The sequence below is a fragment of the Harpia harpyja genome, chromosome 22, assembly GCF_026419915.1.
Source record: "Harpia harpyja isolate bHarHar1 chromosome 22, bHarHar1 primary haplotype, whole genome shotgun sequence".
Classification (NCBI taxonomy): Eukaryota; Metazoa; Chordata; class Aves; order Accipitriformes; family Accipitridae; genus Harpia; species Harpia harpyja.
In genome coordinates, this window is record NC_068961.1 from 47,618 (window position 1) to 511,061 (window position 463,444).

The 463,444-nt window shown below is 44.8% G+C and overlaps 4 protein-coding genes and 1 long non-coding RNA gene across 21 annotated transcripts; 1 reads left to right on the forward strand and 4 right to left on the reverse strand.

The window, feature by feature from the left end:
* Positions 1–28,123: 28,123 nt before the first annotated feature.
* Positions 28,124–30,058, reverse strand: LOC128135181 (uncharacterized). Of its 2 annotated transcripts, none has more exons than XR_008232983.1 (3): positions 29,961–30,058; positions 29,678–29,783; positions 28,124–28,571 (listed from the first exon to the last, which is right to left on the reverse strand). It is a non-coding gene; the product is annotated as an uncharacterized LOC128135181 (long non-coding RNA). The 2 variants fall into 2 exon arrangements; XR_008232984.1 differs by having other exon boundaries at positions 28,124–28,657.
* Positions 30,059–32,342: 2,284 nt separating this feature from the next.
* On the forward strand, positions 32,343–38,730 carry LOC128135180 (E3 ubiquitin-protein ligase synoviolin-like). 6 transcript variants are annotated; one of them, XR_008232978.1, is made up of 3 exons: positions 32,343–32,394; positions 36,534–36,679; positions 37,545–37,970. XR_008232978.1 is itself a non-coding variant. In XM_052773867.1 (2 exons), exons 1-2 carry the CDS (start codon positions 32,350–32,352, stop codon positions 38,609–38,611), a joined length of 360 nt encoding a protein of 119 aa, XP_052629827.1. In that variant the 5' UTR covers positions 32,343–32,349; the 3' UTR covers positions 38,612–38,730. The 6 variants fall into 6 exon arrangements, 1 of the variants encoding a protein (XP_052629827.1); XR_008232980.1 differs by having other exon boundaries at positions 36,534–36,660; XR_008232979.1 differs by having other exon boundaries at positions 36,590–36,679.
* Positions 38,731–53,646: 14,916 nt separating this feature from the next.
* Positions 53,647–59,141, reverse strand: LOC128135179 (N-alpha-acetyltransferase 20-like). Of its 7 annotated transcripts, XM_052773861.1 has the most exons (5): positions 58,813–59,141; positions 58,388–58,603; positions 56,390–56,525; positions 55,278–55,423; positions 53,647–54,784 (listed from the first exon to the last, which is right to left on the reverse strand). In XM_052773861.1, exons 3-5 carry the CDS (start codon positions 56,521–56,523, stop codon positions 54,699–54,701), a joined length of 366 nt encoding a protein of 121 aa, XP_052629821.1. In that variant the 5' UTR covers positions 56,524–56,525; positions 58,388–58,603; positions 58,813–59,141; the 3' UTR covers positions 53,647–54,698. The 7 variants fall into 7 exon arrangements, with proteins under 7 accessions (XP_052629821.1, XP_052629820.1, XP_052629825.1 ...); XM_052773860.1 differs by lacking the exon at positions 58,388–58,603 and having other exon boundaries at positions 58,813–59,139; XM_052773865.1 differs by lacking the exons at positions 58,388–58,603; positions 58,813–59,141 and adding an exon at positions 58,035–58,367.
* Positions 59,142–84,418: 25,277 nt separating this feature from the next.
* Positions 84,419–122,225, reverse strand: BEND2 (BEN domain containing 2). Its single transcript, XM_052774142.1, has 14 exons — positions 122,211–122,225; positions 122,013–122,023; positions 116,810–117,237; positions 105,915–106,061; positions 102,333–102,493; positions 101,049–101,120; positions 100,796–100,870; positions 97,628–97,732; positions 95,067–95,580; positions 93,664–93,864; positions 92,579–92,700; positions 91,726–91,939; positions 90,338–90,541; positions 84,419–85,348 (listed from the first exon to the last, which is right to left on the reverse strand). The coding sequence occupies exons 1-14, from the start codon at positions 122,223–122,225 to the stop codon at positions 85,113–85,115; spliced, it is 2,505 nt and encodes an 834-aa protein (XP_052630102.1). The 3' UTR covers positions 84,419–85,112.
* Positions 122,226–122,282: 57 nt separating this feature from the next.
* NHS (NHS actin remodeling regulator) lies at positions 122,283–393,500 on the reverse strand. 5 transcript variants are annotated; one of them, XM_052773853.1, is made up of 9 exons: positions 392,769–393,500; positions 149,210–149,362; positions 146,678–146,811; positions 137,861–137,923; positions 135,447–135,639; positions 132,015–132,146; positions 127,796–130,756; positions 127,155–127,281; positions 122,283–126,420 (listed from the first exon to the last, which is right to left on the reverse strand). In XM_052773853.1, the coding sequence occupies exons 1-9, from the start codon at positions 393,169–393,171 to the stop codon at positions 125,796–125,798; spliced, it is 4,791 nt and encodes a 1,596-aa protein (XP_052629813.1). In that variant the 5' UTR covers positions 393,172–393,500; the 3' UTR covers positions 122,283–125,795. The 5 variants fall into 5 exon arrangements, with proteins under 5 accessions (XP_052629813.1, XP_052629817.1, XP_052629815.1 ...); XM_052773857.1 differs by lacking the exon at positions 392,769–393,500 and adding an exon at positions 180,896–180,950; XM_052773855.1 differs by lacking the exon at positions 137,861–137,923.
* Between the last annotated feature and the right edge of the window lie 69,944 nt (positions 393,501–463,444).

A 463,444-nucleotide genomic window follows, 5' to 3' on the forward strand; every position in this document is an offset into this window, starting at 1 on the left:
GATGACAGTCAATACGAGTACAGACCAAAACAATACAAAACCAATACAGACCCATAGAATGCAAGGCAGTCTCAGATAGCGCTCAATACAAGTACAGAGCACTGCAATACAAAACACAATGCAGGGCCATGCAAAGCGAGACAGTCTCAGATGGGAAACAATGCAAGTACAGAACACTACAACGCAAACCAATATCGAGCAATACAATGCAAGATAGTCTCAGATGACAGTCAATACAAGCACAGAGCACTACAATATCAGAAAAAAACACAATAAAGGTCATACAATGCGAGACAAGTCTCACGTGACAGTCAATACAAATACAGAGCAAAACAACGCAAGACAAAGGCAAATACAGATCAATACAAAGCAAAAAAACCCGCAAAGCACAGCAAAGCAAAGCAATCTCATAAAGCCACCGGCCGCATCTTCCCTCCGACTCCACTCCCGGACCCACCTCCTTACGGTGCTCCGCTGCCTTCCCCCGTTGCTCTGTGGCACACATCTTGTCCCTCCGCATCTGAAAAAAACCCCCATATTGAACAAGTCACCTGGATGCAGAGCAAGAGCTTCACCACTCCAGAGGTCTTGATTCCATCTACAAAGACCATCTGGAGTCCAACTACAGCCTGCCATTTAAAAAAAAAAAAAAAAAAAAAAAAAAAAAAAAAGAAACCCAACCAAAAGAAGACCAGCGCCAAACTTTAAGCTCATCACGTGCAAGACTTAACACCTTAGAGATTCAAATCCGCTTCACTGCCCCTCAACAGCCCCTGCCACACGGTTCCAATCGTCTCCGTAAAACACTATCGGCATGGCTGCCCACACAGCCCGCCGACGGCTACTCGAGCCGAGATGACTGTACAACCCTCACCTGGACGGTCTAGGCACATCAACATTTCACCCGTAGACACTTATTTCTATTCCACCTACATGACTCTACATCCCCAGGCAGAGCAACTCCAAGCCAAACACACATGCCTACTCACACGCAGGGGGCAGGGAAGAATGGCCAGCGCTCGCCAAACAGGGGTTCAGGGAGGAAATGCCCACACCCACCGACTTGGGGGGGTATGGGTGAATATAAACCACTGCAGACAGGCAGGAGGAGCAGAAGAGAGGAGACATCGACCGACGGACACGCCGGAGCAGGGGTCAGACACCGACCGACGGACACGCCGGAGCACGGTGGGGGGACATATGGACCAAGGGACAGGCAAGGCAGGGGGAGACACCGACTGACAGACAAGCAAGGGGGGGGGGAGTTAACAACTGACAGACACAAAAAGACAGAGGAGAGACACTGACTGATGGAAACACAAGAATGGGGAGACACAGACCGACAGACAGGCGGGACGGGGCGAGACACTGACTGATGGACAAGCAAGGCAGGGCAAAACGCTCACCGATGGACACGCGAGGTGGGGTGAGACACCGACTGACGGACACACGGAGCGGAGATCGAGAGAAAACCACTGACAGAAACACCGGGGAGAGGAAAGACACTCACGCACAGACGCATGGGGGAGGAAAGACACCAACCCACGGACAAGTGATACCGAAAAGCCGGTCAACGAAACTCTCCAAGACTCGTTTTGGACTGCTAGAAAGCAGGCATTCTTTATTGCAGCGCTGGATACAGGGGGGATAATTCCACCTAGCGTGCATACCACAGCTTTAGCACAAACAGGTTATATAGAATAACTAATTGCATATTAACCAGATTAGTATACATATTCATAGAAATGATTATAACTGATTATCGTAGCACTGCCTACATCCGATCACGCGTAACGAAGGATCGATTTGAGTCGAAGGGCTGCTTTTACAACCACCGACCCATTTGAAGTTCTTGTTGGCTGTCCTTGAAGTCTTTATTCTTGTCCTTGTTCTTTCATCTTGAAGCTTAACGCAGTTTCAATCGCATGCGGTCTGTTTCAACATTGTTCTCATCTAGCGCACAGGAACATCTACTCCTAAGTGCAAAGAACGGCGAAACTTAGGAGTAACTACTTCTACTAGTTAATTACTCAGCTATACTTTTGTCTATTGTTTCAATCATAGTGTTAGTATAAGATTTCCAATCATTATTTACCAAATCTCACTTTTACAGTCACCTAGCAGCAAACCAGTCTCCATGGCTGGTACAAAACATTAAAACCATCAAAATATTTAGACATACCATACAGAACGTACGGAAATATGCTACCAATTCCCCCCCCCCTTCCTGCTTGAGGCTACCAATTCTTTTAGTAGTCTCGCTTGAACAGAGATCGTGCCGCAGCTCGTTTAAGACAGCTAAAAGCGACACAGATTATAACAATGATGATAACTACTTCTCTTGCTTCGTTGGGGCGACAAGGGAAAGCTTCAGGCTACCCGGTAAAGGTATCGACTAGAACTGGGATATATCAGTATCCCTCTTTTTGAAGCAATTCTGTAAAATCAATTTACCAATATTTTCCTGGAGAATTTCCTTGCTTAGTCATTCCAAAAAAAATTTTATTATTGGTTTGGGGATTATTACATATACAAACCTACTTGTAATTATTCGGATACTTTTTATCATATCTCTATTCAAAATACACATTTGTAAATGTTTAACAAGGTTTTCTGTTCCCCAATGTACTTTGCTATGTTCAGCCGGGGCCAATTTCTCTCATTGTTGCGGGTGGGACGCTTATTTAACCTGTTGGTGTTAACGGCCCATCCTGTTTCATTTTTGTTAGCCTGCAATTTAATAATTAGTTCTTCACCTTTTTCATTATAACTTGGAGCACCTTTAGGTAAATTTACACTTGCTCTGGAACTAGTGCTAGGATGCCTTTTTCTGCAGCCTCTTTAGCAGCTCTAGCAGTCAACTGGTTACCTGTTTCAGGGACGGTCCTACCCGACTGATGTGCTTTACAGTGCATTATCATGACTGCTGTTGGCTTTGGAATGGCTTCGAACAATTTCGGCATTTGTTCTGCATGCTGAATGGTGGTTCCTTGTGCGGATAGCAGTCCTCTTTCTCTCCACGCTGCTCCACGCGCATGTACTACTCCAAAAGCATACTTTGAGTCTGCCCCAATGTTGATTTGCTTTCCTTGACTTAGTTCCAGTGCTCGAGTAAGAGCTATCAATTCAGCCTTTTGGGCAGATACATTTGAAGGCAAAGCTCGCGATTCAATTACCTTCTCGGTAGCGGTTACCGCGTATCCTGATAAATGTTTTCCTTCACGGATGAAACCGCTTCCGTCGGTATATACTTCCCAATCCGTTTCTTCTGGTGGCGCATCTCGGAGATCCGGTCGGCCGGAGTAGACTTCTTCAATTGTCTGCAGGCAGTCATGTTCCGGTTCTCCTTCAACCTGATCAGCTGTTAAAAACACAGCAGGGTTAACGATAGGAGTACTTTTTAAGGAAACATCATCTTGCTCCAGCAACACCACTTGGTATTTCGGCATTCTACTAGGGGATAACCGATGCCCCCCTTTCTGTTCGACCACAGCGATCAGCATGTGGGGAACATACGCTGCAATTCTCTGTCCTAGGGTGAACTTACGAGCTTCTTGGATCAATAGCGCAGTTGCAGCGACGGCTCTCGGACAACGGGGCCATCCCAGACTCACGTTGTCTAATTGCTTTGAGAAGTAGGCCACAGCTCGCCGACTTGGTCCCAGATGTTGGGCCAGGACACCCAGAGCTATACCTTTTCTTTCATGAGTAAAAAGTTCAAATGTCTTTGTGAGATCTGGCGGGCCTTGGGCTGGCGCCTCCACTAAAGCCCATTTTACTTGTTTGAAAGCAGCTTTCCTGGCACCAGTCCAATCTATAAATCTGTTGTTTGAGGTTTTGAGGTGCTCCTATAAAGGTCGGACCAGCAAGCTGTAATTTGCAATCCACAGGCGACACCACCCGACCGTTCCCAGAAACGCTCGCAATTCTTTCAGAGTCTTGGCCTCGGGGAGATGACAAATTGTCTTCTTTCTCTCGGTTCCTAATTGTCTCTGTCCTTTCAGGATTTCCAAACCCAAATAAGTTACTTCTCTCTGGGTTATTTGGGCTTTTTCTTTTGACACTCGATAGCCACCGATTCCCAAAAACTTCAAAAGGCTAAGAGTTAACTTGGTGCATGGTTCTTCTGTCTCGGCTGCAATTAATAGATCACCCACATATTGCAACAAGATTCCTTGATTATTGTCTTTCTTCCAAATCTCTAATTCTCATGCCAATTGACTTCCAAAAATGGTAGGGCTGTTCTTAAAGCCTTGAGGCAAGACTGTCCACATAAATTGGGGTGCTTCCTGACACCTCCTGCCCTCCATTTGCACCCCGGAACCCCCTTCAGTGGCTGCTCCTCAGGAGCCGCTCTTCTGAGCCACATGCCAAATTCTGGGGACACCTCCTAACTCACAACTTCCCAGAGAATCTGAGCTCTGCTACGTGCCCACAAAGTCAAGTCCCGAGGCTTATAACCTACGAGGGGCCTGCCACAAGCTGCAAAGTTTCTAGGGACAACGTGGCATTCTGTGGGCAATGAGGAAAGGCAATGAGGCATCCCAGACCCTAAAAGACACTATGCCTTATGGCCCTGCTGCCTTCTTGAGAACTACTAAAACTCCATAGACACATGCATACAAGACGCTCACCCTAACCCCTACTAAATAATGTCACCGTCGGTCCTATTAAGAGAGATAGTATCAGCAACTTACAGAGAATACAGCAAAGCTGGTGAAAAAAACAAGGTTCCTTCAATAAAGTCAGGAATTCCAGGAAAACACAATGCATCGAGAACTAAAAAAAAAAACCAAAACAATGCATACTATTAAACCATCTCACCACCCCTGAACACTCAAAACAAAATTACTGACCTGAAAAAAAAAGAAATAAAAGCTACATACAAGTGTTACTTTCTACCACACATGCTGCTGAACCTTGACTGGTCCTGAAGCTCTTACCTCAGGCAGACACCTCTTCCCAAAGAGCTGAGCCAGCTCAAAAGCTGTAAAGGACTCAAGAGCTGAGCACCAACACCAGAAAAACCCAGGAGCACAATGAACTCCCTCAGCAGAGGCTGTGGTTCATATACCCCGTGGCCCTGCCCACCACCCTTCCCACATTCACCTGGGAAAGGGGAAGGGCAAACCACCAGAACTTACAATGTCAGCTGGAGGAGCAGCAGGAGTGTTCTCACCTGCCTTAAATTTACAGCAAGCAAAGCCCTGAACAGAGAAAGCAATCCTTACTAGCAAAAAAGATACCTGCTTTTGTACTACAGCTACAACTATGGCATCGGCAACGTGACCGGGTAGGGAATTAAACTTAATTTTTCTGGGGCGTAGATAGAAAAAGATAGATGTCCCTCTAAACTATGTAAGAAACTAGCTCATTAAATGCAATAACAATGCTGTTATCAAAATTGAAGTGCTTGAGTTTCCTATAAAAAAAAGCCAAAATGCTGTAGGGTTACGCTTCATTTCTAGCAAGGCTGTGCATACCAATTTCTAGCAAGGCTGCACGTACCGCCTAACTTCTACCAGAACTACCTTCTGGATAGGACTGAATCACAAAGCAGAATTAGATTCCTTAAGAATCCCTTCTCAAAAATATCTCTGGTTGCAAAGTAAGTTATTTACGGTAAATCGCTGACATTTCAGAGTCGCTATGATCGTCTCTCTGACTGACTCCCTTAAGAGAACTAGATGATTCCTAAAGGACAGAAACCACCAAAAAAACATGGAAATACAAGATACGTACCAGGAACTGTATGAAGCAGCCTAATTAACACCTAACTAGCTAAAGCAAAACTAAATTGCAAAACACAATAACCACCACCACGGGAGATGTGTCGATAAAAATAGATGAAGGCTATTGCCTCCTCTGAAAAACTCAAGAGAAGATCTAAGCTGACCATAGACATCTTTGGGGTACCAGACACCAAACAGAAACATACTGTAAGGTGAGGAAAAAAAAAAGACTGCTTTGGACCACAAAGATGGCTTTGGAAAAGGCTCCAGTAGAGCAAGAGGCATCGTCGCAGGGATTAGAGAGATCCGGAAGGGGCCAGAGAGACCAAAGAAGCCTTGGGGGTGCAAGGAGCTCAAAAGGGAATTGAACAAAGAACAGGTGTCCTCAGGGGATCGGGGACCAAATGGAGGTGCACCAAACGGATGACAGGACAGAAAGACCCACCGGGGTACCGGATATGGACTCAGCAAGGGTTTTCACAACACGGTTTTTTCACAACACGTTTTTTTCACAACACGGTTTTACAACAGCAACTTCTAAGTTTTACAATAGGTTTACAATACAGTTTTAGAGTAGCAGCCCCAAAGTTTCACATGTTTTTTTACAACACAATTTTTTACAACACTTTTTTCACAACAGTTTTACACAACACAATTTTACAACAGCAACTTCAAGGTTTTACAATAGCTTTACAATACAGTTTTAAAACACGGTTTTACAATACAGTTTTACAGTAGCAACTCTAAAATTTTACAATACCATTTTTCAATACAGTTTTAGGGTAGCAACCCTAAAGTTTCACAACACATTTTTCCACAACACGTTATTCACAATACGGTTTTTTTGCAATACGGTTTTTTTGCAATACGGTTTTTTTGCAATACGGTTTTTTTGCAATACGGTTTTTTTGCAATACGGTTTTTTTACAACATGTTTTTCTACAACACTTTTTTCACAACACAGTGTGACAACAGCAACTTCAAGGTTTTACAATAGTTTTACAATACAGTTTTAAAACAGGGTTTTACAATACAGTTTTACAGTAGCCACCCTAACATTTTACAACACCGCGTTTCAATACAGTTTTACAGTAGCAACTAAAGTTTTACAATACCATTTTAAGGTAGCAACCCTAAAGCCTCACAAAGGCTTGCTTTTACAACACAGTTTTAAAACAGCAACTTTAACATTTTACAAAACAGTTTTACAACTTGGTTTTACAATACAGTTTTACAGTAGCTACCCTAAAGCTTCAAAGCACGTATTTTTCCAACACCGTTTTTTCCAACACCGTTTTTTCCAACACCGTTTTTTCCAACACCGTTTTTTCCAACACCGTTTTTTCCAACACCGTTTTTTCCAACACCGTTTTTTCCAACACCGTTTTTTCCAACACCGTTTTTCCAACACGTTTTTTCCAACACTGTTTTTCCAACACTGTTTTTCCAACACGTTTTTTCCAACACGTTTTTTCCAACACGTTTTTTCCAACACGTTTTTTCCAACACTGTTTTTTCCAACACTGTTTTTTCCAACACTGTTTTTTCCAACACTGTTTTTCCAACACGTTTTTTCCAACACTGTTTTTTCCAACACGTTTTTTCAACACGTTTTTTCCAACACTGTTTTTCCAACACGTTTTTTCCAACACAGTTTTTTCCAACACGTTTTTTCCAACACTGTTTTTCCAACACGTTTTTTCCAACACAGTTTTTTCCAACACTGTTTTTCCAACACAGTTTTTTCCAACACTGTTTTTTCCAACACGTTTTTTCCAACACAGTTTTTCCAACACAGTTTTTTCCAACGCTGTTTTTCCAACGCTGTTTTTCCACAACACGTTTCTTTACAACCTATTATTTACAACACAGTTTTTTACAACGTAATTATTTACAACTCAGTGTTACACAACACAGTTTTACAACAGCAACTTCAATGCTTTACAATATTTTCCAACACAGTTTTACAACACGGTTTTACAGTAGCAACCCTAAAGCTTCACAACACGTCTTTTTACAACACAGTTTTACACAACAAACTTTTACACGACACAGTTTTGAAACAGCAACTTTAAAGTTTTACAATACTTTTACAATACAGTTTTACAACTTGGTTTTACAATAGAGTTTTACAGTAGCAACCCTAAAGCTTCACAACACGTGTATTTACAGCACACGTATTTCCAACACGTTTTTTACACCACAGTTTTACAACAGCAACTTCAAAGTTTTACAATAGTTTTACAATACAGTTTTACAGTAGCAACCCTAAAGTTTCACATGGTTTTTACAGCAGAGTTTTTTTACTACAGTGTTTTTTACAAGTTATTTACAACACGTTTTTTGGCAACACGTTTTTTGGCAACACGTTTTTGGCAACACTTTTTTTGGCAACACTTTTTTTGGCAACACTTTTTTTGGCAACACTTTTTTTGGCAACACATTTTTTGGCAACACAGTTTTTGGCAACACAGTTTTTGGCAACACAGTTTTTGGCAACACAGTTTTTGGCAACACAGTTTTTTGGCAACACAGTTTTTGGCAACACAGTTTTTTGGCAACACAGTTTTTTGGCAACACAGTTTTTGGCAACACAGTTTTTTGGCAACACAGTTTTTGGCAACACAGTTTTTGGCAACACAGTTTTTGGCAACACAGTTTTTGGCAACACAGTTTTTGGCAACACAGTTTTTTGGCAACACAGTTTTTTGGCAACACAGTTTTTGGCAACACAGTTTTTTGGCAACACAGTTTTTTGGCAACACAGTTTTTTGGCAACACAGTTTTTTGGCAACACAGTTTTTTGGCAACACAGTTGTTTTACAACATGTTTTTCTACAACGCATTTTTTTACAACACAGTTTTACAACAGCAACTACAGAGTTTTACAATACAGTTTTACAGTAGCAACCCTAAAGCTTCATCATGTGTTTTTACACCACGAGTTTTAAAAACACAGTTTTTTCCAACAGGTTTTTTTACAACACGGTTTTACAACAGCAACTTCAAAGTTTTACAATAGGTTTACAACACAGTTTTAGAGTAGCAACTGAAGTTTTTTTACACCGTGTGTTTTCCACAACACAGTTTTTTTACACCGTGTGTTTTCCACAACACAGTTTTTTTACACCGTGTGTTTTCCACAACACAGTTTTTTTACACCGTGTGTTTTCCACAACACAGTTTTTTTACACCGTGTGTTTTCCACAACACAGTTTTTTTACACCGTGTGTTTTCCACAACACAGTTTTTTTACACCGTGTGTTTTCCACAACACAGTTTTTTTACACCGTGTGTTTTCCACAACACAGTTTTTTTACACCGTGTGTTTTCCACAACACAGTTTTTTTACACCGTGTGTTTTCCACAACACAGTTTTTTTACACCGTGTGTTTTCCACAACACAGTTTTTTTACACCGTGTGTTTTCCACAACACAGTTTTTTTACACCGTGTGTTTTCCACAACACAGTTTTTTTACACCGTGTGTTTTCCACAACACAGTTTTTTTACACCGTGTGTTTTCCACAACACAGTTTTTTTACACCGTGTGTTTTCCACAACACAGTTTTTTTACACCGTGTGTTTTCCACAACACAGTTTTTTTACACCGTGTGTTTTCCACAACACAGTTTTTTTACACCGTGTGTTTTCCACAACACAGTTTTTTTACACCGTGTGTTTTCCACAACACAGTTTTTTTACACCGTGTGTTTTCCACAACACAGTTTTTTTACACCGTGTGTTTTCCACAACACAGTTTTTTTACACCGTGTGTTTTCCACAACACAGTTTTTTTACACCGTGTGTTTTCCACAACACAGTTTTTTTACACCGTGTGTTTTCCACAACACAGTTTTTTTACACCGTGTGTTTTCCACAACACAGTTTTTTTACACCGTGTGTTTTCCACAACACAGTTTTTTTACACCGTGTGTTTTCCACAACACAGTTTTTTTACACCGTGTGTTTTCCACAACACAGTTTTTTTACACCGTGTGTTTTCCACAACACAGTTTTTTTACACCGTGTGTTTTCCACAACACAGTTTTTTTACACCGTGTGTTTTCCACAACACAGTTTTTTTACACCGTGTGTTTTCCACAACACAGTTTTTTTACACCGTGTGTTTTCCACAACACAGTTTTTTTACACCGTGTGTTTTCCACAACACAGTTTTTTTACACCGTGTGTTTTCCACAACACAGTTTTTTTACACCGTGTGTTTTCCACAACACAGTTTTTTTACACCGTGTGTTTTCCACAACACAGTTTTTTTACACCGTGTGTTTTCCACAACACAGTTTTTTTACACCGTGTGTTTTCCACAACACAGTTTTTTTACACCGTGTGTTTTCCACAACACAGTTTTTTTACACCGTGTGTTTTCCACAACACAGTTTTTTTACACCGTGTGTTTTCCACAACACAGTTTTTTTACACCGTGTGTTTTCCACAACACAGTTTTTTTACACCGTGTGTTTTCCACAACACAGTTTTTTTACACCGTGTGTTTTCCACAACACAGTTTTTTTACACCGTGTGTTTTCCACAACACAGTTTTTTTACACCGTGTGTTTTCCACAACACAGTTTTTTTACACCGTGTGTTTTCCACAACACAGTTTTTTTACACCGTGTGTTTTCCACAACACAGTTTTTTTACACCGTGTGTTTTCCACAACACAGTTTTTTTACACCGTGTGTTTTCCACAACACAGTTTTTTTACACCGTGTGTTTTCCACAACACAGTTTTTTTACACCGTGTGTTTTCCACAACACAGTTTTTTTACACCGTGTGTTTTCCACAACACAGTTTTTTTACACCGTGTGTTTTCCACAACACAGTTTTTTTACACCGTGTGTTTTCCACAACACAGTTTTTTTACACCGTGTGTTTTCCACAACACAGTTTTTTTACACCGTGTGTTTTCCACAACACAGTTTTTTTACACCGTGTGTTTTCCACAACACAGTTTTTTTACACCGTGTGTTTTCCACAACACAGTTTTTTTACACCGTGTGTTTTCCACAACACAGTTTTTTTACACCGTGTGTTTTCCACAACACAGTTTTTTTACACCGTGTGTTTTCCACAACACAGTTTTTTTACACCGTGTGTTTTCCACAACACAGTTTTTTTACACCGTGTGTTATCCACAACACAGTTTTTTACAACACGGTTTTACAACAGCAACTCTAAAGTTTTACAATAGTTTTACAATACGGTTTTAGAGTAGCAACCCTAAAGTTTCACATTTTTTTTCACAACACGTTTTTTTACCATCCGTTTTTTAAAACACAGTTTTTCTGCAACACTTTTTTTACAACATGGTTTTTTTGCAACACGTTTTTTTACAACATTTTTTAAAACACAGTTTTTTTACATCAGTTTTTTACAACACGTTTTTCTACAACACATTTTTTTACAACACAGTTTTACAACAGCAACTTCAAAGTTTTACAATAGTTTTACAACACAGTTTTACAATACAGTTTTACAGTAGCAACCCTAAAGTTTTACAATACCATGTTTCAATACAGTTTTACAGTAGCAACTAAAGTTTTACAATACCGTGTTTCAATACAGTTTTAGAGTAGCAACTGAAGTTTTACAATACCGTTTTACAATACGTTTTTAAGGTAGCAACCCTAAAGCTTCACAACATGTTTTTTTACAACACAGTTTTACACAACACGGTTTTCAAACAGCAACTTTAAAGTTTTACAATAGTGTCGTGGTTTAACCCCAGCCAGCAACTAAACACCACGCAGCCGCTCACTCACTCCCCCCCACCCAGTGGGATGGGGGAGAAAATCGGGAAAAGAAGCAAAACCCGTGGGTTGAGATAAGAACGGTTTAATAGAACAGAAAAGAAGAAACTAATAATGAAAACACTAATAAAATGACAACAGCAATAATGAAAGGATTGGAACGTACAAATGATGCACAGTGCAATTGCTCACCACCCGCCGACCGACACCCAGCCAGTCCCCGAGCGGCGAATCCCTGCCCCCCCACTTCCCCGTTCCTATACTGGATGGGACGTCACATGGTATGGAATACACCGTTGGCCAGTTTGGGTCAGGTGCCCTGGCTGTGTCCTGTGCCAACTTCTTGTGCCCCTCCAGCTTTCTCACTGGCTGGGCATGAGAAGCTGAAAAATCCTTGACATTAGTCTAAACACTACTGAGCAACAACTGAAAACATCAGTGTTATCAACATTCTTCGCATACTGAACTCAAAACATAGCACTGTACCAGCTACTAGGAAGACAGTTAACTCTATCCCAGCTGAAACCAGGACAAATACTTTTACACCACGTGTTTTTCCACAGCAGCTTCAATGCTTTCCAACACATTTCCAACACTGTTTTTCCACAGCAGCTTCAATGCTTTCCAATAGTTTTCCAACACAGTTTTACAACACGGTTTTACAGTAGCAACCCTAAAGCTTCACAACACGTCTTTTTACAACACAGTTTTACGCAACAAACTTTTACACGACACAGTTTTGAAACAGCAACTTTAAAGTTTTACAATACTTTTACAATACAGTTTTACAACTCGGTTTTACAATAGAGTTTTACAGTAGCAACCCTAAAGCTTCACAACACGTGTATTTACAGCACACGTATTTCCAACACAGTTTTTTACCACACGGTTTTTCCAACACGTTTTTTACACCACAGTTTTACAACAGCAACTTCAAAGTTTTACAATAGCCTTACAATACAGTTTTAGAGTAGCAACCCTAAACCTTCACAACACAGTTTTTTCCAACACACAGTTTTTTCCAACACACAGTTTTTTCCAACACACAGTTTTTTCCAACACACAGTTTTTTCCAACACACAGTTTTTTCCAACACACAGTTTTTTCCAACACACAGTTTTTTCCAACACACAGTTTTTTCCAACACACAGTTTTTTCCAACACACAGTTTTTTCCAACACACAGTTTTTTCCAACACACAGTTTTTTCCAACACACAGTTTTTTCCAACACACAGTTTTTTCCAACACACAGTTTTTTCCAACACACAGTTTTTTCCAACACACAGTTTTTTCCAACACACAGTTTTTTCCAACACACAGTTTTTTCCAACACACAGTTTTTTCCAACACACAGTTTTTTCCAACACACAGTTTTTTCCAACACACAGTTTTTTCCAACACACAGTTTTTTCCAACACACAGTTTTTTCCAACACACAGTTTTTTCCAACACACAGTTTTTTCCAACACACAGTTTTTTCCAACACACAGTTTTTTCCAACACACAGTTTTTTCCAACACACAGTTTTTTCCAACACACAGTTTTTTCCAACACACAGTTTTTTCCAACACACAGTTTTTTCCAACACACAGTTTTTTCCAACACACAGTTTTTTCCAACACACAGTTTTTTCCAACACACAGTTTTTTCCAACACACAGTTTTTTCCAACACACAGTTTTTTCCAACACACAGTTTTACGGTAGCAACCCTAAAGCTTCATCATGTGTTTTCCCAACGCGGTTTTCTCCCAACGCGCGGTTTTACAACAGCAACTTCAAAGTTTTACAGTAGGTTTACAATATAGTTTTAGAGTAGCAGCCCTAAAGTTTCACATGTTTTTTTACAACACGTTTTTTTACAACACAATTTTTCACCATACGTTTTTTACAACATGGTTTTACAACAGCAACTCCAAAGTTTTACAATAGTTTTACAATACAGTTTTACAACTCTGTTTTACAACACAGTTTTACAGTAGCAACCCTAAAGTTTTACGATACCGTGTTTCAATACAGTTTTAGAGTAGCAGCTGAAGTTTTACGATACCGTGTTTCAATACAGTTTTAGAGTAGCAACTGAAGTTTTACGATACCGTGTTTCAATACAGTTTTAGAGTAGCAACTGAAGTTTTACGATACCGTGTTTCAATACAGTTTTAGAGTAGCAGCTGAAGTTTTACGATACCGTGTTTCAATACGTTTTTAAGGTAGCAACCCTAAAGCTTCACAACACGTTTTTTTACAACACAGTTTTACAAAACACGGTTTTCAAACAGCAACTTTAAAGTTTTACAATAGTTTTACAATACAGTTTTACAACTCGGTTTTACAGTAGCAACCCTAAAGCTTCACAACACTTGTTTTTACACCACGTGTTTTTAAAACACAGTTATTTACAACACCATTTTGTCAACACATTTTTTACAACAGTTTTACAGTAGCAACCCTAAAGTTTCACCACGCGGCTTTTCCACGACACGGCTTTTCCACCAGCAACTTCAAAGTTTTACAATAGTTTTAAATCACGGTTTTACAATACAATTTTACAGTAGCAACTCTAAAGTTTCACGTGTTTTTTTGCAATACATTTTTTTGCAACACAGTTTTTTTACAATATAGTTTTTTACATCACGTCTTTTTGCAACACAGTTTTACAACAGCAACCTCAAGGTTTTACAATAGCTTTACAATACAGTTTTACAGTAGCTACCCTAAAGCTTCACAACACGTTCCTCTACAACAAACACGTTCCTCTACAACACGAACTACTTTCCCAACCCCCCACTTAATCACACATACCACAGTGTTATGCTTACCCGCTCATTCCAGACTCAGAACCTACGACCATCATCGCTCATGGTACCTGAGACAGCAAGACACACAAAATTAGCATAGCACTCGTGAGAAGTCACCAGCCCCATACTCCTCCTCCCTCATCCACAGCTCACCTCAAACGCTCATCCAATTCCAAAGGTGGCCCGCACAGCACCTCCAAAACAAAAGGGAAAAGCTTAAACCAAACTGCCACATCATACTTCGATATACAACACCAACCCAGCCCACAACCACCTCACCTTCTCAGACTGCTCATCGGCCTGCGGCTTCGCCCCTCCAAGGCTGCGTGCGCCACCTGCAAAAACCAAAGCACAAGACGCATGCCGAGACACCGCCCGAAACCTCAGCCCGCCCGCACCGATTCCCAACTCCCTCTCCTTTACCTTGGCCGCTCAACCACCCCACCTCTGCCATCGACAGCTTGCCACGTTGAAGCCTCCATACCACCTGCAAAAAACAAATGACAAGGGATGCTGCCAACTTCACCAACAATACACCACCTCCAAAGGAACCGTTGCTTCAACCCAGTAGTCACGGCTCAACTTGCCAAGTCACCTCCGGTGCCGATAGCCCGCTCCGCTCATTCCTTCGCACCTTCAAAATATAAAAAAAGTAAAAACCCTATCACCTAATCATAGAGCCACCGGCCGCATCTTCCCTCTGACTCCACTCACAGACCCACCTCCTTACGGCGCTCCGCTGCCTTTCCCCGTCGCTCTCTGGCACGCATCTTGTCCCTCCGCACCTAAAAAAAAAAAAAAACCATATTGAACAAGTCACCTGGATGCAGAGCAAGAGCCTAACAACTCCAGAGGTCTTGATTCCATCTACAAAGACCATCTGGAGTCCAACTACAGCCTGCCATCTTAAAAAGAAAACAAAACAAAAAAAAACCCAAAAAACACGCCAACCAAAAAAAATTCAGGGCAAAACTTTAAGCCCATCACGTGCAAGACTTAACACCTTAGAGATTCAAATCCGCTTCACTACCCCTCAACAGCCCCTGCCACACTGCTCCAATCATCTCCGTAAAACACTATCGGCACGGCTGTCCACACAGCCCGCCAACGGCTAGTCGAGCTGAGATGACTGTATGACCCTCGCCTAAACAGTCTAGGCACATCGTTTCACCCATAGACTCTTATCGCTGTTCCACCTACCCCTGACTCTACATCCCCGGGCAGAGCAGCTCCAAGCCAAACACACCCATGCGCAGAACCTCGCCACGTGGAACGCTACCAACGAGGCGATTCAGAGAGAGAGAAAACTCTCAGCAAAAAGAATGACCCCCGGACGGGAGGCGCCGTCGGGCAAGACGACCTACGGGGCCGCCACCGTGAGGCCAGGAGGCTCTACGGCAGACCCCGAGGAGTCGAACATAACACCCCATTACAAGACGGCACTGTCAAAACCCAGATGACGGATGTGCCAGAAGCCTGGCGTCAAGACCTAAGGACGTCAGGATGCGGGGAAGAAGTCCCAGTCCGAGAAAACGGATGGCTAGAGAGCAGGGCTGCCGACGCAGCCCGGAAGAACGCCGCAAAAGAGGACCGACCGGAACCTGCCGAGACCGATCCACGCTTTAGAGCTCCGAACGCAAGAAAAGAAGCGCCCGATTAGCACCGGGCCGATGAGTACGGGCATTCGAGACCCTAGGGACGGCGACCAAAGCGCATGCCACGCTCCTCCGGCGCAAAGCGCGACTAGGACATCGAGACCTGAGGAAGGTCGAAGGCACAGAAGACAGACTACGCAAACTACACACCACTGCGGACACAGGCTGGAACTGCCCTGCCCGGCACACGCAGGTCTCGCGCTGAAAAGCAACCCGCTCCCTTTGCCTGCCTAAAGGGGACTGCTTTGGGACAGCCCTCTCTCCTGCGCTAACTTTAAAACCCCTCCCTGCAATTCCCAGCTTCGTCCCTTCCTCCCAGCCTCTCCCCAGCCCTGGTCCCTCAACGTAGCTTTCAGAGGGCCGAGGGGCTGAGTCCATCCTCCACAAAAACCACACAGGCTAACTTGGATGTTCCTCAAGGGGACACATTGGTCTTCAACATCTGCAATAGAACAAGCACAGAAAAAAAATAAACCAGAAAAGGGAGCAAGCATCCCGCCAGCCAACGCCAACTACTTCCCCAACTCCCCCCTCCTCACAAGCGCCACCGTGTTCACTTCCCCGCTCATTCCAGAATCAGACCCTGCAGCCATCGTCACTCGTGGTACCTAAGGTACCAAAACACACCAAATTAGCATGGCACTCATGAGAAGTCATTGGCCCCACGCTCCTCCTCGCTAATCCACAGCTCTCCTCAAACGCTCATCCAATTCAAAGATAGCCCCCACAGCGCCTCCAAAACAGAAGGTAAATGCTTAACCGAGCAGCCACATAATACTTTGCTGTTCAACACTGACCCGACCGACAACCGCCTCACCTTCTCGGACCGCTCATTGGCATGCAGCTTTGCAGGAGACCTTATAGCAGACTTCATGGTATGTAAAGGGTGCCTATAAGAAACCTGGAGAGGCTCTTTTTACAAGGGTGTACAGCAATAGGACAAGGTGGTAACAACTTTAGTCCTAAAGAGGGTACATTTAGTTTAGGTGTTAGGAAGAAGTTTCTCACTATGGGTGGCGAGGCACTGGAACGGGTTGCCCAGAGAACCTGCGGATGCTCCCTCCCTGGAAGCATTCGAGACCAGGTCAGACGGGGCTTTGAGCAACCTGGTCTTGCAGAAGGTGTCCCTACCCATTGCGGGGGGGGTTGGAACCAGAGGATCTTTATGGTCCCTTCCAACCCAAACCATTCTGTGACATCCAAATTCAACTGCAAAACTCATCTGAGAAAGGCTGGTGAACCCTCCTCCCTTTCCCCATCAGTCCCAAAACTTTAGAAACCCCTTTTCTTCTCCTCAACTGTCAGGAAAGCAACCCCACTGCTTCCTGACACCTCCTGCCCTCCATTTGCACCCCTGAACCCCCTTCAGTGGCTACTCCTCAGGAGCCGCTCTTCTGAGCCACATCCCAAATTCTGGGGGCACCTCCTAACCTACAACTTCCCAGAGACTCTGAGCTCTGCCACATGTCCACAAAATAAAGTTAAGTCCTAAGGCTTATAATCCACGAGGGGCCTGCCACAAGCTGCAAAGGTTCTAGGGACAACATGGCATTCTGTGGGCAATGAGGAAAGGCGACGAGGCATCCCAGGGCCTGAAAGGCGCTGTGCCTCCTGGCCCTTCTGCTTTCTTCAGAAATACTAAAACTCCATACACAGATGCATATAAGACGCTCACCCTAACCCCTGCTAAACAATGTCACCATCAGTCCTGTTAAGAGAGATACCAGCAACTTACACAGCATACAGCAGAACTGGTGAAAAAACCAAGGTTCTGTTTTCAATAAAGTTGGGAATTCCAGGAAAACACAATGCATGAAGAATTAAAAAAAAAAAAAAAAGCATACTATTAAACCCTCTCTCTACCCCTGAACACTCAAAACAAAATTACTGACCTGAAAAAAAGAGAGGAAAAAAAAAAGCTGCATACAAGTGTTACTTTCTACTACACATGCTGCTGAACCTTGACTGGTCCTGAAGCTCTTACCTCAGGCAGACACCTCTTCCCAAAGGGCTGAGCCAGCTCAAAAGCTGCAAAGGACTCAAGGAAGAGCTGAGCACCAACACCAGAGAAACCCAGGAGCACAATGAACTCCCTCAGCAGAGGCTGTGGCTCAAATACCCTGACCCTCCGCCCACCACCCTTAGCACAATCCCCTGGGAAAGGGGAAGGGCAAACCACCAGAAGTTATGAAGTCAGCTGGAGGAGCAGCAGCACTGTTCTCACCTGCCTTAAATTTACAGCAAGCAAAGCCCTGAACAGAGAAAGTAGCCCCTGCAGGAAATGACACTACTTGCTCCTGTACTACAGCTACACCTATTGCATCAGCAACGTGACCAGGTAGGGAATTAAACTTAATTTTTCTGGGGTGTAGATAGAAAACAATAGATGTCCTTCTAAACTATGTAAGAAACTAGCTCATTAAATGCCATGACAATGTTGTTATCAAAATTGATGTGCTTTAGTTTCCTATAAAAAAGCCAAAACACTCTGGGGTTATGCTTCATTTTTAGCAAGACTGTGCATACCACCTAACTTCTACCAGAACTACCTTCTGGATAGGAATGAATCAAAAAGCAGAATTAGAACCCTTAAGAATTCCATCTCCAAAATATCTCTGGTTGCAAAATAAATTATTTACTGTGAATAGCCAATGATTCAGAGTCCCCCTGAGCGTGTCTCCAACTGACTCCCTTAACAGAGGTACAAGAGTCCCAAAGCGCAAAAGACACCAAAAAAACATGGAAATACACGGGGGGGACCAGGCAGCAGCCATGCCCCACAGGGACAGGCTGGGGGGGTGGGGCAACAACGCCCCCTGCAGTCATGCAGCAAAGGGTCGGCAGCAGCCACGCCCCCCGCAGTTTACGTGGGGACAGCAGCCACAAATGACACCGAGAAAACATGGAACTTCAGGGATACACGGCGGGTGGGGGGAAGGGGGTGACGCCCCCACCAATCGGCATGGGAAAAAACTCGCATGGAAGGTGGGTTAGATGGATAGTTTGGGGTGGAAAGATATGTGCGCAAGAACATGCACAGGCTGGGGGGGGCATGCATGAGGTTTACCTTCACCAGGGGCTCCACCCACGTAATCCACAGTAGGTAAACTCGTCTGGGATAATCTGCAACAGCAATTCCACTCTGGGTTCTTGACCCAACGCCAGATAATCCACACTGCCTGCCCCATGGAGGGGGTGCTTCCCACAGGATGGGGCATCTGCTGAGCATCACCACACCCTTACGACAACACATCTGAAAAATTAAAATCACAAATTGTATTTCAGCATATTAAAAAAGTAACACCAACTGAGTAGAAGAATTCCAGCAAAGGGAGAGGCTAGCAGGTGCCCTAATTAGGACTCGAGCTAAACAGGTCAGCTCACAATACGACACATCCTTTAGAAGGTAGACTGATGAAAACTGGTTTGCTGCTAGATAACTGTATAAGTGAGATTTGATAAATGATCATATATTAACATTATGGTTGAAACAGTAGACAACGGGTAGCTGGGGACATAATTACAAAAGTGTAGTCGAGTGATTAACTAGTAATTATTCATAAGTTTTGCAGTTCTTTGCTCTTATGACTAGATGGTCCTGTACACTAGATGAGAACAATGCTGAAACTGACCACATGTGATTGAAACTGCATTAAGCTTCAAGATCAAAGAACAAGGACAAGAATAAAGACTTCAAGGACAGCCAACAGGAACTTCAAATGGGTCGGTGGTCGTAAAAGCAGCCCTTTGCCTCAAATGAATCCTTCATTGCGTATGATAGGATGTAGGCAGTACTAAGATAATCAGTTGCAATCATTTTTATGTATATGTATACTAATCTGATTAATATGCAATTAGTTATTCTATATAACCTGTTTGTGCTAAAGCTGTGGTATGCACGCTAGGTGGAAATATCCCCCGTGCATCCAGCGCTGCAATAAAGAATGCCTGCTTTCTAAAACTCCAAAACAAGTCTTAGAGAGTTTCTTCGACCGGCTTTTCAGTATCAGAGAGGTGCAATTGCAACAAAATGAGTCCAAAGGGGGCTTACAGAGCTAAAAGTGTGCTGCAGGGAAAATCTAAGACCTCGGGAGACATTGTGACAGTAGCAGAGGGCTTCTGAGAGGGACAGGCAAAAGAAGGCTCGAGGCCATGATGAAGAAGTCCAGAAGGGATTTGAACAGACTACAGATGTCCTCAGGGGACTAGGGACTGAACAGAGGTATGCTAGCTAGCATAGAGGACAACATGAGCGTTCTGGAGATGAAAGATGGCATCAGGAAAGGTTCTCAGGGAGGGAGAAGGGTGCAAAGTGCACAACAGAGCCAAAAGAGGGCTGTGGGACACAAGGATGGCCTCAGGAGGCATGATGATGGGAGAAGAAGGGTGCTGAGAGTGAAAGACAGAAGGCAGCTCTGGGACACAATGCAAAACTCAAGAAGGTGTCCCAGCAATGTACAGATGTCCTCAGGGGATGAGCGACAGAATGGAGACATCCAAGATGGCAGCGAATAAGGTAAGAGTGCTCTGGGGCACAATGAAAGCCTCAGGAGGAATTGTCTCTGAATACGAAAGAAACAAAGCCTGCTACAGAACTCAAGGATAGCGATGGAACAGAAGGATGCTCGCAGGAAGCATTGTGACAGAAATAGAGGGGTGCTGAGGTAGACAGAGACACAGAAGAAGGCTCGAGGGCACAAAGATACTCGGGAGGAGATTTGAACACGGTACAGGTATCACGAGGGAGACTGACCCACTGGAGGCAAGCGAGATGGAAGAGAGGACAAAAAGACTGCTCTGAGGAAGAGGCAACGTTCTGACAAACCAAGGGGGGTGCAAATTACACCCAGAGATAAAAGCATGCCGAGGAGACCCTCTAAAGCCTGAGGATGAGCCAAGAAAAGAGCCCCCCCAAAAATAAAAGTAGACATAGAAAGAAAATTTTAAAAAAATAAAAGGGTACAAGGCACAGGAGAAAAATTTAAAAATAGGGACAGAAAACTACATAAAAGTAGACATAGAAAAGAAATTCAAGAAGGAAGGCATTAAAGGAGGAAAAAAATTTAAAAATAGGGACAACAAACTAAGTAAATGGAGACATAAAGAAAATTCTAAAATTGACAACCTACCCAACTGTTGCGGTTTAACCCCAGCCAGCAACTAAGCAGCCGCTCGCTCACTCCCACCACCACCCAGTGGGTTAGGGGAGAGAATCGAGGGGAAAAAAAAAAAAAAAGTAAAACTTGTGGGTTGATATAAAGACAGTTTAATAGGACAGAAATGAAGATAATAATAAAATAATTGGAGATAATAATATACAAAACATAATACTTGGAGATAATATACAAAACAAGCGATGTGCAATGCAATTGCTCACCGCTCACCTACCGATGCCCAGTTAGTTCCCAAGCAGTGATCCGGGGCCCCTGCTCCCCACCCCCAGCCAACTCCCCCCAGTTTATATAATGTGCATGACATCATAAGGTACGGAATATCCCTTTGGCCAGTTTAGGTCAGCTGTCCTGGCTGTGTCCCCTCCCAACTTCTTGTGCCCCTCCAGCCTTCTTGCTGGCTGGGCATGAGAAGCTGAAAAATACTTGACTTGTTTTAAATACTACTTAGCAACAACTGAAAACACCAGTGTGTTATTGTCGTGGTTTCAGCCCAGCCGGTAACAAAGGACCACGCAGCCGCTCGCTCACTCCTCCCGCCCCCCCCCGGTGGGATAGGGAGGAGACGGAGGGGAGAAAAGAAAAAAAACCTGGAACCTCGAGGGTTGAGATAAGGGCAGTTTATTGGGACAAACAACAACGGTACTAATGAAAGAATATACAAAAAGTGTGATGCACAGTGCAACTGCTCACCACCCGGAACGCGACGCTCCACCACTTCCCCCACCGAAAGTCCAGAGCGCTCCCCCCGGCCCGCTCCCCATTTATATACCAAGCATGATGTCACATGGTATGGAATAGCTCCTTGGCTAGTTCAGGTCAGCTGCCCCGGCTATGCCCCCCCACCTCCGAGGTTCCTGTAAAAATTAACTCTATCCCAGCTGAACCCAGGACAGTTATCAACATTCTTCTCAAAATAAATCCAAACCATAACACTATACCAGCTACTAGAAAGAAAATTAACTCTATCCCAGCCAAAATCAGGACACCAACAGACAAGAAAGAATTAAAAAGTAGGGACAGGAGGTAGATAAAAGCAGATGTAGAGAAAAAAAAAATTAAAAAGCAACAAGATTAAGAAAATAAAGGAAAAAAAAAACGGGAACATCAAACTAAAACAAAATTTTAAAAGTGACAGCATTTTTAAACTACACAGCACAGACTAGAATAAAATATAAAGACAGTGAACTGGATAAAAGTAGATAAAAAAATAAAAGCAACAGGACACAGGAAATAAAAAAATAGGGTTAGACATCTTGATAAAAGTAGACATAGAAAATTTTAAAAGTCATAACATAGAGAACAGATAGGAAAAAAGGAAACAATAGAGACAAAAATACATAAAAGTGAACAAAGAAACAAAATTCAAAAGTGAAGGCATTAAGAGAGGAAAAAATTTTAAAATAGCAAAAACCCCTAAATAGACGGTGTGAGAGGCTGAAAGAGTTAATGTCTCAAACATCATGGTGGGGCAAGTTCTGCTTAACAACAAACTCTGCATAACAAGGAACCCTGCATAGCAAGGAACCACAGGTGAAAAGAAGCGGATCAGCACCCATCAGCAACAGGAGGGGAAGGGCATGCCAGAGGGTGCACAGCTCCCTGTTCTGATAATGCTGTTCTGATACGCTGAGCTGGACAGCTCACCATGCATGACAAAAGATCACATCTGCAGGGAAGGGGAAGTTACCCCCCAAACGACTCCCAAGTCCCAAAGGCTCACACACCACTCACTCATGACACCTAATTAACGTAACAAGTTTGAGTGCCTGCCCGAAGGAGGGGCAAGGACAATAAAAGGACACAAACTGAAGCCCCAGGTGTGCAAGCCCAGCAGGACTGGACCCCTCAGTTGACTGAACCAATGCTGCACCCAGGACTGGTGAAATCTTTCTCTTCTCTCTCTCTGTCTTGTTTCTCTCTTTCTTTTTCCTTTTCTATAATCCCTACATTTTATCCTGTAAACATAAACCGTTGACCAAGTCTGGGACTAGGAGTGAATCCAGCTGCCCCTAGGCTCCTCTGTGAGAAGGAGTCTAGAAAGCAAAGGGGTCTGCTCTGAACCTCGTGACTCGACCGGAGGGGCTCTCCTTCTTGTCTTCCCTGAAGTGATCCCAAAATAAGCAAGGCCTGTAGTATATGTTTGGTGATGTAGGGTTAGCACAGGTTACACAGTTTACTGATGTAGTTTCATGCCAATTTTTGTGGTGAGCAAATAAAGTTGAGTTTTGTGAGTTAAAGGATCCCTAGTGTCGTTTCACTTTAATCCTGACCTGGGAATCAGCAAACCTGAGTTGTCACCCTGAGAAAGTGAGATGTGACAGACGAAGGCATAGAAAGAACATTTTAAAAGCAACGGGGTATGGGACATACTAGAATGGATTAAAAAATAAAGACAGCAAACTGGCTAAAAATAGACGAGGAAAGAAAATTTAAAAGAGATGGGGTACAGGACAGACAGGAAACTTTAAAAAAAGGGAGTGACATCTTGATAAAAGTAGACATAGAATGGAAATTTTAAAAGTGACAAGATACAGTAAACAGGAAAAAATTAAAAATAGGGACAGAAAACAAGATAAAAGTACACCTAGAAAAAAAGATTTGAAAAGTAAAAGAATTATGAGAGAAAAAATTGAAAAATAGGGACAGTGAACTACATAAAAGTAGACATAGAAAATTTTAAAAGCAATGCAGTTCATGACAGACAGGAAAGAATTAAAAAATAGAAACAGTTACTGGATAAAAGAAGACATAGAAAGACCATTTTAAAAGCACAGCATTAAGGAATTAAAGGGAAAAAATAGGGACAGCAAACTAAAACAGAGACAGGAAATTTTAAAAGCAATGGAGTCTAAGACAAAGGAAAAAATTTTAAAATATTGATAGGCTGAAAAAGAGAGAGATACATAGAAAGTAAATTTTAAAAGTGATGCGGTATAGGACAGACAGGAAAGAATTAAAAACCAGTAATATGCAGCATCATAAAAGTAGACATAGAAGGAAAATTTAAGAAGTGATGGGGTACAGGACAGGAAAGAATTAAAAAATAGGGACAGAACTGGTTAACAGAGATAGAAAATTTTAAAAAGTGATGGGAATAAGGAAAAATGGAAAAGAATGAAAAATAGGGACAGCAAACTAAAGAAATAAAGATGTAGAACCAAAATCTAAAAAGCAACAGGCTACAGGACAGACAAGAAAATATTAAACAATAGTGACAGCACACTAAATAGAGAAATAGAAAGGAAATGTAAAAGTGATGGAGTGCAAGACAGCGGAAAAATTAAAAAACAAAGTGAACTGGATAAAAGGTGACACAGAAAGAAAATTTTAACAGTGACAGCATTAAAGAAAGGCTAGGGAAAAAAATTAAAAATAAGGATAGGGTGAATAATAGAGAGACACAGAGAAAGAAAATGTTAGAAGTGACAGGGTACACGACAGCCAGGAAAGAATCAAAAAGCTGTGATACACCGCTTGATAAAAGTAGACATAGAAGGAAAATTTAAAAAATTATGGCATACGGGACAGGAAAGATATTTAAAAATAGGGAGAGAAAAATAGATAAATAGAGATATGGAAAGAAAATTTTTAAAACAATGAGGTGCAAGACAGAGATGAAAAAACTAAAAATATATAGACAGTGAACTGTATAAAACTAGCCATAGAAAGAAAATTTAAAAAGCAACTGCTTACAGGACATACAGGAAAGAATTAAAAAATAGGGACAGCAAACAAACAGACACAGAAAGAAAATGTTAAAAGTGAGATGGTACAGGACAGAGGATAAAATTAAAAAACAAAGACAGTGAATAGGTTAAAGTAGGCATAGAAAGCAAATTGGAAAAAAGTGACAGGTGTCATGGTTTAACCCCAGCTGGCAACTAAGCACCACCCAGCCGCTTGCTCGCTGCCCCCCTGCAGTGGGATGGGGGAGAAAAACCAGAAAAAAAGTAAAACTCACAGGTTGAGATAAAGCCAGTTTAATAGGTAAAGCAGAAGCCACGCGCACAAGCAAAGCAAGACAAGGAATTCATTCCTTGAAGCGTCCCGTCAGCAGGCGGGTGTTCAGCCATCTCCAGGAAAGCAGGGCTCCATCATGCGTAACGGTTATGTGGGAAGACAAATGCCATCGCTCTGAATGTCCCCCCTTCCTTCTCCTTCCCCCAGCTTTATATGCTGAGCATGACATCGTATGGTCTGGAACAGCCCTCAGGTCAGTTGGGGTCAGCTGTCCCAGCTGTGTCCCCTCCCAGCTCCTTGTTCAGCCCCAGCCTGCTCACTGGTGGGGCAGGGTGGGAAGCAGAACAGCCCTTGACTCTGTGCAAGCACTGCTCAGCAATAACAAAAACATCCCTGTGTTATCAACACTGTTTTCAGCACAACTCCAAAACGTAGCCCCATACTAGCTACTGGGAGGAAAATCAACTCTATCCCAGCCCAAACCAGCACAACAGGGTACATGACAGAGACAAAAGAATTAAAAAATAGGGACAGCTAACTAAACAAACAGACATAGGAAGAAAATTTAAAAGGTGATGGGCTACATGACAGACAGGAATAACTTAAAGACAGTGAATAGGTTAAAGTAGACATAGAAAGAAAAAGTAAAAAGCAACGGGGTACACAATAGTGAGGAAAGAATTAAAAAACAGTGATACACAGCTCGATAGAAGTAGACATAGAAGGAAAATTTAAGAAGCGATTGGGTACAGGACAGAAAAAAATTTTAAAAATAGCCACAGTGAACTAAAACTGAGAAATATAAAGGAAATTTAAAAGTATTACAGGGGCACAGGACAGAGAGATAAAAAATAAAGACAGTAAACTGGATAAAAGTAGACATAGAAAGCAAATTTTCAAAGCAACAGGGTACACAACAGACAGGAAATAATTAAAAAATAGCAATAGGCAGCTTCATAAATGTAGATGTAGCATTGTGGTTTAACCCTGGCCGGCAACTAAGTACCATACAGCTGCTCACTTACTCCCTCCTACAGTGGGATAGGGGGAGAATCAGGAGGGTAAATGTGAGAAACTCATGGGTTGATATAAAAAGTTTAATAATTAAAAAGACTTTTTTTTAAAAGTTGTAACAGAAAAAAAATAAACAGCAAATGAAAACATTTGCTTACCACCAACTGACCGATGCCCAGCCAGTCTCAAGCAACTGGGTACAGGACAAAGAGGGAAGAATTAAAATATAGGGTCAGGGAGACAGAGAGGGGAAAACATAGAAATTAAATTTTAAAAGTAATGGGGTACAAGGCGGTGCAGAAAAAATAAAAAACAGGGAGAAGCAGCTAGTTAGAGAGAGGCATATTAAACATTTAAAAGGCAACAGGGTACTGGGCAGAGTTGACAGAAGAATAACAAGTTTTGAGGAGCCATACACATAGGTGGGCAGGCAGAGAGGGAGACGGAGGAAGGGAGGCAGAGGTGGGCCACGATGTAGAGGAGAGGATGTGCGACTCACCACAGCTCCAGGTGCCGGCAGGAGACCTTCACCGCCCCGACGTTTCTCTCTCTGCCTCTGCCCCTTCCTCCTCCCCAGTGCCGGCTGCCTGACCCTCACCCACTCGGCAGCACGCAGCGGACGCCTCAATGCTCCTCATCCACAAGGCTTCCTTGATACGTGGCAGCTCACGCATGTAGCCAACAGAGGCCAGGAACAGCTCAGAGGGATCCTTCCTTGCCACGGGGACTGGCCAGTCCTTGCTGCAGGCACCTACCAGCCAGACCCCCTTGGACTCCCTCCTCAGCCAGTTCCCCTGCCCAGACAGCCCCCTTTACAGCTGGAGCCCCTTCACACAGCAGGGCCAGCCCCATCCTCAACCTCACTGGCCACACCTGGGGCCATCCCAGCCCCAGCTGGAGCCCATCAGGAACAGGGGCCATTGCCAAAGCCCCACAGCATATTATCCCTGCCCCTGCACCTACCCACATCCAGGCACACAGAGGAGGCAGGAAAAATTTATTCATTAATGCATATAAGAAATCCTGGCACTGAGTTGGCTACAAGGCTCAGTGCCCAAAGGCAGCAGGATGGGGTGATAAAAGGGAAGAGTAAAGCAGGAGGAAGGACAGAGGGACACAGAGGTGCAAGACAGGGAGCCAGAAAATGGGATGCTAGGGACAAGCAGCAGGAAAACAGTGTAGAGAGAGAAGCGCAGAGAGACTGAGCAAAACAACAGGGATGGAGATGGAGGAATAAATAATAGAAGTGGGGGAGAGAAGGTGAAGGGACTGGCAGGACAACAAGATAAAGACAGGACAAGGGACAGGGAAACATTCTCAAGTGATACGGGAGAAGAAACAGCAAGAACTAGAAAACAGAAACAGGGAGCCAGGTAGAGAGAAAATTTTCAAAAAGCAACAGCATACAAGAAACATAGGCAAGAACTAACAAATAGGCACAGGGAGATAGAAAGAGGGAGACGTAGAAAGAAAATCTAAGAAGTGACAGGGTACAGGACAGAGAGGGAAGAGTTAAGAACTAGAGACAGGGAGATGGATAGAAGGAAACAGAAAATTTTGAAAGCAACAGGGTACAAGAATCAAAAAGTAGGTACATGGAGCTGCATAGAGGGAGACATAAGAACGAAATTTGAAAAGCAACGGGGTACAAGAAACACAGGTGAGAAATTAAAATAAGGTCAGGGAGACAAAGAGAAGGAAAAGTAGCAAGAAAATTTAAAAAGCAACTGGGTTTAAGAAACATGCAAGAATTTAAATAAGGATGGAGAGGTAGAAAGTTTCAAAAGTGACGACATACAAGAAACATAGGCCAGATTTTAAAAATAGGGACAGGGAGCCTGAGAGAAGGAAACTGTGGTGGGTTGACCTTGGCTGGCTGACGAGCGTCCACCAAGCCACTCTACCATTCCCCCTCCTCAACAAGACCGGAGGGTAGAAAATACAACAAAAAAGCTTGTGGGTCAAGATAAGGACAGAGCAATCGCTCACCAATTACTGTCACAGGCAAAACAGACTCGACTTGGGGAAATTAATTTATTGTCAGTCAAAATCAGAGTACAATAATGAGAAATATGAACAAATCTGAAAAACACCTTCCCCCCACCCCTCTCTTTTTTTCCTGGGCTCATCTTCACTCCTGACTTCTCTACCTCCTCCTACCGAGCAGCACAGGGGGAGAAGGAGCGGGGGGTTGCAGTCAGTTCATCACAAGTTGTCTCTGCTGCTCCTTCCTTCTTTGTGCTCTTCTTCTGTTCCAGTGTGGTGTCACTCCCATGGGGCCGCAGGTCCTGCCAGAAAACCTGCTCCAGTGTGGGCTCCTCTCCACAGCGTCACAGCCTCCTTTGGGTGAATCCGCCTGCTCTGGCGAGGGGTCCTCCATCGGCTGCAGGGTGCATATCTGCTCCGCCATGGACCTCCGTGGGCTGCAGGGGGACAGCCTGTGTCACCATGGTCTTCACTGCAGGCTGCAGGGGAATCTCTGCTTTAGGACCTGGATCACCACCTCCTTTTTCTTCTTCACTGACCTTGGTGTCTGCAGGACTGACAGCTTCTGCACAGCTTTTTTTTAGCCCTTCTTAAATATCACAGAGGTGCTACCAGCGTTGCTGGTTGGCTCAGCTTTGACCAGTAGCAGCTCCATCTTGGAGCTGGAACTGGCTGTGCCCAACATGGGGGCAAGTCCTGGTGTCTTCTCACAGAACCCACCCCTGCAGCCCCTATCCACTCCCCTGCCCCAGCTTGCCACACAAACTCACTACAACAGTGATCGGCTACAGGGCAGAGAGGGGGGATTGAAAAGTAAGGAAAGGGAGACAGAGAGAGACAGGGTGGGGAAACAGCAATGGGCTACAGGACAGAGAGGAGGAACTAATAAAAAAGGAGAGGGTACCAGACAGAGAGATGGATAAAAACAAATATTAGTGATGAGCCACAGGGCAAAAGGAAGAATTAAAAAACGGGACAGTGAGGTAGATGAGAGAGACTGAGAAATATCAAAAACACTGATGATCTAAAGGGGAGAGAGAGGGGAAATAAAGAATAGGGACAGGGAAGCAGACAGAGAGAGAATAATAAAGACAAAAATGGGCTATGGGACAGTGAGGGAAGAAGTTAAAACATAGGGACAGGGACCTGGAACAAGAGAATCTAAGAAAGTAAAAGTGTATCCAGAATACAGGGCAGAGAAAGGAATTTAAAAATAGAGACACAGCATCAGACAGGTGACAGCGGTGGGAATTGTGAAGGGCTAAAGGGCAGACAGGGAGGAATTAACAAGATTGGGATAAGAAGACAGACGGATAGATGGAGAAAGACAAAGTAGTGATGGGCTGCAAGGCAGAGACAGAGGATAAAAAAAAGAGGGATGGGACAGGTCAGAAGTGCAGAGAGAAAAAGAAAACAGAGAGGCAGAACAACAGAGAAAGAGACTTAGAGAACAAGAAAGGGCGAGGTACAGAAAAAAAAACAACAAAAAAATTAAAGCAGTGAGAGAAAGAGAAGGTGGGGGCAGGGAGGGACTGGGATGCAGAAGAGGGGTGACACAGCCCCAGGGGTCCAGGACTCACTGTACCTCCCGCTGTTGGAGCTGCTGGGAGAATTTGACAGTTCAGACATGTCTGTCTCTCTCTCCCTCTCCCTTCCTCCTCTGTAGCTGCACTCACTTGACTGTCATCCACCTAAGAGAATAGACTGGTGTCTTCCAGCTCTTACAATATGAGGCTTCCTAGAAACACAGCCTCACATGCACACACACTACATGACTGTACTGTGGTTTTGGTTATGAATACAGACCCTGCCGTGCACACTGGTGATCGGACCTGCTGAGGACTACACTAGGAAGGATCCATCCTCACCTGGAGAGGCAGGCTATCTCCTGTCTGCAGCTGGTGGCTGGATCCTCTTTATTTTATTCTTCAGCAGCTTTAGCATTCTGTAGCCTCTCCAGCTTCAGCGTCAGCTTCAGCAGCTCCTGTCCACAGCCAGTAAGCGCTCCGCCTGTCCCTCTGTGCTCCTGCGCCGCAAGGAGAGGGAGGCCAGGCAGAGACAGCCCACGCAAGCCTGAGGCTGCTGCAGTCAACGGCATCCCCAGGGGACGAACAGACAACCGCACCCACAGCGTGGCCTCTGGGAGAAGGAAAGAGGCAGCAGTGACCGTTAGTACCGCAGCTCGACCCTGGCCGGAGCCCCTCCTTCCGCAGGGGCCTCCGCAGACGCCGCTCGTTCCCCGCGCCGCTGCTAACGGCACCCCCGTTAAGGGAGACTCGAGACCACCCCAGGGCCAGCTTGCTGCCCTCGCAACAGGGCTCGGGGGCTGCCTGCGGCTACAGCGCAGGCTTCAGGGGAGGGGCTGGAGCTGGGGGCAGCCGCACGGGCCGAGCCGGGCCGGGGGAGCTCTGGCGACTCGGGCAGGCGCCCGGTGGCCGCGCCTGGGGGGTGCCCGCCTCCGTCCCCTCTTCCCTTCTACCGGCTCTCGGGGAACTCCCTGGCGCTGCCCTGGCCCGGCTCGCCTCCGGCGGACCGGCAGCCTGCCGCGGCGGCCGCTTCGCAGCTTCCCGTCCTGCCAGCCCCGGGCGGCCAGCGGGCAGGAGGCACCCCTCGCCCTCGCCCTCGCCCCCGCCGGAGGGAATCGCTCGCCTCACCCGCGGTCCCGGCGCTCGCCAGCTGCCGCCGAGACCCGCGCGCCGCCACGCTGCTCCCGGGGACCGCGCATGCGCCGGAGGGGCCGGAGCCGGCGCGCGAACGCCGGGCTGCCCCACGCGCAGGACGGCGCATGCGCCCGGGAGGGCTGGTCGGGGAGCGGGCGCAGCGGGAAGCCCGCGGAAAACCACGCGAAACCGGCAACGCTCCTGAGTCTGACCTGGTCGCACTCCGGGGGCCGCGGCGGCGGCGGCAGCAGCGAGGACTACGCCGCGCCCGAGAGCCACGCGGCTGCCCGGCCGCCGAGTCCGCGGAAACTACAGCTCCCGGCATGCCCCGAGGGGACGCCGCTTCCGTTTCCGCCCACCCCCACGCAGGTGCAGCCGCAGTCCCCGCCGAGCCCCCAGCGCCGCTCCGGGCAGCTCCGGCGCGCTCCCGCCGCCGGCTCCGGACGGTCCCCGCCGCCGGCTCCGGCACGGCGCGGCACCCCCCCCGCCCGGCTCCGGTCAGTCCCCGCCGCCGCCGCTCCGGCACGGCGCGGCACCCCCCCGCCCGGCTCCGGGCAGCGCCTGCCGCCGCCGCTCCGGCACGGCGCGGCCCCGCCCCGCTGCCGCTCCGCGCGTCCGGCACGGACCCCGCCGTCCTCCTCGGGGCTTTCCCCGGGACCCGCCGGGCGATTGTGCGCAAGCCCCGCCACGGGGCCCGGGCCCCCCCCCGGCCCACGTGCTCCCGGCCCCCCCCCCGGCCTCGGCACAGGCGGCCCCCACCTCCCCCGGGCCACCGCCGTCTGGGACGTTCGCGGTCCAAGGGGCGCCCGGCCCCGCTCACCTTCTCCCGAGGAGCAGCCGCAGCCCGGCCACCGCTCTGCTCCGCTCCGCTCCACTCCGCTCCTGCCTGGGCTCCCACCGGCCCCGCCGCGGCCCCTCCCCCGGCAGCCCCCCCTTCGAGGGAGGGGCCGTCGCCATCAGCCTCACTGCCCGCACCTGGGGCTCCTCCAGCCCCGGCCCGCAGCTGTGGTACCGAAATCCCGAATAAAACTCCAGAACACCCATGGGAAGTTCAGAAGCAGGTGCTTCGTTTATGGAATGAAAGATGTCAGAGTAAGATGACTCTTGACGAGCTGTTCACTGGGGTAAAAATACAGATTTTAATACCTGTCTTATTTTAGTTCTAAGACTTGGCAATTGCCAGGTATCATCTTTCCGATTTACCCAGGTCCACCGTCGAGGCCACAAGGGAGATTTCTTCCAGAGAGAGGATAGAGTTATTAAGTCTAAAGTCCATTATTTGCTTTTGTCTTTCAGGAAAAGGTGAGTGGATCGTATATCATCAATATTCACCCAAACAGTTAACCCTAAACTTTTCACCTGTCCTTTAATACAGTCAATTCCAAGCTAATTTTTTTCCATTATTAAGAGGAGACCCAGGATCATTTAAAATATTATTCTACTTTCTACAAATACATCCCCCATCTTAGAGCTTTAGCTACTAGAGAAAGTCTTTGGATTTTGGGGTCAGAGGAGTTGCAAGTCTAAACTTTCATACCCTTCTCTTTAGGATGTGTGATTCTTCTCTCTTTGTCTAAACCAATCTAAATTTCCATAGATGGTCCTGACTCTGGGTGGATCTAACAAGGATCCTGGAACTCCAGTAAATTCCAAACATCGTTTTATATTTTAAATAGGATCCCAAGTTCCTTTTCGCACTTGTCTCTACGGTTTTGGCAGCTGACAGCCCCAAGGGGTGTTTGTACAAGTCTCTCCCGAAGGGCGATAAATTAATTCTTTTGTCCGTGAGGTGGATGGTTTGGTAATGTTATAATTCAAAATGCTATAATTCCTTCTTTCAAATTTAAAAAAATAATTGCCTTTTAAATCCATCCAATTTAATTTGCTAAAATGATTCTCATTGTTCTACATCTTTTCTCGAGTTTTGGTTAAATTCAATGTCAGTATTCTCCACGGAACTAGATTTTCATCTGACTTTGGAATCGGAAAGCAGGCTGTTATCGAGGTTAAATTTTGTGTCTTTACAAAACTTTGAATCAATTCCAAAACTAGAATTTTTTTTTTTTAATCAAAATTACAGAAACGGTTAATATCAAGATTAATAGCTCAAACAATAATTGTTTCATTTTGTTTATCTTGTGTTTAGAACCCCTCAAAAAAAATACTTAAACCCTATAACACACAAAAAGATTACTGCCCTTGACAATATTCCTAATAGCAACCCCAATATTATAAACTTTACACAATTGTTTTCCCAAACAGATAACGTGAAACTTACAGGTTTTCAGTTTCAAAGGGCCAGTTTCTTTAGACTTCCAATTCCCTGTTGGTGCTTTCTTTAGTCTTGAATAATGAAGCCAAGGTTCTTCTCCCAGACCTTTACTGCTGTAAGTGTTGTTAAAATGACTCGATACGGTCCTTTCCACTTCTCAGTGATTTTATATATATTCAGTCTCCTGGTCGGAAGGGATGCGCTGCTACGTCCAATTCTAAGGGTCCAGCTGCGGAGACATACTGACGAAGTTCTTGAAAAGAATTTCTTAAAGAAATCATAACACCTTTTAAAAACATATCTCCAAAGCCACTCAAGATACTCAGAACATAGGTCTCTTGATACGGTCTTTCATATAACATTGCATAATGACTTAAATTTTCTTTCTCTTCTGGCTATACTCTGATTCTTAATAGAGCCATGGGTAAGGCTTTAACCCATGTGAGTGAGGTTTCCTGACAAATTTTACTCAACTGTTGCTTAAGGGTATAGTTCATTCTCTTTCTTCCCCCCCCGCCCCCCCTTGCTTGTGGTCTATATGGGGTGTGATAGTCTCAATCTATAGATAATACTTTGCTCAACTTGTCTCATCATCTTTGCTATAAAATGAGGGCCATTGTCAGATGACATTCTTACAGGCACCCCATATTTTGGTATTATCTCTTTGAGCAAGACTCTAACTACTTCTCTTGCTTTGTTGGTGCGACAAGGGAAAGCCTCGGGCCACCCAGTAAAGATATCAACTAAAACTAGGATAGATCCTTCTTTTCAAGGCAATTCTATAAAATCAATTTGCTAGTATTCCCCTAAAAAATTTCCTTATTTAATAATTCCAAAGATAATCTTATTACTGATTTGGGGATCATTTCATATATAAATTTCACATCCGCTTATAAATGTTTAAACAATCTTTGTCATATTTTACTTTCTGTTCCCCGATAGCCTTTGTTATGCTCAGCTCGGGCAGTTTCTCTTATTATTGTGGGCGGGACTGTTATTTGACCTGTCGGTGTTACAGCCTGTCCTGTTTCATTTTGTTAGCCTGCAATCTCACAATTAATTCTTCCATCTTTTTCATTATAATTTGGAGTTTCTTTAGGCAATTTTATACTTTTCTCTGGAACTAGCGCTAGGATGCCTTTTTCTGCAGCCTCTTTAGCAGCTTTATCAGCCAGTCGGTTACCTGCGTTAGGAACAGTCTTACCTAACTGATGCGCTTTACAGCGCGTTATCGTGACCGCTGTTGGTTTTTGAACGGTTTCTAACAATTTCGGTATTTGTTCTGCATGCTGAATGGTGGTTCCTTGTGCAGATAACAGTCCTCTCTCTCTCCATATCGCTCCATGCGCACGTACTACTCCAAAAGCGTACTTTGAGTCTGTCCAAATGTTGACTCGCTTTCCTTGACTTAGTTCCAGAGCTCGAATAAGAGCTCTCAATTCAGCCTTTTGGGCAGATATCATCGAAGGCAAAGTTCGCAACGCAATTATCTCCTCGGTTGTTATTGTCTATCTCGATAAACGTTTTCCTTCACAGATGAAACCGCTTCCGTCGGTATAGAGTTCCCAGTCTGTTTCTTCTAGCGGCACATCTCCGAGATCCAGTCAGCTGGGGTAAACTCTTTCGATTGTCTGCAAGCAGTCACGTTCCAGTTCTCCTTTAACTTGATCAGTTGTTGAAAACGCAACAGGGTTAACGGTGGTAGTAGTTCTTAAGTAAACATCATCTTGTTCCAGCAACACCACTCGGTATTTCAGCATTCTGCTAGGGGATAACCAATGCCCCCCTTTCTGTTTTAGCGCAACAGTTATCGTATGGGAAACGTACAGCGATCCTTTGTCCTCAGGTGAACTTACGAGCTTCCTGGATCAGTAGCGCAGTTGCAGCGACGGCTCTCAGACGACCAGAGCATCCCAGACTCACGTGATCTAATCGCTTCGAGAAGTAGGCCACAGCTCGCCCACTTGGCCCTAAATATTGGGCCAGGATGCCCAGAGCTATACCTCTTCTTTCGCGAGTGAAAAGTTCAAATGTCTTTGTGAGATCTGGCAGGCCTAGGGCTGGCACCCCTATTACAGCCTGTTTCAATTCTTTGAAAGTAGCTTTCTCGGCATCAGTGACGTGCGGAAAACAGACTCCACAGTCAGTGAGGTTGTAAAGTAGGTATGTTCATTCAGCGCTGGGCAGCACGGGGGGTAGTCCCACCAAAGTCGTGCGCACCCGACTCGGCAGTTTGTCTCAAGTTTATACAGTCAAGTGTTACATATTCACAATACGCCTATACATATGCATGACCTATCCCCGCTTCATATTAAAATTAGCTCCGAGAGGTCATTTCCATAGTCTCCTCTCAACTGCGCTTGTGCAGTGCCTCTTTATGGTGGTCGTCTGGTGGTCGCAGAGATGAAGAGAGATGACTCCTCTTCGTCACCGCTAGTAACCTTTTTTCTTGCGCAGGCTCAGTGATTTCTTGGTATTCACCCAAGCCGCAAGACCGGTCTTAGCTGGCTCTTGGGGCCTGCTCCTGCTTCTTATCGGGAGCTGTCTCTACCTCATTGGCTGGTCCTTGGGACCAGCTCTTCTTATCAAAGACTGTCTTTGCCTCAGCTAATTTCAACAATGTAAGCGCTAAACGTCATCTCTCATCCCCCTTTATTATGTCTACTGAGATTCTTTTGACTCCCCTTGTCTCATCAGTCCAATCCATTGTTTGAGGTTTTGAGCTGCTCCTATAAAGGTCGGACCAGCAAGCCACAACTGATAATCTACAGGTGACACCACGCAACCATTCCCGGAAATGCTCGTCATTAATTTGGTAGTCTTAGGTTCGGGGAGACGACAAATTGCCTCTTTGCTCTCAGTTCCTAATTGTCTCTGTCCTTTTAGGATTTTAAAACTCAAATAAGTTTCTTCTTTCTGGGTTATTTGGGTTTTTTCTTTTGACACTCGCTATCCACTGATTCCCAAAGAGTTCAAAAAGTTAATAGTTAACTTTGTGCATTGTTCTTCCATCTCAGCTACAATTAACAGATCATCCATACATTTCAACAAGATTTCTTGATTATTTTCTTTCTTCCAAATCTCTAATTCTCGTGCCAATGGATTTCCAAAAATGGTAAGACTATTCTTAAAGCCTTGAGGCAAGACTGTCCGTGTATATTGTCTTTTTCTCCCAGTCTCAGGATTTTCCCATTCAAAAGCAAAAAGCTCTTGACTGTTGGGATCCAAGGGAATACAGAAAAAGGCATCTTTTCAGTCTAACACTGTGAACCATTCTCGTTTCTCTGTTAGGGTTGTTAACAAAGTATAAGGATTTGCTACTACCGGATGAATATCTTGTACTATTTGATTTATTGCTCTGAGGTGTTGAACTAATCTATAATCTTTTTCATTAGCCTTTTAACAGGCAAGGTCGGGGTGTTATATTTGGATTCACATTCTGTTAACAATTTATATCCTAAAAATTTTTGTATTATCAATACTAACCCTTTCCGGCTTTTCAGTTTTAGGGGGTATGGCTTAATTCTTAGCGGATTCGATCCTGGCTTTACATCAAGTCTCACAGGTTCTGCTTTTTGGATTTACCGGGAACTTCCCAGTCCAGACGATTGGAATTACAGCATTATACTTTGACTGGTATGATCTTCTGCTTTCGGTAACCATCCTGTAACAACAAAGCCACTGCTTCAATATGTTTAGTTTCTGGAATTAAAATTTTAATCTCTCCATTTTTTAATTTAATTTCTGCCTCTAAGTTCTCCAGTAGATCTCCCCTTAACAGGAGTTTAGGAGAATTTGGCACATACAAAAAACTGCCGAGTGACCCATTGCTTTCCTAATTTCATTGTTAAAGATTTAAAGAAGGGTCTAGTTTCTCGTTCACTTGTTGCACCAACACCACCAATTTCTTCAAAACTTAACTCTCCCTCTAAGGTATTTAAAACTGAAAAGGTGACTCTAGCGTCAATTCATATTCAATTTTCTGTTCTCCCAGTTTAGCTGTAACCAGAGCTTCTGCTGGGAGACTCCCCTCCGGTCCCCGTCAGCTACGTTCACTTAAAAAGAACAAATCTACCTATGGCACTTCATTCCGTTTACTCTCTCTCCTACAAAACAACAGTAATTGCAATATAGTATTATAACTCAAAGTTCTGTTTGTTTCCCATTTTTCCTGCAATTCACCCCAGTGTGCCAATAAACATCCCAACGGTGATGTTTTTGGTATCTTTTCATCAGCAGTTCTATTTCCTGCACTCTTATTCTTAAACAATTTTGCTAATGCCATTATACTTATATACATTCAAATCCCAAATACCAAACAAATGCAAATGACAGTTGTCCCAAATAATACACAAAGTCCAACCCAGCAATAGCTTTCGCTTACGACTTAGGGGCAGATGCCTAGGCTTCCAGTGCAAACGGGTACCCTCCAAGCCCCAACCCTGCGAAGCTTTCGCCGCGCCTCACGGGCAGGCTTTCCAAACAAATTCCAAAGAAGCAGCGCCTTACCTTTTTTCCAGGGAACGCTGCGAGGAGCTTTGTGAGTCGAGGGCGATGGTTCTCCCCGAGAATACCTCGGCGCCGGCCGGAGTTTGATCGACACTCGATCTCGTCCAGTCTCACTCGCAAGGTCCCGTCTGGGTCGCCAAAACCGTTACCGAAATCCGGAATAGAACTCCTTAACACCAACGTGAAGTTAAGAAGCGGGCACTTCGTTTATCGCAGCGCTGGGGACACGGGGGATCGCTCCTCCAAAGGCGTGTCCCACTTAGTATCAAAATCGGTCAGTTTTTACAGACTTTGTCTGTCAGGTCATTGTTACATAAGCTCTTTCCATAAAAAGGCATACTATGCTCGTTCTTAAATTTAACCTTTCTAAGGATTGGTCCTTTGATTATATAACCTTATCAATATTCTTATTTAAAAACAATCATTGGTCAGTTACACTTAGCTCTACTGACTGGAATCTTCGATACTCAAATCAAGATGGGAAGGGTAAGGGGGTTTCCAAGCAGCAAACTGGCGTCCACGACGGTTTCCTTCGTTTCTTGAAACGGAACATAGAAAAACCTGTAACTTCCTGGTGAGGTTTCTAGGGTTAGCTATTTCCAACCTTAACAATATTAAGGTTCCGATAGTCACATGTAACGCAGTTCCTAAAGTTTCTATGGCTACGTTTCAAACGTAACAATCCTATACGTTACGCTTCACAATTTTACTTCTTAATCAAACCTAACTCTTCTATGTGATTAAATTTTGATTTCTTTACCAGAATATTTGCAACAGCTGGAGCCCAGCAGGAACAGGGGGGGCATGGCCCGACCCCCCCAGCGCCTCACCTCCTCCTCCCCTGGGCTCCCTCACGGCCCCTCGCCCCGTGCAAAGGGAGCGCAAACGCAGCCCGGAGGGCAACGGGGCCGGCCGGCCGGTGTCCGTTCGGTCAGTCGCGCGCCTAACGAGTCCTGCCAGCGAGTCCGCTCCGGGGCTCGGGGCCCCCCCCGACGCTCCCCCTGCCCCTGGGACACCTCTGATAGCATATTTCCATACATTCTGTATGGCACGTCTAAATATTTTTGGGTGGTTTTAATATTTTGTACCAGCCGTGGAAACTGGTTTGCTGCTAGGTGACTGTAAAAGTGAGATTTAGTAAATAATTATTAGAAATCTTACACTAACATGATGATTGAAACAATAGACAAAAGTATAGCCAAGCAATTAACTAGTAGAGGTAGGTACTCCTAAGTTTTGCAGTTCTTTGCTCTTATGACTAGATGAGAACAATGCTGAAACTGACCGCATGCGATTGAAACTGCGTTAAGCTTCAAGATCAAAGAACCAAGGACAAGAATAAAGACTTCAAGGACAGCCAGCAAGAACTTCAAATGGGCCGGTGGTCGCAAAAGCAGCCCTTCGGCTCAAATGGATCCTTCATTGCACGTGATCGGATGTAGGCAGTGCTATGATAATCACTTGCCATCATTTTCATGTATACGTATACTAATCTGATTCATATGCAATTAGTTAGTCTATATGACCTGTTTGTGCTAAAGCTGTGGCACGCACGCTAGGTGGAACTATCCCCTGTGCATCCAGCGCTGCAATGAAGAATGCCTGCTTTCTAAAACTCCAAAATGAGCCTTCGAGAGTTTCTTGGACCGGCTTTTCAGTATCAGAGGTACAAGGGAGGAAAGGAAAAAAAAAAAAAAGCAGCGGTGTGGGAAAGAGAGGGGGCCAGGGGAGGGGCAGGGAGGGACCAGAACGCAGAAGAGGGGAGAGAGAGACAGGGCCCCGAGGGCCCGGGGCTCACCACAGCTCTGTTTCTTGGCACTGCCAGCAGACTTTGCCAGTTCAGACGCTTCTTTCGGCTCCTCTCCCGCTCCCCTCCTCTTCCGTAACTCCGGCTGCACGGCCGTCCTCCCCCTAGGAGAACACGCATCTCACAGGTCTTGCAAGACGAGGCTTCCTAGGCACGGAGCCTCGCTCGCCCGCACGCCACGCGGCCGTACCGCACCGTCGGTGCTGCACACGGACCCTGCGGTGCACCCTGGCGGTCTGACCTGCTGTGGGCTACGAAGAGGGATCCTTCCACACGCGGAGAGGCAGGCTCTCTCTTGCCTGCAGCGGGAGGCAGCTGCCGGCCGGGCGGCCGGGCGACCTTCCATTTCTTCTTCTCTACCTTTCTCTGGCCTCTCCAGCTTCAGCCGCAGCAGCTCCTGCCCACAGCCGGTAAGTGCCCTGCCTGTCCCTTTGTGCTCCCACGCCACGCCGCGCCCCGCCGCGCGGAGAGGGAGGCCAGGCAGAGACAGCCCATGCAAGCTTTCCTTTCCGGCAGCGTTTCCTTACCGGGAGGAAGCAACGAGCGCGGCGGCACCTCCCGCCGGCGCCGCATTGCCGTTACCGTCGGACGGGGGCAGCCCCGCGCACTCGCAGCCTCCGAGCTGCAGTACCGAACATTGGTCGCAGGGTGGCAGCGGCGAGCGCTTGGCACGAGGCGCCGGCGGGGCTCCCCAGCGGCAGTACCGAACATTGGTCACGAGGTGGCGGAAGAGAGCGGCGGCGAAAGGCGCCGGCAGCGCGCATGCGCGGATCCCGAGCTCCTGTGCCGCGTCCTGGTTGCCAGGCAACAGCAGGAGGGCGGCAAAACGCGCCACCGCGCATGCGCGGCTCCCGAGGGCTAGGACCGCCTTCTGGTTGCTAGGCAACACCACGAGCGCCGTAAACCGCGCCACCGCGCATGCGCGGTTGCCGAGGCGTCGTGTCGCGCTACGGTTGCTAGGCAACAGCGGTGGGCGCCGTAAAAGGCGCACCGCGCACGCGCGCCTCCCCAGCTGCCGTAAAGCGTCTCAGTTGCTAGGCAATAGCAGGAGCGCCGTAAACCGCGCCATCGCGCATGCGCGGTTGCCGAGGCGTCGTGTCGCGCTACGGTTGCTAGGCAACAGCGCCGAGCGCCGTAAAAGGCGCACCGCGCATGCGCGCCTCAGAGCTGCCGTACAGTCTCGGTTGCTAGGCAACAGCACGAGCGCCGTAATCCGCGCCACCGCGCATGCGCGGTTGCAGAGGCGTCGTGCCGCGCTACGGTTGCTAGGCAACAGCGGCGGGCGCCGTAAAAGGCGCAGCGCGCATCCCCAGCTGCCGTACAGCCTCTCCGTTACCAGGCAACAGCGGGGACCCAGCCACACGCGTCACCGCGCATGAGCGCTTCCCGAACGCCAGTTCCCACCTTCGCTCGCCGGGCACCAGCACCCCCGCAACGATCCTCTTCTGAGCATCAGCTGGATGAGACACCACTGACAGCTCAGCCCAGTAGAGACCAGCCACAGGCGGCAACTACTTACTGGGGGCACAGGGCTTACGTTGCCCTGCCCTTTCCCCACTCGCAGCCCGGGCAGTCCTCTTCATTGCCTCCGTTCCAAAAAGCACCCGAGTGGCTGGAGCCTTTACAGCAGTCAAGCGCAAACAACAGACAATGCGGGCGGTCGCCTCTGTCCCTGCCCCCCCACCCCATTACCTACAGAGGAGAAGCAGCACAGGGAACCTGCAAACGGCAGGGGGCAGGGGGGGGTTGCCCTGGACCAAGCCCCAGGGACTGCTGTATCCGTCTGCACGTGGCATCAGGGTTGTGGGAGGGACAGCAGCCAGTCAACAGATGCTGGCGAGAGATTTAAAAAAAAAAAAAAAATAACGCCTGGTTCAGGTGACAGCCTGAAGGCAGGCCACGAGAGACCCAAAGCTGCTTCGTGCCAGAGGGGCAGCTCTGTTCAGCAGGAAACGGCGCGTCCCAGCGGACCAGATGCGAGCGGCCGACCTGCAAGTGAGCGATACCCTGGCGATCCTGGGGCTCTGTTGGGGTGGGCGCACCTTTCCTCACCTCTGTGCTATCACAACTCTGCTCTCCTAATCCTGCACGCACGCAAGGCTTCTTGTGCGGGGCTTGTCTCTTATCGAAGAGACGCTGCACGGTGTTACTTACCGCCCTGCCCTGCGGCGTGCAAAGTAATTAGACAGGAAGCAGGGAAAGCAAAAGAGGCGCGTCGGGATATTAGATGTCCTCAGCAGATGACCGTAGAGCCCTCGAGGTTCCATCTTTGCTCCCTACAGGAGCGTGGCTCCGCACTCCTTGCCGCTCCCGCCAGCGAGCGTCACAATTGCCCTTTGCTGCCTGCAACGCGCAGTACCTGCACGGCCCGAGTACTGCTGCTTACGGAGCAAGAGGCGCTCGCTATAAAGCGGCAATGAAGAACAAGGACGGCCCGTCAAGACGGCAGGAGGAACACAGAGAGCCTCCAGCATTAGCCAGGCAGGGCTTCCAACTCACCTCGTGTCGTGGTTTAACGCCAGCCGGCAACGAAGTCCCACACGACCACTCACTCGCTCCCCCGCCCCCAGTGGGACGGGGAGACAATCGGAAGGGCGGAAGTGGGAAAACTCGTGGCTTGAAACGAAAACAGTTGAATCATTAAAAAGAAACAACAACAACAACTTGTAAGGAAAAGAAGAAAAAAAATGACAGAGAATGGGGTGCAGGCAGCATGCCAGGGGTCTGAAGCCTGACGGATGATGGGGGGGGGTGGGTGTGTGGAATACGGAGGAGGGAAAGGGGGGGGGGGGCAGGAGATAGGAGAGCAGGGGATGCGGGGGGAAACAACTCACATGGGTTAAAAACTCGCGTGGGTGAAGGGGGCGGGCCGGAGCAACAGGGGGGCATATGGGGGAGAAACACACACGGCGGGAGGGTAGGGGAGGGTACAAAGGTGCACGGGGGGACACGGGTGGGGATGACCTACCCCAGGGAGTCCACCCGGGATGATCCACAGCAGGTAACTCACCTGGGATAACCCGCAACAGAGAATCCACACCGGGAGGACCCCCAGCAATGCCCCTCAAACTGCCTGTGCTTCACCCCCAATCTTCCCCAAACTGGGGAGTTTTCTGCTTTTTCAAAATACTCAGTTTGGGGTGTGTTTCAGTGCTTTTCCACAACGTAAAAAGGGAAGATCTTTTGGTTGTGGTTTTGTGCATGAAAATGGGGTGGGTTTTTTTGCTTTCCAGCTGCACAAATCCAGGCGGATTTGCCTTTCCCAGGAGTCCCAAACTCGTTCGGTTTTTTCCGTTGCAGACCCAGGATCAGGGGGTTTGGGGTTGTCCTGGTTTCGGCTGGAATAAAGTTAATTTTCTTCTGAGTAGCTGGTACAGGGCCATTTTGGATTTAGGATGAGAACAATGTTGACAACACACCGACGCTTTAGTTGTTGCTAAGCAGTGTTTATACTAAGTCAAGGACCTTCCAGCTTCTCATACCGCCCTGCCAGCAGAGGCTGGGGGTGCACAAGAAGAGTCGCTGAGCTAAAGGAGGATTCCATGTAAACAGGTCAGCTCGAAATACACCACCTCCTTTAAAAGTTAAGAGCGATTTGAACGCTTAAAATCAGCATTTAGGCTAATTGATACCATTTTGAACACCTTCTTAGCATACAAGTAAACACTCTTGCCGGTGTTGGAAAACGTCTCCTCCCTTCCTTACAGCACTGCTGCAGGGAGATAACCCTGGGAGGCTGCGGGACGAGGTCGTACGCAATCAGAATCTACGCTTACGGATCCACCGCAACAGCTACAGCCCTTGCGCTGCTGCTGCTTTGCATCTTGCTTGTTAGGTGAATAAAGCTGAAAGTGAAGTGGAAAACTTCAAAAAGCAAAATGAAAAATAAAGAATAAATCTCAATAATTCACTTTACACTAAAAGGGTGTGCCCATGTTTATATACATCCAATAAAAATACATTATTGAAGCAGTAACTCACCAAAACCACCTCAGGACTCACTGTCACTAGTTACAAGGCTGCTGATGCTTCCTGGGAAAACCTGGAAAACACACGGAAGCGACGCCAGTTTGTCCTGTTTTGTCCGCGTTTCTTCTTTGACCTTGATTGCTTTTAGTACAAGTGCTAGTTATCTCAGTAAGGTTGTCGAGTACTCCTATAAGATATTTAAAAAAACTCATTGACTGCAGAAGCACAAAGCTTTTATCGTGAAAACAAAGCCCGTTTCTTCTGAACAGCTGAACTCTTACGAACAGTTTCTCCCCTCTTTTAGTACAAAATTATTTTCACGGTATCATTTACTAGTAAGCGCACGGAAACAGAAGATTACATGCTTTCAGGAAGAGGAAATAGACAGAGGGAAGTCAACTTGGCGTAGGCGTAACGTGCTCCAGAACAGACCTTAGTTTTAGTATTCGTATTAAAATATTTCACAGAAAAAATGTGGAAGGAGAGTTGGCACATTCTTAATGTTAACTTTAAAGTCCATACTACAAGTAGCTTTGGAAAAATGCAGACACACATCGTAGGCATACCTTGTACTTGCAGACCACTACGGAATCTTTCCATCTGTCTTGTACTTTCACGGCAGAAGAAAGGGCAACCACAGTGAAATGGTGGCAGCTGACATCCACCTGAGAGAGGGGGAAAAAAAAACCCCAACAAAAAAACAAAACAAAACAAAACTTTAGCATAAAACTGGGTAGGAATCCAAAGCTGCCTTTTTTTGTGAAGGTTTGTGAAGAGAGTACGACTGAGCAGAGCAAAAAGTATTTTTGCATCATCTTCGGTACAGCCGTTGACACAGGCCACTAAAGCTTTTGCATTTTTCAGACAACCGTGCCTTTTTTTTTTTTTTTTTTTTTTTTTTTTTTGACTCATTGGTAACTTTAGTTTCACTAGAACTCACTTTCCTAGATACACGCAGGTGACAGACATAGAGACCTACATACATTTTCTCAAGCCTTAGCATAGCCAAGACTTCATCACCCTATATGACCTAAGTCGAGTATTTTTACTAAAGAGCACAGCAACACATCTGTCCTTGTGAACTGCCTCGTTGCAAAAAAGGAATGATTTTTTCCAGGCCATTGCTCCAAACGGTCAAGATCTTTTAAAACCGCAGTTGTGCCACCAAACCCGCTCAGGGTCCCTCCTAGCTTTTGACTGCCCTGAGATTTAACAGGCACACGCTCCATTCCATCTTCCAACAGCAAAAATACGTTAACGCTCTCGGACCCAGAGCGCAACCCTACGGATGTCCACACACACACCCCTTGCCGTTTTGATGAGGAGCCACCGAGCATCCCTGCGAGCACAGCTGCACGCGCCAGATCGGTTTCACCTACGCCACCAGTTACCGGTTTCGGTGAATGTAGTTTCTGACGCTTTAAACCGAAAACCGTATCTCGATGCTTCGCCACAGTAGAAACGACCCATCGCTAGAATGCTACAAAAACGCAGTAACACAAATTGCAAACCCACAGCAGCAACAGCTCCACAAATATTTAGACCAGGAACAAGGGAGAAAAATTAAACAGCTTCATCTCACGCACAGGGGAGCGGCAGGCAGAGAAAAGGGTCGGCATTCTGAGCCCTTACAGAAAACGGGCATTCTCCTTCCATTCCTCAGCCCGTCCGTTAAGGTCTCAATACCGCAACGCTACTACGGCAACGTCGAGAGTAGGGAACAACAGCCCTGCCGCTGGACTTGCCATTGACCCATGCTATTTACGTAGCAGGATGCGTACGCAGAGGGACGCGTTTTGCCACACACAACCCTGAACTTCCTGAAAGTTTACGTTTACCAAAAAAAAGCCATTTGGAACACATTGCCAAACAACATTTGGCAATAAAGCTTTGATGCGTTTGACACACGCAAATTTTTGGTCACTTGCTATTTGCTTCCTGTTGCTGCCGCTGTTCTTCCTTCAGAAATTCTACTTGTAGCCAAGTTATTCACTACTGGTTCAAGCATTTGCCTTCCTGGTATTACCAGCACATTCACAGAGGCAAGTAACTTAATTGCTCTTCTACGATTATCCAAATGACAATTACAGCCATGAAAGAGAAGGAGAGGCCAGGCAGCAGAAGAGCTCTGCAGGCTGGCACCAGTCAATAATGCACTCTTTAAAAACAAACAACAACAAAACAAAACCGTGACCCTGTATCCTTTTTTTTTTTTCTTTCAGAGCTCATCCCTGCCTCAGCATTTTGTCTCGTCAGAGCATGAAGCGCAGGTGACCCGTACCCTGACGACTTTTGCGTGTGATGAATGCCTGTTCAGAAATAGTCCAGATCTGCAGGACTGGTGTCATTTTTATGGTTTTAATCATCATAACTCAGATTTTATTTACTCACGCATTTGTGAGGAAACTAATTAACTTTTAGACACTGCCTCTCCTTTTTTTGGGGGGGGGTAGGGGCGGTGGGGGGGGGTGGAATGTGCTAGAGACTGAAAAAAACTACGATTCAGAGCTCCCAACCATGACAGAGTGGTGGAGAAAGCAATGAAAGCAAAGACCAACAGCAGCAACATTAACTGAAAGTTGGCTTTAATTCCAATCACGTACTTAAGCGACTCTCCAAGTCTACGCCTCGGTCCGATGAACGACTAGTCCTTTTTTGGAAGGACAAACTTTTTTACTTAAAAGGCCTAGACTGAAGACTCCGCTGAACGGAATGGGGATTGTGCCACGGGACAACACGCCATCACCACTCTTAATGGGGAAGAAAAAAAAAAATAAAATACAAATAAAAATCAAGTTTAAGTACCAGTTTCCATCATGTTTCACCCATTACATTTCTACTGGCATCTAGGTGCTCAGAAGTGAACTACAGGGACACCACATATTCCTAAAAATTCAGTTATACATAAAAAAATAAAAGGCTATCTTCCAACTGGCCCATACAATCAGTATGAACAGAGAGAAGAGAAACACTCGACCCTAAAGAAGCTAACAGGCAGCTCTGAATTTACCAGACATGAATTTTCGTTCTTTCACCTGAAACACAAACATATCAAGGGACCAGTTCAGGAACAGGGCACGATCTGTTAACAGCAATTTTTCCATCAGCTCTTCTGCACTAGCAGCAAATTTGCCTTTTCTGTGGGTTTAACGTGGAGCATCTGTAGTGCCCTCGAACTCGCAAGTGTTTCTCTCCGCTCCCCCAGCCCGATACGTGCGATTACCTGAGCAGCAAGCGGAATTAACCACGCAGGATTTTCTTCGTGTGACGTGGAAGGTGACACTGGGAAAAGAGGACACAAAGAAATGAACCTGCTTGTCACACCCAGCCAACGGTGAAAAGACAGGGGAGGATTCTGCCGGAAGGGCTCTGCACCCCAGGAGCTCCCACCGGCCGGTTTCTCTCCCCTTTGCCCGGTACCGAGGGGACGACGACACCTCGCCCGCGCCCCCTCGCAGGGGGGGGCTGCCCCAGGAGAGCCGGGGGACCCCCACCTCGCTTCTGCCCGCGGGAACGGACCGGGCGAGACCCTCCACGCAGAGAGAGGAGCGTGGCGTGGATCGCATCCCCGAGGGAAGAGGCCGGGCTCCCCGCTGGCAGAAGGACAACTCACCTCCCTGCTGCTCGGAGCCGCTCGCTGCGGACAGCCCTGCCTGCGCCCGGCCGCTCTTCGGCCGTGCTGGGAGCGCGGTCCGGCCGACGGACGCTCCAGCGAAAAGACGCTCCAGCTCATCGCAACTCCTGCTCGTTACAGCCGCAGGTACTTTTGCCTCTGGCTAACGCACGCTCCAGACAGCGGACACCCCGCCTCGTTCCAGCTCCCGCTTGCTACAGTTCTGGCTCACTGAAGCCCCAGCTCCGCACTGAAGCTCCGGCTGATTTCAGCTGCTTCTCCTTACAAGCTCCAGCTATGTGCAACGGCCTGGGCTTTCCATAAGGTTGTATATCAACTGCTGTCAAAACCGGAGCATTAGGATTAAACATCAGAGTTACACGCCGTATAAATATTCATTAGTTTGGGCGATTCATTACTTAACAACTATTCTGAACAGCACAGAAACAAGAGCTGGACTCAAAGAGGGCACGTGGGGTCTGAAAAGCGCCTTTCCCCCCACAGACCATCGCAGATGTTGAGTTGGGCCTGCTGCGTGCCAGCCTCCTGAACTTTGGCATCCGACACAACCAGACCCCCATCTCCGGGGAGGGTCCACGCACCCTGCCCACCCCCTGCTTTCCCCCGCAGCCCCCAACACCCTCCCACCCGCCTGCAAAACCAGCCAAGCCGGCTTCCACTTTTGGCCCCAAAACCAGCTGTCTCAGGGCCCATTTGGGAGCCAAAAAACCTGGCTGCTGAGCCTGTTCTCAAGGCCCAAAAATGCAGGGCCCGACCTCTGCTTCTGGGCCCAAAGCTGCGCAGCTCAGTCTGTTTCTGAGCCCCAAAATCAGCCACGTGAGCCTGTTTTCAAGCCCCAGAACAGAAGACTTGTTCTCCATTTCTGACCCTGCAGCGCCCACGGGTGACACCGAGTGTAGCCACCGCACAGCCCTGCACCCCCATGGCCCCACATGCAGTTTTGGGGAGTGCTCGGGACCTGCGGAGGGCCCGGCCCCACGCCTCTGCGGGGCAGCCCCAGCACAGGCAGGGTGTCGCTTCATGATTGCCATTTCAGGCTTTATTTCCCCGGCATCACCGGCATGGCCAGGCCCGCACCCCAAAGCCCCCAGCCGAAGCACCGCCGTGGGTAGCCAGGCCCAGCCACCCACCCAGAAAACAACAAAACCAAAGAGGGAACAAGACAGAGAATGGGGGAAAAAGCAAAGAGAAGGACACAGAAACAGAAAGAGCGTGAGAGGGATAAGGAGCAGGACAGAGAGATGGAGCAAGAAAGGAACAAAGGACGGGAGGCAGAACCAAGGGAAAGAGAGACAAGGACAGGGAGCAGGACAAAGGGACGGAAGAGAAAAAAAAATAGTGACGGGCTGCAGGACAGAGGTGAAGGGATTAAATAGACACAGGGAGCATGACAGAAGGACAGAGAGAGACAAAAGGGACAAAGAGCAGGCCAACATTGGAGGCGAAAAAACCCAACTGTGACGGGCAGTGGGAGAGAGATACGGAGAAAGAAAAAAATACTGAGGAACAGAAAAAAGAAAGAAGAGACAGCTAGCTGGACAGGGGGACACAGACAGGATGGGAGAGGGAATGGGGCAGAGAAAGACAGACAGAAAAGGCAGCGAAAGAAAACAAGGCAGAGGGACAGCAAGGCAGGGCGGGGGGGAAGGGACAGGGGTCTGGACAGAGATGGAGAAATAAGCAGCAGGGACAGAGGAAAACAGACAGAAAGAGGGACAGGGAACATGGCAGAGAAGGAAAAATCAGGACAGCAGCAGGACGGAGATAAAAAACTGGGACGGTCCACAGGACAGAGAGGAATACGAATACGAGCAGGGAGCGGGACAAAGGGATACAGCGAGAAACGACGGGACAGGAAGCAAGACAGAGCGACATACAAGAACAATGACAATGAGAGAGAGAGAAAGACAGAGACTGTGAGAAGCACAGGGGGTTGGGAAATTTAGAAAGAGAAGTATCAGGAGCCCTGCAGAGAGAGGGAGGGTGAATAAAAAAGGGGCAGGAAGCAGCACAAAGGGTCAGAGAGAGTAAGAGATGAACAGGAAGGAGGACGGGGACAGTGAGATCCAGAATGAAAAAAATAAACAGTAACAGCGAGCAAGACAAAGGGATAGAGAGAGAAAGTAGAAAGAAGAGAGACAGGAAGGCAGGGACACAGAGCCGCACGTACAGGCACGGAGAGGAAAAGAATGCCAGGGAACAGGCCAGAGAAATTGGGAGGGGGGGAAGAGGCGGACGCAGATCAGGACAAGGAGATGGAAAAGGAAAAAACAGCGACTGGCTGCAGGACAAAGACAGGGGGCGGGGGGGGGGGGAGGGAGAGGGAGCAGGACAAGAACGCGGAGAGAAAAAGAAAAGGGGGCAGTCAAACAAGAGAGAGAAAGGGGGAGAGGAAGAGAGAGCAGGACAAGAGAATAGACAGAAGAGGAGAGGTACAGGGAAGCAAAAAAAAACACTACAAAAAAAACCCCAAACATCACAGCAGCATGGGAGAGGGGGGAAAGAGAGGGGGCGAGGAGGGGGGGGGGAGGGAGGGGCCAGGAGGCGGAGGGGGGGGAGGCAGGACGCACAAGAGGAGTGACAGGGCCCCGAGGGCCCAGGACTCACCACAGCTCTCGCTCTTGGAGCTGTCAGGAGACCTTGCCAGCTCAGACGCTTCTTTCTTCTTCTCTCCTCCCTTCCTCTTCTGGAACTCCACTCACTTGGCTGTCCTCCACATAACGGAACATGAGTGTCTCGCAGCTCTTATGAGATGAGGCCTCCTAGACACGTAGTCTCGCTCGCTCGCTCACTACGTGGCCGTACCCCACTGCTGGTCATGCATGCAGACCCTGGCGGTCTGAGCTGCTGTGGACTACAAAGAGGGATCCTTCCACGCCCAGAGAGGCAGGCTCTCTCTTGCCTGCAGTGGGAGGCAGCTGCCAGCCGGATGGCCTTCTGTTCCTTCTTCTTTAACTTTCTGTGGCCTCTCCAGCTTCAGCAGCTCCTGCCCACAGCCAGTAAGCGCTCCGCCTGCCCCTTTTTGCTCCCACGCCGCGAGGAGAGGGAGGTCAGGCAGAGACAGCCCACGCAAGCCTGAAGCTGCTGCAGTCAACGGCATCCCCAGGGGACGAACAGACAACCACACCCACAGCGTGGCCTCTGGGAGAGGGAAAGAGGCAGCAGTGACCGTTAGTACCGCAGCTCGACCCTGGCCGGAGCCCCTCCTTCCGCAGGGGCTTCCGCAGACACCACTCGTTCCCCGCACCGCTGCTAACGGCACCCACCTTAAGGGAGACTCGAGACCACCGCAGGGCCAGCTTGCTGCCCTCACGACAGGGCTCGGGGGCTGCCTGCGGCTACAGCGCAGGCTTCAGGGGAGGGGCTGGAGCTGGGGGCAGCCGCACGGGCCGAGCGGGGCCGGGGGAGGCTCCGGGGGAGCTCTGGCGACTCGGGGAGGCGCCCGGTGGCCGCGCCTGGGGGGTGCCCGCCTCCGTCCCCTCTTCCCTTCCACCGGCTCTCGGGGCACTCCCCGGCGCTGCCCTGGCCTGGCCCGGCTCGCCTCCGGCGGACCGGCAGCCTGCCGCACCGGCCGCTTCGCAGCTTCCCGTCCCGCCAGCCCCGGGCAGCCAGCGGGCAGGAGGCACCCCCCGCCCCCGCGGGAGGGGATCGCTCGCCTCACCCGCGGTCCTGGCGCTCGCCCGCTGCCGCCGAGACCCGCGCCCTGCGCAACGCCACGCTGCTCCCGGGGACCGCGCATGCGCTGGAGGGGCCGGAGCCGGCACGCGAACGCCGGGCTGCCCCACGCGCAGAACGGCGCATGCGCCCGAGAGGCGCGTCCGCACGGCTGGTTGGGGAGCGGGCGCAGCGGGAAGCCCGCGGAAAACCACGCGAAACCGGCAACGCTCCTGAGTCTGACCTGGTCAGACTCCGGGGGACGCGGCGGCAGCGAGGACTACGCCGCGCCCGAGAGCCACGCGGCTGGCCGGCCGCCGAGTCCGCGAAAACTACAGCTCCCGGCATGCCCCGGAAGGCAGCCTGCCCTGCTGCCTGACCCCGAGGGGACGCCGCTTCCGTTTCCGCCCACTCCCACGCCGGCGCAGCCGCAATCCCCGCCGAGCCCCCAGCGCCGCTCCGGGCAGCTCCGGCGCGCTCCCGCCGCCCGGCTCCGGCTCCGGGCAGCGCCCGCCGCCGCCGCTCCAGCACGGCGCGGCCCTGCTGCCGCTCCGTGCGTCCGGCAGGGACCCCGCCGTCCTCCTCGGGGCTTTCCCCGGGACCCGCCGGGCGATTGCGCAGCCCCGCCACGGGGCCCGGTGCTCCTAGCCCCACTGTGAGCCCCCAGGGCCCCCCCCCCCCGCCTCGGCACAGGCGCCCCCCCCCTCCCCCGGGCCACCTCCGCCTGGGACGTTCGCCTCCTCCCTCTCCCTCGGGGAAGCCGCAGCCTGGTCACCGCTCCGCTCCTGCCTGGGCTCCCACCGGCCCCGCCGCGACCCCTCCCCCGGCAGCCCCCCATTTCCAGGGAGGGGCCGTCGCCATCAGCCTCACTGCCCGCACTTGGGGCTCCTCCAGCCCCGGCCCGCAGCTGTGGTACCGAAAGCCGGAATAAAACTCCAGAACACCAATGTGAAGTTAAGAAGCAGGCACTTCGTTTATCGCAGCGCTGGGGACACGGGGGATCGCTCCTCCAAAAGCGTGTCCCACTTAGTATCAAAATCCACCAGTTTTTATAGACTTTTTCTGTCAGGTCATTGTTACATAAGCTCTTTCCATAAAAATGCATACTATGGTTGTTCTTAAATTTAACCTTTATAATGATTGGCCCTTTGATTGTATAACCTTATCAATACTCTTATTTAAACACAATCATTGGTCAGTTACACTTAGCTCTACTGATTGGAATCTTCGATACTCAAATCAAGATGGGAAGGGTAAGGGGATTTCCAGGCAGCAAACAGGTGTCCATGACGGTTTCCTTAGTTTCCTGAAACAAAACATAGAAAACCCAGTAACTTCCTAGTGAGGTTTCTAGGGTTAGCTATTTCAAACTTTAACAATATTAAGGTTCCGATAGTCACACGTAACGCAGTTCCTAAAGTTTCTATGGCTACATTTTAAACTTAACAATCCTATACATTATGCTTCACAATTTTACTTCTTAATCAAACCTAACTCTTCTATGTGATTAAATTTTGATTTCTTTACCAGAATATTTGCAACAGCTGGAGCCCAGCAGGAATAAGGGGGGCATGGCCCAACCCCCCAGCACCTCACCTCCTCCTCCCCTGGGCTCGCAGCCCAGAGGGCAAAGGGGACGGATGGCCAGTGTTTATTCAGTCCTGCGAGCGAGTCTGCTCCAGGGCTCGGGGCCCCCCCGACGCTTCCCCTGCCCCTGGGACACCTTGGCAGTCGGTCCCAGAGCCATGCTCATCGGTCCCAGAGCCACGCTCGTCAGTCCGTTGGGGAACGCACGGTCGGTCGGCTGGCTCCTGGAGCGATGGGCTGCTGGGCAGAGGCGAAGGCTGCCAAAAACGAGGAGCAGGACACTAGAAGAGAGGAGAAAAGCAGCAGCTGGCTGGACAGCAGGGATGTAGCGAGAAAGCACGAGGCAGGGAATGGGACAGCAAGAAAAAGACAGAAAAGACAGGGACAAGAAAAAGGACAGAGGCGCAGCAAGGTGGGGAGGAAGGGAGGAGGACAGAGATGGAGAAAGAAGGAGCAGGGACAGAGGAAGAGGCAGAAAGAGGGAGTGGAAGCAGGACAGAGAAAGAAAAATAAGGACAGGGAGCAGGCTGGAGATAAAAAAAACTAGGATGGGCAGCATAACAGAGAGGGATTAAAAAAGAACAGGGGCAGGGAGCAAAACAGAGGGATACAGTGAGTAATTATGGCACAGGGAGCAGGACAGAGCAACAGAGAATAAAGAAGAGGGAGCATGAGAGAAACTGGGGGGGAGAAGGACAGCTAGAAGGACAAAGCAACAGAGAGAAAGAGGGTCAGGGAGCAGGACACTGGGACAGAATGAGAGAAAAAGGGGCAGCGAGCAGGACAGAGCAGTAGAGACACAAGAAGGACAGAGACATAGATACAAAGAGGGAGACAAGGGAGGGGAGAGAGAGAGAATGGATAAGGGGGAGCCAGACAGGGCAGGGAGGGATGGAGAAAGAGGGATGGGGAGCAAGACAAGAGGGTTATAAACAGAAAAGTAAGACAAGAAGGACTGAGGAGCAGATAGAAAGGTACAGGGAAAAAAGGATGGTGACATGGAAAAAGAAATAGGGTCAGGGAGCAGGACCACAGGACCGACAGAAAAAGGAGAGGAAGAAGGAAGGAAAGATAAAGATGGGGACAGGGAGTGGGACATACGGAGAGAGAAAAAGTAGGACAGAGAACAGGGGAGAGGGATTGAGTAATACAGAGAGAGATGCAGACTGGGACAAAGAGATGGAGAAAGTAAAAACAGTGATGGGCTGGAGGACCTGCTTCTGACAACGTCACTCCTGATGTCACTTCCATGGCCTCAAAAATGGGACATGGCACAAGACAGAGGAATGAGGGAGTGAAAGAAAAGGCACAGGGAACTTTTTTAAAGAGAAGAAAAAACAAGAGAGAGCAAAATAGCGATAGGGGACAGGATAAGGATGGGGAGCAGATGGAACAAGTGCAGAACAAGAGAGACAGGACACCAGACAGAAAGTGAGGAAAAAAGGGAAAGCTGGATACAAGGAAAACAGGAACAAAACCAGTATTTATTACACAGTGTGGTTAATTAAAATGTACATAATCTACCAGCTTGAACAGAACTGCTCACCATAGTGGCTTAGCCTGTATCTCGTCTAAGTTAGCACGTTTCTTGGCAGGGTACGCAGGAGTATAAAACCCATAATAAAACATGGAGGGAGAAACACAAGATTTGATATTACTTAGTCTTAATCCCAGCTTGTACAGTCAATTAATACTCTGATCACTGAATTTCATTTCTGCAAATTCTACATTAATCCATGCTTCTCCATTTAAAAAAAATAATTGCGTTATCTCAGTGTCAGATATAGGGTTGTTTGAAGATGCTGTGAAGATAAGGAGAGATTTCTCTTTTGCAGGTTCTTTTGAAATCCTACATTGACTCTGAAATTGAGCAAGAAGAGTATGAGAAAACAAGAAATCTTTACTGCAGATTACTTCAGCAGACACAGCATGTTAAGGTATGTATGGGTACTCAGAACACATAATTTTTCTTGAATCTGGTCCACGGTGGAGAGAAAGCCTTGACTGCTTTGGTTGTCTGGCTTTTTCAAATTAACAGTGAACCAAAGTTCAGTCCCATGCCTGTGCCATGAGGAGGGGAAAGATATTTCTACATTATGTATAACAGGTTTATCTTATATGCAAGTATTAATACATTGCCTTCCCCTGCTCTGTTTCTTGGGTATTGTACAGTATTTTCATTGGTCATGAATAAATGCATTTGAAGAGTTTTTACTGTTACTGACTTCAGTTATTTTTGGTTTGAAAGAAAACCAAGAAAACACCATACATGAGGTAACTCCATTTTAATAGTCTCTGAATTTCCAGTATTTGAAAGGAAAAATAATGTGGTAAGTGCAGGAGTATGCAGCCATTACCAACAGAAGCAGGATTAGTAAGCTTCTCAATATTGCTTTTTATTATTTCACGGGGAAAAACACTGAGCCTAAGATTCCTCATCCGTATGTTCTTGGAGGCTGGGGGGAGAAGGAACCTGGTGCTCTTAGTAAGTTGCCTGAGAATCACAGCTTACAGTTACTCAATGTCTTCTGGTCTCACAGGATGAGGCAGAGGTATAATTGATTTCTTCTCTGTATCTCTGGAAAGAGCTTTTCTCATATCTGTGACAATATAAAAGCTATTATAATAAGGCAGTCATTGCACAATGCCACATTAAGTGAATTCTCTAGTACAATAAGATCATTTTTAATCAAGAAGGCTTCATAGAATCATAGAGTATCTCAAGTTGGAAAGGACCCACAAGGATTTTTTTTTTTTTTAAAGAAAAATCAGGTAAGAAACTGCATTTTTATTTTCATTTTACCTACAGGGTAAGTGTCTTTGTACTTACTAATTTATTCTTGTTTCGTAGTTTATTTTGCCGCAAATGCTACAAAAAGTGTAAACTGCAAGATTCAGTTTTGTAACTGACAGAATCTTCAGTAGGGAAAGCTATCTAAAGGCGTATACAAAATCCCATTCATCAACAACTATATGAACTTGTTTCACATTAAGAAAAATAAATAAATAATAAAAAAAAAATCATACAAACCAACCCAGGAACCCTCAACATGAGAATCATTCCACTCAACTTGAGGCAGAACAAGCACTTACCATAAGCATCTTCATCTGGCTCTCCACTGCTAGCAGAGTAGTCCTCTAATACCGTGCGGTACACACTGTAGCCTAGTTGCTTGTACATATTTACTGCAACCTGATTTGATACTCGCACAAAGAGATTGACGAAAAATCCACCCTTTCTTTGAAAAAATAAAAACAAAAAAACCCACAGTAAGGAATAGCAGGTGAATGTATTTCTAAATAATAACCAATAACTCGCAATGAGACCAAGAGCAGGTCTGATGATGTGGTATGCTAATCAAACACCTCTCACACTGTAACAACAGATGCATTCCTTTACCAAGGGACAAATCCAGTGTAGGCACAAATTTCATTTTATTTTTGTCACATGACCATTCTTTTACACCAGACACCCACAAGCCTCATACCCATAAGAAATTATATTTTTTTAAAAATCCACATTTTAGATTGCATTGGCTTAGGGACTGCATCCTTCAAAATGCATGGCTGGGGAAAGTGGTGGAATCAATCACAAAATTCAGTTGCCTAACAGGAGACAGCCCTTCTCCTCACAAAGCAAGTTTTTCAAAACTTCGTACCATTTTCCAATTTTACCAACTAGAATGGGGTTGCCCTACCAGCATGAGTTGGGGACATTTCTCTGTGGGTTCATTTGATGCTAAATTAAATTTTCTGCAGGTACAAGTAACCAAGGACAAGACAGAAAGTAAGCTAAGATACTGTCTGCCGTACAAAATTTGTTTCAAGATTGTGCCTGAGGGAATTGCATAAAGCCCACAATTACTGACCAAGTATGTTGGAGGCCCTCTGGGAAACAGCGCTGATATTTCGTGAACCTCTTCTCCTATCAAGAAAATGACCTTTTATACAGTATCTCTACTGGAATTCGGGCTACTTCCTACTCATTCTGGCAAGTTAGCTTTCAGAGAAACCCTGAGATTTAAAACCGCCGAGCAACATTCACAATTTTTGTTCTCTAACTACAGGGAATTTCAGCGAATCAGAACACTACTTAAAGCAAAATTCTGGGTCTGTTTCATGCAAATCAAATACCGAAGCCATAGAGAAGTGTCTGTAGAAAGATTACTTTAAAAGATAAATTTAAAGATAAGCATAGTACTCACTTTTCTGAAATTTCTTCCAGTAGTTCCATCAATTTAGCTGTCAAACCCAGCCGTCGAAATTCTGGTGCAACAGAGAGAGCAGTAACATGTCCATGCCACTCTTCCCTAGCCACAGAGCCTTCTGCTTTACCCATTACTGTGAACATACAGAACATCAGCGCAGTAGCACCTTTGAAGTAATGCACCAGCCACAGCTATACATCTTTACAAAAGAACCAAGAATGTATAAACAAACATTGTGTCCTGGTTTAAGCCCAGCCAGCAACTAGGCACCATGCAGCTGCTTGCTCACTCCCTCTCCTCCCAGTGGGATGGGGAGGAGAATTGGGGGGGGGGGGGGGGGAGTAAAACTTGCGGGTTGAGATAAGAACGATTTAATAACTAAAGTAAAATAAAATGTAATACTACTACTACTACTAATAATATAAAAATATAATAATAATTGCAATGAAAAGGAATATAATAAAATAAAATAATAATTTAAAAACCCAAGAAATGACAAGTGATGCACAATGCAATTGCTCACCACCCGCTGACCGATGCCCAAGCAGCGATCCGCCCCTCCCGGCCAGCTCCCCCCAGTTTATATACTGAGCACGACATTCTATGATATGGAATATCCCTTTGGCTAGTTCAGGTCAGCTGTCCCGGCCACGCTCCCTCCCAGCTTCTGGTATACCTGCTTACTGGCAGAGCATAGGAAACTGAAAAATCCTTAACTTAGGATAAGCGCTACTTAGCAACAACTAAAACATCGGTGTGTTATCAACATTATTCTCACACTAAATCCAAAACACACTGTACCAGCTACTAAGAAGAAAATTAACTCTATCCGAGCCGAAACCAGGACACATTGCAATGATTGCGGTCAAAGCCCAAACACAGATGTCTACATCATCATTCTGTGAGTCAGCAACCACTAAAAATGTCACTTTGCTCAAGTATTACAGTAGTGTCTTGACTAGTGCAAAAAAAAGTTTTTTCAAATTCATTGTTTGAGGCATGACTTCCAAATGCAAATTTTAAGCAACTCTTGTGAGTCCTTAACTGAGCAGAATTCAGGATCTGACTAAAATGGTGGAAGAACAGAGGGCTAGAAGCCCCAAACTAACTCACCATCCCAGCAACTACTGGAGACTTTTGGTGACTATAGGGGAATAGAGCTTGGGAAGCTTTGCCAAACTGGCAACAGAAAGTTAAGGCCCTGCAAACACAGTATATTTAAGAAAAAAAAAAGGGGGGAGGGAGGAATGCTGTTTTGGGGGATTTCTCTGTAGTTCCTCCCCTTTCTACGCAAAGCCAAACCGGTATTAGTTCACTAATGAATATTCACACTTCCACACGGTATTCTTATAAACATCACAGTCACTCCTAATAAGCAACTGGTTGGGTATGGAGAATGTTTTAAACTTTACTATGTTAAATACTTTACTTCCCAGGTCCCTGCAAAGACCCTTATTCTGCCCCGCGCCCACTCCCCAAAAGAGGGGAAAAAAGCCTGGAAGGACTAAACAAACCCAACAGCTCTATGTAGAATGATTTCTGAAAACCACGAATATTCCACAGCAAATAAGCAACTGACATCCAGACCCAGAGCACTCCCTCACAGGACAATGCAAAACCCAAGCCCAGCGTTTTTACTCACTGATGACTGACAGCGTGTGAGATCAGAGCTGAGCGCAGGGACCTAACTCCAGGATTACAGAAACGCTTGCACACGTACATTCACCTGTATAACACCTGGGTGGACGTTATCACATTCAAGACTCCTTGGTGTGCTCGGAACATCAAACCGAAAACCACTGCTCCGAGTCCTATGTAATACCCTTAGACATTTATGAGACGGGAAGGTGACAAGTAACATTCCCCTTCCCGGCCGGGCACCTGCAAAACGCGAAGAGGAAGATGAGCTCCCGCGTTATAACCTCCCGAGCCCGCCACGCAGCGAGGGGCTAAGGCTGGAACACCCGGAGCCGCGCCGCACTCCCTGTAACCCACCGGCTCCCCGCCGGGCGCCTCGGCGACAACGAAATACTCGGGCCAGTGGGCCAGGTACTGCAGGTAGAAGAGTATCCCGTACTGGGGCGCTGGGTTAAGGACCAAGCCGTCGCCGCCGAGGCCGGGGCCGCCGCCGCCCGCGCTAGGCCCCGCGCCTCCTCCGCGGCCGCCGGCGGCGGCGGGAAGGATACGGTCTCCATCAGCGGGTCCGAGTTGCTGCGGGGGGGAGAGCGACGCTCGTCACGGGGCCCGGGCCGCGCCCCGCCCGCCGGGCGGCCCGAGCTCCCCCGGGAAGGGGGCGGCGGCGGTGCCTGAGGGAAGCGGGAGCCCCTGGCGTGCGCCGCCGGGCCGAGCGTGGCGGAGAGCGAGCTCGGGGGCAGGGAGAGGAGAGGAGAGGAGCGGAGCGAAAGGCGGCGGGCGCTCACATGTTGTTGAAGCGGAAGAGGTCGTCGCAGGTGAAGGCGCGGAACGTCGTCATTATTGCCGCTGCTCCCGCTGCTCAAGGGCCCTTCCGCCACGGAGAGGCGGAAGCGGAGCGCCGCGGCCCCGGCGGACTGCTGGCTCCGGGGGCAGGGAGAGCTTGTGCAGCGCCCAGGGACAGCCCCGGGGCGAGCCGCGGGCAGGACGGCTCCGCCCCAAGCCCACACGGAGACCGACACTGCAGACGACCTGACCGCAATATGCAAGAGCACCAAACAGCTCCAGGGGGAGGGAAGAGGCCGCCGGACGAGAAGCCCTGCGGTGCCGCAGCAGCACGCCGCAGATGCTCTGCGGCAGACCTGGGAAACGCAGTCTCCTGTGGCCGTGGCCTGTGACAGAAAGTTAGCGTCCAAACCGGGACAATGGATGCCCAAGAAGCCAGGCACTAAGACCTAAGACCATAAGGACACAGGGAAGAAACCCCAGAAGAGGATCCCGTGGAAACTGAACACTCAAGATGAGAAATGCTGCTCACGCAGCCTGGATCACTGCTGCAAAGATGACCATCCAGAAACAACTGTGATGCAAAACATGCAAGACAGATCCACTCTTCTGGCTTCAACTGCTAGACAAGTAGCGCATGACTGGCACTATGACAATGAGGTGATGCAGTCAAGACGCTACGGATGCCTACTAAGGTGCACACCAAGCTCATTGAGAACAAAGAGCAAGGGGTGAACATCAAGACCTAAGAAAAGTACGGTATAGGACACAGAACACAAACTACGCAAATGACACCACAACACAGACACAGGTTGGAACTGCCCTGCCCAGCACATGCTCACCTCATGCAGAATAAACCCCACACCCTCTCTCTGCACCAAAACACGACTGATCCTGAACATCCCTCTCCACTGCACCGACTTTAAGCACCTTGCCTCTCCTACACTGCAGTCTCTCTCCACCCCAACAACCCATACCATTTGCCCTTCAGCTTTGCTTTCAGAGGGCTGGGGGTCTGAATCCATCCTCAAGAAGGACCACATCGTGTAACTGGGATGTTGCTGCAATCAGCAGGTGCCTCTTCATCATCTGCAAAAAGAGTGCTGGATGTTGCTGTCATGCCAGCCAACACCTACCTTTTCCACAAAAACACTATCCTCAGAAGTACCATGGACTCCACACACCTGTTCCGCATCCAGAACCAGATGTTCCAGCCAGCATCTCCTGTGGCACCTGGAAAACCAGAGAGATAAGATGACCACTATGCTCGTAAGCATTCACCTCCACGGGGCCTGCTGTGCCACTCCTCACCTCCACCAGCTTACGTCAAATGCTCAGCCATTTCTGAAGAAAGCCTAGCACTGCACCTGCAAAACTAAAGAGAAACACATCACTGAGTTGCCTCACGCTACTTTGCAATTGAACTCCAACCTGGCTGACAGGTACCTCCTCAGACTGCTCAGGTGCATGCCTTCACCCCTCTGCGACTATGTGTGGCACCATTTAAAAAAAAAAAAAAAAAAAAAAGGGGGGGGGGGGGGAGCACATGCTGATGATACCGAAATTCACGGCCTGTAAAGAAATATTCTCTAAGACTCGTTTTGGAGTTTTAGAAAGCAGGCATTCTTTATTGCAGCGCTGGATGCACGGGGGATAATTCCACCTAGCGTACATGCCACAGCTTCAGCACAAACAGGTTATATGGAGTAACTGATTACACATTAATCAGATTAGTATACATATACATAAAAATTATTGTAACTGATTATCATAGTACTGCCTACATCCGATCACGTGCAATGAAGGATCCATTTGAGACGAAGGGCTGCTTTTATGACCACCGACCCATTTGAAGTTCTTGTTGGCTGACCTTGAAGTCTTTATTCTTGTCCTTGTTCTTTGATCTTGAAGCTTAACGCAGTTTCAGTCCCATGTGGTCAGATTCAACATTGTACAGGAATATCTAGTCATAAGAGCAAAGAACTGCAAAACTTATGAGTAACTACCTCTACTAGTTAATTGCTTGGCTATACTTTTGTCTATTGTTTCAATCATAGTGTTAGTATAAGATTTCTAATAATTATTTACCAAATCTCACTTTTACAGTCACCTAGCAGCAAACCAGTTTCCATGGCTGGTACAAAATATTAAAACCTTCAAAATATTTAGACATATGTCCTGGTTTCAGCTGGGATAGAGTTAACTGTCTTCCTAGTAGCTGGTACAGTGCTATGTTTTGAGTTCAGAGCGAAGAATGTTGATAACACTGATGTTTTCAGTTGTTGCTCAGTAGTGTTTAGACTAATGTCAAGGATTTTTCAGCTTCTCATGCCCAGCCAGTGAGAAAGCTGGAGGGGCACAAGAAGTTGGCACAGGACACAGCCAGGGCAGCTGACCCAAACTGGCCAACGGGGTATTCCATACCATGTGACGTCCCATCCAGTATAGGAACGGGGAAGTGGGGGGCAGGGATTCGCCGCTCGGGGACTGGCTGGGTGTCGGTCGGCGGGTGGTGAGCAATTGCACTGCGCATCATTTGTACATTCCAATCCTTTCATTACTGCTGTTGTCATTTTATTAGTGTTATCATTATCATTATTAGTTTCTTCTTTTCTGTTCTATTAAACCGTTCTTATCTCAACCCACGGGTTTTGCTTCTTTTCCCGATTTTCTCCCCCATCCCACTGGGTGGGGGGGAGTGAGTGAGCGGCTGCGTGGTGTTTAGTTGCTGGCTGGGGTTAAACCACGACAACATACCATACAGAATGTATGGAAATATGCTATCAGGATACAGCGGACTCAGCACTGTGCACCCTGCTCCGACTGACCCTGCCTTTAGCGTTGGACTAGATGATCTCCAGATGCACCTTCCAACCACAACGATTCTGTGGTATTAATAATTACAGCATCCATACTATATTTATAGCTTATAACTGTAGAGTTTACTGTAAATGTAGTCACCAACTACAGCTATCATAGCATCGCCAGCACAGGTATTGTACAATCCAGACACAGTTCTCAGGTGCTGGAGATTTCCAAAGCTGACTTTAATTTCGTATCTGTAAAATGGGTATTGTGAAACTTCTCCAGGGCACTGCAGGTTGTAAAGGCACTTCAGTACCCTCATAATATGGGACTGTGATACGTATTTCCTTAGGTGTTTAAACTGACAGTAGAACATAGATACATTTTCCTGAGCATATTGTCTCTGTTTCCTCACATAACCCTGCAACACAAAAGTAACAACCAGCTGCATCTCTCCCAAGAAGACAAGTCAAATAACTGCAGCCTATTATCCCACTTCTCTTTTGTGCCTGGAAAGAAGCCACCCCTTTCCCAAGCAGTTCTGTTCTGACTGCTGCCAGCTGCTTCGCTCTCCTCTTGTGCTCTTACAGTGAGATCCCAAAGCAACTCAATGCTGACGTACGAAACTATGAATGGGAATTTCCTTTACTGGGGTGGTCTTCCTTTTCTGGACAAAAACAGTGCCACTACTGCATCGGAAAGCAAGAAAGCAATGGTGCACGCAGCCTGTTCATCTTAACCCTCTGCAATCGTTCAGTTCGTTCTTGTCTCCATGTCGCTACCTGTATTTTCTTCTTGATTCTCATTGCAGGGAAGACAGTTTCAGCACAAAGTAGCAGGTCAGGTAGAGAACACAGCTTGCTCTCCGAGGATGTTGCTTGATCAGGAAGGACCTTCCATAAGAATGAGAAAATGGGACCAGAAAGAGAAAGTATTAGCCTTTCTTCTGCAACAACCCCACCTCCCCATTTTCCTCAGTTTTGCTGTGTGGTAAGCAAAAGTCTGTTTTATTTAAACATTCATTTTAAAAAGGATAATACTTTAAATTGAAGGAGTAAAAGCATTACTGACATACAGCATTGTAGAATTATGAAATACGGGCACAAAATTTTAAGAAATGAGAGAAAACTTGCCAGCCCAACATGAAGCCAGATCGCACACAGGCATTGTAATTCCATCTTCAGCTGTATGATCCTATGCGCGTTTTTTTCCCTCACAGCATCACCAGCAAGCTCTAAATACAGGATTTCCATACAGCCCCTTCAGACAGCTGCAGATACCTACTGCACAGGCCCTGCAGCACAGTCTAAAGAATAACAGGCAATTTGCTCCTGAGCTGGGCCATCCTGGATTTTAAGGGGGTACCTGACAAATACTCGGTTTTGGTGAATCACCAGCTAAAAGCTGCCTTACAGTCACAATGCCAACGGAATGGCAGGAGCAGCTATTACAGAGTTAAGGACTGAGAGTCAATTATTTTTCTGAAATGCAAAGTGGATGAAATTGGGGTCTGCCACAATGCAATACCCAAGTTCCATTTCCGGCTCCGCCTGAAATGATCTGCTGTTGCTGTATTTCAGCCTAAAGGAAAATAAGGCTTGTAGGATCCCTGACTTCCTCATAATTTTTTAACTCCTTATCAGCTTTTTCTGAATTGCAAAGGGTAAAGTGCACAAAGATGCAAAACTAAGGCAGGTTTCATGAAATGACTCGTAGGAATAAGTGACAAAACCTCCCCTCCACTGTGGGAAAGACTGCAGCATTAACTTGTTTCTTACCAGACATCAGCCTCTAAATTCAAGTCCCAAACTGGCAGGAAATGAGGCTACATGAGCTCATGGCACAGATGACAGAAAGAATACCTGCCTCCCTCTAGTCAGCTGCCACGGCTGTGCCCTGCCTGAGAGCACAAACCTGTGCCAGCAGAGGAGGAGAGATGCGAGCTGCAAATGGATGCCCTTTCCCTCGGCCAGGTGACAAGCTTTCTGTCGGGACCTCTGACATTTCATCCGTGGTGGAGGCAGACAAAGCAGGACCAGCAGATACACGACACCAAAGTCTGCCCCTGTTACAAAGACAGGGAAGAGTAGCATTGCTCCGCCTTCAAAGAACAAGTGTGGGGGAGGAAGACTAAGGTGGGGGAAGAAGAAGGTGCACTCATTCTTCTCCACCAGCATTTTAATTACAGCTGTCTGGAGAAGTACTAAAACATATACAGCATATATAGTATAGCGGCTGCGTTTGATTAAACAGGCTTTCAAGCAGCAAAGCCAAGTCCGCAACACAGGGTGGACAGGGCCTAGATTCTTGCTCCCTCCACCGCTTTCTCTCTCCTAAAGAGCATGAACCACATCTTCCACCCTTAGGCTAATCTTCACCCCCCCACCATTACCAGCCTTGAGGCTCAGCAGCAAACCTACAACTACGCTATTCAACAGAAACAAATCCTGCTGATCGCCCACACCATTTCCCTGGACTGTACATCTTTGTAGCGCTCCCACCTTACAGCTAGCAGCCTTTTAACACTCACAAGTTACGCAATGAACTGTTCTAAGTTTTTCAGCAAATGGCATCTGTTTACATGGATTCACTTTTAATTTCATTTACACTGAAAACTACTTACATCATGATTTCTAGCCTTTGGCCAGCATTTTAGAGGATTTCTTTGTCAGGTCTGAATGATCGGGAAGACAAGAAACATTTATACTCTCACGGACCAAGCGGTTTAAATATATTTATTTAGCACATTTATTCCTGTTGAAGTCTTTTTTAAAAATACCTGATTTTTAGCTAGCTGTGGGCCTTCCCTCATCTACTGTAAAACAAGTTTCAGAGTGAAAAGTTAATTCCATCTCCAGAGTTGGAATTCATTAAAAGTGCTAAAACCCAGTTGAGCTCAAGAATTTTTTAGGTTTGGGTAGTTTAAGGAGTCCTTTCCCAGGAGCATGCAGGCCACACTCCAAGCCCCTGCTCCCCTCTCTAGCATTCGTCATTGTCCTTATGCCCAGATACCTTCACTTTGATGCCATGAGAAGGCCGTAGGACTTGCTTATTACTTTCTCAGCAGGAGTAACATTTAGACACGTAAAATAGGCTGAGACAGTTCTGGGGTATTTAAAAAAAAAAATTTCTTTAGCCACTTATGCAAACAAGTGGGGTTAGATAACTAACAGGACCTTTAAAAAGGCATCCTCTGATACTTCAGTCCGACTCTCAGTTTCTAAAACAGGAGGCTGTAACCTACGATTTACATATTCTGTGTATTTGTTGTCCTGCAACATCTCATCCATATGTGTGTTATTACTGTATTTTCCATGGTTATATTAAATTCAGAAGCTACAGTGATCTCAATGTTAAGAATGAACCATCATTTCCTCTAACACAAATAGCTGTGAGCTATTATCTAGATGCATATTATACTCATGAGATCAGAGACCCATAATCCCTAAGACAACTGCTGCGTAGGTAAAATAATAAATCTTTGCTGTATTGCAGCTGTTAGACCTGAGATAATCCTTTATGCATTTAGCTACATGAGCCTCAAATAAGACAAAACCACTCTGTGTTCTGCACATGTAATTTTACACGGAGAACACACAAGCCGATACACACACAGTAGACAATTAAAATGCTTGGAAGGTTTTGGAGAACCGATAGAAGAGGGATAAATAACCAAAGAGGAGCAAAGATAGTTTTGTCATTGGACGTTTTCCTACTGATTTCTTATAGATGTTTGTATTATAAAATAAAGCTTTTGTACTTTTGTCTTCCCATTCTTTGTGAACTGTGAAATATCTGTGAAAAACTGAAGTACCATCCTAATCTTACACTACGATATTAAAAGAAAATGCCATAATGTAACATTCTGATTAAACAGCACTGGTAGTATTAGTGGATATCTTTCCTTTTGTCCTGGTTTCGGCTGGGATGGAGTTAATTTTCTTTCTAGTAGCTGGTATAGTGTTGTATTTTGGATTTAGTACAAGAAGAATGTTGGTAACACACTGATGTTTTCAGTTGTTGCAAAGTAGTGCTTAGACTAAGTCAAGGATTTTTTCAGCTTCTCATGCCCAGCCAGCAAGAAGGCTGGAGGGGCACAAGAAGTTGGGAGGGGACACAGCCAGGACAGCTGACCCAAACTGGCCAACGGGGTATTCCGTACCATGTGACATCATGCCCAGTATGTAAACTGGGGGGAGTTGGCCCGGGGGGGATTGCTGCTCAGGAACTAACTGGGCATCGGTCAGCGGGTGGTGAGCAATTGCATTGTGCATCACTTGTTTTGTGTATTCCAATTCTTTTATTATTTTTGTCATTTTTTTATTATCATCATTATTATTTTATTCCTTCCTGTCCTATTAAACTGTCTTTATCTCAGCCTATGAGTTTTACCTTTTTTTTCCCCCCGCCATTCTCTCCCCCAGCCCACTGTAGGGTCTCCCCCACCCCAGGCTGCGTGGTGCTTAGTTGCTGGCTGGGGTTAGACCATGACACCTTTGAAGAAAATAAGTATTTCAAGGTGGTGGCTATCTTCTGCAGGTTCAGAATTTCAGCACTAATTTCTCCAAATATTTGCAGTACCCACAATACAGTCATCTGAAATTTTGTACACACAAGCTAGAACAATTCAGTTCTTATGTATGTGAGTATTAGCTATACATATACATCAAATAATGTGTATCCAGTATGAACAGATCACAGAAATTCCACTACTTCTTTACACTTGTACAGCCATGATGTACTTTTGGTTCTTCCCTAATCATTACCGTAATAAACAACAATCATATGAAGTTTGATTTAGCAATTGCTTGGCACAAGCCTCTTTCATGGCATAGTGGAGTGCAGACCAAATAACAGTTCCCCTTGCCTTAAAACCCACTAACATTTCCATTTCATGATTGCCTCATTACTCGATCTTTGATATAAGCTTGATGGGGGAGGAGGGCGGGGAAAGCAGCAGTGCAAGAGAGGTTTAATTAAACCATCAGACCCATCCACTTTGTCACTTGGGAGTATTGCCGTAGTGAAATGCTTTTTACAGGCAGCAGCCTAAGAAACGCATGCCAGTGATTTGAACTAAAGTGGATACGCTGTGCCTGAGCGCTCACAACACCATCCGCTCCTCTGGGAGACTTCAGCATGCCAGAAAAGTAAAGAGAAAGATGGAGAAAAGAAACATCATAAAAATCAGTAGCAAGGCAAGTGCGGTCTCTTGTTTGTTAAGCAGGAACACAGATGAAGTTAAAACAGCTCTTCCCTAAGAACTCCACATTCACAGCTCTGGCCAAGGTTCCAGAACCAGACAGTTTTTACCCTCGATCCCACTCTAAGCACAGAGGACAACCAGAGTTCATCAGAGAACAATAGCTGACTTTCAGCTAAATGTTTAACAGCAGACAGAAAACATTGTTATGAGTAGCTGAGAAATGTCATTCTTGTAATATTACTCTTTCGTGTTGGTCTGTAGAGCGGACTTGTTGTCCCCAAAGTGGGGTCGTTCACCCGGTGTGCAAAGCGCCAATATACACACCGAGCAGAGGTATTTTATTCCAATTCACATTTGTGCAAAGATGGGGGCTAGGTGGTAATTCACAAAGCTAGCACCCCTCATACGTCAACAGGCAAGCAATTTATACAGTTCAGTTATACATATTTAGTTTCCAAAGTTCTTCCCCAAAACTATTATTGGTAGTCGCTTATCTACCACAGTTTCTATTGGGCTAAAGTTTTCCCCACTTCGAATTAACAGTACAGTGCTCTTTTATTCTACAGCACATGCTCAAGAAGAGTGTGTGTTGGGGGGTAAGTCTTTCTGGTCTAGAATTGAGTTGGTGGTCGCGATCTCCCCCTGCCACCTTTACCTGTCCCCCAGTTACCGAAGATCTTTGCTGACTTCATGCATATTAACAATTATTCAACTTCCAGTGCCTCCTGGGGCAGGATGTTCACTTATTAGCAGTGTTTTAGTTCTCCTTCAGGGACACAGCCGTTAGCAAGGCATGCATTGGTTATACAAAGGGGATCTTGCTTCACAAGACCTTTGTGGCCTTTTTAAGGTGGCTGAAGTACATAATTTCTTAAGTACATCAGACTCACTGAATTTGTTTGCTTTTCCTTAGGTTAGCATGGCTCCTACAGCTAGCATATAAGGCAGAGAAGTTTATATTACATACAGCTATTCTCTGTAGGAGTAATTCCCTTTTAATCTCAAAGGGAAGCAACTTTTCCCCAAGGTACAGTTAAATCTTTGCAAGAGGAAACTATTAGCTTTAAATTTGGTGTAAATTTCAACTATTTGTAAGGCTTATTGATGGCTTCAGCAGGAAATAGTGAAGAAGTTCGCTTTTAAAGCTGCTCCTACCATTTGCATAAAATGCTAATTTAACCTTGGAGCAAAAAGTACATGCTCTTGCAGTCCACACCTTAGAAAATGCCTGTGGACTTAATGTGACAAATACCTTCCCTTTTTATGCAATCTGAAACTTCAAGAATAAGCACAGTGAATTTTTATGTGAAAACTTGACTTCAGTTTAATATTAGTTCCTTTGTGTTCAATAATAGATTCTTTCTTGCTTATGTTTTTCATTTAGCTACGTCTTACTGAAAAAATTTGCATCTTCGCTTGTGATGAAAACAGGTGATTTGGCAGTGTCATAGATTTGTTACATACACTTCCTGGCAAAATTCTCCTGCCATGGAAAATCTTGTGTTGTTGTGAAACATTCATTTCAACTTAATAAACATACTGCATTACGGCATACACACAGCTTAGTATTCGCAATAACTTTGAAACTGAACATAGGATAAAAAAAAATTACTTACAAGGTGGCAAAAATAGTTGGTTACAGCTAAGCTTGCACCTGTGAGGTACTGTACGTCCTGGCTTCAGTCCAATGAAGTGCAGAAGCTGTAGTTCAATCTTCATTATTATTAGATCTGTGTACTACCGGATCACCTAGAAGTTGAAATTTCCTCTTGATGAGGTGTAAGCAAATTTCTTTTGATTGAGACACAACTTACAATCTGATATTTATGACAGTTTTTATGCTTTATGAGGGAGGAAACAGTACATGATCCAACACAGAACCTGCTAGGACAAATTGCTCATTTGAAATTTATGCACAAAACAAATCAGAAGAGCAACTTCACGTGATTTCACTGCTTTACATCAGGTAGTTACAGCATTTCTAAACTAGCGTGGAGTCTACTAAAACCAGATGTGCTGCTTCACAAAAACATGGTCCCACCTGAATTCAGAAGGGTTTCTTCTGCTCTTAAACATTAATCAGGCACTTAAAAGCTTCAGTAGACTTGTAAATTCAAACCTCTGACAATTTACTTAGTCTTACCATTTCTGATATCCAGGATATGTGAAAATAAATCTTCCAGTTCAATAGTTGTCACTGAGAAAGATGTGTGTTAATCTAGACCACAAAAAGGGAATAATATCATGTTAGCCATGTAGCCTTTATTAAGAGGTTGAAATTAACTTCTCAGGATCTTTTAAGCTTCTAAGCATAAAATAATTGGTGTAGCTTACAGATGTGGAAGAGAAATATTTTGGTATTATAACCAAAGTAGTCTTCTCCTCTGTGAACTGCAAGACAATCTATAATATTGCATCGACACTTCAAAACCCACTCTGTCTCTCCCCTTTTCTCATCCAATGTTTCCTTTTAGATATTTCAAGAAATTCTTTCATTGTCTATCCCATAAAATGAGAAATAGATTATTATGGAACAGCTCCCTACATAAAAAGTTAATGCATTTAGACTAGCTGTGATACAAAAATTATTTGAGATACATTTGTGTGTGACATTCTGATGAAGCATCTAGTTGTTTACAATTGCTAGGACTTCTCTCAGTAGTAAAACACTGGCAATGTGCATGAACACAAGAAACTCTTCATGGGTCATATTCATCCTTTATGCAGTCAAATGAAGTTTTTAAATCACAAAAAGATTTGGCTGTTATACAGTCTGTTTAAATTACACGATAGTAACCAAAACCACAAGACTATGTGTCTCATACTTTGCTCTGTTTCAGAATAATCTCAGCTTGCAAAGCAGATCAGTTTTCTATAACACAGATAACCAGGGTTCACACAGTCAGACTTTTCATTTAGAAGGCCACAAAAAGAATCATAAAGACACCAAGTATCTTTTCCTTAAACGTCATGTTTAGACAGCTATGTTACCTCAAAGTACTATGAAAATTACTTTCTCTAAAACTACGTTACATTTATTACTCTTTTTTTCCTGAAAACAATCTCATAGCTTAATCCTTATAGTAATTTTTTCAAGTTTTGATTTTTTCTAATGAGTATCGACACATGAAAATTCTAAATAATTTAAGCAAAGTCAGTATTTGCTATAGTTGCACTTGATCCAACATCCCTTTTTTTTTTTCCAACAAGCAAACGAGTTCAAGTTTCTTTCAAGAGCCATAGAGAAGGAGAAAGTACAGATTCTGCTCTGTCTGCTAACAAGTAGGTGAAGGAGCTGCTAACGATTTGAAAACTATATAGGCTCTGCTGTGCCAATTTTGAACTGGAGAAGAAAAACAGCCCTTATTGTTTCAATATTTAGGTCCACTTTTTCTCATTTGCAAAGTAGATCCATTGCCTTGGGAGACTGACTAGAATTACCTGGAACAAATATTATTTTTGCATAGGATCTGTTTGTTAGCTGAGAAAACAGTCACTATGTCTCGATAATACTACTACATGATTTCATCAGCACATTTTCTGTCTCAAGGGGCCCAGTTCTATTTTATTTTCTAGCAACACATTATCTATCCAATTCCTGTCTCTGACTTAGAGATGAGCAGCAAACAATTTCTTCAATGTCTACTTATCACACGAGAAAGTCAACAAACCTCTTTTCCACAGTTACAAGCAGTTTTCAAAGATGGGACAGCTCACTGCAGTCATCAACTGACCCTGAACAAGTTGGAAAATACAAAAGGATCAATAAATGTGAGAAAGACCTTTGCTATTAGGGAACCCAGACAAACTGGTGCAGCTTTCTTCCCTGTTGATTCGGAAAGAATGCTGTTTGACTGCTGCTCTTACTGATAATCCACAAATTATTTGCTATTCTTTATAGCCAAAAGGCTAAGGCAGTACCATCAGCAACTTCATAATATACCCTGAAACAAAAATCAGGTATTACAGCTCCAAGTCTGAGGAAACAGCATCAATGATTAAGACAGCTGTAACATGGAAGGCATGGTAACCGGCAGTTGTATAAGGCGCTAGTAATTTATCAGGGCTCTCTTTCAAATGCTGACATTTTCCATGACTTAGATTTTGCCTATTATTATGAGATCATTACATCACCTATCACACAAGCGTGACTTTGTTTACTTTGAAATAAAAGCTGCTAGACAATATACAACACAAAGTTACACAAACGGGGGAAGCACACAGTGATTTCATAGGCAATCTGGAATTGGGCACCTGACTTTAATTCCTGACTTTTTGAAAACCTCTCTCCAAATGATTTACCATCTTTCACTAAGATCCAGCAGCAGTTCTCTCCTGTGCCTCATGCTTTAATTTAGTCATCCAAAGCCCACGGAGCTGCACTGCAAGCTTGAAGACCAGTATGCCAGCCTCATGTCCTGTTTCTGTCACCTAGTTCTTATGTACCATTTCTCACTAATTAAAAGGCCCAGTGATTACTTGTCACACATCACACTTGAGTGAGTTAGTACATCCAAGCATTATTTTTGCAGCACTACATTTGCACGGATTACCTGTTGAACCCTCCAGATGATGTACTGCTTTTCAAGAAGGGTGTAGTATAACTGGTGAGAGTCTACAGGAAGTCCAAGAGGGTGCTCAATGATGTACGAAAGTCTGACTTCAAAGTATAAATTGAAAAACAGCTGCTTAACCTGGAAAGGGCAATACTGAAGAGAAATAACAATGTTTAAACTCTAAAAGGTAGCTATAAAGAAGACACCCTGTGTACATCCACTGCACACAGGACACGGAATAATGGGGCTTAAACTACAACCCCCAAAAATTAGGGCACGTAGCAATCTTTGCAACAGTAGTAATAATTACAGGAAATGTTTAAGAATAAATTAGGCAAGCATTTGTCAAAAATGATACAGAAAGTTGATCATTCACCTTTAGAATGAGAGCAACACTAGACTATCTTTAAAGGTCCTTCTTTCCCCATTGCTGTCCCTCTGTGTATGTCTACCCTCACCAAACACAAGCATCGTCCCCAGCTGTGCACTTACAATTATATATGCATATGCACATGTTTACATATGCAAATTTATTTCTTTGTTACACACAGTTGAAAGAGATTACTCATAGGTAAGCCAATTTACATAAAGAGCATTTGAAAGTTAAACACTTCAGCTTCTTGCAAAACATTAGCCCAACAGAACACCGGGAGCGGTATGTAAATCCTTATTCCAAAACAGTGTTCTCTTAAATCTTACGAAAACCATTTCTAATATAAAGCCTAACTCGTCTATTTTCTGACATTCCCCTTCTCTGGCATCAGGTACTTATTGGATAGTAAAACAACGGACTGGGGGAAAACACCATAACTGGCAAAATTGCTGACTTCTGTAGCAGTTGCATATTACATCTGAATAAACGTTAGTTTAGTAGGTATATAGGTAGATACATATTCATAAATGCACAAGAACTGAGAGGAGTAATCTGTAACTGGTAGACTAAGAACTCTGCAATAGCATGCAATGTAGACCAACATACGTCTACAGGGAAGGTGTTACAATACAAGGAAAAATCAGTTTTGTACTTACAAGTTAAAACTGTAACCACAGGGAATTGTGTTAGGTGCAATGAATCATGTTAGGTATAACCATAGAAACCTTAGCTATTTTCTATTGAATTTTGTGTTTGGAAACTAACATTATGATTGAAACAATAGAGGTAATTATAAAAGTACAGTCAAGTGATTAACTAGTAATTACTCATAAGTTTTGTAGTTCTTTGCTCTCACGACTAGATGTTCTCGTACGTTAGATAAGAACAATATTGGAACTGACCACCTGTGATTGAAACTGTCTTAAGCTTCAAAGAGCAAGGACAAGAAACTAAGACGACTGTCATGGACACCTGTTTGCTGCTTGGAAACCCCCTCACCCTTCCCATCTTGATTTGAATATTGAGGATTCCAATCAGTAGAGCTAAGTGAAATTGACCAATGATTGTTTTTAAATAAGAATATTGATAAGGTTATATAACTAGCAAAACCAATCATTATAAAGCTTAAATTTAAGAGTGAGCATAGTATGCATTTTTACGTAAAAGAACTTACGTAACAATGATTCGACAGAAAAAGTGTATAAAAACTGATAGATTTTAATACTAAGTCAGACATGCCTTTGGAGGGGTGATTCCCCATGTCCCCAGCGCTGCAATAAACAAAGTGCCTGCTTCTTAACGTCTCACTGGTGTTAAGGAATTTTATTCTGGATTTTGGTAACAAAGGGAAGTACAGAAACAGTCTTCTGGATTAAAAAAAAATATGCAGCAATGGTAGGAAAAGGTACTTGGAACATGTCACTTGCAAGCCACTGAAACAATGTCTGCAACAGCAGTAAGAACACTGGCAAACTATCTTCTCTGTTCCACAGTGCCTTGAAACCAATATGCATTGTCTGTTGCCAGTTGCCATTAACAAACAAAAAGGCATTACAATCAGCAGAAGTGTGTAGGACACCAAAAATGAAACTTTTAAATACGTCACATACAAGATACTCATTCTCAGTACAGTCTACAAGGTTATACAATTGTAAAATAACTTGTGAGAGTGAGAATCCTGAAGCCTGCCCTGGGTTAAATAAGTTTTAAAATTGCATTTTGTTTTGGGTTTTTTCCCAACTGTTTTAGAAATAAAAGAATCTTGGTAAAGTGATTCTCACACACTGCACAGACACAGACAGTGTTTCTCCCACTGTGAGAGGAGTATAAAAATAACTCTTATCTATATGTTAGACAGAGTGACCGAGGTCATGGGAGAATCTGTACTTTTCCACTGATTAAAAGGAACGGGCCAGGTGCTTTGTGCCTGCTATGCAGCCAGGGCGTGCAGTTGCGTGGTAACTTGTTCTGAGCTACTGTGGGGGGTGAGGAGTGTATTATCAGTGTGTATAAAAACCTTCTGGGAGGGAATGAAAATGAGAGAGCCAGGCTCTTCTCAAGAGTGCGGACCGAGAGGACCAGAAGCAACAGGCACAAACTAAAGCATATGATATTCCAGCTGCACATGAGAAAACAACTTTTTCCTGTCGGGGGACAAATGCTGGCACAGGTTGCTCAGGGAGCTTGTAGAGTCTCCGTCCTTGGAGAGACTCTAAACCTAAGGGGACACGGTCCTGGGCAACCTGCTCTAGGTGACGCTGCTTAAGCAGAGGGGCTGGATCAGATGACCTCCACAGGTCCCTCCCAACTTCAGCCATTTTGTGTGATTCTGTGCTTTGGTTTGACTCCTAAAGCCTCTGACCTCAGCCCTGGTGCCTGCTGGAAAGGATTCTGGGACAAGGGATGATCCCAAACTCCTCCAATACAATTCATCACAAAACATCTACCTAGCTCAGAATATCATATAGCAGACAGAGAGAGAAGAAAGAAAATACCCTTTTATTGTGGACTTCAAGTGCGGGAGCCCAGGAGTCACAGTGGTTTGGCCAGTACCAGGAAATCACCACCTACAACAGTAAAGTCAGAAAGCACTGATAAACCTACAAAGGCAGGAATAGGCAGGATTTGTTTCCCCTCTCTTTGGGGAACACAGTTGACAAGGAATTGTTTATAGCCCAGAAGAAAGAGCTATGGCTGGCATTGACTTGGGGTAATGCCCTTAGAGACCTGTGCACATGCAGAGATGCACAGGGCCCCGGTGCCACACAGCAGGGTTCGATGGGGAGCCCCTGGGAAGCAGCCATGGAGTTATTTCCATACCCTGTGCAGCACCATCCTTCACCGTCCTTGCCAGCGAGTTTGACTGATGTAGACCAGTGTTCGGAGTTGGGAAAGATGGGCAGCAGAGCCTGGTACACACCTGGCCTTCTTCGCCTTCTGGCCCTCCCTGCTTTTTTTCAGTCCCTGTCTTTTTCTCTCTTCCTTCTCTTCTTTTCTTGTTGGCATTCCCTATCCTCTGCCCAGGCCTCTTTTCTCTTTCTTTTTCTTCAGTTTTCATTTTCCTGGGGGGAGCCTGCAAACCTTTCCACCCCACAGCGTGATTAGATAGGTAACGCCAGGATCATCTGGAATCAGTTCTTGATTTAACCAAAGCTGACTCATTTTACCTTCTTTCCTCTGAAAGGCTCTTTAGTTCTTCTGTGCATACCACAGCATCTACCGTGGTCTCTGGGGTGGTTGGAAGCAAAGCAACGGGTGCCTAAAACAGAAATGTCGGTATTAGCAGGTGGCAAGGAATGCCCTGGAGTAGTAGGCAACAGTTTGGCAAATTGCTAACTCAGCTCTACATAGAAGATCCCTTTGGCTGGTTTCCATTAGCCCTGTCTTCCAGGGGCCTCCCTTTGGAACACAATGTTCACACAGGTATGTGACACTCAGTTCACTTGTGGGGGCCATTCAGCAGGGAGCCTGCGGTCCCGTTCCCCCCCCCCAGGCAAGAAAAGGCTTGCCCACTTCATTCTGCCAGGGTTTCTTCTGCCCTCCCAAGACAGAGCTCTGCAGATATCCCTTTGGTGCAATAACACCTTCTGTGGTGGGAGGCTTTGCTTCTGAAATCTCTCTCTCTATAGGTATTTCTGTTGATTAAGCACATGCCTAATGCATTTGAGAAACCACCCTTCCAGTTTTACTTACAATGTATCATTCCGGGGGGTAAAAACAACCCCACACTAAGCCACAAGAGAGGGAATGCCCGGAGGAGACACCGCAGCTACTTGGACTCATCTGGAACTCCCCTCCTACACGAGACATGTTGTCCCGGTGTTTGTGGAGCTGCCATACCTCTGCCGTTTCTCATCCCATCTCCATGGCTGCCCCTGCTGCTTTCTGGAGGATGAGCAGAGATCGTGGTGTGTCCAGGAAGGCTTTTGCCTGGTGGTCCACGTCTGCCTCGCCTGCAGGGTCACGTTGCTCTTCCAAAGGCAGCTCTGGAAAGCAAAAGCACATGCAGCAAAGTGACTTGTTGGAAATGAGCAACAGCTAAAGCAAAACCCGCCTGAAGCTCTACACCTGCTGTCTGCTCGGGCTGTGACAACCCTCAGTCCCTCCTCATACCTGTGGATCTGCCCATGGGTGCTGGTGACTCTTCAGCTGAGGGACTGGAAAGGCCTGCCATCTCCTCCCCAAAGATTTCCCTGCAGTTTTCAATCAGGAACTCCACCAGCACCTTCACCTGCACACAGGAAAGCGTTGCTCTCAGCGCAGGTGCCTGAGAATGTGCTAAGCAGCCTTTCCCACTCCCGACCCTTGCCTCTGCGCAGGCGGCTGTGGTTGTGGGGCTGCTCTTGCAGGCAGCCCCTCCACCAGCATTTGTTGGAGAGAGGGGGCAGCCAGAGACCTCTGAACAGCCACGCTCAGATGGGCCAGGAAGGCTGCAGCCGGCTGCTCAACAGAGCGTACCTTCTCAGTCACCTCCAGCATGGCCTCCAGTGGGAGCAGGTCCTCGTTGGCACTGAACAGATTTCAGTGCCAGGCAGGTCATTCAATAAATATATCATTCTACCATTAAAATCTGTGAAGGACAGTGAAAAAGTTTCATAAAACTGCTGAAAAAACGTAAGCATTTTTGGTTTGGAACTAGTAATATCTACACACAACAAAGTTCTTGGAATTTACAAGAATGACTATACAGAACAGTAACAGCAGAATTTGTTAGTAGTAAACCAGAACAAATTTGCAGTACAACATTTCTAGTAAAAAAAAAAATAAAATCAGAAATTCAGCCTCTTTCTTAAATCCTACAGAAGACTTCTGCAAGGAGGTGGTAGGGGAAACTTAAATTACTAATTTCATACCTGATAAGGCCATTGTATATCCTAACTTGAAATAAAAAAGCTGATCCTATACTGTATATAATAAACACTGACTGTTCGTTATGAATAGAAATTAAAGTGAGAACAAGTAACTTCACTATTCTATCCTGTTGCTAGCAAAAAAACCAAACCATGAAACCTTTGCCTTGGAGAGGACAGATTTAGTTAAACCTTGTTCTGCTATGTACACAGCATAATTTTAGAAGCCACAGTTCCATCAGCTTTCAGAGGTGAAACTGATCCCGCGTCAGCCTTCTGAGAAGCTTCTTTCTGTGAAAAAGTTGGACATCTGAGACTACAGTCAGACATAATGCAAGTGGCAAGCCAAGTTCACACATCAGTTAGCCAATATGTAGACAGTGAGAGGACTGTGTGGCTGATGCTGGAAAACCAAGTAACAAAGCTATATACCAAATACTTCCTCTTTTGAAAACAAACCAACCAAAAAAACCCCAAAACCAAAAAAACACAACCAAAAAACCCCAACAACAAAGAACCCATTAACTTCTGTACAGTTACTGCTGTTGAATTTCAACTTGCAAATGAAAATGAGGGGAATGTGAAATTGAATGTACAGTCATTCATTTTTATTTATTTTTTATGAGTTCAACATCCAAGTAATTTTCAAAATTTGTTTGGATTTTTTTTTTTTTTAATATGTAATTCAGTGCACTAATAAATCTTAGTGTTGTGCGGACAGAAAGGAAAGGCAAGGGCATGAATATTTATTATTGACAATAACTTCTTCCTCTAAGTGACAGAGACCCAAATGAGAAGAGGTGCTGTGCTGGACCTCCTACTCACCTACAATGCGGGGCTTGTTGCTAACGTGAAGGTCAAAAGCAGCCTTAGCTGCAGTGACCGTAAGATGGTGGAGTTCAGGATCCTGAGGGGAGTGAGGAGGGTAAAAAGCAGGCTGTCCAGGTTTCAGCTGGAATAAAGTTAATTTTCTCCTTAGTAGCTGGTATAGTGCTGTGTTTTGGATTTCGGATGAAATAATGCCAATAACACACTGACGTTTCAGTTGTTGCTAAGCAGTGTTTATACTAAGTCAAGGACTTTTCAGCTTTTCGTACTGCCCTGCCAGCGAAGGCTGCGGGTGCACAAGAAACTGGGAGGGGACATAGCAAGGACAGCTGACCCAAAGAGCCAAAGGGGTATTCCATACCATGTGTCATCATGCCTAGTATATGAACTGGGGGAACTTGGCCGGGGGGCACCACGGCTCGGGGATTAGCTGGGCATCGGTCAGCAGCTGGTGAGCAATTGTATTGCGCATCACTTGTTTTGTATATTCTATTATTATTATCCCTTCCCTTTCTGTCCTATTAAACTGTCTTTATCTCAACCCATGAGTTTTACTTTTTTCCCCCCCGATTCTCTCCCCCATCCCACTGGCAGCGGGGAAGTGAGTGAGCAACTGCATGGTGCTTAGTTGCTGGCTGGGGTTAAACCACGACAGTCCTTTTTGGTGCCCAACATGGGGCTCGATGGGTTGAGATAATGACAAATCTGACTAAAACATGTTAGAACTAATTTGTTATAACCATTCATTAAATTAGTTCAATAGTTGTGGGTCACAATGTTGATTTATTCGCTTTCAAAGTTGGCGTGCTTGTTCTTAAAGTTGCATTTTGTAATACCTTACTTGCAGTAAATGCTCCCTGTTGTGCTGTTTAACACCCGTGGGAACTAGGCGAAAGTTATCACGGTGTTGTACTTGGCAACACTGGTTACGGTATGATAGAATTGCTGGTTGTGAAACTAATTTTGTATTTGTACTTAGCATTGCCATCATCTCCGTGCTTTGGGAGCTATCTATCAGAAACTATTAATAATTACACCTTTTACCTTTTCTCATCGGAGAGCCAATCCATGCGGGAGACACATTTCTTCACCTTCCCCTTCTCCTCCAGGAAAATTAGAATAGCTCTTGAGAATTTTGAATATCCTTGGGATGTTCGAATCAGCATGTTCCTATTGCTATGTCTCCTGAATGTTTTCCAGGTCTTGTTTAAGGTTAAGCAACTATTTAAGAACATCACCCAGAGATCTGCCCCAAGGCTGGATAATCACACGTGGCATGGCATGTGGGAGAATATGGGCAGGTATCTAGAGAACTTCTCACCTCCAATGGTTTGGAACTTCACTCCTGAACAACTACAGGATCCTGATAAAAAGACAGAATATTTGAAAGGAAAATGCTGTGACTATTCCAAAGAGGCACAACTTACTGCACTGTCCCGGGCCCTGGCCAGTATCTACCAAACACTGCTCGATATTATGCAGCACCCTCAGGGGGAAGGGAAGGAAAACAGACTGACAGACACCACGGCCACTCCAACCCCCTACAGCTGAACCAGAGAACGAACCTGTGCCAGTATCAGTTGCCCCAATACAGAAGAAATATACAAAAAAATCAGTTCACTTAGTGAGGGATGAAGATCAACCAGGGTCATCACAAGAACAGGGGGGAGAGGCAGAACCAGAGGTAATCACCCAGTCCCTATCCCTGAGTGAGCTGCAGGATATGCAAAGATTTCAGCCAGTGTCCAGGTAAGCACGTTATCACCTGACTGCTCTGATGCTGGGATAACGGGGCCAGTAGCTTGGAATTAGAGGGTAGGGAAGCCAAACAGCTGGGATCCCTTTCTAGGGAAGGGGGCATTGACAAGGTGGCTGGAAAAACGACACAAGTCCTCAGCCTCTGCAGGCAACTTCTGTCAGGCATGAAGGAAAGGTATCCCATTAGGAAAGATGCCGTATGTCATCCAGGCAAGTGGACCACCATGGAGAGAAGTATCCAGTACCTTAGGAAACTAGCCATGTGAGAGATGGTTTATTATGACCCAGAGAAGGCACAGTTACCCACAGATCCAGATGAAGTCCAATGCACATGACCCATGTGGCAGAGGGTTGCATGGAGCACACCATCATCGTATGCCAGCGCACTGGCAGTACCGAGCTGGAAAGATGAAGAGGGACCAACAGTGGATGAATTGCCTGGCTGAGTCTGGCAATATGAAGAAAGTCTCTCTTACTCCCTCATCTCGGCTGTGGAGAAATTGCCAGACATACTAGTTGAGAAACTATCCTAGGAGTTCCAGCAATTCAAAGAGGGTGTGTCCTACTCCCCACCTGTACGGACCAGTATCTCAGCCATTACGTGTAAGCGTGCCCCTGCTCAAGAGAGAGAAGATAGAAGGTACACACCATAGGGTACGCTGTGGTTTTACCTGTATGACCACGGAGAGGACATGAGAAAGTGGGATGGAAAACCTACCTCGGCCCTAGATGCACAGATATGTGAGTTACAATGAAAAACAACCATAAAACGGGATTCTTCCAGGAAAAATGCCACTCATTTCCAGAGGGAGTAGAAGGCTGATCTTACTTCTGATCCTCTTGAAGGAACTTCTAACTCGTTTTTACAAGAAGTGAGTAACAAATACTCTGACCAGGATTAGAGGGGCCCTGCCTCCAGCCAGTTGGAGGAAAGGGACAACTGGGTTTATTGGACTGTGTGGATTCAATGGCCTGGCACGTCAGACCCACAGGAGTACAAGGCACTGTAGACACTGGTGCACAGTGCACTCTAATGCCATCAAGTTATAAAGGGGCAGAACCCATCTGTATTTCTGGTGTGACAGGGGGATCCCAACAGCTAACTGTACTGGAAGCCAAAGTAAGCCTAACTGGGAATGAGTGGTAGAAACACCCCGTTGTGACTGGTCCAGAGTCTCTGTGCATCCTTGGCATAGGCTACCTCAGGAGAGGGTATTTTAAGGAACCAAAGGGGTATTGGTGGGCTTTTGGTATAGCTGCCTTGGAGACGGAGGGAATTAAACAGCCGTCTACCTTGCCTGGTCTCTCTCAGGATCCTTCAGACTGTGGGGTTGCTGAGGGTTGAAGAACAAGTGCCAATTGCTACCACAACGGTGCACCGGCAGCAGTATCGCACCAGCTGAGACTCCTTGATTCCCATTCACAAGTTGATTTGTCAACTGGAGAGCCAAGGAGTGATCCATAAAACTCGCTCACCCTTTAACAGCCCCATATAGCCAGTGCAAATGTCTAATGGAGACTAACAGAAGACTATCGTGACCTGAATGAAGTCATGCTGCCGCTGAGTGCTGCCGTGCTGGACATGCTAGAACTTCAATACAAACTGGAGTCAAAGGCAGCCAAGTGGTACGCTACAATTAATATTGCTAATGTTTTTCTCAATCCCTCTGGCAGCAGAGTGCCAGCCAAAATTCACTTTCACTTGGAGGGGCATCTAGTACACTTGGAATCGACTGCCCCAGGAGTGGAAACACAGCCCCACCATTTGCCATGGACTGATCCAGACCGCACCAGAGAAGAGTGAAGCTCTGGAACACCTGCAATACGTTGATGACATCATCGTATGGGGCAACACAGCAGAAGTTGTTTTTGAGAAAGGGAAGAAAATAATCCAGATCCTTCTGAAAGCCGGTTTTGCCATAAAAGAAAGTAAGGTCAAAGGACCTGCACAGGAGATCCAGTTTTTAGGAATAAAATGGCAAGATGGGCATCGTCAGATCCCAATGGATGTGATCAACAAAATAGCAGCTATGTCTCTGCCAACTCGCAAAAAGGAAACACAGGCTTTCTTAGGTGTTGTGTGTTTTTGGAGAATGTGTATTCCAAATTACGGTATGATTGTAAGCCCTCTCTATCAAGTGACCCAGAAGAAGAATGATTTTAAATGGGGCCCTGAGCAACAACAAGCCTTTGAACAAATTAAATGGGAGATTATTCATGCAATAGCCCTTGGGCCCATAGACTATGGGAATGATATCTGTGTGTATATGTATCAAAAAAGCGGTGGTAATTAATTGAAAATGTATTGGAAAGTGTGGAAGCTGGACGTGATGTGGATAGTATAGAATGAGGGGCGGATGTTTTTCTGGTTTCGGCTGGAATAAAGTTAATTTTCTCCTTAGTAGCTGGTATAGTGCTGTGTTTTGGATTTAATATGAGAATAATGTTGATAACACACTGATGTTTTAGTTGTTGCTAAGCAGTGTTAATACTAAGACAAGGACTCTTCAGCTTTTCATACTGCCCTGCCAGCGAAGGCTGGGGGTACACAAGAAGCTGGGAGGGGACACAGCCAGAACAGCTGACCCAAACGAGCCAAAGGGGTATTCCATATCCTATGATGTCATGCCCAGTATATAAACTGGGGAGAGTTGGCTAGAGAGGCACTGCAACTCGGGGATTGGCTGGGCATCAGTCAGTTGGTGGTGAGCAATTCCATTGTGCCTCACATGTTTTGTATATTCTGTAATTATTAGAAGTAGCAGCAGTAGTGTTTTCCCTTCCTTTTCTGTCCTATTAAACTGTTTTTATCTCAACCCATGAGTTTTACTTCCCACTTCCCACCCCCGATTCTGTCCCCCATCCCACTGAGGGAGGAGGAATGAGCAAGCAGCTGTGTAGTGCTTAGTTGCCACCTGGGGTTACACCATGGCACAGGCTCAAAATCCTGGACTTCAGGAGAGCAGACTTTGGTCTCCTCAAAGATCTACTAGGAAGAGTCCTATGGGATTAGGGCCCTGGAGAGAAGATGGGCCCAAGAAAGTTGGTTAAAATTCAAGGATCGCCTCCTCCAAGTTCCAGAGAGATTCATCTGAACAAACACCACAACAAAAATGCCAGGACATCTGTGTGGGTGAACAAGGAGCTTCTGGAAAAACTCAAACACAAAAAGGAAGAATACGGAGGGTGGAAGAAAATACAAGTAACCTGGGAGGAATGCAATGAAGTTGTCTGAGCATCCAGGGATGAAGTTAGGAAGGCTAAAGCCCAAATGGAATTGAATGCGGCCAGGGATGTCAAAGAAGGGCTTCTGTAAGTACATAGGTGACAAAAGGAAGGCTAGGGAAAGTGTGGGCCTGCTGCTGAATGAGACAGGGGACCTTGTGACACAGGACACGGAAAAGGCTGAGGCACTTTTTGATTGCTTTGCCTCAGCCTTTACCAGCAAGACTGGCCTTCAGGAATCCCAGGTCCCAGAGACCAGGGGGAAAGGCTGGAGCAAGGAAGACACACTGGGTAGAAGAGGATATGGTCAGGCAATACTTAAGCAAACTAGACATACATTAAGTCCAAGGGGCCTGATGGGATGCGCCCACAAGTGCTGAGGGAGCCGGCTGATGTCATTGCGAGGCCACTCTTGATAACCTTTGATCGGTCATGGCAAATGGGAAAAGTGCCCAAAGACTGGATGAAAGGACATGTCACCCCTGTCTTGAAGAAGGGCAGGGAGGAGGACCCAGGGAACTACAGGCCAGTCGGCCTCACCTCCATCTCTGGGAAGGTGACGGAGCAGCTACCCTGGAAACCATTTCCAGGCAGATGAAGGACAAGAAAATCATCAGGAGTAGTCACAGCATGGCTTCACCAAGGGGAGGTCACGGTTGACCAACTTGATAAACTTCTACAATGAAATGACTGGCCTGGTAGATGAGAGTAGAGCAGCGGATATTGTCTACCTGGACTTGAGGAAGGCCTTCAAGACTGCATTCCGTAAGATCCTCACAGACAAGCTGTTGATATATGGGCTGGATGGATTAGCAGACAATGAGGTGAACTGGAAACTGGCTGAATGGCTGGGCCCAGAGGATGATCATCAGCAGCACAAAGTCTAGTTGGAGGCCAGTGACTAGTGGTGTACCCCAGGGGTCAATACTGGGTCCGATCCTGTTTAACATCTTCATTAATGATATAGATGATAGGGCAGAGTGTACCCTAAGATGTCCTAGTGGACACCAAACTAAACATGAGCCAGCAATAAGCCCTTGCCACAAAGAATTCTAATGGTAGCCTGGGCTGCAGTAGGAGGATTTTGCCAGCAGGCCAAAGGAGGTGATCCTTCTCCTCTCTTCAGCACTGGTGAGGCCACACCTGGAGTACGGGGTCCAGCTCTGGGCTCCCCAGTACAACAGAGGCAGAGACATACTGGAGAGAGTCCAGCAAAGGGCCACAAAGATGATCAAGGGACTGGAGCATCTCTCCTGTGAGAAAAGGCTGAGAGAGCTGGGACTGTTCAGTCTGGAGAAGGCTCAAGGGGGATCTCATCAACATATATAAATACTTCAGGGGAGGTTGCAAAGAAGATGGAGCCAAAAGGACAGAACCAGGCTCTTCTCAGTAGTGCCCAGTGACAGGACCAGGGGCAATGGGCACAAACTGAAACAGAGGGGGTTCCCTCTGAACATCAGGAAACATTTTACCGTGACAGTGACTGAGCCCTTGCACAGGTTGCCCAGGAAGGTTGTAAAGTCTTCATCCTTGGAAATACTCAAAAGCTGTCTCAACATGGTGGTGGACAATGGGCTCTAGGTGGCCCTGCTTGAGCAGGGGGAGTGGATCCAGAAGCCCCTTCCAACCTCAACCATTCTGTGAATAATTACTGCACATCTTTCAAGGTTTTAAGTTAACAAAGGCAGGATGACAAGTCTCTAGAACAGCAGCCTACCCAGACAGCAAAGCAAACGTGCCTAGCCTTGTAGACCCGAGTATAAAAAGCTACAATTATGAGACTGAGAAGGCATACCAGTGATGCTGGTCATCTCTGACTGCATACCAACAGTACAGCACGTGTCCTCAGTTTTAACTGAAGGACCAATGACTTGAAGCTGACAGAAATTATTATTTCTCAAATCTAAATCAGGATCCAAATCCTCGAGATGGATGTCGCGGCAGATTTGCATCTTGTGGACATCCATACCAGTGGATGAGACATATGCCAGTGAACAGTACAGCAAGCCCCTGAAAAGTATTTTCTTTAATTTTCATCAAGAAAAAACAGAACCAACCATTGGACTGTTTGTTCTGCATGGTTTTTTGTGCTTTTGTAGAGCTAAATCAGAGCAAAGAAAATATTACCAACTCTACTTACATTGTTGTCTGCCTCTTTCCTTATCCTACAACAAAGACTGCTATAGGAGGCAAAAAAAGTGAGAGATACCTAACAAGTTAGCTAGCAATAATTTTTTTTTCCTTTCTGCATTAGATACTTTTGCTTACAATAACCAATTGTCAAAGCAAATTTCATTCTTCACACATAATGGGATAATTTAGCTGGCTCTGAGTCTTCCTCCAAGGAGGACCATTCTTTCCTCTCCACATTTCTATCTGCTTCAGCTGACTTGATGTGCAGTGCATCTTTTCTAATCAGATCAATCTTTCAGAGTCAATGAATCATGAGAAGAAGGTGCTTTTAGGGGAGAGCACATTGCAAATGCTATAGGGAACAGTGGAAGTAATTTCTGAGGAGCACGAGTGCTACTTATGCAAGGAGTTAGGGTTCCCAACTCTTCTGCTAACTTTGATCTCATGAAATAATACTATTTAGTGCTGCTGACAACTCAGTATAATAGGACAACTCAATGTAATAGGCTTCTACATGGGATTTATAAAAACCTGCTAAATTAAGATTTGAGACAGATGTTAGAAAGCTTCAGTCCGTGAGATTGATAGTGTCACTTTCAAATGGCTTTACTGAAGTGGGACTCTGTGGAGGACTCTTTGCATTCAATGGTGGCACTGCCAAGACTTTCCGGCGGATTCCAACTGTAGCCTTTTTATGGTCATGTCTGAGACTGCGGATTGTGCTGTTTATGGCAGCCACGCATGCCTTCCAATCGTATCCAGTTTCCTTTAGATCAAAGGATGGATAATTCTCTTGAAGAAAGTCTGAAAATAAAGAATATAATAGCAAGTTATCAATTATTTATGCAAGCTATGTACTCTTTTTGGGTGTAAATAAGCCAGAACAAGTGCATGCTACCAAAACAGGACAGCTAGGCATATTATGAGGCTTGAAGAGCAAAGCTAAAGGGCAGATACTTTTTCCCCCTCTTTCCGTTTAATTTGAGAAAGAGTAACAAAAAGTCTAAACATAAAAACAAAATCTGCAAAGAAAACACGTAACCGTGTACATGGGCTTGATCCCTTGAAGTACTGAATAACTTCAGCTTCTAATGCGGTCAACCAGAGCAAATAAATCTCAGGCTCCATTTCAGAATGACCAGTATTTGGCAGGACCAAGCCCTCCTTCAGGGGATCTCTGACAACTACATTCACTAAAATGAAATATAGCAATTCAACATAACACAGCTGTAGAGGAACAACAGTGACAGAAAAACCACAAGAGCTTGTTCCTTACCATACTGGAACAAGATCAGTAAACAAATACTTGAGTTTGGTAGCAATGGGATAAATAACGTAAGACTACAGCACCTTTCTCCCCTTCAAAAAGTAAAATGAGCAGTTTTAGAAACAGATTTCAGTTTTTATTTTTTTTTTAATTCCTGAGGATTGTCCTTCTGAGCTTAGCTGAATTACATGTTTTCTCTAAGCAAGCCCCTAAAAGATTTAGATAAGCACCCAAAAGGAATTCTCAGCTGTAATTTCAAATCAAAGGCAATACTATTTCTACTTTATGATTAACATCTAGATTTACCTTAGTAGAATGAAAGGCATAGCTAGTTGATATTACGTCAGTTTTGTTTTTCCATTGCTCTCACATGTACTACCAAGTAAAGATCTAATGAAGTATCATTGTTTACAGTTGATATTTTAACTTGTAGTTCCAAACCTGGAAACGTATTTTGCCAGAAAAGCATGGGTCTGAAGGAAGAAAATAACAGAGAGAAAAACTTGTGCTCTTGGTGTTAACTCTGCTCTGGGGGCGGGGGGAGTGAAGGGGGGAAGTGAGAGCACCTTAGCTTCTTTCATTCCCAGGATGCTCCTGTAAAAAACTATGCTGACAAAGGATACACAAGCTGTTGCCTGAAGCAGCAGCCAGGCTCTCTTCCCCTCCATCCTCAACAGCAAATTCAAGAAAATGTTGGCCTCAGAGCTACAGCACAGAACAGGAATTCCTACTACCAGGCCTGCAGAGTCTTTGTACACGGCCCACAAAACAGCTTTTAAGTTACACCTTTTCTTTCAGAGAAATTGATGAATTGTTGGGACTACAGTAAGGCTATATGGGGCCCCTTCCTGCTCTGCAGGGTTACATTCCAGGAGCTGATGCTGCCATTCAATCAGACTACGTTATAATGTTAAAGAAAACAGGGCCAGGGACTCCCCTCTGGCCCCAGAACCAAGTGACATGGCCTGGCTGCAACCACAACACAGAAGACTTTCTCATCTGCTCTGGAGCCTACATGGTGTTCCTGCAGCCCTAAGACACACTTAATACATCTTCTGAATGCTTCTTGAGCTCAAAATGTCATGAAACAAAATATGTGTACTATGGGAGTATGTGGAGATGCTTAAAGTGGCAAAGCTTCCCAGTGTACAGTTTCCATGTACAGTTTCGGAAAGCCTGCTCTTATGTATAGCCTTGCCATATTGGGACTGGTTTCTGGCATGCTCTGTCCCTCAAGCCATGCCCAGACATCACCCCAGAGAGTGCAAGTCCCAGGTCCATTTTATTTAGCACTACTGCTTTATCTTCCGAGGCAATCTTGCCACACCTGTGGAGCTGCTAGGCTGCACTGCCCAGATTTTAACAACCCTTTCAACCTCCCTATACTCCAGACATGGAGGAGAAGGAGTTTCAAGATTTGTTAGAAGATGCACATTTCAAAAAAGTATGATGAATCATAGAATCATAGAACATCTCAAGTAGGAAAGGACCCATAAGGATCATTGAGTCCAAGTCCCTGCTCCTTGCAGGACTACCTAAAACTAAATCATATGATTAAGAGTATTGCCCAGACGAGAGTAACTAGTCAAATATGCAACCTTACTAACCCAGTGAGCACTATCCCACAGTGATATCATAAGAACACAGGAGGAAGTAAAACCCTACATTAAGCCAGTGGTGTTGGGAAATGCTGAAGGCATTCCACTATTACACTGCCTGCAGCCTGGGATCTAGCCCAGTAAACAACATCCCACAAGCAAAACTTGAGAATTCCTGGCAAAGGATTTTCTCTTCAGATTTCTCATAGAAAAAGCCAACTTTAACAAAGAAAATATGACAAGAACACAGAAAATTAAAGAAATGGTGGAAAGATTTCTATATTGCATGACCAAACCTTTATGAAATGTGTTGAACTCTCTCTTTAAGATATTGTAATAACCACAGAGCAAATGGCCAACAAAAACCTGATCATCTTTCCCCCAACAGCACTGTTTGTGCTGGCCATGCTTAAATCTTACCAGATAATGCCAACTTGTCTTCTGTGTGATAAACCATACACCTTTTCTACCTACAAACTGCTTCACATTCCTCCTCACTTGCTACTTAACTGTTATGCTAATTCTGCTGTCACAGTTCTGCTTGCTTTATCCAGCCTTGCAGGAGGGACCAAATGAGACTAACAGAAGACTCCCTCTCAGGAAGGAGCATGGATCGGTGTTCCAGAAATCTTAATGCCAAAGCAAGAACAATGTGGAAGGCAAAACATCTGCTACAACTCCAACCATAACATACCCACCCTCTGCTTCTGGAATAGTACTTGCAAAAGAATAAATAATACCAATTTCCTGAAGACATCCTGGATTCATGTAAGCTGAGGAAACTGCAAAACTGTCCATATTCATACAGTGGAATAGGCTGTTACACGTTATTTGAAAAGACATACTTCAGTAAAGATTCGTTATTCAAACAGCTCAAACTGGTCTAGTTCAAAATGCTGCCTGTTCACTTGGCAGCAGTCCTTATCCCACCTGTAGCTTCTAACCAACTCAATCATTTGCTGACACCTTTTCTCTCAATGGACCCTCTTAGGTGAATAGGGAGAGCTGACCTCTGAGCCCTTAGAAGAGCAAGGCACTTGAATCTGTTCCTTTCCGCTCACAGTCACTCAGGCTGTGAGGGACCTCGAGAGGTCTCTACTCCAACCTTCTGCCCAAAGCAGGGACAACTCTGAGGTCAGACCAGGTTGCTCAGGGCTTTGTCCCCTGAGATGTGGAAAAAGGACAGAGATGGCACAACCTCACAGGGCAACGTGCTCTGCTGTTTGACTGTCTTCATGGGGAAAAGGAGCCTGCTCATATCCAGCTGGAACCTTTCATTTCCATTTATGCCTATTGTCTCTCATCTTCCCACACGCAATGCTGTGAACAGCTTGACTCTAGGGAGAGTTTACTGAGAAGACAGGTAGTGGCAGGCTGCTACTAGGTTCTCTTGGAGCCTTCTCTTTTCCAGACTAAGTAAGCCCAGTTTCCTCACTGGGCAGGTGCTCTGGTTCCCTGTACCTTTTGGTGGCCCTCCAGCTTTATCGATATCTCTTTCCTGTATTAGGGGACCCAAAATTGGACACAGTAATCCAAATGCAAACTCAGGAGTGCTAAACAGAGGGAGATAATCCTTTCCCTTGATCTGCTGGCTGTGCACCTGTTAATATAGTCCCAATTTGGTGTCAAATGCAAACCAGATGAGTGTTCTCCATTGTCTCCAAGTCATAGATAAAGATGTTAAACAGGCCAGGTACCAGGACAGACCCCTGCAGTACCCCATGTGTCAGTCACCCAAGCAGAGCATGACCGACTACCCTCTGAGCTCAAACATCCATCTAGTCCTTTAATGTTGTCCCCCCATCCAAACTGTCACATCCCAACATGAATACCAAAATATTGTCAGAGCCAGTGTTGAAAGCCTTGCTAAAAAAAATAATCAAGCTAAGTGACAGCTCTCCCCTCATCCACAAATCCAGTCATTTTATCACACAAGGCAATCAGGTGAGTCAAACACAATTTACCCTAGGTAAAAACACGCTGACTGTTCCCAGCCACCACCACCACCCAGAAGCCTGAGAGACCTTCATGGTGAAGACTGAAGTAGAGGAAGCACTGAGCACCTCAGCCTAATTTGACTGCTGTCACTAAGTTACCTGCCCCATTCAGCAACAGGCCCACACTCTCCTTGCTCAATCTTTTATAATTAATGTTGTGGTAAAAGTTCTTCTTGCTGCCCTTGACATTCCTTGCAAGTCTCAATTTTAGCTGAGCTTTGGCTTTCCTGACACCATTCCAACACTCCCAGGCAAAGCTGCTGAATTCTGCTTCATAAGCTGTCCTTACTTCCAATCTCTGTATACTGCTTTTTTGCACTGGAGCTCAGTTATGGATTCACTGCTTAGGCAAACTTGTCTCCGCATAACTCTACCAGTTCTCCTAAGTGTCAGGGTGGACTCTCTTGTGCTTGTAGAATGCTGTCCTTAAAGACCTACCAACTTTCCTGAGCTTCTCCTCTTCAGAGCCGTCTCTCACAAGCTCCAACCTATCAGTTTCCCAGATAAGCCAAAGTCTGCTCTCTTAAGCTACAGGGTCTGTACTCTCAGGCGATTTTAACTCTACTCAGAATCTTCAGGTCCATTGTTTCATAGTCTCTACAGGCAATACTGCCACCGATTATCACACCCCAATGCTTTTTGTGAAGGGCTCCGTAACCTGCTGTGCATTACCACAGGTTGGCCTACCTAGCCCCTTCCCTGAGACTACAGAAGGACTAGACTTCCCCCTAGCCCTGAGACTTCCCTGAGTTGCTTAAATATAACTTCATCTACTTTCTCTCAACTTGTTCCACTGCTTGCACTAATACCTGTCAGAACAGTTTCACAGACTTACTTCTGAAGCTCCATGATTTGTTCATAGGATACAAAGTTAATTGCTTTTGTTAATTTCCCCACATTATCACTTTGAACAGATATTTTTCTTACTTACCTCTGAGAGCATTAATTCTGTTGCAGTCCAGTGGGCTCATGCCACGATCAAGATTACCATATACATTGCTTTTTACCAGCACATCTTCAGTGAACATATGACGAATTAAGTAGCGAGCTGACAACTCTGGCCGAGACTTCCCCTTAGCTACGTAAATGACTGAGAAAGGCAACTGAACATTGCGCCATGGACTTCCAAGAAGTTCTAGAAAGGATGTCAGAGAGAGAGAGAGAAATTTTACTTATCCAGTACTGATCATGCTTCAAAGAGGCTGTATTACAATAAAACTAGGACACAAAAAGTTCTCCCTAAAACTACTGTACTTGCTTGGAAAGACCAGAGCATAACCATAATGCTACAGCTAATACTAAAACGCAACACATCGTGGACAAACGTCCAAGTGGCCAACCCCCCCCCTGCCTCTTTTACAACAATGTAACAGCACTTCTGATATGCTTTCAGCAACGCTAGCAATGTAACCTGCATTATTAATGATTGCTTTCTAAATTGTTTTCATCTCACATGAAGAGATGATGCTTTTCCAATTACATAGGTAAATAAAAGTTCTGCTATTTCAATGGTGCTTAGATCCTGTAAGTGGAAACTGAAAAACAGAGTGAATATTTTTTAACTACTTCAACATGACTTCACTGCAAACATTAAAAAAAAAGAAACCAAAAAACAACAAAACCACAAAATGCATACTAAATCAGGAGGTCTGTGGGATCAGACTAACAAATTTTGGGTGCAGAGGCAGATATGATAGAGCTCCAAAATGAGTCTAATCAAATAAATAATTTCCAAGGGCAACTAATCTTAACTCATTTTCCTTGAAGCTTTCTAGAGGCATCACATGCTGTACATGGAATTTTTCCCAATGCATTTGTATATTGTGCATTTTTATTAAAAAAAAAAAAAAGTATAAAGGCTGGTTTAGGATTTTTATTGTCCTAAATTGTCAGTTTTACAGAAAGGTGTGCTTTTCTGAAATTGCAGTACCGTTCAATAGATATTCTGAGCTAGCTTACTCCATTAAGGTAGAATATCTACCAAATAAAAAAAACCAGGGCAACTGTGAAATAATTCTGGAAAAATAATTATTCAGAGAAACTGAACAGAGTATCTTACAGCTGAACTTTCCAATCTTACAGTAGATACGTATTATGGGACACTGGTAGATGAAAACACATGTTCTGTTAGCCAGATAACGTTCTTGTTTGCTCCCATGAATACTTACTATATATACAGCAAGTGACTGCCTTAAGAGGAAAAGCCACATAGTTCAGCAAATCCCTTTCACAATTTCACCTACAGCAGCATCTTGCACCTCTCATTGAGCATTTACAATGCAAAACACAAATCCATAAGGTGAAAATTTCTTAGTTTACCCATAGGTTCCAAAGACTGTGGTTTCTTGACTGAAGGTGTGTGGAAAGCTTCTGGAAACTTATCCAATCCTGAATTCTGCAATGTGTCAGTTGTGGAGCTGGTCATCTTCTGAGAGTTTTGAGAACTGCCTTCACTAACTTCATTATAATTCAAATCTACACAATGAGATGTATCTGGAGTGTCAGCCACTTTTTCTTTCCCTTCAGGTGTCTCCTGAAACATTAAAGGAGGTTAGCACATGCACTGGGAAAGCCTACCAGTTTTCTAATTAGTGTTCCAGTTCACTTCCCATTTAGTATAAATTAGATTCCAGATATTTACAATATAGTTACTCTCATAATTTCAATTTCAATCATGAAAACCACAGGTGAAACAGATACTAAATATTCACAGATTTGCACAAAGCTTTTTAGAAGCAGAGGTGAATGGAGTTACAGATGTTTTGGGAGTGATGTTTCAGTCAATATAAAGTTGAAATGCATGGCTGGATATATCTGAAGGAAAGCCTGTGAAAACAGTGCTAGCAGCTACATGTTTAAGCTTGCATGAAATTTCACACTACTTCTGGGCAACGTTTACAGTGCTTTCATTTTAGTATCCTATGCTTATACATCTCTTCACTGAATGCTGGACACAGGAGCAGGAAGAGGCAGAGCAAGAGAAAGGGGTATACTTCCAGTATTCCCCATATGGAACGAGTGCTGCAGTCAGCAGGCCTATGCTGAGCAATGCAAAGACAGAACCCAAGGAATTTCCAATTAGAGCACTTGTATGATGAGGAGTTCAAATAATTAATGTGAGAAAGAAGCATGAACTTAGTACTTAATAAATTATCACCTTGAGACAACTTACTGGGTTTATTTTTGTTTCAGAGCGTAAACAGCGGATCATAGCATTGACATTCGTGATACAGGTTTTCCAGTCTTTTCCATGCTCGCTCAAATCATAGTTTGGAAAGTTAGTTGCAAGAAATTCTGCATATAAAATGTAGAAAATTTTTTAAGCTTCGTGACAAAAAGTGGTATTTAAAACTATTCTAATTTAGAAAGAAAGAGAGAAAGCTAAGTGCTTCACGTTTACTGTTCTCCATTTAGAAGCTTTAGATTTCCACCTTTAATTAGAGATAGTAAACTCACATTTTGAAACTAAGCAGCACCATGAATTTAAGATGTGCAGTGATACTTTTTTGAGGTGTTGTGAATAATGCTTTTGTTATTAAGCATTTCCTAGTAGAATTAGGGGTAAGGTGTGATTTTCAGACTAACTTTAAAAAAAAAAAACCAACCCAAACTACAAATAACAGAGACAGGGTAATGCTGATGCTGCAACTACTTCACATGGCTTAAATAATCTCCAACCCTTTAAACAGGAAGGAGATGTATAGGTTCACACATACATACCATGGGATCTGTGTAAATGGCTTGACATTTAAAAAAAAAATGCCCTCCCCATCTTCACCATTTCTCAAACAAATGAGAGAAGCAAACTTAAGAGAAAAAGAGTATTTAAGAATCACCAGTTAATGTTCATCCCAAGTAAACCATGGCCATCAAAAAAACCCCAAACAAAAAACGAACCAACCAAACCCCCACAAAACCCATGCCACCCACAAACACAAAATAAGTCGTAATGAAAAATTTAGGAACAGTCAGCATGACTGATGAACCTGAAGTACACAAAACTAGGAGAAATTAGAATTGTTTTATCCACGTTGAAGAAAAACGAACATTGAGGGTGAGTGTAGGAATTTCCATTGATGAGTAGGAATTTCAAAATCAAAAGACACAGCAGAGTAGAGCACATCCACTACCCGCATTTATCAGTTCAACCAGTTGCTAGACAACGACTAGCAGAAACATACAGAAATGAATCCTTGTAACTTAAAAACTCTGTAAGTATTAAAGAAGTAAATCTGTGCATTTTGAAAGGTAGCATACCTCTTATTGCAGCAATTTTGTTTGGATCCAATGTTCTGCGCCCTCGTGCACTCACTCCCATAATGCTGCACAATAATGTTTCCTTGGGGAACAACACACGAACTAAGTAGCGCGCTGCATACTTTGGTTTAGTCTTTTGCCGAGCTTTCATCAAATAGTTTCCAAGAACTTTTACATTTCTCACTGGGTCACCAACAAACTCTTTTGGAAAACAAAAACATGTAAAGAAAAAAAAAAAAAAAATTAAAAAACCCAAGCAAGTTGTTAAAAAAAGAACACTTTTTCAAACTCTTTCTCTTGACCTCTATGGTACTCTTGGTGTATGTTCTCTACCACAGCTAATTCTACTATTTATTACTTATCTTTGCTCTTACAAAAGCAGCTTTAAATTGGAATGGTAACAGAAATATATTTTTGATTCATGTTAACCAGTACTGTAACTAACTGAAATAACAACACCCAAGAAAATACATTAGACACGTAAGAGTCCAAAATGCTTAGACTGGCCTGTTTTACACATGTGCAGATACCATGTATGTTTTCAAGACAATGATGGATGAAGAAAGGCATATCCATACATAGTACTGCTAAATCATACACTGTTTACAAATTTGCAGATAGGTATCTTGAGTATTTCACCTACTATTCGGGCAGCTCTTCAGCTGTATGAACTTATTTTTTAGACCAAAAGCAACCAAAAACTCATAGCTCAGCCTTCCACATAACTTCGGGCATTTATACTTTAGAAAGATGCGTGTTAGTTTTTAAAACATGGTGTTATTTTACATGTGCTTGTTTGTTATAACGCAATGATCTATGGAATTCTTCATTTTCTGTGGAATTAAGTATTTTGAAAGAAACCAAACACTGGAAGATTTGAGGATAGAAAGGATTTTTCACTGATAAAATCCTCCACAAGAAGAAAACAGGTATTTCCTTCACACAAATCAGGTAAGTTGCTTTCTTAAATGCAAAACATATATACAGGCATATACTTCACTTAGCTTTACCAGCAATCTCTTTTGTCTTTTTAAGCATATGCATACATTGCTTATACACACAGGTTAAAAATAGGTTAAATCAAGTGTATCAAGACAGAAGAAGAGGGCTTAGTGTTAAAAGAACCCGAAACACGTACTGTAAATCAAAGGTTTGTGGTAGTCTATACAACTGTATATACACTGCAGAAGTTTTTAAGTGACCCCTGCAATATTAAATATTCCTATAACCTTTGTTTCAAGAGTTTTAAACAGTACTCCATTATACTAATGCTTGTAAGGCAGCTAGTTCTGCTCCTTTACTTTTGCCAAATAACGATAAAGAGATTTCCTTAGGCATATTTTTTTACACTAGCAGCAATTTTTTAGCCTTTGTTTCTGAGTATTTATGAAAAAGGAACTCACCAACGCTAGGATTGATGGAGACTGAAGATGATGGCAGTTCTTTACTAATGTTCACACTCCCAGATGCATTTCTGTAGTTCACCACCACAGTATTATTTCCCAGACTGGTCTCAGATGGTGCTGGCATTGATGACAATGCCACTGGTGAAGATGCAATGTTGACAGTACTTTCCATAACGCTGGCTACAAGATTTGATCGCGGAGAAAGGTCAGGCATCCTTTTAGTTGCTGTGTATGATGAATGCAATGAATGTGTAGAAACTATAGTGGGGAGTGGTGGGCTCTGCCTACGAACAGGCTGCTGCGATTCAAGCTGAAGACTCTGTTGAACGTGTTTTATTGTGGAGTTGACCTGAACATGACCATTTTGTAAAGCAACCCTTATGACTGGGCTATGTCTTCCCTGACCCGGTGAAGAGAGATGAAGACCCGATTCCCTTTCCATGGATTTTTGTACTCTTGTTTTCCCTTGGGGCAAATGACTGGAACTTCTGTATGTAAATCCAACTGGTTTCTGCAAATGTGATTCAGAAAACAATTAAAAGGTTAAAATTAGACATATCTGGTCATTTTTTTCTTTTGCAAACCAGTAAGACTAGATTTTAGTAATTATGCTATTGGCAACAGACTCTTCATTGAAGTACTCATTGTCATGAAGCTAGTGCTATTATTTTTTAGCTTTCCCTCTACTTTCTTTTATTCTCACTCGTAGTTCCAACACTGACAGTTTAATCTGGCCAGCTTCAATGTTTCTCAAGTTTTTCCCACCTGGGGTGCTGGCACAATTGCTTTCTAAAAAGTCAAAGAAATATATAATGAGAAAGGCAGCTTTGTAAAGGCTCTTAAAAACAACTCTCTAAAAAAAAAAAAAAAAAAAGCAAAATAAAATTTAAAATTTGTCAGTCATTGACCCAGTCTGCTGAATTTTCAAGGGATGTCTTCACTGCCATGTTAGCTTCCTTTTACACAAGAAAAAAACAATTCACTTTCTCTCCTGGCTGCCTCTTCATTCTTTACTTGCTAGCTGAAAACATCAAACATTTGGATCTCATCTACAATAGAAGATTCCAAAGAGACTAAGACAGACAAACTGAGAGATGGGCTATACTTTCCACCACTTGGAATACTTTTATTAAGAAACGTACGCACACTAACGCACATGTTCTAGTTCAAAATACAAGTCTCTGAGCAGGAGCTACCAAATGTAATTGACACATGTGGGTTTGGGTTTGGTTTTTTGTTTGTTAGTTTTGTTTTTCTTTTAGTGGTGTTTTGTTTTGTTCTTTGCAGAAATCTGATTATATTCCACCCCTGAAAGCTTTAAAAATCTATGACCTGAAGAAAGGCTTATGTGCCTGAAAGTTTGTCCGTTTCTCCAGCTATTGGAGTTGATCCAATAAGAAAAAAACCAGTACCTTCACCACCAACCTTTCCTTGTTTATATCCTTAGCCCATCACAGGTACAACAGTGGTACAGCTATAAAAAATCTACAGCATTCCTGATGGTTTTAAAGATAAAGTACTAGCAGAACCAAGAAAATGGTTGGCAGGTTGCATTTGCTGACTTCCCCCTTATGCCATATAGTGACAAAAGCCGCTTAAAAAAAAAAAAAAAAAAAAGCACAGTGCAGTCACTTTTCATCTGAACATTAAAGCAGCTGCCATCCTACATGATCAGAGGGGAGGGTAAGAGCACAGAGGTCACAGGGTCCAAGAGTAACTGACATGACCAGTTTGTTCCCCGAATCTCTTATTTTTGGATGTGTGGACAGTACAAGCTTGGAGTTGTCAAAAAAAATGCATTCCCAAATAAAACCTAGTATCCTATTCATAATCAACATGCACAAGAATGTCATTGCTTCTACCCACCCTTAAAGTAAATGGCCTTACTGATGCCTTGACATCATCTGACAGCAGGATTGCCTCTGCCACATTAAAAGCTTTGCAGTATTGTTGACAAAGAAAGGTCATTGAGGATTTTGTGACCTTCTTCAAAAATCACCTGTTCTGTTTTCCTTTTAAAGAACATTGTTACAAGTACTAATATTCTGTCTCCTTAGTTAACAGTGGATTGACCATATAGGAACAAAATGGATAGTGTGTACCCAATATTAACCTTCTTAAAGATTTTGAAAAAAAGCCTTTCTATTAGAAAAAATAAAATTCTATGTGAGTGATGCATAAACTCTCTTCTAACTGCAGAAACCAATCAGACCGTACAACGCTTCTCATAAAGCAGTGACACCAATATACCCAAGTTTAAGACGTAACGAACAGAAATAAATTGTGTAGGATACAACACAAATAGAATTTTACAGCATCTATCACAGCATCCTGAATTTGATGGGGGCCATTCTGTGACCACTGGTCAATAACAACACAGGAGACTGAAGCTGGCATATAGTAAGAAATCTAGAATAATTTAATTGAAATGGAATTTAAGTCTACTACTTTACTACTAATTTTAATCTTAGTGAAAGGAGGGGATTATTTTTAAAGAAGCGTCATAGGAAGTGAGAGAATTAAAGGAAAAATAAATGTCTTGGGTCTTTAATACTCACAGGTTTGAGCAACAGTGGCTTTACACGACTGTGTTGCATTTCTGAGACCTTCCGATGAAGCAGATCAAATTTTTTATCCAATTTCTGAATGGCATCATACATGGCCTGACAACAAACATAAGAGCAAAAACAGTATTGTTTCACAAGAACCCAATTTAAATCTGAAGATATCCAAGAAAGTTCAATTAAGGGCAAAATTCCCTCCCTAAAACTGGGTAAGATCTGTAGATAATATATACATTCTGTAAGCATATTGAAGATCAACTCAGATACAAAAATGCAAGTAGAATGGTAAATATCACAGTAAAAAGAATTCTCAGAGAAGCTTACTCTTGCGACTTTAATGTGGCTGGCACTTAAAGGTTGTTCTTCCCGCTTACAGTGGATGTTTTATTTTTACCTATTTGGAGCATTTTTGTCTTACACTGAAAAGCTACTGACAAGCTCTACGGCAAGTTAAGTATTATGATATGCTATTTTAAGGCATAATAAGTTTCCAAGTACACAGGTAAAAGGCTTACAGGCAGCCACCAAAATACTGACTTCCAGATCACCAATGGGAAATGTATTTAGAAAAATACTATCCGTTAAAGTAAGAGTCCAAACTGGAGTTGAACGTGGCCAGGGATGTCAAAGACAACACGAAGGGCTTCTAGAAGTACATAGATGACAAAAGGAAGGCTAGGGAAAATGTGGGCCTGCTGCTGAATGAGACAGGGGCCTTGGGCGACATGGGACATGGGAAAGGCTGAGGGATTTAATGCCACCTTTGCCTCAGTCTTTATTAGTAAGACTGGCCTTCAGGAATCCCAGGTCCCAGAGACCAGGGGGAAAGGCTGGAGCAAGGAAGACACACTGGGTAGAAGAGGATATGGTCAGGCAATACTTAAGCAAACTAGACATACATTAAGTCCAAGGGGCCTGATGGGATGCGCCCACAAGTGCTGAGGGAGCCGGCTGATGTCATTGCGAGGCCACTCTTGATAACCTTTGATCGGTCATGGCAAATGGGAGAAGTGCCCAAAGACTGGATGAAAGGACATGTCACCCCTGTCTTCAAGAAGGGCAAGGAGGAGGACCCAGGGAACTACAGGCCAGTCGGCCTCACCTCCATCTCTGGGAAGGTGACGGAGCAGCTACCCTGGAAACCATTTCCAGGCAGATGAAGGACAAGAAAATCATCAGGAGTAGTCACAGCATGGCTTCACCAAGGGGAGGTCACGGTTGACCAACTTGATAAACTTCTACAATGAAATGACTGGCCTGGTAGATGAGAGTAGAGCAGCGGATATTGTCTACCTGGATTTGAGGAAGGCCGTCAACATTGTCTCCCATAAGGTCCTCACAGACAAGCTGCTGATGTACAGGTTGGATGAGCAGACAGTGAGGTGGATTGGAGACTGGATGAATGGCTGGGCCCGGAGAGTGGTAATCAGCTGCACAAAGTCCAGATGAGGGCCAGTAACTAGTGGTGTACCCCAGGGATCAATACTGGGTCCAATCCTGTTTAACATCTTCATTAACGGTCTGCATAATGGGCAGAGCATACCCTCAGCAATTTTGCTGATGACACTAGACCGGCAGGAGCAGCTCATACACCAGAGGGTTGTGCTGCCATCAAAGAATTGAAAAAAACTACTAATTTTATTGAAAGTGTCTGATCTTCAGTCAATCCCCAAGGTCAAGTTTTCTTTCAGATGTTAAAAATTTGTGTTGCCTTACTAAAGCAATCAAACTTTTTAAAGCATTGCTGTAAAGGTCCGAATTTTCAGGCATAAAAGCCAGATAAATCAAAGCCTTCAAAGTCCATCAGTTATTACTGTAGGTTACTGTGTGATATAGAAAGTTCCTTCTTCAGTGTTTCCAGGATTTAGCAACTCAAACATCATGCTCAAACAGCAATTTAGACATACACTTCCTTTATACTGTTATAACAATATAAAGTAATGGGATAACAGAATATTAATCTAGTATTGAAAGGACACTGCCAACTTGAAAATACGTATCAGGCACACGTCATCAGCTATTACTGCAAAACACACACAACGACAATATAACTATGAATTACAAAGAGGAAATGTTTCTTCAACTAACTAAAGCAATTTCTTTTGTTGATCTACAGCATAACTCGACAGAAATTTTTAAAAATACATATGGATATGAAAAAAATTTCTAGATTGGATTTGTAGTAGGTGGAATTTCTAATTATTTTCAATTTTATCAAAACCAACAGTTAGGTTTCAATATGATAGCTATCTTTTAAAAAAAATTAAATATCCTTAGACAAAAGAATCTATAAATCTCCCCCAAATTTAGAAATATCTCAAGGAAGCATTAAAAAACCTTAAATCAGTGTGGACAGCACAGGCATTATTAAAAGGCTTCATGTAGCCCTACAGCAGATTTACTGGGAGAATGTGGTAACAATGGGGTAAAGGAGATGGAAGGGGGCTAGCAGGCAGCAAAAGAGGCCACAGCTTCTCATTAGCACTACTTGCTACAGCACACATTCCCAGACTAGCAGCAAGAATGTTAGTCACACAATCTTAGTCAATTTTCTTCCACAGCAGTGCTGAATATATGCTTAAGGAGACTTCCAAGACACTAATACTTAGCTACAAGCCACTCACAAACTATCCTCCCTAAAGCATGGCCTGAATGTCTTTCAGTCTATAGAGTACTATGACTCCAGAGTCACATAAGTGCTCACCTGAATAAATATGGGATGCTTTTAATTTTCAGTGCAGTGATTTTCAGTCTTGCCAGCTACTGCTTCAGAAGTCAAAAGCAAAGAACTCGCCAAAACAACACTACCAGGATTTTGGCACACTTTTGGCAGGCCTCGTGTACTTTCAAAAGCTGGATGCATATGACGGTCAGATCTTTCCCATTACTGTGAAGCCCCTCCCAATAAATCACTAGACTTTACATTTTGTATTAAAGCATAATATTTGAGAAGTATTCTTGCCAGCTATGGTGTGAAAAACTTCAGAGAATATGAAGACGTAGATTATTTTTTCACTAAAAATATTGAAGATAAGCGGGCAATTAACAAATGAACAACCGGAAAGGATGAAGTCATAGGTTATCAAATATAGAATGCAAATCTTCCTGAAATTTAACTAAAATTGTTTAAATGCCATTTCAGAGATTAAAAAAAAAAAATACCTGGCAATAACTGAGGACCTCCATAAGAGTTTTCTGCTGATCTCCAATGTAGGAAGCTTCAGATACAATACTCCCCTTTTTCATTAAAATAATAAAAAATAGTGTAAGCTAGTAATATAAACACAGTCTTAGGATATCACATTAAGCCAATAAATCCCAACTTCAAACATCACATGTTATTTTAGTCTACCCCAAAACATGCATCCCCAAAGCAGCTTTTCACAGTCGGTCAAACAAAAGAAAATTTACTTACACATTCATAGTCTGGTTCATACTCATAAATGACACTGTCACTATCTTCATATGCTCCTTCCCTGGTTCTCATCTGGGAAATAACAAAGAAATTGTAATGTTTTGAATAATGAAAGAATTCAAAATATAAGCTACAGAGAGAACCTGCTAGGAATCCAACTTGGACACTTTCAGTTGTAGCTATATTCCTTCCCCTGGCTACAAAAGGGCCCAAGAAAGCGAGACTTAACACAGTCATCTCATTTATGTGCCTGTGGTTAGGTCATATGAATACTCACCTCACTTTTTTGTTAAGAGTATCTTATTCTGGTTTAACATAAACCTCTTGCAAATTTATATAGTAATATGTATTTTTATTTAGTTATTCTAAGGTCAGAACTTTCTCATCTAACTATATATGTACTATATAGCCAGGCTTATGTAATTATGAGACTCCATGTAGATTTTTACACGAATTTAAATAAATCAATTTGAAAAAAAAAAGTGTATTTATTTCAATGGGTATAACTCTGCACATAGAAGCTGTAAAAATGTCTAAAAGACATTAATTTTCTCACTGCTTGAAAACTGCTCTTAGACAGGAATCAACAGTGCCACCACCTGGACAATTCTGACATTTTTCTTTACTGGATGGGAGCAGTTCCTGTCCATCCACCATAAGTCACATTTCACAAGTCTGTTGTTGTTTTCTGTTTGTGGTTTGGGTTTTTTTTGTTTGTTTGTTTGTTTTTACTAAGTAATACTTAATCAGGTCTTACTTTAAAAAAGGAAGTTGGGGGGGCGGGGGGGCTGGGGGTTTGTTTGTTTTACAACAGGCAGAATTAAACAGAGTGGAACTGCTTTTATAGCATTAAAGACACCCAGACTGTTGTAATTTAAGAATATGGTGACATGAACTAAGCTTCAGACTGCCTCAGTTAAAAATATATGTAGTCTGTCTTTGGACAGACTTGTTTATGGAGGCAAACCCTTACTCAACATTAAGTTTCGACTCTTATCCTAAATTGCACAAAGACTTTTTTACTGAAAAAATAAGAGCATCTACATGGGAAATTGGTGTAAGTTACTCTCCTCTGTACACTATCTGTTGTTATACACATGTACAGTATCCAGCACAACAAGGTTTTACTCTTGCTAGAAGCTTCCATGCACTACATGGATCTCCTACCCACACTTCTTCACTGGGATGTCGTCAAATGAGCATACAAAAGTGAAGGAAAAATGGCATTCCCAATAACATGGAAACTGGCCTCAAAACAAAGGGCTACTGTTTGGTGAAACATACCACATTGTGTCCCACTAGAGTAGGGGCAAGTCGTTTTCTTTTATTATGCGAACACATGAAGTCCATTTTTTCAGGGCTGTGACCATTTCCTCTCTGCATACTTGCAGAATTGCTCATTTGTGATGCCACTCCTTCGGCTAGCACTGATAAGCCTTCGTTTCCTAGAAAAGTGGAGAGAAAGCAAAGCACATGAGCAGGGTTACCACTGCATTAAACATTTCACTACAAAAAACATGCACAGTCACCCTTTTTTTTTTTTTTTTTTTACTTTCGGACTGCTTGGTTATTTGAAATTTATTTACTAGCATATTATTAAACACATATTAATCCAATTTATTTAGATCTGAAATTATAAATTCAATTTAATAGTCTTTCTTCCAAACTGTCTCCAGCCTCCATTTCATTTGCTTTGCTTTTCACTGTTGATTCTCTATTCTCATTTCCATGTCTGATTGTACAAAGTCACAGAATTCAAAACCCCAACAAAACCAGTTAACTGAAGTTCAGGCAATAAACCCACAATGTAAAACACAGTTCCCGTTTGTTTAGTCCTCAGCTGTCCCTTCCCTAAACTTACGGGGTCCCCACAAGTTTTGTGCTGAAGCACTGTGCAACAAAAAAGATCTGCTCAAAGTATCTCCTCTGTTGAGCCAGTGTAGGTCAGGAACTACCAAACACAAACTATCCACAAGCTATACACAAAATGCCTCACCTCTTCAGGTATGGGCCTGGCACACAGTTAAAAAGCAATTACCACAGTTTATCACTCCTCCATCCTAATTCTTTTGAAGCCCACACGATTGCCAGACCTACCTTTTGAAGAATGTTAAAGGAAAAAAAAAAATGTTAAGAAAAAAGGCGTATCTCTACTGTCAAATCTGCCTGTCCATCATTTACAGGCTCTACCCTCAAGCTTTCAGGAAAGGGCTATGGTAGCTCTTTTAAAAAGAAATAAAAACACTCTTAAGAGAGGAAGAAGAAGAAAAAAAAAAAGTAACTATTTCCCCTTGAGTTCTATATATTTTAGCTATAGACAAGCCAAGCACAATACAGATAACCAGATATAGATATAGCTAGGAGAAGATATGAAAAGACAAGTAAAGCTTAAGAAGACCTTTGAAGGTTTCCAAGAAATAAGGAGAAAAACTTAGCTGGCATAAAAAGGCAAAACCAAGTCTCCACCATACTATCTGCTGTGAAGGAGCTTTTTGGAGCTTAGGTCAAGCTGAAAAGGTACAGTGGGGAAGTTTTGTGGATACCTACAGTAAGTTCCTCCCAAGTAAAAGGGGCTGCATGAGAAAAGTTACACGGGTACTCCTTACTACTTTTGCAAAATAATGGAACTAATTTCATGGCCCAACTGGAAAGTAGAACTACTATCTCAGAAGTGAAGGAAGAGAAAACAAATCAAATGGGACAGGGACAAGCTAAGAAACCACTGAAAAGCAAAGACAACTGCATTTCTTCTAAGCACTAGAAGAGGAAGGGCAAGGGGCAGGACAGAAAAGTAGTAATATACTCAGTATCATAAGCTAGAAAAAAATTTTCCTTGCATTAAGAGCCCAGACAAAACTTGTAGCAGAGCTGACAGATGCTACCTAGGCAAGATCTGCAGTAGATTTAGATTAATGTAGTTAACATAATTTTGAAATCACAATCAATAACTAAGTAATAAAAATACACATGCAATTACTTAATATTTCTTCTCTTAGGTGAAGATTAAAACCTACCTACCCTCCCACGCAGCTCCAGAGTTTGCTTCCTTTCCCAGATCACCTCATCCCTCTGTCCCTGTCACACAGACCAAGCTAGCACTCATCTCCTAGTACTAAGCACCCCCAGAACTGAGAGCCTGGGAGATCGCAGTGCTCTGTGGGACCAACACCAATACAGGCAAGAGGACATGTTGAAAGCAGGAGGGGTGCAGGGCAGCAGGATTAATGCACTGGCACAATGTAGTCACTCAAACTTCAGATACCTTCTGCAGCCAAACCAGAATGCCACTTCACCTGGAGAAACATTAGGTCCCTGGTTTAATTACATTTCAGACATACTATGCTTACGTTAAGCTAGACATCTTTCTGATTAGCTTCCCAAATTTAGATTTAGGCATAAATACGATGACCTAAAACACAGTGCCAGCAAAACAGTGCCAGCAAGTATGCGGGCATAAATGGATAAGTAAAAAGCATAATAAAAGTGTTCTGCAGCAAGCGGGGAGAAATAAAGACCTAGATATGTATCTTAGTGATGCTGAGCTTGCTCTGCCAGCTAAGTATCTGTAGGCAAGAAGATATGAAACAAAAGTAAAAGAAACTAGTTCGGACAGACAGAACCAGATCTGAAGAAAAGGCACTGCTCTACAAGATAGTAGCCTAAGATGGTGGTTGAATAAAAACAGAAAATTTCAGTTCAAAGAGTTAAGTTCAACAGTTATATTCAAGATAAACTTACACCATGTTTTGGTCATACATCTCACTATACTCAATTTTAACTGGACAATACCTAGTGCTAACAATCTACAACAACAGAAGCTGTAAGCCCAGAGATGACACAACCATCTTTTACCTTTTAAAAAACAATCATACCCAGTCATCATGATTCCTTTGTGGATAATGAAAGAATTACTCATGTCCTGAAATCAAGGTCAGCAACTGTCTATGACAGTTTCTTGGGCAGGAATTTTTTTTTTTTTATAAAACAGCAAAAACCCCCAAAATAAACCATCCAAACCATCCTCCTCCCCAAAATATGTTTTTAGACATAAATGTACAAAAAATTACAGTATAATCTACTGTCAAGTAGAAGACGATAAAGATTAAAGGTTCTCAGAAGCACCTAACAGCACTAGGAAAGAGATGTAACTTAACTCTGCTGAAGAGAAATACTGATGAGATTCTCTATAAAGTCAACTGGCTAAATAAAAAAAAAAAAAAAAACACAACCAAACCCAAAACCCAAACAACAAACTAATAAGTGCCATCACTTAGTTACAGTCCTTTTCCTTGCTAACTTGGCAATACTGCTACTGGGCTTACTAAATGCTCATAACAGCTATGATTAATTTTTGTCTGGGCCAATGGAGAATTGGGCAAGACTTCTGAGAGACTTTGATCTGGCATGTTAAAATAAATACAATGAATTAAAGACAATCACAAAAGGCTACTTACAGCTAATAATTTATGACCTTAAACAACCATCTTACTATTGTTGCACACCAGTATCCCCAGTGCTCCACTAAATTACACTGGACAGTTTATCTAAAAACCTCATTTTTTGGGTTAGGTTCTTCCATGACATTTATTTTCCAAATTGCTTGCTAATTCATTCCTAGGTATACTACTTTATAAGTAAAAAATTGTCTTTTTAAAACATAATATTTCGGTGGGTTCACTATTAATAAAGACCTCTAAAGTAGTAACTAAAAAGCTCTTTTTAAATGCATTGCCAAGCAATTTCTATAAAGTAGCTTTCTTATAAAATATGTTTTAAAGATATGGGTAATACAGAAAGCATTCAAGACAGCAGTGCTGAACATACAGCATTAACTATTAGATCACAATAAAAATGAACAGTAATTACCATAGGCAAGTTGAGCCACATGGTGAACAACACTGTTTACTTCAGAGTTCTGTTCCATTGACACGCAGCTTTGTGTGGACAGTCCATTTTCTCCATGGTCAATAATCACTGCTTCAACATCGTCCTCAACATTCACAGATGCATAATCTATTAGCATATGCAGAAACAAGTAAGACTAGACACCATTCTGAGTATCAGATGACAACTGTAGTGCTTGTATCATGCCTAGCATTATCTGAATTGTACCATGGCTAATTTAAAGCCAGTTTCACTTCAGCATCTAAATGTGAAGTCACTTTTAAACACAGGCACTGAAGTTTTAACACACGCTAGAAGGGAAGTGGATTACTAATGCTTAGTTGGCGGGATTCCTGAAACTATTCAGTACCCAACTCTTCCCACAACGTCCAGCTTCAACAGGAACAGTTATAAGCCAGTACCAAGCACTTCTCAGAACTCCACTATTTACAATCAAACATATGACATTAAATTGGTTTAGAAATTTTACTTTCATAAATAAGAAATGCTTAATACACTTGAAACAAACCAGTCTACAATCCTAACTGCGTATTTGGTATTCAGATCAAACCAAACATCGGCTCCTGATGAGATGCTGTGCAGAAACACTGAATGGCAAATCTCCAGTACCAGATTTTTTCCTACATACTACATCAATAAAAAATGTCCTGGTTTCAGAATAACTGTATTATAGCTATTATAGCTAGATCTGGTGTTTTGGGGAGGGTGGGGGAGGGAGAGGAATTTATTCTTGATGAAACAAATTAATGGAAGGAATCATACCATGAACCACTAAAGGTAGTACATAAAACTTAAATTCAGCCAGCACACTTGCATAACACTAGTGATACGAACACATGCTGTATTTTCCACAGGATACCCTGTTCAGTGCACAGGATGGACTGAGCTCCAGGAAGGAATCAGGGCTGTATAACAGTGGTCTGGTTCTTTACTCTTAAAGACACAATTCACTCCAAATCATGCCCTCTTCCCTCTGTTCCAATTTCTTAAGAGACCAAAAGGTGGGAAAGAAGCTGAATTCCACAGGTCAAAGTTTTCCCTCTAGCCACTACTCCCATCTAATCCAGACGAAACAACACAGCAGGGTTTGGATTTGGCTGTCATCAGATTAGGAAAGACTCCACCAAATTGAGGGTGAGCTCAGAAACACCCATCAATTGCCAGGCAGTCAATAGCTATGTTTACAGTAGTAAATGAAACCAAAAAGCTAGTTGGGGCATAGTTGCTCTGCAAAAAGGAGTTTAGCTGAGTGGACATGAGCTGGGATATGTCGCTTAGGCTCAAGAATGGTTCTTGACCAGTTTTAATTAGCTGCTGTGAGGGACCAAGAGACTGTGAGAGACTGGCAACCATTTTGTCTTAAAACAACCAAGCAGGTAGCTGCAAGCAGCTGAAACAGGACGTGCCCTGCAGAGGTGGGGTAGCGAGCTGTTTGTGGGAGGCTTTCTAGTGGTTGTGCCTCGAAGAAGCTTTCTGACAATGGTCTTTCCGGGAAGTTTTCTAGCAGTTGTTTTGGACATTTTGTCACAGGTTCAGAGTTTTGCCACAGGCCCTTACCACAGCAGTTGGGTAAACAAGTTAAATGGGATAAGGGCACATCAGCAACACCCCCCTCACCCCCCCAACTCCCTCCTCAAGAACTTTCAAGAAAACCCCCACAAGGCTTGCATGAAGGACTTGCACAAAGGGCTCTCCAACGAGGGTATAAAGCGGGGAGACGCGACAGGACACACACACCAAGTCCCCAGGCATGCGCCCGCTGCCTGAGAAATCCAGACAGTTACTACTGAGACTCCTTCCTCACTGGATCCAAGGGTGGTGATACTTACCTCTCCTTTTTTCTCTTTCTCCTCTTACCTCTCCCCTTCCTCCTACCTTGTTGTTACGAATACTTTGCTACAGCTGTTAGGTGTCAAGTTTTTTATTCGAAATATCTGCTACGCCAAATTTAGCCACACTTGTGTATAAGTCAATGTTAAATAAAACATATTTTGAGCATTTAGGAGCCATTGTCATGACTCCTGCCCTGGGATTTGCTGAGCGAAACGGGGTGTTGAAATTTTCCCTGTCCCTCCTGAGTCATTGTTGTGACTCTTGTGTGCTGCAACAGACTACTAAAAGATCACCTCCCCCGAGGACAGCCGAGTGGGATGGGACATCTAAATTGGTGTCACGGACAGGATAGTCTGAAACAGCAAGGAGGGTTTATAATAAGAAAAAAAACAAGTGTGTGGGGGAATATCAGTTGGGAGTGCTAAGGAAAGGAGAACTGACATTCAGCTGAAGCCGAATTCTCTGGTAGAAGATCATGGCAGCCCGGGATAAACCTGATCTTGACTGCTCCCTGCTGTTGGATTTGTCAAAAGGATATAAAGCATGTCCCACTCCACCAGGATAACAGTTGGGCGGAGAAAAATTGGCAATCTCTGAAAAAGAAATTTGGCAAAAGAAAAACATCTTAAGGCTGGTAAAGCCAAGGCAATTAATTGTCTGTGGTGTTCTGGGGGTGGCACTAATAGCCACCCAGAGGGACAAACATACCATTAAGCAAACAGAACATGAGGTGAATGAATCCCTGCAAGCGACAGAGTATTTCCATACATTCTGTATGGTACGTCTAAATATTTTGATGGTTTTATTTTGTACCAGCCGTGGAAACTGGTTTGCTGCTAGGTGACTGTAAAAGTAAGATTTGGTAAATAATTATTAGAAATCTTATACTAACACTATGATTGAAACAGTAGACAAAAGTATAGCCAAGCAATTAACTAGTAGAGGCAGTTACTCATAAGTTTTGCAGTTCTTTGCTCTTATGACTAGATGTTTCTGTACACTAGATGAGAACAATGTTGAAACTGACCACGTGACTGAAACTGCGTTAAGCTTCAAGATCAAAGAACAAGGACAAGAACAAAGACTTCAAGGACAGCCAACAATCTCAAATGGATCGGTGGTCGTAAAAGCTGCCCTTCAACTCAAATGAATTCTACATTGCACATGATCGGATGTAGGCAGTACTATGATAATCAGTTACTATAATTTTTATGTATACACTAATCCAATTAATATGTAATTGTTACTCCATATAACCTGTTTGTGCTGAAGCTGTGGCATGCACACTAGGTGGAATTATCCCCCGTGCATACAGTGCTGCAATAAAGAATGCCTGCTTTCTAAAACTCCAAAACAAGTCTTAGAGAGTTTCTTTGACTGGCTTTCTGGTATCACAAGAATTAGTTAAAGTGCAGGTAGAATTAGAGGTAGAATGAGCTAAACAGCAACAGGCTGAGGAAACAGTAAAAGAAGGAAAGAGGGTTATGGAAAACCTTCAAGACAGCCTGCAGGAAGCTTATATTAGGGAAAGAGACTTAAAGGTGCAACTAGCAGAGTATGAAAACAATTTAAATAGCAAATCCAGTTTCTCTAGCTTTGCGAAAGCAGCTGATATTGTCAGCCAAGAAAGTGATCCCAATTACCCCTGGAAAGAAATGGAAGAGGCTAAGGCTAAATCCATGTCTAATCCAAAGATGCGACCTCTCATTAAAATGGAGGTTGAGTGGGGGGGAGATGGGGAAAGTGATCGGCCAAACGTTATTGTCAAACAGATACCCTACAATGCGACCAAGTTAGCAAAACTGCAAGAAAAATACAGCAGGCAAGCTAGAGAAACCAAAACTGAGTATGTTTGGAGAGTTTCTTTGACTGAGAGAGACTGAATAAAATTATTGGAGGAAGAAGCTCAGGGATATTGGGGTCCAGGGGTATTCCTGACTGTGGATGACCCACGGGAGCCCTGGTCCTTGACTCAGTGGGGGATTGGACCCCATCAAAAGAGGAGACCCGGTTGCTATTCCTACCTCCAGACTGAGTTGGCTTATGGAGAGCATAAAAAAGGCAGCTTGTCTCCAACTTATACATGATACACATCTTGTTGTGTGTCAATCCCTCTCCCATGTTATTAATTGCTAACCCTGATAGAATGACTCCCCTGATTAAAGGGCTTCCCGACTCCTTAAAGGTGTATGCGGTACAAATTCAGGACTGACTAAGAGCAATTTTGGTGGCCAGACCTGGCAGAGGGGCCGCTCTTACATGGGGACAAATTGCTCAGGAGCTAATAAATTATGGCCGCTGGGTAGGCTTTATTGGTAAGGACGTGAAAGCCTCTGCGGGGGTCCGTGGACCTGAAGTAGAGGGAGAGGGTAGGATGTCCTATCTACCCAGTAAAAGTGAGGTGGGCGCGGGATCGAGAAATCAGCTATGGAAGGAAGGGGTTAAGTAAAGGAGTCCCTTGAGAACTAACGGACGGCTTACCCCTTCCAGATTTACAATTGTTAGTAAAAATGTGGAAACCCATACGCAAAAATCTCCTGAAAAAAGGAGGTGGTCCCTCAATCCCGATGCCTCAAAAAGTCGCCGCCCCTACAGCACCGCTGGAGGAAGCCCGTAATTCTCCGGAATCGGGAAACCCCTTCCGCGGTCCACTAAGTGAGCCGGGGGACGGCCGCCGGGTTTGCATTAGAAGGCTCACAGAAAACCACCAGGGGACCTCTTAGTAACTTTTCCCCTGGGTCCCTTTAAAACCCCGGTTACCTTTCCCGTAGGCACAGGGGCTCAGATGTCAGCATTAAACAGCGAAACGGCTAGCCGAAGCGGAATAGCACCCGACAAAAAGCGTATTTGAGTTACTGATGTTTTCGGAAATTCCAGACCTCAACCTACAGCCCGAGTGCAAAGCTGGTTGCCCGGGGACACCACTCCCACTGTAACCACAATGATAATAGGCGTCCTTCCCACCAATATCCTGGGATTAGACCTATTAAAGGGGAAAGCCTGGATAGATTCTAAAGGGAGAGAGTGGAAATTTGGCTCCCCGGTTGTTCTGATTAGGCTTCTGCAAACTGTGCCGCAGCTTCCTCCCTCTAATATTGTAAACGTGAAACCTTATCCTCTACCCCTGGGAGCAAAGGAGGGTATCACCCCAGTGATAAAAGAGTTACAAGAACAAGGGGTGATCACCCAGACCCACTCCCCATACAATTCCCTTGTGTGGCCTGTATGGAAGCCAAGCGGAAAGTGGTGACTAACCATAGATTACAGGCGCCTGAACGCTAGAACCAGCCCTTTAACAGCGGCACTGATGTACTTAAGAAGTGATGTACCACAAAGGTCTTGTGAAGTAAGATACCCTTTGTATACACGAGGCATGCCTTGCTAACGGCTGTGCCCCTGAAGAAGAACTAAAATACTGCTAAGAAGGGAACATCCTACCCCAGGAGGCACTGAAAAGTTTAATAATTGCTAATAGGCATGACGTCAGCAAAAATCTTCGATAACTGGAGGAAAGGTAAAGGCAGCAGGGGGGAGATCATGACCAAAAAGACTTACCCTCCCCAACTCTCCTTGAGCATGCGCTGTAGAATAAAAGAACACTGTACCTTTAATTCAAAGAGGGGAAACTTTAACCCAATAGAAACTGTGCTAGGTAAGCGACTACCAGTAATAGTTGTGGGGAAGAACTTTGGAAATTGAATATGTATAACTAAACCGTATAAATTGCTTGTCCGTTTAGGTATGAGGTGTGCTAGCTTTGTGGATTACCACCTAGCCCCCATCTTTGTGCAAACATGAATTGGAATAAAATACCTCTGCTCTGTGTGTATATTGGCGCTTCGCACACTGGGTAAATGACCCCACTTGTGGGACAACAGCACTGCCAAATACAGCTGAGCTAACCTCCACCATACAAGAACAGGCCCATCAAATTTTAGCTACTATTGATATGAAGGACATGTTCTTTATGGTGCCCTTGCAGGAGAATGATCAGAACAGATTTGCCTTCACAAAGGGAAGGGCCAAAATCTACAGCTAAAGCAACTCACAGCTGGAGGATAAACATAGGCCAAACAGGAAAATACAGAAAGGGAAAACACCTCACTTCCAAAAAATATCTAATTACAACATTTCTACAGTGATGTAGAAGCAATGCAGCAACAAGTACTGGTCTCTCAAAACTTTTAACCTCTAAGATGGTGGTCAGGATCCTCCTCATCCCCAGGGCTTTTAACTTCCATCACCCATTGCTGAACATGGCTGCTCTCATACAGGGAAAGGAAATTATTCCCTCTTCAAAATGGCACTCTTAACGGACAGTCAAGAAATTTTGAGATTAGAATACACCACCCATTTCGATGAAGGTTTATCAACATGACTGGTCACTGCAACGATAAGGAAAGGTGCTCCAAGAAACGCAGACCCACCTGCTTTACACCAAGCACCACTTTTCTTAATGTATTCTAGTTGTCTTGCCTCTAAAGTCAGAGGACAAATTTAAACGTCTTTGCTGTAGATTGACTACATTCATCACCAAGAGAATGTCTGTGCTCAAAAATATTTCGTTTAGAAGATTTGTCAGCTAATATTAGCTAGTTTAAAAAAAGGGGGGAGGGGAGGGGGAGAAGCAGTTCTTATCTCATAGGCCTATACATATCTTATTCAGGCAAGGGAAAACAACTCTTAATGTTACTACTGTAGTCATTCTTACATGTGAGGACAACTTCATCCATTCAACTACAATCTTCACACCTTCAAAAACTTGTGACAAAAGAATTCCAGCTCTTTACTCATAAAGAAACTGCAACTTAGTCCTGTTAGCAATTCTAAATATTTCTGATGCTTCTTAAAAGTGCTAGCAATACGGAGTAATACCATCTATACAGCACCAAATAATATTAAATCCAGATCTGTCTCTCTCAAGTAGAAACCACAAACTGCCAAATTCCGTGATTAATTTGTAGTCCTGAACAACAACAAAAAAAAAGCCACCAAGATTTTTTTTACTTGTGACTTGAATGAAGATGCAACTGCATTTCTTGTGCCAAGTTTAATTTCATTGTATTAATTAACTCTACTGACAAAAAATATCATGACATAGATATTTAGACATTTCCAGTAAGCCTAGAAAGGAAATTATAAATTTAAAAAGTCTGATTAAGAAAATATTTTAGGTTTATGTGTTTCAAATAAGGCTTTTACTGTGAAGTGAATTACACATTATAGTAAGATTAAACAGGGTGGTTTATCCAATCATTGGAAGAAGTTATCAGTTTAAGAGAACTCTGACTTTGTTTGAAAACTGAAGTGACAATCATCTAAAATTAGAAAACATCACCAAACTAATTTCCTTCTCAGACTCAATGCATGCTCTGGGTTATATGGTATAGACTACGACACTATTTTCAGTAAGGCAGTAGGATATGCTATAATATAAGGTAGAGGTTCATTAAAAAAATGCATTGTACAGAAAGATAGTTGTAGACAGAACAGTGCTGTGAAGTGACCAAATTAGAAAGCCAAGATTGGAGGTGCTCTTTTTAATTTAAAAGCTGTTTATGTTCACCATTTAGAATTCTTTCACCAGGAGCTCTTCTTTGCTTCTGCACTAAATCATCAGGTAGCAGGTATTTGTACAAAGTTAAAGGCACTTAATCGTGAGCCCAGCTTTCATAATGATTTACATGCGAAAACATCCAACTGTGTGTTTAACCCTGCATCATAAGTTACACTGCTATATTAAGTTACAGCTTTTTACGCAGCAAAGTAAAACCAAGCATCATGAAGAATTTATTTCCAATAACCAATAGAGAAATACATGTAAAGGTAATTATGACTTGAAAATTTTCTCTCTTCTTTGGAAACTCTGTCATTTGATCAACATAATCCAGCAACCAAATGACTGCTTATCTTTTTACTACTGCTCAGTCACCTATCCCAAAATAATATAGTAGTGTAGGCTTTGGTGAAAAGAGCTGAAAACAGAAGAAAAATGTGAAACATAAGAATGAAAGACAAATGAAAACCAAACTGCAACGTAAAGAAAACTCGGGCTGGGGAAACACAGACGGACCACCAAAATAACTTAGAGATTGAAAGACGTTGATATTAAACATCAAGAAACACTAAAAACAAGCAAACAAACAAACAAAAAACCCCCACAAAAACCCCAAACCGAACATGAACTCTTTCAAAGCCAGAGTTAAGACAAACATAAAAGTCCCCAGAACTCTGTAGCAACTACAGGTTACATACCAATGCAAATCAAGCAAAGCACCCCTACCCAAACAACTAAAAGATATATCAAGGAAGTTACCTGGCTTTAAACTAAGTCACAAAAGGAGAGCCAGCCAGGATTAACTTGGACCACAACTAAATCCTGCTCTATTTCTGGCCTGACACTTAACTCTAACATACACAAAAAAAGGAACTAACAGAAGGGAGAGCACAGGGAGACCAGCATCATAATGCCTTTCAGGGGTAGTATCATCCCATCCCAGCTTCAAGTAATCATTTGCCTATTAACTCAATCTCATTGCAGATGTAACCAAGAGTTTTAAGCACATTTCTGCATACTATGATAATCAAAGCTACGAGCACAGAAATACAGCCACATCTGATGCACCAGCTGAAGTCTGAAGACAAGCTGACAGACAACTTCTCTTCCCCCAAGTACATTACTAATTAAATACACCACATAAACCAGTGGGATAAGGAATGACTTGTACTGAGTCAGACATTACCTGATGAATGCTCTCACTTATTGCGGAAACAGAAACATAGGTAACCATGAGGTATAGAATGGTAAGGGGAGGCAGATGAGATAGCTGAAGGCACTAAGTAGTACTAAATCCTATCCCAACATCTGTTACAGAGTTCCTGGGGGCTGCTAGCAAAATCACTAAAACTAAATCGAACTTTTCACAGAAATCCAGTATTTCTTCTTCATTTTCTAAGAGTTCAGTTAGACACATCTCTGTATTTCTGCAAACATGATCTCAATACTCCAAAGTGCAACAGAGCTGTGGAAGCTACTGTAAGAGGAACTAGACTTTATACTTAAATGCTGCACTCAGAAAAACTGGGTGCCATCTTACCTCAAGTCGCATCCTTGGATTTAGCGTATTTCTGATAATTTTGTCCTTAATCTAGACAGGCTGTCACAGATCAGAGACACCAGAATACTCTACCACAGATAAAATGCTTACTAACAGTCTCTGAACACTGAAACAATAGTTAATTTAGAATGCTGTAGTCAGAATTTGCATGACTGAAATTTGCAACAGGTTAAGACAATGGGATCGTGTATTGAGCAAATACAAACCAAAATACAGCAAATACAAAGCAGCAGAATAATGAAACCAGATTTCCCTTGGCTTTAGGTTTCATATTTGGATTACTGAGATGCTAGTAAGATCAAAACTCGAGGTAAAACAAATCTCACAGAGAGGCCTCTCATGTTTAATAAGATCTGAGCTCACACTGCACCTTTTGACTGAGGAATATTATTAATGGCACATCTTTTCTATTGCCAAGGAATTTAGAACAGTCTTAATATTTGTTAAGATTACTAAGTTATAGACAGAGCCAATCAGGAGACTAAAAAATCGAGGACAAAGGAGAAGGCACAGACACCCAATGCATTACCCTGCATATTTGCTTAATCGGGAGTATATTAGGATTGCTATGCTCCCACCCTCCTGCATCTCAATCCTACCCCCTTACTTCGTGCTGACACTTATATAATTGCACAGTGAACTGGCCAAAGCCTAACCACACCAAAAATGAAATTATTTTTTATCCAGAAAAGCTCCCTGAACCTTGAAGTCACACAAGGAAATTGGGCATCTGAGCAAAAGACAACTGAAACCTCTTGAGAGGGTAGGGGACTGTGACGGCAATGACAAGCTAAGTAAGCTCAAACTGATGTGAGACTATATAAACATTACTCCTGGGAAGGGCAAGGTGGAGCGTGTAACTGACAGAAATAGGCCTGTTTTGATCCTAAGTGAAGCCCATATACCTCTAAGATACAGAAGCTGCCCTACACATTATGTCTTCGGAAGCGTGTAACTGACAGAAATAGGCCTGTTTTGATCCTAAGTGAAGACCATATACCTCTAAGATACAGAAGTTGCACTATGCATTATGTCTTCGAATGGGAAGATCATTAGGGCAGGCATCTCACTTCAGGAGCGTTACTCATCTCCGCTGGAACTCAGGTTTTGTATCCGAGTAACTGCAGCGCTCAGGGACCTGCCAGGGCCGAGACGTCGCTGTTCCACAGCGAAGCCTTCCCCACGTTTTGCCGCTACGCTTGCCCACCATTCGAGGGCTAAAGAAAGCAAAAGCTTCCCCCGCCGCAAACCACGCAACTGCCGCTGTCACCCTCCGGCCCTACACCTCCCGCCAGATCATCAAGCTGTGGCACGGGCGCATTACTTCGGAGCAGGAACTTCCCCGGGAGAGCCCCGCTTCCAGCGCTACCGCGGCACAGCCACGCACGCCGGCCCCTCTGCCCACGGCTCAGCTGCGGAAGAAGCGACGCTACAGGGGCACCTCGGCAACACCCGTCCCCGGAGAAAACGCGAGGGCCGCGGACAACGCGGGAGCCCGCTGGGGCAGGTACGCCGGCCCCGCGCGCCCGGAGGGGTAAGAGCAGCGCCTCCCGCCCGCGGGGACCCTCGGCCCGCCCCGCGCGCAGAAACCGTTAGCGCTGCCCGCCCCGCCACCCCCAGCCCCAGCCCGAGCCCGCGCAGCGCCTCTAACCGCCCGCGAGCCCTCCGCGCCACGAGCCACCGCTGACGCGGCGGCGACGGGCAGAAGCAAAAGCCAATGGCGGCGCCTCGCCGCGCCGGAACCGGCGAATAGCGCCGTGCGCGGTGGGCGTGGCTCGGCCGGCTCGGCAGACAGCGCCGGGGCTGTCGCGAACGATGAGGGAGCGTCCGCTCTCCGCGTCCCGGCCCGTCCCGCCCCCCCCTCCCTCGGGGGACCGGCGGGGCGGGGGCGGCCCGGAGCCTTACCCTCGGCGGACATGGCTCGCTGGGGCGGCGGAGCGCGGGGTCTTTCTCGGGTGGGCAGGGCGGCGGAGCGAGCCGGGGCTCCGGCACAGGCAGGTGTGGCCGGAATGCGGCGTTGGAAACGGAAGCGGCTTCTCCGACGTGAGCAGCGAAGCGTTTTGAACCAGTGCGGCTGCGCGCTGGGGGGGGCGCGCCTGGCGACCGGGAGCCGCGGGGGCGGTGCCGCCTTCCCCCTCAGCCGCCCGCCGGGACCCGGGCCGCTGCCGCACCGCCGGCTCTCGCGGTACGGAAGGTGGCCCGGTTTTCTCTGCTCTGCTCTTGGTTCCGTGGCGCTGCCGCGCTCCCTGCTAGCCGAGGGCAGCGAGTTCGGTTTCACGCAGGCTCCTCCGTCCCCAGGAGGATGGAGGGCTGCCGAGCCGCTCCCCGAGTCTCTGCGGGAGGGCAAAGCCGTGGGTAACTTCAGGTCCGGCCGCCGCGGTTCTCGAACGGCAGAGCCTCTTGTGCAAGCCGTCCGCGGCCGCAGGTTTCAGCATGCAGTAACGTCTGGTTATCTTGCCACGCCATCAGATTCGGTTTTGGTTCTTTGCGAACTACTTCTTGTAATGGGAGGAATCCAGTTACAAAGGGGTATTAACAGCTGCAAAAGGTTGTCCTCGGAATTTCTGACTACAAAATTGGGTATCATCAGGGCTGCAGTTCATACAGGAACACTCTGGGCCTTTGGGAGTGACAAAATGTAGAAATTTCAGCCTCACCTGCCTATATTAACAATTTTGTGCCTTTTGCCCTACCTCCTTCATCTCTATACACCAATTCATTTGTTTTTTAAATCAGGGTTGGGGTTAGGGGGTTTGGCGGGGCCAGGACACCCTGCCCAGACATCCCCTGGCTGTGCTTACGCTCCACCCCTGGAGGCACAGGGACCTCTTTGGGGAGTATGTTTGGGGAAGGATTGGAAGGAGATCCAGCATGGTGACGCGACCTGATCTGCTTATGGCCTGGGGCAACAAAGTGCCCTACGACAGCCTGTAGGACCTAAGCTCAGCTGAGCAGCACCATGGAGATACTAAAGCAGAGTAACAGAAGGGCAGCCCCTGCAGGTCCAGCCAGCCAAGAGCCCTACCAGGAGGTGAAAGAGATGTCTGGGAAGTGCTGTGCAAGGAGAGAGTAGCGTCATATTAAATTTCTTTCTAGCTCTTGCCTGGGTTGAGAGTTCTCTGTTCTGTGTGCACGTGTGTGTATGTGGGTCTGAGTGCAGCATGGGCGGTGAGCTCATGTGTCAGAGTGCCTGTGTGCCTGTGGTGCAGCAACTGGAGTGAGTGTGGGTGTGCGAGTGAGTGTGCGAGCACTAGTGAAGGTCAAGCTGGACTGTCCAGCCAGTAGGTGAAGTGGCCTGGGAGCCAGGGATGTCTCTAAGGGTGAGACTGTGGGGCAGTTGGCTACTGGAGACAAGGAGAGTCCTGGCCAGCTGCTGGAGAGACCGTAGGGTCTGGGGGGTCTCAAGGTGTGAAGGGGAGCATGCATGTGTCTAAGGGGAAGACCAAAGAGTGGTAGCTACTGGGGGATCAGGGTGCCCTGGGCAACACTGGGTCTGTGAGTGGCTCTGTGTCTCTAAGGATGTGGCCTTGGTGGGGCTGGCTATTGGGAACCAGGGGAGTGCCAGCTAGCTCTGCATGTTTAGGGGTCAGGGGGCTGAGATGGTCTGCGCCAGCAAGTGCAGTGGGTCTGTGGCCTCAGGAACTCGTATGTGCCAGCAACTGGGAAGAGTGAGTGTCTAAGACTAGCTGCTGGAAGGATCCACATTGTTCATATGCGTATGTGCATATATATTTTTTTTTTCTTTTTTTCTCACTAGTGGACCTCCAACCTGCTCAGCTGGAGAGGGAAGCAGGATGAGGCTGTTGGTGCTGTCTGTGTTTGTGTGAGGGATGTGTGTGTTTGTCTGTGATCAGTGTGGCTGGTCACATATATATTTACATATGTGGTATATATGTGTGCTCTTGTGTGCATGTGCCTGACAGGAATACACCCTCTGCCTTGCTACTGATTGAACCTGTGGGCATGGAGCTGTGGCAGCCTTACCTCTCTTGGGTGCTGGATCTGGCACAACATATTTTCCTCCAACGTATAATACTCTATTTTTAAAGTTTAAAGCTTATATCTGAAAGATTCAAGGCCGAGAGAACTACTAAAGATTTGAAAGCCGATACCTGTATAGGTGAGAAAGGCATAATGGCTATATAGCATGCAGATAATTGCTTATCTGTCAGAAAGCTTGTGTAAGAATTACACACATATATAAGGACTATTTATAAACTTAGCCTTATTTCCTCATAAGCATTTTGAGAGAACCTGAAGGATTAGTCAATGCTTTCTTTATCACTTTCTGATCTTTAGCAGGTTTTAAAAGCTTTTTCTCTCTTTGACATAGATGGCAAGGTAGAAGACCAGCATCTACAAGCCCCATCTTGAACTGAGTCAGTGCAGTACATCCAGTTTCTTGCACAAGTTTCTTCACCAAAACATATCAGAATTTTATGATGCTTTCCAATTAAAGTACTTGGCTGAAAGAGCATTGAGTAAGCTATGAGTTTCACTTTCCCGTAAAGCTCGAGTTGATGGGAGAATGCCTGAGTAATAGGGATCCCAGCCAACAATGCTGTATTCAACATCAGCTTTCATCTTCCCTTTATTTTTTCTGCAGAAACAGAGGAACTTCTTTATGATGGGGCAACATTTTGTGTGGATGTATGGAAGCAGTCCCTGAAAAGAATGATTTGGGACCAGGCAGGTCTTGGGAGGCCACAGATGCTGAATGCACAGCCGAGACACAGACTAGTAAGTGAAGTACTCGAGTGAGGGATAGGGGATATTGCTGCCTGTGGAAAGAAAGTTCTCAGGGCAAGGACGAAGAAATGTTGGGTTTGAAAGGAAACAGAAAAAGTTTGTTGGGTATCCGATTTCTGTAGTCTTGTGGGGCAACGGTATTTGGAGGAGCTAAGAGAAGAAAGATATTTAAGGTAGGGCTAAGAGGAGTACAGTCTTTAGGAAGTGAAGCTAAATTAAAAGGAATTATTTGACACACTAGAGGCTGTAACATCACAGCATGCTGTTTTAGAAAGTTTCGTCTTGAAGATATAAAGTGGTAGGCGTATTTCTACAAATACTGTTTCAGTGGCTTACTAATCATGTAGAAGGCAGGATGCATTTCAAAAGAAAACTGAAGGAAGTGGAGGTAGGTGGGAGGTTGTTATAGGGAAAGGAGTCAGCTAATAGTTAATGCATTTGAATGCAGAATCATCGTTTCAGGAGGAGTGAGAAAACCTGATCTACAAAGAATTTCTTTTTCTTGGATCATTTTGACTAGAAAATTCCTGAAATTAATTTGTTGGCCATCTTTCCTGGTACTTAGAGTTATTGGATCCAATAAAATAAAAATACAAGTTTACCTACTTTAGCTGTTTCCGTAATGTCTTCATTTCAGGTTTGAAACTTGGTATTTTGTAGTGTTGGACATTTCAAATGGCAAGTGAAGTTGTGGACTAACTCCAGTTACACACTGGCCTTCATAGATCCCAAAACTTGTTTTGTGCATTGAGTTGAGGAAACTAATAGAAATTACAGCCTAAATTTATCAGGATTTTTTTGATGGTTCAGCTGGTTTGGCAAAGTGAAATGCACAGCGGTGTCTGGTGATCAGACCCGTATCTGGGGAGGACCCCTTGCTTCCCAGACCATATCCGTGTTACGCAGAGCAGCAGACAGATGTGACCAGCAGTGTCCCTGAGAGCAGGCACTAACATTCAGTACTTGCAATGAATGCCTGTGCTAGTCCCCTCTCTGAAATGGGATTTCTGTTGTGGATCAATGCCTCTCTATTTTCTATAAAAGCTCCAGCAAGAGATGGAGATTAAGACATGCCTGCTGCTTGCTGGCTCAAGGAGGACCCCACCAGATTCTGTGTCTGGCCTGAGTTGCTAAGTCTCTGAGAACACTATAGGAAGACTGTATAGGAAGATTTGTTGGGCGGTAGCTGAGTTCCACCCTGGGGAGAAGGTGCCAAAATTATCAGTGTGGCATCTAAGTTTTAACACCCATGTGCTTTATTATCCTCCAAACCCCCCACCCAAACCTCTAACGCTTCCCATGCATGGTTATATACATTCCTCATATGTATCTACACAGCATGGTGGGATGCTTTGCTGAGAAGCAGGATAGTACAACCTGAGAGAAGCTTGTATATGCAGTGATACTACTTATAGTATCAAGTTTGTATTATCACTGGATGGGCCTGATGGTTGCATGCCATGTATGCATACCCAAAGGTAGACGCTGAAGCCTGGATTTTACAAAGACTTAAAAAAGTCACTGACGTGGCATATGTTGAAAATAGTTACAATAATTTCACCTTGTATATATAAAAAAGCACTAAGTGTCTTTTATGTAGTCTTAATGTTTAACCTTCTCTTCCACTGAGCATGAAAAAATATACAGGCATACAGCAGGCAGATGAAAACCAGCTTGTGCCTGGCTCTACTGGCTAAGCTCTTCCTACAGGTCTTGCTTATCTGTGTTTTTGGATTGGGAAAGACACACGATACAACAGGAAACGATCTACATAATCATTAACTTCTTGACCATCTGGTTAAAGCAATTGTTATGCAAACGGTTCCTACTTGGAGACTACTCTAAGACCACACCCATTGGGGCAATCCTGGTATCATTGCAAAGCATGATTGCAGATAGCCCAGCAGCATTCCCCAAAGAGGATTTTTTTCCATGTGCTCTAAAGCACGAGACTTGAGCATTTCAGCTTTTTTTCTATATGCATTCTTTAAAACACCAAGTACAGTGTTGCAAAGCTACTGACAAAATGACAGCTGAAACCAAAGTTTCATGATTCCCCTCCCCTTTTCCGGCAGGTATGCAATTTTCAAAGAGACGTGCAGGGGCTGTCATTTAAACACTTAACTTCCATGTCCTGACTTGTCAACCTCCTGTAACTAAACTGTTTTAAAATAAAGTAGTGTTTGCACTTCTAAGTTTGTGTTCATTTATGGCCTGCTTTTTACCCACGGCTTGCTTTATCTGATAAGGTTCAGTCACTGGATTCTTTATGCCTTGGGTCTGAAGTGTTGCAATTTCATGTTTTCAGCTGACGATAAAGTCTTTCTACTATTTTTCATCCCAGCTTCCTTTCTCTTACTTTTTTCTTACCTGTAAAAGACAAGGGGCAAATTCAGCACTTTTTATATTCTGAACAAATTGTACGTGTGGGCAAAATTCCACTTAAAGTCAATGCCAATTTGGATACAGATTTCCCCTTACTCTGTTTATAAAAACAATTAAGTTGAAAAGAAAACACGATTAAATGGTTTGAAATGCGTAATGAGCTGAGACTTACCTTTGGAAATAGCATACTTGTAGTCTGTAGATTAGACTTCACATCTCATTACAAGAAAGTAAAGAGAAGGTGTGATTTAATTGCAGTCACGTTTATTTGCAGTTTCTATACACACTTTCTAGGTAATCAAACTTCTCCGACACATTTTTTTGAGAGGGGTTCACAATGAAACTGTCACTGTTTTTACTAAAAATAAATACAAGACTTAAAGTGTTGCACAGCTCTAAAATATACAAAGGCTTGGATTTAATGTAAACTTTGAAAACATTTTACAAAAGAAACCATCTTTGCAACAATTTAAAAAGTTCATATTTACAAATATTACAAAAATACAAAATGGATGCAAGTCCATAAACCATTGTCTTTTCTGCCAGCATGAACTGGTGCTAGTACCAAAATAGTTACACTGTAACCTTCTTAATTTTTTTTTTTTAAATTCTTTAAGTCATAACCTACAGTATTTCTCTATCTGCCACCATTGCAGCAAATGCACTCAATCACTGACCTTTGGCAAAAGCAAACATATGCTTTATTTGCTACAACTATTCCATGTCCTCTACACTGCCACAACAACAACAACAACAAAAAAAAAAGTGGGACAATGTTATTTTTCAGAACACACAGCTGTATAACTTCAGAAATCATTTCCATAACATCAGTGCAAACAACGGAACAGTAGGTTAAAATGACAGTTCAGCAGTTTACCTGATGCATGTACTGTACCCTGTCTCAAGAGGTGAGTGATGTTCCCTTCACTCTACAGCTTGTCCTCTGGTGCCTTAATGGCACGCCTGCAACACTACAGGGGTCCCCGCCATGCATCTTCTGACTCCCACATTTGCTACAAGCTCTTTTCTTCATAGTGAATCTCTCTTTATTTGGGTTTCAATCTGCTAAATATAAACTAGGAAATTAAACAAAAGAAGTAAGACTATATTTTAATGGGATTGTTCTGTGGCCGTTCTGTACGTGAAGTATTGCCTCACCATTCCAGTAAAAAAAAAATTTTTTTAGTGTATAGATATTTATTTATGGTCTCTATTAAATTATGGATTAGTAATAAAAAGTGATATCATCAAAGTCAATTCAGCTGTATTCTCTTTACAGTTTTGAATGACTATTTAACTCAGGACTATTAGACATGTTGTAAAAGTGCTCCCGGTAAAATTTTTAAGGAAAATGACTGAAGATGACAAACTAAGGATTTTCTGCCCAATATCTAAACTTCCTTTACTCATGTTCTCCAGAAAGTGGTTTGTTATATGCTAAACGTTTCCTCTTAAAACATTTCTCATTCATTCACTTCACTTGTGTTCAGACTTATTTTCTCAACTAAGCTACTAATATTATTAGCCTTTTGTTTCCAAACCCTTGCTCCCATTACCTTTTTGAAAACTATTTTAGACTTCTAGATTATTTAGACTTCCCCATTTTGCAGGCCTTCAGCTGATGGACCACCCCTCTTCCCAACGCACATACCACATGCACGGTGCCTCTACCTCGCGCACCAAATGCAACCAGGCTACACAGGAGGACGGTAGGAAACTCTTAATAATATATTTCTTGTGGTAAGTACTAGACAAAATCATATGTGAACCTTATGGAGAATAACATTTGGGATTTGTTAAACCGTTCTGACTTGCTCAGACTCCTTAAATTCCTAACAGTTTTAGGTAGAACCTTCCTCTTTAAAACATGCTCTGCCCACTTTTAAAAACTCTCAGCTTTATGCATTACATGATTAAAAGCAAAAAAAATGGTAAAAACTGATTTCACACATTCTGCTTCCCTATCATTTACTTATGCTTAAAGCCAGCTTTTAGTTGATTTCTTTAGTACCAAAGTACACTCTTTCTGCCATCCTACTCGACCTGTCCTACTGCACACCACATTCCTCCTCGCACTATTTTCTCTGCACTGACCTTTCCTCTATTCCAAACCATATCCTACAGCAACCAACACCAACTGCATCAATTTTGGACAAAGAGGGCCTTGTTCTCTGAGTAGCACGGATGGCGCTACATTGATGGAAACTGTGGTGACCCACAGGAGAATCAGGCCTGTTGGTTTTATTCTGTTTAAAAAATTAAAAGTATAAAGTGATTCACGGGTTAAGTTTTAAAAGTACATGTTCTTGCAGTTTTAAGACGAGAAAATTCAAGTAACTTCAAGTAATTCAGCTTTTATTTCCCTGCCTTCATTGGTATCAAAGCAGCTGCTTTGATTTGTCTCCTTTCCCACCCCACCCCAGTCCCCCACCCTATTCCACGTTTCTGGTAAACCCAGACAAGATCCCAACTGTATGTGGCTGGCACAATGAACCGGAGCTCTCCCCTTCCCAGCTCATCAATGAATATAAATAATGCATACACATACCTATTTCCCAGCTACGTTTTCACAGTGTCATTTTTGTAAATATTTAGGTAGCATGAATCTCATCAGCACAAAGAGAAAGCTTCACTGAAAACTCATCGCGGATATTTACTGATAAATCAAAAGCGCTTCTAGCATGCTTATAATTTATTTGTTTCCTTTACGAACCAGAAACTAAGCATGTTTAAAGATTATAGTTACGAGGTTATGACCGTGTTCTGTATCCCAATAGCCTAATAGGAATATGAAAGTTAAGCACTATTTCTTCTCACATCTATTCTCTCTGAAGCAATCCCTGCAAGAATAAAGGCCCAGGGGAGGCTGTGGGATGGGATCCTTTGGGGCTTTGTATCAGACATGACTTTGTTCTGTCGGAAGCACGCTTGCCTTCCCCACCCATCCTCACGGTAACCCTCCCAGCTGTGCTTTCCAGTTAGCTTCTTCAGAGCTGCCTTGGAAAGACAAATGGTTACTTCAATCGCAGTCAGCCTTTCCATTTCCTTAGCTAAGGCGGAGAATTCCTCCATTCCACTGCTCAATGTTGTCCTTCAGGCTTATCGCACTGAAAGTGGTTATCGGTGGCCATGTGAATTTTTTATGTTTGATATGAAAATGGTATTCACAGAATACAGTTATTACATTTGACTTCTTTTGTCTTCTATAAAGAAAGTTGTTATGCAGTAAATTGTTTGCCACGTCCACTTTTTGATAGTTCTATTTACAAATTTTTATCAAAAATATGGTATTTACATATGTTTTGTTAATTTCTTCTAAATTTTGTTTCAGCTCATTTTAGTGTAGAAAAATACCAATCCTCAAGAGCATTTTCTTTTTTTTTTCTCCCTAGGGAAGCACTACAGTGAGGGACTTGCAGATTCTGGAAAAAAACCAACCCAAAGTCACTTTTAACTCTATGGAAAGTGTATAGCCTTGAAATTTACAGTGACAACGGAAATGAGAGTGGGATAAACCAAATGAAGCCAAAAGAAAACAGAACATAGTGTATCTGCCTCCTTTTAGAAAATATAACGTAATAAATAGCTACAGCTGTAGTCCTCTGTTTCCCCAGCATCTTACAAACACTTTTAAGCATCAATATTGCCCTGCAACATTTTTCTTTTTTTTTTTTTTTTTGAATGCTACAGCGTTGGCCTCTTATATCCTTACAGAGCCCGAGTGGTGTTGGCAGCCTGGCCATGGCGCCCACGCAGCCTACGCTGAGCTCTGAGAAGATCGATCGTCATGAGGGCTGCCGTCCGAGTTCTCTGTCTCTCCTTCAGAGATGGCCTGCATTGGAGTGTTGTACAGCCTGCAGCGCACGCTGTACCGGCTGCTGCTGGCTGCTGGAGGTGCCCGTGAGCGCCCCACTCTTGAGGACGCTGACATGGGAAAGCTCTTGGAGGAGAATCCTTCCGCATTGACCCTGGGGGAGCAGGGGGAGAGCGGGGACAACGCATCGGGGCTCGCCGCAGGCGGAGACTCCTCCAGGCTTTGGGGGGCATCTGCCATCAGCTCTCCCGGAGACTTGGGCAAAATAGGACTTTTCAGAATTTCCGTGGCGGACATCCTGTAGCTGGAATCAGATCGGCTGCCTTTTTTAAGAAGCAGTAGTTTAAACTCCTCATTGGATGTGTTGGACTTTTTGGCATTCCTGTATATGAGCCCAGGGGACCTCTGACTGCTAATGGGAGCGCCCACGCTGCCGGCCGGTGGCATGTTGCTGGCAGGCAGCGTGCTGCTGGAGGGGGGCTGGCTGCTAGTCCCAGACGAAGCTCTCAATCTGTTTCTTACAGAAAGGTCTCCAGAATCCTTTCTCCCAAGAACTTTCCTTTTTGATCTGTAAAAACACAAAGGAACACTCTTTCATACATTATCTTTGTAGAATAACACTTCATGCTGGTCTGGAGTTTCACAGATAGATTGACTGTGCTTTCATATTAGCTAAAGTTCTCTTAATCCCTCTGTCAAATATCAGAGGCTAGCAGTGACTGATGGCACTTTAAGCCGTGATAGCCGTTGTGCAATGAATGAGGGACTGAGCCACAGAATCCCTCCCAACATCACCCAGTTCTTCCAAAACAATATATGCACAACCAGCATACAGAGTCTTAGGTAATAATAATAGTCAGCTTAACCTATTCAATATCAGAAACCTGTAATTTCAGTTGTGATTGCAAATTTCAGCTGAATACAAAATACTCTAAAATTAGAGAGATGCCTTCTCATCATTCTTGCTACAATGACTCACTCACCAGAATAGAGCTGGTGGGCAGAAGGCAGGAACCGCCGCACGTAGTTTTCTTTGGAGATACGTATGTTTGTTAGAGAGAACGGCCTGATGTTGTTATCTGTCAAGCATCCTACAGACACCATGAAGATACTCAGAGTGCACACCAGACCATAATAAAGCATCTTTTAAAAGCTGCCTTTTAGAAAACTAAACTCAATAAACTAAAGAAGGTAGTTTCAGGACAAGACTTAACCATCGAATAACCATCCTGCAGCTATCGTTAGTGAGTGACTGTGCAGGGCTGCATGTTACCCTTTCCTGTTGCTGCAAGAGTAGGTCACCTGTGAATGACTGCAAACAGATCCTCCGTAGTGCGGGGTTTGTTTGGAGACACAAAGACATCCTCAGCATCAGCCTGCAGCTCCTCACTCAGCGGAGACATGATGGACTCGTCGCTTGGAGAAGATTCTTAAACAAGGAAAGAGTCCACGCTATGAGTCAGACCCCGCTGTGCTTTGCGACAGCACCACCAATGCGAGGCACCAGCTCAGCTCACAACCAAGCGGCCAATACCACCGTACAGACTTTATCCTCTAATCTAAACATCGTGTACGTTGCATGTTGGAGCCCATAAAGGGGGCACAGGTAGGGACCAAAACTGGGATCTCCCAGTGTACAGTAAACACTGTACAGCTGTGATAATAAGGCTCCTCTGTACCCAGGGTTAGTGCTCCTCCCTTTTCTCTTTTCAGCTGAAATGCAGCACGAGGGAGGAAATAAATATCAGAGAAATACACTCTGAATACATTGAAAAAGTGTAAAATATCTTTGGGTTGGCTGGCCAGCTAACAGATCAGGGGGATCTGTGCTTAAACTTAGAGAGGCAGGCCAATTTGCAACTCCAGCCTGCTTTTTGACTCCACTACCAGTCACGTCCAAAGCCACATGATCGGGTACAACGCAAAAAGAGTTCACAACTGACCTTTCAGCAAAGGCTCGTCCACACTGCCCGCTGTCTCGTCCGCCCTGCTGTCATCAGAGGCACTTTTGGTTGGGATACCTGATGCGATATCATTTTCCTGCTTGCCACTTGCCACTTTGCCGAGTGAATTCACTGCTGCTATCTCTGCTTCATAGCCGATATTCCCAGGCACACGGTGGCTTACATCGGGTCGGTGCTTGAGCTGATCGCTGATGGCCGCTCCCTCGACCTGAGCTGGGCTTTCGCCCAAAGGCCCAGCTTCCTGCCTCCCCTTGCTGCCTGCTGAGAGCTCTCGCTGAGCCTGCACTTGCTGAAGGTTGCGCTCTGTTTCTGCTCCCTGGCCGGGTTTCTTTGCTTCATCATCGCCTGTGAGGACAGCCGAGCCCTTCTGAAACCCGTCCGTGGAGATGGCACACATCTGATTCAGAGCGCTTTCTGGCAAGCACTCAGCGGCTGGGTGCGTTTGGTCCTTCCCAGGTTTGATTGCAACCAGGCCCATGCTGGCTGAAGTTACAGCTTCTTGCTCACAGTTATTCTGCCCACTGAAAGAGGAGCTTTTCTCTAAAGGCAGCTTACTGGGGCCCACTTCTGCTGGGGAATCGTCAACGTATGACATTATGGCCTCCTCCGTGGAATACTGGCGCGATACTGGTTTCTTAGCTAAGAGCGGCCTCATTTTGCCTGGAGAAATGTCAGTTGCCATCAAGGCGGTCTCCTGTATGCAGAGCAGGTCTGGAGTGCTGCCCTTCTGTTTCCCTCCTTCAGGCTTGTTGACTGCCCGGAGGTGGACAGACTTGAGAACAGAGGGCGTGATGGCAAGGGCGGAGGGAGGGCTGGGATGCAGGGCTTCCCCTGCTGTGCTCTGCTTGCTGTGGCTGAAGGCATGCAGCTGGTGCCTGTGAGCGAAGGGCTTGCTCAAGACGTTGTGAAGAGCACTTAGGTCGAGGTGAGTAGGAGGTATAATCGGAAGTTCGAGGTCTTTGCTCACCGAGGTGCTGCCGTCTTTCGAGAGCGGCTGCTGTAGTGACGATTTCCTCTCTGGTACTTTTGGCTTCCTCTTGCTTCCCCCTGGAGACAAAGGTCCTGAAAAGAAAGCGGTCGGAAAAGAAGAGGTGGGTGTCTCTGACTGGCTGGAGTACCCGCTGGAGGGCGAGGCTAACCCTGCCAGCTTCTCAGGGGAGGCCAGCTTAAACTCGTTATCAACGGAAGGGAGGGATGGGGTGGTGGCTCGTGACCCAGACTGGGATGTCTGGGATTCAGAGCTCTCTGGTGACTTGATGCACTCTATGACTGTAGTACCCGTAGCAGTGCTTGAATTGGACAAGGACCTGTAAGGATCACTGGATTTCAAGTCGTTCAGAAGCCAGAGGTCTGCATAGTGAGGTTGTTCAGCACCTTCATCTTTAAAGGAGGGAATATCGGCAGTGTCAAATGGAGTGTCCTTTAACTCGCCGTCGCTCTGGTTCGCCCAGGGGAGCTCCTGCTTGGCTGGCAGGTTGGGGCCTTCCACTCGGGAGGGTGTGTTTGAAAACTCAAGGGGCAGCTTCATCTCCCTGGCAGTGTGAGAGATGTGCTGCCCGCCACCGATCTTTGGTTCTTTCTTGTCAGGAAGGTCAGTGCTGCCCTCTGATTTCCTCAAAGACGAGCTGCGTTTTGGTGGGGCTGGCTTTGCCTTTGGTTTCTTCAGTGAGATGCTCTGCCGTCCCTGTCTCCTGTGGCTCATGCACTCCTGCCAGGCACAGTCAGCCAGGCTGGAGGTCATGCTCCCAGTCTGGCCACTCTCAGAGCCTGTGGCTGCATAGTTGCAAATATAGCTTTTATTACCCTTGAGACCACAGTCAAAGTGCATGGAGGTATAGTATCCTTCTGTATCCACGGAAAAGTGTGAGCTAGTGTCTGCCTTGTCAGAGGGGGACTTTTCAAGGAAGCTGTCATAGGTGGCCATGCTGGTGAAGCTGGGGCATCCCAGGCTGTCGGCCTTTGGGCGCTCGGGGCTGAAGTCCTGGCGACAGGAGGCATCATGGTGATGGTGCAGGTAGTTCCACTCGCTGTCGCTCGTGTTGCTGTTGTTGGGGTCATCCAGTAAATCCACCACAGTGGAGGTGAAGGAGCTTGCCCTGTGGCCCCTGACCTTATCGGCGTGGTCACCAAACTGCTCCGTGATGAAGACGCTGGAGTCCTCGTTGGCATTGGGAGCAGTGTTGAGTGACAGCTCAGAGTCACAGTGCGAAGAGCCTGTCAGCGGAGGAGAGGCGGCAGGAGGAATGGTTTCAGACGTCTGGGAGGGACACGTGGAGCTGCTCCCGCTCCAGTTGCCGCTGGAGGACTGGTGGTCATCTTTCTGGTCCATGTGGCTGCTGAGCAGGACTCCTGCCGTGGAGATAGAGTGAATGGGGCTCCCAAAGGTGTCCGAGTTGGACGAAATCTCGCAGCTGCCTGAATCAGCCATCCTTGACAGCCGCGATCTCCCCCTCTCGCCGATGCTGTGTTCGGGGCTGTGCAGGTGCTGAGGACAAGTTAAACCGATGGGCTGGTGCTCTTGTGAACCCTGCTTGCTCAAGACTTCCTTCCCCTTTTTCGGGATCCTCTCCTGGCCAGCTAGGAAGCACTCTGCTTTGTACCCTGCACTCTTGGTGGTGGCATCCTGATGGCCCTCGCTGGCCCGGGCACCCTCGCGAGGAAGGCTCCGCGAGCGGATGCGGTTGCTTACAGCAGCAGCAAAGACAGCATCCCCATTGTCTGCCAGCACCAAGATGTTGCCAGCGGAGTGGGAGAGGGAGGCAATGACGCTCTGCCCCCTCTGGGTGCGGATCCGCCGCCGGGAGGGAGCAGCTATCAGGATTTCTTCCGTCTGGCACTCCGAGTCCCGGGTCCCCGACCTCCTACTGCCAGAGCTGGAGAAGTCCGGGTTTGCATGCACAATCACATTGCGCTCTCTCGCCACCGGCGACTCGTCTGAATCTAGGACACATGGAAAGCCGGGTGAGTGGGAGACAGCTCCACATTCCCTGGCGCGAGACAACCCATGAAGCAACCCAAGAAGCATTATCTGCTGTATTCTTTCTTTTTTAATCTTGCTGAGCATTGGACCAAATTTAACTTTGCTATAAAGAGTATATAAGGCAGATCTCGTCCCGGTGAGGTGGGGAAATTCTCCTAGTCCTGCAATGTGATCTCAGTTCTCCTATTTCTGCAATGTGATCTCACATGGAGCTGATCTTGCTGTGGTAAATATTAAGATAAATATTAAATTTTCAGGTTTTGTCACTCTATTTCAACTAGTCAAAGGCAGTTTTCAGGAGTGTCTGCTGGACAAAACACTCCGTGAGCTTCTAAAAATAATTCTATCTTGACTACCTGTCTGTACAGAATTTCCATTGTCTGCTTCTTTACTACCAAGAATATTTACAAGGCAACAGGATCTTTCTTTCATAGGTTCTCTGGTTGCTTATTCCCTATGATAAACACATTCCTTCTGCTTCCCATCAAGTTTCACAGCAACGGACCAAGATACCAGAGCCATCTTCAGGTGCAGATGAGCATTAAGAAATAACGATCCTGTTAGTTTTGGGGTAACACCAATTTTACACTGGATTTGCCCTCAACAGAGTTGCTCCTAATTTACCTGGGACAAAAAGTAAGGCAAGCTGCTTGATTTTGGGCAAATACCCTTGGTAATAAAGAACAAAAGGAAGGAATCAAGGACAAGCGTGATAAATAAAAGGAACGTTTAGCAAAGTTTCCCATAAGGTACCAGCAGCTGTCTCTAAGGCGGATATCCAACTGCTCATCTGAGTTATCCGGCTGTTGTGACAGCTCATCATCACTTTGCTGAGCAACATCTGTCAGTTCTTTACCTTAAGCTCCCCTCACACAAGAAAAAACTTTCACTTAATCTAGTTACTTTTTATGCACATAACTATGGGTTCGTAACAGAAATAAAATGGAAAAAAAAAGAACTGATTAACATTTACACGATAAGAGCTGAACACGTACATCTATATTACTCGGTAAGGCCCCCGGTCCATCAAGGCCATATAGAGTAATATAGCTTTGCTTACTGTAGTAAATCAAAAAAACAAACCACGTCATTCCCAAACTCCACAAGCATTTACGCTTTCAATGTTTCATTTCTTTGGAAGGCTGGCTACCAGCTCATATCCCTGCAATTTAAGTTGGTTAGAAAGCTATCTACGGAAGATTTGTATTTATACTACACCTATTTCTTGTTGCACTCTTCTGGGGATGCCAGAGATGGTTTTCCTCCTCCTCAACTTTCGTCTCCGCTGTAGTACAGATTGTGAGTGAACAAGAGAGCAGCGTATACTAGCCTCTCTGTCAAAACCAACTCCTGCAACCCATAAATAGGTCTCATTAGCCTTTAGAAATAGTAAACAAACTTTCATGGCTGGAACACAGTGGAGGTATGTGAGCTTGGATTAAGCCTGTGAATAAACATAAGGGAGCCCTTATGTAGCTCTTATGTAAATTATATCACAGTATATCACAGTTTTACATCTAATTCCAGCTCCCCCTCAGCAGCATGGTCTGCCAAAAATAACAGAAGGCATAAAAAAAGGGAAAGGGAAAGGGAAAGGAAGGAAAAGGACGGAAAGGAAAAGGAAAAGGAAAAGGGAAGGGAAGGGAAGGGAAAGAAAAAAGGAAAAGAAAAAAGGAAAAGAAAAGAGAAAAGAAAAAAATCAGGAAGGAGAACAGAGTTGAGAGCTCTCGGTAACAGGGCATCTTTCTTATAGCTCTTTATCCATCTGTCATAGGGACAATGACAGTAACTTGTCTGCAGAGAGTAATCTGTTCAGCTATAGCCTCACTTATGTTAAGCAACTAAGCATAAAAAAACAATTTAAGGTTATAACACCATATTGCAGTAGTTGGGAGCTTCTTAGGAGACCAATATGCCAAGGGAGCTAACATTTCAAAAAGGAAGGAGACATCTAAAATGGGGCCAAGTCCCCGCGCAAGTTTAGAGAGCATTCTTCATGACGATGACACACGGCCAAGGGTGACATAAATGGGCAGCTGCTATTTATTTGTGTACATCAGTAAGTGGCCTGATTTTCACAAGTGCTCAGCACATGCATGGGAGTCCACTCTGGGAATCAGGTCACACAGTCAATCAAGATCCTCAGTTTGGATTTAGGAGCCCAAGTTCATGGGCACATTTTTTTTATGACCACAGTCATACAGAATAGGTGAGAATTCCTCATTTTCTTTTATGTTTCCATGGCATTAGCCCAAGGAAGTGTCTTCCACTTTGTTTTTTTACACTGTGTTGTCAAACCGAAGTTAAAAGGAGGCCCACCAGAAGACCAGTGCCCGTCTGCACTGGCTTTTTGCACAACTGTACACTTACACTCTCTAAAGTTGACATGGGACAGGTCGGAAAAAATGTGCCAGGTCCATAAAAACACTAACATAAGGATCGCTGATACAGTGGTTTGTAATCTTAAGAAAAACAAACAGACTAAACCAAACCAAAGGAAAAAAAAGTCCTGATAAGAAGCTATATTTTAATAGCGTATAATTATAGAAAACATAATTATACACAGACATACACGTACATATTACACTACATAACAATGTAAAACATTAAAAAGTAACTTTCTTGTAAAAGTTCTTCTTGAAATCTACTACAGTGAAATAGAGGCTTCAGACAGATGTCCTGTAACCACCAATGCCCCTGGAATAAGCAGAGGAAGAACTTTCTTTAATATGGAATGAAAGTGCTGTAAACTCCGACAACAGTCATTTTCAAAAAAGTGAACATTTCTCAGGGTTGGGAGAAGCTTAAAAAACAAAAACAGAGAACTGAAAGCAAACTCTTTGAAATGAAAAATCAATCAATCAGCATCATGGCTGGTTTTCCAGCAACTGTGAGTTAGCAGAACATGCTCTGTGCGCCAGATGCATGGGGGTCATCTCTGAGAGGAAAGTGGAAGAGGGTATATCCTCCCCGTGACGCATACAAATTATTCCCATTAGTGCTAATGAGAATGATACACATAAACATCCACAAGATTACATACCATTCTTGATCTGTAAAACTGATCAGTGGAAATTTGGTTCCAATGTATGGCAGGTGGAGTCTAGGCAAAAATGGCTATTACTGGAAAAGTTAACATTGGTCCCAGACCTAACTCTCCCTGAACTGCATTAGGTGACATTAGCCATGTTAGAAAGCCTACACCAGTTAGGGTCCTATGCTGACTCTAGAAGGAGCATCATTTTAACACCAGCTTTACCTCATGGAAACATGCCACACTATCTATGACTTTCTGCAGGGATTTTCATCAGCAATGCCCAACCTGCGACCTCGACCAGCTGGCTCCCAACCTCCAGCCCAGCAGGGTGTATGCAGGCAGCTCTGCCAGCCAGCCACCTTTTCCTTCCGTGGGCGCCCAGATGACCAGAAGCACTGTGCCAGTGGCGGGGACACCCGCTCCTGGCTGCCACCTCCCCGGGCGGGCAGAGCTGGTGGCACTGTGCAGTGTCACCTCTGCTGCTGGGGTGGAGGGGAACCGGGATTGAGTTGCTGTCACCAGGAGGATTCATGCAGCTGATGGTGGAGCAGATGGGGACTTGTCACCATGACACTGTAGGACAGACGTGCTGCAAGCCCAAAAGCCCAGAGCCCCTCAGTTGGGGGCTGAACCCCGCAGCCCGTCCTGCAGGAAGGTTGGGCACCGCTGACAGACATGGGGAAGAGCAATGGGATGTGAGGGGCTGTGACCTCCCCCCCAACCCCTCAGTTACTGGGAAAATCTCTGGGGAATGAAGGCTAACTGAAAGCTCCCTGCTTTTTTCCTGATTGTTTATATTCAAGTCTATAACCGTGGAAGTCAGCCCACTTTAAGCTCTTACATTAATCAAAACTTGGTGCGAAATATTATTGAGGAAAACTCAGATCAACTTTATGTTTACCATAGCCCTCTGGAAGGAGAGAAAGAGAAAAAGAGAAAGAGAAAAACAGCCTGATTTTTTTATTCTGGAAATAAGTCATCTATCACATTTAATAAGTGATATACCTGCTGCTTCTGTAAACAAATTCTCCTTCAAATAAAACTAGTCAAATGTATCCAAATGTTATAGAAATAAAAGAAAATGCCATTACTATACCTTCAGCATAGCTGCATGTAAAGAGATCTCAGAGCGATGGTTTGCATGCTACACAGTCATGCCTCGTATGTTTAAAGCACTGCAAATAGTAGCCTACATTCTCTAGTTTCTCTTCTCCTGCTACACATGATAATCATATGATTAATTTCGGTGGCTTTCTGCATTATTTCAGTCAGCTACATTCAAAAAGTTATTTGAGGTCTTTGTAAATACAGACTGTAGGTTATATACACAACAAAAGTACATTGTTTATACAGGGAACCAGTGTTACGTTACACTGTATAACAAGACTCTGAAAATATGGGCCAAATTAATCCTAGATGCAGCTTCAGTGACTCCAGCGGTCACGCATGAGGGATGAATTTAGCCCACTGTCTTCCAGAAACTAAATCCTCAGGATAGGGTCTTTACCCCCAGACTGCACAATCCCGTGACTTCAAATAAATTAAACAAAATAAGTACTTGACCTCCCTTGAACCATGCAATAAATACAAAAAGAAATAGAAGAGATTTGTACCAGTGACATTGATGGGGATAATGCAAGAAGAAATCACTTGGGCATCTTGTTTCATTTTCTCCTCTGGAGTTGGGAGAGGTAGTGCTTTACTCCAATTGGTTTGTTTATCCAGTGTAGAAGGGATATTATGTATTGGATTTTTCGGCCTCTGCCCTAACATGACATCTGTATCTTCGTCCTCTGGTGGATGGGACTGCAAATGAATACATTCAAAATCAGTGTCTCCCACTCAGGCACATGAGGCTAATTTTGAAACAAAGCAGACACACAGATCAGAAATCAATTACAGGGATGCAAGGAGGAATTGTTCTAGCTAAGTCAGACAGCACAAGCTATTCTCCAATGGAAAAATAACATCCTGCTAATAGGAGAAAAATACCTCAACGTACTGGAATTCAGCATATTTACAGTGACATTTACAGGACATCTCCTCCATCAGAAGGGGCACGTTCTGCATTTGTGGGTAGCCATTGCAAGCGTGCCCTCAATTACCATCAGCGTTAGACACATGGGCCCTCATTTGCATCTGCAACCTTCTGAACACCGGAGTCCACTGACTGCTACTGAGGACTGGCCCATTTAACCACTCGAGGACAAGCATCAGAAGGCCCAAAGTTTAAGACCCCTCCGTACTTCAGAAAACCATTTGCGTTTCATTTTTACAAACTCAGACCAAGAGCAGACTTAAGTTACAGCTACCCAGCAGCTATGCATGGGAAGTGGCCGGCGTTAACAGTGGTGGGGTGGGGGGACAGTGGCCAAAGAGAAGAGTAGCCACCACCAAAAGAAATTCAAAAGGTTATTTAGAAACCATGCACATTTTTACAGCACGCTACGAGAAGCACTAGATACAGAAGATAAAGAAATGGAGAGAAAAGTAAACTGCATGGAAGAAACACAGATGGTTTGTTTTCTTTTGGAAGAAGTAAAAAATACCCCAACAACACCCTGTCTTGCAAAGCTGCTATAATTTCATCTAGTAAAATAGAAATAAATAAGCACGTTTTCATCTGGTTCTGGCTACCAACTCGGGTTTGGGGGTCTCTTTGTTTGCAAAAAAAAGTTTCTGTTTTGTTTGGAATGGACACAGGGAAGAAACACTTACCTTTTTCTGCCTAATTTCCCTCTCTTTTTCCATTAATACATTCTTCTATAAGCTGTGACAATTCTTCGACCAGCCCAGCGTGTCCATCTGCCTCTTGGTTTTTAAAAATGAAGCGCAATCCCTTTCAGGCTGGCTTTCTCTTCAGTCCTGAATTCCCAGCTGCTTAACTACCAGCCTTCCCCCTCATGCCTGCCGTTTACACTTTATTTGCCAGCTTAGTTTCGGTAGCAAACATGGTGAAGATAAAATATTGCTCTCCGGCTCCCTGGCAGGGCATTGAGCAGGCGGGTGTTGAACACTGCAGGATCACGCCCGGGCTGCCATTGTACTTCTGCCATTCCTCCGCCCAGGGTCCTCACAAATCCCGGGGAAATTAACCATCTCAGGCTTGCCAAACAGCATTTACGCCCTGGCCCCAAAAGCATTTAAGATCTTAACTCAGCAGCTACTATTTAAACTGTTGGAAGGCACTTACCTCGCCAACATCACCTGCCACAGCACCCCCAGACCCAAGACAACGCATGCTTCCTTCTCCTCCCACCCACAGAAAACCTCCTTTTCCCACGTAGGATTTCAGTCAAACATTGCAGCCTTCTTTCTGCCTGCAGCTTTTGTGCTGATCCCCGGCAGACATGAATAGCTCATATAAACTTCAAGCACAAAAGACTTTGTTTCCTAGGTAACCCCCCCCCCCCCAAAAAGTTTGATGCATGCATCCAAAAAAAAAAAAAACCCCTTGCGCACATGCACAGCCACATGGACACACGGACACACACACACGGACACACACACACACACACAGGCTGCATTTGTTGCCGATTCCTCCCCTGGATGACAATGAAGTGCTGGACAAAGCGACCCTGGCTGCCAGAGCCCCTCCTCTCCAAACAGTGGCATCACCAAATGGCCAGAGAATAAATACCTGCTGTCGTGCTGGCATTGCCCGAGCAATTTCTTACCATTTAGGAAAAAAAGAAGAAAAGGGATAGTTTGGCAAAAACATTGCAAGAGAATGAAATGCAATTGCTAACGCTATCCAGTCAGTCCCAGTTCAGGCCTTTTAAAGGAGGCGATAGGAGGAGGTGGCCTCGTGGCCATGAGCTCCTGAAACCCATCCAAGGTGAAGAATGAAAGAGGGGAAAAAGAAAAATGTCATTATTGTGTCTTACTGACATGAGAAAAACAGAAAAGGCTTCTTTGAGCACAGTAAAGTTAGCAAGTGAAAAGCAAGTAAGAGGAAGGGTTAAGATCTGGAACAGAGAAGAGTGAGACAGGGCTGTTAGTTGAGGATTGCTTGTTTTTCCAGTACCTTTCTACTCCAGGGGGTCATGTGGCAACACTCAATTGGGGAGGGCGAACGGGTGCTGTTAAACTATAAATGTGAAACGTACAAAAAAAAAAAAATTAAAAACATACACCAAACATTTCTGTTAAAATCACATCATTTTTGTCTGGATAAATTAGCATCGGAGGCAAAACGAGTTGAGATTTCCACCCTGTTTCCTACTGATGGGTTTGTTCCCCAGAACAGACTACTTCTCTACAAAATGCAGCTCAAGCAGCTGTGCCCACAGAGTGGTTTGGACCCTTGTGAAGTCTGTGCTGATTTTGCTTACTCTGATTAGACAAAACTGCAGTGATATTGGTTCAACCTCCTTGTACAGACACGCTTAAATTGTCCAAGAATGCCTTGTATTGATTTGGTAACTCAAACTGTGTACTGCCTGGAGCTGAAGCAGTGCAAGGTATGTATCCAATTACATTATAAATTATCTGTTTCATGCTATAAGGGAAATTTTTTGCATGAGGTATTTAAGCAATGGATATAAATAATGCTGGTCCTGAGGGTGATTTATCAAATACATTGATTGCTAAAGTTTTCTGATGCTACCATTACATCTCTAAGGTTGTGATCATTGTGTCAGGGTGACAACAGCCAATTGGCTTTTTGCCACTTTTTATAATGCTTGAAAGGACAAACAGCAATGCCCACAATGTCCTGGGCCTCGCTGAATCCCTGCACCTCCAAAATCCTCTTCTGGCAGAAACTCTGGTTTGTTTGTCGCAATGTCCTGTTTTCAAAACCAAGGAGTGAAGGATGACTTCTTTTGAAATAGGAAATAAAACAAAAAAGGAGATAAAGAGAACGGGTCTGTTGATCACACTGGAAAGCTCTAGCATGTGTTTCTTGGTGGGGGTTATTATCTCCCCCTTCATTAGTTAGCAGACCTGCCAAATAATCCTATGAACGTTTTTCCTCCCAGTCATTATCAACACCATGATGGATGAACCACAAACCTCAGTCTGAAAGACTTTGCATTAAATGGTCTTCTCAAAAAAAAGCTGTGGTGAGTCTCAAAAGGCATAATTCTCTGTCTTGTCCTACTCTCTTCCTAGATGTGCAACACCTCCTGCTTTGCCCTGGTCCCATGTGCAGGACTAAACCCATGGGAAGCCTCCAAATGAACTGCCCATAAGCCTTACAGAAGAGCGGGGGCGGGTAAATCAAAAGAGGACTGTTCCCAGTTAACATTTCCAGCAGGTTCGTTTCTACCCAGGTCAGTGCAAAACCAGTTCTCCCAAGCTGGGAAAAGTCCTTATCACAGGAGAAACACCTCTGTTCATGCAACAAAGTCTCTGGAGATACTGAATACATCAACCAGTTCAGTCTACTCTTCAGATACCCAAGGACGATTTCACCCTTAGTCCTCTGGCCAAGTTTCCAGTCACCTGCTCTGAGCAGATTGGCTGCAGTTAACAGGATCAGGATTTGAACTGAAATTCAACTTCCCCATGGAAGATGTCAGAGGATTTCTAGGGAGGGTCGAGATAGGGAGACAAATGCTACTGAGGTGACAAGAGTTCAGGATATGAAAATCTTTGCAATGTCCCTCAAAGGCCTATAATGGTCCTAGTCAGTGCACAAGGAGAAGAGGATGGGAGGGACCTCCCACCCCGAGCTCTGAGCACAGCTACATGCACAAGCCACTCAGGGGCAAACCTCCCTGGGAGAAACAGCGGGACCTCAGCTTTGGCCTCAAGCAAGGTCTGGCTACCCATCTGTCAGCGCAGGGCTTTCCTACCTCCCCCACATGCTGCTCTGCCTGATGCCTCCGAGAAAACACCTGCCTGGTTACGTGTACCCACAGCCATCATCTGATGTGCCGAAGTCTCAGGTCCCTGTTTAAGCATGGCAGGACAAACTTCCTAGGTAGGTTCCTACCATGAGGAGGCATGACAAAAATGGAGGTGACTGGCAAAATTTCAGCTCCTGCTGTCACAGTGGTGCTCCTGAGAAAGCTGGTGCCACTGCTACCTCGCCAGGGGGTCCCGAGGTCACCAACTGCCTGTTCCTGCTCAGTGCCTGCTGCCGGGCAGCTGAGGCATGCTGGGGTATAGCAGCAGCCTCAACATTTCGACACCTCCACGCCAGGCGAGAGAGCGAGCTGCCACTCTTCAAATGTTTTCATTCACTCAGAAGACCAGGATATCTCTAAATGTCCTGAGTAAACACATAATTAAGCAAGAAATTATTATTATATACCCAAGGCTGTTCTGGTATGATGGGCAAATCTGCAGTTAGGCAGTTTTCAAAGTGAATTTCTTTTGTGCGGGTGTGCTTGGCAAACAGCAATGGTGATAATCAATCTGTTAAATACAAAGCCAGAACACTTTAAATAGGCATTTTTCTTTAATGGGCTAAGATTGCTTTGAAACCAAACTGGTAACTGCTTGAATAGGGATTTATTCTGCAGTCACTGACGAATGCGAGCATCTTTATTTTCTGAGCTATCCCATCAACTTCAGTTGCAGAGGTGCCATTGTGCTCGTGAGACTGCTTTGCAGTAAAAACCTTAGTTGTATATGCACGTGATCTGATTTCTCAGTGCTCTGCATCTCTTTGATGTGAAAGTCTTTGGTTTCTGTGCACTACAGCAAAAAAGTCAGATGTCCAAGTCTGAACTAGTCAACTCTATAGTCCCCTATAGAGAAAGAGGACACGGCATTGCTGCAGGGCAATTCAGCTCACCTTCCGTCAGCACCTAACTCAGGCCGAGATGAAGCGACCCTGAACACTCTCCCCACAGATTTTAGGAAGAGCCTAGCGTTACTTGCAGGTACCTAAGTCAGGACACGAGTCACCCTTTCAGCGAATAAAAATCTTAAACACCACCAGTGCAATGACAAAGGAGCAATTTAGCAGTCGACAGCCTTGCCAGCCTGGCAATTTATGGGCCTGCCCCATTTATTGTCCCAGAGCTGGGATCCAGAGGAGGAAATGAATGGCCCAGTGACAGGACAAAAATGCCACTTAAGCCCTTCTTCTGTTTTCCAGCCCTCAAAGCTTTGAGATACCACTGTTGTTCAGGATCTTCATGATATAAGGGAAGCCTGGTGCAAGAAGCATCATCTGCATTAAATCATGTACCTAGCCTGCCTTACCTATAGTGATAGCATTACTGGAGATACTGGGATTTCAAAGTTAGTGCACAGAGCATATTGAACGCAGTGCAATGGCAAGGGGAAAAACATAAACCAAAGAATAAAGAACTAATTTTTCTTCAGGTAATTAAAGATGTCTTCAGAATGCTAAAGCCTCATCAAAAGCATTTATCCTCAACATGTTTGTCAAATTTAGACATGGCCAAGTTGATTCCTTCCCCCTCGGCTCTGTTTGACCATGTAGGCGAGGTGTTACCTCACAGGAAATCTCGGTGGCTGAGTCGCAACCCCCAACAGTACAGGGCCAGTGCTGGCAGTACCGACACAGCCTTGTCGAGGGCAGGAGGTGGCTAGCAGCACAGTGCTATTCTCCAGAGGATTATTTTTGACTCCTGCCACCTAAAAGTTGCAGCTAACAAAAAGCATACGGGATCAATATTATTTCTGACTTCAGGCTTCTATAGCACCATGTGGGCGAAATTTCCTTCCTAGGATGACCTTATGAATAAAGTGGGTGACATTCACCTGAGCAGAGCATCAGCATGTAGCTTCAGCATCTGCAAGCTTCATATATGGTCCATTTCCAGCAGCGAACAGAACATACATACAGGATGCTTTCACCCTACGTGAGCACAGAAATACTATGTACTTATTAACAGTACATCTTGAGTTCTCGTTTGAAAGCAATCATTCACATACTGGAAAGGTAACATGTAGAATAAGTGTGAACTAGTGTTCAATCTCACGTTCACACGAGTTGAGTACTGACTCCTTCTGTGGCCCTGGGTGAAACCTCCCTGACTCCCTGTAAAAAGGAGAGCCTCCTGCTTCATTAACTCACAGGAGTTAAGGAAAATGCTATTGATTTACATGTTGGAAAAATTAAAGGTCTGGTAAAAGAAGAAGAAATACTAATAAAAGGTTAGCAGCTTTCCAGTGTTTTCAGAGCACAGTTGACTACTTAATTAGAAATTAACATTTGTACCTATACAGCAGCTTTCTTACACAGTCAACTGATACTGAAGAGAAAGTAATGGGAATATTTCCGACCGTGCTACTTCTGCTGCAAAATACGACCCTGCTCACCTGCCTGCTCCCAACGTTTTTATTTCCATATGTTTCATTCTCAAGTTTTTGTATTATCTGCTTGTGGGTGTTTTCTTTTCTTTTGGAGCATCACAAATGCGATCTGCTAAAGTACTGACAATACTTTAACAATTAATGTACTGCTCCAATGTTTTGACAAGGTAAAGACAAAAATAAGACATGTTTCCTGACAGAAGTCATACCGCACATGGCATTCCAGCAGACAAAGGTACAAAATAATCATCCCACGATACAGGGCAGTATTAGGCTCATTGCACAAATAGTGCTATACAAGTTCATTCTGACAAATAATGCCAGGTAGGTTTTATTTCTAACAGCTACAGGCAGGATTTCCATACAAAAAGTGCATAGCCCAACTCGTGCCCAGCTCTTAACTCAGTTATTTTTTACTGTGGCTTCGTATGGCTTCAGCACAAAACTGTGTGAAAGTTAGTACATTCAGTTGTGCTTCCCTTTGCTGTACAAAGCATCCTAAAGCAGACCATAGGGAATGTTTTTGAAATGTCAGGGAGATGGAATAAAATTACCTGATGCATTATTTTCTCTTCACGTTTCCTCTAGCTGAGGTCTCAGGGAGAGGCACAGCCTGGCTGGAAAACAACCTCCTGCTTCTTGTCCCTTAGATTTCTGCTCGGATTTTATGACCAAACTGACACCAAACTTTGTGCAATTGTGAATATGAATTTGGAAATATTGAGTTCCTTGCTCCATCTCCCTTGTTTTATTATAACAGCTGTGCCATGAGGGGTTTGAGAAAGTGTGGTCCCATGACATTCTGAACTTGAACACTGAGATTTCAGAGCCTGGCCAGATGGACTTGGGGAAAGCAGGGAAAGAAAAAATGCAGAGAAAATTAAAGAGAAGGCTGAAATGCAGTTGGAATGACACAGCATCTTCACAGTCAGTGACTGGCCTCAGCAGTGCTACAGGCAGGGTTGCCATGGGAACATGTGCAAGGAATATTTCCCTCATTTTAGCAAGTCCATAACTTTCTCGTACTCTCCTCAGGTTTTTTTTTTTTCTCTTCAGTGGTAAAAATGCCTGAATGAACGATACTTATAAATGTGTTTGGTTGTATAGTTCTTCTGTGTAGAGAGAGACTAAGTATGCTAGATAGAGTTTTTCAGCTTTAAAAGTGAATGACTGGGATGGACAGGAAAGTAAAATCACGTCTGCAAAACCAGGAGGGGCACGGAGAAAGGGAATGAGGAAGCAATGCTTACTGTTTCTCACAGTCTAAGAACAAGAAGGGATGCAATGAAATTATGAGGCATCAGGTCTGAAACAAACAAAAGATACATTTTCACACAGATTGTTAAAGTCATTGTCACAGGATGCTCTTGAGGCCAAAGGTGTAAATTTGCTAGAAAATGGAATAAACAAGTCTCAAAAGCAACACAGACAGGTTCCTTGGTGGCTATTATTCTGTGTTTAGTTGCTGGCTCAGGAGCTCTGTACCAATTTCTGTATGAAACTGGAAGGATAAATCATGGCACAATAAATGGCATAAACCATGCCCTGTTCTTATACTCTTTCCTGAAGGATTCCCTTCTGGCCTCTGGGCTAAGTGGACCTTTCATCAGACAAAGGAGGGCAGCTCCTCTAACAAAAGTAGACTATAAAGCTAACTCCAAACTTGTCTTGCCTGGGACACAAAAGATCCTATGTCATTTCTAGTTCTCTACTTCTTCTCATGACAAAATGACCTTGTGATGGAACAGTCGAAAACGTCCCTCCAGACTCATTTACACTGGCATTAGTCGCTTTGGACTTGAATTCATTTGGTCTTTCTTGGAATTTGTGGGATTTTGGCATCTTCCTTCCTGTAAAGATAATCATGCTTAAAAATGAATCTTCATCTGTTGTGGCTGATTTTCTCTAGCTTTACTGTACAATATGCAAGACCTTTGGAAAAGCTCATAGCCACCTAATTGGTAGCTATAAAAACAGCAGCCAAAAGGTACAAATAGAGAAGCCTTGGCTGGTCTCAGACATAGCTGACCTGTTTTGCAGTACCTTTCAGTAGTGGTAGCTCTCACAGGTCTCACAGTGGTAATTTGAACATTTCTCAAAACCAAGCCACTTATTTCAGTACCTTAAGGCATTCATTTAACTTAGATGGTCAGTTTGGAAAAGTCAGATCCTGTAACTTTTAAAAATTTCCCAGCTTCTCATTGATCCCTTTCCTAATTTAAAAGAAACAATCCCTTTTCTAATTCATAAGTAACACAGAAAGGGGCTTTTATTGTTGTTTAGTATTGCTTTCACCGTCACCTTTCCAATGCATCAGAAAAGTGGAATACAGAATAGACTGCTATGCCATGAATAAAAATTCTTGTGGGATTTAACATCTTTAGTTCATTGACGAATAGATTATACAATCGACTGGAATCAGATATCAAACATTACCGACAGTCCCTGAAGCAGATACGCAGTTGCAGATGTCAAAAAGCTTATGCTAAAAAGGGCAAGCTAGCCAATAACAGCATTCTCAGCTTTCTCCCGTAATGATATCATTAAGTCATGAAGGCTGGCACAATATCAATTAGCTATTCATTGTTGCAGTGTCTTGTAAAAATCTCTGATTAACCTTCTACCAGACACAGCATTCATGTGCAGCTTCATGTTCTCTCAGAAACGGGTCAAGGCACTTTGAAGTACTCTGGCCTTGGCATATTTGCAATTACCAAAGCAGAACATTACCAGATGCCTTGAAATCAATAGGATGACAACCTCCAAGCAGCTCTTGCTTGCTACTCCTTAGGGGAACACTGAATCTGGTCAGCTTCCAAAAAAAGGCCCAATATGGGTGGGCACAAAGCTTAATATTTTCCCTCTTGAAAAGAAAAAGGTGGACTTGCTGATAAAGCCAAGACATCTGCATTCAGCATGACTTAATTTTGCCAACTAATACAGGACTCAGAAGGTTGCTCACTATTTATTATTATTTTGTGTTCCACAGATGGAAGTAATGTCTAAATAGCACTGGTTGTTTTCCAAACACAGCAAAGATTCAGGCCTTTCACCACTGAGTATGCAATTTCAAAAGACATGCCTTGTTCCCCATCTGATACTAAGAGACATTTATGTTCAATATACTGTCCAAACTATTGTCTGTAACTAGTTCTGAACCATAATGTGGGGGTCACCTCTCCTTTACCTTTCAATGACCCTACAACAGTGCTAGCTTTGATGATGACTTACAAAGAAGAAACAGGTAAGCCTGTTTTTCCTTTCTGTCTTCCAATTCTTTTCTATGCTGTCCCGTAACATCAGGATATCTTCAGTTGCATCATAAGGCCTGCAAATTTAACCAGTTCAAAGCCTGCAGTGATGGTGATGCTTTCCTCAAAATTATCCAGATAAGCAGCCAAAAAGCCAGAATAGTCAAACTAATCAAAACTTCATCATGCATTTCATGCTTTCAAATGAGAAACAAAACTCTTCCTATGGACTGGCTTGCTGCTGATGTTTTGTTCCCTGGACATGTGCTTTACGTTGTGACTCCTTTACCATTATAGTATTTCCATATGGTTAATATAATGAATTAGGATGAATGTACTTGGATTTTTAAGCTAAGTGAGTGACTATTCAGTAGCTACAGACTTACAATGTGCTCACGGGTATAACATCTCTGTAGATGCCAATGTCCCTGTACCTGCAGATGCAGGACAGATCTATCTCTACACTGAGGCCTGGCATTAGACATATGCATCGCTTAAAAGTCAAATCCAGGTCTGACCTGTGAAGTTTAAACTGGTCTGAGGAATGCAATGGCTCTCAGCACAGGGCAGAATATAGCTACTATGGCACTTTCATGGGTCAAACACCCAGAGCCACAAAGGTAGCGAAGTCCTGCTGAAACCAGTGGGAACTATGGACCCAATCAGAGTTAAACTTGTGGATCTGGTGCATTTCTTTTAACCATGATAAATACCATATTGTCAACACTAATTTGATTTCAAATTAGTGCAGCAGTGACAAGTCAGCACAGACATACAGGACCAGACCTTCAGCTGGAGTTCCTGTTTGGCTGGCTGTAAGGTCATGCGTGAGACATAAAGCATCTGAAAAAACTGCATGGAGGTGGACACTGCAGAACAGGACCATTGCCCATACATACATGGAACATGTAGTTCCTTGTAGCTGGAGAAGTGCTATTGAGCCTAACTGCACACGTGAGTCTCAAGCCAGCACTCAAAGAGCTTGAGTTCTTGGCTCCTGGCAATGCTAATGCAAGGGCTGAAATTATGGCACTTTCTGAAATTACAGGACGGTCCTGGAAGTACTACCTAAAGCACAAGTGGAGAATGTGAAGGGCTGTGGGGGAGTATGTGAATGAGTGCATGAGAGTGCTGTCAATGGGCAAAAAAATAAGAGGTTTCTCAATGGAAACATCCACCCTGGGGCTGGCTGCTGGAAGCTGCGACCTGAGTTATGCTGCTGACAGCCTTTAAGGTCAGCTGTGTCATACCTGCATAGGCTTGGGCGGGGGGAGCTTGTGAAGCGCTGTCACACTTAGGTCCCACAATGCTGATAACGTGTTTGTGTGTGATAGCTGTAGTGAAAGACTTACTGGTAGCAAGTGCCGGTCCTTTATCGCTTGCCTCTTTTGACTGCAGATTGCAGGGAAGGGAGGAAAGGGAGGAGCCACCACAGTGATGGGGCCTTGGACTTTTTGCTCTCTGTTATCACCTCGGTTTCGATGTTCTGTTTTGGATGAGAAACGAGACATGAGGCTTTCAGAGTGTTAAAAACATATAAATATCTCTATTAACAGCACAACAGACACACGAACAGGATGTGGACTGCAAAGATGAAGGTCCTCCTCTTCCCCACTGACTGCTACCTATGATCCCTGTTACAACCGAAGGGGACAAGCAGTTACCAGACATCCAAGCCCCTGGAAGAGCAATGCTCATACAACACAACCCAGCGTGTGCACTGAAGCTGAATTCTCCTCAGATGGGCTTTATACCCTTTATGCCAAGTGACAAACGAGCTACCTTAGGCGCTTGGGACCCAAGTCCTGATTCCCAATGGGAATCTGCAGCTCCTGTTGCCTTGAAACATTGAGCTGCAGCAATGCCTGCACTCTACCCATTTAAAATACACCCCTCTGAGGAGAATGAAGGAAACACAGCCCCAGGTAGGATTTCCTTCCCCAGCTGCATGGCAGTGCCAAGTCCCGAGCATTGGCTTGACATCATGAAGGTTGTTGCAGTGGAGCTCTGTGTCCCAGCATGGAGGAGATCATCCTGGAAAAGTCAAGATCTCTCCACCCCAGGCCCAGAGGAGTCTTCCTTCACCATGGGCTCACAATATTCAGTCTTCTTCCAGCATCAGTCCCAAGCCTCTGAAACCTTCCAAGTGAATGGGAGAACGCTCATGGACTTCCCATCTCTAAATTTAGGTGACAGTCAGATAGCTACTGTTTGCATGGAGTGCTGCTGGAAGGGGACGATGGATTCACCTGATGCACGTAGATACAGTCCAGCCAACAACACTTGCTGCTAGCACAGCTGTTTTCTGATCTAATGTCTAGTTTTAATTACTCCCGGTTAAATAGATAAAGAGATGATGAAATTCTGATAGAAGAAACAGGTGAGACACAATAAACATGTTTAGGGTAAATTTCCAGTTTTAATTTCAAGCCAGTATATGCAGTTATTTGGAAAATAAAATAAAGCAGCACATGCCAAGCTGCCTGCTGAACCTGCACAGCTGCCGTTAAACGCAGAGGATGGGAAGTTGCCAAAACAGAGATTTGTAACTTTAAAAAGATGAGGCATTTTCTGACAGCTGCCTTCCTGAGCTGCTGTCAGGATTTCTCCTGCCCACAAGATGGCAGGCAGAGATCAGCCTGGTCCTGGGACAATTGCAAAGCAGACCTGCTAAGAGCAGAAAAGCCAACTTCTCTACTCCAACACTACTGTGATTGCAATTCGTCTGAATCACTTTTTGCAGTGCTATGAAGACATACTGCACCCTCAGTGTGTTCTTGAGCTAAAATCTGTAGAGAGGTTCAAATGTGGTAATTAATTGGAACATTTTATCCAGCTAACAAGATGCTCTGCAGATCCGAGTAATCAATTATTATTATAACCTGATAACAATAATAAACGAGCAAGGCAATGGTAGCTGTTGGTGCAAAACAATTGCAACACAGGAGGCTGCTGCTGAACATTTTAAGGGTGACCTGCATGCATTTTCTCCTTCCCTATGGCATAGAAGAAAGACGGGCTTGTTTGCCTACTTTTACGTGCTTCCCAGTAAGAATTTTCCCTTGGTTAGGTTCCCAGTGAAAACTGACCTTTCCCCATCTTTTGCCTTCCCTGTAGCGTGCTGTTGTAGGACCATCCAGATATTTGCACCCAGGAAATTTCCTTTATGGCAGGGATCCAGGAGCCTAGTTATGACCTTGATTGCTCCCACTTCCTCCCTGTGTAATGTGATTCGGTTTTGAAGCTACAGGTCTCCAATTTGTTAGGCGATGTCAGGAGGTGTTCCCTGGCCTGGGAAGGGGACACCTGCCCGACGCTGCCAAGCTGTCTGGGGTATCACCTGGCTTTCAGCTGCCACCCTTGAAGGATGCAGGTCTCCTCCAGTATCGTGCTTGGAAACCCCACGCAGACCGCTCAGTTTCTGTGGCAACTGTAATACCACTGGGCTCCAGTTTCAGCCCTCGGGAAGCTAAATCTTATCTGTTGTGGAACTGAGGCATTGTTTAATGTCTGTTTAGTGGAGGGAGACAAGATGGCCTTGCTGAAACACTCGGTGCCTCCATGCTTTTGGGGTCACTGCATGGATTTGCTCACACAATTCAGACATACCCACTTTAACAGAAAAACATATAAACAAAAAATATAAAAAGGAAAAGTAAAAAGTCGTTTTCAGCTCTACTCTAGTAATCATAAACAAGCCGAAGGGGGCACAAGCCTTTTCTACTGCTAGAATTTCTTCAGCTTTATTTCTTACCCTGAGTACCTAAGTCCTAGTGGAGACCACTGCCCACAGCCCTGTGCCTGAGCACCCTGCTGCTGCCGGGAGGGGACCGTGGAGAGGTGTCGTGTGTGGAAATGGAGCCAGAGCGTGTGCAAGCACCTACCTCTGTGCAAGGCTCGCAGGTGCTGCTTGGCGTGGTGGTGCAGCTCCTCCACGCAAGGCGGTCTGGTGGAGGGGAGGAAGATGTTTCTTTGCTGATTCCAAGGTGCTTGGTAATAGACACTCAGTTTGCTCTCTGCATCCAGGTTGGAGACAGCTGTAGGATAAAACCAGAGTGCAAGGTAAGACTCCTAGCCTCTCTTACATCAACCTAGCTGAAAAGCAACGGCTCTCGCTTGGAACAGCAGCGCCAAGAACGAGCACTGGGGGTGTTACAGCACCCCTCCTCCCACCAAATAACAGCAATCATTATCTTCTCTGTGTTTCCATACCATGTTATACCACTTAGCATTTAGACAATGCCCTTTTGCCAGATCGCAAATGGCTCTATGGAGGCAAGTAGGTGCAATGATACTATGTTGGTGTTAAATATATGGACTAAAGGGATAATAATTTTATAGATAGCAAAATGAAAACGCAAAGAAGCTAACACAACCTTCCCACAGTGACATTTTGAACAAGGGCAGAGGGAGCAATGGGTCTTCCATTTACCCATTCTCCTGCAAATATGCTCCTTCACTACATCATGTTACTCGCAACTAATTTCTGACACAGGTTGCTAGCTCATTGCCTTCTAGCGCGTAACAACTGAGATTAACTGCCCGCCCTGCTGAGTGACTTCAACCGTCACTTATCAAAAGAGGTTCTCTTAATAGACAGGGACTTCTGAGGGACAGGAACACTTCAATTCCTCTACAGAGAAATCCCAGAAGTCTCCGAAGTTACATGAACCAACTCCACTAAAGGTTTGTGAGAATTTCTCAGGAGCGCTGGGACTCTGGGGGGATGTGCCCAACCTCAGTGTATGCAGTAGCTAGCTTTCCAAGGGCCAAAACAGGAGAGGAGGGCTATGGGGGATGCCAGCGCTCTGCCCCGGCTGGCCACACAGAGCAGGCTTGTCCCACCTGTGCTTAGCAGCCCATGTAATGCAGCAGAGCACTTGGCACATCTTCAGCTATAGCACTAGGCTGGCTCCTTCTTTTGCAGGCATCAATACAAACAGTCTCTCCAGTCATTTCCTCTTGTAATGCCAAGGAGCTGCTGCAGCTGTTTTGCTTACAGTACAATGCAGCATGATGCAGGTGGGCTCCCTCACACATGGGAGGAAGGGTGGTGGAGGGACCTCCTGGGGTTCCCTTCCTAGCAAGAAGCCAAACAGCCAGTGTGCCTCGGGTTGGTCCCCCCACTGGCCACGTGCTCCTCTCCTTCACCCTCATCGACCAGTGAGAGCCCAGAGGAGCAGAGGCGGCTTCAGTTGTAACACAGTCCCACACAACGCTGACGGCCAGAGCCCTCTTCCATGGAGAATACTAGCAGGGATTTGTAACTCTGTGTTAGTGACCCAGCCTGCGTGCCAGCCCCCTTCTCCAGCCTCCGTCTTGCCCACTGACACAATAGATGTTTTGTGGCCAGGCTCTCCCCTTGCATTGCTTTTATCACTCCAGGCAAGCGCAGCCCCCAGCCCTTCCCCGGCAGGGCCGTCGCCACTTCCACAAGAGAAGGAGAAGGAATGTGCCACTGTCATGGGACACCACTGAGGGGGAGGCCAAGCCAGAGAAAGGGGTTGGCGGCAGGACATCCACAGCAGTACATTGTCTCCAGCCAAGGAACTAGCACATTTCAGGGCACTCATCTACTTTCCATGCTTTTGCACTCTCAGACCTGCAGGAGCAGCTGCCCTTTTTTGAGTGGGAGTCGGTGCAACATGTCAGAGAGCTGCTCTCTGCTGGAGATGCGTTGCTCTGTTGCTCCAGGCTTCGAGCCACCCAGGAGAAGAGCTTGTCCTACTAACACCGATGGGAAGTGCCCCACTAGCATCACACACCACCCAGCATCACCTGGGCAAGGGTTTTATAAAGCACAATCACAGCAAAAGGGAACAGCTGGGAACTTCACTGTTCTCATGGTTTTCCACAGGTGGTCACTGAGTCAAGTGCTCCCACACTCCCACATCTCCCCCTTCTTTATTTATAATTAACACAGCCTTACTTAATCTATCAATTAATTTTTAAACACATTGCAACATACAAGGCACACAAATTAAAATTATGATCTATTTCTATAACAGCTCGACCCATTCTTCCTGCCTGCCTTATTAAAATGAGATTTACATTGATTAGCAAAATGTCGATCCTTTCTGCACTTGGGACACAATCCCGGACTTTTGGTGTGCCCTTTATTTTTATTTGGACATTCACGGCGTACATGTCCCTTCTTCATAGTAAATGGAGATTTTAACCCATTTTCTTTCACAGTTCGGCGCATCTCTGATAATAGAAAATTGCAGACTGTCCCATCAGGGCTGGCAAGTGGCTTCATAGATGACTGGAAAAGCTCAGAGGTTTTGTAAAATGTCAGTGTCCCCTTCCTTAGCAGCCTGTTGTTTAATTTTTCCCCAAATATCACAGGGATCAGGAGGATGTAAATCTGGTGCAGCTTCAGAATCAATAGGTCCAGAGTCGAAAGGATCATCATCCTCATGATTACCTTTTTCTGCCCCCCCAACTGCTCCTACCAATGGCGGAGCTGAAGGTTCCAATATCTGAGCGGAAACTCTGGGGACTGCAAGACCTGGAGCTTCTGCAGCAGCAGATCTCTTGTTCCAGACCAGTCCCAACATGTTTCTTTAAGCATTCAAAAACAATTCTCCAAGCCTCTAATAGGGATTGAGCAATTTTGTCATCTCGAGTTGCTGCTTCCCAGAGTTTAACTCCTATCGTGACCCACTGTTCAGGATCAAAGATAGTTACAAAATCAAGATCAGGGCACTTCGCCTTTGTCCATTTTAGATGCTCAGTTATATGGGCTTGATATTTTTGCAGGAGATGCTGCTGCATCTCACTATATGTAGCTTTCTCTTCCCGGGACATTTCACTCCCCATTGTTCCCAGTTGCTCACCTGTCGTCCAGCGAGAGGTGATTAGACTGCGCAGTCTTCTGCTTCCTTTCAGCAGTTTGAGAAGTTCAACTAGGCTTTCCCAGCTGCTCGCCTGTCCTTCAGTGAGAGGTGATTCGGCTGTGCAGTCTTCTGCTTCCTTTCAGCAGTTTGAGAAGTTCATCTGGGCTTGCCACCGATGCAGTCAAACCTACTGTGTCTTAAGTCCCAGGATCCTGTCCCTGTTCGGGTGCCATTTGTTGCTCCGGGCTTTGAGCCACCCAGGAGAAGAGCTTGTCCTACTAACCCCCGACGGGAAGCGCCCCACTAGCATCACACACCACCCAGCATCACCTGGGCAAGGGTTTTATAAAGCACAATCACAGCAAAAGAGAACAGCTGGGAACTTCACTGTTCTCATGGTTTTCCACAGGTGGTCACTGAGTCAAGTGCTCCCACACTCCCACATTGCTCTTTCTGGTTTTGTTGCTTTCTTTAACGCAAAACAACATTCACTCAGGCTGAAGGCATACCAGTGCTTTGTATAGAGAAAGGAACTGGGAAAGTACAGTAGGAGAAGAAGGAGGAGGGAGCAGACACAAGAGGAGAAACCTAGGAACCATGCTGCTGCATGTGGGATGCTGACAGACTTTATCAGCTGCTTTGATAAGAAAAAAACCCAGTTCACAAAAATTTGTGGGCATCATGATGGAAGTGGTGGTATAATATGGTCATAGACCTCCTGAAGTTCAGGTTCTCAAGAGCTTCAGCACCACCAAAGGGACCCCGAACTCTGTGTCCAACAGGCTTTGCTTCCAAGTGGATTTTTGCAGGTGGGGTTTAACTCAATTTACAATATGTTTGCAGTGCTGCTCCATGCAACTGGCCATGGTGTCAGTGCAAGGAATGGCACCATGGTGAGAAAAAGATGATTGATAGTGGGGGAATTTGTAGGGTGAATGACAGCAACCTGTATGTGTTTGTTCATCATGAGGATTTACTAATTAAATTATCAACATTGTAGTAACATAATGTTGCCAAATCACAAGCAGAGCTTTTGATGGCTTGTCTGTTTGTCACCACTGCAGTAGGTGAATATCTCACTAGCATGAGCTGATTTTTTATTTCCTTTACCTCTTGAGGGTAAGGAAGCACTATGTCTGTTTTACAGACAAGGTACCAAGACACAAAGCAACTTGCCCTGATCCTGTTCTGAGCCACACTGACTTCTTGGGAAGCTCATCTCGGGACAAAAATCTTTAAGTGATAGTAATGATACCCCACCCATTCTTTATATCGCTGATGATATGTGATATTCATGATCACAGATTGTACCCTGGAGGCTAATGAAACGGCAGGCACAAGCAGTTCCTTCCTACTCCCAGAAAAAAACTGTCCAGACTGAAGCTCTAGTAGCTGTCTGTGACGGAGCTCAGTAAGTGAGTGGAAAGTTTTACCTACTTATGAAATGTTCAGACGTTTCATTAGACTACAATAGATTTGCTGCAAAATTTAACTTGTAGAAAGCTCTTTTGGCTTTGGCAGCAGTTTTTTACAAATGAGAAAGAGCAGGAGTTGGGTTAATATACTTTGTGTGAGACTTAAAAATGAAACCAAGCTAATACAATTCTGCTATGCACTTGCTGTTGTAGGCACACATTGCTGTTCACAGATAAAATAGCATGACCTCTTAGCCATCCAACAACTCTCCCTTAGCCAGCAAACCTGGCAGAGCTGTGCATAGTGCTGTGCCAGAAGAAAAATAAAGCAAATACATTGCTTATCTTCAAATGATAGGGCACTAAGAAGCTTACAGTACCCTGTGCCACGGCCCCAGCTAGCACACCTCCGTATCTTCTTGCCTTTCCCTGCAGGAACTCTGATTTGCCATGTCAGGGAATATGCCCCACTGACACCAAGAAAGCAGAAGTATTACAGTCCTTTAAAATACTCAAAAGCTGGAGTGGATTTTCTAGGCAGTCCAGAATAGAAACTAAAAGAGCTGGCAAAAAAGCTGTGAGGGGATGAATGTTCTCAGCCTGCGGTGGGGAAGAAGCTCAGAGGGAGAAGCCCTGGGTAGGGTAGAGGACAATGCTGGCCCAAAGACGAATAAATATAAACCCACCATGAATGCAATTAGGCTGGATGTTTGAAGAACAGCATCCCAACCTCAGACCAGCGAAGCTCTGGAAAAGCCTCCTGGAAAGGGGAAAGAGAGGGAAAAAGCTAATCGGTAAGCGAGGGAGACTGCACCCTTTCTGAAGGGGATTACCAGATGTGATTGCCTGCCAAAAGAGGGACCTGCTTCCATTTCATTCCTTGCACATTGTCCTTTGCGCATGTCCTTCCGTGTCCTTTACACATTGCCAGTGCTTCTGCAACAGCATCTCACCTGGACCTCGCTGTTTGGGCATAGGCCCCTGGGAACTGTGCACCATTGCTGGGAGCTGAAGCCAGAGCATGCAACCGCAGGAGTGGACCGTGAGCTTTCAGGACCACTGAACATCTGATTTGCTGCACAGGATTAAATCTCTTACTTCCACTAAAAGAAAAAAGCCAACCCTGTGGCGGGGTAGTTCAGCAGTCAAAGACCACTCGGTTGAGACCTAGAAGACTTGTGCAGTCAAAGCTTTGCCATATGCTTCTGTTAAGAGCCTGGGTTAAATATTAACACTCCCTATGCCTCCATTCTGCAAAATGGGGATAAGGTATCTCTTTCAGCCAGCACTTCCTTTCACTTGGTGTTTTACACTGCAGGCTGTTTTTACAATGCCTAGCCTGTGCGTGGCTGTAGCTCCTCAGCATCATCACAATATGCATAATAAATAAAGCAATACAAAAAATGTAAAGCCACAGTCTTTAAATTATTAACAGCTGGACACCACAGTGAATGAGAAAAAAAGCCTGTACAGATATAGGAAACACTGCATTTCAGGCATCAAATATAGATGATTAATATATTTTCAGCGTGCGCTTTGATCAATTTAGAATATACAAGTGAATCATATAAACTATCATGTTCATTTCACTCCCGAATTCATGTAATTATTTTTTTTGTCTTGTGGGATGACAAAATGACAAGAGACCATTTAAATGGATTCTCCATTACATTCTGTGGATCCATTAATGTTGGCTGGTATCCGGACAACCAATGTCAAACAGACATACCCAAGTGACTGTTCTCATGAGAAGATTTTTGAAGGTTTCTAAATAGCTGTTTTATCAAAGTTGATCATATTTATCATTTACAGACCCTTCTCGTCTTCACATCCTCTCATTCACTCTCTCTCCCTCCTTTAGCAAGGCAGAAAAAGGATCTGCTGCAGCAGAGCCAGATGTGGATGCTTGAAGGTTGTGCGGCTTTAGTGCACTCAGGCGTGTTTGTTCTAATAATAACACCACAAAGGCCAAACAAGAAAGATTTCTGCTCTATTTATTTGATAGATCCAGGGTTTCCCCCCCAACTCTGTCTGCTTCTCTAGACCCTTGCCTCCCAGCCCCCCCCAGCTCCTTCTGTTTCTCAACTTTCTATTATTTCTTTCTGTATTATAGTTGCCATCAGGTGTCGGGGCAGGGGGAATATAATTCCTTATGTTTCCTAGCTCAAAGAGAAAACACAATTCGGTGTAAGGTGTGAAAAAGTGTGCAGCCTGGAGGGGATTTGAGTGGTGAGCGAGGAAGTTGCCTACATGCTAAGGGACAGAGCTCAGAGCTGTCACACCGTGAACCCCTGCACAAGCAAAGCCGAACCAGCAGCTGCTGAATCCTTATTAAAGTATCTGGATTCCAAAAGACAAAAACCATAATTAAAAAGGATCAGACTAGTGAATAAGCCTATTCCAGAGCCCAGTTACTCTTATGAGAGGCCCTAATGACCCAAGCCCTTGGCAGGGGGCAGAGGAGCTGGGGGCTGTGCACCCAGCGAAACTCCACTGCTTCTCCCTACTGCACCGCAGGGGTGTGGGATGCTCTCAAGGACTGCCGTGGCCAGCAGCACCATGCCAGGCTCTGCTTGGGAAGCCCTTCTCCAGCATTAAGGGGGTTGACCTGTCATTTTAGCAGATGACATTTTTTCTAGCCATTTCAGGTAAAAATGGTGACTTTTTTCTTGTGTGATTCAATGTCCTAAGAAAGCTGTATGTTCACCCAGCTTTGCATAAATAGGCCTGTGCCAGCAGCAGAGTTCAAACTGATCAAACTCTTCCACACCTAGTGCCCAGGTCAGCAGTGAGTTACTGCCTGCTAAATTTGTGTGCAAAACATCACAAGAAAATTAATTCTGAGGAAGACCAGATTATCTCAAAGACTAGGCAGTCTGACAACACATCCAACTTCATCATGCATTTTAGCGCGTAAATGTTTCATTGAGGCAAGTGCTGAGTCTGATGTGAATTTTATTTATAGCCCTGAATGTCTCGAATGTACGCTTCCCCCAAGTACTCGTGTCTCCACTGTAACACCCAGGGGGTTTAAGCCTACAAGGCTGGTAAAAATCTACAGTTGTTTCTCCGCTGTACATGTCCCACATTTTGTGCGATGCATCAGCAAGCTCAGTACTTTCAAAGCAGCTCCCTCTGCGGCTGCTGCTTCACAGTGATGGCACGGCGTGTGCAGGGGCTTACCCAGCAGGGACACTGGAGCCCGGAGCTCCTCAGAAGTGGGACAATCACTCTGTTTCCTACAGTCGTGCTTGCTCCAAACCATGCTTGCACCCAGACATTTCCCCCAGTCTTGACCTATTTGCCAATGGCAAACCCCACCAACTGGAACTGCAAATAGCTATTTGGATGAGCTACCTTCCTGTCCCATCTTTATTAAGGCTTGAAAAATGCCAGTGCAAAGGGAGTGTGGTGGCGGGGATGCTGTTCGTTACAAATAAAGGCTACTGGCTCTTCAGCATTCCCATCACCCAGTGAGCAATGGCAACCTCACCGTAACTTCAGTGAGTATACCTACAAGCATGGGCACGCACACAATTTCCCTCACACCTCTAGATAAAAAGTACCAAGTGACTGGAGCCAGAAAACCAGACATACCCTGGTGCCCTCGGGAACCCTGTTCACCCTGGCAGGGGCAGGATGCCATGCTCTTTCCCCACCAAGGGGACGCAATAACTTCTGTCCATGCCACTGCCAAAGAAACACCTGACAGTGATGGCTTTCTCTTCTGAAGCCCTTTTGCTGGGGGGGTCATCAGATGATGGGAACGGGACAGGTGCTTTTGCCCCTTGGCACTGCAGGGGCTGCAGAGGACTCTGCCTGCACTTCCCTGTCCTCCTCTCCCCCCGGCAGCTGTGTGCGGTCCAGCCCCCCCAGGAGATGATGTGAGAGCTGAGGCAGGTCCTACCTAGACCTTGACAGAGCTTTCTAAGCACGCTTCTCACATAATGCAAGAGATACTCAAGTCTCAGCAAAATAGAAAACTGCATGCCAAAACCCCTGTCTCCTTTTTCTTGCTGCTCCTGTGCATCTTTGGGATTTATTCAGGATCTGGATGGATTCCCTTATCCTTGGTCACATCTTTTGTTCCTGCTTTCCTGGTGCACTCTGACATTTGTGAGGGTACTATTCAATGTGGACATTTCCCTTTCAGTCCTTGCAATGCCCACTGTCACAGGGCTGTGGGTGACTGATGCCCCACTTCCGGTGGTCTGCTCCTTGGTTACTTCCCTCTGGGAGCCCATTCTGGAAAACATGGTTTGTAATGGCTCTGTGCATCATTATATCTTATTATTGCTATTATCAGGGCAGAAACCCAAATTATTTCTGAGGATTTTTTGGCATGTGCAACCTGAATCCAGGATGGATGTGAGAAGCAAACTCCAGCGGCACAGGGCCTGAGATACGGCTTGGGCAACCAGTCTGTACTTGAAGCGTGGATCACTACATCTGCCCTGCCACTGGCACTCGTGCCTGCAAATCAAAGCCGGTGCGACTGTGTCTACACAGGCTGCAGCTGCCCTCCAGACAAACAGGAGGGTAGAAATGACAAAACAAGTTAAGTCTTTAGCTATGTGTGGGCAACAACATGAACACAATTATTATTCTGTTGTGCACTCATGGATGGACAATTTAGCAAATTTTTCAAACTTAAGCAAAAAGGCAGAAACCTCACTGACAACAGAAACTGTTGAGAAAGACCATGATCTTTTGTGCTCTTTGTATTGTTTTATGTCTTGCCAATAGTGACATTTCTCACGCTTCAACCGCAGTTTCTTAGTGTATCCCTGTGACATTTTTCTGCGTCCCATTATGCTACACATGGAAATAACAGCTATTCAGGAGAAAAACGGACAAGTAGACAAACCCCCACCTGTATTTGGCATTCAGTTATCTGGAAAGATTAAAATACTGGAAAGCATATGATTTGGATGTCATTTCCATGCACAGATCCTTGAATTTTGCATTTACCTGGTGTTCAGTTGACTGGCACAACAACAGACATAATTCAAGAGGGCTGGGAAGTGTGCGGTTCTTATACAGGTAAGAAGATTAGGCTGTTAAGCAATATGCACTTATGTGAAGAGTTCCACATGCTAATCCCATTCTTGGCTTTGCTGCTTTCAATCACTGCTGGTGGTGTTTGAACATATTTTTAACTGCTTTTCCTAACTCTGTCAAATAAGTTACAGTGGCCAGAATGGGACTTGATATTTCAAAGTATTTCAAAGCTGTCACTGCAGGATAGACAATAACCTCTCAGAAATACACAGTATTTTATACATTCAAGCCTTCATTCCTATGAAGTTTCTCTAGCCAGTGATTTCTTCCTCTCCTTTTATTCCTGTTCTCCAGTCTATGTTTTACATGGCTGGGAGAGAAACAGCTTCACGCTCTCAGCTACAAAATAGCTGCAAACGTAGTCACAGACAGCAGGTTTCTGTTAGAGCATTTCATTAATGGAGTTGCCCTTCTCACCTGTGAGAAGTGAATGGCATTTTTATTTTAGGTGCACATGTCTACATATTATACATATCCATGAATATGTGCAATTGTGCGTACGCCCCCACCCCATCACACCCAGCTCTGCAGCAAAGAAATCCCCCCGGTGCATATCTCTCCTAATGCCTGGTGACAGAAAGCACTGGAGGGAGTGCAACATACTTAACTATTAATAAACATCTGAAACATTCAAATAATGTATGTGTAGCCATGGTGTTTCTATGGTCCTTGTTCAGTCAGAGATAGCAGGAAGCCCATCAGGGAAAGCAGGTTAATAAGCAAAAAAGAAAACCCCCAATAAGTTCGGGCTTTATTCCCAGGGCAGCTGAAGACATATGACTAGACAAAAGTTTTCCCAGTTGTGTATATGTATGCATAAAATTAAACATGTAACCCAATTCTACACCTTCAGAGACCACAACCCAGCTGGGAAGTGACTTGTGCCCCAGCTAAGTGAGTGGAAGCAATGCAAAAGGCAGCATTGGTGTTGCCTGCAGGGCAACGGTAAAGAAGGCACACAATATGCGAGTCCTGCCTGGCAAGCTTAAGGTTGCCATTAGGTCAACTATTCTGCAGGATGAGTCCATATTCATTCCAGTTTGCTACCATGCTCCATGAGAAAACAAAAAGCTAATTAGCCCAGAAAATAGTGAAGGCATAAACAGTGTTAAAGAAAAACCCAGCCCCCCAAACCTAACTTGTTTAAGGTTACCGGACCTAATGGTAAAATGAATTATTATAGCAGGGATGATATGACATCACACATCTGCACACATATATATGTGTTTGTGTACAGACATACCAGAGCATGTAACTGAAATCAGTGTCTCAAGAGAGCCCTTTCGGTCCTACGTGCTTAATTAGTTGAAAGCACTTCTTTCAATCTGATGCACTTTTAGCGCTCATCAACACAGATTTCTTCCCATGTTGACCTTTCACATTACTCCCACTCTCCTATCTCTGGCAATGTAGTGTGTGGTCTCTGTAAAACACTACGTAAACACACTTTTAGACATCCTTCACCATTCTCCCTCGCTGCTCTGCTATTTTTCTCCTGTACTGACTCAGCCCAAATCACTACTAATCTTGCCCGAATTGCTCCAACAGGTCACCATAATGCTCTCCCTTTTAACACACAGAAGTGTGCAGTTCACTGTGATGTTGCTCTCAGATCGGTCACCTTGATTTCACATGCCAGCACTCAAGAACAAAGCTTTACAAAATTCATTTACTATTCTACCTGCCTTGGTTAATGCCTACCTTCAGGACCTTGTGAAAAAAACACCCTCACATTCCCCAGCCTATAGACATTTTTGTGATGGGTCAAACAGTGTTTTGCCACTGGCTTTCATCTATCTTGCCTATTCTCCTACTCAAAACATTCAAAATTCCCCTGCATATATATGTGACTATATCACACTCCCACAAACCCGCCAAGGCAAGCGCCATGTGCTTACAATGGTGGAAACAACTACCAGACAGCTGGGAACATATCCTGTGCCCCATGCCACCACCCAGAACACTATCTTGGGCCTTGAAAACCAAGTTTTAAGGCAACATGGCACCCCAGAAAGAATTGAGTCAGACAACGGGACTCATTTCTGAAACAACCTCATAGACACCTGGGCTAAAAAGCACGGCATTGAGTGGGTATATCACATCCCCTATTATGCACCAACCTCCAGGAAAATCTAACGGTATGATAGACTGTTAAAGACTACACTGAGAGCAATGGGGGGCTGGATATTGTTGTGGTTTCAGCTCAGCTGGTAACAAAGCACCACGCAGCCAATCGCTCACTCCTCCCCCCCAGCCTTGGTGGGATGAGGAGAAAATATAAAGAAAAGCTCATGGGTTGAGACAAGGACAGGGAGGGATCACTCCCCACTTACGGTCATGGGCAAAAGACGGGCTCAACTTGGGGAAGAAACAAAATCAATTTAATTTACTACCAATCAAATCAAAACAAGGATATTGGGAAGTAAAACCAGACCTCAGAACGCCTTCCCCCCACCCATCCCTCCTTCCCGCCTCAACCCCACTCCCGGTTCTCTCCACCTCCTCACCCGGCGGCGCAGGGGGACAGGGAATGGGGGCTGGGGTCGGTTCCTCACACCGTGTCTCTGCCGCTCCTTCCTCCTCAGGGGGAGGAGGACTCCTCACTCGTTCCCTGCTCCTCCGTGGGGTGTCTCCCACGGGAGACGGTCCTTCACGAACGTCTCCAATGTGGGTCCCTTCCACAGGCTGCAGTTCCTCACAAACTTCCCTGGTGTGGGTCCTTCCCGCAGGCTGATCTTCAGTCCCAGCCTGCTCCAGCGTGGGCTTTCCCACAGAGTCCCGGCCATCTTGGGGGGCCTCCACTCCCCCACATGGGCTGGGGGGACAGCCTGCTCACCAGGGGCCAGACCCCACCTCACCACGGGCTGCAGGGGCATCCCCTCCTCCCCCGCTCCTCCTCACTGGCCTTACTGCCTGCAGAGGGGTTCCTCTCCCATCCCAATCCCCCACTCCCTGCAGGTTTCCCCTCTTAAATCTGCTCTCCCACAGGTGTTTCCACTGTTACTGATGGGCTCGGCCTGGGCCAGAGGCGGGTCTGGCTTGGAGCCGGGGGAGCTTCCAGCAGCTTCCAGCAGGAGCCGGCCCTGCGGACCCTACCCTGCTACCAAAAAAACCTCGCCACACAAACCCAAAACAGACGTTCAAACATTGGGACACACATTTAGCAAAAGCCACCTGATTAGTTAACACCAGGGGATCTACCAGTCAGGCTGACCCTGCCCGATCAGAACTTTTACGTACTGTAGAAGGGGATAAAGTCCCTGTAGTGCACATAAATATGCTAGGGAAAACAGTCTAGGTTACTCCTGCCTCAGGCAAAGGCAAACCCATTTGTGGGATTGCTTTTGCTCAAGGACCTGGGTGCACTTGGTGGGTCATGGGAAAGGATGGGGAGGTGTGCCTCAAGGGGATTTGATTTTAGGTGAGAATAGCCAGTGAATTAAATTCGATGATGTTAATTGCTATATAACCCTGCCACTATATGTCATCATTACTATAATCGTTATATGCTGTATCAATGGTATTACAGTAAGGATCACTTAGATTAATGAACTTTGATAAAACCGAGCAAAGGGCAGTAGTGATGGAACCAGGACTGCCTTCAGCATGCAACAATCCTACACTACACACCATCCTCCTGCTGCGCCCAATGTCACCCACTCACCACACCGCACTGAAGCCCGATGCTGCTCTGCTGTCTGAGCAGACCTTGCACCATCCCTCCTACCCAGAAAGACTGTTATGACAGATGGAGCCCAAAGTCATGGACTAAATGAATTCAACAGACATTTTATAGGGATGGCCCATAGACTAAGGGAATGATATCTTTGTGTGTGTGTGTATATATCTTTCTCTCAAAGGACAGGAAAGGTGATGGTGATTAACTGGGATGTATTGGAAAGTGTGGGGCCTAAGTATGACGTAAATGGTATAGAATAAGGGGTGGATACTGTCCTGGTTTCAGCTGGGATAGAGTTAATTTTCTTCCTAGTAGCTGGTATAGTGTTATGTTTTGGATTTAGTATGAGGATAATGTTGATAACACACTGATATTTTCAGTTGTTGCTAAGTAATGTTTATACGAAGTCAAGGATTTTTTAGCTTCTCATGCCCAGAAAGCAAGAAGGCTGGAGGGACACAAGAAGTTGCGAGGGGACACAGCCAGGACAGCTGACCCAAACTGGCCAAAGGGGTATTCCACACCATGTGATGTCATGCCCAGTATATAAACTGGGGGGAGTTGGCTGGGGGGGCGGATCACTGCTTGGGAACTAACTGAGCATCGATTGGCAAGTGCATCACGTGCTTTGTATATTCCAATACTTTTATTATTATTGTCATTTTATTATTGTTATTATCATTATTAGTTTCTTCCTTTCTGTTCTATTCAACTGTTCTTATCTCAACCCATGAGTTTTACTTTCTCTAATTCTCTCCCCCATCCCACTGGGTGGTGGGGGGGAGTGAGCAAGCAGCTGCATGGTGCTTAGATGCTGGCTGGGGCTACCACAACAATTTCTGTCTGAACATTTATACCTAAAGTGGTCATTTCCCAGTAATAGCCTTTTGAGTCTATGCTGAGGATCCTCTTTTGAAGAAGAGCAGAGGCTCGCACATCGGAGCACCTATTTCCACAGCAGCATCCATGATACAAACAACCTGTCCATGTTTGTGAACACGTAGCCCAGCTGTAAAACACCAGGAGCCTTGAAAAAGCACACTGGAAGATGACACTTGACACAGAATATGCTGTGTTTGGCATGTTGGAAGATAAGATTCAGATGACTTATTCCAAGTATAGAATCATAGAATCATAGAATGATAGAATCATTTAGGTTGGAAAAGACCTTCAAGATCATCGAGTCCAACCATCAATCATGCCCACTAAACCATGTCCTGAAGTACCCCGTCCACTCGCTTTTTGAATACCTCCAGGGCTGGTGACTCAACCACTTCCCTGGGCAGCCTATTCCAACGTTTGACAACCCTCTCAGTAAAAAAATTTTTCCTAATATCTAACCTAAATCTCCCTTGCCTCAACTTGAGGCCATTTCCTCTTGTCCTATCTCCAGCCACCTGACAGAAGAGACCAGCACCCACAAGTACAGCAAACATATTTCTGTTTTCCTTGAAATCTTCATAAACTAAAAACTTCCATCAAAGCTCTAAGAGTTAGTCTCCATCAATCTCTGTGCCTTCTCCATTTGGCTCTCAGAAGTGGCATTTAGCACCAATTACACCAACAGTGCTGTGATACACGCACCTGTCTCTTGGACTGCAGATTGAGGGCACCGACTTATTTTACGCAGGCATCAGAAAGCCATCAGCGGGTGACAGTGTCTTGTTTACTACTGACCTACCCTTCATTCAGGATGACAACCTGTAAGAAAAAAAGCCCTATAGCCCCACTGCTTAATCTTGTTAGTGCCTGATGTGGCTCCCCACGGGTAATGCCAAAGTCACTGTTTTGGAAGGGCAAAGCATATGCTGTAGTGGAAAAATACTACGAAATGTGAAAAGCAAACCCAAGCCAAAGACAGGGGTTACATTTTGTATCTAGTATAAAAGTGTTGGCTATGTTTTTCCGTGAATGGCTTTCCTCAGCTTTACCTTCAGCAAACTGCATGCGGAAGCCAGTATCTGAGGTCAGAAGCTGCTCCCAAGTGAAAAACAAGACTGAAGAATTTACGCAGAAAACGAACAAGCTGGGCCCCTCTTCCCTTCCACTGGCACTGCACGTAGGCTGAGAAATCAAACCCCCAAAAGTCAGGAACAACAAGCCATGTGTTAATAGTAGAGACGGTGGCTCATATTTCGCACTTCTTCCTCCCCATCAGTCTTTTTCAGCGTGCTTGGCTAGATGCCCTGAATGTCCTTAACTGCAAGTTGAGGTAAGTAGCAACAGTTTCTTCCAGTTATATTTAGTAAATACTATGCTACTATTGCTACATGTGTTCCTTTGAATTACTCACAGGCCTCTGGGGGAAGACAGAAAGCCAATCAACTCAGAGGGACCAAAGGCAGCTCTTTTTTCTTCCCCTGGGGAAATAGTCTTGCTGCTCCTGCAGCTCCATCAGTCCTTTTCTGCAGAGGGACTGAGAGACCTGGCTCTGTCTCAGGTCTCTAATTGCTCTTGAGGTCATTCCTGCCCCTTGAAGCTTCCTCCCCGTAAGGGCAAGCCAGATTGTTTCTTGGGTCAGGCAACAAAAAATCACACGGCACAAGTCCATGAGGTTACTCCTGTGCCACCCTGGTGATGGCCCAGGGTTGGCTGGGCACAGAACTGTAGCTAAAGATACAACCAGTTCACTGTGTAGCTCCTCCTGGGTCCTTTCAGTAAAATTCTTCCCCAAACTCAGTGAATACCCAGGTCCTCCATTACCAGCCCTCCCAGATGTTCCTTTTGGCCTCAGTCTCCCAAGTGGTTTACTTGCAGCAGTTTCAGACAACTGGCTGTGAACTGGGCTTGAGGAGCACCCAGACCACGAAGGGGCTCTGGGCCAGGAGTGGGTCCTATTCCAACACTGTCCAGCAATATACTTCTCCAGTGCCACTTCTGACAAGACGCTTCTCTAAAACATTAGAGCAAAGAGGGCTGTAAGGGTTCAGAGAGCCACAATGAGAAGCCAGCTAGCTTGGCTAGCTGACTTGCTGAGTCTCACTTGTTGAAACAATACTGAACACAGTCCTTGCTGTTTCGTAAGGAGAAGGAGAGCTGCCTGAAAATACAGATTCCCCCCCCCCCCCTACTTTCTCAAAGGAATTGATTTTAACAAAGAAACCTGCTTAGGGGTGGATTCTTGCTAGCTTTGCAAGGCAGGGAGAGAGGGAGAGAGGGTATGGTACATTTCCCATCCTCAAGCCTATGCAAAGCCCACTGCAATCCACGGTCCACTGTAATTGCACAAACTCTAGTGCGTGCAGCAGTACTGCATGCTCCAAAAGGCACCGCAAGGAAACTGGGGCTGGGGTTGGTCCCCTCCACCCCACTGTGCACTGCCAAGGACATGTCCCAGCACCATTCCCCACTCAGGCTCCAGCTTCTACCCAGGTATTGCAGCCTCTCCCCTCCAGGTTCTTCGGCTTGAAATTAGCCCTTAATCTGTAAAGCACAGACTTGTTATGATACATGGAATGGACCATATTACTTACAGTTCTTTCTATACACATGTATACTGAGATACACTGGATTACTTTTTAGAAGGAACCCATCCAGATAGCTTTTGGAAACCGTCAGCGATACTGTATACCTAGACTGCAGGATGAACAACTTACATCAGGTTAAGTTATTTTCCCACTGTTAGTATTATTTGAATAACATGTTCTCAGCTTGCTCACCTCAGGCACTAATATTTTTTCTGCAGAGTTGCACTGTGTTTTTTCAGGTCTTTGCTTACGTAAAATGGTCCACAAGCCTCAAATGGTAAATGCTAGCTTGCAAATTTAACCGAGAGGTGAGAATTGTTAGCTGTATCCCCTTGCATGTCCCTGCAGAGGATGCAAACCTGTTACCATGCCAGCTAGGGAGGCCCCACAGCTCTTGGTAACCCGCTAACCCCCCACTTCAAATTGAGACATCACAGCCAGTGGCAACTACCACATAAAATGCAGCATGAAAACATTTAAGCTAAAATAAATTTTAAAACATTTACTTCTTGTAAAGTGTCATAAGGTGTTAATAAAGATCATAACATAGACTATCCTTTATTGTTATGGCTAGTATGGCTTTATGAGCCAAAACCATATCCTATTGTTTGTACTCACATTTATATTATTAAGCCACACATTTATGCAGAAAACCTAATTGAGTTCTGATGGGATTTCTGAAAAGCCACAACTGCTGAAGAGCTACAGGGTTTGTCAGATGCTGCAGGGGTGTGGACCACTCTCTGGCGAGCGCTGTCATCCAGAACATAATAGCAAACAGCAAATTCTTGCACATTTGTAACTCATCTGTCTTTGTGCATGCATTGGACTGAGTACAAGGTAGTTTTCAACACGTTGGCTTTAGCACAGCAAATACACAGAGTAGCAAACAATTGTTTGCTTCGTGTACATATAAAATTATTATCTTCTAAGTGTGGGCAGACATTTTATTATGACCATGTACCAAGTACTGCACATGAAGAAGAAAACCAGAAGGCATGGTGAAATAGCTACGTTTTGCTGCATCCAGTCAAAACCAGACCAGAAACGACAGGTGTCAACACCTACTGGTAACTATCAGAAATACCACTGTGGAATGACACTGGCTGCAAAACTGGACAGGAACGCTTCAAACTCTTGACTGTAAGCAGTGTTGAAAATGAAATAAAAATAAACTGCAGGAAATAAGCTGCAGGAAAAAAATCCACAGGAAAAGAAATTAAACCAGGAAATACTTTCAAGAAAGGAAAAAGGAAAGGAAAGAATGAGAGGGGGGAGAAGGGCATCATCATTAAAATTATCATGCAGAAAGCGTAAGTAAAAAATGGGGCTGTCGAGTAGCAAACAGTGTTTGACCTTAATGTAAGGCGTATTGAGTGGAATGGTGAATCAGGGGAGAGAGCACTCCTGGGATGCTCAGAGTTGTTCACGAGGAGCAAAGCTGACAACATTTCCAAGCATAAAAAAGCAGACAATGGAAAGTAGTCACAAAAGTAAATTTCCCCGGGGGAGATTTGTCTCCCTGGAGAATTTCGGTAGCTAACAGATAGTCTCCTGGCTGATTTTGAGTACAAATGAGCCTCAGAGAGCTCTGAATAGTCCTCTAGCAGAGCCTGTCCACTTCTGTTCACTGTGGAAGGACCGCGAGAAGATGGACTGTGCTGAGCCGGCCTGCCCCAGCACCACCCGGCACCAAGAGGGAAGATCCTGCCTTTACAGGGGAGCAGGACTGCCTACTCAGAAACAAACATGAGTCTGTGAAGCTAGGGATGGGTTCTCGTATTTACTCGTTGAACATATTTAATGGCAAAGTAAAAAACCACCAAATTTGGGTCACAGCCAAGCAAGCTAGCAAGGCATAAGGTGACTTTTAACTCAAAAGGTGAAGCATTGCCCAAGAACCTGAACAAATACATTCATTTTTATGAAGAGAGGGGTAAACCTGCTCAGAAACATGACACAATAAGCTGGACCAGGTGTCAAATTTTGCTGTCCTTGCTCTGTCCTTTTTGAGTAGCGGCTCTGCCTGACTTCTCTGGACCCTTCGGCTATGCCAAGACATCAGGTCTGACCCTAATTATCTCCCTCCCACTTTACTGCCTTCTCCTCTCTGCCTCTCTTCTTTCTGTGTGGATTTTCCAAGTGGCATTAAAAAAAGAAGTGCTGGAAGAGGTGCCAGACTGCTCTAGAGGCTGAGATGCTATACATGAACAATGAAAGGCAGATAACACCCACGGATATACCCCAGCCCTGACCTGGCAGGATGCTGTCTGGGGGGAGGTGGCAATCAATATTCACATCTTATCAATTCCCATAGCATCTGCCAGCACACGGGGAGGGGAAGCCACCCCAGCCAACTTTTTTTATAATATGGATATGGTTCATAAAGTTGGAGACATTTTATATACAAATACAGATCAGTTCACAGCCATCTGCTTATTTTCTGTGTAACATCTAAAGTATCATAAGGGTGTTACATAGAATAGGAATACAAGCTCTTACCTCTGCTGCTGAACTTAAAATAAAAAAAAGGGAAACAAAAGAGAAAAGAAGAAAATATAGGAGTTGGTATGCAGTGAAAAGCAAAGCACTGAGACAGCATTTTCAAATGGTGGTTGCCTGGGCTGCTGTTGTTTGGAGATGCAGTTTGGCCTGGTAGGTGGATATGCTGGCACAACCCTGCTCTGGCCTGGGGCAAGTCACCTCCTGGCCTTCAAAGCCATCTCTCATCCTCCCAGGGACCTCCTAGCCTTTTTTATGTTCTTTCTACTTTTGTGTCTTAGGGGCAGAAATCATCCTTTACACTAAGCATTTACACATACAATAATAGGCCCCGCATTTCATGTGCTAGTCCAATAATACTTTATTGGTGGGTTTGTTTAGTGTTATATTCTTCCACATAAAAGCAGGCTTGCTTATTCCCTGCTAGGGCACGCTCTAAACCTTTGCAGATGAGCTGTGGTTTGTATTGCCCGGGCTGCGGTTTTGGACCTACAGGTCCCTGCAGCACAACCAACCTCCACCATTTACAAGCAGCTCCAAAATGCTGGACTCGATAAGTAAGAGGTGGTTCATTATTCAGAATTAACCTGCCATGGTCAGTAGAGAAAAAAGAGCCAGCCTGGTGCCCTGGTTGATTCCCACCAGAGCCCAGACCCACAAGGCACGGGGAGATGCACAAATTCACCGATCATCTCCCAGATTCATTGTCGCTCGAGGTTTTTTAACTACTCCATTTAAATCACAGCTAATTCTGATCAATCAAGATTGTTTCCCTGACTTGCCAGTTTGGTAATTTCATCTTCATGTTTGTTCACATTAGTAAGTATCGATTTCCTGTGGGATGCAGTACATCTTCCCGTAGTAAGTGAGGGTGAGGTCTGCTTGGCAATGTTTCTGTTATGCAGACTTATTTCTGAAGTTTGGGTACTGGCATACTTAACACACTCTGATTTTATCCCCAAAAATGGGATTCTATGCAACAGCAAAGAAGAAAAAATATCTAAAAACTGCAGGCACTACTTCCCTATGAAAATAGCGTTAGGTAAAGATTGATCTGAATGCTTTTCATTTGGGTTATCCTTTTTCCCTTCTATTAGCATCCTGATTCCTTTTGTCTCTGTAATATTTGTGCAATAGCAACACTTTACAAATACTGCTAATGCTTCTTCACTTTACAAGGTCCAGAGCAGCCTCCCCACAGTTAGTACAACTCTCCTTATTTTCTGCAAGCTTTTACACATACTTCTAGGATAGGAAAGCTACAACAAAACTTCAGCCTGTCAGAAGAAAATATCTAAACTTTGAAGGTTCTCATTTTGAACTAGAAAACAATTTATTTTGCAGATACTTCTACAGGATAGTGGAATAATTTTCAAGGCTTTAAGAAATTCCAGTTCTATCACTACCAAAGTTACAGCCACATCCAGGATAACTTAAGACTAAGGGAAATATTTGCTAAAGGGATAGCTAGAAGATACTCATCTTCCCTCCCCTTTGATGCCCTTTTATCTGTGGACACTCAGTGAGTGTAGGATGTTGTTACTCCAGAAGCACTGCAGCTAGAACAAAGTAATGATAACCAAAGTGCCACACATCACTCACAGAAATAAGCCTCGAAGTAGGGTCATGGGCAGAAAACACTTTCTCATCCCATTCATGAACCGCTGAGACAGATACGTGCCCAGAGCTGAGCTTATTCAAGTAATCCCCAGGGTAACTTTTTGTATTCAGAAATTCTTTTTTGGGGGGCAAACGGAAATGAATTTGCCTACCACAGAAAGCACAGCTTTGCAACAGCACCGTCAATGCCTAGTCTGTGATGATTCATTCATCCCAGCAGGAAGAAAAATGTCTCTTCCTCCAGCGAACTCCACACTCACCCCCCCTGCAAGGCAGAGCCCCACTGTCCTGGGTTCAGCTGGGATAGAATTAATTTTCACAGGAACCTGGGAGGGGGGCACTGCCAGAACAGCTGACCTGAACTAGCCAAGGAGCTATTCCATACCGTCTGACATCAGGCTCAGTATATAAATGAGGAGCGGGCTGGGGGGGCTCTCGGCTTTCAGTGGGGGAAGTGGCAGAGCGTCGGGTTCCGGGTGGTGAGCAGTTGCACTGTGCATCACTCGTTTTGTATATTCTTAGTACCGTTGTTGTTGTTGTAGTAACTTCTCTTTTTGTGTTGTCCCAGTAAGTTGTCCTTGTCTCAACCCATGACGTGCTGGTTTTTTTTTTATTCTTTTCTCCTTTCTGATTCTCCTCCCCGTCCCTCCGGAAGGGGGCGGGGAGGAGTGAGCGAGCGGCTGTGTGGTCCTTCAGTACCGGCTGGGCTGAAACCACGACACCCACCAAACTACAGCCCTACATTTTCCAGATCTGCCTTTCAGTTGCTGTCATCCCCAGCTGCATCAATGGGGGCACAGATCATCAGGTAATTAATCCTCCTTTAATGTGATGAAACCAGGGAGACTTGGGGCTAGCTGCCCACTGGGTACATATCTCAGTGGTACTTAACATTTCCAGCTAGGTGCCTACGTAATGTAACACTGGTTTTACAATTACAGTTGATGATGATGAGTTTCATTCTGAATTTCATACTAGGAATCTTCCATTTGGAGTAGATGATCATGGTAGGTCCCTTCCAATTGAAAATATTCTATTCTATTCTACCCTACCCTATTCTATCCTATTCTACCAACATGACGCAGAATGGTCACTTTTCATGCTTCTATTTTTATATCAAAGCTTCAATTTCATAATATCTCCCAGCCTGACAACTCACTGCATGCAGGAACTCTACATATAGGTTTTGGGAGGTCTTGAGTGGTACAAGGCAGTGTATTGCACACGAGCTAATTAACTTCTGGAAATAATTCAGGGTCTAGCTAACTCCAGCTGTGTTATCTGGGGTCATTTTCCACTCTCAAACTATGAAGGTTCTTTGGGTTTTAACGTAACAAAATGACTTTTGTCTTTCTACAATACATTATACTGGCAAAGCAACTGCAGCCATGCTGATAGAACTGCATTTTAGCAGTTAGCCTACTTCTCGCACCCCACATTCACCAAAAAGACATGTTATGCTGATAAATGGTAGTGATGGCTTTGGCTGGCACAGTATTAGTGGTCAAAGATCACATGCTTTTCAGAGCTTTGTCCCATACCTTTTGCACATGCAGAAATGAGTAGTGAAGAAAATGAGCTTCAGTATGTTCATTCAGACTTGTTACGGGGAACACAACCTTTCAGGTTCAGACTTTTTATGGGGAACACAACCTTTTAGGTTCAGACTACATTAACTCAGGAGGAGTACAGGGATCACGTTAGGTCATGCAGAGAGGAAATTAGAAAGGCAAAAGCTCAGCTAGAACTCAATCTGGCCACTATTGTAAGAGACAACGAAAAATGTTTTTACAAATATGTTAACAATAAAAAGAGAGCCAAGGAGAATATCTATCCTTTACTGGATACAGAAGGCAACATTGCTGCCAGAGATGACGAAAAGGCTGAGACACTTAATGTCTTCTTTGCCTCAGTCTTTAACAGAGAGACCAGTTATCCTCAGGGTACTCTGCCCCCTGAGCTGGAAGGCAAGGACAAAATGCAGAATATACCCCCCTTAATCCAGGAGGAAATAGTTAGTGACCTACTATGCCATCTGGACACTCACAAATCTATGGGACCAGACGGGATTCAACCAAGAGTACTGAGGGAGCTGGTGGAGGTGCTTGCCAAGCCACTCTCCATCATTTATCAGCAATCCTGGTCAACGGGGGAGGTCCCAGAGGACTGGAGGCTTGCCAGTGTGACGCCCATTTACAAGAAGGGTCGGAGGGAGGATCCGGGGAACTACAGGCCTGTCAGCTTGACCTTGGTACCAGGGAATATTATGGAACAGTTCATCTTGAGTGCGCTCACACGGCATGTGCAGGACAAACAGGGGATCGGGCCCAGTCAGCATGGGTTTATGAAAGGCAGGTCCTGCTTGACCAACCTGATCTCCTTCTATGACCAGGTGAACCCATCTAGTGGATGAGGGGAAGGCTGTGGATGTTGTCTACCTCGACTTCAGCAAGGCCTTTGACACTGTCTCTCATGGCATACTCCTTGAGAAGCTGGCGTCTCGTGGCTTGGACAAGTGTACTCTTCACTGGGTGAAAAACTGGCTGGATGGACGAGCCCAGAGGGTTGTGTTGAATGGAGTTAAATCCAGTTGGCGGCAGGTCACAAGTGGTGTTCCCCAGGGCTCAGTACTGGGGCCAGTTCTGTTTAGTATCTTTATCAATGATCTGGATGAGGGGATCGAGTGCACCCTCAGCAAATTTGCAGATGACACCAAGTTGGGAGGGAGGGTTGATCTGCTCGAGGGTAGGAAGGTCTGCAGAGGGATCTGGACAGGCTGGATTGATGGGACGAGGCCAATTGTGTGAGGTTCAACGAGGCCGAGTGCCAGGTCCTGCAGTTCCGTCACAACAACCCCATGCAATGCTACAGGCTTGGGGAAGAGTGGCTGGAAAGCTGCCTGGCGGAAAAGGACCTGGGGGTGTTGGTCAACAGCCGGCTGAGTATGAGCCGGCAGTGTGCCCAGGTGGCCAAGAAGGCCAAGAGCATCCTGGCTTGTATCAGAAATAGCGTGGCCAGCAGGAGCAGGGAGATGATTGTCCCCCTGTACTCGGCACTGGTGAGGCCGCACCTCGAGTCCTGTGTTCAGTTTTGGGCCCCTCACAACAAGAAAGACATTGAGGTGCTGGAGCGTGTCCAGAGAAGAGCAATGAAGCTGGTGAAGGGCCTGGAGCACAAGTCCTGTGAGGAGCGGCTGAGGGAACTGGGGTTGTTTAGCCTGGAGAAAAGGAGGCTGAGGGGAGACCTTATCGCTCTCTACAACTGCCTGAAAGGAGGTTGTAGCGAGGTGGGTGCTGGTCTCTTCTGTCAGGTGGCTGGAGATAGGACAAGAGGAAATGGCCTCAAGTTGAGGCAAGGGAGATCTAGGTTAGATATTAGGAAAAATTTTTTTACTGAGAGGGTTGTCAAACATTGGAATGGGCTGCCCAGGGAAGTGGTTGAGTCACCAGCCCTGGAGGTATTCAAAAAGCACGTAGTCAAGGCACTTCAGGACATGGTTTAGTGGGCATGATTGATGATTGGACTCGATGATCTTGAAGGTCTTTTCCAACCTAAATGATTCTATCATTCTATGATTCTACATGAAAGGGATTTAAAAGCGTGGGACACTGCTGCACTGCAGTTTTTACTCCTAGCCTCATTGACTGCAATTTCTGCCCCCCTTATCTTTCCCCACTTGACCTACTGAGTAAATACTTCTTCTGCCCAGGTTGTATGACTTGCCACCCAGCAAAGCTGAAACCCTTTTCTTGGCGTCACAAGCTCTTCAGGGTTGTTTTGTGTATCAAATCCTATTCTGGTAGCCCATGGACCACAATTCATAATACAAATAATGTTTACTGCACCTCTTGGAGGTATCGCCAACTGCACGGTGCCTCTGTTTAAACAGCGTCTGCCAGAAGATGAAGGCAGGACTCTGCCTGACTCCAAAAAGGAGACTTCACCATGATGCTGGGACCAGAAACATCCCGGGACCTGCAAGCTGACTAGGCCATGGAATCACCTTCCTCCAGAGAGGGTCAGAGCCTGCAACAAGGGCAACCCAGGGCAGAATAACTGGTTTGGAAAATGAGCAAGGCTGACTGAAAGGATCAGGGCAGAGAAGATTAATTCCTGAAAAGTTACCAGTAGGTGTACGTGTTATGAAGAGGCACTGTAGAGCACGCAGAGGAAAAACTGTATGAAATGTAAAATTCATGCGTGCAGTAAGTAGAAACCCAATGCAAGCTCAGAGAACGGGACTGGAGTAAACCAGACTGACACATCAGCCAGCCTGTGAATAGGCTAAACACTTTTTGGTATATCTGTGCAGTGTTGTACAACTTACGGGTTTATTTATTTTTTAATTTTGCCTCATATGAATAGGCACCTGGCACTGCCAAGGCAGAAAGAGACAGCAGTCAGTCACAAACTGAGATAGAAACAACTTGAGATGAAAGATTTTACCGAACCTGGGAGAACCAGTTTCCTCTCAGGTATTTGCTGGACTCCTCCAAAGTTGAAAGAGTGAAAAATTGCCAAAGGCAGGTTTAGGCTGTAAGACAGAAGACAGTCCTGGGCTGCTCCAAAGAACCAGGACTGAGCCTTCAGTACATGCCAGAACTGGGGATCCTGAGGCACATTTCCAGGATGAACACCCTTTTCCCAAGGCACTGCAAGAGCCAGGCTGGAGATACTGAGCCAGTGACCAAGCCTCTTCTCTGGCCAGTCTTGAAGCTTACAACAAAATGCAAGATTTGCGCTGGGGCATAACTCTGCAGTTTTGGAGTTGTCTGAGATTGGCATCACATGTCCATGCACATTATGGAAGGAGAAAGAAAACACATTACTGCTTGTGCAGGTTGAATTTGAGGAGACTAGGAGACTACCATTTAAGCACTGCACACCTCATGTTTAAAAAGCTTGTCAAGGTATTACAGAAGGGGTTCAGTCTTTTGTCTCGTATTACAGCTGCAGCATCTCCAATGGACTCTGCCTTCCCAAAATGCTCATTAACCCAGACCTCCTGAATCACAACTGCTCTACCTGCCATTAAAACTGCACTGCTGTAAGTCAAGTCCCTTTCTTACAGATCATGAAAGAACATCTTAAGAATAAAATTTAGTCACCAAAAATCTGGGAGGAATTCAGTTCAGCGGGGAAGTAAAACCATTCATTTTGATAAAGCTGACATAACACCAGAACTTTTTTTTTTTAAATTGTTATATGACATGCTCACTGTTTTACAGTTAATTGAAAAAAAACATAAAGTCACAGAACTGTTCTGATCTGTAATAAAAATACAACCATGTGCTACAGTTAAGTCCCTAAGTCACTGCTGAACAGGGTATAATAATTATTGTGGACTTGGCTCAACATCTGGAGTTAGACATCAAAAAAAAAGGCTTCGGTACATTGCCGCTGAGAGAGGGAGTCTGGGACAAACTAAGTGTAAGGGAAAATAGATCCTTCCCTTACCTGCCTCCCTTACCATGCCAGTATTTGAAGCAGGCAGTCTGGAGCAGAGCTGCAGCAAGGTGATAAAACAAACCACACAGTGGTCTTGCTGCTGGCCAGTAGCACAGCAGAAACCCTGGGAGACAGGCATGGGATATCGGCTGGGTCGGGGCAGGGCTCAGGGCTGCAGTGTGCCAGGAGCACTGGAGACAAACCCCTTCGAGGTCTGCAAGTGCTACCACAGCACAGGCAGTAAATTATACCTTTTCAGCAGGCCACATTATTGAATAGCAATAACTTTCCATAATAACTAATTAGTATCACATATAGACCAGACACTTGAAAGAGAAAGTGCTGTAGCTCTTCTTCCTTCATCGAATTGCAGGGCTGGGGTCGAGCTTTACTCATCTGCTGGACTGGCACTAGAAAGTACCTGCACGCGAGCCAGGACCTTCCCTTTGGTAGCTGCGGGTTGAATCAAGCCGTTTGTCACCTCCCCCAGCTCTACGGTGCTGTTAGTTCTGCGGCCACCCTGCCTGGACAGCAAGCTCTGGTGTGTTTGGTTATCCCACGTGCATCCCAGAGACTTCCTCCAGCTCCCGCTCCCAGTGGGGACCCAGGTCTGCAAAAGCAGGCTCCCAGCCGCATCCATCTCCTGCAGGGCTCACACCTCCCAGGAACAGGCTCACTCCTCCCACAAAGGCTCCTTGGCATCCCCGAGATCCTGGGAAACCTCAGGAAAGGTTTATTTTGGCGGGCTCAGTAACATGGGCACGGTCAGCACTCTATTCCCCCACTTGTGCATCAAAGAGGGGGACATATCTATGTCACTCCATGTCAAGCATGTCGCCTTTTCATTCATAAAAGGCAGCCTGTATCTTTAATCACTTTGCCAGAATAATAGCAAAGAAACAAGCACTTGATTGCCTGTGTTATCAGACACTATTGGAAAAGTCTAGATAAGGATGCTGAACAACCTTGGCTTATTAGTATTCCACATGCAAATGCTTCCCCATAATCCAGAGTCATCTGTATCCCGGCAACCCTTAAAATTTCATTCTCACTGAATTGCCAGATCTTTATCAAAATATAATTACAGTCTTAATTTGGATGATAAATTTTGATTGCCTGTGCTGTGCCAAAAAAAAAAAATTTGTCAGGTACACGAGAACTGAGATACAACTGTGAAACGAGAATCTGCATATTCTGACATTGGTGCATCACCTTTCCTCTTATCAAAATTTGGGCTCTGATAGCTAGTATTGAGGTTATGTAGGGGTAAATGGGCAGGGACATGAAAAACCATTCTTCTGGTGCCATCAAATGAAAATTGCGCTAAAACCAAGGAGGAATTTGAAATCTGCAGCTGCATACAAAGATTATCACTATTATGAAGATTATATACCATTATCATTACGAGGTGAATGATGTGCAGCACTGCTGTGCAAACCTGGAAGAAAACACTGGTCCTTCCTGAAACAAGAGGAGATTGTGCAGAACTTGCCTTTCCTCCCACTCCTTTTTTTCCCCCTTTAAAGACTGACAGAAAACAGCACAGTGTTTTATAGTTACATCCAGAGGGTTCTCAAAATGCAAGGGTCACAAAATGGCTTCAGATTTCCGCAAATTGTTCTAGTGTTCATCTTAAACCTAACTGACAGTTTTTAAAAGCACTCTTAAGAATAGCCTTTGTGGTTGATTCATTTCAGTAAGATCTTTTGGCATTAAGAGCTTGGCTGTTATGAGGCTTAAGGAAAGGGGTGCCGTTTTCCAGCAATGATAGTAGAGTCCTATGTATATAGGCTACCGCCACCTAAACGCCTTGTGTCTGCACACTTCATAGGCCAAAAAATAGCTTCCTTCACTTACGTGCTTATGTGAGCCGACATCTTTTATTCCTCAAAATGACTGAAGATACTAGGATTCATGCATGTATCACAACAGACCAGAATCATCCGTCTTTACTATGTGCTGTTATAGTGATATATTTGACCCCACTCCCATCTGCAGCAGATGCAGAATCAACCTCTACAAATAATCGTATGAGGATACAGTTGGAATTCCCATCTCTTCAATCGAGCATTATTACCAAAGACATGCTGCTGGGTGGGGAGGCAAACTTCTACCTTCCAAGAATTGATATGATTACAAAGATTTTTCCAAACCTAAACATGTAGCCTAAAAAAAGTATCCCAGAGGAACCACCTGCTCTACCAACAGAGCCCAAAGGAGAGGAGACAGCCCAGCAGGCAAGCGATGGAGGTTACCTAGTTTCTGACTTACCAGACTACAGCAGTCCAAACCCACTTCAGTTTTTACCCTGTTGAAATGCCAGGGGGAACAGAGAGTTACTTGGATGAGAATGGCATAAATGCAATTAGACGCTTGACCTTAGTGTTTCTTGGTCACATGCGCAGAGTTGAACTCATTGCTAAATTTGGGACTGGGAAGTTCTTCTTTTCCTCCTTCCCTCCACACACACTCAAAATGAGTTATCTGCACTTTCTCTGCAGCCCTGATAAGGATCCTTTCCTAGGACAGATGTGATCTCATCCCTTGAAAAGTGACTTCCTCACCTCCTCTCGGGGCTTTGGGTACCCAGCCTCAGTCCTCTTTGTTATCTACTTCTATAACTTTGATCACCATTGCATGCACCATAAAATACTTCCCTGACATACCTGTTTGCTTGAATTCACTCCCATAGAGTTTATGTTGTCCTCCCCTGAGAAGACCATGCAAGGTGAGAACAACTGGAACAGTAAGTAAATTCTACCACATAAACATACAGGATTACACTGTAGATTGAAAGTCATACTGTGTCGGAGTGACAGTATGAAAAATGTGCTTCTTCGTGGGCAGTGGTTAACTACATCACTCAAGTGAAGTCTGTTTCCTTCATGCTCCACTGCCCCAGCCCTCTCCAAGAGACCACTCCAAACCAAGTGCAGTTTTGACCAGTCTGGTGTAAGCAAACACAGTTGCCGACTAATGATAAGACCCAAAGCTCACTGAAGCCCAGAGAGATACTGCAACCTTTGCAGTCACTTCTGTGAACTGGTTCCCATTCCCTAACAGTCATGTCCATCACTGACACATCAGTAACACTTTTGCTGACAGTAGCAGTAGAAAGTTTTACGGCTGAATAGGCTCAGGCACTGAACCATTCTTGTCCCCTTGGTGGTAGGACCTCAATGGGGCTAAGTCATACTGCAGTAGAAATGGAGGGCAGGAAGAAACCACGAGAGAACTGTCTAGCCCATGACTTCTCCAACCGTGAAACACAGCTAAAATGCTATAAACAGCAAATGGGGGACCCACCCCCAGACACAGAAGATGCTTCCTGTAGTGAATTTTGACTGATGTGTGACCGAACCTGTCCTAAAAACACCAAAATGCAAAGCCAAGCATAATTCCACTGCTCTAAAGTGGACTAAACATTCCTAGTCCACCTCAACTTTACTTCTTCTTAAAAAGCCTAAAAGAAGGACATCCCATATTCCTGTCCCAGTGCTTTATTTCTCTTTGCACTTGGAAAGGTCTTCCTAACCTTCCCTGCTGCAAAGTCAGCTGGTTCCTATGGGGGAAGGCTGCAGAAGCAGGCACACCGGCTGCAGTCACATGCAGCTCCCCTCTTCTTTGGGTAGCTGACTCCATCTCTAGTGCCATGAATTTGCAACTTCTCACCTCAGATGAACTGAGCTGAGACAAATGAGCCAGAACTAGTGCCATGGAATACTCCAGGTAGGGGGCAGGGGGAATAGCTGAGCCCCCAAAGGAGGAGGATGAATCAATGCTTACTCCAGATGCATAGTTCTTTGCTCTCCTTTTTAAAAATGCATTAATTTCCTGCTGGTGAAGGGTGCCACACTAAAATCAGAAGAAAACAAAGTTGCCTATCCACAGTAGAAGATTCAGCCTGGCGCTAGAGAGATGGAAAGCTTCCATATACCATGGTGACTAGTTCAGTACAGTCTATTATCCATTCCCTCCACCTGCCAGGCACACCGCCCCCACATAAGCAGTATCAGTGAAGGCAAGCATACACCTGGATGAAAAACACACTGATAGGAAAATGTCATTTTTAAAGCCTGGCTTTTGGCTCCGAGTTACATATTCCAACACTAAGGCTAACACTGGGAGGACTGGCAGAAGAAAAAGGTTACCAGATTTACTCTCCCTCTGCACCATGGCTTGTTACAGGGGGAGGAGTTCAAAACGGCCCCTGTGACAGCTGCCAGCATCTTCATGACAGCTGGTAAAAGAGAGGCTTATTCCTCCCAAATATTCTTCAGTGAGAGCTTTCTCAAGGGGAGCAATGGATTCTCCAAGCCTTCATCATCTCGAGGAACCTCCAGAAGGAACATTTCATATTCAGAAGGTATCACAATGTTCCCATTTCTATCCTGCCTCTTTCATTCTTGAGCCCAGATCTCCCATCTTTGAGCTCACAGTTGCCATGATAGGCTACAGCAGAAGGTATGTGGCTATCACATGCACATCCCAAGTTCCTAGTAAGCAAAACTGAGGTCTGGCTTCCTCAGCTATCATCTCAGATGTTCTCCTGGGTGAGAAGACAACCAAGTCTCACCACTGGCAAACGGGAGCCCAGAGAGGAATGTTATGAGCCTTCCACAGCCAACTAGACTCTCAGCATTACAGCCTCTGCCTTTGGACCAAGCAGCATCACAACAACCACAAATCCAAACCGTGCCAGTGATACCAGTAGCTGAATACTTGGAAATATAAACTGGGGATGCTCTTTCCTGCCTGCCATTTTGGCTAAGCCACTTTACCCTTGGTGGACCTGTCTTGACAACCTTATTTATCTAAAAATGGCTTGACTGCTTCTGCTGATTCCGGGAACCGGCAAGCTGCATAACCCCCTGTGCTGCCGACTCTCCATGGTGCAGCCTGGCAGCCCACTGATTTCTATGAAAGACAGCAACAGGGCAAGTGCAGTGGAGGGAGCAGCATGCAAGTGGTTAATGCATGCTGTCTCAAACAGCCAGAATCTCTTATGTTGGCATTTTCCATTCAGTTCCACTAGAATTAAACTGCTCATAATAAAAACCTGGCAACCAAAAGCAAAGAAATTGTCACCAAAGCAAGATTCATTTCTATATATATAGTTGACCAGAAGTCTTTCTGCCTCTTACAAGCAACATTAAATGTCATCCATTACAGCAACAAATGCCAGCCAAGTCCCTTTCTTTCCACCTGTGATTTTAAAAGTACATTTCCCGTGCAGAAAGCTGTGTGCTTGGCAACCTCTGCATTTCCTCTCCTGATGAGTAGCAGAAATGCTGCATGCTAAACTCTCTCCTGTAATGACATGGATTCCCACACCAGAGAAAAATTCTCAAACTACCCAGGCAAAACTTCAAATAACCTGCAAGGCATTTAACAATCCAGAGGCAAAAGCGAAAGTCAAACCCTCAAAGCATACAGAGAGAGAGAGAGAGAGAGAAAGAGAAAGAGAGAGAGAGAAGAAATGCCCTCTGCCTGACCAAAAATACCAGAACAGTTCTGCATAGGAAAGAAAATGAATTACCATTGTGGGGACCCTCAGTCATTTAGAGTGTCCGGTCAAGGCTGAGAGCCATTCTGAGACTGCAGGTTTTTCCTCTAACTTCACTCCCCGGCTCTGCAAGGAACTGGTTAAAAATGACATCACTGCTCATACTACCCTCCCCCCCTCCCCATTCACTTGCTAAAAAAGCTGAGGCTGCTCCTCTCCCCCCCGCATTGGCTCCAGATTTGGTCCTCGCTCCTTGCCAAGTTCCAGGTCTGCAGTTGACCGTGCAGGTTGGTGTCAGTGCAGGACGGAGGATGCACTGTCTCTATGTGCTTTTACAGCATCCCCACTGGCACCCACCTGAAAAATAAAATAGCCTTTCCCTTAAGAAATCAGAAGAGGTCTAACCTCGAGATGTATAATGCATTACACAGCCAGCTCCATTTATAGAAGGCAAACAGTCTTCCTCTTTGAAGCAGGAGGGAGAGAGAGACCTTCCTAGGGGCTCTGCCTTTTGCCTTGTCTTCCTTACAGGAGAGGACCTTCTCTGTGGTTTGCTGCATCCTCCTTGCATTAGGACTGCAATCTATCTTTTTTTTTTTTTATTTCCCTCCCCCTGAGCGTGACATCATCAGACACCAACTCTACTTCTGTAATAAAAAAGGATCCTGAGCAGAGCTACCTGGGACGAGGTCATCTGGAGGACCCAGGCGATGCTGGCTCCTGAGCAATTGTCGCTTCTTACAAAATACTCTGCTCTTACACAGTGTCATCTGGATTTAATCACCCTGTGCTTGCTGCAGACCAGGACACCCAGCTGCCAGGCTGAGATCGGTCTCATTTCTATCCCCGCTGGCTCCACTGGCACCAACAGAGAGCAAGTACCTCTGGTGCGCTCCCCTGGTACCCACGACTCACCTCACAACTCCATTTGTTTCCCTCCCCTAACTGCTGGGAAGGATGCTGCAGCAAAATGCCTCGGCCAGCACTCCCGGCTGCTACAAAGCAGCCAGGCTGTGAGCACCCGGCACACACGCTCTCAACGCTACGCTCCTCCGTTCTCCGAAGCTCCTCGGCCTAAGCATCACTGAAGGGAGCCTTCTGAAAACACTGTCATCCCTGACTGACAGCTGCAGGAGCCAGCAGCTCATGGCCGAGCAGGAGGCCAGCCCCAGCGCAGGGCCTGTCTGTTGCCAAGGGCACCCACCGACTTATTTTCCCTACCTGTGTTTTCTCTCCTGGGGTAGCAGTGGGGCTTGTGCTGAGCGCTGCCCATCGCCGAGGCGGCCAGGGCGGCTGGGGTGAGCCTTGCCACCGCCGCCGGTGTGAGGGATGGACGGCGGCTCCCAGGGTCTGCAGCCTCCCTCGTGCGCTCCCATGCTCACGGCGGCAGCCGGCAGCGGCGGCGGCGACAGCCACAGCACTGGCAGGAGAGAGGAGTCTGTGTGTACGTGCATATGTATAACATATGCCTTCGTATACCTATTATATACACACAGAGCTACATGCAGATATAAACACAGACGTGCTTTCTGGATCTCTTACTGCTACAAGCAATGCTGCAGACGTATCAAATATTGCAGAATCAACAGGACCGATGGGATAAAGCTGCATTTGGAAACACCCTCAGAGTCGTTTGTGCGCTACCTGTCTATACAGCCTGCACACAAATACAACCGTTGCTGCTATGTTGATTCAGGCGAGTATTTGACATAGGGCTGTAAAAGCCTCACAAAACTCATGCAAACTCCTCTAGAAGGTATAGTGGTATGTCACACACATGTAATGTAATGGTACTTCCTTGCATGCTAGAAATGTCTTACATGGGGGGTTGCTGCAAAAGTCTTTCAGCTATGAAATCCCCAGCAGCCCTCTGAATTAGGAACATGTCGGTGCATCGGGTCCCAGAGAAAATCCCTGCTAGAGACAGGGAGCCAGCAGGAAGTTGAAGGAAGTCAGTAAAAATCCTGCCTCAGGGTTTACTCATAACTCCTTCCCCCTTCTCTCCTTCAGGTCTGTGTTTTGCATGTGGGCTGCTAACACATTCATATCAAATACCAGAGCCCTTCTGAATGAGCCAGGGTTGAAAACCTGACATCTCCTGTCAGCTGGGATAGAAGAACATTACACACTCAGCAAAGAACAGGGATAGGATTTCCACTAAAGCGCCTGCCTCTCGATCTTTTAGCAAGTGCATGGCCTTGCAGGTCCTCTTCTCCAAATCACAGCCCTGCCAGGCTGCACCCATCTTCTCTGGGTGTGCAGCAGGCACAGGCCTCTGGCATGGGCAGGAAAGAGCCTGAAACTGAGGAGGGATGACTGTGGTAGATTAGGGATGTGGGACCATCTTTGAAGCTCCTCTGGTGTGAACCTTCAGATAAGTACAGAAGAGCGTGTCCTCTGCCACTACTCATTAATCAAACCTCAGTTTTCTCACCGTGATAGGGGTATCACAGTCATTAGCAAAGGGGGATCCTATGTACACGTAGCAGCGTCAATAGCATCTCTGGAGTAACATCGATTATACATCATAAGATCAAAAGAGAAGAAAGCAGGAAGTGTGCCAATTCACCAGATAAATCTCCATATTTCCCTTCTAAATTAAATAAGTGTTTAACCCAGCTTCTTAACGAAAAAAGGCAAACCTGCTGCCTGTCCCCTGCATCCCATCCCCATAATTTCTGAGTTCCTTGCCCAAATTTGCCAGAATAATTTGATTATGTCCTATAATTAAGTTCCTACAAATTTTAGGTGGGGAAAAAAAAATAATTAGTCCCACTCTCATTGAGGACAGCCAAATAAAATTCAACTATTGCACTTTCCAGTGGGAACCTACTCGCTGGTTGGCCCTATGCTAGCAGTGGTTCCCTTGCCCTGGGAGAGGGAAGGGTGTCCTGTGGCTTTTCTAAGGCAGAGAGCGTTTCAGAGAGTAAAGGACAAGTCGACAAATCCACATGAAGTCCTCACTTCTTGGTTTTCTTTGGTTAATGGGACAATTTGTTGTCTGTTTCTGTTTTCTCTTCCTAAATTTGCTTCTCATGGGTCTATCAGCACTTTGGAGCTCAAATGCCTAGGTATTTTATCCCCTGAAGAAACTTTTGAACACCCCCTTCTCATTTTACTTTGGTTCTCCTAAGCGATGACATTATTTTAATCTGCAGACAGGAGCATTCGCAGACCACTGGCTGGTTGTAACAGCTCCCAAACCCGAAAAGTTCCACGCTTGTTCCTGGTCGTGAGATGTTTTTGTAGGAAAGCAAACAAACCCATTCCTTTAAGAAAGAACAGACAAACAAAGTGCGGAGTTGGGGGGTGGAAAGAACCCAACGTAAATAAATGAGGACTGAAACTACTACTGAAACTACAGAGCTCCCAAAACTCCCAATCAAAGAGGTAGAAATCCTTCCAGCCAGAAGAAAGAGGAGCCTGCGTACCTCTCCCATCATTTCCCCTCCTATTATACTAATAGTTTCACTTGGCTAACGCAGATTGTTTCAAGTATTTGGGTGACTGAGTTGAATATCAGTGCTCAAATAAATGAGCGTCAAGTAGCAGCACTGCCCTAATATATGCATTTCAGTGTACCTTGGGGTACTTCCAAAGTAAATGGGGTAGAATATACTCCATATTATATGAATTCTCCACTTGCCTTAGCAAATGCACCTCATTCAGGATTTCCACTATCTTCTTTAATCTAGCACTATGCCTCCCATGAGCACAGTTTAACAAATGTATTATATCGTATAAATGGGTGTTTCCCATTTTGAGAATCATTCAGAGGTGAGCTGAGAGTCCCGGTCTATTTTTCTGCTTTGACCAGTCTTTAAATGCAATCAAGTCTGGTAAAGACATGAAGAAGTCAGCAGATGAATGTCACACATCTACATCCTCTGCTATTTTTAACATTACAGAATGTACTGAAAGGAAGAACTGAAAGTCCTCTTCTTTAATGATGTCCCCGCAATTTAAAAAAAATCTAAATTTCAATACTCTTCCATTTCAACCCAAACTGTTACAAAGTAAATCAAGGTCATGGCTGTCTGTCACTTTCCCAAATTACTCTTGAGTAAAGACTGCCCTCAGCCAAATAATATCAGTCTAAATAGGAACTCAGCCTCTCCTGTTTCATTATCCCAGGGAGGTTTCAATTTCAAAGCTGACTTGGACTACATAAAAGTCAGCTTTTAAGCAGGAGCAGTGTGAATATTCCTCCTTCCCCTCTATTTTACCTTCTCAAGGAAAGAAAGAAGAAAATAAGACCCAGTACCAGTTTTGCTGACCTGACACAAGAGGAGGAGACAGAACAGCGTGGCATTCCTCTGAGAGGAAGTCTCAGTGCCATTTTTTCATTACCTATTTTCCCTCCTGCTCCACTTGACCGTGTGGTACCCTAAAAACAGGCTGCTCCAGCCTGCTGCTCCCATTTCAGAGGGTCTGGCCGTCCTTGGTGGGGGCAGCTCCGAGCATCCCACCATTTGGCAAGTGATGACAACTCGACTGACCTTGGAGATCCTTACTGGGGTTATGCTTCTTATTCAGTCAGGCCCTGATAAACAGACACAGCCCAGCAAGGTGCAGCTGGAAAGTGAGAAATGGAGGCAAAAAGGAGGAACGAAAGAGAAATTTGGAGGGGAAAGACATGAGAAAGGAAGGAGGGGGCTATCGCTATTTTCCACTTTCCATGTACCTGCCATACAGTTCGAATGGCAGGCATGCACTGGGCACATGATACAGCTCATGTGTTCACCACATCACCTTTGCTGCACTTAATTCACCACTGCTGGGTTTCATGTCCCCAGCAGGCAGTGGACTCAGTGACACTCACACACCGAATTCCAGACTCCAAGTCTTCATGCCAGGCTCCTTGTAAAGGCTGGTGTTGACTTTAACATTCCTCTTTTAAGCTTTTAAAACTCTTAAGCTGTTCCCTCTTTCTTTTCCTTGCATGCCTGAAAGGGACAGTTGCATTGTTGGCCTGTCCCTATTTTGGCCGTGACAGCCAGACCAAGGGCACTGCAGCCCCATGCTGGAATCTGGAAGCAGAAGCAGGACATGGGAGGGCCTGTCTCACACCTCGCAGCTCCTCTTAACCCTGACCTTTCCCATCTGTTACTGCACATTCCCATCTACACTCCATTGCACACTCTGGAGCTATGAAGTGAATGTTGTAAATTCAGGTAGCTGTTGACATCAGAAGAGGAGATGAAAACTGGGGAGAAAGAGCAGTGAAATATAATTATACAGTAAAAAATAATTGTACTGTAATACAGAAAATGTAGTATATTTTGGATGTTCTGGGCTGAACATTTCTGAGGAGGCAGGAGGGGAAGTGTCAGAGTTGGAGCACTGGGGAAGGATGATGGGAGGCAGCAAACACACTTCAGGGTAATAATATCATCTCGAAAGCCTTCCCTCTTTTGCAGTAACTGTACTCTGGGATAGTCTTCTAGCTGCCATTCATGTGAAATGGGCATTGCTTTGTCGCAAGCAACCTAAAACATACTGCAGATCTTTGTAGCAATGGAAAATATCAAAACTAAAGTTCCAGAAAATGTGAATGGTAATAACTAATAGCACACTCACGCCTGGAAGTGAGATTGTCAAAGCCATTATGAAGGGTTCAGATATGCACTGTCCCTCAAGAAAACCACTTGGCTTTGAGAATCTCAACTCCCACCATACTACACTAGGGTAGAGGAAGGTCTCTTAGCATTTGGTAGGCAAGTAAATGGTATTTCTAGGAGACAAAACAGATCATGTATTATTAAAATAATTAAGAACTAGAAAACAAGGCAATACAAGAAAGATGCATCTTGAGGTTTTGGGGGATAGCACTTGGAGGGTATCGCCACCCAGTGGGATTGGATTCCACTATAGGGTTTCAGACCATTCCCCACACCCATCTGTAAATGTAGATACCTTCATGAGGCCACGGACCCACATTCTCACCCTCACTGAATATTATGCTAAAACCAGAAAGCATCAGACTGATCATCTCCTCATTGTGGTTCTGTTGGCTGCATCAAATAGCAGGCAATTTTCTCACACATCATAAAAAATAATTTTTCAAGGCTACAACGTCATTGACTCAGGGCCTTTTCATAACATCAGCTCACAAAGCACAACTCTTCTGCTTGCTACAAGCCAGGCCTTTCTTATATTCAATTATATGTCCTATGTACTGTCATTTCTTAAACCAGAATTAATGAGTATCTGGTAAAAGACAAGTGCTATTCCTCCCCAAGTTTTGACATATGCCTGTCATTGTTGACGAGCACCACTGCCATGAGGTAACTTTTGGCTGAAGCACCTGCAAAGTGTGCTGCGAGCCTTGACAACACCTTCACAGCTGTCTGTCCTTCTTGGTGTCTGCTTCTTTTCTTCCCCAACACCCTCCTTTCCAGAAACAGGGCCCTGGCACACAAACCAGACCGTGAGGCCAGTTTGGGCAATTGTTCTCATTTTCCCATTCTTTTACTACTGGTTTCATTGCAGCTGTAGCAACCACGCATGTTGGAGCTAACAAAGGAAAACCTTCCACAGCTGTGCCAGAAGATTTTAAAACTTCCCTACTGCTCCTTAGGCCAGTTTGTTCTGTTTCTAATGCAGACAATTTTTAAAATTGGAAGCATGTCTGAAAATATCAGGACGTGGGGTTATTCTTCCCCTCCCCCAATTTCTGAATTTAAGTTGTCAGCTATGTGTATTTTGGGGACTCATGCAAACAGTTAAAGGTGCAGCACTTCAAGTATCACACATATTTATATACACAAAGTGTATACGCACAAACACATATATACCAAGTCACTGTATATATATGCATGTAAATGAACTATAGTTGACTTGGTAGTTCATAGCTCCAACACCAGGTGTGAAAGCACTTAACCCGTGGAAAGCAAAAAGTTAATCTCGGCCGCCATTGCTCATCCAGCCCCTGGAGCATCTGCTGGAGCAGGGAGCAGGGCTGAGGCAGGGCTGCCCCGACACCCACTGCTTTGCTCCCGCAGCAGCTCTGGGGCACCGGGCTCCCAAGGGGCTGCTCCAGCCCCATGTTACATGGTCGCCCAAGGGAGAAAGTCACCCCTTCCTCTGTACATTGCTGTCCAAGCATGGGGGAGCTTGGTGGCCGCAGCGACATGAGAGCCAGTGCCTTGCCTCTCTAGGGGATTCCTCACAACCCGGGCTTTCTGTGTGGGGCTTTAAGGAGCACCTTTTTCTCTCTGGAGAGGCGAGAAGCCCTCCTGGACCCCTGTCTCTCCAGGCCACCTGGGTGTGCAGACCCTGGGTGGCCAATGAGGACAGACCCTCCTCAGGGCTCCCCGCTCTGCCCCTGGCTGCCCAGACGTGCTGGCACCAGGGGACAGGTGCCAAGCAAAGGCCACCAGAGCTACATCTGCTTGCACCTTGTTGATAAAAGGCCAGGTCCTAAAAATGCTGTATGTGACAGTAGCTACGAATTATCAAGGTACTTCCTGGTGAAGATTATTACAGGTTTCTGCTCTTTTTCCTACTAGGATTACAGGGTGCTGTGCAGCTGCACACCTCCCCCCCGCCCCATACAAGCAGCTTTTAGCCTCGTTTCCTACAGAAGCAAGTGGGATGGGATCACACTGCCTGCTGCCTGCATTGCTGCACCTTCCCCTCCTCCCCAGCTGCCATGGCCCCGCTGGCCAACCCAGGCCAGATCCGCACAGGGTTGGTGACACTGGGGTGCAAAATAACAATTCAGAAAATTCATTTTTCTCACAGATTGAAGAAAGGATGGGATTTCCCATATCACCCTCACCTAGTGAAAACTGTATTTCCCCAGGTCTGCAGCAGCACACTGAACATAACACTTAACCTACAGCACAGGAGACATAGATGCAAACTGTGCTCTCCTCGGAGGGATGCGATGCTGTGTCATCCACTGTGCAATACACTACTGTGGCATTGGTTTGTTTTGGAGTACCACGAACGAAGAAGAGGAATCAAAACTTTCTACTCATGAGGACATAAAGTTTCTTTCTCCTAGTTTAACTAATACATCAGGCTATCAAATGGAACCTGGATTGCCATGGAACCAAGAAATAAAACCTTGAACCGAAGCTTGGGTCCTTCCCTGGGTGACAGGGAAACTTTTTACCTGTTTACTATTCCCACTATCCCACTGCGTTTCTGTGCCACCCCGGGGCGACAGGGTATGCAACCCATGCTTTGGGAGAATTATGATGTGGTTTACAAGTCTCATAATGATAAAAGATGTTGTAAAAGGATCAATATATTTGCCTGGTCTTTTATCACCAGAAACAGAATGAAAGTGTTTTTTAAAATAGGAACTGTACTAGTATAAATATTTTGGATTCATACTGTAACTTTCACTCACCACTCAATTGATTAAGAGATTTGGATATGTGGCTCCATCCACTTCTATGTAATCCAGTAATGCCTCAACTGCCATGCTATTTGGGTACCAGCTGCAAAATAAGGATTGCAGAAAAGGATCCTCTCATTGACCCTTCTTTTGCCCAATACTGCATCACTCGCTTCATTTGTCTGAAGCCTCTGCTTAGCCACAGGTGATCATGCCAGGGTTCTTAGAAGAACTGAGGTCTGAGTTATGTGAGTTTTATGTTGTAACTATATTATGTTTATTGTCTCTCACTAGCATTTCCAGCCTTCCCCATCTTTTTCACAAGATTTTCTTCTTGTTTATTTCAGAAGAACTATGACTGTGTCATAAATATTGATGTTTGACTTAATATATTTTGCTTTTAGCCTGGCAACTCTATATTTCTGCTTGCCAGGGCTTTGCTTTTCAAACAGCTAAAGACATAGTTGTTATAATACAGATTAATAGCTGCTTGGAAAGACCGTAAGGTTTTTTAACATGAACAGAAATACAAGTCACATTCAAGTAACGCACTGCCTAAAATAGTAACCATGTCATTGTCCTAGCACAACTTGTATCTGAAAAGCCTGCAAACCATCCAGCAAGAACTGCCCTATTCTCACCCATTAAAACAAGGCAGAACTGCAATAATCTCATAGCATTTATTGTGCTCTTTGCAGCAAGCTCTACCCACAAACCCAAGTAACAACCTAGGGAACTATCACTCTGTACTGACTGCATTGGTACAAATCATTATTACTTATCTAATAATTAATATCACTTGATGGAAAAAGATTGAGGAGTCTGATTTTCAGTGCTATACTTTCAGTGCTGCCTTCTTGCTTTGATATCCAGTTAAACCGTGAAGATATATCTGCTGAATTTTACTGACAAATTACATTCATCATCTATGTGCCTGTCTTGTCAAGAGTCTGAGATGTAATACATATTAAAATACTGCACATGATTTTCCTGTTGGAGCGCTTAACACATACAACTCTTACATACCATGCTTGACTTCCAAAATCCAAAACAACACGTTTAGTGACCCCCAGGGAGAAGCCAAGCTATGGGATTAGTGACCTCTATAAGCAGTGACCACAAAAACAAGAATCCAACAGGAATTATCCTCAAGTGAGTTTGCCATCTACTGCCTCACGAGAACCACCCCAATTCCTTTCAACATACACGGAATTTAGGACAATTGTGGGAATTCTATATTTATTCCTCCCTATCCATTTGCTTCATCCGACAGCTATGAAGGAGTTGATCATCACTTGCCCTGTGAGCTAGGAGTGGTATATTTGTGCTATGACCAGAAAAACACCGGCCTGCTGTGGTGGGGCTGAGCCCTCCATCTGGAGCTTGTGGCTCTGCTGCAGAGGGCGGCCAAGGAGGTGGCAAGAGGAGCGAGGATGGACACAGCTGCGGCAAAGGCAGGGGAGAGAAGAGCCTGGAAAGGACACATGCAATCCCATATTTCTCAATCTTATCGCAGTTGGCTATGTGTCCCTAAAATCTATGTCTGGTACTGAAATCTCCCTTCTAGACTGAAAGTGGGAGGAAGAAAGCACCTGAGCATGTGTCTTTGATTGAGGGACAAGGTGCCTCTTCTTACAAGCTTTGACCACCCGCTGCTTTTAGCTAGAAAATAGCTTAAAAGCTTGGTGTCTGTGCTTGCCTCGGTGACGGTGTGAGGGGAGAACAGTTGTATTTCATCCCTGTCCTCGTCGCTGTGGTGGGAAAATGGAGAGAGGGACGTACATAATCAAATGGGAGAGGAAGATGAGTTGAACTGATTCTACGTGCTGCCCGTAACAGCCACAAACAGCTCAGAGGAAGGAGAAAAAGGAGAAAACCTTGAGCCTTCATGTCCTGGAAATAAATGGCTGCTTTTTTCAGAGATGAGCAGCCTTAAGCTGGACTCCTTCATAGGAAAGGGAGACAGTCTGTGACAAAGCTTTCTCCAAGAGAGGCCACAGTGGTCACCTCCAGCTGGAAACCGTGCAGTGGTGAAATCTGTCCCAGCCGGAGCCAACAGCGAGATGCTCAGTTGCACCTGGGTGAGGCCAAGGCTGTGGACATCCCAAGTGCCTTCTATATAACAAATGTTTGAACTGGTGCTAAAAATGCTTAGTCTGGAAGACAGGAACCTATCTGGGCAGGCTGGTGACTGAGGGAGGTGTGTGCAACAGCAGTGGTAGGGCTGCAGTAAGCAGTGGTGGTAACCCTCTTGGTTGATCAATCTTTAAAAAGCAAAAAAAAAAAATGCACAGAGCCATGTGACACCATGGCAACATGCAACAGAACGTCATCATGCAACTATTTTCCCTGAGTTTCATTAGACAGCCCTGAATTTTGTGGAAATATTGACAGGCCAAGGGAAAAGTCCCAGTGCCATCTAATTTTGACAGATGGAAAAAATAATGCCTTGTACAAAGCTTGATAGCTTGATGGTCTGCTTTGTCCCTTTTCATCAAGGACCAGCTCCCAGAGGCAGTAGCCAGGATAAAGCACATGTCAGATACAAGGAACCAGAAAGGCAGAGAGATTTTATGATTAAATATGTACAAGGGAGAGTGGAAGCAGGGGGAGGGGAGGATGTACATGAAGTATATAAAGCCAATGGTGCAGAAGAGACAGACACAGTGATACGGAACTGCCTGATGTGAAACTGAAACCCAGGCTGCTGGGGAGGCATGACCTACCTCATTTACTCACCACAGTCTACTATTGGAAGTCATCCCAACAATTTATCTCAATTCCTTACTCAACTACATTGCTATTTGATAGGAAAAGAGTTTCTCCCTGCTAGCATCTAGGGGAACTGGCTAAACTCCTATTCATAGTAAATCTGGGACTAATTTTATTAAAGTCCTTCCTTGGTTGTTGCACTCTCCTTGAAAAATATTGTGGGAACAGCTACATAGATAGTATTAGCTCATACAGACCTACTGCCTTTTGATGTGGTATTTGCAACAGTGACTGAAGTTCGTTAGATAAATGTGGTCAGGCTTTGCTGTTTGTAAATGAGCAGTGCTGGAGACTGCCTAGTTGCTTTTCTGTTTCTACCCTTCCTCCATTTGCAAACACCCCTGTGTTCAGCCGCTTTGGCTGACTTAACATGGGTCAATACCTGCCCTGGGACGGACACCCGCTGAGCCAAGCCAGTCTTTGGCATGCTGCTCCAGCTGCCTACTCTATCTACTGTGCAAGGTTATTGTACAGCGTCCATGCAGTAGGAACACAAGATACCATGAATGGGAATTAAAAAAGGTAAAATCATTTCTCTTTGACAGCATTTAAAATCTGCTTCCCTGGCCCTTTGAAATATGCTTCTCACCAAAGCTCCCTGTTCAAACAAAACTAGTGCACTGTACAGTGGATTGGTCACAGGCATCTTTGCTCTGCATCCACACAAAATTGGAAGTGACACTTTACTTCCATTGCAGGCCAGACATCAAGCAGAGTCGTGTCCCCACTTATAGTTTATTTAAAGCCATAGCTGGCTTTTTAGGGATCAAAGAGAAGGGGGTATAGGAGGGGGATGCTGTTCAGGGGAAGACTGGGAACAAAACTACAGTTTAGTCATACATGTCTTTGACTGCTTCATGTTTGCTTTTTAAATTGCTGAAATGTAATGTGGCAATGAAATTATGTAAAGCACAAGACACCAAGTGGTGGCCTATGAAACTTTTTCAGTTTCTTAGTACTTCAGCTCTCTGCAGTACCTGTCGCAAAGGTAAGGGATGAGACTGGTGTCAATCAGCGCCATCCCACTAAGGGCAGCCACATTGGGAAGCCAGGCTAAAGGCTCAGAGGGCTTCTCAAGCTGAGGGTACAAAGCACCATTGGGATACAAAGCACGCTGTCAGCATCTGAGCCCTGGGACAGGACGTTTGGAAAGGGCATGTAGTTTTTTTTATCATGACTTGGACTCTCTTTCAAAGGAATCCCATTTAAACCAGAAACGGCTCTGCACAGCCAGGCTCTCCAGAGCCGGCAGCTCGCCTCTCCCCGGATTGGTACATCTGTGTTACAAGCAGATGGATGCCCCAGCCCTCTCCCCCTCCCTGTAACTGTGTTTCAAGTTTACAAGTATCACAAATGAGTTCATTTCCCCTCATTAACTCTCACAAGTAGTCGCCGCTCCTCTGAACTCTGTATTTCTCTGCCCCTAAATCCCTCGGGAGCCGCTGGGGCTGAAAAAGCCCTTCTCCACAGGAGTGGTTTCAGACGGCTGCCCAAATGAGGAGAACAAAGGGGGCCTCATTAGACCGGACACGGCACTCACAGAACGGATGGGGAGGGGGATTAAATCAACGAAGAAACTTATAAAGCAGAAATCTGAGCAGCTTCATATTTTCAGATAATTGTTTTCAGCAGGTTTCTTATTCGATACAAGCCTCAGCCAAAGTGGTATTACAAACTATTGATCTCATGCTTCCAAATTCCGTTTATTCCTCTCTCTCCATCCCAGGCCTATAATTTTCTTGCTTCTCTCAGCAGCCCACTAAGTCCTCAAACCAACAGCTGAGATCCCAGGCTCTCCCCACCATCAGCTATTGCTCCAAATACGCAGCACGGCAATCTTTTTGACCCTAGAAAGCCGTGCACTAAATGGCTGTTTTGAAAACCTTACTGCACCCACTGCATGCAAGATGAACTTTTGGACCGTCTCTTTGACACTTCCATCAGGTCTTCTGCCACACGCGAGGCTGCTGTCCTAAACCCCACCTCCCCGTGTATTTTCTTTTGATCTGGGGTTTCTCTCCCTCTTGTTCTGCCTCATATGATTTTCATACCAAAGGCTCACATGGACGTTTTCTTGAATAGCAGAACAAACAACCCAAGGCAGCCACACAGTTAGGGTGAGACTCGGCACAGGGATATTAAAACAGCATGTGCATTTCCCTCCAAAATGCAGCACTGAAGATGTAATAACGTCGAAGGCTGAAACAAAAATACAGAAAGTATAACAAGATTAGGTGAAAGGACTTTCACCCCTTCCCTGTACACAATGTACACTGTGGAGAAGCATTTGTCATCCACTGCAAAACTTCCTTTAATGACCCTTGGCTAGTCAAATTATTCAAAAATAAGAAAAGCGAAAATAAATCCAACCAAACCCACCATATGGATATGTTCATTCTTGAGACAGGACACGTTCTAGTGATCAAAATGCTGGATAGCACGTGAAGAAGTCTGGGCTTGGGTCCCAGCTCTCACAGAGGCTTTATATATGATCTTGAGCAAACCACTTAGGGTGGGATTCAGTTGCTTAAACAAAAGTGTCCAGTACCATTTGAGATGCCCTAGGGTATCCAACACATCTGTGCAGGGCTGGTCGACACAAAATAGGACCCTGGGGCAGCAGCTGGAGGCCAGGAAGGATTTAGACACCTGTACCGCATCCTGTACTGCTTTCTGAGCGTCTGCTAGAGATACCTCATGCAGCTTTTCAAGCCTTGCAGCTTCTAAGCTAATGCGCCCATTACCCACCTCTCCTGAACCCCGGTGTCCTGAGCTATAATAATGACCCATACGTTGCATTAAATATGGCTCTTTTGGCCAGCTTTTTCACTGAAAAAACCATATTTTCATTCCCCCCTCCCTGCAAGTCTGTTTTTCGCTCAAAGTGAAGAGTTTAAAGCTGGTTATGCTCTACCAGGATGGGCGCAGGCATTTTATGCCATCTAGTCCACTCACACTTGACTTTTGGTCTCTATGCTATGGGCCCCTTTATTGGCCATGAAAGCTGCTGACACCTCATGCAATGTAATGGCCCATTTTTTGTATTTGTCACTGCAATCACCCACTGGGCTTTATTAGGAGTGCAAGGCATAAGATATAAAACCCTGCATGGAGACTGCATCATGATGTGTGACATTCTGCAGCATTTGCCAATCAACTGTGATGTCACAGTCTCTTGATATATCTAACACCATAGTTTGACCAGTCACTACATGGAGATGCTGGCCAAGCTCAGTGTGAGGCCCCATTTAAGTATTGGTCTGTTTTGATGCTTTGGGGAGCAGGGGAGTGGGAGCTCACATATCTGTTCCCTACAGCTGTGCCAGGATCTGGCCACCCTGTGATGCTGGGAGAGCAACTGGGGACTGATGCTTTGGGGAGCAGGGGAGTGGGAGCTCACATATCTGTTCCCTACAGCTGTGCCAGGATCTGGCCACCCTGTGATGCTGGGAGAGCAACTGGGGACTAATGACCACAAACCCTTTAATGTAGTCCAGTTATTACAGTGCACTGAAAGCTAGCTGCCCAGAAGAGGATGGAGTAGGTTTATGCCCCTATTGCTGATTTTGAAAGAGTAGCAGCAGCCTTGGCCATTTGTCGTGGTTTAACCCCAGCCAGCAACTAAGCACCACACAGCCACTCACTCACTCCCCCCCGACCCAGTAGGATGGGGGAGAGAATTGGGAAAAAAAGTAAAACTTGTGGGTTGAGATAAGAACAGTTTAGTAGAACAGAAAGCAAGAAACTAATAATGATAATAGTAACAATAATAAAATGACAGTAATAATAATAATAGGATTTGAATATACAAAACAAGTGATGCACAACGCAATTGCTCATCACTTGCCAAACGATGCCCAGTTAGTTCCCGAGCGGCGATCCCCCCAGGCCAACTCCCCCCAGTTTTTATACTGGGCATGATGTCACATGGTATGGAATACCCCTTTGGCCAGTTTGGGTCAGCTGTCCTGGCTGTGTCCCCTCCCAACTTCTTGTGCCCCTCCAGCCTTCTTGCTGGCTGGGCACGTGAAACTGAAAATTCCTTTACTTAGTATAAACACTACTTAGCAACAACTGAAAACATGAGTGTGTTATCAACATTCTTCTCATACGGAACCCAAAACATACCGCTATACCAGCTACTAGGAAGACAATTAACTCTATCCCAGCCGAAACCAGGACACCATATCAGATAAAGATTTCTGATATCTGAACAGCTCCATAGCTTAGGGATCCACCATTGCTCCTGCTGGTTGTATATTTGCTGGGATGAGCCTTAGATGTGAAGCCTGCTTTAAGTCTGCCTGACCACAATCTTCACACCTTGACAGGACACCTTTAAAGTTGCTTTTCTTCCAGCAGTACGTTTTTGAAACAGGTGGCGCCATATTTAACATGCCAATGCCAACAACCATCACAACAGCTATTATTCTAGTAAGTGATTGCACCTTGGTTGCAGACTGCAAAGCAGCCAGAGAAACCCCATTCCCCACCCTGCTGTACTCATAACAGCAGATAACCTACTCCATCGCCTTCCCTTCCCATTACCAGTGCTCTGCCTTGTCACCCCAACCGCCTGATTTGCTCTATTACCCTCATGCCTTGGGACCTGTGCTGTGTGAAGCACAGTTTTATATTCCTCGTTGCTGGAACTGCATCACTTGGTAACAGCTGTGCCTGCCTGGAGCAGGCTCCAGCCAGGTTCTGTGCTCCCAGGCCTGGGGTATGGCTCCCACCAGGTGGGGTTCCCAGCTGGTGGGGCTGGGAACACCCAACACCCCACAGCCCAAAGCCGGGGACTGCAGGCAGCAGGACTCCCTCTCCCCCAAGGGCAGTGCTGCCCACAGGGTTTGCCCAGGGATCGCACTGGGACTGGAGTCACTGTGCTGGCAGATTTGCATTGCTCTCCCAGTGTCTCCTGTACAATACCCGCAGAGAGGTCCATGGGCCAGTTTATTGGGTCCATGCTCTCATGACAGAGCCTCCAAACTTCCCAACACGCTCAACGAAGTTGGCATGTCTGTCCCCAGGTAGCTTTACAGTGTTGAGCATACAACCCCCTCCCAACATATCAAGCCTTCATTCCTTCAGTGCTTTTCCAAGCCCAGGGAGGCATGCATGCATGGGTGCCACCAGCCCGCCGGCCGTCGCAGGTCGAGCAGCAGTGCCCTTGCTTCTCTACGAGGCCAGGACCGGCTATTATCTCCTCCAGCCACAGGCTGGCTGTTTGACTGTGTATGCTCCGAGCAGGCTTTACAGCACAATCACATTTCAAAATTCATCACCCAAGCCCAAATTGCTGGTGAGTCTTTCAGAGACAGAAAACTTTGGCAGTTGCGGTTGTTGGTGGCCAGAGGCCATGCTCGGTGAGTATAACACAGACAGGGCGTTGGCTCTCACAGTGATTTACTGTGCACTCAAAACGTAAATCACAGTTTCCTCCTGACTACTTGTGGATGTAATCATGTAAGAAGGGGAATGAAGTACTTCCATAGAGTCCTCCTTTCTCCCAGTTTGAAAAAACATGTTTCCTCCATCTTATCGATGTCTGACATTTGCACTTGTGCTGTTGGGAAATTGTGACCAGGTTTCAGAGTCCAGCCCAAAGCCAGGGTGACTCCTGCACACTCCTCTATTTCTGTGCTTCTGCCTTACCATGAGGTGCACATGGGTACCACATCCTTTTCTGATAGCTTCACAGGGGTAAAGAACATAGGCACGAGCACCCGGGATGTCCATCCACAGCCATCTCCTCCCAGGTCTGATGCTGCTACTGCCCACGCTTCTCCTTCAGGTTTGTGCCAACCTATGCATCCCCACTTTAGGTGAGTGGAAGCTCTCACAAACTAGGGGCTATAAGAGGCATCCAAAGGCCAGACATGAAGATTTCAACAGGGGAGAGGATGACTCCATTCCTCATTTACTGATCATTTATGAAAGTGAGCACAGATCTGCTGGGGGCAAAACTGAGAGCATATCTAGCACTCACTGGCTGAGAAGCCCCGAGCCACCAGCACCAGAACAGACACCTGGCTTCCTGTTCTGCACCTAGCATTAAAAAAGCTCCAGAGGCCACCGTGTAGGGGGTTAGGAAATGGCTTCAAAGCCCCAAGGAGGGAGAGGACCACAGCTTGGGCTCCTGCCGCACAAGGATGGCTATGATGGGGAGATCTTCCTCCACGCTGCCCTTTTCCTCAGACAGTAGCAGAGCAAAGTGGTCCTCCCTTCGTCCTGCCCATGCCCTGCCAGGGGTTGCACAGGCGGCACAACTGCCGCCCTGCTACCCTGACTGCATTAATACAAAATCCACTGTTACACCAGCTGCTACTAGCTCTCTGCTATCCAACAACAAACAGGATAGTTGGCAACAGCAGAGTAAAATATCAGATCAACTGCTTTTTTGAGGGACTTCGTAAGAGGCCAACAAAAGCAAGGATGTTCAAAGCTCTGAGCTAAGCATAGCAAGAGGTCTCGGTGGAGTGTCAGATGACGAGAAACAGATTTGCTTCATTACATAGTCATGTCAAAGGGCTGTGCTGGAGCTTTAGCTGATGGCAAGTCTGAATTTCTCTGCACTCGCTGGCTTGAGCCAGACAGAGGACCCTGCAGCCTTGTGTTTCTTATTTTGCCTATTTTTTTTCTTAATTTCATTGATCAAATTCTGATAGCTCTCTTCTTACATATTTTATCATACTCCAGACTGGCCCCACCATTTTTGCCATGGGGATGACTTTAGCACAACTACTGGAGGAGTAAGGCATCTCTTGTTATGATTAAGGGATGGTCCACAGATCAAATTGCACCAATTAACATAAAGATGCATTATTAAATGGTAGGTAGTCATGGTACAACCCCTTCATGTTAAACTGAGATGCAGTTCTTGCTTGGTTTGGAGCAAACTGATTTCAAAGGCCTTTTTTAATATGGGGAATTTGACGAGCATGTAGTATTTCTCTGGCCATTTTGTGTAGATTCGCATGAGGACTCTATTCCATAACAAAAGTAGCTTTATCCAAGAAGCACAATGTTAATAATTTCTAAAATCCCTATTTGTTCTGGAAGACAGTCCACAAAGGCAGCTAGCTGCTGCAGAGCAGCTATCGTCAGAGCGTGGCTGCGTTTGCTGTACATCAGTTCCACTTCCCCAGGAGGACAGAACATGTCCCATTCCTGCTGAACCCAAAATGAGCTGCTAAAGAAAAAAAGCCCGCTCAGTCTGTCCCAGGGCCTGCATCCCTTTAATTTAATTGTTTTATAATTACACCTTTATTTAGCTGAGAACATATTTTTGACATACACAAAGACTTAGAATTGAGCTCAGCTGAACCAAAGAAGTTCCTATTATAAAAAACAAAAGTGGCTTCACAGACTGGTTCTAGTTAAGGGCACACCCACAATGGGCTTGCTATGACTTAGCAAGTAATATCTGCAGAGATGCTCCAGTGTGTGCGCTACCATACAAATACTCATCCATATGGTAAGTAGTGGTACCTATAGGTCAGGGAAAGCCATTGAAAGGGGAAAGTTTTAAGCTGAGGTAAATGGAGACCACTGAACACAGAGATGGCGGGAGGCAGCTCTGCTGCTGATGGGGAACCTGGTAATTTGTCACTATTAGACTGTATCTGAATCTCCCCAAATCCTGTTTTTTCCTGATTTAAGAGAGTGAGACATGTTTAAGTTGTATATTCCAGGTCTGTGGAGTCCCTGGACCTTGCTAGCAGGTGTTGCACACTGATACACCAAAAGACCAGAGAGATTGCTCTCACAACACAAACCCATTAACAACAGCAGCAACATCTGGAACAGGACATTGCTTTCTCGAGCCACAGGACATCATTACATTTGGGGAACTTGTACCATAATGCCAAAATTCTTGAAGACATAATTAGAAAGTACTTATTTGCTTTTAATTATTAATTAATTAATAGGGGGCCCAAATATTCAGGGGAGGGAGGAATGGGACGATTTCTGTAAAGAAGGTACTCACAAAGCTAGATTACATTTTATGAGGTTTCATTTGCACTAACAAAGCACTTGGTTTCATAAACCTGTCAAGGAGCAGTTCTGTATGGACTTCAGTGAAATGTTGCAGAGTGCCACTGGGAGGTGTCACTATATAGCAATAGCGTCAGGCCAAAGAAAAGAGCTGTGTTGAATACAGCAAAAGGCACATGCATTATTTCCAGGGGGACTATAAAAAGGGTGAGGGGAGTGTGATTAAGTCATTAACACTTGGATGCCTGACATTTTTCTCATCGGGTGCCATCAAACCACTGACAGTGTTTTAAGACGACCAACTCTGGTCACAGAGTTAAGTGATGTATGTTACTGACCTCCCCTTTAATCAGTTAGCATTTGCTAGTAATACAGTTGCACGTGCATGCACACACACACAGAGCCCCCAAAGGCTTACACAGTAGTGTAATCTTTACCAGGCATCAATAGATCTGACGCTAACGAGGTTTAACAACAAAACCAAACCCTATCCTAGTGACCCTTCAAGTTACGGAGAAAAGTGCTGAAAGAGCTAACTGCCTAGCTGAACACATCAAGCCTCATCCTGCTACTCCCTCTCTAGCCCTCTCTTCTACCATCTCCCTCCCTCCAAGCATTTAGCTGGATCTCCCTTATTAAACTAATCATGCATCTGATGCAAAAAATGTTTGACTGAATCTGCATTTTGCCTGGGGTCTTTTTCATTTATTTATTTAATTTGGTGTTCCATTTGACAACAAAAAACCCCTGCCCAGTCTGCATTTTTCTTCTGTAAGGAGCAGACAAATAGAGCTATTTCTCCATGGTAGCAGAACCAAACAAATCAGAAAGGTTTTACAACCTTCTTCTACAGATCTTATCACCAAACCAATTAGGTGATATCAGTGCTGTCATTTAAAAAAAATAATGGAGACCCACACCCTACTCCCACTGATGCTTTGCAAGGAGAGGAGAAAAAATAAATAAAAGTGTATCAGCTGGCTTTGAAGGCTGGCTGAATTTCAGATAAGGTTATTACACAAAGACCAGTCCCATCTTTCTCCACTGTCCCATGAAGCTATCTGTAGTCGGCTAGCAGTGTTTGACAAATGGCTAACATCCACCCATTAACCACCAGCCCTGGGGAGCAGGCACGAAGCCAGCTCAAAGCCCAATGCTACCCAGCTCTGCGCTCCCGCCCTGCAGCCCGCGGCTAGCAGGGGAGGGCTCCTGGTGCTTCATGAATCCCCCACTCGGCTAAGTCTCTCGGCCATGTGCAAACAAAAAATGAAATCATAAAAATGAAATACTCAGGCAGGCTTCCCAACTTGTAGAAAGCAAGGACAAACACTGAAAAGTCCGAGCACTCTGTAAATCAGGTTTGATAAGAAGTACCTGTTACTGAAAGTTTGGCTGCATTCTTTGGCTCTGGAAATGGAAAAAAAAAAGGGAGGAGGCATCCTTAAAATGAAGTGCGACTCTGTGCAGGAAAGCGAGCTCTGCTCCACAGGCGTTTGGGGAAAACATCCATCCTCTGCCAGCAGCACCCACAAGGAAACCCTGGCAGAAAAAGGACTCTACCTGCACTCTTCAACCCACAGCAGCTCAGGGCCATAGTCGCACACTCAGCTACGCCTCTTAGCAAAGCGGCCCGATGCCCAAGGGGCTCCTCTGTCCTCCATGGCACCCACCAAGTCCCAGCCACGCCAGGACGCTGTGGTGCACACCCCAGGGGAGGAAGGGGTGCGGGAAAACAACCCGCTGGCAGGACAGCAGACCCAGCCTCTGTGCTGCCTGCCCGTTCCCCTTCCAGGCACACAGATGGTCCAGCCCTGGGACTCAGTCGTCCTAATCTCCCCACAGCCCATTTGCCACCCGAGTGGGGAGCAGTAATCCCCCTGCTCCTGCTGGCCATCGTGTGAGGGGGTTAACACTTTCCTGCCCCAGAGAAGCTCAGGTTTCTTACTTGGCATCTGCTCTGGCTTAACAGCAAAGACATCGGGAAACACTCCTGCCATGGTTGGGAGAGGTGGGAGCGTTTAAGAAATAGCACTCATCAGCAAGGAGAAAAATCATGACTGGTAAAATTTGCTAGGAAGAAAAAGGGAAAAAACCCCACAGATGTGATTAAAACCAGCCGTTTCTCGCCAGCATGCACTCAGCATCTCTTTCTGCCCGAGCCCAGCCAGATGTGACTTGCTGCGCGTCGCGCAATTCCCAATTACAGCAGACACGTGCCGCTCTCCTGGCTGGGTCAAGACCAGCAGAAGCTGACCCCATGTTGCGCTGCTCACAAGGCTTGGCATTGCAATGCCAGACACAGAAACTGCAGCAAAGAGGGACAAATGACCAGTGCCTCTCTGCAATATTTCCTTAGGTTTCCTGAGAATTGTCAGCTGCGTACTTGCAGCCTCTAAGTTTCTGATCCCTGCATCCAGAAGTGATGCTGTGCAGAATAGCAAGGAGGAAAAAGTCATTTTCAGCTAAGGAGCAGTCCCTATCCCAAACCCACTGGCTGTTCAATAGGCTCCTCCATCATGTAAGGGCACCTCCGATGTTATTATCACTGTGCAGCGGGGAGAAACGTTCTCCAGCAGCATTCCTGTTTCCATTTTCTGTGGGTCTCCATTTGTTCTCTTAGAAGTATTTTTTATTAAAAAAAAAGTCCTAACTGCCTCTTCTGGTTCACTGCATATGATCGTTGATAACAGTAACTGGGTTATGACACATGGAAAGCAAAAAAAGAGAAAAGGTGGGAAAAGAAATTTAGGGAGATATTTCAAAGATTTAAAAATAACAATGGCCTTGGTGAAATGAGAAATTTTCTTCTCCGCCTGGGGAACCAGAAAGGCTGTGATTAATGCTTGAGCTTTCCTGGTCAGGTTACCCACCTCAGCGATTACAAGAAGAGCTGAGCAGCGCAGCTCGAGTTCAGAAGGGGAGCTGAAGCATAGCAGAAACTCTTTGATGCATTAAGACAACCCAAGTCAACAGCAGGTCTGGCTGTAAGGGAGGCAGCAGCCTTGAAGAACGTGACCTACATAGGGGCTTCAGCCTCCCAAGCAGCAGTGAGGGGAATCAGCAGCTTATACAGCCATGGACATTTCCTAAAATACTTGTAATTGTGGTACACACCGGCTGCTCCGTCCCCTCCCTTTGTGTGTAAGTCCTGGCACCGAGAGGGAGCAGACAACAGAAAAACAGACTAAACACTTCTACAGGGTATTACTGAGGTATGACTTATGAATGAGAGTTTTCATGAAAAAAAAAAAGAAAAAAGGTAAATTAATCCATACATGTATTCAAATCCCCTGCTCTGATCCCAAGTCAGGCACAAAGCAATGTTTCCTTCCCAAGCTAGCGATTTTTTCTGTAAAAATAACCTCACAAATGGAAGGAAGAGGTGCTTTATATTTTATTTTCTCTAGGAAGTAATAATAATTTTTAAAGGGGCGATATACCTCCAGCCCCGTTTTTCCCTTAAAATGACCCTAAGCTGTACGGGAAAAATATTTGCTCTCAGTGCTTGAACAAACCTCAGTGAATTAAGTTTTTGTTGTTAATGGCAAGGCTGCTGTTTATCTGCAGAGAATCAAACCAGATGTGGAAAATAACTGAGGGTTTGGTGGCTCAGGCCTTCAACCTCAGGGAGGAAGCCCACCGCCTAAACCTGGTCAAGGTCGCAAACAGCCCTAAAGACTTGGACGTGGATGGGTTTGTCTGCCACGGCCATTGGCGCCCAGCCGGTTCCCAGTGGGGGTCGGGGGGTGAGGAGCAGGAGCCCCGGATGGGGTCCAGAGGGAGAGCCGGGCACTTTGCCACCTCTGTGCCCTCCTTGGGGAAACTTTCACAGGGTGCAGGCAGCTTTGAGCTTGTGACATTATTGAGGGTTAATTAAAATTTAAAAAATCTGTCATTTTGCTGCCATCCCAGAGAAAATAATGTGTTCGACCCAATAAGATTGGTTGTGAAAAGCTTTTTTCTGCCATCAGAAAATTCCCCCAGACTGGAAAGATTCAGCACCTGGAGAGCACTGATGTGGAAACGCAGCGCTGGCCCACGGCAGGAGGTCAGGGCAGCCGCCCCTGCCACCTCCCTGCCAGGAGCTGGGCTCCTTTGCTGGGCTGAACCTCCCACACTGTGGGGAGTGGGGCTCTTGCTAATGAATAGGGGGAACACCAGTACCCCCAGGAAGATGCACAGCAATACAGTTCCCATGTCGCTCTGCAGCGGCATTTCCAAATTTTAGCTGGAGATGTGTGTCAGAGAATGTTTGCTTTGTGGCTTTTACATTTGTGCTGAAAACTTTTGCAGGAAGAAAAAAATAATAAAACCCCACTCATCACAATGTTTTCTGGCCAATTCTATTAAAACCTTTCAATTGCATTTTTGACCACAGAAGCAGGAGGAAGCTGCATCCTTGAAGCTTTTTCCCTATTTTGCACATGAGCTTTTCATCCCCTCCCAATGAATACCCGCAGCATTAACCACAGCCATGTGACAGAGCGTTTGAAGCACAACAAGCAAGCAGGCAAGCAGGACGAGAGGCTGAAGAGGCAACTGTGGGCAGTGCGTGCCAAGGATGGGTATGCGACAGCCTGATTTTCCGCTCCACCGCGACCTGCCTCGCCTCATCTTGCCTCGCTGGGGACTTGCTTCCCCCTAAAGCAAACCCGAGCCCTGTGAAGGAAACACCAAAGTGGTGGGGAAAGGTGGCTGTGTGGACCCATTAGCTCTTCATTTCAGTAGCCCTGCTCCCTGCAGGAGATTTAATTGGTCTAATGAACGATAGCCCTCTTCAGGCGTACTGAACCCAGTTCCATGGGAGGTCCGGTGGGAAGGTGTCTGCAGGCACACCCCAGGAGATGCTGAGGAGGCACAAGGCTCCCCAGTGGCTCTGACAGCTTATTTATATCTCTCACTACACACACCTCTGAATGGGATGATTGACTGCAAATTTAGCAAAGGGCTCACCCATCACCCGCTCTCTCTTCTTGTAGCTCTTTTTTTATGAACAGATAATAGAGCTCTTCATTTTCAACATGGGACGGCCAACAGGTACTGATGGTTTAACCCCACTGTTCCTTTATCCTTAATACCCAGGCTTATACTAAAAAACTATAATTTCTTGAAACAAATTATGTGTTTTGGACAAACAGCCAAAATGCAGAAAATGGAGAGCGGTATTTCCATGCAGCATCTCTGTGGCTGCCAAGTAGTTTCCACTGGAGTCAGCCTTGCTAGGTTTTCATGTGGCTGAGATAAGGAGATGTGCACTCTCCAGTGAGGGACCAATCCTATCACATGCGCCGGGGAGGCAAGGGCAGCAAAGTCACATTACGCCCCATCTGATAAGGCTGTACTGATGGTCTTGCAAAACTGAATAAACACCCTGTTGATCTAGTCATATTCATGAGAATATACAAGTTAGCATTAAAAAATGCAGGTGGATTAAATATTGCTGCAGCATTGCAAGAAAAGCGCATGCAGGTGTTATGCAGATTTGCACGGGGCTGTCTCTATGTTTATGGAAGAACTGCTGACTTACAAAATCAGGTTGCCTTTGTAATGCCACGCACAGATCTCCTTCTCTTGCCTCCCTGGAGAAATCAGGATGTGAAGAAGCAAAGCTTTCCTCCTTCTTGATGTTTTGTAACTAGGCCAGATCACTTTGGAAGATGGCCAAAAGTTAATTTAATATTCACCGCTGACCTGTTTTATTCCTCTGAGATTTCAGTAAAAAGTTGGGTGAAAGCCTTTTCCTCTGTTTGTCTGAAAGTGCGCCACTGTTAATGCCAATCCCTGAAGCACAGTCTGCAGTGCACACATAAATGATTTATTCAGAGCTACTGCTACTTACTTGCTCCATCAACACAATCCTGCAGAAACTTGCTAGCTGCTGCTCAGGTAATATTCACTGGCAATCTCAGCAGCATGAGGGAAAAAAAAAAATAAACTGCTTCCTTTTTATTTTAACGCCCTTCTTCACATCTCTTCAGAGTCATGAAAGAGATTTGGAAAACAGGTAAGAAATACCAAACTCCCAGCTCCCCTCCAGCTGATTGCATATCACCGTGCTGCTTAGCCCAGAGATTATGCAGCTGTGTAATCTGCAATGCAAAGCTGAAAGCCTCCTGCTAACCATGAGTACCTACCTGCAGTACAAAGGTGCTGTTCTGGCTACTGGAAGTAAGAGAGGACAAGGGGAGGAAACTGCAGAGGCAGAAGAGATTATTTTTTTTTTCTTTAACAGCATGTGAAAATCCAAGATGAAGTGCAATAAAGAGTGCAAATAAATTTGAAGCCAGTGAAAATGGTGATCTTTTTGGGGGGGGGGCAGGTGGAGGGCATTGTGATCAGGTGTTGCTACACATGCTGATCACAGCTGCCTCTATAGAAGTCACTTTTAAACTGAATTAGGAATTTACAAATATTATACTCAGATGCTCATGTGTTCACATGCAGGATCACTGATTACCTGTGCAGCAGATTCTGCTAGACAGACAGACAGACATCCATCCATCCATACACAACTGATGGCCATCAGTCCACAACAGCCCTACTGACTTTGGAAATTGCCCTAAATATCAAGCATATGTTATGTGTCTTTAATCCTCTTAGCTTCCATTTTCTACAATAGGAGTTGTGACTGTTCAGCTCCTTCTCAGACTTGGCTATGGAGGAGAATATATTTCTGTGCTTGCCACTACGTGCTCAGATACTTAATTTAAGTTACTGGTTGTGACAGGGACATTGAATTTAAATTAATGATTCTGGATTCGGTGCTTTCTTCAGTGGAGGGACTAACTGCTGTGCTGTAAATGCTGATGTCCCAACTAGTAGTGGTCATTAAAGATCGTGACAACACATCTCACAAAATGACTACTGGTCTTTTTCTTCACATCAAGCTGCCTTAGAAGAACATACCCTTCTCATTTTAATTGGAAAAAATATGCTGAAGTTCCTCAACATGGTTTTTCCAACGAGCCCCAGTACCTATGTTAAACACCTGCACTGCTTTTGCCTTGATGGCCTTTCAGACACAGCAGTTTTAGGCAGTGGGTCATGCTGGATAAAAGGTGCTGTAGAAGGTGACATGTCATACATAATTTGATACTTGCAAAATTGTATCAAAGGCAGATGTTGAAATGGACTGGAGGTGCATCCTGAAGGGTCCTGATGGATGCTTTATAGGATATGAATACATACATATCTATATAGATAAATTCCTTTCAAAGGAAGTACAGATTTTCAGCTACCTATGATTTCAGTGATGGTTAGGTGACACATTATGGCACTTCTGAAAACTCCCAAGAGGTAGATATACCTCCATGGGACTAAACCCTACTGAAAACCTGCCCAATAGGTTGAAATTCAGCTCATCTAACACCAGTTGTCTGAAAGTAAAGTGCCTACCCCAATCCAGTCATACAGGCTCCTCTGAGTCAATGGAGAGAGACGGGCACTTTTGGAGGGCAGCTCCCATGGCTTCCCTCAGACACCTCCAGCGTGGTGGAGTGAATACACACCTGCAAGTGTCTGCTGCTCTGCCTTGACTCTGGAGCGAGCCCGGAACACCCTAGACCAGATAACTCACTTTCAGGGAGCTGCTATCAGACAAGATGAATCCCAGCCTTGGAAATTAGCTGGAGTCTTTTTCTCTGGAAAGCTGGAGTCCTTGTTTCCTGGCAGAGATCCCTGCTGAGAAGGCTCTCAAATCCCCAAGTCCTCAATTTAGGCTCCAAGTAGGGAAGTGTCTGTTGCCACACCACTAGCAGTGTTCCTCTTCCTCCTCCCAAATCCATTTCGCTCTCCGAAAGACGAATTCAAACAGATACATTCAATACCCAGAACAGCCAGGCAGCGCCTTTCTGTATGTACAGAAACTTTCACCTTTTGGGGGGATCTTTTCCACACAACAAATAAATAAATTTGCAAGGCAACTTTTGCAGAAAAATTGAAAATGAAAACTGATGATTTGTCTGGTTTTTCCCTCTTACGAGACTAACCTTGAATCTGCGTGCCAAACGCCGCTTACCAAACACCGCTTACCAAACAGCTCCTCTGCTACCTGCATGAGCTCAGGCCCTCGTGTGAGGGCTCCCAGCAAACATGGCCTCAGCAGCTAACTTGCTGCTGACACAGAGCCCAGCTCTCCTTTGATTTACAACCTCCTTAAGCTGCTCCGATGCAAACATCCTGCAGCCTAACATTATTGAATAACCTGTACGATCTGTCTCCTGTGATTCCCATCAAAAACACCTGGCCTAAAAGATTTTCATAGATCATAAATCCAAGGTTTTATCCGTATTTCTGAAGTGATGGTGAGCAAGATGTTTGCACCTATGGGACCCTACTGAAAACTTCCTTCAGCAAAAGATGTTTTTGGAAAGGAATAAAGATTTTCTTATGATTTCCAAATCAATACCATCACTTCGTAGGCATGCTAAAGGGAAGGTGTTTTGTTTGCACAGAAAAAATTCCTTACTAACAAAGACATTTTGCTTCATTCAAAAATTGCTGTGGATGAGAAACAAAAATCTCTTATGCCATCATTACCTAATGTTTAATTAAACAAACAATCCTGCTTTACCAGAAAGGCAGCAATCTATATATTTTGGACCAAAAAAATGCGGACATTTCAACAACTACAAAGCCAAAGCAAGAAACTGCAGGCACGCAATAGCAGCTAGTGGTTTTTTTCTGCCAGTGGTGGAAACGTTTCCCTTCAAATATCAAACAGTGAATTCACTTCTTAAGGTGAATAGTTCAAGTGATAAAGGCACGTCGGGTAAGAAAGCAGAGGACAGAGAATCACACATGCACAAATTAACCACAAATCATCTCATGTGGTGTGACTTATTTATACTGTACATCAATAAAATAACAACTTTCAACCCACTTAGTGACTTTTTGTGTGGGGACAGAAAGCGAGCACACCTAAGTAGGTAAGGAATATTCAGGTTAAACGTACAAATTATTTATACCTTGTAGTTATTTTGGAGGAAGAAAGGTTGAGGGAGGAAAGGGGAAGAAGCAGAATGTACTTCAAATAGCATTATTTATCGTTTCCTGACTAAATATAGCATGTGTCTCAGGAAAAGATTGACTTGGGCTTTCCAGTCAGTAGCAAAGGGAATTAACCCATGCTGGGTTTGGCATAAACTCATAAATCCTTCAAATATGATCCATACCTTAAATTAAAGTCCAGGCTGAGCTGCTGGAACTGGATGTGAGGAGAAACATTTCCCTTTTGATGACAGTTTGCTTTGAAAAGAATATGATTTTCCCTTAATACTTGCTAGCCTCTGAGTGTGGTGGGATCTCTGTGGTATGGGAGGATGACCCACCGCCTCTTCTGTCATCAGCCAGCCGCAAACAGGAAACCCACATCCAAGTTTGCCAGGGAAACTGGTCCTGGATGATCACTCAGCCAGTAAGTCCGAACAAAAGTGAGCCTCCAAGCTCCAAAAGACCCAGACATGGAGCAGCGTGAGGCCCAGGAAAGAAACAACCATTTCTGAAGCTGTGAGGCCCTGTGTTTTTGTAAATCCTGGATTTCCCCATTTTTCTGGTGGTGTCTGACCTTTGCCTTGCCTGCCTCCACAGTCTGAGCGAACAAAGTTGGCAGTGCTATTCACGGAAAAGATTAAGCAGGAGCACTGTTTCAGTATTGTGTTCCAGCACTTACCTCAAATGCCGTGCAAATGTGCAAAATAATATGTTCCATTATGTGATGAAAATTCACATGAAAATTGAAATAACGACCCCATTAGAAAAGCAACAAATATTTCACCAACAAAAGCACACTCGCCTTTGCAATTCCAGCACCAGACTTATTTTACAGCCCTCAGAATCGACTCCGTCATTTATATTTCATCAGCTATAGCACGCTAGGGTACTATAAACATAATCCAAAAGAAGCTGCAAGCTCAGCTTCCAGAAAGCAAGAAAACCCACCCCACCAGAACCAAGCCCTGCTCCAAAGGGAGACGCAGAGCAATCATGGGGTCTGCTCCTCATAGAGGGAGAGACAGGCACCTCCCTCCCACCGGAGACAGCACCCCTTTCCAAGGATTTATGGATGGGTTGCTGCAAAGGTTGCAGGATGGGGATTGACGTCTCTGTGCTGCAAAGAGAGACAGACAGGATTCTCAACTGCCTTGACCGAGGACACTTATCTCATTTTAATCCCAAATTTATTCCTGGCCCCAGAAATCACTGCTGTTATCCCACATACATTATTACGAGTTATATACATCAAGCATGCTGAAATGAAAGCCTAAGGCTCCAGACAACGTTCTTTCCAGTTCAGAAGTTGCTTCCATGTTATCTGAAATCATTTGTACATCTGGTTTTCCGTCTTCTCTCCATTACCTCTTTGCCCATCAGCACCATCCATGTTTGCATTGTGATATATTGACAGATACACAAACAAGTAGCAAAAAATGGTCTTGAGTATTTATAGTCTTCCTGTTGTTCTGGCATTACATTATCTGGTCTGCCTGCCTGGAGTAAAAGGAGGCAAGGAAGCCTGCATGCCTTGGCTAATCCTAGTGTGCTATAAAGCTTTTCTTCTAAATCACCAGTTCAAATGCAAAGTTAGCAGTGACTGGCCATCCCTCTGACTTGTTCCACGTGCCTTGCAGAGATCCAGAAATGCCATTAACTCTTACAAAATACATACCTCCTTCAGCAGAAACCCTGTTGCAGTGTGGCTTGCAGCCATAGCCCAGAGGCTGGGCACTGAACAGGCATCTGCTACCACATCACTTCTAGATAAGGCAATGGTTATCACCCATGTGGGGCACGTGGGCCCTCAGAGAGCTTCCTCTTAGAAGTGGTGTTAGCAAGTGGTACAGGGCAACGGGAGCTGGTCTGCAGAGTCAAACATTGCTGAGGACCTCATGTCCACAGGATCTGCTGTTCGGGGTTCCCCCCCCAGCTCTCACCTGCCCCACGGACTGCATGCCTGCTAGCAGAAATGCACTGGGTGTCCTCCTGGGACACATATTCTGGTTTGGTTTCACCTGGAGGGTGAACTTCTGTGCCCGGCACAGCTCCACGCTGCAAAGCAAAATGCAAAAGGGGACCAATGAGGAGCGCCCTCCTGGACCAACATCTGGCATCTGGGATGTGGGATGGGGAAGAGCAGGGCACCTCGCTGTCCCTGCACAGCCCACCCTCCCACCTCCTCCCCCCAAAGCATGGGGCATGCAGGGAGACTGCCAGGGCATGCGGCCTCACTGCAGCCAAACACGTGCCAAACGTGGGCTGTGCGTGTGGCAGGTGAGAGCGGGCAGGTCTCGCCACTGCTGCTGCAACCGCAGCTCTGCCTGTCCGCTGGAGCGACAGCAGCTGGCTCCTATCCACTGCCCAAATTTCACACGGAAACACAGTCACGTATACATGGATGCCACTGCTATCCAAAATACAGCCATAAATAGCATGCAGGCTACAGCAGGTGTGGCAGGCTGTTTTGCCACAAATAGCAGAGAAAATGGGTCAAGCTGTGACTCACGCATGTATGCTCATGCAGGGTTTTGCCCATTGAGCCTGGAGCTGCTCTACGCACACTGATTTCCTTCAGTTTGATGTGAACTGCTCCAACAACCCTATCTTCATCATTCCTTTTGGAAATGATTGCACAGCACAGGAAAAATCAGGACTTTTTTCCCTTTAAACAGTTGCTGGTTACTACTGTGAGTAATTCTTCTCCTGCCTTGGTCTTTGTTCTACAGGCACAGACTATTGCGTCTCCTCCTCAGCTGTGGCACTGCCAAGCAAACCAGGTTTAATTCTTGCAAAGCACAACCGACAGTCTAGCACCATTCCAGCTCCATCTTTGCTGTCCTTTACTGAACTCTAGCCAAATTACCTCTATTTTTCTGGCAACCGAGGGATCAGAACCTACCCCAAAACTCCTGTTACAGATCAAGTCTCATGGAGACAGGAATTACCATCTCCTTCCCTGGGACCAGAAGTCTCTCCATAACACCTTATGTTTTAAACCTTCTTTGAAGCCAGTCAGTGAAGCGCTGCCCACTTTCCCACATGCTCCTTTAGCGCAACTGTGTTCCACTTCAAAACATCAAAACCATGTTTCATGTTTTTCCCTAGAGCTTAAACTTGTGTTTTAACAAGTCAAATCTCACTTTGTTATTTTATGCTCATTTTTCCAACCTGGCAAGGCCTGCCTGCCTCCCTGTTTGGTACGGTTCATGGTTCTCACTCCAATTCTTTCCAAGACAGTGTCACCTACAAATTCCTTGAGAAAGGAGCCTTACTAATAATAAAAAAGGGAAGGGAAGGGAAGGGAAGGGGAGACCAGATGCAGTAAGTCAGCAAAGCAAGTTGCAGAGCCAGTCCACAGTGGCAGACTTTGCCATTTGTGTGAGCACCAACCAGATACAGAATAATGTGAAGAGAAAAGGATTATTTTTTGCCTAGAGAAAAAAATTAAAGACCTCAAAACAAATGGTAATGTCTCTGCTCTTACCAATAGCAGGCGTTATTCACTGATCTTTCAGGGAAATTAAGGCACAGAGATTTAAAGGGATTTGCCCAAGTCAGCATGGGAAAAAAGATGTCCTGATTTTTGTTCTATAAAAGCAAAACCACATTTGATATATAGATATATACATAGTTTGATTCTAGACTCTGGTATCAGTGTTCTCAAGAGTGTACTGCAGTTTGACAAATTTCAGCTAAATGTTCGGGAAAAATGAATATCTATACAACGTCCACAACAGAGAACCCACAAACAAACTCAGTTTGGTTTCAGAGACAAGATTTCACTTGCAATGTCTCATCTTATTTCAAGCGATTTCATTTCTCTTTCTAATTGCTCTCTAGTTACACAATCCCCCCTCGTGGTACTGAGTTCTTAGCAAGTGCTTAATTAACAAAAACAAAAATTACGATCCTTCTTCCTTCTCAGATTGCTAGTGAAATTGCTTCATTGGCATATATTCTAAAAATTATCTATTTCTGGTTGGCTGTGTCTGTGAGTAATGAAATGAGTAACTGCAAAGAATGTGAAGCAAAGCTAAAGAAAAGGAATGAGTTTTGAATTTAATTTAAAAAAACTCCAACATTTCTTTTCATGTATGGAACTAAGAGCTAATCATTTAGTTCTGGTTACTGGGGTTTGACATAAGCACAATCTCTCATAATGACCACAGTGTATTTCAAAATAATGTAGCCAGTTAAAAAAAATTAAAACAACTACAAAGAAAGGTGGATTTCATTCTCTCTGGACAAAATAATCAAGAAGAATGACAGTAAGAGATGATTAATATTCCAGATGGTAGCATGGTCTGTAATTAAAACATGATATGCCAAAAGATTACAGCCAAACAAGAAGCCTGCCCTCATCCACTTCTTAGTATTACTAATTGTACAGTTATTAGGCCAAACAGTGGCTTTTCCTCATTATACTAATTCCTTTATTTCCTGTGGAGCTCCCGTCTTAAAGCCCCAGACACCAGAAAACTACTTTATGCCACAAATAACCTGGCAGAGGCAGAGAGGGGCGCTTGTAGGTGGCAGGGACAGAGACGCATGGATGGAGGAAGCATATGACGTGAAGGAGCCCCTCATCACTCTTCCCTTCAGATTTCTTTCTTACACCCACCAAGCCAATGCTTGGCCAAAAATTCTTCTCTTGGTCTCTCTCCCACTCCAGAGGTTGCTTCTTCATGTAGATGGGGGTCATGGATGCCAAGCGTCTGAGGGGGATCACAGCCCAAGGTCTTGCAGGGAAGTTCCTCCTGCAAGGAGCATATGGTCCCAGAGTGTCTGAATGCACAGCTAAGGGACTTGCAGTGTCAAAACAGTGCTCCTGTTGTCGGACAGGCTGCACCCCACCGTGCTGGTTACCTTCTGTAGTGCTTTGCAGTAGCACTGAACTGGGTCCCATTGGTGCTCCGAAATTGTGCAGCCCTGGAGCAAGCTCTCCCCTGAAAGTGCACCAAAGTCCCCCATCTGCTGCACAGCAACGTAAAGCTGAACATTTCCACCCCACCAAGGCAAGCCTGACCCCGCATAGATGAACCAGCTGGGACCTGCTCACTAAACGTCCTTCCTACATCTGTACAGAGGCACACAGGTTTTCAACAGGCATCGTATGCAGGAGATGAAGGACGTGGGGCAGTTTGTCTACGTGGATAACATGCGTACTATTCGACTACACATTAAAAACATATCCCCACTGGAACGTGGCATTTTTTAACTTCAAACACATGCTGTACTTAATCTAAACAAAGCTAAAAGAGAACGTGAAGAACTGGATGTCTTTCAAAGTCCCAACAGCCCGGCTTTTCAAATCTCAGACCACCCTCCATCTGATTATTTGTGAGCCTAATGAAGTAATTGCAGAGTGGCAGCTTGATTTCCTCGAATCAAATGTCAACAGCCACCAACCTCCAGGAGTTTACGCAGCTTGGTAACACAGTGACTCTGCAGCATGGGGGCCTGTACATGTTTTTCATATTAGGGAGCAGATGGAAGCTGCAATTCCCTCCAGAGCACAGGGATGCCTTTCAGCAAACAGTAGTAGATGACATGCTCATTTCTGGAAATGTTTTCCAATTCTATCCAACAGATCAATGGGTTGTGGTGGAGAAGGAGCTGAAACAGTCAGACATGGTTGGACAAAACACTGCAGAGGGGATGGGGAAATACAATGACCATCTCATGATCTGCAAGTCTCTGTTTATCTGGTGCTTGGCATGGGGACCTGCCACTCCGTAATGCCAACAAATTTGGTTACGGTGCCCCGGCAAAGAGCTCTACAAAGCCACTTGGCTTTTAGAAACCGAGACCACATTAGCACCGGGAACATCATGCCATTTCTCAAGAAATACGCCATTTTTCACTAGGTGGGCCTTACGGGTGGTCTAACCTTTCTGTGGAGAAGACGTTAGCACAGCCACTGCGGTGGCAGGATGGCTGTGGTCTCTTTGCAAGTTTGCCTGTATTTAGAAGGAACAGAGTGCTTTCTCTTGAAGTCATAGGTTTTGCAATCCTGCCTGCAGTACGGTCAAGCAGCCTGCCAGCTTGTCTAACTAAGGGAGGTAAGCTGCAAAATACAAACCCTGGTTACTCCTTGAAGATGAAAATACCCAGGCTTGCTGTCTTTTAACCCTCTTTCAGGCATGCCTGTTTGTTCTGCCAGCAAGGCAGCTGCTCGGGACAGCAAGGAGAACGGGGCGCCTAAAGCATCCTCTGTGCTCGACAAGGAGACTCTCTCATGAAGAAAATGCTCAGGGCTTTTTAATTCAGCCTTTGCAATGCAGTACCTGCCAAGAGTATTTCCCCACTCCTCTTTGCCTTACTCCTAGCAAGGAGAGACCAAAACCTGCCCTCGGAAAAATACACAGGTAAAATTTAGAAGAACATGAACTAGCAAAGGGAGAATAACTGGAAGACTACAAAAATACAGAATAATGTAGTTTATGGTGGGATCTATACCACTGTACATTTTTAAAAGATTTGTTTCTCCTTCATGATGCTGATTATGTATGTTCCCAAACTCCAAGGGGCAGTTTAAAATCTCATCTACTGCTTAACTTGGATATTTCCAACACTCTGAGTTTTCTGGAGTATTAATTTTAGTGCTCGTGTGCGCCGACTTAGCCCATTTCTGAGCTATACAAGATCCCTCCGGCAAACTCTGCCACTGCCTCAGCTCTGACCTACATCTTCTCGGTTGCCTAATTGAAAGCTTCTCCTGCCTGAAGATTGCCCATCAAAGTGTAGATGCCAATCTATATGCTACAGCACAGAGAAGAGCCCTGTGACAGATTGAGCTCCTGTTCCCAGAGGTGAAAGGCCACCAGCTGGGAGAGCTGTCTTTCCTTTCTCTCTCCTGACTGACAACCATCAGCAACCAGCCCTCTAATTCACGCTGCACCGCAGGAACTAAATAAACAACTGCATTAGGCAATTACTGCAATAAATGCCTTCTTTCTTCCCTCGTTTCCACTACCAATTTGTTGTTGGAGGCAAAAGACCACCTTGTTGGAGTGGCTTAATTTTTTTAATTGCAAAATAACCACCTCACTGACAGGTGGGTTACGGTATGTGTTTAAAAATCCATTTAAAGGAACATAAAGTCAGATGGGCTGTAATGTAATGCAAATTTGATAGTCTCTGCTTTTAATTCTGCTGTGCTTTTGCCAAGCTCAGGCATCCTCTATGGCAAACAAAAGATCCTTTCCCATGAAGCCAAAGTGTGTGTGGTTTTTTATCCCGTTTTTATCCTCAAACATTTAAACTTTGAAATTGAACTTGCCCAGTGTATTTAAGCACCCAGGAGTTTGCTGCAGAGGCCAGTCCAGCCTGCCCAGCAGTGAATGCAAGGAAGGCAACCTGTGATGGCAGATGTGCTATTTAACTACACCGAGCTATATGCTGTGCCTTTAGACAGAGATTTGCCTTGTACATATAGGTAGATCTTTTCCATGAATGGCATTATCTGATGATAAGGCCCAGACCTGATTTGATTAGAGGAATTTCACCTGAAACTGGAAAATTAAATTCTCCTGGCAGTCAAAGGCAAAATAACAGTAAGCTGACAACACATTCAAAATTAATTCTGATTTTTAGAAAAGATATCTTTTGGCAAGGTTGATTTTCCTACCAATCCAACTTTTTAAAAATATGCAGCTCACTATTTATTGAGCAATATCAGAGGTTTGAAAATCTACTGAATGCTGTTGAAACAATTGAAACATTCAGATACACGAGAAAAGTGTGACTTGGTACTGATCTATTCAGCACAAAAACAGATTTGTATCAAAGTAGATGTCTACATCTGAAAAGTCAAAAACATCTGCAAATTTACACTCATTTCTCTTCAGGCAACTTTGCGTGCATTATAGGCACATTTAAAAATGGGCTCTTGCAAGTATTTTACTTATATGTATACTTATATGTATAATTTCTCATTGTAAAAGTTTGTTTAGCTGTTTTCTCTTGTCTGTTGAGATACACGTGCAACTGAGGGTTGACAACCCCTTGTTTCACAACCCAAGCATTTCTACACATGCCACCCTGAGCTGCAGAGCAGCAGCATGCTCTCTGCTTGGCATCCTGAGGGAAAGGCAGCTCCGACATGAGTGCCTGAACCACACAATGCAGTGTGCCCGAGAGGCACAGCCCTGATGCAGTGCCATGAGCTGCCCGCAGCAGTTTCAATACCTCCTGCTCCTGTCACAGGCTGCTGTTACCACAGCAAGGAGAGTCAACAAGAACGAAGTTTCAAACCAAACCATTTGTACAGAAAGGAAAAGGACAGGACAGAGACAGATGTTTAAAACCTCATGTCATTTGGCCATGGATCTGTAGGATTGTCAGTCACATCTGCAAAGTCTGCATGGCCCTCCATGGCCTCTCCAAAATACTGCCCTCCACAAGTGGGTGGGTATTTGCATGAAGATGCAAGGCCTGCCTTTGCCTCCTGTTGCAATTTTCTCTTAGTGTTTTCCGCCCAGCTTAGTATATAATACGTGCACACGTGGGAACATGGGCAAGTCACTCAGGGAAAAAGCAATGCTTGGAGCAAACAGAAGTTTAAAAGTCTCTGGCTTTGAAAGGCACTGCAGCAAAAGCAGGTGCTTCCACTCACACAGACAGGAGCTAACTGCAGGATCAGTTCTGGCCTAGAGACTCTCTTTTTTATGGTTACGTCCGCAAAGTCTTTGGCTGCTCTCTGTAGTTAGTGACCGCACACACAAAAAGGTCTTTAATAGCAGTGCTCTATAGGAAGACAGGGCACCGAGTAAATGATACCTTAATGCTCCCTTTCAAAGCCAGAGTGGTTTGACAATGACGCTTGTTAGTGTACTGCCGTATGTTCCTCCTGCCCGCCATCCTCCAGCTTGCAAATAACTTTACAAACATCTAATATTTAGCTAGCCTCCAAAATTTTGGCAGTAATTGTTTATGAGCTACTTTGCAAGATGCAAGGAAACAGCTATGTTTGAAGAGCATGGCTCCACTTCCCTGTTACAGCAAGCGCTCAAAAACCATGCCACCGCCAAGAGAGGCGTGTGCACCCAGCACCTCCAAGGACTGAGGCCCGTGGCTGTGCAGTCAGCAGGTAGGCAAACTGAGCAAGAATTCAGGGGTCCGGTTTATTTTCAGGGCAAAGAATTACCCTTTTGCTTCTGGAAAGTCCAATAGGATTTTTAATGTTCAGCCTTAGGTGTGATGCTGGTTTAAACCTGAGGCACAAGTCAGCTCTTGCTATAGATCTCTGTTCACACCTGCAATATCAACATCTATGACTTTGTGGCCCAACGGAGACAGTGTTATTCACTCCTGTTTAATTGACTACTGCAGCTTGCTACTTCTGTACTAAAGGTTTCTGGGTCTTTGCTCATTAAATGCGAAGCAAAGAGAGAAACACAAACAGCAACTATCACAAAACCCTATTTTTTCCATTAACTGTATGCACTAAACTGAACTATCTTCCTGACAGCTGATGGTGGAGAAGTTACAGGCGTTACAGCTGAAAGTATCACTAAGTATGAAACTGAGCATTGCCAAAGCCTACAAACCCCCTTATGAATTCAAATTAGCACATTAAATGATAGCATGTTAACTGGCAAAGGAAAATGTCCTGTTTCTGAAAGCAGGGAGTTTCTTCCCCATGTGATCTGCTTCCCTCTGGAAAGGAATCTCTGTTTACCCACATTAGTTAGGACAGAGTTGTGTTTCAGTAAGTCAGTCCCATTTTTACAAGGAAGTCCTATTTTTATAAGGCACCGTACTTTTCAGAGACTTCATATCAAAATCCATCTTCTTGGGGTAGTAGAAGCAAAGGACTGCATGAAAAACAGAAGGCAAGGATAACAAAGACTACACTTGCTGAGTCATGTGGAAGGCATGTTTACAACAGCAGATCAAATATACTTCAATATTTTCATCATTATTCAATTTGAGACTCTTCTGATATTTTACAAAATGCTCTTAGTTTTGACAACTCAGATTATTAAGGGGGATTTTATGTACCCAGCCTAGTTTGAATGATGTGACTACAAATGCTTGAAAACAAAACATAAGAAAAAAAAGAAAAAAGGGAAAAAGCCCACAAGTGAATACTAAGTAAACATATTTAAGTGAATACTAAGTAAACATATTTAGAACCATTGAAAAAGAAGGTAATTCTTCATCACTTTTTCCATGGATTTTAAGTTGTATACTATAGAACTGAAATACAAGCTGATGGAAATGTGATATAAATATTTTTATTTTAGTTTTTGGTGTTGTGTTTTTGGGGTTTTTTTTTTTTTGAGCTTGCAAAATTAGCATTCACAAAGCCAGACAGCCAGGTGTTTTGTCTGTAAGAGATAAGCATCTCATCTCTCTCCCAGCTCTGTTTGACAGATGAGCACTATCCCATCACTTTCAAGGCATATCAGCCAAATTGAGATCTTCCAGCTGCACCCTTTGGAGCAGATCAGTAGAATGGTGCGTGGGAAGTATACATTAGTAAGGTAGTTGTCTAAAGCATCGTTGGAGATACTTATATTTGGGAAAAACTAGCTACAAATATATGATACAGATCATCCTAAATAAGAGTTGGACTGCCGTTACACAGCCTATTTTCTGTATCAGCAAAGCCAGCTTAGGAAACTCTTGCTTTCCTTTGTCTTCCCCCATGTTCTCAGCAACGTATATTAAGCTTTTTGCCATCTTAGAAAGGCAATAGTCACCCTCTGGAAATCCTGTCCTTTCCACTGAGCACAGAGGGAGCTCAGATGACTAGCCTGCACTTGGAGTCAAAGCGCGAGACAGTTAAAACAAGGTGATTATAGGAGATAAACCCGCAGAGGAGGGAGCAAGTGCTGAGGCTGTGCTCTGTTAGGCTATGAACTTCTGGTGGGTCCTTCCAGGTAAGCTAGTGTTTGTATCTGTAAGGGATTCAGCACTAAGTCCAGACTCTGACCTGAGCTCTAGTACCACTAGCAGAAACCAGCTGCCAGCATGCCTTACTTCACAAAAGCTTTAGCGTTTGCAGCTCTGTTCAGCACCTGGTGAGTAGATGGGAAATCTGGGAAATCAACTGAGTTTCAGTGGGCAACTACAGGAATGCCTATGAAATCTTTGTGCTCCAAGACCAATTTACAAACGACAGGAGACAGTGTTGTCACAGTGCAGATGACAGAACTGTGGGTGACCTAAGTCCACAACAGATTGGCTTTTTATTTCACTAGGACCAGGTTTTAACTGGGCTTCTGTCATGACATAACCAGATGCTATTATATTCCTTATAACTTTAAAACTGGCTGTGCAACATTTGTCCTCTTGAAGATATCCCAGCGCCTCAGCCAGGAGAAGGCATGATGCCTTGGTTCTGCCCTCATTTGCACAGGCTCAACACTGCTCCCTAGTATGTCCCATTCCTCTGTCTCACCCTTCATCACTGTCAAGATGTTCCTCAGGCTCCTTTCTTCCATCTTAGCATTTCCCCGCAAGCCTTGCCTGAAATCTTTATCATAACACCTCTTGACACATCTGAACCACCATATTCTTGTCAGACATTCTGGTCACCCAGAATCCAGCAACTTGTGCCGCACTCCTGTGAAATGACACATCTTCCATGTCTTGCTTTGACAACTCGGCACTGGCCAACTGAAGTCTATTTTTAAAAGTGCTAAAAATAATTGTTCTTTTTGTTGTGAAAATCAGGATTAACCTGCTCTTCCATGCCAGCAATGTGTAGGGTTTCCTGGAGGGAGTCAGAGACTCACTCCTGCAAGGCTATTTTTAGAGCATCCAAGACAAGTTCCATAAACATGTACTAAACAGATTTTTTTGCAAGTGGAAAGCAGTGCTTTTTAGCACATTTGGCTGCTTCTTTTTTCTGAGTTGGTGTAATTTGATGTTGGAACTTTCTCCACAACAGGGAAGAGATGGTGGCAACAAGTTCTCCATCACCTCTCCACCTTTTTTCCTCTACCCTTGATGACAAATAAACTCCTCCTGCATTTTCAAAGGATATCCCAGGTCTGGATATTATGAACTCAGGGCTACTTTCTTCTGGAGTATTTCTGACAGTCTGCTCCCCCTCAGGAACATGGGGGAAAGACAGTTGCAGACTGGCTGCAGCAGAAGTGATTGTACTGATCTGTTAATACCCTGGTGAGCAAGGGGAGCTGTGAAACACGGGACCAGGCAGATGCCTTTGACAGGCTGGTGGGACTTTCAAGTTATTGGTGACTGTGAGAGGACTTCCATCTTCTTCCCCACATCTGAACTATACCACTGTACTAAATAAATGTCCCAGGAAAGAGCTGGAGCTGGCCACAAACATCTCTGCTACTCAAGGGCTGATGCTCCAAATCTCACTTTTCAGAGAGGTTGCATACAGAGCTCTTCTATTTGCTCTTTCTTGTGGGCATATTTTAAAATTATTCTCCAGGCAGCAGCAAAAGCAGTAGCAGATTATGCTAGCCTCCAACTTAATGAATCCTGTAAAACAGCCAAGTGGTTTGTCTACAAAATATTTTGGAACTAGAAGCACGCAGCAGTACGTGCAGCTTAGAAAAGGACTATTTTCCTAACAAGCTTTCTCACGGTGGTGGTGTCAGTTCTCGGTGCCTTTGTATGCCCATGGATCTCCATCGGTAACTTTGGCTCCCTCATACTGCCATTCTCCCCCTGATGTTGCAGGCTCCAACAGGGCATCCTTGAATATCTTAGAACTTGATGATATACAGGATAAAACACCTTCATACCATTTTCTGGCAATTTCCTTCATTACACAAGCTATTTGCCCCGCCAGCTGGGAGTGCTTCCCTCTAACACCTGTGGTGCAATTCTCCTGCTGGTTGCAGGGCACTGAATCACACATTTCGTAAGGGTGATTTCTGCCTTTGCAACCAGCCCAAACTCTTCAGAAGGATGCTGGTTACATCTACAAAGACAAGCCATGTGGTGTAGAAACTCCCTTCCCATTAAACATTTTCCAGTGTGGACATTTCCCTTCTAAACTGACCTGCTAACATGAGGAGTGAAAGGTGAACTGCTGCTCCTAAGCAGGGACCTTATGGGTAGGTCTTTGAAGAGAAGGTTTTGAAAGTTGGTCATCTTCACATCTATAGTTCCAGTTTAAACAGGTGATGACTGAAGGAGTGGAAAACAGTGGTCAGTAAATATAAAAATAAATAGAGACATCAGGTGGAAAGGAGCAACAGAGCTTAGAAACGTTCACTAAAAATTTAGTGGCACTAGGAGTTGGGGGCACATGTAGGATTCAGCAAGACAGAGGTGGTGGAATAGTTTGTTATGAATGTTTTGACTTTTGTTACTGACTTTTATATGAATACAGCATCATTAGGAAATTTTGGCCAGTTTTCACATCCCCATGGTGCCACATGGCAGACCAGAGCTTTGATTGTGAGCCCTTGCTCAGCATTTCTGGAAGGCTTCTGCTCATGATCTAGTACAAGTCAGAAACTTTTTCATATAGCTTCAAGGTATGTTAAGGAGTCTAGGGACATCAGAGAGTGATGGGCAGAAAAAGCTGTTTTATGGTTCATGAACAAGCCACTGAACTCTCAGTCTCCTCCTGTTTATTGACGAGGAACTCAATGACAGCAAGCTGTACAGCAGTACTTTGGAGTATGCTCATAAAAAGATATGCGAGGGGGCAGAAGGAGGGCTGTTCTTAATACCTACATTGTTCGCTCTTGCGATTTTTTTGTCCACTAGTTAAATACCTGAGTCACAAATAATGCAAGGCTTGTATTGGTTTTTTTTGGTTTGGTTTTTTTTTTTACATGCATGCCTTATTTTCATATTCTTTTTTTTTTTTCTATCCAGCTCTGTAAGCTTTTCCTTTTAACACTTCTGCCTCAACTTTTGGCAACACCTAGATCACATATTTAATTTGCTTTTTATCTCATCAGCTTGTTAGCTTTAAACAACTGACACACTCCATCAAAGGAAGAAAAAAACCAAAACAAGAACGCTATTAACCTCTGTTACCCATATAAACTAATTAACTCTAACACCTCCCCAATTATCCCTGGAGAGGGGAACTGCTTTTATTAGCTTCCTGCTCTTTTTCACCCCTCCTCTCCATGGCTGCCTGCCTTGCTCCTCAGGAGCAAAGCGCTGACGTGCCCCCATCTGTGGCTGCCCTTGCAGCCCCGAGGGCTCTGCCAGCGCTGGGGCTGCTGTGAAACGCTGAGCCCTGCACCTCTGCTCGGCCACAGCGCCCTTCGGGTGCCTAGGGGAAGGGGGAGAGGCTGCTTTTCACTACAACTCTTGGTCACACCCGGTTGTTTGGCCCATGGTCAAGGGTGGTGACCCTTAGCTTCTGACCTTGGATTACGTTTCAGGTTTTAAACGGGCTTCCAGTCTGCTGATTAAAGCTTGTTTGTTCAAAGCAAAAGGATTAAAAAGAGTAATTATAATCCCACTAATTTATGTGATTCTTCATGCTAAACCATGCCTGCATGCATAGACATCTGTGAGCACACGTGCCTGGGAAGGTTTTTGTGTGAATTTGTTTTAAACCTATGCCAGCAGTGAAGGAGACGCAGATTATTAACTGGCTGCTGTTAGTCCTCTCTGTGCCATACATATGTCAACACACACCATCGTTCTTCCTTTTTCATTAAGAACTAACTAAAAGCAGTGAGGTATTTCAGTATACTAAGCTCTTGTTTCTGAATTGTTATTCAACAAGTAACCTGACATGAAAGGTGAGAGCAGCTGTGGCTATCCTATCCACCTCCACGCAGCTTCTTGGTCATCTCTTTTATCAAATAGAGCCACAATTGCACATTGCCAATGCACTGGATACCAAAGACAGACATTGTGCATGTGGAAGCAAATAATGTGGACTAATATCTACTGATTGTATGAAGGTGAAGGGGCTCTTGGCAAGAGTCCAATAAAGCAGAAGGCAGCAAGTAGGGGAAACTGTTCCACGCTTGCAGAAGAGATTGTCAATAGCAGGTCTGGGGCTGTAACCATCCCGATCATCGTAATGCAAAACAAGTGGACCAATTCAGAGCTCAAAGCGAGAGGGAGGTACAGGGCTCCGGTCTCTTGGCAACCCCTCTCAGTAATTTTGTGATGAGGAAGGTGTCATATGGACAGTCCTGGAAACTGAGCTCCTCTCTGCAGCTGGACAGGGTGGGCAGCCCAGTGCAGACCCAACTAAAACTCAAGGCATGATTCATAGTTACCTAGAGGGGCTTTGGACTCAGTCCTAACTTGCTTCAAAAGCTGCTTGAGGGACTTCTCAACACGCTTCATGACCTGGGCCAGGACAGTTGTTTGGATTAGTATTTGGTGAAGCCCCAGTTGAGCCAGCAGCCAGACCAGGGTCTGTGGTCCCTCTCCAGTGAACACTTATGGTGCATCCAGTGCCGCAGGATGCAGGGAGGGAGGGCCCAGGTGGCCATAGCCAAAGCACAGGACATGGTCAACCTCATCCTAACAGTGTCAGTCATAAAAATATCCATTTCTCCAACATGTCCAGCTAGCACACTTTAAGGGGCAATAGGTATTATACTGTCTTCTCTCCTGACAAAAGCTACAGACAGGAACTGGCACCTGGGCAGGCTCTACAGAGCCTACAAGGTTTTGCTTTTGGTTTTGTTGCCTTCCCATTACCAGCTGAGCAGCAGTGCTGCAGAAACCTGCCTTGCCTTCCTCTCTATAGGGATGACTCAGGTTTATTCCATCCCAGGTTGTATGACACTCTAGTATTACCACTTAACTAACTAAGAAAATAAGGAGTGAATCTGATGTGCAGGCATTATAGAAGTGGCCCACGTTACAGAGAGTCTAGCTTTGATGTGCCATCGCAGCTACAGCAAGTCTTTATCCACTCCATCTGTGTTGGTGAATTTGCACGCTTTTCTTCTAAGGATGCAAAACTGATCCAAATCCAGGTGGTCTCCTCAGCTCACCTGAGAGCATCCCTTGGAAAAATAACTGCCAGCCTATCCTCCTCTTTGCTCTCTTTCTCTCCTGTCTGTGTTTCCCCTTTCCTGCCCCTGGGACCAGCCCCATGGTGCTCAGCTCGCTGCTGGGCAGCCACTGGGGTGGTGGTACCACATAGGATGACCCCAACTGCTCGTCGTGGTGCCTGTCCACACGAGGCTTAGCACGCTGCTGGTGCTGGGGTCCGGCCAAAGCAGCCCCTCTCCCATCCCCACAGTGGTCTCTCTTGCAATCCATGGCTGTTCTAGCTTGCGCCTGCAAGACGAGTGTCCCCATCTCTTGCTCCTCACTCCAACTCCATGTGAGAGTGCAACAGCAGCAACATTAAGGCAGCAGATTAGAAATGCTAAAAATTTTCAGTGTTCCCTCCCCATCCTCCTCTTTGGGAAACTGCTTTCAATCACTTTATGTACTGAAAACAAACATGAAAGGAAAAAAAATCCCCTCTGCCTTCAGTTGTCAGAGCAAAAACTAGAATTCCCTGAGCTCTTTTCAGAAGTGCTAATATTCTCCCCTAGGCCTTCATTATATCGCACACAGATCTGCAGTCCTCTGCACACAGACTGGGAGGGAACAGCCTTAAAAAGTTGGGCTGCTTTATGTATGCATGTATGTATGTATGTATTTATTTATTTATTAAAAATAAAACCAAAATTTGCCAGCACCAGTGAACAGCATATCAGAGACTGGAATAAAAAGGGAGGCTTTTGTTCCAGTGGTAGTTGAACAGGCAATGTTCAGTCAGTGTGAGGGGGCCCCCCCGACCCAGCTCAGAGGGAATATGGCCAATGTGTAGCTGGGTCCTCCTCCTCTAGCCTGGCACTTGCATGTCTCAAAGGAACTGAATTATGTTTCTGTAGTTACCCGGTTCTCCTTCCCTTGTTCCCAGAAGGGATCTCAAACTTCTGCCTGCTGTGACTGAGCAAAATGGTGTGCTCCCTGTTCCTTGTGCAAGATGCCCCGTGCATAAATTTCCTTGATGTTCTCCCTGCAAACCATTTTGATTTTGTCAATGGCACTTCTGCTTCCAGGCTCAGGAATACTGTTTGTTTGAAATTTGAAATTGAAATTTGTTCTAAGGGAACAAATATTCTTAAAAGTCAAAATTCCAACTGAGGGCCATTTGTGATAATTTTAAAATCTGGACAATCCCCCAAATCATCACTAGATTTCCCATCAAACTAAAAGAAATTACTTTTGATCAAAATCCTGTTCTCATTTCAACAACAGTGGAAATGCTTCGTTCAGGTTGCATTATCTTATATTATCTTATATCGCATTACTGTAGAGAAATGTTTCTGCTGAAAGGAAAATTATTTCCAACAGGAAAATGAAACCATTTGGTAAGATGAAGCTTAGAATGAAATTTTTAAAATTTACTGGAACACTTCAGATTTATTCTATCCAATAAAATTAAATTGCAATTAACAAATATTGGAGAGACTTTTCAATTTTTAGGAAATCAGCACTTTCAACTGGAAAAAATATGCTGGGAAATTTCTGAGAGTGCAGGGCCAGCTTCATCCCACAGTTATGGGTCCCATTCTCTTGCTCATGCAGTTACAGATCTCATTCCTTGCTCATCTCCTTTTTCATCTATTTATAATCTGAATGAATCCTGTCTAAGCCTAACTAAAGTATAACCTGAGACAGGAAAGAGAAACACATTCAACATAAATGCTCTTTTCTCCTCAAAGAACAGTTTTGAAAGCCACAATGAAAGCATAATACACATATGCAATGACTGTAGATAATGGGTTTGAAACAAGAAGAAATGATCTTCTGTGTTTCTTAACTTTTCACAGTCTGTGGTTTCACTTGTACTGAGATCCCACCTAACACCACGTTGTGCAAGAAAGGAATTTGCTGTGTTGCACAGTATGAGTTTACATCCATAACAAAGGAAGTTGTGAATCTCATCTGTGGCCAAAGGACTTGGAAATCCAACCTCAGACTTAATATAGCCCTATTTTACCAACTTGTGAATAAATTTCCAGGTCTACACAAACTGGATGCTCTTGGCTGGGCCTTTACCAGCGTAGCTCATGCCACCTCAGTGGGAAGATGCCAGCTTCTACCGCCTGAGCATCCAGATTAATATCATGCTACAACTATTCCTAGTGAAAGGAAATAAAGGTTCAAAGCTAGGCTGAGCTTTACAGCGACAGCCGAGAGCACTCTGATGGCACCTCTGGCAGGTGGAGCCCAGGGAGGTGGGCAGAAAGAGACCTGTGCCCAGGTCCCAGCCACTGGGGTCCTGCGTGCCCACCTGGGCCAGCCCTCCTTCCCCCACCACCTCTGGAAGGGGTTTGAAGAGGGACCCTCATTTGAGGAAACCCTCCTTTGCTAGTGAGGTACCCAAAACACAAGGTAATTCAACCCAAACGCCAACCAAAGACCAGGTGATGGGACGAGCAGCCAGTGGGTGAAATTCCTCACTAATTCTCATCTCCTGTCACCCACTTGTGAGACCCTATATTTTTTTAGCATGTTACAATCATGGCTGTTGACTAACGGCAGGACGGCACTAGCAGCACCCTCACTCCTGGAATAACTCCAACACAGAAATGACATTTATAACACGCTGCCAGCAGCCATCCACATCAGCCCCCTCAGTTTTTAGATCACAGTTTACAGCAGATAGAGCTTTTTTGTCTCTCACTTTATTCACACTGCCTAAAGAAGAGAGAGAAGAGGGGGAAAAAAGCTCTAAAACGTTACTGTATTCAGCCCTTTTAAATAAAAAAACCATGAAGCACCATTCTAGTTGGATTTCTCAAACACCCTGGGAAGACATTAACCTTAATGGTACCATTGCAGGCATATGATGTGTATGGAAACGGAGATTCATTTGGATTTCACTTGCTAGCCCAGAGCATCTTTTGGCTTTCTCCAGCGTTATGTGAGTTAGATGAGTCTAAAATGTCAGTGTCAACACTACAACACTGGGAACAGAGACAGGAGTATGTGAATTGCCAGCCTGATTTGAGCCAAACTTTGCAAACAAGACACACCATAAGACATACACCTATGTTCATAGCAAGGCAGCCCCATCAGGGCAATAACAGAGTTTTCCAAGTGCAGAGCATCTTCCAACTGCCCCTAAGAGCCCTGCGGTTAAAAATTAGATCAACTGATTCAATGTGCTATATAAATGCTAGGATATCAAACTAGCAGCCTATGTTTAGGATGAACCTTCCACTCTTAAAAGTTGAAAGTATTTTTAGTGTCGTATCTCTTGAATCAGTTGGTTGTGCGAGTGCTGGAAAGCACTGGTTAATTCTACCTCTCCCCAGATGCCATCCCAAAGGTCTGAGCCATTTGTCCACTGCCTGGGGCCCAGGATTTGAGTGGTTTAGCATGTACTGCCATTGGTTCTTCTATGGCTCCACAAGTATTAGAAAGTATTAGGATAAACAAACTACTTTGAAAACTGGTATTTTGCGTACTGCTTGCTGCTGAGCATCTAATAAGAAAGCCAAGTTTGTTCGCTTGCCTTACTGGAGTAATCCTGAGAAAATCAATAACATAGTCGAGATACAGCCACGCCATTCATACAGAAGCCATAGTTCAGCTAGAAGTTGAACACGGCATGCCTCAGGCTGTTTTCCAAGGCCAAAGAATTTTTAACCATCATTACAGCACTGAGTGCATGCCATGCAACACATGTAATACACACACACCCCTTTTCTTTTTACTAGAGACAAAAATCTCTCTGAAGCTGAACAAATAACAAACTATATTGTTTTCTGAGCTATATTATGCCCAGAATATTAACCCTCCATCCTCAGAATATATTCAAGACGTGGGGCATCAATAAAACAACCTGCTTTTTTCAAAGGCTACTCTTTGGCATGACCACCTACCTAGAGAATTTGCCTCAAATGATCCTAAAGTACTGATTATAATTTTCTCGCTCTCTGTTAGATCAATTCTGGCTGTAACTGCTCTCAGCTAGTCTCTTCGGTGTTGACTAAGTTTGCTCCTGTAGCTGAGATACAACAGAGGTAAGGCTTACAAGGAGAAGTAATTTCTTTTCATAGATGGGAGGCCGGCCCCAGACCAAGGCAAAGTGGATGGTCTCCTAGGGCAACACACTGCTTGCAGAAGTGAAATAGCCCTGGTCCTTCTACTGACCTTGCTCATGCCAGAGCCCTGGCAAGGCAGGTTGGCTGCTGCTTCAGAAAAGCAATGGGCAAATGGGTAAGGTATTTCTAAAGAAGGGAGCAGGAAGCATCTGCTCCCACTGGTGGAGTTGCTGCTTTCAGCCCTCCAGGCTCCACAGGGGTAGCAGATCTGCTGATCTCCCCATCTCAACTCTTCACCCAGCTTTGGCCCCCTTTTTGCCACAAGGCTTTACTTTTGAAGCAGCAAAAATCATTTTTGCCTGTGCTGCTGAGCAGCTTGAAACAGCAATGTTAATTAGTCCCACAGACCAGACTTAGAAAAAATGGACAAGCTTTCAGGCACTCAAGTGCTGCTTATTTGATTAAGCTGTTTTCTCCAAGTAGAACAAATTCAAATAACAGAATACCCTTTAAAATGGGCAACAAATCCAATTAACTGACAGGATCTGAAAGGATAGGGTAAGGAAGGGGAGATAAGGTAAAGTAATAAATTGTAAAACTGAAAAAAAGCCCCACATAAAATGAGATGGATTTTGAGTGTTTCTCAGTGTGAAAGGAGCGACACAGCCAACAGGAATGGTTGCTCTACATGTTATGACCTGCTCAGTAAAAGCATTACTTGGTATCTGTTTAACAGGTACCAATGGCAAAGTATGGCTGTCCAGTGGGTTCCCAACCAGTCGGTATTCAAATTTAGAGGGGTCTGCATCATCAAGGGTGGAAGAAGCTGAAGCTGGATCTCAAAGTCAGTCTAGTTTCATAGGTCATACAAACCACCTAATGTGCTATCTATCACATCCCTGCTGCAAGATGTGGGCAGCATTGCCAAGGACCTGCTGAAAGGAAGCTGTATAAACAATGCTTCAAATGCTGTTTTTGCAAGGTCAGCATAGGGTAAGCCGGGGTGCAGCACGCGTAGACACCCTTACTGAAACAAAAAACAACTCACTTTCTTACTGCACATACTACACAGCTTGCTACCCAAAAGGAAAGGTCGAAAGTTAAGACGTGATTTATACTCTTCAAGGATGTCACAAAGGAAAAGAGGCCCTGCGCTTAACCGTGGCACCACAGGCCCAGCAAGAAGGTTTTATTTTCCTGAGGTTGAGGGTAAGATAACTGTGATGCATCCAGCTGGCAAGGCTGTCAGAGAATTTCCCCAAGGCAGAGTATGAGCCTACAGACTCCACTGGGCAAGATAAACAGATGTACCAAGCACATACTGAGATCTCCATGAGTATACTAATCACGCTTTACACCATGTCTAGGAACAATCCCACTAAGGTTTATTGCATGGATGCGATGACCTAGATACTTGCAAGCAATGCAGTAGAAGGCAGCAGCATTATTTTGCTAGAGTTACCGGTAGGATGCCACAGCCCTATGAAATCACCAGGTGCCAGGTATGATAAATGAGCCCAGCTCTTTACTGTTAGGTATAACCTTAGTAGGGCAAGGGAAGAAGCACAGTGAAAGGGGACAGACTCAGGAGAAATACTAAAGAAATCATCTCAGCACATCTTCATGTCCTCCTTATGCCAAAATCTCCTTCACCCTTCAGCATCCTTCTTCTCCTCCCCACTGCCAGCCACCAGCAGGCATGAAATAATCAGGTTTATCAGATGAACATTACTGGCAAGAGCATCTGTTTGGAAGTGTACCTTTTCAGCAAGGCTAATCGACTGTTTCTAGGATTGAGTGCTTTTTAAAAGGAAGATGTGGATCTGCTGCTAAAACTGAAATTAAAATAATTCACCTTTTATCACCTCTTAGCATGACAACAGATAGGAAAACAACAGGGTCAGTGACTGACTATCTCCATGCTGAAAAATTCATGTTTCCAGATCTCTCCTTTGCTTTTTACCTTCCATGTACCTAAGAACTCTGCTCAGGGTCTCCTGAAGACGGAAGATTATTCATCTGCAAGTTGCAATCCCATAATTAATGCTAATAGACACCCAAGAGGATCCCATCATAATTAGTGTGGCTCTGTTAAAGCACTGGAGAAAATAGACTGCTCTACATGTAGGCTGCTGTACAATCAGATTGACAAGCAAACTGCAAAACTACTTAAAAGCAGCATAGGGCTGAATCCTGCTTCATTACCATTTCTGTCACTCTAGTGATGCTACCCTGAGATACAGTGGTGTAAGCCCCACAATTCAGTGATGAATCTGCTTTAGTTAAAATTCTGATTTAGTTAAGACTCTAGGCCCTGAGAAGGCAGTTGTTCCTAAAACACCCCAACTGTTCTGGTGGGTCTAGTACCAGCTCTGGCAATACACTACTGGACTAGAACAGTGACACAAAAACAGCCTGAGTTGTTCAGAGCCAATGTTGCACTTTTGCTTGTCATTGATCTGCCTTTTGCTCATTAAAAGCAATGGTGAAACTCATCCTGGTTTTCATAGAACAAAATCAAGCTTGCGTCTGACATGTGGCTAAAAAGCCAGAACTAGTTGTCAGTGTATATTAGTGCTGCACAGTATCTACATGTAGGCAGAAATAGATTAAATTTTATTTTACTCTATGATACACACACTATGTAGAGTAATATATCCTCACAACTCAATAGGCTACCCCTTCAGTTCTGCTGCCCAGGGCAACACTCAAAACAGCGCAAAGAGGCCTGCCCAGACATCAGACACCCATAGAGTGAGTTAGATATGCTCATAGTCTGCAGGGGATTCAGAACACCAGGAAAAAGGCCATTCAGCATCCCAAGAGAGCCAGCACGTTCAGAATTCAGACAGATTAAACCCAGCAATGATAGACAGCTCCAATGAGTATTTTTAAATGGCAGCTTGCCACGCAAATGGTGATTTTATTAACTATTATTTGTCGATTTTATTAACTAACTTTTAGTTAATTTACTGTCCAGTGGGATTCAACAATCAAGAGACTGCTCTTCTCATATAAGTTAAAATACTGTAGTGGCAAACCCTAGGTAAGCATATTCCCACTGTGTCTTTTAACAGTGTCAAACAGCTTGAGAAAGAAAAAAAAAAAAAAGGCAGACTCTCTAAGTTGTGTCAACTTTTGACATTGTTCCTGAATCCTCCTTAAACACTGTGGCTGAAATCCACGCCCCCATGGCAGCAAGAGGAAGGCTCTTCATGTACTCTGGGAGCCCAGTCTCCACTCGCACTTGGCAATTCTTCCACTTGGCTACACCATCCTTCCTGCTTTTCTTGCTTTCTCAGTCTGCCTCTATCCTCCCCTTTTAGCTCACACATTAGTACAATCACTTCCAAATTAAAAATTAAAGACACTAAATCAATACAAACCTCAGAGCTAACAATCTGTGTCCAAGACTCGTTGTTCATTCTTCTGCCTTGCTTCTATTCCTCTGGGCTCTTGCTTTTGTGGTTTCTACTTCTCCCATGTGGGGAATCATTTATGCCAAAGTTGCCAGATTATTATCAGGAATGGTACACCAGCTCTATTGGCAAGAGCTGAAGAACTACGTAACGTGTAAGCAAGTGCCCAAATGAAGTGCAGGACTGAGAAGGCAGCTGAGCTTTCCCTGGTCTGTGGGCAGAAGTTCAGTCTCAAAGGAAGAAATGCTGCAGTTGTCTGATTCTCAGCCCTGCAGTAAAGATCAGCTTCCAGATAAAACAGCAATTCAGAGTCTCTCTTACTGGCCAACTATAAAACTCCCATTTTGCCTACCAGAAGAACACAAGCACTGGTTCAGTGTTCAGAGGACTTAAGATCTAGGTTCAGTTCTGCGTTTGGACAGATCCTTCCCTAATTCCTTATGGCAAGTCACAAGGAGCAATTGAAGACTGTTACTTGACTACATATCATATAACAGAAGACACAGAAGGACCTAAGCTAGAGAGAGAAGAGAAAATGTCTAAGAAGTGCTTTGTCAAGCGCAGACAGCAAAGAGAAGCTGAAGCAGTCTGGCTTCTGTTAACCACTTTAGAATGAGTCAATCCTGTCTATAGTATCTATCTATCTATAAGTATATATAGTATATATGTTATAGAAACATGGTATATATCTATATATATATGAAACTATTTAAGTGTCTTAAAAAAATTAAGAAGTCAGCAACCCTACAATAATAAGCAGATTCAAATATCAAACTTCTAAGTTTTTATTACCAAGACTGAGGAGAAATATTTTTTTAAGAAATGAAAGTCACAAAGGGTGTGCCTGTCTCATTTTTCTTCCACTCCAGTTATATACAATGCACAGCATGTGGTGGTTATCTGACAGTGAGATTCTTCAAGGCCTGTACACCACAATGGTGAGTTTGAAGGAGCATGCTACAAACAGCATGGCCTCAATTCAGACTTGTTTTACTAATGCCTTGTGCCTATTTTAACAGCCTATTTGAGAATTCCTTGCTCTACAATGGTGACATAGTTTTAATTTACAGCAGTCAGACTCCTAGGAACATTCCTCCCAAGCAACCAGCATTTTGACCTCTGCACTTTCGGATGCTCATAACCTCTTAGAAACTGAAAAACCCCCACCCCAAAACCAAAAGGATGATCGTGTGCAGAAGGGAAAACTTAGGCAATGTCTGTGGCTACTCTCTCTGCTCTTGTCTCCTGACACATCTAAAAATTATGCTGTCCTCTCTAGGTGCATCTACATTATTGATTTAGCTCACATCAAGTGTATGGTTTGGAAGCAAAGCTACCAATCATTCTCACTTGTCAGATTTTGGGTCACATCACAGAGTGGGAGATTTTGAACTGGATGGTTTTTTACCTTGAAATTAAATTGGAAGGTGCTCCGCAAGAGTGCACCCAGTGTTCTCCAACTACTAATGGACATTCAGCTCCCTGGTACCAAACTAGAGTTAGTCCACAGTAAAATCCCAAAATGTATATGGTGTGAACACCATCCGGTCCTCTCCCCTTGCAGTGTACTTACTACTTGATAACGTAGTCACAGCCTCTGAAACTAGTTTCTAACTTTCCCTAGGGCTTCCTTGGGTAGGGTCTGCTGTGCCACTGCTGGGCAGCAAGCCCAGTGCTCCATCCACAGGTCTAGGGTGCAAAGCCGTCAGCATGCGGAAAGACTGGGTGGCCTCTTCCCTCCACCTTCCCTCACACTCCATTCCTGGCAAAACTGCCTCTCAAATCATAGCCCTTAAATATGACTTAAATGAAAGAGAGGTTGTGGAGCCTCCATCCTTGGAGATATTCAAAAGCCATCTGGACACAGTCTTGGCAGCTGGCTCTAGGTAGCCCTGCTTGAGCAGGGACGACTGGACAAGATGACCTCCAGAGGTCCCTTCTAACTTCAACCATTCTGTGATCCTATGACAACCAGTCTTTCCAACTCTACCATAAAATCTTAAATGTATAGATCGCACAGAATCAGAGGAACATGCTGTCATCAAGCTCCCCATGGAAAGGGTGTGAGGGTTCCCAGGGCTGGCAGAGTAACCCACCGTAACTGTCACAAAAGGATGCTACTAATCCTAGGAGTAACACTAAGCTTGCTCTTCTACAGCTAAAAACATTTGTCCTCAAGTGGAACATCTCCCAAGTCATAGAAATGCCATTTCCATAGAGACATGGTGCCCAGGGATCTCTCTAGCAGAAAATCAAGTATTGCAGCCACTGGCAAGTGGGGTGACTCCCTGCCTGGAGCTGGGCTGAAGCCTCCACCAGCTCATGCTCCAGCTACTGTGCTGCCCTGGGGGGAAGCCGGGAGGGACGGTCATGCTGACCTTCTGTATCACTAATGCTACAGAAAGCGTGGCGGGAAACTGCACTGTAAAAGTATACGCACAGCAGGGTACTGAGGGGAAAATGCAGATTAATTATATCGTGGACAAAAGAGTGGTGAGCCATTTATTCCAGGTCAGCATTTTTGAGGAAAGGAAAATAAAACAGTTCACTTATGGCTCAGAAGAACATAGTGTAAAACTTATTCGAGGTTTGAGGCAAAATATCTTCTAAATCCACAATAGGATTTTCACAGAGGTCAAATAAATTTTTTAAAGAAAACACAGGCCTAAACATTGCAGAAAACCCACCATTTTGATTAGTTAGAGTAACAAGTGCTGGGCTAGCAATATCCTCCAGCCAACTCTTTTTGTCAGAATTCATCACAAAAAGCATTTCAGATGACCCCTCTGCAGCTTTACAAAGCTGTCGACAGAAGCTCCCTTTTGTGAACTGCATAACCCGTAGGACAGCACAGCTGCCCAAGGAGCCTTCTTTATCAGTCACACACTGACAAGTGGACATCATAAGACAGAAAGCTCCAAATGGCTCAAAAGCAATACAGAGAAATTAGAGGTTCTTTAAATATACAGAGAAGCATCAGAAATGGTATCTAAACCATGTGTTATAAATAAAAGAAATACATCTTACCATGTGCTTTCACATGATGATTTTTACCATCAACCATAAAGTTTTTGTTGGGTTTATTGCATGTAGTCAAGAACCTTCAGCTGGATTTGTAAGTGTGTCATGATATAGCCAAGGCCTTCAGAGTGTTTTATTTACTAATTAAATGGATGCTGGTAGGCTGAGTGCCAGTCTGTGCCATTACACAATTACATTAAAAGGTCTGGATGATGTAGAACTTTTACCACCCATTTGGGATTTTAACAGGCCGTTTCACTTTCTTTACTAGTATCGGCTTATTACAGTAGGTTCTGTCATTGGTGTTCGGTCAGCTAGAGCTGAATTTGCAGCCAGTTTGACATGAGCATGTGCTGTTGTGTATTAATTAGGGAAGTGCTGAGTGTATCATGTGACCCATTTTCCTCAGTTCTGCAATTAGCAGCTTTACGGAAGTGTCTTATGAAGACCTGAACACAAGTTAATCTTCTGGGGGAAAACAGTAAAAGAAACAATCAGCAAAACATTTCAAATGGGATTTAAGATAATGCTGCCTAAACCTGAAAGGTCTCGTGTCTATGCGATTGCTTTTAGGATACTGGCAAAGTAGCACGTCTTTGTTTCTGGAATAAAAATTCCAGCGGAGTACATTGCCCTTCACGTTTGCATCTTTCTTTCTACATTTTGGAAGCCACAAAATCTGACCCAGCATGTCTGCATGCCTTATTATAGCCTGACATCACCCTCGTGGCTATAATTTGAAAGAGAAAACTTGTCATTCCCAGTCAGATGCCCACTGCACACACATTTGCTTCGTCAATCAGTCAGAGACCTACTGAGAGCCAACTGTCTGAAGTTTCTCCAGAAGAAACTTTTTTTCCACTGTGTTTGTGCAATATTCAAAATGTTTTTGCTGCTCTGATTAGAGTTGGAAAGAAGTGGCCTTCCAACGACTTCCAGTGATGTGCTTATTTCCCATCTCACTAAGGGGCAGACTCAGCAAGTTCACAGTCCACCTTCCTCCTGCACTTGGTATCTCCTGTGGCTGGGACAGACTTAACTGATAGGAGACTGCAGGCTCAGGGACTTCAGCTATACTTAGTCTGGCTGGAATTGAACCTACAACCAACTAGATTTCTTCTAACAAGCTCTTCCATGAAACTGGCTTTTAAAAGTAATTTTCTACCAATGATGAGGGAAGATGGGGAGGATCAGCTCAGGTAAGCATTACGATTTGGAGTCTGTCCAAATCAGATCAAACATTTTGAAGTTCTCCTCTTGTTGAAGTCTCTATCAGCTCCTGAAATTTCTGGCAGCTGCTTAATTCCTTCTGGCACTCTCCCCTTCAGCTGCAAGCACACAATATCCTTGGGGGTTTCATGGGAATTGCTTCTTTCTAGTACACTCCCAGGACTACTATCTTTTACCCAAATGAGAAATACTGTGTGATGAACTTCTCCCTCAGTTCCACCTGAAATCATTGAGCAATGATTGAACATAAAACCAATGCTTAAATCCAAAAGTTAAATAATCTAGCTCAAGATTTCTGTAACAGTTTGGTGCAAATTAGGTTGGCTCCCAATTCTATAAAGGCTGGCTCAATTCCTAGATTTTACAGACACCTGTTAGCAGCCATTAGCCACATCTTTGGATTTTACTTCAAATACAATGGCATTATTCCAAAAAAATATTCTCCAGCAGGTAACACAGATGGGCAATCAGCACCTACCAACCAGATCAGTGTGAATACTACGTGCAATAACTGCTAGAATGTGGATTCGCTGTGTTTATCTGACATGATATTTTAGCTGACATATCAATTTAGTTAATCTGACACCCAGCTAACATTTGTTGCACAAGACCTGTTTACAGCAGGGATACTCACATGGCAGAAAACCCTGTCCAGACCCAGGTGGCAAGTGAATGTCATAGAATCATAGAACGGTTTGGGTCGGAAGGGACCTTTAAAATCACCTAGTCCAGCCCCCTGCCATGGGAGGATCACCCACACACTGTAGAGGTAGCACAATGTTCCCCAAATTGCTGCAGAAAGCTCGCATTTCTCACTGCTCTCCTGCTCTCTGAGGAGTAGCTCTAGTTAGTCCCCACAACATGTTTTACCCATACTTTCTCTTCTCTGGGTTCTCTTGTTACCTCTCTCCCTTTAAGACATTTTCCTTTCCTTTTGGAGAAATACTGTGCTAGCTTTTAGAGATTTGGGGCACCCATAGTTATTGCAGGCCAGGAATTTTACATGTTGAGCCCTACACTGTAATGATGCTTTATAAGAATAAAGCTGAAGACAGTCTACCAAGCCTTCTATCCAGCTCACCACTACTACAGCGGTGTTCCCACTAATAAATTAACTAATGATTCCCATAATCCATTGATGAACTGTTCCACAGGGACTCAAAAAGACATCTAAATGTAGCATTTTAAATCAATACACGGGTATATTATCATCACAAAATATATATCCTGCAAATTGCAGGATTTACCAACCAATAACCAGTCTATGTACCAACCAGTCTAGATACTCCATTTCCTGTTTTGGGTGGAAGGGTTTTAAGAGGAGGCTTTTTCCCAGGATGAAAATCTCTCTGGTAGTTAGATTTAAATTTTCTGAAGAAACGTACCTGAATACGAAAATGAGCTTGAATTCCCAGCTGGTATCTCAACTCAAGCTACCAGAAATAAGGCCATCAGTGCAGTAAAGCAAGGATGTGCGCTGGCTGAAGGGCACATTTCCAAGGACATTAGCAGAGCTGGTATTCAAATGGAACGGTCCTTACTCCCACGGCAACCACAATTTTTCTCTTTTGAAGCAAGGAAGTTATCACCCTGAATGTTCTGCCTAGAAAAAGACTCTTCTAACCTCATCCAAGGGCCACCAAAGCCAGCAGAAAGATTCTTCTATCGGTCAACTGGTTTTCTTATTTCTAGGGTTTTTCAAATATGCATTAATTTGTTCATGAAAGACAGTGCTCACAGCTTTGTGGGGATAATTTCCAGTCTGCAACCTATCAGAAACAACAAATTAAAAGGAAGCATCTTCATCACCCACCATTCTCTTATTTTAAACAAAAACTTGCCTGTGCATGTAGTTAAAATACTATCCGTCCATGGATGGGGTATGCCCCATTTTGCAGAATAGCTTGTCTCAGTGACAACAGCTATGACAAAAATTTAAATGTTCCAGGATGAAGGCATTTCCATCAATGCTCTTCTGTTTAAAATGGCAAAAAAGATTTTGTGGCATTGCTCTTGTTCTTTCTCTCTCTTGCTCGCTCTCATCCGGCTGCTAATTTGGGCTTCCCAGCAGGCCTTCAACAAAGAAAGCCAAAACCAGGGGGTAGATCCTCAGCCACTGGATGTTGTTAAGAGCTCTGCTGAAGTCACTGAAGCTGTGACAATTTACACCAGCTAAAGAACTGCCTGCAGGGCTCAAAATGCAGTCAACTGTTGTCCCTCCTTCCCCTTCACCATGCAAACAAAATCTTATATATCTTGTACAGTAATTCACTCCATACTATTGGGAAGAGGAGAGAAGAGAAAGGGAGTTCCCTAGATTAAATGTTTGCTATCTGAGGCTTGGATAGAAACCCACAAAACTGTGAGTAATCAGAATGCACCACATGGAAATGATGATGGAAAACCCCAGTGAATAAACATGCCAGCAAAGCCTGTCTCTAAAGAACATATTATTGTAGGTTTTCTTTAAAAAAAAAAAAATTGGGTTGTCACTTTTTTTTTAATAAACATTTTCTTAGTTTCCTGTACTCTGCTTTTTCTCTTCTCTCCATAAATTTCTCCCCTCCCTCTACAGCCCCATATGTTCAAAAGGGAGACGGCAAATAAGCGACTGGGCCAAGTACAATTGAAGAAGTATGCAGGCGCACAGAGCAGGTTATGGGATGAATGGGAGGAGTGCCTAATTTTTTTCCTTGCGGATCATCTGGTTAGCATTGAAACAGAGCTGATGTGCTGTACCAAAAGTCCCTCTCACGTAAGGGCAGGTTATAAAGTCACCAACTGGTGTAGCAAACTACAGTGCACTCAGTCATCTGTGGGCAGACCAGCTGAGCTCCACCTGACTCACCATCCACTTTGCTCTCTTCCAAGGTTCTGGTTAAAGCAGGAAGGCAGGCAGGCAGGCAGGCAGGCAGGAAGGAAAGAAACCCAGGTGTACATGGGTGTCCCTCCACCAGAGGAGACACTCTGCAATCTAATGTCATTCCTAGTCTGGGTCATCAAAAGACCAGGACCTTTGGGTGCACCACCGAAGGAATCCTCCCCATATAGCAGCCATGGGGAGTCCTTGCCCCTGTACAGAGTTTAGGTACCATAAAACTGAGTGAGCAGAAGTGATGGGATTTATTTCACCTGCCTGAAAGTTCGGCCTAGGTTCTTTCCATAGCCAAGGGAAACATGCACCGGCCCAGCAGAGTTCATCCCACCTATTTTAGGATGCGCTGGCTCACTCTTCAGAGGTATTGGTATTTCTCCACTGTCTCTAGAGGACATCTTAGACACTTTTAGACAGCTAAGAAAAATGAAATTATTTCCACCCAGGTGTCAAAACTGGTTCCTTCCATTCTTGCAATTTGACTGATACGATTAATCAGTGGAATGAACTGTCTCAGGATAATATTGAAAAAAGGGATTGAGGAGTCAAGACAAGGTAAAGGAACCCAAGTTCTCTGCTGATGTAAAGGAGTGAAATTTATGGTTACTATCTGTACTGTCATTAGAAGAACATTGCATTTCTATAAAGAAGCATTGTATTCCAGTTCACGAGGTACAGAAAATGTGTTGATTGTGCCCAAAATGCCAGCCTAGTAATTTCCAGTCTGGTAGTTTTGACAGTCTTAATGAACAGGCTCAGGGAAAAACAAGGACTGGAATACGGAGATAGCTATATTAGATGGACTGACAGACTCTTAGACAATGACTGCACAGGGCCTGCCCTAAATATTCTTAGCCATTCTATGCTAGTACTTCCTCACTTTCTTAAGCATGAAATTCACTTACATATTCTAAAAAAGAAAAAAGCAAGGGGGGTGAAGAAGAAATTGCCATTTTTAGTGTACAAGCATATTTACATAATCAGGGCAAAACCCTGCTTTTTAAAAATGCCCTAAATACATATTTACATGAGAGAATGCAATGATTCCAAAGAGGCTGATGAGTATGCATTTTAAGTATAGCTAACTACATATTTACACAAGCAAGACAATAATCCTCATTAAGGATTTTTTTTTCCCGCATTGCCACATTAGAAAACTGTACAGTTATTAATCCATACAACTCCACATTAACTCCTAGATACCACATGTCCTCAGGGTATTGCAGTACTAGCAAGCGTATGCTGAAGCCTAGAAACTTCCTCATGAGGAAAGGAAAGGTTCTCTCTCTCTCTGTGTTTTGCTCAATTATCAGTCATCTTCCAAGAGATCTCCTGGAACCGCAGTTTCTGTGCTGTAAGTGGTATCCTGCTTGAGTCACTGCTGAGCTGCACGAAGGATGGGAGTAAATACTTTTAAAAAATCCCAATTCAGAACAGTATTTCTGAATGAATTGTGCCTACACAGGCACATGTCTGCTCGGCATGGTCATTCCTGAGCACAAATGCGTGCACAGCAGGGAATCCTCTTTTCTATCAGGAAAACCCGGTCTCCTTGGAGGTGAGGACAAACAGCACATGGGAATGTAGTGTTTTGGGTATGACAAGGCAGGGGGAGACACAGAGACGGAGAGAACAAGAAAGGGTCTGTGCTGTCACCAACAACAACCTCTCCTAAACAATTTAATGTAGTGAATAGATGAATAATATGAAAAGGAAGCTTGCTTTCCCTCCTTCATACCCTGTGAATTTTCCCCATCAGAAAATCCCATCTCATTAACAAGTTGTACAGTATTTTTATATTTTGTTTTCCCCTTTCCTTCTCCTAGCCTCAATTCCAGTGACACAAGTATCAATGAGTTTCAGCAGATGAGAGACACTAGATTTTGTTGTCTTCTGGTAATTCACCATCTATGATCAACACAACTACTTCAGTGTATCTGTGGGCACAACATTTTTTAAAGAATAGACTAAAAATAATGAATTCTAAAACATTTTAAAAATTAATGCATGCTCCACTTTAAGCAGCTGTCAAAGTCATCTGCTCCTCCTCCCCACAGGAAAAAATCTCTTCCCCAAAATATCAAAACCCTAAAGACAGAGCTTTGACTGGTGCGGAAGGACAAACATCCATCATCAAAAGTACTGGCTGTCTTTCACATCTTTTCTGCACTACCCCACTTCCCCACAACTTCCAGCCCTACCCCATTGGCAGAATACCTGAACTCCCTCCAAGAATGCACCCAGCGGCGTGCCTGCCATCTGGTACATGTGCTTCATTCTCCCCCTTATCTGCTCTCAAAGGGGAAGCCATGTTTGCAGTCAAGTGTTTTGGTAGGGTTTTGTTTTGGGGGATTATTCACATTTTCAGATTTTCAGTCTCTACACAAAGCCTAGCCTCCTGGAGAAGCCCTTACATTAGACTGCACATGGGCAGAGCTTGGATGGGCAGGTGAAAGAATCACTAGTATGTAGGAACCAGCCCAGACAATTAGTTGTGACACTGTTCTTCGGAAGTCAACAACCTTATATCAGTCACATCTGTGACGTTTTTCCAGCACCTTTCTTTTGCTGCTTGAACGTTCTTAAGCATTTATTTTGCCTTAGCTGACTTTTGCTGCTGCTGTTCTCAGGCTCCTCATAATACTGCTTGCTTTCACCTCACTGGCAAATGTCTACAAAAAAATTTCCTTCTCTGACATGCATTCATCTTGTTCTTGTTCCCTTTATACTCCTTTGCACATTCTGCTACCGTACCATGTCCAGCTCAACAAGCCCCATCTCCACTGATACCAGCCTTAATCAGCTGGGAATCCAGCAGCAAAAAAAGACCAAACATGGGAGGAGTCATCATTTCAAGGGCAGTGCCTCTTCAACACCTCCAGCCACTGCCAGGGTACAGGAGGATGCTGGGAGCACAAAACAAATTCACATCCCCTACCTGAAAGCAGTATCACACTATAATAAATAGCATCACAGGCCACTGGACCATGAAGAAGAGAATACTGCTGAAAGATTTTAAAGGGGTTTACCTCCTGGAAAAACAAGGAGTCTGGCTCTCAGCGTAATCTATGCTGCCTGGTAGGCAAACATTTTCATAGACAGTTGTGGTAATTTCTTACTCAAATTAAGCAAACAATAGTATTCACACACAAAACCACATGAATGCGCACACACCACCTGAGGAAAGCTCCAAGCTGTGGCTATCCCTAACCATTGTTTGCAGACACCAAAGCTGTTGCATAGCCCTCTTACAAATATATCTCTGCCACAGACCCGCTGGCCTGAGCACAACCAGTACATGGACATCAGAACAGAGACAGCACAGAAAATAACAAGCCTCGGCAGGGTCATCAAGGGAAGAGATCGATCAAGAAGAAAGTTAGGCAGCCAATGCAAGTGGACCAAGAAAGCAGTTGTGCTTTCAATAGCTTACGTTTCTTGGGCCATAAAGCTGACACTGGGACTGCACACTTGCATTCCAACCCGACACATTTATTGGAGAAGTAGAAAGCTAATGTTGGCCTATTAACAATTGCTGTCCACTGTAAATCACTGCAGGACCTCCCTTGAAGCATATTGCCTCCCATTTATCTCACAGGCATCAAGGAACCCTTTGCCCTCTTCAAATCATTGTTTGGCCATTAAATCAAAACATTGCCTTTCGGGGAGAGGACGCGTTCACAAAAGCCAGAGTGGAAGACAGACCGCTCCAATATGAGGTTCAAAACGTTGGAGGATACACATGACTTGATCCCAACTTGCCACGAGTTTGTTGGAAAGATTTGACTTAATTTTATTTCCCTTCCTGGAAAAAATCAGCACTCCTAAGGCTCATCAGTGCTCTGGGAGAGAAAGTACTACAGAAACAGGCAGCTCTTCAGGAAAGGATACATGCACAGATTTGCTACTCTTTGAAATGAATGGAGATTAACAGTTTAGCATCAGTTTCCTATGAGTTGCTCAGCTACAATTTTTCCTGCGGAGTTAATATAGGACGAGAATGGCAGAATTTAATGCTATAATTATAATTTTCATAAATCTGGCTTATGCTGAAAAATTGCAAGAGTGCTATTTTTTTTTTTTAAACTAAAAAGCATCCTTTATAATTCCTTTATTATTCAGGGGAAGACGAACTGATAAAGAGTTGTCATGGGAAACAGGAAGAAAAATGTGGAGATGAGATATTTCTATGCACTTTCTCATTGTCTGGACTCCAAGGACTTGGTCAGATGCCTTCCCTGACAAACTCCTCCTGTGGTCAGTGTCCTCTTCTCCTAGTGACAACGAGCAAACGTGTCCCACTTAGTCACAGAGTCGGAAAGAGCAATAGGCAAAAAAGCAGCAGTGAAGTTTCTGTGGCAGAGCACAGCGTTCACAATTCGTACCACAGCAGCAGTCCCGTGGCAAGACATCACCCCGCTGCTCGCACTGTCAGACGGAGGTGGCCCAAGTTTGTCTGGGAAAGGAGGTGAGCTCCCCTCAGTGCCAAGCAGGTGGGAATCCCTGTTCTGCGAACACCATGGGGACATGAGCCATGCGGGAGAGGATAAAGTCCTACAGCATCACCCCAGCTCATATGAGGATGAGAAGAAGCCAGGAGCTGTGGTGTACGTGCAAGGTCCGAGGGCCTGGAGTCAGGCGTGCGCTTAAGCATCTGTCTGCGCTGAGGCGCTGGGGCCAGACTGAGCGAGGTGGAGCAGCTGCCCGAGAGCAGCGTGCGCTGGTGCAGGGGGTGTAACCCGCAGATGCGGTCTTCATTTACTCACAGGCTGCAAACATAAACCAGATATTTTTATGTTCTTTATTAATGTTAACCACAAAACTAGAAAGGTTCTGCACAGCCAGTAAAGATAGCAGTGTGAAATCCAAGAGAGCCAAGCCACTACAAAAATGTGAAGTTTTAGAAAAAGTTAATAAATTTTGGAGGAATGTTTCAGGCTTGCTCTGTTTCCAAGGGTCCCGGAGATCCCCATGTGCATAGCTCACAGGCCTCGCCAAAGGGGGCTTGGACAGACTTAAAGGGAAATGTGCAGCTATCTCTCTCTCCACTGCCAGAAGTTTAATGGTGCCGTGCAGCAAAGCACTGCTGTCGATTGACAGAGGGATGGAAAAACAGATCAGATGCATGCCTGCCTCTGGGAAAACGCAATGCAATCAAGGAGAGCCTCCTATCATTTTGATAAAAGCAATCCTCCTTTCGAACACTGGTTGCAAATCTCTTTTATCCAAGGTGGACAGGCAGTGACCCAGGCTCCCTGACCCTCTTATGCCGTGATGCTACCATGCCACGAAAACAGAGTTTCCTGTAAAATCCAGACCTTCTGACAGAACCAGTTTAAAAACAAACAAGGAAGAAAGATGTTTCTAGCCCTTGAAATGACTTAGGAAACTGAGAACTAAAAAGGAGCAAGTTGATATAGTTGTGTTGTGCTGTGTCAGTGATACTGGCCTTGTAAAGTACATTTTTCTTTCAATGGACCCAGTACGTCTGAAACCTAACGTGATAGTTACCTGTGCCACCATTGATCATGTTAGGCCTTGCTTGCCTCATACTTTTCCCAAGGCAGCAGTTTCCAAATTCTCTCACATCAAGAGAGTATCATGTTGTACTACCAAGGAGATACTTGTGGAAAGGGAAGAAGAAATGGAGAGACGTGGTCACAGCTGGCCAGAGCCAGGGCAGACCCATGTTTCCCTGCTCACATTCCACGCCCTGGTTACACTTTTTATGGACGCTCTTTGATGCTGTGCACGCTTGGCCTTGTTTTTTTAAGACCAACACTTCTATGTGCCATTGGATCTATTTGTCTGAAATATTAATTACAAGTTTAGGAGCACAGGGAAACAGCATGGATCTTCAGAAACTACATTACCAAGAAAAGAAAAAAAAAAATCAAACACGTAATCTTAGCAAATGAAAAACAAAATGTGAGCAGGAAATAAGCCTGTGCTTTTGAGATACTAAAAAGGGGGAAAGGCAATGATTAAAATGATTAAATGATAATTTTCTTATTATTCATGCAATACAGCTAGATAAAAAGTTTTTTAAAAAAGGTCTTTTAAATTACTTACAATGTGCACAGCTAAAAGGTTTATTTTTACCTTTCTGGTTTTAGACAAAAGTTGTTTTACTGATCAGAACAATTATGCTTATAATAGGGAATAAAAGGAATTGGTTACCTACAGATACACAAACCAGTGATGCTGGAGGTACAGTCACTATGCAGCATTCTGCTACTCAAATTGGTTTCATCTGTGAATTTTATTTCTCCACAAAATGTATATACTTTTTTTTATTGGAGACTTTCCATTGCCCTATGCAGTTAATACTTATTTTTACAAGCAGGAAAGCTTTCTGTTTTGGGGGAAAAAAAAAAAAATAGGGACTACAAAAAGTAAAATAGAGACTACAATTTACAGCTAAAAAACCAGAAAAAGTAATATAAGAAGTTGGGTTAAACACTGACTTTGCTGTTGCTACCAATGGGAAATGCTGTTGCATGCAATGATTTGTGCTATGTTCATCTCCTGCTCTGTGCTATGTTGAAAACCCACCAGTATCAATTATTGCCAGAAGCAGGGAAGCAGATCACATGCACTACTCACTGTCACAGTTCTTATATCCCTAGAAGATTTTATTCCACTGGGATGATATTGGAAACTTCTTACGCAGTGTCTATCCAGAAGGACTGCATTTTAATTATCCCTCGGAAGGCTGGCTGGAAGTTGGGTGTCTCGGTAGTTTTGCTTGCTTTCTTAACATTGCCTTACTGCTTAAGGCTGTACAGATCCCTTTGTAATAACTGAAAGCAACTGAACTATGGAAACATTACCTCTTGGAAAAGTAAAAACAAATCAAGATTTGGGTCCAGGATGGCTTAGCAGAGTGAATTCTTATTCATAGTCTTCACGTTCTTGCTGAGTCTTCAGTTTATTGAATTTCCCAACATTTTTCTGTTGCCCTTTGATTATTAAAACTCACTCTAGGTTTCCAGGGCACTGTTGAAGCACATGTTCTTGCAGTATCCATGCTCAGCAGTGTTACAGCATGTGGAGAAGAAATGAATGAGTACAGTAGAAGAAAGAGAGGGGCAGTACACCAAGTATTCCCTGGCATCTAAAGGGAAGTAACCTCTCAGAATGAGATTGTCAAAGAACTGATCACGCAGGTTTATTTGGATTTCTGTGTCAAATAAGATTCCCAATTGCTCCTCAAGTAGCAAGGATGTAGCAGAAGAAATGAGAAGGTAGTGAGGTAGGACCACCTGCCCTGTAGTCTGCTTTGTCTTGGCTTCCATGGAGCATGAGCTGCAGAAGCACTTTCTTTTTTTACACCAAATAAGTTCCCAAAATGAAAATAAGACTTTCCAATAGGTCTTAATAACTCATAGGCTTGAGCAGTTCTGGCCTGTGGGACACTGAGGAGTACAGCAAGCAGTGTGCGGCAACCAAGATCAGAGTTAGCCATGGTAGTCATAGGGGTATGTCAAAGGTCTCAGCTTCTTCACTTGGTGAGAGCATAACCTTCATTTTGCAAAAAATATATCCCTATTCCCCACAGCTGTAAAGGAAATATTTACAAATAAGCCAAAGAATAGGTGTCTGCCTCCACCTGTAGGAAGCCTGCAAGAAATTGTTTCACAAGGTGTAAGCAGTCCCTGTTCATCTTAACCTCAACCACAGTTAACATGTGGGGATAGCAAAGGAGCTGGGCCATAAGGGTACCATGTGAGATACATGGAGGGTTCCCAATGCCTTAGTTAATCCAAGACTCGTGACAACAATTTAAATGTGGCTTCTTCAGCTCAGCTTACAATGCTTAGGCATGAATACAAAGGGGCAGTATGTAGTACCATAGCCCATGCTGTAACACCAGTAAACCAGAAGACTTAAGTTTCTGGGCTATCAATTTGGTAATTTGTATTAACACTATATTCACTTCAAAACTAATTTGAAAACAAACAGCCCAGATAACGCTAACTTTGGTACGTTACAGCTTATTAGAGAAGACAGAGAAAACAAAACTGCACCGTGCACGGTTGGAGGTCCCACAGGATCCCAAAAGAGGATCCCATGGTACCTTTTAAAGCAAACTGTTAAATCAGGACTATACATGTCACTACAGAGCATCTGACAGAGCTGTCAGATGATATGGTTCCCAGGTTTCAACATTCTTTCTCTCTTTTGCACGCAAGTACGTACACAAATACTCCCACAGATTCAACAGAGCTCCTGCATACACCTCTGCCAAGCCCTTGCCTGCATATGTATGACTTCCACTAAAGCAGGCATGAGTTCAGTGAGAAAAATAATGTATTTCTCTCTATGCCATAATGCATTCGGCAGTGCTTTCCACCGTTGTCATTTGCTGTTTATGAAAAATTCAGTTCATGTGAAACAATTAGGAATATTGAAAAATGAGAGGGGAGAGAACATCAGAACAAATATATTTGTCCATGACCCTTTGGAAAAGTAACATTTAGAATAAAGAACAACAACCCTCTCCATTCCAGACTCAAATGAGTCCATCAGTCATCTCAAATAATAGACTATAATTAATTAATAATATAATGAATTAAATTATCATAAGCTTACACTGGAAAATTACTTAACCACAAAATACAGAAAGGTGGGGAAGGGCTGGGGTGCAGGCAAACTCAGCTCCTCGGATGAAAACCCCTCCCCATTCAGCAGCCTCCCACCAACTTCAGGGCTCTGATTTCTCTCCTGGACTCTCTACCAGGTTTTGCTCTCAACTCCCTGTGCGAGATCAGAAAAATTTCCACCACCTCCATTTCTGCCAAAGAGGGTAAGCAATCACCAAATTCAGGCTACTGTTTGATATGCTGTGTTGTTGGTTCAGCACTAGGCATTGTGTTTTTCTGTGAAAGCAAGAGTAAGAGTCATCCAAGGTATTTTTAGCCTCCTAGAAGGATGCAAAATGCCTTTCACTGCATTAGGTTGGAGGAAGGCTTGTCTTGCTGATTAGATGCTGCATGAGAATACCTGTGACCTGAGCTGAGTCCCTTTGTCCCCCATCCTATGTGGATCACTATTAACCAATAAGGCAAATATTTCTCCCAATCTTGATAGATAATGTCATTTTATACTTTGGGAAAAGAATTAAGTGATTATGGCATGCATGCCCCAAAAGACACTGCCACATGAGGCCCTGTCATGATGTAAAAACATAAAATAATTTTTAAAACTTTGACATCTTCCCCTTAAAGGACAAATGTCCATATGGGTGGAATAGTGCTCTAAATACTGTGGGGAGCAGCACAACAAAAGAGAGGGAGATGAGGAAAAGGACACCTGTACCCTGACCATCTCTTGCCAAAACTTGGTCTCGTTCCCCAATCATGGGGATGGGCTCCAACAAGGTGGGGGCAGCAGGGAGTGGGACAAAACAGAGTAAAGGACCCACGCAACAGGGCAGCAGCAACAGGCAGGAACTTGGACAATACACAGGAAAAACAAACCCGGCACACTCTAGACAATCACTGTTTTTTGTTCTTACAACAGTTTCCTGAGGAGGTGAGATAATCTAGTATTTATCATCTTTGAAGAAGATTTCAGGCTGATAAGTGGTTAAGTGAAACTGTTAGAAATGGCTTGGAGCCCAAACTAAGAGCATGAGGAGACGTCACTGGAAGAGGTCTGCTCTGGATTTGTGCAGCCTAGCTGTCGTGGCGCAAGATAAGGAAAACCAAGAATGCGTCTTTGACCACAGAGACACTGTAGGTTTCATTTCTCAATGGCACTCCAGAAACAATTTTTCATCCTCACTCAGGTTTGAATCTTCATTCTTTCCACATTATTTCCAGCTTCCCAGAGAACCTTGACTTTTCAAATCCCTCCTTTTTTCATGAGGATTATCTCTCCCTTGTGGTTTTGAAGGCATTCAAATCCAGATACATAGCACAGTGGTTTGAAAGGTTACTTTCCTGTTTGACTGATCATTCTTGATCCATTAACTTCCCAGCGCTGCCCCGTGCAATAGCAATAACCTTTGTCAAAAGTGGGAAAACAGATCACAAAACAAAACATAGATATATCTATCTGTAGATCTATTATATAGATTTACTACAATGCAAAATAACTACCAGTATAATGTGCTCCCAAACATAAATCCAATATAGACATAAAATACACACCCACATATTCCCCTCCTTTCTTCTATCTGGCCATGTTGAATAGACTGGAGCTGGGCAAAAAAAGAAGCTTTTTTCCTTTTCCTGTGTGCAGTTTCCACAAAGGTCCCCCAGAAGAGCAGCAGAGGAACTTGCGGAGTCATGACCAAAGCGATGGGGGTGACTGGGACAGGGGGTGTTCAGAGCCTCATTGCCACATACCAGATCCCATCCAAATACACTGGCCCGCTGCGGAGGGGACCTTCAGTCTCTAAAAGAAATGACAGCCACTAACATCTACTGCTACCCTGCACATCTGAAGAAACATTCAGCAACTGCCTGAAGGCCCAGTTTTGTGTGAACCGGGGTTTTATGTCCAAATTCATCTCACCTAACATTAGACATCCACCTCATGGGCTGAGGTGAGAAACAGTCATGTTAGTCCCTCCTGCAGTGGGATGTGAGGTACTTTCAGAAAGCAGCTCAGGTCTTAAGCCAAGGGTGACTGCACTGCTCGTTTGGGACCTTGTGTCAGGTCGGACAAATCCAGGTCTTAATGAACAAGTCTCTTCGTCTAGCAGTACCTTTGAAGATCAAAGGACTGGGAAATCCTGGACAGGGAATTGCAACTTTGCACCCACCTAACTTGAATGTCCAGGGTGCAAAAAGGCTAAAGTAAATCTCTGACTTCTTTGTTCCTTGGTTTATTCTTCCTGGCTGTGGTCTACATGTCTTGGAAAATTCCTCTGTCTCTCTGTTGGCAGATCAATTCTACGCTTGTCACACATGTGCTGCTTTAGCAGATGAATAACTTAATTTTTCCCACAAAGCAGTAACATGCTATAGAATGAACATTTCTGACTTTTTTAAGCAGTAAAAAGTCTCTTATTCAACCTGTTTAATAGGTTGAGGGGTCATTTTGTATTAAAAAAACATCAAGTATGCTTTCCTTCCCAATCTCTCTCTCCCTCTTTTTAATCTGATGTTTTAACAGTTTCAGGATTAGGGAAGTGGTTATTTTTGGCATAATATTTAGAAAGACAATCTTGCAATAGTATTCTCTACCAAGTAACTGCTCAAATGAACAGAGCTTATAAACGATTAATATAGCAGCAGTGAGATAACCCTGACAAGTACATCTGGTGTTTGTTAACTGAAGATTATTTCCTTTAAAGTTTTAATTGGGCCATGTTAATTGGATGCTTTTGTTCAGTAGACGTATTTCATATCACAAAGTTAAGCCAGCTTTTGTTCAGCAAAACTGTAAACATGCAATTAATCACAGAAAAAACACAGACCCCTCCTTACGCTTGGAACACAGGAACCCTGAAAGTCATTTTCACAGGGTTTTACTCCCTAAAATCAAGTAGACTCATATGGCTGAAGTCTTGTATGATGTTCTGAAAACTGAGTGATGTCTCTGTAATTACCATGAGCCTGAACAGCACTGGCAAACCTGTCAAGAGCCCTTCTTGGTACAAATACCCTGCGTACTTCAGCAGGAGTGTCTTCATGAGAAATGGCTGACAAGAATGGGGCTATGACAGCTCTAGGTTTCCCTTGCTTGTCAGAGCAGAATATTGCCTTGCCTGTTTAAAGGAATGTAGCAGCTCTGCTTTTGTGCCAAGGGGGTCTGCGCCACTCAGAAATGCCTCTGCCAGTGTTTATGAGGAGTCTCTTCTCATAGCGCTGTGACCAAAGCCAAGAGGGTGTTAACACACAGAGGGCAAGAGAAAACATACTACCATGGCACCTAGATTATTCAGAGTAAGATTGGAAACCACCTTTGGAAAAATACTGCCAGAAAGGCTACACAAGCCCTTTCTGCTTGGCAGCTGGATTAGTTTATGGCACAGAGACTGTGGGAAGTGACTGGGTCAGTGCTAGTCCCAACCTCCCTGGAAATCATGGGGAAATCATAGGGTTGTTTAGCCTGGAGAAAAGGAGGCTGAGGGGAGACCTTATCACTCTCTACAACTACCTGAAAGGAGGTTGTAGTGAGGTGGGTACTAGTCTCTTCTATCAAGTAACTAGAGATAGGACGAGAGAAAACGGCCTGAAGTTGTGGCAGGGGAGGTTTAGGTTGGATATTAGGAAAATTTCTTTACTGAAAGGGTTGTCATGTATTGGAACAGGCTGCCCCGGGAAGTGGTTGAGTCACTATCCCTGGAGGTATTCAAACAGCACGTAGACAAGGCACTTCAGGATATGGTTTAGTGGGCATGGTTGATGGTTGGACTCGATGATCTTGAAGGTCTTTTCCAACCTAAATGATTCTATGATTCTATGAAATGGGAGAGCTTCCCATCTACTAGGATACATTTTCATGGCTTCGACTTTCAGCTTTTTAGCTTATCAACCTTTCCTTCCTTCCTCCCTCCCTCCCTCTCTCCCTTTTTTGCTATTTTCTATTTTCCTTTTTCGTCTCTTCCTTTCCCGTTTTCCCTTTCCTTTTCTTTTTCTTTCTTTCTTCCATTCTTTCCTTCCTTCCTTTCTTTCTCCTTCTCTTTCTTTCTTTCTCTTTCCAAAATTAGTTAAAACTATTGTGTAAAAGACACATACCTAGGCCATTACAGTAGAACCACTCACCGATCCTTACCTATGGAGGCTTTCCAGAGCTCTGTACAAGTTCCTTTCACAATGAGAGCACACAGTATGAAAGAAGATGAGAAACCACAAGAACAATGTTATTTATGGGAACAACTTCTACTTTTGCTTTAGAATAAGAAGAGGTTTTAATCTATGGCTTTGATGTAGAACTACATAAAATATGCCTATGTTGTACCCAGTTACACACACACACACTCTCAGCACAGACCACAGCACTGTCATTTTCTGGTAGACTGAAATTATGACTGTACACAAGCGCCTAGTGCATTGTGTAGGTATGATAATGTTTTTACATGAGTGGCTACATAGCTATATAATATCTATTCTCATTACGTGGTTGCTGTAAAGCTCATTTGCACTGAATTAAGTTGTTCCTGCTACAGATTCATGCCAGCAGGAGTTATGATTGATTAAAAGTAGTTCCAGCCATGATCTCCTTGAACATGTGTCAGAGGTCTGCAGCTGAGTGCCCATGTAAATTAGAGTACTACAATTTGCCTTTCATTAGCCATCAGGTTTTGGTATGAAATGCCCCTGAGGAAACTATGACCTACTCTGTGATCTGTAGAAAACACACTTTACTCCCATAGGTCCAGTTCAGGGCAGTGTTCAGCACAAGCCTGGTTTTAAGTTAGGGGATACAGTGACTTGTCTCTGCAGAACTACTCCTGAACTTAAAGCCATGCTCCTGCACATACTTGCTGAACCCAGAGCTAAAAGCACATCAGCCTGAGAAACCAAATACATGCTCCATGATCACTTTGGGGCATCCAAAGGCTTTGTTTACATTTTAACATGGGCAAAAAGACAAATGACAGACATTTTCGGGGCACTAAAATCCAGAATGACTTCATTCTTGATACACAACACGTCTTCCGGATTTCCAGCAACAGCGAAGCTAACTGCTTGAGTGCTAAGGACCTTGGGGAGTCACAGTTCTCTGGCAGTACCATGGTGGAAACCACACTAGGACCATGGACATAGGACTCCCAGACCATGAATTGGGTGGGGGACCCAAACCAAGCAGGAAGACTCAGAGCCCCTGGAGACCTGGTTGAAGAGCTGGGTCTGACAGCAAGGCTCCCTCCATGAAAATGAAGATGCCAGAGGAACCAGCTGGCTTGGGAGTCTGGAAACCATCATGTCCACTTCCTTGCGGCAGAGTATCTAGTGGGGATTTCCTGGAGCTGAGGACCACAAAAACCCCTGAAGTCCCCACTTTGATGCCATCTTTCAGGCAGATTTCTAAGTCACTGGGCAGGTAAGCTGGCACTAAGCCTGAGAGGTATCTGAGAAAACCTGGCTGGCAGGAAAGTTTCTAAACTTGCCTGACAGGCAAGGTCACATCGGAGCTTGGGGGAAAGATGGTGATTGACAGAAAATCAGCTGAAAGGAGCATGTTTCCATATGATGTTTTACATCTGAAAAAATCAGCATATTCTAAGATAAAAACATTATTTTGGAATATTTCCATCACCTCTACTTAAATGGCTATCATCTGCCACAGTCTCGCTTTCAGCCTTACAGAACTGGATCACCGTTTGCTTGCTGCAGAAACTCCCAACTGGAGTAATTTCTACAGCAGATTGTTTCTCCAAGCAAGCTTCATTTGGCCACAGAAAATGCTATAGTATTTAGCTCCATCACAGCGCATGCTATATCAGATCAGAAATATGAGAAAAGGAAAACATTCCCATAACACAGAGTACTTTCTCTTGAAAACAAAATCTGTGGGATACATGGGTTACACAAGGTATCCTACAGCTATCAAATAACTGAGCGGCAGCAGCCCTGAGACTCCACTCCACTACCTAGACTTTCCTGTTTCTCCATTAAGTTTTGCATGAAGAGCTCACCCTACCAGGTTGTAGTGGTTAAGAAATACCATTGGAAAGAAATCTGCCATCCAAATTTTAATAGGGTTTCAGCCACTTCAAAGCTGTTCATTTCTAACAGTTTTAATCCTTTTCAGCCACTAGCTGTCTCCCTGCCAAAGTCAAGTCAATTAGTTAAGAAGTCATTAGAAAAGCCCTCAGATATGAAAGCCATGCCTTGAAGTCCAGCTCTTTTGCAGCCTCTCTCAAAAGACAGGGCTGCTACTTTGGCACAGTTTCAGCCCCTTGGTCTACCTGAAACACAAATACAAAATCAGCCTGACTCATCTGCTTTGTCTGATTACATCCTCAGCCACTGGAACAGGCTTTCTCCCAGAAAGCAGATGAGCAAGTACCAGTAGAGCAGCAGCCACAGCTTTCGTGCTGGCGACTGAATAATGAACCAGTCACTTCAGCAGACCTGCTGCGACGAAGTCGTGCCAAATTTTTAACGTCTTCAGGGATGCTGCTGTGCACTAGCCTTGCGCAAAAGCCTTGGTGATCAGTGACAAGTTCAGTCCTAGTCAACTCTCCATGCCATGAGTCAGCCCTCACCCCAGGGCCAAACGATGTGTAGTGGTTCATGACTGCTCTCAATGTGGGGTCCAGCGATTTCCCTGCCAAGAGAAATATTTGGCTTGTTTCTGACTGGAGCCCTGAATGCAAACACTTATACCTACAGCGTGGGTGAAGAGCGGAGCCATGCCCCAGGGCAAAGCAGGCAGTGAACCAACCTGACAGCACAGAAACACCCAGTGAAATTTATTTTCATTTTTGGCCCATCTTCTCCAGTGAGCTTATCTCATGTTGCCATACAAGCTGTAACTCATGCCAAAACTCAAAATTTTCACACTTGTAGGCTTGCTCTGAAAAGAGTCAGGCATCCTAATGGCAGCAACACCTGTCCCAGGGGTGCCACCATGTGCACCGTGCTCCCTGGATATCCCACAGCCACGACGTGCCAGCCCCAGCTGTGCTGAGGACAGCTGGCACTCACACTGCTGCCACACTCACAGCTGCCAAACAGAAGGGGACCCCTTCCTCCACGGCGGTGAAACGTGGCATTTGCTGTTGATGTGTCCCATCTTCTCACCGAGCCACACCTCGGCGAACAGCACAGGGTAGTGCAAAGTAAATGCAGCCTTATGTGACGCAGAGACGGTGCATTGGAAACTGTCTACCAGATCCTTTTACTAAGCCCATTTGCATCCTAAGGCAGGCTGTCATCAAACTTGGCATTGCAAAATAGAAACTGGCAGGGACCAAAGGCAAGAAGCATGTGCCTGCTGCAAGTACTTCCTCACACAGCCCCGCATTTTGCATTGCAGCACAGCAGCAAACAATTATATTGAGCAACCAAAATTTGCTCAAATTACACATATTTACCCCTACAGTAAGTCAGAATGGGAGTTGATTCACTCACCACTCCAAAGAAACTGGATGGAGTGACTAATGCAGAAATGATCATAATTTTCCCTGCCCCTAATTTTGAAACTGAATTTAAAAACATACAATCTGATGATGGCAAAAGATGGGTTGTAAATATTTTGATATGGCAGCATGAAACAGGAGGGTGAGTGTTAAAAGACATCATACCAAGAAGCAGGAAGGGATGCTCTTAGTACTTGCAATTTTCACACAGACTGTGCAGTGTCAGAAAGATATCGTCAAAATAGAAGAAATTTGGTAAATAGCAAAATAAACCAGGGCTAGAAGCAGGTTTAAGTGAAAAGATCGGGAGAACTACCATTTCTGCTGCAGAAATGGTGAAAAGATAAATCTTCAAATTGCAAGCGCTTTAAAGTGCGAGCAAAAAATAGACTGCACCACAAGGAGCAGACACAAAAATTGCTCTCCGCAGCCTTACTTTGCAGTCTGGGCCAAGCAAGAGCCAATAGAGACAAGCAAACAAATGCTTCTGAGGCAGAACACTGAGGAGAAACGGAGCTGGTGCAAATAACCTGCCACCAGGCTGTGGTGTGGGCGAGGGTCCCCTGCCTGGCAGGGAGACGGGTCAGCTCTGGCTCCACACTGCGTGCCTGCCCCCAGGGATGGGGACGGCACAGCCAGAGGACACGGTCAGTTGTCCCTAATCTTTTGGGAGATGAAAAGCTGGTGAGATGCAGGGAGAAGGGGCAGGGGGGCTGTCACTTCCTTCTTGCCTGTTCCGTTTATCAAGGTACCTGCTCCTCCAGCGTGGCAACTGTGACCGTTCTGCCAGGAGCGATAAATCAGGGAAGGAAAGCATGCACCACTGGGGTGCTCATGCCGCCATCCTCCAGGCCAGACCCTCCACACCTGCAACAGCGCAGAGCTGTGTCAGGGCCCCACCAGCCATGTTTCAGCTCCCCTCCCTTGCCTTGTGCTGCAACAGCAATGCAGAGAGGGTGGCCTTGGAGGGAGGTGGGAGCCCCCAGGGCAGGGGTGGGCAGAATGACGTGGGGGAAGCTGGTCACTGGGGCTGCTACACAGCACTTTTGGGCAAGAAATACACTTTGCACAGAGAAGCAGCCATGGGGAATGGAGAGGAGGTAGAAAGGACAGAGCTTGCTCCCGTTGTCTGGCAGCTCAGTCACTGACTGCACAACAAGGATCCATCTCCCAGGTTTTGACGATCCACTGCTAGACTCTGGGAAGAACTAGAACACCCTCCTCCCCCTCCCAAATATTCACACACTGATTTTGGCAGGTTTGGAAGAGGCAGGTGGAAAACGTCCTGCATGTGGAGGCACAGGTACCCACCATCACCTCAGCATCACTATGCACACTGGCCATTTTCCAGGATTTCCCGATGTTCAGAAATGGTAGGGACAGCTGCTTACAGTGAGCATTTTGCCGTGAGGCCCAGGACAGCGTGTAGCAACCTTTGTCCCAGACCAGGACACCATGGTGCTAGCTGCTATAGGACCAATGAATGTATACCAACAGTCTTAACACCACAGTGATGATGTGAAAGTCATCAGCCCTGTGCCCTGGCTCTGGATTATTGTACTGCTGTGGAGGTACCCTGGGAGATGACATAAGGTTCCTGTCTTTCAGACTCTGTTATTCCAAGCAATGCTGAGAAACAGCTATGGATGGCACATGGTTGGGATGACAGGTTTGCAGACCTTGTCAAAGGCTTCACAATGTCATCCTGACCTGTAGAGAGCCTGATGTTTCAATGCCAACTTCATTAAGTGTATCTCTGCTTCAGATAAGCCCCCAAACAATCTTTTTTGTGTGTGTTTTAATTTAAGGGAAAAATATCTGGCTGCTAACGATGCTGTTGTCATTGGAAACATAATTAAGACTTCTGTTTTTGTAAACTAAAAATAATGGTGAGTGGTATTCAACAGCCTGAAATCTTTATGCTGTATGTATAGGAGTCATGATTTTTCTAACAAGATGGCTGTTTGAAGTGTGTTTATATGTCTATAAAGAGAGCTAAATAGCACATATTGATGTTAATTGCAGAGCTGACAAGTTGTTCTACCCTGTTATTACGTTGCCTCCTTCCACATGATCCTAATTCATAAGCAATCTTAGAAGTTGTTTTGTTTGGTTTTAAACAGACCTCCTTTGGTGGGGAAAAGCTCACTGTGGTCTGCAACTAACCCTGAGATGGAGCTCACCAAAGCGTGTTGCTTGCTTGTGGCCCACGTTTCAGCCTCAGAGTGGCTCTAGCATCCTGGAAGTGAAGCGGATGAGATAGAAAATGCAACACCTCAAACCTGTTAACTGCCCTGTGCAAAATCCCATTCTGATTGCCACTCGCTTCTGGGAAGGGTCAAACTGAGCTCTTTATCCAGTCCTCAGAGAAGGAAAGGAAAGGGTTGGGGACGTCTGGGGTTTTTACAGGCACCATCACCACCTGTAAAAGCAACACAAACGAGGGGCTCAGCTCAAGCTTTGTTCCAGGCTCTGTACAAAATGGTCTCCTGACATTGCAGCAACACGATGGCTGCAAGAAGTCAGCTGACATCTACGAGTCTTGAAAAGACAGTGGATGGTGACAACTGGGGCAATGCGTGTAGGTTTCTGGACCCACAGACAGACTAGCATTGGGGAGGGACAGTTCACTCATGGCCAACTGCCTCTATGGCTGTGAGTCAGATGAAGAGTGTGATCACATCAGAAAATCCACTCAAAGTCTACACTCGTTAGAGAGTCAGTCTGCAACTGGGAGAGGGCAAATGGACCAGCAGACAGGGATAGCAGTACTGCTAACCTCTTCACCACGCTGCTGGAAAACCTGGGATTAGGAAGCACCATAGGTTCCTTCATTTCATCTGCATGCTGAAAAGCTGCAACATACGTGGGCCACACTTCCACACTGAAAGCTGAAAGTCTCACCTTATCACATAAATGCACAAGCTGGAGCATATAGACATTGGTCAAATACAACAGGATTTGCAACAATATCCCAACTGGAAGTGCTGGGCTCATGAGGCTCCATGCAAGAAAAAGGATTTTTAGTTCATTGGTAGGTAGCTACCATGAAGAACTACTAAGTGGAAGAACAATTGTAAGGGGAAAAAAAAAAGATGGCAAGAGGCCACAAAAGAAAGCGAAGGTTTCCACTACTGAGGAAACAGGAAACTAAGACTTCCTGCTTCTTGCTGGACCAGAAATATCACAACTTCTGTCTCTCTCAAAACATGGCAGAAATTGTACATTTTGTCTTGTGTGGGACATTGTGTTAACAAAAACAAGCAGAGAAAAGGGGCAGAGGAAAGAGCTACCCACATGTTTTTCATGATCAGAACGGTCTTGGATGGGGACACTGACATCTAAGTGAGATGCTCCACCAGTGTTTTATTTACTCTAGCACATTTGCTCAGTAATGCAGTTCCAGGAAGATTATCCTGCTAATACTGTCATGGTATTTTCCCTGGTTTGCCCATCCTTGGTACACAATAGCACATTGTCAATTATAACCACACTCTATATGTAGCTTGCCCCATACGGTTAATGGATGCAGACTGAGTGGGGTTTTCCTTTTCCTTCCCTTGGAGAGGACTTATTTCACAGGAATGTTTTCTCCTTATCTCTCTTGCCCGAACGCAAGGCTATGTGACTACAGATGCTGGCTGCCTGGGGACCACAGCTCCGACATGAACTCAAATGCACTTCAGGGGTGAGCATCCTTTCCCTCCATTTCTTCACAATCCCTGAGGAAACAGAAAAACCTCTTTGCTTAACACAACCAAGACAGAGGCTAACATCCATAGTGTGTGCCATCAAGGAAGCCTACCCATATCCATCTCTCCTCCGACACAAATGCAACCAAATACTGAAGAGGGTCAGGTTGAGAAGAAGAAACAGATCACTGTGGGCTGCTGGTACAGTTACGGTGGAGAAAACACTTTCATTGTGTAGCCATATGTACAAAATCCTGTCTGATAAACCCTACAAAAACAAATTACACACAAACCACTGGAGGGGCAAAGCTCTCCTACTTGATCTGAAGAAAACTGCTCTATTGATGGGGAAGCGCAGAGCAGTTGGGTTCCTGTGCCATTCTGGTGACTCCCTTTTGAGTTAAGCAAGCTTTAGCATGCCAGCAAGGGCCACTCTTCTTTCCTTCTTTTCCCCTTTAGAAATGTTTAGATGCTTTTTTGGCATTTGGGAAAACAAAAACTGGCTTCCACATGTGAAAGGAGAAGACGTACTCCTGCAAAGTGATGAGCATGTTCAATTCCTACTGACAGAACTGGCTTTTTAAATAATACACTATCTTTGCTGACTGATACACGTGCTGACAGGTTGTATTATTTGAGAATAACATGCAAGGAAGTTTATTTTACCATAATCCAAATGGACAGAGTTAAGGTTAAATTGTTTGGCTTTTGAGAGATTAAGTTTAGGAATTTACCATTCTCTTGATGATTTTTTTATTTATATAACGTGTCAAACTGCAAAGCATATCAGTACATGCAGTCAAACACAATACTCAGTATACACAAGAGGGTGATGTTATAGCTTGCAGAGATGATGACAGTTTCATTTTTGTATTCAACACACATCCACCCGGTAGTGCAGAACAGATCTTCCATTCGTTCAATCAACTTAGTTTAGAGAAATATAGACAAACGATGCTTAGCTGTAACCAAACTCATGCTATCTTCTATGGCAGAAGCCATAGCAACCACTGGTACATTACCAAAGTTTGGTTTAAAACACACCTACACTCTGCAGCAGAGACCCACCAGTGGGAACGAACAAACGTAACAACGCTCCCTCTCGCAGTCTAGGGAGAAACACATACAAGAATATGACAAGGGCGGCCAACAGGGTGACTTGACTCTAAAACTAGTTGACCTTGGCCATGTCCCATTGAAAGGAACGCTCTCCACAGGCTGTGAAAGTGATGCTCCTACATATACCCTCTCCATACGTACACATGCCACCCAGGCAGAAGTAGGGATAATGGGGAATCATGCAGTAACAGAAACAAAAAGGGCCCTCGGCCCTGTTGCTTCTAGGTCAGTGCCATGGTTTAAGCCCAGCCAGTAACAAAGCACCACAAAGCCGCTCGCTCACTCCTCCCCACGCTGGCCCTGGTGGGATGAGGAGGAGAAAATATAAAGAAACGTTCATAGGTTGAGATGAAGACAGAGAGGGATCACTCCCCACTTATGGTCACAGGCAAAAACCAGACTCAACTTGGGGAAAAAACAAAATCAATTTAACTTACTACCAAGCAAATCAAAACAAGGATAATGAGAAGTAAAACCAAATCTTAAAACACCTTCCCCCCAGCCCTCCCTCCTTCCCAGCTCAACTCCACTCCCGATTTTCTCCACCTTTTCCCCGCCAGTGGCACAGGGGTACAGGGAATGGGGGTTGGGGTCAGTTCGTCACACCTTGTCTCTGCCGCTCCTTCCTCCTCAGGGGGAGGACTCCTCACTCGTCCCCTGCTCCACTGTGGGGTCCCTCCCACGGGAGACAGCCCTTCATGAACTTCTCCAACGTGAGTCCTTCCCATGGGCTACACAGTCCTTCATGAACTTCTCCAGCATGGGTCCTTTCCACAGGCTGCAGTCCTTCAGTCACAGACTGCTCCAGCACGGGCTTTCCCATGGAGTCACAGCCATCTTGGGGGGCCTCCACGCCCCCGCTCCCCTCCATGGGCTGGGGGGGACAGCCTGCCACCTCACCGCAGGCTGCGGGGGCATCCCCTCCTCCTCCTCCTCCACTGACCTCAGTACCCACAGAGGGGTTCCTCTCCCATCCCAATCCCCCACTCCCTGCAGGTTTCCCCTCTTAAATCTGCTCTCCCACGGGTGTTTCCACTATCACTGACGGGCTCGGCGTGGGCCAGAGGCAGGTCCGGCTTGGAGCCGGGGGAGCTTCCAGCAGCTTCCAGCAGGAGCCGGCCCTGCGGACCCTACCCTGCTACCAAAACCCCGCCACACAAACCCAAAACAGTCAGCAAGCAAGTGCTGTTGTTAAATCAGGTTTTAATGTACAAACTGCCACTCAGTTGTTTCGTATTGTCCAGAATGTGTCTTTGTTTAAACACATAAACCTCCATCTGGAACCCATTACTGGCCCGCTTCTTTGTCTTGTGCATCGGTGGGTAACTCATGCAGAAGCTTGTAGGGAGGATGAGCTCGGCTTGTCCACATGGCCCTGCAGCTCCCTCAAAGAGCCAGCCAGGCAGCCACAGTGGTCTGCTTGCCTAGTCGAGGAATCATGTCCATTGCTAAAAGGGGACAATACTTTAATGTTACCAAAAGGCAGGCTTTCCTTTGCCCAGGAAGCCAGATCTCTGAGACAGGATTAGCAGAGAGCGTGTTTCAGACAGGCATGTTTTAGTAATAACAAGGAGTGATCAAGGGCAGAATGACTGAAGTGGGGTAAACCCAACCCAAAAGGTTCAGATGAGCGTTCAGAAGTCCCAAATCTGGACTGCAACATGTGTTTCACACAAACCCACCTTTTCTTCTCTCACACACACATCTATAGGTATCTACGGCTTGCATCATCACTGTAATAGAAATCCACAGAGTGCATTTTGGGTTTACACTCAGACATTTGCCTGAACTGGCTGAAAACTCCAACCTCCAGTTCTGCCAGGTTCAGCAACCTTCCCTTGTCCTTTCAGAGGCCTAGTTTTGTGTAGCTGCACTGATTACTTCTGAGCTGAAAAAACTCACTACCATAGCTATCTTACTTTGAGAAGCATTTGTGGAACAAAACACACCCCAAGCTTATGCTCACAAAAATGTTTCTTTTCCAACCAGCACAGACTACAAAAACGTCAACCTGTCCCGATTATGGCTCCCAAAATGCCTGTCCATTGTAAAAGTGGCAAGATGAGACAGGTCATCTCCATGTTCGAACTGATGCAAATACACATATTTATTTGAAAAAACTGCATTTTATATATTTGTAAACAATTGCACAAACACTTAACCTTTGTATCCTCCTAGACTTCGAGCTGAAGCTCATGCTGTCATGGGAGGTGACTTCCATTTGTTCCCTGGCCACCAGTGCATGATGAGAGCTTAGAAAAGCTGGCTGCTCTGGGAGCACTGCACTGGTGCCCCAGGCTTCCAGGTCCTGCCGGCCCATGAGACAGCCACTCCTCTGAAAAGCACACCTCTCTTTCAGCTGTACCCCTACCTCCATTCCCCCATGTCGGTTGCTGACAGAGACCCACACGAAGGCTTCTGCAGTCTAAGTCCACATGGTATTTTCAGTACTTCATAGTGCATCTTCACAGTGGGTCTAGTGAGTGGCAACCATGTTCATACTGGCATGGAAAGAAGAATGGGGAAGAATGAAACTATTCAGAATAATTTGATTTTAAAGATAATTGACAAAGGGGAAACACCACATTTTTGCAGTTTGCCGGCTGTTCCTCTTCTGAGATAAAGGATGACCAGCATGTTAATAAATTATGTTAGGTCTACTGTTTCCTTCTCTTAGGATAAATTCAGTCACTGAAAGTCATCAATTTCTGAAGTCAAGTTAGTTTCACTAATCATTCCAATGCCAGAGATGGGGAGCTCTGTTAATAACTTCTAAAATGGCATTTTATATTTCAAAAGTCAGAACTTAAGCATTCACAAGATTGGCCTGAACAGTTCATAATGCATCAGGGTATTTTTTTCATTTAGCTTCTATTTTTTTTAGACACTGGGGGATATATTTTCCAACAATTCTCTGCAATTCCATGTTTCTAAAAAGTTAGAAGAAATCTTTGATAGCCACCATATTAGAAGGAAGGGGGGCTAAATGAGGTTCATTCAAAATAAGAACACTTGGCAGTGTTGCACTCAGTTGTGGCCAAATGCGTAAGGCCAGGACCAGGACTCTGCCCACGTGCAACCTAGAGATTTCATTTGATTAGCTGTCATACATCATTTTGTATCAAACAGCTCGTTTGGCTATATTTATGGTGACAAATGGACCCCTGTGCACCAGACACTCCAGGCCTTGGCTATTACATGCTGCAAGTGTGAATATGTCTGCTCAAACTCTGGTGATTTTCCTAAAGCACTAGTTTCTGGAGTCAGGTGATTAAGTAGGAGTCAGTGGTATATTTGAAGGAAAACAAAATGGTTTTAGGTTTCTTGGTTGCAAGCAAAGCTTACATGAAATAAAGTTAAGAAATCTGAAAGCAAATTGTGTTGTAAAAAGTATAATACCCATGGCAAATTTCTGGTCCATGAATGACAGGTATTGGCAAAACTGATGCAGCCAATTTGCTGGCAAGAATTCTGACTCCTATGATGAGCTTCATGAAACATCTATGTCCATCAAAGGCTGAAGCGATAAATAAGTTTGCCTGTTAACACCCACCATGCGCTTTCTATGAGATTTTACTCTCCGATTCTCCATTGACGAAGGAAATCCACCTACTGTGGTTAAAACACCACAGTGAGAGTAGGCACAGTGCTGCAAATAATGCAGAAAAATCTCGTAGCATGTCTTGACCCTGTCTCACTGGAGATGTGGGAGGACATGCAGTTGGCGCACCTGGTGTGCCCAACAACAGGGACACAAGAAGCCATGCAAGAGCAGTCCTGGGGAGCCTGCCCCACAGCACCCCAGAGTGTCTGTGAGGGTGGCAGACAGTGACCCACATACCAGCCATGCCCTCAGCCCCAAGCCCAAGCAGGCAGGCCAAAGACGCAGCTCTGCTCCACAGTTCCAATGCTTGGTGCTCTCCCCAGTTTGTACCAAGCCACGGCTGTGTTTGATGTCACATCAGCCAGACGCAGTCCTTCAAACATCCTTGCCCCCAGCTCAGCAAGGAGCACACAGGACCAGGACTTTGCATTTCGCTACACGCCGCTTACTTTGGGGCTGCCACTGGGATTCCCAGGAACTGAGGAGGTGGTGATGACAGACATATATACACACACACACATATATATACACACACATTTTAGTCAGCCAAGAAACAACCACTGCAGAAAGGACCTGGTCTGTTTTTAAGGTGTGCGCTAATGAACGCCCTTCTCCAGAAACCAATCAACAATACCAGTGGTTTTCAAGGCAACCTTTTGCCTTTCTGAGCAAAACTGAAGCTGTTGCACATTGTTCCCTCAGAGCAGGGTTTGCAGGAAAGCTTTTACGGACTGGCTGGTTGTCAAAATGGTAGGGGAAGAAGAAGGAGGAGCCATGAAAAATACTCATTTCTTATAAATCTGAGATGGTTTCGCATCCCTGAGGCAGGCTCATGTTGTTTTTGGCGGGCATGACATAAAAAATAACACTAAGTCTGCGACTCGCGAGCAGTTTCCTGCATGGGCTGTGGATTTGCTTTGTTTTCTGTTATGATGATGATGATTATTATTATTGTTACTAGATGGAGGTTGTGGAAAAGAGCATAGGTGCACGGAGGGGGGTGAAGTAGGAAAAAGTTAATCTGTCATGTCATCACTCTCTTAATTCAAAGCATAGAAACTCAGGGGCTTTTATAGTGTGAGGTCTGATAATGATAATCTGGCAACACCTGAACAAACAGTCTGTGGGGCAGTCCATACCGGAGCGAGTGGGAAGCGAGTGGTCCTCCGCCTGCTCTTTCCTCCGGCTCTGAGAAAGCTAGGCATGTGAAAAGGGGAACAGGGCACACACCACAGCGCCTGTCCCGTCAGCTGGGCCAGGGCACACCGGCATTGGATGACCCCGGCATATAATCAAAAGGCTTCCTCGCAGAGAAAAACCTGCTCGAGGGCTTGCCCGAGACCTCGCCCTCCACCATCCGCGGGTCCAAGGGCAGCCCCCTTTTGGAGACAAGCACGTGTCCGAAGAGGAATGAGGCTGTTAAAAGTGTTTAATGTCCCCCTTGCATCAGTGTTTACCAAAAAAGTTCAGCAGCAATAAGGTTTCTATAACAACTAGTACCTAGGAGGGGGAATGACCTCAGCTTGGGCCATGGAAAGACAAGGTTAGAAAGTACTTAAATGGACAGACGCTCTTAAATCACATGTGTCTGAGGAAATTCATTCAAAAGTGCTTAGAGAAGTAACAGAAGCAATGATTAACAGGCTCATTAGTGGTCATCCCTGAGAACTTGTAGATGGGTTAAGGCCCAGAGGCTGTAAAAGGGTAAGCATGAATCCTTGCTTTAAAAGGGGGAGGAAAACAGGAGCAAGGGAACTCCCGGTAACACCATGCTGGAGGAGGCTGCCCATGCCCCAGAAGACAGGAATACAATTCAAGTTGGAAAAACAGTCTGAAAATAACACACTATAATTCAGTTTGGATAAGGGAAAGCTTCTACATGAAGACTGGAGGAATTGGCCACACCAATACACAACAGGGAACCACTAGGCCAACAGCAGCTGTACAGGAGGGGAAACTGTGGGTTACACCAGAGCACAGGGGCTCTTGTGTTGCTTGACTTAACCCCAGTCTGATAGCTGATACAGAAAAGGAAACTGAACAGGGCAGAGATGCTCTTCCATTCACACAAGGAAGCGAGTATGGGAAGACGACACCAATGAGGGAAGGTGGCTAAACTCACCTAGCCTCTGAGCCCAAATGGCACCCAAAAATGGACAAAAAGCCTTGCGAAGAAATGAGACAATAAACTGAGGAAGACTGACCCTTCATCAGGTGTCGAGATGAATTATCCAGCCCGGTATGTCGCGCTGTGTCCTTTCTCTACTCAATTCTGTCATGACCATGTATCCTGAAGGACTATCTAACTTCATCCCTCTCTCCAGGATGGATGAAGAAAACAGATGGGAAATTCAATAAGCCCAGTGCAAGCTAAATAAGACGCATATTAACTTCATCACTCCATCACTGGGTTGTTTAGGTTCAATGCTTCTTTAAGTGATCCATCCTTTAGTTGTGTCAATCTACATAGCATACTCCTCAGGGCAAGTCTTTGAATTGGCCAGAAAAGCATGCTTTATGCATTTATATATCTGTATTATATCAGTGACATCACTAGTGACATCATTGTCCAGACACGTCATCAAGTCAACACATTCAGGGATTTGGGGTTTATTTGTTTGGGAAAGTGAAGGAGAAAAAGAACAGCAGATCAGAAATGAAGAAAATGTGGTGCCTTAAAGACTCCCATAGACGGTTTTGTCCGAGATGAAGGACTGAAGAATTAGCAGTTAAAAGAGGAATCTCAGAGGAGCAGCTGTGCCATGTCATGGCAGCGTAGCTGCTGCAAACATCTCTGCAGCGCCGGCTGAGAAACGGGCAGCCTGCACTTCAGTACTCTACAGAAGGGGCTCTGCACCATTTTATCATTCATGATGATGTGTCTGACATGTTAACACGAACAGGAGCAGGCACTTCATAAATGGAGACTACTGTAGCGCAAAGAATCTCCCCAGTAAAACACTGGCACTGTAAATTACACCACTACAAAAAGCTGGGGTTTTACAGGAGCCACCAAACTGATCCCATTCCCTCTCCGACTGCTAAGCTCCTTGTTGCTCACCTTAGTTAAGAGGGGAAGAGAGGCAATACTGAGCCAATGTGGGTGAAAAGGAGTGATTTTTAGTGAAAGAAAAAAAACAAACCACCACTCCTTCTTTAACTCAGACATTATACAAACAAGAAGCCAGTGCTGCTTTCACAGAGAGCTAAAGGCTGAAATACATAATACAGTCACTCTCTAGGTCACCCCACTGGTAGACCACCGTATCTTGAAACAAAACCATTAGTAGGAAAGGGTCTGGATTTGTAGAAAAGCTCTATAGGAACTCTATAGTTTGGGTGTGAACCTCACAGGGCTGAGGAGCTGTGGAAGAAGCATCACAGAAGTTGAGAAACCAGATAGAAAAAAACCACAATTTTGGTATGAAACCCAAAAGTAATGGAAGGGATGGAAGTTCCTGAAAGGTTTAATAGGACACAGAGAAAGCATACTCTAAAGTGTGAAAGCTCTCTAGATTAATCATAAAATTAGGTAGTACAGAAAAATGAGGTATTACCCACAGACAGATGAGGCTAAAGGTGTATTCAGCTCACAGTCTGAAACTCCCCTTGGCGTAAACTCAGCTCAGGTGGTTTCACTAACCCAGCGGAGATCCTTAGGTTGTTGTGTCTCATCTCCTGTGCACCACAGGACAAGGAAAGCCATACAAATGACCTTAGGCTGGGGTTGCCAAGTTACACCTCAAAATAAAATCAAGTCAAACCCCTAACTGTGACTCTTTCCCTCTTCCATATGAAACGCAAGCCCTCTCACTACTGTTGAAAATGCAGGAATGCTTTGCTCCCTAACTTTTTTTCACTGATCTATGACACAACATGAAATCTGGTATTTGTAGCACCAACCCAAAAGTTGTAAAATTGTTATCTTTTCTATGATTGACACTGCACCTAGATAACCACCTCCCTGCCACAGAATTTCTCTAACTGATATGACCATGCCAGCAGCCAAGTTACTGCCCTCAAGTTATTCTTCTTTATCTTGTATTTTGCATATGGGTATGGATTTCCTTTAAAGACATAAGATTTTTTTTTTATTTGATGAAAAAGAAGCTTTTCCTATCTCCTCTCCAAAACCTGAAGGAAAATCCTTTATTTTTTTTTTCCTCAACATATTTTCTGTGCTAAAAGATGAAAGCAATAGCCTTGATTCAACAAGGTATTTAAGAACATGCCTAACTTTAATTACATTAGCAGTTTGACTGATTCCGTTGGAATGAATTTTTTGTTCATGGTTGATCATCTACACCTTGATGAACCAGGGCTAAGAGGTTTATTTTGATGGGTACCAAGTACATGCAGACAAGTGCAGATGCGAATGAACTCCCTACAACCAGAGACATGAAACAACAGTCAGCCATTTTCACAATCCTGTATCTGTTAGTCAACTCACTCTTGAAGATTTATTTTTCCTCTTATATAGGAAAAAATCTGCAAGACCTGGCAAATTGGTTATAGTGGAAGAGAATCAAAGCATGTCCGTGTGGCACATTTTTCCCTCTCACCCCAGCCTTATTTAACCCAAATATGGGTGAGCCAACAGGCAATGATGCAGTCCTCCTGAATGCCACCTATGGACTCAAGATTTTTTCCTTTTAGTTTCTTGATGATTATGGAAGCTTATCTGTGCACGGTCCTGTTTCTTCCACAGAAACTGTCAGCTGTGTCCTGCAGCCTATTTCAGTTACGATAACAGCGGCTCCTCTCCTCCCTGCTTCCCCAGCCTTTTCTAAATTGCAGGAAGGTTCCTATGGTTTACTCATTCTCCCAGTACTCAGAAATTGCTTTCAGTGTCACTGAATATCGCATCTAAAATCTACCCACAAGAAGGAGAAAATGGGGAATGGAAGAAAACAAAGAAGAAACAAAAAATGCAGTTAGTGATGCTGCTTAATTTGATCCTCTCAGGAAGTGTCCTGTCCCAGAAAACAAATCAAACCAAAACAATCCAACCCAGCTAAAGAAAACATTCATCATTCCCCAGATAAGATCACAAAATGTGGGGGAAGCTATGCTGCTCCTCAGGGCACAAGCTGCAGTCAGCTGGGAGGAGGAGGGCAGTGGATAGCAATATGGGGTGCAGAGGCCGAGGGTACGACGGGGCTGAGCCGGCCACTGTTTGCCTTTACACTGAAAGCAGGGCCAGGGGCAGCTGTGGGACCCAGGCACCCTGTGTCCTCCAGACCCAGGGCTCCCCCCCCGGGCTCCCTCCTGCACCCCTCCGCAGCACACACATCCCCAGCTGCCGGCGACAGCTTCTGCCTGAGGGGTTCCCCCGTCTTCGAGGACACTGACTTTGTGTTTTATAGGTCTGTTTCAGGTTTGAGGACAAATCTAGGGAGAAGGCCTATTTATCCCATTTTTCTTGTCTTTCTCCTCTGGCCTCTGGGGACTTGGAGAAAGAGCACCACTCCTTTTGAGGGAAAGTCAGCAGAGAAAATGATACGATCTCAACTGACAGGATTTGAAAGACTCAGTCTTGGCTAAGAGATGACAGGAGAGGGGAGAAGAAAATGGCTGTGCCCCTGGTTTTATAGCTTGTGCTAATCTATGGATATTCCTGAGGGGCTGAGCAGTGAATTACAAACATCTTTCCCACTGCACGCTTTCCAAGTCCTCCTATGGGAATAATGGGTAAAGGTAAGGAGGTGAGGAAACTGCTACCAGAAACCTAACTAAACCTGCCCTAGACAAGTATAAAAATTAAGCTCTCCTCTCCACTGCTCATGTAGATGTTGGTTCCAACAGGATCTGGAAACATTATGGTCTTACAGTTTTAAAGGAAGTAATTGTTCCATTGTGGTCCAGAACACTCCGGGAGCAAGTTCAGTGGCTGGGTGTCACATCTGCTGTTAGCTGAGTGCCAGAAGATTATCCTCTCGCTGAAAGTACACTTCTCAGAGTTTTAAATGCCAAGCTCACAACCACTTCCCCTCCTAAAAAAGATAATAATTTGAAAAACAGTGTGGTGTGCTGGGAAGTGACCCTCAGATCCCACCTGGGTGATGGGCTACGTTTTATGGGTGAATTATCCTTGAACACGCAGCTGGCAGCGTCCTCTGTGAAATGAAAGAAACTGCCTTGAAAAATAACATTAAACATTTAAATGTGCTCAGTACTGCTCTTCTGTTTCCATTTATTCCTTTCCCTGCTCTTCCTCTTACTTGTGCATGTCTATGCATGGAGTCAGCAACCCCAGGATGGAGTCTGTTGTAATAACAGAATCGGCGCTCACCTTCCTCCCAACTACAGAGGAGATGGTTGCTATTCTCTTTTGCTATTTCTTACCCTAAAGCTACCAGAACAAACACACCCACTCATTGTCTCCAAACAGGGCCAAAAAAGTAGTATGTAATCATATATGCTGGAACTAAGTGCTCCAGGGGCAAATAAACAGACAATTCAGTGCATGGCAACCTGGAAAGCAGCTGAAATGAAAAAAGACGTTTGATGTGAACTTCTGGGTTTTTCCCCCTTATCAGGGTTGGCTTGTACTTCTGCTGCACCCTGGGAGAAGTAGCTGTGCACTGTGAAGGTAAGTCTTCGTGACAGACCTACCCACGGCACATATTCCCAGGTCCTCACAATGCCACGTGAGCACTGAGGAGCAGCTCAACATCTCTCTGCCTTTCCTCCAGTTTTTCTGAAACGTGGAGGAAAAGCAACTTGGGGACAGAGTTACTGACTTGGTTTCACTCACTACGAACATTTTTACTAGTTCCCACGGAGTACCAGTGAGGGATTTGGTTTTCATCTACCTGTTTTCCTCCGAGTCATCCCAATGGCTTGTTCCCAGGTCATCTGCCCTCAGAATCCCGCATTCAACATGCTATTAAGTCATTGAAACATATACATAGTAAAGACCCCTCTACCACGCACCTTCATGGCTACACAGTGTCCCCTGACTGAATAATATGACTGTCTCCTCGATCTCTACCAGTAAATGGCATCATCCTTTGTGCCGCCTTCTTCTCCCCAGGCTTTCAGAGCTCTGCATAGCCACCACTCTGGTTCTGCTCTGATGCAAGGCCAGCCACACTCAAAACCCTTCAAAAATCTCAAAAAACCCCACCTGGACCCACACAAACACACACTCACATATGAATACTCACAGGTATCCTCCAAGTATCCAGTGTCTTAAAATTCAGTCTCACATATAGCCATGCTAAAACAGGCCAGTGCATCTCCTCCCTCCAACTCACCAACGGCTGTGCATACGTCAAGAACATACATAGGTAAGGACAGAAATCAAAGCACTGCATCATTTCAGAAAGTCAGACACATGAAAAACCCTGAACTTTGTGTATGCTGCACATATCTAAACTCTGTAGGCTCTGAAGCGAGTAGGAACTGACAAAAAACAGAGCCAGCACCAGCACATTTTTTGACAGCAGTGGCATTTGTTTTCTACCTCATTGGATTTGGAGGGGCAGGAGGGGGATAAAAAAGTGGAAGATAGGAAGGTAGAAATAAAGCAAACTGCTTGTTATTTCTCTCAGGACCATCCACAGACCCATTCGGCAGTACTCACATTTGCTCAGTTGCTGTGCTGCAACAAGCATGACCTGCATTATAGGGCCAGGTGAGTGTCAGTGTTTTCTCCTCCATGGCAGGATGGAACATGCCACCCTTAGAGATCCAGGCCCTCCCCTTCTGGATAAGCTGGGTGATCCAAGAGGCAAGTAGTGGACACGCAAAATGCACATGTGAATTTCTCTGACATTTTGTTGGCATTTTTAGGTAAATCTCCCCTTCTGTGTATTTCTGAAACCAAAAGAGGTTGCACCAATGTGTGAATTCAGCCGTTTCACTGTAAGGGAAGAGTGTAACTGTCAGTAACTCCTCTCCACCTCCTACATTCACACTCCCACTGCCAGCAAGTGCCCTGCTTTGGGTCCCACCACAGGCAAAGGCAATGGCACCAGGTTACTGCAGGCAGGGCCCCTTGCAGTGGGATGGGTTCATGGCATGGCACCTTTGGTAATCAAGTTCTCGCACCCCATTTTTGGGTAGCTGGTAGGATAGGGAATGTGAAAGATGGCCAAAAGCAACACCTAAACTGGAGGAAAGCTCCTGCACACAGAAACCCCTCTGGCAGGTGATAACCAACCTGCCTGCAGACTGATGCAGGATTTGTTCACAGGTGAAGTTTTTAGCCAGGAAAAACTTAATGGGAACGCCTATAAAAAGGATGGAAGGAAATTAATCCTATTTTGTTACAGGCATCCACTTGGAATAGAAGCTTTATCATATTTACAATGAAAGTGGAACTAAACTTAAGGTTGCGAGGTCTGTGGCTGAGCTGTGGCTGCCAGTGTAGCTCATTCTTTGAGAAAAAAAACGACATCCAGCAGCAACTGTGAAAACCATAGTGTGAGCATAGTCACAGGACACAGCTAAATGCAGTGACATTCCTGGAAACCCCTGCTGTGGAAGAGCAGAGAAGCCACAGTTATCTATATAAGCACGTGGTCAAAATCCATGCCACAAAACTAGGCAGAATTTCCTATATCATATCCTCTGATATTTTTTTTCTAGAAATGAAGATAGAAAATTATTAATAAAATTTACTTAAAGAAAGCATCTTCTTGTCTGCAAAACTCACAGCTGCATTTTAAAGAATTGAACAAACGCCACCACAATTGTCAGGCGGTATGCATAGGAAATACATTCAATAACCAACGTAAACACTTGCATGAACCTGTTATTTATCCAATTTTCTTTCTCTTCACCTTCCCCCAGCAAAAAAAAAAAAAAAAAGACTTCATATATCACAAAAAGATGTAGACTCTATTGCATTAGACTAAAACCAAATACTTGCTTCGTTTTGGGATACTTAGCACAGTTTAAAGCCTTCTATGATTTTTCAAAATTCAGATCATATATTTAAATGAACATACTGTTTCAGAATTAAAGGTTGAAAAGTTTCATTTAGCAAATCTGAAAATGACATATTTTCATGTTCAGAAAAATGCTGCAATGAAATGCGTTGACTTTGTTAAACCTTCACTTCCTCCTCTTTTCTGTCAAAAATACTAATCAAATTTAACCCATTTTCTAGAACAACTTCAGTACCTCTGAAATTACATTTTAGGCAGAATGAACCATGTATTGATAAAACCACCCCTTGCTGTATTATCACCCTTCTTAAGATAGTTCTCTTAATAATATCACAGCAATGCACTTTGTCAATTTTTGCTGTTGGTTTTTTTTTTTTATTATTTTGATCTTCTCTAACTTTCATGAGGTACACCTGCATTTCTGTGTCCTGATCACAAGTGTGCTATGGAAGTGAATTTCCTCCTCATCCCCATGCACCGCGCCATGGTTCACATCACAGTGCTTTGGGAGTGTGCAAACTGGATTTCTTTCAGATAAAACCAAACTGCAAGGTGTGTTTGAGGAACACATTGAGCATGTTCCAGCTGCTAAAGGGTGCTCAGTCCATGGGGCTGGATCTGGTGAGCCCCAGCAACATGCACAATGTGGGGACAAGTTCTCAGCACTGACTTTTTTTTTTCTTTGTGTGCCTACTCCTGCTGCCCTGCACTGCTGCCCTGTAGGCAGAGCCCAGAGACCCCCAGGGAACGTCTGTTCTCAGCTCTCGACATGCTTTACAAACCTGGCTCAGCGTCACCATTCCCACTTTGCACATAGAGAAAGTGTGGCTGGCACAGTGCATTTATGGTTGGTATTTTCACAGGTGCTTGCTAATTTTGCATACATCATGGCTGGGCAAGCACTGAGAGAAATTCATGGTGGGAATCACCCAACCTGGGGGGTCTAAAAGCTAGACCTCTGAGTTGGTCAAGAAAGGGAAACAGAGACCTTCATAAGGTAACGCATATCTCGTCCACCTTAAACACCTCGCACACAGGAGAGGTGGCTCCTCCATAACAGCCACTGACCATGACAGAAGCCAGATAACCAGTTGAGATTTAGGTGTCTAACTTTTAAACATAGACCAGAACTGAAAAGGTTTTAAGATAGTCCCTCAGAAGAAAGGTTTTCCAGTACAGTGTTGATCAGCCACAGTGGACAGAAACTCTGGATCAGACTCACAGACAGGCTGAGGCTGAAGAGCACATCTGGAAAGCGTCCAGCCCAACCCCTGCTCAAGGCAGGGGCAGCTGCAGCAGGTTGCTCAGGGCCATGTCCAGTCGGGTTTTGAGTATCTCCATGGATGGAGACTCTACAACCTCTCTTGGGCAACCTGCTCCAATGTTTGATTACACGCACCATAGAAAAGCTTTTTCTGATTTTCAGATGGAATAATTCCTTGCGATTTCAGTTTGTCCTGTCACTGGATACCAATGACAAGAGTCTGGATCCATCTTCTGACAGTCAGTACACCAGTGGTCGGATTAAATTGAGCAACCTCTCTTTAAACGTGGGAATATACTCGTTGGTTCTGGTGATCAATAATCCCTAAATTAATACATCCCATCAGATTTTTCTGACTAGCCCATTCAATTCCATGACAAAGTCAAATAGCCATTTTCTCAAGCCTCAATATCAACTTCCAACTGCTTGTTTTTAGAAACTTCACAATTACAATGTTTATTCATGTTTCATAACCTCAAATTCAGTGTTGAAAGATGCAATGAAGCACCAATAAACTTCTATTTATGCAGTTAAAAGTTTACTGCATAACCCATTCCAATTTTCAGGAGATTTCTGCTCATAAATTTCTGCAATCCATTTCATCATTGATGTGTGTGCACAGAGGGAGAGAGAAAGATGACAGACAGACAGTCATTTTTATGCTTAGTAATGTGTAAATGAAACCTAAAATTCAAACTGATGTTGTAGACACAAGCTGTGAGATTCACATTGTGGTTGAAAATGTGTACGCAGAGATACATGAGATGGTGCAGGTGTGAAACTGTGGTGTACCACTGGACACACATTTTGAATTTTTACTTTCTTTCATTTTTCTTAAGAGTATAATCAAAGTTTACATCCATATTAATTCTTCCTTTGACAAATTATGATTCCATCAAATTAAATTGTTGTGCATCTTCATCTCTGTCTCACACATACAATCTAAAAGCCTGTTACTAAAGAGAGAGAAATCCAAAGAGTGCCTGAAAACAGCTTTCAACCAACAGGAATGTAAAATGCACATGAGGTCAAACTCTCATGGCTGTAAATATGATGGATGTTGGGTGCTGCCTCCTAGTAGTAGTGATTTAAGAAAAGCAGGGGCAGCAGGACCAAGGCAAAAGCTATTCTAACGGTTATAAAAAGGGTTCCTTTGCAATGTGGCAGCTACCTGCCACAATGCGCTCAATGGAACAAACTCCCTTCTCATCCACCTTCACGAAATCCACTCGATTTCAACCTGGACCAGGTAGGTAAGTCTTGTTTGCCAACTGTAAACTGCAAGTTGGATCAATACAAGAACATATGGACAAAATGAATGAAAGATCCTCTAATATTAACATCTTTTTAATGGATTAAAAGTTGCGACACATCTCCTGGCTGCAGTTTCTGTGAAGGCACCGAACCTGCCAATAGAAAACTTCTTCCAGTAACAGGGCAGGCCTCATCCAGCCTCAGTACCTGAGACTGGGACTCTTGCTAGCACCATGACTATGTCAAACAACTGGATGGATTATTGACCATGCAGTGATGACACAAGACAGGCTTCCCTAATTGTCTTCCCTAAGGCTTGATGCTGAGTTGAGGCCAGACCCCTATTTCAATGATGGAGTGTTAGTAAATGAGCTTGTACCTGCAGCAAAGAGGTTGCACATCTGAGGATCCTCCCCACTGCCTGTTTCACTCCATGTCTAGGCCAGACCAAAATATACTCTGTCCTCTTCCCTCCCTGCTCCTGACACACAGACTTTCATGGAAGCCAATGGAGCTTAGTCTGTTACGTGCAATTATTTATGAAAATAAAAATCAAAGTGAAAATTAAAGGCTGGAGTAAGTCCACAGAGAAGCTGAACTAAGCCTAGGGTTTCTGTGAAGTCATGTCTCATGAGCAAGGAGATCTCAGGACCAGAAATCAATCCACCAAAATTTGCACAGTGAATACTGCTCCTAGCTCTGAGCAAAAACAAGAGGAAAGGCTCTTCCTCTTCTTCTTAATTCCCAGTTTTCTCCCTTTGTCTAAGGAAGCCCAGCCAGCTGTCAACAATATTTCTTTGGCAATTTTGGAGTGAGCTCATAACTAAAAAGACAGCCAAAAGCAGTCATAAACAGCTTAATGCTGGTCCTAATTTGCCAAGTCTTGGAGTGAGTGATAAGGCTGTGCTCAGCCTTCTTGCCATGCTGAGGCTGCCAGGACGCTCAGCAACAGAAACGGAAGTAGCATTTTTTATCCTTTCTATTTGCCTTTTTTTCCCTCTTTATCTTTCAAGCAAGAATACAGCATTCTCAAAAAAACCGCAGCAGTCACTACTCCAGCTTATCTTGGGTGACTTCGCCTTCCAACAAGATGCTCTTTAATGCTATATTTAATGCCAATTCTAAGTTCTCAAACTGGATTTTCCTTGTAAACCTCCATAGCTGAAGCAAAACAGAATGCACTTCAGAAGCAAAATGAGATCTGCCCATACAACACCTTTCAGATGCCTTCAATTTCTCCCCTGCCTTTTCATCTGTATCTTTAACAACATAGTATTGTAAAGTAAATATTATGTGATAATGAGAAGTCTTTATAAGTCAGGGACTTTAATGGAAGTTCTTGGCAATACGCCCAAGCAGGCAGAGGTTTCTGTGCTCAAACTCTGAAACCTCACTTGACCATTAAACACCATACCACATCAAGGTCACATTAACACCTTCGACTCTGGAGACCCACCATATTCTGTTGAAATGAGCATGGCATATCCATGAGTTGGGATGCCCTCCTCCTTCCCAATCTAATAGCTGTTAAACTCTTGGCAACACGAGAGGCTTGGAAGCTTACTGGAGAGCTCTTGGGATCATATAACAGGAAAGTAGGAAGGGCTCTAAAGAGAGCTCCTTGTTTGGTATGATCATTGGGGGAATGATATGGGCACATTACAAGCCTTTACTTCTGTTTTATAGAAGCAGATGGACCTTCCCCATGATGCACAACTTTAGAAAGCAGGGCTTGCCTTACTGTCAAGATTAGTAACCTCAAAATAACTATCATTCTGTTTGTAAGAAGATTTGGGACTACAGTCACTGATAAGAGTCTGGCAGTGCAAAGCTGTCATAAACATATTTGGTGAAACAGCTCACAGCCCAAGCATCCTTCCACTTGGCCAAGTCCCCTCTCCTTGACATGACTACCATTTGAACTTATAGGTAGCCAGCAAATGGCAGAGTGCACCTGAGGCAAAAGACAAACTAGATCTTGGTCAGTTCTAAGCTTAAGTACATAACAGGAGCCCACATATTTTTCCACTGACACTTGTGCAGCCTCAATGTAGGATCTCACCTTCTAGTACTGTTGTTTTTGTAAGACTCTAATACCCTGTTTTACCTCTTCAAAGACAAGATGGTTTAACTCTGGCATCCAGATGCAGGTTTTGAGATCCCCCATAAGCTGTCTCTGCCCTCAAGAGTGACTGTCAGCCTCCACTCCATGGGAGCATCACCAGCCCAGCTCCTGAACGCAGGCAGACAGCAGCATCTGGTTCTTCTGGCACAGGCATTTCCAATATCTCTCTGGGAAACTAAAGTGTGTCACAGGCTGGGTTCAGCATACTTGCCACCAGTTAAACCATTGCGTTGTAAAAACAGAGATAGAAAATGCAGCATTTTTACAAACTAAATAACATTAGGTGACCCTGGAGACTAGCTTTGGAGGAAAATGGCCTTTAGAGCTCAGTGAGATGATATTCAGCTTCCAAATGGAGACACTATTAAGAAGAAGTATGCCTAATGCCCACGGAAACCAAAATGAAAGGATTCCCCCGCCTAGCTGCATGGCAGTAGTTCTGAGGCACCACAGATCAACTAGGAAGCACCTACCCTGCAAGACGAGGTTGGAAAGAAGGGGCATCTTCAGTGGCTGCTACCCTTTGCTCATGAACATAATTCTCTTCTATCTGCTCTCATTTTTCAACACTGCTTTAAAAAAACCTACTCCCAAATGGCCCATCATTCAAGCAAGCAATACTCTTTGCAATCAAAATTAAAAAGACTAGATGGCAAAATAGCCTGTCTTCCTGCTTGTCAGCACCAGCTGCTTTAAAAGAGCAACCTTTTTTAATTCCTCTGAAACCTTGTGTCTCTGAAATACCAACTTCCCTGGAAACGCTTCCTTTCACTTGCTTCTCTGACAGGGGTAAAATTACTTCGACAAGTATTCCTTTATAAGAGATGAAAACCGGAGATCAGTGGGATTTCCAAGGCTGTATTTGGTGCCTTTCCTATACTGAATTGTGATAGGCAATCTTGATTTGGGCCTCTCCAAAATTACAAAGTTATTTGTGTTCTTTGATATAGTAAGGAGTAAAAAATAAATCAAGTCATTCAAGAGAATATAGGTAAGGACTTATCTGTACAAAAATATGGTATGTATAACGATTCCCAGACATCACATCTGAAATATGCACATGTGCATGCACTCTACATATTCATACATACCTTTAAGGACACATACCACTCTCCCAGATAGCCTAGTAGAAATGACAAAACCTAGAAGGACATAGCACAGTCCTTTTGGGGTAAGATTTCCAAGAATGCTCTTAAGCTAAGCTCTGGAACAGAAAAACTACTAGGAACTGGGGATTTGTGAACCTATCTTAAAAGAGGAGGCTAGAAAACTTCAGCTTTAGTCTTGCAAAGTGAAGGCTGAGGGATTATATTGGTGCCTTCTCTAAACTCATCCTGAAGATAAAAGCCAAAAACAAAGGCAGTCTATTGAAGTTGGTCCAAGAATAAATGGTTATAAAATGGTCAAAATTAATTTAGGCCAGAAATTAGAAGACCCAAGTTTTAGAGTAGTGAAGTCCTGGAAAGTCTTCAAAGCAACTCAGACTTCCTGCTATTTCCCTTAAAGTAATCTCCTGGCTAGGTATGGCCAACCCTTCTACTGGCAGAGTTAAAATCCTAGTGACACGCATGACTTACTCCATCATCAGGGCAGAAGAAGATATCTTGGTGTCTTCAAAAAGGAGTTTGTTCCAAGAGGAAAAAACATGTTTATGAATGGCTGGGCTGGCCAGAGAATATGGCACCCCTCAGTTGTGTTTGGTATCTCGCTGCTTGAAGCAGGCAGCCACGTCGGGGCCTTGCCCTGGCACCTTGCTTGCACGCCTCTGCCCCAGATCTGTGTGGTTTACCCGCAAGAGGCACAGATTTGCTCCCTGTGTGCACCCTGTGCTTGGCTTGCAGTGGCTGTGGCCGCCCACTTGCAGCAGTGAGAAACCAACCACTCAACCTGCAAAGATGCCTTCTCCAACCAACCCTGGTCATTCAAAGATATGATTTTACCCTTGGAACAAAATCCCAAATTCCTCATGATCCAAAGCATGCCCACTGAGGCACAGGATTTGCTTCTGTGCAAATGGTGAAGGAGAGATCCTAGCAGTTTCCCTGGGACCCTGTTATGCAGTGAAAACCTGCTCAGCTCATCACTAAATCCACAGGTACAAGGGCAACACCTGCCCTCATTGGGATTTGACACTTTTGATGCAGAGAGACAGCAGGCGAGCCTGCTTTCATCCTCCCCGTTTAAAATGAGGGCTGCATCCTTTCTCTCAGGGGACCGGAGTCGCCTCTAAGCCCCGCTGACTCCACGGCACCTGCACAGGCTGCTCCTGCGCCAGCCCGGGCGCGTTGTCCTGCCCCTCTCCTTTCAGCAATGTGCTGGCAGCAGCTTTACTTTTGTTTCACCGGCTGATCCCTCCATCTGCGCAGTGGCTGGGTCCATTCAGCGGCTGTGTGCCTGTCTCCCGCTGCTCCCAGCCCCAGCACTGGTGTGGCCATTGTCTCTGGAAAAGCGGTCAGTCTCCCCAAACAAAAGTTCCCAGAGCTGGGTAAATCCTTCTGATGTCAGCCCCACAGCAAAGGCAGCTGTGGACTTTTCCCCCAGCCACACTCTATAGGACTTGCTCAGCCTTGCTGACCGCACGTCAAATAAGCACTGAAACAAAGAGCATCCTCACCCCAATGTACGCTTAAACGTCCCTCCCGATCCATGCTGGGACCCATCAAGAGGCTGGGAGAGCTCAGAAGGAGCCGAGCCCTTCTGGGCTGTCTCAGCTTGAAAATCAACAAAGAACAATGCAGGAAAGGCCCTAATACCACCTACGGGTTACATTCCCAGTGCACCAGATGATTTCCATGTAGGAAAATTTCCGCAGGGATTCCACAGGATCTTTACAAATCACGCACACCAGAGACAGGAGGCACTGCACCCTACACACCCTTAAGCCACAACAGCAGAGAACTGATCTGCAACATTTCCGTGCAACAGCACCCCTGCGTTCTCTGCAACGATGGATCAGAGCACAGCCACACAGCCTCAGTATGCTCATCCTTCATTTCTTCTAATCAATACGGAAACATGGAATGGAAGATGAGGGTCTCATTTGCAGACTGCAGTTCTTTTTTGAAGGATAAAAAGAGAAAAAATGTAGAGAAATGAAATATTAAAAGTTTTGACTGTCCAAAGGGACCTGGTTTTCACTTGAGCAGAGGAGAGAAAAGCACTGAAATAAGACACAGGAAAGACTTAGTCTGCATTACAGACGCCACTTAGGCTTTTTTTTTTTCTTGACTGGGAATTTTGGTAACTTCCACTGTGATGTGATGTAGGGTACCCACTTGTACAGGACCTACTGCGGCAGTCAGGTACAAATATATAATGATCACCTTGCTGCTGATACGGGATTGAAAATTGAGGAAGAGAATGGATTTTACAGTGACAAACAAGAATTTCCAGCCAAAATAAGATAAGCATTACTTCACAGTGGGGATGGTAATAGCACGTGCCCTTACACAAAAACGCATAATAGACATCTACATGTACAGCACTAGAGAGAGACGCTAGACTAAATCTCCCCCATGGCTCAGGACAAGTCATTTATCTCTGCTGTATACATATCCCTCCCCATCTCCCAGGACCTCTGAGAGACGAAAGACTTTAAGAGCAGCGATGTATTCACAGGCTACAGCATCGAGGGCCACAGCAAGCACCTGGACCATGTATAGAGCAGGTCAGAGCCCCAGCACAAGGCAAGCCTCTCCTTCCTGCTGGTGAAGCCTGTCCAGAAGCCTGAGGAGCTGAGCTGGCTTCCTCTTAGCTACATCACCCTGTGCCAATTAAGCTTACTGGAGACATGGATCACTCAACGGGTCTCAGAAAGAAGATAAGTCCTGAGGATCACCCACAGCTACAGATGTTTAACTAGCACTTAACCAAACTGTCGGATCTACTAAAGCTACTTACTTCCAACCAGATCCTTGGGACTCTGAAATACTCTCTAATGCCACTTCTACAACAGGTCCATGAGATCTCCCATGGCCACTGACGCAATCACCCAGGAGCAACTCTGTGATGCCTCTGCCATCGAAGGCCACCAGACCTGCTATTGCTAGATGAAGTAACTGTGGAAGACCCAAGCTCCCATTTCTCCTGCAGACATAGCCTCACTTCCCATTTCAAACTGCCTACTGTGGCTGGGGGGCTTCTCTATATTTTTTTCTATGTGCACTTCATGATTGATGGCAAAGCCATGAGATAAATTAAGTTCTGAAGAGCCCAAGGATCCACTTTTCCATGTAATACATCAAAAACATAAGAAAATTTGAGGATCTTTAAGTGAAAAAGTAGTCACCAGGCTGGATTTTAAAGAGGAAAGAAAGAAAGAGGAGATTCATTAAATCAGACACATTCAAAACTAGCAAGGGTCAAGACTGCCAACTTCGTAAATACAGGTTGGTTTGGTTTACCTAGATACTATCATCTCCCTCCATAGTCACTGAGATTGTGATGATAGTATTCAGCCACATTTATGAAGCTGTGATTGAGAGCTAGGTAATATTCTCCAAATTAGGAGAAAAAAAAATAAATTGCAAAAGCCCTCATGGGCTCACTAACCCTTCTCAGCCAAGTACACCAGTCACAAAAGCCTCTCCAAGCTGGTTACAATAATAACTCGAGAATTCCAAGTACCTCGTATTTACAAAGTGACCGCTTTCAAAAAAGAAACTTAGAGCCCTCCAGGGGTAGAGAATAGTCTGAAATATTTCCTCAGTTAGCAAATTTAGCTCTTCTCCGACTTCGTCCTGATGTGGCCAATCTAAACTTTCCCCTTTTCTGCTATTTTTTCTCTTGGACAGCATCACGCCTTAAAACAGAAACATGAAGTCCCATGATTCTAGTTGCCATTGTGTTTGGCATCTTTTTTGCCAGGGGTATTTTTAGAATCATAGAATCATTTAGGTTGGAAAAGACCTTGAAGATCATCAAGTCCAACCGTTAACCTAGCACTGCCAAGTCCACCACTAAACCATGTCCCTAAGTGCCACATCTACACATCTTTTAAATACCTCCAGGGATGGTGACTCAGCCACTTCCCTGGGCAGCCTGTTCCAATGCTTGACAAATCTTTCAGTGCATGAAGCTTCCTACAAAATGGTGGCTTTGGGTCATTAGTATGCCAAGCATTTTATTTATTTATTTATTTTTATAAACAGTTCACCTTCAGGTTTCTTGGGATTTTAATGCTGCTCAAAGGCTTCAAAGTATATTAGCACTTTCAGCATTACTTACTTGTGTGATTTGTTTTCATCCTCCATAAAGATGAGAGAGGACTTTGAGTGTTTTCTTTCTGTGTCTGACAAATGTTAACAATGGGTATTTGCATAAGAAAGGCTCATGATTTATATTTTGATTTTCAATCTATAGTCAAGATAAGCCTAACCAGAGATCATTTTGGGAAGATAAACATCCCATTTTTCTTCTGACAAGCTGAAAAACACAAAAGTTCAGAATATATTAAAAGGGAGGATGCAGCCTTCCCACACTAAATTTATAGACTACATTATCAGAACTGGCCTTCACATTTCTTTCCCTCCTCCCCTTCTCTGTGCAGAAAATCTGTAGAGCAAGGACCTCATGCTCTTTTTTTCTTTTTAAAGCTCTCAGCACTTGGTGGTGGTGTCTGAATAATTAATCATACTACATTTGTATATGATTATGCATGCAGAACTATTTGTACCAGAAAATAACAATATGGACATGCACAGAAACAGTGCACACACTTTTGAGAGATTGCCTGGCTAACGGCAGCAGAAACACAGCCTATGTGTTCAGTATTGTCGTCTTAGAAGGAATAAATATCTTGGTACTCAAAACCCTTTATGTGATAGTGGTATTATATTACTGGTACCATAAACCCTAAGAAGAGTTCAGAGCCCACAAGAAAAAAACACGTTATGGGCAGGATGACATATTTTTTTTCTCCAACCTTTCCCCTGAAAAAAGTAATTTCACAAGTCTTTTCCACCTATTTCATTTAAGAGATGCTCTCAGCAGATAAGGTTAGCACAGTACATATGTCCCTCTCCAAATCCTCACTCATCTTCCTCACTAATCATACCTGAGATTCAGCTGGCTGGTCATGCCCAGAATTCATTCTGCATGGCTTACTGAGTCTTTGTGGAAACCACAGCTTCAAAGTCATTGTTCCTTATGGTGTTTTTTAGCTGCTGCAGCAATTTTCTTGTGCCCACATCCTTTACCTGCGGGGCTTTTCCTAGCAATTATGATTTATGCTGCTCTGTTGCACAGCATTTTTAACTGTGGGATTTTGCCCTACCTCATTCCAAACGCTCAGTTCCTACCCTCATCAGTTATAACCAGTGTGCTGGCATCTCACCCAGCTCTTCATCTGACAGCCAAACTACTTACTCACTCGAGCTGGTGCACACTGCTCCCAGATCCTGCACTGCCTTTAGGATATAAACAGCCATTCATGGGAGCATCCCTTATTTCTCCTCTCACCTTCATCCCTGCACCCCAGTGGGAAGCTGATACTTGAGCACTATTCCCTTGGGGATAGTGTTACAAATCCACTCTCTGTCACTCTCCCTATGTGCCATAGTGGTTGTATCAAGGTTGCCTAGTAGGGCATGCCCCAGCAAGTCTCAGGGGACATGCGTGAGATCTGCTGGAGTGATCTGTGGCTCCCATCCAGCCTGCGTGCTCTGGCTCCTTGGCACAGCAGAAGATGGGAAAGGACAGTGCACACTCTGGTCATGCCCCAGCGTCGAGTGCAGGCTGTGGCACGCACCCAGGCACAGACGCTGGGAAACTCTCCTGGGTTCAGCAGCGCGGGCATTGCATTGGACAAAGGCTGTCATTGCATTTCATAGCTACTCTGCTTGAAAACGCGAGACCGAAGATTATTAAATGCCTCTGAAATACGTGCCACCAAGCGTGGCATTCCTTACTGGCTGCCAGGACAAACAAAACCAAGTCATTACATTAACATCTGTATCCCCCAAGAGTGCTAGACATTGGCAAAGGGTGATGCTGGGGAAGGGGAGGAGTGGCTGGAGATGCAGACAGGAGGGAGGGGAGAAGTCTTTCCTTATACATAAAAATAAAAGTAAAGTCTTAACCAGAGCTTGTGATGTTGTCCTTTCTGTGACCTTCTCCAGCCTGTGTTTACCAAGAGCATTGTGGAAATCACTCCAATTACAACACACTTGAGTAGAAGGTTTTCACTGGCACATAAGCACACGTGTGCTGGAGATGCCACAGTCACAGCTTTTCAGACTAATGTAGTTCTCAAATGTGCACATCACTGCTGATAAGGGGATGAGCAGTGGGGGACGAAAAACACAGGCTCTCGCAATGTGGCTCTTCAGTTTTTCAGCCTGAAAAAACCCAGTCTGTCTGTGGGGTACACTCCAGTAGCTCGAGTGTCTGGGTAGCTCTTCCTGTCCCCAGTGTCCATTCCCCCCTCTTGCTGTGACTTTGAACGCTCTTGCTTGCTCCGCTTTTGAATGACTCTCTTCTCCCTTCCCCAGCCAGCAGAGCACAAGCCACCAGTACCGTTCTTTACAGCGCACACCAGGCCTTGGCTGTGTCACGCACTGGAGGAACAGCTGTTGCCTACTCTCACCCTCTTGCCAAGCAATGCCTTTTGCTTTTCCTTTTGTTGAGCATTTGCAAGTTGGAGGAGCCCCCTGCAAGCTGCGTAAGTGTTAAGTGCTGTGGGCCCTGGGGATGCATGACCCTGCAGAGCAGCAGACATACTGCTCTGTACCTGCACTGACTACCGTGGAAGTGGGTGGATTCCTCCAGGACTCTCTAAAAGGTTGACAACTAACTTGGGAAGAGATAAGGGATCAAATTAAGTTCTTAAGTGAACTGTTAAATCACTTGGGTTACAACACAGGAGAAAAGAAAGCCAAAGGCAAACAAAAAAATAACCTTAACTCTACTTAGGCATGATGCTCCAGAATGGACAAAGAGATTTGGAAAATCTGTGAAGGTACAAACATGTGAGAGGGTGTGAGGTCTCATACCAACTTTCTAGATCCCCCTTAATGTCTCCTTATAGTTCTGGTTTGGCTACACAGCCAAGAAAAAAAACAAGAAAAAAAAGTCTGTTTAGGGGATTTCATCTTTTTATTTCTGTAAAAATAATTGTTGTTAATGCTGGGGAATTTCTTCATATGAGGACTTTACCCTGAAGCAGAGGCACCTTTGAAAGAAAAACTCCTCACCTATTAAGGTAGGATGAGATTCAATAGAAAACTATCAGATACAGATATCCATTCCAGAAAGTATAGCTGGCGATTACTTTACTATTTAGGAGAAATGCAGAGTTAGAGAACTAAAAATTTATCATGTTTTTATATAGGTGGCTGTGAACAAGTAACATCTTGCAAGCCTTAGAAAATCTTCCTCTGTCTATGCAAGTAAATTTCTAAAAGAGCAGCTGCATATAATTATTTTTTGGAAACTTGGAAATGGGGGACAGATTCAATCCATTCAATTTTAACAACCTATTGGAGGTATCTCATAGGAGTCCACCAGAGACCTGAATCTCTGCCTCTGTCCCAGCGGTGGTGTGAGGGGGAGACCAACGATGGAGCTCAGGGTGACCTCCTTCTTCATCCGGGCTCTGCAGGGAAGTGCTACAAGTCAGGTCAGATCAACACCAGGCCAAGTCTGCAAAGACTTACTTGAGTAATCAGTCTGGGCAAAGGTAGCGAATGCAACAGCTCCACTGAAAGCAACCAGCTGTCCTCCAGGTGAATATGCCACATAACCTGAGCAAGCATAGCAGGATTTAGCCAAATAGGAGCATCAATATTAAATCTTATTTACATAAATATTACATAATACTTGCATAAAACTTTGCAACAACAGGCCTCTGGTTATTATAACCTCTCCCTGCACAGTCTACCCCCTGCAATAAACTTAGAAAAAATTCATTTTAATACAGTACCATATGAACAGCCTAGTCCTTCCTCCGGGAGATACTTCACATGTCAGAGCACTTCATATACTTGTTACCAACAAGCACAGGCCCTTTTAGTACAAGAAAAATACCTTGGCAATGAAAAAAAGCAACAGGCAGCAGCTACAGACACTATTACTTAAATAATAATGACTTCAGAGTCACCTTTAAAAAGGTAAAATAAATAAATCCCTACTGCAAAGCCAACAAAGCAAAGCATTGTGAGCTTTCCTATCTGCAACACCAGAGCAAGACTTGAGCAGTTTTGGGGCTTTGGAAAAGGAAGTCGCTGATAGATACAAAGGGCCACCAGACAAAAAATGAAAGCAGTCAGTGCATGAACTAGCAACAGAGGGAAAATGTGGGGATTTATTTGACAACCCTTTCTACAACACCCCAGAAATCTGATAAGTTGTTGGGACTTTCCTCTGGAAAAAAAGGAGGAGTCAAGTATGACTTATTTTTTAAGGATAACATGGAACTAAATCTCTTTTCCTCAATACTGCCAAAAGCCCCATTATGAAAAAAAAAGCAGAAAAGCAGCAGCTATCTGTGAAGTGCTGCAAAGACTCACTCACTCACTCACTCAGTGATTTAAAAACTCTAAACTTGTTTTCATAAGGATCCTGCAGGAATTAGTCCATATGCTGTAGGAAAGGTGGTCACAAATCTCCTTGTAAACCAACTGGTCAGCTACCCTTTCATGGCTACGGCTGCAGCGAGAGGAACAACACACCATGGCCAAATATGGAGCCAGGCTGAAGCTGCTGAAGCCATTTCTTTCGTTGGACCCAAGCCACTGATTCTGATTTTTTATTGCATGTTGCGTTGAGCTAGCCCAGATGTAATAAAGGCATGGAGATGCAGGAACACCCGTGCCTTCCCTTCAAAATATTTCCTCTGGAAGTACTGCACAGCCTAATTAAATAATGACATTTGCAACAGGAACGATAACGCAAAAATTAGAGCAGCATTTCAGCTTACATCACACCCCTCCTTGACAAGCAGCCCAAAGTAGTTGACAGTATGCAGAACATCACGCTGTGCTAGACGACCTGATGTGCTCAGAAAAATAAAACCCATCCTCGGTTTGTGCTGCAGTGGAAGAAACGGGCGAGGAGCTCTCCCAGGAGTCCCCAGACAAAGCGCTCCATCACCTGAACCTGTGCAGCGCTGCGCTGAGCATTCCAAAGGCGAGAGCACCTGGCAGCATAGGTATTTAAAGGCAACAGCACTGCTGAGAAATAAGTGCAAAGCAGGGCCGCTCAGAGACTCGCAGGTCACCACCAAGACATTATTCAGCTCCTGTGCGGCTCAGCACCAGGCCCTGGCTGGAGGCTGAGCACCGGGGTTCGGCTGGGGCAGTAAGGGGGCCTGTGGCACTGGTGGGCGCCCGGTACGTAAGGGGACTACTGGAAACACGCTTGGCCAAACTTGCCAGGCACACTGGGGAAACGGTTCGAGAGTGAATTATATGAAGCCCTGGAAGCAAAATGCAGGGACTAAAAGCAGCTGGGCTCATCCAGAGATAACTTGGCCTATAGGTATAATACCTATCACTATTCCTTCACCTCTGTAATCAGCCTGAGGAAGGAAATTAAAAGCAAACAAGGAGACACAATAGCAATATCTCTTCATCAAACAAGGTGAAGCAAGTGAGAGCAAGAGGCCACAAATTCACAGTTGCTCTTCCCTGGCCCTACTTTTTAAAGACATCGTTTTGTCCCCCTCCATCCCCGCCTTTGCTCTGCCTTGTGCTGGCACAAGCATTTGCTCAGCTCTGCGGTGAGCTGGAGCAGGGGAACTAATCCAGGCTGAAACTTATCTAGCAAAACCGAATTACAGCACAGGGGTAGGAATGCACGGCCAGGGCAGCGGGAAGGGCAAAATCAGCTCCCTCAGCAGCAGTACCCCCAGGGGTCAACTTGAACTGGCTGTGAAAGATGGTGTTAGAGTCTGTACCTGTGAGTGCAGCTGCTGTCATAGCAGGAAAAACAGTTCCTGTGGCCAGAGGCACATGGGGACTTTAAGCTCAGCGGCTTGGATGCTTGCTAGCCCTAAAGACAAGAAAGCACAGAGCTCAGCACATGCAGCAGAGCCTGCTTGACAAGGTGGGTAAATATTCAAGCAGTTAGCTCTGTGCTGATGCAGCTACACAGTTAGCCGTGATTCAATGCCAGCTCCGGCGCGTTTGCATCCATCATAGTTACCACAGAGAATTAAGCACTGCAAGTATAGTTCAAGAACTACAGCTGGTCCCATTTCTTCAAATTCAAATTGATGTTCCAAATGCAAAAAGCAGCAGGAATTTTAACATTGTTTTTTTCCATTTCTGCCATTTGTAAATAGCCTTTAAGAACGCTGAAAGGAGCACTGCCTCTCCAAAATCAGTCACAAGAAACGACTTCCTTGTATTAGCCTTCGATCTCCCTCTCCAGGCACGTCCGATTTAAAAGAGCTCTCATCTGTGGTATAACCGTGTTAGCTACCAAAGAATTACAGCAGAAATAAGTTAGACCCACCCGTAATTACACATTGCAGTGCCTCCTTCACTCCGCAGCCTCTCTGTTTGTGCCCAGCTCAGCTCTAATCCACTGCATTGCTTTTGCCAAACCTAGGGCTGAACCCGTTGCTGGCAGAAACCAGAGCAAACTGGGGGCTGTTAATGAGTGCCGACTCGCCATGGTTTCTCAGCAGCCATTACATTGTCAAGGCAGATCCAAGCGCAGTGCTCTTCAGCCACTGGAATGCACTATCCCTCGTCTTGACATGCTTCCTGCACCGGGGAGAGCCAAGGGGAACTGGCATCAAGCTGGGCTGGCTCCATACCAGCTGAAAATGCCCGGGAGCGAATATTCAGGTGCCCTGATAGGGCGCATTTAAGACCCCTATGTGCTCCTCAAGCAGTTCAAGGTGACCTCCACAAGGAAGGTCACTGCAGTAAACTTCATCCTTGACAAAGGACTGGGGGGGGGGGGGGGGGGGGGGGAGAAAGAGAATTAGAGAAATGAGTTTTCTGCTAATTAGTCTGCCACACAATGTAAGTAAATGGTAGTTAATCCTAAATGAAATGCCACAGGGTAGACAGGAATAAAAAGAGAGTGAGAAAGACACACACACACACACGCACGCATGCAAAGGTTTGCAGTTAACTCACAAGTGTACCAGTGTACTCTGTCTCTGCAGAGTCACTATGGAAGTAACAAACACTTATGCCATGCCAGGGGTGGATGCCATGTTCTCAGAGGAGGGTTTGATTCTGCTATGAATTACACCACCCGAAACTTCGAGTAACTCCCTTTACATCCGTGAAAATGAGATCAAAACCAGGCCCAAGGTCCCCGCTCCACAAAGCTTTCTGTGTGCTGTTGACAGTTAAAATGATGAACAAAGACATCAAACCTCAGGGAAAGAGGGAAAAATAAAGGTGACCAAACAGCAGGAAAAGGGGGTGAGGGAGAAGAAAGACTCTTAGGAAAGCAATTATAGCTTCCCTTTCATGTTTGTTTCTTTATGTTTAGTGGAGACCAAGGGTGTTTTGCTTTTAAAAGCCAGGTGTGGCAGTAGGAATGGAGAGAATCTGAGCAGAGATTAATGGGAGTTTCAGAGACAAAAGGAATTAACTGACTTTCCTCTAAAAGCTTTTAATGATACTCAGTCCAGGCCAGTCTCCTGACTTCTCAGGGTTGATACCAGTCTTTGGCTGGCAGGAAAGCCTGTGGGTGCTGTCCTACCCTGCCACACAGATGAGGCTCTTCTTTTAGTAAAAGAGCACACAAAAGATTCTATGTAAGGTAACTGGCATCGCCATAGCTTGCTCCTCAAAAAACCTGCTAAGCCTGAAAACATAAACCTAGGGTGGATCTGTACTTCCATTTTGAATTGGGCAGTCTCCTTTGGCAGTTGTGAACTTTCCTAACTCCAACCAGCAGAGCTCTGCTCTGCCTATCAATAAAAATCAGAGAACCCGTGTGCACCAATGGCTCACATACACAATGGAAAATTGGTGCAAAATTCACCTTGCATATGCACACGTACACGTATCTGCATGCATGCGTGTGCACGTGTTCAAATTTAATTTTGGACAATACCTTCACACTTCAGGCTGAATGGTAAAATAGCCAAAACCAGAAACTGTCAATCGCTGGCACTAACTTAGCAATGCAAAATATGCCTAATACTGTAACTCCTGTCTTAGGGTGCTGGGGCTTCACTGGCTATCAGAAGGTGTGCAGGAACGGGCTAGAAATAATCTGAAACAAGTAGGGAGCGGAGCCAGTGGGGAAGGCAGGCATTTGCTTTTGCTGGTAGTAGGGACGCTCTCCTTCCAGTCCGTTTTCGGGCAACCAGGAACTCACCTGTGAGGGCTCTTTGTAAAGTGGCACTGCATAAATGCAAACACACTTGACCTTTCTGCACCACATAAATCAGCAGGGAGACGAAAAGCCCGGCTCCCCGCCTGCCCCCGCTGCTCTCCTGGGGCTTGCCATCCCGGGGGTCCGGGGCAGGCAGGGCTGAGCCAGCCCGGGTGGCTCCTGCGCTGGAAGGAGCCCCGCCGCGTTGCCCCCCAGGCAGAGCCCCCGTTCGCACGGGTGCTCCTGGGGCCTGCTGGGACCTGGCAAAAGGTTTCTACCGCACAGTGCTTTTGGAGGTGCAGCTGAAGAAAAATGAAGGCTCTCGGTGAATTCGTAATCAACTGAGACTGCCGCATAAGGAGGGCTGCAGAATTCAGCATTGCTTTACCAATATGCTGACTAATAGCCTTGATTAAAATCCTAGGGCGCTTTTTGTAGCACGCAGGAGCATTAATTCCAGTTCAGTTAACTACCTGTGCCTAAAGAAATGCCCCTTGCAGCTTCAGCCAGGCCTGAAATTCTTTACCTCCCCTCTTAAAAAAAGGTGCTGTATGCAAACACACAGCTGCCCCATCTCCCCGGGATCCAAGGTCCTCTCTGCCCCTTCCCACTTCACACCGGAGGTAGGATGACGCCTGTACAGTGACTCTAGATCCACGGATGAAAGATGTGATACAAGGGCAAAAGATACACGCTGCCTCCATGACCTGATTTTGTCCTTTTCCATTTATCAGATGTTGGGGTTTGTAGCTTATGGCTGTTACGGCTTCTTTTGTAAGCACTGCATTTTTAAATGGGAACTCTTGACTGTGCTGCAGTGGCAGCTGCCATCTTGCATTCATGTGCAGAGAGCAAGCCAGCGAAGAAGCTCTGAAGAAGAATTTCACATTACTTCTTTTTTTCTCCTTGTTTTGCTGTTGCATTTAAATATAAAATAAAGGTCATCCTGACTGAAAGGATAGAATTGCTCTAAGGAAATATATAATGAACGCGCTGGACGCAAAAAGGGCAAACATCCTTTAAGCAAAAACACAATTCGAATTATATTTAAAAAAAAAAAAAAGAAAAGCTTTTCCGTCCTCAGACAGTTTCTTTTTGTGACTAGTGTGGGTCAAGGCTTGAGGAATTACGAACTCACATGAGCTGCCGCAATTGCAGCAGAGGAAATACTTCCACTGCACGGGAACTGCTTTCCTCTCCGAACTTCCCTAGTCACTAAGAGGAGAATTTTAGGAAATGATAGAGCTGTAAAATTTGGAGAAAAAAATTACTTTTGCATGTTGTTTGACCTGTTTCACATGCTACTCAAACCTAAAATAATTAAGCATCTCCAGTATCTCTATAAAGCTTATTCCTGTGAGGCTTATCCCTATTTGAAGGCTGTGGCACTTACAGAAAGGAGATTAAACACAGCAAAAGGGAAGCCAGTGGCAGAAAGAGGTTCTAAGCGCTCATGAATCCCAGCCTAGTGCCTGTTGCCCCACTGGTGCAGACAACATATAAGCTGACCTAAAGAAATCATTTGGCCGTTTCGTGTTTTCTGCCAGGTGAGCTCTGCAGGAGGTGGGTGCAGCCCGCTCGCAGATGGAGGCACAACGCTACTCCTCCGATGAGCAAATGACACCCTGCAGCCCTCTTCCAGCAGCTCTTCTTTGCATTACCACGCACAGAAAACGAAGACCTTACCTGGTGAGATACAGCCCAAACCTATACCATAAAACCAGCAAAGCTCTGTTGGCAAAAAGCCGGGCTTGCAACGCCTACGCTGTTTGCAGTGTGGTTCCCTTTCTAGCCTTCCCCATCTCACCCCCTCCAAAGACATTCCCGGGTAAGCAGCAACTGCTTGTTATGAATCAGAAAACATTGATGTGACACAAATTGTGGAAATTGTAGCTCCACTGGGTGCGAACTCAGTGACACGTCATTGCAGGCCAGGGTACACTTAAAAGTTGCAAGATATATTTAAAAACCTACAGCACTGAGTAGAAAAGCAAACGTCAAACCTGATCAGCCCAGCCAAGAATTACCCCGGAGTTTGGAGAAACCCATTAAAAAACTTGTGAGAACAATCACTTCTAAGCATTATTATGCAAAATTGAGTTTTCACTCAACACATTATGACAGCTCTTTCAAAAGGAGATGCATAAAGACAGGAAAAGGAAGGAAATTAAAACAAATGGGACTTTCAGATCATAATAAGAGGCATGAAAGAGAAAGATAAATCCCAACTGGAAAGAGGCTTTGAAGAATGATAATAGTAACAGTTCAAGCCCCATCTCTACTACCACTTTGGGGGCAAATCATTTAAATCTGTCTTATCAGTTGCATATAATGTACCAGTTTTTTCTCTATTGGCATATTCTTAGGATTAGTGTTTGTTACATTTGTTTTCCATAAATACAGTACAGTATCTATACACTCAGAATATAATCCAATTAATACAATCATGCATACTCATAGCAAATGATTGGACATTTCCAAACACATAGACTATGCAGTGTTGTCTGCCTCAGGCAATCTAAAAACTACGACTTACACTTCAAGCAGGAATGCGAGTAATTTTAAAATCTCAATTTAAAAAAAATAAAGAAGTTTGGAAAATTGTCTTGTGGAGATCTTAATTTATGTTCTGCCTTTTGAAACTTTAGGATTCCTATTTTGCAGATTTTCGTACAGCCAGGAGGATTAACAGATGCAGCCAGAATCTGAGTGTGAGAACTATGTCAGGAATTTGAAATAAATCATTAATCTCTGACAACTCTGGAAAAGGCTGAACTCAAGTGACATCCTCATTTATCTCATTTTAAATACATGTCACTCCCAGACTCCCGACTGGGTTTGTGCAGACCCAATAATCCCCCATAGGTGATTTCCCTAGTGAAAATGCAACATGCAGCAGACACTGGGCGCAAGTTCTGATGTCCAAACCGTTGTCAGCAGCAGTGAACGGCTGGCAAGCACCGAGGTCGGGGTTACGAACCAGCCCCACACCACCTCTTGCCCCGTCACTGCCTCACCGCAATACTCATTCGGGCAAAGAAAGGAAAAAAAAAAAGCAACCATGCGAATTTCCTAAAACTCATTTTCAGAGAGGAAACAGGAAAAGGTCCCTGCAGATGCTGCCACAAACCGGGATGTTCTCCTGCCGGGACTCTGCCTCCCTACGGGCTTTATAATCCAAACACGGTTTTTTAGTGCACGGCAGCTTCAAGTCTGCGGGTGCTGGCTGCGGGGCAGATGCTCAGCCAGTTGCTCTGCTGGCGGCAGCCCTCTCCTCGTGTGCCAGCACTGGCAATTTGGGCAGGGTGTCTCACTCTGCGCAGGGAAAACATGAAATTTGGAGCAGCCTGGAGAAAAGGTCACTTGTGGATGCTTTCAGCTTCTGAAGTTTTCAGCTTTTTACCCCGAGAAGCAGGAGCGTGCCGCCAGCCAGGCTGTGTGTGGGCAGCAGCGAGCCCATCGGATGGGGCCCTGCCCTCGTGCTGTGGTGCCCAAAAAGCACATCCCAGCACCCTGGCCCGGTACCAACAATCGGCTGAAGTCAGTGGGGCTATGAAAACACACAGCAGCAGAAAATCCACCCCTCTGTGCTTCTTATGCCCCCCTTGCAGCCCCATTATATTCATCATCCTCTGCTTTGAGACTGATCTGTTAATTACACAGTTCTTACAAGCTCTGCTCCCATCTTCCACTGAGTCAAAGTCGATGTGTACAATAAACAAACAACCAAAAATAGGTAGGACCAGATCTCGACTGTACATGCCACTAGCTGGGGAAGCAGTCTTTTTGGTAGAGGTGATCTATAAGCAGCACTGAGTAGGTATTTCTGGGGGCGTGGAGAGTGCACAGCCTGCACTCGGAGTTGCTCACGCCAACACAAAGTATGGTGTTACTACTTCAAGAACAGCTTGGGAGACAGTGCTCCTTTACCTCCATCCCTGCAAATACTACTACCAGGAACATGTTACTCAGTGCTTCCTTCAAATTCACTCAGTATAAGCAGTGCAAAACACACCTACTGACACACTGATAGGAATTTTAAATTCTTCAGCATCCTCTCAAGCCCTTAACTCTTGCATCTGTCTGAAAGCATGAAGATTTCCTCCTCCGACTTTTTAAAAACTGCTCTTTTTTTTTTTTTTTTTGCTGCCTACAGATTCCCCCAATGTCTCCATTTATCAAAAGCCCTTTTTCTTCTTGAGAGGAGCTTTAATAATCTACTACTGCTGCTATGGAACTTGCAGGTTCCTTCACCGCTCCTCCTGCAGCTCCACGTTTCTTTTCCCGGGAAGAGCAACATCTGCAGAACTGCATACTAGCGTACATTGACCCTCACCATTTTAGCTACGATATCTGCTGCTCTGCCGAAAGCCTCAGGTCTTAGCATCACCTGATTGCAAGAGCCCCTGTTTTGATTTAAAACTAAGAATTTTTCTAGCTAATCTCACTGTAGAATAATAAAATATACTTTAAACAGTTCAAAATGTTTCAAGATTTAAAAAACAAATAATAACAAAAAAAAAGCGAAACAAATCTCAGGTGACTTGGGCATGACTTCTGAATATCTGGGGCCGACAGCAGAGCGGAAGAGCTGTCTGCACATTGTCTCCATATCATGGCAAGTGTTCCTGGAGGCCCCATGAGCCAGGGACCTGAGCATCACGACAATTACAATGATTACAACTTTCTTGTGAAATTGAGAACTGAAGAGAGGTACAAAGAGATTTAAATAGCATCCAATGAATCATGTGAGAAAGGTAGAGCCAAGCTAAGAAACATCCTCTCCCTTCTTGGCTCCCAGCCTAGGGGCTCAATCTTACCATAACAGTCCTTCACAGATTATCTAGCAGCAGAGCATATAAATCTCCTTTTTTTTAAAGCAGTAGGTAATCAATACCCTAAATAAGACAAAACCACAACTCTTGTTAGAAAATTGCTTTCTTAATAGAAGACAGGGAATAAATATTCCTAATAGGTACCTACTTGCTTTTAAATAATAATGGCATCAGCTCAGTAATGTGAGATGCCTCAATTAGAGCCCCATTGTGCTATGAGACGTACAAACAGGTCAAACTGGTTCAAGCTATTCTTGTGATAATTTCAAAAAATAAAGAACAGAACATGTGAAACCACCAAAATGCTGAATGTGAAACCTCCTCTAGCTCTGTCAGACATCTTGAGTTGAGAAATCCCCAGGAAAAAAATGAAGCAAACTGCTGGGACAGGCAGTCCTTAATGAAAAAAAAAAAATTAAAAGCACTGAAAACCGATTTTGCATTAATTCTTGTTTCATGGGTTGCAAGGATGAAAGGCAGCAAAGGACTGTGATTGGTGAGGTAACTCCCTCTTTCGATAATGCATGCACATGCACACAAATGCACATATACACACACACACTTGCCCTCTTCCTACACACAGTAAAGAAGATCGCTCAGCTTTAATTTTCATAAGTAATCAAACGAGTCACATCTAGCCATAAATTAACATGATTAATACTGAAGAGCAATACACTACTTAAAATTTGCACAAGGGCAGTTGCGCACACAGTATTTTCAGTGTTTTTTAAATATAATTTTGCAAAAACGAAACCATCTCTCATCCTTCAGGGTCTGAGATATGAATGAGAGGTGGTTTGTGCCAGCAGCCTCCAACACTGCAAGATGGTGTTTCCCAGGTCACTTTAAAAACAGGTTTGAAATATGATGGTAGAATGAATTCCCAAACCTCTTTTGATTTTGTTGCTAATTACACAGATACTCTGACCCTCTTTATTTTCTCCAAAGATAGCTTTGCATCCCCACTATGTACAGTAAGAGATGTAGAGCCTTCAACACTGTACAGCTATGTACAGCCTTCAACACAGCTCCAAAGATCCTGGAGGTTTAAAACACAGCAGCAGCTCAGGGTTCAGCTATTGTTACTAAGAGAACTGATAAAAATTTTTCCTCTGGAAAACAACTATGCAGAAAAATGGGTTTCTGCTTAAGGAATACTTTCTACTAAACTTCTGTTTTCTATTGAAAAATGTCAGTGCACTAAATCCCTGGAGTACGGGTGTTAAATGCTGCTGCAGTGAACCTGGGGAGCTATTTCCATGTGTTGCTCATGCTTTTGCCTCGGGGTCATGTCCTGCATCCCTCACAACTCCACATTAGCTGCCTGCCCGGGATGGGCTGTGTCCCTTTACTGCAGGGGAGCTATTGGTTTGACCAGGCTGAAGAGTGGAAGCCTGAAGCATCTATGAAACTCACAAAGTGCCCTGGCAGTGTTTCAGAAGCAATATATTTAGGTGTTAGGGAAAATACTTCATCAAACCCTCACAAACTTTATATGGGGGAAAAAAATCCCTCCATTTTCAGGTCCAATTACCATCATGAGAAGCTCATTTGATAACAGTACCAGTGCCAGGTAAAAAGCAGATAGGAGGACCTGCTCTCTGCCTGGGGGAGTTTGTGATCTAAGTATTTCACCACTGTCTGCCAAAGTAATATGCAAAGGTATGGTAAGAAAGATATAAGCAAATGCTTCCAATTTGTATATCAAATATTATTACAAAGTGCTGACTCCTCTCATCCAGTGCCTCTCAGCTGCGTAATTCTATGTAGAAAACAGGGTTAAGGAGTGTCTTCAGGGCCAGGAAAAGACTTTACCTACAGATCAACTGCAGATTTCACATCTAAAGTATGCTTGGTTAAAAAACCAAAAAACCTGCAGGCAGGGTTAGCAGCGCCAGTGGAGCAAATGAGTCAGAGGACAGCGTGGAAGAGAAGCATGCACACAGGAGTAAACCAGTACAGGGATAAGGTGACTTGAGTGTGAAGGGGTGAAACAGTAGGAGCCATTCAAAGTGGACAGCAACATGGCTATAGAGAGGGAGGTGAAAGAAGGACTGCTGTGGAAGAATAGGGGTAGGTTTTAGGGAGATGGGTAGGTTCTAGGTGGACGATGGGAGCCTGGCCAAAGCTTCTACGGCATATGGTTTGGGACATGAGAGCAGGAGGAGCCAAAGGTGATCAAGGGCTTTTGGCATGAGAGTCAGGCTGGTGGAGAAGCAGGATGGTGAGGTACAGCCCCATGTTTCCAAAATAGGTACCTTTGGGCAGGCCTCACTGCAAAACTACCTCCAGCTTTCCACATTGAGCTCAAGCATTGTAAGGTGATAGATCATCGCTGTACGCTCTCTGCTGCTGCAATCCTTGCAATGCTAGCAAAAACACCAGAGCTTTTTCTTTCCCCGGGGAACACCTGATGTTAACTTCCACGCCTTGCAATTGCTCCGCAGTCAGAAGGTCCCCTGGGTTATGGCGATCAGACCTACAAATTCTCCTCCTCCTGCCCTCCTGGCAGCGACCTCCCAGGAAAAGCTGTGTCCTGGCAGGTCTCCTTCCCAAAGACTTATCCGTTACTAACATCCATGACAGACGTAAACCACACGCCCGGGCAGCCGAGAGCAGCACTGCTGGGACTTTCGGAGAGCGATCACCACAGGTTGGTGTGCGGGAGGTTCAGGAAGAAACCTCTGTGTTCCGGTGCAGAGATGTGCTGGGAGCACATCCAGCAGCCCTGACCTCAAGTCAAGGAAAGAAAGAAACTTGTAGCCGCTTCATTCAACAAGAGGCTCTTAAATTAAGAATTTAAGAGAGCCTTGGGTCTGTCCTAGCAATGGAAAGATCAAACTTCGTCATCAGATCTGGAGAGACTACAGCAAAACAGAAGCTGGTATTTTACAGGGGGATCTCCTAACTCCCATGTCAATCCACATGTGCAGTTACTTAGTTCAAAGGAGGAGAATAAACACAGGCACCTTCGGCAAGGAACAAAATGACACCACCACCATGAAAAACTTTTCCCATGAGTAACTTGGTCCTTTCCTGCTCCCGGCCCTGCTCTGCAAGGAAGGAAGGGCCGAGCAGCTCCATCGGAGCAACCAGACTATATCACAGCTTCTCTTCCATGGCTGAATTCAGGTCTCGCCTCCACGATCATTAATCCTGGCTCTTTGCTCTCAGTACACATTTGATCTGGATCAGCCCAGGGCACATAATCACATTTAAGATGAATTAGCTAGAACACATGATACAGAGTTTATGCTGGCCTCTCGCCAGCTGTGGGAGGACAAATGACACTTGATCCCGCATAAAGCCTGCCAGTACAAAGTTACTCCGGTGCTGTTTTTGGAACAAATGTGAACCAGCAGAGCCACTTCAGTCCCCTGGAACCAGCCCGGCGCACAGACCGGTTACTGCATTTTTTGATTCAGTTAGTCAGAGGCAGACCTACTAAGTCTGACTTAATTACGAAGTCAGGGTAATCAGACTTACTCTTAGTCAAATCACATTTCAGATCTTACAGCAGACCTGGCCCACAGGTTAGGAGGATCTAAATTCACCTACCTAGACTGGGTGTAAACAAACACATGGTGCCTTCTTAGCTTTGTCTTCTTCCTTGCTGAGTCTGCTCAGGGCATATCCCACGGTTCTCCAGTACTGGAGCAAGCAAAGCCACGCTCTAACTCCTCCCTCTGCATTTTGGAAACAAATTGTCTTACCCTTTTGGATGCATAAAAGAAAACTAGAAGACTGTCTCTTGACACACAGGTGATTTAACCTGTGACTTTACTGTTGAGTTTCTGCATCGTCAAACTAAATATGGGAGGAGGAGGTGGGATGAGAGACCTCCTGTCCAGTGCTTACTATTTTATTGCACCAAAACAGTCACTGACAGCTGCTATCTCTGCTTGAAAACATGTTCCCAAAACATCTGCTGTGCATGCCAGTGATAACCATTTTAAAATATCATATACTCTATGACTTTAATTGAGCTCAACATAGTAGTTAGCTCAAGTATAGAAAACTGGCAAGTGTTCGAAGTGGAGCGTGTATATAGACAGACGACACAATGCAGTTTTCCTGCTAATGTCTGGGTGACAATACCTACACATGCCATTCCAACATGAGCTTGTAACCAAATGTTTTCATATTCAGATTAAAAATAGAAGAAGTTTTCTGAAACAATCATTGCATAAGTTATCTTTTACTAGATGCAGTTAAATTGTACTCAAACTTCTTGGATTGGATCCCTAACAGAAAATTAGGAGGAAAAACATAAAGTTCTAGAAAATAAAAGCTGTAGGTGCCTCACATGGGGATGCTCAGAGAAGTGAGGTAAGTTTGAGCAAGGCCCTGAACAGCAATTCTGCTGTTCTTCTTGTGGCAATGAAGGGAACAAATGGAAGAGAAAGGCAGAGACACAACCTGCCTCATCTCCTGGCCTCCTGCTTTGCCTTGTCCTTTGCCTTAGTTTCCTTTTCCGTAGCAGGATAAATAATATCTATCCTCCATCTTGAACCATATAATTCTTTTATTTCTAAGGTGTGATAACATTTCATTATTCCTGCCAGTTGTAAAAGAAAGCTTTCAAGGACCTTGGTGAAACATCTTCTGTTCTAGCCTAGCTGATTCATGAGATAATCTGTTCTTAATATATACAGTCCTAAACCTGTAGCGCTTAAGTTTTAGATCAGCATAATATTCATTCCTTGCTGTGACTCAGTGGAGGCTGCAAGAGATGGTGGAAGGGAAAAAAGAAAAGTATTTCTATAGCAGGTTATTTTTATTAGAAAATAGTGTGTTGTATAAAAACAGCCTTATTGAATTGAGGTGCTCAAAGCAATTCCTGCAGAGTAAGATTATAGTGAGCAGAGTGCAGGTGAGAAGGTCAGAACTGCAAACTAAGTGCAATTTATTCCACTGGTGCAGAAACCTAGGAATGTACTCCAAGGTAATCATAAACATGTGTGATACAAGTATCTCACATGCATAGATGTACATCCCACCACACAAATCTTGAACTGTACTCAAAGGCAGTAACGACAACAAGCATAGTAAAAAGTATGAACTTCTAGTCTCCTCACAAAATTGTAATAGGTGACTTTCAGCACAAGTGACAAGAACAACTACATGGCTAAAAACACTAAACTCATCATAAGTTTAAACAAAGCATTTACTGAAAAAAGTAAAGCGTGCAGGAAAAAAGGATGTGTTTGGGTGTGTCCATTTGAATTCATAGTAAAACCCAAGACACAAAGGAGATCAGCTTGAAAATAAAACCCAGGTGGTACATTCAGTGTACATAGGTGAAACAATACAATGCAGTGGAAGTAAACAGGTATAGGGATTAAAGCCAATGCAAAGGGGAAGATAACTCATCCATAAGCTGCCCAGGGGAAACAATGTATGAGATCATACTGAAATTTTAGCTGTTTGGATGCATGGAAACCAGGTGAACCATTTCTGCAGAAAGAATGATCGCACGTTCATTAAGAACTGAGCTCTCACTGTCCAGTTGCTACCTGCCCCAAGCTCATCTTGGATTAACACTATCTGCTACAGATGTGGGCAAGGGAACGTGCAATGAGGGAGTCTCATTAAAAGCAGAGTTCACTGGCAGTGGTTTGAAAACACAGGGGATGAGGATGGGGAGAGCAAGAGAAAGAGAGCAAGAGCAGTATGTAGTTAAGTCAACAAGCCACCTAGTGCAGTCTTGTATTTAGTGTGAAGACTACACTGCTCTGTTTGCAAAACCGAACTGTCCACCAGCAACTATTTTGACCAGTGGCTGCAATAAAATGTAGCCAGCCAGAAAAAACACATTTATATATATTGACTCCTCAACAGTTACTCAAGATCAAAGCAAATGAAGATGGGGGGGACTGGGAAAGGAGGTTCTTCTGCTTTATTCTGGGAAAAGAGGGTTGTTTTTTTTTCCATTATTCCACAGCTCATTCTATATATAATTTTCTGAGTGGCATGTACTTGTCCATACCAAGTTCATGGTTTGTCATCTCTAGTCATGCTTAGCCTTCCATTTTTCCAGTGGAAGTTAGATGTGCAAGTCTTGCCAGCATACATGGCATGCCCATCAGCAAAAGACTGCACAGACTATGTTCGCTTCACTGGCATTTTATCACATTAAAATAGCTGTGAGCCAAAGAAATCCAAGAGTTATGTTAACAAAAATTTCTACTCACCTATATTTTCCCCTGCTTTAAAAAGACAGACAAACCAAAAAGACTACAAAGATCAACACTGCAGAAAAAGGCCCGAAGAAACCCAACACATGGTAGGTTTCTTGAAAGAACAATCCCTTTCTCTGAAGAGCATCTGTAATATAGTATGTCAGTCAGAAACTGGAATTTCCTGCAATTAATCAATTTAATAAAAATAATTTGACAGCCTTCCTTCAAATGCTGCACATGGTTTAGTTGCATTTCTGTTTCTGGATCCCTTGATCAATCAAGGAAGAAAACTGACTGGCTAGACTTGCTCTACTGAAAATGAAAGATGAACTGAGAAACTCATTTATTTTTGTTGGAGAAAGAAACACAGACAGACAAACTGACCAACCAGCCAAATCAGGCCACTGGCCAAACCAATTATTTGTGTCTTGCCAGTCATTTCACTCCACATTTGTTCCTCTAACAAAACTAAGCAGCCTGTTCACGCAGTTATTTGCCTAACAATGATGAGGCAATCCAAACTCTTCTGGACTGTTTTCAAAAAAATGTTGAATCTAATTTTATATTCTGTTAATTTTTAAAAAGAGTTGGATGCTTTCAGGCCTCCACACTTACTAATACCTATTAAACAACCAGAATGAAGCTGACTTGCAGGAGAAAATGTCTTCTCAGCTGATGGAGACACAGAATTTGGCATTTCTGGCTTGCAGCTGGAGAGGAAAGTGATTTCCTCTACAAATTATGCTTCAGATGTTCCACTATCCAAACCAGAATTACACAGTACGCACAGGTAGGGGAAGATTGAAGAATGAGACAAGATCCTACCGGACACAACTAGAGGGTTTACACTTGATTCATGGTCTCACAGCCTGAGAACATACCTCACTAGTGCTGCTGCTATAGTAACGAATCCAGACTGGTATGCAGGTTTGTGGTAATAATATTTGTTGAAAGAGTTTTCTCAGTTGCATATTCATGCTTCTGCCTTTTTTCTTTTTTTTTTTGGCATATCTCTAAAGATCAGTGTATGAAAGCAAGAAATGCAAAATTGGAGGGGAAAAAAAGGCTTTATAAGAGAAACACATAAAACTCTGCAGTTATTTCCCAGAAATTAGGGACCAAAATGTGAATGGCTATTTGGGAACCTCCTGGGTATTTCAGCCACCCTTTGGGCTTTGAAGAGCCTGACCTGGAGGCAGAGTCCTCCCAAACTCAGAATATCGGCAGCTTTCTAACTGAAGCAGCAGTGAATGGGAACTGAGGGGAAGAGAGCAAAACTCGGTTTATTCAAGGCCAAGTTCATCCTACGGCACCAGTGACTCAAACCCTTATGTATCTGCTTTTCTTTAAATGCTACGAACAGCCCCTGCTCATACAGTAAAATCAACAGCAAAACTCCCATCACCTGTATACACAAAGTTATCTGTGTGCTTTTGCTCTTGTGTGGACAAAGATTAAATCCCATTTATCATACTGACCCACGGACTGAAAAGAAAGAGTCTGCTGTTTGGCCTTGATTCAACAAATCCCCTTATCCAGAGAAGATCTCCTGTACTTCATGGCAGTATGTGTGCTGCTGATCTGAGATCTTAAAAATATCCCTTAATTATCACAACATTAAGGGTATGGAGGTTAATTAAAAAGCAAATGAGGACACTCCATAAAGGTAATTCCTGTTACTCTGACCTGTAAAGGCATGCAATGCTTTTGCTCTGGGTTTAGTTAAATATTATCATGGCCTCTTTAAGAATACAGCATTCAGCACAGAAACATAGGAGTATGCTTTCATTTCTAATGGAGCTAAAATTGGACCATTGTAATCTAACATTTCAAAAAGAGCCATGAATTTGGGAATCAGTGAAGAATGGCATTTGTCTTTACTTACATGTTTTATAATACATATTTTCAATATTTTCTGTTACAATATGAGATAATCAATCTGTCACTTTATTCTTTCACTTCTATTCTCTGTTTCTGTAGAGCCACAAGGAAGAACAAGGCCCCTCCACACCTACTCACACTAATTATCTTTCTTGGTGCTGATGTCTCACCCACAGTGATAAGCTGAGAAATGTGAATCTTTGACTCACTGAAAAAGGGGAATGGAGACCCATGCAGCTGGTCTTTGGTTCAGTTCCTCCATACAAGCCACCAGCCTAAAACTCGACCAGTGTGAAAAAAGTACCTTTAATGGACTGTAGATCATTAGCACATAAGAAGAGAGGAGTAAGAAATGGCATGGCTTTCTGGAGCAGGAAAAAAATCTCCAATCTGGCATAAAGAAGAGGGAAGACTCATCACATACAGGACAATTTACCTTCTTCATCAAGAAGAAATACAGTCTCTGCACAGCAGGTTGTTTCTTCAAGGCCAAAAAAAAGGTACCAGCACTGTTCCTACTATCATAGCTACTGCAGCTCAGAGAAATGAACCATCCACCAACACATCTCTTTGAAGAAAACCCAAGGCACTGCATCTTGGTGCAGGAGGTCTGAGCCATTTCTTCAAGCTTTTTACCCTTTCATAAAGAAGGACAGCTACAACATTGCTCCATTTTGAGTATATCAGTTTTGGCCTTTGATTTTATGGCAAAGCACCAATGTATCCTCCCAGTTATAAAAACTTGTCATGCCTCTGATATACCAACTGGTTTGGAAAGGTGAACATGGTCTAAGTGCCCATTAGCAGTCAGCTCCCCTTAATGAGACTGAGCGAGAACAGTGATAAAAGAGGGGGTAAGGAAGATACTATACTAAAGTACCCTGAGTCTGGCAGAAATTTTTAAAGCTAAAAGTGGCACTCTGGTTTCTTTCCCCCACCCCCGAAAGAGGTCAAGAGCCAAACCAGGAAAATACAGAGCCGTAGGATTAACATCTGGCACAGGAAACCTTTAAGGGATGTGACATGAGAACACCTGGAAAGACAGTTTGATTAAGGACAGCCAGCATACATTTAGACACAGGAGGTCATGCTTAACTAACCTGCTGGATATCTTTGAAGATAGTGCTGCCGTGGCAGATAAGAAAAACAGGACAGATTGCTGTATGGCACACTGAGGTTAGATATTTCAAACAAAGTTTTGACAAGGTCCAGCATCAAAGATGATTAGTGGAGACAAACAGAAAGTTATGGATTGCCAAGTAAAAGGACAGAACAGTGGCTGTGGAACAAGAGATAACATCAGATATTGGGTGGGAGCTTTACATTGGGAAAAGGGTACTGAGTGGAGGGGTCAGATTTACAAGGGTTATCCCATCCCACTTGCCCCAAACACTGTTTCCGCGTCAGCATCTACCAGACAAAAACGTTCTCATGACCTACGCTACCTTTGATTAAGATTCTTACATTACGGCAGCAGTGAACAATGGCCTTTAGAGTTGCTTTTGGTTCACAGTACTGAGTTTGTACTTGTACACCGATGTCAATACAGAAACACTGAAAAGAATATCTTTACACGCTGTTCTAGCTCTCATACTAGGAAATAAATCTAGGCTGAGCACAGTCAATGCAGAAGAATTTGGTTCACTCAGCAAATGTAGCTCAACACAAAAAGCACAAAATAAATTAATCCCTGAGAAAGGAATCAGGCAAAGCTGTATATGTTAAGTACCATAACGACATGACACTTTGTAGAGGTAAAGGATTTTGAGGGTTGTAGTGGAAAAAACGTAATTAAAGCCACCAATATATGGCAGAACATCAGAGAAAAGTCAAAAAAAAGAGAAATGGGATACAAACTTGTGTTAGTAGAGATACAGCAATAACAACTAGAAATCAATGGCTTGTTCTGGAGATGGATGCTTAACAGATGCTCTGTATTAGTCACTATATCACAGTGAGAATATCATTGCCTCAGAGGGTGCAAGAGTGGGGCAACAAAAAGTGAAACCAGATCTTGACTCTTACCAGGCCCTAAATTATTAGGTGGGTGAAGTGAGGGCATGTTACGTTTATTCTCATTGGAAAAGAGAATACTTTGATGTGACCTGGTAGAAGATTTTCAAAATCATGAAAGGGGGTGATCAAGGTAACCTCTACCAAGCTAGGGTGGAGAAGCAGGGGGAAAGAAGGGAAGGGATGTCAAAACAGGCTGCAAACATTTCAAATAAAACAACTGGGAGTAAACAGGGAAGTTGTCAGGCAGAACTGCTTCAGCTGAAGGATAATAAACATGTGGAACAAGTTACCAGGAGAGGCAGCTGAAACAAAGGTTGTACATGAGCTCAAAAGACACCTGGACGTGTTTCAAGAGAAGAGAGGGATTCAGGGATTTTTGTGAAAACCAGAATGTTGGGATTAAGATGCACTGTAAAACGGCAGGTACAAACATAAAAACCTTCCCTCCTGCAGCTTCTTTTGGCCAAACCATTTCCAGAGCTACAAATAGCTCAAGGCTGTAACAAAGGCAGAAAAGAGCTGCAAGAGTGTCACTGAGTCCCACCGGCAATGACCTCCTCAAGCACAAGCTGTGCCTGCTGCTGCATTTGCTGCACTGCCCCCCAAAACACCAGCTGAGGTGCAGGAGGAAAGGAGCGACCAGGAACAACCCTGTGCTCACTTTTCAGGGGGAACTTCCCAGGTCCTCAGCCTTTCAAGCCCTGAAATGGTCAGAAGGTTTAAGAGGCAGGTTTCCTACAGCCCCAAAGTTGCCACAACCCCAGGTTGCCACAGACACAGCCAAAGGCTCCTAATGGCGGGGGGGGTGGTGTAGGTCTCCCCGCTGCTGAGGGTCTGTCGCAGGGACCCTAACAGCTGTCTGTTTACCTGTCATCTTTACTGCATTTCGGTTTAAAATATGGAAGAAAAAAACTGCTGGACATGTGCACTCTAGAAAGATGCGCACTCACCACTCCCATCCCAAGGCCAGGATCTGATCAACTCCATGTTGGGCATCAGCCCAGAGTAACTTCCCTGCAATACCAACAGCTATGTGATGCAGTTTGGACCAGAATCATGTCAAGGTAAGCAGGTTAATTAAAAGTGGGTAAATAAGGATCTTAACTCTTCCTGTTTAAATACTATCCTCATTTTAGAATAGCCACCTCAGAATTAGCTTCAAATTTGTTAAGAGAAAAAAATTAGTGCTCCCTGGTCTAGAAATTTACACCCACCAGTTTAGCTTCAAGCTATTTTTTGTGAATGAGATATAGCGTGCAGAAATTAGGTGTCTGTTTTGGAAATATTCGCATGCTTCTAACAGGGAATTCACCACCATGGAAATATTTTTCACCACTTTATTTTTATATTTGCTGTTAGTTGTAAAAAAATGTAACCCTGAGACTGAAACAGGTTTTCTCTTCTGATATTTCTTCTTCTATTACTTGACACCCTGATTTCTTACTCAAGCAACAATCATTGGTTCCTAACAGTTATTTAATTTTAATATGTTATTAAAAAAAGCAAACATCAGAGCTGTTCAGAAAAGCATAAATAGCAACATGAGTATCGCAACTGCATAGAAGGGGAAGAATAAAGCAGATGAAGAAACTGTCCTGTCAAACCTGGGCATCCTGTCCTAGCTACAGTCGTAACAACAGAGACAGGATTTAGAAGGCACAACGTTAAAAATACGTGGTTTTTTAAAAATGTGTTACTGTTCCTTCAGACAAAGCTTAACCGATGATGCTACCTTCAAATATCCCTTGGATGGGTGTGTTTAGCTCCTTCAGCAAGCACTGAATCCAAACAACCGCTTGTTTGAAAGCCCAGTCAGTATTCTCCTTTCCCCTGCAAACCAGAGCTGTATCTCCCAGCTTGCTTTCCTCAGGGTGCCTGCGGTATTTCTCTCCAAGAGACCTACTGTATAATTCACGTCAAGTGTGAAAGTCCACTGAGCTTTTCTAGTTTGCAAATCTCACGCAAAGGATTCCTTCTCCCTCCTGATCACACCCAGCTCCCCAGAAAAGGCCTTTAACTGGCTCCAGTCATCATGCCGCCACTGACAGGGATAGCTGACAGACTTCTGGGGACAGTTAATATTATTAGGCAGGGTATGAAAACAGTTAACACTATTTGGGATAATGACAGACCACATTCCCTGCAGGTGTAAATGGAGTTTTGACCATTTATGGGAAGAGGGAATTTGGATTTTGGAGCATGCTGTCAACCCTGCCAGCCTCTTCCACATATGCTTCAGCACTCACTATGGAAACCTCGACGAAGACCATCTTTACTTAGAACTGTAGGTAAGTCCCTTCCAAATCCATCCATTCTTTCATTAGAAAGTTCACATCTGGGTGATATTACTGAGATGACCAGATTAAACACCCATGACTCCGATTGCCTACAGAAGACAACTGGCATTACTCAGGCCAATTGACAACCGCTAAGGAAACCGAATGATGGGCTATGGCACACACTCTTCTGCTCAAATGTTGCTCTGCAGTAAGCAATTTCTAGTAAAAATGTGTATTTTACATTTGTTCCTTGTTTGCAACAAATTTTCTTCATGTCCAAGATTTATTTAGGATATGTCTTTTGACTGCAAGGACTGGGAGATTAATTACAGTTTTCCTGTTTTAATTATCCACTGATAAATTATCTTGATAATCATGACGACTATGCTGCGTTTTGTACAACTAGGTGTTGCTTGTGACATGCTCCTTCCGCCTTTCTAGAAGGCATTCTGGAAGAGAAACAGGAAGCATATCTCCAATGAGCAAAATGAAGGACATATAACTGACAGATGGACTGACAGAAACATTGTAAAACAAGATGAGAAAGATTAAGTCTAAAACCACATAGGTGGGTCACCATCCATTATACCCCAGGCTACTCTTAACAAACTCCTGATGACCTGAAAACCAGAAACAGTTTGATAAATACTGCTGTGCGACAGGTGCCCAGGCTGGAATCTAAAATAATCAGATAATGTCCTTACCGCAATTTCCATCAGTAACAACTGCTTGTTTCCAAAGATGTAAAAGTATAAATGTACCTACATATATATAGTTCCAAACTATGAATCTATTTTTGAAAAAGAGGAGGAGCAAAGTTTATTGTTCCATATTGGCATAGCAACCGGCAGAGAAACACATCATCTACTCCACATGGCAGGAGCGCATGGAGCCAACCAGTTGTGACAGAAATAGGAACAGGCAAGGAGCCTGCTGAAAGGCAGTGTGGGGCTGAGAGGCTTCCCTTTCCCACCACTCTCCATATCATTTGGTCCCAGCACAGTAAAGGAGGTTAAATGAGGAATTTTTCCCCTCCAAAGCAGCCTCTACAGCTTTATCATAAAGGAAATATAGCTTGGGTGAATTAGTATCACCACAGTGTACAGCAGAGCTCTGAGAAGGTGGGAAGAATTATGGTTATAATGAACTGTCTGCATCAAATTTTTTGCTTCCCTACAGTAAGTGTCTATAAAAAGCTCTGAATTCCTTTTAAAGAAAATAAAAATGAGGCACAGAAAAGAGTCTATTCTTGCTTAGATGCATGTGCAGGCTGATGGCCAAGGACAGCAGTGAGAGCAAAAGCCTTATCAAAGTTTGAAAAAAAAGAAGTAAAAAAACCCAACCAAACAAACATATCCCAAGATAGATGCTTAACTGAACCCACTGTGACACAGTATCCGAGTTCCTGTCCTTTCCGACTTCCTTCACTGCTTATTTGGGGCTTGACTGTGCTCTGGTCTTGCCAGTCCGCCCAGGGGAGTCCCAAGGGATGCACTTTCCCACTCCTCTGCGCAGGACTGGAAGAAAAGGCGCGGGAAAAGGAAAGCTGGCGCCACTGAGCCACCCCATTCCCTTGCAAGTCAATAGGCAGCACGGGCAGGAGCAGACAAGGTAGAGCCATTCCCTCTTGCCCTCCCCAGCCTGCCACCCCACAAGCTGTCTGGCCATGAGACAGGGAGCAGACACCACGCCTGGTTGCACGATGCCCTCCCTCTCCATCCTACCCGCCATGGCGCATGGAGAGCAGGAACAGGAGGGCTGGGGATGCCTCCAGCTGCCAGTGCCGCACTGCAGCTGTGCCTCCTGGAGTGGGAAACAGCCCCTTCCCCCCAGGGAACATTTGGGGTTTTTGAGGCCGAAACCTTGCACAGCAACGAAGGCACGAGTGGTATAAATAATCAATGTCAATAGAGGAAATGCAGGGGAAACGTTCTGTTACAGCAAATTGGCACCTATGTCCTTCACGAAAAGAGTGCATGAAAAATATCTCCCCTGTTTCTTAATGGGAATAACAAAAAAATATATTTAATTTTACCAGAGTAGTAAAACAAGCATAAGTATTCTCTCTCCATCTTCATGGTTAGCATTTTACAGAATGATCAATGCTGGCACGTCCCCTCCTCCTGCATGTCCCAAGAGATAGTTTAAGGAACCTTTTAAAATGAACGTTTCTTCATTCATACACAGAATGCACATTCCAGTGCTGCTGTACAAATGCTGTGATGCCAAGAAACAACCACACGGTTCTCCTATTCAGGCTGCTTTTTTAAATGGAAAATAGAGTTTTATCCTGAAGCGTCTGCTTTTGGCTGACATTTTTCAATTTTCATAGAAATCCACCAAAGATATTCTGGCATCCAGAAAGCAAAACAGTTCAGTTCTGAGCTAAAAATTGAAGTTTTCCACTTGGAAAGACTGACAGATATTGTTTTGATGTTTTGATCCAAAATAAATTTTCAGCTTTCCTGCAACAAGACGTTGTTTGGTCTTGACTCTTGCTTTAAACCAGTTTCCTCCCTTCTCTCTCACCAGAGCGGCCCATGATTATTTGTCTAAATAATTCAGTCTCTTTCCATGACCCAGGCTCTTTGCCTAGCCTATGTAGCTCTGACCACGCAGCAACACCCTGCCATTCCCCTCATGCACATGCAAGCTGTGATGCATCAGGGGGATGCAGGCCAGCTGGAGAGCCTGGTCAGCAGGTTGGAAGGTATGGGAGAGGAGATAAGCCATTACCAGAAAAGGCAGCATGATTCAATAAATGCAAGGAATTGTTCCGGTTTTCCTGGTGAAACTGCTTTTATTCGTTTGGGGGGAAAAAAGGAAAGCTTTCTTTGCCCTATTCCCTCTCTCCAAATTACATCACCTCAGCCCAGAAAACAAATGTACTTAGGCACCTGATTAGTGGGAGTAGGACATACAGGTATTTTTGTGCAGCTGGGCCTATACTCTTAAGCTCAGTTGCAATGCTCCCCTTTTACACACATCGTATCGTGTTGCACCGTAATGGGTTAGGGAAGGGATTTCCAGATCTCCCTGAGAAACCAATTTAGTCCTGAAGGCAAAGAAACTGAATGAATTCATGTTACCTCAGACTACACTAATTGCATTAAAACCAAGGACCTGGTTAAGAAACAGTAAGACACACTTCAGGCCTCCATGACAAAGCTGCTTCTAGATCTCTCTGCTGTTTGTACACTTCTGTTGTGTTACTTCACCTCTCCCTGCTCCAAAGGAGACCAGAAGCTACTGAATGATCGAGAAGGAGGTTAGTCTGGAAAACAAGAGCCCAATTCTGCTGCCCAAAGCGACCCAAGCGTCCCAAGGAAGTTACAGCTCGTACAGTTCATGCAACAGTTCAGCTGTCATTAGATTCATTCACGGGGAAGCTTGACAAGCCAAAATGACAATGTCTAGAGAACAAGCAAGGCTCAGTGTCCCCCTCCTCCTCTTCCCCCACTTGTGTCAGGCCTGCTTGTTCTGTCTGGTGGTGGCAATTGGTTTCACCAGCTGCAATGCACACACCCATGGAGGCAGGCACTATACAAACGCCGTGGGAGCTCTCCCAGCCCTTTAGGGTGCTATGGCTTGGGTTGTGTAAATGAGTACAACAGACCCTGCTGGGGGAAAGTGCAGAGACACGAACGAGCTTGCCCAAAATCACAGGGTAAATCCACGGCTTGGCCAGACCTAGGATACCAGTCTCCACCTCTTAATGCCCTGACCACAATGGGACTGTACTCCCAGCAGGAAGAGAGCGTGGGGAGGGCAAGTGTTTCATGGGACAGTGCACTCCCTTCCCTCCCAAAATCCATCCCATCTTTGTTAAGGCCATCTCCCATCCCAGCTCTGCTGCAAACTCCAGGTTGGCACCAGGGGACCTGGGCTCCCCTGGCAGCGGCAGCGCTGGCACTGCAGTGCCCTCAGGGAGCCGGGGCAGGTCCCCAAACTACTCTCAGGTAGGTCCTCTAGCAGCCACTCCAGGGTTAACACAGAGCCATGTTCACATTTTGTTTCCTTGGTGAGGCCTTCTGACACGTGCTTGAAAACTGGGCTCATTTGGAAGACATTAGGATTTTGGGTGGAGGTGTTGCACATGCCCTGGACCAGCACTCAGAGCTTTAGCTTTTCATTTCAAACCTCTAGAAGCAAGAGAGATGGGATTTTCCCACCCCTTTGCTTTCCTTGTAAAAGTGCTTTCTAACAACTTTTGCAAAGCCGGCTTTGCCTGCAATGTGCAGGTCTCCTCCCTCGGCCGTTTCAACACGCAGAGAAGTTACAGCCCTTCACCTGCTCTCCGCCCCGATGCCTGTAATACACGGCAGCCGCCAGCACTCCTGCCCTGCCACCACAAATCTTTGGTGAGAAATGAGCCGGGTGGGAGCGGGGCAGCTGGAGATTAAGTGACGGAGAGACACACCGTGCTGCCTGCGCCGTGGGCTGTGAGAAGCGGGTCAAAACCCGGCCGTCACGCACCGCCCATCTGTGCCACGCCAAGGAGAGAGATGCACAAAGCTTTCAAGGCCAGCGGGTGTTGCCGCCTTAGCGGACCGTGACATCGGTGCTTTTTACAGGCTTTATTTCACAACAGCATAAAAGAAGCAGAAGGTGGGGTTAGAAAGGACCACAGAAAAACAGTAAGCAATCTTTTATTTACACTGAGAAAAACAAAGAGAAGACCAGAGGGGAGGATCCAGCCTTCCTAACACACATGCCTTAACTCCTGAAGGGGAATGGGGATGACTTCCCCTAGAAACACCCACCTCTCCAACAAATACACAAGGAGCCCGTGTATTTGCCCAGAGGACTGCTTCACTATCTGCGTAAGATAGAGCTGGGTGGGTCGATGCCACTCTCATGCACTCCTTCCAAGTATCCACTATAAAAGGCCCTTAGTCATATTAATCCTCCTGCCCCGAAGAGTGCAACATCTCATCATTTTAATGAAGACTGCAGCATAAGGCACATATCTGTGTTGGCTGAAGTAAGGCTGCATGAACAACATCAGCTCTGGTGTTTCCACACATATTTTTCATAACCTTAATTGTATTCTTTCCATAAAGACATTTGTAGTTTTGTGCTTTCCAGAGTTTTGAGGGTTTGGGGTTTTTTTAGTGCACAAGATATTTAATAATAGATGCCAGACAGGAGCCTCAGTCTAGTAAATCGACAGGGTTTTTTTCACCCCATTCACAGAAAACCCCACCTCCAGCGCTGATCAAACCAGAAAAGGCAGAGAAGACTGGAGAACTGTTTGGTTTTCAGCAGATCCCTCAACAACAGGAGAACAGAAACATCCCAACGGGCTTCACTTGGGATCATGGCAAAAAGTAGATCTCATGTAAAAGCTCAAAGGTTAGTTGGAGAGGAGCTGACTTTGCTGTTAGGGAGCAGCAACACAGGGCTGAAGTGGTGATACACAGTGAAATTTCCAGGTGGAGGAGAATAGTGAGAGACTTCCCCACAGGCCAGCACTGAATATTAGCAGGCTGGTGTAACAGCAGTTGTTGTTGTGCTGTTCAAATAGCCAAAGGGGCACACGGTGCATAAGATGAGTATCTTGTACTGTATCTCAATACTGATTTTCCTTTACAAAACAGTTGCTTGTACAGTTCTCAAGGTTTTTTGTTTATTCTGTAGGTTTCCTGGGGTGGCAGAAAGGGGCCAGTTTACTTGTTTCCCTTGAAAGGAAGGAAAGAAAGAGCCAAAGAAGAAATGGAGCTTTGCTAGCAGCTAGTAGTGCGAGCGTTATGCCAGGGTGCCTTTCAAGAGCTGCAGCACTGGTATCCAAGCATTAATTCCTCTTTGCTATGTCACAGAGAGCCAGTGGCATCTCAGCAGATTCCAACTTTACCTTAGCAATGCCCAGTGGAGCAGCTGCACTCCAGAGAGCATCTCGCTTGCACGTCCCCAAGCTGTCAGTTCGCAGCACATCACTCCAGCCATCCGAACGGGAGGCCAGCAGAATGGGGAAGGCTCACAGTGACCTGCCCAATAACATTTTCTGCAGACTGGAAATCCCAGTCAAATCTCATCCAGTCCAGTCGTAACCTCCTGCAATCAAACCTGACAAGGAAAGCCAACTACAGAATGCATTTCAAGCCTCACCTGATCTCCCAAGAGTAGCTCTACATGCTTGAAGCATTTTGATGGACTTCCTGAAATGCTTGCCTGGCTAAAGTGACCTATAAATACCAATTTACAGCACATCCTTTGTTCCATTTGCCTCAGTTTTGGAGCCAAAGTGCTGTATTTAATGTTGGGGGGACCGCAAAACAAGTCTGTCCTGGTTTCAGCTGGGATAGAGTTAACTGTCTTCCTAGTAGCTGGTACAGTGCTATGTTTTGAGTTCAGAGCGAAGAATGTTGATAACACTGATGTTTTCAGTTGTTGCTCAGTAGTGTTTAGACTAATGTCAAGGATTTTTCAGCTTCTCATGCCCAGCCAGTGAGAAAGCTGGAGGGGCACAAGAAGTTGGCACAGGACACAGCCAGGGCACCTGACCCAAACTGGCCAACGGTGTATTCCATACCATGTGACGTCCCATCCAGTACAGAAACGGGGAAGTGGGGGGCAGGGATTTCGCCGCTCGGGGGACTGGCTGGGTGTCGGTCGGCGGGTGGTGAGCAATTGCACTGCGTATCATTTGTACATTCCAATCCTTTCATTATTGCTGTTGTCATTTTATTAGTGTTATCATTATCATTATTAGTTTCTTCTTTTCTGTTCTATTAAACCGTTCTTATCTCAACCCACGGGTTTTGCTTCTTCTCCCGATTTTCTCCCCCATCCCACTGGGTGGGGGGGAGTGAGTGAGCGGCTGCGTGGTGTTTAGTTGCTGGCTGGGGTTAAACCACGACAAAGTCAAATCAGGAAGACGAGGTGGACAAAGGAAGAGCAGAGGAGCTGGGACTAGCTACTAACCTATGGTGGAGGTAATTATTATCATTTGAAGGGTATGTTGAAAAATATGTTATGATAGGGACTATTAACCCTTATAATCATCTATAAAGGTGCCTCCAGATTAGAATTGTCTTTACTCATTACCTCTATACCTACAAACCTAAAAGAAGGGATAGGAAACAGTCAGTTGCCAAAACTGTGCTCTCCCACATGCGTGTGTGCCAACACAGAGCTCAGAATGCTTTGTACATAGATCTGATCCTTAGCACAGTATCTTCTGCTAATAATAAAGTAAGAGTCATTTGAGGACATTAAAACAGGCCAATCAAACAAAAAACCTGGGCTCATGTTCTCAGGCACTGGAAATCAGTGCAGCTTCAGTGATACTAGTCAAGTTACACCAATTTTTTCCCCAAAAAAGGTCTGGTCCATTAAATGCTAACACCATCCTTGTGTTTTACTTTCTCTCACTGGGTTCAGGGAAATAGCCTCAGATTTTTAGTAAAAACTTCCTCCTTACTGTCAAGCATCTGTGTTTGAATTCGGTGAAAAAGCAGCAGCAGAAAATATTCATTTTTCAAACACACTTTTATCATAGCATGTGCACAAATAAAAACGTAAGGCTCGCTCTATATATATGTACGGAGAGATAAAAAAATCCCATATATGTGGCATATGACACATACATAGTATATAGCATACACAAACCATATATATTTCCATGCATACCATACACAGACACACAGACACACACGGTGTATACACGGGCTTGCATGTTTCTAGGTAGACACTCATGGCACAGATGTCTGGAGAGAGGGCAAAGAGAAGTCTTCACGCAGCCCAGACTTTCAGGCACGGCCTCCCCAGGCACCAGGATAAAAGTCTCTCTGTGACCCTGTGGAACAGAAAATGCTCCCTTCTGTAGGGTCAGCTGTTGCAGAGCATTCAAGTAGGCATTTCTACCCCATCCACATCCTCCAGTAAGGTTCCCAGACAGAGCAGTTCTCTACTAAATCCTTTGAATTTTCAGAGTTCCTTCAGTAAGGCCTGACAGGTCTCACACCATCATATTTCATATGACTTTTTCCATAGGCAACAAGAGCAGGGGAGCCACAGCATCTCTCTCGCTTCGGCAGCAGCAGGTACACCTCAGCGGATACACCGAGGGACAGCCGCAGGCCATCCTGCCCCAGCCCCACGGGAGTCTGGGTCACCCTTTTTGCTGGTACCACCATCGCCACCATGGGCCTGCACGTCCATCGAGAGTGGGGCTGAGCAAGGACTGGTGAGAGCTAACGAGTGATATGGGGGTTAGCCACCAGCACGGGACCTTACACTGAACCCCAGGTGAGAAACTCCTCTAAAGAAAGACCTACCCTCAATGAATGTTTCGTTTGTGCCTTCTAACTCTTTGTGCTAACACGGCAAACTACATTTATTTGTGCATTGTCAGCTGTTTTGAAAGGGAAGCAACAATTACAACCTGAAGAATTTCTTTCCGACTGTTAAATCTGTTCTAGGAGAAGAAACGCAGTCTGGGTATAACGGAAGCTCCCCGTGATGTGTGCCTTTCACATCCATGTAACAGAGGCTTCCAGCATGTGTGCAAAAGTCCATTCCTTGGAGCAGGAGAAAGCCAGCTCCCACATGCTTCCCCCCCGCTGAGTTACACACAAATTTAGGCATCCTCGTGCTGCGGCATCCCAGTGCGACAGTGCTTGGGATGCAAAAAGGGAATAAACACAAGGCAGTCATATACAATGCACCTAAACCTATGCCCACATTGGGGTAACCTTATCCTTCATGCCTAAGATTAAATGCTTTGCTCAATCAACATTTCAGAGAACATATATTTTTTTCTTTTCCAACAGGAAAGGAGATCTGTTGCATCTTTCTTCCCAGTGGCCTCCTGCAAGCAGCAGCAAAGGTGTCCCAGCTCAGGCAGACCCAGGTTCTCAGGGATGCCCTTCTTTTCTCCCACACGGCAAAGAGGCGGGGGGAGCGTCAAAAGGAGTAGCAAAGTTTGCCTTTCCCTTTTCAAAATGTCAGCACTCGTTGATCACTAAATCACTTCAACAGCTTATTAAGTAGATGTCACAGAGAGTTACTACCAGTCTCCTATTAATTTAAAAATACTAATGGGGTTTTTTGGAGTGTAATTTCTTTCTGAATGAAAAATGCTCCCTGTATTAAAATGTGAACATTTTGGACCCCACTAGCCAGTGTGCGAGGCTGTTGATAATGCAAAACACACATCTAGTAGAAATTTTTACACTGCAATATATTTTTAAGGTTGCTCTATAGCTTTGTTGTCTTATTTCTTTATCATTTCAAAGGATCCCCTCCATTTGGTTCTTCCATTTGCAGACAAACTGACATTCTCCTGATATATATTATTCACAGGTTCATGTCAATACCAGCATAAGAAGAAGCTATCAATCACTTCTCTGATAATAACAGTAAATAAATAATGCACACTTTAAACCTTCAAAGCACTGCATAAATACCGGTTTGTTTTCACAATATCCCTTTAAGTGTTGAGGTAAGTAGTTTAACCATTTCACTAGGCACCAGCTCAGATTCAAGAATGGCTTAAGACCCATGTGAATCCTTTTGTATATTTACCCACAAAAGATGTACATTCTGGTACATAACCTATATATACAAGACTAGGAAAAGCATATGTTCCCCCCCCCCCAAATCAAACTGAAGCCAACTATTTCCCATTTTAGAAGAAAGCCAGGAAGCGTTTCCATAGCAGAACCACCACGTGGCATTGCTGGGCTGTGCTGCCCTTCCCTTTGGATACGGAAAGCTTCTGCTTCCTCACAAACACAGAGGAGATGGGAGACACCACTGTCTGCCTTCTCTCAGTGCCCTCTTTCCCGAAGGATGTGAGGCCGGAGCAGCAGCTATACATCTTTGTGGCACCTGCAGACAAATGCTGCCTGTGCCATGCCACTCTCCCACACAGCGACAGCACATGCCTGCTGCAGGCAGGTACGTGCCCTGGGCACAAAATTAAATACAGGGAAAAAAAGCTTTTTAATGGTGACGGTGATCAAACACTGGCACAGGTTGCCTGGAGAGCTTGTGGAGTCTCCATCCTTCAAGATACTCAAAACCCAGCTGGACACAGCTCTGAGCAACGTGCTGCAGCTGCCCCTGCCCTGAGCAGGGGCCGGGCTGGATACTCTCCAGAGATGCCTTCCTGCCTCAACTATTCTGTGTCTTTTGCATAATGGAGTTGGGATCCCTCATTAGGACTGCTACATGCTCATGCAAAATAAATACCAATGTTTGAGGATACCAAAGCATTTCACCGCCTTTTACTTTTCTGTGGGTATAGCTAGAAATGTCATGCCCATAGCTAGAGATGTCATCAACTACCCACTCCTGCAACAAATGCTACAGGGAGCAAGACACATGAAACGAAAAACATACACAGAGGACCAAACCGAGACATCTGATTCCAATATACTGTGCAAGGAGCAGACGGGTGTTCTCTGTGTTTGGAAGCTTTTCAGCTCTAAAATAAAACTACTGTTCATTCTCCAACAAAAGACTGGGATTAAGTATCAAACTTTTTTCTTTTCTTTTTGTTCAACAGCTACCAGCCAGACTTTGTAGGATCTTTCTCTCACAGTTTTCCTTCATTGATATAAAAGCTTCCTGCCCATTACATCTTCGGTTATTTCACATCCCATTGATCATTCTGCCTGTCCAGTCAGCAGAACAGCAGCAAATAAGCAAGAAAACTAAAATAAGGCTAGATTCTTGCCCTGGAAAGCTACAGCCCTGTGCTGCCTCCCCTGTGTTCTTCTCTCCCTTTCCCCCTCCTTCCCATACCTTCTTTCATCCCTAGAGACATTTCCAATAGCAGATAAATCAGCACTTTGAATTCTTCTTCTGATGTTGTAACAAGCTGGCAACTGGCATGACGTGTTGTAGAGAGACACATGTGAATACCTAAGTCAGAAATAATGAGATTTCTCTCATATTCAGTGTGAAATGAGAGGCAAACAACATCACCACTGAAAACAGAGGAGTGCAAGAAGAGGTGTGGGGAAGGGAGGTTGGTAGAATGAGCAGATGTCTAATCCATTTTGCTTACTACAGTGGATTTCAGAAGAAAAACTGTCTCACAGGCAGCACCCTGGGAAACACAGACTCAGAGGGATGGCACAGTCACAGAGCACATTGTCTCAAACCCAGGCAGCTCCACCCTGTATCCCAAGGACACATCCCCCGTGGCCAGGCACTGCTGCGCATTGTGGCCAAATGAACCAGCCCTTCAAATAAAACCGTAAGAGACGAAAGGAGGAAACAAAAGAGAAAGCGGATAAAAGGTCCCAGTAAATCAATTAATGCAAAAGTCTGCTTCAGTTTATAGACAACACTGGTAATTGCTGTGTGTGTTGCCTGTGATGAATAGGGGCTGGTTACCGTTGCACAACTCATCCTTCTTTGCGCAGCTGGGAACCAGCAGAACTCTGATCTCCACTGAAAGTCTTTAATTATTGTTAAATTAATCAGGGCAGAGTGTCAGCTCTGGGTTCATGCTTAATTGTCCCATTTTCTTGCAGCCTCAGGCTCCCACCTTCCTCCCTTATCCTCCCACCTCCTCCCCAGCCCCTGCACGTGCATCATTTTTAGATTGGTCTAACACTGGGTCCTGTCTACACAGCAGTGAGCCACACAAAGATTTTTTGAGATCCTTCACTTCCACTACTTCAGGACTTTGTCTCTTTGAAAGCCACAATGTAACACAGAACTTTGGAAAGCAGAACTCCAGACATACTTAAAACCACAAGACAGGGGGTAGAATATTTTACCACCAGTGCAGAGGTCAGAAATATCGCTGTTGCTGTTACTACTTAACACTGGGCATGCAACCACTTCCCAGTCCTGATCTCATTCACTGGGGTGGTAGAGAACAAGGGGCACCTCCATCTTAAACCTTTTCGTTCACATTAGGGATCACTCCACTGAACAGTTTTTTATCTAAAACTAGCATAAGCAAGATGAGAATCTGGTCCAAAATGTTTCTCTTTTTGGTGTTCACAGAAGAGGTCAAGAGCCTGTCAGTAGTTAAAGATGACTTCCACACCTTTGGAAGACTCCTTCCCAAAGTCTTAAGCCCCTAGTTTCTCTCTTCTCTGTCTCCCCAAAATGCCAGAGGATTAGTGGGATTGGACTAGGATATTCCATGCAACTTTCACAATGTTAAGCCACAAGTATGTAAAAGATGACAGCAAGAGAAAGAGACCACGCTCCATGAATAGAGAAGATAGGACAAGAAGTAATGGGAGCAATTAAAGAATAATTAAGTTGTAGCAGAAGATATCTAGGTTAGGTGTAAGGGGAAAAAAAGCAGTAAGAGCAGGAAAGGACTAGAATAAATTTCCTAGGGAGACTGGGGGATCTGTCACCAGGGGTTTTTAGGAAGCAGATAGACAAACAGCTGTCAGGAATGATGCAGACATGGCCTGAAGACATTGAGGTGGTCTGAACAACATCTCCCAGCCCTACAGTGGAGAATCAGACTGGGCTAAGGGGAGGCTAATTACAGGTAAGCAAAGCAGCAGTAGGGATCCTAAGGACCTGCTCAAAATAAAACTGCAGTAAAAAATGCAGTACTCAAGGTTTGGACCTGTAGGAGTCTGAAAATCACTCCCATCCATACTTCAGCATGCATCCAGCCTTTACATACAACCTAAACATAACTGAATTTTCCTTGATTCTTATAATGCAAACACATCATTTACAGCAAAGTCTGGAAAAAAGGTGCATTAAATTGAACAGTTTATTTATTAATCAAAAAGCATAACCCTCCCAGCAGCCTGAATTCACTGCTTTCCATCACTATGCAGAAAAAGTTAGTTACTTCTATAACGCAACCTGCATAACATAATCATGCTTCTCCCCTTTCTCACCCAACTGAAATGAGCCACATAGCCAGGCACCAAAGGAGAGCCTGAAAACCAAAGCTGTGCACAGCATACGCGATATTTCACTATTCTTTTTTAGCATATTTGAAGAAGACTTCGTAGAGACTGCTCAGAAAGTTCCTTCACTATTTCTAGGTCATTGACAGGTGAGCAAGTTCACTGTTTTCAAGAATATATTATCAAGAGATGCCCAATCTAAGTGATCTAATGCATCTAACACTGTGGAGCTGCTCATAAAGAACTTTGCCATGAATCTGAGAGCAGGAGAAAGACTTGAACTCTGAAATCTCGGGTAGGATCCCTAGTCATTCATGCCTCCACATTACAATATGACTTCTTTACTTTTGGCTTCTCACCGATAAATGAAAAGCCTTCAACCTACTAAGTTAGGCTGTATAAGAATATATCTTAGCATAATTACATTTGATAAAGAACCGCTTTAGATAAAATGTGCTTGTATCACTACATTGATTCTTTCTTACTTCCTAAAAATGGAGACAAATTAGCAAGTCTTTATTATCCTAGAAAAAGGGATCTAGCATTTTATTGGCACTCCCATATTTGCTTGGCTCAGTTTTACATTCATCAGGGGTGACATCATTTACATATTTTTATTTGCATTAGAATGGCAATTTAGGATCATTGTGCAATCCCAGCAATATGTATCGCACTGCATAGCTCTGATCTCCCCGCTGTGCTGTAAGGAATCTAACACCAACATAAGTGATGCAATAGTTTATCTTTACATAGTTGACTGCTTTCAGCTCCTGATACCTTATTTTGGGAGGGCTTATTTTGGGGGAAGGGAGATGGTGGGAAAGAGAAGGACAAGAAGGAAGAGGAGGGACCACAATGAGATTCACTCCCTCAAAAGAAAATATCTTTGCTTTTATCCAGACACGTGAAGCAGCAGAGTTTATTAGTTAAAATTGGTCTTTAAAAGATATGTTTCAGTCAGCCAGATCCTTTTTCCTCTGAAGGGCAGATATGGAATGTTCTGCTTCAGAGATGAACATGTTGGGGTTCCACTGTGGCAGACAGAGGGACTGTAGCAGGTGCTCCCACAGCACTGTCTCATCTTTTTCTTTTCAAACCCAGAGTCATGAATTCCTTTGTTTTCTCTTCAGTCCCCTGAAACTGCTCTAGACTAAGCAGCCCAGACAACTCCTGGGCTGAAGCCTCATTATCTTGGCTTATTTTTGTTCCAAAGATACTTCTAAAGAAGATGGGCCCCCACTGAAAAAGCATTACCTGTATAATAACAGAAGCTCTCTCACACACGTGCGTCGTAGATACCACCTAATGTTCCACAGGTCACTGCACATCTTACCAAGAATGGCATTCGTTGGAGGGTATCTAATCTTCCTTTCTTACTTTTCTTCCATATACTGAAAGATCCCTCTATTTCACAGATAGCTGTAGCTGAGATGTTACTGATTACTTTTTAACTGTGTGAAACTCGCATAACAAAATCACTGGATTTCATACTATCAGGAAAGAATGAAAGGACAGAGTGGGTAAAACCAATTCTAGGTGCAGTGCAAACCAAATCAGGACAAGACTCGTGAGTTTGCTGGTACTTATTATTCTGCTTTTCTTGTCCATTGTATGCATCATAGCCTTATTTCTGAAAAATGTTCTGAAAGTCTTTTTCTGAGTTTGTTTACCCCTGGGGCTAGCATTTTGTACTGGGATTTTAGCTCTGCCAATAGAAGAGTCAGCTAGACAGTGTGTTAACCAATCCTCGGGCTCCTGTGCTTTATTCCCAGATGCCTCTTTATACTTTAGCAATTCCTATGTTATTGTTAAATAATTGGAGGTGGGGAAGATGTGAGAAGGAAGAACAAGTTACATGTATTGGCTTCCACAGACAGAAGGTAAAAGATAGTTAAACTTCTCCCAAATGGATAATTTCTTAATTATCTGTATAGATTTTCTGTCTGTCTTGCTATTGCTACCACTGCATCTCATTAGGAGTTGTTTAGCTTCAGACAGTCTCACAATTGTTGTTTCTAGATGCTTTTGAAAATTACTATAATTTGTTTGTTACTTGTGTTAAAAAAGGCTTGAATTATGAGCTTTTCCAACAAATGTTTACCAAGTATTACAGAATCCATAATGAAATTTCACTCTGTAACACTTGGTGGTTTTATTTTTTATTATTATGAGGTTGTCTTTTAATAATCAGAAGCATAACAGCCCTACCAAATAGTTAAGCCCAAAGTAGAGCTCTTAAGAGTTAAGTTACAGTTAGCCTAGAGTACTGGAAGTAGGACTTCATTAATTTGAGCAGTATGTTATTACAGCTTATACATAACAAATCATAGCCTTTAGTAGCTGAAAGTTATTACTTGAAGGCTAAGCAGGATCTTGCCTGAACAAGATGACAGTCTTGCTTGACCTTCCAGGACCATGCGTCACATATCCATGCCACAAACAGGTTACACTGGGTATACCCAGAAGGGAAGTAAAATCCAAAAAAACATTTTTTCTGCTCCCACAAGACAAAATGTGCTTCAGCCCTCTTGGGTTTGGAGAGTGGAAAACAAGAGACATGAAAATGCCCTCTCCTGGCACCAGTTTTCTAAAGTGGAGCCTGAAAAGGTGACTGGAGGGTCTCCACAGCTGTAAAGAGTTGGAGCTGGCAGCACTTGTCAGCAGTGCACAAGGTAACAACAGGTAACACTGTAGATGGCCCCAACCTCCTCCTTGAGCCCAAGACGGATATGAACAGCCCTACTGTGAGGTGCCTGAAGGGCTACGACCCCAGATCTTTCAGTGGAGAGAGCAGAGTTATTTGTTGCATTATAATATCACTTTTCCTTCTGAGAGTACTGTGCACATTTATTTTATTAAAAAAAAGTCCTTAACACACTCTATAGAAGGATCTAGGAAAGGCATCATTCTTCTCTGTTTTCAGACTGTTTTGCTTGTGGACTTGACAACAAGAAAATGTGACTGGCTTTTTTCACTGCATGACGGAAGGTGCATGCTCTCTGCAGGCTCTACAATAGGATGCTTTCCAGAAACAGCAGCAGCAAACCTGAGAGCAAAAGGCCCTCAGGAAGATGAGTAATGCAGAGAGCAAAGGGAGGGATTTCTGAGGCACAGGGCCCAAACTGCAACTCTTTATGAAGATCAATTGGGTTTGGATGTTACTGAGCCTGAACAGAGAATGCCTCCGTGCATGAAAAAAGCGCCTGCCCATCACTCATCGCTGTCCCTCGGGAGCTAACTCAGTCATCGGGCTTCCCAGTGTCTCTGCTGTAGAACTTGGTGTCAAACCACATCAGCCTGAAAACTGTATTTCTCTAGGCTAGCACTGACATTCATAGTTCAGAAGAAAGACTGCAGACCTGATTCATCCTCATTTTATGCCACAGCAGTTCCACAGAAGTCAGTGGAGCCGCATCAGCGTGTACCCGAAACGGGTCCGGCTCAGCAGTCAGGAAGTGCCGTGCTCTCTCCTAGACAGCTTCTTGGGAAGAGAAGCTCCTGCAGGGCTTGTGTTGCCACGACGTGAGCAGCATCGGTGCTTCTAAGAGTCTGCGCACAGGATTTTTGAAAGGGAAAGATTCAGTTCTGTGGGAAGTATAAGCCCAGTATGAACACTTCAAGTGTATAACCCAGGCAGAAAAAAGTATGACTGGCAGGGCACTGATTTACTTTAGATCATAACATTGCTCCATAGCTACTGCATTTTGGTTGTCTTGTACCCTCTTCAAATGGCATGTTCTGGAAATCATTTCCAGCACTGCTTTTCATGTTAATATTTTAAATTACTAAGCTAAGTACTTTGAAATCAGCCCTGCTGTGAGCGTCTGTGAGGCTTGACCAGGTGATCTCCAGTGGTCCTTTCCAACCTATAGTTTTCTCTGAATTTAAGATTCTGAGATTATTTACTTCTGGTGCTGCTTATTCTGCCAAGGGTCTCTTTCAAAGCAGACTCTAAATCAAGCTCACCCCACCGTAATCCTCTTACTACAAAGCACTGACCTAGTTACTAACAGACTACTAACTAGAGTGCATTACTGCAAGATCATTTCTAGCCCCACTCATCTACACCAACTGTGCTTCCAAATCTGCTTTTACCACTTACGTTTCTTTGTGTATGGGAGTTCCTTGTACCTTCTCCTTACTTAGAGATTCCTTACCTGAGAAGCAACTGGGATTTTCCACACTGCCCTCATCCATTTCCCCGGTGTTTCCACATGGCTTTAACACCTCACCATTGCTGTTATCTCATGGTAAATGAGGAGGGCCTGATGGCAGCCAGAACACTGAAGCAAACCTCTCTTTGTTTTGTTTTTTAATTAAAAATAAATACACTTACACACTGGTATGGCCAGATACGTGGTGATGTCTCCCTCTGCTCCATCCAGTGCATATGTCTATACACACCATGTATATGTAGAGCCTGTGTAAGCAGCATTCTTTCCCAGGAAAAGCTGGTCTAAGCCCCAAACCGACACACCCTGTTCCTCTCTAGATACACCACCCAAACACAGACAAATTACAAATGTGAACGTGCTACATCATTCATGTTTCTCTTGGCGCTTCCAAAGGTTTTTTACACGGCGTGCCAAAAGTGTTTCTGTCAGTCACTATCCAGCTCCTCACCACCACAGCAAACGCCGAAGTGATCGAGCAGGCACAGACTTATTGGGTGAGGATGGCAGGAGCAAGGGGCTAGGACAGGCTTCACCCCCTCCGCTAGTAACCACCTGCCTGGCCCGCATTTCTCCAGTTACTCAGCTGTCCGCTCACCTCTACCACCCATATTAATTTCGGCACTGCAAACACCCTGGTGCTCTCCAAACAAGCTGCCTCTGCCTGGCGGCGCTGCTGGAGCAAACCAGTTCGTTTGAGCTAGTAAGCCTGTCAGTCACTATTAAAAGACATTCCAGTTTTGCAGTATATAAATTAACCTTGACACCTACTGCAGCAGTACCTTTACTTTTCCTGCACATCCAGCTGCACTTGATGGGAGTTAATAACTGCAGGCAGCAAGAGAAGGACAGTGCTTTCAGGAAAAATCATGAGGAAGAGCTTTCAGGGGATATAAAGGTGTTCCTTGCAGTGCAGATTTTGAAATTAGCTGAAAGTCAAATACCCCAAAACACCTACTTGTGTATCCCTTTGATCTTTGGTGCTCAGCCCTGTGGCTTGTTGGATGTGGCATCTTTACTTCTCCTGCTTGCTTTGTGCAGAAGCTGTATTTCAAGGCATCAGAGTGCTGAGGGATATTAGTAGAAGGTAGCATTTGTGTGGCCCTTATCCTAATTAGCTGTGTTTCCACATGTCCTTTAATTCACCCAACTAATCCTAGTGATAGCGCGACCTTTATGTTTCACCTCCTTTATCACACTCAGCAAATGAACTAGTTCCCATAACCTAGGCCAACCATTACAAATAATCAGCCAGGATTGAACTCTAAAGCTTTTGTCTGCAAAACCAAAATACATTTGCTTTGCCAAATTCAAAGCAGAGCTACAAGCTAGGAATTAGCTTGTAATGTATTTGTAGCAAATATTTTATGCAAATTCTGGCATTTTTTTCAATTAAATATTCCATCAAATATTCATCTGTTATTCCAGACTCTGACTAACTTGACTATCAAATAATATTCTGCAAATATTTGCCACAAATCATTGCATTATGTTTGAATGCATTCTAATATAAAAGCAAGCTGGAAGAAAGCAGCCATGTCACAGCTGGGGACATCACTTGTGTTTGGACTGTGCAACCAAATCTAGCCCATGGGAAAAAGATACAGCATCAGGTCAGGAGACTCTCCCCTATTTTGCTTTGGTGCACACACAGCCTAGGTGGTATCAACAAACAAACAGGGCAGTATTAAGCACGAGAAAGGAAGATTTCTGTGCTTAAGCCCTGAGCATAACTCCTGGGCAGAAAGCAAGCCAAGAATGCAGAAAACTCGGCAATCTGCAAGTTGGGCATTATCTGGCTCACCTGGAAGAGTGGAGCCCAGACTTCTCCTCTGGGTAAGGTGCATCGTCTGCTGAGGAGACAGTCAAAAGCCATCGCAACAGCAATGTGAGATGCCAAGATATGCAACCAGACCACAGGTATCCCCTCGCTGCGTATTGGGTATAGAGTCACCAGGAGCTGCCACACACCTGAGCAGAGGCTTCCTGGGCTTGCCACCAGCAGGCTTTGGAGAGCAGACGCAGACGCAGGCTGCCTTTCCCCACAAGAACTAATCCAGCCTGGAGAGTGCTCCCTTAGGCAAGAGCAGACCTGGGGCCAGGCTCACCTCCACAGATGCTTGTATCTGCCCCATCGGCTGCATACATGCTAGATTTTTCCCCATAACACCAGAAGTTTGTTTTATTGGTCTAAGCAAACTAAAAGAACAAAACCAAAAAACAAACCAACCCGAAACTCAAGAGCACCCTTCTTCTCCATATTTGCACAACAAACTCAGCGATTCACAAGCACTAAATAAGATGATGTCAATAGGACCAAAGCACACAGAGACCGGTGACCCACATCAGCAGCTACTAGCCTGCCTGGCATGGCTTCCAAAACAGGCGTCCTCCCACTTCTGCGCAGCCTTGCTGCAAACAAGGTCCATTGTGTCTTTCCAGTGACCCATTCTGTTTGCTGAAAGCCGAAACAGGGGCAGTAGCTTTCCTGTTGGCATCCCAGCCCACTTTTCGGCTGTGTGCTTCATTCTCCCCTCCTCCCCCCAGCTGACCAGCTCGCTTAAACAGCCAACAACATTCGTTTGGATTTATCGTGCAGTTATGGCCCTAGTCCAGACCCGAGCTGGCAGGATCAGTGGAGGACCAGCACCATCCTATTCAGCCACACACAACCTATTTGTCACCCTTTTGGGAACCAGTGACTCAGACATAACTTTATTGCGGCCTGGCAGCTGGTGGGACCGGGTGAGACGTACAAAGAGAATAATGCCGGCACCCACTGAGCCCCGCAGCGCGGAGCAGAAAGCCTGCCTGCAACCCCCATTCAAGCCCTGGCATAATTAAAACAACATTACCATTCTTGGTGGCAGATTTTCACCTTCTGTAAACCCAGACTTTCTGTGAGTGTTTTGTTTTACCAATTTACTATGTCTGAAAGTCAATGGTTTATGAAACAGAAGAGCAAGTTCTCTTCCTTTCTTTCCTGCTACTGCTATTAGCAAAACCCCTGAAGCCTACCTTTGGGGCTGTGCGCATGGTGGATGCTTGACTGTAGCCTTGCCAGCTACCAGGGAGACAGCAAATCAAAGCAAGGGTTTACTCTTTTGCAATGCCCCAGACAAGATCTTTTTTCAGGTGCTCTATCTAAAGGAGGCAAGTGAGAGAAAACTTACATTTATTATAGGCAATCTCTCCCTCTTAGGTCGTGGTTTCAGAGGACAGCTAGGCAGCCCCATAGGCTCCCTGTGCTGCCGCGTTCTCTCCTCCTTGCCCACTGCCCGCTCCCACCTGCTGCAATGCCCTTCCAGTCCTGCTGATACAGCTGGTTCTGCAGGCTTGCTGAGCCCAGACCAAGGAACTCATCTGGATGGATGAAGGGGAAAAAAGAAAATAGTAAGTCACCCTAAGCAGAAAGTAATTGCAGCCTGTTTGCCTCCAGGCAGCAGTGTTTTCTTTGGGGTACCTGCTTCCCAAAGAGCCACCCCCCCACAGAAGCACTACAGCATCCCTGTAATACCCCGCAGAGAGCATGTCCTTCTGCTAGCTTTGCATATGCTCTAGCAAGAAATCCAACTCCTCTGTATCTTCTCAGTTACCAAAGATCTAACCAGTACCAAACTACAATATCTATGTTTGTGCATAAGTACAGATTTTAGCCCTGCCTCAACACAGCAGTACAAATAGAAGAGGGTAAGGGAAGAGGAAACATTTTCAGGGCAGTTGCAGTGGAGATACTAAACACATCTCCCTCCATTTCCCTTCCCAGGATGCAAGACGATGCTGTTACTACATCCCCAGACCTACTGACATGAGCGTGCAGCCAACACATGCCCCATCCACCTGAGGCAATGCCCACTCCCTGTCTAGGCAACTCTGGCAGCTGATCCCCCTTCTCCTCACAGAGCTGCTTGCTGTCCTAACCCATCCCCCAGCTTCAATTTTTGTCTGCTCTTCTAGAGGGAATAGCTCCTGCGGTTGTCTCAGCAGCTGCTCTTCGCTTTCCGAAGCAGCAGCAAGAGCTAAATTGACCTAATTCCTGCTTGTTTCCCTGCCACCCACAGAATCTGAAATAGCAGCAGCAAAAACTGCCAAGGCGCTCGCCAGCAGCTGCTCTGCCGCAGCGCGGGACCGGCTCACGTTTGCTCCATTTTCTGCAGGTCCCGCAAGGGTTAGAAACTTTTTAGACTGCAAGTTTCACAACCTGCAAAAGCAGCGGACGATTATTGCAGACAGCTCCTTAGGCAGCCTCAAGGACAAGTGGATTTTTTTGTACCCTACGGCACATCCTCGGCAGCGTTCTTTATACTGCAAACATCAGACATACCTATTTGTAAAAATCCATAGATAAGTTTCCCAGCTGCTGTCTCACCTCCTTGTCAGATGTAGTTTGGATTTGCAGTCAGGTTTCGACTATTAGGCTGATTTTATTTTTTTCTTTTAATGAAAGCTGGGTCAGTCTTGGTCATAACTTCAGCAAGAACAGGACTCAAACTGGTATATGTATTCTGTAGTGAAATTAGCTGTCACCTGCCAGGCAATCTGAGGGACCTGTTACTGCTTCGTCAGGAACAACCTCCCTTTGCTGAAGTCCACAATCTCAGAAATAAAAAAAATCATATAAAAAAATCATCCCTTCCCTCTCATGGGAACACACGGCCGCAGCCCAAGCTGCACAACTGCCCCCAAAATTTAACAGGCTACAAAGCGAGCAGGAGTGGGAACATTTATGTTAATTAGCGTGTGGAGAGGGAGCCAAAGACATGTTAAGATCTGATATGGCATATGGGATCCGATAGCATGTCATTAGAGGTAGAAAGCAACCCTTCCCAGTGTAGCTTTTCAGCTGCTTATTAAGGCTTTCTGTTCAAACTTTCAAGTGCACGGGCTGAAATTTTCCATGCCATAATTGCTACTATTCTGGTAATTAAAGCTTGCTATAATGCAGAGACACAAGGGCATTTCCTAACTTCTAAGTGTGTGCCTCTGCAACCTTACTCATTTTTTTTTCTAGTAGCAGCTGAATGAGGAGGAAGGCTTAAGTCTCTAAGCCTGAACACGAGCGAGGTTGGCATTCAAGCTCTCCCAAACTTGACAGGCGCCAGCCTACATCAGACAGGGTTATAAACTTTACCAGAATGTATTTTCTGTGCTTGCATCTCCACTGGCTTTTTATTGCTCTTGAAACTCAGGGCAGTCTCAAATTTAAGTAGAACTCCTATATCAGTCAGACAAGAGATCACAAAAAATAACGGTGGCCAAACACGTTCCAAATAATCCTCCTTCCCATACCTTTGGCAAGGGGAGCTGTTACCAGTAGAAAAAGGCTCATAACTTATCATAATATGAAACATCCTTTTGGATTCAAACTGCATCAAATGACACACTGTGCACCATTAACTAGGCCTGCAGATATTTGCAGGATAGTGAGAGGGCTTCATTCTAACTAAATCTTGAGTCATTCAGATTTCAATATTTAATTGAAGCTTCTGTAGGTATTGTGCCCACTTCCCTACCCCAGCCCTCATCAGCACAGTGACCAACGAATGTCGTTCACTTAAAGCTTGCCAAAGCTTTGAGTAAGAAATTCTGGCACTGCTTAGACTCTTAGGAAACCTCAGAGCCAAACAGCCTGTGCAATAACTATGAAAATTGTATTATTAGCTTCTAAACAGAAGCAGCATGACACTCCTAAAGGAAATACGCAGGCTGTCACAAGCACTGAGAGAAGGTGTCAGCTACAAATTAATGGCTATTTAAACATATTATTTGTTCCAAAGTGTTAAAAATGAGATTTTTAGCTCTGATGGCAGAAAAGGTGGTGGTGTGTCAAGTCCCACATCAGCATGCCATCTCTCCCAGCTGCTGCTGCCAGCATTTCAAAGTTGTTGATTGGTACCATTTAGAGACTCCCATGGGGAAAGGAAGCCTCAGGAGAAACGAAAAGAGGTTTTATTCCTTCCCCTTGGTTTACTTGAGGCAGAGACGTTCTGCTGACAAACACACATGATTAAAGAAATGAAGGCAGAGGAACAGAGATTGACTTAAGTTAGCACAGATGGACGACTTGGACACAAACCTAGCTGATGGACTCCGATTCATTGAGAAACTGAATTTACAACTAGTTAACTATGTGTTGGCTCAACTAAGCAGTATAATGTGGCTTCTACATCCTAAACTCAGGGTACTGCAGATTTCCAAAGAGCGCTGTGAAAGCAGAAAGGCCCTTGCAATCTGAAATTTTTACTGCTCTTCCCATTTTGCCCATATAAAATTTACCACCTCAAAGAAGCAGAGCCTCTGATATGAAACAGCCGGGGAAAATGAATTGGGAAAAGCTAAAGCCAAGCCAGTGGAAGGCAGAAATCTCTGTTTTCTGAAAGAGGCACTGTCTTAGCTACCATGCCAGCTCTTTTTTGTGGGGTGGGTATGTGTGAGGGGAAGTGTGCTAACCATTGCTACTGTAGATGGAATTAATCCTATGCGTGCTGCCACAGAAGATATTTGGGGACTAGAGGCTGGTACTACTAAGTGGAAATACTACTGAATTTTTTTCACAGCACTTGCAAAGAAAGAGAGCAAGTGTGGCACACACTGGTACCGCACTGTCCATAGGTGAAGAAGGGACGATTGATTTTAACCTGTTTGAAGAGCTATCTATTGAATATACTGCAAACATACTGATGGAAACTTGTAGGTCCAGGGTAAATAACTTGCCACACCCAGCCACAAGAGTGGGTTGGCAGAGGCAGTGCTTGGCATGGCATGAAATACCCATATTTCATGTCAGCAGTTCTTGAAAAATCATTCTGCACATCCCTGAGCCTTGGAAGGTGGGGGCGGGAGCACTCAAGGAGGTGGGACGTGCAGAGCTTCAGAGGAGTTAGGCTGGTTTCAGAGCATCCTACCACCTGGGTCTCATCACAGCCACAGCTTGTGTGCCTGCAAGACCAGGCTACCAAGGACGCAGACCTGAGACTTCCCTGGTCCTGGCTCCCACGTGCCTGCCGGCTAGGTGGGAAGCTGGCAGAGAACGAGGCAGGTTTCAGATCCTGCACTGCAGAGGAAGTTTTCTCGGGAAGCTGCCTGGTGTCTGTCAAAATCGCGTTGTAACCAACTCAGTTTCACAGACTCATCTGATTTCAAGTTGGCGTTGTGTCATGGAAAAAATGCTGTATCAGAATATGCCCAACCAACATGTCTGAATATAAAATGATGAAGTACTTTCCCTGAGTCCATTGTGTCCTGGGGCAGGCTATCTGCAAAGTCTGGGCTACTCCACATATTCCTCAGTGATCTTTTGAGTCTGAAATCCAACGCCAACTTCAAAATACCAGCCTTTTTAAACCTTTTCTGTCTAGGGATCTAGCACCAACCTTTTGTACTTACGGCACAGCTCCTTTACCTGGTCAAAAGCGCTAAAACAGCACAATATTGGTGCATCCCTGATTATGTTGACACTATCAGCATTTGAAAACTAAAAAAAAAAAAAAAAAAAAGCACCATGTGAACTCAACATGCTATCCAATGCCAAACAGCAGCAACCCTAGCCTCGTTACTTACTCATTTCTCTTTTCAGTGAATTACATCTTTCCACAAAGTTGCACAAACCTCTCACATCAATCTCAGACTCTCTCTAAATGTCAGTCTGCACAGAACTTGGGTGCTGGGAATAACTGAGCTGATGAAAGGATGCAATGGTCTGAAGCATAAAAGAAGGCAGCCCTGGGATGAAAGGGGAGACAAACGCAGGCAGCCTGTACTGGCAAGCACTCCAGCAAGAAATCACACCATGGAAGTTAGAAGGGGAGTTTAAATTAGAGGAGGTACTGTTATTCTTAAGGTTTGTAATCAAAAGCTTGTGGTTCCAATTAGGAAAGCAAAAATGCCTGGCCAACATGCTATTACCAGCTTTTTGGCAGGCAAAGCCATTTACAACAACCAGACTGCCTCTCCTGCACTCAAGTATTTGTTTTTACATTCAAGCCTTCTCAGACTCTATAGCTCTTGGAACAGACTCCAGCCACACTTGTAGAGGGCAAAGTCCGTATCAGATGGATCATCAAGCAGAACAAAGTGTTATTACTTTCTCAAAGCTGCTATTCAGTCACACCCCTTACCTTATTTCTGTGAAAATGAGGGAGTGTTTTCAATTATTATGTATGGAAGGAAAAAGACTGAAAACAGGAGATGAGTTGTTGGGGTTTTTTTTAACCTTCAAGGCTGAAGTTCATAGTAAAGCTCCCCAGAATAACGCAAAGCACCTTCCTTTTGACTGTGCTCTTCCACCTGCCAACCCCTGGAACGTGTCTGGGAGCACCACGGTGCTGCGCAGGTTGTTGAGTGTCAGAGGTATTTGGTTATACTGGAGCAGAAATGAGGAAAGGGTGGGATATTCACAAAGACTAGCATTTGCCTAGGGAGAAGTGGGGCTCTTAAAGTCAGGCTCCTGCTCTGCATCAGACACAGGAAGACCTCTTCTCTCTCTGTCTCTCTTTCCATCTCCCTGTGTCTTGATCTTCAGTGACGTGAATGCCTTGGGTGATCAGTGGGTAAGCTCCCTTTCGAGTTTTACTCTTCCACACAGCCTCAGCCCAATGCAAAACTGCTTGTGTTCAGCAGAAAATGTCCTCCACTTTTTCTTCCATGCTTATTTAAAGCTCCACTTCATTATATTTACTGGTATTCTGACTTTAATAATTATATGCTTCTTGGAGGCTCTAGGCATCTTAACGCATAATTAATCATACAACTAAACCCCATGAGCCTTCAAATCATCATTAGAAAGAAAATCTTCTAGCCAGCCACTCTGGAAAAAAAAAAAAAAAAAAAAAAAGATATCCTTTCCCTCCCTTAATTGTCCTGGGAAGCACCACCACAGCTCTCTCAAACAGATGTCTTCTGCACCGTACCCGCAGATCTGGGCTCAGATCAAACCAGGGAAATAAATTCCAGAGACGCACAGCCCCCACGGAGGCATGTCCTGCCAGCACCCATGTCTCTCTGCAGTACAGTCTGTCAGGTTGAAGTGACCATGAGGAGAAGGAAGAGGGAGAGGAAGAAAGGGGAGCATCCTTTCTCCTCAAGTCAAGTAAGAATAAATATGGAAAGGGATATGTCAGGGATAAAACACTACACATGGACATGGGCAACTTCACAAAGCTGCTGTTAACCAATGTGCACTTCCCTTCTCCTAAAGGTGGAAGTGTTAAGAGTAAGGCATAACTCTTTTTTCACCCAACACCTCCTTAAATCTGGAAAATTAAACTCAATCTAATTTCCATTACATTAAATGTTCAGCCTTGATTACAGCTGGAGCGTCAGCATGTATCCCTAACAGCAGAAGGTTGTTTCTGGTCTACACAATAATATTAATCACACTCTAACCTAAATGAGCACCACAGCCACAGGCTGAGGGTTTTCCCCTACCTCACCAGAGCAGGATATGTACTGTGGTAGCCTGGGACTCAGGGAGAGCTTGGAGAACTTGAAACTCTCTGCCGGCCCCAATAAGTGAAGAGAAAGTACAACCATCTGGGAGCAGCAGTGTAATGTCTCCAACAGCTGTGGCGCACGTGGTCAGGCTGCCCTTGCTGCACCTCCCGTTCACCCCCCTGGGCCCAGCCACAGCCACTGATGCGTCCCCATAACACAGATGTGGTGCAAAGATCTGCAAGCTCCGGTTTGCCCAGTTAGTGACTTTGTGGCATCCCCCCAGCTCACTTCATTCACCTGTGGTCCTTGCCTTGGCATGACCCCATCACAGGGCTAACCCCTTGTCCTGGTTTTGGCTGGGATAGAGTTAATTTTCTTCTTAGTAGCTGATACAGTGTGTTTTGGATTTAGTGTGAGAATAACGTCGATAACACACTGATGTTTCAGTTGTTGCTAAGGACCGCTTATCCTAAGTTAAGGATTTTTCAGTTTCCCATGCTCTGCCAGCGAGCAAGTACACAAGAAGCTGGGAGGGAGCATGGCCAGGACAGCTGACCCGAACTAGCCAAAGAGATATTCCATATCATAGAACATCATGCTCAGTATATAAACTGGGAAGAGCTGGCTGGGAGGGGCGGATCGCTGCTTGGGCATCCGTCAGCAGGTGGTGAGCAATCGCACTGTGCATCACTTGTCTTTTCCTGGGTTTTATTTCTTCTTTTCTTTTTTTTTATTATATTCCTTTTCATTACTATTATTATTAGTATTATAAGATTTTTAGTATTATTTTTATATTTTATTTTACTTTAGTTATTAAATCATTCTTATGTCAACCCACAAGTTACTTTTTTTTTTCTGATTCTTCTCCCCAGCCCACTGGGAGGGGGGGAGTGAGAGAGCGGCTGCGTGGTGCCTAGTTGCTGGCTGGGGTTGAACCACAACACCCCTGTGCACTCCTAGCAAGTCAGAGTAGATAGCGTAAAAGACAGCTTATTTCCTTTGTATTATTTAAACTCCCCTTCAGTTTTCACTTCTGCTACACAATGAAGTAAGGTCTAATATGTAAAGGATTACCAGCAGGGCAGAAGGAGCAAACAGCTAACTTATTTGTTTTAGAAGGAGTATGCAAAAAAACTGTGCAGCCTACTGTATTGTGCCCATGAACTTTATCCTTCTGACTAACACACAGTGTCCAAGAAAAATTTCCTGCTTCGAGAGTCTGTGACCTGGGATTGGAGCCCAAAGACTCCCAAGAAGCTCCAGCAGCCGGTAACCAGCTGTGTGTCCCGAGGGAATGGCTAACCCAGCAGTGGCTTCCCTTACACTAAATCCTTATTGCTTTAACAAGGTTGCCTGGAAGTGGCTTGAACAGAAGAAAAGGGAATGATGCTCTGATCCAGTGACTCATAGAAAGAGGGAGGGAGGTCTTAAGATGCTCTTTGGAAAGGATTTCAAAGCTGAGCATATTGTTCCAGGAAATGTTTACAGACTGGTAAAGAGGAAGTTTTGACTTTCATTGGCTTGTTCTGTTGCAACACAGCGTGTTTACCAAAAATCCATAATGAGAGGGAAAAGAAAAGCTCGCTTCTGAAGAAGAGCTGGGCAGGAGGCAAAAGGAGTGCAGCTCTGCCAGTGGGAACTCTGCTTTTAAGAACCAGCCAAGAGGAGAAAATGAACTCTGTCCTGGCTCCGCAAGGTATGCTCATACCTCAGCCCCATAAAGATCTCAAAAAAGAACAAAACCCAGAGTAAATCAGAAGAGGACAGAGCATGAGTATACTCTCACTGCAGTTTTTAGGGCCATACTCTGCCACATACTACTTACTCACTTTACAGACACCAAAGACGACAGCCCTCCTGCCTGGAGATGTTGGCGGTGTCTAGGAGATGGACCAGTTAGAGGGAGACTATATCTGGTTTGTGGTGGGGGTTTCTTTTGTTTTTACAGATCAAACATATTCACAACAACCAACAGACAAAGCAGGACTTTATGGATGCTCCTGTGGAAGGGCTCAAGAAAATCATGTCACGTTGTAGATCAGTGGCTCCTAATTTTTTTACAGCTGAGACTCCTCTGAGAAAATGGGCAGTGAACTGTGCCTTTCTGTTTAGTCCTTCAATATGTGCATTTTGTCCCGAGCCAGTGTCATTTCATTCCCCTAATCCATGCAGGATGTCTCCTCCCAAGAGGCTGCAAGATCCTCCTTTTGCTGCCACTGGGTTTTTGGGAGCAGCATCGCCCCAGAGGCAGAGCTCATGCACTTCTCTGACCTCGCAGAGGTGCCACGTCCCAGGGCTGTGAGACAGCCTCACCTGAGCTGCTCCTCACCCTGTCCGAGCTCTTGCCTCTGCAAAGAAGTGTTGTCCTCCCACCGGAAAGAGCTGCAAGAACTGAGGCCTCTGGAGGACCCATGTGAAAACAGCCCAGCAGAAAGTAAGCACTGAGAGAACAGGGCAGGTGTCCCTCAAACTGCACTGTCCCCCCTTCTCTGAAGCCTCACAGCATCTCCTCTTTTTCTCCCCACACTATAACCCTGGCTCCAGAAAGGATGGGAGCACTTTCAAATAGGCCTCAGAGCTTGTTGTGAGGGAGGAGAGCAATGAAAACAAAGGCTTGTCATAGGCCATGACAGCAGAGATCAACCCAATACCCATCAAAGGTGAAATGATGTTCATTTAGAATGACAAAAAGACAAGAAGCCTGATCCAGAAGGAGTGAAAGAAAGTTTGGGGAGAAGATGAGCGTTTCACTCCTGGAGATGTGTGCTGGAAGACAACAGGAGATGCAAAAGTCATCTTTTTAATACTTAGCTCTTTTTGCAGACCATATATATTCATTTTCTTGCACTGCAGGAAGCCTAATGAGGGATAAAAAAAAAGGGTACTTTGTTCTGCAAAGCATTTTTTTAAGAAACAGAAGTCCCTCAGATGTCAACACTACTCTAACCTGTGGACCCCTAAGTGGACTAGCTTTTGCTTTGGAAATGAAGGGTCCCTGCAGTTCAGTGACTTAGACATTTTGAAATCCTAACCCATTTGACAAGATATTAGTCAAAAAGCAGTGCCAGAATGTGTGAATTAATAGGACCCATATGTAACTGTTTAATAGTAACCACTCGCTTAATCCTGTGTAGCTAAATGGTATAAGAAAAGAATTAGCCAGTGACATCCACTTAGGAAATATGATCCAATCGATACTATGATTTCTTTTTAACAGCTGAACTGGTTTTGACACATAGAAAAATGTGGTTTCAATCAGACCAAACTGCACCACAAAAAAACCTTGTAAAGAAGCCCAGACCTGTGGGCTTTAAACAATGCACTGAAGTGAGGAACATTCACAATGGGATTGAGACTGGGAGCACAGGGGGAGGAAATAAGTGGTCCCTCAGTCATTATTACCAGCCATGAGATCACACAGACCTTTCATCTTATATTATCAATCTCCCTTAGTGCCAGACTTACAATAAAATATGTAGTGCCGGGCAGAGCTGTAACAGGAGGAACAGCCAAATTCCCCTTGCTTTTCTCCTCCTGATTGCCCTCACTTACATTAACTCCTCAGCAAATAGTAATAGGTAATAGAGCAAAACTGTTACAGTCCTGGTTCAGTGACACTGGCTAACTGGGAACACTAAAAAGATATTCAGAAACACAGACCAAAATGATAGCAACTGACACTTTAGCTGTAGCGGGCAGGGTGGGAAGAAATAAGTAAATAACCCCCCCAGACTAAAATATCCCCCACACCAGGGCTACTGCAGTGTAATATTTTTATGAAGAAACCCCACTGACCACAGCTGATCTGATTTTCTTTATGTCCAAATGGGAGCTGAATGAAGCTTCTTCCTGGCGATGGTCTCAGTCCAAGCCCTCGACTCACCAAGCACTGTAATTGTCTTGGCTTAGGCAAGACACAGCCCCTAAACAGCATCCCACCTGCAGTTTTAAGATGGTGTTTCATTAAACTGAATTATCTTTGTGCAAAACGTACATATTAGCTCCTGGGCTAGCTCATATTCGTACGTACACACAAGCACCAACGAAGCCAATCAGGTTTGATCCCACGCAGGGACCAACGACAAAGCTAACTGAGCCTTCACAGACTGACCGAGAGTAATGCATCTCCTGTACATAGAAAAGCCAAAGATGCAAAACAGGGCCAGAAAGAGCATGCACGCTGAGCCGTATGGGGGGGGGGGGGGGGGGGGGGTGTCCATCCCTGTATTTGTATGCCTGCATGCCTACCCTCTGACTGTGCTTGCAGACAACAGAGAACAAATACAGCTATGAGCTCTGCACGCGTACAAAGTGCTTAAAAATCGTAAAGGCTACGGCAGTCCTTGGGAAACAGGGCCACTTCAGTTTTAGAGCTGAATGTATTGTAATGACTTCAAGAAATAGGCTGCCACATTTCCTCAAAGAGGTTAGTACTTGTTTTACAGCTTCTGGCGTTGCTGCTGTTCCCCCTGGAGCTGCACCAACGGGTGCTGAGCTCAACACCTGCAGCCTTTGAGGGAAGCTGGCCCTGTGCTGTCCTCACGGTGCAGATGCATCACAGTCACTGCCTTGTCACACATACGCCTCAGCAAGATTTATGCTAAGTAGGCTAGTGTCCTTGTAGTACTCTGGTCGTAGCATCAGGGAGCTTGAGTGAAGCTATTGGCTATTTGGCCAGCCTTTTCCGGCTGTTTTGCAGGCTGCCAAACTGGGGTTGTGGGAGGCAGACAGCTATCAATACCAATACGGATAAAGACTTGGCTGTATTTCAGTATAGTCCCAGCAGGCTCTGCAGACCGCAGGTGGTGTGGTTCTCCTCCTCCATCCAAGTTAGAAGGTGAAACAGTTAGCACTCAGCTACTCAGCCTACCAAACATTAACTTTCCCAAACCATGTCAGGATCCGATAGAGTTTTGTTAATAAAATAACAAACTGCTGCTTTTAAAAAGCTTTGAGTTTCTTGGCTATTTCCTTTCAAAGGTCACACGGAGCAGGTTTTAAGATTCAAAGAACTGTTTTCCTTCTGGGATACTGCCTACTAGCTTCACAGCTGAGGGAGGCTGGATAGACATGAGTGGGCTTCTTTGATTTGCTTTCTGAAATAAATATTCGTTCCCACATGTCTGAGTCAAACATTAACAGCAATGCCTTACTCTAAGAGCCCATAACAACATGAAAGGTGAATGTGCAGATTTAGAATAGTCAGCTTTTAGAAAAAGACAAATAAGGTGATGCCAGCAGTATCTCAGAGAGGTCTTCACGCACTTGTGCAAAAGAAGTCCCAGGTCACCCACCTCTGTACTATCTAGGAGCAAAGAAGAATTTCTTTGTTGCTTTCATCTGTTTCTTTAGTTATATTGTTCTTCATTCATATGCCTCTCATTGGCCATGGCAAGATGGCAAGCTGTCCTAAGAAGAAGGACAACTTGCCAGCTAGGATAACAAAGCTTTCACCAGAGAAAGGATGTTCACAGACATCAGCACAGTCCAAATCCAGCCCCTCTCTCCAGAAAAAAAGAGGCAGGAGAATCGATGTTCACAGACTGCCTGGCACAAAGCTGAGGAATCCTCACAGCTCACGTGGGAGGAAAGGACAGGGCTGGGGCACACCTCCTCCTCTGCAGGTACAACCTCATACAAGGAGGAGAGAGGAAAGAGGTTCTGCAGCCGGACATGCCACACCGGTTGCTGAGACTGAGCATGCTGCACCAACTCAGCTTCATGGAGCTAAGCCAACATACTAATAACTACAGAGAAAAAAATCCCAGTCAAATGTTTGCCAAAGCTCTTATAAGACACAGGACCTGTTCCAACAAAGGTTATTCCACAACTCGCTCAGCCTAGGAGCAGACTGATTTTCTGGTGAACTGCAACACTGCAAGGACAATCCCTGTTTCTGAGCATGCAGTTACAAAAGCTTCTGAAATGGCCCATCAATGAACCAATGCTGATGTTAACCCTGTAACAGCACCACAGCAATAAAAATAGAGCAGGAATATTAGCTACTATGCACAAAGGAGTACAAAAGGGTGAAGAGCTGATAGATTTATTCATATTTATTTTGGGTGAACTAAAAGCAAATGTAAATTTCAAGCATGCTCCTCAGCTGCATCTCATCCTTTCTAACCTTACTCATCACAAAACTCCAAATATAGTGTACCGATCTTAGAACTTGCATTTACAAGTCACTGGTCACTGCATTAAGATCCTAAGTGCTAGCAGAAACTTGTGCATGGTTTTATTTATCAATTTATACGTTTCAGTCATAGCATAAAGCTTGGAGGAGAGGTTTTCATTTTTGTACAGTGGGCCACAAAAGATGTAGGGAGACATCTTCCCCCCTGCTCAAGAGTGCAATAGTTTCCTGGAGAAAAGGCCAGCTATACATGCTTGGTACACATTTAAATACTTGTTGACGTGGCTCAGTCCTTGAACAGTCATCTTCCCATGGATACATCTGCTTGTGGGAGAGGCCCTCTCCCATTGCCTTCAGTCACTTGACACCCTACTACAGTTACCAGACACTCTTCTTCCTCTTCCCTACTCCATACTGAAAGGTAAGCAGCTCCCTCAATTGCTTCAGGCAAAAACCAGTGGGGTTACTTTAAATAACTTGGTGGTTCAAGCTACGCCAGTCCCTCTGGGTTTTAGTTCCTCTAAGCCTTGTTCTACCCAAATTTTCTGTAATAGTTTGACTACTTCAGCAGGGGGTGTGATGTTATACCTGTAAAATTAAAGTGGTAGCATACATGTAGTTACACTGATATAAAATATTTCACAACACAGTAATTTATTTCTCCTTTGTGCTGTGAGTACCTGTAGCAGTGGAAACACCTTTGCACTACCACTAGAACATCCATGTTCATCCCACGTGAACTTCATGAGGTTCAACTACACCAAGTGCAAGGTCCTGCACCTCGGTCGGGGCAACCCCTGGTATCAATACAGGCTGGGGGATGAAGTGATTGAGAGCAGCCCTGTCGAGAAGGACTGGGGCATACTGGTGGATGAAAAGCTGGACATGAGCCGGCAATGTGCGCTTGCAGCCGAGAAAGCCAACTGTATCCTGGGCTTCATCAAAAGAAGTGTGGCCAGCAGGTCAAGGGAGGTGATTTTCCCCCTCTACTCCACTCTGGTGAGACCCCACCTGCAGTACTGCGTCCAGATCTGGGGTGCTCAGCACAGGAAAGACATGGACCTGTCAGAGCGGGTCCAGAGGAGGGACACGAAAAATGATCAGAGGGATGGAACACCTCTGTTACAAGGAAAGGCTGAGAGAGTTGGGGTTGTTCAGCCTGGAGAAGAGAAGGCTCCAGGGAGACCTTATTGCAGCCTTTCAGTACTTAAAGGGGGCGTATAAGAAAGATGGGGACAAACTTTTTAGCAGGGCCTGTTGTGATAGGACAAGGGGTAATGGTTTTAAACTAAAAGAGGGTAGATTTAGAGTAGATATAGGGACGAAATTTTTTACAATGAGGGTGGAGAAACACTGGAACAGGTTGCCCAGAGAGGTGGTAGATGCCCCATCCCTGGAAACAGTCACGGTCAGGTTGGACGGGGCTCTGAGCAACTTGACCTAGTTGTAGATGTCCCTGCTCATTGCAGGGGGGTTGGACTAGATGACCTTTAAAGGTCCCTTCCAACCCAAACTATTCTATGATTCTATACCAAAGAGATGATACTGTTTTAAGACTCCTGCTTTCAGACCAACATAATGAAAGCGCTCTATAAAAAAAACCCAAAACCCAAAAAAACCCACACCGTGCAAGTAGTCTTGTCCAAACGTGGTCTGCCTCGGCCCTTTGTACTGGCTCCCACTCTGTATTGCAGTCCCTGTGTAACTTAGCAGCTTCTTAAAATGCTCTCCCATGCACAGCTGCAGCTGTCACACAGCTGGCACGGCAAAGGTGGTGATGAGCACAGGCAGCGGGAGCCCTCACTTTGATGGCCTCCACCCCCTCCTCCAAAACAGCAGGACCACAACCCCAGTGGATTTTACTCCTTGCAGCCTGCCTTTCCCCCCTTCCCTTGTGCCGAGCAGGCGCACTTTCCATCCCCCAGCACAAACATGGGCAGCATAAGAATGAAGGAGCAGAGAGCAGGGAAACTTTTCTCCTAGGCTCTCAGTATCACTTTAGGAGACAATTTATTTGGGGACACATGCAAGCACACGCTGTTTGGACCAAAGAGAAGTTGGTTGCTGTAAGCAGGGCGTGTGAACATTCAGTAAAACAAGAGCAAACCCCTCTGTCAAGAGCAGGGCCGGAGACGCTTGCCTAACAGCAGGCACAAGAGCTGCTCGGAAGGACGCATTTTAACGGGGTGAGAAGACACTAATGCGCCATTTCAATCCTGGCATCCCCACTATGGCTGCCAGAAAGGAGCTGCCAGATGGGACTGTGGGGAATGCGTACAAATCACAAATTTTTCTGCTGATTATCCAGACAAGACCACCCATCCATTTCATCGGAGGCTTCGCAGCCGATGCTAGTGACTTGGAAAGTAAGGTTATACATCCTAAGCCATCCAGTCTGGCTTTTAGATTTTTATAGTTTTTAATTTAGATTCTCTTGATTAATCCTTCCATCTTCCTTTCCTGCTGTGCTGGAAACTGTAATATATCATGGGCAGAAAATGGAAGTGAGGGGGAGGGCAGGAAGCGAAAAAGAACAACAAAACTACAGAAGTGATCAGGTCGGCCAGAGCAGGCAAAAACAAGAATATAAAACATTAGCAGTAAAAGTAAAGGCCAAAGGGACTGGCAGGCCAGAAAAACCAGCAGCGGGATGTAGGGGTTTTCAGCAGAAGATAATCTTTAAAACAACAGATCAATTCAAGGCATTGTCATAAAATATTCCTTCATACAGACAGTAACACAACCCTCCAAACATGGGTGGAGAATAACATCTTCATTCAAGCTATAGCTATAGTTACCCCATAAGCTTTGCCACAAGGACAGAAAGGGAAGCTGAAGTGAACTGGCCAAATATTGGCAGTGAGTAGTAACTCCACCCTGCCTTTTAGCAAGGAAATGAACACCCAGCAGAATACAGTGGATTTTTATCAGAATTTTTTTTTTTCAATACATCTGTAATATTAAAAAAAGAATAGATTTCAATTTTATAGTGGTAGAGACCACATTACTAATCAAGCTGGTCACCCTCCAAGAAAATCCAGTAACCACATCCAGTAAATTTATTAATTGCATATGGTGCTTTTCTTGCAGCCCAAGCTCCTGGAGTCAGGTGATTGAGTGGAAGCTAAGATTAATATTTTAGTGAAAGGAAAGGGAAAAAAAGGAATTAAGCCTTATAATTGTGGAGAAGCATTTAGAGATGAGCAAAAGTTTCAAAGTAGAGGTTTTAAAATTAACCAAGTGCATTACTATGTTTAAAATCTATTTGTTTTTTTAAAATAAACGTCAGTGGTTTAAGACTAGATTTTGACTATCTGGATGTTGCAACTCACTTCAAATAGACTAATAAGGTCACACACGATGAATCTGTTTCTCTGGACTTCTTGGCAGGTTGACATTTCAGAGCAACCTGCACCAATGTTTAGTTTCAGTATTTGGACCCTCTGAATTAAAAGAAAACAGCAAGAACCAATGTTCTGTCCACTACCCTTCCTTACAGACTCTCAGATAAGGGACCACACTGAAGCAAATATTTTCTGTGAATAGTCCAGAGAAGAGAAACGAGAAAGATGAGATGTCTAAAAAAATTACCTGGGAGTACAAAATGAAAGAACTGGCATTACTTAGTCTGAAGAAAAGGGGGGATGTAGGACAACAGTCTTCAAATATATAAAGTCTGCCATGGAGAAGAGAAAAGTCAATTCTTCTATGTTCATGATGAACAGTGCACTAAGTAACGGGCTTACATGATGGAGAATAGAATTCCAGTTGGATAGCTGGAGACACTTTCTAATGATAAAAACAGAAAAGCCCTGGCACAGCCTGACCTAGAAAAGAGGAGGCTGAGGGGAGACCTTATCGCTCTCTACAACTACCTGAAAGGGGGCTGTAGTGAGGTGGGTGCTGGTCTCTTCTGTCAGGTGGCTGGAGATAGGACAAGAGGAAATGGCCTCAAGTTGAGGCAAGGGAGATTTAGGTTAGATATTAGGAAAAATTTTTTTACTGAGAAGGTTGTCAAACATTGGAATGGGCTGCCCAGGGAAGTGGTTGAGTCACCATCCCTGGAGGTATTCAAAAAGCGAGTGGACAGGGTACTCCAGGGCACGGTTTAGGGGGCATGGTTAATGGTTGGATTCGATGATCTTGAAGGTCTTTTCCAACCCAAATGATTCTATGATTCTATGACCATGAAGTTTTCAATATAAGAGGCTTTTCAACATAGGTTAAACAAACACCTTTGGAGAATGACATTGGTACAGTTGATCCACCTCAGGGCAAGAAGATGGATGGCACGATCCTTTGAGGTCCCCTCCAGCCTGAGCTGTCTATGATTGCATGAATTTTAATGGTTAGGCTTGATAATCTTAAAGGTCTTTTCCAACCTAAATGATTCTATGAATTGTTTATTAAGCTAAAACTACTTATATTTTCGAAACTCTTCATAAAAAAAAGAGGAATTTTCTGGTTTCCTTCTTTAAACTTTAGCAACAATATTTACTCACTGGTCTCATTCCTGTAGCAAGGTGAAAGGCCTACAGAGCATTCCTTTTAATGAAAACAAAAGCTTAAAATGACTACTCTCTCCTTCCCTAATCTTTTGTCTGTTTTTCAGATCCCTTGTGGACATCTTACTTGCTCTCCCCTCAGATGCTCTTTGTCCTCACAGCAGTTACACTACAAGGGAAATCTTCGCCTTAGTTTCATTTCCACCTCCTTGCTACACTATGATAGAAAAAATATGTCCCACTTGCATATGTAGCTGACCTTCCCCCCACCTCACACCTGAGGATTGAGGAAGCCTCTCCCCAAAACACCCTCTCTCGATTTTGCTTGCATGGACATAAAGGAGTAAAATACAAGCAGATCATCCAGGCAGTGGTAAATGAGATTTCAGAATGGGAATATGCCACAAGCTCATCCCATGTCCAAGGAGTCAGTCAGGAAACACCACAATCCTCAAGCCCAGACAGTGATCTGCAATCATGACTCAGTCTAGTACACGGGAGCATTTGCCAAGAGTAGCATGAACTGATGGCACGATGCTGCAAAACCACTCGAAGTTTGCCAAGTCTCCCTTTACTGGATTAGCCCTCTCCTCCCTAAAACCCGACAAATAAATTAATCTGAAAACTTCTCTCATTCATAAATTCAGCCCAGCTCTGCAACATCACAGGGACTGTACCACAGTCTTTCTTCCACTGAGAAAGAAATGGAGGGCCCAGTGAATTCTCTCCATCACAACACACTCGTATAGGCAAGTTTTCTTCCCAGAAGTGCCACCTTTGTTCTAAACACATTTGTGATGAGCAGTAAGGGAGAGGATGCTCCTGGTCAATGTGTCAGACCCAGCCCTACCGTCCCAGACAAAGTTCTCATAGGATCAGGTAGTGACAGTGGCCAACAAGACTGCCATCAAAATGTGGGTGGCATAAAGGGCCAAGGGATCAAAAAGAAAGGACGTTTGGAGAAAAATAATTCTTTAACATAAGCAAGAAGAGAAGATGAGGAGCAAAAACGTGAAGCTGTTGTATTCCCCACCAGAGATGTGAAATGTAAATGCCAGCACCTTCACAAGTTCAAAACAAATGTTAATCTGGGAGCAAATGGTTTGAAAGAGAGTAGTTGGAGGTTACAAAAATATGGTATGATGCGTGAGGGATTATAAAAGCAGGAGATCTCCCAGGCACAGCAGGATTATTTCCCACTGTTCATCAGTAATGCGCTGCACTTACAACAAAAAAATTGTTTTGAATACAGTTATCTTTACTGTAGGGCTCCTGAATAGCTAGGCTCGCAGGGGAAAGTGAAGAGATTTAAACAAAGTGAGCAGAAACTATTATAGTGTTTTAAAATTGTTATTAAAGACTTCTCCACCCTACTGTAATAGGCGCGTCTGATACCTGTGAGGCAGTTGCTGCTCTTTGGAGGACAGTACATTCTGGACAAATGGCCTCTTGAGGAAAAATTGAAACAACAGACCCGAAACAGCTCTATTGTGCCAAAGGCACCACACTGACCAGATAAACCTTAACGTTTTCAAAGAAATCATTGTATTCTTAGGTTGCTGAAGCACGCACTAAAAGTTTTGTGAACAGGGTGTGCCTTTTTTGGCTCTAACAACTTTTAGAGAGCCCCAAGGAAGGTCTCATGCCGTTCATTTGTATTTTTGTAGCTTTCTGATTAAAATACAGGCCTGACCTAAGGAAACGACTAAAAAAAACTTTCCCAATTAATGTCACCTGCTAGATCGGCAGGCATTACAGGTTATCAAATATTAAAAACAACCTTTTAGAAATGCAGAGTTGGCCTCATTAACCCTAGAGAATGGAAGTATGTGTGGGTGAAAAGATTACTTCTGTGAAATAACAGGAGCTTGGCTTTAACTTCAAGTGATTTTCCCTGAAGCATTTCACCTCAGCATCCTTCCTCCACTGGCCAGGTACAGCACTGGCAAAGGTCACTGCTCTACCTCCTGAACTGTTTCAGCCTTTTTTTTTTTTTTTTTTGCAGGCACTGTCTCTTGCTGTGAGACTGGTAGAGACAGAGGATGCAGAAGGGTGCTGCCAAGCTAATAACTAACTTCAGGGACAGTCAATGCAGTCACATAGGAAGGAAAAATGCAGCTTCATGGTCTGTTTTGCTGTTCTCCCATGTCCCTAGGTCTAGCTTATTAACAATCCCTCTGGGTTCTCTCCTCATGAAAAACTTCATGAGGTTTTTCATGTCATCCTCAAGCACAATAGCAAAATGCTACAAGTTGCACAATATGGGAAAGCCAAAACAAGCCTCCTCTCTTCCTTACCCTTTTCAGCAGCTTTGCTGTCAGCAGAATGGGGGGGAAGGTGGGAGGCTTGCTCCCCCCGCCCTTGCTCTTGTTTTGCCCTAGGCCTCCCATAAGCTATCAACAAATATCAGATTGCTAGCTCAGCTGGAGCATTCACTAAACAAGAGATAAGGATTATTTACATAGGAACTGTAAACCCATCATCAAAATGCCTATAATTGCAGGAGAAACCAGCTGTCCAAAATGTGGAGGTCTCAGCTGGGTTTTGCCCACCGCCACAGGGCTCTTGTTTTTCACCTCCCCGCCAGTACTTGTTCAAAGAGAAGAAAAAAATCCACCTTTAGCTCAATTGGTGGGGGCCATTTCCTCTGGTAGTCTGTGTCTCCAAATAAAAGAGCAAGCATCTGCCAATTAACTACATAAAGACAAGTACAAAATCCTAGATTGTGAAAGGCTTTCAAAGGTGATGCATCTGGTACAAGCCTTGCCTCCCTACCTACTTCTGCAGATAAAGTGCTTCATTTCTCTCCCTTTGCTCTCTAGTTTGGCTTGTCTAACGTCTACCAGACACATGCACTTACAAGGAGCTTTTCATTAGAAGCAGGGCTTTTGCCAGTGTATGCAAATACAAGAGCAGATGTAAGCTATCTTTTCCCCATGATTGCCTCATTGCATTATCCCTCCCTCCATACTCTACCTTGCTTTCTTTGCACCCAACAGTGACCTAAACTGTTCAGCTATAAGATCTGGACAAGTATTTCCAGCAACTCATAAAAGCCAAAGTCAGGCAACAGCCCCTGTGCTTTGGTATGTCAGAAATGCTTGATCTCAGTAGCATGCCAGCCCACCTACAAGTAACAAGGAGTCATTTTTCATATATTTTCATAGAAAGGAGGATAAATGGAGGTTCACGCCTGATAAACCAGCCATCTCAGCCTGTGATTGAGTCATGACAGCTTCTTCAACCATGATAGCACGGTATTAAGGAATTCTACTTCTATGCCTCTGTCTCTTTCCTCTGCAGTTTGATTTTACATTTCAAGCTCAGAGTTTTATTATTGTTTCTTTCTTTAGCCATTATAAAATCTATGGATCATTTGTACCTCTTAAAATCCCCGGTGACAGGTACAGTTTGTCCTGATTGATGTTGACTCTAAGTTGTTTTGCAGAAACTAAGTAAATGACAGACTGTGAACAGAAAGGGCTAATTAAAGAGGACAGAGAACCTGAAGGCTACAAAGGTGGCCACTGGTCAGATGAAAACTAAATCTCGGTTTAAAAACATGGATGGAAGCTTGTAATAAACAGTTGGTTTATGCCCAACTTAGATAAGGGGCTAAGAGACCACCAGTGCTATTAGTGAGCCAAGTTTCGCCTCCACTCATCTGAAGAAAAGAAGACGTTGTTCCTGGCCAACAGTTCACTCCTTGTACTGTTCAAAGCATGGACGGACTGACAGACCTGTGGTGCAGGTAAGCAAAGAGCAGAAAGCCATCCATAAACAGCCAACATCCTCATACTGTATTGTATGCACCCATCATACGGCAAGTTAAGAAGTGAAGAAGCAACTTCCTGTGCTTGTGAACAAAAGTAGACAAATTTGAGTTTGGTTATTACAGCTGTAGTGTTCTCCCACTCTCAGCTCTGTGCCTTTTTTCCCATACCACCCACGACACTTGGAATAGTTTCCAATTTCCTTTTTACCTAATGCCCTAAATCTCCACAGAACCTATTTTCCCCTTGAAGCCTTCCTACATCTGCCAGATTTGGCCTAGCGTCTTTGCACCATTTCATGGCCAAGTTGTTGTCCTGGTGCTGGTAAACTACCGAGAATATAGGGCTGTATTTCCTCCAGTGTTTAAGCACTACATGCATGTATGCAGTGCTGTATGCAATAGGAATCTGAGAATGACTTCCTGCATTACGTGCCATCTTATAGCACGCGCTCTCTACATTTCATCACAAAGAGCCCTAATCCTCACACAGTCATGCCTAAATCTGTCTGCTGCTACAGCTATGTCACCAGCATGGCGATGAAGCAGCTGTGTGGGGGGAGTCCAAAAAAATGCAGCAAGCTTCTTTTTGTTCAACATGCATTTTGTCTCCCTCACACTTACGTTACTTGCAGTAAAGCAAATAATTCATGGTCTCAAATATATATATGTTAATTTTGCTGTTAATGTTATTATTAATGTTTAATTAGTCTTTGCTCTGAAGATGAAAAACAGTAAAGCACATAAGTTAGGCTCCTGCAATTACTGTGATTGCACTCACAAAACCAGCTAATTGCACTTGCAAATTACAATATAGCTATTTGCACATGTACTTCCACAGTCTGCCGGCACCACCACGATAACTTTGTAGAGAGCCTGGGAAAAAACTAGGGTGAATTACAGCAATTCTGTGGACCGTTATTGGGTCTTTATTTCACTTCATACACGCTAGGATTTTCTGATTCTCTTCCCACGGCACAAGGGCTTTCAGATGATCACACCCCATGCTGCACGTGAGACCTGGAGTTGTTGCTGGGGCTGCAGGCCCCGAGAGGTGCCACTGCCGTGTCCCTCAGCCGACATGAGCAGAGAGAGGTCTCCAGGTGAGGCGGTGGGCATGGGCCTTCCCTCCACGCTGTCGGCTCGTAGGGCCACTGCCTCCCCGCTGCAGGTGTAAATGAAGTCCAGCTGGCTCACCCCCTCTGTGGTGCACCTACACCCATGGAGGCCTGCTGGCCCTCACCCTCTGCTTTCAATGGGCAACCATTCCCTAGCATTGTGGTGGCCCAAAAGCTAGGTGTGCGCTGAACAAGCTTGGTGAAGCACAAAACAAAGCTCTCGGACATGTCCTCTGCAGAACTTCGTATCTTGGGCTAAATGACTGTTGCAAAATGGTCTTTCAGCATACCTCTTCATGCTTTTCAGTCCTACACGGAGTGCTCAGAAACCCCACCATATCCTTTAGGGAGATGGTGACACTGAGATAGCTTTGGCCCTTACCCCTCCAGTCACACCATGCCCTCAGAAAAGAACTGAGCATTTGTACTGTGCACAGGTAGCACATCTACTTCTGCAGAGCTCCCTGACATCTCTTTCTGGCAACACTCAAACCCTTCACACTGTCGCAGCGATGCAGAAAGGACTAGACCCGTCAGCAGCCTCCCTGAAGCAGTGCTGGAGAGTCTGCAGTGTCTCTGTGGCACAATTCATTCATATTTGACCACCTATTTGACAGGACATTAATATAATAGTTAACGGTTGTTAATTTTTCCTGATGATTCCTTATGAAATGCACATGACCTGGATGTCTGAAGGTAGCAGGAACACAAGGGTTGATAAAGACTCTTTTTCCTGATAAGCAGATTTCAGTACGTCTGTTTTGCAGCAGTCATGTTCTATAACAGCAGCAGGGCCTTTGAATCCTTTCCCCTCCCCCTCACAAAATTAAACATTTGCTTGTTTTTCTAATCTTGCTATAGACAGCCTCCACAGGTCACACACAGAAATGAGGACACAATATTAAAATCAATCTGCCCCGCATACTCATTTAAACAGAGGGGAAAAAACAGAGCCACAGAGCAGAACTGCAGGACTGGAATAAAAACCAATAAAGTGCCTCTTCTCTAATTTCTCTGAAGGCTTTTCTAGAGTTTTATTCCCAACAGTGCTCCTTAGATGCCTCGGTTTGCCTGCAGAAACACTTGATACTTCTGTAGTGCAAATCAAAGTGAATTAAACATTAAAGCACTGTGATAGCATAGCAGGTCTGCTGTAGGAGTGAAACTGGTTAACATGGCACTGAAGTTCATGAAGCAGCAGACTGGACTTTCCCCCTCCTCCTCCTTCCTCAGACATATTTACTTATTTATTAGTTCATTCATGCATCCTTCAGCGCAAAGCAGAGAAATCTTCCAGTGTAACTCTCGAGTTATATTGGTCTGGCACTTTGAATTTTCTGCATATTACATGACACAGTTACATACACGCAAGCTGTGGGACACGCTGCAATCTGATGTGTCCTCGCAGACGGTGCTTTCCAATACTTCCTCATTAAAAGGCAGCACATTAACTGAAGGATCCCAAACACTCCTCAGAAGAGGAATCCCTCTTCCTTTAATGGAAGGCTAAGGCTTGCATAAATACCCACTGCCTGAACACCATTACCACCAATTTTCTTCCATCATAGGGTATAAAAAGCATCAAAGAGATGTCTTATTCACAGGTGAGATCCTGGAGCACCTTGCACTGACTCCCATTCTCTTATCTGACTCATAGAGGGGCTGGCAAATGGACCAGAGATGGCAAGCCGTTTTCCGCAGTCAGCTTTCTGCTTGGCTCCTTCCCCTCACTCTTGACCATACACCCTTCCTGCTTGCTTTCCCTTGGCCAATGTTGCAAGATTACAAAATGAGAGAAGAAGCCAAGGACTTGTGAACACCAAGGGGAGCAGGCACTCGCACAGGTACCAAAGGGTCTACAGAAACCGACTCCACATTCAGATGTAAGGAAGAAGAGTTTGGCATCTGCATTAAGAGATCCAGGAAACCAAACACAACCATAACAAAAGCCGGAGCTTAAGGAAAGAAATGAAACAAGTAATTCAGAGGAGCACACTAGAGAGCCAGCAAAGAGAATTAATTCTTAAGGCCAACTAAAGGGAGAGACTCTAGACAGGGCCTTGACTTCCATATAGTAGAAATCCGCACTTCAAATTAAGCCCAGAGGAAGTTTATCCACTGGAGCTGAATAATGAAACCATCATTCAAAATGATTTCATGTAACTTTTGTGGTCGGGTTGTTTTTTTCTTCAAGAGAGAAGCTTCAAGGCAGTTTAAAGCTCAACTGTATTAAGGTTCATGGGGGCTAGGTCATCTGGAGAAGCTCTGATTCCCCCTGGGCATTTTGATGATTCTGACTCCCCTCCCACACATTTCTGTTTCCCTCTCTCAGCACGTCACATCCATGGCTATCAAGCCCTGACCAGTGAGGGCTGAGCAGGTGAACATGATTCAGATTCCATCTCTATTCTCTTTAGAAATATTAGCAGGTTCTCTAAAGATGCTTTTAATTAATTATTATGCCGACAAAAAGTTCAAAGCCTCCTCTAGCACTGGTGAACCCATTCCTTGGCTCTGTTTTCAAACTGCAGACATTAATTTCACAGTTAACTTTAGTTCAGAAGGATGATTTTGCATAATCAGAGAGATTGCTCTAAATCTCCATTATACTCCCCCCACCAACACAAGGAAGAGATGCAACATGTATATGTATCTGGGGCCATCACCAGCTGAACACCTCAGCCATATAACATTCAGCCATGTTCCTGAAGAGAGGGCAGAGTACTCATACATAGATCACTGCTGTCACTAGGATCAGGCCTAAAATACTCTATTTTAACACATGGCCACATTGGAAAGGAGAGGCGGGAAGGACATACAAACATCCCAAGTCAGTGTTTCTTCTTATTTCAACAGACGAACATACAGAACTGCACAGGCAGAAAGCCAGAAAGCTCATGCACAACCTTGCTCAGAAACTGGCAGATCAGGTTCCTTTCTTCCCCTACTTTTTTTTTGGGTTTTTTTGAGGAGAAAGTATTGTGGAGAGCCAGCATTGAGGAAAACGAGCATCAAATGTGTTGTAGTAGCTATACTAATGTGAAGACAGGATGACATTTTATATCTTGAGTTCATCTATTCTCTTTCAAATATTCTGCATGCATTCTCCCTCCATCTTCACTTTCCTTTGAGAGCACAGCCACAGCAAGTGTGCACTATCAATTATTTATTAAAAACCTTGGCTGCTTCTGCTCTGATTTCTGACAACAAACATGAATGTGCCTAGTCAAGATGAACAGGTACATCATTGATTCAAACAAGCGCTTCTTTGATTGATAAGCAGCCTAAATGGCCTTCACTGCCTACTTATTTTGATTTACGTTAAGTGCCCAAACTCCCCACTAATGTGAGGGCCCCTTTGACCTAGGTATTAGCGAATATCTATGAGAAGACTACCCCTCCCCTAAGAGTTTCATAATCTAAACACCCATGAAAAGTAGAGATACAAAGAGGTGAACCAGCCTGCTTGCCACCACAGAGCAGGCTACTAGGCAGGCACAGAATATACTCTGTGCCTCCTGCCTCTCAACAGGGATGGTGGCATCTTGCCATGCTGCTGCAAGCTCTGCAATACTTTCACCAATACTGCTGGTGATTCAGGTTGACCCAGTGAGGCTGGCTCTTCTCCACTGTGTATGAGAAGCTGGAGATGTATTAAATACTCTCCTACTATTTCTTTCTCCCTCTCACTGGTTGGCATTATCCCTTGAGACAGGTTCTGCAACTAACAACAAAAAAAATATAAAAAATTACTATGTTCTACTTGCTTAAACAGGATACAAAAATATAGAAAAAGTATACATATAGAAATTTGAGGAGAGCTTAAGACTGTATTTTATCAATCTAGGTATTTAACTTGTTTTTGAACTGTTCTCTCTCTGAATGAAGGTTTTTATTGACAGGAAATGTTTGGCTTTTTTCCCCTTAAAATCAATTCTGAGAAAAGCCTGTACACTCCTCTGGTAAAGTGCTGATTTAGAGAGTAACAAGAGGGTGATAATAATCTGACACCACCCTCTCTCAAGAAGAAACAATAAAAAAGCACGTATCTCCACTTCCCAAGACACTGATGTGTGTAGTGTGGCTAGTCCCCTCTTTTCACCTCTGTAATCATTGCCCTTCTCAGCAGAGTCAAGGACATGAATTTTTACTAAGCACATCTCAAAAGGCCTCTAGATGTCTGACCCTCCTGAAGGGCAGCAGCTCCCCGCACACATGAAATTTCTGCTGAAGCTCAGTTCCAGCTATAGGTTTATGTGCCATTTATATGCCTGCACCAGGACCTACCTCTTTTTTTCCCCCCTCGGGGAGCACCTCAGGTTTCATGCTCTTTCCTTACTGCATTCCTCTTCCCTTCCATGGCTAGCATCCTCACCTGCCACACTAAGCTCAACTAATGTCTGGCTACTTTCATTTGCAGCAGTAGTGCTTCGTTGCATGTTATAGCACATGCAGTTGAACAGAACTAGATGGAACTTTACCTTTGCTATAACATCACATAGGTGACTTCCATGGACCATAGCACTTCATATATAAATAGTAGAAAAGCACTGAGAACAACTCAGGCCCACCTTCACCTCAGAGAGGATCTGTTTTGCAGTGTAGCTGTGGCATAAGTTTGAGTGTGAGATTTCTTACCCTGTTTATTTTCAGGAATTACCCAGCTATAAGGAATTTTACACTGGGAAAATCTAGCTTAATAATGGACCACATGAAAGCATCCGGTTAATACAGCAAAGGCCACATTTTGCTGTCAGTAGTTCAGATACTCGGTGCACAGGGACAGAAACATCAGAAGCCTCATTTAAATTGCCCTCTAGAGAAAACACCCCAAACTTGTTATTTAGCAACTGCATCACTGACAGATACACAAAGCACGCTCCATATTACAGTATTACATGAGCTAATGGAAATTATTTGCAGGAGTGATGGTGGAACTGTTTGTTCCATTGACTGGTACAGTCTTTGTCACAATGGCTTTCCAATGCTGCAACTCACATTTAAAAATACAAATAAAATCATAAAGGGCACTAAATACACAAGGACCACTATGGCAGGGGTTTATGATTAGAATGAGAATCAGGAAATACTTTGGTAGGGACAAAGCTGGGACAGAGTGGAGGGAGTGTTTTAAATTATATGCACACACTTTTCAGGGATGCAGACCTTTTTAAAGCACATTTCTAGCCTTCCGTTATCGAAAACCTTTTAAAATATTCAGACATGATTAGATCAAGCATTTCCCTACAAAGCCCAGCGAATGAGGTATGGCATTTCAGCTGTCTGAAAGACATGACTGCAGAGTGAAGCCTAGGGGAGAAGAGACTTTAAGCTTCACTGACATATACCCCGTATAAAAGGCATGCTAGGCAGACTTTTTGGGTCAGTGGTAATCAGCAAGAACATTAAAGCCTAGCTGTACTGTAACCGTGGAAAAAAAATCTCTTTTATTCTCTAACAGCAAAAGCAGTCACAATGGCTGTGGTGAGTAGCCAAGTGAGGGGCCACTTACTCTCCAGCCCTGTCCTACTGAAGCCAATGGTGCTACAGCAACTACACCAGTGAGTGAAGTCAGCTTTCCAGAGCCCAAAGACACCAGCATGCCCGTAGGCTGTGTAGGCACACTCTGGTTTTGCACCACCTGGTTAGGAGACAGCTTAAGCAGAGGTGGATCTAATGAAAATGTTCCTCCTCATGAAAAGCACACCAGTGAACATAAAAGGGTGCCGATGATCGGTATTGAACAAATGCACCACAAGCCCCCTGACTCGCACACTAAGGAAAGCTGTTGCATTTATCAGGTGCTTGGTGTTGCTAAAATCAGCTGGCAAGAGGCTCGCATGCCCTGCTCAGGTTTGTATTCTTTTCTACTTGCTCTGTTTGAAATTCTTCAGCTGTTAAAAGCAAGACTGTCTTGCTGACTGTCAAGACATTCCAATCCCAGATTTCACTTCCCATTAAAAGAGCACATGATGATAAGAAGCAGGTCCTTATTTTACCCCAGCAGAGATCTTCCCTCAAATTAATCATTCACACTACAAGCAGTTAAAGAAACTGAAATCTGTATACAGCACTTGGATAGATGCTGCACTTGAGTCTATGTAAATAGGCTCCAGTGCTAGATGGTCTGCTATTTGAATGGGATTTCAATTACCTTATGATCAACTGGAAACCTTACTTGGATGACAAACTCAAACACAAAAAAGAAGCCTACAGAGCGTGCAAGCAAGGACAAGTAGCCTGGGAGGAATACAGAGAAACCATCCAAGTAGCCAGAGATCAGGTTAGGAAAGCTAAAGCCCTGATAGAATTAAATCTGGCCAGGGATATCAAGGGCAACAAGAAAAGCTTCTATAGGTACGTTGGTGATAAAAGGAAGACTAGTGAAAATGTGGGCCCTCTCCAGAAGGAAACAGGAGACCTGGTTACCCGGGGCATGGAGAAGGCTGAGGCACTCAATGACTTTTTTGCCTCAGCCTTCACCGGCAAGTGCTCCAGCCACACCGCTCAAGCCACAGAGGCAAAGCAGCGACTGGGAGAATGAAGAACCACCCACTGTAGGAGAAGATCAGGTTTGAGACCATCTAAAGAACCTGAAGGTGCACCAGTCCATGGGACCTGATGAGATGTATCTGCGGGTCCTGAGGGAACTAGCGGATGAAGTGGCTAAGCCACTATCCATCATATTTGAGAAGTCGTGGCAGTCCGGTGAAGTTCCTGCTGACAGAAAAAGGGGAAACATAGCCCCCATTTTTAAAAAGGGAAAAAAGGAAGACCTGGGGAACTACAGGCCAGTCTCACTTCTGTGCCCAGCAAGATGGTGGAGCAGATCCTCCTAGAAACTACGCTAAGGCACATGGAAAATAAGGAGGTGATTGGTGACAGCCAACATGGCTTCACTAAGGGCAAATCGTGCCTGACAAATTTGGTGGCCTTCTACAACAGGGTTACAGCATTGGTGGATAAAGGAAGAGCAACTGACATCATCTACCTGGACTTGTGCAAAGCATTTGACACTGTCCTGCACAACATCCTTGTCTCTAAATTGGAGAAACATGGATTTGACAGGAGGACCACTTGGTGGATAAGGAATCAGCTGGATGGTCACACTCAAAGAGTTGCGGTCAACGGCTCGATGTTCAAGTGGAGACCAGTGACGAGTGGTGCTCCTCAGGGGACAGTATTGGGACTGGCGCTGTTTAACATCTTTGTTGGCAACATGGACAGTGGGACTGAGTGCACCCTCAGCAAATTTGCCAACGACACTGTCCTGGTTTCAGCTGGGATAGAGTTAACTGTCTTCCTAGTAGCTGGTACAGTGCTATGTTTTGAGGTCAGTATGCGAAGAATGTTGATAACACTGATGTTTTCAGTTGTTGCTCAGTAGTGTTTAGACTAAAGTCAAGGATTTTTCAGCTTCTCATGCCCAGGCAGCGAGAAAGCTGGAGGGGCACAAGAAGTTGGCCCAGGACACAGCCAGGGCACCTGACCCAAACTGGCCAAAGGGGTATTCCATACCATGTGACGTCACACCTAGTATAGGAACGGGGAAGTGGGGGCAGGGATTCGCCGCTCGGGGACTGGCTGGGTGTCGGTCGGCAGGTGGTGAGCAATTGCACTGCGCATCATTTGTACATTCCAATCCTTTCATTATTGCTGTTGTCATTTTATTAGTGTTATCATTATCATTATTAGTTTCTTCTTTTCTGTTCTATTAAACCGTTCTTATCTCAACCCACGGGTTTTGCTTCTTTTCCCGATTTTCTCCCCCATCCCACTGGGTGGGGGGGAGTGAGTGAGCGGCTGCGTGGTGTTTAGTTGCTGGCTGGGGTTAAACCACGACAGACACCAAGCTGTGTGTTGCGGTCGACACGCTGGAGGGAAGGGATGCCATCCAGAGGGACCTTGACAGGCTTGAGAGGTGGGCCCATGCAAACCTCATGAAGTTCAACAAGGCCAAGTGCAAGGTCCTGCACATGGGTCAGGGCAATCCCAAGCACAAATACAGGCTGGGCAATGAGTGGATTGAGAGCAGCCTTACAGAGAAGGACTTGGCAGTGTTGATTGACGAGAAGCTCAACATGACCCAGCAACGTGCTCTTGCAGCCCAGGAAGCCAACCATATCCTGGGCCGCATCAAAAGAAGCATGACCAGCAGGTCGAGGGAGGTGATTCTCCCAGTCTACTCTGCTCTCATGAGACCCCACCTGGAGTACTGCCTTCAGCTCTGGGGCCCCCAACATAAGAAGGACATGGACCTGTTGGAGTGAGTCCAGAGAACCACAAAGATGATCAGAGGGCTGGAGCACCTCTCCTATGAATACGGGCTGAGAGAGTTGGGGTTGTTCAGCCTGGAGAAGACAAGGCTCCAGGGACACCTTATAGCAGCCTTCCAGTACCTAAAGGGCGTCTACGAGAAACATGGGGGGGGACTTTTTACAAGGGCATGTAGTGACAGGACAAGGGGTAATGGCTTTAAACTGAGAGAGGGTAGATTTAGATTAGATGTCAGGAAGAAGTTCTTCACTGTGCGGGTGGTGAGGCACTGGAACGGGTTGCCCAGAAAGGTTGTGGATGCCCCATCCCTGGAATTGCTCAAGGCCAGGTTGGATGGGGCTTTGAGCAACCTGGTCTAGCGGAAGGTGTCCCTGCCCATGGCAGGGTGGTTGGAACTAGATGATCTTTAAGATTGCTTCCAACCCAAACCATTCTATGATTCTATGACATAGGGCCCTGTCCCAAATTTAAAACATACAACTTTAAAATGAGCTTCATTCCTTCAAAGTAGACCCCAAATAACTAGACAGAGACTCTTCAGAGGTTGTTCTTAGGTGTGGCTGGCTTAAAGGAGCCTTATATCTCTGTGAAACTCACATTAAGAAACAAAATCAGAACTTCACCATGAGTAAGGTAGAACAGAGGCTATCAAACACCTTTCAGCAATACACACACCCTTGAAAAGAGTTTGGATATTCCCTCCTCCTGCTTAGCCCCCTCTGATGCCTGTGTGCCTCATCACTCAGTACTACCTTAGCCAAGATGCCTGATGGGCCCAAAGCAAGTTTGATTTTAAAGGTTATTGACAGCAACAGTCTCAGGAGGAGAATCAGGAGAAAACTTCATGAAGGGCTCCCTTGAGGAAAAATCCATGAAAGCTTCCATTACATGGTGAGGACTTCCTTCCACTGAGTACCCAAAGGGTCTGGCTCCAAACCCTGCAAAGACCTTGCAAGACCACCTTGTATGTAGAGTCACAACTTGTGTCTCCCCCAAAGCCATCTGACAGGATGATGCTACAAGTGTGGATATTTGCCTGCTTATCCTGCAGTCTTCACGATGGGCACAGCTACTTTTAGGAGGGAAGCAAGGAAGCAGTCACCTGGCACTCAGTGTGTGGGGAAACATCCAGGCAGACACACACAGCTAAGGAATGCAGCAAATAATCCAATATGAAAAACAGAGGCTTGGGTTTTAGCATGTACCTGGAGCTCCCACAACTCAAATTCTAACAGCACAGGCTCAGAATACAGAAAAGGATCATGGAAAATAACAGGAGAGAAATCCAATGCTTTGCCTCAACGAAAGCATTTCCTAACTTTTAAGGAATGATAAAATGACCTATATGCACTGCAATTAATGAACGCCTTTCCTTTCCTCTGTTCCTGGAGCCAGAAAGCCTGCACACCATCACAGCAACATTACAGGTCTCATTTTGTGTGTGTTGTGAGTATCACTATGTAAGACTGAGTTTGCTGTTCCATCCTGGAAGTGCTCTGTGGTTTGGGAAACTACTGGCTGGTGTTTGTTACCCATCACGACCAAGGTGTCAAGCACATGATGCTACTTCTTGAGCAAGTAAAGAGGCTCTTGCTGGCATAGAAGCAAATGAGCAGCTTTCCCAGGAGTGTTTTTACAGGACACCAGTTCAATATTTAAAAAAAATAAAAATAGGTCCAGGATTATGTATGATGAACAGCTGGAGAATGTTAAACATATTTTACTTCAGGTTTGGCAGGGTTTAGTAAATCATGATTTAATCACGCTCCCAGGCCATCACTGTAAGCGAACTCTGGAAATGCTCAATAAGACATAAAGAAAGAATAAACAGGAGAATGGAAAAGACATTTTACCAGGAAGGACACAGCCATTTGTTATTTGGCTTTGGAAAGAAACAAATGTGAAGAAGTCTCAGAAAGGAGAGATGAGAAGAGATATGAAAGAACACCATGTCACCTTCCTCCCTCGATCATGGGCACGCTTCAGCTGCAAACCTGGCTCAGACCTCTGCATGGGTGTTCCCCACCACATGTACATGCAGGCACGCAGACACACAGAGCTGTAGGCTCCAGAATGCTTTAACGTGAACTGCCCATTCCTTACTGTAATAAGACTTCAATGTCAGGAAACACTACCAGTTTTTTCAATCAGCTAGGCAGTGCATAAGCCCAGATAAATTAAAATTAGCTCCATGCAAGTTTTGAGGAATACTGTCATATGCTTTACTGAAGATTAAGGGACAAGTCAGTGAAAGCTGTGAAACTGACTTCAGTGGCACAAGGCTTAGCTGTCTGAGCACTGCATATACCTTATTCAAGCAATTTTAATAGTCGTTATAACTAAGCCAATGCTCTGATTTATTCTTTAGTAATACCACTTGCTCATTTTTTGTGGTTTCATTACCTCCTAGAAGCCAGAAGTTTATAGGTTCTGGGCCAAATTCAGAAACAAGGCTTGTAAAACTGATCTAAATTATACTTGGGTAAATTACATTCTACAAGATCTTCTTAACTCCAGAAGAAATGGGAAAAAAGATGTTAAACCGGAGGTCAAAGTGATTAAGTGTGATTCATAGCACAAGCCACACCATCTTCTGCCCTCCTATTAACTGCTTGAGTGAACCAAAGAATACACGAAGATCCATACTAGGTCAGACCAACAGTCTGTCCAGCTCAGCACCCTGTCTCCAGTCCTTTGACTAGGCTTCTAGACATCATATTACATGGGACTGTGAGACAGTGTAGAAGCTTGCTCCATCTGCTCCACACACATCTGATGTGGCAGCACCTCACAAAAAATAAACAATGGCACCAGCAGTTGACCAAGGCGGTGTACAATAACATGCCATGACTTTTTTCCAGGACACTCAACCGTTGACAGCAATGTGCCCCTCTGGGATTTTCTGGAGCAGAGCCGATGCCCCTGTATTTATCAGCGCTCAGTAGATTGCCTTTCCATTAGTGGATCCAGTTGCTTTAGATCCCATATATCTTTTTAGTATCCCAAAAGTTGAGTTGAGGACCTCCTCAGTTGCTCAAGGACCCACCTCACATAGTTTAGAACTTATTACTTGCTAGTTTGCTTTTATGTCCCCTACACCTCACTACTGTACCCAACTCCTCTGGTTTCCTTGGTGACAAACTATAGTAAACCAGGGTTCCGGTCAGCTGCTTAATAGTGTGCATTTTATGCGGCTTTAAGTTCAACATTTCCTCCTTAAATCTTTTTTTTAGTACAATTTTACAAGAAAATAGCATAAAAATTAAGAATTCATTTTCAGAATCCATTTTTTCACATACTTGTGAATTTTTACATTATAAATGTTTACATTGTGATGTAAACATTTTAAAACCTTGTTGTTTTCCATTCTTCATGTCTGAGGTTTTTATAAGAACTTCACAAAAATTTTGGAGTTTTCATTAATAAAATTTCCACTCTAATTGTCCAATTCTTTTTCCCCACTTACTACATATCTTCCTGTTCTTTTTGAAATCAGTGCTTCCAAACTGTGCTGATGTAAGTGAAGGAAGAAAACCTTACCTAGTGTCTTTTCATTCTCCCTTCTGCCCTGAAACAAACTCCTCTCCCTTGCTTAATCACGTGCATGTTATAAAGAAGAAAGTTATACAAAATTTTACAATACAAAGAATTTTGCCAAGCATTCTGTTTTAAAGAATAGCATGAGACCAAATGGAAAACACTGGTTCTTACCAACACAGCTAAAGCTCCTAGCAAGCAGCTAGGTCGTCTTTGATGAGTTTCATAAAACATTCATGCACAGTTGCTTGATTACCTCTAACGGTTTGGCCAGAAAGATTGTTCTAAAAATCCATAGAAGTGAAGGCTTGAGGGCTTTCTTACCTATGTGAGAATGATTTTCTTTTTTACTCTTTTCTACTCTTATTGAACATCTAGACTTCACAACTTCCAAAGCAGGATGGCACAGTTGGCAGAATACAATAAAATCCATCAATGAAGTCCATGCAAGCACAGTGCGTTACTAATGGGGACTGCAGATGGGCCATGCTTTGAAACTCAGATACTTGAAACTTAAATACAAGGAGCTCATGAGTCAGTTGTGATGGACTTGCATGTTAGCTATGTAACAAAAATGGCATGTTTGCAGAATATTACCCATTTTGCCCCATGGAAACGCAGGTTTCTAAAAATGAACAATCTAATGAACAACTTTAACACGCACTCAATTTGTCCTGTCTTGAGACTACTTGTGCTGAGTCAGATTCCTGCTAGGAACTGGGTTTCTGGAAGGAAGGTATTAAAGACTATGATAGAAGTTAATCCTTTCCATTTACGCACGTTTTAAAGGCTGCTGCCAGCCACTAAGACATAGGCCAACACATAACATCTTTTCAAAAGGGAAAACTGGGAATAAACGTAATAAAGAAAGGAAAAGCCACAAATCGCAGCCCCCATGTTAATCGTACTTTGGACAGCGGTGGCAACCAGGCTGAAACATGAACAGCCTTCATTCAGAATCAAGTCAGTTTTTCACTTCAAAACTTATACTTCAAATATCAGCGTGCTTACACATTGTCAGGACCTAAATATGGTACTTCATGCCATTGTAAGTGCTAAGCAAATGGCTTCAGTTCGAATACATCAGCTGAGACAGTGTGTACTGAAGCCTTTCCTCCCAGCCCTGTGGCTTGCGGTGGCTGCAGGAGCCCCAGGACGGAGATGACCTCAATGGGCAGCTCTACCCCCACCACATCCAAAGCTGGGTACCAGACGCCCACGCCACCCGACGGTAGCAATGGCCCTTGAGGGACCGCTCCTTAAATCCTTCTGTGTAGCCAATGGCCAAAACGGTGTCCCTGCCGAAATCAATGGCAAAACCCCCATGGACAGCGGTGAGGCCAGGACAGCACGTGGGGCGCCTGGTGGAAGCCAAGACAACAGTGCCATCGCTTTGGCCACCTCAGAGAGAGTGGGAAACACCAAAAAAGTTTAATAATGAAATCAAAAGGGGGATCTTGCTGTGAGGTCTTAAACTGAAAGAAAACTCCTTAAGAGAGTGATAAATATCATTCACAGCTTTTATCTAAGCATCAGCTCAAAGTATTTCCTTCTTTTCTAATTAAAATAGGGATTTGAGTGCCAGAACAATGATCTCTAGTCAAAGACTCTCACAGATGGAGGGATCGCACCAACTCATTTCCTACTTAAACAATGAAATCAAACCAAGGTTTGGGAGACCAGCGTTTGTTGCTATTATTTGAGCTGGCACCACGCACACTCTGCAGTACTTTGATGTGGCTGCCTTAGGCAGCTCATAACAGGAGTAATAATATTGTAAAATATAAACAATCCCAGTTAGCAGTTTGGGGAAAAAAAAAAAAAAAACAAAAAACCCCAGAGCCCCTGCTTTTGCAGCAAGAACCAGCATACTGCCTTCTCCGCTTGCAGGGTCCAGTAAAACCAACCCCAAATTTTAATAGTGCCAAGCCTATGCTGCTGAACGTGATGGAAGGGGAGATGGCTGCCAGCACGAGACCCCCCCTGAGCCAGGTGGCTTTAGGTGTGGGGCAGCCCCAGCCCTGGGCATGCCCCTGGGGACAGGGACAGGCCAAGGACAGGCCGGGACGTGGGCCCGTGGCCGGGCAGGGCAGGGCTGTGGGGAGCTGGAGACCGGCCCTGCTGCGGCCTCGCTGGGGCAGGGGCTGACGGCCCGGGGGGTCTGACATGGGGTCCTGGGCCACGGGCAGGGCGGGGGGAGCCCCAGGGGGTGGGCAGGGACAGGCAGGGCTGGGGGTGCCCTCAGGACCCGGACACTGGCGCTGCACGCTGCAAACCCAAGACGAACGCAGTCATACCCCAGAGTTACCCCAAGCGTCCCCCTGACTGGCAGTTAGAGGGCTCTCCTGCTGACACGGGGGCTATAAAAACTTTAACTTGCCAATTAAAGTGATAACCGTGAAGAAAATTTAAGTGCTGAGAAAATATTGCTCACATTCCAATGAACCCCTGACACGTAGGAGTAGATCATTTTTTAACTCATTTACTGCTTTTCAAGTGCACATTGCAATGAAAGTGAAAAAAGCAGGCATTGGAAAGAGCAGCAGAGCATACCTAACAGCAAATAAACCCACATATCCCATGCAGTGTGACCAGCCAGGCATCCATCCTCTTAAACGAATGAAAAGCAAAACAGACATGCTGACCACTTAGGAGTACCGCTATTTTCCTGATTCTGCACCAGTTCCCTTTTCCCTCCTCACATCTCCTTTCCTTTCTTCCTTCCACTGCCACCCTGATCCAGCACCTCTTGAAATCAGCAGGCTTCCTGCTACTGCTTTTAATGGCCTGCAGTCAGACTCAACAACACTTCAGGCCCTACCATTACAAGCAAACCCCACCAACTAAGGAATTTCCATCATGAGATGTGATATGCACGGGAAGGCATGGCTGGCAATGCTCAGAGGCAAGGCCTGACGTAGTTGAGTTGAACCAGGAGGTGGAACAGAATGACTGAAATCACAGAAATCCGAGTTTAGCAAGGGAAGACATAGCCTGATCTTGAGATGGGAGGGCAAAACTGACTTTGTTTTAATAACTGCAGTTCTACCAAGGACAAAAAAAAGCAGCACATGTCACAGAAGTAGAATAAAGTTAATGTTATTAATGCTAAGAAGCAAAGGGCTCCAACTGAATCCAAAGCAGTTATTGTTCTTCTACTACCAATTGCTGTGCTAAAAGCCTTTTGTATTTTAAAGCCTGAAGCCAAGCTCACAAGCCTTGAAGATTCATTAGATCAAAGGAAATGGTTTCTAGAAAAACAGACAGATTTAAGGACATACTCGAACCTATCTATTTACAGGTCTAATCCTTAAGGCACTGATTGTATTACTCAGTCTGTACATATACAATGATATTGGTGGTGCTGCTGCTCCAACTCCCTTATTAAAATACATTCAGATGGAGACCTAAACATTAAGAGTTGTGTTTTCTAGAAGTAAATTTTTATGTATCAAAAGTAGACAGTATTCCTCCCTTTAGCACATTATTTCCAGATAGATGGTGTGTATGATATCAAATGCTGGTCATAGAATATTCAACCTCTGAATCATAAAATGAGGATTGGTTTTAAGTAAGTCTGTTCGGTAGCTTAAGAGTTTACAAGCTTTAAAGAAGAGTGGGGGTTTTTTTTTTTGGGGGGGGGGGGGGGGAAGATGGTGCCTCCTTAGCATTTATCTAGATTCCTCTCATTTACAAATGAGTTAGCAGGAGGAATGTCAAGAGAAAAATCTAAGCACTGTCATATGCATTGGCCAATTCTGAAAGAAAAATATCTCAATTCAACCAATTTTAACCGTTATTCTTCTATAATTTTTCACTTTCTTTGCAAAAATAGAAGGTACTATCACTGCCAGGTATCACTACCACTTCCAGATTAAACAGCAAATCTACCAACACCTCCTCTGTAAAAATAGAGAAGAAAAACTACAGAAGTACACAGTGAATGCCGCAGCAAAAATCCTTTGAGCAGGATGGAAAACTGCCTCTTTATTGCACTTACAGAAAACAGCAATATGCTTATCAGGAAGTCCTCTAGACAGACAACCCACCATTTCTTTATGTTTTGGAGTCATTTTAAGGTGCTGAGATCAGTTCCAAGTAAATTCACCTTAAAAGGGAGACCATATGCTAATGTCTGTCCATTATTGCCCAGTCCAAGTATTCAAAGATCAGTAGTCAAATGCCCTTGGCTCCTAAACCAGAATCTGCACACATATCAATTAGATAGAAGTACCAGGGCTGCGTGTGTTGTTTTTTAAATGGTAGTTTAGTGCTTTTCATTTACTTTCTGGGCTGTGAACCTCTAGAGTTCAAAATACTAATGTTTACAACCAGACAAGCTAGTAACTTGCTTCTTTTTAAACAGGCAGAGCTGATGCTCAAATGAACATACGACTCCAGTTTTTGGTGGTCTAAGATGGTCAGTAAAATCACAGAAGCTGGCAACACTGCCCACGCTGTCAGCAAGCCATGAACCAAGGGCAACAGTTCATCTACCATTTTACAAGGTCCCCCTCCATCAGTGTTTTTCCAAACAGCTACTAACAGCATCTCTCAAACAGTACAGCTTATGCTAGCACAAAACTAAAAAGATTAATCAAATAGCTGTTAATTGCATTCAGGGACAACAACATTGTAACAAATAAGTTGAGGACAAAATGCTTTAGCTTCATTTGCACACTTAGCATAGTGTGCATGGCACACTGGATTTCTCCCATGCACAGCCTTCACTTAAATGCAATGAGGGCCTTACAGAGTACCCTCTCATCTTTCTGAGGCCACAACCTATTCCTAGGCTGCCCACTTTTTTCCCCACATCAGACAGTGACAAAGGGTCAGAAAACAATCAAACTGTAATTTCAATGCAGATGAGGCAACCAGTAGGATTACATGATTCGTTTTTACTGCAAAGCAATCTCTCTTAATGCTTCAGTGTTTTGAGCACAAAACTGTTTATCTGCTTGCAAAAGAAAACAAACATACAAAACAACCTAAGGGGAGGTCCCACCATAGGCAAAGAAATCTTTGGGACTGTGCCAAATGTTGTTGAGTGGCCATACTGGTTTGCTATGCCTGTCTACCAACAGCAGACCTCTCAAGCATCTTCCTTCCCAATAATTGGAAAAGCCCCGGGTCATGTCATGGAAAAGGGGATGCATCCCAGAGACTACATCACTTGCTGTGAGAGGTGTCCCAGCCCTTGGCTCTGGTCTGCCACTGAGCAGACCCGCCTCTCATTCGAATTCTCCTGTTCAGTGGCGTAACCCCAGCTGCACCAGAGCAGCCCCCTTCCACCAGACCCAACTGCTTCCAGTACATATGGTCATTCACAGGATGCTGAAATATGTATGAAATACAGGCCCGGCTGCTAGGAAGCAGCAGGCAGAAGTCAAGCATGGGGGCTCAATGTAAAGTAAGTACCTGCCTACCCCAAGCTAGGCAGAAATCACATAGTGCTCTCAAACCACAGTTTCAAAAGCCAGGCTATTCAGGCTTTCTCCAAAGCAAACACATTTGTTGCTAGGAATTCCACATCTAGTAGCACTGGCCCTGGGATAAAAATAAGATGGTCCCTTCACCAAGCTTGGAAGAGGTAACAAGGTATGAGTACTGGGAGGGAGTGCAGAACCAATTAGTTTGATATTCTCACTCCTAAACTAGATGACCTTAGCCATGCACACAGTACACAAAGGAGAAAAGTTAGCACCAATTTTCTCAGCAGTCCAATACAAAACCATAACCATGCTAGTCTTTAAGAAGAAAAAGCCGTCTGGCTTGCAGAAAACAATGGCAACCCACACCAAACATATACGGCCCTGTGCTGAAAGGCTGCAGCAGAGCTTCCAAACCCCACAGAAGCTCAGTTCAAGTCCTAGCCTGGCTTTAGGCCTGCACAAGGCTGCAGCCCCACTCTCCGTGCTTGTTATCGTATTCCAAAACTGGCCATCAGCCTTTCTCAGCTATGAAAATTTGCAGACATTATCCTCACTCCTTCATCACTGCTGCGTGCAGCCTAACAATCTCCCAAGCAAAGTTACCCTTTGAGGGCAAACACCTCCTTCTGAAAGGCCCTCCCACACATCTCCTGTCATCAAAATGAGAAATCCAGACACGCCAGTGACTGACTGCCAGTTGGTGGCTATTCTGCCATGGGACATGTGGTCTCATAAAGGAGTTCAGGCCATTCAGGCTCTAGACAAGCAATTCCTAGCTGCATACTGCAGCAAGTTGCCACATTAACATCACTAACATCACTTTTGCCTCCATGCCAAGTCAGGACAGACAATTTCTCCCTGCAGTATCTCCCAAAATGTTTCGAAAGGCAGGTCACGCTTAAGGAAACCCCCAACAGGGCTATAACCCAACTTTATCCATTTCTGCATCAACACGGGGACAAGAACACAACTGTGAAAGAGTTAATCCTCCCAATGTCCGTATTTTTCTTCATTATACCTTAGCTTAAGTGGGGTAAAAGAAGGTAATTCTGCAGCACAGGTATATGCTAAGCCAAGTACTAAAGCATTTTTATCTCCAAATCATCCATTCCACAGAATTTGTTTTTTCCACACACTTACAGTTAAGGTGATTTGTTTCAGCTCAGTTGTTTTGTTTTGTTTTTAACATGAAAAATGCAAAATTGTAAAACTGAAGGTTTAGGAAGTAATTTATATGAAATAAAGTATCCCGCACTGTTTTAGTTTTATTGCTGATATTCACATGGGTTCCTCGCAGCACATTTGTCAAACATTGCCCTTTACATTAAGGCTTTGGCAAGTATGATAAAATACAAACACAGGCTCTATAAAACCATATTCACAGCACAAATTTACATTTATAGCACTTAATATAATTAATATAGAGGACAGCAACAGTAGGGTGCATATATTCTATGTTTTCTTCAGTTGCTGAAATTGTAGCAAGAGCATGTGATTCCGAATGTCTGAGGGTAAAGATGTAAACATTAGCCCCTTTGATACAGATAGGAGGCGGCTTGTATGTACTAACTGAGCTCATAAGACTCAGTAAGAAAATGAGTAAAATGAAACAAGTCGCCCAGTTTCTCAAGAAAAGAAAGATAACACTGTTCCCAAGCTCAATACCACTGATTAGCAGAGTACGCCCTCATTTACTGCTACTGTACAGCCTAGACATATATGGGCAAGTTCCATAATTAGTGTCCTCTGTTAAAAGGATAAAGTATACATTCATGTCAGAATGGAGGGGAGAAGAAGAGGGGTGGGGGAAGATACTTTTTCCATATAAAAGAAGCTACTGTGTTTAGGAGGCTCTCTGCAGACAGGTTCTGTAGGTGGCCATTTAAACAACAAAGGAAGTTCAAGGGTTCAAAACGGATTTCTGCTGCTTAATACCCAGAAATCTGCATTTTTAAACTCAGTCTCCCTGCTGTGCAATTATGTATGAATTTAAGACTAGTAGTTTTCTTACAAGAGGCTCCGTTGTGCAAGTGGGAGACAAAATCAGGTCACTCAATCACAAGAAGTAAATTTCCCCCCACCAGCCGTTGAACTCCAGAGACAGACAAAGAGGGAAAGGCAGATTTTATTCCCTTCTCAGACTAGTCCAATTTCTAATCATATCCTTTGGAGTTTTGAATACCTCTTCCCTTTCCCTTCAGACCCAGGGACTAACATGGGAACCTAATTAAACCTTAAGTAGTGCTGTGTAAAAGACCAACACTGTGTTAAGATTTGACTGAAAGAAAAGATCAGCCAAGGCTGCCTCTGTAAAATACACATCCCCTGTTTAAAACAAGGGACCTGCCCTCTCTAAGACTTCTGTATCTATTCCAATCTCCTTCCTTTCTTTTATTTGCCTTTGAACACTTCATTTAAAGTTGTTTCTTTCCTCTGAGACATTTCATATATCCACTCAGTGTGTTCACAATGGTCCATACGCATTGGAGGTCATGCCCTTCCAAAGCAAAAAGCCTAGAGAAGTAGAGTCTAATCCAAATTGCTGTGCTTTTCCCCATTCCTTACCTTAGCACCCCTCAAACTGGTAGCAGAAATTCCTCCAATTTCACCACGGCTTTGCATGGGCAAGAGAATCTACCACAGCAAAGCCTGACCCAGGATGCAGCCTCCCTCACCCACCACCCTGTGATGAATGTCCACACACGAGGAACAGGAATATTTTACAGCTCTCCAGAGAAAAAAACCAACCTATCTCCTGGTGTTGTACCAGATTTCAGTATTAGTGAACATCTCTGAGACAAAATTTCTATTGCTAAAACCAGCTGATTTCTCATATGCTTTCACAGAGAAACCAGTAATTAGGGCTAAGGCTTTTGCCAGAAAGACATGGCAAAGGAAGTACATCAGGCCTAAACCACACGCCTTTGTGTGTTTTTCATTTGCTCCCAAACATTATCTTCTGTGTGATCATGAATGCAAAAAGGTGTTCAGAAGAGCCAACCTGGGAAGAAATGACCTCCTTGCCTACCTTGGAGGAGGTTACTCTCAAACCAGCTGGCAACAATTGCTTCTATAGGAAAGATATGAGCCAGGTCCATCAGCTTTAGTTATATATTGCAGTTCTGCTCTGTAAACAGTTCCATTACACAGCACAAATTCAGGGTGTGCTGTCACTGTCTCACACAGGTTGGCTCTTCCAGGGCACCAAACAGTATCTTATTTGCTTTATAAGCATTCATTTTTTAGTTTCTGTATTAAAAATAAGTACTATCAGACATTTCTGTTTATTAGGCATTGAAAAAAATACCTATTTTCAGTGACCAGATGTCAACAGCAACTATACCTTGTTAATCAAAGCCTATTTGCAAAAGAAATTGTTGCTGTACACTGGAGGTGACAAAGCGCATTCTGTTTAGTTCCAACACACGCAATATACTGCATTAGATCAAAAAGGAAAAACAAATCAGAAAATGTGTTTTCCTGCTCAGATTCTCTAACATAGCCCACAGTTTCAACCCTGACCCAGTATAGTTCAGTGCTGAAGAGCTGTGGACTAATTCATGGTTAGTGAGTCAAGCAAGAAAATCAATCACTGGATCACAGTAGTACCCTTTATCTGCAAATGAGAAAAAGCCCGGGTTTTGTCCTTTCTTTCCATATACAAATGGCTGCAAAGAATCTTTAAAGAGAAATTGAAATGTGTGAATAAGTCTAATAACTGAAGATATTACAATTTAAATATATGGATGGATAGATATTTAACATACATCTATGGATGTTAGAAATAACAGCTAATGTTGCCATGCTCAAACTTTGTCAGACCACAGTCAGACAAGCTGCATGCTTTCCTAGCTCCTCAGCCCTTTGCCTTGCTGGGGTCACAAAGCTATTTTTTGTGAGAGCAGATAAAATAAAGGGAAGGAGAATTTTGAAAACAATCTTTTTTTTTCAGCCTGATTTACCACTTTTCTCTCTGAAAGAGGCACTAGTGCATCGTCTACTGAAAACAACCCTTTTCTTCACTAATTTTCTTCCTAATTTATGGAGGAAGTATTCTTCTGCCTGCACAGAGCAGGCACCATAGACTGTGTTCAGAGGGAAGAGAGATCTCAGGTAGCCGCAGAAGAGCTATTAAACATCTGTGTATGACTTCTGCTGAAGTGTTCTCCTGAAATAAAAGCAAACTCCAACACTACAGGCCCAACTGCTGCTTCTTGAGCAAATGTCCCTCCAACGCTAGCTGGGGGCCTGCATAACAACTTCTCTCTGAAACCTTCATCCTCCAAGCACTTAGCAAGCCCCTTTTTTCTTCGAATGCATTTCAAGGTCTCCTCCTCTGCTCGAAGCGCACTGGACAGCTTTTCCATCAGCCCATTTTTTGTAAGAAAATGAAAGTTACTCACCAACTACATATCCATCTTTTCCTGTGTGGTACGTCCTACTCTTGTTGAACCCAGTGGTCCCCCCAGCAGTGGGGGGGCCTCACAGGTCAGATGTAAGCATGGCACAAATGAGGGGACTAAAAAATTTAGCTCTGCCAAACCTATGCTAGCTTCGGGACTGCAGCACAAACATGCATCTCCAAACACAGAATCAGCAACATCTAGCTGGGTATATTAACGCTGTGGTGGAGCCAGCACTGCCAAAGCCAGAGGCAGGGACAGCCTGAAGGATAAGGAAAGCATCAGCTGTGCTATTGGCAGCTCAAGGAAGGAAATGGTAAAACGAGGTGAGAAACTGGACCCAGCCAGGCCCAGGACCCACTCAAAGCTGTTTCATGTGAGGCATGTGACTGCAAAAAGATTAGGAACTATTAGATGGAAAAATAAAAAGCAAGCCCAGCATTAGGAGTTCAGATGATAAATCCTTCCAGGCAGGACCCACGCACCACTGTTCTTTCTGTCCAATCTCCTGTTACAAAGGACTGAAGCCACAAAACTGCTCTCAGATCCCACGCATCTATAGTGAACTAGCTCCTCTTTGAATTCAATTTCAGCAGGTATTAAAAGCAAGGGATTTCTCTTTCAGCTTGTTAGTATTTTCATCCCATTTTGGAATTTGTCTATCATTTTTATCTTTTGATTTAGAAATGTTAATAAAGATTGATGATCTCCCTGAGGAAAAACAGGTGAGGAGATAGCACACGCTGGATTATATCATCCCAATAAATCTTCCTTTCAAAACAAACACAGCTTTCTTTTCTTGCAAAACACTGTTCTTTAAAGACTGTGCTTTTGTTTTTTAATAAAGGAAAAAGTCTTTCAACTGTGTTAACGATTAGCAAATGAATATGGCAGCTAACCAAGATGCTCAGGCCTGTAGCTTTAGTCGCTTATCAGATTAATACATATAAAGGAAGGATTCTGTAGTCTTCACTTACAATGGCTGAAGTCATTGGGATTAGATGGCACTGTGAGGAAAGGCTGCAGCACTGAGCCCAGAGAGATAGGGAGGACGGAGGGAGAAGCTGAGGAGAAAGGAGCTCCCAGAACACATACACATGAGGACACTGCTGTCTGTAGCCTCCTTTGAGGGGTGAACAATACAGAGAAATAAGAGTTCCAGAAACGGCTTATAAAAATAATTAGTGGCATGAAAAGATCTACAGATGGAAAGAGACTGAAGAGGTCTGATGTGTTTAATTTAGATATAAGGGCACATGAAAGAGGTACACAAAGTAATGAATAGCACTGAGAAAGAACTCCGGGATTCTTTAATCATGCAGCGTTGTAATGCAAGAACAAGTGGGTATTCAGAGAAATGAAACCAATTCTAGAGAGTTCCCAGGCAATGCACAGGTAACCTGCAGAGCTGCTGGCTATGTTTCATCACCGAGGCCGAGAATTTAGGAAGAATTTAAAAAAAAAAACCCCAAAACACGCTCCCCCCCCCCCCCCCCGCTCAATTAATAGTAGCATGTGCAAATGACAACATACAGAGTGAAAAAACAGCACATAAGAAACTGATGCTTCAAGGGACCTGTTAAAACCAAGCCTTCCTTCTCTAGGATAAAGCTTCATGTGTGGGCAGCTGTTACTACTTTTTACTACAGTACTTCTTACACTTTGCTTGAACCATCTGGTACCAGCCATGACTTTTCTGATCAAAACTGTTTTCCTGAGTATTTGAGGATTGCCGTGAGGCTCATAGTAGAAAGAATACTCTTTATCCCTGCTGAACCCTCTCCCTGTGCTACCTCAACCTGCAGCAGCCCAAGCCTGTGATGGGTGGCTGCTCCCACCGCTGTTACAGCAGGAACACTAACATTGCTGTGTGGTTGTTTCCATGGCCCTGGAACACCTCCATGGAGGCACTTCATACCCCCTTCAGCAGCAACAAGGCTGATTACAACATCCCAAACCAGCTGTCATCCTCAGGCATTTTCACAACTACTGGAGGGGGTGTGCATGGACACAGCTCCCCAGCGTTTCTTAACAGCTGATAAAATGGGGAAGCTAATCTAGATCTCCTGCCACAGGGCACAGCTGCAGAGCCCTCCTCAAGCTGTAGAAGCAATTTAAAAAGAGTCTGGGTGGACACAGGGCCAGTGGTCAGGGCTCATTTCCACAGTTGAGGAAAACGAGGTTCTCCCCAGGGAAATGGGCAGAGTCATCAATCCTGCACCACATCAGCACCAGGGGAGCAGGGAGCACAGGGCAGAAGGGGCATGCTTGGTACAACTCAGGCCATAAGCAATGGAACAGCTTTTGCCTCCAGAGGGCAGAAAAACATAAATGGAAACAATCCAGCTTGCTGTGACTGCTCCATATGCCCGCTCTTTTTAGCGAGCTCCCTCAGAGAGGGAAAGAAAGAAAAAAACCCAGAAGTGATTCATGAGGGCGTGAAGCTTTGTCCGCCTGAATAATGAACTAACGGTTGGCCTTGCTGACAGCCCCGCGTCCTTTTACAATCTCATCAGTCTGCGCTTTGTTCTCAGGCCCCGCTCAGCCATCAGCTGAGGAAGTTCATCTGTCTCAGCAGTATACAGTAATGATAGCAAGGATTAAATACCACTTACATGGAGGTACAAAAGGCCGGTATAATTTTATATGAGGCCAGACAGCTAGTTTGTATAATTCCAGTTTTCACAGAGTGTTTTCTTTCCAGCGCGTCCCCTTAAAAAAAACTTTTTCCCGTCACTTAATTCTCTCACTGGAGAATGCCAGCGCAGCTCCAATTATCAGTGAGACAACCCAAAGCTAAGTTTGCTGTCAAACTCAGACCCAGGCTAAGGCTTCAAGAGAAAAACTCTTATAAAAGTCCTCACCATGAAATCATTTAAGGACAGGGTAGAGGGTTTGTTTTGTGTCTATCCTGTTGGGTTCCCCCCCCCCCCCCAAACCCCTTACTGCTCTATGTTTTGAAGAGTTTCCAGATAAGAACATCTGTTTTTAAATAATCTCAGTGCTGCTTTGGAATTTCTACAGTGTACAACACAATCAGCTGTTTTTTATCAACTTATTTGTTTGTGCAACAACATTGGTGAATGTTCATCCATTCATCGCTGCACATCAAGCAACTGGGGCAGATCCAGTAGCAGGAGTGTTCAGTGCTTTCCAATTCTGCTACATCAGCACTAACTAGTAGCTGAATCATGCTTGCCTTGCCTGAGCAGGCACTCATTGAAGAAACACACACACACACACAGAGTTGCTTACTGAATCCTCTTTCCTCCACATTTTAACAGCTAAAAACTGAGCTGAAAACAAACGTCAACAGCAAGGCGTTCATGGTGCAGCTGAATCCTCCTTCCCTTTACTCCCTCATCTCCAAGATTCTTCTAAATCATGGAAAAATGCCCTTTTCCAGGGATACCCCTGCAACATGAGTACAGGATGGAGCTGACCCACGAGGACTCTTGTAAACAGATTTTACACTACCATCCACAGCTCTGCGAAGCTTTGAAATACCATCCTAGAAGCTCTTGGGATTTCTTGCAGAGTGTGAGCTAACAGTCTCTGACTGCCAAAGAGCTGAGGGGAGGGGGGCAGAGCAAAGCAGGGTCCCAATTTCATAACGTGCTGTGCGCCCCTTAGCTCAGCTCACTACTTGAAGCCTTTGGTACATGACCTTTCTGTTGAGGATGGATGGAGGATACTGGGCGTCACTATCCAATCCACAGGACAACAGGGCAGGAGCAATACTGAGACCCGAGGGTGCAGGGTGTGCCACAGCAGCCATCGAGGACCAAAAATGAACAGTTTCATCATTTCAACAATGTGCATGTTACCACAAAAGGGGGAAAGCCCCTTTACTGTACTCGGTCTGACTGACAGCCTACTAAAGGCAAGTGGGGTCCGTCTTCTCTGCAAGTCTTACTAATGGCTCAGAGCAGTGGAATTGGTGCTCCAATTGGTGCTCTTAGAGGATGAATGAAAAAGCATGGTCCTTGAAGTTTTTAATCATGACACCTCAAGCTCTTAAATGGTTCAAAGACTGGATTATAGAGGGGTACACAAAAGAACTAGAAAATCCCATGGAGTCCAGTCTGATCTCTGCAACTATATTCTGTAACTACCCCTTTGACAGCACTATCCTATCTGATACGATTTTGACTCTTTGCAGGGACCGGATACGGACAAGCTGCTTGGCTGCTGTGAAGATGCTGTGCGTGATGGAGTGCAGAGGTGTTTCAGTGAAAGGCAGGTCTCAATTTGTCCTACAGTGCCTGATGATCTTAGAAGCACACATTAAAAGCAGTTTTGAAATGTCTGGACCACAGCACTATTGCTGTCCCTGCTGGAAACAAAAGCGTCTTGTAATCATGCCACAAACTGAGAAGCTTTATAGCAAGACCTCTCCTCTACCAATCTCCCACCGTAAACCCAAGAACGGGGATCTCCACCTCCACTAAAATGAACAAAGCTGTAGATCTGGGTTTAAAAGGTAAGGGGGATCTAATTACACTTTACAAGCCACCTGCAGATCTTGAGTAAACTACTATTTAATTGAATCATTCTTCTGAAATTTTCTTTAAAGAAAAAGAAAGATACTGATTCATTATGGTTTCTTTGATCCTTTCCAACACAAGCAACTATATGAAGAAAGCAATTTTCCTTCCCTGGGTCCTCCCCTATTTGTTTGCCGTAGTGTCAGCCTGCTCCAGCAGGCAGTCCCCGCTTGTGCCATAACTGCTTATCTTGCCCACACTCTCTTTTAAAGACACAGCAGTTCTGATCAAATGCCATCAGCACTACTAATGAGGTAGGTCTACCGTCATGGCTGGGTAAGCCAAAATGATTTCTAATGTCTACCAAGGCACAGCAAAGAACTACCATGTCAAGACACTGCTTGTGACTTCCCCAGCTTCTACTAGCATTTTGGGAAAGGGTTGACGCCTAATACACCCTGCTCTGGCCACATCCACTCAGGAATCCCAATCAAACTTAATGTTCCCCAAATCCTTTTATGCTGGAGCATCTCTTTCTTGAGACACTTCATACTTATATGATCATTTAAATATTCTTCTGCAGGTGAATGGTATCTACACTGCCTCTTCTGTGCTTGTGAACTATGGAGGAAAAGGAAGTATTAGTTTAATAATGCACTAAAGTGATGGTAACAAAAGCAAAGCTACAGCTTTCCATAATGTTAGATTTACTATATTAAGCTTTTAATACTGCAAGAGATTAACAGTGACAGATTCTGTTGTAGACTAGCAAAAGCTATTGCAATTCTTGCAACTTTCACATTAATCACATTTAAACATGCTGCTAACAGATGGGCATCATGGAGTGCTAGGTCTCTCACAAGCCAGTACTAACAAAAAGCCTGTCTAGGAGATCTTGTGGTTTCTACAGTTCAGAGAGACTGTATATGCAGGCGCTGTATTATTGTTTTTGTTGTATATTATCTATGATTATTAGAAAAGCTCAAGTTAAATAGATGACAGACTTCAGCATACATGAGTGGGAAGAGAAAGGGAGGGGACAGAAAGAATCAAAACAAGACCACCCACATGAAGTTCCTCTAAGTCCACATTTCACAAGCATGATCATGATTTTTCCACAACACAGGGAAAGCCTTAGAATCTGCACTGCAAGTTTTCCTCTGACACTACTACCCACACAAACCTTTTCCCAGATGCCAGCCCAAGCTGTGAAAAGTGAGCTGCCAGACACTGGCCTGGCTGGACAGAGAATGACAATCTGTCCTCCCCTTTCATTAGTGCAGATGTCAAGCTCAGGTGGCCCTTCCTGACTGAACCTGGGAGAGCACCTGAACAGAGCCACAGCACTAGCACTCGCCAGCCAGATAGAACATATCAGACATTTATTAAACTTCCCAGAACCGTTTTTTAATTAAATCAAGTCCCAGGACAACCATGTCTTTACGAGACTGTAATTAACCAGGACGCATTGTCTGTAATGTAAGAAAGCTCAATCTCCTCTACAAGCCAGGCCTCAAAATAAAGATTGGCAACTGCAAACTTAGCCCAACCTAAGGTTAATCCTCACAGGGCAAAAGCTGCAGTTCTCTGCAATGAGAAATCCTGCTTGCTGAGGGAGGACTGGAGAATCCCACCTGGGGGTACTGCCTTCATCAGGAAGAACCACACGGGACCTGGAAGCATTTGCCCACGAAGGACAGAAGCACTCTTGATGTGGAAGGGTCTCAGACTCACAAATTGCTTGTCATTCACAAAACAGGTCTGTGTACGTGGGGTACCTGTACAGCATCTAGTACAGCATCTAGTACCACACAACCCAGCCCATCTTCACTGCTTGTGTGATAGCACCTCTAAGAAGGGATGGGCTGTCACCCTGCCACAGAGGTGAGGAACAGAGGCTTACAGAGCCCGCGGTGGTACCCACTTCACACCATGATACTGATAGAAGTTCAGGGACTCATGCAATCATGCAATCTAGAAACTTTCTCTGCTCAACAGCAAGAGACAGGCTCACCTTTGAATGGGATGGATGACCCAAAGTTGAGAGTGCTAAAACTTGGTTGTATCGGAATCCCACCAACAACCTTTGCCCAAGCCCCTGTGAGTCAGCGGATGAATCCAGGTCTCCAAAGCACTAATATTTTAGCTGCTGGGCCCTCCTCTGCTCCAACCTGTAGAGCTGAACGTCCTCAGCCCACTCAGGAGAGACTCAGCACCTGGATGGGTCCGGGTCTCCTCTATGCATCTACCAGCCATGTAGAGAGAGCAGCTGAGTCCACCTAAAAGCTACCTGCTATGTTTTCTCATAAATGAAATGGTGTACACAAGGCCCATTGGCAGACAAATAAACAGAAAAAAATACTATCATTTCCATGCCGCTTTCCAAACCGCTGGGAGGCCAGCTGCCCTGCGGGGCCACATCTGGGCAGGGCTGCCTCCGAAGGGGGTGAGGTCCCACAGCTACGGCCTGTCAGGAGTTTCTTCCAAACCATATCACACCCCATGATACACAGTGGTTGCTCGGGATGGAAGAGATAAACTCCTGTCTGGTCAGTTAGATGGCAATTCAATCTTTAAGCTAAGACCTGTACTGTAACACTTGTTCCAAGGGCTGCAGTCATATTGAAAACGTTTCACAGGCTTCATCCTAGACAAGCGTGGCTGCCGGTAAGCAAGCTTCAGTGTTACTCAGCCTGTAGCACCCTGCTCTAACACACACCATTGTGCCCATGAGGGACACGAAAGAATTCAGTGCTGCTCCACAATGGAAAACTCCGCTGGCAGTGAAAAAGGGAGACCCTGGTCTCTGAATACCATCCTGAGGTGGTTCTTCTCACAGCTTTGCCAAAAATAACATGCACTCTCTTTCTTTCTTCTTTTTTTTTTTTTTTTTTTTTTTCGGTCATCTCCCCACTACGCATACGCAACACCATACACAGTAACATTATGGAAAGATGACTACCTTAACTTTAATGCTTCTTCAGCAGAAATGGAGATCGAAGCAGATGGAATGGGACCAGCAGAAAAATAACCTGCTTTTGATGCAGCTTGGTCAGGATGAGCCTGATCCTCAGATTCAGTCCCACTGGATGTAGAGGCCAGAAGCATCCAGGTTATTTTAAACAAGCCATGTTGTGTAGTACAGCTTCTACAAACGCCACTTCAGCAAGTGGTCTTTCAGGAATGACAGAGACTGCTTCCTCACCCACTCTTTTCCTGCTGCCAACTCGTCTCCCACGCACCAACACCATCCTGCTGGAGGCTGCACAGCGCTCAGGCAGGGCAGCACGAGCTGCCCGCCAGCTTTACACACAGGAACATGTTGCCTTGGAAAGCAGCTAGGTTGCAAAGAGGAAAAGGAGGAGAAATGTCAGCCACTCTGCATCCCCGAAGCTGCTAAGCGGCATGTCAAAGACGGGGAGAAGAAGGGGAGGTGGGAGATACAACTCGCTATAAATGGCATATGAAAGCAGGAAGGAAAAAGACTGCAGGATGGCAGACAGACCTCTCAGGTGGTTTCCTGGTCAGTATGACATCAGACTCCTCAGACCCCAAACTCACAATGAGAGCTGCAGAGCCACATTCCAGTGTCCACAATGTGCCTGGCCAGGACTGCGCTGGCATGGGGCTTCCAGGGAGCAGAGGTTCACGTGACACTCACAACTGACTGCCACAACTCCAAAACATAGCAGGAAAAAGGCTGTACAAATTTGAAAGAAAAATTCAGGTGGGCTTCCACAAGCCCTACAAAGTTGTAAAATGTTCCTGTAGTGCTATCAGGACACAAAGTAGTAGAGACAATTCTGTATTATGCAGATGAAAATATTATTGGTATATAATTTAACATCCTCATACCCAAGGAATATGATCTGAAAGAAAAAACAAGAGCTACTTTGACACAGCAGATGTATCTTGGATGAAGAAATATTGAAGTATTGGCCAGAGTTTAACTCAGTCAGCTCCAGCCTTCAATACTAGAGTGTTTAATTATGCTATCCAGCATTTAGCTCTAGGGCTGTCCATCTGGCTTATACCACTAGAATCAAGAAGCTACAGAAGAGCAGACTGCAGCAAACAAGGTCAGCATGTGCCAACTTCCGTAGAGACATATTTAAAAAGCCCAAGGTTGGGCTGTCTCAAAAGGGAACAAAGGCAGGGAAGACATCTCTCTGCAATAATAAATACAACACATTCCTTCAGTGAATCTGCAAACTACACTGTAGACTTACATCACTTTACCTTTCACTTACCCATCTGTTCTCTTGGAAGAATTAATTTCATTAACTTGGCTGAGGTTTTCTATGTTTTATTTTATTTTTCAACCCTTGCTGTAATACAGCAGGGGCAATTCATTCAAAAGCAAGAGCTTTATTCTTGCAAGTACAGCCAAACAGCATAATTCCCACATCCCCAAGCTAGATGTACCTCACTTCTGGGGCAGAATCACCCATTACATCCAGCAAAACAGTTTCCATCAATACCATCACAACCTCTCAAGTCCAAACTAATCTTCCACTGTGAGAGGGAAGGGGTGGGAAAGAAGTGAACTCAACCACAAGATGCTTTGGGATGAAGACACAAAGTCAAAACAGGGAAAGAACAAGAGACATGAATTACGTTGAATTTTTACCTGTGTAATGAGAGCTGTAGTACTGAATATCTTCTCCCTTGTTTGATCAGCATCAATGCTGATGTGGCTGTAAAACTCTTCTCCCCTTTATTAAGCTGTTCTAACCTCAATGACCAATATTATCTTGTCCAATCTTTCCACTGGTCTTCCTCCTTCATCTAGCTGTGTGGTTTTGTATATAGATATATAAAAAGGTGTTCTTCTTCTAGTGACACACAGAATTTTGAGGAAGAAGATGCAATCCAAGCCTCTTCTATTTCAACTATTGTTTGTAAAGGTCTGGACAAAATTGGGCACAGTAATTGACTTTATGGTAACAGAACCTTTTAGTCTCACAGTCCAACACGCTACTTATCAGGTCAGCTCTAGAGCCAAACAGGAAACAAAATTCCAGAAAGGAAATAAATAATCACCCTGAGCTGTGATATTTTGCAGCTCTCTCTCATTTCCTTTAACAAATTGCCATTCTGCTGGGATCTTAGAGACAAGCAGATAAATGAAAAATACTTCTAATCTACATTAATAATTTGTGTTAAGTTCCACTTGGACAATTTCATAAATGAATAGCTGCATTATAGCTGCTGAATGTAGCTGTAACCCATTCACTCATTTACAGACCCAGTACTCCTCAAATAGGGGTGCTCAATTCCATAGCATACCTGTAGGCAGATGATTTTATCATCAGATCTGATACAGAATTGCCCTATAAATTTTGCATTTATTGACAGAGGTCCCTAAAAAAGTTTACAGTGCAAACTGGGTAAATACCCTGGGTCATAGTTTAGATAGGCAGCCAAGTGTCAAGGGGAACTCTAAGCACAGGTCCTGCAGCTCTGCTTCTGCCTCTCTCCTTGTCCTCCTCTGTCAGACATGGGCAGTCAGCCTCATCTGCGGTCAACCTGTGGTCAAGGCTGCCATCCTAGCTCACCTCCCAAGCGCTTCAGCTAGTTTTCTTCAAACAGATCTGGTCCAGAGCACTGCAGTGCACGGTGCACGTGGCTGGCAACTGCACATCTGTTTGTACAACACACCTATCTTACCACAGCCCTGCTACCTTGCTGTGCGGGGATGGGTTGCACAGCTGGCTGATAGCAGATCTATTGCTGCCTGGGTAGCCCCGAGCCCCAGGCAGTGGCCCAGCCCCACAGCCCTGCCCTGGGCACATTGGCTGGCCCCGGAGTGTGCAAGAATGAAACCGGAGACATCTGCCTGCGGACTAGCGTTGCTTTGCCACTCTGGCTTAACTTCCTGCAGGTGCCGGGAACCAGCTGACACCAGCTAACGGTGATGGAGAATTAACGGTAAATCTTCAGGTAAGCCTCCTAGTCTCCATTGGGAGGATTTTGTCCAGAACACAGCTTATCCAACCTCTGTCTGGGCACCAAGGCTGAATCAAGCCTGTGGCAGCTGTAACAGAGGCCAAGAAATATTGCTGAAGTCATGAAGTAGTGATACTTATTTTAGGCTATTAGCAGAGTAATGACAAGATGATTGCCACAAAATATACGTCAGCTAGGGTGTAATTTGAAAGTAAAGGAATTTAAATCAGTGATTTTAATGTGCCAGCCACAATGAATGCATTTACAACATCTATTAAAAGCAGGTTACGTTGGGGGGGAGTGGGTTAATTAAATCCTAGCAGGTTATCAGTAGTTTATTAACTGAACAAGACAGCATCACATTAAAGATAATCAATGGAGAATAAACCACAGTCCTAAAAATTAATACTGTTCATTCTCACAATAAGGGGGGTTTGCCTTTACCATTAACACAGAGGTAAAAGTGTAGCTGCATCCTCTGCAAAAACGTCGTGAAAAGAAGAGCAAAGGATAGCATGGCCCAAAAGGAAAGTCATTCAAGGCATAAGTTTCAAAAAAAAAAAAAAAAAGAAGATTAAAATTGAAAAGAAATAATCAGTAATTCTAGAGGGGAAAGAGGAATACGAACAAGCAGTTTTGCAAGCAGCGGAACTAATGAAGCCTGGTTTTCTCCAGCTTTTATGTCATGCAAAGGACTGACTTTCACATTGAAGAAAATGTGAGCTCCAACTGGAGCACTTTTTTTTATTGGGTTGGAATATTTATATGGGATTCTTTCCCCAGTGGATTTTCTAGTGTCTAATAAAGAACAAGCCCTTCCTTCAAATGCAGCCGGAAGAGTCTGATCTCTCCTCTACCTGGCAGCCTCTTTCATGATTCCTACACCCTGGAAATGTAGTTGAAATTGTAGCTGAATAACAGATACAAAATTTCTGAATGGCTGGTGTGACATACACTGGCATGCCCACCCCCTCCCCTGCTATACATGCACAGAGCATGCTATTCCTTAATACTTGTTTTGATAAGAAACAAGGCAAAAACCAGTGTTGTCAGAATAACCCAGCCCTATAGGGAAAATTTAACTTTGGCATGCTAACTGTGTGCAAGACTTCAGGCAATTTGCTGCAGAGACCAAGACTTCAGGTTCCTGCAGCAATACTTGTTGCAGGGGAGCAGAGTGCATATGGGAGGGGAGGCTGGATCTCTTAAGCCTGCTGAGATAGGAGCCTCTGTGACGATGTTAACCGCTGGGGTACAGGATGGCCAGGGGAGCTGTGTTTAGCACAGCCCAAAGCAGCAGAAGCCGTGCTATGCAGCCAGAAGAGTCTTTGGGTAAGTATGAGAAATTCATTCCCCCCCCAAAAATAAGGACAAAAAAAAAGAAAAAAGATGATGTATTCAAAACTTGGACTGTGCAGAGCTAGGTAGCCTCCAGGGTAAGACCTGGGCGTGTGGAAGTCAGTGGTCAACCCATGATACATACTTTTCCTTTTGAGAAATTAATTAATACATATCTCTTGACTATACTCACGTACACAACACTTCACCAAAAGCTGCTTCATCAAAGAAAAGACCATGCCTATGCCAAGAACTGGCCCTCTTTTTCCTACAAGTACATAAATAAACCTTACAGGGAGAAAAAAATGGAGCTGAGTAGTACATGCTCTTTGGACCCACTCTCATTTGCATGATAAATGTTTAACCATAATTAATCTCTCATTTCACTTAAAATTAAATCACCCCTTATCGTATCTCACTAAATACTGGATGCAGTGAAACATGTATACCATCTTACGAAATGTTTGCCCGTCAGCATCACAGTGAGTTACTGCTGCTTATTCTGAGCTTCCTCATCAATAAGGTCTGATTTCTGCAATCATGTGCAGTCATAGACCATCCAAAGAGAGCAACGCTTGGTAATACCCTTTTTTGGGGGAAGAAAAAAAAAAAAAAACCCAACAACAAAAACCAGGCAAAATTGAGCATGCACAGAGAGCACAATTTTGCCTTTAAAGCAATCCAAAGCCTGTGCACACAGATGAATTTTTCAGTGCACCCCACATATTTCACTCCTAAAAATGCCCTGATTCTGCAGCCAGTGGTACACACATCTTCAAGGAGAATGATCAGCGCCTTTCCCCCACAACTTGCCCTCCATCCAGGCCAACTAACTGTCTTTTCAAACATTGTCAAGCTAACAAAAAAAACTTTGAGAAGGCAGGGGGAAAAGCTGCAGAGGCCTGAACAAGTTATGCATGTTTACAGCACAAACACACTGCCCTATGCTCATTCTCCTTAACCACATGCACACGCTAGCAAGACGGCTCCTCCAAACTTTCTCAGGGACTCGGTCTGAGTGGCTATAGTTCAAAGTCCAACTGCCTTGGCAGCTGAAAAGAAAGAGAAAACCACGGTGGCTTTGTAAGAATTACAGTGATCCTATTAAAAAAAAAAAAAAAAATTCATTCTTTGCTGAGACTTAACATGGCAGTGCCACGCAGCACTCACTGAATCCTGCAGCATTTCAAGCACACAGCTCCTGGTGTAATTAAACCACAGGCTTAATTAGGTTCCCATCACTATTGCTTTCTTCCTGCCTTCAGCCAAGAAGGTATAAGAAAAGACTGTCCAATACAGATACTGCAATTTAAAGTCTTGAGTTAAGAACACAGTGGGTGTATATCTGCTATAAAATCTACCCTAAAAACATGCCAGTTGTTAAACTAAGCAGTGCATTAGAAGCAGTTAGATATAATGAGAATGTAAATGGAAAGTATTCTAGGGAGATATTTCAGCTAAAACCAGCACACACTGTATGCTATCTTTTATTTTAATCATGCTCTAAGCCCTGCCTTTTTGAACTTTTTATAAATTCTGCTATCTCCCTTTGCAGTTACTTACATATTGGTATATAAATTCAAAGATGAGAAGCAATTAGGACTGAAGCAAAGACTCCCTCTCTTGATGCTAATACATCAAAGGAAGTGAAAAAACCTTCCCCCCCGCATACATGCTGGGTAACACAGAGAGTTTCTGCTCTTCACAGCCTAATAGCTCAAGTAGTTCCAATCGAGAGTCTGATGTCAGCCTCTGATTACATGGAGATGCCGAGTGATTGGAAAGAGCAGCTTCTGAAAATCCCAGCTCTCTGACTCAGAAGACCACACAACCCTCAATGATGCTTTTAAAATGCATATGTTTATTATTCACATCAGCTGGTCGTATATTTTTTTTCCCCGCTTTGGGCATCATAACATTGCTTTTAAGAGTTCCCTGGGGGTCTCTGCTTGATTTGGGTACAACATGTCTAGGCATGTGTGAAGGACGTATGTCAGATTAGGGGCTTTTTTAAACAGCCGGCGCTCGCCTGCACTCGATCTCTTTTGCTATCCAGTTCGGAGAGAGGAAGAGCCAGGTGCTGCCTTTAAACAGCCGCTCTTAAGAAGTCTGCCTTTGCCAGAATGGAGAAGGAGAGGTTGGGACCGGCTCATGCCAGGGAGCGCTAAGGGCCGGCTTCCCTTCTTTTTTCCCCACCTTTGCATATCTCTGCCAGACCAGCCATAATCTGATCCTTGAAATTGAAGCCACAGAACAGGTAAACCTACATAAGAAATGTCAACAAAACCCAATTCTGCTGATCCAGAACAGCAGTTGAGCGGCACGGTTACGCTGGATATTTGTATTTGCTTCCTGCAAGTCCTTCCCTCAGTCCAAGGACATTTGAGAACTATGCAAGAGTGTTTTGGAAACACTCCAGGCCCTTCATCTTTCATAATGGGAAACTACCATCTTGTATGCATGTGAAGCAACAGGTGAATGACCTTGCCATGCTCTCAGTAAGTTATCAGAGTCTGCTTATTTCTTAATCTCCAGATCTCTCCTGTATCAGCAGGGGAACTAACCAAAAGTAGGAATGACTCCATTGATTTCACTGGAACATGCATCTTATGTTTCCATATGAACACATACTTTAAATTACAAAGGCTTTTAAATAGAAGCATGGAGTTTTAAAAGGGCTGTGGGAAGTATTTCTGTTAAACCATCAGATCCAGAGTAAGTCTAAGTCTCTTATGGGCCTGATGCTATCTTCTCTGCAATTTTACTCCCGTGTAAAGGAGACCTCATTGGTCTTTAAAGGATTTAAGCCATTTGCACCAGGATTCCTAATAAACCTACTGGACACCCTTGCTTGGCTCTTTAGTATGAGCCAGAAAGAAGTTCCACTAATGATTATGAGATTACACAGCTATATAGCTGCAGTGAGGTGGGAATGCAGCTTTGAATATGTTTGGATATTAGGCCTTTTGACTGACAGGCTCTTCATCTAGCAAAAAAATCCCCAAACAGTTCAAACCTGTTACATCAGTTTCAGTACTAGCTGTGGGATGAAAAGCAAGGAACTACAGAACAGCAAAGGCCTTCTATACTGTACAGATGGAAGACCAAGTAAATGAGATTCAGCAGATTTTCTTTAGATTTACATCTATATAACAGGGAATGGCTTCAGAGGAAAACCACAGCTGTCTACTGTTCACCTGTTACCCGGTCGTGCCAGGTAAAGGCTAGTGAGTCCACCTGAGCAATGGGGTCTCAGAGCCTTTCCACTAAGAGTCTCACTGACCTCAGTGGGACAAAGGATTTTAGACTCTGCTTTTGTCTGCAAAGAGGCCAGAGCCTGTTTTCCACAAGCCGACATGACTGAAGGTGATGACTTCCAAAGCATTACATCCCTGCCAAAGCCACCTGACAAATTCCATGCCGTTACCTTCTATCACTTACTAAATGGATGAGAAAAAAAAAAATCTCTCAAGCCCAGCCTCTGAATGGTCACCTTCTTGTGTAAAAGGTCTTCTATTGCTATTCTGTAAACAAAGATAAGGAATCTTTGTCCTAAATGACGGTACTCTAGCTAATGGTGCTCTAGCAAATGTCACAGTAAGGTGGGGATGGGATCCTTACCAGAGCAGGTTTTTCTTCCTCTGTTCCTTTGTTGTTGTGACAGCAGTAAAGGGAAGCAGGAAAGCCAATGCTTTAGCCTCCTGCTCCTTTCGACTCTGCTAACTTGCCATCAACCCTCTGCATTTAGAAGCAGCCAAGCACTGAGGAAATTCTCCAACTTTCCCACACCCACAACTTGGGCTATTTGCATTCATGGGCAAACTACAGTCAAGTGCACCAGAGAGGCGAGTTCTCTAACCCAAACGAGTACGCAGCAACCAGCACAACACCAGAAAACCATACCTGGCAAGTATAGCCAAAAGCCTTTCTCCTTTTCCAAAAGGACAAGTGAAGAGGATGTGTCATTCCATTTGGGCAGGTGCAGGACACAAAGCTGAAGGCAATGGATTACTACATCCAGCATACAACTCTGCTTTTCGACAGAGGTTTTATTCTGCACCCAACAAGGATTTGCCAATTAATACACTTTCAATGTACAAAGGGAGCTCTGAAGACATCCTTGTGCCCCGTGTCCCCCAGGCTACATTAGTGTATACCTCTAAAAAGGTAACTACCCTTACACTTAGAAATGCTTATACACTACAAAGCGCTATAATACAGAGTTAAGGGAAGATAGAAATCTGTTCTGATTTGTCTCCAGCAGCATCCAGGATATTTTTATGTAAATGTATCCAGCCCATGGAGGTGTACAGTTGTGCCTCAGCACAACAGAAAATCCGTACAATGAAAATTGCACTTTAAATTCTCTAGGATTTTGTGAAGCTGGGATAAAGTGCAACACTTACCTACCCAACTTGCACTTGCTTCTTTTGTCTTTCAAGACGGCACCTACTCTTAAGGTCTTATGTACCTGCCTGAAGATCTCTGCAAGAATGGTCCCCAATAGTTAGCCTGGGATGGCCTTACGATGCAACTGTATCCTGAGATGGAAGCATTAAAGTTTCTAGATTCCATTTCAGCAGCAATTGAGACTTTTAGCACATTAAGTCAAGGAGGAGGAGAGCCATTATCTATCTGATGAGCTTTGCGGTCCAACATGTATTTTGTAAAAATGGTAGGATTGTGGCATAAGGCACATAAAAACCTTACAGTTGATTAAACATTTCCCTGCAGTGCTCAAAACCCAAACAGAAGAGCATTATATCAATGTGTAAAAACAAAGCAAAGCAAAACAAAACAAACAAAAACCCCAAACCAAACAAAATCAAAACAGAACCACCTAAAAAGCACAATGAAAGAGACTAAAAGCAAAAGTGAAACTAGCCAGGCTGTTCTCAGCAACTGACTTCAATCAGAATAAATTAATGCAGAGCCTAAAATGATAAAGAATCAGTTCACAGCTGCCTTTTTCATGTGAATACTGACACTTCAGGAAAGAAGAAAAACCTATAGGGGAGATCACTGCAGAGATCCGGGGTCCTCTGAAGAGCAGAGTAACACGGCAGATCCCCACACTTCTAAGCAGCTGTATCGCTAACTGCAAGCACGTAGGAAAATCAGGAATGGAAAAGTGGAGCAATGAAGATGCAGCAGGCAACCGCTGGGAACGATACAGCTTTTAGAAAGACTGGCTACTGGTAACACACTGATGCTTTCAGAAAAAAAGCCTGGAATGTGTGGAATTCTCCAGGATGCCAGGGTGCAAAGAGGATCTCGTTAACTAGAGCTTTCAAAATCTGCTGCCCAGTCGTTGCCGGTTATTCAGAAAGCAAGATGGCTTACATCATCAGTTTCTGAAAAGTACAATATTCCACTTAGACTGCCAGATCTGTAGTCCCCTGGACTGAGAAATCATCTTTCCAAATAATAACAGAGGCACCGAGTCCCAAGTCTACACACAAATCCAGCACTTCTACATTTCTGTATTACCAAGATAATCAAGCATCTAATAATAAAACTGGGCAGTACCACACTGCTCAGTTCTCTTGCTGGTAATAAGAAAACTCTAAGCAACAGCCAGACTGACAACAATCATGTTATTCCTACATGGTTCTGCTTTAGAAGCAGACCCTGGAGCTGCTCATGATGAAAAGCAGTAAAGTATTTGGAGTGGCAGAAGGGCAAAGTAGTTAGTTCAGGAGCTGAGCAGGAAAACATTTCTCACCCTTGTTTCTCTTCCAGTCAGAGGGTGGGAAAAGATTCATATTTGCAAGATGCTAGCTGGCCAGAGGCTTATAAGAAAGATGAAAGGACAAGCAGCATCTGGGAAGGCAGAGGCAAGGGACCTTGAGTTTTTGAAGATGACCTGCTAGCAACTGCCCAGAATCCGTCCTTTATTGTGCCTAACAAGATTTTCCAATCACGCTTTCTGAACAGTGGCAAAAAAAAAAAAAAGAGCAACACATAGGTAATATCTTTGCCAATAGCTCAGCAGAGGAGTTTTAAGTACTTTTCTTAAAGCAAAGCATACCCAGTCTTGCAAATGTTCACCACTTCAATAGCAATGCAGCTGAGAATGTTAAGGCTTCATGAAAATAACAGCGGTAGTGATAAACATTACTGGAAAAATGCCAGTTTTAATTCTTTTCAATTTTCTGTTAATATTCCCTGAACCCAACATAGATGTTTTATTTGAATACAGCAATACATAATTTTCGGCATAAAATTCACATTATTAGGTGAGATCATATGATAAGCTATTTTCAAGAGAGGTCCTTTCCTGCTCCCCTTCCCCTTGGTATCATCTCTGTGATTGCCAAGGAATGGCATTCTGGGCAAGCGATGGGGGTAGGGAAACCCCTCTGTAACCACTGGCTCCAGTAGTTCCCAAGGGGGTGTTAGCCCATTATTTCCTTTTCCTCACCCAGAACGTGCTTTCACAAGGGAATCTCGAACTCCAGCTGGCTTACGAGGCATGGAGAAAAAGGCCTTCCAATGTCACAGCTCAGTATCTAGGGCATGTCTGGTAGCATTATTCACAAATCACTGTGCTGCACTTGGTGTTAGAACATCAAGAATATCTCACTGTGGCAAGACACCCTAGTAGTTTTAAACTGAGTACTTAAAAAATGTGTGGTTGGGCTGCACTGTCATGGTGCTAACAACATACCAGTACACGGCATCTCAGTCAATGCGCCAAGCAGCCCAGCACCTCCAGACTCCTGGTATGCAACAAGTTCAACGTGACCGTTACAGTCATGACATGGGTGCAGGGGCTGCATGCCTGTCACCAACTTGTTCCTTGTGGTGCAAGTCCAAACCTCCAGCCAGTTCTGAGTTAGTCTTAGATGTGCCACTTGGGCTGGACAGCCAAAAGACAGCCCAGGGGCCACCTCATCATTCCCATGTTTGCTGCTGGTGGCAGAAGTCAGCATGCCTTAACGTGATGCTGATAAGGTCCTGGGCAGACCTGTGACCACCTGCTATTGCTCTTTTGGTTTCAAAAAACCAACTGGGTGCAGTGCCTTGAGTGAAATACTGTCAGCAGTGAACTGTGTAGGTTCTTCATGCTTAAAACAAACATTAGCATAGTCTTGCTGATAGTAATAACAAAGAAGGAGGGGTCAGCCCAGAAAGGAGAAAGCACGCTATCATTACACACTACAGCGAGGATGGGCAGTTTTATCTGGCCCTTGGGAACACTGAGCAGTCTGGAGGCCAAAGGGACACGTCGCTGTGGATGTGTATGGATTTGGGGGATGTGAGGAGATGATGTGCAGAATGGTGCTGTTCCACTCCAGGTCCAAGTTGAGATGTTCAGATGCAGCGCTATGCAAATGTGCTTGTCCAACACTGGGTGGGGAATAAAAGCAGCCAGAGCACGCAAAGAAGTTGACTGCTTATGCACATTGGGTCAACGTGAAGACTTTCACCTTTAAAGCACATGTGGCACCGCGTTGCATGCGGAGAAGCAATGAGGACTGGGCGATGTGCCTGTGAGCAGCTGTATAGCTGGAGGCGAGGTACCCACACCTACTGGAGGATGGGCAGTGGCAAAGCCCAGCATCGTGGAGGAGCCCTTGGCTGGCCAGCCCAAGGGACATCTGCAGCTCTATCAGCAGCACTGCGCTGTACATTGTACTGTATACAGGGGGCAGGAGGAACAGCAGGCGCACCCGGGAAAGATCATGACCAGAAGTCTCTCCCCTCCTAAAGGGACAAGGATTTAAAAGAAAACAGAACACCACCAAAGAAGCGGATTCTGCATGTATCATTACAGGGGTAAAGCCAGACTCTTTAATTAAGCGCATGACATAACTGTGCTGTAATATCAAGGTTTTGCACTGTGATTTGAAAACAAGCTGCACTTGCACAATCCAGAAAGAAAAAAGCCATACGGATTAGACAGGCTAAGCTCTGCTCTCACTCACATCAGTATATACCCAGTTACTCTGCTCCGCTCAAAAGACTTACAGATGAGAATGTGATACAAGGAGTTTCATTTCCTCAGACAGTTCCCTCACTACACCGGCCAAGCCTCCTTCTCACCACAGTTTCCAATCACAGCCCAGCACTCTACTCTGATTACACACTCGTCCTGAAACCACAGAAAGCCTCACTGGGTCTGATCTACAGCTGACATATATTAATGTATCACCAGCAAAGTCACTCCACAGCTGCCAAGGATGTAGTTTAAATACCGCTGAATACTTAAGGCTTGATTCTGTTAACCAGCACACCTTCACTGATCCTAGAAGAGTTACTTATATTCCACACTGCTCCAAAGGGGAGGAAACCTAGAGCACGATTTTTTAAACGGCACACTCATTAAAAACACCTAAAAGAAGGCATGCTCTGATTTACCCCAGTGTAAATTCACTGCACTGTACTCACTGGAGGTACTTGGGATTTAGAGGGGAACAGCAGATGGCAAAAACTAAGCCGAATTCCCCTTTGAAGCCATTGTTTTTCCTAAGCCAGATACCAAGAGGACAGGATCGACACCAATCTCTGCTATTCCGGACTTCCAATCCACAGCCCTACCTCTCAGAGAAATACATATTCAAAAGCACTTAAGAAGCGTATGTGCCAGTGAGAGTACAAAATCATTACACTGCTGTGAACACGAGCCATATTCAGCAGAAATCGGCAGCTGTTAGGACTACAGAGCCTGTCACCGCTTTTACGGTTTGGGTGGAGAAGAGGCAGGATTCAAGCACTCCTCATAACACGAGTCGCATATTATTGCCTTGATCTTTCTTCTCTCCCCTCTCCCCCCCCCCCCCCCCGCGGCTCTTCAGGGCCACTCTTTAAACAGAAAGAAGTCATTAACCAAACTTCCTTACGCTATGGCCCCGAAAGTTGGCTAACGACGAAGCAGCTTTATTATTTCTACTTAAGAGCTTAAAATTTCGATCGGCAAGTCAGAGACGGTTCCACAGGGAAGACAAATCTGTCCGGGAAGGCGGACGGGCCGGCAAAGGGAGAAAACCCAGAGATGCCCGGGGACGGGGGATCATCCCCACCGCCACGGCCCCCCGGGGCCCCGCAGACGGACCTCGGCCCCCGCCCCGGCCAAACCCTCGGCTGCAGAAGATGCGCCCCGAGAGCCCCGCCAGCCCGTTCCTTACGTAAGGCACAAACACTGACATCATCCCTCCCGCCGGCAGCGCCGCGGCGCCCAGCGGCGCCCACCGACCCGACCCGGCCCCTTCCCACCCCGCCGCCCGGGCTCCCTTCGCGCCGGCTCCGGCCCCGAACTTTGCACGGCCGGGTTGCCGGGGGGTGCCTTCCCCCGCCGGGCGCCCCGGGCTGCGCTGCGCCCCGTCCCGTCCCGCCGTGCGCCCCAGCCCGCGGTACTTACGCACTGCCTCCTGCTTGGGGTCGAGGCCGCGCACGGCTCCCTGGAGACCGGCGATGCGGCCGTGCAGCGCCCGGACGCGGCGGTGGGTGCCCTGGATGTCCGCCTCGACCTCCTGGAAGAGGGTGCAGGCGTGCCGGGCCACGTCGGAGAGCTGCCGGAGGATCCGCGACAGGGCCACGTTGCTGACCGAGCAGAGGTCCAGCACCATCAGCACCGCCGCCGCCTCCCTCTCCCCGCCGCCGGCCGCCTCCGCGCCCTCGCCCGCCGTCCCCGGCTCCTCCGGCGGCGGGTCCCGCGGCGGCGGCGGCGGCGGCTCGGCGCCCCAGCTCTCCTCCAGCACGGAGGCGGCGGGCTGCCGCCGGCACAGCCGCTGCGGCTCCACGGTCCGCTTGGCGAAGGGCATGGCCGAGCCCTCGGCCGGGGCTCTCCCGGGCTCCCGCGGGCACTGGCGGGGATCGCTGCCCTCCTCCTCCTCGCCGCCGCGCCTTGCCCCGCCGCCGTCACTCGCGGGCGGCCGCCGGCGGGCGGCTCATCGCCTCGCTCCCTCTCTGCGCCGGGCTCCTGGGCTGCGGAGCGGCCGCCGCGCCGCCGAGCATCCACCGCCGCCGCCGCCGCGGGGAGCCGGGGCGCATCCGCGCTGGCTGGCTCGCTCGCTCGCACGCCGTCCCGCTCCGGCGGCGGGTGTGAAGGGGGGGCCCGAAAACCCGGAGAGAGGAATCCCGCGGCCGCGAGGAGGAGCGAGCCGCCGAGCCTCCCGCCCGGGAGAGCGGCGGGGCGGGGGCGAGGGCGGGGGCCGGGGCGGTGCCGAGCGGCCGCCGCCGCCGCCGCGGGGAGGCGCTGCGGGAACCGCGGGGGGAACCGCGGGGCGCGGGGGGGCTCCGTCAGGCGGGGGCCGCCGCTCCGGGATAGACCGCGGCCCGGCCGGGGCGACTCTTGTCCTGCGCCCCCCCCGCCCCGGGGCGGCCCGCCTGGCCTCCGGCGGGAGCGCTGCTGGGGTGCGGAGGAGAGGAAGATGAAGGAAAAGGTGCCGAGAGGGACCCAAGTGGGCGAGGCCCGGCTACTGCGGGAGGCCGGTGCCTGCCCACCGGTGTCACCTCTCGGGGCACCGCGGGGACAGGGCACCCGCCAAAAGCAGGTGGATGCGCTCGGGCACTTCCTAGGAGGTGTCAGGGAAAACTGGGTGCTGGTCAGGCCAGGAGCACTCTTTCTGACGCAAGACAGACGAGCTTGCTTACATACACTCCCGAAAGTTGAACGCGCCTAACGAGCAGGCATGAAATCTGAACGTAAACTGTAGATTATTGGTGGTAAATACGCAGAGCAGACACCGCAGAAAGAGCTACCGTAAAAGGAGAGCCAAGCGGCTGCAGATGCAGGCATTCCGCAGTTTGGAAATGCTAGCTTAAGTTTGCCCACTTGACCTTAACTTGTCATCCTTGCACACGTGTGCTGCGATACAGTCTGTCATTACATGACCACGTACAGGCAGCTTTCAATTACCTCTGGTCAAACAGTCTGAGTTGCAGATATCCATGCCGGAGAGACCACCACCGCCAGCCCAGTGGCACACGCACCCCGGGCTCTGCGGGCACAGCCACCTGCTCCTGGGACAAGCTGAGGTCCGGAAGGTGGATACCGTTCCTTTCGCAGAGCCCAAAGTCTGAGCTGATAAACTTTGCTGGCCCTGCTGCTGGCTTTTGGCATGGACAGTTCACGTGCCTTCACGCTGTGCCTCTGGGGAGGGGAACACACCACCACGCAGAGTTAGCATGGGTCTTAGCCCAAGTTTCAAACTTGGCTTGAAATAGGCAGCCCCGGCCCTGTGCCCGGAGGGGGAGGAGGGCACAGAGCCTGCCCCTGCCTGCCCCGGTCTCAGTGCCACCCCCCCACACCTCCTGGGGGGCCTGAAGTTCGAGTGTGACCCAGTGGGAGCGGGCAGGGATGTGAGAGCTGTCGCAGAGCCGGGGCAGTGCTCAGGCAGTACTAAAAATATGTCTTGGACCGGAGTGGAGCCCTGCTAAAATCACTGGGGCATTTGTACACCACAGTCCTGAGTTTCTTCTGCAGCAGGGTGGCTTTTAGCCCTGGTAACGGAGCATGGACTGTACGGCTTTTCCTACCTGTGGGAGTCATGGCATGTTATTTATAAGCCACTGAAAGGTATTTTAATATTTCACTTGAGATTCATAAGGGGGAAGGGAGCGCTTAAGTTTTAATGCTCTGGAAAGAGCAGCAGCCATCCAAACTGGTGTGGGATCACAAGAAAAGGACTACGGGAGTCAAACCTGTTGGAAACCGAATTATAGCACTCACCAGGCAGGAGCAGGAGCTAGCCCTGAGGAAAGCAGCTCTGGCACTCATCCTGCCTCTCCCTCAGGCACCCGATGAGCCACTGGACTGGGCCATTCCTAACAGGTAAAAGCTGCACGAGGCAGGATTTTACACTGCGCCTTACCACAGCCTCCCGGTTGCATGTAATGTCTGACCAGCTTGGGGAGGACAGGAGCTGTGCAGCTCTCTTCCTTCCCTTGAAAACAACTCCTTGGTTCCTGCAGCATATCCCTATTCATCCTCAGCAAAGCTACTAGAAGCCAGCACTTGCACTTCCTTTACTTTTCCCAGTCTGTTATTACTCTGCATTACTGTAGGCTCCATCGTCTCTCTCTTTGTCCCAGGCTTGGAAAGGTACAGCTCGCCTGAGGGACACTACTAGTCCCATAAGAACTGTGTGACTTCTGTATGTAGCAGCACAAGATGCACACGGTGCCAAAGCCAGACATGAGTGAACTTGTTTAAAGGAGGCAGGTCCTGCCAAGTCTATGCATCTTCACCATAGGGAGCATATCTTCATTTTGGAGGTCTCACTGCATTTCTGTCCTTCCCTCCATGAGTGTAGATGTTGCCGTTTTTCTTAGTTTTTCATCACAAACAGAACAGACTCCATACACAGCTCGGGTGTGGGATGCCTGCGCTTTCCACCAGGCAGGTGGAGATGACATCTCAGTTTCCTCTGGTCAGAATACAGCTCCTATCATCGCAGGTACTGGGGGTTCAGGTAATGCCTCACCCCATTCATGCCCCTAGTATATGTTTCCCATCAGTAATATCGGGTGGCACAAATGCAAATTCAGCAGCTTCTGAATCCCAGCTGCCCCTGGGATTGCACTTAGTGTGTCTGTTCAACAGCAGACGTAGTAAGTGGGGAGCAGTCCCAAAGGTTAACCTCAGCCTCACAGGACGGGTCTCTGGAGGCTCTCTCTGTAGCAAAGGAGAGGAAAAAAAATCTTCCATGGGGGATTTTGGAAGATTAACATTGGGCCTCAGCTCTGAAGTGCCCCTCAGAGGGTCCTGTCCCTCTGCACTGACTGCAGGGGCAGCCCAGGGAGGATAGCGTCCCTGGGCTGAAGTTAAACCTCAAGAGTATTCCCTGGAGTATTAATTTGTGAACATACCAGCCTGGACCAACCTTCTGCATCACCAGATTTCAAGAAGTACTTGCAGACCTCAGAGATTGAGACATGTCAGAAAGAATATCAGTCATGAACAGAGATAAGTATGTGAAACAGTTTCTTATGTATTTATTTATGGCAGGAAAAGCTTCCTGTTGGACTGTACTGCTTTCCCACGTGAGCTGTATTCCCTGTGTTGGCTGCCATAAATTTAGGTTGGGATGCTGCTGTGGATGGCCTTGGCTCTCACCCATAGCAGTGAAAGGCTGCACAATGGTTTGCTTTAGCGACACATACAATATGGGGGTGGAAGAGTGGGCAAAAAGGGTAAAAGAAAGGTCCTGCTTGATCTCTCACAGGTGCTGCTGGTGGTAGGCAGGCACCTGATTGTAACTCACAGCAGCTGCTGTGCATCTTCCCACCCCCATACCACAGCTGTACTCATCCCCTGGCTTGCATTTGCCGCTGATATCCTTGCTGAGGTGTGATTTTACAGTGACACCAGCTGGGGGATATTTGTGGTCATGGAGATACAGGGCAGGACCATTGGCAGATGAGAAGGAATCTGGTTTCCTGCTCCAGTGAGCTGTAGGAAGCAGGGAGGTGGGATTAGGCAATCTCACCCTGTTTGGCAGAGCTGCTCTGGCCCACTGCACTATGTCTTGTTCTGCAGTGCCAGAAAGGGAGGAGAGGCTGATGAGTGCTGTAGGCTATTGTCATTTCCTCCTCTTTCCGTGGCTGTCAGGAGGGTGCCTTTAGGCATCATATTAATGAATTTGTGGCCTTTTGACCATAATGTGGCATCTGTCATCGCTGATGTTACCCACCCCCCCCAAGTACATCGCTTATCTATTCTCAGCAAGATGTCACAGACAGAACATTACCAAACCTGTACCCACTTAGGCTAGCAAAAAGTATCCTTATTCAGAAACTCCCTTCAAGGTTCAGCTGCCATTCTGCACTTAGACCCGACAGTGACATTCATTGATCACATCAGGCCACATTAAAGGTAAAAGCCCATAAGGCACGAAAGTAGCACAGTCAGGGAAGTTCACTGTGAGTCTGGACCTGCTCATTTAGGACTCTCCTGCCAGTTTTTTCCAGCAAGAACATGTTAAGGTCATGCCCAAAACATGGGACATTAGGATTTTAGCTGGGAAATACTTTTGCTGAAGAGGGTCCCTGCATTTGAGTGGCTTAGGCAAAAGGCTGGTAATTCAGCTTTTGACAATATGTTCTATGTTCCCCAAAACACTATTCTGTTCAGGACATGGAGATTATTTCCTCCTTCAATGTGATCTGGCCTTTGAAGGCAACACTGCTAACATACTGAGGCACACATCTTCTTACTTCTTGTTCCTGCTTCTGTACAGCTTTATTGGCACAAACAGCTATACCAGTGTTGACAAAGCACACAAGAGACCGCGAGTGTCTTCTAGGAGCTGCTACAAGAATAGGTATGGATTGGTACAGGTATGACTATTCCCTGTTCATTCTTGCCTCCATGATCTCTCACAATACCCACAAATACACCATTGCTGCCCATTTGCCATCACCACTAATGCTGTGCAGTCTGAATTTTCTCGTCCTCCAGGCCTGGGCACCCTTTTTTCCTCACTGCGCTTTGAGAAGAAGAATTTTACAATTGTCAGTAGAGCTGTTTCCCTTGCACCTCCTGGTGAGAACGCACATGGGCATTAGTGGTGAGTGTTTCTCTGCATTAATCTCTCTCTCCTGTCCAACTGGATTTCCCCAGGCACTCGTGTGCTGTCACCAGCTTACGCTGATCCAGCCCGCTACTGCTCCTTCTGGTATTTGTTAATATTTGTATTACCATAAACCTTTTCACTCTTAAACTATGACCCCACTGTTTTAGTCACTGGTTTAAGGGGGCAAAACGCAGGACCTGCAAGAGTGCCTGAACCTGTATCAAAAAGAATAATTGGACTCCACATGGTGCTGCAAATCATACAGTGCAGACAAAACAGAATTTAAAAACTGCAAGATAACTCCCTTTCTGCAAACTCTCTTAATTATAGTTGTTATAGAGTTTACTTGTAATCAGAGTAGGGATGACATTTCAAACTGAAGAGTGATTATTAAATTGACACTTCCTTTAAAATGTGCCTGAAGTCAAGGCTGACATGCTAATTGAATTTTATTGGTAAGAAATGTCTGTTTTAATAAGGAAACTTCCCTATCTCTCTAGCAAGTTCGTGTTAAGTGCACACCTACTGAATGTTTTCCATCACTACTACCTGGCATTGCTAGTCAGAAAGAACCCTCATTGGAGCATCCCCCGGAATAGCGAATGCTGTAATTTCCTTGGTACCAATATTAATTTCACATTCATACATCCCATTGACTGCTAGCACTGGGAGATGTCAAGGAAGAAAAAAAGAAACCTGTTTAAATACCATTATCATTTAAGCCTTTAAAAATAATAATGGTTAAGAATGTGCAATAAATCCAAGACCAAATCAAAATGAAGTTGGGAATTGCTGGCAAACTTCAGGGTCCCCCAAAACCCATTAAACGGTTCCAACTGCTCTAATATGGTGAGTGTGAGCATCCACGCTGTTATCCTAGAGAATACTGATTCTCGGTTTGTTGTCTCAGAAGAAGGGAGTTGTGTAGAGGGCATTTGGGATGCCTTTCCTAGACTCCATACCAGAACACAGCACAGCAGAATAACTGTGCCGCTGGAGCGGCCGCCAGCTCTGAGCTGGACTTCAGGGAAGCTAGGCCCTACTGTGTGGGCTGTGCCACTGTGTTAGGAACGGGCAGGTGGGTACTTCAGAAGACAAAGCTCTGAAACTAAAGTCAGACTCTATTTTATATAGCAGAGCTCTGGTGGGGCAAAATTGCCAGTGACCTCAACTGGAGCGCAATGAAGCCTGTCTCCAGCCTATGCAGAGAAGTGGTTAATTCGATCTCTACAGTCCCAGCTGGGAACATTCAGGGTGACAAAAAGTTAACAAAGGTGGTTATATCTTAAGAAATCACTATAAAAGAAGAGGCAGACAAAAATAAACTGTGTTCTTTACAAAGCAATATAATCCACTCAAGGGAAACAGAAGGGAGAAAGAAGATGTTTTACTTCCAGTGTGATATTCATCTACCCTCTTTGTTGCGCTGACTTCTTAATTACACTTGATTTGATAGCAGTGCAAGTTTAACCTGCACGTTGTGGGTATTTTCACCGTTCTCTTTAATTTCACCTGCTGGCATCAGGCGCTTTGTGCACATCAAGCCAAGACTGCAGTCTTGATTTAGGACTCAGCTGACCTCAGCTGACATTTTGCCTGTATCAGGACAGTGGGAGCAACACTAGTGTAGAGAAAAGAAGATTTATTGGGAACAGAAGGTGAAAACCCCATCATCCACAGATGATCGTTTGTTCAATATTAACAACACGCGTTTCTACACTTCCCAAAATAATTTGGCACGTGCTGATTGCACGCTGAACGTGTCCTAACTCCCTATCATACAGTCTAAATGTGGAAGTAATTTCAAGTTTCTGTATTTTGGTGTCAAGCCAGCTTGCAGTTCATGTCACCAAGTCAAGGCCAGTAAAATGTCACTTCCACCCCTTATGCCTATGGTGAGGAGCTGAAGAAGGAGCTACTCTGGGAAAGGCCAAGTCAGGTCAGTGCCTCCACGCTTCCCACTGCTTCTCCCAGAGGGGAGGAACTTCAGTTTGGTGGGGTGGGTGTTTGCCTCGCCTGTACCTTCCTGTATTGTGGCATGACCTTATCTCACTCGGCCCTGGATGCTGCTTGGAGAGCTGGGCACACTGAGCAAGCTAGCTTTGCATTTCTGAGAGGAGGGTAGGTCCACATCACGGGTCTCCTTGCTGCGCCTCATGCCAGCCATGCCCCAGCAGTTTTAGGCCAGCTCCTGCTGTTGGGCTCGTTGATGTGGATTCCAGCAGAGGAAGAAGGAGAGTGAATCGGGCTGGTTTCACCTTTCCAGACTCGTGAGGGAGAGCGCGTTAGGGTATTTCAAGCTCTGGCTTATGGTGTGCAGGCCATATTCCAGCTCAGTGTGGCAGAAGTTTAATGTATCAGAAAGCCCGTGCTCCAGGGGTCCAAAATAGCAAAAAAGGGAGCAAATCAGGTCTGAAGACCATTGGGGCAAGTAAATGCAAAAGCTCATGCTACCCTGCACGTACTCTTTCCAGCTGTATGATTTCCATTATGAATAAAAGTTTGTCTGCCAGGAGTAACTCTTTGATTTTGAAAGAAATCAAAATAACAAAAGATAAATAATTACTTAGTAGGTGGGCTAATTCCTTCTTCCATGTCTTTGTCCACAATGGAGACAAAACGAGTAGCTTTACGCTCAGTGGCTTGGCAGTGCTTCCAACCCTCCACCAACAGAAGGGAAAGGCATCCTAAACATTAATATTTTAACTCTTACTCTGAAGCAGCGAAGACTGGCTTGTACCCTTGAGCAGGCTGAATGGTTCCTCCACATGGCAGTACTGGTGCTGGAAGCAGAGCCTGTGGCCCAGCTTTTAAGAAGAATCTTCATCTGATATAAATCATTTTTAGTTGGAGACTACTTGTGGTCTCATCATGGCCAAAGCGGCTTCCTGTTTTGTTTAACTAACTAATACTTTGAGTGCTCTGAAAATGCACCATAATAGGAAAAGTCTGACGAAGTAAGTGATTAGTGTTTCAAAGGAAAACAAAATTTATAGAAGCATAATTAGTCATCTGCTCTTAAACCAGAAAAATATGGTAGAGCAGCTGAAAAGATATCTTTGGGATTTTAGAAAGATACAGAAACATGTTAAATAATGGAATGTCATTAGAGTCTACATTTATTTTAAGGATAAACAGAGCTATTATACAGTTACCCACCTTTATATCTGCTCTTTCTGTGTTCTGCCTAATGGGCTCTGTTCCTTGTGTACAGAAAAAAACCCAGCCCTATCCTGTTTACAGTTGAGCTGCAATATACTTAAAATTATTACTTCAGATTTTGTACATTAAGTCTGTCTGCTGGCAAGAGGAAAACCCTCTCATATTATCTAATTATGGCTTCAAGCGGCACTAATGAAGAAGTTGCACAGGCTGGGGCCTGTTCTCTCTTCTCTGGAGGCATCGACAGCGAGTCTGTGGTTGTGGTCATGCAGAAATGGGGAGGGAGGCTGGGGCTGCCAGGCACAGCAGCGCGCAGAGTGAAGTTTAGCACTCAAGAGCACAAACATGGAGTCAGGTCCACATCCCCAATGTAGGATTGCAGCCTTGGCTCGTGAGGCTGAGACCCCCATCAACGCCTCCTTCCCCCTCTGCCCTGGTAGCCTCAGCTGGGATGTGTCTCGGAGGCAGCCGCGCTGGTCGGGGATGGAGCCCTCCATGCTTCGGAGAGGTGAGGCGTGCAGCCATGCCAGCACAACCGCAGCACGTGCCTACAAGCGTATTCCTGGCAGCAGGCTGCGAGCCAGGGTGAGGAGCTGCTGCCCAGCTTCGGGAAAGACATGTCTGGTTGGTGGTGAGCCTCAGGTATACATCCCCTGAAATCAAATGAGGTAACTATACTGATGTAAAATAAGGCGAGGTCAGTGGAGACTCATGCTGGCCAAGCCAGGCTCTGTACTCATAGCAAGGACTGAAGCATGGCGTGGAGATCAGTGAGCTTGCTAGTTTAGTATCAGCAGCAATTTAGCTGTAAAAGCCACCGTAAAAGCCTAACATAAAAGTCACAGCTGAGCTCCACACTGCCATTCCTGACCTGTTGCAGATTCCAAAGCTAACTAGTTTAGGGTTAGCTGTGATAATTTTGTAAACTGTTGAAACCATGGCATGGGCATACATGTAGTCATATAGAGTAGTGCAGAGAATAGGACACCAAGGAGAATCAGAAGAAACTCCACTGATAGCTGGCTTGCTTACATGAAGAAAAAAGAGACCCAAACTCAGATATGAGTTAATTGGGATTTTTCTTCTACATCTCATTAACCTCTGGGATGGAGAATCCAGCAAAGCTGTGATTTATTCACCATAGCTGCACTTGAAGGATACTGCATAACTTAGTGTTCTGGCACTGTGAAAGTTATTTGCAATAATGAATTTTTTAAATTCTTTGGAGAAAAGTGAGTGCATATTCCCTTCCCCCACCAAATTAAAAAAAAAGAAAAAAAGGAAAAAAGAAATTGCAGAGTAACATTCAAAGGCTCATTAAAAGCAGCCAGGGAAAATAGATTATGGAGACTTCAAAGACTCATGATACTGGTTAAGAATCTGCTCTTTTTTTCAAAGAAAATGTTATTAGCTAATCCTTGAAATTTGTTTTTTGGCAGATGACACAGTATTTCCTGCAGGTGCAGAGACAAGACAGTATTAAAAGAGTTTTGGTAATGCACAAAAAACTTCCCAACTAGACTTATGGTTTCATCTGTTCAAGCCAGCCTGAGTGAACTCCCTGATCCCTCATACACGTACTGAAATACAGCAGGAGACTCTAACCTACATGAAGCTGTGTATCTCCTTTACCGAGATAGCAGTCTGTTAAGGTAATGTCTTTTTTTTTTTTAAGAGGAAAAATAATGCCTTTATTACTGCTATTATCAGTAATACCAGGGGAACTAACAGAAAAGCCAATGCAATGCATAGCGGAAACAGTGCCTACACATAGGTTAACAATTACACTAATAAAACACCATAAGCATGCAAACAAACATCACTCCCCACCACTTTCCTGCTTACATCAGTATGGAGATGCTTTGATATATTGTCTCTTTTAAGATCTTCTTTACAAGGTCCCTTGTGTATGTTTTTGTCTGCTTTATCCATGGCTAATGCCAATGCCTCCATTAGTTACAAGTCCCTGGTTATCAAGAGAGACAAGGCCGGCCACATCTCTCTCAAGTCCTTTGTTAAGTAGAGATCCTTTGGCTTTGATTTAAAAGCTGGCTGTGTCACAACGACAATTTTCCCACTGAGATTTCCACCTAAAATTTGGCCCAAAAGATGCCCAAAGCTATGTCTTACTGTTTCTGTGGCAACCAATTGCTTGAAGTCAAATAGCTGGGCTCAAGATGCCCTTGGTAGTTAGCAACCTGAAAAGGAGCATCTGAATCAATAAGGGATGATGGAGTGGCAGCAAAATTTGCAAGGAAACTTATTCCCGTTTTCTAGCAATCCAAACAGTTGATTTGTTGCTATTCATTTTCAGATATATGCTGAACAATGTTGCTTATAAATTCAATGCAGAGACATTCAGGTGCATGAAATTCAAACCATGACACAACTGAAGTTCACAACTTGTGGGAGAGAGACCATGGGAGCTCATTAAGTCTTCATTAATGATAGAGACCCATGTCTATGTACATTAGGAGACATAAATATTATAGGGACATAGTAAAGTTTACCACTTTACTGAGTACTTTGCACCTGTCTTGAAGAAAGTATTTTGAAGTGTTCTTGAGATCTTTAACATGGTATACAGGCACTTGCATTTGCTTGTAAGAGACATCTTCTCTTACTACTCACAAGTTCATTCTCTGAAGTGTATTTTGTCCCCATACACAGCATCACATATACAGTGCTGACACCTAATCTCAGAAAACTTGACACAGTTGCAATTGTTAGTAGAGCCACATGTATATCTACCGCAATAGAGCCATAAGATGTTACACTGAAGAGTTAAACTGGTTCAAAAATAAATATTTGTTTGTCTCAGGTCTCAAGTCAGTCTGCAATGAACAGAGAGGTGAAGAGACAAGATAAATATTTTGGCCAGGGTGGCTTGTCTGTTTTGATTCAGCACCTGGAATAACTAGTTATTTTCCAATACATATTTTTAATTAGAGCTCTCTGAACTAGCTGGGAGAGCTGGGACAGGAGATGGAGTACGGCTGATGACACCAAATGGGATTAATGCAGCATTACTAAACAGGTATCACCAACATTATGCAACTATGTGTCAAACCAAACGCAGGCACAAAACCCACCCAGGTCCACATTTAAGCCATTACACAAGTGTCTTGATTTTCAAAAGCTTCTCTTATTGGCCCTTATTGCTCTAATTTTATTGACATTTACACAGATGTGTCAAAATGCCTGCTGAAAAGTTTAATCCAATATAATACTGTTCAGAGAACAAGAGGGCTCAGGAGATTTAATTTTTTTGTTAGAAGAGTGGTTTAAAACAACTTGGGTGTTACAGAATATTTATTGCTCAAAGAAAAATAACCCAGAAGTTAGTAAGTGAAATAAATTTTTCTGGAAATAAAAAGGCTACATCTTGAGTGCAGGGCATCTGAACAGAGCTGTATAACTTATTATAGTTCTTATTTCTTTTGCACACATTTATTTCCCTGCAGGTGACAATAAAACGATGTTGGGTGTACTGCAGGATGCTCCCCCACCCCGACACAGACTCTTCCCTGTGGCCAGAGGCCCTTGAGAGCAGGTGGAGTAAGGAGTGGGGAGAGGTTGCAGAAACAGCACAGTTTGGGGGGTACTCTGACCCTAACATGAGTCTCTTCACTGTGATTATAAACATAAGAAAGGTGCCTAGAACCCCTGTACTTGTTCTTTACTTAGTGTTGTGGGTCAGTGAGTTGTTCATCTTGCTAAGACCAGAATCGTGCTCTAAAAATGCCTGTATCTGCCCCTGGTTTGTAGAGGCACTGTCTTCCTAGCTTGGACATCTTAGTTACAAACCAGCATCAAGAGTCAGGTGGAATGAATCTGGGCCCCAATATCTCCCTTTTGGAACAGGATATGCTCACAATATATCTCAACACTTTCTGTATTACATTAGTGATATCAGGGTTTCCAGTGAATTTCCTGGAGTTTCTTGCTCTTCTCATCTGGAAGGCAGAGAAACAGTGACCGCTGCAAGATTTTGAGGGAGCATGAGATATATGGGGGAAAACATCAGAAAAGGAGAGTGGCCACAGTGAATTATAAAAGCCACAGTGGTTATAAAGTACCTTGCTGACTTTACCCAATCTAAGTAGGTAGGAACAGTGGGTAGGCTAACCAGTTTACAGGAGGTGGTACTGAGTCATCATGTATGACTTTTGCTGCATGGAAAACTTTCTGAAGGCACTATATCATCTAGTCATCACCCATTATGTTCAACAAGAAAACATCTCCCTTTTTATCAACTGGAATGGCAGTTAAATTGGATACTCTATCTGTAAGAATGATGTCAACACCCTTAGCCTGGACCATTGTACTTAAAGTATTGGCTAAGAGTTTTATGGGCATTTCTCCATGGCTGCTATAGTGTCTGTTATCAATTTTAGCTTCCAAATGATAGGTACTTATTGCTGCTTTAATAAAAACTTCTGGCTTAGTTAGGAATATTTACTCTTTTGCACCTATCTTGACAGCAGCCAAGGCTGTACAGGCAAATAAAAATGTTCTGAGTATCTGAATAAGAATGAAGAGCACTCCCTCTAGTTCTTTACAGTATAGCCCATGCTACCCACACCAGGTTCCCTTCTGTGCAGGGGCAATGATGTTGCAGTGAGGAGGATGTGTCAGGACACTGTTCAAATGAGTGATGCAGGACCCAGAATATTTAGGACTATACTACTTTTGGAATTGTATCTAATCTCTTATTCAAAAAAAGCTTTGATAATCAATCCAGAGGAAGGAGAAGCATGAGGAAAGAACTACATTTTTCAACCCTGTTCCTACAGCTTTACCTACCTTTGTTACTATTTTAACATTTGTCACAATACTTAAAATCTTACCACAGGCGAAATGTCTCAACAATATTGTTTCTACTACAAAACTAGACGCAGAGTTCCAGTCCTGTGAGTCTGTCTTGACAAGCATACAACACTGAGCATTGTAAAGTAAAATTGAATTGAAGTGACAATTCAGAAAAATCCATGTGCAGAACACATTAAAAATTCACTGCAACATCACTGATCAAGTATAAGGTCTTAGGTTACATGAAATGAGTTACTAAAGCACAAATTGTTCTTGAGAGCTACTTATCTTTCTCTCCATAATGAATTTAATACCTTAGATGAGGAGAACAAAGGTTAAGGCTTACTCTCCAGTGGGGTCACTGTTGAAGAATAGCCTCTAATTTTTCTTCTACCACATCCTAAAAATGCAGGGCATGATCCATACAGCTCATGTGTATGTATTGGAATTTGATTGGAGCAGTTCACATCAACCATTGAAGTGAATCCTGTGTAAAGGCAAAGTTTGTGGACTACAGGAAGTAAATTATCACATAATTAACACTCTATATGCATAACAAAGAAGTGAAACAGAAAGACAGGAGGGTGGGGAGATGCTTTTGACTTCAGATGAGGCTTGACCAGAATGCTCTGGTCACAGAATAAGGAGTTACCAAGGTCAGCCAGCAGCCCTCCTTTCTGCTGGGACAGCATTTAGAAACCTTCAGGTCCTGGTTATCACATTTCACAGTTGCAAAGCCCAAACTTGCCTTTACTTTTAGTAGAAATGGAAAAGCGGAGGACCTCCAGGGTGCAGCTTGGAGAGGTCTCCACATATGCCCCGGACCCTTCCACAGCAGGGTCCACCAAAGGAGTAATGTCCCAGGGGAAGGAGGGAAGGGTTTAGGAAATGGGCTGTGCATTTCAATGCACACCTGCCCCCTTGTTCTCCAGCCTTCCTGGGGTTAAGGTTTTCCCAGCAAGAGCAAGAGCCTAAGGCAGCTGTGAAGTGAGAAGCGAGTGCCCACGTTTGGGCTGCCATGAACTGAAGGGTGCATGGGACTACATCCCTGTGTCAGTGTCACATGGTGTGGGTCCGATGACTTCAGTGGTGTCAGGTCCTTCATCCCAGATGACTGTCCGAGGTCCCCTTATTAAACCCTTGATGTCAGGAGCTGGTAGCCAGCCACAAGCACTGGAGGCGAAGTGCTGTGTCCCTGGTGGCTTAATGGATGCGTTGTTTAATAATGATGACCAATAAATGAAATTGGTACTCTTATCTTTCTATGCAGCTAGGCTGCTTTTGTACCAGCTGACTGGCCCATTGACTCTGCTTGGGTAACATTAACATAGGCCTGTATCTTCACAAGTATCACTTAAGCCCTAAATCTCACCCATTAGAAGATATTTACTACTATTCACTGTTGGTATTAGATTTCTTACTGAACCTGCTCTAATGCTTCCATTCTGGACCAAAAACTCCCATAAAACTGAAAATACCCCTTTAGAGCAGCACTGCTGTTACATGATATGTTCTTTCTCAACAGCATGATCTTTATACCTGGTTGTATTCAGATTAAAAGGCTGTTATTACTCTTTGCTTCCAGAGGACAGCAGCAGCAGCAGCAGGCCTTGGACCACAGGGGACAGATAGAGTTGCAGGCAGCCCTAATGTACAGACATCTACTCTCAAAAGCATGGTTTTAATAGAATAAAATAACCATACAGTCTGGGTCAGATCTTTTGCTCCCATAAATCGGAGTGACGTCACCAGAGGTCTGCCATTTTTAATGGCTAACATCCAGCTCAGAAACTTTAAAGCTGTAAAACGGGGAGCAGGCAGCTGTCCCCTCCACCCGACATTGGGAGGGAAGAAGGGAGGAGGTATTCAAGTAGTAGTTCCAAACATGAAGATGTTAATCCCTGCCTGAAGGGATTATGAACTCCAGCTTTTTACAGTTCAAGGAGCAGCCCCTACCACTGTTAATCATCCCGAGTAACACTTCCCTGGGAATAGGTTAAAAGGTCTGTTGGTTTCAGGGAGTACACACTTGGTACTTCAAATAGTCCTACTGAAGTTGGATGGAGTCAAAGACATCCAAAATGCAGACATGGCATTTCCTACCTACTACAAATGTTTTGTGTATTTTTTAGCCATTAGTATTTGTCAAAGTCGGCAACTCCACAATACAGAGGAGAAACCTGGAGAGCAGGAGAAATGCGGTTCATTCATTCTTGAGCTGGGACTGAGCTCTGCCTTCTGCACCACGCCAGTTTGGACATGTCTGCAATATGGGGCATGCCTCCATCTGGTACCTGAAGAGGACACTCTTTATTAGCCACAAGCACAAAAGAGATCAGGATTTCAGGAAAACATTGAGAGATCTTTAAGAAATGTCATCACTCTGAGAAATTAACACTATGAAGAATCAGACTTAAAACTCTCATTTTTAGAAACGGAGTGTCTTTTTAAGAGGAAGACTGCTGGCAAAGATCATTCAAAACCTAAGTACGTTCATGTAGCTGTAAGCCACACGCTTTGTTTAATGCCTGCAATCTCAGCATCTTTGCAACTGCAAAATACCAGTTCTTTTATTTCTGTGCATACCTGTGTCCTTTCATGTCCTTGAACCTCCTTTCTCCATTGCATCTCACTAAGAACTAAAGTGTCTCAGCCAATGTTCACGAGTGGTTAAATACTCTTGGTACAAAAGGGACATTAATTGTAATACAAAGTATTTCATCTGGAGGACTTGGGTGTGGTGTAAGGAGAAGTTGTATATGACAAAGACAAAAGAAAACACTCCTTCTACCTCATCTGAACAGAAGTAAATGTGTGACTTCATGATGTGCTTCTGGTGCACTCTGTTATAAAATGAAAGTTGAACATTTCGTTCTGCTCCAATTTTAGCATCATCTCCTCAGATAATACAGAGCACTTCACAGACTTTTCGAGAACATCTTTTTTTTCTTTTTTTCCCCATAACGTTTATGGAAAAAGAAATTTGTCACACTACCTTGCAAAAGGCGGTTGCTTTGTTGACCAGATGCCAAACTGAAATTCAGACATGGATGGCCAGAAATAAGATTTACTTTAATCCTACTAATCCTGAGCTGTTGATTGGTACAAGGCACCATTATAGCTGGGTAAGCTTCCCAGGCTTATCGTCTGATTCTGTTTGGAGTCATGAGATCACTTTGGATTCTCAGGTTTTCCCTTGTAAAGGGCAACGTTGCTGCCTCATGTTCCATTCTCTGCTATAAACAATAATGAGCAAAAGAAATCATGGACCTTTGCCAGCAAATGCAGAAAACTCAAGGCAGGTGGTTTGCTGAGCCTGGTGATATGCTCTGCCAGGGAGAGTAGTGAGAAGACGTGGGCCTGTCCTCAAGGAGGTTAGCAGTCTGCCTGGTTAATTATAGGGCCTTCTTGTACTGACTTCATTGAAGCCCCAAGCCATCTTCAGAAGCTGAAATCCTACTTCTGGCTGGAAGGCTTAGCTTTGTTCTGCCTAGGGGAAGAAGGGGAGAAACAGGACTCCTGAAACATTTTCCAATGTATTTGAGGACCACCAGAAAGCTGGTGGAAACCTATTGATATTTGTCTTCCATCTGGAAGCAGCCAACAGACTTCCACAGGTCTGTGGATTACAAGGTTGAAAACCACTCTAGACATGAAGCACTGACTAGCGGCACCAACCTGTGCACTCACAGAAGGGTACTGTACTCAAAGCCTGAATGCTCACGCTACCTAGCTGAAGAATGAGTAGGGCCTTTATAGTAAGGTTGTCTCTTGACTAAACAATCTGCTTAATTTACTTTTTTTTAACGTACTGGTTATGCTGTGTGTTCCAACTTGACAGAGCTGCCTCACAGTCCAGAACACCACATTTGGTTTGCTTTATACCTCACTGGGATATTATCTGTATATCTGCTGTCTGCATTTAAGACACTCTGGAAAAATTCCTGCCCTTGAAGCTTATCTAGTTAAAGGATAGTTAGAAGGACATAGATCCCAATATATCCAATGTACCCCGTGTTCCAATGTTATCAAGGCAACACCATCACTCCCACAACACAATTTGAGTTGAAATAAAAAGATACATGTTCTGGTTTAGGCTTAACGTTATCTAGGGGCTTGTAGATAAAACTTGAAAGGAAAGTAGATGAGTAACAAAAAGCTTCTGAGTTGTAGTTTCACCTAGAAAGAAAAGGTGAAAGTTTTAAAGAGGTGAGAGGAGCTGATTTTTACTTTAAGATGTCTTCAAGGATTTACAACTCAGAGGGGCTTTTGAGACTATGACTGTCTTTTTTTTTGTGTTCATGGCATCCCCGCAATGGAGCCTGCTCTATTTCTGAGGTTTATAGGTGCTACGGTAATACAGACAATAGCTGGTAGTAAACAACACAACCTCCTACGCACAGTATCTGTGTAAAGGAGATGATTGAGAACAGTTCTTATGATCCTTTTAGCAGTGGATGCAATTAATTTGTTAACATTTCCCTGTAGTCTCACAAAGAAGCTGAACGACTTGGAAATTTAAACTGGATAATAAACATACGTTGTTGATTCATCTCAGCCCTAAGATGTTATCCATCATTTATACTGAACATCTTCATACATCTTAAAGGGGAGTGTCTTCTTCTGCGGGTGCCCAATGTGTTCTTGAGACCATGAAGTCCTTCCAAACACAATAAAACTTGCCATGCCACTGTCACCAATGCAGAACTTTAACAACTGCGTAACTGAGGTTAATTGCTGTAGTGGTGGGATGCATAACATTGATCAACATCTCTATTTACTGGTCGCCAGCCTACCCAGCTCTTGTCACTTTCCAGAGGAAAAGGTATTGATTTATCTACAGAAGTATTATTAGCGAAACTATTAGCTCAGGGACTGAAAGATGGCTGGCTGTCCTCTCCAGAGTCCTGCCTCCCAGAGGTAGGTTGCGATAAAACTTGGAAAGTGCTACTTGGCAGAAATGTCAAATGGAAGCAAATAGGTGAGAAGCAGCAGCTCCTGGCTACCCCAGAGTTTGGGATGCAGGAGGTAGAAATGTCTACATCTGTGAGAAGCTGCTCTGAGGGGAGCAAAAGAAAGTGGCACCTGGCCCATGTACCTTAGCTCCCCAGATGTGGTGCATATCTCCGCCGCAGGGAGTAGGCTCCTCAGAGACAGGCAGCCTACACCTACTTGTAGGCCTGACTCTGAGCTGCTGAAGTCAGTGGAAATCTCTGCATTGGTAAGTGCAAAGTTGATTCCAATGGTAGGAACTAGATGGTGCTGAAAAGACACAGAGCATTTTAGCTGCTGTATTTAATAGAGCAACAACAATATTGACTATTAAGAGACTGCCCTCTAATACTGGAAAAGACATCCCTGAACACCCTTTGTTGCAACAGTATTGTGTTTGCAAGGAATTATTACAGTGGGATCAGGGAATCGCTCCAGCAAGTTGACAGAACTTCTTTTAAAATTGCTCTCCTAACAACTTCACTGGTGAGCTCGTTCTCCACTTGGACAGGGGGCATCTCCGCATCCGTTCCCATCAAGGCATGGGCAGCTCAAAGATCACTCTGATTGTCCTAGCTTCTTGACTTCTGATTATATACAGCTTATGCTTCTGACAGTTCACATAAATAGTCTTATTTAAAGCAGACCTGATGATCTCTTAATGCTTTTCTAGGCTAAGGTTTCAAAAGAGTTTTCTCTTTAATTTAGTTTATGGCAGCACTGTATTTCACAGCTGGTTTTAATGTATTTTTGGAGACTATATGGAATCAGTACTTGAGTTATAAGGTATGTATATCAGATGGAGCCATAGCCACCATTCCCTGGCAAACTGTTAGATCAAATGAGCTGAATCTCTACTTTATTGCCTAATTAATTCTTGAACGATCACTGAATTGCAGGAGTGGGAAACCTGCCAACTTTGGTCACGCTCTGTATTGGGTTATGTCAGAAAGGATTGGAAAGTGAGGGTTTTCTTTAATCTGGGTTCACAGAGTGAAACTTCTAGGTAGGTGGGCAGGGGCTTCTTTTGCTGGCTTGCACAATTGAATAGCAAGAGGAAGTAGCTCTTCAGCCAAGGGTCAAAATCTCCAGGGAGGAGCAGATCCCACTGGGGAGCAGGACCATGAAAGTGCTTCCATTTCTCAGTGCCAGCTTGCTGCTAAACAGGATGGGCTTGATTATCTGCAGCCAAGTCTTCCTTGGATGACTAGATTTTTTGTGGGTTTTGCAAGCACTACCAGAAGTGGGACAGCAGATTAGTTGGAGAGGTAAGTCATGGGCTGCTGAAGATGGAGTCACAGCACAGAAAAATTTGCCTGAGAACTGACACTGAGGAATTCAAGAAACAATGTCCTAGGAAGAACATTGCTGCTGGCAGGGTAACGTTAGACACAGGACCATTAGTGAAAAACTTCTATTTTCCTGGGGCAGCAATTTCCCATTTCTGAGGCTTTACCTTGTTTTTGAGGATAGGAAGACTATTTTAGGCATCTGCCCACACACTCTTTCCGGAAAAATAAAAACTATGCATTTATTCTACAGCCATGGGCCTTCAGGAGCACCTGACACACTACCCAGCACGCACAGCTGAGGCCTCACTTCTGCACTGTTTTTCTGGGCCATGCTGATCTACAGGTGGTAGCCCAGAGGTCTGGGCAGCCTTGGCACAGCCTTGGGTGCTCTGTCTGGACGGAGCTGCGATTAAGCTGCTGAAGTGCTGTGCAGGGCTGAGTAGAAGGGCTGCTTTCATCTTTGATTTCTGTGCAAGCCCGCTGGGTACCAGAAGCTGTGTGGTTGCATGATATTCCACCTGTGCCAATAATGTGAGTAGCAGAGCACATACTGCCTTCGGTACAGGAATGACAAGTACATAGCTATCTTGGCTATCTCTGCACATGGCTGCATCATGTCTGCTAGCCACACCTTGAACATCCCAGCAGGAAAGAAACAAGAGCATATGCAAAAACCAGTGGGGTCAGAGCAGGCATTCACCTATTCCACTGTTGTCTACAACAGTGGCACTTGGAAGTGCCAGTCAGGAGAGCATACAAGCCTGCCCACTTTCCTTCATACTCCCAGCATCCACAACTGATGTATTTAGGATGCCAGAGGGTACATCCCAGCCTCCTACCTTTAGCATAACTGCTGTCCATGAATTTGTCCAATTTGTCTAAGGCAATAGGGTGGAAATGTTGCTGGCATGGAGACTGGTTTGTAAGATGTTGTGGATGTTATGGCAATGCTTATTCCTGGAATGAAAGATGCAGTTGAAACCTTATGAATGAATGCCACCACTTCTACTTAATGTGTAAATAAACTCAGGTCAGACCTCACTGTGGGTTTAACTGAGGTCGGTGACACAACACATTTGTTTTAATGAGTAGAATAAAACAGCCAGAGGCTAATAGAAAACTCAGGATCTGAAACTTCGTGGCTGTTTTACATTTGGACGGCAGGCAATCAGCTTTGAACTGCTATCCTGGGCATTAGGGAGCTCTTCTTTTCCAGCAAACTGAAGCTCCTGGATAGGAGTCAGTTGGAGGTGTGGGAGCTCAGCCCTGCAGTGAAGACCAGCAGCAGATCCAAGGCAAAGGCCCTGTAATAGTACTCAGGCAGACTTTGTTCTTCTGATGGTTTGTCGAGATGGTCATTCATTCCCAAATGATCTCCCTCCAAGTGTCACCATCCTTTTTTGTCCCTGGCATTTGGCTTCGGTTCTCATGCCAGCATCACTCCTATGCTATGGAACCCGCTGAGGATTTGGTGGTGATCTCCTCAGAAATAACATGGAGTTTCTCTATGTACATGGAAACATCCCACCTGGAAGATTGGTGCTCAGAGGGCATGCAGGCAATGCCTGCCTTCCAGTACTTGGGCTCATGTCTGCTGTGGTTCCCTGGGGAGCCACTTTCCCTCAAAAGCTGTCTCTGATGGGCCACCACAGCAAGCAAACTTCTGCAACTAAAAAAACTCCCGCAACAAGCCCCACTGTCGTTTCTGGAACAAAAGCCCTCATAAAAAAAAAAAACAACCTGGAATGTAACAGCACAGCATGTCTGAACACATGCTAGCAGAGTTAGACCCCAAACAAATAAATGGGAAAGATAATGCAGAACAGCACCACCTCATGCTGTTTACCATTATTGCAACGACAAACACCTCCAGTAGCCAGCCTTTCACTGCTCTCATCCTTACATGACTTCTACGAATCAGGGAAAGCCATTGAGAAAAACAAGCCTGTTTTTCAGTAAATGTCTGTTGGCCACATAGGGGTTTATATCTCCACTGGTCACATTTCCCAGGGATCACAAATCAAAAAAATGTTGAAAACCACGGTCCTATTTAAACCATATTAAAACCGTGCAAACCCAGACCCGTTCCAAAAGCCCCTCTGGCATCCAGGGGATGGGTGGTTATGGAGGGGGAAGACTATCTCAGTGATGCTTTTCTACCTTGGCCTCTCCAAGGGCTGGAAGGAGGAGGAGGCTGAGCTCCCCATGCGAGAGGGACCCACAGGAAGGTGGATGCTCTCCAAAGTATTTTTGCCTGTGAGAGTGGTGCCCATGGGAGCTCATGGTGAAAGCATGAGCAGAAATGTGCTTGTTCTTCCACTGTCATCATAGGAGAAGCTCCTTGTACGGTGGATCTCAGGAACACTGGAGACATCTATTTCCCTTCAGTGTTTAATGTACAAAATAAAAGGAATTGGCTTGTTGTTCTTGAAATACTGACTCATCAAAAATTGCCCCAAGAGCAAAACACTAAGTGTTCTGGTATATTTGAATGTAGTTGTGAAGTCTTTGCACAGAACTAATCCAGACAAAGACAACATTAAATTAACTCTACAAAATCACCTGCTTCTTTTCTTACCACATATATAGGAAAGTCCTAGGGAAATAACCATGTCCCTTTAAAGAGAAATTAAATTAACATAAGACTATTAATACGAATAATGTAAATCATATTAATTTACAGGGCTGCTTTTCATACTTAATTCATTTGTCCACATTTCCAGAGCACTCAATAGCTTCTCATTTCTTTTAACCCTGCATGTACTTGGTTGTGGATAATTTATCCTTGGAGCAAGGGTTAAGGAGCCCCAGTCAGAACCAGTGTCCAGAAGGTGAGGGAGGAATGGCCAAGGAGGGTGGTCAAGAGCTGCAAAGTAAGGTAATGCTAATGCCCCCACCCCAGGTGCCAAGGGATCCTGCTCTGCCATGGTGCCCCCATGCTATCTGCAGAAAAGCAGGGTGGAGGAAGGTGAGCATGTTGTGCCGTGGCAAAGAGGCAACGCCGCAGCAGGCAGGGCTGCCGGCCATGCAGCAGACACCCTGCCTGTGGCTCCCGCAAGCAACTCGAGACACCCCTCGTCCTGCACAACAACAGGCACTGGCACAGCTGGTCTCATGTCAGCATCACTGGTGGAGGCGCCCAGGACTTCTCACCCTCCCAGTAAGCCCAGTCCTCTGGGGTTTATGTTGTGACAAGCCTCCTCGAATAGAGCCGTGTGAGAGTGCCGTAAATGAGCTGGCACACAAGGAAAGCTTTCATTCGGGGACCATTTATTTGCTTTGGCTGCAAAGCTCTCTCATGTGCCTGCAACGTTATAGGCTTCATCAATAGATACAGATCAGTGTTTGTATGCTCAGCACCTTTGCTTGCATCTGAATTTTTTCCAAACCAACAAAGTTACACAGATCTGGCTGATATGTCTGAAGATTACAAACTTCCTCTTTTCCACCCCCACCTGTAATAGCTGGCTGCTGGTGATTAGTCTGCTAATTAGCAAGGGTGGACCAAAAAGACAAGAAAAAAAAAAAGTGCTTTTAACTCAAAGATATAACCCCCAGGCACATAATTCAGGGATCCCCATCTCCTAAGAGAAGCTGGTTGCCCTGCAATACATGTATTTATATTCCACATGGCATGCCATCTCCTGCACATTCTTTCCAAAAAGTTAAATACAGCAGAAAATTATACTTAATATTTTAATAACCTTTAACTGTGAACCCCTAGCCTCACTAGAATGTAAAGAAAGAGACCCAGGACAAAAACACTTATGAGGGAAAATTAGCTATGCAACTTGCTCGAAATCATTGCAGACTTTCAGCACATTAATGAAGACAGGCTTGGTTCCTCGGGCTTGTTCGTACAGAGCCACATGGAGTTATAAAGCTCGAGCAGATGCAAACCCAGTAGTATCTTTTCTACTATATACAACCCTGCGGTGCCACCACAGCCTTCCACAGTCATGGTGGCACTGTATGAACTGTATGAACTCACTGTATGAACTTCGTTTCATTTGCAACTACTTTTCCCCCTGCTAATGACCAGCCTCAAGGTTTAAAATTCAAGTGAGAGGACCATCGTATTCTGAAAAAGCTGTATGTCCCTTAATTCCCTGTGAGAAGGACCCCAGATCAGACCTGTAAGTGTCTCCTCCCCTTCCTTACCTGTTCTAGCTAGCAGCAAATCCAGCCAGAGCTTTGCGGCCTCATGGAGACCATGCTAACAAGGAGGCACAAGTCACACAAGCAGCAGCCACCAGCCCTGGAGGACAGCTTTGGACCCTTGGTAGAAAGAAGTCTCTTTTTCCAGGGCCCTGTGGAATCTCAGAGTCCATGCCAACTTCTCCCTAAGAGTTGTGTAGCAGGAAGAGGGTAAATTTGCTTTCCAAAAAGCCTCTCCTTCCTCACTCTGGATAAGTGGTGAAAGAGGCTGTGAGAGGAGCAGGAAGCAGAAGCTGTGAGGAGCAAGGGAAGTGAGCCCTTCCCTGGTGTCACGAGCAAAGCCTTGTGGGTCTGCCAGGTGAGTTTCAGGACTTTACACGTTCGTATTTCTCTCTTCAGGCTCTGCAGATGGCCGTACTGAGATTGCTGAGACCTGCACACCACATCCACAGAGCTGCAGCTAACAAGCCACCCGCTGAGCACAATTTGTTGTCGGCTCAGTCCCTCCCTTTTGCGTTAATGTTTTGTGCTGTTACAAGGCCTGAGGACCCTCACAGGGAGACTGCTAGGTATAAGAAGAAAAAAAATATTTTAACAAATCACCATCTTCTTAACAGCAACATAACATGCAGCCTTTACAGCTCCATGCATCTGAGTGAGAGCTGATGGTGCTCAAAGGGCACATACCCAGCGCACGTCCCCAGCTTCACCTACTCTCCCTGCTTCAGGCAGAAAAGATGCAAGAAGTACAGTTCCCATTAGTGGGGTACCTCTGGAGGACCACACAAGTACATTCCTCTCCATCCCCTTGAGTAAAAAGCGGCCTCCAGCCTTTCACTGTGTCAGCACAAAGAGTAATTCACATGCATATGAATGCATTTGGCTAATCATAGTGTAGGGATAATTCTCTGTATATAATTACATGCTGTACTAGGCAGTTAACACTGCAGGGATGTTAAGGTCTGCTTATATATAGGAAGGTTATTATGCAATCTTCACAGGGCAAACGGGCAGTTTCAGGCCTGCTGGTATATTTTGCGTAGACATTGAGCCGAAATCTGTATCTAACTCAATGCAGCCCCGATGAAAACCAAAAATAGCTGTTGCTGGTAAGATTCAATTTAAACTCTATCCCCTTATCTTTGTCAAAAACTTAAGTCTTTGCATGGGGATCTCCATCACACTGATAGCCAAAGCTGCCTGGCTTGCTGGTTTATTAATGTCTGGTCCTATGCACCATGTTCACTGTCTCACTTTCAGAAGTTCTGAGCAGCTGTATATCTCATAGATGGCAAGGGATTAGCAAGTACCTAGTATCCCTGAATATCACGACAGCTTTGTCTGGGGTTGAGGCTCTTCTGAAATCTGTGAGTGAAGGAGAAATGTGGAGCCCTTTGAGTAGAAATAAAATAATATAAACCTGAAAACAGAACACCCTTTTCCCTATTTTTTAAATATATCAAGAAAAGTACAATCCAAAATTGAAGAACAGTTGAAAAAGAGAAGTAGAGCAACATCCTTGAATTAGGTGTCAAGCAGAAGGTGGAGAAAGCAGTTCACAACACTGGGGATACAAGATACAGGAAAATTCAGAAGTATCAAGAACTCAACAGTAAGAGAGATCCAAGCAGTCACAAAATAGGAGGCTGGATTCCAAAGTTCAGGAGTTGGGCTAGAAAATTACAAGGTTTTAAAAGAACAGAAATTTCTATTCCAGTTTCTAAGCCTGGAGAAGATACACCAATCTTCTTTTGTTCTAAGCTGTTTTTTGCTCTGCTGCCACCACAACTAGAAGCTTAATTCATACAAGTCAAGTCTGAAATTCTTGAACAATTAGTCGGCTTTCTAAGAGACAGCAAATATTAATAGACTCATGAGAAAGTCTTATGAACTGGCAAGGCTGAATCAGGAACCCCTAATGTCAGAGCAAACACAAACAGAGACAACATGAATTGCTGACTGAAGCCAGGGCAAATCTCCTTATAAATCCTGCATGAGCCAGTGATTCTCTGTGTGACCTTTGGCAAATCGTTTGGTCTTGGTTTGTTCCTCTGTCTACTCAGCTGGAAAACTGGGTTAAAAAAAAAAAGAAGAAGAAGAAGCAGGAGCTGACCAAAAACCAGATGCTGAGCATGAGCTAACCCTTTCCAGGTAAATAAATTATTTTTAAATAATTATGATAATACAAAATGTTCAGCATATCTCATGTTTTACTTTATGTATTTACTGCTGGAACCAAGCCCATTTACCCCAAGAGGATGAATATGGCAACAGCTGAGAGGAGGGATTTTGTGCCAAATCAATAGGGAGAGCCATCAATCCTTGCAGTGAATATCAGTCTGCCAAAGACAACATTGTGATAACAGCGAATCCCACCCAGATTTCCAACCCAGCTCATGGCTGAGGCTGAGGCCAAGGCCAAATGGTTTTCTCCTACACAGAAAGAGACAAGGAAGCTACTGGGAGACCCAGGAAAGCCCCTGAGCTGGTCTCTGTGGGGCTGGGGAAGCCTCACAGGGACCTCAAGGCAAGATCTCCCATTGCATTCGCTTGGATCCTGGGAACTGATCCCATGGTTTCTGCCAGACAACAGGCGACTTTCCCTAAATCCCTCCTCACTCCAAAATAACTCAGACTCGATAACCTTCCAGAGACACACTGCAGAAGCCATTCGTTAGAGCTAGTTTTGGGGAGAGGTTAGGGACATATTCCAGAAGCAAGAGGCTTGTTGGTTTGGGGTTGTGGGGTTTTTTGTAGCTTTGAGTTACTGCCAAAGTTCACTTAACTAGCCTTTATTTACTGCTGTTGGCAGGCTGAGCGTGCATGCTGCCTAACAGATTTATCTGTAATACTGCTGGGTGGTCACTATGTGTTGTAAGATTAATTGTAAAGAAACCTAGGGCATTCGGTATTGGGAAGTTTAAGCTATTTAAGTAAAATAATAATGCATTTTTCTCCATGGTCTCACCTATCTATGCTAGGGAAGTCAGGGTCCATAACAGACTAGCAGTGCAACTCCTCAAGCCATGGGGAGGAGCAGTGGCTTTTGCAGTGCAGAGGAGGCTTGTACACCTTATCAGCTCATTCTCAAGGCAATGCAGTGCTGAAAACTGGCCTTGCTGCAACCTTTGTTCCTATGGGAACACCACAGCTATGGGCTGTAAATATTTCACTCTCATGGATTTCCAGACCTACTGGCTCTATTTAGCCACCAGTGAACATGCAGTAAGTGGCTGGCTTGGAAACTCGTATCTAAGTCTTCAAAAGGATCTAATTCTTCTTTCGACACCTATGCTATTGATTTATCTTAGTTTGATTTGGAGGTCAGCATGAAAATCCCTCTTGGGATCTGTGCTTAAAAGCCAATGATCAATGAGAAAAGTATAGTTAACTCTTTAATTGCTCTCGTCTGAACTGAGATTTTCTTCTTGCCCTGCCCCTGTGGTAAGTGCGGGAAATGTTCACAGAAAGCACTGAGTTGGCACTAATCCAGCACATGACTCCATTTGGGTATCAGAGGTCAGTGATTTGGGCTGGGAGGGAAATTGCTGGCTCCTACCCCTTACAGCCATCTGGCGATCACCAACAGCTATGAAGTGGAAGCACAAGACTTTCAGTGCCCACAACTTCTCTTCTTTGAGCTGTGAACAACACCTGCAAAGCCAGCAGTGAGTATTTTCATAGAGGGAGCTCCACTGGCTTCGCAACCTTGTGGCACGACCCTTAGAGCTGTGGTTGTACCTGCCCAGTGTCAAGACAGGGTCTACTGGGGACACCGTGTGTGCTCACACCCATGCTACAGGAGGTGAGTTTCACCAGTGAAGAAGGGTTAATGGGAGTCCTGTTCCCTGGCAGGATATGGTGGAACAAACTGAGCAGATACATATGGCAGAGTTAGAGTACCAGTAATTATTGCGTTTATTTTTTTAATAGTTCTTGGGGTGAGGATACAATTCCGCTACAGAGAATATTTTTATACTGATACATTTTATGGATTTGCACTGAGTGAGACTGAACTTACTTGCCAATTCAAATATCAGTTTTAATAAAGCTTTTAGGACTTTGCCAGTTTAGGAACATAGGGTGCCATTTTTCTGGGGTGTATAGATTTCTGGGGTGTATAGATTTCTGGCTGGGATTTTTTTTCTTTTTATACTTCAGTGACCCCTTTTTGGCATTAGCATCAGCTTCTCATTTCCTTACAATACAGTGGGCAATAACAAAAGCTTAGACACACAGGGACTGCTGCTAAACTCACAGGCACACACAGCAAGCAGAAGCTTCACAGTAGAGTGGCCGGACTTCAGACAGCAAATAACCCCCTTCTGAGTTTCTAATGCTCCAGCTACAGTACAAAAAGGTCAAGTGCTAGCTAAAACCTACAGAAATGTCCCCTTTCACTTTTTCTTCCCAGTCCAACCTGTGTTACACAGTGCTTGCACAGTAGCCGCTGAGGAGGAGGGGGAGCGGGTGGTTTGCATCCAATGGCTCTGGAATCACCTGGTGCCCAGGACAGCCCAGGCTCCTCGAGGAGCTGCAAGCTCTGGCTGTGCGGCTGAGAGGGAAGAGTTTCCCACCCTTGGCCAAGCTGGTGGAGGGTCATTAGCAAGCGCACTGGCCTGTTTGCTCTTGTGCTGAACAAGCACCCCAGCATTGCTCATTCTCTTTCCATAATTCCCCTTTCTCTGGGGACTCTCCAATTTGCACTGCTGCAAATTGGGTCCGTCTCTTTCGCCTCTCCTCTGCAGCAGTTTCCTCGCTCAGACTGTGGCCCTTGCAGCCCTCTCAAAGGAGTAGATCGTGCTCACTGTCCCTGCTAGTTTCTTTCTCCATCAGCAAGGCACACTTGCAAAACTTTGAGCAGATTTGGTGGGCTAACCCTTCTCCTCCACAGCTGCCAAGCCAAGACCAGGGTGATAACACAAAGGTTATCACACATGCACACCCCCTTTTTTTTTTTCCTTTCCAAATACATAAAACTTTTACTAGGTTTCAACACCTAGGAACCTGTCCATCAAAGGCACAGCATGGGCAGGAGGGTGGGAAGGCAGCAAAGAACTGAAGCAAATGTCCTTTAACCAGCCCTGGAGACACCCACTTTTTTGAGGCTGGAGCAGCCCTGGATTACAGGAGATTTTTGGAGATCCCTGAGTAGGAAAGCAAGGTGAGATCTCCAGCAGGCAGGAAAAGCCCCTCAGCAGATAAGTGGACTCAGTAGCTTCTGACTTGTTCATCCATGGAAGGACCTGCCTGGTCCATTCCAGGGGCTGTGGGAGCAAATCTGACCATGCAGATTTTCTGCCATGGGACAAGATTACAAGCATTACCTCTCAGAGGTGGGAGAGACTTGCTAACCCCAATGAAAATCCTGAGAGCCCACCCAGGATTAGGATGTCTTAATTAATGGCCATAGACTAGCTCACCCCAGACTAACAGAAAAGAACTGTCCCAGAGCATCCCAGGGGCAGCCTCTTCTTTACCACATTACCATGATCACCCCCTTCTCCTCTTCTTCCCCACAGGCAGTGCAGTCAAGAAAAGTGGGGTGACAAGGGGTGCTCTGTTCTCTCTTATGGTCAACGCCGTACAACTCAGACCTGCAAGTCCCCTCCTGCTCCTTTTGCAAGTTTGGAAATAAAGGTTCAGCTGACTGTACTGTACCTGGGACAGGCTGAATAATCAATGACTGAATTGGAAAAACCTTACAGAAAGAACTAGACTTTTATTTTACTTTTTAAATTACAAAATGACATTAATTGATAGATTCTTTCATGGACATATCTTACATCAATTTTAGTGGAAGTTTTGAGTGAATGAATGAGGGTTGCAGTAGCTAGCTCATGATAACCGTTGAATATATAACAATATTAGCGCCAGCAAAGCTGACACACTAATGGCAAAGCTACCAGTTCTCATCAGAAAAAGAAGTCATTTTTCTGAAGTGCATTTGTAAATTCATTGCATGGTAAAGTTTCACTCTCTGCCTTTGAGCACAGTGGTTAGTGATAAAAGCAGATCAGAAGGTGGGAAATACATAATACAGCTCTGCAACAGCTCAACTCCATTTTCCTTTTTTTTTTTTCAGTAAAAGGTATAGATATTCTTCACAAGCAGAAAGTTTGCCATTTTTTTTTTTTACAGAAAAGCCTTTTTGCCTCTCTCAGCAAAACTTGAGCATTCTTGTCTGTAAAAATGTCACATTTTCACCTAGGGCAAATTCATGGAAATTTGCAAAGATTTACAACATGAAGCAAAGTTTTAATTTTCATGAATATGCCCCAGGTGAAAATGAGACATTTTTACAGAGAGGAATGTACCATTCTCCTCGGCAGATGAGTATTTTCCTAACAAAATAGCAGTTCAATTTTAAAAGCTGCCCTCAATTACATTTTTTAGAGCTACAAAAGGAAAGTTTAATGCACCCATAAACCCTACTCACTCCTTTCCCATTTTGCCACAAAAAGGAGCTTCTCAGTTATATAGACAGTACTATTTTTATTGTCGTTATATTTAGGATCCTTAATCATGGATCAAGACCCCATCATGCTAGACACTGTACAGAGAGAGAACATAAGGCTGGTTCTTGCTTCAAAGAACTGAGCCCCCGTGGCAAGAGGCAACAGCATGAGGGAACGTATGGAAACAAGACAACAGATTATCGGCAGAAGAGTTTTAGAAGTTGATGTACTGCAGCCACTTTGCCTCATGCTGGGAGAACGGAGTCACCACCTATCCAATTGCAAAACCTTTGAATTCAGGATGAGGATTAGGGACAGACTTGGAAGGATCTTGCTTAGCTGCAGCAGCCAGAAAAAGATGAGGCGCAATGCCATTAATGTGAAATTTTCCATTTGTCCTGCTGTCAGTTGGATAACAAGTTGCTTATACATGAAGACAGGACTGATGTAAAACACCAGGACAGAGCACCAGAAAGCAGAAAAGGATTCAGGGGTGACTGTGGTGCGAGAAACCAACAGTGTCCTGCTACTGCAGAAACTGCAAGCATTGTGCTGGGGTACGGCACCAGGACCACTATTTATAAGCTCTTTGACATACTTTTTCTCTATGTAGCACTACTAAGGCCTCAGCTAGAATATTTTGTTCAGTTTCAAGCACATCTTAATTTTTTTTTAAGAGAACGAAAAAAAGCTATGTCCCAAATCCAGTTCTTCAAAGTAGAAAAATCAATTAGAGATCTAGAAAACATGATTTGTGAAGTAAGACTGAAAGAAATGGGGTGGTTTAGTCTAGAAAAGACAAGACTGAAGGGAGACAATAACAGTCTTTAAATACATCAAAGTTATCTGCAAATATGGGGGAATAATTTTGATGATAGGATGGGAAATAATGGGCTTTGATAGTTGCAAAAGAGATTTAGGATAAACACGAAAAAATTCCTAGTAGTAAGGATGATTAAGTACTAGATAGATTGGCTGGGGAAACTGTTACATCGCCATCATTTTTTGTTTGTTTTTTGAATAAGAGCTTAGGCAAACATCTGTTGTGAACAGCTTAGGTACAAGCTGATCCTGCTCTTGGGCAGGGAGGGAATCAGATCTGTGGTATCGAGGCACTCTGAACAACACCAACCGCCCCGCTGGAGCTGCATTTGCCTGTGGGGCACAAAAAATCCCAATGGGACTGAGCAAAGGCACGGGTGAGAAACTTTGAGATATGCTGGGCAAGACCATCTTTCACAATCTTTTCAAAAGTAGTTTGGAAGATTTATGGCACATAGAATGTGATATATCCTGTGGCATGCATTATAGCTAGGGGCCTTCAGCGTGTACGTGTGCTGGAATTTAAGGAAGTTGCTAGTGCTTTGAAGGTTGGTGCAGTCTGCAGCTTTTTGAGAATATGATGGGCACCCTCCCCCTCTGGAAGCCAAGGAAAAGGCTTTTGGACTTTTTAAAAGCTTGCTCCTCTTAGGCACCCAGAGTCACTCATCTCCTCTGCAAATTCAAAGGCACCTCTGCTCTGCAGTCTTTTCCAGACCAATCTGGGGCAAGACTTAATCAGCATTCATAAAAAGAGATGATTGCTCTAAGATAGAGCAGAGAAATGGGAAGCAGGAAACGTGGTTACATACATTGATCAGAAGTACAACCAGTGAGGCTCGAGTACAACACTGAACCAAATCATAAAAGTGCACAAAGAAGAGATTCTGGAGACATGCAGAACAGCCAGGAGCTTGTGCTCTCCCAAAATTTGTTCTGTGGTTTGGAGATTTGGGTCAGACCACACAGATCAGAGGCAGTTTGAAATGACAAGGGTGGGAAGCAGAGACACCCACACCACAGCAAATGAAACCCTAGAAGCAATTTGTCATAAGTGCCTCAGTCTTATCTGCCTAAAATCCCTTTCAAGTGGAGCAGGAGGGAGAGACCATGGCTGCCACAGCATCCTACTGCTTCAGCAGTGGTAGGTGCTGCTGCACAGCTTTGGAATGGGCATGTCAGGTACTGAAGGCAGCAGCAGATGAAAAAGATTACCTAGCTGCTCTGCAGCTTTCTCCTGTGATATGTAGCTTATCTTGCAAATGGGGCAGAAGCCATTTCACTGTTATTGGGGTAGGAGCACACACGTGGGCAAGTACCAGGGTGAAAGACATGCTGTAAGACGTAGTCATTAAACCTTCTGACAACTTGTCTGTTCCTCGCAGTACTATTTAGCTCTACAGAGATTGTTTTTTTCTCTTTGAGCATTATAACTTGACACACAAAGACTTTGCTCCTTGGAAAGACAGTCAGTCACCTTATGGTCCAGCACAGAGAAAGAACGGTCAAGAGACAGGTTGTGATGCAGAAGCCACTTTGGTTCTTGCCCTGCCATTCCTGCTGCCAGCTGCAGCTGCAACTTGCTGTGGAGACAGTTAAAAGCAATAACTCATTTGCATCACACTTCTGCAGAAACACCTACTCAACCATCCTGGCATCACAGGTGCATGTGGGTCTTCACACCTCTCCTGCTAATGCCACAGGATCTGCCCAAGACCAGTCTTAGAGAGTGAGAGCAATGATCTCCTGTTGCTTCCACAAGGAAACAAAACATCTAGAGAACATACACTCAACACCTCAGCCCCTCATCTGTAATGCTGCTCCTTACCATGTGTTTCTGCCCAGATAAACAAATCATAAGAACAAGTCATACAGCCAAAAAAACCCCAAAACCAAAATCCTAACCCATCTCAGACCTGTGGCACGTCAGGAAGATGATGCATGCAGAAGCTTTTCCTGAAGGTGCTGCCTTTCTGTCCACCACCACAGCTCTAGTGACAGACAGGACAACTGGAGAAACATGGAGCAACAGTGGGAGATTTTCAGAAAGTACACCCACACAGGGACCAGGTTTCCAGCAACCAAAGCAAGGGCGTGTGTGCAGCATGAGAAGCTGCACTGTGGATGCTGTCAAGTAGATTAGAAGCGGGTAGAAGATTTATCTCTGTGTACACAGACCATCGGAGTTTTCTTCCAAAATTTGCAGGGGAAGTGTAGTTCCCTACCTCTGAGGAAAATGAATAATTTCTACAAGATGTGTGTTTTGTGCTTGAGCTCCCTTCTTTCACATAAAGGACAATTATTTTTGCCTTCTCCAGGAAATCATCTCTCCTTTTTTTTTTCTTTTTCTTGTCTTTTTTTTTTAAGGGGGGGGGGGGGCAGTGCAGACCAGAATTGACCAGGAGAATGGTTGTCCAGTGGAGAGAAGTCTCTATAGGAAATATTTTTGCTGCCAGGTGGTCTCCTGCCTCTCAACTTTGTGAAATGCCTGAAAGACCTGGATAGATGTGCCAAAGGTACACCTATGCACATGGGAGAGGGTGGCTGAGTGGAAAGAAAGCAAAAGAAGAGAATAAATTTTTTTTGAGACAGATTTTGACAGGAAAACTCTCTGGAAGTCAGGTTGCCTACAGAGACTGATTCATTTCAGCTTGAAACACAAATGTGGTTGCTAGCCTAATCCCCACAAAGCCACAGAGAACTTCCACTAAAGAGTTCATTAGGCTTTGACAAACTATATGCACTAGGCTGTGTGTGCTTGCTGGGCTCTCCTGAGACAGTGGAAAGTATTTAATACACAGGCAAACATCTTAGAAGGGAAGGTATCCTTTTCTCATATATTTCCACGTAAAGCATTTTTGAAAGATTTATTCAGCATAACTTGTTTATTTCCAAGCTGCCATGTAGCTCCCAGGAACAGCTCTGACCTTGGCTAAGGGTGGGAAATCGAGAACTCTGCTCTGAAAACAGCCTTCCCAAGCTGCTCTCAAGTTTGTTGGCACAGTTTTAAGCAGGAACTTCCCAGTTCAGTGCCCATGTCGGGGTGTGTGGGGGGAAAAAGCATGTTACTATTCACCAGCTCAGCCCTCACAAAGTATTACTGTTTCCTTCCCAGGGAAGTGCCTAGGGAATTAAGAGCTTATTTTCTTAAGGGGTACCTGCTTCAGTTGGTTCCAACGATCTATTTTCACTTCCCTTTTAGGCAGGCTAATTCACTTCATGCAGTCAAGGGAAAAAACAACAATCAAATTAGATCATATTATCAGCATTAGATAAAATAGTAGTGGTTTTATTTTTTTGAGCATTTTTCTCTCAATGGCACAATTTGGAGCAAGTCCAAACAGTCAGAAATTCTGTAAATTTGCTTTTAAGAGCCCAGCAGGGGGTTTTATTGGAAAGTGCTCCAGTATATGAAAGAATTTCTGAACAGCCAAGCCCATTTACTACAAGATTTAATGTGATTTTTCTGCAGTGTGATTTGTGGAAATCTACGTTTCTGGTTGCTACTTCCCACCATTATGTTTTCATTAAAAAATGCAGGAAAGTTTTCCTTTTTTAAAGAATTTATTACACTAAATAGCAAAACAAGCAAGCCTTTAATAGGATTGTTGCTCTAGCTTTAAGGACTTGAAGCTTGTGGGGAGGAAAAAAGACCTTTTATTAAAGCTACTGACAGGCCTTGGAAAATCAGACCAGTCATTTCTTTGGGCCTGAAGCAGGTATCAAAGCCCAATTCTGTTTGGCCTGAGAGAGCATGATGAACTATTATTTTGATGAAAAAATTATCATCCCAGGCCCAACCATGAACTCTTGTGGACTTCTATTAGCAAGCTGTGCTCTAAAAAGCTAATGAATCCTCCTTTTTTAGGCTCTGGTACAACCCAGCAAGCTTGTCTAACTTGCTGAAGTATCTTCAGCCACTGGCATGTCACCTTGAAGCTGGAGGAACACCAACACTCTCCAACAGCAGTTGAGCACCATGCAAAAGCCACATTGGCACACGTGCTGCAGGGCCATGCTCCTGTCTTGGCTTCCCACAGCTTCGCATCCCACCATGTGGGTTGGACCCAACCTGGAGGGGTGGACAACTCAGAAATCCAGTCCTACTCATGCCATAAAACCAAGCAGCCGGGTGATGGAGACATCCTGGCAATGCCCCACTGAAGAAAAGGCTTTGCAGTCACTGCTCAGCACAACCACAAATGCCCTGTACCCCTCAATGGGGGCTCAGCCCCCACTAGGCACCAAACGATTCGCAGCTTGGATGTCTGTACAAAAGCATCTTTCATGAGCCCTACTGGTCTCCGGAGCACAGTGCCTTCCTACACCTATATCACAGGACTCTAATTAGGAATTAGTCTGTTAGAGACAGTGATCTGTAATGTTAAATAGTACTTGGCTTTCAAACCTGGTGCTCACCCCACCATCCAAGCAGCATGACCCTTTTTTTGGCTCTGTCACTGCACCCCTGTGTGAGAGCACTGCACAGGACATGGCCCCAGCAGCTTTCAGTTACTTTTTGGCTGGACACCTGTGACTCATCACACTGCTGGTGAGACGGGATGGCATAGTCTCCTTAAGGACAATAGGAAAGAATGCCTTTTCCCTGTTTTATTCCTTGTACACATACATAAAAATATCAAATGTTTTACATTTTAAAGAGGTGAATTTTTTTTACTAAACTGAGAATTTAAGGATGTTTTTAAAAAAAGCCATTACTTCAAAGATTAGAATAACAAATGGAGTCACTGCAGTGGGAGAGCAGGAACAATAATCTTCAGGCAGAAACATGGCAACAACCATCACAGGTTTGCCTCAGTCTCTAGCATCAGCACTCTCCAGCTGTCACCAGCCCTGGAAAGGGCAGGGGGAGAGATATAATCTGTCACTCAAAACCTATTTTTTACTCTGAAAAATGCCTATGAGTATTAGTGTCTTCAGCTACCAAAACAAAATCCATCTAACCAATAGCTTACTTTAAACTCATTAGCCACAAATATTAAAAAAAATTTAGCAAATAGTTTCTTTTGCCTTCATGAGGCTCTAGCTGGGTATTTTTGCCTATCATTGCACACAGCTGAGAAAAAGCTGGGTTACCTACTCTCTCTCATGGCTGAGAATATTGCCAAAGCAGTAACTTAACCTCCAGAAGTTTATAAGAAAAAGGAGACTGCCTACAACTCCCTCCCCTGTCACTGTGCAAAGAGCATCCTTCAGATACCTTCCAGTGCTTGGGGACAGGTTTGCAGGCCCTCAAACACACATGCTGACAACGCATGGGCTTCAGCAGCTGTGCACTCGGACTTTTTTGGGACAAGAGGGAAAGGGTGCCTGGTCCCACTGGAGCAGGAAGAGGTTTCACCCAGCCCTGCCAGCCACGGAGCCGTCGGGTCCCTCCTACCCCTTGCTGCCATGGGCTCGCTCTGCACCTTGCAGGGGTTTAGCACATGGCTGAGGGGTTTTTAGCAACGTTTGCCAGGGCATCGAAGGCCCGAGAGTGGCATAGCTGCCAGGGACGGTAGCCAGCTCTGCGATGCCTAGGGCCAGCTTGGTCATTTGCCAGGATCATAAGCGAAGCAGTTCATTTGCATCTAAATTACTTAGGATTTTAATCAGAGATTAATAAACAAAGGTTTCCATAATTGTTTATACAGATCACAGCAATAGAGCTTCGCACAACACAGCAGCCAGCATCATTTACTCTTGGGGCTGCAGAGAAATACAGCTGGAAAAGAAAAACCTGCTGCTCCACTGGAGCCAACCTCTCCACACGCAGCTCTCACTTCAGCAGTGGCCAGATCCCCACTAGAGCACAGGCTCCCTCTTCCCCTGGGGGCTGGGGAAGCTCTGCCTGCACCCCTGCAGCTGGGCGTCTCTGCCAGGTCCCTGGCAGGCAAGATGCCACCACTGCCTGCAGGCAGGGCTCAGGCCTGAATCCTCTCCTCCTCCTCACCAGGAGCCACCCTGCTTCAGCATGGCCCCAGCAGTCTTGTGATGCCATCCAGACCCTCTGAATTGCCACACCTGGACCCTCCGGCACAAGGCGACCCTGCTAAACATCCCCCACCGTAACAACCACCTTTGCCACTTCTTCATACCATGTCAAGAAAAAACCCAACACATCAGCCTTCACTGACAGAGGATCATCTGCCTATGCCATGCCTTTGGCAGCTGGAGAGGCACTGGTGTGGGACATACACAGACCGGTGCCCGCTGGGGAGGGTGGAAGAGGGGAAACCAGCTCTCGTCCACAAACACTTCATGCTCAAACAACACAAGAGCTCAGGGAGATTTATACTTCTCCATACTAGCCTTAAATTACAGATTTGTCCATTGGTTGGACCTGTTGATTCTCTTATATTCTTTGGGGTTTTGTCTTCATGCATGCATATGCTGCAGTTTGGTTAAAAAAAAATTAGAGATTGGACTTCAAGTTCTCACAGTATTCTCAATCATTTAGCTTTATGCTGCTATAGTTAGTCAAATAAAAATAGAGGATTTTAAGTCAATACTGCCTAGAAACTGCTGTTGCATACAAGAGAAAGGAAAAGGGATCTCTCCCATTACTTAAAGAAATGCAAGACCAAAAAAATTCCCCGAGCACAGAGGTGCTCTGTTCCGCACAGCCACATAAGTACGCTTAGCAGAGCAAGGTCAAGAGAGACTCCATTATACAATAAAGCAGCAGCTCACTTGTCCCTGTTTAAGGGGTCACATCTCTAGGCATTGCTAAAGAAAAAACCTGCTCTAGCAGGAAGGTACCAGAACACATCACTAACATAAGGGACATGAGTGTTTTTCCAAGAAACTTGCATTAGTCTGGGCTTTAAGTTTCAGTTCCCTCAGCAATGCTAGGCAAGAGCAGGCACAGCAAGACTATTTTAGCTTAGTTTTTGTTAGTGGCTTGCAAACGGAAACTCAACAGCTTAACAGTTTAATACAGCTGGGAATATTCAGCTTCAATGACTAAATATGCCTGAAAGATGTCGTTGCTGACTTGGAGGATTTTACATTTATTCCGCTTGCTGTAACACTGTTTGTCACTGCAGGTAATTGGCCCTGCTCAGTCTCTGTGTTCAACAAAGAAAGGCTCCAGATTTTCCTGTTCATGGGTGAAGGAGAGAGTGTTTTTCAGTCCATCTTGGTGGTGGCTTTCAAGATGTCTTTTCCAAAGAAAAGAAAAGTTTACAGCTGCTTCTGAGAAGGCCTTCCATGCAGGTACAGATACACAGCAATGAGCAGAGGTGTGGACAGGAGGGGAAAAAAAAATTACTTCAAGAGATTTGCAGTTTCTCTCTCCCATTAGCAAGTCCCTGCATCTCTGGCTACACAATACACAATTTTTCCACCCTCCCCACTTCTCCTGACCTGTTGAAGTTGTACCTGTCCTTACCTTCAACAAGCACCTGCCACCAGTGTGGCCTTTTACCTCTGAGCCATTTCTGTCTGAGCTAGCACCTCCCGGCCCCCTCCCAACCTCCTCATCCTCCTGGGGCACTGGAAGGCTGATGGCCCTTCCTCATCATGACTCATTGCCCCACACTGAGCACATGGTGGGTCCTGGCTCCAGCACAGGTGGGGATCGTTCCTAGTTCAGGTTACTCTGCTGAGGAAAAGTCTCATTCATCTTTCTCACTTCAATGTACTGAAGATACCATACAAGCACCCTCTCAAAACCTTCCTTCCTCTTGATAATCCTCTGTAGCCTGGTGGGGTGCTGGGTGGGGAGGGTGGAAATAGATGGATGAGATGAGTGGAAAAGAGCAGCCAGGACTTCTGGAGGAGCTGACAGAGGGGCTGCTGCCCAGTACAGTTGTGCGCAAGGACACAAAGTTGTGTCTCTTTCTCACTGCTGAAGACACAATTCAGTGAAAACACCCACGCTGTCTGTGAAGAATTTTCCAGGTTATAAAATCCAAAAAAATTCAGGTTGGGGGGGCCTCAGGAGATCTCCTGCTCAGAGCAAGTCTGATTAGAAGAAGTTGCTCAGGGCCACATCCAGTTCAGTTTTGAGTGTGTCCAAGGATGGACAAACCACAACACTTCTGGGCAGCCTGTTCCAGTGGTCAATCATCTTGTCTGTGATACTTTTTCCTTGTATCTGATCAAAATTCCTCTTGCTACAATCCACGTCCATCATTTTTTGTCCTTTCCCTGTGTTCCTCTGAGAGGAGCCTGGCTCCACACCCTCCTATTCCGTAGCTCCAGACAGCAAATAGATCCTGGTTTCTTTTCCAGGATAAATAAATCCTGCTCCCTCAGCCCCTGCTCATACAACAAGTGCTCTTGCCCTGTCTACCTTCATGGTTCTCCACTAAGGTCTCTCCAGTGTGTTGAGACCTCCCTCAGATTGGGGTCCAACACTGGTGTTGTGGTTTAAGCCCAGCCAGCATCAAAGCACCACGCAGCCACTCACTCACTCCTCCCCGCCCCGGCGGGATGAGGAGAAAATATAAAGAAAAGCTCATGGGTTGAGACAAGGACAGGGAGGGATCACTCCCCACTTATGGGCACGGGCAAAAGACAGGCTCAACTTGGGGAAGAAAAATCAATTTAACTTGCTACCAATCAAATCAAAACAAGGATACTGGGAAGTCAAACCCGACCTGAGAACGCCTTCCCCCCATCCCTCCCTCCTTCCCCCTCAGCCCCACTCCCGGTTCTCTCTCCCTCCTCCCCCCGGCGGCGCAGGGGAACAGGGGATGGGGTCAGTCCGCCATACCTGGTCTCTGCTGCTCCTTCCTCCTCAGGGGGAGGAGGACTCCTCCGCACTCGCTCCTGCTCCGCCGTGGGGTGTCTCCCGCGGGAGATGGTCCTCCACCAACTTCTCCAGCGTGGGTCCTTCCCGTGGGCTGCAGTTCCTCACAAACTGCTCCAGCGCAGGTACCTCCCGTGGGCTGCAGTCCTTCAGTCATAGCCTGCTCCACAGAGTCCCGGCCATCTTGGGGGGCCTCCACTCCCCTCCATGGCTGGGGGGACAGCCTGCCGCCTCACCACGGGGGGCATCCCCTCCTGCCTTCCTCCCTGACCTCAGTACCCACAGAGGGGTTCCTCTCCCATCCCAAGCCCCCACTCCCTGCAGGTTTCCCCTCTTAAATCTGCTCTCCCACAGGTGTTTCCACTGTCACTGACAGGCTCGGCCTGGGCCAGAGGCGGGTCTGGCTTGCAGCCGGGGGAGCTTCCAGCAGTTTCTCACAGGAGCCGGCCCTGCGGACCCTCACCTGCTGCCAAAAGCCCGCCACACAAACCCAAAACAACTGGAGACACAGTTCCTCCAATACAATCTCTCCATTGATGACCTCAGAAGTGCCAATGCCTCTATGGTAAGGGATCTTGCCAGCCTGTGTCTGAGAAGGATGCTGGGGCAAGTAGAAGGCTCTGGTGGAGCCGGTGGAGATGTCCCCGGCACAGGCTGGAGGCAGCCCCCAGTAGACCAAGAAAAGTAATTATCTCCATTTACTCTTTCCTTGTTAGACCACATCTGGAGTACTGTGTCTAGGGGCCCCTGATTCAGAGAAGTCACTGATGACCTAAAAGGAGTTCAGCAGAGGGCTACCCAGCTGGAGCATCTTGCCCTGTGAGGAGATGCTGGGAGATGTGGGCTTGTTCAGCCTGGAGAAGGGACAGCTTCAGGGAGACCTTCCAGTACCTGCAAGGTTACTGAGGAGATGGAGCACTTTACTGAGGTGCATGGTGGGAGAAGAAGAGACAGTGGTCTGGTCCAGCAGACGCAGGTGCCACCATCTCCCAGAGGATTCCATGTGTGCCAGCCCTGGGCCTGACACCGCTGGAAGGCCTGAGGGAAGGGAAGCCTCCAACTCCCACTGGGACTCCTTTTACACACCCTGGCATCAAGGGTTGGTATTTTACTTTTTTTTTTTTTTACAGGGAAGTGGGTGTCAGGATCCTCGTGGCCAGGGATAGGAGAGAGGTGCACCTGCCTCCTCATGCAATGAGTGGCACCATGGGCGCTGAGGAGTTTGGGAGCTTTGGCATCGCCCTCTACTCGCTCCCATCCATGACTGCCAGCCAGGGGTGCCATCTGATGTGATGAAGGGCCTCAGTGCACACAACATGGTCTGTCTCGTCCTCAACTCCAGGGTGAGCCATGCAAGCTCCTCTTTAGGGATTGGGAGGACCATGACTCTCATGAGAGTGGGCCCTGAAAAGGGGGCAGCAGAAACAGTCTACAGCAAGCTTCTGGGCTGGCCCCATGAATGCTGGGCTGAATGCACCAGCAGCAACGGCATCTTGCGTGGCCTTCAGTTCTCTTGTCCGTGTCCATCATGGAGAGGAATGACACACCGGAAAATTTCCTGCATACTGACTGTATGAATAGAGTCAAAATAGGACATTTCCTCTGCTACTTCAGGGCTTATTCTTTGTTGCTGAAGCACATCATGTAACAGTTTGCAATTAAAACCATCAACAGCATGGAAGGCCATACCACAATAGCTTTGTAGTCAATTATTTGATTTATAATTAAACATGCAGAATTTCAGCTTACTGACTAGAAAGTAGGACAAGTACTTTCTGTTTGCCTTGTTCTCAAAAAAAAAAAAAAAAAAGCCAGGAATCCAGGCTGCAGTCTCTATAGCATGGATAATTTCTCTCTGCCAGCACGGGCTGTCTAGACAACGAGCAGGTTAGAACAAGGTAAGTTTGGGGATGCAAATTTTAAGTATACCATCACAACAATTAGAAACCCCATAATAAACAAACAGCTGGCGGCTACGAAAGCCCCTCAGCCACCTGGGAAGGCAAGCTGGGTAAGACGCAGAGAGCACTGCAATGTGTGGGTCACGTTGGCGCACTCCCTCCACGTGATGACGTTCTCCTAGATTCATCAACGCTGCCGTCAGCTGATGCAGCACGGTAATGTTGCACAGTGAGTCAGTGCTTCAAATCGATCCTGAGGACAGGGTCAAGCTACTTTTTCACTCACACACCAATACAGTGTTGTCCATCCCTTCCTTCCCCCCCTGCCTCCCCCTTGGATGGCAAGGAAGATTTGAAGGTGGTTCTTGTGTCAGACTCCTCCAAAGGACACAGCACTTTTGTATTTGTCAGCTCTAAAATAAAAGACAAAATAAAGAAAAGGCCAGATATGTGACCATTCTCAATCTATCTGACTGATATACTGAACTTTATTTAAACCTCCAAATCCTTGTGGTTCTGGGGCCAGCCAGCAGTACCATCTCTGCCAAGCACATCAGGTGCATCTCCGTGGTCAGGCCTTGGAGTTCTTCAGCTGGCTTTCAGTTTTTATGCACATAAAGTGATATACAGCCTATTGTACGGGCATCCTGTGCATAACGTGGTCGTAGTGCTAAAAACAGTTTTTACCCAGCTGATGAGCAGAGCGCTATACTGGATCTAGCCAATTCATGCCATCTTCTCTGAGAAGCGGTAAGCATATCGTGAAGGCTGTTGCACTTTCCTAACCACTTCACACAATTAGTCTTGAGGGCCTTTTTAGAAAATTTCTGTAAAATGTACTCTCTTCACTGCTCTCTTGTACGCATTAGATGACGTTTTTTTCTTCCACAGCCTTGTAAGAGGCCACTAGAAACTTGCAGACTCTCTGCCTCCACCGGGCATTCCAGGAGGCTTATGAGGGCTGCCAGCTCCCAGTTCCTCCGGGAACAGATGTGGAATGTGTTTTGTGTATCCATACAACTTACTCTAAAAGTGACTTTCATGTGAACACAGTGTGATTAGTGCTCAAGACTTGGATGCTTTTTCTGCCCACAAGCACCCTGTGGAGGGCCTACAGTATCACTGGAGCAGCAGAAAGACTTCAGGTTGTGAGTGGCCAAACACGTGCATATATCTGATGTGTTTTCATGTGTGGATAGCCTATGTAGACAAAACCGTCATTACCTTTCCCATACTCTGGCTTTTGAACATCACTATTACTTATCCCTGAAAAACATTCACCTTTAGGGTCATGATATAACAGTGAAATAAGACCTGAGTAGTGAATATCTGCCTTTTCCACCCCTTGACAGTAGAAAAGGGGCTTTACTTGGTGATTTGTACGTTGAGGCATTTGTATGCCCTCTTGCCACTCTGCCTTCCTACAGTGATGGTGACTGTTCTTAAGAAGAACCTACCTGCTTGCATGTGATATTTCAGGAAAGTGAAGCTTCCCAGGGGATTGTTTCAGGAGTCAGTTTCAGCTTGATCAGTAACAAGTACACCGTAGTGCAGAAGTAGCTCCTCTCTTCTCACCAGCCTAGCCCAAGCATAGTTTCCAAAGGCTTGGATTAGTTTGGTATCACAGTGGTTGCACTTGCAGATTCACATCTTGAGAAGGTTGCAATAATTGGCCATATACTTCACAAGGTTTCAGTGGAGCTCAAAGGTGTTCAGCTTACGGGTCAGGTTGTAAGACTGGAAAATCAGTGACATTTAATAAATGCCAAACAAGAAATATTCTTTTTGTGGGTCGGTTGCAATTAGCACAACACTAAAAATACTCAGCACATTACAATTTTCATACAGAAAAGCAAACATGCACAGAGTAGAAATGACTGGTTTTAAATGCAAGAAAACAAAAGAAGGAGAAATTGCCACCTATAAAAACATACATTTCATTTGATGCATTCTTCCTGCTCAAGCCCCATTCCTGAGCAAACAGTCAGCAGTGGATTTTTTTTCCTTATTTTCACGTTCAGCACACAGAAACACATGCTCCGTAACCACAAAGATCAAATGGTAGAGTTCTAAATAAGGGTTATGTCCAGTATTACTACATCTACCAGCGACATCAATTGTTAAAAATAAAATTAAGACCATTTAACCATATTTTCCATACTTTGTCATCCAGCCATTTTTCCCAAATTAACTTTTCAGCTGCACAGGGCAGCAGTTTAAGTATGAAGCAACCAACTGGGATTTTTGTGTGACTAAAAGTTTTCCCCCAGGGTCTGGGGAATGTTTGCATCAGCTGTTGCCAAATCATGCCTGCTTCCCAGCTAGCATAAGGCCATGGCCTCTTGCTGAGGAGGGGGAGATGTTCCTCTGAGCCCACTAAATTGGACATGAGGTGACTCAGAGTGGCATGGAAAACCCTTCTTCCTCCCAAATCATTGCACAGGCCTAACACTGCAGCAAGAGTAGTTATTTACCTCTCTACAGTGGAAAACACTATTTTTCCATGCAGGCCCAACTCAGCACCCAGTGAGGGGAGCTGCAAAATGCAAGACTGCTTTTTTAAGCATCTTAAGGGAGATGTAGCCTGAGCTGGAATCCAGGTCTCCTCCCCAGGCCTCTTCCTTGTGAGACAGGAGCGTCCTTTTACTTTTCAGACAAATAGCCAGAGCACCAGCAGAGAACAGAAGCCCCTGGCTGAGTTTCAGTCTCTGGAAGGAGACTGCTGGCAAATCTGAACTCCTGGGAAGGCCAGCATGCTTAGGTAGGCACTTCAGCCAGGTGGTAAAGCTTCTGCCCAGCACTGCAGTGTCACATCAGTGCACTGTGGGGACCATCTTATACACATCTATCCAAGCAGCAACCGTGTGGGTTTTGCCGATATACATTTGGTATGACAAAAAGTCAAGGAGAGCTTGGAGTTCACCTCCCAGCAGTGCGAGAGTCTTCCCCACAGTGCATCCTCCGGTGCTTCGTCCAGCCACGATTAAACCATACAGTCGATGGCATGGGACTGTGTTGGCAGGACAGAGCGGCGTGCCCACAGGTGCTGACTGCGGCCAGTGATTCTGAATGTTACTAGCCACCACCATAGTATTGCCCTTTGCCTTCCCCGCACACCACCACACTTCTCCCTTGCTGGCTTTAGGCTATTTTGTTCTGTAGACAGACAGGAGTATTTTCTGCTGTTCTTCCTCATTAATGTTCCAGCCCTCTGGTGAAACACTGAGAGGTTTCCATTCATCACGCTTGCCATTTCACCAGCTGTAACCTGAATCTGTGACTGCTGGCAAGTACTGAATGTTTCAGGTTTGCCTGTTCATTTTCCTGTGGTCCATAATTTCTCATGCGTGGATGGCAGTTGCCTCCTTTACGGCTCCCCATGCGTGTACCTAACACAAGAGCTGATTGCAGACAAACTCTATCTGGGACAGTCTAGGAAGGCAGTAAGTGGTAGCCAAATCCTCCCCGAAGCTAGCTATGTATTTTCTTTTCTGTGGCCAGTGTGCATGAATCATTTCCCATAGCCAGGTGTCTGAGTCTTACCCAGCGTGGCCTGGCTGACTCCCAACAAGCCAGTACTCTCATTTCAAATCTGAGGAGCAATTTGTCTCTGAAAGCGTGCAGAAAGTACAAGTAGTTCTCATCGGTAATTGGCACAAAAAAATTGTTGGTTTTTTTCCACAAAGCTTGCTAGATCTCATTACTGGAACTTCATTTCTAACAGCCACGCTGTCGAACATTGACTGTCACATTAAAAAGTATTAAAACTAATACTGCAAGTGTCAAAATCCAGACCATGTCACCAAGCCTCACACCTTGCTTTTTCATTATGTTCATTCACTTGCAAAATTCAGTTGCTTATTTGTGGGGAGTGTGAGAGCCATTAGGGAGAATTAAAGAGGATCTGCTGAAACTGAGGAAGAAAAGCTTAAGCATCTGCACAGAAGGGAGGGAGGAGAACTTCTGCGTGTTGGTTTAAGGCTGCGTAATTAGGACTGCACATACTCCTCAGAGAACAGAAATCATCGGAATACAAGCCTGCAGTCCAGAACCAACCTCATCCTGGAAACGCTGGTCTCCACCATGCGGTTTCTCAGCCACAGTTACGGTAATTAAACCTGCAGACTCACAAGCTGAAAGCGGGGAAGAATTTGTGGAAAGGAGAGAGCTGCTTACATTTTGTTATCGCTCGGCAGAGGTAGTGAGGGATTTAGGCTGATTACATGCGCTGCATCTAATCTTTCATTCCTGGGCACCTGCCTCTCGCAGGGACTCTTGTCAGATAATGAGGAGTGACACACGGTGTGAAGTGCCAGCCCTATCTAATCTACGCTGTCATCGCCACTGTCACAAAGAAGCACTATGAGAGATAAATTTAAACCCGACTGGTGTTTGGAAGGATTCGGAGGCTGTTTGTTGCTATTTTTATGCAGATTCTCTAACAAAGAGGCTGGAGGAGAACTGCCGAGTTACTGATCATGAGAAACAATTCCAGCTAATTAGTGTTTCTGACCCATATTAGATAAGCATGCATTTTTTTTTTCCCCTAGGTGATTTTAAAATGCATCTTGCAGGCTTTAGTCTGATGCAGAGGACTCGCCGTAACTGCCAGACTTAGCATCTCACTACCTGGTTTTGGGATCTGCTTTGTGCAACTCTTTTAACTCTTTGTATGTAGTTTCCCCAAATAAGCTTTGGCTTTTTGAAGGTAAGATATAAACTCCATTTTGTGGCACTGCCTGAGTTCACATGAACATGTACATAACAAAACAAATGCATGAGTGAGCAAATTTTTCCTTGAAGGACTGAAGTTTCAGTTTGAATCTTCCAAGAGATTATTATAAATGACTGTGGGAAAATGATGAAAAAATGCATGTAGAATCCTTTCATAATACTTGTACTGAGAAATATAATAAAAGGAAAAGAATTCCCCTTTTGTCTCTATTTTCTTGCATAATCCTTGGTGTTAGAGCTGTGATTGTATCTCTAAGCCCTTTTCTTAACAATTGCTAGTTACAATGTGCCAGCCATGTTTGCACAGATAATAACCTCAGACCTGGTCATGCAGAGGTTTACACTCATGTTTAAACTCCTGTACCGTGAACTGCTTTCTCGACTTAAAAGAACTGCTCCCTGTATGGAAAAGTTGAGCTCGTGCTTGAAGTCCTACAGGAGGACTGGAAGTCACGACCTCTCAAGCAGTCTCGTCCAGCTCAGTCCTATATAATGTGTGCACAAACCTCCTCGCTGCCTGACATTTGCAGAAGTCTGCCCACACAAAAACAAATGGCACAATTTTGGCCTCAATCTGTGGCAATTTAAGACAAAAAGTTAGAAAGTGTTTTCACATTTATTTTTCCCCGAGCCAATGAAAGGAGCATTTGACTGTCTATGGTCCCAACATTCATTAGCATTTTGGAGCATACACAGCCTTTACTTTGTTTGCAGTGAGTACAATTACTGTTTAAAGGACTGAGAAGTGAAATCCTTGGAAGCTAAACTCTGTGGGCTCTCTCCAGCCCACAATATCCCCCCACATGTGTCTGTAGGACATGGTGCTGCAGTGGCTGTGCTCTGTTCAGAAGCCCTCAGTGCTGGTTGCACTGGGGTTACCCCACAAATGCCTGGGCCAGCAGTGGGTTGCTCGCAACTGCTAGGGATATTATATCCATCTACACCCTACTGGGAGTGTCGTGACTTGCAAGCAAGAGCACCGAGTGAGACACTACCCCGTGATCAATGTTACACCAGAGAATACCAAAAACCCACCTTCAAGCTAGCCATGCTTTCCTATGGGAGACTAACAAGGCTCCCAGTAACCCTCAGATCTGAACTGCAGGTTTTCCTGCGCGCAAATTAAGTACGTGCGGACTACATGGGATGTGGACCAAATGGGCTGATCTACTCTGAGGCCAACAACCACGTGGCTTCCGTGGCTGCAAGTCTGAAAGTCTGAAGACATTTTTTTGGACAGACAGAAAAGGAACCAGACTCTTGGAGTGATGAAGTCTGTTGGCTGACCACAGTGGGAGATTGAAGCCCTCTTAGTCATCCCCATTCTCACCTGCAGCATCCGAAGTGTGATTCTGGATGGTGAAACCCTACTGTTGAGCTGAGGTCCAGGTCTCTCTTTAACAGAGCAAATGTTTAAAGAGATGTTATCATATTTTGTTTCAGAACAGGAAAACTTAGAATTATTTTTGTTTTCTGAACGTGTGTTTTCTGATGCTGCATAACATTTTAAAAGAAATATTCATAGTCATTTTTGGTAAATCTACTACTACAGAAATTTTGCATAAAAACATCATGCAAGCTCTGCTCCCACTCACCCCAGTCAGCAGCTTCACTGATTGAAGACTAAACACTGATCACCAGGTCAAGACCAACATGTGGATTTTGGTGTATTTCTTCAAAGAAATAAATTACAATCAGATTACAATGCACAGACCCCTGTAAGGCCCGTAAATGGATTCTCAGTCCCTCCCTTGAGAGAAAAGCAAAGCAGAGCTGTTGTCAGCAGACTTAAATTCCCCATGCAGGGATCCCTACCCCCACAGGAAAATTCTAAAGGCTCCAGAAGCCAAAACACTTCTAAAAAACCAGCTTTATAAGGTAGGATTGCTCTTCTCCCTTGTGTCTGGGGTATGATCTTAATTACTCAGAAATAATTATATTGCCATAAAGGACTCTTCCGCACGTGGCAGAGAGGTGGATGACACCACATACTCCGCCACTACTCTTCCTCCATCAGCTGCGAGTCAAAACACGTGCCGCGTCGCACAGGGCTTACAGCACTGTGGGAGGCACAGCACCGTGCGCCAGTGGCTGTGCACTGGCAGCAAAGGACCACCTAAGAAACAGAGATCCTATTCTTATGCAGATGATCCCAGCGATAAATGGGGAAGGGGGAAAAATAATAGGTTCAGATTAGTATTAAATTAAATAAACTCATTGTCAAAGTTCAACAAGATTTATCTGTTGGTCTCTCAGTCAACTTTATTCAAGGCTGCCTTAAAGTTCAAGCACCTCCTTTGCTACTTGTTTCACATCTTGCTATTGGAAGTGAACCTGAACTAGCTATAGGTAGGATTGCTCTAAACATTGTTGAAATATGACATCATATGACTGAAGTATATCCTAACATGCTCAGGCTTCAGGAAATCAAGGTTTCTTTGCATTCCCTGTGGCTTTAGGTGCAGCTCTACTACTCTTGTCCTTCTTTACTATTTTTCCAGCATGACTTGACATAAATATGGATGTCTAATTATTTTTCCATTTGGGCCATGATGTTGCAGTTGATCTCCACTTGTTGGCTTTCAGGTAGTTAATTCCAGTTTTACAAAGGTGACCAAATAAATGTTTTAATGAAAAATAGCTCTGTACTTTTCAGAGTTTATCCTCTAAATCAGACTAGAGAATTAGGTCAGCACAAAGAAATGCATTTGTGATATGTTGTGTGAATTGTGAGCTATGTCTTGATCCATGCCCATGTCATTACAGATGGAATTGCGTTTGGGAAAAATTTGGTCCACAGAATATTGTTTACTCCTCACAGAGGAGGAAAAGTCATTGAAGGTGGAATCCATGTTTATTTGTAAATGCAGAGGTCACCAGGTGGGGAAGACAACCCACGGAGGGGGCTAGGACTAACCAAGCACTCCCCTCAAATACTCACAGAGCGAAGAAAGCCTCCCTGCAAGCAATCTGTTAACCCATAAACTGAACTCTGTGTGTGAGATCTCTTCACCCAGACTTTTTAGAAAAACAAGCAGCACAGGTTACAGCTGGTCCCCCCTTTTTTTTTTCTATAAATCCAAACAAGAGACTTGAGTGGGCAAAGAATATGAGCAGTTGCTTTGGACAGGAAGAGATCTGTACGTTTGCCTTCCAGCTGCAGGGTAGAAATAGGTGATAGTGGCATCTTTGGCATCTGGTATGAAACTAAGCTGTTCTCATCAAGTAGGAATATTCAAGTTGTTCCCCTGGAGAGATAAGGAGCTGCTCCTGCACTGCCTTAAGCAGAAGGAAGAGCTGTGATTTAGGCACAGGGAATCCAGGTCCAGGCATTCAAAGAGAAAACCTGTGAATAATAATTTAAATGGATGTTAGCACATGAATTTGTAAGTGATGCTTTCAATGAGTATAGTCTGGTTTGGGATCACAAATTGCAGCTGTGTATACAGGATAAACTGAGAAAAAGGCGGGGGGGCTTTAGAAATAACATTGGTCTCCTGGGAGAGTCTCCCCATGTTTGAGGATGTAGTCACAGCATATTTCAGATGACATCACCAAACCACCAAGTTTATCTCCCTCCCAATGCCAAACAAACAGACTCAAATGGGTGCTGTACTTGTGTCGACATCCATGGAGGCCTCATTAACTCATTCTTGTGACTGTCTACAGAAAAACTAAGCATGGATTTTCAGTCTTCTGAATGGATTTGTTTTTGAGACACATTCCTTCTCCTCAGGTCCCTCCACTCCAACCTCAACAGTAAAACAAAGTGGATTAGACAAAGCGCAGTCAGCTTCATGTGCTGCACCCTTACTTCCGTGGCAGAGGAAGAAACAAGGATGTCTTGGCAAAAATTAAAACACTTCCTATCATCTTGCTCATCTTCTCATAATGTTTTTAAGACTGAGACTGTTGGCTCCCAAAGCTAGCTAGCTCTCTGCACCACATGCTACCTTGACACATGCCAGTGGGTAAGCCTTACCTCCCTGTCCACCTTTACTAAAACTGACTACTGGGGACTTGTTGTCCCTATATGGGTTTTTTTTCAAACCATTTTTCTTCTGTAAACAATGAAAGGCCCCAAAAGCTGAATTATTAACCCCTTGCATGGATGTTGTCACACTGCTGATCCCTATGGCAAACAAGACAATAAAGACCACCAGGCTCAGTTGGAAATCAGGGCTGAAACAGAATGAACTGCAGAAGTGTGAAAGTGCAAAGGACATTATGAAGCCAAATGCAGGGGTTCATCAGCTGTAGGAAAAAATCAGTATCAAAGGTGCAGAGCTACACTAATTTTGAGTCAAATTTTGAAGACGTTCTTAGCTACTTTCATGGACCAAAGTTGTTTCTGCTGCCTGAAAAGCTGACTCATTCCTGGGTATTGCTAGAGGGTCCTTTGAATGGGGCCAGCTGTAAGATTAGTTTCTGCAGGGGGAAAAAACTACAGCAGAGACACAGTGATCTGTATGCATAATTTAAAAGGGGAGATTTATGAGAGATTAGTGCTGTCTCCTGGTTTTACACAATGTATGCAATTAAATGTCAGATCTGTCAGTATTTATGTCTACATACACAAGCAGAACATCCCTTTCCTGAGCTGCTCTTTATCACTCGTATTACACTACCGTGATTAAAACCAATAACATGTGGCTAGCCAGGCAGCCTACTGGATCACAATACATTAAGGCATGGGGTCAGTCCTTTTTCTGATACACCCATTGATTCCTAAGAAGGAACATCTCACCCTACAGGGACTGGGGCACAAATCAACAAAGGGACATACCTCAAACAATATGTATATCCTGGAGTCCTTAAATATAACTCCATAGAAACCTACATGCCCCCATTTCCCAGTGAGTTTAAATCTGCATGCTCTTATACCTACCCTTATGTGTCTCATCAGAACTGAACAGCTCACACCCTTTTAAGACTCCCAGACTCTGTGTTCCCTTGCTATATCTCCCAACTAGCTCTGCCTGGCATGCCTCAAGCAAATTTATGGGATCTAATTTGCCCCCAAATCAGGCAGTTTGTGCAGCTGAAAATGACCATGTTTTACACAGTAGCTGATGAATTACAGCAAAGGTCCACTTTTTGGGCACCACCCCCAAAATACTGCAGATCTGCATTCAATTCTGTCCTCAGACAGCTTGAGGAAATCAAATTCATTCCTATCTTGAGATGGACCAGGCAGGGGAGAATAGCTCTTCTCACCACAGAAAATTTGAAGTTTATTTGGCCAGAAGAAAGAGGATCCAGGCCCTGCTTCAAAAATTAGCTGTAAATTTCATAAAAAATATACCCTCCCCATGGTAAGGGAGTTATTTTTTCCTCTCTTCCTAGCCTAATTAATATTTACTGATTACATGCAAAGTGGAACAGCTTCAAGCTTGACAGATCTTCTCTTGGAAGTACTTTCTCACTGAGTGATTCAAGGATACTGTTGTGGTCTACATGTTGTCACCAAACAAGTCCTATTGGTGATGGAAAGAATGATCTCTTCTTGAGTTTTGCAGAAGGACTTTCAGGCACTTACTGCTAGGAGAAGGACTGAGAAGTCTCAGTCTGAAGGCTGACACCAACATCTCTGAGAGATGCAAGTGTAAGACTTGCCCCCTCTATCAGCTTTCCCACTGGCAAGAGATTATGTCCATTTGCTGATAAAAATCTAAGGCTGGAAACTGAGGGGATGGGTATCAGTCAGCTGCCTCAATTCCCCTGGGAAGACTTCTGCATGCAGAGCCTGCCATGACTTGTGTCTCTGCGGGCACTACGGACCAAGGTGTTCTGCTGGTGCACATCACTGCTTAAGTCACAGCTCTAGGCAATGCTGTTACCTTTCCAAGCAGCCTGGTGATGGGGTGAAGGATGGGATTTGGAGTTTAAAAGATGAAGGCATCCTTCTTCTCAATGCTCAGAGGTATTCCCTGAGTGCCTTATCTGCTGAGGTGAAGGATGAGACACACACGGCTCTTCATGAATGTCATTTATCCCATTCTGAATTGTCCCTTGGCCAGTGGGCTTCTTACTCTGGGATGTGATGGCCACCAACTTGGTAGCTGGCCTCTCCAGTGCACTGTTTTGCCTCTCTTCAGTACCCAGCAAGACAGGTGACTTCTTCATGCCACATGCATATCATCTCAATGTTTACAGGCTGAAGCTAGTGGGAAGTTGCCACAGGCAATAAGGAGGTTGCCTACATCTCCAGCTCCCATTTTAATGACCTGCTTGCAGAGATGCAGGCACCTGGCCTGCAGGTGCCAGGTCATCTTCTAGGAAACTCCTCTCCTCACAGTAAAAAAGGCAAAAAGACACAGCAGCCTTGCAGCCCTGAGGTACGGTGTCCTGGTATCAGCACAAGGCTTCTTCCAATGTGAAGGCTGGCTTTGGTCTTGCTTACCTAGGGGATCAGCCCCAAATGTCCCCACAGCGCAGCTGGGTTCACATCCTAAAATACTCCAGAGACACCAGTGGAGAAAGGATCACAAGGGAAATATGGATAAATACGCAAGGTACCAACCAATGCAACTGCTGTTTTGCGTATTTACTAATGTAACAGTAACACACTCATATTCTGGACCAACTACATGCTGCCAGATGATGTAGCAATATTTTCATGTTAAAATCCTTATCTAATCTTGCTTAGCGTGCTGGCTTTTAGGAAGCCCTTCTGAGGTGCTGACCTTCCTTATATATGTTGCAGAAGAGCTAATGTCTCACCAGGATATTCCTCATGCGATGCTAACTCTTGGCCCTAGTGAACAGATGTGGCCAGTAATGTTGGAACCAGCTGGGGTGAGATACTAACCAGTTTTGTCCTCCCTACCACTCCTCTCTTCCCATCCAGACTTTTTGAGCCTCGGCAGTGACCACATCAGAACCCAGAAGGATATTCATGTAAGTCAATGGGATCCACTGCGACCTCCTGCAGTGGTTTGTGCTGCACACACTTGCTCCTGAGCACTCTTGCGCTTTGGTTTGTGTGCTGGGCTTGGGAGGGATGACCTGTCCCCAATAAGTACCTGTTTCCTCCATTAACTGGAGCCTGGTGTGACTGGCTCACACTGTGGGCTTTAGTCTTTATTCATCTTTAGTGAGATGGATTATATCTGTGCTAAGTTAGGTATCTAGCCACTAATCTCTGCACATATGCCAACAGAAGGACGAAGTGCCCCATTAACTCCAGCTAGAGTAACCACACAGGCCAAACTACACATGTGAAGAAATTGTTGCAGGATTAAGTCTTGGGAAGCTAAAGCAGTATGGCCTGATTTCCCAGAGAGTCTGCTGAGTGCTCAGATCTCCTGTTGAATTCAAAGGAACTGTAGGTTCTCAGCACTTCAGAAAATCAGTTTGTGCCAGATTTTTATAACAGAATGATGCCATGCTGCACTTAAAAATAAATATTTCTCCCCCCCCGCCCCCTCTCTGTGTCCCATTTTAACTTATTTTTTTAACTGGATTTTATCCACAGCTTTCTTGGGATGAGCAAAGGAAAGAAAATACATAAGTTTTAATTAGAAAGTAATCTTTCAACCTACAATGTAAGTGAGGCTTTAAAACACAGCAGAAAATGTTGCAAAGCTTGTTATCCTTAGTTACAAAATAAATATGCAAACTATGTCACCATACTCTTCATAAATATCTTTCAGCTGTTCTTTTTAATAAAGAAAAATATGAACCCTTCTGTATTACTCTGAGTTTAAAGTAGCTCAAATGTTTGGTCTACCAACTTTGACAATGTCCCTTTAAGTTTTCTGATTTTTGTGGAAGATCTAGCCCTGGGGTTTTTTGGCTTAGACACAGTACTTGTCAAAATCCTTCAGACTCTCTTACTGAAGTGGCTGATGCTGAGTGGGTTTTTTTCTTATTATTATTCTTTTTTTTTTTTTTTCCTCAGAATGACCTTATTTCCAGCTCCAATTTCATGAGAAAATGTGATCGTGTCAGAATTTTCCTTTGGAGAGAATTTTCATTTTACACATCTGACAGATTTTCAATTTCATGCTTTGATTTGAAGTTTCTGTGATTCTTTTCCTCTTACATTTTAATCTGACAGCCTGTAAGGCTAGGGGGACCTACTCTTGAATGGTTAAAGCAAAAGGTTTTGCATCAGGAGATCTGGGTTCTATTTCTGGTCTAATCTCCAGACTTGCTATGTAATTTCAGCAATATGAATACATGAGTGTGTGTGTATTTTGTGTGTATATACAAATAGGCATTAAAATAGACAACTATATGCATAAAAGACAGTAATGCTTACCCACCCTATTTCTATTAATGCTTTTGAGTATCTTAAGCTTCTTGGCTGTGAAAGAAAAAAAAGAAATTAACGCATGTGAGCATTATGGTATCAGTGTGTTGTCTTCAGCTGTTGAATTTTGATGTATTTAAAACTAACATTGCATTTGCCAAAGTTTTGCATGTCTGCACATTCATGCAATATCCTAAACACACTATTACTGCAGCGAACACGTAGGAAGGGCTGCAGGCTGCGTAGATGAAAACAGATGACTTTTGCCTGCAGCTTTGGCTTCTGCTGAGATGGCTCCTAAACCAAGTTTAGGTTCCCTGGTCAGTGTGGACTGAGAGACATCTCCCACGGAGGCTCCAGCCACTGCCAAATAGGTGTCTCAGAGAGCAGATGAATATTGCCAACCTGATGGAGAGAAATTTAGGTGCTTCTGTTCCGTAGAGCATAACTCCTTGGGAGACTTTCAGAGGCACGTACTTCTCCATAGGGAAATGAGGTGGTTACTTTAAAAAGACTATTTCATTAGGTGCCAGAAATGTAGATGCAAACTACATGCTTATGTTGGCTAGATCCCTATCATAGAGATGTGAATATTTGGCTGTAGATCTTCAAGAGTCCTTCATCTGCTCCTCATCTGGTGGCCATTAATATTTTTATAGTTCTGTATTCATAGGTGAGGAACTCCTCACTAAGAAAGGCTATCTGAAATTTAAAACAAAAAGAGGTCAGTCCAAAATGGATGACAGATCAAACTGTTGAACACTGAAAATATTGCTCCATGAAAATCGATTATCAGCACTCCCAGCCAGGCTCAGAAGCTCTGTGCTTGCAGGCTGTGTCATGTATTTGTAATTGAGCCCAAAGCTTTCCTCTTCCAGCTGTCAAACAGAACTGAGAAGGGAATCTGGAAAGCCACAATTTTGTTTTCGCAGTTCAACTAATTTCTCATTCATGAATTAGATAGGAACTATGGGACTATTTACAATTTGGCTATTACCTGAAATGTGATCTGTGTAATTGGTCATATCATTCATATTTATTCTCTCTCAGACCAAACAATTCCAAGACCATAAAAGAGGTTTCAGTCTTGTCCCACCAGCCTTGCCAGTGAGACTCCCCAGGTGATCACTATCAGATGTGTTTTCACATGATTTTCATTTTACAGATTTATTTTCTGGCAAAAAAAAGATAGGAAAATTCATCTACTTGAATGTTGGTGGAAAGCACATAAAAGGAGATCTGATACTATAAAAGAGAATTTGCTATTGTCTTCAAACACTGTATTATATCAGTGTTTGTTCGTTCAGAGGCAATCTGTATCCTGCTCACGCAGAGCTTATCAGATGTGATGAATGATCTGATTCGTTTTCATTCATATTCATTTGAAGGAGAATAATAACCGTGTGAGAAGAAAAGTGGCTCTTCCATCTCTGGCCAAATACCCAAACGAACAAAAGTCTGGGGCATAGGAGAGGCTGGTTCAAGTGCTGACAGGACCTGAAAGCCAAAGGAGGTCATTCTTGGTCTTGTGGAGGGACAGTAAGCTCTTTTTGGTATGTTTACTAGGTGTCCGCTACAAGGGGCTAGAGCAGAAGGGCAAATGGTACACTATGAGAGTAATACTCCTTAGTGAAAGGCACTGCATCTAGAAAGGGATATAAGCTGAGAGGGAAAAAAATTTGAAGAAGGGTGTGTAAAATATCAATTCACAGAAAAATGCACACTCTTATAAAGCTAAAAATGCTGTTTTAACTAAGTTAACATGCACAGTTTCAATAATATTCTTCTTTAAAAACAGATATGAAAAATGGCTGCGACACTGACAACCTGTTGCTAGTGTTGGTCTCTGTCTCCTAGGGAGGGAGCAGATCCAGCAGCATCCTCAGCTCTTCGCAGGGATGCAGAGCTATGGCAGAAGGAGAGCAGTGGCATAAGCATGGCCCTTGAGGGGAACTTCTTACCCCTCAGTTAAGGTAAGGAAGGTTACCTTCAACTGGGGAGGTGGAAGCTATTTTGCTCTTGACAAATTTAGCACGGGACAAGGGTACAAATATAGGTAGTTATTGAGAGCACATGTATCTTATGTTTTTACAGTAACTTATTGCACTGTAACTTCCTGAATAGTACGCGGCATATGGTAACAGACTTAATTACGCTACTTTATTTTTCTTGAAATATAGTCGTTTTCTGGTTTAGGTTGGTTTAGCAGAAGTGTGGGGAGGTAGCAAGCAGGGATGGGCTTGCAGTAGGAGAGATTCATATATGTGTCTGGTAATTTTAGGAATTTATTTCATATTGCAACCTTTTTCTCAGCCAGCTATTCTTACTTCTCACTGAACTGTGTTCAAAAGGCCAGGTAAGCTGGGTGTGAAGAATTCCCCCACAGATACTGCAGTCCCCCAACCCTTGACGTGCCCCACACGTCAAAAGACCTGAGTGCTCAGTGTTTGAACAGCACTGCTCACTTCAAGGGACACCCTTCCCCTCCCATAGATGTGACTTATTTAGTCTCATATGGCACAGGGAACCCTTAGAGAACCTTTTCACCTCCTGGAAATACAATTGCAATTTATTGGTCTCTGGTAAGACCTCGACGTCACACAGAAAAACCCAGCAGCCTTTCAATTAGAGGAATGGCAGATCAACCAGCCCTCTTTTCATTTCCCCTCCTGTTCATTCCCTATGCTTCACCATCACCATGTAAGCCTTGATGCTTTTGCTTGTGGAAGAAGTTCATTGGGTTGGCTTCTTAAAAAACTGCATGTCTTCCAGGCAGGTCTGAAATCCCAGCCCATACTCATCCCTCTGCAGCAGGAACTTCTGCGGATCAAGCACTGGGTTTATTGCAATACCAAGGACAGACATCTTATAGGTGCTATTAGTTTCAGGGATAGAGTTATTTTAAGAATCACAGAAATGCTACTCCATTGAAGAGCATTGCAATGCTTTGAGTATGGCTACCCATGGATGACTCATTATGCTTTTGGGTGGGAGTGGTATCACTTAATGTTCGCCATCAGTAAGCAGGGTGTTTTCTCTCAGGGAGCTATGTATGTGCCCTCTCTCTATGGTCAGTGGAAAGATGGTCATGTGAAAGGACAAGGTCCTCTTTTTGCTCCATGGAGGAACAAGTGTCAGGCTGTCACAGCAGTGCTCTTACGATGGGATGCTAAGGCTAGGTACTATGAGCCTGGGAAGTATGTGAGAGTATTAGGTCTGCCACAACAGGGCTGGAGGACAGTCCCTGAAGATGCTGGGGCAAACTGTCCTGCCAGCAGTAGCCAGTGTTCCTCTTGAAACTCATTATAGAGGGGAGGAGGTCCCAGCATGAATTACTGTGTGGGTAGCGTGGGTGACAAGGGGACTGGGCCCTGACAGCAAACTGGAAAGGGATGTGATTTGATAGCATAAAGACAACTCAAGTTTTTAGGATGAATCACCCTTTGGAGGCATTTGCGTCTCCAGACACAATAAAGAGAGCCAAGACAGCCAGGCAGAGCTGTACACCCTGCTTTCAGACAGCTATGGCTAGATGAGAGGAGCCCCACTGGTGTCTCAACCCTTTCCAGCCTCCATAGGTTTGATTTCTCCCCTCTTTTATTGTGTCTGCTGGGAAACGAGCCAAAGCCACACAGAGCTGGATCTGCTCCTGGTGTTCCTCATGTTCCCACTGTTCATCTCCAGGGCTTTGGGTTGGCCCTTCAGAGGAGCTGAGGCCAGCAGGGAAATTTGGAGCTTGATCAGCTTCCTAAAGGGGGGAGTTTGGATTCAGGGGGTTGTTTCAATCCTGTCCCCACCAATGTTTGCTAAAATAATAAAAACTCATTTCTTTCCATTAGCTTGACTTGCATTTGCTATGTTGGTGGTCTCTTTTTCTCCCCTTTCTTAAAGTCTTTCCTTATAAATTTAATCAAAACAATTTTCCTAGATTTGCTGAGTGATTCCATTACATTTCCTGACCACTGTCTTTCACATCTGCTCTACCTGTCTGCCTCTGTTCCTCGCTGTCCTGCAAGGATCTTTAACGCACCGCCCTGAACCCACTTAGCCACAGCCCTTCAGTGTTTCCTTCATAAGCACTGGAACAGGCTGAAGTAGGCTTGATTATTTGACAGAGTAAGGCTAGAGAGTGTCCTTCTGCTACTCCAAGGGAAAAATCCCTTTCCCTGACACTCAGCTCTGATGTACAGCTCCTGCCCTGCATGACCAGCAGCTCCCCAACACCTCTCCCCCCTCTTTAGGTGGCTGGTTTCCAGACAGCAGCGCATCATGTCTGTCTTGAGGTACCTTACAAACTGGGAAACTCATCATGTCATGCTGATGGATGGTGTTGGAGGTGGGAAACGATGGCTTCTCCGTCTCCAGGCAGAAGCATGCCTGCCATTCAGAGGTAGGGGTGCAGACCCCCTGGCACCCAGGGCTCACTCCCCAGAAAGGTCTGCACCGCTGCTCCTCCCTCCCTGGATAACCATGACCTACCTTTCTGCATCCTTTTACTTCTCTCTGGCTGAACGCCCTTTTTTAACCTTGCAGGAATGTGAGTGCATACTAACCAGAGGGGATATATAAAACATGTTGGCCTGTACATAATGCCATGTGAAGACGCTTACCTGAGACACCGGGGCATGAAGACTACAGTATGCTGCTGGGGATCAGGAAAATTTATTGGCAGCTTTAGGCCTGACAACCCTTGATGGCTCTCAGAGTGGCAGGGAATAGAGGCAAAGACAGACTTGTGCTTTGCCCCTGCCTTAACTACCAGGAATTTATTGTTCAATCATTAACTTCTTACATAGAAACTCCTTCCTCCAAAAGCTGCAGTTATTATGGGGGGGAAAGCCCTTTCTGCCCTTTCCTTGTTTCCTTTAAAAAAAACCCCAAGTTATATATCCTGTGGAGTGTTTGTTTTATTTTAAAAGCCTCTGCAACAAGAGGGTAAAAAGTGTCAGAGACAAACCAGCAGTTGTTTTTTGCTTTTCCTTGTTTCATTGTGTTCCAGCTGACCAGCTGCAAACATTTTTTCGTGCCTTCATTGTTGCTTTTACTGTCAGTGGTTTTACTGCTTGATTTCAACTCGTACATTGCTTGCAGGTGTACCTCTAGTGGTAAATCAAGGCTGCCCTTGGCTCTTTGATCTGGGTCTTCAAATAATGAAACTGAGTGCTTATCTCTTTCTTCTATCCAGGTGGCTGTGTACTTTGCCAGCGCTAATGAGTCCGGTCTCACGACACAGAGGAGACAGGCTGTAGGAAACTATTGTCCCCATTTAAATGGAGGTGCAGAGAGGCTCACCCAGCATGGCGAGGGAAGGCAGTGGTGCTGCCGGAGCAGCACGCTCAGCACTGACTGCCAGCACAGGCTCTCTAAACTGACTTCCCCCTACTTTGATAATTACACAGGGAGAGCGATAGCAAGCCCTGGCAGGTGTCATTGCTCCTTTGTAGATGGAAAGACTGGTCATAATAATGAGAATACATCATGAAAAAGCATGCTTCATCTTTAAAATGCTTTAAAAGAGTAGTTCTATAACTTCCCAGGTACATACTTAGCCCTATGATCACTTACTGCAACCGCTTATCTGCTGTCGTCTCATACTAATTACTCCCAGAGCTCAGGACATTTTTCTCCTGGGAATTAAGGATGTATGTAAGAGGCAACATGAGCAAGACATAAAAGGGAAAGGACTACATCTCCCTCTTAAAAATTTGCCACCTGCATTGTGCCCAGTCTGCTATAGAGGATAGCCTGTAGAGCATCCTGGTGTACAGGAGATAGCAACTTCACAGCTGGAGACACAGGAGGCCTAAAAGGGCTGACCTATCTGAAGCGGCAAGACAAATCAAGAGGAGAAGGAGCTGGGTTGCTGGCAAGGGGCAGGTCATTTTGGTGTAGCTGTCCAAGCTTGCCCACTGAAATGCAGGCTCATGAGAGCCCCACTGAGAAATGACACAGAAGTTGATTCTTAGAGATCACACAGTCTAGCAGCTGTTCAAATGCAGATGGTTTCAGATCCACTGCTGACATGGTTTCCCACACGCTCCAGAATCTATAATTCCAATTTTAAGAAACGAAAGGTTGTATATGCCTTGTTACAGTGTGAACTGTGCCCAGATATAGCTTAATGCACAGCTGTGCTTTTAGCTAGAGGGTACGGTTTCACAAGACACCTTGAGCTGAATTAATAACTCATGGCTCTGCTGTTTCAGTGGGCTGAATTGGCTCATCTTGCAATCAGACAAGAGCCAGAGCTGGTGCAAGGAGAGTCGGGGAGGTGGGGAGGGTGAGGTGCGGACTGTGATCTGGAGGATGGCAAAGAGGGGACCCAGGGATGGAGGAGGATGGGCTCTCCTCTCCTGTAGCTGCAGCTAGCTACTAATTCAGCTCCTCCATAACCAAGCCCTTGCTGACCAGAGAAAGATCAGACGGCAACAGTGTCTGGACAGCCGAGTCACTTCTACAGCTGCAGGGGGAAAGCTTCTGAAAGCTCTCATGGCAAGCTTGGTGCTTCGGGCCACTGTGGTGAGGACTCAAAACAGCAACCGCAAGAGAGGTGTCACTTTGGAAGCCTCATTACTCAGGAGAAAACAAAGGCAGCTCTGCTATCAAGCTCCTGCAATGGTATTAGTATTAGAATAGTATCATGCTCCCACAACAAGGGATGCAAGTTTCAATGGGTACGTTGTAAAAAGTAGGGAAAAATAAGGGAAAGAAAATATGCATTCATGAGCCAAGTTGGTTTAATAAAGTAATAAATTTTTAATGAATGATGCTTTCAAAACAAAACCAAACAGGATCATGGAAAGGTGGGAGGAAATGAACTGGACAGCTGTGAAATTCCTAAGCTGGGTCTGAGGAGGGGAAGGTAAAGGGAGGAGCTGGTCAGAGATTTCTACTGACTTCTGTCTCTAGAGTGTCTCATAAACCCCCACATAGCTCAAATTATTTCATTCCAAGACACACATTATAAAGACAAACCTGTTATTAATGGGAAGCTCCTGATATGAAAGGTAATATGAGGTTGATCTTGTTCTTGCCATATGTCTTCTGAAATGACAGCTAAAGACGGCTGAATTGCCTCTCAGTGCTAGGCAGCAGTTACTGACTAAGGAGATTTTTTTATAGAGAAAATGATTATATTCCTTTCCATGATAATAAAATTCTTCATGACACTCATTAAAAATGCTGAGACTTCCCAGGTAGCTGCTGTGCCCTGCCAGGAACATGGTGCTCTCCTGGCGTTCAAGCAAGCCCAAGAAGTGTGTAGAGCTGGTTGTATATTTTCAACATCTTTGCAATCCTCCTTTAAGAACTTGTGATTTGAATAAGCCCAGGAGTGTCCTGATGCTTCTGAGCTGATTCTTGTGCTGCTAATCTTTGCTCCACTATTTTTAGATAATTTTCCAATCTGCCTGCTTTTCAGTTACGTATTTGCTCAAAGTGACAGCTTATTTATGTGGTCTGGAAGCATTTGCTATTTCTCTCAATATGTTGGTCTGAGCCCTGCAAATGCTTTCTGACTTAAACAAGCTCCAGTTCCCCTTATTGTTTGCTCCCTGCTGTGGCAGAGGTCCCCACGGGGTGCACGAGCACCGACCCACGGGGTGCTGCAGGAGGAGGGCACAGCTCAGCCCCATCCCTTGCCCCCTGACACTCACCCCCACTGCCCGCTGATATAATAATAACAACAAATAAATAGTAGTCTTTATGGTTTCAAATATTTAGGAAGAGTACATGCTTCTACAGTAAAAGCATGAATGCATTGTCAGTGTACAGCAGTGCCCCAGCCACGACTGCGGGAGGACCCGCGGCACCCGACAGAGGAAGGTGCCCTGGGGCAGCCAGAAGCTGGGTTTTGCCACGTGTCGCCTGAAGATAGGCACGCAGCTGAGGCCAGTGGGGGCTTGTGGGCCCAGACCCACTCAAACCCACATTTGGGCAGCTGTGCAATAAACAGCAGCAAGGAACGGGGTGAAAATTATAATTTCTTTCCAAATCTGTTTTATTCTTGTCCACCTTAAAAGAGCTGTGAAACAAAGACTAATGGGTGAAGCCATGTCGTGGGCACCTGGCCCTGCAAGTGCTTTGGTGGCTGCATGGGACCCACTTCTGCTCCCAGACGGAACGAAAACCTTGTCAAGACCGGCAAGCCACCCTGCTGCTACAGCCCTAAGGGAGGGAGTGGGGACATGGTGGGGTGCATGAGCCAGGGCTGGGGCGGACATCTGTTGTCCTTTTCACCATCTCAGGTGCTCCCAGACCAAGAAACAAAGCTTTATTGCATTTAAAGCTTTATTACCTTAAATAGTTGGAGGGATTCAGAGCTGTCTTCTGAGTCTGAAGCAGGGGTCCCTCAGGCTGCGGCGAGCACCAGGGGCTGGGAGAGGTCAGCCTTGGCAGTGCCACTCGTTGAACTGGCACACGAGCTGCCAGTGGTGGATGACATCTGTGTTGCCACTGCAAAGCAAGACTGGCATTTTGCCGTGAAAAAAGCAACATTTTCTTATACAGGCAGGAACATTTCACCTTGACTCTAAACTAGGACAACTCATATGATGTTTGCTGGAGGAAATACAATGAAAACCTGTGATGGCAGAGAGATGGGCTGGATGCTTTTTGTCCCCATCTCTGAGTCTATAAAAGTGACGAAATCTCACTTAGGGTCATATCTGAGCATCTCCGTGGATATTCACAAATCTGTCAGGTTTTGCTCAACAAACAGCACCGAGTTGTTTGGCCAAGACAGTTCAAACCCAGCCGCCTCCTCTGATGAAGCAGCGGAGGGTTGGGGGAAGGAAATTTCAGCTACAGCACCGTGGTTTGCATTTCACACTCCCGTGCAGACTGTGTGGGTGTGTACTTTTAGGAAGTGGGGCTGCCCCCGAGGAAGAAAGAGAGGTTTATCTGAGCTGGCGCTGTGAACAGCACTTGGCTGCTATAGCTGCCACTTTCATTTAAGGCCAACATGAGCTCACGTGCTTTACACAACTGCAGATGCTGTGGGCATTGCAAAAAAATCAACAATTGCTGAGAATATATCTATGGATAAGCCCAAACCCAAGTATTCTTTGAACACTGAACTCCACTGAAGTGCCAAATGCTGTTTATACAGGATATAGGCAGAATTTTAAGTCTGAATATTCTTACAGCTAAAGTCGTGCTTTAAAATGGATCCAAAGTAGCCAGTTTAAACCCCTCAGTAATTTGTTTATTTTGAGTTTCTTTCATTCACATTTGTGACTCAACAACCTGGCAGCAAAAGGCCTCCGTTATTCTCCTTATACATGGCAGTGTGTTTAAAGAAATTGGACCCAATTAAGTCAGTTATGTTGATCTTGCCAGACTACCTCTTCCAGCAAGAAATTACATAGCCAAGATCATTTCTGGGTGATAAATATCTCTCATTTCCTTCAAAACCACAAGTGCCTTTTGCCCAGAGAAGACTGGCAAGAGCAGCGGCATGGTGAGGCCAGTGAACCTCCATCCTCTGACCCAGCAGCTGCCCGTGTCTCTTGGTGGGCTGCCTCGGCCACCTGTCCCCATCAAGGGCGCCCAGGCCACCCCTCGTCGTGGGTCCGTGGTGCCTGGAGGGTTATGCAGCCAGGACTCACCACCCACCGAGACCTGACCTGCACCTGACTGCAGGGCTGGGTGCAGCCTGAAGGAGCCCCAGTTTCCCACCTGGTGAAGCAGAGGGGCTAGAGCTTGTTCACCTTCGGGACTGCTGGGTATTCAGGTACTACAGTGACAGAAGTCTCAGGAGCAGATTATATATTGAGAAAAATTTGGCTGTCGGTGGTATTACCATCTCTCTCTGACATATGCAGGTATCCCCAGATTGAGAACAGGAGCCAGCAAGGACACGTGAAAACCTCTGAATGGTTTTTACCTTACCAGTAAATGCTAGTGCTTTACCATACCAGATCAAGCCAATGCAGCAAACCCCTCCAATCAAACATGACAGATTGAATGACAAAACAGTGTTTCTTGGTGTGTCTTCAATATTTTCATGTGTGTATATTAGGGCTTATCGTCCACACAGGGAGCTGCTCACTGGAGATCATAGACTCTTGCAAGAAAGTTTACTGCAGACCCCCTTTGTCCCCATCTCCCCTCTGTTGAACCCTATGGCCTCCTTGCTCTTTCCTCGGTAGCCCTTTTGCCAACTAAAACTTTGCACTCTGCTCTCCCTGCTGTCTGCTCCCATCCGCATGGCATGGAGTCTGCCTTGGGGCTTTATTCCAACAGCAATACTTCTGTCAAGGTGTGGTTGATCTGGGAAGTGGGTTACACATGGAAATGTCCCTTGGAGAGCAGACTTTCTTGGTTTCAGAGCATGAACTTGGCTTCAGAGAAGCTGGGTGACCCCCGATATGATGGACATTGGTAGAAATGGGTGTGTGTTTTTAAAGAGCATGGAGGCTGTTGGCATAGTTATTTTTGTTCATTGATCCCATCACCCCATCTCAGGGCTCATTTCTCTCTTTGGAAAGGGAGTCCCACTGTGGGAGAGGCTGTGAGCGACCGAAGAAGAGAGTTAGAAGAGGTCAGCTTAGCCTTGCCTCCCAAGCACCCAAGACACCCAACGAGTTTCCAGGAGGTGACTAACATCAGGAAGGTTAGTCTTTGACGGCAAGAAACAATAATGAGGACCATGAGAAATGATGCCATCAAACAGGACACTTCAGTGTTAATCAGGGTCATTAAAGAGTCAGTCAAAGCAAAAAACAGGAATGTAGAGAGCTGCAGAGGACAACTGCTGTCAGCTGCCAATGGCAGAGGTCCCCAACCTGGTGGCCCATGCAGCACACTCGCAGGTGGGAAGGCACCATGCTGCTCCCAAAAGCACTCTGTTGCAGGGTGATAGGCAGCCTGGTCAGCCCTGGTTTGAAAGCACTGGAGGTCAGGAGCTGCCCTTGAGCTCACACACGTGTTCACACACTCAAGCTCATTTGTCCACTGCAGGGCACAACCTGCAATGCAGAGCTGTGGGGCGGTTGCGGGAGGCTGGGGAACACAGATGTGAACTTTGTTTCTGTCTGTGCAAAACAGACATAAGGGAGGTAGATGAAATGGGGAATAGGATGCAGGCTGACATTTCAAACACTGCCAAAGAAAGTCTCAGTCTGTGGATTCAGATCCAGTGCTGTCTTCAATTACTGCAAACCTTTTCCCTTGTAGTCTCGGTTCTGATGTAACTGAAAGGACACCATCAACCACGTGTCGTTGCCAAGTCCTTTTTTTTCCTTTTCCTTTTCCTTTTCCTTTTCCTTTTCCTTTTCCTTTTCCTTTTCTCTTTTCTTATTTTATTTTTTATTTTATTCTCTTTTCTTTTCTTTCTTTTTTTTTCTCTCTTCTCTTCTCTTCTCTTCTCTTCTCTTCTCTTCTCTTCTCTTCTCTTCTCTTCTCTTCTCTTCTCTTCTCTTCTCTTCTCTTCTCTTCTCTTCTCTTCTTTCTCTTCTCTTCTCTTCCTTTTGGGGTTGTTTTTGAGCATTTATAGGCTTCAAGACTTCCTAAGTTTTCAATTAAAACAAGTTCTAATCCAAAAAGTAAAAGCTCCCTATGGATTTATAACTCTAATAAGGAAAAATGACAGAGTGCCTTGAGTCAGCAAACCCTGCCCCATGTATGTACAACTCACACAGCTAACTACTGACAGTTCATCAGGACCAGCAGGAAATGGGCCTGTGAACTGGGAGGTGGCAGTGGCCTGTTTTCTTGTGCAAGCTGAGGGAAATGGAAAATAATGTCAGAGAAGAGCATCAAGAATGAGGAAAAAAACTTAGGCATGCTTTCAATAGGCATGACTGGGAAAAGAGCTTTTTAAAATCCCTGGTGACCTTTTGAGTTATCTAAATCAAGACCAATGAGGTGCTGAGGGCAGGTGGTGGGGCAAGATAGGGATATGCTGACAGGCTGAGGAAAAGGGAATAGCCATGAGCCTGCTGAAGATCATAAACCCCAGACTTCACCCTCCATATCTGTCTACACAGACAAACCAAAACCTTTAATTTTCAAAGCCTCTCAGATTCGAGTCCCTTTAAGGTGCCCCATACTGAACAGGCAAAATGGAAAGAGCTGAAGTCACAGGCCACTTCTGGGAAAGATCAGATTTATCTATTTTTAAAAAAAAATCTTATTTTGAAATTATCTGTAGTTTCATCTACTGAGGATTTTTCTAGTGGTTTAAAATAGTCATGGTTTGCATTTTGGAAGAAACAGCATCAATTATCTTTCATTTAAATTTGGAAACAAAATGTAGCTTTCCTGGTCCTCCAGTCAGCACTAAATCAAGGAGGATTAAGCAGTGTGCAGTCCATTTCTCATTTGCGCCTATTTGGCCTTTTTTTTTTTCCCTAGAAGGTTATGGCCTCTCATCTTGAGCTGACATTACACACCAGTCATCACCATTGGTGCTGAAAGCTAGGCTAACATTTGTGGCAGCAGCTACTTCTCAACTAAATCCCCATGTTTACCTTGAAAAATGCCAATCACCCTCCAGTCTCAGTACCCAAACCCCGCAGGGTTGGTTAATGGCAACATTTACCAGCTGCAGCAAAAGCATCATCTGAGCAACCTTCTTCCTGGAGAGGCAACTCGGGCAGCAAGAGCAACCCATGGACCTCCTTTCCTTACAGGAGCCAGGACACCCAGAAGTTAAGTGTTGGGAGGGGGAACCATTTTAGGTCTGGAGACACCTGACCTCCTGAGAAGGGGAAGTTACTGGAGGTGATAACAGTCTGATTGAGGTTCTTGCTGAAGTCTTCTGTCATCTAGAGTTTATAATTGAAAGGGAAATTTGGCCCTCTATCTCAAGAGGGTTGTAAGCTCAAACTAAATTTTCCAACAAATCCCCTAAGTTCTGCAGAGCTCCAGTGTAAGAGCTGGGGAATTTGTCAGCTAGCTCACTGAAGTGAAAAAAAAAAAAAAAAGAAAAAAGAAAAAAGAAAAAGAAGAAGGGGTTTTAATAAATAAAATACAAACCAGAGTAATAAAATAAGCATGGTAGATTCAGTGTTATTTGTTTTTATATTCATTTTATGCTGCCCCCACAAATTCAATATACCACAGCTTTGTATATTAAGAAAACATGTGCAACATGGAAAGTATCAAGGAAGTGTTGTAGGGATTGCGTTAGAGGAGGGTCGTTACTTTTGGCTGTCTGAGAAGCTGTCTGGAGTCAAGGAATGTGTGTGTCAGCTGATTAAGACCACAGAAGTGATTAGCAAGGCAACCATTAACAACACTGCATGTCAATGCACATCTTTAGGTTAAGGAGTTAATTGCCTCTCTCAAAACTGTGGTTTCAAGACTTCTGTAGACCTGGGAAGAAAACCCAGTGGCAGTTTGCACTTGATCCACATTTTTCAAAATTAATTGCACAAGTACAAAAGCTAGACACGTCTCCTTTTAATGCCTGCTGAGCATTTTAATGTTGAGGTAAATGGCTAATTCTGTGAAGAACGAGGTAGCCATGAACTATGCAAGTGTTTACCTTCTCTGTTTGCTACAACTTTTTGTTTTCAGGGAAGATTTTCCTTGATTTATGAAGTGCAGTTCTCCAAGAGTTCAGGTGCATGTACAGCACAGCACCTTCCACTGAAGCGTTGATGTGCAGCATCCCCTTCAAAATGCTGTCCCACCCCTGGAAACAAGCGCTTGCCATTCCTCCTGTTAAATTATCCTCTTCCCACCCCTTACCTGGAAGCCTGAAGGAATAAATACGGTCTAAAAATGAATAGATCGATATTTTATAGGCTGAAGGAAGAGAAAGACCTCTTGTTGAAAATGCTTTGTATGTCTTCATTTTATCTACATGTGAGAAGCTGGAGCACCTCTGCTTGGCAGCACTGCCCAGACCCACCCTGGGGGGCACTGGACGCCCTCCAGTCTGGCAGGTGCTGCCCAGAGAGCTGTGCTGGGGGGCCTGGGTCCTCCCAGTGGCCTGATCTCCCACCTGAACGCCAGGTTGCCCACACTAAACACAAGCCACTGCTCTTCAGCTGAAACACTGAAGTGTCACCCCATGAGAAAACTAGGTGGTCTTTCACAAGAGGAGGTCCCAGGCCATTTCCAGCTTTTAGAGATCCTCTGGAGCTGTCCCCAGCCAGACTGTGGAAATCAGGGGTGAGACACGGATACTCTCCAGACAAGACATACCCACACAAGGCAACTGCTACCTACTGTCCCCCACTGGCACTGCCAGGAGGACTGCACTGTGCTAACCCAAACTTGGGGTGCACAGGTATTGTTCACTGCGCTGCAGTCCGTAGGCAAATTAAAACTGACAGAAGTCCCAAGTGAACAGCGGAAAAATAAACATTTGTTCAGGTCAGCCACTCTGATCTGCTCACGTTTTACTCAGCTCCCCATGCTCTGCAAGCCAGTGTGATACATGATAGACATAATCTATAACCAAGTGGGTCTTTTTCTATCGATAACATGCAGGCACAGCCAATCCTATCTTGGCTGAGGCCAGCTGGCTCTGGGTGAAGCCCTTCCTTCAGCCAGCCCTGAGTAAATTACCTTCCCTTCTAGCTCTGGGAGCTCAAACACCAATCTATGGCCCTGCGCTGCCCCACCAGCTCGCAGCCAACACACTCACTCAGTGCCTGGGGGAGAACTGGTCTTTTCAGGTGATAGATGCTGGGAGCGATGGCCGTGGCTGTGGCCACTTTGTGTCCCTGCCAATAGCTGCGTAACACAACTGTGAGCTCTTGCAAGAGTTAGGCACCAGTAGGTTTAAACAATAGGCAAGGTCCTTCGTGACCTCAGCTAAATCTTTAACCTGAGAAAAGGAGAGCAGCTTTGGTTTGCACAAGCACCTACAGATTCAGATGTTTATTTCAGGTTGGGTTTTTTTTTTTAACAGCTGGGCTTGTCTTCTCTAGATATGAGTTTTTCTTGAGATATTCTGCATTTAATTATCATCTGGGATGGAAAGCTTGCAAGCACAGCTGTTATTGCAACATTTCAGTGCTTTGACTTTCAGGCCCAGATGGAATGAACTGTGCAAAAACGAGAAATCAAGAGTAAAGCAAACTTTCTCAAACTTTCAAGACAACTCGATGTGAGAAACAGGCTGGGACGGATTCAGCGCGCACATGGACTGGCTGAGGTGCTGCAGCGATGAGTCACGGCACTACACTGACATGACACTATGCTGCGGTACCTCTGCCTCTGCAGAAATGCCAAGGGAAAGGGCTCCTCTGCAACGTGCGGCTCAGAGCCGTGGCCTGCCGTGAATCTCTCTGCGGGGCTGGGTGAGGATTTGGCTCTGCCCTTATTTGGTCAAATAGCCTTAATTCTTTTCATGGCTGGACCCCATCACAGATAATGTTGGTGTTTGCAGAAGGAGGTATTTGGCAACTGAGTGTAGACGTGGGGGAGAGTACGGGCTCCTTGGCTTGGTTGCTGAAGCGGTGCCACGACCGCCACTGCAGGCAGGCACGTGCGTGCACGTGTGTGTGTGTACCTGTGTCCTCCTGTTCCCGCAACGTCCAACAGGTTGGACCCTCTCTAACAAGGTGACTGCAAAATACAAGCATGTGCTCAGATGCAACTTCTCCTCTTATTTGCTGCTGAAACACTGTTTCATGACCTTATAAAGTTTAAAAGCTTTTGTTTGGGGGAAGAGAGCTAAAATAGGATGCCTGCCTCACAGGCTTCCTCCTTCACTTACCCTTGACATTACCTCTCAAAAATGAGAAGAGCACTTGGGCACTGCGAGGGTGCAGTTAGGGTCCTTCCCGGTGGCCGGGTTGTCCTGTGCGCTCAGCGTGGCAGAGGCCACCCGTACAGCAAACAGAGACCTGCCTGCATTCACAGCCCAGGACAGCAGCTTTTGTTTCATGTGCAAAGCTCATAGACGGGGTATTCCTCCTTCATGCCCATCCTTTCATCAGCTCCGGCCGCTGCCCCCCGGCCAGCTGTCGGGCTGTGCCAGAGGTGCCGACGCTGCCGGGTCTGGATTTGCAAGCCAGCGGGGAAGGTGATGCTGCTGATGGTTTTGGTGCCATCCTTCACCCGCAGTGAGCTTGTCCCAGGCATTCCCGGTCTGTGTTGGTATTTCAGGATCTGGGGGGCTTCCCTTTCCCACCCCCTCTTTGGGGCACCTGCCCAGCTGGCACTGCCTACCCCCATGCTGGGACGAGACCCGTCTCTCCGGCAGCACACGC

Excerpts from the sequence above, each read along its gene's own strand:
- LOC128135180 (XM_052773867.1), top strand. The coding sequence starts at position 32,350 with ATGGTCCTGACTCTGGGTGGATCTAACAAGGATCCTGGAACTCCA. Across the intron at positions 32,395-38,296 it reads ACAAGGATCCTGGAACTCCA|AATATTTGCAACAGCTGGAG; the intron begins GTAAATTCCAAA and ends TTTCTTTACCAG.
- LOC128135179 (XM_052773859.1), bottom strand. The coding sequence starts at position 56,544 with ATGTTCTGTATGTTCACAGTAATGGGTAAAGCAGAAGGCTCTGTGGCT. Across the intron at positions 55,424-56,389 it reads CTGGAAGAAATTTCAGAAAA|AAAGGGTGGATTTTTCGTCA; the intron begins GTGAGTACTATG and ends ATTTTTTCAAAG. Across the intron at positions 54,785-55,277 it reads GCCAGATGAAGATGCTTATG|ATATGAGAAAAGCTCTTTCC; the intron begins GTAAGTGCTTGT and ends ATATTGTCACAG.
- BEND2 (XM_052774142.1), bottom strand. Across the intron at positions 106,062-116,809 it reads GCGAGCCATGTCCGCCGAGG|ATTATGCATCTGTGAATGTT; the intron begins GTAAGGCTCCGG and ends ATATGCTAATAG. Across the intron at positions 91,940-92,578 it reads CTGAAACAAAAATAAACCCA|GAGACACCTGAAGGGAAAGA; the intron begins GTAAGTTGTCTC and ends TTAATGTTTCAG.
- NHS (XM_052773853.1), bottom strand. The coding sequence starts at position 393,171 with ATGCCCTTCGCCAAGCGGACCGTGGAGCCGCAGCGGCTGTGCCGGCGG. Across the intron at positions 146,812-149,209 it reads CCTGCGAGCCTTGCACAGAG|AACATCGAAACCGAGGTGAT; the intron begins GTAGGTGCTTGC and ends CATCCAAAACAG. Across the intron at positions 132,147-135,446 it reads TATCCCCATCAATGTCACTG|GAGTTGGTTTTGACAGAGAG; the intron begins GTACAAATCTCT and ends TATGGGTTGCAG.